The 576,716-nt window shown below is 42.0% G+C and overlaps 6 protein-coding genes across 21 annotated transcripts; 3 read left to right on the top strand and 3 right to left on the bottom strand.

Annotated features, from left to right (window-relative positions):
• Nucleotides 1-35,486: 35,486 nt before the first annotated feature.
• YPEL5 (yippee like 5) lies at nucleotides 35,487-48,420 on the bottom strand. 5 transcript variants are annotated; one of them, XM_042789599.1, is made up of 7 exons: nucleotides 48,327-48,412; nucleotides 44,687-44,723; nucleotides 44,512-44,576; nucleotides 44,181-44,334; nucleotides 40,566-40,652; nucleotides 39,275-39,447; nucleotides 35,487-37,637 (listed from the first exon to the last, which is right to left on the bottom strand). In XM_042789599.1, exons 6-7 carry the CDS (start codon nucleotides 39,413-39,415, stop codon nucleotides 37,413-37,415), a joined length of 366 nt encoding a protein of 121 aa, XP_042645533.1. In that variant the 5' UTR covers nucleotides 39,416-39,447; nucleotides 40,566-40,652; nucleotides 44,181-44,334; nucleotides 44,512-44,576; nucleotides 44,687-44,723; nucleotides 48,327-48,412; the 3' UTR covers nucleotides 35,487-37,412. The 5 variants fall into 5 exon arrangements, with proteins under 5 accessions (XP_042645533.1, XP_042645529.1, XP_042645534.1 ...); XM_042789595.1 differs by lacking the exon at nucleotides 40,566-40,652; XM_042789600.1 differs by lacking the exons at nucleotides 40,566-40,652; nucleotides 44,687-44,723.
• A 36,264-nt stretch (nucleotides 48,421-84,684) lies between these two features.
• Nucleotides 84,685-97,486, top strand: LOC104369560 (ankyrin repeat domain-containing protein 9). Of its 3 annotated transcripts, XM_032989550.2 has the most exons (3): nucleotides 84,685-85,862; nucleotides 90,794-90,913; nucleotides 97,282-97,486. In XM_032989550.2, exons 1-3 carry the CDS (start codon nucleotides 84,990-84,992, stop codon nucleotides 97,288-97,290), a joined length of 1,002 nt encoding a protein of 333 aa, XP_032845441.1. In that variant the 5' UTR covers nucleotides 84,685-84,989; the 3' UTR covers nucleotides 97,291-97,486. The 3 variants fall into 3 exon arrangements, with proteins under 3 accessions (XP_032845441.1, XP_032845444.1, XP_032845442.1); XM_032989553.2 differs by lacking the exon at nucleotides 90,794-90,913; XM_032989551.2 differs by lacking the exons at nucleotides 90,794-90,913; nucleotides 97,282-97,486 and adding an exon at nucleotides 90,014-90,608.
• Nucleotides 97,487-138,523: 41,037 nt separating this feature from the next.
• On the top strand, nucleotides 138,524-460,547 carry ALK (ALK receptor tyrosine kinase). Of its 2 annotated transcripts, XM_042789515.1 has the most exons (31): nucleotides 138,524-139,098; nucleotides 220,823-220,942; nucleotides 233,722-233,886; nucleotides 285,968-286,169; nucleotides 350,720-350,847; nucleotides 379,487-379,618; nucleotides 387,463-387,594; nucleotides 389,086-389,186; nucleotides 399,695-399,864; nucleotides 410,638-410,732; nucleotides 412,129-412,272; nucleotides 423,855-424,017; nucleotides 428,344-428,494; nucleotides 430,956-431,087; nucleotides 432,034-432,178; nucleotides 433,026-433,208; nucleotides 434,692-434,790; nucleotides 435,774-435,926; nucleotides 437,127-437,225; nucleotides 438,850-439,036; nucleotides 441,270-441,360; nucleotides 442,299-442,363; nucleotides 443,264-443,393; nucleotides 449,035-449,132; nucleotides 450,211-450,303; nucleotides 452,006-452,107; nucleotides 453,370-453,504; nucleotides 454,036-454,126; nucleotides 455,452-457,543; nucleotides 459,413-459,528; nucleotides 460,178-460,547. In XM_042789515.1, exons 1-29 carry the CDS (start codon nucleotides 138,525-138,527, stop codon nucleotides 456,154-456,156), a joined length of 4,785 nt encoding a protein of 1,594 aa, XP_042645449.1. In that variant the 5' UTR covers nucleotide 138,524; the 3' UTR covers nucleotides 456,157-457,543; nucleotides 459,413-459,528; nucleotides 460,178-460,547. The 2 variants fall into 2 exon arrangements, with proteins under 2 accessions (XP_042645449.1, XP_032845275.2); XM_032989384.2 differs by lacking the exon at nucleotides 459,413-459,528.
• A 2,967-nt stretch (nucleotides 460,548-463,514) lies between these two features.
• On the bottom strand, nucleotides 463,515-496,018 carry CLIP4 (CAP-Gly domain containing linker protein family member 4). 8 transcript variants are annotated; one of them, XM_042789517.1, is made up of 20 exons: nucleotides 495,932-496,018; nucleotides 494,866-494,898; nucleotides 494,661-494,723; nucleotides 494,397-494,522; nucleotides 492,608-492,669; nucleotides 491,880-492,026; nucleotides 488,861-489,000; nucleotides 487,898-487,991; nucleotides 486,853-487,014; nucleotides 483,436-483,554; nucleotides 480,943-481,179; nucleotides 477,485-477,620; nucleotides 476,617-476,757; nucleotides 473,915-473,998; nucleotides 470,583-470,723; nucleotides 470,031-470,165; nucleotides 467,746-467,869; nucleotides 466,892-466,956; nucleotides 466,133-466,205; nucleotides 463,515-465,476 (listed from the first exon to the last, which is right to left on the bottom strand). In XM_042789517.1, exons 6-20 carry the CDS (start codon nucleotides 492,010-492,012, stop codon nucleotides 465,155-465,157), a joined length of 2,106 nt encoding a protein of 701 aa, XP_042645451.1. In that variant the 5' UTR covers nucleotides 492,013-492,026; nucleotides 492,608-492,669; nucleotides 494,397-494,522; nucleotides 494,661-494,723; nucleotides 494,866-494,898; nucleotides 495,932-496,018; the 3' UTR covers nucleotides 463,515-465,154. The 8 variants fall into 8 exon arrangements, with proteins under 8 accessions (XP_042645451.1, XP_042645453.1, XP_042645454.1 ...); XM_042789519.1 differs by lacking the exon at nucleotides 494,661-494,723 and adding an exon at nucleotides 493,957-494,039 and having other exon boundaries at nucleotides 494,463-494,522; nucleotides 495,932-496,011; XM_042789520.1 differs by lacking the exon at nucleotides 494,397-494,522.
• A 7,943-nt stretch (nucleotides 496,019-503,961) lies between these two features.
• Nucleotides 503,962-515,044, top strand: PCARE (photoreceptor cilium actin regulator). The gene is made up of 2 exons (XM_032989537.2): nucleotides 503,962-508,049; nucleotides 512,331-515,044. Exons 1-2 carry the CDS (start codon nucleotides 504,250-504,252, stop codon nucleotides 512,458-512,460), a joined length of 3,930 nt encoding a protein of 1,309 aa, XP_032845428.2. The 5' UTR covers nucleotides 503,962-504,249; the 3' UTR covers nucleotides 512,461-515,044.
• A 6,927-nt stretch (nucleotides 515,045-521,971) lies between these two features.
• TOGARAM2 (TOG array regulator of axonemal microtubules 2) lies at nucleotides 521,972-575,953 on the bottom strand. 2 transcript variants are annotated; one of them, XM_032989311.2, is made up of 21 exons: nucleotides 575,806-575,953; nucleotides 563,763-563,893; nucleotides 558,431-558,566; nucleotides 555,913-556,047; nucleotides 554,873-555,172; nucleotides 554,181-554,416; nucleotides 552,506-552,678; nucleotides 551,226-551,272; nucleotides 549,201-549,391; nucleotides 548,094-548,247; nucleotides 546,759-546,923; nucleotides 544,519-544,660; nucleotides 542,787-542,892; nucleotides 540,744-540,979; nucleotides 539,382-539,540; nucleotides 538,234-538,351; nucleotides 537,182-537,285; nucleotides 533,937-534,141; nucleotides 532,546-532,762; nucleotides 526,890-526,976; nucleotides 521,972-524,617 (listed from the first exon to the last, which is right to left on the bottom strand). In XM_032989311.2, the coding sequence occupies exons 3-21, from the start codon at nucleotides 558,456-558,458 to the stop codon at nucleotides 524,373-524,375; spliced, it is 3,048 nt and encodes a 1,015-aa protein (XP_032845202.2). In that variant the 5' UTR covers nucleotides 558,459-558,566; nucleotides 563,763-563,893; nucleotides 575,806-575,953; the 3' UTR covers nucleotides 521,972-524,372. The 2 variants fall into 2 exon arrangements, with proteins under 2 accessions (XP_032845202.2, XP_032845203.2); XM_032989312.2 differs by lacking the exon at nucleotides 563,763-563,893.
• Nucleotides 575,954-576,716: the final 763 nt, after the last annotated feature.

Below are 576,716 nucleotides of genomic sequence, written 5' to 3'. Positions count from 1 at the left end.
GGGAAGGCGCAGGAGGAGGAGGAGGAGGAGGCGGCGAAGCCATTTGCTGCCGCAGGCACTGCGGGCAGCGATGGGGGAAACACGTTTCCTGCCTGGAAAACTGCTGGAAGGCAAAACGCATCTTTGGGCGAAAGGCCTGAGCACCCCCAAACGCGGCCGAGGTCCTGACGGGGCGTGCATCGGCCCGGTGATGCCTGTGAGCCCCCTGAGGAATGGGCTGTGCCCTGGACAGTTGCCCACCGGGCACTGCTGGTGGCCACTGGACAGGCCAGGCCCACCAAGACTGCTGAGAGATGCTCGGTGGTTTGGGGGACTGCTCTCCCCACATTTTTCTCACCCAGCGAGCAGTATCTTGCCATACCCTGGCAGGTAAATTTTAGTACAGGGACTGGGTTTGTTCCACCTCTTGCTCCGTGTTGCTGCTCAGACTTTGCCAACAAAGTGGATAAGCAAGCACATGGCTACAAATTTTTCTTGCAGTTACCGTGCTGCACTCTCAAATTCAGAGCGTGCAGCTGCTGCAGCACTTGGTAAACATGTCTGTGCATGGGCATGGACGCGTTATTTGCCCCAGTGTTTTAAGTGCTAACAAGTGCAAGTTCAGTGTTTCTGAAGGGAAGCTCTGCCCTCAGCCCTACTCAGCCAACCCCCAGACTGTATATAAATGTGTACATACACACATGCATGTGTTTCCTCACACCAGGCAATCTTCTTAGATTCATATTATATAATGGAAGCGTATGCGAGTGTTTTACATCAGGCTTCAGCTAGCTGCTGCTTTGTGCCGGATTAAAATGAATCACAAGGAGCTGATCTAGCCCTTGCAGACACGTGGAAATTCAGGTGGGTGCAGGGGAGCTCGCTGCAAAGGGCTACAGGTAGCCTTACCAGTAACCTTCCACAGCCTTAACTGGAGGGCGGCAGCGGGGCAGACACGGTGCACAAAGCCCCTTTGCTCTGGCCTCCCGACAAAAAACTTTGGAGCTGGAGGGAGGAGAAAGAAGACAACCAAATTTCCAAAGCATTGGGGAAACAGTTTCTGTGCGTTTTGCTGGCTTGGCCACCAGGATGCCCTCTCCCTGCTGTGTACCCTAGGACACACCTGCCTGTCCTTACTGGCTTTGCTAATTTCTGCCCTAAAAGAAAACAAAGGCTTCACTCTTAAAAGACTTTTTTGAAGCTGAACAGCCAAAGTCGGCGCGTGATGGTATGTGCAGAAGCGGGGAGACCACTCTGGGAGAAGGAGAGAGGCAGGGTGCTACTTCAGGTGGTGTCGATCTATATGGTGAAGTGTCTTAAAATTAACTTTACAGCCTGCCCTGAGTGCCCTTGTCTCCCACTGTGTCCAGCTGAAACGTGGGACACAAGATGGATCCATAGCTCAATTCCCTGGGATGTTTCATCAGCAACAAGCCCGTCTGTCTCCATCAAACATACACACATTCGCTGTGGATTTCCTGGTCTTGTTTGTACAAAATAAAAGCCAACAAAAACCCCACATGCCCCTCCCGAGTCCCTCTTGCACCATGCACACCAAGTTGTCTCTCTAAGTGCCCTCCTACGCTCGGCAGGGCTTGAGGTCCAGGGTTTTCCCCTCCTTGGAAAGCATGTTCCTTTAGCTACCTAATTCCTGATATACCCGAGCCCCTGAAAGAGACCTAGGGACGGGACTGGGGCTCGCCCTCCCCTCCATCCACCCTCCACAGCTCCTGCAGCCAACGCTGAGAAAAAGCACCTCAGACTAACTCTTCACCCATGTTCTCTGGACGCCTGCCTTGACATCCCGGCTGGCACGGGCAGATAATTTCAAGGTTGTACCTAGATAACAGCCTTTTGGGGGGAAAACTGAATAAAAATCCCCGAGTGCGTATGTGCCCAGGGCGCGGATTACTTCCCAGCAACTTGGTGAGAACATCGGCCCCAGCCCTGGCCAATTCCCACCGGGAGGCCTGCGGATAGGCGCTTCTATTGCTCGGGTTTGGCTCTAAGCCACCGTGAGATTTATTCCTGTGATTAACCATAAGCGCGTTAATGAGCCTTTTGAAAGAAAAGGCACACCTCCCTCGATTTCTATCAACTGTGCTTGGGTGCTTTGCTGGATCAGGCGCAACTTAACCCCCCCCTTCCCAGAAACGTAATGTTTCTTGGGTGAAGTGTGTACTGGGAATGAGGCACCTTTGGCCCTTCTCTTGAGGGAAGTCTTTGAGAAGATATTCAAGTATCCCCGGGACGGAGGATGTTTGATAAGCCTGGGGAGGGGTTTTTCATGCAGGGGAGTTGTCCTATAATCGCTGTGCCTCCTTCTTTGCTTGCCCCAGCCAGGTATGAAAAGCTGGGGCTACAGAGGCAGAGCAGAAGGAGCTGTTGTAGCCTCATCTGCAGCTCCTACCTTAATAAGAACAAGCTTTCCCTTGTAGATAAGCCTTTATATCAGTGTCTGGGCTGAAAGTGAGGGAGCCCTATTAACCTTTGAGCTGCTGACCTACTGCCTTAGAAATCTACGTGTCCAAGCAATCAGTTTTCATTATGTCCCAGATCCTAGAAGGCCAAATTCTCACTCCTCTTAGGGTGCAAAGCAAGAGGAGTTTTCCTGCCATCTGTGGCTCCACAGCCATGAAGCAGTACAGGGGAGGAGAGAAGAAAATGGGATCAGATCAAAGTATTTAATTGCAAATGAGAATGAACGACCGTGCTCTTCCTCTGCTCCAGTGACTGGAGCAAGATGGAAACACTTCAAAGTGCCATTTTCCTGCCTTTTGTTTCCAGCCAGTTCTACTAAATGAAGCCCAGCTTGCCCTGATTTCCACTTTTTTTCCTCATCTCAAATGCTCACCAGCCCCTTGTTTCACTGCTGCATGTTTTTGCATTAAACACTCGGGACTACCTGGTCACCTGGGGGCAGGAGCAGCAGCACTTGGACTCTCAGCTGGGGTACACTGATTTCCAGGGCACTGAGCTGATTGAAACCAGATGAGCCCCTCATGGCTTTTCTTTTTTTTCCTTTTTTTTTTTTTTTCCCTTCAGTTAATTTTGTAAATCTCTCTAACATTTTGTTTTTCAGGACAGTGCAAACCAAGAGAAGACAAAGAAGCGATAACAGCCGTTCACTCGTACGTTACGAATTGGCGGCAATCTAGCAGGAGCAGCATGCCAGCAAAGAACAGACCGTTGCTACCGCCACAGAAGGCACTTGTGCATAACCAGAGCCAAGGAGAAATAAAATTACTGGGGGGGGGGGGGGGGGGGTGTCACTTCCCCAGGTTCGCCCCTAACTTGTTAGCAGCGTAAGAGTTCTCGTTGCATTTACCTTCAACCGTGCAAAATACAACCATACTACTCGTCCAGATTCCGATCCAACAGCCGCAGGGGCTGGCTGCGTGATAGCCGTGGGGCTGCGCATCCCCGCAGCAGCGCTGGCATCCCAGACACTCCGCACGCCGCAGCCATGCACGTTGCCACCTGTCTTTTGCCAAGGGGGCAAGTAAGGCTGCACAAGGCGACGTGACCAACACAGTGTCACCCCCGGGGTCACCTCCATTCGGGAGCGGAGCTCGCTGGCTCTTGTCTCCCAGCCAACGTCGCGAATCCTACAGGGAAAGTTTCCTAGTGAAAAAATAAACTCTTCCCACTCGGAATTTAAAAACAAAACCATGGAAACATTTCTCTCCGTCCTAATGTTTTGCAAAAAGTTATTTTAACAAATTTAAATTTGGGGCTCGATTTGACCGGCCAGTGCCCTTTGAAATAGTTGAATCCAGTCCATCGCCACAACCCTGTCGGAGCCAGGCCTCGAGCTCTGTCTCTCCTGATACCCCTGCCAGCACCCAGGACATTAAAGTCCCCCCTCATAAGCTGAGAGGTGGTCAGCCTCTCCCCAGTTCCTGGTACCTGCACACATGGGAGCTGCCATGCAGCATGCAGTAACTTGCTTTGCTCCTTCATGTTTTATGGCCCCCTTATAAATAGTTTGCATGTCCGGGGCTGCTACGGACAGGTTGAAACCGCTGCCACCGACAGCCAGCCAGCATCACCGGAGACTGCCCCATATGCCTCTGCACAGCAAAAGCTTACTAAGAGGCAGTGACTACTGCTCAAACAAACTCTGGGCTGTCCCTGCATGGCCCTACCTGAGCCTGACACGGCATGAACGCTCTCCTCTGCACTTGTGGCGCATGATCTATTTATTTCCTTAGGAAAAAAAATAGGCTCTCACAGTGTCATTCTTTCCAGCCACTTTCCACATAGCATCGCATTTCGCGGTGACTTCCAGATGGTGCTTGAGAAGAAAAAGCCATTCAACATGCCGCCGTTCTGCCCTGTGCCTGGTTGTGAGGCGGGCTGGGGAGCAGAGAGGAAAAACAGGATCTGTGTCCCGTGTCAAGAAGGAAGAAGAATGGATACAGTTGGCAGAGTGGAGGGGTCTGACCTTACAGACTCAGATGGGCTGCTAAGGGGCTGGGAATTGGATCTGCATTTGCAATGTCACCTCTGGTTTTATTTTACACTGACCCCCAAGGAAAGAAGGGGCCGAGAGCCCACAGCCCTCAGATGAGGCTGGCCTGGGGTGGCTCAGCAGGTTTCCATCCAGCTTTGGCAGGCCCAATTCAGCAAAGCCCTTAAGCTTGTCCTGATAATTAAGTTTGTGCTTAAGGGCTTTGCTGAATTGGGGTCTTTGCTCACGTGGTGACAGCTGCTGTAGATGACCCAGAGGGGAGCAGGGGGGTGGCAGTGGAGGGGAGGAAAGGACGAAGGAAACAGTCGCAACTCTGCATCTCTGGCTCAAAAAATCTAAAATATGATGACCCTGTTTTCTACATGATTTTCCCTGTTTTTCTTCTCTGTTGCTAAAGATAGCACAGTTTGTTGGCCCCATGTCCATTCTGGCCAGTGTTTCACCCATCGTCCGGTCCTGGCCGTGCCCCCTCGTAGCCCACAGGCTTCCCGGGCACTTCTGTCACTTGGGACTGGTCCCATGACAGGGACAAGGGGAAGACGATGCCTGCAAAGCTCTTCCTTGGCTATCTGTGCAGGTGCAGCATAAAAATCATGGAAAATGGGAGAGGGGCAGAGGAACGGGGTGTAAATCAGTCCGTGCCCTTGCTTTCTGTGCTGATAAAAACTAGCAATTGCTTGGGGGGTTCTTCCTTGGATCCCACTGCTGAGAGGCTGAAAGAACATCATCTTTAATCTTCCCTGGCCCTCTCCCTTGCCCACTGATCCCACCAGAAGGGCAAAGCTTCAGAGCCATTTTACAATAAGGCAAAGTCCACTGAGCAGCAGAGAACCAGGCTCGAAACCCCCGGCATGGGGTTTGATGCAGACTTCACATGACTTAGATGTCCCACTAGCACCTCCTTCAGGTTCCTGCAAAAGCAGGTGTCATCTCCATCCTTCTGCTGAACCCTGACAGCACTCGCAAGAGATTTGCTCCAAAACAGCGTGGATGAGCAGCAGAGTCCCATGTTCAGGGGAGGAGAAGGTGTCCTTGCTATTCTGCTCTGGAGAAGCCCCAAGGACCCAGCGTCCACAAGGAAGCCAGCAAGAGATGCGAGCTCTCAGTGCAGCTCCAGATCATGCCAATACAAAAGGACACATTAAGAACAAAGAATGTCTGGGTTAATATTTATATTCTGTCAGGGCAAGCAAAATGCATTTTGGCCAGAATCAGTGTGTGGAAGATATTTTCACTTAAAAAATTGAATCCTTTACTGAATCACTGCATTTCACCTTTTTATTACATTAGGGGTTTATTTATTAACAGGTTTATTTTTTTTTCAACAGGGTGTCCCACTGGTATTTATTTCCCCTTTTTAATCTGTTGGTCAGAGGAGTAGTTCCCTGAGAAGAGTTGACTCTAGAGGCAACACCAGCCCTTCCCACTTTCTGGCAGGTCACTTGCTAGCGCTGGGGAGACAGTGAGGTCCTGAGAAAAGCAGAGGCGATGCCCCTGCCTAAGAGGGAGAGAGGCAACATGTAAATCCAAGCAGCAAGAAGGCACCAAAACAGAGGAGCTGACCGGGGGAATTTATTGTTTCTGTAGGATCTCATCTCTGCTGTTGTACTTGTTTGGCTCTGCTGCTGTAATTAAAGCAACGTGGCTCTCCGCCATGGCTGCTGCTATAATAGCACAAAGCAGCTTTTACACCAGTAATACTATTTTTGCACAAAAAGAGGCCTAACGTTATCAATGTCAGGCACATCTGTCCCAGTATAACTGAGCCAGTGATCGAGCTTTGGCTGCTGTAAGTGCAGGTAAACCACCACGTCCCCACCACAAAACGTGGGAGAAGCTGAACGGGTGGGTGCGAGGCAGCCCCCAGGAGTTTCCCCAGCAGGGTTAGCTTCATTAAGAAGAATTGAAAGGACTGAGGAGTACTGAAATTTTAATGAAGTTAGGAGGATAGTTGCTCACCCAGGACTGAGCCCCAAGCTCCACCGGTTGTTGGATAAGAGCCTTTTGCAGGCAGACCAGGAGTTGCTACGGCCACAGTGCGGTGAGGGGCAGGGGACGCCTGAACCAGGATGCGCTGGCAGGTCTGACTCCTCGCGGGCATCCAGCTCCTCCGGCTCAGCGTTACGTCGGGGCTCGGGGAGCGGATCCGGGCACCCGGGAGAGAGGGCTCCGACTGCACGGGTCTCGGCAGTGCTCGTCTCCCCGCTCTCTCCCACACGTGCACGCGTGTGCAAGAGCCACCGTGGTCCCGTACGGTTGTGAGCCTGTCCCATCCTGGTCTTGATGAAAGGTTCGTACTGGTGCCTATTAAATCAAATCATGATGCTCAGCACCAACCATACCTCTGGCCTAAAATGACCTACATCTGTCAAGGAGCAAGAAGTAATCCCATAAAATCCTGAACTTCCTACTTAAGAGCAGAGGCTAGTTATCCTGTTGCCTTCTGCCCTGAATGCTCGCTAAGACGGGGATCGATGCAGTAATTGCTGCTTTGGGGACTCGAGGTACGAACAGCTAAAGTAGCTCAGTGGGAGCTCTTCCCTCCCTTTCCAAAGGCTGCAACCTGGCCCCAATGGGGAAGAGGGTTCCTGCCCCCAGTGAGGCATCTCACTCCCTGCTTCATGACCCACCACCCAGAATAAGGATGTGGCGGGACAGTTCCTCCCTCCCCTCGCCCACCGCTACTCCTGCTGTTCCCAAAGCAGCAGGGAAAGGACCCTGGCCCCAGCTCCTCTCATCCCAGATGGCTACAAACGCAGGGGTGGGACACAGTCTTCACCACATAACCCCTTCTTCCAGCAAGGCCCCCGGCGAAGGTTGCTATGAGGGTTGGTTTGACAGGGCTCTGGGTACTTTGCATGGCAGGAAGCAACCCGACGGCTGCATCGTCTGGTCAGCCCGCAGGGGATGGGACAGGCTTTGCCTTAAATCCGTCACTACTGTTGAAAAATTGTAATCAGCCAGTTCAGTCATGCTTCTGAAGAAGAGAAAAATTCTCTGCTCACCTACACCTACCTCTACCGACCTCAGTGCAATTGCACCAGGGGTGAAAACCCAGCCTCTCTGCTCCCAGCTGCTGAGGGTACCCAGGACATGCAATCGCCCCCGTCCCACCCCATGCCCATAGGTGGGGGCAGCCCCCCTACCTGCCTCTGAAACCTGGATGCTGCAATTCCTGCAGAAAGCGTGTTAGGGGAAAATTACCTCCGGAGCTGCACCGGTGACACAAGCTGATGCTCTCCCAGGTCTTCGAATCATTCTGAACCGGTGTCAGACACACTACAGCTGCATCTGCAGCCCTGGTGAGCAGGGAAAGCAGCTGGCTGCTGAGGTCTGCATCCACAGCTCTCCTCCTCCTCCTTCTCTTCCTCCTCCTCGTGTGCTCACCAGGACACGCTCTCTGTCAGGAACGTGCAGCCCAGCAGCATCTCTGCACCATTGCTTCTGTGGGAGGGGGGCTGCAGCCTGGCCCTGGGTGGGTGTATGCGCCTATTTATCTTCGCACACAGGACAGGTGAGTCACGATGCTTGCAGAGCTGCTCGCAAGTTTCGCGGCTCTAGAGAAAGCCCGCGTGCCAGTTTTGTGGAGGGGACTCCCATTTAGTAGGCAGACGGTGCCAGAGGGTTTGTGGGTGGGAAGGTGTCTTTCCAAACACAGCCTCAGCCACCACCAGCTTTGTCTTGCAGTCAGGGTGTTTCTGCAATACGGAAAACTACCACCATGGCTCCCTCTCCACCCCCCCCCCCCCAAGAAAAAAAAAAAAAAAAAAAAAAAGAGCACTCAACAGCTGAGGAAGCAGGTTGCGAGAGCAGTCACAACCGATGCTACGAGAAGTGGCACTCATCCCACAGGCAGCCTCTCAAAATGCTCCGTGAACCCCATGTGTGAGCATCACCAACACCTCCGTGATGCACAGCCACTGCTGCGGGAGAGTTTGCTGCTCAGGGCATGCTAGCCAGGCTCTGTAGCAGTTTGACAGGCATGGGGAAGGACGAGGATGGCCTCCACTTGAAATTAAAGGCTACCTAAGTAGGCAGAACTAGCAGCCATCCTTGCTGGGGCTGAGTGAGGTGGCTGGGGCTGGCATCAGGTGGCAAATGTCCCTGGACCTTCAGAGCATTTAGTTTGTTTGGAGGAGGAATTATCCTACTCACATGGCTGTGGACCACAGGGTCTTACCACCATGGGGCACGTGGGGGCCAAGCCTGCTCACAGATGGAGCCAACACATTCCCTGGGGTATGTTGGAAGTGGCCAAAACCTGCAGAAGCAAGGGACGGGATGGGGCCTCAGCAGGGATGGTCTTTCTCATAGCAGTACCAGCTACTGCACCACCACCAAAATCAGTACCTCGTGTGAAACGTGGTGTTCCCTGACCTGGCCAAAACGACGCTGGGCTTGCAAGGTGGGACGAGCTGGATGAACATGGAGCTTCAGAGGAGTCTGGCGCCCATGCCGCATCTGCAAGGAAGCTCCTGTCCCTTATCAGTGCCTGGGTTGACCCAGCCTTGCTAGCGCCTGTGTTTTGAGAGCTATCAGCCTTACTGTCCTGAGGGTGTGCCTGGTGCAGGTCCTTGTGGAGATAACCCGGCTCTGCAGCAGCCAGCGTTTCTGGACCTGATGCTGTTGGGCAGCACGATACACCCCATTTCTTGCAGGGAGCCCTTGGACCAGGAGAGAGACCCGTTAGGGACATGGGAAGGAAGACGGTGCAGCGGTGGGGCCGGCCAAGACTTGCTTCGGGCTGCTTCGATAGAAAAGCAATTGCTCATGCTCCACCTAAAGGCCTGTGATTTAATCCCAGGGGACCAACAAGGGGAGATCCAAGATAAATAACATCTGTGCATTCACAAATAGGAAATGGAGTTGCTTTCATGTCCTGAGCCTGTTGATTAACTGGGGTTATTGTTTGGCTTGGCGCTCGCAGCTCAGTGAATTGGGAAGAAGGTAACTAAAAGGAATCGTTTGGTTACACTCCCTGAATTCAAGTATCTTTAAATAGTGCACGGGTTTGCGTTTTGCCTGCAGAAGACTGATGGGAAGAGGTAGCAGAAGAGTGCAGATGGCTATCAGAAAGGAACCTGTGTTTAGTCTGCTTGTGCCAGATGGGAATGGAAAGTTCACTCCCTTGCCAAGTGTTTAAAAGAGGAAATAGGATGTGATATTCTGCCTCCCACTCCTTTCTCTCCCCTGAAACCAGCCCGCTGTTCTACTTCCATTTGTTGTAAAAAGGAAAAAAAAAAAAATGCAGCTTGGCCCACATAAAGCCTTGGAGACAGTTAGAGACACACCTCGTTCCTTTTTAATGTGTTTATTATGTGGAGATGGATGGAACAGTGTATTTTTATACACAGCTGGGTCCAGCGCTGCGCAGCACCTGTCTTCCCATCTCAGTATTCATCTGTGTAACAAAAACAAAACTGGAAAGTCCCTGAACCACAGAGATTCTCTGCTGTCATGTCCCTATCTCTGGCAAGGAGGAGATGAACCTCTACCACAGCTCAAGGTTCATGTTGGACACCTTGGCTGAGAAACCTACCTGTGAGATGGACCAAAACTTCTTGCCTGAAATTCCTGTGATTTCCCCTAGTTAATACATCCAGGTCTGCCCTGAGCTGCGGCTGCCTGGGGGACGCGTGGAAGTGGTGGAGGCTGAGGTGCTGTGGGGCTGGGGCTGGTTTAGTATGTCATTGGGAGCCCTTGGAGGTTAACCCCAACGCTGCCCCATTGGCATGAGCGTTCTAGCAACCTCGGTGATGTGGTGCATCAGTAAACTCTCGGGTTAATCTCAGAAATAGCCCATGGACGTGGATGGCATGGATGACAGAATCACCAAGCCGCTTTGGGCAGAGGGGAACCTGGTCCAAGGTCTCCTGTCCAGCCCCTGCTCAGGGCCAGGCTGAGCTGCAAAGCTGGAGCAGGTTGCTGAGGGCTGGTCCAGCTGAGCTGTGAGCACTTCCCAGAGCAGAGAGCCCACTGCCGGTGCCCGTCCCAGGGCCTCACCACCCCCATGGTGAACATTTTTATTTCTCTCTAACCAGAACTTCCCTTGCTGCAGCTTGTGCCTGTTGCTTCTTTCTACGTGCCTCCAAGAAGAGTTTGGCTCCACTTTCCCACCAACCCCCCGCAGGTGGTGGATGACAGTAGTTAGATCCCTCCTTTGCTTTTTCCTCTCCAGATGGGACCAACCCACCTCCAAGTAACTTAAACCAATGTCTTAATTGCAATAATATCCACCCAGCTGGTCTTAAGCACGGGCATTTCAGCAGTGTCCTACAGATGTAACTTCTGTAGGCCAGCTTTAACCACTTTATTATCCCCAGATCATTAAAGAACATTTGTATGAAGCCTTTCTGCAGAGGCGAATAGCCTTTCATGCTCCAGCCCCTCTCGGTGTGCACCCAGAAACGAAACCGTGACCCGAGCAGAAGCAGCAACAGTGAAGCCATCAGGAGAAAAGCAAGCATGATTTGTACCACATCTTCCCACGTGGTCTCCAGGCCACCCTGCAGGCAACGCGTGCCTCGTTCACAAAGCCACGGGGCGCTGGGTCTGGGCACGGTCCCCACCTCCCGGGCACTCACCACGCGGGCATCTTCAGCCTGAAAAGGACACAGCTCCTGGGAGGGGACACGGGGCACCCCGCTGCGGGGCAGAGGGCTGAGCGTGGTGGCCAGGGTTTGGGCAGGAGGGTGGGCAGGGGGCTGGCCCCTGCCCTGCGTGGGAAGCCACCGGGCAGCTGCTTGGCTCCACGGAACTGGAGATTTAATGAGCAGTTTCGGGAATGCTCTCAGCTTTCCTGCAAAGCTCTTTGCTGTCACCGGCACTAATTACTAAATGTTTCCAAAGCTGCTGTCTGTATGAAACGAAGCCCTTTGTTACAGCGAGGTTGTGGGTAGCAGGGCGATACTCAGCGGGTGTCTGCTCTGCCCCGGGAGGGGGTGTGGATGTTATTCCTATCTTTTTCTCATTGGGAAAAACAGGAGAAGGCCTCCCTCTCGCCTTGGAGAGAGGTGCTGTTGCTTGACTTGCCAGGGGCTGGGGTGCCCTGCCTCTGCTCTTGGAGCTCACAAGGCTCCCCGGTGCAGGGTGCAAGGGAAGGAGACAGAAATAAGCCTGCCCAGCACAAGGGTGACGACCTGCCTCAGACAGGCAGGAAATCCAGATGGAGACTGGTGAGACCAGTTTAGTAGAGGCAGGATCCCAGGAGAGGGGGAGAGACAAACACGAGCCGGCCCGGTGGCTAGGTCCTGACTGGCAAGAAATGAGAGCCACAGAGTTAGGAGAGGGCTGGATTCACATGGGGACAGTTGGTCTGAAACACCAGCTAGACGTGGGGGGAGAGATGCCTGGGTAGTGCCAGCCGTTTTGCAAAGGAGGGTCTGTGGGGAACTGTCACCCAGATGCCAGCCAGACCCTCTGCGAGTGCCTTCAGCAAAGGCAGGGCACAGGCAGGCAGGGGGCAAGCTGAACCCCCCAGTCTGCCGAGGAGCCAGCAAGGTTCCCGTCCGTCCCCCCTTTGTGTGCCTGCAAGAGGCAGGGAGCAGTGCTGAACTGCATCCTCAGCGGTGTGAAGTCCCGCTGCTGCTGTGCAAAAGCCCGTTTTTCTAAGCAAGGCTCCCCAGATCACAGACACCGCGAAGCTGCTGGGTGGTCACATTCCCCTGACAGGCAGCCCGGCAGGGTCTCGCTCCCCAGCTGCACACCTTGCTCTCAGGTATGAAAAGGTAAAATCTTCCCAGTTGCTCTGGGCTCCCGAAAGGTAAAGCCCTGGTTAAGGAGAGCTCGTGACAAGCAATTTGATAAGCTGAGTTAGAAATGCAGAGAGCAGCAGCAGCCAAGCGGGGTGCAGCTGGGCATGCGTGGGGGGCCGTGCGCATCCCCGCGGCAGGGCTGCTGCTGGCTGCAGGGAGGGATTTAGCCCTAAGAGTCTTAGTGACGCATCTTGGGAGACTTAGGCTGAGCCTGGCTTGCGGAGACGTGACCCATGCTGCATTTCCCGTGGTCACCTGCCGGTCGGCATTATGTGAGCTGTCACTCGCTCCCGGGCACGACACGTGAGCACGGTGGCACAGGGGCTTGGAAGACAAGGAGGAGAGGGAAGCAGCCCAACCCCTTACTGGGTCCAACCTTGCACCTGCACCGATGCTGCTGAGACAGGACATGGGGCCGGTCCCAAAGGACAAAACCCACTGCTTACAGCTAGCAGGGAACCAGCGACCGGTTTGCTCTTGCTTGAACCTGAAAGAGGATTTGGCTCAGGGACCTCACATCTCTCAGTCATCAACAGGAACATCCTTCCCGCTGCCTGGGGGGGGTCAGCATTTAGGGTGGGGGAGAGCCAGGACTGCAGTCACTGAGCACTGACTCCTGTTTGACCCATACTTGCAAGGATGAGTCACTGCAAACAAAGCAGCAAAGACCAAGGCATGATTTAATGACATTGTTGTTAATGACAATCCCGTCCATCGGTGTGTTTTTATAGGTGGGGAAAATGAGAAAAGGAAAATAAATGTCTTTGACTTGCAGAAAGACAGCCCCAGGGCCGGCTCCAGCACTGGGAAGAAGGAGCACTGGCGAAGAGAAACAAAGTGGATTTCGCTATGAGGGCTGGCACGTACAGGGTCCATCCACCCCAAGAACTGACCCGACTTCGGTGACCACATTCGGCTGAGATGAAAGGTGAAATAAGGCCGACTGTAATCCCCAAGAAACCAGGCCACTCTCAGGACTCGGGACAATCAGGTCCCATTAAAAAGCATCTGCCAGTCTGATGTCCCAAGGGTTTCATTATCTTGCTTAGCTAGAAGTCATCGGTGCGGACTGATCTCCTGCAGACTTTGGAAGGAGACCGAAAGCTGCTGCGTGACAGCACTGGCACAGGGCAGCTTCAGGTGCAGCAATGTTCGTTTTCCAAATTTCTCGGCTCCCAAAAGCAACAGGATGGTGCCTTTGGCAGGTACTGTACTCGGCTTCCTCACTGAAAGACATGGAAACTTAGGAAAAGAGATCTGACAGTCTTGGAAGAGAGAAGTGAAGTGCTTGAAGTACTCGGTACAGGACAAAGCACGGCTGATAAGCAGCAAAGAGGACACCATGGAAATGCCCGTAGTTGTTTGCGTCTTTCTTTGGCATCCATTTATTCTTTTGACTACTGCAAAGTCTCCGAGCCATAATTAGGAAAGAACTCGTTGCAAGAGTTCCCAGATCTAATTGAGCTCTCTTGAAACGAAACCATTTATAACAACCTTTTGCAAGGACAAAACACGATGTACTCTCCTTTGGTACAGCCGAGAATATGCTGTCCTGTGGCCTGGCGAGTCCCGCGGCAGCACACAAGTGATAGGCAGCAACTCAGAGACCAGCTCCTTGCTCCAGTGGGCAAATGGTTAAACAGCTTGAACCCAATCCCATTGAAATCAATAGGAATTTTAAGATCCCTTAAGCAAGACTCCTGGGATGAAGGGTCTGGTTGCAGGGGATATTGTTAGTGGAGAGGAACCAGAGCACGCTGTTAGGAAGAAGATGTTTTCATTTCCAATGGATCTGACTTTGAAAAGGTAGTGAGATCCCTAGCCCAGTCCCTAACTGAAGTGCTTGGGGCCTTTTTCTTTTTTTTTTTAATTGACAAGGCACACTAACTGACCTGCCTCTTGGCAGGCCAGACAAAAAGGCTCACATTACAGCGGTGGAAGCATATAAGGCCACGTCCAGACCTCAACTCATGTTCTGGACCCCTTGCTCCCCCTCTCTCATGAACAGCTAGACCTGGGTGGCAGCTGAGGATTTCCTAGTGTATTTTTGGAAAAGAACTCTCCTAGCTGTCTAGAAATCATCCATTTGCTTTTCTGCCTGTCTGGGGCAAGAGCACATGACACCAAAGTCATGAGCTGACCCTGGGTGACACTTGGGCATCCCTGGCTAGTCAAGGAATAGAGCTTGGGGGCATGGTGGGACCAATCATTTACCCACTAAAAAAAAGGCTGGTTTGGACTAAAGAAGGATGTTTGCAAATGCCACCCTAAGTCAGCGGACAGCTACGGCAGCGCCGCAGACAGCAGGATTAAAACCACGTGCAATGAAGCCCTCCTGGCTGGCTTCAGGCAGTGTCTTTTGGGGAAGATTTTTCATTTCTCTGAGAAAGCTGAACCACCAGAAACGTTCGTTTCAGATTGATCTGAAACGAACCCGAGCTGACCTTCCTTCTGATTTGATTAATAGGAGGAAGGATTTATTATTTGTACAGTTTTAATAACAAGCCATCCAGGAAAAGCCCTGGACCGTGGGTGAGCCGTGTCGGGAGCCTCCCGGAGAAGGGAGAAGTGTCCCAGGCTGACCTGCAGTGTCCAGCAGCAGCACCACGAGCTCAGCAGAGCTCCCCAAGGCTCGCTGGGGTGCTTGCTCACCCCAAAACCCAAACCCTGTGTGCTGCAGTCAGAAGTCACTCCTCATGGCTTAGGGGTGCTGCCAAGAGCACCCGCATTACCAAAAAAGTCCTCGTTGCAGCAGGCTTTACAAGAAAGAGCACAGCCAGCCTGGGGCATTTGGAAGGGGGATGGAAAGAAGAAAGGCTTGCAGCATTTTTTTACTACTAAAGTTATTTTAAAATGTTGAAATGTTTCTAAAATACAGAAGGCCACTACGTAGAACTGGCCAAAACCAACATGATAATATAACAGGAACTTGTCTGCCCTTTTTTTATGCCCTCCTGCCCTCTATCCTCAGCAGACAAAGCCCAACACCAGACAACTAGCTTCATGCCCAAAGAGGTCACGATTTGCAAGAGCAAAGGGATTTGGCAGAAGCCGCTGTTGTAGAGCAACATCGTACAGCAGCAGCTTGTTTCTTTTTGGAATGGGGAAGAAGGGCCGTTAATAAGTAATAACCTTTATGTCTTTAATCCTCATTTTACCCTTCTCACCCTCGACCCCGACCCCACCAGCAAATTTACCTGCCATCACCCACCCAGGTGGCAGAGCAGTGAGCAAGGCACAGGAGCCCTCGAACTAAAAGAACAGCCTGGGCAGCACATGTGTCCAAACCCAAAACTGGCTTTACCCGAGGGCCGGAGACTTCAGGCGTTACTTGAAACAAGCAGACCTTGCTCGTCGTGGTTGTTCCTCCTCTCGCCTTTCTTTACGCTTTAGCTGGAAAAGGAGTCCAACCGGTTGCATTTTGCAGGCAGGGTGAGTGACCCGCCAGGGTTTGGGGTGGGTTTTTTGCTGTTTCCCCCCCCACCCGTGGAGGAAGGGGAAGAGCCGCGGGGGGTGCGGGGAGCCCCTGCCACGGTGTTTCCCGACAGCAGAGGGGGTTATTGGGCTGCTTTTCCTCCGGCTGCCGGGCGGGGCTCAGCCCGGCCCCGGCCCGCATCGGCCCCGCGGGGCTCCCCGACTCCTCTCACACCCACGGGAGGGAGCGGGGCCGCCCCACGGGTCCGGGGGGTGCGGGTTTGGCGCGGGTGGGTTTCGTGGGATCCCCGTCAGCCCGGTCTCCCTCCCGGCGGGCACTGGCTGGTTGGGTTTTTTCATACCGTCTGTCTCGGGAGGGACACGCGGGTGCGTGGGTGAAACGGAGGAATCTGCGCCTGGGAGGGAGGTCTGCAGGGGCTTTTTGCCCCCCTCCTCACCTCCAAGGTTTCGGGTGGGAGAGGGAGGGCTCACCCCACAGCCACCAGCTTCCCCGCAGCCCCTAAACTCCATCTCAGAGCAAAACCCCGCCGTGGGCAAAACTCGGGAGCACGCCTCTCACCTGGAAGGTGTTCCCTGTCTGGAGGTCTTGATGCGGGGTGGAAATTCGTTCCCACCAACAGCAGTGGAAGTCCTCGGCCCTGTGGGACCTCGGGCTGCAACCAAAGCCAGGCTCGGCGGGTCACCGGCCGGGGTGAGGGCAGGGGCTGGAGCAGGACAGAGGGACACAGCCCCTCCGTGCTGCCGGGCTATGCAACCCACCCGGCACCGGCCCCGTCATGCAACTGGTCCCCACGAAATGGTGGATTTACTGGCAAAAGAAGACCGTGCAGGGTAACAGTACACCTTTTATAAATTGCTTTAGTTCCTGGGGATGAAAGGTATTCTGTGAAGCTAAAATATTAAAACTACCCTGTATTATTCATTAGGCATCAATTATCATCATCCCATTTACTGTCAGATGTTTCAACGCTGCTGTTCTGCTGGAGGAGGGAACATATTTTTAGGCTGGTTTCCGAAGGAAGGAAGTTCTTGGGGTCAGCCACGCCGTCTGCTCGTCCGTCTGTCCCCACCAATTTGAGAACCTCCTGGTTCATTTCGCCCAAAGAGGGCTGGAAATCTCCTAAAAGGCTATGCTCCTGCAGGTTAATTAGCAAAGGAGGGTGGCGGGGAAGCCCCCAGGCCCGGCTAGTGGTGTGGGTGTGGGAAGAGCAGGTACCTCTGGGGCGGCCACGGCTGCTCCCAGCTGCCGGAGGAGCTTCGCGTGGGGCGGAGGAGCTTCGCGTGGGGCGGCATCGCCACCAGCACCGGGGTGCTCAGCTGTGGGGCGCAGCCCCGCGGGAGGCTGGGCTCCCCGAACCCGGCTGCCCACCGAAGTCGTTCGCCTAAATGCCTGGCAGGCACGAGTTAGCTATTTATTACACCTTTTTACTACTTCTGCCTCCCCTTGCTTGTACTTTTATAGCATTGTAAAGTCGGAACGAGTTTGGTTTAAGAATAAAGGCAGCCCCATCTGCAAAACAGGATGTTCCAAAATAAGATCTAATTTTCCTTTTGCGAGAACCTAAGGCAAAAGTAAACTGATACCCGCTCTAAAGGCAAACACAAACAAGGACTTATTAGTTATCATTAAAACATCTTAAAAAGGCTCTAGAGCCCTAAAAGCAAAAGTCTGATGCTGTATAAAAGAATTATGTTTCTGAGATGTATCAGTTCAATAATTAAAACAGCATCTATGAAATATAAATGTAAGATATTAATAAATTAAATTAAATTAAAGCCACTGAAAGCCAATTATCTTGTAAAAGATCTCTGATAGCAAAACTAATGAGATGTAGAAAGATTAATTTAGATCCCCATTTTAGGAGGTGATTATAAATTGCTATAATGCCACATCCAGTTACTAGGTTGTTATTGAAGCTTGTGAAATACATTTGGAAGGGCTTTTAAATATTCAGAATGAAGGAGAAATTAGAAAGGAGTTAGAAATAATTAAAAATCAGCTGTCTTGTCACATTGCAGCTTTAATCCTATTACATCTTTTAGTTTACAAAGCTTCAGAGTAGATCGGCGTGGATGGTGGAGTATGCAAGCAGGGATTTATATGTTTTAATAATTACAGAACTTCAAATATTTCTCATTCTTTCACTTATTTGGGAAACTGTATCCTTGTAGGATCATCGTGCTTGCTGCTGGTGGTGCCTGATGGATATCTGTGGCCGTGGGGCGGGATGGGCCATCACCCACAGTCCCATCGAGCCCCCAGAGCCCCCCCGCGCTCCTTGCAGCCCCTGGTGAAAGTGCCGAGGAGCATCAGTCATGGTCTTTTTGGCCAGGGCAAAGCACAAGGCCTTCACCTCTCTGTTCCTGTAGCTGTTGTAGCTCTAACCAAAGCACAGGGCTCTCTGAGAAAACAGAAGGATGATGGTGGCACAGTGCATGCCTGCAGCTCACGAAATACGGCCTTTCCACTGCCGGGAACGGGCCGTGGAGGTTCACCCGGGAAAAGCTGGGGAAATGGCAGATTATGCATGTATATCTAAAGGTTTGAGGGGAGGATAATTAGTGATAAGATATTCTAATTGATTTGGGACGGAGTTCACTTTGAAATCAAAAGTTAAGCCTGTAATACATGATTCTAATTGATGTGCTAACAGCAGCATTTTTTCTTAGAGTGAAGAAAAGGTAAAATGAAAAAGGTCTTTAAAAAGACCGGTCACAGTAAAGAGTATGCATTGATGTCATCGATTTTAAATTAAAATATAAAGTTATTCTGTTACAGAGAAGAGACGGAACCAATAGAAAACAAATATGATGGAGGATCAGTGAGCAGCTGTTTAAGAACATAAGCTAATATATTGTATAGAAAAAATGCAGAGATGCAGTTTATTACATACTTAATATAAACAAAAAGTCCTATGAGTGTAAATGATCTACGTTGGCTCACTAAGATAACTATTAATAACAATCTTTGCTGGTTTTGTTTTCTGCAGATAGCACAGAAGAATAAGTAGCAATTCCAAATGATGGATATTATTAATTGTATGTTGCTTAGCGTTTTCTTTCCTGCTTTTATTTTGCTTTATTATCATATATGCATAGATGAAGGGAAAAATATAGTCTTTTTTTTTAGATGACTTGCTGTTTCTGAAGTTCAAACGAGAAAAGTATAAACAAACTGTGGTGACAAGGAAAAAATTGATCCAATTTAAAGGAGTCACCATCTCCAAACAAGAGAAATCCTGTTGACCTTGATGAGGATGGACATACCTCCTATTATTGGTAGTGATCGCAATTAATAGATCACCAGCATATGATGCAATGCCTGCATATGCAACACAGAAAACATGGAGCTGTGGCTTTGTGTATCTGCAAACATAGTATTTTGAGTACTATGAGAAGCAAAGATGAACAAATTAAGTGTGGAAATTTTTAGTGGGGTAAGTTAGATTTTGAATATATGTACTGTTAGTGTCGCTTTGCAATACCAGGACAACTGCATAGTGAGGTTTCGAGTATAATTTAGAGCGCCTACGTATACATTGGTGGTGCTGGGATGGGTAGAAAACTAAAGGTCCCTAGTGATGGGGATATCAAAATACTACATACATATATGATATGTAATCAAGTGTTGGTCTGATGAAAAATTTTGTTTTGTTATGGGAGAGATGATGAGGTGATTTCAGAAACTTACAGCAGGAGAGCCTCTGAGATGAGAGCGGTGCACCAGCAATGACGGGCAGCCCAGCAAGGTGGGGAGCTCCCGGCCACCTCTCTGGAAGGACACCAGCAAGCGCTTCCACGTGCAAATTGCATACAGAAAGATACACGTTTTCAGTCAGTTTAGAACAGAGTTTAGCCAGATGTGAACATGAAAAGTATCCCTTAGTTTCTAGTGGGTCTGTAATCACTTACGTGGGACCCAGCCGTGTTTGTGTGTATACCCCGCACCCAGAAATCACCTTTGCCGCGTCTCAGTTGCCTGATAATGCATGTGCATGTAACGTAACTTTAATTTAAAGGTATGCTTTTAATTACACAATGCTTTTAGAAGGGACACTAAAATTACTAGAAACTTTTAAACTGTGTACTAAACACAGCCTAGTAACATTTTGTTTCAGTTTTGAGCAGTTATTGCAGATAAAAGAGCATCCACATGTAAACTTTGTAGTCCCACAGGCAGTAAAACAAGCCACCAGAGCAGGATTTGCTGTACGTGACAAGAGTGAGCAATTTGCTCTTAGTACAACCACAAAAAAAGATGCCGACCATCATTCTTGGTGTAAATCCCTCCTTGGCGGGACTCCCATCATCAGCTACTTAAATTTTTAACTAGGCTGTACAGTCTAGAAGTGTAATCTTGGGTATTGTAAGAATTTGGTTAGTTGTGAAACTTATCGTGGCTATAAAATCAAATAATAAGTAAACCAAGTAGCAGCTATGCCCCAAGACCTACAGGCCACCCTCAGACCCGCACGAGGCGAGACCAGATTGGAAAAAGCAAAAGCCTCCAAGAAGATTGATTGCTCAGTCCTGGCAAGGAGCCTTGATCCCCAGCAGGGTTTGCAACGTCCTTGCTGGACTCGTGCGTGGCAGCTCACGCCCGTGGGCTATCAGAAGGGGGTCTTGCACGCCTACAGCTCACGCGCCACGGTCTCGCCACCGCCGGGAACGGGCCGCGCGCTAACCCTGCAAAACCCGGCATCAAGGTCTGCGAACCTCGCTTTGGGCGGGACTCGCCGCGCGGGGAGCTTCCCGCCAGCTCCGTGGCTGTGGCGGCAGCCACCCAGCCACCCGGGGCCCTCGCCCCTCCGCGCTCTGGCTTCGCTTGGCCTGGCCCAAGGGGTGCCGAAAGGCCTCCGGCGGCGCGGCTCGGCCGCGTTTAAAATTGAAAACATGGGCAGCAGCTGCCTCAGCGGAGGGCTGGGACCTTGGGGCTGGGAAGCACCGCTGGCGGGCAGCAGGGAGGGCGAGGAGCAGGTCTGCAAGGGGCGCTCAGCTCTGCCTGGAGGCTCAGCACCCGCCTCTGGGGGGCCAAGGACCGAGGAGCACGGCAGGGAGAGCATTAGAAAAGGGGTGGAAACAGCCTCTGGTGGAATCTAGCAGAGGAGGAGGCAGAATCCCCACCACCACCACCCTGGAGAGGCCGAAGGACTTGGGGGGGGTCCATGACACCTGCAGCCCTCCCCCATCTCCTGAGGGACGGCCAGCACCTCTGAATCCAGTGCCCAAGCAGCAGAGAGGGGAGCAGAGCCTGGCGAAAGCTGCAGCAGCTAAAGCGCTCTGCGTGTATTAGTTTTGACACTGGTATATTAAGGAGTTTTTTCTTTTATCCCCTTTTGCTCTAGATAATACCTTTTATCATTGTTAGCTTTATTATAAGTAGATTAATGAGGACTCTTTGAGCACACCGGTAAAGCTTTTAAGTAGACTAACAATAAATTGTATGTCTTTTCATACTAGCAGTGTTTCTCTAGCTGATATAAATGGCACAAGTTGTGGTAAAGCAACTCGGATTTCTATGAGGGCGATATTTGCTAAACTGCAATAATGATGAGCATCCAATGGTAACCTCAGAAAACCAGGTCTGGTCGAGTCCCACCCTTGTCTTTCCAGGCTACAGCACCCAGCTCAGGCCTTCTCGGCCTTTCCCTGCAGTGCTGCCACTCCATCAATGTGCAATTAAATGAGTCTTTCTCCTCACAGTATGCGTAAATCAGTGAAATGCACAACTTCCAAAGCACAGCCTCACAGGTACTTGAAAACAGTGGGCACAAGCCCCATCTCTGACACCAACCGCCCTGCTAGAGCGTTGTGCCTTAGTGTTGCAACACGTAGACAACATTGTTCAAACACAGTGCAAGCTGCTGGCTCCTCTGTTCCGTTGTGGAATAACCGGAGTACAAATGTGGGTTGGGTCAGTAAAGCAGCCATTTATTTATGATAGCTACAGGCAGGGAGACTGAGCAGCAGAGAAACAGGCTCTGCTTGATGCGAATGCCATGCTTGCAGAGTAGATAGAGGGTTTGTATTCTCTCAGAGATGCTACACAAAAGACAGGTAACGGGGTGCGAGTTGTACACAACCGTTACACACGCAAAAAACTACAGGACCATTCATGGCCAGTCTGGACCCTGCTTTCTTCAGCATGGGAACAGGTTTAGCACAAAGGTTACACAGCGATTGCTGTTTCAGGAGGCAGGGTGAAAATTCAATCAAGAGGCCTACTCATACCCTAGCCTTTCTACTCCCACAGACCTCCAAAGGTTGTTCCTGACGCGGCGGGAGGCTGCCCGTGACACGGGAGCAGAGCTCTGCTATCAGCTGCGATGGGGGGGAGCGGTCCTGCCACCCCGGGCTCGTTTCATCAAGGCGACGGGTGATGCAGGCTCCACGCTGTGAGACTCAGCTGCTGCATCACACATCCGATACTCGCATGCATGAATACCTTATAACAAAATTCCCAACTTCTCACTGTGGGCAGACTCAGTCCCTGCTGCTGGAGCCACCAGCCCGTGGGAGAAGTCACCCCAGGGGCCGCAGCATCGCGGGGTGCAGCCAGCACCGTGAAGCACCCCCTACCAGCCACGCTCAGAGACTGTTCCTATTTTGCCTCCTGAGAAAGGGATTTGGAAAGATTTGCTTTACCTTGGTGACTGACTTCTACACACCTTCCCGTTCAGGGTCCCACACACAATTCTCATCAGTTTTTCATCAGTGGAGTTTCCTCACAGGTTAACGTCCCAAGGGTGAACAGAGAGGTGACTCACCAGCCAAGGCCGGGTACACTCCTTATGGAGACAAGAGGCTATGGTTTGGGGGAAGGGGAGGAGACAGAGGAGATTTTAATATAAAACGTTACAAAACCAAGAAGAAATTATCCTTTTCACAGTAACATCTCCAAACACTCCTGTACCAGGACAAGGCTCCAAAATCAGCAAGGTCAGTATTTACAAAACGGCTAGTCTGAGAACAGCAAAACCTGATTTTCAGAGCAGGCAGGTACCCACACTTCTCCCTTGCCTCTGTGAGAGCAGAAGGTGCTCGCTGCACCCCTGCAAACCCAGCCCTCGATTCCCCACGCCGAGCACCACAACGGCAGCAGCTCCCGCGTGCAGCTGCACGGGCCCCCGCCGGGACGAGCCCGGCCATCCCGGCACGGCCACAGCACCGGCACCTGCGTACGGGAGCCGCAGTGATTCCCCATCCTCCTTCAAGGCTGCACGTAAACCTGTCCCCCTCCTCCAGCTCGCCGGTCCATCACTCAGACAACAATCTCCTAACAACACTGCAGAGCCTTTATTTCTCTGTAAGGGGGCTTTAAACTCCCCTTAATGCACACCCTAAACTACAGCAGTCATCAATCTGTGTTGATACTTTCTTTTATCATCCAAATTCATCTGCTTGCTGGGTTGTCTTCCTGGCTCTAGGATTAGACTTTCTGGCATATTTTAAAAGCACAAAGTATATCACACGCCCTTGCACACCTGATCCATAAGACATTAATGCTGCTCTTTTCTTCTTGCTCATTATCTCAGATGGCCTTTAACTAAAAAATCTGGAGCCATATTTTCCAAACTTTCAAATCCTGGCTTTAGCTCAATGTAATAGCAGGTACAAATCATGAAACTGGCAATTACTTCTGAAATTTCCTGAAGTATGCATGCATTTGAAATAAAGGTTTTGATTCAAAGCTTTTGGGAGTCAAAGTATTAAAAGAATGGAACAATTACAATATTGTCTCTGTTAGATCTGACACATAAATCATTTCAGTACCTTCTGCCTAATTATGGTGAACTAATGAAAGCATGTCTAGAAGTAGACAAGGAAAAAAAAAGACTATTTACATGCAATGGTGTTTGCTTCCTTTCTTCTTTTCTTTGGCAAAACTGAAAGAGAAAAACATTGGGCACGAGCCTCAGCCTTTGCCTTCATTTTGTTGTTCTTTTCCTTTTGATGTCTGAATAAAAAGGGAGTAAGAAAAGATGACTTCCACAGAAATAAATGCTGCAAGATTTACAGCCCAGCTTCTGCCTTGATTGTTCCCCAGCATCTTCTGAGCCTACTAAAGCACTCTGAGATAATCAAGTGAAAAGCACAGTAGAAATGTGATTCTCTAATAAAAAACCTTTGTGCAGTTTACAGATACGAGCAAGCGTGATGTGTCCAAGAGCATGCTGCCTTCATACAGGCAGGTCCCAAACTGGCCTTTTTGTTGGTTACATCACAAAGTCATGTCCAAAATATTCCCCACTACAGCTTGGCTATTTCAGATATCTCAAATCTCTGTCATATAGAAGCAAATTTTTCCCCTTCCAGGACATATATTTGCACTTTTCCAGGTAAAACACCATCTGGTGATCTTATTCCCACGTTCCCAATTTCTAGATAGATGCATTCCTAGAACAGGGAGGAATGCAGGGAGTATAGAAGTTAGCATAACATAGGATAAAGACAAAATAGGAACTGGTACACGTCTGGATAAAGCCCTCAGAGGCAAGACTCCTACAACTTTCCAGTCCCTACAGAAGCAAGAAGTGGTATAAACACCCAGCTGCAGGTCATTCCTTGCAGGAATGTTGTTAGTATTAAGTAACTTAATGACAGGATTCTCAACAGTGGTTCTGTTCACTATACCACAGTTCAACAAATCCAGTAAACTCATCAGTCTGTCTGGAAAAAGAATAGCAACAACAAAACCAAGTAAACTGTTAAGGCATTTCATTACTGTTGTTGGACTCTTTTTCCCCCTTCCCCCCTTATCTGATAATCCCTCTTTCTTCCCTCTATTTTGGGACATTTTTTGTGACTCCTTCAATGTACTTCAATGCTGGTATAAAAGTCTACTTTTAGCCCACACCACAGATGTTTCAAAGGCAGTAACTGACTCAAGTTAGTCTTGTGATAGAAACTGTGTTGTAGCCTTATGTTGCTATGGCTTCTTTAGTTGACAAAATAATACTTTTGACAGACAACTTCTAGGTCTTTCATAGTCCTCTCATTTCACACAGGATGGAGGTAACTTGAAGGAAAAAAAGTGAAATGACCTTGTAGGAGAAGGCTGGTGGCAGAACTGGGCAGAGACCCGAGGCCTCTTGATTTCCAGGGCTGTACCAGCTGCCCTCCTTCTGACCACCTGATGCAAGTAGGATTTTCAGCAACAAAATTTAGCCTGGTGCTGGTAAAGGCTGATTCACTCAGCCTGTGAGGACATGCTAGGTTCAGTGAAGCTTGGCCGAGATGTGGTACCAAGATCCTCAGCAAAATTTCTGGTTGGGGCAATGCTTGTAGCTCAAGTTAGTCTTGTGATAGAAAGACTATCCCTCTCCCCACAGTACAGTGTTTGTGGTCTGCAAAGCAGACCTGGTTTTAGATCAGAACCTACCCGCATGCTTTGGGTCAAGGACTTCAATTCAGTGCTTATACAGCTACAGTGAATGCACTGGCCACCAGCTATTAGCTTCTGCTTGTTTCTCCTCTCCTCCTTTGAGGAGGAGGGGGAACTAATCAGGCACTGATGTTTAACACTGCAGTGCAGCCCTCTGCAGCGAGGGAGAAAATGTCTAAATTGGTTCCTGTCAGATGTAGGCGTTAAGTCACGTTCACCCTCTGTGCAGGCTGTGCTTCCCAACTTCTCCAGCCAGAAGATTGCCCCCCATTTTCCCCTATTCTCCCCCATAAAACATACTATTAAGAAAAAAAAAAAAAATCAGGAAAAAAAAAGAATCAGGCAAAACATACCAGCTACTGCTTCCCTCTGCATTTGCCTCTCAGCCTCATTATGTCACCTGAACAATAGGAAATCTTGGTCTATTTTAAGGTGGCAGCTGCCTTGGAAAGCTTCGAATCTGACACCCTCAGTATGGAACCCTGGGGAAATAAAGTTGCTTTGGATTTCTTGAAAATACTTCTTCAACCAACATGAGACTAACAATGTCTGTCCCAAAGCTTCATGTTGCAATTAACAGTGCTAAAGCATAGCTTTGGGAAGAACATGACCCAAGTTTTATTTTGGAAGGAAACAAATATGAACTTGGGATCTGGCCCAAGAACTTGGAGTCACACAGATGTATTTCACCCCAAAGACTATAGTCAGATATTATATAACCTTCAAGTTAGTCACAAACTCTCATCCCCCTGCAATCCTATGGACTCCTGGTTCAGCCAGGAATACTGGAATACTTCAATCACAAATTACAACTGCAGCCTCCTTGGGAAGGAGGTCTGAAGTTGTTCTGTGAGGACAAATCAAATCATCTTTGTTAGCAACTTTGACCAACCAGGAAAATAAAATTAGAATCTCCAGGGGAGAAGCTTTCAAGGACATATGTTTGTCTTGAGGCCCTGGCACACTTATCAGAGAAAGACTCTTCCTAGTAAGGGCAGGGTGCCCACCCCTCAGCTAAAAGTTATGCAGGGAGACCTGGCAAAGGGTAAGAAAGCAGGCAGGACCACATCTTTAGGCTGAAGTGATTCAGTGAAAGTCCCAGCTAATAAATAATTTGCAAGCTGCCAGATTTTGCTTCAGATTTCACTCCCCAATATTTCTACATCTTGAAACTTCCACAAAGTCCCTTGTGCTGTCAGGAAAGAGCTCTTCATTAAAATACAGGGTAGATAACAGAGGGCATGTGGTATATACTGGGCCATTCACATTTTTCAAACACAAACACTGACTATTACAATGGGCACATCTCACTGTAAAGCTAACAAAGGAGGAGTGAGATGCAGATGCCACCAGGAGGTGAGTTGGCACTGAGCTGGATTCAGACCACCCCATAAGGATCAGCTCACAGGTGATGTTGGAAGGGAGTGCAACAACATTTTCTTAGCAACAGGAATCTTTCCTTTAGAGCCGATATGTGGAACACTGGTGCTTTGCAGATAAACTGGAGTTATCCCACATGGACATGCAAATGAAGCAACCCATGTAGGATACACATTTGACAGTGGCTGGCATTCCTCTCTGGGATCTGGCCACATAAAATATCAGAGGACCACAAAATACCCCTTTATAAAAAAAAAAAAAAAAAAAAAGTATTGAAGGGAGTGCGCAAGGCAATCCACCATCTACAGATACATACTGCAGTGCCCAACTGCAGCATTCTCTTTTTCTATTGTTTCTTAGGCTGATGGAGGAAAATAATAATATCTCTATGCAGAAGTCCCTGTCACTGCTTGCTTCCCCTCTTGTAAATTAATTTTGTCACCTCTACCACACACCACCAGCTGCAGCGAGGGCACCTTGAGATTTTATTAAAGGTAAGGTGGGATGGCAATCAGATACACTCAAAGCATAGAGGTAGCAGCCTAGTCAGATGTACTGCATTTGCTGAGGGAGCGATGGAAATGATCCTACATTAATCTTAAAGACCTCCAGGCTCGATTTCAAAACAGAGGTAGAATGCCTGTTGAGGACCCTTGTCCGAGTCTCTGGCCAATCCTACCTGCAATCTAGAAAAAAAAGGAGTTAATAAGAGCTCTGAACACCACTCAATCTAGTAAGAAGCCACACAGATTTGGTGAAGTAGAAAGAGGATGCAGAGAGCTGCCAAGGCCAACAGAAGAAAGTATACGATGGGACTGGACAAGGGTGGAGCCTGGTGAAGGTCGGAGTAGGTGGGAAGAACAGGGACCAAAAGGTCCTCAAGAAAGAGGACGACAATTTGGCAAGATGTCACAATGAGAAGTGTTCAGCTTGTGATGAACAGATGGAGGCAAAAGAGGGAAGTGAAGGCAGGAAAGAAATGAAGATGGCGGATCATCAAATTTGTTTATCTAAGAAGACTTAAAAGAAATCCCTCTGAAAGGTGACTAAAAAATTACACCATTTCATTGCTTGCTGTCATTTTAATTCAGCACCAGTCTAAGCCTTGCCATAAGGCACAAGTGAGTTAATATTTGGGATAACATAACCTTACTGACTGTTACCCTCTCACCAAGCAGCACTTCCCTGCCACCACAGGCCAGCAATCCAACATTGATGGGTAAAGATTTTTACTCAGGGTCAATGCACTCCCAGAGTCACAAGCTGTAAGACCTCGGAACTGCAGTGTAGACTCTGGGTGAATCATCTGAAGTCTCTGAGCATCCATGCGCAAAAGGGAGTAGTCATGCCCAGCTTTTTTTGTATAAGGCTTTGAAGTCTTTTGGTTAAGACCTTATATAAAAATGCTGCGTAGTATCATTCTCACTTGTCAAATATAAACATGTGCAGCATGTGGCATACAGCATGGAAAACTGATGATTTGCTACAGTCATTCCAACTGATCACATCTGTTACTAAGCTTGATAGTAGGAAAGGACACCACTTCCATTTAATGCTACAGTGTAAAGCCTAAGTTGTGAGTAGCTAGAGCATGCAATTCGCCAGAGCTGCCAGTTCTTGGACCTCAAACCAGGATTGTATTTTGTACTATCTGCAAAAAGGCAAAGAAAAGAAATGGTTTAGTGTTCTTAGAACAAGTATTTCAGTCTGGTCCTCTAACTGATGCAGATGGGAAAACTTTCACCTAACAGCAAAGTCACACAGCACTCTAAAGAACACCTACAGAGGTACTCTTTAGGGAAAAGGTGCTTATAAGTATGCTTCAGGAGACTAACAATCTCAACACGTGTGCACAATGTCAAGTAAAACCCAAACCCACCAATTACTATGATTTCATTTCTAGTCTATATAATTCCTCTCTATATACGTATACATACTCTGTATAGGTACAGAATGTGTAGATACATTTCTACTCAGACCAGGCCTGTGGGGAATGAGTAGCTCCAATGAAGTCAGCTGATGACAGAATTAAAAACAGGGTAAAGGAGAGAAGAATCAGGTTCAGAGTCTTTCAAACACTAATTATTTGGCAGCTAGTCAGTGCTGGAAAAGGCCACTGAACTAAGCCATTTCTAAGGCAATGCTGTAAACACTTGATTTTACAGTGTTAAAATATGGACAAAAACATGTGCCTCTGCTAGATTTTATACAACTACCCATTTAAGACAAGAAAAACCAGATGTGTGTATACATCCTGAAAAGAGATATCAAAGCACAATAAATGAAAGGCAAAAATGCAGTTTTCCATTCCTCCGTCCAAACTGATGCACTTGTTGGCAGCTGGGCTCTCCTTTCTTTTCTGGCAAACTGAAGTGTCTGTGCAAAAAGTGACTCCTAAATTAAGGCTGCTTGGCACTTTTCAGTACACAGCTCTGTTTTCAGCTGGTTATAATTTTACTTAGCCAGTATTAAACAGTTGGGTTGAAGTTTTCCATGCTGGAGGTCTGCTTCAGGATAGGTTATTATATTCTAAAATAGCTCATCTAGAAATGGTTAGGCATTTCTGAAAACAAGGCTCAGGGGATATATATAATTTTGCCCATTTAAAACAAAGTGTCCAATTACTTTGTTAAAAAATTTTTGTGACACAATACTTTGGAACTGGGCCTTGATATCTGGTAGGGTTGTTACACCAGTGCATGCCATTTTCCCCTGTTGTGAGAGGCGACCGCTGCCTGCATGTTTGCAGAGGGACATGTTAGTGCTCCAGCTCAGTTCCTTAAGAGATGAGCAGAGCCTTCTCCATACCTGTCTCCTGAGCACCTGTGCTACCAGAGGAGGAGTTGAGAACAGCAAGATCGCTTCACTTGTGTCTGTGTTCTTCATGCCTCCCTGGCAGCACAGAAGGGACAGGGATAAAAACCTGATTTCAGAGGCAGTGCCATGCAAGCAAGCCTTGGCTGCTCTTTGCATCACCCCCAGCGGTCTGCCCACATGGCTGCGTGTGTTGTTTGCATGACAGCCCAGTGAATCAGACCAGCAACAGCCTTTCTGTCTCCCTACACCAGTTCACCATACGGCCACGCCACCAGCATTGCTGTCACAGTGCGGAGGTGAGGAGGAACCTGCAGCCAAGAGCTGAGCCTGGCACCAGAGAACCGCAGCCTCTGATGCCGTGCTGGGAGGAACAAGGTCACCTGCTGAAAAGTCAGCAGGGATGCAAGAAACAGAGCAGGAAGGAGAGAGGAATGAACAGCAGCATGGGGAGAGGACAAGAAGCAGAAGCCCTGACTGCAGAAGAGGAACAAAGCACAACAGGGCTGCAGAGAACAGGGGGGAAGGGGTGGAAAAGGAGGAGACAGGTAAAGGAACAAGTGATGAGTATCACCTTCCCCAAGGCACCTGGAGCCAAAATGTAAGCATCAACATTGCCAACAAGTAACTGCAAAACCTCTGGCAGAGTCTCCTGCTCTGCCTTTGCCTTCCCCTCCCCGTGGCAGACTTCCACCAGCTGCTCCTTTGGCCTGTTGACATAAAAATACCAACGCTGCTGAAGTGAGTTTTATGGGGGAAATAGCTTTTGTGTTTATTTTTTGTTTCATACAAACATTGGAATTTTTTCTCCTAAATCTGCACTGGACTTGAATGTTAATAGCTGTTGTTTTTCTGTGCCTCGGGTTTGTTCTGACAGGCAGCCAAAGTTTCTGGAAGCCTTGAGCTTACCTGCAGCTTGATAGAGCAAACGAAGCGGGGTGAGATAGACAGTAAGCTACCTCCAACTGCTCCTCCCTTTCCCAGAAATGTGGCACATGAATCATGGGGCATTTATCTCCTTGACAGGGAACATGCACGGAGCAGGAACCTTCCCAACTCAGGAGTCTGGAAGCAAGAGAGAGTCAGTTAAGCAGTCTAGGTAGGAAATACAGAGTAATTTTTGTCTTCCCACTTCTTCCTCCAAAGTCCTATATGGAGCAAGAAATTCACCAACTCCAGGCATCAGGAGGTGAGAAAAAAAAAACCAAAACAAAACACAAACCAAACCAAAACTCCAACCTAATCAGAACCAACACAGAAACTGGAAAAAATTTCCCTATCCCATGCTTAGGCCTTACATCAAATTAAAACCTCTGAAGCCTAGGTCTGACATCTGCTTAGCCTTCTTTGATGAAAAGCTTTCTCCAGCTGCTGGTTAAATAGAAACCAGCTCTGGAGCTTAAGTAGTGATGGTTACTGCGCCAAATGGGGTTCCCAGCTCAAGTCCCAGTCATGAAGAAGCCAGCAATTACAAATGCTTAATCTGACTTTCTTTTACTTTTGCCTCTCAAATGCACATTAGAAAGTTCATATCCAAATCATCTTTAGAAACAAAATTATTAAAGAGACAGACAGTCCCAATTTAGGAATGGTGGGATGGAGTGGAGGTTGTAACTCCAAGTTCAATGCATACCTTATAAAAGGGTGATGACGGTGCCATCCTTACCCTTGTGATCACATACCACTTTCACCCCACCCCCAGGCTGCATGTATGCAGGGACTGGATAACCATGTACTACCCAATCCTTTGGAAATCTGACATTTTTAAAGTGTTCTACTTTTGTGACCCAAATCGCATCTCTAATGTACTTTCAGCTACAATAAGAAATCACACTAAGAAATTTCATCCCAGAAATGGAGGCTTATTGAGTACAGCACTAAACTAATCCCTCCTCAGCAGGGAGACATGAAATAGACAATTCATCGATCCCTTCTGAGCTGAAATGACTACTCCACCATGCTGGTTTAGTGCTGCTAGGAGTGACCCTCTAATACTGCCAAAAGCAGGCTCTCCCCCAAATCCTTAAACTGTGCTGATTCCACAGAGAGGTTGCAGCAATCACTACAGATTCATGCAGTTATAGCCCTTTTTGTATGCATTTCACTGCATACATCTGTGGGTGCTGAATGAGCTGAGGTGGGTTTTGCTTTCCCCCTATTCCCTGAAGCAAAAAGTCTGCCCTAAGGAAGCCTAAGCAACTTGCTCTAGTTGAGGGCACGGGCAGCTGCACTCTGTGTGGGCTAAAGCATACCTGCATATGGATTTCCAGACCAGACCAAACCTAATAAAAATGGGTAGGACAAGGGAGAAAGATCTGCTGGCCAAATACCACCAGCAGCACAGCCACAGAGCCTGTTTCTGCACCCTGTCTGCAGGGTGCACCGGAGTTCTCACCACCTCCTCAGAGCATCCCACCTTCTTGACAGTGCATTGGAGCAAAGCTCCATCCCTGAAAAGTAATAAACATCCTATTCTTCCTTCTGTGCTCACCCTGTAGTTGAGCTTAGAATAATAAGTGTTCAAACACTTGCAAGGACAGGAGATTATGATACTCCGTCAGTTTATAGGGACAGAGGAAAGTCACCAAGCAGTTTTTTGGCTAAGCAGCCTTGCATGAGCTAGCCAGTCTGCTTTGTGTTCCCCTAGTAGGGCAGGGGTCTCCTTTTTCACCAACTGCTTCTATTGCAATGTCTGCCCTTAGTCTGCAAACAACTATGGCATGCAGTCTGTTGTAATTCAGTAAACTTACTCTTTCAAACACTTGTGTTTACAACAACCAAATCAAATGCTTCCAAAAGGACAAAGCAAAATCCTGTATCTAAACATCCCTGAGTCCTAGAGGGAAACAGCACTGGATCCTGATGTCAGGCAAGCACCCATCTCTCATGGGCAGAGCCACCATGTGAGGTTCTGAACACCCTTCTCTCTCCTACCTACCCATGTCAGACACTTAGGAAATGCAAATTAATGCCATAGCTTTTTGTTCCTTGTCATACTTTTACTTCTATAAGAAATGCAAGTTTCTGATAGTGTTAAATGCTTCAGATAATGAGAATAAAAACAGAGCCTACTTTGAAGGACAAATACTTCCCAGGTGCCCTCATCCAAACACAAAGAGGCAAGAAACTTAGCTCTGGTCCTGCACTTCCCGTTACCAGTGTCCTACAATGAGGACATGCAATGAGGTTTCTCAAAAGAACCAGAAGTGCTTACATTCAGTCTCTTCCTCTGTTTATCAAGGGACCTTAGATCTTCTACAATGCCCGAGTGATTTCCACTTTCCCTGAAACCACACAAGTCATAAAGAAAAGGTGCAAGCTTATCTCAAGAATTTCTCCCACCTCTGCTGCTTCTGAGTGAATCTGTCTGGTTTAATAAGACTTGGATCCCCCCTCACACACACACACACCCTGATGTTTTCCTTCCTTGTTTATCTGGGTTTCTCTTCCATACCCAGCCTCGCATCACAGAGAGATTTGGCCATTTCTTAGACAAGTGCCAGGGTTTAATTTTTGCAGTAAGAAGTCGAACAGGAATACAGCCACCCCTTCCACCTGAGCAGCAGACAGAGCAGCCTGTGCCAAACCATAGGTATTTCAGGTCCTTGAGAGAGAAATGCCACATTTAAGAGGCACAGACTGCTGTCTCGCAGTCACCTCCTTTTTAAAAGGAGGATCTGCAATGCAAACTTAAGCAGATCACACTTACAAAAAAGAATATCAGATGGAAAGAGATGTAAGCATAGTAATGGAAGTGTCCTGTGAACAGGGTGAATGAGGTCTTCCTTCGTATCACCTCTACCCAGAGCAAGATGTTCAGTCAAGCATCATTCCCAGATAACCTCTGCCTAGACTTGAGGATGAGAGAGATGATAATGTCACCAGTACCCTGCCAGAAGGGCCCTTTACCTAGTGAAAGGCTGGCATTAGACTGTTTTACTAGCATCACAGAAATCTATTCAAATAAGAACAAAACCTTATAAGTAAACAAATAAATGGCCGGAAGGCAAATGTGAGATTTCTCCCCTTATAATTTCCTACACATACCAGAAATCCTTACACCTGAGAGGTGGTGGGTGAAGTAACTATGAGACCAGGAACAGCTCCACACTGTCGCAGTGAGGCTCAGCAGCAGCTCTTGTATGTCTTTGCCACGTAATAGTTGATGGGACAGACAGGAGCTCACTTCCCTTGGCCATAGTGTTTCAGATTTCCTGAAAGAAGAAAAAGGCTTGCAGAGGGACATCATCAATCAGGTCACACTCCTCCTCACCTCTCAAAGTCATCTTTTTAAGTTATTGGGCACTTTTAACAGCAGGTTTTGTAGAAAAGGGTATCAAAATTGTTTAGTCTTTTAAAGTTCTGCAAAAACAGGGCCCAGATTGGAGAGCGATCCTAATCAGTGCCTCAGCCGAACAAAGTCTGAAGCATTTCACCCCTGTCAGGCACCAGGGAATCCGCAAAGCCCTCAAGAGCCACAGGAAACCAAGCTCCACTGGATTTTTTTCTTTTTTATAGTTTTGTTAAAGAAGTGAAGGCAGGCCCAAGAAGGAATCACAACACATTATTGCTGGCTTTTGCAGAATGGTATTGCAATATCACAGCTTAGATTTCTCTTCTAAAATAGGGTTGACCTTTTCCCACGTCAGCGCTTTAGCCTTCCCAGTCACCTCTTCCCTCTACCTGGCAATTGTATCCTGAACTGCAGCTTCACTAGTTCCTTACCTGTTAACCCACTGATGACCTGCTGACTTTATTTCCTACAGCTCTGGCAGAAATCTGGAGAGGCAAGTTTGCCCTGTAAGAATAAGTTTGTGCCAGCAGACAATGGCCATCCTCAGAGCCCAGAGCAATGCTACCTTTTCTAACAGAGCCATGAGATACGTATGCCATTTCAGAATTTCTTTTGAATATCCATAGAAAGCATAATGAGAATGCTTTTTCAATCCACAAACACACCATCCAGTCTTTTCACCTTCTCAAAACTGTGTTCTGCTGAAATGGTAGTCAGCAGCTTTAAGGAAGTACTTCAGTTTTGGGTACAGCTACTACAGGATGAGATCATAGCGCAGGTGATGTAAACTCTAACACAGCTAACGCTAGGCAAAAGTCATAGCACCACTGCTCGCCCAAGCTGCAGCCTAAGCTTCAGCCTAAACTGCAGCCAAAGAGCACAAATTCTGAGGTCTCCATAAAAGCACAGGGGAGCCTGCCATGTGCTGTAATTTCCTTGCCACCTTCACCTATAGACAGCGTAGGCACACCATCACATGCCAGACACGAGCTCCCTGCAGTGGCACATTTTGCTGTGCCAGCCATGCCTTGTTTGGGAATCCAAGGCTATTGCACCACTACAAAATAACATTTAATGCCAAACAGCAGCGTTTGTTGCTAGCTGTACTGTAACCAATTGTCTTGTTCCCTGCAGATAAGTTATCTGTATTCACACACAAAGCGTCTCAAGGAGGAGCAGTCCAAGTTTATGAGGCTAAACTCTCCCACAGAACCATCAAGGCAATACCGAACAACATGTAGACTGAAAGAGCAATCCAAAATCTACTGTTTTAAAGCTGCAAGACTTGCTTAAATCTCATAGGCTTTTAATGAATTCACCTCAATAGTTTTTCAAATCATAGGCTTTGGGGAAAGTAATCTTTAACATCTCTCAGTCTAACATTCTACCAAAATTAAGAGGTCTTAATATAAATTAGAATAAGCCCTTCAGGCTCCATTACACCAATATAAGGTTCCTCCCACCTCAGACCTTCAGCTACAGCTTATAAAGTTGACCAGCTGCTAGCAGAAGGCTTCTCCCTAACGTTTGCACACAAAGAAAAAAAGGCCACAGAATTCCAGATATACAAATTCACAATTCCTCAATTTCCAAGCCATTTCAGAAGCTGAAACTTCACATTTCCTTCGGAAGCTGGAGTTTTCCTTAGCATGCTGTCTTTTCAAAGACAGGGAAAGATGATTGGGCACACAGAATTCCATTAAATGAACAATTTCCCATTTTTATTTTCTCTTTAACGGGAGTAAATTAAAGGCTTTCAAGTGTCCGAGTGGTAGGCATGAAGCTGTACTTAGCACCTTCCAAAAATCAACAGTACACTCTTTTGCCACCTATTCAGAGGGAGATGATCAACAGCTTGTCACTATGCTGTAGAAATGCAATAATTTACTCAACACAGAGAATGGAAGACAAGCTATGTCATTCAGTTAACAGACTCCTTGAAAATTACTCAAAAATAACAGCAAATATCAATTCAGGACAAAACATACTTTATTGTACTGTAATGTCAGAAGTACAAGAAAAGTACTGCAGAGAACCATGCTAATGGGGCTTTTAGGGTCTGTGAAGGACAGAAGTACAAGATAATGGGGTACTACTGTACTCAGTGCAAAAACTGATTCATTTGAGGCACAAGTACACTACTGTTTAAGCAGCTTGATTCAAGCACAGCTCTGGTATGTGATCTACTCTCTTCTTTCTATGTGACAATTCTGTAAGAAAGCTACTTTTACATGAAATAGGCAGTAGATTCAAGTCAGGGGTGTCCAAATTGCCACTTGGCAACCAAAAAAAAATAAGCAAAATACTCTGCATAGTCACCCTCCACATTTTAGTTTCAGATATGGAGCTGCGGCTAGTGAAGAAAAGTTATTCTAAAGGTCAGAGCCCAGATCTGTTTGGCTGGGTGGGGTTTTTTCCCCCCTCTTGTACGTCTCTGTGTAACTTATTTCACATTGACCACAATTTATCCCATAAGAACAAAAAAATAGACCTGTATCTTTGATAAGAAATCATACACATCTAACATTCAAATAAACTTCAGCCCTTGAGACCTGAATTTATGGCTTAAGACACAATGAAAGTGTTTGGGCACCCTTGAGTTAAGTTAATGAAGAGCATTTTTGCTAAAAAGTCAAGCAAGATCACCATTTTTAACAGAGCTGACCTCTACAAGAAGAAAGCAAGAATCCAAGTCACTAGTTACTACTAGGCTGACATGTACTGCTGCCCAGAAAGATAAAAATGTAACATCACAATGAAAAAGTTCAACAAAGTTGAAAGATAAAGGTTTCAACACCAGAAGCAGCATTTGAAAACAAGCTGTTTAAGTTAATCTTTTCAAGAGATGCAGATTGCGTAACTCTAGGCATGAACAAACATGCTGGCAATCTTCTCCTTTTACACAGCAGCTGTGTTTAACATAGGAAGTTCTGGGTTTAAAGAAAGCTACTTGAAGAATTAAGATTTGCAATTCCCTGTCTACTTAATGAGATTAGTAGAGAAATGAAAAAAAAAAAAAAAATTACTACTGAAACAGTAGTTTCTCAGTGGTTCCCTATCATTACAAACACAGCTTGAATTGTAAGCAACGCAAGACTAAACAGACAACTATTATTTTATATTCTCACTATGCTTATAAGTTACATCAATTAAAGTTAAAAAAAGCCAAGCAGTTTTGCCCTATGTCAAGAATAGTTTCCAATCAACACCAGTTTACATGGTGAATGGGACTTCACAAATAAACAAGGAATGGTGACATCTTTGGGTCAAGAATGACAAGAAATAATGGGCTCTGTGCTACCAATCAACCTCAACAAGAATATGGCACAAGGGCCAGCCCAAGCTGTACCAACACTGAACCTTTAGCACTCGGCACAAATTCGGATCTCTTTTCTTTTAGCTAGCTAATCAGGTGAAAAGACTGGGTAAAAAAAAGCCAACCCAACCCTACCTAAAAACTTAAGCCAAAAATTGGAATATACTTTTTAAAAAACATCTGTAGTTTTAAAATAACTTTATGCTGACATCAGTTTGTGCAAACTAAAAAAAACTCACTGAATTTCTCTCTAACAAAACACAAATCCCCCAAATATTTTCCTTTAGCACACTGTATCTGTAGATACAATCTCAAATCTAACAGATGTAAATGCAAGAGAGAAAAAGTTACAGCATCTGCACAACATTCTTTCTACAAATAGCTGCTGGAGGGAAAGTAAAATATAAAAGGAATAAAGAAAGGAAGGTTTCATCTGAAATACTCGCACAATCTTTCCTACTCTGTAGTCCATGAATCCGACTCTGATGCTAAGGTGACAGTGTATGTAAGCAGAATTTTTTGTTGATTTTATTATTTTTGAGTTTCAACTGAAGAGAACCTGAGGAGACCCTCAAGTCTCTTCAGGAATTGTCGGATGGAACATGCTCCTCAAATCCTTCGCTCTCTCGGACCAATGCTCTTTCCAGGATAACACGGCCTTCCTTGTAGCGCTGGCTGTCTTCGGTGGCAAATTCATAGATCCAACCCAGTTTGCTGTTGCAGTTCTTGCAGCTCACGTCTCGAACCATGTGGCGGCCAGTGAGCATGACCCGGTCCTGAACTTCACTGTATTGCAGATTTACCACCTGATACAAATATACAGGGGATAGGGAATAGAAAGGATTAGTCTACCTAGAGCAAAGCTTGGTAACAATGTGCACGACTATCGACATTTTAGAAGTTGGCACTGCACATGAACTGAAAATTACAGTGTAGTAAGTCAACAGCCCTTGAAAATCTCCTGCTTGAGAAGGTAACACTTTAAAGGTGTGCTTCACAGGGATGTATAACCCTCACTGTTTGAGAGATGAAATACTATCACAAGGCATACAAGAGTGCAGAGTACTGTGTTCCACTTTGGGTGAGAAATTCCTGGTGAATAGCTTGTAAACTAACCAATATTAATCCACTTGCCTACTTCTAGCGACTGATGCGATCACTTACTCCCAGAAATAAGAACCAAAATATTAAAAGAGGTACTTTAAAAATCTTGGGGTGCTTTTGAAATAATCATCTAAGAAAAGGGAGGGCTCAGAGGCTGAAAATGCAGGCATTAAACATTCATCTTTTTTTGTGTGCTACCTCTGCAGTTTAAAATATACTTTTAACTTGTTTAGGCAGCAATACCACAGAACCAGGATGTACAATTCATTGAAAAGCTGATGTCAGAACTATATCCAAACTGCTAATATACAGCAGGATTCTAAAAGATGGGGCTGCACTGCTTTCTCAACTTTCCACCTGACTGTGCCTACTCTCTCTGCTTCAGCTTTAAGGCTTCTGACTGCAGAAATGTAAAAAATCAAACTTCTGTGATTAAACCCCACTTTATAACACAAAAAAAATTTGAACCCCAGCATCCAGCTTACTGGATGAGAAAGGAATGAGATGCACAGCTCTTTTATAGCTACACAGTCTAACACTTACACATAAATACTACCGACAGGATCCAACATACCAGAAATCCCAAGGCCAAGCACTGTTAAATGAAGACATTATTGACACCTCTGTCAACTCTGCCAATGGCCAAATGGCTTTCAAGAAGAAACCCAAACCCAAACACACCAAGGATTACATGACTAGGAACTTTGTGATAAAGCAAAGGAAGATCATTGTTTTTTCCATGAATCTAATGGACGAGTCTATCTGGAAGGGTTTATAGGTAATGCTACAATCCACCCAGAGTTATGACTTACATATTTCAGCCTGTTGATTAAATCAAATTTGATCAATAAAAAAAAATATGAAACTAAATCAGAGTATTATCGCCTGTAAAAGAGATTGTGGTTACCTACAGTTGCCAAACTACTGTCAGCTTAAATGTGTCTTAGAAATTAAATGGACTATTATCTAGAATTTTTTTTTTTTTTTAACTGAGTAGAAGTACAAATGCCTTTGGGACTCTTTGACAGACAAAAGATACTCTCAACAGTGTATCTGAGGTTCATATTACAGAGCCTCCAAAGTTGAAACTCCATGCATGATGCCTCCATATACACAGTCTTCTTTATAGTCTGTTAGCATTGCAGATAAACTAATTTAGATATTGCCATCAATAGTAAATGCCTAATTTGACTTCAAAGACAGTTGACTAGAATAAAAATTAAAATAGTAATTACACAACACTTCAGCCAAGAAGTTTTTTAGCTTTGATAACAGATTCATATCTCACAAACTCATTTTTCAAAAGCAAATAGTAGCTCCCCCTCAGGTTCTTACCAACCTTGTTAAAAAGAAAGGCTCTTCCTGTGGCCCCTGTAAAACGAGTGGAGATGAGCTCAGACCGGTTGGTCAGAATCGTGTCGCAATTTGCACAGGAGAACAGGCGAGTGCCACCAATATGATCCAGAAAAATTCTTCCCATTTTTAGAAATTACGTGAGTTTATCCTCAAGATCTGAAAGCAAAAAGAAAGATGATGTACATGTAAAAAGAAGCATTGCAGCAAACCAACCCAAACCAAAACACCCATATATATATAGTGGAATATTCCACAAACCGATTCAACTAATGACTGCAGAGTTTCTTTCTTTCATAGATTAATTACTGAACTTATAGGCTGTATTCCTCTTTTCCCATCAAGAGAAGCTCTTTCCCAAAGTGACCATCTTATCAATAAGATGACACAACTAGATACAAAGTAATTATATTAAATGAGCAAAACATGAACTGAAACCTTTGAAATATAGTTCAGACATTTGCAGGCCACTACTGGACCCTACAGTTCATAAACTCAAAAGCTTCTACTTCTTTCCTATTTTCTTTTCCTCTTTAACACAATACTGAAATTCCATTCCAGTATATTCCCAACGACTCACTCATCTTAGTCAGCACTGAGAAATTAAGCACGGAGAAGTACACCGAGTCACCAAGACAATTATAGTTTAATATTCCCAAGTCACCCCCTCCTTTTAAAATACGTATTTATTTTGTCACTTCCCCTCAGCTTTGCACAATTCATGACATGCAACCACACACCACCACCATACAGGATGCTTTAGTTTTCTAGTACAGCAGTGAGCTCCTGTATTTGACTTGAGACTTACTGGTTTCATACATATAACAACATAGGAAAAGTTTGGATGCTATTTCGTATAATAGACAATCCACTTAATCTTTACACCAGACAGTTTGATATATAAACATTTAAAGCTGTCTAACCTAAATATAAAGTAATGTTCAATTAGCCAAGCTACTTCCAAAGCATCATCACTAAAATACCTGAGCAACTCCAATGAGCAGAAAAAGAGAGCTTAGAAAGCCTATAGCAGCAGATTTGCAGTACCTGATAAATAAATCTCTTCACTGCTTGGGAAAATTAAAGTATTTCACCAACTCTATACCAACTAACATAAATTACTCAAAGTTAACTAGTGAGTAAGCACCAAACATATCAGACAGATGAAAACTTAAATCGTGAAGGATAACATGACAAAGGAACTAAATTATGATGTTATTTCCATTTCAACTGAAGTTTTATGACTAAACATCTATAGTTAAACAAGTTAAATATACCTGCATTTATGCTTCAGACGTGGAATCAGAAAAGGAGTATTGTCTCTGCTTTTGTCATGCACAGCAATGCAAAGTAAGTCTGACACACTGCAATATTAAAGTTGTGTGGGTTTTACTTTTCAGAGCAGGAGATAACATGCTGTTCAGAGAAATTAATCAAATTTTGTGCTCATCGAGTTGAATATTCTATGTCAAATGCCTTTAAGAAGCGCAAATACCTAAATTAAACCCATTTCAAGTTTTAGGGAATCAGTTTCTTAAAGCCTACTCTGACATGCACAAAGCAAATGGTCTAAAACATGCACTAGCACACAAAAAATTTAAAATACCGTTTTTACATGTAAAAATCGTAAGTCACTGACATCATGATATTTTTTTCAGTTGCTTTATTTCACCACTTTGTTTTCTTACAATGTGTGGCAGCAAAAGGGGTTCCTAGTATTGAACAGAGTGATTTTAGCACAAGTTCCTTACATTCAGATTTTTCAAATCATGATTAGTCTACTGTATCCCATCTGAAGGATACATAAAAATTCAAAACAATGGAAAGACTCCTTTAAAGGTAATATAATACCTGTTTCTCTTTTTAATAAATAAAACATGTCTTGAGTTTGACAAAAGTATTTCAAACACTTAGCTCAGTGTAGGGGCATGATTTCTTGTACCTGCACCCAGAATACAGGAAGTATTTTCCTTTATTTCCTCTAAGCATTACACCTTTCTAATATGCCTTTATCTCTCCTAGCAAGCGAGGGCAAAAGAAAAAATTAAAATGTGGATAGTGACAGCATGAAGAAAAATCAACAGACAATAAGCGTGAATAAACAAGTATCAGTCAAAGTCTCCAACCAGAAGAAACCACAAATACAAGCAATAAAAGCAATTGTGACAAATGCCCATAAGGCACTTGGCCTATCTCCATGTGCCATCCTTACTAATTTTGGATAATGTTATTTTTGTGTTGACTGTATTGTGGATTAAAAACAATTAACCAATCATAAGGTATTGTAAATGTGGAATCAACATCCAAAGGAGTATTTCTTTCAGGGTAAACACGATGCTCACCTTGTCAGTATTTTTAGGAGCTAACATAAAACAAACCCCCAAACATCCCTCTTTTTTACCGAGAGCAACACAAACACGAAGCTTGGTAGGTGACCGGAACAGATCCATTACAGACTATTCTTGCAAAGCATGCCATTTTGACAAATATGCATCCAAACACTTAAAATGCAAATATACCACATATCTAAAAATGTAATTCATGTTACTGCACCCAGAGAAGCAGTAACTCAGTCACTAGAAACAAAGTTTAAATATTTCTGAAGAGAGTGTGTGAATATAATTCTTACAAGCACATTAGAAATCAAAGCAACAGACAAATGTATTAATTCTGGACTTAAGTGTTGAGTCCTGAAGATACTGCAAATTAAAATAAGTATGTTCAAAGACTCAAGGCTGAAAAACTGGCCTAGTAACACAAGGCCTAAAATCTTCAATTATTTATATAACCCCAAAGAGCTGAAATTAACCTTATCAAGTATCTAAATAAGAAAGAAGCTTCCAATAAGACTTGGGTCCCAACAGAAAAACAAAGTGAGATTCATTTGATGGTAGCGTAAGGCTGTAAGAATTGAGACTAAAGTTAAAGCAGTATCTAATAAATCAGCTGGTACCAGAACAATTTTCTTCAGAATACAGTGCATAAGAAAACATGAGTTCTTGAAATAAATAAATACACACTTAAAAATTTAGAAAATTAAATTCCACAGTCTGCATTATAACAGTCAAAACAGTCTAGATTTTGAGCATGTTTTTTTAAAAACACTGCTAAAATAATGTAACCCTACTAGAATGTCTAACATTTAAAATAACCTCTACACCTAACTGCCCTCGGTAGATTTCAGTCAAAATAGATAGCAGCCTACAACTATCATTAGCTCTCAGTTTTGATTGCTACAAGATTTCAATGCATCCATAAGGGTCCAGCAGAAGTGTTATGAAACTAGTCATCTTACATTATTCTTTATATTACTGCTCACAGTGGTAAAAAGTAGGAAAAAATGTTACAAAATGACTGCTAGTAGGGCAGTATTCAAATGCCACATTTGATCACAAATTTTCTAAATAAGCTAGCAAGAAACTTTTGCTTTTTCCTCTCATATAAGGTAGAAAAGTTAATTTCAACTTGGAATCATTTCACACTCTCCCCTCCCCCCGCTTTTTCCCCCAAGCTAAAAACATAGTATTCACTTATAAGACCAATTCAGAAGGTACTTGCTGTGGATAAAGACTGTTCTCTCCCTAGGTAAGATCCTGAATCCTGCAGGGTATACTCAGGGTACACTGGAAAAAACAGAAGCACAACAGAACAAGGGAAAGCAATTTTCCTTTGCTCTCAGGCTCATATCCCTTACATACCGAAGTGGTGTGTACAAAGTCACCCCAGATAACTGTAATTTTTTTTCCTATAGTTTTTACTTCCCATGTAAAAGGTGTGGGCGTCTATTTATATTCACACATACATAAACGATCTGCAAAAAGCCACTTATAGGCAGCTTTTATAGGCAGTAGGAGGGCTCTCTTAAATGAAGGGAAGCCAAAGAATTGTGAAACATTAAAGCATTTCTGAAGCTTAAGATCCTCCAGTTAAGGGGAGGAAAACGCAAGTGCACTTACCCATTCATCCACTGCCTACACTTAAAAACAGTGGAAAGAGCTTCCACCAGTTCAGAGAGCCAGTCAAGTCCCCTATTGCTATTCACAACCCCAGAAAGTGACACTACCATATCACACCAATTCCATCATGCTAGAAGCAGATTTTTCAGAAGCAGTGGACAGGAATCTTGGTTATTCACAAAACCAAATGCTGAGGAAAGAAAATAGAATTTTTTGGCCCACGATTTCATCTTTAAAAATCAGTTAGGCTTTCTTTTTAGATATGTGTCAATGATGAAGATCCTGTCTTCACGCAAATCACCAAACACAAGTCATAACATTAAATTCATGGCTCCAGTGTAAAAAAAGGCTGACTTATTTACTTTCACTAGTGGAATACAAAGTATCTACCACTTGCCAAATCTACACAGTTCAAAGAGGCAGGTACTTTTATGAACTGAGACATGATGTCACTCTGTCATTAGTCAGCACCCTGACCACTGCTACCAACCTGCCTTCTTGAGAGGGCCCTTTAGCAGAACAACCAAGCATAGTTCATATTACCTAGCTAGTAAGGCTTGCTGACAGCACACTGTTTTGACAGTACAAACCTTGATACAACTTCTTAGTCACACTGTGAAACATTTCCTGCCTGCATGCTTTCTCCATGGACAGACAGGAAACACAAACACTGTGGCTGTGTGCTATAATACCAGAGCAGTATGCTCCCAAACTTCCACCTGCCTTTTGGTATTGATTTTTGGCAACACTGAGCAACAGCTGTCAAAGAGCTGACATTCAACAGCTTAAATTTGACCACTATCTGCACACAGAGCTGAAAACCACCTGAAGCACTACTTGGTTGGTATTTGTGCTACCTCATCTGCCTACCTTCACAACCAATAAAGAACAAAAAAACAACACAAAGAATTATTTATTAACATTTTTAAAACTAACAGTCAGTGTTTTCTTATCCCAGAGTGCATCTCTTGACGACACAGGACCATCAACGTTTGGGAGAGAGTCAGCAGGCACTTTCTATATACACACTGGACTGTTGATATTTCAGGAGCCTCAGTGTTGCTTCAGCACCATCTACTGCATCTCAGATCTATAACAGAAAACAGGATAAAAAAAAAAAAAAAAAAATTATGACAGCCTCTCTTTCACCGTTTCACCAACTAAAAATGTTTTCCTTTGTATGGTGAGCCAACAAGCACTCTCTCCCCCTTGCAAAAGGGCCATGCATTCCCCTTGGCACAGTAAAAGATTCTCACGATGCACTTACTGTGGAACTGGACTTAAACTTCGTCTTCATATCCCAGGAACCAGGCTTAAGCTTCCTCTTCTCATCTCAAAGATGGACAAAAGAGGAAAAAGAATACTTAGTACAGCTACACAAGACCATACGTTAAAGAATCACTGGGGAAGCAAGAAAAAACCCAAACAAACTTGCTCCTTACCTTCCCAGGTTTCTGCTGCTCACAAGCAGGGGTGCATCTGAAAATACACATGCGGTCAATCTCTTAGGAGGTCTGAGATTCAACCGTCTGTACTGACTTCTGCAACTGTTGAAGTAAGCAGGGCCCAGCCTCTGCCTACATGCAGATTTCACCATCAGAAAGCACCACGCGTAGCCAAATGTGAAGTAAGAAAGTGAACTGGAACAGTATACTATGCTCATTAGAACCATCCCGCTAGTGTAGCAAACTGTAGTAAAGGAAGTTAACGCAGTCAAGTGACTGAAGAAGCTTTGGCAAAGTAATAAAAGCTGTGCCCAGGTGCAGTGCGTGGCAGCCGCCTAGAGCAGGCCACCTTGCAGGACGAAACTGCATTTGTGCAAACTACAGCAGTGTCATTTTCTATTGCAAACTGGAATTTTTTTCCAGGTAAGGCGAAAGCTTTGCACTGGGATAGTGGCATTTAAATATATTAACATAGGATTATATTGGTGTATGCAAACACCAATATAGGGTTGATGGTTTCAAGTTTTCAGGGAGCAGAGCCATACAGATGGGTGCTTCTTTCTAACACAGCCCCCATATCTCAGCATCTCCCACACAGTAACTTATACCCTCACAATACTCGTGCTAGATAACATATAAAAAGTATTAGCTTACAAATTGTATCCGACTCAGATTAATTTTCCTTCCTGCTACTACACAAGAGTTCAAAAGCAGCAACTATTCCTGTCTCCTTGTTTCTTTTTTTCATTCCTTTTTCCTCTCTCCCCTTTCCTACAAGAGGAAAAGGTGATCCTCAACAATTCCTCAACTGATTTTAAGAAAGCTGTATTTCCTGGGTTTGTAATAAATCTGGTTTTATACTAATTAAGCAGATAAGACAACTTTTGCTTGTTAATCCATTCTGCAACTTTCAGAAAGATGAACTAATTTAGACTTTTTGTTTTCATTAATTTTAGTGCTGAAGTGATACAAATCTTCACCCAAAGACAACACTGCTTTCATAAGTCATAAAAAAAACCCAACCAACCAACAAACAAATAAACAAAATTTAAAGACCAAAAAGACAATGATCATCCAAACTTTCATACAAACAACATCCATCTGGCAGAAAGGGTGCTAATATGCTTAGTGCATCACACCAATAAATTTTTATATTAACTAGGAAACTCCTAAACATAGGTAAAGGCTCCAAAATTAAAGAAAGCCTTGATACCCAGCATCCACAGTGTACAGGCATTTCCTCTATCCATTTAGCAAGATATTTTTAAGTTAAATCTTGCTTAAGGGAATTACATATTTCAGAAAGAGCTGAGCAACTCAAGATTTCAACATAGGTCAAATGATAGTAAACAAACATGAACCAATGACCTAACTTGGACAACACTACTTCAAGCTTGTGATGATTAACAGCAGAGGGAATGCTAAATATATATATATATATATATATATATATATATATAGTGTGCATAACTCTCAGTCTGTCAGATGACAAGTAACAAATCTCATCTGTTCTTGTAATCTTCTCTACCAGGCTCCGAGGTGCAACTTCTTTTGTCCTTGCACACTTGGCAGCCACATCTGAAACTCAATCATTATGATTAAAATCTATCTATAAACTGCATTCTGTAAGCACTTCCACAACTACAGAAGCGAAAGTAGCAGATGACAGAAGCCTCCAAATAGTATGTCTAAAGACTAACATTAGAAAAAGAGGGTAACACTTAAAAATGGACAGTTTCGTTTGTCACAAACATTGCTTCAATTCAGCTATCCAGAATGAGTCTATACATAAAAGGATTATATACAGCTGTTATGTATGTAGAGAGCTATATAGGCATCTGTGTAGCTGAACCAGCTGCATGAGGGAATCTTTACAACAACAGAGCAAGTTCCTTCACTTTCTGCCATCAGTCACAAACATTAGTTATGCCGATGCTTAATCTACTGCCTTTAGCTGCTGACATCAAGAGTTGCTCTTTGACACCTCCCACTTTGAGAAGAGCCATCCCCCTGTGTTTCTCTCTTACAAGACTTGTGTACTTGCTTTGTTATTCCTTCAATCTAATCCTAACAAGGGGTTTAGAAAATACAGAAAAATAATTTGTTAAATTCTATCAGTACATTAGTCCAAACCACAGCCTTTATTCTTAAATAAACACGCTGGATTAACTTAATCTGTATCTGCTTGCACGGTACAGCTGAGGTCTGTACACAGAGTAACAAATGAACAGGCAGATGAGTCTTTGCATTCCTTTTTGCTTTGACTGGAGCTTTTTCGAGCGAAAAACTGCTTGCCAAATATTTCAGTTCCCTGGGAATCCACACTGTCACGGGCAAAATCCAACCCAAGAGCTAACAGGCGAAGCCGGCTCCTTGCTGGAAGAGCCGCAGGCACCCTCCGTAAGCAAACAGCAACCACCACTCGATTTCTGACAACCGCCCTCCCGTGAGGGTCACCTGCGGGGGGAGGGACACGGGGTTTACTCAGGGCCGCTTCGGCGATGAGTAAATCTTCGAGGCGCGGTGAACAAGCAGCACCTTCTAGTCGGGAAGGGAGGAGACAGACGCGTCAAGCGGCACCGCCGCGGCCCGAGCCGGGCAGCGCCGCCGGCCCCCCCGCGATAACGACAGGGCTACCGGAGGAGGAAGCGGGGATGACCCACGACAGTGACCCGCGAACCCGCGCAACCCCTCACAGCAACGCGGGCCCAGTGCCACGCTGAGGGGGGGGGGGAGCGGGGGGGAGCGGCGATCCCCACCAACAGCCCCACGCGTGCGCGGTGGGGCCGCCCGCGCGCGCCCGCGGCCGTTGCCCCCCGCGCCGCCGCCGCCGCCACCACACAAAGCCCCGCGCGGGGGCGGGCCCCAGCCGAGCGCCGTCACGGGGGCGCGCGCAGCCAACCGCCGCCGGCTCGGCCCCCGGCGCCGCCGCCGGGCGCTGCCGGCAGCGCAGGCAACTTGACAACAAACAGGAGGAAACAGCTGACGGGAGGACGGGAGGCCCCGCCGCCGCCGCCGCCGCCGTGAGGGGCGGCCGGGACGGCCACCACCCCCCCACCCCTCACTCGCTCTCTCCGCCCCCAGGCGGCCCCGCCGCCCCCCCCCCCCCTCCCCGGTCGTGCGGTGTGGGGGGGGAAGGCACGACGCGGCGGAGGGGCCCGGGCGCGGCTCCTCGTTGCGTTCCCCGCCCAGACCCCGCTAAGGAACCGGCCGGAAAAGTTGCCACCGCTCCGGCGGGGAAGGGAGCCGGCGGCGGCAGCTGAAGGGCCGGGGGGAGGAAGTTGCGGCCGCGGCGGGGACGGGGTGCTCGGTGCCGGCCCTGGGCGGAGGGCCGGGCAGGAAGGCTGGGGCGGCGCTGAAGAAGGAGGGGACGGGGTGGGGGAAGACCGGTGCTTTGTCGCGGCGGCGGGGCAGGCAGGGCAGGCGGGGCAGGCAGGGCCGGCGCTGCCCCCCACCCCCCCCCCACCCCCCCCCACCCCCCTCCGCCATCTCCGCGCCGCCGGGCCGGAGCGCCTCACCCGGGGCCCCGCCGCGGCCCGAGAGACAGAGTACCGTGGCCTGGCGCCGCGGCCGCCGCCTCCCGCCCCGGCCTCCCCGAGCCGCGGCGGAGCGCGGCGCGGCCCCCCCGCCCGGTTACCTGGCGCAGGGCAGCGGCGGCGGCTCCGTTCCCGGTGTCTCTCCCCCCGCCCTCCAGCAGCCCCGACGCTCCGGCTCGCCGCCGCGGCCCCGCCCCCTTCGAGGTCCCGCCCCCTCCGAGGCCCCGCCCCCCGGCGCGCGTCAATCAGCGCTGCCGAGGCCCCGCCCCGCCCCCGGCCGCGCCCAACGCGGCGGCGCCGCTTCCCTCAGCCCTTCCCCGCCCGCCGCTCCCCAGGCTCCCCCCCCCCCCCCCCCCCCGTCTCCTTCCCTCAGCGGCCCTCTCGGAGGCGCCCACCGCGGGGCCCAGTCGGCCTGGCTGGGAGGAAGGGGAGTCCCCATCTCCAGGCCTGCTCCCCGCTCCCCCCAGGCCCCTCCGTGCCCGGGGACTTGGCCTGCCCTGACCATAAGCTTCGCTGTGCTACAGGCACTGGGAGGGTTTGAGGCGGGGGAAGGTGCTGAGATGACTGTCGGGCACGTCCCCACCTCGATGAAGCTGTGGCTGATGCTCCTCGCAGCACTTCAGGCCGCTTAAGTTGCAATCCTTGTGTGACACCTTAAATATGGCCCATGATGGAGATGAAGGATCAGGGGAGAAAAAGGCAGAGTGTTTGTGGCCGTTCTTGGCCACTGGTTGCAAGTGTCATCAATTCCCTGCCAGTTTTAATGGCTCAGTGCTCGCACACAGATTGCATCCTTGGCAAATAAATAGTGGTCTTGGCCAAAATACAATGAAAAAAAAAAAATCCCTGTGAGTTGTTAGTTATGAAAAAGACATGAAAAGCGGTGTTTTTTTCCTTCTCCTTTGGGGCAAGCATGCCATTTTTAAGGATCTCTGTTCTAATAATGTCCATGTTAGAGAAAGTGTATTTTTCGTGTATTCCTGGGTCTGTCCGTCTGGTATCAGAAGAGGAGCTGCAGTAATTGCAGGAACGAATGACTCGGCAGGTCTCTTCTGTCATTTCACATCAAAGGCAAAGGGACATCTCTGTGAACGTATGGCAGGCAGCACATACTTACATGCCCAGCTGTTTTTCATCTTGTGTCTTCTTGCATGAATTCTTTCTTCTACCTTTAGAAATAGCCAGGCAGAGAGGTACACAACCGCCTGCATGAGGCTAGACACTCAGTGATGGGTCAACATCAATAGGTTAAGAACTGCTGTTTGCTTTGGGCAAACCTCCAAAAAATCAGACATCTTCAGTATGGTCAGCTCTGGCCTGATCCTGAACAGAGCCAAACACTGACATTTTTCATCGACCTGTCATCCAGCCACTCTTTACATCATGCAAAGGAAGTGAAAAGTGTCGGAGCAGTCTGTCAGACAGCAATCACCTCTTACTTAACAGCATGGGGGCAACAGAAGTACTACGAATATTAGAAGGAAACTGTGTGGACTCTGCCTGGGGTCCCATTTACTACCAGCAAATGGAGGAAATAACTGGTCTAACGTGCTCTGTTTGTTAACAGATTGACCTAATCTGCTGGCCTCACTGAGTAACTGTGAGCTTTGTCCCTGGTGGATCTGCTCAGTCTCGTCACGGGAGCTATGTGAAGGTCCACGTCTCAATCATCTTTGCAAAGCTCCCATAGACATCACTGTAAACAAAGCCAAAATGAGTCAAAAGAGAGTCAGAGCAATGGTGCTTTAGTCAGTGTCAGTGCCTGGGTCTTATCCGGGCACCTGTGAGCTCTCTGCTTAGCTCTGCTACTGAGGCATCCATGCATCCCTGGGCAAGTCAGGTCTTTTTTGCTTCATTTTCTCTCTGTGAAATGGGGAGAGCAATGCTACCTGCCTTACTGGGTGGGTGCACGTTTGTTTAAGTACTGTTCTCCCATCTGGGCATATGGAGGGGATGTACGTCTCTGAACATTGAAATCGTCATAATAACATTACTGCGAAAATAAGGCAAAGCCCAAACCTATGAATGGTATTAAATTCTCAGCAGTAGGAAGGGTAGCTGTACCAATCAGAAAGGAACCAAATTGACCATGAGACAAGCAGAGAACGGATTAGCCTGTGCTTGACAGATGGTGCCAGGGGCTGATGTTTTTATTTCCCTTGCAAAGGAGCTTAGAGGAATAGGGACAGGGGAGGGTGAGGTAGGGCACAATTATTAGAACAAATCAGCAGGCTGTAGCAGCTCTGCTGAAAAACACCAAAAATACCAGAAGCAATTTCCAATTAGTTTGTAAGGGACAGGCTACATAGCAGCTACAGGGGGAACAACAGGAACAACAATATTATACCACATAGCAGTTTTAATTTTCAAAGCAGCCTGAAAACATTAATTAATCCTCCTCTGACATAGGGAAATGCAGTGCAGTCAGCAGTTTGTTCCTTTATTTCTTATGCTAGGATTTGGGAAGACCCTGGGCCTTTTCCACAGCTGATTTGTGCCACGATAGCTCAAACGACTCTGGAGGAGTCAGTTCTCTGTGCAGCACCATTGAGCAGGAAAGGCTGTGTTAGATCTGGAACTTAATGAACCAGAGAGAGGGGAGATGCCTGCTCCCAAAAGGCTCAGTAAGGCCCACCTTTAATATTTGTCCCATCTAAGTCCATTTTCCAGTGCTATGAGCAACACTATGGGAAGCATTTCAGAGAAAATGAGGTGACTGAGGAATTAATCACAATCTCAGAAAGAATTGCGCAGTTAAACTCAGACACCAACATATTGATCTAATTAAAAACTCTGACAAAACTTATGTGGAATTCAGCAGGACCTGGGCACATCCCATTGAATTAGTGTCAGGGCTTGGGGGCTGCTTGTGCAGATCTTCTCTCTTTGAAGAGAAAATGTTATAGCTTAGTGGTTTCTACTCCTACTCAGTCTCCAGAACAGCTATTAATTTTTCAGTATGCTTGTGGATTCCTGTGTGGCAAAGCTGAGCCTACCAAACCAGGCGTGCCTGAGGTGGGACAATGATCTAGTGGGATTTTCCATTGCTGTTTCTCCCGTGCCCAGGATTTCTGGCAGCAGAAATGCAGAGCTAGACTTACAGGCTGTGATCTCTCCGAGAAGCAGTTTGACTCCTAAATGCCCCCAATATGCCTTCTCAGCTTTGCCTCGCATCAAAGGCTGGATTACTAGCTGCTCTTGTTATTTGACAGTGGCTGCTGATAGCCTGTGTTTTTCAGTGGAGATAGTACAGCCTGCAGCTTCATTCTCATAAAATAAGCCTACTGACACACACACAAAAATTAATTACCTTTCATTTTCCCTCATAAGCTGACACCTATTGGTTTTGGCTTACCTGAAAGCTGACATGGACACAAATGCCGTTGACAGATACTTTTTCAGATGGCTGTGTTTTGCCACAGGAAATTATTTATACAATTAATCCCAACATCAGAAGATGAAGATCAGTGATGAAGACGTCCCTCCATGCCCCCTCCGTAACAGCAGAGCTGGTCTCATTACCCTCCCACCACACGCAGTAGCTGTCGGCCAGATTTTAGAAGGTGTTTATGTGTAAAACCCCAAAGCACCCAGGAACCATATCAAAGAAAGAACTTAATGTCCAAAGAGGGACTCGGGATTTACATGCCGTTGTGGGGGTGTCAGGACCAGAGGCAGTAAGCAGGCCTGATGCCAGGGAACGCGCGACGCTCGCGCCGTGGCTGTGAACGCCGCCGTCCCGGGAGGCCGGCAGAGGGACACAAATCACCCCGGAGCCAGTCACTGTCGCAGAGAACGGGGCTTTCTGCCATTCCCTAGCAGAGCAAGCAAGGCTGCTGAAGTAGGATGAGTGGTGGTGCAAACGTATCAGAGATGGGACAGGGATCTTGCAGGTTTTTTACATTGCTAGGCCTTCTTTTTTTTGGTCTTCCAGGGTGGATGATGATTACTAAAATAAGGAGAGCTTTCAGGCTGTGGTCTCCTGCAGAGGGTCAGGCTGATTATTATTCTTTCTGTATACAGGCTCCCATAACCACCTTATCTTGCCAAGAGACAAGGTCACTTCATCCCTCCTTCCTGGAAAATGTTTAGAAACCTGACCCTGCTGAGAAGATCACGAGAGGCTTGGAGGACAGGCTGTGTGCTTGTGCTTTCCTCTGCTGCTGTCTCACAAATTGCTGTACAATGGCAATGTTCTGCAAGAACATATGAGTTATCAATCTTTTATTCAGAGGAGATTTTATCAGCTTTCCAACACATGGATGATAGCCATCTGATTATGTGACTTCCTCCACACAAAGTCATGGTTTGATGCGCATGTATGTGAGTGGAGAGAAGATGCAGTGGGGCAGTGCTCCCTTGACCCAGCTGAACAGGGCAGGTGATGATCCGGCTGCCAACTCCCCTGTATTTTACAGCAGGTGATTTCAAGTGACCTTTCATCCTCAGCTGAGGAGGTAAAACTAGAACCATTCCTTTGGCACAGAAAAACATCACAACAGCTGTCTACAGGGAGAGGAGATAAACATTTGGGGGAGAGTAGCTACTCCAATGCACGTGGACTTCATCAAACAGTCTGGGCTGTCCCTATTGTTTGTGAGCACTGGATGAGAACAAAGACAGATTGGGCTAGAAAGGGCCCCACACAGAGACATTCAGAGCACGTACAGAATAGTACACTTTAGTGGCTACACTGGATCACCATTTTTTGGATATAATCAGAGGAATCTACTAGCTTGGGAATATATATATAAAGGTACGCAGACACCCAAGGCCCAGATGTATTCCCATAACCGTTTCTGTTTGCTTGCACTTATCAAGAGATGGAACTGATCCCTTACAGTTGTCACTTCACAGACAGGAGAGTGAGGAAAAACCTTTGTAGCACTGTCAGTCCTTTTCATTTGCTGTTCCTAGAGCTCTGGGTGGGGTTTCCCATCTACAATCAACACTGCATTTCCTTGAAGGTCTTGGTGCTGATTCGATATTGCTATCAGTCTTTTAACAGTACCAGCCCCTGCCCAGGAGGCACACTTTGAGGTGTCAAAGGTGAGCCTATTTAAAGGAAAAAAGCCAGCTCCTGCTCTAGACTTACTACTCACTTTTGTTCATAGATATCCACCCAAAGACATTTATTGAAGATGCTAAATTCAGAGGGAGCAGAGAGCAAAATGCAAGCAAAGCCCAGGAGAAGAAACAAGTGGCCCACATAAAAAAGGGAGACAGGACATGCAGGGGAAGCAAACAGGACATGGAAGCCTGCCCAGTAAGTAGCTTCATCCTGAAACCACTGAAATGGTGGGGGAGGGGCTTGTTTTGTGATCTTCTTGACAACCTAATAATACTCAGCTGTAGTCAAACACTCCTGTGAAGTCAGAGCGCACAGAAGACTGGGAGGAAAGCTCAGCAGATGCGTGATCATGTTTAAAACCAGTCACCAGGATGGAGAAACCCTGAGAACGCAGACTTCAAATCTAGCTTCTGTCCAGCAGCAATGGCATGCAGGTGGCACCACCTCCTTTAAGGCACAGTGTGTTTCCACAAGTGAAGCTTGTGAGAGAAGCCCACACCTGATGAAACAGAAAATGCCTAGCTCCCCTTCTGTAAATACTTTAGAGGTCTGTGAGGGCGCTGTCAACTCAGAGACTGGCTGTACAGCTGGGTAAACAAGAATGTATTTGACTCTGGGAAAAATGAGGAAAGATGATGCATGGTTTACTCCAGGGCATTACTGAGACCACCACAGAAGTGAGGAAGGAGTTCTTTCCTCCCCAGACACAATAGTAACAAAAAGCTGGAAGTTATCTGCAGGTCTTACATCAGAACATATAACGATGAGACTGTACGTGCACAGTGTCATGCACACAAAGATTTTTAAAGTACTTTGCTAGGTTGAGTAAGCAATGCAATTCTTGCTGCAGAGATAAAAATTATGAGTACAAGAGAGGCAAAGCAAATAATCTGAAGCCCCTTGTCCTGCTGGAGGTTGGCAGGGTTAGGCCAGGAACACAAGGCAAAGAGTCTTCCATTTGTTGTGCTCTCCAGGCTCCAGTTTGGACAAGAGCTCAATGGAAGGGTGCTTGGGGGCTTCCATGTGGTCAGTTGCTCATATGGCAAATATGATTATTTAATGTGTGTGATTTGCCTTACACAGGACAAGCTCCAAGTTAGACTAGCAAGGGCCTTGCTAGTAAAGGTAGCCTGAGTCACTCATAGGCCAGTGAAATAGGTAAAAGCAAGAAGAGTAAGGAATACTACAGGTTTAAACTCAGATGGGCTCACAAAACTGTAGAACAGTATGCCTGTAAGCAACCCACAACATGCCTGCTTCCATTTTTATTTCACTGGGACTACATATACAGATTGCTCACATTTGGCAGAGGTGAGCAGGTTTTCTTCCTAGATTTGCAGGACATGACATGAGGGGTATGTTGGCCTTCACAGATGATTATGCAACAACAAGTATATCACAGGCAGGCAACAGGGAATCAATAGTACCTCAGCAGGGAGCTGAGCTGCAACAAAGACAATGTGATATGGGACCTGTACACCCAACAGAGCACAGGGTGGAGGGCACAGCAGGCTGGGTCCTGGAAGAGGAAGGTTTTAAGGGAAGACCTGGACACTCAACACATTTTGAGGGGGCACAAAGCAGAAACAAAGCAAACAAAAACAGTAATTTGCCAATAAAGCATGGAAGAGTATTCCATCATTACTGTTCTTTCCTCATTATTAGTGAGGATTGTAGGCATCTGCTAATGTGACAGCTAATTATTATTATTACAGTGTTTAGACAGATTTTTAAAAGGCATCATGTAGGTGCCTCACTCCCATTCATTTCAGACTTAGGCAACAGGGACTTAGCTCATAGTCCAGCCTCAGCCTGGAATGTGGGAGGCTAGACGAAGTGATCACCCTTTCATGAATCTCTAACCAGCAAAAAGCAAGTTTACTTTCACAGGTGCCCTGTTAAAATCTAGACTGGTTTGGAAAGACTCGTTAGACCAAACTAGCCAACCCACCTATGCTACAATCTTAGCCCTTGAAAACCACATTGTGAAAACCAGTCTCCACCTCATGCTAATTTCGGAACAGGAAAGACCACAGTATACCTGTAAAGTGTGTTGTGCCTCCTGCTGTTGTGGTCAGATACATTAATCATATAGCCATGAAGAAAAGATAACAGCAATGACAAGTTACTGGCATGGCAAGACAGGGTTTAGTTTAATGGAAAAATACTGCTGTAATGACTGCAGACCTGGGACACAATCTGTCACCATCAACAGGAGAGCTGGGTGTTGGGCTCCCTCAGATGTCACCTTCACAGGCACAATGCCACTGGAAAGCTGCTCTCTCATGGGCTGTGCTACTATGGTCTCTAGGGAGCTAGCAAGGTAACTTCTTCACAGGCCAGTTCGTAAGGCTAATGCTGCAGGTCTGAAAGGAGCCCTGACAACATGGGCTTATCTGTGTGTCCAAGCCTGCTCTGTGGTTTAGTAGAGCTTAGGACACCATCAGGCTCACAATTCACACCATGTGGAAAGATGACAGGAATGCCTAGCCCATGCATACTTACACCCCCAGCCACCTCCACTGACTAACTCGACAGCATTCTAAAAGCAAGCTCTGCAGGGATGAGTAGATAGATATGAAGAAACCTGCATCAGACAACAGAAGGGACCCATATAAACCCATTCCTAAGATAAAAAGGAGGAGCAGCAAACTATAAGTAGATATATTCCTCACGGGACTCATTTTTGCAAGCATGCACAGACAGCTCTGCCTGAGCTAAGTGTCACAGGTAACTAAACCTCCTTGCAAAGAGTGCTAGGCTGAACTGGCTTCTTCCAGTAACTTAAATGAGGCCAGGCTTAGCTCCAGGATATTTTCTAGGGGACAGCAACAGCCTGCTGTTCCCAAAGGGCAGGCTATCCAGGAGCCAAAGGCAATCCCAGCATAAGCAGCATCCTCATCCTCAGTGATGGAGCACAGTTCCACAAGACCTAAACACAGCAAGCAGGGGCAGATGCTGATAGCAGGGCCCATCAACAGCCCCAGACACACCAGGCAATGAACCAGGTCTGTGCAGGAACAAAAGGAAAGAGAACCAGGACTGGAGACAAGCTGTAACATGTACCTGAAGGACCCACCCAAGAGAAAAACTACCTACAGTGGAGGCCCACAGCCCATCCCAGAGGCAGAGCAGGAGGCAGGGCTGCAGGCAGACCAACACAGGTCAGGCAGGAGCTGAACAACTCCTCAGTCCAGAATTTAAGTGTGGCCCTGGAGCCTATGGGCAGGGGTCTGGGTGGAGGCCCCAGGTGAGGCTGGTCAGTGCAATTAAGGCCTTTTAGTGCCCCCAGGGCCCTGCCTATAGTTTTGAGTTAAAATGGCACAACCAACCAAGAAAGTGGATGATAGTGTGAGAAATGCTCAAATGCCAATTATCGACTGGTCAGAGAGAATGTGTTGTGAAGCACTTTTTATTACATTCTTGCAAGACCGGGCGTCCCACCAGGTGGACGCACCTAACAGCCATTGTGTGATGGTTTATATTCTTTTCCCCAACTGCAAGTTCCCTCCCCTGGTTCCTCACTGGCTGAGTATTACAGGGTGTACAGACTTCCCGAATCGCCTGCCAACACGCCCCTTCATGTATGTGTTCATACATCGCATGTTTATGGAAGTGAACCTTGGCTCTCTCCAGGGTGGAGAAGTTAATATGCATGAGCTTATCATGCAAGCGTACTAAGATGAAAAGTTCGAAAGTTCAGGTTCCCCAAACCTTTCCCACCTAAAACCAGTTCCAAGTACTGGGTCATCCCAGCTGACAAAAAGACCACTTGTCTTCTAGCCATAGGCTAGGGATTTAAATGGTTGTGAATTGCTCCCGTTATTCTTATCAGGCTGGTTATTCAAAAACAGCATTATTTCCCTTACAATAGGAACAGGTTAATTTTAATTTGAACTTCTCACAGTACAGCACATATGTAGGCATTTCCTAATTATTGTGTTTTTAAAAATTGAACTATTATAATTTAGTATGAGCTTTCTCCATGGAAATGTACTGACCTTGGTCTGGTGGAATCTCAGGTTCAAATCTGATCACTTAGCAAGAGAAACAGGTCTGATCTCATTCCAATTCCTTGCAGATTTTTGTCCCAGAAATCATTCACATACTTGGCAGTTTCTAATTCACTTTGGGGAGATCAAATTTTAGATACTTGAGAAGAAACTAAGTCAAGAAACAGCACATCACAAGGACTGGGATGCTTTTAAATTTGATAATCAATTGACCTGTGTTTTCTTCTTTTCCTGTCTACCCAGTGCCAATTCAGTACTGATCCCTCAGAGCCCTTCTGTACTTTTCCTCCCTTGCCAGATAAAATCTGTGTTTGGGGTTTGTCTGAGTTTTTTGGGTTTTGTTTTTGTTTTTTTTTTTTCTTCTTTTTTTCTTTTTTCCTAGCTCAAGCCAAGACACAAACTCTGAGACTCACAGCGTGCAGACAGTGTAACCACTTGTGAGCAAAGGGAGCTGTCTTCTCCCAGATTGTGTAGGTCCTGAGCAGATGTATTTATGTTTGGAAGATTTCTTGTGGGCAGCTCCCAAAGGAACAGAACAATGCACTACTCCTTCCCTTAAAATAGCAAGCAAACAAGATAAATGCAGTGACGCTTACACACAAAAAAATGGGAGCTGATATAACAAATGGAACAGCTCAGGACTAGGGGCGGAAAAGCAAAGTGACAGAGCCAAGAGATGGATTAAAAATAAATAGGTCAAAATCTGTCTGAAACACCAGGAAAAGCTTTCCCTGGCAAATTCACTAAAGCACCTGGTAAGTAACTGAAAGCAAAGTTGAAACTTGTGTCAGGCAGGTGAGTTCTCTGTGGTTGGTAATTACCCAGTTACCCCCCCTACACATACACACCCCCCTACCCCCCGTTTCTGAAGGCACCGTTAATGGCTATCGATAGCGTATGGAGCGTCCTGCTCCTGCCTACATCCCCAACTTCCAGGACAGTGATGCATACATAACTGTATGGCACACTAAATTGCCGTGCAGCCGTCCACGGGCAGCCCACATACTTGCATCTGTGCTAGCTCACGGTTATTAATAGTTGTCATTAGCCACTGAAAAGTTAACACGGTGGATCTCGGGGTGGGGGGGGGGCAGAGTTTTTGGGGTGTGTGTGGGGGGCTGTGTGCATGAGGGGATGGGGGTTGTGGGGGTGTGGAGGTTAGTGTGCAGTGAGTCACTGCATACACCCCTGAGCAAAATGTCAGCAAATACCATGGGGATTGAACAAGAGATGGTTGCTAAATGATAAATTTAAATTAATCAAGACTTAATTATTTGTGGGTTTTTATTCTTATTCTGGGTAACCTGGGAGGTTTCTTTTGTGTGGTGTAGCTCTGTCTACATTGACTCATCACACTTGAGGGCAAATGATCCTTAGCCCTTGTTTTAGCTGTTAAATTACTGCTATGCAGCTTGTTTGTTTTCTCTCTTCCTCAGTTCTTTGGCCCACACCCACAATCTGATCGTTTATTTGTATGTAAGCAGTGGCAAGCTCCAGCTCTGAGTTAGCTGTGGAACACAGAACTCTAGGTAATGCTGGAACAAAGCTGAGAAACATAAATTAAATTGAAACCTAGAGAAATTTGTCTTGACACCAGTGCTTAAAGATAGAAAACTGAGCACACAGTGAGCTGAAATAACCGTGCATTTGAAAATAGCCTGAAGCACTACGGTAAGGAAGGAGACCACCTTCTAAAAGAGGCCTTTTATGCATATCTTACTGTAACACCATAACCCAATGATTTTCTTGCCTCAAGCAAACGAGTATTTGGGAGTTTTTTACAGATTGTTGCTCCTCATTGTGCACAGTGTGCTTTATTCTCCACTGCTTTGTTTTTTTGTGAAGTCACTTAAGCCTGGGCTAAGATATGTGATCCCTCCTCTCTAGGAGAGTGTTGTGGAATTATAAATACTCAACGTGAGACAGAGAGCTTTAGAAATCAATATTTGGCTCATGACAGCAGCTCTCAATCTGAGACCCACGGCATCGAGGAATTCTTTCCTACCAGCTGAGCAGGACTCAGCTTTCCAACTGGTCTTTTTCCCCATTTCTGGAAACCAGCATATGTCAAGTGGAAAGGCAAATATAGGAAATAATTTCCTGATGTTACTCTCCTGTTAGTTTTGCATATAACTGTTTGAGCTGTAGCAAGACTGAGCTGTGGCTGGGGAGGGAGGAGGAGGCCATCTGTGCTATGATGAACAGGAAAGGAGGTCTCCACAAAGCACTCAAAGGAGTCTATGCCAAGAAAAAGCCTGGCAGAATGCAAGAGCTTTGCTGTTAGTCCTAAAAGCAAATCATCCTTAGTGCTCTACGTGATGGCAGAAACCCATCTCAACCTTTTTTTTTCTATAGAAACTCATATATTAAAGCAGAAGGGAGGTAAAGGAATGGGCTACATCCAGGCAAAGAAGTCAGGACTAAACCTCCCTTCAAAGTACAGAAGCAGCATACACAGAGATGTGGTGAGTAGGTGCAGTTTATTTCTCCTGTCTCCTGCGGTTGCTGTGACTGCAGGCTCCCAGGACCTGCGCTGCACACCACCTTGCACTTTGGCAGGCATTGAGAAAACCAATTTCAAGCTTTGTTCACAGACATTTTCCACATCTTTCCTATTTTCAGACTTGACCCTGCCTCCTGAGGCCCTCATCAGGACCTGGGAGCTGAAGGTGAAATATTACAGGTTGAAGTTGTGAATATACTTGAATATAGCCTTTAGACCTGTTCAGAAGCTAGTGAGAAAGGGGTTAATCTATTCCCAGGCGGGAGTAGTCGGCTGGCAGTGATTTGCAGGGCTGTAGGGACCCTACTAGATGTGAGGGAACAGATTAACTCACCACATGCCCTGTACCACGGAGGAGCTGTGCATAATTGGTACCTTATATTTTAGCAGGAAACCTTTTTTAGAATGGGGTGTATAATTAAGAGCTTAGATTAAATTCACCCTGATTTGGAAGAGAGGTGCAGAGAAAACAGCTGGGACTGTCTGGAACCATAGAGGTCTGGGCTTTATCCTTTCTTGAAGCCCAGGGAAGAATACCTTAAGGAAACCAGACATTTCTGTCAGTTACCCTGATTTTGTTAGAGGCAAACAGAAGCTTTTCCTACCCCAAAACAGTGTGAATTCTGATAAGTGCTTATTTTTAAAAGGAGTGATTCATTGATACTTATTTTTATTTAAAGATGAATTGTTTTCTGGGGGATTTAAATCTTCCTCGACAGTGTTTATAACTTGAAATGCCACAAAGCAGGGCTTTCACATAGCAATTGGAGGATAATACGGATGAGAAGAGAAGGAGAAACTGGCTATTCTCATCCAGCCGTCTGGATGGGAAGGAGCTGCAGACAGCCAGCAGAGCCACATGAAACACTGCTAGAAGCAACCTCGAGAGGTCACCTCTGTTGCTAGGCAGGATCTGCTAACACAAGCAAGGAAAGGAAAATTAGCCTCAGCAGATAATTTCAGCTTTAATAATTCAGCCTGGTGTTGACATTGAGGCACAGGTTTGATCTTCAGGTGCCAATTTTTACTGTGGATGTAACCTTCCCCCTTTCTTTTCCTCTCCTAACCTGATTCACTTTGAGTGGGGAATGATTCTCACCCCAAGCTCATGATTGACATTGTCTGGAGTCAGCAGCCGTGCCAGTGGCCCCCCTTGTGATCCCACCAGTGGAACTAAACTACCTGGAAAATTCAGGCCAAAAGGCCTTGTGTGGACAGCCCTCCAGGGAGACAGCACTTCTTAATTAACTGGGGTGGGGAATGATTGCCAGTTCCCTCTGAGGGGAGCAATCCCAGCTGCGTGCTGTAATTTCTGTTACCTGTACAGAGGAAAAATCTTGCAGTATTAGCCCTGGGTTTTTTTTCCTCTCAGAGGAGCTAAAAATACGCTCTTTGAAAAACACGGAGTGGTACTGGTTTGACTGGGAAAGGAAAGAAGCAAAGAAATCTGGGACCTAAGTGGAGGGCACACTGACAAATTTGCAAAATGTTTTCAGTGACAGCAGTTCTCAGGGAGTATTGGGTTCTGAAAATCGTCGTCATCTGTCCCATAAGTAATTATTTGAGTGGATTAGTCACTGCTGGCTTTGGCAGGCCTTTTCATTTGATTTCCAATAAGAGGCTGCAATCTCCAGTCCTGTCAAACCTGTTTGTGGCACACTGGACAAAAAAAAAGTCTGTGAGGACGACATGGTGCTTGTCTTCTAGGCAAGGGGTCAGAAGAATATGGAGTGGCATTTTGGGGTGACAAAAGGAGAGCTGTTTATTCACATTAACCTTGGACTGTTTATTTGGGGCTTTTTTTGTTGTTGTTTGGGGAGTGTGTGTTTAGTTTTGTTTGTTGTTTGGTTGTTTTTTTTTTTTTGTCTTGTTTTGTTTTGGTTTTTTTTGCTCCTGGGGTCAAGTTAAAATGTGAAAATATGAGTTTTCCTGTGAAAAAATCCAAAACATTTCCAGTTTCTTGGGTTATAAGTTCCTGATGTCAAACAAAGGTGGCTTGCACTGGGCTAGTGAGGTGGATCTTACATTGCCAGCTCAAACCTTGCTGCTGTAGAGCAGGACTGGTGCTTGCCCACCACGAACACGTGAGGCTGCCCACTTGAGCCAGCTCACGAGCTGTACCAGGGCCCGCTGAGCCATCTCACCAGCTGGGGGGCCTGGGGAGCGGGGCTTGGGAACCTCATCAGTTGTACCGCTGAAAATCATCCCAACTCAAGACTCACCATCCAGAGAGAAAATAAATGTCAGCTTGAAGAAACATGATCAGCAGCAACGTGTGGGAGAGAGGTCTTGGAGTCTGAGAGTGCTCGATCAGAAATCTTGAGATATCCTGAAGAAGTCTTGCACTCAGATATGAATTTGGTGCCTCTCAATCACACTTCCAGCAGATGTTTATCCAAACGCCATCAACTGCTGTTTGCAAAGGGGTTAAAGGGTACTAGAGGTATCTCTTACCTAGAGCTGGGTTTTAACCATTTCCAAGTGTAATTGCAGTTTGCACCATACAGTAAACTGCTCTTGGTTACTCACTTACTTTTTCATGCTTCCACTTTTTTGAAGGATGATCTGCAGATCCTCTAAATGCATTGAAATATACTGGCACATTTAATTAGTGTTGATTCCCTGAAGAAGTACTGGGAAACAGGATTTAGAGACAAGAGCTGAGCATGCTGCATTTACTAACCATATGCTGGGATATTTTCTTTCAGACTGGACTCCAACAGTAGCTTGCATTTGCAGGCATAGAAATGGAAACAACACAGATTGGGAGTAAACAGCATTCAAGAATCATCATGATATCTATTATTTCGGAGAGGGAAGCAAAATGAAGAAAAAAGAGAAAATGAGATAAGGGCAGCTCCCAGCAGAAGCTGTGAGGTGAGCCACAGTTCTCATTGGCATCCCAGCAAAGAGGAGTTTAAAGGCGAGATTTGAAGGAGGGTGATTTGCAGATGTTTATAGGGAAGATGAAACGATGGTGGCTGTAAGAATTAAACACTCCATGGCACTGGCTGGTTGCCAAATCCCACCATCAAGTGACTTCTGATGAATAACATAGTCCAGGGTTATGCCAGAGTCTGAATTTCTTCCACATGCATGCAGGAGAGAAATAATGAACCAAGTTGCCTTCTTCCTTCAGCTGGTGACAGGACTGCTCCTGTCTGTTCTGACGAGGATGAGCCACTCACTGCTGTGCACCGGTTCCTCACCTCCCCTTAGCCCACTGAAACTTGTCCTGCCTGAGACTGGGAGTAGCTGTGTTGGGGACAGGGAGAACTGCGGAGACTCCAGGCCAAGCACAGGGACCAGGCAGCCAGGATACTGCCTACAGGGATCCAGGAAAGCAGCTGTTTTGAAGGACCCTCTTAAAACCTGGGTTCCTTGGTGTAACACAAGTTGTGCAGAAATTCGTAACTCTTAAGCCTGAATGTAGTTTTTTTGAAAGGGAGGCTCCAAAATGTGCTCCCTGCCTACCCTGACTGCCTCTTTCTTCCAGCACTTACCACCCACAAATAGACTCCTCTCCCCTTTTCTCTCCTTCTGAGTCCACTTCACTTTACAAGCTGCTGTCAACCTGGGAACTTTCTCTACCTCCAGCCCTTGTCTTACTGACCAACCTGCTCTGCTCCAGAGGCCAGCTGCTGTTGGTGAATCTGCATGGTTATGGGGCTGGTAGGCGCTAATACCCAGAGGGAAGCCCAAGCTGCTTTGGGTCGATGAGATATTAATTTAGATTCCTCTTTATGACATTTTGCAGGGATACGGTGATCAATGTTTATTGCATAATTATCATATTACATAATTTATCAATATTTATTATCGAGAAAAATCTGTGGTGCTTGTTACATGTGTGCGGTGCTTGGCTACAACATAATACACAGTTGTATTCCAGCTGCAGCTGAGTTACATACTCTCAGAAGCGATCCCTCTGTGTGATGCAGAAGCAGAGCAGCTGCAATCTTCAGGGCTGGAGTCAGACCCAGTGAGGATGGTGGGGAAGGAGGAGAGGAGAAGGTCCGCCGCATGACAAGATATGCCCTGTAGCAGAGTTCTGGACAATGCAACCAGAATTCGTGGAGAAGAGCAGTTCAGTAGCCATAGCTAGGAGTGGCAGGTATGGCAATATTTCACAGAGCTTTCATGGCTTTGAAGCCAAGAGAGACATGAGGCTGTAGCAAGCAGTTGCTGTGCACATGCGGGTCTTTATTTGCTATTCTAAACCAAGAAGGACGGTTTAGCCTGGTTTTCTAAGGAAATGAAGCTTACGCTCTCACGCCGTTTGTCCATCTGTTTCCCCTTTGGTTGTTTCCCAGCAAATCTGGAACCCATTGGCCAAGGTCAGCCAAATTTGACAGTGGGACAGTGGGCATGTCCTTCTGCAGGCAGCCGGGTGGCCTGATTCAGGGGAAGGCAGGGATAACCCATCTCTTTAATTGAGAAAGGCAGCAGCCAACTGGACATAAGCGCCGGCTGGCCTGTCAGCCCACGCTTGGCTCTGGGTCCACCACAGCCTGTGCCCAGCCCCGGAGGCTGGGCGAGACCCCGGCTGCTGGTAGGTACTAACTGTGTCTGGTGGGGAGAGTTTCCTTCCTAATCAGCGCTGCAAGAGGACATCTGATAAGCTTGAGCTCTCTAAGAAAATACCTCACAGCTATTTTGTGTCCAGGTGATTAAAAGTATCCTGATAGGAGATGATACATTATTAAAACTCTAATTTTCTCAAGAATGGGTAGTTTGACCTGACACTATTTTGAAGAAACCCATTGAGGGATGTCTTTTTGCAGAGCAATCATGTTATTATAAACACATACCCCTATCAGTCTCTCCATCAGATAAGCAGGCTTAGCCTTCAGATGTCTGTAGGGATTACTTTGTATCTGTCCATAGGGGTGACTGGGATGAAGTGATCTTTCCTGCACATACAGTTTAGCCTTTAGGAAGTTACTGCTTACTCATGTGTTAACCTTAGATATGAGCAGGTGACCAAAGACAGGCAGACTGCAGCTTGCCTGTGCTAGTGAACTATAAATAAAGAGGAGCCTGCAGCTACAGTTGCCTGTGCTCTGCTGCAGGTAAATATTTGTCCATGTAGGTACAGTGAGGGCAGCTTGCATTCAAATGGCTCACCACAAATCCCCACAGCAGACTACAATAAAAATGCTTTGGTGGCATCAACTGCCACAGGGTATTAAGACACCCAGAAAAAAAAAAAAAAAAAAAAAAAGAAGTCCAGTTCATCTTCTCAATGACATGTTGTTGACACAGAAAGTTAGTATTTCATACCAGAGACTTGGATAATAAAGGGTCAGAAGCCAGCTCAGGACATCACCAACCTCCTCCTCCTCCTAGGCTGGGCCAAGAGTAAGTACTTCCAGATCATCACAAGCATACTTTAAATATCTCAAATGGCAAAGATTCCACAGTTTTCCTAGGCAAACCTAATATTTGTGATACATTTTCTTTTTAACAGGTGTTCCATTCTCATTCTCTGATCTGCATCCTCCCTGAAGTGCATCCAGCCTCTGACTTTGATTACAACTGGCCAGGTTCTCAGGAGCTGCTCTCCTATGCCCCAGTGACTTTCCTGGGTTATAAATCTGACAGTCTCAATGGTTCTGAATAGCCCACTTACCTAATACATTCAGGATGGGGAACACTCCCAATTCCAGCTTTTTACAGATTTCTGACATGCTAATAAAAAGCTAAGGAGCAGAGAGGCAATGGTGTGGGGCAGATTGAGAGAACTCCACTTCCAGACTCCTCGGAACACCCCTGGGTTTTTGCATAGCCACAGCAGGTTGACTGATCTACTCCCCTTATCCCTGCATAGCTCTGCTCCTTCCTGTCCCTGTAAGTAATAAGGAAAACAAGTGCAGAGAAGGTGCATATATAATAGCAGTTGGATGATCAATATCAGCTTATTTTCTTAAATCCTCCCCAAGCATTGGGGTGGGTTTTGCCACTGTTTGGGACAGGATAATAGGCTGTATGTTTTGACACAGCACCGCAGTTCTTATATCTGGTGAGTCTGTTTGTTTGACTTGGAATAAGACAAAAATCATCATATGGGTAGGAACATCAGAGCCCATCTAAGCTGCTACTCAAAAGAAGAGTCTGTTGAGGCATATTCAACAGAGAGAGTGTGGGTCACTTGGGTACGATGCCGTGCAAAGGCAGAGAGGGCAGAGAGCAGAGCACTGAGGAGGACAAAAGGGGTGACTGTGCTACTCCTGCTCCATCACCGTTCCCTGCCACTGCTTTGCAAACTCCTCTGTCAGCAGCACCAAATACAAATTCCTTACCTTTGCCTCTAAGGCCTTTTGTGGCTTCTTTTCATGCAACCCAGATGCCTCCATTCAGCAAAGGTCAACAGTCTCATTGACTAGATGTTCTTTCCACTCTGCACCATGCAGTAAAGGAGCCCCTCCATTTAAACGCCATGACATCACGTTCAAGGGCTTCTTATAAATTCTTTCCTAAAATTCTTCTGTCATAAGCTCTGTGGAAAACTCAGTGAGAATTTGACCGATGGCATTCACTAAACACACTGCCAAGCATGTAACTCAGCTCTGACCCACTACTAGGAGAATGGCTGACCTGTAAGGTAGCATCTCTGTTGTCTTATATCTCACACTGTGCTGGGTTGCTGACAGATGGGCCACCTTTCCATCTTTGTACAGTGAGTGAATCAGTACAAAACTGGGGCTCTGAGCTGAGATGCAGATAATAAACAAGCTGGTTAGAGCAAAATGGAGAATGAGTATCAGTCCTTCTCATGTCAAAAAGCTCTTGAAGCTTTGTTAATACAATTTTAGCCTTATTCTTTATGAAACAATCCTACTTAACCAAGATGACCCATCAGACTTTTCCCTTCTCTAATTTTAATGTGGTTTTATAAAGTGGATATGTTTGGCATGTCATCTGGAAACATTACCCAGGGAGGTTAAAGGGCTGAGGCTTTTGGGTTTAAAGCATCCATTTAGTGAATAGATAAATGAATTGACTAAGTGCTAGCACATTTGTCATATGGCTATTATACCTGATTTTTTTTTTCTGGGCTGGTCATAAGCTATTGGTTAATGGGGTGGAATTAGATTTTTACAGAACTCTGTGCAGATAATTTTCTTGGAAAACATTTTTAAGAGCCTGCCTGTCCAGAATATGAGATGTGATGTTCCATTGCTGTCTGATTGATTGCTCCTCAAACAGCAGGACTGTGGCTGCAAGTGGTAGCCTGTGGCTCCTCCATTAAAGTTTCTGTGCTAGCACAGGAGAGCTATAATAAAGAGAAATGACACATTAATGTAGAAGCAGGCTCAAAGCCCTCAGATCTGAGCATCATGGACATTAAGGAAATCAAACATTTGATCTAGAGAGGACTACTTGGCCTGGGGAACCTCAGTTCCAAAATCATCACGTCTTCATATTCTGGGTGCAGACTGTTTAACTTGAGCTCATCTGTTCTCATGAGATGAATCCAAATAAAGAATTATACTAAGGAAACTCCCTCACAACAGAATCTCAGAGAAATGTAGAGTCATCTCAATAAATATAAATTCTAGGTAATATAAAACCTGGCTGGATGAAACATTTGCTACCAAATATGCCAAAAGCTGTCCTGCACCAGTGGGGGGCAGAAGCAAGGAGACTTCCCCTTTTCCCTATATTTTCTCATAAATGTTTTCCTCTGAAAAGCTCCCTGCCTTTCTGATATTCTAACAGAAATAGTCTTCTCTTTCCACTGTGTATCCTTGACCTTACATATGTTCATTACTGAGCTCTTCATATCTTCTTGTTTTGCTCTTTTTCTCTCCCTTGTATATTTTCCTCAGCAAACAGAGTCTCACGATGCTCTCTGTGGCTGGGAGGAGCTCCCCTACCACACCTCCGGACCTCACTTGCTGTTGTTCTCTGTTGAAATCCCTCTCAGGAAGCCCAAATGCTTAAACAAAAGTTGGCAGTGTGTAGGCTGACATGTGCCGTTCTCATGTTCGCTTGTCTGGTAGCTCCTGCTTTTCGCCCCCAGCCAGTCTGCGCTCAGGTTTTTATTCTGTCTTGGAGACTCTTTGGGAGCATGTTGGCCATTTTTCTCTGTGTCTGCGTCTCAGGTAGCACGAGAGGGTTGGGTACTCTGATTGGTACTCCTGTATTTTACAAACATAATGTTAATATTGTGAATAGTGAGCTGCTTTAGCACCATGGCTTGACAAGTTCATTCACACTGAACTGGAAGTGGACTGGGGCCTAAAATAGCCTGTGAATGCCTGACCAGGAGAGGCTGAGGCGGCAGGCACTCAGCTTCCTAGCAGGTGCTCATTTATTTCACACGCAGCTGCTATTAGAGGTCAGGGCCTATTTATTGGAACACGATGTGACTGCATTGCTTCTGTTAAAATACAAAGAACAGTGTCATCCCAGTGACACTGAGAACGGTCCTTTTAATGAGGTGCATAAATAACAGACTGTCTCACTGGAAACCCATAACGATGTCAGTACAAAATGGGATAATAAGGAGGTGCCCCCAGCTACCACATCAGATATATTGGCTCTCTCTAGATTTTGTCTCAGAAAGCCCCCATGGCTATTGGGGGGTCCTGCAAAATTCGAGTGTTCAGTTTTGGAACTGATACTAATCATGGAAAACATTGTCTGGTAGTCCCCTCTGCAGGTCTCCTGCTGAAAACATCTTCCCTGAAGTCCTACCCGGGCCTCCCAAACAGCGAACTGTGGCCACCACCTCTTGTCCTGGCTGCTCCTGTGAGAGGCATCGGCCGCCTTTGTACCTCTGCAGTGGGTGGCTGCAGGCCACTCAGGCTCACCTCCCAGGCACCTCTTTCCCGCCTAAGCAAGCCCAGCTCCCTCCACCTCCCTGGGGGGGTGTGTGCTGTGGGCCCCTGAACACACGGCCAGCCCCCACTGGGCCCTGCCAGTTTCCCCACATCCCCCTTGACCTGGGAAGGGGAACCGAGGGCAGAGACAGCAACCCAGGTGTGGCCTCACCACCACCAAGCAGTCCAGAATAAATAATTTCTCTCAACGCTGGCTGCCTTCCTCCTACCCAGCAGCTTGCAGTCTTTCTGCATGAGGAGTTGCTGTCAAAAGCCCCTCACGGGTTCTTTTCCTCCGTGAAGTTGTCCAGTTGCTTTTTGAAACTCTGTAATGGTTTGCATCTACAATTTCCTCCATCAAGGAGTTTTACAGATTTCTTGCACAGTGTGTGAAGAACCACTTCCTTCTGCTTGTGGAGAGTTTGCTAATTTCTAGTTTAATTTCTTGTTCTCATACAAGAAAGCACAATGAACCATTTTATAGTATTTATCATTCCCCCTGCCCTCCATGATTTTATGAATCCCTATAGAAGTGGTAAGAGAAGTGAGGACAAAAATATACGAGTAAGACTAATGGTGTATTCTGCTTCTCTGTGCCTTTGTTCCTTGCAGCATGTGACTCCTTTTGCTTCATTTGAGTGTCAGTTTTAGACTCTTTCCTGTCTTCTGTTTCCTTTTCCTTCATCTTTATGGTACTCCACCAGTGAAGAGCAACTAGGAGTAACTGAGGCTATAAGTGACTGTTTCCCTGCTCATTTACCTGCATTGTTCTGGCAAGTGCTTAATGGTAAACATATGATTTACTGATGCACTTTAGACAGCAATGTTCACAACTTTAACTCCTTGCCTTTGAAAGACAGGCTAATAGTTTTCCTCTGCATTCCTCCAGGCCACAGTCAAGTACAGCCACAGGCAGAAGTACTCAAGACCCCCAGCTGGATTATCACCCGAATTTCATTAGAATTATGGATAGTGCCACTGATGAAGTCAATTTGGGAAAAAAAGCAACTTAATCTGCTAAAGAGCTGCAAAAAAGAGCTGTAATTCTTTCTAAAAGATTGCTTTGGCTTCTTGCTCTGCTAATCTGGTCTTTGTGTTTATGAGGACAGTCAGTATGCATCCTCAAGCAACAATTTTTAATGTCTGGTCAACATATGCTGTTTACATGATTTAGAAGTCACTGATCTTGCAGGCAGTTTGGCATTCAGCAAAGAACAGGGCCTGAATGGAAGGAGATAACCTGCAGGTTAGGAACAACCAGCTGAGCCCTACAAAAACTCACCACAATCTCAAGAGGAACTTTTCTAGAGCAAGGGATTCAGGCTGGTTCTGAGGGAGGGGTACACTTATAAACCACCTATCTGAATCTGACATGGGCAGCAAGCCCCCGAGTCCTCAAAATCTTCTGTTCATTCAAGACCTGCTAAGAAGTAAGCTGGTCATCTCCGTGTGAGTGGGAACACTGATGTGGAGTATAGCTGGTGATGTCCTGCTAATACTGAAATGAGGGGCTCTCACTCTTCACTCTCTTGACTCAGTTACCCTGAGTCTATCGCTAGTGGAGGGCTGTGTTTGTACTGTGAGCAAGAGCTGATGATGCAGAAGGGACAAGCAGCCTCTGCATGGGAAACTGAATTATCACAGGGCTGACAGTTACCCTTGCCAGGGACTTTTCCCATGCCTATTAGCCTATCCAAAGCAAACTAAGCTGCCTGTTTTGGGGCCCTGAGGTTAAAGGTGATCTCTATTTAACACAGAGGTGTGTCAGTAGGGAGGCGGTTTTGACTGTGAGATTTATTATGCTGCAGAGCCATCTCATATGGAGGAAAGTCCCTAGGGCTGCACGCAGAGGTGGACACAACCCTGCAACAGGGAAGAGACTGGCGGAGACATGAGGCAGCAGCCAGAAATCCTTGGTATGGTCCTTTGGACTGACTGAGTGCAAGTTGCCGTTGGGGTGATGCCTACAGTTTAGAAAAACTAGGTGCTTGTGCAGTAAGTGGTAATTCTCATCTACCTGGATCTCAACTTCTCTTCCCTAATGCCTTGGTGGAGTCTCTCCTCCTAAAATTATTGAATGGCACCACCTCGTGGGTGCTTGGAGGCGATGAGACTTTTCCATCTTTTTTCCATGTGTTGACTCTGCAGGGGTACATTTGAATAGTGAGGCATACAAAGGTTGATTCATTCTCATGCTGCTTGTCAAAGACTAGGCAGTCATCAAGAACTGGGTTTTCTGCTTGCTTTCTGCCAGCAGACAGAAACAGATTTTAGCACTTAGTGGTTGATTTTCATGGCTTAACTGATTTTGCCTTTGCTAGTGGTCTTATTGGAAAACTGTAAACAGATTAAATAATTTAAACTTTTCAGTTGTAGGCGAAATGTGGAGGAAAACCACTGAAGTACACATTAAAGGTCATCTGTCCTGTATGCAATGCCTTCCCTCTTTCTAGGATGTGAAATTCATGTGTCAGCCAGTCCATGCATCACAAATTTCATTAAACTCACGAAAGTAAGGTGTAACGGGAGAATTTACCATATATACTATTGTGTTTGCCTTTAGGGATCACCCTGGCAATGACAGCACATTTCCTTAACTGCAGAGCTTCTGGGAAGCGTCAAACATATGTTCATGAATAGAACATCAGCCCATGTACAACGAGTCCAAGACTTTTCAGAAAGCATTGGCTGCCTGGTGGGTATTTTATACAGCAATAGGATGCATGTTATCATGGGTATGCAGGAACCCAGGAAGCAAAATAGCCACTGATGAGAGAGTCTGTGTAACTGTACATGTATGGAATATAAATTTTTTTTTGGTCAAGTGGGATTCTCACACATCTATAAATCCCAGACAGCACAACAGCTCCTTGAAATTTACCCAGATAAGATTTTGCGGAGGAAAAGAGATGATGTCCTAAAAAAAAAAAAGGACATATCGTAGCTTAGACTATATCAAGAAAATGGAACAGAATCTTGAGCAGAACATGGGCAGGTGAGCAGACAAATTCATTTACTTCTATTGCCCATGGTGAGAAATGCAGTAAAAACATAAATAAATACAAATGGTTAAATTGCCAATTAAATTTTTCAGGCCTACTTCTCAAACTCAATTTCAGTTTTGGAGAGAGCATTTTGCTTTTACAGTGTTGCCCACCCAGGGGATTTCTAGGCATAGCTACAAGGGCAGGTCGTGCTGGGTGCGAGGTTGTGCCAGATCCACGGGCAGAATCAAGTAGTCAAAGCCATGTGGTCCACGAAGTGAGGAGGGTGTCAGGAAAAGGGACGAGGAAAGCTTGGCAGAGGATTAGAGAGGTTTCTGGGAGTGGCATCAGGATAGGAGTGAGAAGGCACAAGGCCAGTCAAAGCAAGGCTCTGGGCTCTGGTCCCTCTGGACACTCTGCCTGACCTCTGCGGGCTGGTTCTGCCCCTCGAGCCTGAGAGACCTGCAGGCAGGGAGCGGCTTACTGCACGTTACAAAAAACCTCAGTCATCAACAGGATCACACCATCTTAGGTGTTGTATGAGCACAGAATAAAAGACAGTGCTGTCCCCAGAGAGCCTACGATGTGACAATAGGCCAAGATGTACAGAGAGGAAAGCGTGTGCTCTGAAAACAGTTGGGTGTTGTAAGAGGCAATAATATCAGCACATCAGCAGTCTAACCTCTGTTGAGTGCTTTTTCCAGCCACGACAGCGAAAGAGAGTTTTAATGCAGGGATCTGGGAGGGAAAAATGAGCCAGTCTTAGAGACATTGATGGGGATTTCCTCTTCACTGTCCTGGACATGCCTGTGTGGGAGACAAGATGAAGATGCTCACTTGGAAATTCAGAAAACTGATGACAGCAGTGACCTCCCTGGATCAATAGGAGACAGGTACCAATATCCAGCTGCTGAATGGCAGTGGTGGGATGGGGATTTACAGGCTGAGAGGACAAGCAGTGTCTGTTTGCAACCCCGATGAAAGGGAGTGAGGGAGCCCCTCTAGCGGGAGAATCCAAGAAAGGCAGTCGCAGCTATCCACTGGGAAAATGATCCCTGAGGCAGCATTCAGGATGGTCACAAACATGAATCAAGATTGTCCCAATAAATGGACAGTATAGCATAATTTATATGATGTGAGGCAAAAAACAGAGAAAAATAAATCTAACGGCTTCTGCCAAACTGATTGCAAGAAAGGTCTTTTCTGACTTGATATCTGGAGATGGAGTCAAGCCTGAGCATGTGAGCAGAACACGCCAATCGTGAACACAAGAGACTTTAAATTGAGTAGAAACAGCAGTACAGTTCACACTCTTTTATCCCTGACTCTAAACTCAGTGTTCATTCACCAAGTGCTACAGAAGGTCATGGAAACACTGATATGCTTATAGTAAAATATTGGCCCCATCTTTTGTGTGAATCTGAGGTAGCCAGAAAGACTTGTAACATGTTAAAAAAAAATTATATTATGGAAAGGGAAGAAACATTAACTGCCCCTGGTATTTGGGGGGAATCACTAAATCTGTGTCTACCTGAGTTTCCAATGTGTAAAGTGTGGGGTGAATAGTAATAATTCACTCCTCTAAAGAGTTGCATGACAGAAATCATGAAAGCTCTAAAATGCCAGCATACTTAAGACAGGAAACCAGATTAGTTTCTGGCCCTGATATACAGTTACACCAATTTTTTACAGTTTGCAGAGTCTGTTTTAGCACAGAGCTGCCAAACAGGACAGTGGACCAGCAGGGTGGTGTGGGGAGAGGATGGCTGCAGCTGCAGAGCAGGCTTGCTCGTGACAGTCCCCTTCTGCAGAAGCTGTGGCTGTTGGGAGGACAGTGCCTCTGCCTGATGAAGAGAAGTCCTCACTTTCATGGATGAGGAAGATAATGCATATTAGCCATCTGTAATAGTTTAACACTTTCAATTTTATGATGCAGCAGCACATTCAATATTTCCACCTATTTATGTAGTGCTTTTAGGGCTGTATTTGACAGGCTTTAATGTAAACATGGCGTTGCTGGCGCACAGACAGCTCTTTTCTTTGGCATTGCTTTTAGTGTCTTTACATAGGATGAGTTGATGTGTGACTCATGTAAATTCAGATTTTTTACTGGGAGCAGATGCGGCCCCTCAGTGCGAGCCTGAGAACAGTTGGGTTGTTGCTGGGATTTTAGTTACAAACCTCCAAGCCAGGAATTTCAAATCTGGGTTGAAGTTAGATGCCTGTCTCCATGATAGATGGTCTCACTTTGAGGAGTGAGTCCTGACAGCTGGAGTTGCTTGGGAGAATTAATTTGTTTCACAAAGATGATTCTATTTTCAGGATATTTGCAGACCCCAGATCAAGATCTAAATCTCCAAATTCAAATATCATTTAGAGATGAACGACATTTCATCTTGCCAACATCAAGGCTCTTGGAGCTCCCTAGCTGCTGCCAGTGTTTAACCAGGCTGCTGGAGGAACAAGGAGTCCTAGCTCTGTTGTCACCTGCCTGATGGAGCTGTGGGGTGCCAGGAGTGAAGGCTGGCTGGGAGCCTCACTCAAGGGGCTGTGAGGTTCTCAAGTGCTCCAGTGCTCAGGGAACAAGCCAGCCTGCGAGCCCATGGACTGTCCCTGGGACTTGGCACGGCAGGGCTGTGCTAGGGGATCCCTGGGCTTCACAGCAGCCCTGAAGGTAAAAGGACCAGAGAAAGGCTGTAATAGAAACCCTGATTGTTCTTCAGCTCTGCAAGGGTCAGACCTCACCAGAGGCTTTTCCGGAGCTCTTCAGAGGAGCAACATTTCCACAAAAATGTTCCAGTCTTCTCACTGAAGACTCCAGTAGCTTTGAACAAACAGCCATGGTCTTCAGTGTGCCCAGCTGACCTTCAGAAGGTGAGGTGTGTGCACAGCACAGTGCCACCCACACCCCCTGAAGCAACAACTCCGAGATGAGGGAGGAGTCCCCACTCATGTCACACAGGGTGGCTACTGAAGTGTGTGAAGCCACGTGAGGTGTCTAACAGTGGTGCTAAGTCAGAAGCTCCAGGTTATTTTCCCTGGACTCCAGCTACTTTTGTGGAAAGGTGAGGAGCTTCAGCAGGTCCTTTTAGCAGCTCTGTGCAGGTGTCTCAGACCCTGATCCCATCTCAGATGGCACTAGATGTTGCATTTAGGGACGGAAGCCCCCTGAATAGTCTGTCATTGTCGTCATCACTGCCAGGCAAAGCAAAGGGAGGGCCACCTAAGGTATCTGCTGAGGTTTCACCACCATCCATGATGCCAGAGAGAGCAGCATCCCTCTAGTCCTGGCCCCCAGAGCCTGGATTTTTGATTCACTGACCACAGCTTGGTGCAGAGATGCAGAGCCTGAGACAGGAGGGAAAGGGGAGAAACCACGTTCCATGTGTGACGCACATGACAACTGCAGCATGTACTGCTGAGCAAAGGGAAGTCTGCAGTCCCAGAACATTAATATAGGTCATGGTCCTTCATTAGCCTGCATTATTATTAGGGTGGTACTCAGAGGAATTTTGTTGCCAGTGGTGTGTATCTCCTGCAAATTACTTCATATCCCACTAAGAGAGCCACACTGATGTTTTGGTTTAATTTCAGTACCTTGCTGTTGAGATCTTGAATAAGTGTTCACAAAGGCAGTCTGGTATGAGTGACCCAGAAAGGTGACTGTGTACATGAGTTTGTGCAGACTCCATATTATGAAAGGAAAGAGCTTCTACTTCCTACATTTTCACCTAAAATAAACAAAAAAGAAAACAAAAGAAAACCAGCATCTAACTAACATGTGTCTTGAAAATTTAAGCCATCCTTCTAAATTCCAGCAAAGATCTGAAAGTTGAGCTGATTTCTTTCTGCCTCTCGCCTTTGCTACTTTATAGTAAACATTTTTTCCTTATCACGAATTAGCAACTTTATCAAAAGGAGATAGTTCATGATGGGCAGAACACTTTTTAAACAGGCTATAGGAATGATTAACTTAAATCGTGCAGTATGCTGAAGCAATTCAGCATCCTTTGGGGCATTATTGATGAATATTTCAATACGCTTAGTGAGGCACAAATAGAATTTGTTTTTTCTGCCCTGAATCAACTAGATATATGAACCAGAGTCTTCAGTTAGCGAAAGGGTGGCTTTGACTGTGAAGATCTCTAAATTCTCCTTCAGTGTTCAATTCAACAGCTGTTAGCTGGGATCTCACTAAAGGCTATTACGCACTAACAGCTGTTTCAGGGTTTCTTATATTTATAGTACTTGTATTTTCAGACAGCTCAGAGGTGCCCAGGATTATATTTTCCTGGGTGCTGATGAATGAGCAGTGGGTCAGCCCTCCCACAGAAAGTTCATGGTCCAGGCAACGTCCACTCAGTGGACTTCACGGGAAACCACTGTGCCCAAAGTACTTCTGAAGCATCAAAATGTTTCTCCTTTAAGCAGCCTTACAGAATTTCTTGCTTTCGTTTTGCTAGTAATCCATCTGCTATTGAGCGAATTCTCACTGGCCAACTTCACATACACATTAAACCATAAAGAAGAGGGAAACAGATGACCAGCTGCAGATTAGCAGGCTCTGATCTCATTACACATGGTAGTAGAAGCAATTTGTCACTGGCTGAGTCACCACAAGTGTCCTGTTCAGGGAATCCACTATTCCAATATAATTCTTTGAACAAAGAATTAGAGACAATAAAGTCCAGAAAAATCCTACTTGGACAAATAACATTTTCAGCTATTTCTGAATTTCTTATTGTTGATTGGACTGCGCACTTATCCCAGATTAAAAACGCACTGCAGAAAAACCCACTGGAAACTGTGGAGAACGTAGTGGTGAGTTTTCATCTTTGGTTCTGGATGAAGTATATTGTCTATGAGACAACGAAAAGCAGGGCCTAGGAACGGGCACTTTTGATGACTGAATTAACTTTGAAGTGTCTCTCAGTCTCTGAGGCCTCAGAAGACACTACAAAGACTTTCCTAACAAATAATTTTGTAATGATACAAATAATTTTGTAATGATACTAATAATTTTGTAATGATACTGATAATTTTGTAATGATACTAAGTCTGAAGATTGTTTTTCGGTAATCTCCAGCAGTTAATTTCGGGATTATAACTTGGAGGCTGTGGGGTTTAACAGAGCTGTTCACAACCTTTTCTTTTGTAATGGATTCAATAAAAATAATTTTTAAAAATATGTTCATCCCTTTTTGGACCATGAGTTTTTGTCAAAAGATGCAATGAAACTGATACTTTCTGCAAAGCAGCTCAGTCTCATAGCAGTGGCATTTCCCACAGGAAAATACACAGACGTTAACTTTCTGAAAAGCTTATGTTCGCAATATCAGTACAGCACTAGGACTGCTAAGAAACTTCAGACAAATTTGCCATTATTGTGTTAGGAATGTCACAACTACAGTTTTTTATTTACTTGCCCACCTACATGGTGGTAGGATCTCAGAGTTGCAGTTTTGGTGTAGTGTCAGCTGCTGCATACACACCTTACATACAGACCTTAATATTTATAGAAAAAATAAAACCTGATTTTGGAGACTGTAGAGCATTTAGCCTCGCTGATATTGTGTAGCACTGAATTCCCCAGGTTAATTACAGGTTGTGTAAAAAAATATTGCTTTTCATCAGTTTTGGAAACTAAATGTATTCATGCCTTCCTGAATGCTTTCTCAGTGGTTGTCAGCCTTAACATTTACGTAGAGCTATGGTAAAACAGGGCACTGATAGCCGTAATCATCACGAGGAAGGAAAATGTCGAATGGTATAAGACTGTCTCACAGTCTCAGCCATTCACTGGAAAAACAGCATCTGGTTCAATGTATCTGTAGGCATAGACTGTCTGCAAAGGCTTTTTGTTCTTTAAACAAAGCTCAGCTGACAGGTTACTTTCTGGAAGAGGCAAGGTAGTCTGTCTATTTATGTACTGCCTTTGAGAGATGTAGTCTCCAATTAGGACAGCAGTTGGGAACTGAAACAAATGGGACACCAGGATTTTTGGCATGCCAGTTCTGTGCAGTCAGGTCTCAAATGCATTTTCAAAAGCTGGAATAAAATAAGCCTTGTTGTTTTCATAGCTGATTAAACTGAGCTGACATCTCATCCTCCAGACATGAGCATGCTACTTGATCTAACCTATATTTGAAGAGATGTGTGACATTCAGTGAGAGTTAGAAACATCTTTATCCTTCCTTTGGAGTTATTCCAGTGTTTACCGAGAGCCTGCCTTTAGAAATGGGCAATCCCTCCCTGGGAGCTGACAGAGGAAGGGCATTTGATTCATGGTGGTAGGGATTCTGTCCTGACCAGCCTGTAGCACCCGACAGCCCGCAGGCTCTGGCCATCCCACCAGCTGCTCTCAAGCAGTTTCCCTGGGAACGAAGTGTTCAATAAGCCAAATAGTTTATATGGGCCCTGGATCCCATGTCCATGAGAGCTCCACTCAGAACACAGGCAGAAGGATGGTACTAGTTGCACCTCATTGCTCCATGTCTTCTCCAGCACTCTGAGAAAGCTCACTCTTCAATTCTGCCACCTCACTTGGGTGCTGCTCCTGGCCCATCTCCCTCTTTGTCCTAAACCCAATCCAACTAGCACCCTCAGCACCCATCCCCCCCTGCTCGGGCTTGTTTAGATCCCAGTGCCCTCCTGCAGCATTCCTCCTGCTGAGACTTAGGAAGGAGATTGCTTTGGGAAAGACTTGGTATTCCCACATCCCTCATCTGAAGGTAAGGGACGTTGTCCCTCAAAGTCAGGGGCCACAGCTAGCATCATGCCATAGGTCTCTGCCACTCAGGTCACATAGTAACAACCAGACAGTTTTCAGCATGACTTTGTAGTTGGCCAGTGCCATGCAGTTACGCACACTGAGGTTATGTATGCTGGAAGAGATGAGAGTGGCTCTGAAAAAAATCATTCAGCTTTCACCTGGGGTAGAGATAGAGACCTGCCACGTATATTATAACTTCTGTTCCTTAAAGCAAGAAGATGGATTAAAGGAACAAATATTCATCATAACTCAAGAAATGCTGTTAAACTTTTCTGAAAACTGCTATGAGGGGCCAGAGTTCAGAACTTTGCTAACCCCAAGCACTTCATGCTTTGTTATCTGCATCTCTCTCAGCTACTCTTCTCCAGACATGGAGGATGTAATACAAAGTGTTAGCACAAGGTGACCACAACATTACAATGCCAGGGGGTTTGCTTAACTATCCTGTAGGAAGCAGAAGAAAACTTTGCAGATTCACCTAAGTAGTAGCTATAAATTATCCTGTGAAACTGGGGACACAGAAGATTCTGCATCAAGGTCCATCTTCAGTCCTACACCTTCCTCCCTTCACAGTTGCAGAGATGCTAGAGCTTTTGCAGTGGGCTCCACCTCGCCATAAGTGCATTGCAAGGAAGCTCATCATCTGGCATTGTTCTCATGATGCTCATGTCACACTGACCTATGTTCTTGGTGGCCACCATGCTGTGGTGTTGTTTCTAGAAGGCTTACCCCCTATCAACACCTGTATATACTAGAAGTGTTTCCTACACCAAGGGCTCTGTCTACATCCTGAACTTAAAAGTGGACAAAGGAACAAGCAGAGGCACGCTCAGCCCCCTCAATACGTGCATTTTCTGTGCATGCTGTTTGTGGCTTGCTGCAGTAGAGCTCAGACTCATTGCACTTGGGAAGTGAAGCACTAGGTGAAACTCGGACAGAACAGGCCAAGTCCTTCACAGGCTGGATAAACAAGAACCTGCAGGAAAACACCATGTTCCCCAGGCTCCCTTACATCTTGTGAGTGCTCCAGGTCTTGGTACAATGTGTGGGTGAGTGTCTGAATGCAGCAGTATGAACAGGACATACATCTGGATTACACCAGTGCTCACCCAGCAGCATGAACATAATCTGAGCATTCTCCACTGGTCTCTAGATGACTCCCTCTTACCTATATTGCATATGACTGATGCATTTTAGGTAGTTATCTTTCACTTCCAAACTTCTGCAGGTAAATAACCATCTGGGGATTCATTTGTTCTGCATACAGCACATCAGCTGGTCCCATTACATGTAATCCAGATGCTTTCCAAACTGGTAAATCTCTGCTTATTTTCATTTCCAGCCTCTAGCCATATAGTCAGAGATGGTTTCATTTGCTGTTTGAATCCTGAAAGTAGAAGTGAAATATTGTACAATTCAGGACAGGTCAGACTGTAGATTTTTCCACCATCTCAAAGCCTTGTGTAGTCAGCTGGATCAATTAGAGCTGGTAAGTGTGTAGCAGGGTATAAAAGAAACCCCTTATGATCTGCAAAAACACCGTTGCAGTGCAGTAGGGCTCTGCACAAGGGTGCTAACTTATCACACAGCGTGCCTGCAAGCTGCACTGTGCAGTCTGGGCTGGATGTGGAAAGCAGGACACAGTGAGCATTGCTAGAGGCTCACCATGGCTGAAAGGTTATCATCCATCACCGACAGATCAGTTTTTCCTTCCTGAGGAAAGGAAGACCAGCAGACAGCATACTGAAGAACAGCATGCTTCTGAATCAAGAGATCAGGTTTCAGTGACTCTCTTGCTTTGTGTTTGGGCACCTGATACTTGGCAATTGCTTTACTTCTTTGCATGTCCTGACTAAATCACCCTGTGCCTCTCCTGTGCAAAGGGCATAGAGGGATTGACATCAGTTGTGCCTGGAAATTGAAGCTGTCCTGGTTTCATCTGGGATAGAGTTAATTTCTGTTAAACATCAACAGATGCCAATAAAGATTACTGAAGAAAGGCAGAAAGGGAGCAAGAAACATCCCATTAGAGTTTTTGACAGATGTAAGGTGCTGCAGATGGTCCAAATCTTCCCCAAAGCTTTTTGGTTTTGTTTTTTTTTTTTTTTTCCCAAGCAACTTCTTCCTTGAAGTTTTTCACATGTGTGTCCAGGCAAAAACATGGCACAAAGGAGCTGAGCTCAGCTCAATCTAGCCCCTAGACTGCTGAGGCCTGTGGCGTGCCTGCTCTTCATTTAAAGTAAGGAAATGCGTTGTTCCCATCAGCCAGTGAAACGAGAAATGTGAAGCCCCACTCCCAGCCAAACAAGTGATTTACCCTCAGTCCCAGTGACCAAAATCTGCTGTTGTTTTTGTCTGTTTCCAGAAAGTGTCTTCTTCTGCTCTTTACCCCATGGTGCTCCTCATTGCTCCCTGTCTCTTTAGACAGAGTGGCAGGAGGAAGAAATGACAGAGAGAGAATGATAAACCTAATCCGCGTTCTCAGTAGTATGCAGTACGCAAAGCCTTTCTGCTTCGGTTTATTCCAGAAACAGGATCTATTGAAACCCTCTATCCCTGCAGTACAGTATGGCCATTGCTAGTAACAGGCCACAGGTTTTGTACTGAGTTTACAAAGGCTCAGGACTGAGGCTTGCCAGGCTTGCTTTGCCTGGACTTTTATTGACCTGCCCTACTGCTTTATTTAAATTTGGTTTAGCTGTAGGAACATTTTTTTCCCCTCTGACCAGGTGGCTATGGCTGATTTGTTTTACTTTGAATCGTACTGTATGGTACAACCGTAGTTTTATACAGATAGCAGTAACAAGTAGCTTTTCTGTGCACCATGAGGTGTTTATGACTCCAGCTTAATATGTTAGAGTTAACAGAGTTAATCATAGGCCTGGTAAGACAGCAGAGATCTTGAGAAGTGGAGGCACAGGACGCGGTGCAGAGGAGTACAGGCATGGGATGGTAAGAGATGGGGCACAGGATTGACTCTGGAGACCCCACTGATACAAACAACTCACCTATGTTCAGTTAAATAAATTCAGATACAGAGCTGGACAAGAATTACTTTAGGAGGTAGCAAAGAGGACAAAGGAATAGTATCTTACATGTATAAAATCAACATATATAGTAAATTTGGATGTTAAAGGATTTTCAGTTCAATGAAGAGAAAACAAGGTATAAAAACATGTTAACAATCATAAAACTGACTCTCAGAAGATTCTAGAGTGAGGAAGAAGGAACCAGCACCACCAACCTCATATTCCTCCCACGGAAGGACTCCAGATGCTGACAATTGCCTGTACCACCACCACCACCAGAATGAAACCACCAACCTTTGTACCCAGATGAGCAAGGGCAGGGGGAGCATAACACCAGGAATAGGGGTAGAAGCTAAGAAGTGTGTGCATAACAATCTAAAATTATTATTAGTAGTAGTAGCATTAGTATTAGTATTATAATTATTGAAGCTTTTTCTGCATAGGAGTATTATTTATTTTTCTGTAATAATTAGATCTGGACGAGGAATGATTTTTTTTTATTAGAGTGCTAAGACTTCAGTTATAGTAACAATAAATTCTTGTCTTTTTATATAAGGTACATTTCCCTTTTGCCCAGAAACAATATTTTCAGTATAACACTGTAAGAAGATTTCCGAATAACTCAGAAACACACTATATTTCTCACAGGCTCACAACAACCAAATCTCTTTATGAGCTGAAACCACCATCAAAATGTGAGAAATGCTTCTGCCCGGGAGAGGTCTAAAGAGCCTCTTGGTCTAAATTGAAACGGTAAATGCTGTTTTGGGTAAAATCAACTTTTTTTTTTTTTTCAGTTTCACCCTTCAAAACTGTTCCTGCTCCCTTGGATGCTCTCTCTATGAGTCAAAACTGATTCTACTCACCTTCTAGACTGCACTTTGGCCAAGAGGGAAGCCACAACAAATACCTTATGAGTTAGAATGCGTTATTTTTATCCACAGATCAAAATTCAAAGAAATAAACAGAAACTCCCAAACTAGTAATCTTCTTCCAGTTCCTCTGTAAAGATTTCCACATTAATGTCTTCCATTTCTGATGGATCTATAATGATTTACAGATGCATTATGCTTGCAATAAAATTCAGAAGAGATGCATTGCCACCAAACATGTGCCCTCAGCTCCAGCTTTTCTAAACTGCTGGAAAAAACCAAAACAGTCCAAGGACAGGAGCCACCACAGCAGGCAGACCTGTGCCATTTAACACCACACTGAGGTGAGCAAACCATGGGAAACACTCCCCTAGCTTTGTGCTGGGCTTCCTGGGCAGAATTACAGTGTAACCTGTAATTACAATGTAACCTGCAATTGCAGATGTTTTCATGTCCTGGACATCCTAGGCCTGTGGTGTAGAGGTGATTGTTATAAGCCCAGTGGCCATTCCTGATTCTGGAATTTTGGCTTCCTTCTTCCTCGGAGATGCTTGCAGAATATTTTTTTTCTTGACTTTTACGTGTCTCTGTGCCAAGCTCAACTCCCTGCTCCTCACAGGACTACCTAAAAATAAACTGTATGACTAAGAGCATTGTCCAAATGCTCTTTGAACTCTGACGGGCTTGGTGCTGTGACCACTTCCCTGGGTGGCCTTATTTTAACCCCTGTAGCAGGTGAGGGTTGCTTAATGGCTATAAACCCTGGACAAAGACACAGCAATTTCTGGTCCAGCGCCCAGCCCCAACTGTGAGCTGCTCTGTAAAGCTGGGACATGTAAGGTGTGTGTGTCTTTTTCTGTACCTGCAGCATGGAAATAATTAAATCCATGTAATTCCTAGGGTACAGTCATGATTTACTAGTAGGAAAAGCCCTGTGAGAGCTTTAGACAAAAAAAGCTAGCTGCTTGAATACTAGTTGACCTCTCTTCCAAGTACCTAAGTCCAAGTTTCAGATGCTTTGGGTTAGCAACTAGAGAAATAAAATGTGTCCCCAAGTGTTCAACTAATGTCTGACCCAGAGCAGGCTGGAGTCAGTGGGAGCCTCCCTGTGCACTCCAGCAGGCTTTGGATCTGGCCCTGAGCATGCACATGGTTTATTATGACCATGGGTGCAAGACAGGTAAGACCATGTGCAAATGACAATGTAGCAGCATTTCCATGCATAACCACAGTAATGGTGGGCGAAAACTGGACATATACTTATTTATTCCAACTATACAAAAACTGGCCCTAAAATGAAATGTTCCAGGCTATGGACTGGAACACCCAGAACTTTGGAAGATGTACTAGATCTAGACCCAGTTTTGAGAGTGGTTTTGTTTTTTTCCTTGAATGACCCCAGATATCATTTGGAGATGTTCAGATTTGATACTTGAATACTCTAAAGTTTGAATATACTGAATATATATTTGTCTCCTTGCTAAATGAAAAGAAGAATACTTGATTTGCTGTATTTTCCCTGTTTTCCTATCAATATGGTGAGGTACCATCTTACTGCAATCTGTTTACTTATAAGATGTGTGGAAGCTCTCCTTTCTTAAACACAAGTTGCCATAAAAGCTGCTTAGTTTGTTTCTTTCCTGTGAATTCAATTTTGGTCGGGTCCTTCTGCCTCACCCAACAGGCACTACCCCCTCAAGCCTGTAGGCCTTGGTCCTCTGTGTTTTACCAGGGTGTTGCACAAGTCTGATTGCTCAATCCCACTTTCCCCCACTGCAACTGGTTCTGACCCCAGTCCTGGAGCATGACATCTGAGAAGTGTTTAGATCAAAGCTCTCCATCCGCCAGTGGGGTTTGGCCATTAACCTTTTGCTTATGTACTTGCTGTGCAATAGAGGCACTTCAAGTATTTCCTTGCTAAACAAAGGCAGGTGTTTAAACTGAGCAATACAGTTTATGATTCTGGGCATAGTTAATCCATGTACCGTTCTACTCTTTTCTCTGCAGATTAATGCTGGGATCTTAAACATCACTGATGACTTATAGACAATCCATTAACATCAGTGGCTCCTAAGTGGCTAGCCATACCATTATTTATAAAATAGGGATCCCTTCCTAATGCTACAGTTCCCAATCTCTTGATTTCCTGAGCATATAATCATGCGTATTATCAACTGTGGAGCATTTTACACTGCTACATATTTTTTACTCTATAATGAGCTCTGTGTGTGAGTGACATACAAAAAATAGCCGAATATTGCTTTTGCACTTACTGCAATGTATGAACTGATCTGGTTAGACATGAAATGCAGACAGAAATCCGCCTCACCTCTCAAGCTAATTTTAGTCTCTCCCTCTCTTCTCTCTAGCTGTGTGTGTATAAAATCACTCACGGTCTGACAGCGTTCCAGTAACCTGTGCCACGCTCAGAGTGGGATGTACTTACTAACCATCTGCTTGCATGGCATGGGTTAACCGAGCCTGTGGGATTGTGCTTACCTAAACAAAACCACTGCAGTGAGAGGAAAAACAATGAATGGGTGGAGATGATCAGCCCATGCATTCCAGCTAGTGCAGTCCAGGCAGCAATGACAGCCTGAAGGTTGCAGCAGCATCGGGATCTGCATTCCAAGTGCACAGATCTTACAGTCTGGAGTGATTTTACGTGGAGCTGCTCTTTATTTGTTGAGCCATGGCCAGTAACCAGGCCAGTCTGCAGGATGATCAGAGCAGGCACTGCAAGTTCTTATCCTATATGTTCTACCAGGCAGTGAGAGACCACAAGCCTGTGTGGATGCTGGAAGACATGAGAACTATGGAGTATTTTTACTGGGAGGAAAATGCCAGCCTAAGAACCTACTCACCTTCAGAAGCCCTTCTCTATGCAGTGGTGCATAACCACCTGCCTTATGCTCAGTATCTGCTGTCTCATTTTCCAGAGGAGGCTCTCAAGGTGCCTGGGGAACACTTCTGCTATTGCCCATCCTCTGCTCCTCACTTGGCCATGGCGGTCACATATGACAGGAGAGATATTTTGGGGCTGATCATCAAAATTGCACACAAGCTCCCCAGCTTGAACTCCTACATCAATAGGACTGGCTGCTTTCATCTGGAAGATGGGAAAACCCCCCTGCACCTTGCCTGTGAACTGCTGAGATCAGAGACGGTCCTCATCCTTCTTGGGAATGGAGCTTCTCCTAGGATAGAGGACAGTAAAGGGCTTACCCCACTGGACGTCATCCTGGAGCAGATGTGGGACTCCAAAGTTAATGTGGCATCAAAGAAGCTCTGCCTCGACTACCTCTTGCTCTTCATGCCCAACCCACAGTTTAAGATGCGGAAAGTTCTGCAGGAGCACCCGGAACACTGGACAGCTTTGCTGGGGGAAGACAAATTCAACAGCCTGGTGGGGAACACACCTGCTTCTTTATATCTGCAAGCTATGCAAACTATTCTCCAGACTCTTCCCCCCTCCCACTTCCCTAAAAGCATCCAGGAACTACCTATACCTCAGGCACTAAAGCCCTTACCATCCTATGGCAAAAAGCTACCGACAAAAAATGTGGTAAATGTTTTTCCTTGACTTTATTCACTGGGTCTTGGATTTTCAAAGGCAACTTAGGGGAGCTGGTCATCTGCCAGCCTCTGCATTTTAGTGTGATTTTAGTACTTAACCTATTAGGCTATGCTGGAAAATCCAATATTTTGTGACAGGATTTTAAATGTCTTTTCTAATTGATTGCAGGCACGGCACTTTTAAAGGCAAAAGCCTTCCTTGTTTTCTGTTGTGTTGTGCATGTGAAGGGTTAACTGTAGTCGAGACTGTGTTATGTTTGGTTTCTTAGCTGTCAGCTGATATCAGTGTATCTGAATTCCCAATATGATAACTGTATCCTGTGTAACTTACCTGGGTAAAAAGGAACTACGTGCCCAGTGGGATTTTCAAATGGTGTAACTATGGGACTGTGTTCTGCTAGAGATGGGAGAAATACCATCCTGTACCAACAGGGTTCAAATGTCAGGTTTCCTTTCTAACAATGATCTAGCATCATCTAGTAATAACCAAAAAGTCCATGGCTGATGCTGCAGGAACGTAGAGGCAGTCCTGCAGAGCACCTGATTTTTTTCTGTTACTTTATAGCAGGTCATAGTTGGAGGGCATGAGTTCAGAGATGAGCAGTGAGTGTATATTCCTGGTGGGGGGGATAGAGACCAGCAGCAGAGTTAACAGAAAGCATCCTGTCTCACCTGGGAGTGAGGGGGTTAAAGGCAATCCCAGCCCTGATGCCTCTACAGTCTTGTGCAGTGGGGAAGGAACCATCTTCCCTGCTGTCCAGTAAACAAATGGAAATCAGAGCAGGGCCAGTGAAAGCCCTGTCATTCATAAGTGACATTATTTCTCCTTGACTGTTGTTTTAAGGGATGAGCATATTTCTACAAGAGATGTAGCTCACTAACTTGATTTCCCAGTGGGTCTCAGAGCCACCGGCATTTGCTACTTATCCTAAGCTGGGGTATGATGTTCTGCTGTCAGAAGTTGTCACTTGTTGTCAAATTAGAGTATTTTTGCCACTCGGGTCCAGACAGATGGCCTGATCCTGGAACACACAGAGTTCCCATTGACTCCCCTGAGCACTGCAGGCAGGGTGTGTGCAGCAAGCAGAGCTGGGGCTGCCCTGATTTCTGGGGAGCTCTGCACCTCGCTGCCCAGGCAGAGCCCTGTCTGCTCAAGGCACTGGTTCTGCTCTCCCGGCCATGCTCAGCACCAAGTCTCTTTGGGGGACATCCATTATTTTGGACCCCAATGTTCTCCTCTCTTTGTAAGTGCAACCACCTGCTCTGCTGAAGTAACGTAACCCACTTCCCCAGATCTGTACTGAACAGCAGTGAAGAAATCACTCATCTCTTTAAATAAATTTGGAGCCAAAGGCAGAGGGGCACAAACCCCTCTTAGCAAGGCTCTGGCTAAGAAAGGATGTGGATTCACATTTCAATTGCTCCGTGCAAAAATGGCTCATGTCTCATCTGGCTAATTCCCTGCCTGTGCCGAGGCGGCTGTGCGGGAGCTGCACCCTTTTTTCCCTCAGCACAGGGAGCACTTCCACCCAGTTTCCCCGTGCGCGGGTACCTCCCGTGTGCCCGGATGCCGGCGATGGCAGCCACAGCCAGGTGGAGATTTCCCGCAGGGCTGCGCAATGCACCGGGCACAGCCAACTGGAACATCCTTTCGGAGACACGGGACGCTCCTCCCGGACACCCCTTCCCACGTGCCGTGGAAGCACATCGGTGCCGGTGCTGCCCGCGCTGCACTGGGTGAAGACGCAGGCTTGCTTGTGAGATGGAGAAAATGTCAGCCCAGTCCTAAAAGTGGCAAGCAGGCCACGAAGGGGTTAACCATTTTCCTGAAATCCCACATCCCTGGTACTGCAGTGTCCTTCCACCCCAGCCCCTGGGGACTTGCATGTCTTTCCCCATCTGTGTCTATCCCTCCTTGTTCGAAGGGGGGAGGGTGTGAACGACAATGGAGAAATTCAGGGTCAATCTTGGGCAAGGGTTTTGCGGAGAGGCTGCTTGCTCAGCAGCCTCTGCTGCAGACGGAGGCTGTCACAGCTCTCACAGCTCGGGAAGCAAAGCGGAGCCCAAGGCAGATTTCCATTATAAGCCGAGCTGCTTCTGGCAAGCCCTGCAGGCTCCCCAGCCCTGGCAGCCCCCAAAAACCTGGGGCTGGAGGCAGAGGACAAAGCAGGTGCTCGCTACCTGAGGCTGCTGCCGAGAGCAGCTGTGCAGAGCACGGCCCCTGTGGCACCCCTGGGGGCCTGAGGAGCGGGACTGGGTCTGCCCCAGCGGCAATGCGGTATCTCATCCAGATGTCAGTGGGCGAGAGGCGGAGGAGGCTGGTGATGGATATTATTAGAATAGTAATTAGGCCCCGGGAACAGAGATCCCAGGGAAGGAGGGAAGGGAAATCATCAATTGTTATTGCACTGGCTCGAAACCATGAGTTTCGGTGCTATAAAGAGTTTCGGAAAAGACAGGAGGGAGGGGAAGGGTGTTTGACTTAAAAATCAAAAGAGGCAGGTGGGGATTCTTGGCACTAATGAGGTAGCAGTTTCTAATAAGGCAGGGGGCTGTCCCCAGAGAGCCAGAGCAACCCAGTGGGAGCAAGTGGGTCTAAAATGGTTCAGGGTTCTCCTACTGACAGTAATAGTTGGGGGCCGTTGCAAAGGCCAGGGTTCAGGCACTTCAGGCTTTATGGGTGGATTTGTAGCAGGCAGCAGGAAACTTGTGTGCGTGCTTTTGTCCATGTGGGAGGCTACCCTCTATCCACTGGCCCAGGCAGAGGATAAGAGATGGATTCTCAGCAACTGCTCAAGCAACTCAAATTCTGGGGGATATCTGCGCCTGGTACCACAGCCTGGAAAAATGTTGCAGACCCACTGTTGGCCAACATGAGAAATGTCTGGTTTGCTCAGCCCAGTGGGCAATAGGCAGCTACCCATGCTGGAAAGATCACTCCACAGCCCTCTCATTCCTCCTTTTCCTGATCATTTTAACAAGAGATCAAGCACCAGCTGGCCCTCAGCTGCTGAGCTACCATCTGACCTCCATGTGCGGTCCCACTGGGCCAGAGTTTAGGGCCTTTAGCCTTGTGGTGACAACTCTTTCCATCTCCTGTAGTGATCTGAGTGCAGGATGGGGTGTCTTTCTGCTGGAATGGAGGAATCTTCTCCCTAAACCTCGTTTGCTTATCTTGTGGTGACCTGCCTGTTAGTTTGAGATCCCATTTGTCTTCCTGCTCAGTACAGTGACATTATATCAGATATGGCCAAATCTACCTCAGCCCCATCTGTGTTGATTTTTTTCCTGCAACCTGACAGTCCATACTCTTGAAAAATCCCTATGCTTGCATGACAAATATGTTAGTGACTTTGTTAATCAAAAAGGGTGCTAGGTGCTGTGTAGTGATGTTTACATTTTGCATATATACATACTGAGTAAGTGTAGCTAAGATCTGTATTTCTGAACTTGGGAAAAAGAATAAAAGCAAAAGAGAAAAGGGAGAGAGTAAAGTCTCTGCTATTCTTTGGATTGCAGGTTGGCTCTGCAGGTTTTAATTTCAATTTCAAAGAGTAGCATTGTAAGGATCTGAGTTGTGTGTTTTTGTGTGTGACAAGTTTTGATGAGTATCACCTCAGTGAGCACCTTGGTGTGTGCATGTACGTGTGTGTATAAACGCAGGGGTGCATGTGGGGCACATGTATGTCTGTGTCTCTGTCTGCCCTCTCCTGGTAAAACTCATAACTGATTTACAATACTTGCCCACTCCAGTACTTGTACACATCAGTGATCAATGCCTTAAGCAAGCAGCCTTTTCATGAGATAAGTGTGTGTCCCAAGCTCTGTGCTGCTAACAGGTAAGGACATTTCTTCTTTTCTTGTAAAGAGGCAGCAGCTTGGCTCTTGTAATGGGTGTTTTACCCCTGAACACCAAGCACGAGGGCTTCTGCTTGCCAACAACCTCAATCATCCAGGGAAGGGTTTGTGATAGTGGCCACATTTTATTCTCAAATCCACGTTTTTTTGGTTTTTTGTTTTTTGTTTTTTTTTTTAATAAAACCTACTAAAGATGCATCTTTGCTTTTCTTTTCTCTGGGCTGCCAGCAAAATTCAGCCACCTATGACTTCCTAACCCTATGCTTCTGTCTATTTCCGCAGCACCATTAGCAGGAAGGACAGGCCAGATTCTGACCTCAGTTACACCTCTTTACACCTGAAGTAATGCTTTTTAAGTCAATTGCATCACTCCTGATATTTGTTGGTCTAAAGGAAAACAGAAACTGTTTGTGCACTTATATTCTTCAAGGCTCCGTAACTCTGACTTCAGCATATAAATAAATGTGACACTTAATCCCTGAAAACATTTTTTACAGTTTTTGTACTGTGAATGTATATAGATATATATTTTCCATCTCTCTAACACCAATTGGCATTTCCTTGTTCCCAGTTCCCTTGGCATTTTTGGAATCAGCATGACAGTGACAGACGCTGTTGTTCACCGATTAAGATCGAATGTTGCCATGCCCAAGTACAAATGAATGTTCATTGTATGATATGACTTTCTTATAAAGCCATACTTTTGTAATTTTGGTTTCTCTTTTTTAGGGAAAAAAAAAATCTTCCATATAATTGTGTTTGTACATTACTCGCTGCATGATTAAAGATAAAAAGATTGTAACGTGCTGGGAATAAAATATATATACATAGCCTGATATAGTTAGGTATATTAGCTGTGAAATTAACTTAATCTGATTGTATTACCATAATAAAGTTGCAGTAAAAACTTGATGTGTCTTTTATTAGCCAGTTGGTCAAAACCATCCACCAGTATCTATTAGTTTTGCTTTAGCTCATCCTGGTGTTTGATGATTTCATTCTGACTGCTGAGCCATTACCTCCAAAAATGTGATCTGAGGAAAACAGTATTTTCTTTCACAGGCTTGCAATAGCTGGCTGTGTTGTCAGAGGATGACCCCAAGTGATGAGGTGAACCCACATTTCACAGATCCGCTGCAAGGTGGTGATGAATCAGAAGAAGGGACTCAACAGGGGCGAATGGTAATTGGTTTTGGAGATGTTCATCTTTTAGGTTTGAGTTCAGCTCATGGCAGCTTATGACAAAGCTGTGAATATAATGCTGCTGGCAGCCTCATTTTCCTGTCTGGTTTGTATGCCATCAACAAGCTCCTTTCCTTCCTAAGGTTTTTCTCTATTTGGAAAGATGCCCTGGTAAGGCTTCCAGCACCAACCCCAACTTCTCCTATAAGGCTCAGCTGCTGCTCAAGCTCCTCAGGCAGACATGCACCTCTCACCCGCAGTGCTCCCCTTGGGGTAATGATCCACCAGCTTCTGTGCACAAACACAGACCACCCAGCTCCTCTGTTGCCCTGCCAAAATCAGCTACCCAAAGCATTTCCGATGATGGGTAGCTGGTTTTGATGATGATGATGATCACAGGGCTTGGACTGCACCACCAATGGTACCCACAGATCTCCTCAGTGTGTGCTAGCACATACAACCTATAACCAAAGGAGTTAGTACTTCAGCATGTGCTTGCATAAGTTACTGGTTTCACAGAAGAAAGCAGAAAGGGGAATTGTATCACTTAAAGAAGGCCAAGACTATCTCCTTGCCTTCATAGTGGGAGATTTAGCCCTGACTACTCCACCACAAGAATGTGGTCACCAAAGATATGTTTTCTGGTTTATTTGCTCCCACCTTTCCTGTATGTGAGAATGAGAAACTGATTCAATTTGTGTCGTGTGCTGGCAGCTCCTCTGAGGCTGACTGTCATGGCACTAGTGAGCAGCTCTGGCAGCTGAGGGAGTCCTGGGCTGCTGCATCCTTCAGAGCCAGTCTCATCTAAGTATCAGGTTTTTTACAACTGTAGTTAGTTGTAGCCCACGCATCAGCAGGCAGCAAGATAGGTATTTAAATAGAGAGAGAAATGTAAAGGGTATATTCCCTTGTGTGTGGGGAAGTAGTGTCAGAAGCAGATGATGCATTGCCTGAAATCCTGCCTACATCTCAGTTACATGAGTGAGTCACCCCAAGTGCAGCTGATGATAGGTTTGGTATGTCCCATACTAGCCCATGTCTGTCTGGCCAGCACAGCAGCAACACTGTCTGGGAGCACGCACTGTGCTCTGCTGCACCACCATGCTGGGCTGATGATATGGATGACTGTGCGCAGCTGTCGGGATCCAGCTCCCAAGATGCCCACAGTTGTCTCTAGCACTTCAGAAGCCATTCTGAAGCCAGGTTACTCTAGGGGTAACTCCCAAAGGCAGCTTGAATTGAAAAATCAATCATCATTTTCCTGACTCGGTCCCAGTTCCAGCTCTAGTAAAGTGTGCTTGTGTTTTGCTGTGGTTCTCCTGTGAAGCATTTATTGCTAGTGGGAAGGCTTTTGGTGAATTTCATGAATACATACGGAGAGAAGATAGCTGTGCTCTGTACACCAGCTATGCCCACTCACGCCACCAGATGGGCAGATTCCTGTGCAGAGCTGTGAGGAGGAGGAATGATTATCACAGAGTTGTCAGACTCATGAAAGAAAACCAGGGAGAAAAGAAGGGAAGAAGAGGATTGGGAGAGGCAGTATGCCAAGATCCCTTCTGGGAAGCAGATCTTACAGTTAAACAGAAATAGGGAAAATAGCTGGGAGAATCCCAAACCACAGTACAAGCTAGAAGAAGCACAAAAGCACAGAAACCACCCCCTGCCATATTCTCCTGGAGCTTGGCTTCAGGGTCAGAGAACGTCAGGTACCAGACTCAAAACTGAGGCAATAAAATGCTGTTGTTGTTTGAGTCTGGTCGGCAGCCAACCACCACGCAGCCACTCTCTCTCCCTTCTCTTCCGGCAATGGGAAGGGACAGAGAGCCAGGCTTGGGGTTTGAGATAGGACTGGGATGGGGAAAAAAATCACCCTTTATGGTCACAAGCAAAAGGCAGACTTGTTAGGGGAAGAAAAAAAAGAACATACATTTATTACAGACACTAACAACACGTAACAGAGTAGGACAGTGGGAAGCATTGCCACATCTTGAGAACACCTTCCCCCCCACCCCTCCCTTCTTCCCGGGCTCAGCTCTGCTCCCGATATCTCTACCTCCTCCCCCAGTGGCGCAGGGGCAGGGAATGGGGGGTGCAGTCAGTGCTGCCACTTTCTTCATCTTCGATGGGGGGAGCTTCTGGAACTTCTTCCCCCTGCTCCAGCGTGCTCCCCCTCTCACAGGAGACAGTCCTCCACAAACTTTCTCCAACATGAGTCCCTCCCATGGGCCGCAGCATTCCCCACACTGCTCCATCATGGGTCACCAACTTTCTCCGACTGGATTCTCTCCCACGGCTGCAGCCCTTCCCGAGCTGCTCTGGCATGGGACACCCCCTCATGCTGCAATCCTCCCAGCACTGAATTACAGCAGCGGGGCTGCCTTTTCCCACGAGACCCCAGCCTTCTTTGGGCACAGCACCTTGATCAATCAGGCGGAAGCCACAGGCCTTAAACAATGTCTGCTCCACCGTAGATCTTCATGGGTGGCAGGGGGGGTCACCCTGCCGTCTCACCACAGGATACAGGGGGGTCTCTGCTCCGGCACACCTCCCCCCTCCTTTCTTCCTCCGTTCCTCCACTGACCTTGGTGTTCATGCAGCTGCAGCAACTGTTCCTCACAAGTCCCACTGCCCGTCACCACGTCCCTTCTTAAATACGTTATCGCAGAGGCGCAGCTGATGGGCTCAGTTTCCAAACAGAAGTGGAGCTGACTTGGAGCTGGGGGAGCTTTGAGAAGCTTCTCACAGGGGGCCGCCCCTATAGCCCCCTCCCCTGCCACCAGAAGAACTCCAGCACTCACTCAACCCAGGACAAATGCCCTCACTGGCCACATTCTGGCTCACATCTAGATCAGGTGGTCTTTGTCTCATATGGAGAGATATTGTCATGAAGTCTTCAAGCTGGCGTAAGCAGGCATTGGCATAAGTGTCTCAGAGACACGGGTCCACCCTGCTTCTGCCTACCTGCTCCCTCCTCCTGCCCTCAACTGAGTAAGCTCCAGCAAAGCTGGGTCATGGTGCTGTCACACCAGTGCCAGTGCCACCCAAGGGGACAGGGGCAATAAGCAACCAGGTAGGGGGTATTAGTCTTTTCCAAGGTTGCTTTTAACTTCAGCAGTAGAAGATCTTGTTCTTTGATGCAAAATTAAACAGGGAAGATCTCTAGTAATGCTGAACCAAGCCCCACTCTATCATGCTGTACATTTTGTACACATAAGGAATATCTTAACTGTCTCCTTAGACAGAGTAGACTTGGTATGCTCATAACAGTGAAGGTTTCTGAATTGGGAGAAGAGGCTGACAAGCATTAGGAAAGGAAATAATCACTAGAGCTGACTGGAAATTGGTGTTTCTATTCCGCCAAAAATGACAATATTGAAAAACACGATCCAGTTCTGATTCAGAATTAAAATTAAAAATACCAAAATTGGTATGGACTCAGTTTTACAAAGAAAATCGATCCAGATCTATCAAAATATTAATTAAAGAATAGCAAAATTCTGATGTTATAATATTTGGGGTTTGGTTTTAATATTTTATCATATATCGTAGTGTTAAAGCACTATAAAATAATGAAAATAGCATGCATTTAAATTCCTCAGTAGTAGCACAATTTAAAAAAAAAAAAAAAAAGACAAAGTCAAAATTTGCTTTAGCAAAGCAAACTATCCTGGTAGCTGAAACTCTTTGTTCAGGTTTTCTTCTACCAGAATTTTTGTCAAAACAAGAACATAAAAACCACACTGCTGGGTCCACACAGCACCATGCTGTGTCTCCAGCACTGGCAAAAGGAGAGGCCAGGTAAGGAGAGCAACTTAGCCTGGCCAATTTCTGGAGCGTGTTCCCTGATTACTCCCTCCGTATCCACAAGCTGTTGGGCATGTTAGAGGGTACACCCTTGCCTAGTCCTTTAGTATTCATCTTTTGACCCGGTGTTCCAAATCTGTCCATTTCTTTTTTGAGTCTGTTGATACAGTCACATTCACAACACTCTATGGCAGCAAGTTACATTTATCTGCACCAAAGCTCATCTGCCACTTTTTTGACCACTCAATTTAGTGAGGTCCTTCAGGTTTTTTTTTGCTATCTGTGTAGTGTTTGCATACTTGAAAAAGTCCAGTACCACTGCAAACACAGAGACATCACCATTCACTCCCTTCTCCAGTCACTGGTTATATATTAAACAAAACTGATTCCAGCACTGATCCCTGGGGGACCCCATTGCTGGCTCTTCTCCATGCCAACCACTAAATCCCAAACTTCCCATGCTGTAACCAGCTCTCACTCCATGAAATAATTCCTGCAATCCCATGGCAGCTTAATTTAATAACCTTTAGTATGGAAACTTGACAACAGATTTTTGAAAAATAATCTGAACATTATGCTCACTGGATCTCTCCTTTTTTCTCTATCCTTTTAAGTTAGGTAAGTCAAACAATTCAATTTTGATGAACGTACATTTTGCAGTACAGAAAATCTGTTCTGACAAGAAACATCAGAATTAAAAAGCACTGTCCATCAGCAGGACCTAAAGATTTTTATGAATTGTGCAGTCTCCCCCAGCATGGAAATATTACCCCATGTGACATGGAAGTTGGCAGAGCAGCTCAATACCTCCCTGTGGAACCTGCCTGTCCAGTTATCCGCTCCACTAAAGACTTGAAAAGCTAGATTTTGGGCTTGTAAAATATAGCAGTGCATATACAGACCTGAGATCCTTATTCCATTCACATCTGTCTCTGGTACTGGGATAAATACAGGTTGGACTGCCTTTTCTACTTCAGTCTCTCTTTACTGACCTCATTCCAAAACTTTCTGAAGAACATTATTTAGGCCCAAGTAATGAAATAAGTACTTACAGGGTCTCTATCAATGAGGTAATGTCTGTCCCTCCAGAGCAACTCCCATCACAGTGTAAAGCACATTGTCTTGAAATTGCAGGGGAAATTTACACAAGATTTTTTAAATGTCTCTTCTGATTTTGAGGCTTTGACTGATGCTGAAAATGAGCAACTACAGGACAAAAATCTCTGTTCTTCTGCCTGGAAGGTGTTAGGCAGTGACACTGTAAGCAGTCTCTTTTTCTGAGCTTACTGATCTTAGAGAGGTGACATTTTCAGCTGTGATGCATATATTTTCAGACACTAAACTTCTCATCGATACAGCTGACTGCTTGATCAAATGTTCTTTATGGACTTCTTCTGTGGGTAGAGCTGAGCTTTAGTGATAGCTACAGGCTTTGGCTTACTTCTGTACCAGCCAGCAGAGCCCTGCATGGTGACAGACAGAGATAAAATTACATTCCATGCATAATTTGGGATTTAATGAAAGGAAAGCAGAAATGATAGGAAGAAAGATTTCTGTCTAAATTAAGTTTCTGCTTAAAGGTGTGTTCCCTAAGCACTCAGAAATCCACATGCTTGCTTAGACTACCTCACTCGGATCTGGTAAGCTTCAAGAAGGTGTAAGGTACAATTAGTAACCCAAATTTGGGATCAGGGAGGCTGAGAGTAGCTTTCCCACAAAACTACCCAGTTCTTCTTTTGAGGAATTAACAGATTCTAGAAGCAGATTTGTGCTTTGTGTTCTCTGCAAAACATGAAGCAGGTTTCAAAAGATCTCAGTGTTATCCCAACACACATCACCATTATCCCTTCAAGTATAAAACATCAATTAAATGACAAGGTCCAAACGTAGACCTGCTCACACCCATTCTTAGCTCTGTTTTGCAGATGTTTAGACCTGAGGAGTCCCTTACATCGTGGCCCGAGCCTTTGCCCCCACTGCCTTGGAGGGAATGATCACCCAAATTTAAAGCTCCAATATTTACTGCACATGACATACAACATGAAAGCACATGCAAGCATTATGGCTGATGTGAAGGAGAAGGACCCACATGAGTCTTACTTCTTTTTCTCACTCTCTCTTTTGCTCTCTGGGGAAAAAGACCCTGCCTCAGCCAGGCAGAACTCCATGAATAATGCTGGTGTCAAACAATGTCCCAGTTCAGTGCTGGTTCCAGCTTGCCAGGTTTTGGTGTGGTCGACAAGCTTCCAGGCTGGACCTGTTGGTGTAACTGCTCTAAGATTCGGGAAGGCATGTCCTTGTCTTTAGAAAGATCAGGTCAGACTTCAAATAGGCAACGGCAGCTTTAGTTTGTAGTATCTACTGCTTTTATTCTCTTTGTGGACCTTTATACCATCTTCAATAAAATCTAAAAACTGTTGAACCTGGGAGAGCTGCTAATGAATATGCTCTCACCAGCTAAAAGCAAGAAAAAAAGAGTGTATCTTAAAATGAAAGCCCTGTGTTTAAGTTTTACATTTCAAATGATTTAAGTGTTTTTTCTTCTTCTTTTGTTTCTGCAGGTTGCCTGAGAGGTCAGTTTTGCCTGGCTATTGTCTGATTCGCTACATGGCTCCCTGCATTTTCACCATCGGTCCTCAAATCACCACAGCTTTGAAGTGGATCCATCTGGACCTTTTCTTCTGCCTCTCTTCATGTCAGTACCGCAAGAGCCCTGTGGTGCTTTTGAACTCAAATGCCACCTTTTATTAGAAGAGAAAGCAAAGGTTCTAACGGATAAAATGGAGGAAATTCAGCTGGGCAAGGCAGGATAAAAATAAAAGGGTATTATGAACAACCCTTCCTTCCCCCGGGCTTGCCCTGGCTTGTTGGCTGCCAGAGATGTGGCACATGAAGAAAAAACAACTTACACCTGGGCAGCTGCTACCGATGATGATTGCCACACACTGCAATTGGTTTGCTGGGGGGGGTGCGTGTGTGTGCGGTGTGGTGGTGGTGGTTTTGGTGTGGTTTTTGTTTGTTTGTTTGTTTTTACGACTCTTCTAATATTTTCCTGAGCAGAACAGAGCAGCACGGCGGCTCCCCACGGGCTGTGAACTAGCGAGGCCCGGCCTCAGGCGGGCCCGCGGCCGCCGCGCCGCTCCAGGCCGCAAGATGGCGCCGCGACCCTTCCGGCCGATGGCGCGGCCGTTGCCCGCCCTGAGGGGACTGGGGGCCGTGAGGCGACCCCGCCGCCTGTGCCCGCCCCTCGCCGCGCCCGGATGGTGATGATGGCACAACAGTGTCCAAGCCATAATCCAAATAAGCAAAGCCTGTTAGAGGGAAGTGTTGCAGGTGCCTGTACTGTCAGCCACTAAAGATTGGGGAGTTATTCCAGCAACAGAAGGGCCTCAGGCAGCCCAGAAGTTGACCCCGGAGCTGAGCTCTAAACAAAGCTCTCTGAACAGAAGCAGATTGTTTTGCACAGGTCTTGTGGGGGTCGCTGGGCGCAGATGAGTTTCAACCCTGAAGAGCAGCTCACCATTTCCCCTCTTCCCATCTTTGTTGTCTCAGAGGGACAGGAGAAGCTGTGGTGGCTGTGATACCCGCAAACTAAGATTATTAGAAAATACATATTTGTGGAATAGAATTATTAAGAGCAATTGAAGATGTGTTAATCATTTAACAATTGTGCTGCAGAACAAATACCTTTTGAGGAATAGTCGGAGTAACTGTAGGATAAGGAACTCATTAATAACCTTATTGGAGACAGTTTGGCCTTGTAGTGGCAGGTGCAAAGAAACATAAAGAAGCTGCAAATTAGCAACAAACCAGACCAGGCCAGACTTGAAGGACAAGATGTACGTGACTACAGGACTGAGTTTGCGCAGAAGTAAGGGTCAACTGTTAAACACAATGAAGAAGACTACGAGCCTTTATCTGAAGACCCCCCGACGATCACCTGAAGACTCTTAACTGACATGCGCAAGAGACTAACGTATGCTAAATGAGTTCCCGGAAAAGTTATGCATATGATAAAAATGCAATGAATATGTATGATTAAGGTAGTATAAATGCCTGTTGATTTCATTCTCACACACACACATTAGGAAGAGCTATCCCCTGTGTGTCCAGTGCTGTAATAAAGAATGCCTGCTTTCTAAAACTCTAAAATTGAGTCTTAGAGAGTGAATTAATTACCACTTTCCAGTAACAGCTGAAGCTGGTGGTGGGTGGCTGAGAAGCTCCATATTTGTATTTAGCAAAGCACGTAAAATCCAGGCATCTGAGACAGCCCTGCTGGTGCACTACTCCTGCACAAAAAAACTCATTAGACAGAGAAATTGGCAGTGGTGGAGCTGCAAGAGCCACTACTTTCCTCTGTCTGAAGAGGAGGCTGGTGAGACTGACTGTGGCAGGACGTGGAGGAAGGCATTTCCACTGCGGCCAGGCAAAGAGCGTGTCTGTGAGTATGGCTGTCTCCTGCAGAAAGCAAAAGATTGCTGAGGGGGCTGATACCTATCAGGAGCGTGGAAACGTTCTACCAAAGATGTCTTTAGCTGTGTTTCTGGCACATTTGATTAAATCTCAAATAGCTCCCTAGACAGTGGTAGCAGGCCTGATAGCCTAAAGTCTCAGCTAACAAAAATCAGTATAGCTTTCCAGAGCTATCGCCCTCTGATCTGGGGGTCTGTCCCTTTGTTTTCACTCCTCACAGCCTCAAGGCTGATCAGCAGAGCTTTCAAACCAATAACAAATCAGTTAAAAATCATCTTTATATGCAAAGCCTAAAATAAAACATCTGTATATATCCCAGAAGCCTTCACAACCTCCTGTTTTATTAGTATCTCTAAAATAACTTTTCTTTCCTGACTCTAATTCCAGCCAGAAGCACTCAGATAATCCTCATAGGACTGTTATGTGTATTTCCAATTAAGCAATTTATAAGCACTGGCTGCAAGGAGCTTTTTGTTTTTAAGGAAATTATTTCTTCATTAAGTGTAAAACAAGTCTTTTTTTATCCCTGCTTTATCTGAAAGCCCTTGTGCCCCCTTCACATATGGTTTAAGTACTGAACTATGCAGAAGGATATTAATCATCTTGTATCCCAACAAGCAGGCGAGACACGGCAGCTGGGTCAGCAGCACAGGGAATAGGCTTTTCAGTGTTTGTTTTCAGAGAGAAGTAAAAGTCAGACAGACAGACAGTTACTTTCAAGCTACTTGCCTTTGCCAGAGGCAACCCACACAATCATGAGCCCTTCTGGAGTCTGAGTCACGAAGAACTGCTGCAGATAAAATGAAGACAGTCAAGAGGAAAAAAAAATCCCATTCATACCCAGCTAATGAGTAGAAGTTCCAAATTGCCTCTTGTTTTCCAGGCTGTGTACCTTAATTAGATGAATCACAGAATACTGAGGGTGGAAAACACAGGCCAGAGAGCTCATAAGAGTCCACTTCGTTCTTTTACACTAGCAGCATTATCTACCTCCCCTCCAGGGAAGAATGTCCCTCCATTTTCTCAGACAACAGTCTCCTGGCATGAGGCATGGACTAGCATGGAAAATGAAGAGCAGAAATGATGTATGATTGACTTGAGCTAGTAGCTCAGACACTCTATTCCTATTCTTCTCCCCAAATCCAACTATTTATACTTTCTGTATAGGCACTTACCAGCCCGCTTTCTGGTCGAGGTCAGACCCATGAGAAAATAGCATGAGTTGCACTGAGCAGCAACATAAGGAACCAACTTCAAAGTGATGGCCCACTTGCTAGTATCAGGAATTGACTCATCAGAAAGCCTTCTGTTGTGATAACAGGAAGACATTATGACCTTGGGCATTCCCGGGACTCTGGGAAGAAACCCCATGTTAGTGTAGTAAGTAAACTGCATTCCCTTCATCTTTCTCTCAGCCAGATCAGAAGGACACAGCCTAACAATGGGACAGTTCCTGAATGTTTAAAATTGGTATCTGGTGTCAGTTTACAGTAACAAGTGTAGAGATATGGAAGAACTGATAACAGAAAATGTAATTAGTACAGCTAGTGAACAGCTAACCTGTAGAAATGGATGAGAGACCAACACATTGCATCATGTAAGTCTGTGCTTAGCTTGCACAGGTTCAGTGGAAAATGCATCACATATTTCAGTGGAACCAGTAGCTCCACGTGTTTCTCCCAGGAATGGGTGTGTAAAATGGCTCATGGTAATGGAGACAGTAGTGATGTGTTCACTGTATAGTTCAACATAGACATTGTATAGTTCAGTGAAGAGACAGTGAGTTCAGAATTAACTTAAAACCTTGATGTTTCTTTCTCGGTCTCTGTATATCATGCCATGCTCAGTAACAGCATTTATTTTCTCCCTTTCTGTTATTGAATGGATTTTTTTTTAGCAGCACAAGGAAGAAATACATGGCTGTAGTTCCCTCAGCAACCCCAATGGCATTGTGTATTTTGGTTATTCTTCTTTTATGATGTCTGCCTCTGTCTTAAAAGGAAATAGGTTTTCAAGAGGAATTTGAAAGAAGATGGGGTAATATGTGTCATTATGCATGACTCCAGGGACAGAGACAGCTCTACTGGCAAATGGAGAGTCACTGATCTGCCAGGTCAAAAAAAAAATGTCACATCATGGTAGCATGAGCGAAAGGAAGAGGATAAAGTGACAAACAAGTCATACTTGGTGCTCAGAGTCAGCACTGTTGTCAGAATGGAGTGAAGAACAACAAAGTAAATGTCAGAGACAGATAAGCAGGTTGATAAAGGCATTGTAGAAAGCAGAGATGTGTAGAAAATAATACTGTAGTAGGAAATCAAGGCTGAAGGAGAAAAAATAAGTATTAATGACACTGTCATTATGCAGGGCATGAGGTTGATCTGGAAGCTGTGCTTTGGGTTGGCTGCAGTATCAGAGAGGCCAGAAAAAAGGGAGATAACGTCAGGCAGAAGATAAGGTAAAAATGGGCAAGAGCATGATCTAACCTGAGTCTTAGAAACATTGCAAAGAAGAATCATTGGTATTTAGGTATAGCCTAATATGCAAAAGATTATAGAGAGCAACCAGAGCTGTCTGGTTACTTAGAAGAAAAGGGACATGGCAGCATCTTAGTTATACAAAATAAAGAGAACAAGAGGAGACAGTCAAAGAAGAAGATCAGGATTTAATTTGCTTGGTGTTCAGTCAGCAAGAGACATGGGGGTGGCAATATTGCCAAAGCAAAGCTGAGCTGAGGAAAATAGATTAGAAGCGGTGAGTCAGATGTGTGAGTTCATGGTTGCACAGCTGATATTTGAAGCTGCAGAAAGAGTGAGGATCCTATGAAGCTCCAAGGGGGGTGTTTCTTCCTGGGTTTTACAGTTCAGATCCCATCAGAACACACACAGTTTGACAACCCTTAGTCATCACAAACCTGCATAAGCATGTCAGAGGCAGAGAAGAGAAAGGGAAAGCAGTGGCCACATATGGAGCTGCAGAAATATTCCCTGGATAGAGCTAGGAATTTGAGAGAAAATCACTCTCAAATTTAAATCCTCACTGAAGACCTCACGTCTCAGGGGAATCTTTTGTGAATAAAGGTTTAGTATACATGTATCAGCTGCTCTAAAGTCTCATTTGTAGCCAATACAGGCAGTACCTAACTGCATGATCCATAACAACTCTTGGACCATGGAGGCGCTAGTCATATTTCTGTCTATAATTGCACTCATTAAAATAATTTTGTTTAAACAGCTCATCTTTGTTTGCTTTTCAGCAATACCACTGAAATCTCTTGTGGTATCCAAATGCATTTTTCTCCCCTTACTCAGGCTTTTGTGAAAAGGGAACTGCTTTGTGACATCTCCTCGATTTTTACGTACCTGCCTTAGTGACTGTGATAGCAACATGCTCCTCTATTGCTCTGGAAACTAGCTTTACATGCACTGTTTCATCTACTCCTTAATTCTTCCACTGGGGCACTAAATCTGGACTAAGCTGAAATACTAGGACAATAATTCTTAATCCACTGTGGAACATTAACTGAGTGTTAAGACAGCTATTTGTTGTATATTATGAACGTGTCTCCATTTCGTTTCCTCTCTGGAGATGCTGATTCACTGATGGAGTGATGTTCTTCCAGGCAGGAAAAGATTAAATAGAGACAACAGACTCAGAAGTAATAAATAAAGCTGTAGAACAAAACTGCCTGATATTATATTATTTTAGAAGCCATATATAATCATGTCATCAGAGATATGTTGTGATGCACACACGCAAGGTAGTAGAGTTAAGGTGGTGCCTCTAATCTTGTACTGTGCTAGTTCGTGAGGTTACAGAGTTTACAACCATATATTTTACGTCGCATCAGTTCACCACTGGGAGGGAAATTTGCATCTATTTAGCTACAGCAGCAGTGTCTCCTTCTGATTCTCTCTTAACCCCACCACAGTAAAAGTGTTCTTCAGAGGAACACGAGCACCATTTCCCCTGCTTCCCAAATGCCAAACTGAGATGCTGGAGAAGAGGCAGGTCCTTTATGCCCTGAGATCAACAGAACATGCAGTAAAAAGCAACTGTGTTTCCTGGTCCCTGCTTCTGTACACAGTAGGTGGTCACACTCTCCTTACTAGTGCACTACTGCAGGGAGGCTGCATGGCTGAAACTCTGAAGACAAGTTTGGATAGTGCTTCTCTAACACACACGGAGCACAGGCTGTGATCACAGGCAGCCTGTCAGAGAATTGTCACATCACCCTGTCTGAAGGGACCATCTTCAAAACCAGACAGCAGCGATTGATCAAAGACAAAGCTGTTGCTCTTCTCTCTTGGTTTTGGGATTCTCCAACCCAGAAAGCAGCTGAGCTGATATTGTTGCCCTGGCTGCTGTTCATACTGGTGCTGGGAGCTCACCAGACCACCCTTCCTTAAGCCTGGTGCAGGCAGCACATAGGGAATATTAAGCATTGGAAGAAGGAAGGGGATCACTGGACACTGTTTCTGTCTCTTCAGGGGTAATGGGCAAATGGCATACATTTCAGCAGTCTTTTGAGTGCACTGATCTACTCCAGGGCCAGAAGTTGTTCCATGTAAATTGTGAAAATTAGGCAGTTGTGGAGGTTGTAATTCTCCTCTGAGTGGATCGAGGTGCGTAGAAGAGCCTGAGGTTACTTGTTCATGACAAGAAGCTACATTGCTGAAAATTAACATTAATGGAGAAACATGCTTCTTTTATCCTGAGCAAACAAATGTCAGAAAGCTGATCAGTGACTACTTGCAGGTTATGAGAGGGTTTTGGTCTCAGAGTTTTTTGTGTATGCAGAACTCCACAGAAGTCCTCTGCCTGTACCTGGGAATCCATTTCACCTAATCTAGACTTGCTAACGAGGTCTCATTCCTAAGTGAAATCAGGGATGCAGAATACCCCATTTGTTTTTCATAGTACATTGTGTAGCTGTGAGAGATTGAACCTGCAAGACATGCTCTGGAAGTGACCGTGCACTCTCCTGCAGGTGAGGGTGTTCTCCCAGGCCTGGAGCAAGTGCCTTTAATGCCCAGCTCTTCTCCTTGGCTCTAGGAAGGGCTGGATGCATATACGGGTGGCATACAGTGCTAGCTGCTCTCACTTCATGCTTTGGGGAACTTCAGAGTTTCACAGCAGGGTCATAGTTGACATTCTTAGCACATTCATTTCTTTCCCCTGGCATAGCAATTGATATTCTACACAGTGCTGCCTCATTTCTGGTCAGGCTGTTCTTTACAATTTATTTTTAAGGTTTCCCCCCCAAACTTGCCTAGTAAGAGCTTTTGCATAATTGCTCCTCAAGATTTGCATTTCAACACAGTATTAGTCCTTGGAGCTGGCTGCAGGCTTATGTCACCTCCCCACAAGGTTAATCCACACAGCTAACTTAATTGAATGATCTAAACACAGGAATATGCTTTTGCTTCTGTTCTCAGAACAGCACCTTTCTTTCTTGACCATTTTTTATTTTTTTTTCTTTTATTTTACTTTTACTAATTATGTTTATTCTGCAATAGGCCTTAAAACTCTCCCAATTTAAGGGGGCTGCAGTATCTGTCAGAATAATTTTTTGGTGTATTTTTCTAAGCGCTTGTCAGATTCCCCAAGTTTTGTAGCCTTGAGTTAGGCCTGGCTGATTTGTGACTGATGGTGCCAGAGAGGTGGTTCTCTTTTTCCTTCCTCCTTAGTCATCTGTTTTAAATTATCATCAGTGATAGGTTTGTTTATCTTCCTCCTTACAGGTTTACAAGGCTTCAGCACCACCTATGTCACAGGATTCAAAGAGAAAGGATGGCAGACTGAACTGTATTTGCTTTCCAAAATCTAGCTTTAAAGTTTCCCTCTGGACTGGAACTCACTGATTTTAATTCATTTGTGGATGGCACTGATTTAAGTATTTTCTTCACTCCTCTCCCCAGATAAATGATTCTCTATCTATTTGCAAAGGTTCCTTGATGTTCTGCCTACACTTTCCCTTTGCTTCAAGGATAATTTTAGAATTCTCCTGTTTCTAACTGTTGGTCCCATTATGATGCTTGGACTCTTGCACCCAATTTAAAAACATCTTCTGTCAGTCTTACCTTTGCAGTTGTTACTTTGTCATGTTAGTTCTTTTTGATCTTTCCTCACTAGTTCCAAAAGCTTTTTTTTTTTTTTATTTTTTAATTTGGCAGATAATGTTCCTCAAGTTCAAGCTCTTGTGATCCTATCTGCTTCTATCTGCTAGCATCCATAACCTTTTCCTTATAAATAGTTCTTAGCACTTTGCCAAGATGTCATAATAAGAATGAAGTGGGAAAAAGTACAGATGCTAATGACATTTATTGAGCCCTCCAAGTAATGATCCTTGGCTTCGTATCCTGCCAAAATGTGCTTGATATCTTTTTGGTCTCTTGCTATGGGTATAAAAATGACCTTCCTCCTTATTCTTTTGCTGTAATTTTGAAAACTTGCTCCAAATAGGTAGTTTAACAGCCTTACTTGGCAAGTTCAACATCCTGAGTACCACTGGCCTGTTTCTTTGATGATAAATGGAAGGGGAAGTAAGTGGGGAGTAAGATACAGTCACACTATCTCCCTGGGTGCTCCCAGTCATTTTTTGGAGTTACGAGCCTGTTTGAATCTCTCTCTACTAGTAAACAAACTACTAGTAAACAAACAAGGTAGTAAACTAGGAGACTCCTGGCAAGGCACAGATAAACTCACACAGCCTCCAAAACAAGGTAGCTGCATCCAGAGTGCCTGTTGGGAGCGATCTGTAGCCTTTGTCAGCCCCTAGACCATGCGCAGGCAGTGTCTGGAAGAGTGTTAGCTGACCCAGCCCAGACCTGTGCCAGGGCTGTGCTCGCAGTTTAGCAGCACAGAGACTCCTTGTTCCAAGTTTGTCCAGGCCTACACTTTACATCCTTTAGGTAAGGTGTGTATTGTGCATTGTTCCTTAACTTTTTTCTGGTGTGACTGTTGGAGTCAAGAAAGAGGTTCAAGATGCCTCTCCTGTGCTTCATGTTCTGGGACTGAGGGTAAGGGGAATGTTTCCATTACTGCAATGAGTTGTGATTAGGCTCTATGGTACTTTCATAGAAAGGCATATGTTGCAGAGGTATCTAAAATGTTTTATAACACTGTCTTTCTAGGCACCCCTCCTCTGCAGCTCATGTCAGCCAGACTTTGGAAAATTTTATCTAAAATTGTTCAACCCCACATAAAAATGAGAGTATGGCAGATATGCTGAGCTGCTTAAAAATCTTACAATATTTTGACTTGGAACTCTTACTTCTTCCAGGCTTTATGGAAAAAAGGCATTTTTGTTATCAAGTAAGCCCCTTTCGCCTTCTCCAGGAGAACATGAATCGGCCAAATCATAAACTCTGACTAATTTTAATTTGGACACCCTCAGCAGAAGCTTGTTAGAACTTGGCAGCTGAATTCCTGGCTGGTGACATCTGCAGTGAGCATCCTCCAGCCCACCAGCTTCTCTCTGCCAGCTCATCTGCCTGTGTGCTGCTCCATGCTGCAACCTACAGCTGGCAGTTTCTCCTGTGGAGTGTGGAGCACTGCAGGGTGGGGAGTGGGGAGCAGGGCCAGCAGGCAGGTAAAGCAGATAAAAAGGGCAAAAGTTGGAGACTGTACTAGGACTTGCTGTTATAGGAAGGAACTGTGAGGAATGAGAATAAGCAGGGAGAAGGCAAAACCAGCATTTATACAGCCCGGTGTCTGTTCTTTCTCATCCAGCATTGAAACAATCTAAGGCTTTCTTGAGTCTCCATGTTTCTTTGTTTGTTGGCAAATGTCTGTATTATCTGGTGATGAAGTATGTATCCTATATCCCTCAAGTTTGTAGATAGAGTTTCTCCCTCATTCAGCTGATCCCCACGGATGATAACAGACGTCTACTTCTACCAATTACTTATTAGCACATGTGGTAGAGATCTGTTCTGGGGACCTAAAAGGTTTCGGTTCCATTTGGAGGTCAATAGGGTTTTGTATAATATCATTTATTTTTGATTAACATGGGATGTGACTTGATAATTCCAATAAATTACTAGGTACTTAAAGTAAACCTGGCTGGAAATACAAATTTCTGCCCATCTGAAAATTTTAACAATGTCCATTTCACTTGAGACAAAAAAAAAAAAAAAAAAGTTACTGTATTTTTCTGGTGGAACATTAAAGCAAAATGCCATTCTAATTTTTCTCTGTAAGCTATGTCTCCAAAGGGTTAACAGACGTGGAGAAAATGAGGTGATCAAAGATTTTATGGAAGGATGACTTTGATCTCATAGATGGCGTAAGGCAGGACTTAATCGAAAATTAACATACTATATGGGTTAATTAAAGGAAACAAATGTGAGAAAGCTAGTTCAACTCTGGAACAGCTCATTTAGCTTATCTTTAATGCAAATTATCAATGCTATTCCTGTCATGAAAATAAATCTCATTAAAAATATATTGCTTCTTCACATACATGTAAACCAGGGAAAGAATGTGTTCCTACCAGGTGAATTTGATGTTACTCATCTGCAGAGCAAAGGTAATGAGGGTTTCAAAATGCAGTCACTGTTGCTTTTGTCTAGGTTTACATTTTCTGAAAATTCTTTCTGAATTGTAATATCACTCAGTGGACTATCAGAGTCCTTAATGAATGTGGAATAATGGGGGGCCGTAAACTGATGATTAAAGGGCAGACTTGGAGCAACAGGAACTTGAAATGCACATTCCCTCTTTACCTGTGAACTTGTATTGCCAAAGGTTATATGTCCTTAGGCTTACAATCTCCTTGAGATTTTCTATGACTTTCTATTGAGTAGAAGTTCAGATAAAAGGAAACTGTGAAAGCAAATACTATTTGAAACTGTATAAAAATGTAAAAAACTATATTGTGCTTATAAATCATGACATCATATTATTATTATTCTCTTGGAGCAGTTTATGGAGCAGTAAAGCCAGAATTCTATACAGAGATGAAAGTCAGTATCTATCTCCATCCCTGCACCGACATTAGTAGGAAATATTGCTAGACATTGCAAGCTAGAAAGGAAAGAAGAAGAATATTAACTAGAGGCTTTTTTCCATATTATAGTCCCATGTTACAAAACAAACAAGTATACAGTCCTTTTTTTGTATGCTTACAGAACTTCCTTTCCACAGAGCAATAAAGAAGCAGAGATTCCTAAACATTTGGGAGGACAAAGTCTCACAACCACAACATCAGGGATACCTCCAGAGGCAGTGATCTCCTTCCGCTTTAAGGTGAGAAGCTCTCATAAAACACATTTGTATGGGAAGCAGGCATAGAAAGAATTCTAGTGATGTTTTCATTGTATATGCGTAGAGTGCAGTGTAAGGTCAGCAAAGCTTTCCTTTCATATTTATGACCCCAAAGGCATAGTCTATGTCTCAATTCGTTCTGTATATACTTTCCAGTGCTGGGTTGAAGCTTGGTCATCTCAGTGAACTTTAGATCTGGCCCATGACCCAAAAGGATATAAGATAGCAAGTCGGCTGTTTTGCATATTAAATTCTGTTCGGTAACTGGTACAGCCAGGAGGTGGCAGCGCAAGTCTAGTTTACCACGTCTGAATCGCAGGCTGTAGGTATTTTCCAGTCTTGAGGCTGTGGAAAGATGGGGAGTTGCTGCGGTTCTCCCATTTGCACCGTTTAGTGGCAGCTGCCTGCACACCACTCACAACATTTGCAAGGCTATTAAGAGGGTTCCAGCAAGCTTCCAGAGCTCTCTAGGAAATTCTGCCTGGTCCTTTTTAAATTTTTCCTCTTTTTTTTTTTTTTTTTTTTTTTGAGTTATAACTTTGTACTGCTGACTCAACTCTGCTGTTCACTGGCAGTTTGACCAACCCATCCTTTCAGTGGCAAGCATGTGTACGCATATCCCTGCAAACGAATGACATTGGCTTTTGCCCACAACAGCAAGTGAATGAAAGCACATCATTAGAGCAAGTGTACATAAATATGTAGTACATAATTCTGCATAAGTGTTAAGACAGATGCCCTCTCCTTTCTCCCCTCGGTTACTCCTTAGCACTGTAAGTGACACACGTGAAAAGCAGAGAGAAACCGTGTGAGAAGGCAGAGCAGATGAATAAATACAGAGAAAAAGCAAATAGAGAATGACAACCTGGCCAATATCAGCTGGGATACTTTTTTGTATCAGTTTGAGATGCAGTCCCTGCCTTTTAAACTGAACAGCTCTGGGTTGGGTCAGCACATCATGAGGGTTACTGGAGGAAAAACTGACGTTGCACAGAAGTATTGCCAGTAATTTGGTAGTCTAAACTATATCTGCTTGTGAAATGTTTCTAATAAGTAAGCAATCGGCTTCAGCAAAACTTGCCTTTTTTTTTTAAGAGCTACTGTGGCTGGTTAGTAACAAAAAATCAAAGTTTATTAACAGAAAGAAGCCCCCAAGATCTCTGTGTGTTAGGTTTAATGGGCTGCAGCAACGCCAGGATAGATATTGCTGCCTCCACAAAAGAAGGTATTTACTGTCCTCTGCCTCTCAAGCAGCTGCAAAAGGGGAGGTAGAAGAGGGACAAGAGGAGAATGTAGTAAGCATTGTCTTAGGGTTTGATCACCTTTAAGAAAAAACAGGAACACTTTGGATCTTGCTGTTTTAAAGGACTCAAAAACCTGATAGATGACAATGGAAGTAGAAGAAGCTCATTTAGTGAAGACTGCAAGCAGAACAGATGATGCAGAGTTTTTTGAACACGGAGTCAGATAGAGAACCATGCATGAGGGGGACAGGCAGTGAGGAGAGGTGACCAGAGGATTCTTTGCACTGAAAGTACTGAAGTTATTATACCCTAAATTCGTCATTTATTGTCTGCCTCAAATGTCTGCTGGTTTCAAAGCAGCAATGTACGATAGAATCTGACCCTAAATGGATGTAGCTGTCAAAGTCAACAATAGGAGGCACGGATAGAGATTTGATATCTTCTCTGCAATCCTGCCTCTGGTGATAGTTACTGCTAGAACTAGTCAGAGGAGAGAGGGAAACTGTATTTCTTCCAATCCCTCTGCTAACAGTTCTGTTGGGTTTAAAATTGTAAGAAAGGACCAACCATATAGCTGGGGAGAAATTGCAAAAAATATCACTGATATTCTCCTGGGTTTTCTCCAACCTGCTAAAATTTTAGCCAACTACAGATAATATCTATGCCCTGAACAGTAATGCAAGTGCTGCCCTCCAGACAGAGACTCATATTCGGAAAGAATTACTTGGGTGAGAGAAGAGGTCACCTACTATGGGCCCCTGAGTGCTCTGCTAACACCAGATGTAGAGATGGCATCTGGAAGACCAATTTATGTCCACAGGCAACTGAAATGAGAGCAATTAGCACAAAGCAGCCAGCCAGACTGTGGAGAACCTTGTAACTTCCAGTTGCTTCTGGCCAGGCTGGAGTTAAACTGACATGGACCACGGAAAGGCTACATATCTTGTGGTCCCTACTCTGTGTTTTGCAAACAGTTCTGTCCTGTTACTGCAAGTCCTTTCACATCAAACTGAGGGCTGCAGTTGCCACAAGGTCATGCATTGCTCTAAGCATCCAGGTCCAAATCTCTTATCTAAAACAATGGTGTTTGGATTGGAAATGCTATTTTGATACTACTCTTTTTTTAGTTGCCCCAGCCTTGAGGATGATGGCTTAGAATAGCTGGAATATTTAAAAACTCCACCAAGCCCTGTGCTGACAAAACAGCAATTTGTATGTGCTCAGTACTTCTGGCTAATCTCAGCATAGAGTTCACATGCTGAATGAATCTTTTTTTCTTTCATCATTCAGTGTATTAACTCGAGGTCATGCTCCACTGACACTTGCAAACAGCACCCGTCTCTGTCAGTCACAGCCATGCACAGAAGGAGCTTGAAAGGAATTAACTCCATCTAATAGACATACCCAGCTTGCACGCAGCCCCTCAGGATGGGAGTGATAGCCTGAGGGCCTGATGTGAAATTGTGGGAGGAGGCAATAGGTGTTAGTCTATGGAGATGGAAACACTCGTGTTTGAAATGGTATCACAAATGTATAATGCCACAGATATTTAATTTATGGCTTGTTTGGGAGATCTACAAAACCCAGTAGTTGTGGCAAAGCCAGATTCTTTTGCAGCTAAAAAAGACCAAATGACACTTTGCAATCCTGTGAACTGAAGCACAGTGCTCTGCATCACTTCATGAGAAAGAAGTGGTGGCTGGATTTAGTTCGAAGCTGTAAGAAAATGGAAAGAACAGGCCAATAATACCAGCAGTAACAGAGCTTTATTTCTTAAAGGAAAATTAATTCAGCAGCAATAAATAAAGGTGCTATTCACAAGAAGCCACTCATATTGCTGAGGTGTAACGTCACATAAATGTGAGGTTAGGAAATGTGGGAATTAAGGTCATCTGTGCAACTGATATCTAAAGGCGGATCCATCCTTTCTTCTCCTTTCCTCTTTCTTTCTTTCCTTCCTCTTTCATTCCAGAAGCTTCAGGAGACTTCTTCCACCGGTGCCAGACTAATTATTTTGGGATTGGGGGATAATTCCACATCTGATTAGCAGGAACATGTATAAATTAGCAGCATCTGATTCTGCATTTATATTCTCATCCTAGAATCACCAAGCACTTTATTGAAAGTTTGATGAGGCCTTGCTGCATATGTGCTGTAGGGAAATGGTGATTTGTATTTCATGGTGCAACAAACTAAGGCTGTGGGAGGAGCTACTGAAGATCACCATGGGCAATATTCTGACCAAGGATAGGAACTCAGTACTTTTAACTTTTGTACACTACTCCATGAATAATGCTTTTTCTTACTAATGAGAAAAATCTGTGTCCAGGACAAAAAGGTTAGGAGTATTCCATTCCAAAGAAGAAAATTTGGATGCTCTGACCCTTGTTTTGCCTCCCTTTATACCCAGAAAAGGTTTACTAGGCTGGTTGGAAGGAACTGACTGACTCTTGTGTGTTATTAATGTTACTTATCTGTCCATAGAATTATCAAGAACTGTCTTAGAAAAATATTAAAGCTGAGTCATATACCAATAAAAGCAAACAAATTCACTCTAGCAGCTACAATAGTGAATTTAACTTACTCTTGCTGTGCCTAGGCAGAGTGTGGCATATGGTACTGTGGTGATTTCATTTCATTTCAGAGTTTCATTCTGACATATTGTGAAGTCTAATCACGTCTCAAATGGAGTTACTGGAAGAGCAAAGGCAACTCTTACAATATACTATAAACAGGGGACTCTGTGTGTCTTACTGCCACATGTAAAGCCATCTATGAGCATTGCTAGAGGAGTGAACAGGTGTTGTAAACGTCGAAATTCAATCTATGCAAAGACCTCTGTGTCTCTAGTGTGTAGAGGCAAGCAAGCAGTGTTCTCCAGAGGTTGAAGCAGAGGTTGTGTGTGGATCTCCTCCTGACTCTGTTTTGATGAAATGTTCAGAGTGTGAAAAGCACAGGTGCTGCCTCAGTTTTCTATACATTCAGCAAGATACGGCCTATTCACTGATGATAACTATGAGATTTCAGAGTGAAAAGTGATGTGTTAAGCAGGAGATAACATTGTTTTACTGGTTGAAATCACAAGTGAAAAGATTATCTTTTCTTTTGAGAAGTATGCCAATTTTAAGGCTATAGACAGCAAGAAGAAAGGTGATTTTTACAGGCCAGAATGCAAATTATTGAATGACACAGTATTACTGTGGATCCTGGAAAATGGAGGTGTTAGTTGTTTTAATATGAGAGCTGTACTGACTCTCTGACCATCATTAAGCGGATATTGCTCAGATGGTGTGTTGTGCTCAATAATCTGGGTCTTGCTCATGTCTGACTCACATCTCCTGCATTCTCATCAGGGATCTATATTTCTTACCATTCTGGCCTCCAAGGTACTGAGCCTCCTGCATTCTGCCATGTGTGGGAGGCCTGGGATCAAACATCAGGGAGCAGTAGCAGTCACTGTTAGTTTCCTGATGTGAAGATGTCAGACAGTGCCCAGCTCTTGGGATCCAGCATGGATTTTTCCTCTTCCAGGAGTTAAAGTGCACCTAACGGGGATGGGAGAGGGGAAGCCAGAATGTGAGTCAGAAAGGTGCAAATCTGTAGTTAGAGAAGAACGGGCTTTTTAGTTAATCTCATTCTTTTGTTTAACAGACCTGCTTCCTATTCTATATCATTATAGGGAAACATCCAGACCTTGTGCATTAAGGATGACAGAAAGTGGACACCTGTGGAAGTGGTTAGCTGAGATTTAGGGTGAAGAAGGAATTTTTTTTTATACGAGAACATGATAGTTTATATAAAAGTCTGTTTGGTTAGATTTGGATAGGAATCCAGTCAGAATCCTCAAGGTCCCCAGTGAAGGTGTCCCTCCAAGTGAGGAAGGTGTCCTTCAAAGAGCCATGATTTTCCACATAGACACAGAGTGCACGTTGGACAGTCAAGGCTGCCTTGTGGTGTTAGATGAGAATCTCAGAAACCTGCTGCCATCAATGAGCACATCTCCTTGCTCCCAGATTTTGCTGATATTAAGGGGAATCTTAACACTAAGATAATTCTGCTGACATTATGGACCCTTTTCTGGAGATGATATTGAAGTATGAAGAGTGGAGCCAGACAAAGTGAGGTCAGTTTTCAGGAGGTGAAAGAAAAAATGTGACAGCAGAGCACGGTGGATTAAACAAGCCATTTAGTATATAACAGTGACCACCGTGCACATGGTGATGGTTTTCTCTACTGCTCTGCATGCATGCTACTGCAACTGAACAAAACAGGCCCTGAGTTGCAAACGTTCATAGAAAGTGTAAATTTTGAATCCTGAGTCCTCCAGACTCCTTGTGGTCTTTGCTGTAAGGGGCCCATCTGCACCTTGTCAGAGTCCTCATAAATTTCTGGATAGGTTTGGAATGGATGACTAGATTATTGCTCTAATTTATCCACATATACTATCAGTAGTTACCTGCTTGCTCTTTTAATTAGGCTAAAATTTGTCAAAGCGTATGAAAAATTGCTTATCCCACTGGAAACAAAATTATATGCTGAGAGCTCACAGCTCATTTTTCAACTTTTGCATAAATATTTTTATCGTATATTTTTATGTTCTGCATTAAAAGTGTGTCTGTAAGAAAACGTGCTGGTTGCGAACACTGTACCTTCCAGCAGCACTTGCTTCTTGAGCAGGCTAAATGTGGAAGCATGTTCTAATGGTTGAGCTGTACAAACAGTTTATTCTCTGTTCTGCAACAGCATAGGTAAATAAGGAAAATTTGTATCTGGCTGGGTTGACGCAGAATGAAACCTGACCAAGAGGCTTTAGTTTTGATCTTCAGTTGTGTGTTGCAGGAAGACTCATTTGTTTTAACTTTTCAAAAGTGTGACTGAACTTGGCCTTGAAAGATGAGAATTAATAGGATTTCTATTAGAAAATACCAAAATCAAAAGTAGGAATTTTCCCCTCACTCTATTCCTTTTTTCTGTTTTGCTAGTCATAAATAATTGTCCCAAATGCATTAAGACTTCACTAATAGCCTAAGTTATGTCATGACAGTGCATTTTTCTGCAAATAAGATCTTCATCCCAGATTTGTGACTTGGCTGTTGAGCTAAAGTTTGCCACAACAATGAGGCTAGAGCAGCACACCACAGACTGGAGTGAGGGGAGCTGTGGAGATCCTGTACCAGCAGCAGTGTCACTACCTGTGTGGCACTACAGCCCTACAGGCAAAGAAAAAAGAAATGTCAAACCCTGGTAGCTGTGGGATAAAACTGCTACAGGTTGCCTTGCTGCCCAGGGTTTTGAAAAGCAAACAGGTTTGTGTAATTAATTAGGAAAAAGTAGGTGAATTGATTGGACTTAAATCCTTGGATGATGAATATTGACCTAAGCTTCCAAATGTCTGTGCAACAGCTCACCTTTCTGCACATGATGTACAAAGTAATGCCACATTCTTCCACTTTCAAAAGCCTTGCAGAGTTTCAGAGTCATGTTTATCCTGACAGAGCCTGTGTTGTGAGCATGCCTAGTTTTTGCTGTAGTTAATTCTCTCAAGGCCAACAGAAAGGCATTGCGTATTTGAAATTCCCTCTCTCTTGAAAGCCTTGCTATCAGGCAGTGGTAGCTCTGAGGAAGACCTGCTTTGATTGGGAGGCTGCATGTGTTTGCCAGCGGGGCCATAGTCTGATCAAAGATACCGAGGCAGTGATTGACCCAGCATCTCCCCTCCTCAGGAAGACCTCATTGAAGAAACTGTTTTCTATGAGGGACAAGGTTTGAATAAGCCTTGATGTCATGAGTGAAAAAGGAGGTTAAATTCCCTTTTTTTCAACACACACTTACTCATTGCATCACTTCACTTTGGATTTTACTGAAGTCATTACATCAAACACTGGCGTAACCTAGAATACACTGGAGGGAAGCAGCTTCATTGGTAACAAGCTGTTTTCCTTCTGGGACCTTTCAGAAGTGGTCTCTGTTCCTCACCTTTTTTGAACTGGTTAATTAAACAAGTATACTGGACTGACCACTCATGACACAGATTTTTGTTATACTTACTGATTTTAGAAGAAATTTTTTTGTGCACAAAGCTAAAGCAAGACTTCTGTAAACTGGAGGTCCCATTTGCAAAATCAATGTAGCAAAGAATATAAGAAGTATTGCATGCACTTGTCTAAAATAGTATCTGATGGTTACTTTGGTGAACTATGAAGACATGAATTGATATTGGAGCCTGTGGTGAATCTCTGCTCTAGGCCAAATGACACAGTTAGTATCCCATGCCCAGCAGGGCCCTTGAGAGACACTCTGGAGACTGATATCTCTTTCTACACAGAGGTGGTGGAGGATAGCCTCACACTGTTCCTTTTCTCCAATTCCATTCTCTCACAGCAGAATTCCTCCTAGAAGGGAGAAAGGTAGTTCAATCTCAGTGGTCTGGGGACTGTGAGCAAATTTTATTCATGATGATCTGGACAAACAATACCTTGAACTGGTTGAAAACCACCATTTCACATATTGCTCAATTTATCACAACTGTAAGACTATAAAGAAAACATGAGAACATGTCCCACGTAGCTGTATGCTCATTACCCACATAGCCATGGGGCAAATTCTTTCATACGTCAGATTTGACATCTTTCATTGTCAGGCTGTGCTTTTGTTGGGAGGGAGGCCAGAGTTGCTTCAGTTCTTATGTTGCTTGTTTACAGAAAAATGCATGTTCAATTCTGAAAGAAAAATGAAAAAAAAGGGCATAGGTACTTTAATGGCTGCATCATACTCCCAAAACAGTAACAGATATCACCAAACTGCAGCATATCAGGATGGTGGTTCATACTAAAGGCAAAATTGATCAAATAAGTCACCAAGAACACTTCTTTTGAAAGTGCCGTGTCCTCACACCAACCAAGAGCTACCCATCTGAGCTCACTGGATGTGACAGCTCCCTCGTGACAACTGGATGCGGGTTTGGCAATAACCTCTAGAAAAAAATATAATGCATGGGCACTTCAGAGAACAGCACCATACAGAGTGCACTCTGGTGGAACAGAAACATTTGGAAAATGCTCCCATCACTACCCACGGTTTCAAGTCTCTGCAGAATCCTTCTTCTCTAGTACGTGAGCCGAAAACATACTTCAAACATACATCAGCATCTTTCCATTCATTAAGGTATTTATGTAGAGGTAGGATCTGCACTTGAGTCTACCTTGAGGGTGTAATTGTGTGTTGCTAATGTAATGGCTAGAGCTGGTGATCCAAACGGCAGCATATGAAAGGTCAATATGCAGAATGCAAGGTTGTGCAGAGCAATCGGAGGAAAAATGGAGTCTGATTTAACAGAGTAAGAAGGAAAAGGGAGGGCAAGGGCAGTGGATGAGAGAGTAACAAAATGGGCCCTGCAGAGGTGAAAACAAAAACTGTAGCTCCATCAGTTATATGAAATGAACATCTTAAAAATAAAGATAATAGATAAAGGAAGAAAGAAACAAAATCCAGAATCAGAGCCAGACATTTCACTGATGTAAGAGAGTGAAGATTTCAGAGGAGCTGTTTCCACGTATGTCATCATGGAAATGTGTATATACCCACGGATGTCCTTAAAATATCACAGGCAATGGCATGCCTTAAAAGGCAGGTCACGGTATACAATTCCAATCTCATATGCCCTAGTGAACATCTAAAAGTGGTTTCTACCAAAAGTCTGCATGTACAAATGAAAGCAGGACTTATCTCCTAATTTCATGTCATGTTAGCCACCATACTTTGCATTTTCTCATGTGCCAGCTGACAAATCCGCGTGACTCTCAATTCTACTGATAACCAGAAAATGTCAGAACCCAGTGCAGCTTTATTACAGGGATTTATTTGATTTTGGATATAAATTTAAAATAGTATCATCTCTTAACAAAAAAAATCAGGCTAGTTTTCTTGCCTTGAAACTGTCCAGTGGTCACTTTTGTGCTTCTATCACTGCTTTGAGGTGCTCTCATTCACTTTAATGTAAAATGGCTGGGACACTCATATAAGGTTCATTTCAGTATCTGATTAAATATTTCAGTTACTACAGTGCTAACGAAATAACAAAGGAAATAGGCAGGAAAAGGAGAAATAGAACTTTGACACTTTCTCCTTGGGCATGGTATTCCTACTGATGTAGTTTTTAAACTACAAATGGCTTGAAGACCATGGTACCGCACTGATTTATGTCACCTGAAGATCTGGTCTAGTATATTACCACTCATTTCAATGTTGTTGTATTCTGCTGAGGCCACAGAAGGGCTGGCAGGAGACACTTTTCATGTATATAGAGTTTTGTGAAGTACTTGGAGTTTCTTCAGCTCACGATTCTAAGTACTGCTACCTGAACCTGTACCTCAAGAGGGAGGCAATTCACAGCAATGATATGGAAATCTAGATAGAGGTATCAAGCTGAATTCTTGGCATGCCTGTGTCACATGGAAGTAGTTCTCAGAAAGCCCTTATTCCCTGCACGGTTCCAGTCTGGTGGTTGCCTATTAGAGAATTTGGGCTTCGGAGAGATCATTGCCATGACTGTCTCCCAGGGGTATTCCAGGAAACATGGGCTGCAGATGTATTCAGAGGCATCCTGGCCCACCTTGGAGATCCATCATCCTGGGAGGAAGGACCAATCTGTCCATTCAGAGTCAGAGACCTGATGCTCAGGACAGTCTCTTGTATTTGCTGCATGTGCCTCATTGGATGATAATCCTTAGTGAAGTGTCTGTTACTGGCCATTCTAAACACCCAGCAAAAGTGCAGATCTGTCATTTCTATTATAAAGTTACATTTTTACTTGTAAGAACAATTTCTGACCAAGTGTGTCTCAGATCCACTAGGCGCTCTAGTTAACTCTCCTCACTTTTAAATATCTGACAGGTGACGCTGCCAGAGCAGTGTGTTCAGTCAGGCCTTACAGCTCCTCATTTTCCAGGGGGTTGATTTTTGCATGCACCAAGATTGTGTTTGTGGATCAGAGGAAGCATGAAGAGGATTTTTCTAAATCAAACAAACCAAACAAAATCCAACTGGTCTCTTTATCCTTTAGCTGGAAGCCATTTCTTCTAAAGGAACCTCATCCAACAAGAGAGTAATCATAGCTATGGCGCTGAGAGCAAAACAACAAGCAATTTCCTGTACTTTTGTCTTTCCCATTTTCCACAAGTGCAAATAGCTTCAATTACTTCCTCAAAGTTTGATGAGTTCCACAGCACGGCCAGTGATTAACTGCAAGGGAAATTTTTACTTCCCTCCTTGACTTCTGCTTTTTGGTAACAGTTAAGCCATTCCACAGAAGCAGTGAACGTCAGTCCTAACTAATCACCTGCACAGAAACACAAGGGGAAAGGAAGAGTCAGTGGCAGGAACAGGCCAGCTGAAATGCTGGATGAAAGACTTTCCATGTGGCTGGCCTCCAAGTGCTGTGTGGTGTGAACGAGTTGAGTCATGCTTGGGACACCAGAGCATGAGTAAGAAAGCTCAGTCTCCTCTGAAGCTTGGTTTTATCCATGAGCTGACAACATCAGCTCCTGTTGCCAGCTTAGCTCCCCTGAGCAGCTCTCTGTGTGACTGCCTCTGCACTAGTCCTTCTGCCCAAATAGGTAGTCTCCTCCGCCTGCAGCCGGGCCCAACCGGAGCAACGGGCCAACGTGACTCAGTGGCAACTGTCATGAATTTGGCATGACTAAGCATTGGCAGTAATCACACCAGAAAACAGAGCAAGGGAAGAGGCCTGCAGGAGTTCTGCCTCACCTTCTCATACAGCATTGCCATAATACGTGAATAAAGACTGACTTCATGAGCAATGGGGGAAGAGGAGGGCTAAGTCTTACGTGTGCTGGCCCCAGTTTACGTGCTGAACTCCTGCTGCTGATTGAGGTCCTGTATTTGAGAGGCCCAATGCTAACTGGGAAACAGGTTCAGGTAACTTGGGAATGATCATGATATAAAATACCTTTAGAGCACAAGTTTTCAAAGCAGGTAGATTCCTGAGGAAATACAAAGGGTATGGGACAGTGGGTGCCCTGATGTTCATAGCAGATTCCGGGTTGGCTGGAGGGAGGAGGCAGACCCTGGCCCCAAACTGTGGGCTTTTGTACCCAGCCCTATGTGATGCTGCTCTGAACCCAGTGGATCTGCCCTTCTGAAAAGCACTAAAAGCACTCTATTTACGGAAACCACATCATCTAAGCACACTGGAATAAGCAAGCTTTAGCTCACTTGCTAATGTTTCCATTAAGATGGTGACTTTTTTTAGTCAGAGAGTTAGCATTTCTTCAGTTGGTGTAGGAAGAAGATCACCTGTCTAGTCCATGCTGATTTACACTGCTTTAGTACTCACCATGACTTCTTTCTCAACAAACCACTGGGGGAATAATAAAAAATGGAGTGTGTTCAGCAAGTAGTTTGGAATAACAGCGAGAAGAGATTGCAAGATTCACAAACCAAAAAGAGAGCAGCATTTCTTGAATAGCTTATTCACTTGGGTTTATTTGCTCAGTGAGCTGAGAGCGAATGTAGTCAGGGAAAGGTGCTGAGGCCAAAGAGACAGAGTACCAGAGGGATGGCAACAGGGACTGCAGGCACTCTTCCAGCTCGCTTGACAGCTCTGGGACCTTAACAAGGGGACCCTGCAGTAAGAACAGCATTGTCTACAGACCATGAAAACTTCTTCATCCATACCACCAGCATATGGAAGAGTACTTCTTTGTTTTAGAGGTGAATTCTTTCTCAACAGCTCACCTAGTCACTGTCCTTTTTGCCAGCACTGTTGGGCAGCAGTTGCTAGACTGGATGATAGGCTGGTGAGACAGGAGTTTGGGCAAGGCTCTCTTTGCCACTCTGTCCCCTTTTGCCAACTCATTAAGTTAAAAAGTTATTCTAAATGGGAAACTGAGGAGCACATACTGACCATGCTACCTCTAAACTTCTCCATCCCATTTCCTTCTGTATGGGTTTACTGAATGGGTGAGGAGAATGATTTAGATGCATTGGCAATTTTCCTTGACCTAATGACCCTTTAGGAACTGTGGCAAGCCTTCAAGCTTCCCTAAGCTGTATGGAATATGAGGACAACAGAAAAAAGGTACATGATCTCACCTGCAGCTCTCCCTTCTCCAATACTTTCATTGCTTTCTTGAAACTCCTGTATGCCAAGACCTGGGCTGGGACTTTACACAGAATGTCCACCTTTCAGAAGTGCATCAGCACATGATGCACATTTCTTCAAAAGAGATTTTATTGCTCCATTATCAGTTGTCTGGCGTAGAAAGAAAATTAGGTGAATATTCACCTGCCTTGGATCATCACTTACTTAAATACAGTTTCAACTGAATACAAAGTTCTTCACTTCTTGGCCAAATTATTCTGCAGAGTCACTTGCTCTACAGCTGCTGCATCCTCCTGCTCCTACATGGCAGCATTTCAGAAGTATCTTGGAGGGGAAGTGCCTGCCTGTCATAGCATTACACCAAGCTTTGGGATTCTCCCAAGTGGCAGTCATTATATCACTGTACGGTGATATTATTAGCGTATTTTCATCCAGCAACAGTCAATGTCAGATTGTTTCACGATGTGTTCAACAGGCATCAACATTTCAAAAAACACCAGACAAATGTCTTTTTACTTGACCTCTTTAATGCAATGTCATAGATCATTTGTGTGTTTAACAGCTCTCAAAACATCGATGTGTGTGTGCTTACAAAATAGATATCTTCTCACTCCTTTTTTTCCTTCTTCAAGTGCCATGAGAAATTATTTAAGGAAGTTTTAATGAAATGCATCTGTCACTTATGAAGATAAATAGCCATAGTATGGCTTTCCATTACTGGAAATGGCAGAATTAAATTAGAAAATTACAATCCTCAGCATCTTCCCTGACTTGTTTTTGCATAATGTGTTAGAAAATATGCCCACATAGGCAGAATGCTGCAATACCAATGGAGCATGTCATAAAACAGGACCTCTTTTTATGGTTGTTTTGTTAGTTTGCATTGGGGAAATTTCTCCAATGGACGATTTTTGGTCCTGTTTCTGGGCAAGGAGGCCCAATTAGTAGAGGGAACCTAACTAGAGTGGCAAATACATAAAACCCTCCCTCTCTTCCAAAACCTAAGTTCTGGACTTTGGTCTATATTGTTACATGGCTCCCAAGCCAATTGGGAAGACCATGGTAGAGTATATGATCCAGACTGTGTAATTCCTCATATCCCATCTAGAGGACACCTCCTTTTCCACTACATGGAATAAAAATAGTGTTACCATTCAAATCTTTGGGACCACTCTTTGGACAATAGGAATAAATATTGCATTCTGGCTCCTAATTGACAAAAAGATGGCTATTCCATGAGACATTTAAATGAACAGTGGGATGGTGTGAATTGTCTTTTCTGACAGAATGGGCTTCTCTTAGTTCCTCATTAGCAAGCTGGTCCTTTTGTCCTCAGAAGCAGATTGTTGGTAATTGGTTTTGTCTTTTTAAGTGAAGAGTTAGACTCCTCAGAGTCTGGCCAAGTTAAAGTAAGCCAGAATGTGATTTGTAGCCTTTAGCACTGCTACTTCTGGAAGCAAGGAGGTAGCAATTGAAATGAGCATGCACTAGGAAGTCCCTTGTGTTTCTCACCTGTGCTTCCAGCTGGTAAGGGGGGATGCACGCAGAATACTTGCGTCCCTCAGCCCTTGCGCCCACTCCACACCATCAGCATATGCTCCTGCTCCCCTGCTCCGTCGACCTCCAACTCACCCAGCACTATTTCACTCAGTCACCTGGTGTTTCTCTCTCTTTCCTTTTTTATGGCATGTGAATTCTGCATTTTTTTGTTGCATAAGAGATGGCTTCAACAGAGACAGGAGTGCTTTATCCATGCATGCTACCCAAACATATGTTTCTTTCTAGGCACGTTCCTAATGAACCCTCATCCCTCACTTCCTGAATAAATGCTTTAACTGCTGTGCTTGTACTCAGAGCTGGTCACCAATGCTGTAATGCCCCTCACCAGCTGGCGTGTAGCTGTTACGCTACAGTTCACACTGAGCCCTGTGCTGTCTGTGCACGTCAGGAGTGTTCAGCCAGGAGTCCTGCAGAAATGAGGAAGGACTGCTTTGTATCAGATCTTGTGGGTAGTCAAATGAAGATGCAAAGGCTCATGTGAGCAGAGAATGTTCTTGTAACTAATGAAGGTAGCAGGTTAAAAAGGGAGAGAAGGAATTTCCCTGTCATCTCTTAAAAAATTATACTTATTTTTTACCAATTGAAATTGACCTATTTTTTGTTGTTCCTGTTCATTCCGACTTGCTAAACTCCTGAAACATCCCAAAGGCCCCTGTGAGGAAAGGGCAGGGAGAGGGGCAGTAACTGAAGGTTCCAATACATTGAATGCATTTTGGAAAATCCCAGGGGTCTCTGAGAACAGGAGACAAGCAGAGAAAACGTATGGGGCACGAAGATGGGTTTGTTGAGAGATGAAAGCTTTTAAGCCCCAACTGCTTTTCTTTCAGCCTCATCTTAATTGAACTGCTCAGATAACAGCAATCCTGCATGAAGTAAATGCTAGTTATCCTAGCTTTGACCTTCACTAATCCTCCAGGAGTGCGGATAGGGATGAACGTAACTTCACTTTTTCCTTGGCTATACAAAGGAATAAATACTCAGATTTGAATATCCAGATAAATAGGAACAGCATAATTAATGAGCATAATCAGCACCAAGGTCATAGAGAAATGGCATAGGTAGTGGTCAGTGTCACAAGTGCCTGATTGCCAGCAGGGATCAGTGGTTCTTGCAGATGGCAACACATCCCTGTACCACTCCCAGTTAATGGTGGGATTTTGTTTGAGCGTTTACATCCCAAGGTTAGCATGTCTTGCTGGTCCTGGTAGGGCATGGCTTATCCCAGGAAGTTTTGAAATTGGATTAACTGTAAGTAACGCGGCACTGCTCTGCATGTTATTAATAATCATGCAATGATCAAACTCTTATAAAAATCCAGCCTTTGTATTTAACCCTATGACTTTTCCCAGAGTATATTCTACAGGTTGACTGCATCCTATGCAGAGAAGCATTGCCATTTTTTTTTTTCTATGTATAATGCCCTTTAATTTCATAAAGTGACCGCTTGTTCTCTGTCCCTCCATGCAGTCTGGCCAGAGATGGAATGAGAAACTTCTCCTCTATGCCTCCTGCCATCTGGAACAGACTTGTCTGTATTTCTCTGCTTCATTGGCTTTCCATCTCATTTCAAATCTCAGCTGAAAACTCCTCACTTCCCCCTTACTTCACACTACTGGTTTCTGTAAAGCAGTTGAGAGATGGAGTTTGCGTGACAGACAAAATTCAAAGACTTAATCCTTTAACCTTCATTTACTAAGATACGTCTGTACTGGAGACAACAGGCTACCGGTGTAAGCAAAACCTGCAGGAAGAAGTGGATCTGCAGACCAAGTGGACTTCCTTTGGGATATATATAAGGAAAAAGAATAAAGAATTTATTTAGAGCATTCCTAATTGTAAATGTTAACATCAGCTTCAAAGCACATGGGCTTCATGGGCTACAGAAATATTATAACAGAGTATGCTGCCCCACCAAGGACCAGGGACCTGGGAGCCAGCTGGCCCTGTGGAATTAGCAGGTCAAGCAGATAAATGACCAGTGAGTGAGCTTTAGGAAGCCACAAACAGCTTGTAAGAGGGAAATGGTCTTTCATGTCAGATCCTGACACAGGTCAGGTTAGAGGGAAGGAGAGGCTGGAAATAGTGTCCAGAATGGGCAGAAAGGCTAGTATTTTTTTCAGAGGAAAAGGAAGAATTGAGCTCTGCCTAAATTCTCTTCTGCCTTGCAAGAAGCTTCAGCATGATGGTACAGGGCTGGAGAATGAATCCAACAGCCTTATAAAAATGCTGGCAGGTAATGAAAGGAAAATGCCATGGAAAACTGATCCTAAGGTGTGGGCGTGGGCTTCCTTTGCACTGTGTACGTACAGCTGATCTTGGAGGGGAAATGCACAGTTGACTAGTGATGATGCAGTATGATTACTGCCTTGACAAAATGCTGCCTCTTTTCACGTCTCACCATACTGAAAACTGTCAGGATTTTGATTGAGTTTTGGATGCAAGGAATAGGAAACAGCACCACACATCATGACATGTTGTTCTTTGGTGGTAAGACAAAAAGGATAAAATGAATGCTGGCTAAAAGGCATTCTTGTAGCAACAGCAAAACACTTTATCACCCTTTGTGTTTCAAAGTATTGAGACTCACAGTTAATCCAAGTCTGGAAGGCCTGCATCCTGGTGTATCATCCTGTGCACCATGTAACAGCTGCTTGGCCTTACTCCACCAGCCCTTGCCCAATACAGAACACTTTTCACACCCTGTCATGAATTTCAGACTATCATCAAAGCCTTTCAGCTGCAGCCATCATCTCTGACAGAAAGGAAGCAATACATTGACTTTGTCAATAATACTCTAGATATAATAATATTTAGGATATGTTAGATTAAATCCTTGGGTAGTCTGAAGTGGTGGACAAGTCTATGCCCTTCGGTAAAAAGCCAAACCAGGAGGAAATTAAGTACTGACATCAGATCTGGCAATTGGTGGAAACCTAGGTATGTGGGCAATAACATAATCAAAGCCACTTGGAAGATTTTAATACTTTCAAGAATGCCTGTGCATCTAGCTCTACTTCCTCTCTTCCTCTGTGGCTAATCCCTGATACTTCAGGGCAAACGAATGAAAGGGAAAAAACCCGAGAAGCAAAATTATGTATGAAGTGGAAGAAGATTCTTCCTATCCCTGGCAGGTAATCAGTAGAAGCTCCAGAGCACGGAATAAATTTTATGCAAATATATAGTGTAAGCAACACCTTCAACAAATAGTTGATGAAGTCTTTTTTTTTCAAACTCACTTGGTTATTCAAGGACTCATATCACAAGTTTAAATTGAAGTTCTTTGCCCATCACTACTCTATTTTAAAGGCTATTCCAGAATGTCATTCTTCCGATGGTTGGAAACTTTCCCCCAATTTCCAGTCTAAATTTATTCATGACCAATTTATGCCCATTTGATCTTGTTCCAGCATTATCCTTTAGGTTAAATAATTCTTCTCCCTCCCTGATATTTACTCCTCGATGTATCTATAAAGAGTCATTATCTCCCATCTCTAGTCTCGTTTTGCTAGGCCAAACAAGCCAAGCTCTTTTTATCTCTTTTTGTAAGATAGATGTTCTGTTCCTGAACTCATCTTAGAAACCTTTCGCTGCACCCCTTCTAATTTCAGTTTATCGTTTTTGAACAGAGGCAACAGGAACTGCGGTATCTGAAATGAGGCCTTAACAACACTGTATATGGTATTTCCCTGTCTCCACTGACAACACCTGGCCTGATGCACCCCAGAATCAGACTAGCTTTTCACTGCTGTATCACACCAACAACTCCTAGTCATCTGGCACTGGGACAGAAGCGCAGTGGGCAGCATGTTAGTTCTGTGTGGTTTGCTTGGATGTCAAAGGGCACATGTATTAGGAAGATAGAAGTGATACTTTCTTCTGTGACAAAGTTGTTCTTTTTATGCAGAGCAGTTCCCAACCGAAATACCCTAGGGAAAATATGCAGAGTGGAAATTTCCATTCTCCCCTCTATATGAATACAACATGCTTTTTAAATGGAGGCCTAACTCCTAAGAGGACCTAGTAAGTAAACACAAAGAGACAAGGCTATTTTGGACCTTGCTTTGATGAAATGGGTGATTTTCTGACTTGCTTTGTTTTAATTAAAATAACTTTAGAGAAAGATGAAAAACAAAGGCTTGCAAGTCTGAAGTCAATGGAAATAAAACAGTCTCAGAAGTCCTAATCTCCAGGGGCCTTGCCTCAACTTCAGGAGGGGCTGAGCTTGCTCTGTACTTCTCTGGATTAGGGCCTGAGGAAAGCAAACAAACTTTCCTGCCAAGGGCAGTGTCTTTATGGGCTCTTTTGTGCCAAGTTCAGAATGCAACAGAAGCTTATATTACTTTTAAACAAGTGAATATCTAAGAAAAGCATGTGATCATTTGTTGGGGATAGTAAGAGAAATAACTATGTAGGGAAGCAGGTTTCCATCTGTTGCGGGGTTTTTTGTTGTTGTCTTTAAGATTATAAAACAATTGAGAAAGCATACACTGAAACAGTGCAATTCAACACGTGATTAAAATATAGTTATTTCTTGTTTCAATGGTTTTTTCTTGTCTTCTTGCTTGGATGTGCATCCAAACATTTAGTAGAGTCAAGCCAAATACTGAATGTGGTGGTTAAGAAATGTTCAAGAACCTCCCAGCACTCTGTGAGCATTCTGCATGGCCAGAGCCTACACAGACTTGTGAAAATAAACTTCTTCACACTGGTTGTACTGAAGTTTGATGCAGGTAATGATGACATAGAATTAAATCCCTTCTTTATGCTAAACATTTGGAAAAGAGAGAACAGACCTTATTCTTCATGAGGCTGTACACAGGAGAGTAGCTGCTCTGTCATTCCAGTTCAGGGTTGGAGGACACTTTTCTGTTTGAATGTTGTACTTGTTGAAAAATGCAGACTTAGGTCAGTCCAAATTTGATTATGAACTGATGTTGATATTACATTTGTTAGCAACAGACATTTCTGAGTGAAGGCTCAAATTGTTTGCTTGCTGTTTCCCAAAGGGGAGTGTTTCATTAAAACATTTACACTTAAGTTTTCAAATAGAAGGACAAATAAAAACAACCTAAAAACAACCTGACATTTTCTTTGATTGAAAATGATTGATGAGAGGAAATGGAGGAGGGGAATAAGGGAGTATTTCATGCTGGAAAACTATTCTCCTTTGTTTGCCTGTTTGTTTCAGGTTTGAACAAATCAAACCACTTTTTGATGTTTTGGTTTGGCTAGTGCCCTTGATCCTCAGGGCTGCAAATAAGTCTCAGAAGACCTGCAGAACAATCTACTGTGATCATATTTACTTGCCCCCAAAGCTGATGTCTAAGGGTTTGGGGGAAAGCCACAACTTCCTTTTTAATAGACCTTGATGCATTTTTCTGACATAAATTTGTTTCCTCACCTTTTGAATCCAGCTAAGCCTTTTGGTATACAGGAAGCAATCTGGACAAAGTGTTACCTGCACTCATAAAGCCACTAGACAAATTCATGGAGGAAGAACCAATGCTCCATCCTTGCCAATACCCTTTCATGCTGCCTCAGTGGACTCAGTGTAACTGAGAGCCAGGCCCAGTGTCACTCCCAATGTTATCTCGCCTGACACCTCACACCTTTGCAAAGTATGATACAAATTAGTACTTGCAACAGTTTCTCAACTATATACTATTTATACAAGAGTCATCTTAGCTCATTTGCAATACAGACAATTAAGATTCAGTAAGATTAAATGATTGACCTACTGTTTACTTAACAATTCATTTGTGAAGTGTCAATGATTAATTGAAAGCTCTTGTCTTCCTTTCACCTGGCCAGAATGTTTCTACTGCAGTGTAGGGAATAGACTGTCAACAAACCTCTCCATTACAAATCTGTAGTCCATTGCTGATGGCTTGCTTGGCAGGATCTATGGATACTCTGGGATATCATCCAAGAAGGGTCTGAAGAAATGAATTGTCTCCTAGCCTGTTTTGAAATATAGGTCAGCCTTTCATGGCTGTGCTAAAGCAAAGACGACCTTAATCATCTGGGACAGCCAGTAAAACCTGGAAAAGGTCGAAGTTTTCAAACTCTCCCATTGAGGATCTTCCAGCACAAAATAACATTGTAACTGCCCTGGAGGTAGCCTTAACTTAAACAAAACAAAACAAAACACAAATGCACAAGGAAACCAACTATCCTAAAGTCTATTAACTCTTTTGTTAGCTTCTCCTACTCTTTCAACTTCTTTCTTCCTAGCTGCCTTTCAATTTCCAGAGTATGAAGCCAGTTTTTAAATCTGGAAATGGAAGTAAGAATGTTAAGTGACTCAGTCAGAGAAAACGTAACATAGAGTTCAGAAATTCTGGACTCCTCTTCCAACACTCGAATCACCAAATAGCCCCCTCTGGAATGGTTAAATCGTCATGTGGGGATGATGCAGATAACTGTTGATGTGCTTCTGATGAAACTTGCTCTTTAGCCCATTATGAGACTATCGGTTTTTCTGGCCCCAGCGTGCTGCCTTTGCAGGGGAAGCAAAGTCACCCTGTTGGGACACAGTATTCCTCCCCTACATTCTTACAGAGCTGGTTGGCAATAGCCCAGAGATATTATCTAGTAGTGGCTTTTCCACCCAGGCCAGTCACATGTGTGAACATGAATGTACATCTGCTTGGCTTATTTGCAGAGCATTTTGTAGTGAATTTGCTTCTTAGAACACATCCTTCATCATAGTGGGGAAACAGCGAGTTAATTTTTAACCTTCCCTCACTGAGAGATTTAGTAAGTCTTTATCTCCCTGATGCAAATTCACAGTACCAGTGTCAGAAAAGATGATCATCAGCACTTATTTCCTGGATGACTTTGGAAATATCAAGACAAACTGCACTTATTTAAGGGTACATTTCTCAATGCTCTCAGGCTTTTCTGCTGTCTTAACATCAGCAGCCATTTAACCACTCTATAAGCTTTCAGTATTTTTCCTAACTTGGTGTAAGCAAATATTGATCGTGACTAAGATAGTAATTGAGTTCATTCATGATAATAGATGGTCCATTGGCTGCACCCATTAAAGCTTCTTTAAAAGCAAGAAACAACTTTAATTGCCTGGAGAGACATGGGATGATATTGCAGCAGATTGGAACCTATTAATAACAGTAAATTCAAGGTTTACCCTAGTTTGTTTATGCTTGTTAGTATTAAAGCTTCACATGGAATAGAAAGATGACTAAAAGGGGCATTCCAGACAGAATACTAGCCTGATTATGCAGCTTTTATAAAACACCCTCTTTAATCACTAACAATATCTTCATACAGTGCTGCAGAGCTTTCTTGAAAAGAGCCTGTTCTCGATTAAATGGCTTTTTCTCCGTTACCTGTAAGATGTGGAAATCTGGCTTTTGTTTTATGCCCTGTCATTTTGTTTGCTACAGGAACAGAGGGCCAGAAGAGATCACAGTTTATAAACTTCTAGTGTCTGTGTCTACTTGAAAACCAGAAGCAATTACAAATATGTCTGCATGTCTCCATGAACAATTTGTGCGGCTTTTGTAAGCCAAGACCTTCAAGATATTAACATAAAGCTGCTTCTGGCTAATAATAGTGGTGGGCAGATGTATATCAGTACCTCTCAAATTTCAGTAAACCTTGATACACAGGCAATGAGTTTCATTTTTGTAAATATCAAAGCAGAAAAAGCTTGCCAAGAAAGAAAGGATTAGTAATCTAGGGATGAGCGTAGGGTACCTTTTTCATATATTATTCCTGAACCACACGGTCTTCCTTCAGTCCTCAGCACTGCCAGTGCTTCAAGGAAGAGAGCTGCTGAGCTTCCTTAGCTTTGTCTTGGAGTTCTGTGACCCTGATAGCATGGCTCCTCCTTTATATATCCCAAAGCACCTGTGAAAGAGTACCACATTAGGATGATGGGCTTTCATAACCATGCTGCACCAAAAGGAACAGTGAAACAGATCTCTGGTTTCTTCAACCTATTATCTACACTAGATATTATCTGAAACCAACAGCTTCATTAAAATTGGCAGGCATGTGAAGGGGACTCTTGAGGACAGTTTCCATTGCACTCTGCAATATACAGAACTTTGTTTTTTTCTGGATTTACAATGAAATGCAATATTATATTTATTATGAGGGCATTCATTTTTTTTTTTTCTTTTTAATAAAAAAAACCCGCCTGTGGTTGACAGCATGTCTAAAGCTGACATCAGCAACATCTGGGAGCACAGACTAACACCTCACAGATGCTGAGCAACAATCTCACTGAAGCTAATGGGAAAGGCGTTTGTTCATCATGTATGAAAATTAGGACCCCAGCCAACATTTTCCCATTTAAAGTTAGGCACTGCAATTGCCACTGAGTATCACAAACATGTTCCAAAAGTGCCTGCAACAGCATTACATTTTTCAGATATGAAAGAAAGTCTTCTGCAGTTAAGTATTACTGTCTTTTTTATTCAACCAGAAAAGTTTAGAGCAAAGGTAAATGGATATTTGACAGATTTGTCACACAGAAAGGAAATATCCCCACAAATCTCTCCAGGAATTCCTGACTCTACCCCTCCAGTCCCTCCCCGCCCCCCCCCCCAACAGTTGAGGGAGACCTTACAGCCAATGGCTTGTGGGCAGTCACTGAGTTTTGGGGAGGTATTACTTTAAGAAATTAATGATGGAAAGCAACCCCTAATTGCAGTGGGTTCATCTTCATTAAGCAGTTTGCTGATTCTGCTGCCAGCCCTAAATATCAGCTTATCCGTGGACTGAGGAGTCCACTCCCTAAAGTCTCTTGCATATGCACTTACTGTTCATTATTTCTCTCACAATGCTTGACTCAGCATTAAATTAGTCTCACAGACAGAAGGTGAATAGCTGTGACTATTTTTTGCTTTGAAATGGAAAAAATCATGCTTCTATGATAACACAACAAACATTAAACAAAATGATTGGATGTATACATCTGCCTGAATTTAAGGTCACAGTACACCTCTCTGAAAAGGTCATTTTCACTCCATGTATAAGATAAGATGTGACCTGTGATCCTAACGTGATAATCCAAAGAGCCTCAGTGAACTTGTTCCATTACCAGAGAATGAGATTTAAGAGCGTTTCTGCCTATAAGGAATTCAGAATTTGTTTCAAAAGCCACTGATGTGCCAAGCCACAAGCCTAGAAAGCAGACCTGAAATATTTTATTCACAGCAATTTTGGGGGGAGTATATCTGCGTGCTAAGGAGGTAGTCTGGCGGATCCTCCAAAACAGCAAAACCACAAATGCTTGGGTTTTATGTGAAATGCATTCCAGTCTAGCTTAGCTACAGACTCTGGTGTTCAAAGAGTAAAAAAGTCCCAGACAGGTGATTCAGAAAGACCATGTGTCAGCAGGAGCCTTGAAAATCATAGAACATGATGACCTGGACAAAATCAGAAGAATTTCAGGCACATGACATTTGGACAAGAAAGAGGAAGGCAGTATGCACTCCTTAAGAGGGGGACTAGCTGAGGGAGAAGGCACATAGCTATACAAGGGAAACAGGTTCTCTGTTTCAGAGGAAAAGCTGTGACCTCAAAAGGATTCCTGAGCAGCTCAGAAGCCTGAGAACCTATGACAGCAGTAAGGGAATGGAGGCAGAGAAAAGTACACAATATTTTATTATTTCCTTGCATATATCAGCACTCAGAGTAAAAAGTGCATCTAAATCCTTTCATAAGCATGTCTATGTTTTAGCCATATGCTTAACTAAAACCCTGAAGAAGTGAATTGTAAGTCCAGAGCACCTACAGGAAAAATCCTCTAAGCTATAAAGCCATTAGCACTAGACCTGGGGACTCAGATAGTCTGAGCTACAGGTTGCTCTTCCTCTACAAGGTGTCCAAAACCTTATTGATTTTGCCATCTATTCTGATAAATGTATTTGGGAGCAGGCAAGACCCTAATGAGTACTAGGGCAGGAAGAGCTCTTGCCAGTGTGAAAGCAAGCCACACCGACAGCTTTTCAGTAAGGCCTTGTTTCTGGGAACTGCGTTTTGTATCAGTCAGTATAGGACCAGGCTTCATACTGGGCACATTAGATTATGCTGAAACTTTTTTCATGTCCCAGTATAGCTCTTTTGAAGTAAAGTGGTCAACTGAGTCCTCCTGGAGAAACTGCTTCCCAGATAGAGTTCCTCTACAAGGTCCTTTCGCACGTGTGAAACAGGAATGTTGTAGCTAGCTTGACTGCTTTTGAAATTTCAACCATCACTTCAAATGCCATAAAATTGGCCTTTTCCCTCTTGTGAGCACAATTCACTCGAGGGCACTGAAGCAAGGCAAGTTCATATTTGTGCCAGTATATTGCTCATTCAGGTGATCAGGGAAGAAGTCACGCTTCATTGGTGATGTGTTTGATCCTACATAGTATGAAAATCACAAGACGAACCGCACAAACATGTTGCTTACCAGCTTCCACCCTGCTCTGTTCTGACCCGTATGCTTTATAACCTCTCATGTGCACACCAGCATCCAAAGGGATGTAAACTCTGTTGCAGATTTACAAGCAGACCCCTGCATTTATGCAAGGTGAGGCAAGCAGAATTACAGGAAAGGTAATGTTGTCAAATGTCCTCAAGCTATTTTACATAGCACTAAAGGTAAGAGGAAACCAGGTACCTTTTTTTTTGGAAATAAGAATGGCATTTCCCCCTATTACACACACAGTAATCCATCTGACTCCATTTTTGTCCCAAAACCTGCTTTACAGGGTGGTTTTCCTATTTTATAGCCTGACACATTTCCAGCATTGATTTGTTTGTTTTTCTTAATGGGCAAAACTGTTGTACTGATGCACCGTGGTGCTGGGTGATATTAACAATCAGTGGTTCATGGCTGACACTTGAAAGTGTGGGCATTAAGTGATGGATTAAACTTGTCATTCAAAAGCTCCATCCTGCTTTTATCTGTGGCATGCTGTGTCCTTGATAAAGATTCTCACCAAATAAGAAAAAATGCTTGGAGTATTCAATAAGAAAAGAGGGGAGATGAATCTGGATGAAAGTGAAAGAATATTTCATACAAGTGATGACTCATCTATTTTCATTTTCCATGTATAATTCCAGGGACGTATAGAAAGCTGTGACTTGGGGATACCCAATGAGAAAAAGAAGCAGCTTGGCTGGAATTGAGCACCAAATTTGCAATCAGGCTCTTAATTAGAACACAAACACTGTCAAATAGTAACATTATCACCTATAATTGGTCCAACAGAAAGAAACACTAATTGTGACATTAGCAGCCAGAAGCTTTCAGGCAGGATCTCTGTTAAAATGCAAACACACTAATTGACATGATGAGGAAGATGAAAAAAAGAAGGTAATAAAAGAGGCTATTATGCTTTATCTTGGCAAATGGAAGGCTACTTTAGAAACTCAATAGCCAAAGAAAGGGCAGGTATCTTAAGCAAAGCAGTAAATGAAATGATTAGCATTGTTGATTCACTGCCTTTGTCTCAGGGAGCCAGACTGATTACAAAGTGAGGAGCAAGAGCCAGAATCTACTTTCTGCCTCATTAGTGTAAATTCAAAGTAGCTTCACTGAAGTCAGTACAGTTGAGATTTACAGACTTCCAGATCTGGCCCCTCAGTTACAAGCCCTGGATCAAAGTCTCACTCTTCCGGGGACTCTGAGCAGCAAGGCAGAGTAAGGAAATCAACCCATGCCTTTCATAAATCGGATGGCAAATTGATCAGCAATTGTTCTGCCTAACCCTAGTGAGGGAAATCTACCCAAGTACAGGTGGGGCTGTCAACTGGATCCCACCGGTGTAACACACAGGTCAGGCAGTTTTGCTCAGCAGGCTTAAGCAGCAAGGCCACGCTGCATGGAGGGACTATGCCTGCTTCTCCATGAAATCTGCTCTCTTCCTACCCAGTCCCAAACAAAAGATACATCGCCATATCCCATTGCCAGTTCCCTCTGTATTCTTCTGGCCAAGCTGACATGTCTAGATCCGGAAAATTTTATCTGGGACTGGTCCCCATCCTCACATGTCTCTTTGAAATGTTTGTTGTTTACAGACACTTTGCTTTGAGGCCTTGCTGCTGCACCTTGGATCTAACATATCCCCAGAGTATAGATAACTGATGACTTGTATTGGGCACTCAAGTGGGAGGAGGAAAACATAAATGGCACCTCCCTCTCTTCTGTACGCCATCAGGAGTGCTTATACTCAGTAGTTGCTATTTCTTCCCAAAATCTAGCTGAAAAGCACTGTTCTTAAATACCATCTCCTCACTGATAGCTCGGCTTAGTTCCTCAACAATAATTCTCTCCTTTCGCTTGTCCAAATTACATGCCTGTCCAAATTACAATCTCCACATTTGGCTGTGGTGAAGCCTTCCCAAGGCAGTGTTGCCTAAGGAGCTGACACTGTTTACATTCTCAGCTAAGCACAAGCAGAAATGTTAAAACAAAGCAATTTCTGATGCTTGCTCAGTCTATTATATACCCATCTTCCACTCACAGTACTCCAGTTTCCAATAGTCTTCCGATTGATTTTGAGGCTGCATGACGTTGCTCAGCTCTATTACCCTAGTAATATTTCCCATGAAGTTTTGGCAGAGGTTTGCTAGGATGTGGAGATGTGAAATTTACTGGGTCTTTTCCAACAACTACACAGTTGCAGTTAGAGCCCCACCAGGTAATACAGTTGTCCTGGCACAAGCGTTTTAATGTTTGAAGTTCGTGCTTTTTAACGTCAGACTGTGCCTTCCAGGGGTGTCACACCCTCAGCTCTCGAGCACTGCAATGGTGCCAGAGAAGTCCCCTGTCTGGAGTGTTCTCTTACACTTTTTTTCTGGTGTTGAAATATAGACCTACCAATGCGACTTTTTTCCTCCATTGTAAAGGTTAGCACTCTATTTAATCCCACCCTCCCTCATCCTTTGAGACTTCCTTGGTTTTCCTCCGCTTTACAAATTAATTGCCAGTGACAGAGTCAATTCATTAGCTAAATTAAAAAACTGGGAAGCATATTGTCCAGATTTGCTGATCCCAACCTATCACAGAGTGGAACAACGTATCTCCTTACCTGGCCTTCAGCAGTGGCTGTATTGGCCAGGCTTCTGTTCCTTCCTAAATGTCCATACCACTCTTCCTGTTAAAGACCGATTTAAAAAGGAGGTAAGAATGCAGGCCAGCAACACAATGACTGGAGATCCCTCATTGATTTCTTTGCCTTTCTTCATTCATTAATGGGTCCATTTTCACTCCTTCTCTTGTGATGTATTAACAGCTGGTCCTATTTCATTTAAAGCCTATTAATAAAGGCACCTCATCATTTCAGTTTTCAGCTGTAACCTTCTTGTGTTTTGTGGGAATGAAACAAGGTAATACAGTGGGAAAAGTACACATCTGCATACTTTGATGCACTCCCTAATTTCCTTGGGACTGTGAAATAACAGTCCGCTAGCTGCCATGAGTCTCAGAACCCTTCTGTTTTTTCCCAAGCACATGCAGATTATTCCATTGAGTGCCGGGTGTGCTCAATACAGGCAAAGGCCACCCCCCCCTTTTTTCTTGTCCCCAGGCATCTCAGGGCTTTTTCCATATTGTCCCCAAGGGAACATTCCCCAAAAAGGTAGCAGAGCCACTTGGGTCTGTACAGCACCCACACTGGTGACACTGACCAGAAACAAATTCCCTTACTCCTAGGTCAGGCACATCGCAAAACCTTCTCCTGCTCAGCAGCTTTCCTGGCAAATGTAGTAGCGGAGGCAGAGGCTGAAAAGGTAGAGTGGCTGATTCAACTCCAGGTGATGGCAGCTACAAATACGAATGGGGAGTGTGGGAGAAGGCTGCAGTGTGCCACCACGCATTTTTGATACCATTCTGAGAGATCAGAGAGTAAAGTTTCTAGTCATGCCAGCCTGACTTATCGTTGGGGCCGACTCTGACTTCCCCCTTAAGATGAAGGTCAGTGAGATGCCTCTATAATTTCCAAGATAAAGAGTAAATTTGAGAAGACATGGTCTATTTTAGCAAGAGGTTGAGCACAGAGGAATCAATTAAATTGTTCAGTTCCCAGTACATAAGTTGAAAATCTGAATTGTGTCCAGGGTCTACCCAGCTACAGTCAACGGGAGACTTACCAACCACCAAAATGAGCCCAGAATTAGGCTCAAATTGATTGAATCCCAGAGGAAAATACTGAGAACTGAAAACTGTAGAAGCAGTGACTTCCTTTGATGGAAATCTGATGTGTGCAAGAAGGAAAACAGACTGTGATAAACTGTTTGTAGAGATTTTCAGAACATTTCCTGTGCCCAGCATACCATTTTCTGCAGTAATTGTTATTCTTTCCACCAGCATGTGATACTTGGGCAGAGTGGGATGACAGTCCAAAACCATGTGGTGAAGAGGGCAGGTCCGAGGATGTAGTTCTCAATCCACAGTTGCACACATTTATATGACTATCCACTAGAGTAAAAGAAGAGGCTGAACGAAAGGACCGGTGGCCCATGATTCAGTCCTTCTAACATTTTTTTCCAGTAAGAAATCTGAGCTCAAAGGAACAGGAGCATTCAGATCAATTTGAAATACTTCTGTGTTGCATTTTATGTTACGGAAAACTTGCATGTATTTCAGTATGTTTCCAGTCGTCTTCCTCTTCTAACAAAAGGAAGACTGTGCCCCAAAGTATTACTAAAACTTAGAAGTGAAGGATTAGGGGTCACCTATTGGGCGAGTGAATCTAATGGACTGTGAAATAAGAAGAATGGGGGGAAAATGAGGCTACGTCCAAAGCCCAGTTGGAGAAACGCCGCTGTCTTGGCTTTGCATTAGCACACCTGTATGATGCTGAACGCGGCACACAAGTGGCTTTTTTTGCATGAAGCATATTATCTAACTAATCCTTCGGCAACTGCCCTGAAGTTCCTTCCTCAACTCTTCTGTACGGAAAAGATCTTGGTTCCCTTTTCTAGCAGCGCGCCTGCAATTACACTCTTCAGCACTACAATTATGGAGGCATTACACTGTGGTTCTGCTCCACAATATCTGTGTATTAACATTAATTTGATATAAGCAGAAGAATAACTGCATGACAGAGTAATTGCACTCTAATGATTATATAGTTAAAGTACCTGGATTATAAAAATATACATGCATTAAGTATCAAACTAAAGAGATAATAATAAGTCATTAATTCATATAGGCAACTTCCAGAAATATGAATGAGTTATGATTAGCTATCCTAAGGCATAGCACTAATGTAATTACAGTAATTATATTGTATTTATTAAAGGTAAGAAAAGGGGAAATTGTTGCATGAACCTTTCTTAAGGCTGTTGTTTTCATTCTGAAATGGAAGAATTTTTTTCAGTTCTTTAGAGTGACTTATGCTCTAAGATTTCTCCCCCGCTACTTCTCACCTTTCTTCCTCCCCGCTCCCGGCCCAGAGGAAAGCCATCCAGGGTTGTTTTGGGGTTGTCAGCCTTGAAGGAAGTCAAGAAGGAAGCCAGGAAGAAAAGGAAGGGAAGAAGGGAAGAGAGGGAAGGATGGGAGGAAAAGGAAGGATGGGAAGGAAGGGAAGAGAGAGGGAAGGACAGGAAAACCGAGCAGCTCTGTCCATCACCGCCTGCTCAGAGAAGAGAAAGAGGCGGAGAGTGGGACCCCAGAGCCCCCCACCACACGCGGGGGGCGGCCGGGCGCGGGGGCCGCTGTCCGGCCAAGTGGAGGTGCGGCTCCCGCCGGGCCTCCCCCCGCCTGGGGCCGGCGGTGGCGGCCGGGGGCAGCCGGGCCACATTGGGCTTTTTTTAATTTATTTTTTTTCCTCAATGAACGCCCCCCCTTCCCCCCCCGCCCCGGTACCGGTCTCCGCCCCCCCCCCGCCCCGGCACATTTGCATAATGACGGCTGCCGGGGACGGCATTGGCTGCTGGCGGGCGGGCTCGGGCGTGATGTCAGCGCTCGCTGGGTAATGCCTGCGTTGTGGCGGGTAGTTGGAGCCGGCAAAGCCCGCGCAGCGGCGGCTCCGGGCGCACCGCCCCGGCCCCGGCCCCGGCCCCGCTCCGCTCCGGCCCGGCACAGCGCTGCGCTCCCCGGCGCCGCTCCGTGGCCGCCGGCGCAGGACGGGCCGCCGCGGGCGGGCGGGCGGGCGGGCGGGGGATGGCGGGGGGCAGGCTGCCCGCCCGCCTGCTGACCGCCGCCTGCCTCGCCCTGAGCTTGGCCCCGGGGGCGGCGGGGCCGCGGGAGAGCCCCGGCCTTTCGCGGTTGCAGAGGAGGAGCCTGGCGGTGGACTTCGTCGTGCCCTCGCTGTTTCGCACCTACGTGCGGGAGCTGGTGCTGGGGCCGCCCGGGCGCGCCGCGGCGCGGTGCCGCCTGCGGCTGGACTGCGCGCCTCTGCTTCGTGCCGCCCGCGGGGGGCTGCCGCCGCCCGCCCCCCCCGGCGGGCCCTCCGCGCCCGGGCGGCGGCTGCGGCGGGCCAAGCAGCTGGTGCTGGAGGTGGGCGAGGGCGCCCTGCGGGGCGGCTGCGCCGGCGACCCGCCGCCGGGCCCCGGCGGGGCGCAGCTGGAGTTCAACCTCACCGAGCTCTTCGCCTGGTGGCTCCGCGCCGGCGACGGGCGGTTGCGGGTGCGGCTGATGCCCGAACGCCGCGGCGCCCTGCCGGGCAGCGAGCGCGGGCTGGCAGCGGCCATCCGCGCCGCCCGCCCCCGCCTCCTCTTCCACGTCTCCGCGGCAGGTGAGCCGTGCGTTGCATGCCGCGCTCCGCGCCCCCCGTCCCCCCCCCCCGCCACGGGCACCGGGCCGTCTCCACCGGGACGCACATCCAGGCCCCCCCCCCCCCCCGCAGAGCCCCGCTCGCCGCCGGCCCGCCGAGCGCACCTCCCCCGAGCAGTCGCGGCTCCCCCCGCCCCTGCACCGGCTTGGCCGTAAGGGCTGCGCTCTGCCGCCGCGGAATCTGTCCCGGCGCTTTTGTGGAGAACTATTCTGAAAGCGCTGAGGGGTTTTCCAGCAGGTGCCGAGAGTTCGTTTGTGCCGGGCAGCCGTAAGCGACACCCCAAGGTTAAAGTGGCACTAGTCGAAGGACAGCGAGATCGGGCTCTTCGAAACTTAAAAAATAGCGTCTTAAAAAGGGAAGCCTCTTCAAAGCGCTGCAAGTGGTTCCAAGCTTATGTGCAGGCGGACTGTGGGGGAGCAGCACAAACACTTCCAAAGCTGGGGCTGACCAGCAAATTTGTCCATTAATGCTGTGGGGTAGCGGTATAATTACTCTTCTTTAAGCGTATAAGGTAATGGCTGATGGACAAACCTGCAAAAAGCAGGTTCTCCTCCGAGTTTCATGTTATCTGAAACTGAGTTAATTTTTGTCCCTTTTAAAACCGCAGAAGATCCTTAGAGAACTGCACTCCGTTGGCTACAGTAAGACAAGAAGTTGAGCATCTGGGGAGGCTCATGTAGTGCTGGTACTTCCATGAAGGGAGTACCTGGCTTAAAATTCTGGTTCTGGATGGCAGGGATTTGCAGTCAGGGGCACAGGGCAGCTCTGTTACCTCAAATCAAGTCTCTGCTTTGGGCCAGTGATCAAGAGAGATTTTCATTCTGTGTGTGCATTGTACCTTTAACACAAGCTCTGATTCAGGCTCTCCCACGAAAAGAATATAATACCTAGAGGACTGCAGGGCCAAATAATTTGTCACAGTGAGTTAAGTTAGGTAGCTTTTATGAAGCTGTGTAGAAGTCAATGGTGTGTCCCTGAGTAGCCACCTACTTAATGGACCACAGAATATACTTAAATAAATTCACAAAAGGTGAGACGAGTCAGTGCTGAGCTTTGAATGCAAAGTTGGAGCAACTGATTCTTGATGCTCATCTGAAAAGCTGGGCCAGCAATCCGAGTAACTACAGAATGAACTGATCTCATTCTTTTCTGCCTGAAATGAAAATCAAAGCAGACTGTCAGAGGTGGCTGGGTGTGAGTCAATCTTACACTTGCAGCTGAGGTGAGATACCTGGGCTAGCTCTTCCCCTGTCAGTTCTGGCAGGGGTAACACAGAGGTACCGTCTACCACAAGGTGGCTAGGTGAGGCCAACACACCCTACCTTCCAGCAGGTCTTGCTCTGCTACATTGCAGTAAAAAAAAAAAAGAGTAATAAAAATTAAAGACACCAAAACCCACCGTCTCTCTGTTTTTTTTTTTTTTTTTTTTCTTTTTGCAGAATTTATTGTGAGTAGCAGTTACTTTGCTTTACAGATCTCCCTCTTTGGCAGTGAAGATACAGCCTTAGCTTTTAATGCCATCTTGACTCGGGTGCTTATAGCAAATAACGGAGCTGGAGGGCATGCATTTGTCGTCTTTGAGGATGAAGGTGTGTTTTTAACCTGGGTGAAGGTTATAGATGTGAGCTAGCAGGTGCTTTGATCTTGTGAATACAACGCAGATGGAGCTTCAGCCAAAGTTAGTAAAACCCACAGGCTTTGGATGTTGTCTGTTGTCTCACTGTTGAGAAGACATTTTCCAGATAAGTAGTAGTTAGCTCTACCCCAGTAAAATCATGTTGGAGATGGGGCTCTGCTGTTCTTACTGCGACAGTCGTGCAAAGTCAATCATAGGGGGATGCAGGAAAAGGAAGAGCAGAGGGGAAGAATATGGACCTCCTTTACCTATATCACAGTAATAACTTATAGCAGCTGTTCATAATCTGGAAGAATCCCGGTCTCTTCTTGAATTGTATACCAAGGTTGACAACGTGCATAAGTTGTGTCACTATAAATTGCATCTCTGCTTTTTCAGCAGTGACACTTTCCTGTTACATGGCTTTGCGCTGGATTTCTAATGTAGGTTTGTTTAAAAACACTAAAAATCCATTCTTTCTGCTTTGCAAAGGTGCTGCCTATGTGAGCACCATGTGTCACTGCCATGCTTAGATTTGTGCCGTGTAACCCTGCCGACAGCAGGATGTGCTGACACAGTGATAACAGCGTGAACAGCATCCACCAGCCCATAAGCGTGCAGATTCCAGCAATTATTAACACCATTGCAGCTAATGTGTACAGGGCTTAACTAAAGCCCTTCCTAAGGCAACTGAGCCTTTCCTTCATTGGTTAAGCTAATTGGAAATGGATTTCAAACACCACAGTCCTCCCATCAACAATGTAAAGCTGCTTCACTTATGTTGACATACTTAGCTTTTTCTCTTTTCTCTTTTTTTTTTTTTCCTCTCCTCTCCTCTGCTGGAGATGCCCAGGATTGCAGTACTTCCCAGGAAAAGATATAATTACCTTGCTAAATGATTTTCACCAAATTATCCTCCATGTGAATGGAGAATGAATTATATTTTACGATGAAAAAATTACAAAGGGATGAATTCCCATTGACCTTAAAGATGACAGCAGAATCCTGTAAATAATGCTTTATTCTCTTCAACTGTTACACTCTCCGATACTGACTCAAAGATATTTAACTGGAATGAACCTTTTCCCTTTTTAACAGCATGTTTGCACAAAGCGTAAGCCAATTTGTCTCAGTGTGTTATGGAACAAGTAGTAAAGGATGTACTTGCTGGACTGCCGTTGTTTAACAGACAAACCATAAAGTTCACAGGAATTTCTACAGGGCTCTCCTGCAAATGTTCTCAATGCCAGATTTTTCTCACATACTCATCCTTGTGGGAATAGAGCGTCCTGCAAGAAAAAGCTTCCATTTAGAGAAGCTGTGGTCTTCCGCCTATCTACCACTTCTGTATCAGCTTGGCGTTTTCAAAATTGGTTAAGAAAGAGTTTTCCTTTCCTGGAACCGCTTTCAGAATTAATATTGGCTTCTCCTTCCCCCAGTGTTTCTCTGGGACAAAAAAGTCAAATTAATTTCAGTCATGTCTGTGGAAAAGCACACAATAAAAAATGCAGAGGAAGGGAGGGGTGAGCTTGGAGAGGATTGCAGTGCTGCAGATCTCCCGTATTTTAGGTGAACCTCCCAACTACCAAGTTGCTGTTGCCTTTTCTCTCATTGTCTTTGGTTTTGACTGGAAATGCCACCCTACCTCCAAGGAAACCCTTCCCAAAAGAGTAATCAAAGTGAGTACATTGCCATGGGGAACTGAAACAGCTAGTGAACCTTGTTGTGTGAGGAGTCCTGGCCAGTTTTAGTTCTGGTCTTACAGGATTTGCTGTATGGTGTCAAAATGCAGTGGGTCTCTGTAGCAGTGTACTCTCTGGACAGGTTATTGAGCTTTCTTGTGAAAAAAATCCTAGTCTCTATATAGAGCCTGACCATTAAAGAACTGTCTGAGGATCAGGACTGACTGTCCCTAGCACGACAGATCCTCTGCTGCTGGGCTAAAATTACGCCCAGGACTTTTAAGATCAGATAGAGTAGCATGTGTTGTCAGAAGTTTTGTGGGGACCTTCTTGGCAAATCCATCCCACAGAAAATACGGTGTGGATTTGGGTTAGGCCAGGGTGTGTGCTCCACATTCGCAGAGGCTCCATAGAGATCCAGAGCCCTCGCACCCCAACCCTGCACTGGCATTTTGAGTTTTTTCATGTTAACATCACAGGTAAGCAGTCCACTCACTGTAACGCACCTGAGCCACAAATGTTGCTAAATAGGTTTCTTCTGAGTTTACTCAGTAAGTTTAATAAGCTGAAATGGCCATAAAATAACTTCCCATGAAAACTAATTGCTACTTACATATGCAAAGGTGGGAAGCGTATGTTAAAAAGGGGCATACAGGGATGAAAATGAGTCATTTCTCCCACTAAAGGTCAACGTACTTTCATTCATGAAATAGATTTAACATTCCAATTATATTTTTTAAATAGCAATGCATAACTTTTCATCCTCTGGCTAGGCGAAATATTACTCCTGCACTGTGGCCTTCATCTAAAATTTTATTAACTTGCCACACGTATTCTCCCCAAAACCGTCTCCATTCACTACATACCGTATTATAATGCTGAGGCAATTAAGCTTTACATCTTTAGGATACTGCTACCATGCACCTGAACTCATTTGCAGGAGAAAGCTTTTACCTAAAGACTAGAAAGAACTTCAGACTAGATGAAAATGTGGTTTTGAAAGTGGACATTTTGTAAATGAAAATCAGATCTCTAAGGTGAAATTTGACTGTGGTAAAGTCTGCAGAATTCTTTCTGCATATTTTAGAGGTACCAGCATTTAATCAAGGTCTGTTAATTATATTTTTCTTTTGTTATTTTTTGGTTTTGTTTTTCTGGTCTCAAAGAACAAAGTTTGGAGTTGTGCCTTACAGAGCAGAAAACTAGTAAAAGACATCAGTCACTTTCTGGTTGCTCTGTTTTCCTCTCATCCTCGACTGCATGCGACATCTGAGATCTCATCTTGCTCTCCTGATAAATCAGTGGCAAAACTTGGTGAATTAGACTGAAGCATTGTAGTAGGGCTTCTGAAAGGTCTGCATTGTAGTGCAAGTGGTTTTGCTATTTTCTGCTGGGGTTTTGCACTTTGCCTTGGCTATCAGCCCAGCTTTGCCAGTCCTACACTTAAGGATGGGCCTGAGTTGCACTTGAGTTTACTCTCGACATGAACTACTGCAAACTGAGGTTTTCCTTTTCTACCTTTGGGTTGTCATGGGTACCAGTGTGCTGCATGCTGATTACCAGTTGCTACCTCACAGCAAAATGCTGTGTGCTTAGGAGCATCTTTCCCAGGCCTTCCTGCCCTAAGTATTAGGTCTGTAGCACCTCCCTGTAGACCTCTAGTCACTGGTGCTCTCCAGAAATGCACATTTAGTCAGTTCACAGTGCCTCTTCTTGAACCGTAAATGCCTCTTGAAGAGGAAACTGATTGCCCAGTGATGGGTTTGCCTGACTTAGTGGGCAGCACGATCCTTGGTCCTGCTGCTGACCTGCCTGTTCCTGTCCAGCTCACTTGCCCACTCCATCAGCACCAAGAAGACTCATAGCATATGACTCTTGACTGATGGTGCTGCTTTCACTATTTCTGTGCTAACCACAAAAATCTAGGGCTTTGCAAATTTGTTGCTAATTATTTGGCAGATAATGTTAGAAATGATGCACAGTCTTTGAGTGGTTCATGGAGAACACGCTGTGATCACTATTCCACATGGTTTTGATTGGACCAGTTGTGCAGTGTTGCTGATGTTCCATAGGAGTCAGGATTACACACAATGTGTTTCTGATTTCTAGGTCTGTTTTCTGCAAAGTTTGTTTACTTTTAGGCTCATTGTTCTTATCAATGTTGTTGTTCATAAGCATGATCAGTAAAATGTCCATAAACAAACACCAAAAGGGGCACAAGTATCACTTTATTGTTTATTTTTTTTATTTGAATGAACATTTATGGCACATTCAAAAAAGGTGTTTTCTCAAAACTTGCTGTGCTTTTATTTCCCTGTCCTTTAAAACAGGGAATAAATACCTACAGCAAAAAAGTGCACTGGGAGACTTAAGTGCTTTATTATACAAATGTAGAGACATTCTTCAGAATCGAAGGTGGTTTCACAGTGTCTGATTGAATTGTATCCTGAAGTAATCTGGTCATTTGGTTCACTGTGCATCTCACAGGAATGTTACATGATAGGAAATAAAATCTGTATTTGTGACAATGTTTTTGAATTAGCCAAAAAAAAAGTAGAAGCAAGGGGAGAATGGCAGTGTTTAGCACTTACTCAAAAGATTCACAAATAAATAAGCCTCATCATAGTAAAGAAGGTATCACCTTTTCAGTATATCAGTGTTAATTCATTTCAGGTGATGGTATTTTGGGAGTTCAAGTTGTGATTTTCTTCCTGAGCAACAGCAAATTCTGCACTGTGCCTCAATTCTCATACCAAAGCATATGCTTGGGCTACCCAGAGCTAGAGTACTGAGACTAGGAGGTAGTCTACTTTTTTTTGTCACAAGTGATTTGCCTAACAGCAAACAGCAATTCAGGTTGCCTGCTTTCCAAATCTTTTTCTACCCACTGAGCCACAGCTTCTGTTTCCTGAAAAGCCACTTCTGAGCTCAACAGGGCTGCTAAGACCACAGTACAGAGCTGAGAAAGGTCCTTTATGAAAGGTGCCACATTTGTCTTGCTTCTCTAATTCAAAAAAATTTGGTTGGATAAAAATGTCATGGAAGCATAAATGCAGATTTGATAAGTCTGACCTTTCTTTTCTTGCGAACAATAAATGTCAGAAAGCTTAAAATGACAAGCTGTAATGGCTGGAGGATATTTATGTGTTTAAATATTTAGGCAAGAAACACATTTTGAGACCAAAGTCTAATTTACATGAATTATTTTAATTTATGACTGAGGTGGCCAAGTGGCTTCATGGTGGTCACTACCCTGCTTAGCATGGCTACTCAGAAATTCCCTCTAACAGCATAGGTAGGACTTAGATATCTCTGTTTTCAGAAGCTATAAACTATGCCAGTTGTAGTGAAGGAGAATCATCTTCACTTGTTAGTCATGTAGAATCTGTGACGTGGTTGAAGTGTTCTAGCTGTATCCAGTAGAGAGAGCTGGTGGCCGGCTGAAAACAGTCTTCAGGCAAGTTTCTAACACTAGACGTTTTAAAGAAAATGGTAAACTATTGTACAGAGTTGGAATTGAGCATGGAAAAATAGGTACCAAATGCAAAGGGATCCTTGTGGTTTGAAAGCAGCATATCAATTAATATTTTGCATTTATTTTTCCTTTTGCCAAAGAGCTTCACTAAGTACCTTCAAGGGTAGCTGGAAGAATCGAGTTCTGCTTTGACTTCCAGCTTAATTATCTTGCAGTATTGGGTCTGTCATCAGTGGCTGTGGCACAGAGTGAGCAGGGAGGAGGAGGGAATCGCATGAGGAACAGGGCTCAGAAGAGGGGTTGTGTCTACACAGCTCTGCCATTGACATGTCATGCGACACAGAACACTTCCCTTCGTGGCAGATACTTCCTTTGCAAAGCAAGGGTAGTTTTGACTGCTTTTGAACTCTGTTGGTATAAGGTGCTATTTGTCATGGATTACTAGTGCTTTTACTTTCTAAGAACCTCAATAAACACAATAAGGCACAGTCTGAACTCTCAGATTTCTAAGGGAAAAGCTAAAACAGCCTCCCATATTGATTTATTCCCATCTCTGCAGTACTAATCATAGGACTGCTGTTTCCTTCACTTCAGTGACAGCAAACTTCTGCAACTTAAAATGGCATCGGTCTTGTTTGATGCTACAAGAGATTGCGTTTCTGTTTTTTTTTAAAAATTTATGAGTCCTGCCTTTGACTATTAAAACACCACCTGTCTTGAAGCCAAACGGTCAAATTTAGATTTGCTGTTTGAATACTTTGTGAGTCTTTGGCCAAGGTTCCTTGTAGCTCCACAAAACATGAGGGGGAGTGGGATAGGCTGCAGTTTCTCTGCCTGTGGCAAGGGTGCATTCAGCAGCTGCAGCTGGGCACCATCCCCATTTGCAGGGAGGGGCTGCAGGTGTTGCCTGCTGTTGGGTAGTGGGGGCTGCTGAGCAAACTGAGCACTGGCTGTCCTGGGAATGGAAAACGTTGTGGAGACAGTGGGAGAAGGTTTGTCCTTCATGGTTTCCTACTTAAGGTATCAGAAATTAACACAGAATGGGGGATTTGAGATGGTTTAAAATTTCAGTGGTCTGCCTGTTTCTTTGTGGATTACAGATGGCAAAGTAGAGATACTAGGCAGGAACTTTTCATCTAGATGGTTCTAGAAATGTGGGGCATCCTCTTTATGACTTATCCCTAGTAACTCTACAGTTCAGTTTGCAAATCTCAACTCTTCCAGTGGTAGTCCAATGTTTACATCAAGGCAGAAGAACTACCTTTTCTGCCCAAACAAGGACATACGCTGAATCCATTTTGGACTGGGATTCTCCCTGTAGCAGTGCACTGTGAAGAAAGAGGTGTAGGCTCTTTCTGTAACCTTCTCCCTATCTTCTTACTGACAAGCATCTCTCTCTGGCCTCATATCTTGTAAAACCATGTGATGAAAGAAAACCATGACTCTGTCTCTGAGTCACAAGCTGGGCAAAGGGAGAGAAGATGGTTCTGTGTCAGGTGAAGAGCAGAGGACACTTGGTGGTGAGTGTAGGGTGAAAAAGCAAGGATGCTGCAGTGGTGAGGGTGGGAGTACGATGCGGTATGGCCGTGTGTGGATTCTTGTGCTATGTATTTCTTGAGGTCTGTTATGAAGAGGTAATACTAGTCTAAGTATACGCTGAATGATATGCATCAGTAGGCATATTGGAAGTGGTGTTTCTCCATGTTATACTCTTTCTAGGACTTGTTACTGAAGATTTCTTTCCAGCTCAGTTTTCAAAACTCGCATAGTTCTTCTGAACACAGTCACTGTAGTGCTGGTGACATGCAACTGAATATCTGTGACTTCACCTATTAGAAATCTGTGGTGATCCTTCAGAGCTCTGCAAGTTGCAGCAGACCTCTAATTACAACTTGTATATTGGCATTCGCCTGCTGTTTCTATTGGCCCATTACTTAACGGGCTATCTCAGATGCATCACAATGTCTGGGCTTTTTATAGCATCTTTCATGTTAGATTCCCAAAGTACTTTAAGCCTTATCACCCTGGTGACAATGCTAAGCATTATTATATCTATTTTACAGAGAGATCATAGAAGCCAGGGATAGAAAAAGCATTATTTGATTATGTTAGACTGCAAGTGCTGAATACAATTTTCTCATATAGAATATACTAAATAGTGATGCCCCTCTCTGCTTCAGCCAAAAAGCCAAGAAAGAACAAGAAATTAGAGTTGAGAGGCTCAGTAACTCACTGGAAATACTGCAGCAGTTATTGCCAAAACCACCTTTGAGTCTTCTCTGCTCCACACTGTGTTTGCGACACTTGTCTTTCAAATAAATCTGGTTTTGTCACATTTCACGCTTTTTACAATATTGTTTGCTTTTTGGTTTTGGGAGCATCTGTGATCTGCCAAGTCTCTCCCTGTCTTCAGATATCACCCTGTGGCCTTTCTGTTTGTAGGGCAGTGTATGTCTGCGTTAGAGAGCATGATGCAATGGTTATTTCTGAGGGACATTTCATTATTGATGCTAATTAAACGTGAAACTAATGAGAAAGGATTACTTTTCACGGCTGGAGAGGAGGCCAGAATAGTTATTACAGGTTAATTATTCTTCTAAAAGACTCGGTTTAAGTAACAATTAATTTTGTCAACTTTTTTTCTTACATTGTACAACAGCCTTATTTGAAGAGGATTCGAAATATAATTGCTGCACTGACCTCATCTAGCTCTCAATCAGTAATCTCCTTCCATCAGCAAAAGGTTAATAAAATCTTTAAGGAAAGGAATTCTGTGCCTTATCTATGCATAGACAATTCAGAATAGGTCTCCCTGCAAGTATTTCCTATTACCCTTCTGCATGATTTCCTTCACGTACTTTCCAGATTTGAAAAATGTCGTATTCCATAAAGCTTCCAAATTTAATGGTTGCTTTGCAAACCAGATGCATTATAGAGGCGGAGAGTGAATCTAGTCAGGGCTGGCTTGAGAGTTGGCACATAAGTCGGAACCTGCTTCCCTTTGTTTTTAAAGGACTAGAGCCTGTGCTCAACCTTAAAAATCTCTCTTTATAGGGCACTGGGGTGTCCACATGATGATTAGTATTTGCTGAGTGACCAAGGAAAGGAGGAGATGAGGCTCATTTTACATAGGAGCCAAGGTCTCTTTCTCGCTGGGAAGCGCTATGGCTTTTGGCAAGGAGGACACACACTGGTCCCCTTTGCTTCTTCCCAGCTCTTGTGTTTCTTCCTTTTAGCTCTTTGTAGAGATGAGTAATGGCTTCGGACTGTTGCAATAATGTACTACAAAAAGGGAAAGGGAGAGCTGGATTAGTGATATTGTGAGTGTGGAAAGCTGAGTAAAATGTTTGTGGACAGGGAGGATATCAGTCTTTATTAGCTATAAATGTTAGGGCTGCTTACATGATCCATTAGCCAGTTGCCTGATGCCTTCTGTTAGGGCACCTGCTTTGCAGACATGGAGCTCTTGTATCAGTGTGAGGGCTGTGAAGGCAAATGTCCATTTTTGAAGGCGATGCTGTGAGCAACAAGGGCTTAAATGGATGGTGGGAGGTTGCAACTTAGGAAAGCCCCTTGGTGCTGGGCTGATTTACCTAATAAGTGCACATTACAATCTGAGGTGCAACACTGTCTTAACAGAGCAGTGTTCACCACTGCTGAGTTCAAGAAGAGAGTTACATGCTCCATCTGGGCCGTGGTATCAAGTTCAAAGATAAAACATCCTCTGAGTAATCACTCTTGCCACAGGACTCTGCTCAGGCCAGCTCATAGGGTTTTGGATAATATTTGATGCTCACTGTCCCTTTTGTGGTTAGGGTTTTAAATCGCACAAAGATTGATCAAAAGCCCAACGTTTCCTTCTCTGCCTTGCCATCCTACTGTCCTTTATCTCCTGAAACAAAGCAGCATTAACTTTTAAGATCTGATTCAATAACATTTTATGGATAATAATTATGACTGATATTAAGCCTTCAGCAACCAGTCTGTATGGAGACTTAATGTATTGAGGTTTATTACCAGTGTAACCTATCTTTTTACATTGGTTGTAAAGCAGATTCAACTATACCAATAAGAGGAAAAAGAAATATCAATGAACTATTTGCCTCTGCTTCTCTGCAGGGTGTTCATATGCTTGCCACTTAATATTGCTGGCACGGTGGGAGTTTGCTGGTGAAGAGTTTTTGTTTACAGAGTCTGTTTGCGCAACTGCAGAGTGATGAATGAATAAATGAGTGAATGAATGAGCTACAGCAATCCTGTGCTTGGAAAAGGAATCCTTTTATAGATAGACCCTGGGGACAAATTGATCATCCTTTCCCTTTTAAATTCAAAGTTTTCAGAGATGCTATCTAGAGACGAGCTCCACAACTTCCTCTGAGGTTTATCCCAATAATGGAAGTTCTTAAATGTAGGAAACTTCTTTAGAGACCCCATATTAGTGATACATATTTTTTTTTTTTTTCAGATATTCCCCAATTTCCCTGATCTCACTGGGACATAGTTGTATGTACACATCATAACTGTATGGAGATGGTCCCTGAACCAAACTGAAGAGCAGATTGAGCAGAAGAAAGCTTTGGTTGTTTCCAAGTTCTGAAGTGCTGTGCACAGTGGTCTAATATAAATTACAATATGAGAAAGGAAACTCACCTTAGTTTCTGTACAGGGTTGTCACAGAAAGCTCTCCTACTGTATTGGCACTGAAAAAGTCACCTGAAGGACCCAGGACTGGGTCCTTGCTTATCTGAACTTTGTGGTGTTCATGCATCATTAACTGTAACTGTGCTATATAGTTGCCTTCTTTGCCTTGCTTTTCCTCATAACTCTCTGTATAAGGAAATCTACCTCCCTGCTAAGTTCGAATAAGATGCTGTCTGCTTGTGTCCTTTTTGCCTTTTTGATGGGAAAGCAGAAGGGAATTCTAAAGTGCTCTGGGAGCTACATGGAGGCCTTGCTTTGACATCTCTAAATATGTGAGTAATGGGGTGCTTAGAACTGATTTTACGTGTGATGGATGCTCAACAATAAGGAGTCACAAATTGTGGGCAGCAGAGCTTAGAGAAGAGAGCTCCTCAACAAGATTAATGGGAAGGGAGACCTTTCGTGTAATGAAAGACACCATTCAGGCTTGAAAACAGACAATGACACACTAGATCGAGTCTTGAGGAGTTGGGCAGTCAGGTTCCCTCTGCAGGCGGTAGGTAATGCTATGCATTTGTAGAGCCTCTTCCTAGGTAGGAAACATGGAACAGCTGCGAGACAAATGCACTGTGATTCTCACTTCACCCACAAGTAAGTACACCAGTACAACAAGGGATTGAATTGTCTAAGGGCTATCTGTCAACATGGTGATAGGGATGTTGAAGGAAACCTAGAAATTTTTTTTCTTCTAAGAAGTGCAAGCCAATAAGAAAAAAACGATGAAACTGCAGTAGAATATAGCTGGGTCTGAGCACTGCAGGGTTTGTTTTGCAACCAAAATACAGTTCTTTTAAGTATCTCACTGAGCACTTGCTGTAAGGTTGAAGCTGAAGTCAGTGAGATCCTCCTTGGATCTTATCTAGCCAGATTTTCCTGTGGAGATGAAAACTCATGACCTTAGATAAATCATGCAAGTGAAATGTAATTTAAAAAAACCCCAAACTCTAGGTCCCCTTTCAATTAGATAGTTAATAAAAATTAAAAGGTATATTTTATTACTAGTAGAAATATCAAGTTTAAAAGACAACAAATATCTCAGTATTTTTATTGGAAATAATAAAAACCAACAGGTGAATGTGTAGCTCATATTTCTTTTCCACTGTAAGTTGCAAGCAGTTATTAACTCTGAATATCATGACCAAGGGGGTATGAGCAGGGAGCAGAATTAGCAAAATGTTAGTGGAGCTGGCTACAGGATCATTGTTACGACTGCAACTGTTATTCTCTGTCTCTGACAAGGATAATAGCATGTGGAAATGAAGCCAGCAAATATGTAAAATACGTCTAAATATAGAGGACAAACCAGCAAATAATAACTGGACCACTAATCAGATGCAGAAGGCCTTATCTGTAAGTACAGTGGCTTGAAAGATGGCAATGCTGGTAGATAAACATTAAGAGGACTATGAAGCTGAGAATAAATAGAGCAATATCTTCTAAACAGTAAAGAGCTGGAGCATAAGACCCTGGAAAGACATTGAGGACTTATTGCTTGAGAAAGATCCCTAAAGCTGTCAAGCAGATGTGCAGCTGGTAAGTAGATGACTCGCTGGGACGTTGACTGAAATGGTAGAAGAAATAAATCAAAGGGGATTGCATTAGTTTAACTGGAGGCAGTATATTACTTTGCTTTGAAGTATAGTGTCCTGTGGAGAAAGCAATGACTGTCATCCCATAAGAATGATCAAACTGAGTGGAGACAAGTCCCAAATTTAGGCTGTAGCATAGACAGGGGTTTGTCTTTCGTGCAGTCTAAATTTCCATGTTTTCTTGAAATTTGATGGGAGGCATAAGGAGCTGATCCTGAGCCTACTGAAACCAATGGCATCTCCCCGTTGTACATCTGCTCCGCTCTCCTGCTCTCAGTTACAGCCAGGCTAAGCAAGAACCACCTTTCCTGCTCTTTGCTATCAGGCTATTTGCTGCGAGTGCACAGGGAGACACAACACACCCCATTTTGTGTGAAGATAAGAAATAGAACTTCTCAATCTGGCAGCAATTTTGTCAGCACTTAGTCTAGATGGTAAGCAAAAGAACACATCGGTGCTAATTTTAGTGACCAAAACAGTATTGTCTGTGCTGTCCTTACACAGGCCAAATGAGCATGTGAGATGTTGAGAGCCCTTGTTCTTGAATTCTTACTGTTTTGTGGAAGGGGCTTTTGGGGGTAAACTGTTGCGATGTAGCAACTGTAGCTTTTAAACACCTCCCACTGTAGCCCACTCTTAGATAGACCTTTGGCATTCTACATCTGGGTGTGAGTTGAATGAAAACAAGGGAAGCATCAGCCCGGTTAGGGGAATGGAATAGTAAGAGCCATCCTAGTGAAAGCAAAGGTAAAAACATCAGCTCTCCAGAGTCCAGTGGCAGGAAGAAAGCACTTGTCAGGCTTGTTAGAATATACCTAAAGAAATGGAAGGTTCTGAGAGTCACCTCTGAAAAAATTTACATCCCCTGTTCATTAAGCGTTGCATTTCTGAAGACCTAGTTTTGAGATTTTAACCTTTACTTAAAATGAAAATATGTTTGATTTACCCCAAGATACAGTACGGCACCAAGGGACCAGATGGGTCTGCTGACAGGATAAGCACCCTTACCCTTTTCCACCCTGCGTGTGCTACTGTGGTCATGCCTGCATGGTAAGGCACTTTTACATGGTATCCTAGACTTGAAATTAAAAGGGTTAAATTTACTTTTTCTGCCCCATGAAGAAGTTCTTAGTATACGATACTAACATTATTTCAAATACACTTTTGTCACTTAGAAGTTTGAAATTAAGTTATTTTTAAAAATAGGGTTAAAGGATTGGAAGTAAGGGCATGAGGCAATATCCTTTCTGGAAAGAAAAAGTCGACTAACTTGAGATGTCCATCTGAATGGGAAACATCACTTTTTCCTCCAGGGATAGAAAATGCCTTGTTGCTGCCTCTGAAATCTGTTCCAAAGTGGCTGTGATAGTGCAAAGATGAAGAGCTGAAGTATGATCTTGTCTCTTACTGTGTTTTTTATCATCACTCTCATCCCTTTCCCCAGAAGCATTTGGGGATGTTAGAGTGGGGTCCAGATTAAAATGCTCAAGGAAAGGAAAAAAAATATGAAGATCAGACGAGTTTATATTAAAGTCACATCAACAGAAATATCGGAAGAGTAGGCAAAGTACCTAAAACATAATGAAAACTCTTATCCAAACTAGTTTACAACTAACGTGGAAGTGCCTTTTAATCTCCTGTGTTAGTTCAAGCTACAGTAATTCAGAAATACTTTTTTCCTAGTTTCTAAACTGGTCCATTGATTGTTCATTTGGGGTAACATCCTGGGAAACATCTGTTTTATTAATAGTTTTGATTTCATGGCAAGACCAAGGCTTCTCTCTCACGGGTGCACTGTGAGCCATTTTAGACAGTATAAACTTGCATTCTGCCTCAGGACTTTCATGCTGATGCTCTAAGAAGAAAAACTTTATATTGTGATTTTTGAGCTGCTCCAGGCACATCCCTAGCCTAGCAATGAAAGCCTGGCTTTCAAAGTATCTTTGAGAACATGGTTCTCTGTCTAGATTCTCATCAGTGACCTCTCAGCCCTGGTCATCGCTTCACTAAAGCCTGTCTCCAGATCCTCATGGACCCGTCCATTATCCTGGAGCACTCATTATGTCTCTTGAGAACAGAATCGTGCAAGGTCTGGAAGCAGTTCTGTTTCTCTGGGTAAAACACAGGTACCTCTTGTCTCTCCATAGCATCTACTGTTGGTGCAGATTGCTGGGGTCATACACAGGGAGTTTCAGCTGTGCTTTTCAGTGCGTGCCCAAGGACAGGGAGGGTGCTTGACTTTTGGAGCTAAAATTTCATGAAGGCTCAGTTTTGAAAAGAACCTCTGTAAAAAGTCGCAGGTAAAAGGCCTTCTGGATTGGAGCCAAAGCTGGAGCTGGAGCTGCAGAGGGGGAAGTTCAGCTCTAGTGATCTGAATCTCACTTGCCTAAAATGCAGAGACTAGCTGGATTTTATTTTCCAAGCAAACCCATTTGTTTGTCTGTCTGTTTTTACTAGAAGCTTCCCTGTTAAAGCCTTTTTTTTTTTTTTTTAACCGTATCTGAGCAAGCTAAATGTTGTGCTTTGATACTCTACTACAGCAGATGGGAATCCCTTCCCAAAATGTCGTCATCTTCCACTGGGGCTGGTTGTGGTGGAAGTTGTACCTTGCTGTGATTGACAATATCATGACTTGGTCCTATGCAGATTTGCCTTGATGCAACTTGCTCCGCAGGTTCCTTCCCAAGTCCTGTTTTTTATATTGTATTTCTGAACAAGTGACTCTTAAAGGCACTCCATGAAAAAAAAGCAGCATGCTGCAGTTCCTCTGAGTAGCACTAAATCTGTGACAAACCTAAGGGAGGTTCCACAGCAAGGTGATAAACTACTGGCTTGTCAGCTTTTTTGCTGGCTAAATGGAAGATGAGGTAGGCAGCTTTACCCTTTAAAGTGGAGAGAGGTAAGGGCAGTTTCAGTGTTTCACAGTCAGCCATGATCATTCATAAAATGAAGAGTTACTTGTTTTTTAAACCGATGTCTCGATAGCGAGTCCGTTTTTTTCACCAGTATTCATGCTTATTCCTGTGCTAGTCAATAACAGAAGATATTTACTAATATATTAAACAACTAAGATTTAATCTGTTAATTTTTTTCCCTGAAATGCAGTTTTTAAAAAGCGTTTCTAATTGGAGCTATCGAGGAGGTCAAAACAAGTAAGACTGATGGCCAAGAAAATGACAAATTGCTAGAGTTGAGAGTGGTAGAAAAATGAAGTTTTGCAGCAGTTCCGTAGTTTTTCATTATCTTAATTTTTCAGTAAAATAATGACTTCAATGAACCTTGAAATGTTGCTGAAGTTGCAGAGAATAGAAGAGAATTTGGCTTTCTCCTACGGTGTTATGCTGAGTAGGTCATGCTGTAATCTGTGTCATTGGGGAACACCTCTGACAGTGCAGGGAAGAAGCTCTGACCTCCTGTTTTCTTTCATCTTAGAACACTTCACACAGTTCACTTTGTTTTTTTTCCTCCCTCCTTTTGGGTCTGATGTAACTTGCCAGTTAATGCTGATAAATGCATGCCACTACCCCAGCTAAAACCAGCAGTGAGTCACAGCCTGGAGCATCTGCCAGGCTAGTGCTTGGCGATGGGGAGCATTGCCAGCGATGCTGCCGTAGCCCTGTGCTCTGGCAGGTGAGCTTCCCCAGGTCACTAAGGCTTCTGTGCCCCAGCTGGAACTGTATGTCTGCAATAAAACATCAGCTGGGCGGTACCTGAAGATCGTGGCTTTCCTCTCTGTCTGGATGAGATAGGTAAGTGCAAACATCTATACCATTACAGTCTGCCTTAGGAGCTGCAGCTCAGTTTCTTGGCACGCCAAAACTGGTAATGAGTTTTATCTTCGCAATTCCTAAACAGGCCCAGAAGTCCCTTCCAACCTCAGCCATTCTGTGATTCTGTGGTCTGTGGCTGCAGACATCACCAAATAGGATTTGGCCAGGCTTTTTTAGGGCAGCTTGAGCTGTGTTGTGTCACCCTGTGATACGTGTTAACTGTATTATTCTGTCTTTTTGTGAATGCCAGCGATCTGAGCATCTCTGCTTGCAATATCGTGCTCAGATTTATATTACTCTGCATACGTGATTGCTTACCATGCACATCAGCAGAATAAAGCAGTGTCTCTCATCAGGAGAGTGACAGATTTTTGACGAGATCATCGAATCTTGAGTCATGCACAAGTTCTCTAACTGTTTTAGGGCACAGCTTGTGTAGCTGGTTGTTATGCAGGGCTAGTATTTGGCTCACTCACAGACAGCAGGTCAGCCCATTGACACCTGCCCGCTCTGTTACCAGACCAGTGAACCTACCACTGTTTAATATTTGTATGATAATACAACACAGTTGAGAATTGAGTTATAAAATGCAGGTCACTTGGTAGATGCAGCAGTCAGTGAGGGAGCACAAGGTGACAGTGAAACAATTCAGATTAGAGAGTGGGGGCATTGCAGCTGTTTGTGCTCTAATTGCATCTCCCCAGATGTTCCTGTGATGTGCAGTAGAAGCCAAACAGTCTCTAGACATAACCGTATTTCAGCGCTCAGCTTTCCGAGCATTCTTCGGTTGTCTGTAGAGAAGAACGAATTTAGGGACCTGAGTCGTTTCATCTTCCATGCTGTCAAACAAACTGTGTCATTCTGAAATAATATTTCCTGGGTATATTTTTTTTGGAGACTTCTTTTTACATTAAGATCAGCAAAAGCTCTTTCTGGGAAGCCTGATTAAAAATGCAGTTCCTCCCAGGAAAGAAAAGAAAATAACATTTTCAGCATCAAAAGAGATCACAAAATTATCATGAAAAAATTAAATGAATTTTGAAGATTATGCATCGCAGGAAAATAGGTAAAAGTGACCTCAGGGCTTTCTGCTGTTTGTAAAGTAGTTTGCAGTTTTTTGAATAGACATCTGCTGAAAGCATAGGTGACAAAACCTCTTGGAGACAAGAACTGTCTATTGGGACTAGCTTCAAGAAATTGATGAAGATAGCTAATTTCTTTGTGAAATTTATCCCTGTCTGTATATTATAAAATAAAACCCAAAAAAGCAAAACCAAACCAAAAAAACCCAAACAAAAGCCATAAGAAACTGCTGTTTCTTTTCAGCTCCATGCTTTTAGTGTTACTGGGAATGCAAACGGAGATGGCTTCCAACTCTGCAGACCTTTGCCTCCTAGGATCAGACTGGGGCATTGGCAAGTCAGGCTGTGGAAGTACATGCACTGCTTTCCTATGTTGCTCTTTTAGCTGGTTTGTGTTCTTCTGTGATGGTATAACTAATCATATGCATTCTACTTGGGCCTTAACTCTGTTAAGAAAATAGAGAAATTCTCAGGAAAAGGAGTCAGTTCTCCTTTGGCCTTTTTGAGGTTGTACAAAGGGTATAGAAGAGAGGATTCCAGTGGCTTCAAATGTTACCTTCTATATTGCATACAGCCAAAATATTTTCAAACAGTGTCCTTCTTATAAATATGTTTCCAGTCCAGATCTTTCGAGAAAAATTAATCTGGCAAGATATTTACCATTTTGTTTTGACAGTCTGAATTGTTTGCAAGACCTTAGCATTGAATGCTTCTTCTCCAACTCTAGTCCAACCTTCATCTGTAACCAACCTCTCTTCTGTTTCCTCCTCAAACATCCGTTCAGATACACATACATTTCACAGGAAAAGAAAATATTTATTGTTATTAGCAAAAAATAATGATGCTTCTCCAAGGCCCATGTTCTATGAATAGCTTTTATAAAGTGTGTTTTGCATCCTGAGGTGTGTCTAGTATTTCAGCTTGGAGCAATGCATTGCATACCTGGAAGGCAATGGTGACTGCCTTTCCAGTGTCTTTCATCAATCATTTAAGATGAGTTGTGTAAAATCCAGCTGACCCTTCTATAATAACTAGGGGCAAATAGCTTTGAATTGTCATTTTGATAAATTTTGGAGCATTGGCAGTGTTATGGGCTAAGGAGCCAGGCATCTAAGCCTTTCATCTGTCAGTGTTATTATGCAATACCTTAAAAGAACAGGGGGAAGGTGTCCTAGCAATTCGATAAATCTTACCTCCATGAATGAGTGGATTTTGCATGGTTTCATAATCTACTGAACTCTCATAGCCTATATTCTTTGCTTCAAAAATAGCTGTTAGAACAAGGTGTTTGATGAGTCTGTATTGTTTTTCTGCAATCCCTTAGATTTTTTTTTATGTCAATGAATGACGTTCAATGTTGAATGCCATAGCAATTATTGACCTGTGTGGTACAGGCATGGTTTTAACAATTTATCATGCGATCAGAACTAATTTTTTTGCTGGATGGATGCATCATCAGTCTCTTCCCCATGTTGCTCTTAGGTTACAATACCAAAGGCAGGCAGAATGCTTTACACAGCAGCATGGCAAGGAAAAATTCAAAACAAAACTAGGTGAAATAATTTTTGTTATATGTGTTATGAAATAAAATGCTGGTTTTATCATCTTATATAATGCCTACCACATGGTTGGGGTTTATATTGATAATTTAGTGCAATCTAAGGACCTATTGTGTTTTATTGTTTTCAACATTGTGTCAGTTTTAGCAGAAATTAAAAGTTGAGTTCATAGCTTCACGCACAGTAGTTTAAATGAAACGCAAATGATGATATTTGAAATTAAAGTACATTTCAATGATAAGAAAGGACAGTTCTTGGAAGCCCAGTGGCCTTTTTCTACTCACTATAATGGGATTTCACAGTGCTTTGAAAACTAGCCCTGCCAAGTAAATGACCACTGATGGGGGCCATTTTTTGATCAGTACAAGATAGATACTTCTCTCTGGTGAGGTCTGACTCTTGTTTTGCCAGCTGTGTCACCATTTCTTTTCTTTTTTGGGGAGAAGGCAGACGAGGAGAGGAAGAGTGGAAAGAGGAGAGAAGGTAGTGATGCTGCCCTGCTGTTAATATCTGTTAGACTGTCATACAAGCTCATTTCCCAGACACAGGATATTTCTAGCAAGATGGGAATGGATGCCATCACCCAAGTCTATAAATAGGAGTTCCACGTGAAAAGACCCTGGCTTCTAGCTAAATGGTTTATAGGGTATCAGATTAGGAAACAGCCTGTTATTTGAATTATATTAGGTGTATTTAACTCTTACTAGACTATTAACCGTTCTCCACAGTTTCATGTTGGGTCATCATGGCTACTTTTCAGTATTGAAGCCAGGAGAGCAATGTCTTTATGAGATGTTTTGTCCCAAAGAAGTTGCAGGAGTGGGGCAGGAAGGCAGTGAACAATTCAGGCATTTGTGTAAAAAGGTTTGTGAGCAGATTTGATAGTGCAGGAGTGACCTGCTGGTCTGCCAGGTAGGAATGAGAGTTTCTACCTCAGTTTTTGTTTCTGTTCTGGGGAGATAGTAGAACCAGGGCGTGTTACTGTCAGACTTACCATGCTTGTATATTACACAGCTGTGGTATGTGTCCTTGTGCTGTGGATGGCAGAGGCTTCCAGGTGCTGCCTTGTATTTGAGGAAAGATCCTGATTCTCCTGAGCATCTCTGCATAGCATTGATTCAACAGGATGAGTATCTTCTACCAAAGATAAGGTTTCCCCCATGCTCTGAAAGTGTGGACAAACATAGCACTTCCTTGATATGTACTTGGACAAAACATCTGGGACAAAAAATAGAATCTCCACGAGGAAAAAGAAGTACAGCAGTGTCATTTGAGAGGACATTAAAGCTGAGTTTACCATACCTTCACCTTAAGCCAGTGTTAATTAATATAAACACAACTGTGTATATTTTTTGCATTAATTCAACTTGTAACTGACAGCTTAGATTTGTGTGACTGTGTTTTACAAAATGGGGCTGCCTAGTTTGATAGTGAATGAGAAGTTCATGGAGTAACTTAGTAGTAAAGAACAAATGGACCTGTTATTTTGAATACAATGTAAAAAAGGCTTGGCATGAGAGAAATATGAAGAGGCACCAGCAGTATTCTGACAATGCTGATGAATTACAGGTGGCCACAAGCCTGACTGCTTCTTTTTGGTTGCTGCTAGTTGTTTGCAGGCAGGTGGGTGAGAATGTTAAAGGGCTGACACATGGAGTGACAGATACTCTTACTGCTTGTGTGTGCAGTGCAATGGCATGTCTTAAAATAGAGCCAGCTGCATGCATAATTAAGGAGAAATAATTGCAATATACTTATGTAAATTATCTTGTGCTTCTTCTTCCCCCCTAGTGTTTCCATCAGAAAGGTTCCCTAGTCAAAGATGCACCTGATCAGTGAGAAACACTAAAATATTATGTTTGGATCAAGAAAATAATAGTTGTTGTCTTTAAGAGAATAAGAACAACATAATATGAGAGAAGTCTGTGGCTCCAAAGTATATAGAGTCAGTGCTGGCAATCTGGCAGTTTGTTATATGAACAAAAATTAATTTTAGAAACCTGCATGTGAATTTAGTGCTTCTGTCATTCTTGCCGTCTTGTAACTCAGATAAATATCTCGTATTTCTGCTAGCTGAAATTCTGCCTATGTAAGCTTTTTTCATTCAGCCTGTTAGAATCATTCTGGCAATATATGACTGTGAAGTTAACCTCGTTTCTGTTTGTACTAATTCTAAGTTATATTGTATTTTTACTTTCTTTGGGAGGAACACAAGGACTCTGTTCTGTATGTCATGGTTTTATATGTCTCCCGGATGACTGTTCTGGATACATCTGGAGTATTGTTTTCAGTAAAATATTCTTTCACTCCCCTTTGCTTATATCCCCCTTTCCTTACAAATTGAATCAAAGTCTGCATATAGCTCTAACAAATTACTGTATTTCCAGATCACTGGTGACTGCACACATTGGATTCAAAAACAGTGGTCCAGAAGCTGGTGGATATATTTTACTGCTTGGGATGTTTGTAAAATATTCACATTGGCCATTCACTCTTCTCAGTATATGATTGATCACATAGCACAGAATATAATTTTTGAAAGCTCTTATGCACCTTAAATTCCTAAATCCTGGACTCCTTTTGTGAAGCTATAACACAAACGGTGGTATGACCAGCTTCTGTCTCTGAGACTTCATTCTTACTTTTATAGGACTATTTTCAGGAGCAACAAGGAATTGAATCACCCTTACCTTACGCAGTCTTCGTACTCTGCTGAGACTGCTGCAGAGAGTGCGAGCTCTGGTGGTGATGGTCTTGCGGAGTGAACAATTGCTTGTAACGCTTTTCATTCACCCTAGTGTTAAATATCGAATATGCCACTTGACAGCTATCAAAAGTCAATTGTTTGTAAGCATCCCTGATCTAGTCTGTATTTAAGCTCATACCGTGCAACTTGTTTCTGTCTGTAAGTACTTACCTGGAATGCGAGAAGTGTGCATGCAGTGCTGCTGTCCAACAAAAGAGAAACATGGCGACTGCACCGTCTCCCTGCAGAAATTCTTCTGCTTTCCTCTAGGATGCAATGCAACAAGGCAAGGAACAGGGAAGGCGGCAAAGCAGAAAAAAATATTGTAAAGCAGGAGATGCACATCTGCTCATTCTGTGCTACATTTTATAATCAAAGCCCTGGAAAAAGTAAAACATCAAGTAATATATGAAGCATGACCATTGATTTCTATTTAATAGTCTCTACACTTTTCTCACTTAGGGACAGCTGAATTCAAAATATTTATGGTTGACTGTACAGCAAATGCTGGAATAAGCCTTTCCCTGCTCCTTTTGTGTTGCAGTGTCCTAAAATGCAGAGCTTGTGAAACTTCAGAATGTATTTGAGAAAGATATAAGATGTGGTGCAATCATGTGAAACACCGAGGTGGGAAGAGTTCTTCTCGTGCAGCAATTATCAAGTACTCTATTCAGTGGTTCATCGACCTCACTTTAAAGTTGATTATCTCTCCTTAGAGCCGTTATTGTTGGTCTATACATGCAGCTGGTTTTCAGTAGTGGGTCCAGGGAAGAATGTTTTCCCTTGAAAGCTGGCAATATATTGAAATAATTGAGCCACTGTATAAGTGCACTATATTGTGGATATGAAGTAGTAACTCCTGAATGAATACAGAGTATGGAACTGCTAATACCATGTCTTAGTACATGATACTGTGTAAAACATATAATGTATTAAAAGACATGGTGTAAAAGCTACTGAAAGGATTAATTTAAATGCAGTATTTTCAACAGGCATCTTATAGCACTCTGATATTATAGCAGCCCAGATCACAGTGCCTATAGAAAACATTTTCCCAAACTTTCCACTTATAACATTCTTTGATTGCTTATAATTTTCAGCCTTCAGAGCTTAAGCAAAGAGAATTCTCCATGCTGATCATCTGCCAAAGACTCTTTTTGAGTAATGTTTCAGCTAGGACATCTTATCCTCTCTCCAAAATAGGCACATTAAGGTATTTTATTGTGGGAAAACTTGAATTCTAAAGAAATTGATAGCCAACTCCCTGTATTCTCTTTGAGTTGGGGAAGATGGACCTAGTGTTGCGATGGAAGGACTGATGGGCAATGTCAGCAATAGCAAAGCCTCACTACTACAAGAGTATAAATAAAACACTAGGAAAAGTTTTGCCAAGCCATCCTTTGGACTTCCAAAAGGTTGGCAGCAATTTTAAATCAATGTATTGATTAAAAGGAATTGCTTGTTCAATATGTAAAATCTGTAAACCTTATATAAATGATATGTCAGATTTCCCCATCATATGTTGATTGTTAAATCTTCGAACATAGTTGGTCTGTATTTATTTTAGGAAAATATAATTGAGATGGAGCCAATGAATTTGACAGCATCAATTTAATCAGTTCCTAATGTTTGCTTGGGTTTGTGTGTGTGTGTGTGTGGTTTTTTTCTTAAGGTTGGAATGAAGTGAAAGTGCAAAAACATCTCTGTTAAAGACATATGTAAGTACTAATGAGATTAAAATCAATCAAACAGTCAGTTTAGAAGAAGAAGTTGGGCTTCCATCTGATACAATTTTCTGAAAAATGCACCCTCGAACTGCAGGGAGAGAAACAATTTCTTCAGAAGAAAGGTGATTTTTGTGGTGTATATTCCTGCCTGTCAGTGTGTCCTGCATGTAACTGACACAAAGTGCTTTTTTTCCCCTCTTCGTTTTTGTTGAGCTAGATCTGACAATGCATTTGCCACAGAGTACAAGAATATAGACAGCTTCTGCTGCATCTAAGAGCGAAGGATCTAAAAGATCATTTCAGCCATGAATGCTGCTTCTTCCTATTTCAGATATCTATTTTGGGTATTCAAAACTTTATTAAATGCTTCTCAGGAGTTTTCAGTACTTCGTTTTTAGGTTTTAGTTCATTTAGTTTACCATTTTGAAGTATGACTTATAGTTTCCACTTTATCTAGATAATCTGTTTTAAACAGCTCTATTCACTGAAACATCTGAAAGTTTGTGTCCTCATGTGTCCAACTGCCTGTTCGGGTACTGAATTTGTCTTTAGTAAAACTGGAGCCCTAAGCTAGATACTAGTAATTAACCCAGTTTCTAATCTTCCCACATGCTTTTAAATAATATATTAGTCCAGGAATTATTTGGGCCTAAGTATTAGGCGTTAATGTATAAATTCAATGTATAATTAATTAATCAGATGAATAATTTCTAAAGTATCAACAGAAGTAAAGAAGGTCTTAAGGGATGTGTGTTTATATGCATATGGACACTGTCGTGTATAACATTATCATCCTAATATCCTATTGTGATTTCTGTTTGATACAAATACTGCACAGAAGGCAACTGAACATTTGTCTCTGCTCTCTGATGCCTTTTTTTCTTTTTGTTTATATGTTGAACCACATATATCTGGCCTAACATAGGTTGAAGTCTCTAGACATTGAGATAATCAGCCATGTAAGTTAAACTTTTACAGAACTTCTTGAAGTTAAGGCTAAGTCTGTCTCCCAATAGGAGACACTTCCTTTAGGGTGTTCTTGTTTTCTTTATTTAATTTATTTATTTAGTGTGGCTTGCATAACTATGTCCATGTTTTGAATTTTTTTCTGAACTCCCTGAAATGTTCTTTACTCGTGAACAAGGGATACATCTTCCTCATTTGATATATATTTGGGCATACTGGAAGTTCTGTGACCTTCTATGTGAAGATGGATCATTCTGTGTGATCTTTTTTTCTTTTTCTCCTTCAGTGAAATAACCTCTCCCACATGCTACCTTTACCTCTGGAAAAAGATGAACAAGTGCAGCCCCTTGAACGTGTAGAATGCCTTCTTTATTAGTTAAACAGCTTCTGCAGAGGCCCCTCATTCTGCATGTGAGAGACCTAATCCTGCTGGTGGGTAGTTGCATTCTTGAGTAATATACTGAGGTCTCATTGATCTTGTGGTAACTTGATCATTTTTGAAGGTCAGTTTAAGAAAAAAATATCTGGTCAGGTCTTGTGTTACTGTTTTAGGACGAGGCCTGTGGGTCTGCAACTGCCCTGTGGTATGCTCTTAAGCAAGCCGCCAAAAGGCCCTGTGTCCCATTGTCCCTGGTAGCTATAACATTGTAATTTTTTGAAGTGTTGTGAGATTTTTGTCAAGTTAAACAGGATTATTGAAGAATTTTACTCTATACAGTACACGGTCAAATGTATTGAGGTTTATGTATGGCTAGCCAGAAGATGGTTAAGAAAATTCCCCCAGACGGGGGAAAAGTCCATAGAGATATTCTGTGTAACATTTCAACCTGAATAAAAAAATGGAATGCCTTAGAAGTTGGAATGAAAACTGGTTTCTCCCACTGTCCTCTACAGAACATGTATCCTTCTGCACAGTATCTGAAATGCCATAACCACATTTCTGTGTATGTCAGAAAACGGCAATGACTTCTGCCTTCTACGTCTACACTGTGGTCCCAGTTTAAACTGGGATTAAGGAGACATGAAGCACTTGGTTCTGTATGAATTTATTAGCAAAATGGGAAATGAAGTTGTGTCAACAAAAGATGTAAGTGCAGCCCAGGCTACCTGTGCATGCAAAGATAAGCAATATATGCAGGTGCTTGAATGTATGCTCTTGTGTGAGCATTTCAGATTTGCGTTTTGCAAGCTACTCAGAATGCATTATTTCCTTCCAGTCTCCTGTTTTAGGAAGCTTAACTGTCATGTGAGGAACTTAGGCTTTTTCTGAACAGCTAAGTTTCTTTTGATTTTCACTATTTGCATATGACTCAAAATTTAGATTAGGAGCTTACCAGAAAAAGGGATGTACTGAAGTTCTGTTTGATACATAGTAGGAATTGAACACATAATTTGCTTAAATGCTTTTATAATTTTACATCAAAATCTACGTCTGAAAAGCAATACATAAAACCTGGGATTTGAGTAAGATGGGACTGAATGTAGGAGGTCATTTTCCGTGCCCAGAATGGCAAAGATTATGGTAAAAGCAAATTAGGGCTTCTGGAAACCATAAAGGGAAAGAATTAACAGTCAGGTCTGTGTCACAAAAACATGATGCATAGTAAACTGCCAAAGTTGTCTTCAATCAATTTTTAGGTCAAACAGACTCGCTGTTATCTGTTGGAACTGATGTCAGACCATGGATAGCAAATGGGATTTGAATGTGTAGCCATGTGAATCTGGTAGCCCAGTGACATTATACATTTGAAATCAACAATGAGATCTTGGTTGTCGTCATCCTTCCCATTCTAAGCATGAAATAACCTTCTGAGGGGTGGTTTCCTTAAATGCATCCAAGTGGTAACCCTTGAGAATGGTGTGGTCTTGCAAAAAATAGTCTTAAATGGATTCTTCTGGTCCAAAGTATTTAACATCAACAGATGTTACGAAATTTCACTAGAAGTGTTCTAGAATGGGAATGGAACATGTCATTTTCCTCTCCCATTTCAGATGGTATAAAATATGGCTGAAATCTAGCTCTTCCCCCAGGTAAAACTGATGCAAGCTTCTCCTGAGATTTGATTACTTATTGGGCTTTTTGTTTTGTTTGTGTCCTATGTTTCCTCATTTTTGAGACAGTCTGGAATTAGCAGGGTTAAAGCGCTGCAAGGAAAAGTTCCTGCTTTCATTCAAGGATCTCAAAACACTTGAAAAATTAATGAATCCTCATTACAGTTCTATTAGCTAGGTAGATTATATAAATGTGTAGACTACGGCTAAGTGACTTACCTAGAATTAGTGAGTGTGGCTTTGTCAATCAGACTTGCCTGTTGGTACTCTTAATTGCACAACCATGTTGTCCTGATCTCTGGTTCTGCCAGAATTAGGGGGTGGGGGTGGTGGAAGGAGTTTCACCAGCGAGGTCCTACTGCACATTCTGCTGAGACATGACCGTGGGGAAGTCTGGATGAGAGTCTCTTGGAGATGGCCTGAACTGCCAAGCTGAGTGCAGTTCAGACAACACTAGCATTTTGATTATTTATCAAAAATTCAAAAGGCACAGCATACCCTGGATGTTAAGAAGGAAATGTTAATGAAATTAGAACCAGTACATCTGATTTTTTCTTTTTTTTTTTTTTTTTTTTTTTTTTTCCCCCATGGAATAGGGATTATATCTTGTTGTCTTTTCAGAAAAACGTTTTTTCTCCCTTCATGCACTCTTGTCTTGCCTGATTCTGAAATGCACTGACTAATTGCTCAGATCTCTTACGCTAATTCTCCTGAAAGTTCAAGGATGTTGTGCTTGGATGTCTGCTAATTAATTAAAGGTTATGAGTTGGCTCTTAATCAAAGACTTCTGCTGAAATCCAGAGCCCAAAATACTCTAAGTGTATAATGTTCATGGTTGAAATGGGTAGGTAATGAGACTATTAGCACATTAAAATGGATCTCCATCTGTGATCTAGTAGATGAAGTCTAGTACAACTGTATATACAATTGCTTATCAGTGTGTAAATCAAAGCGTTGTCACGTGGCCCAAACCTGGATACTGTATTGCTTTGTGTGAGTGTTCACACAGTCAAACCGTATGTTAAGGGGATGCCAAAATAACTGGAGATTACGGGGGGTGACACCAGATGCTGCTGTTCTGGCATACGGTTATGGCAGTGCAAACACCGGAGCAGACAGCGTTATGCATGTGTCAGATACACGATTCATGATGTGGAGTTTGCTTTCTTTCCTGAACTAGAGTAAACTACCTTTACATGAGTATGTTCATGCCAGCAAAATGGCCGGTACTGGGAAAGTAATGGTCCTTTAGTGCTGGTATGTTTAGAGAATGAAGGACTCTTTATTGCAAATAATGGCTCAGATGTCATAAATTAGACCCCAGACCCATATGCTGAAGACTGGCAGGTCTTTACATGGGCGTCACCAGGAACAGAGCAGGTGCCAAGTGAGGGATATCCTCCAAGAACATGGAGAGGATGGGGTTGTGAAACAACAACAAACATTTAGGCCTCTGACAGATCAAGGCCTGGACCCATGCACATGAGGTAGTGTGGACATCAGATCTGTATTTATTTTTATCACAATTTTCCCTCTCCCCCCATTATTTTGGGTGCCGAGTTTAAATCACACCTTAGCTGAACCTCCTGTTCCCTCAGTCACAATTGTTTTTTTAATTTAAAAAAAAACAGTTATTTTCAGGTATTAGTTATTGCTGCCTCTATGAAGGAAAATACAGACTATATTTTCCCAGCAGTCTAATGCTTTTTTTTTTTTCCCCTTTCTTTTCTCTGATTTTCTTTTTAACATGAAATGCATGGGTAGAAACTTGCAAAGGAGCACAGAAGGGGAGTGAGGGGGTAAATTATCCCCTCTTCTCTCCCATGAGCTGCCCTCTCACCTTGAACATAAGCTATTCTTCTGCACCATCTCCTCATTCCCCCAATTTCTCACTCTGGTTTAACTGTTTAGTCTGTTACCGGAGTCTAAGTGATTGGAAGCTGGCTCAGAGGATGCTTTTCTATTTATGTGTCTATTTTTGTCTAGGTGCAGATTATTATTGGCCTTTTCTCAGCTATACTCACTAGTATGTAAATCATTTAAATTAAAAAGAAATAGTAAGAGGGACCATCTAATACTATCTTTAAGCACAAGTTCAGCCCTGAGGACTGCCACTACTAAACCAATCCCATGTTTTCCTGACCAGAAATGCCCAGCAGGTATTTTCAAAACATAGAGCATAGGTTCCTACAATAACTTGGCAAATTTCCTCCAGGGAATCAAAACCAGCATCAGGCTGAAGATCCATTTCCATAGGATATTTCAAAATGGTATTTCTAATCCAAAGGTAACTGGAGCCAGGTTGTAGGAACTGTCCAGTGTATGGAAAGGCTTTATAGGAGTGGACTAAGCATTTGTTTATACAAGTGCTGGACAGCTACATAGATTTATCTGGCAATTAGGGATTAGTCAGTCATGATCACTATTTTCATCCCTACTTCATTACTCCTCCGAAATGTAAAGTACTTGTTCTCTCCCCCCTTGAGTAATGCGAAAAATGTTAGTCCAACCTTTAAAATTTCTTGGTCAGTGGTTCTCAATATCTCATATTTCATCCTGCTGCTGAGACTGTGTAGTTAGGCTATTAAGACATGTTCTCGATCAGGTAGATACATCTAATGGTAATTCAGATTCTACTTTATAGAAATTTGAATGTGCTGTAGTACCTGCTCTTCTTGTGTGCCCAAATAGAATCTAAGTTCTCCCTAACTAAGGCATAAGCCCCCAGGTGTCAACCAACTACATGACTAAATGTATGGCTAAAACATGGTACATTCTCTTAAAAGTTAATACTGGCTAGAAGCCATCTCAACTTTGAACTATAGACGTCTCATTTGTATCATATAGGGAAGTGGCTTAATAATGGCTTAACAGTTACTGCCTCTATTTCTTGAGAAAGCTTTGCAGTCTTGAAAATTTGGATAGATGACATGCAAAAAAAAAAAATTAATTCCGAAGATCCTTAAAGTGTTAAATCACAAATATCATTTATGTGAAGACTACATCTTTTCCACTCTTGTAATCCATATATCTGAAATTGTATTCTGGGCTATTGCAGCACCAGTGATCATGAGCAAAGCTATACTGATCCCTGTAAGTGCTGTAAATGGTGCCTTGATATCAGGCACCCGAATTGGCAGGCACCAGTGCTGCCAGCGAGGCTGGCGTGCTGTCTGCTCTGCCTGGCCCTGTTCCAGTGAGGGTCTGGGTGCTGGGGCAGCTGGTCTGTTGGCTTCTAGCTGATAGATGCCACCCATATGTAAATACTCTGCAACCTCACAGAGAATAATAGCCCTTTATAATTATAGCTGCAATTTTGCCAACTCCTGCAGTTTTACCGCAAGCCTTACAGTGTTTGATATATTTTCTTAAAGAAAAAAAATCCAGTCTTGGAATTGACAGAGAACCGTTGAGTTTTTGTGAAAAGACAGTCTCTTCTTTGTGTGGCAAAGGGGGGAAAGTAAAGTAGAGGAAAACCAGCCTCCACTATTTGGGTTTTAAATCATGAGCTTTCAAAAATGTACGGGCTTGAATGCTTGCCTGTGAGTGTTTGGAGAAGCGAGCTCCCCTGTGGGGTTGGCATCAACTCAGCTACACCCTCCGTGGTGCATCTCAGCCGGGGATATCAACGCTACGTGAGTTTGCCTGACCCAGGAGGTTTAGTGCCCTGCGGGGGCTGGACTGCAGCAACGAGCGGCAGATTGCCTCGCTCCGGCTGGGGCGGCCGTCAGCCGCTCTAGCGGCGTTTCCAATTCGGAATCACACCTGGTTTAGCCAGATCTTTTTAAAAGAGTTTTCATTTCCATTTTTATGTAAGGGAGTAAAAAATTTTCCCCATTTCTTCACTCTTCGTCGTTTTTTCAGGCAATTCCTGTCAAAGGGCAGGGAAGAAATGGGGAGAGGAGTTGGCCACAACTCAGAAAATTTTCTTAAGCATTTGAGGGAGTAAATACCATTTTGAAGAAGATGCTGCACTCGTGTACACATGTGGATACTTTGATCACATGCTGCCTGAAAATATTGCAGTATATCCTCTGTAAATTGCTCATATGTCATTAACAGGTTTCAGCATCTGCAATGAGCTGCGTCTAGTTTTATATTGCAGTTGTTCTATTTTTGTGTCAGTTGTGCTAGCAGCTTAGAGCTTAGCTAATGTACCATTGACAAATGGCCCTCTTTGAAAGGAGGCTGTATATATTACATAAATTCATTTACATTGTATATATTCATTTAGAAATGAAACACAGAAGAGAAAAATCAGTGCTTTTCAAATCAAATATGACAAATTCACCAGCGGAAGATATTTGATTTTCTAGTTTTTAAAAAGCAGACAAGATATTTACCATTCTGATGTACTTTGTTTTAAACTTAAAAAGACTAAAATATGTTCTAGAGCTGAATTTGTCATATTTGATTGGGCAAACTGTTCTTGTGAGCTTTTTTACTTTTTTCTTTCTCCCTGTTTTTCAAGATGAGTTTGAATTTACAAGGCCGTATTTTGAACACCTTAATTGAAATGCTGCAACTTTGATGTCCTTTGGGCAGTTCTAATGAGACAGGAAGGAAGGAAGTATCTGAACGGGCAATTACCTTCCACCCCAGAAATGTTACCGCCCATATATTATTATTCATTTGTATTTGATACATTTTAAAAATTTCTGGTCTCAGATCCACAAAGCATCTTTGGTGCCTACATTCCACATAAATCCCACTGAGGCAATTCAGTTGGAGACTGAGAACCCCAAAACTGCTGTCTGGCACGTTGGGGACCATCTGTGCAGCACCATGCCACATCATCTTGAGCTATCTGAGGCAGCTCCAAATGAGGTAGTTCAGCACGAGTGGGTGCAGTGCAGGAGAGATGCTTGCAGAGGTCCCAACCACTGAGGCTTGCACACCCATGAGCTGTGGTCACAGCACTTCACCAGGGGCAGTCAGGAGCTGAGAGTGTCAGAGTACCAGTCCCCATTAACTAGGCTTCCTACTGCCTTTTGCATTTATTGAGAGTTTTATCTGATAACACTCTTAATTGTTTGAGTGTAAACTGGTAAAATAAATACTGTTAATTTTTTCCTTGAGGGTGCTGCCTGAGGATGAAATAAGATCGTGACTCCATTAGTGCTCAGCATTGGGTAAAGGCAATTGTTCATTCATCCTTGCCATGGAGAAGTCACGGTCTAAATTACAGCTCACTGTTCTTCTTCTTCGTCTGCAACACCCCAGAATAATTTCTTTAATGAAGAAATTAATTCTTCAATTATTTATTGGAACTGTTTACAAGTTCTAGATATATTAACTTAATAGTTGCAGCTGGAAAAAGTATCAGGAGTTAGGTTTATAAAAATGACCAGTGGTTTTCTTTTGTGTATTTAACCAACTGGTTAAAGTGGTCACCCAGGCTTCAGAAATTCCAGGTTTAACTTCCTACTCTGGCTGAAGGAGTTTGGACATGTAATTCCCACATTGCAGGAGAGCACCTAAGCCACCGAGCAGTGCTGCATTCTGTGGGGGAGGCAGAGCTCTTTGCACCCCTGTCAGATGCTGCTCCATTTTATGCAGAGTTCTTGAATATTTGTTTCAGCAGGAGCTGGAACTCCAGTACTCCACCTGCCAGGAGAGACATGTCTCCAGAAGGTCACTGCATCATTATCTTCTCACCATTGGACTGGCTGCAAATATTCAAGCATTTTGTACAGAAAGGGACGACTCCAGCAGGAGAAACTGAAGGTGATCCACCTCATAAGGCCTGGTAATATACTGGTTATAGGGCACTTTTCCTGGGAAGCTGGTCTCAGATGAACTTTAGAACTGGACAAGAGCAAGGGGTATTGGATACAAAGAGATTGCACCCTCTCTCCCACAGTGACTTCCCCTCCCTGCCACACACACGCTCTCCCAGTTCTGCAGCAGAACTGAGAATTCAATTACTCACATAACATTAATCTGAACAGCGAAGAGATGTGCAAGTTAGGACATGGACAAGCAGAAAAAAGGAAGAGAAGGCAGCAAATCTTTCTGGAAGGAGCAGTTCAGGGGTTTTGTGTTGTGGGTTTTTTTTAAGAGCAAACAGCTGAGATGATAATAGAACAGGTGTATTTAGAGCGAATTTTAGCAGTCTGTGATATTAAATGAGGCAATACTATGCGTAGAAACAAGGGGGAAAGCACTGCTGGATATTTATAGGTGTTGGTTTTCTATAGCTCTTTTGTTAGACTGACTGAAGGATACATTGAGTATTGTCAAGCCTTTCATTCCTTCTCCCCTTTTGTGAAGCCTACTGCCTTCAAACTCTTTCAGAAAAGAATCACTTTTGAGAAGCTCCGAAAGTAAACAAGTTAAAAAAATCAATAATCTTGGCTGGTTGATACATGGGGTTCATCACTGGATCAAGCAACTACTGCTAATGCATGTTGGACTGTGTATTGCTGGGAAGTGCCTGGCTGGGTTAAAATGAGCAACTAGAGGCCATGCTTAGCTGTGAAGTGTGAAAACCTCAGACCGTTCTTGACGCTATGGCCTGGCTCAGAGCAGGCAGCACAGTGCTGGCTACACGGCTGCAGACATGCTACCGGGTGGGATTCGGAGAGGGTGTTTTAATGTGTATTTGTAACAAGCACCACATCGTTAGGAGGTTTTCAAACCTGTTACTGAAGGATGCAAACCCTGCTGTTCTAAAGAATAAAACGTTTTTAATGTCGTTAAAAAAAAAAAAATTCATCAAAGCCTCCTTGTGATCATCTCAGAAGGCTGCAGCGTGGGATTAAACAGTGTTCTAGTGCCATGTTAAAGTGCCATTTTGAGCATTGCGGCTCAGCCCAGGGCTGCCTGCAGGGCATTTGTTAGTGCATATGCAGCTCATCAGAGGGCCCCCAGTTAAACATGTCAACAGCTGTGTGAGGGATGGTCAAACCAAGTGCAGAGCATGAATTTTTCAGGTTGGCTTTATCTGAGTTCTAAATCTTTAATGGACAACACATAGTGGGATGTTTAACTTAAGAGTTAATGAGGAAATATCATAAAAAGAGCTGACAGAAATGAAAGTAAAGAAAGAATTTCTTGGCTATCATCCAGACTGGTACTAGGATCTAGCTTCACCATGTAAATAAAATGTGCTGCTAACTGGTATGCAGCGGTGAGAAGATGGGATCACGCAGTCCCTTGTGTATATAACCCCAACTTATGACTAAGCTTGACTTTTTCACTCTGGCAAAACTGCAGCAACTGCAAGAGCCAAACGTGAGCTAGGAACTGAGGCTTGAGCTTTGCGCTCAGTGTAAATGGAGCATTTCTGTAGTAGCGAGGACCAGAAAAGTGATATGCTGATGAAAACTGCATGGGATGAAGGTTTGCTGCTTCCATCTGAATTATGGTCCAAGACTTCAAGCGGGTATCTGAGGAGTACAGACATTGGCATGAAACCTCCAGTTTCCACTGGAGTGTACCAGAAAAGTGTACCACTTTTCTGTAGAGCTCTGTTAATCCCATATTCTCTTGTTTCAGCCCTCTGTGTCTCTGAAACAGTCCCATTCCAGCTGTGTATCTGAGCAAGCTGGTCGTCTTAACATCAGAGTCCCTTCACCTAATCAGAATCCTTTTCTGCCTTTTTTTCTTTCTTTTTTACTCTGTTCATGATAGTTTGCCATGGAGCTATTCATGCTGCTAAAACAAGGTACAATGAAATGGAGGTGTTCTCCAGATCCTTCTCTGAAACTTGCTGCTTATAGCACTTATATCTCATTAAACATCAAGTGGTTCTGTAAAACACTACTTTGATCTAAGTGGCATGTTTTTTTAGGTATCTTCATCTTTGTCTCAAGATACACAGCTTGAATGTTTTACTTGTAGGGACAAAATTATTTTGAAGAGACAATTTCTTGAAATAAAAGCATGTTCTTTAGTTTATTGATGCATCTGAGCCTAGAAGCAACTTTGAAACACTTGCCAAAAGGGGAAGAGTGATGGAATGCAAATGGCACTAATTGACACAAATTCAGCTGCTCTGATTAATCATAAGATGCTCAGAGACCATTGTTTGGCTGGAGTGGGGTTTTCTCCTAAGATGTGGAACCTATTTTTTCTTGTTCTCTGCACACTCAGAACTTGTTGCTGCTTAAAGCACATAAAGGGGTTGCATAAACATTTTAATATTGCATGAGGCTTCTATAAGCCTGAATGATCTTATGAATGCTAAAACCATGACATACAAGCACAAATGAAAGAAAGCAGCAAAGACTGTGTAGTCTTATCATCTGGATGAACTGATAGATAAGCCAGCATACTTTGGTGGCTTGTCATGTTTTGTTTTCCCTCCTGGGATAATTCAGCCACCAGTCTTAAAAACACTTTGCTTCCCATTATTATTATTTTCAGCATTCCCTTAATATTTAAACTCAGCTAGAAGACCGGTTACATATCTTTAGATACAGCTATGTACTATGACTTGCAAAAAAGATTGTGTGAATGGGATCTTTCATTTCGATGAATCTCATTGCGCTTTCTGATCTTATTAACTGTGTAAGTAACACTGAAGATTTCTTCAGTTGTTCTTGCTGATACAAGATATATGACTGTAGTAAAAGAACTGAATATCTGAGTAATACAAATTCAGAAATGAGATAAGGTAAAGACTTTGAATGGTAATCATCTAGGACATCCATCCGCAAAATAGTTGGTGACTCATATCATTTGCAGTCTTGTAACGACATCCTCCGTGTAGTAGCTGTACCACAAATCTAAGACTGAGGAAGAAGTTTGATGGTGCAACTCTATAGTATTCAATGGTCTGGTGCAGTAAGTGAGCATAATCATCCTAGCTGACTTCCAAAAATAGTTGACACCATTCAAACACTGAATGATTATACCAGATCAGACCAGGAACCTATGATGTCTGCCAGTGGTCATAGCTTTAAAAATAGTGTAAGAACAGAGCATACCTAAAGTGATGCATTACTTGGTAGTAGTATATCCCAATTTCCAGCAGTTTGTAACAGAGGAACTTCCTGAGATGGAAATTCCAGCAGCAGCATCTTGTTTAATAGCTGTTAATGGACCTTTCTTCCAAGAATTTTCCTCATTGCTTTTGGAACCCCGGGTACTTCCATAACATATTTTGGACCTGAGTGTCACAATTTAATAACTGTATCATTTGAGAAACAGTTGTGTTTTAAAAGTTGCCAGATGACTTTACTGTGAACTTCTATGTTTTGACTTATGAAAAATAATTACTTTCTTTTCCCTGCAAGTCATTATTTTATATTCCCTTACTTTAAACCACTTCAGTTACCTCTTTTGCAGGCTGAATAATTCTAGCCTATTTAAGTTCTCTGGGTCTGCCATTTGGCTGATCATTTTTGTTGCCTTTTGTTGCCTGAAACAGGCAACAAAACTTTTCTAGTTCTTTCATGGCTGTGTTGAAAATGAGGGGAAAAGGTAGGTATATGAGAGGTAAAAATGGGACCAGACTTGTAACATGATGACATTTCCTGCTTTTTCTTGCTTTCTTTTTGAATATTTTCTGAAGTTGCCTTTTTGACTTCTCTTGAGTGTTGAGGTGATATTTTCAGGGAACTATGAACAAGAAGTCCAAGAACTCTCTTCAGAGAAGCACTGGCTAATATAGTCATTGTTGGATAAATATACTAGGGCTGTTTATCAGAATCTAATTAAATTTTGCAGGAAGGAGTGCTAACTCTTAAGCTGTCCTATTCTCCCTAATCAAACCTAGTGTTCAATATTCTTTGTGGAAGAGCTTAATGGATGCCCTCTGTTTCTTGTCAGTATTTCTCCTTGTTCATCAGCCTGTTCTTCATTGCAGCTGTGACGAGGATACAAGTAGGAACTATATGGTTGAAATCATGTTTATTTCCTGCACTGATAACTGCCTGAGCAAGCAAGAGTTGGTGGTGGGAGGATGGAAGGTACTAAAGAGAAATACAGATAATTAGTGAAGATTAGTGTGCTTCAATTATCTCAAAGATTTACCTTTTTCATCTTGCTTTTCAACAGAAATGAAGTGGGCTTGTGTAGATCCTTCAGTTATTTTCCAATTATCAAGGCCATGTTAAACAGGATGACCAACTTCTGTCAGTCTAAGTTATTAATATCGTAACATCTGGGTACCTCACAATCTCTTCAGGTACGTTGGAGTAACCATGTAGGGGAGATAGGGAACTAATGGTTGGCATTCCCATCTTAAAAACCATAAATAGTGTTTAGAAAACTCCAGCCCATACCATGTGGGTGCCTAGACTCGCAGAGTCCAGAGGCTCATTAGATCAGCAGGTGATTCATAACAAGTCCTGTGGCAGAGAACTGAACCTTGGTTCCCAAGGATAGTACCATATTTTCCCTTTTCTCAGTGAACATCACATGCTTTCTCTGGTTGATTTTTAAACCACGGCACAAAAAAATGTTGGCACTCCAGGGCTCCTGCTATCCACAGATCTGTGCACCAGCTTTGTTGGAGAGCCTCACGCGGCCTTCTGGTGACAGCAGGAACTTAAGCAGTCCTAGACCTCTCTCTGTGGACTGTTTGTCCCTGTGCCACCCCATCCATTGGACTGTGACCCAGCTAGACATGAATATTGTCTTTTCCCACTACTTGTTGTTTTCTAATACATACACTGAAGTTGCCTCTTTGCAGCAACTTGTCTAGGACATCTCCTTCCTTCACTGAATGCCTTAACAGATCTTGGGTGACAACAGTTTTCGGCTGCTGCTGTGATCCTCAGTGCAGATGGGACTTACTTTTACATCAGAGGAAGCACTTTGTGGTTTGCAGTTCTCTTACCAAGGCACTACTGAGCTGCTTACCACAGCTAAGAGCCGTGGGCTCTCTGGCTGCACAGGCAATTCTCTGTAGCTTTTGCCTGCTGCGGAGGTAGTCTCTGTGCCATTTTAGAGATATTGTTCCCAATTTATGTCAGGGTAACTTAAAAAAAAAATCTGATTGCTGATGTTTTATGATGATTTCAATACATGCCCAGGATTAACCTCATGTAATGATGTTTGACTGCATTTTACCCAGCTCTTCCTCCTACTCTTTCACAACCTAGCAGAAAACTGAAAAGACACTGCCACCTTGTTCACATGAGGCAGAACTTGAACAGCAGTGCCTTCCTTCTGCTTGGTTTGATGTTTGGTTGCTTGTGCGGGTCCAAATACATGTACATCAAAATTAGATGCTTTATAAAAGGACAAAAATAAGGAAAAGTTGTGCAGTGACAACAGTGGCTGTTAGAGTTGAATAGTTTTCAGGTGTTTGTTATGTACATAGTGTTTCTCTGTAAGATGTACTCATGTTAAAGGAAGCCTCTCAGTAGAAGTCCCTTGCATCAATTACTCTAGATGCTATTGATTTTCATGTGAGTTGAAGGGCTTCAGAACCACCCAAGATCAGACCTCATGTGATAGGATTACAGTTAACCATTGCAGCATCCAGATGTAACATTACTAACACAGGACTCTAACGATCCTCTTGTCTCTCATGAGAAGGAAAAGATGCTCTGTACAAAGAAGAGGATGGATTCATTCGTTTGCAGAACTAAGACAAACCTAATGTAGGAGAAATGGTATATACTGCGTCATCATGTCTGCTTCCCCACAGTCTCAGTTGTAATCCCATTTAAGATTTAAATAATCCCTTTTAAAAGTAGCTGATTCCCTTCCTGCTTTCCATTACTACTGCAAAAATGTTATTGCTGAACCTTATTCCTCTGCTGTTCAGAAGCTTTGTTTTCACTTCCAGATGTACTTTCTTAACATCGATTTGTATTTGGTTGCTCACATGCCAATAACACTGTTTGGCTTTAATGACTCTGTTTTCCCCTGCTCTTTATCTCCAGTCATATTAAAGATGGAAGTCCTCTACCTTTTCACCCTGTATTTCCATTTGATATTTGGTCCCTGTTTGTTTTTCTGTTCACACAAATAGCCATGCATGTGATTGAATTAAAATTCATCTTGCTGGAACATTCCAGAGCAGTTCTGTTCTCTGACTGACAGCTCAGATGTGTCCTATGTCTCGTTTTGACTGGTAATTACTGTTAATAACTAAATGTATGACAATACTGTCATTTTCTCCATAGTCTGGTACTTCTATCCAGGCATCCACATTTTCATTTAAGGCTTTATGTTCCTCTTCCTCTTCCCAGAATAGTGAGCTACTGTCATTGTTAATAACACTGAAATAGTCCCTGTTTCTGTTTGCAGGTAACTTCCCCGACACTCCTTACAGCTCTGTAATATATAGTTGTTTTGGTTCAGTCTGGAAATCAGCTACAGAATTTGTATCCAGCAATACTTGCAGGAATGGTCTGAAGACCTCTCACTGTGAGTTCCCCTGCCAGAACAGCCAGTTATCACTATTTTACTTTTAGCTACTCCTTTGTTACTCTATCAGCTCCTCCACTAACCTTCAGCTTTCCCAGTCTCATAGATTCCTTCTATGGCACTGTCTCAAATACATTGTCTGCATAGGTGGAATATAGGGCACTGCCCATGTTCAGAAAATCAGTTACCTTAGCAAATAGCAAATATCTATACTAGATCCACCATTTTTTACTAAATCCAAGATACCTTTCAACCCTTTTTTCCATCCCTCCCCAATCTTTTACACTTCAGAACCTGTTCAGCCTTGAATTCTGCCAAGGTCAGGCTAACAGGTCTGTATGTCTGGATGACCCACCTCTTTCCTAAATATAGATGCTGTATATCTGGTCATATGGTGCCACCACTGAGTTGATGGATTTATTTTAAAAAAAATCTTTGCAACTGACTTGCAATTACAGGTGCCTTATGGCAGAGAACAAATAGGAACAGGCCGCAATGAATATAGAGGAGTCTCAGCAGAGAGACTGCTGCACAGAAACAACATTCTGTGTTTCTTTTCCAGCCCAAGACTGAAACAACCTCTGTAGTATCTAATGGCATAATTTACAGGTATCAGGAAATTGTTTTCTGTTTTTTCATAGGAAATCTCAGTGAAGAAAAGCAATTCACTTTCATTAGCAAAATAGTACTGAAAATTTTGCCTTCATGAAAACCTTGCTTTTTCAGAGGAAAAAATGGAATGCTTTCATTTTTCTGTTCAGAAGCTTGCAGTAAATGGTGGTGTAGACTTAGAAAGGCATGATGCAAAGACTGAACCACAACTCTAAAGCTTAGCACTTCTGATCTTAATTTTAAAAGTTTTTTTTTTTTCTTTGTTTGCTCTGTCTAATTTCTGCCATATTCATGAAGCAGGCAGTAGCAATAATCTTGGGTTTTGAGGGCAGCTGGATTACAGTAAAGAAAGAAGGCAAGGTAGGAGAGAGAAATGTCATGCATGATGATCCTAGATGGTATGAGGGTTCTGCACTCTGACACTAAGTCAGCAATTTGCAGGCTAACATACATGGACCAATTTGCCTAACCCCTTTGCTTCCTTTGTCTGTATACTGGGACTGCTGGTAAAACCTACCTTTTTAACTAAAGTACTTTGAAATCCTTTAATGAAAAGTAGTAAGTATTAAAAATACATTAGCATTCAATTCAAGTTTGATGGCTCTTCTCACTGTAGGGAATATACATTTCCTGTACATGGCTCTTGAAGATGCAATGAGAACTTTGGGAAGATGCATGGGCTTAGGGTTGGAGAGGGGCAGGAGTGCATCCCTGGCTGTTTCTGAGCTATTTTTTATCTTGTGGCCTTAATCCTGCAGCACTGGCTCTGTGCCCCTGTATGTAAGGTGTAATGGTGCCTTCAAATCCCAGACATGAGAGCTCTCTTGGACCTCAGATGATGTGTAAGAATAAAGTTTTCAGCATAGCATCCACAGGCTGCATATAATATGCTGTTTTGTATCCCATCTATTCCTGTTCAGTGTAAATTTGATGAGTTTTCACTCCCTAAGAAGGAAACCTTATCTTCTTTCTTTATGGCAGGAGTGAGAGAGATTCAGTATTTGGGCCACCAGCAACAATTCTGAGGTTGGAAGTGTCAGAAGCCATTTTCATTGTTTCCCTGGGTGTTACCCTCCTGTTAGTGACTGTTTAGCTCATCACCCCAGTTTTTTCCCTGTGGACAGAAAGCAGAAGGAATAAGGTGGAAAGTAGTTAATAATTTCTGTGACTTCTGATTGAAGCAGATTATCATTTGGGATAGCTTGACTGGTTAGACCGTATTCCCTTATTAATGTCCAGCTCTCCATGGATATAACTTCTATCTCTAAGGTCAAACAGCTCTTCTGTCATTGCTTTCCAAATTCTGCCTGGGGTGTTTTTGCATTTTGAGCAGGCGGGGGTAACCACTAACATGTTACTTTGCTTTCATGAGGAATATGTGGATTGGTAGGGCAAAAGGATAAGGAAAATATTTCAAACGAGACTCAGATGTTTTATTCATTTGCATGCATGTGCCTAAATACCAAGGCAGCTGGGCACACCAGAGTCTTGTTTCTTTAAGAACATTGCCAGAGAGCTACCTTCTAAATGATGACATTTATATATTTTAATATAATGCATTGTGTTCAGAGGAATGTCCAATACAGTAATTTGGTACTCTATATCAGTTCTCAGCGAGTGACTAATCCATCAAATTTGTTCAGCACTACAAGTCGGAACAAGATTTTTTCTAACTGCCAATGTGTCTAGCTCATGCTGCTCTTAGAAAAATCAAGTTGTGTTTTTTTTCCATCCCATATATCATCATCTCTGCTCATGGTAAAGAGTTTAGAATCTGGGTTTGACTGACTGGCTATTTTTCTTGGAGTTGCATGAGGCAAAGCAGTGCACAGCTTACTCGTCCAAACCTATTCAGAGTTTGAAGGTGCCGTGTGATACAAATTTACTGAGTAGATAAGAAAACTTGGAAGGCACAAATGGGGCAGATAAGGACGGCTGCAAAATCCCGTGGATTCTTTTAGAATTGGTTTGAGAGTTTTTGGTGTTTTGCTTTGTTGTCTTTTTCTGGCATTGGTGCAGTGCGTTTTTGACAAGCCTCAGCAGTTTTAGAAAAGCATTCAGAAGTTTTTGATGCTCATCTGAACCAATTCCATCTAATCAGAACAAGAGCTGAATGTTACTATTCACAGGAAGCAATTGTATTCATAGAATTTCATCTTTTCTGATGTCCTCAATTTGTCCTCTGACAGAAGCAACTTTTATTAATCTGTCCTTTCACTGTTATTGATTGACCGTTTATTATGCCAATGCATCCAGCTTATGTTTACACATAAGCTGTTCAGTGAATCTAGTTGACAGTCGTAATTTGAAACCCTCACAGATTGAATGAAAGCACTGTCATAGTCCTGTCACTTGCCGTATTCCAGCTTTCAGGGGTAATGGTACAGACTTCCACTGCAAATGCTTGTGATTTCAAATATTAGACTTCTTTCAGTTGTAAGAGTATTCCACTCACATTGCTGCTTTGGGAAGTCCCTATATTAGTAGACCCCGCAGCATATTCACAAGAAGAGACCACAGCAAGCACGTGGATCTGCTGTCAGTTTGAACTCATGTAAGAGTGGTGCATTTCAGGACTACGAAAGACAGCTTTCAGATAGTTTACCTGTGGCATCGTGGAGCTCAGAGCTGGGTTATGCATCTTGCCCTTCAGGTGGGCTTTGCAGCATGTTGTGGTCGGATACCAAGTTCTACTTTAAAGCCAGCACGGTATATATCTGCATCAGCCTGCAGCCACTGTGGTAACTGTGGATTCCACACAGTGTGAATGGGAGTTGACTGATGAACGCTAAAGTACTGAAATACTTACCCAAAGCTCATTAAGGTTGTTTGTTAATGTGAGGCTGGGCTAAAATTGTCAAGTAGTTGGCTTCTTCCTTTTTAATTGTAGCTGGGCCAGATGTATAAAAACCATCCTCATAGAGTTACTTTTATACCACATGTGTAAATGGCAAAAGGCAACGAATAACCAGATGTTTCTTCAGCTCATTATTTTTGTTTTGGGTCAGCAGCATGATGAAGCATGGAGTTCAGCAGTGCTTCACTCGGAAAAGGCACTGCACGTGGCCTTTCCCACAAGTCCTCCTTTTCTTTGTGTGAAATGTGACTGTGCTCCCAGCTCAGCAGAATAGTGCCTGCATACCTAATAGCTACAGTAGCTGTCCCACCTAGAATTGCCAGGCTTTAAGTAAATGCACTGCCAGCCTTATAGCTATTTATACAATTTAACGTGGCTTATCAAAAGTCACTCAGAGTGCAGCTCTGCTGTGTAAACAGTGCTGCAGTTTCCCCTGCACATCACACCTCACTGATTTTTGTCATAGCTTCTCCCCTCTTGACAAAGCTGTTGGCCAGCTCTACCTTTGCTCAAGTCAGTCGCAGTTGGTTTGCTGTTCTCCATGTGGCTTTGCACCAGTGCTGGAGGTGCCTGCCTGTCCTTCCAGAAGCTCATTTATACCTGCTCCCCTTATGTGAATGAGTATGGAAGGTAATGCCAGGCACTTGTGCATAGAAGCCATGAAGAAGTTGTAATTTGAAGGTGGTTGCATTGGTCCCGCTACCAGTGAGCTCTGGTTGTCACTCGAGGAGCTCTCTGATGACAGTGTATATAATACAAGCTATCAAGTCCTCCTGCTACTGATGACATGATTGGAAAGAGCCCAGGGTTTGTCTGTGTGCTTGGGAGGGGGAAACAGCAGTTTATCTGAGAAGCAAACAGATGTAGGTTTGAAATTGGTGAAGAGCAGTGACTGGGGAACCCAGTGGTGCCATTTCTACAAGCACAGTTTCGTTTGATTAGAAATCACAATTTATGTGGCTTTAGCAAGTGTGTCTGAGGTTTTCAAAAAACTAATATTCCTAGTTTTGAATGAACATTTTCCCTCTGGTTGTATATTTACTGCACTGTTTCAGTGCAAAGGTAAAGCTGTTTGATTTCACAGTGGGGTGTTTTTTTCTGTTGAAACTCTAGTTTCTTGAGCACCACATCTTAATATTAAATCCAGCTTTGTCTCTGGGTGGTTCCATAGCATTTCCTTTTAAATAATTTCTTAGCTATTTTTGGGTGTGCTGGCAGAAGGACACTGGTATGCAGATGATATGAGCCCTTGTTGTAAAACCTAATAGCTGAAAGAAGGTAAAGGTACAGCTCATGTCCAGATGTGCTACTTGTGTTTGGCTGACAGAGGATTTCCTCTTTGGGAGTTTGTGCTTACAGGGCTGCTTGCTGAAAGGTTACCTGCAGGGCCTGATGGCAGCTCTTGTGAGGGTGATAAATTAATGCATTGCATGCTAAGCTCAGAACAGCTACTTGCAAAGTAAAGCTCTAATCAGCAAGGGAGAATTTGGCTGAACTGTACTTCTTAGTTGAGGAAGAAAATACGACATGCAAGATATTCTTTCCTGTAGACCCAGGAATAACTCTCCATGTTTTTGTGGACCAGCTTTGTTAGCTGGGGCTGATTCTGCAAGGAATTGCTAAATGAGTCCTGAAGGTGACTTATTGAGGCCACTCTGGGGAGCCTGTGCATGTGTGGGAGGCAGGATGTAATGCTCCGCTTGATAAAGTCCTGAGATGAGGCAGAAGCTCTGGGAGATCTCAAAGCTGAAGAGACTGTTTGGACCACACCTTGATTTATTCTTATTTTAGTTTTGTGGGGTTTCTGTTTTTAATGAAACCAAATTTTAGGAAGGCTGAAGAGAGGACAGTGTGGAGGAAAAGAGGCAGGAGAAGGGGGTTAGAGTAATTATCTAGAACAGATTTGAAAATTTGGAAATTCATGAGACTACATCATATTTGGGCAATTCTGAGATGTGACAATGGTTGCAAATAGCCTTACTGTGGCATCATCTGTTGGGCTTTGTTATCCTTATTTGCTGATGACATTCCTGTTAGTCCTTGAAACATGCTGGGCATTTCTCCATTTCCTTCCTTTTGGTTAGCTCCCCAGCATGCTTTGTCTAAACCCTAGTATTATAGCCAGAGCCAGAAGATATGCAGTTACTATCCTGCTTGAAAATACATTTTGAATAATGCTGCATATATTTTACAGATTTTATATCCATTCTGTAATATTCTAACTGCCTCATTCACTGATATACAGCCTCTAGATTTGGTCCTATAGTAATGGGAAAAAATACTATATTACTTCCTGGCTCTTCTCTCCTCATTCTCCAATTCTCTCTTTCCTTGAAATATGATCTATTTTGTTCTTTCTATTTCTGTTCCAAACATATATTATGCATCCTGATCCCCATATGCACTTGCTATTACTGCTTACTACTTAATTTGGGATTATTTGACTTTACTGAAGCTAGCTAGCTAGCATAGCCCTCTTTCTGTTCTTCTTATTCTCCCCCTTCCTTCCCCTGATTTCCCCCCCTTCCTTCCCTTTCCTTCTCTCCCCCTCCTTTCTTGCTTTCTATTCATCTGCCTTTCTTTGCCTGCCTATTTTATTTGCATTGTTGATGGAATGCTCTCAAGATAAAAATAATGCATTTATGAAAAAAGTGGTCTTGCAGACTCACTAGAACAGCATTGCAAATTATCAGTTGTACAATTGTTTTGAAAATCTAGTTTCCATTTTTCAGAGGAAAAAAAAAAGGTGCCTTAAAGCATTGTGCTATGTAAGTATAATTACTTTTAACCATCTATTTTGTTTATTACTTCATCATTGATTTCCCCGGTGAAATAAGACAAGTGAGTTATGCTGGTTTTTTTTCGTTAGTCCTGGTTTGTGCACTGGTACCTTGGTTAGATGCTGAGTTTACCAGTACTGCAGAGAATATTTGATTGCTTTGTTTCTTTTCATTGGAAGAAGTAATAGGTAAAATGCTAAAAAGGTAAAATTTCAACATCTCTTTTTCCTTGTAACTCCTCATCTGTCACTGGAAAAGAAGGAATTTTTGTAACATACTTGATGGTTCATGTTTCCATTTGAAAGTGAGTTTTGAAAGAATCAATGTTAGAAACCATTTTTTGGGAGAGAGGGAGATCTGTAACATTCCTCCACCCTGAGGATGGGAATGGGCAGGACATTTCCTACACTTATTTATTTAAATTTGTTAGGAAGTCGGAGGCAACAAAGACAGCATCCAGACCCTTTGCCTGGTAAGAAACAAAGGCTGGCCTTGTTAGCGCAGTGCTGATCGTCTGAAAAGGACTGAGCTAGTCAACCTGTACCTGGAGGTTGGCCCTAAAGAGGGATCTACTCACAATGAAAGCACCTCTCTCTTTTTTTTCTTTTTTGTATCTGTATCACTGCCCTCTTCAGATACTGGTTCTGCAGACACTGACTTTTGTGTAGGTGTAAGTGGACACTTTCCCAAGCAGCTCTTTTAAACCAGTGGACATTTTGTAAATTCCCACCAGCTTTGTTTCTAACCACCCAGAAAATCAGGAGGGAGTCCTTGACATTTGGTTCTCCTGCAACACCTCAGCCGACGTACCCAATGTCCCTTTTCCAGAAAGTCACTTCTGCCCTTCTTAATACTTGAGTTCTTCCCCTCAGTGTGACTGCAAAACTTCCAAACATCTTGTAGGGATCTGTGTGCCTGCAGATAGATATCTTGCATCTCAAACAAATGCTGCCTGCCTGCAAGAGGTCTTTGATATGCTTTTTAAAAGCAATATCCATTTCCTTCAAAAAGGCTGATCTATCCCATTTGTGATGTATTTTCACTTCCGTAAAACTTGCTGAAGCAATAATCAGCCTTTTTAAAATTCTACTCTCTGCTCACTTCTAAACCACTTGAATATTTTTCTCTATCCAGGATCTGAGTATCTCACTCCTGTGCTTGCTTTCATTTTTTAAAGTAACAGAAGTTTGCATGAACAATGAGCTCATGGAAGTGATGAGCAAACAGAACTATTTGGCCAAAAATTCTGTCTTTCTATGAACTGTCAGTATTACAGATTATCTGCTGGGTTTTCTGACTGTAATTCAGAGAAATACATGACTTCTCTGGCCTTATTACTGCATCTTGTGTGGGTTAGCCAGTCCTACTCCCTTGCATTTTACAGGAGTTGCTGTTATCCTTGTGTTGACTAACATTTAGTTCTGCAGATACGGTTCTTTAGCTCCCACCTTGAGTGTATTTGATAGCCTCACTGTCTTAAGTAGTGGCTGGAATAAGAATTGTGACTTTCTGGTTGAGAACTTTCGGAATAACCCTGTTTGGACCATTTTGTTCCCATTTGAGAAGTACTCATATACATCTCTGACCTGCTGTTACAGGTAAGAGGAGAATATAGGCCCATTCTGGTGGTTGTTCTCCATGAGATTTTCTTTAATAGTCAACCTGAGATGGCCAAGACTAAGTCATGCTGACAGGTTGTCATCCCATGAATTCTAAGGAGAATGCATTACTCTGACAAGGGTTTTCCATTTAGTCTCATGTCTCTTACCCGTCTGAGCCTTCTGATCAACTGGGCCCCAGTTTTTCCTTCCATATGCAATGGTGACAAGGACTTGCTGCTTATCTCCTGTTGAGATTTACTAATTCATAGTGCTGTAGGAGCTAAATAGGACCATGGAGAGATTTTACAGAGGAGGAGAGGCTTATATTGCTATTTCTTGATGTTTCCTTTAGTTCCACATATGTTTATTTCCAAAGATCAGTCTTGCTTTATTAATCTGAAGCAGAAAATAAGATGTAATTTGTCAAGCCTATCAAGAAAGCTGCATAATGCAAGTGAGACATTAGATTTACTGAGTGGCACACAGTGGGCCTGATTCTGCAGTCAGTGTGCACCTGCACAGCACAGTGCACACCTAAGCATGGCAGAGGAGTGGTTTTAACCTTGAGTAGTGGCTGGTGCAGCTGCTCTCTGACTCTGAACAGCAGACACAGCCACTTGAAAAGGTTGTGAGCAATGTTGTGGGTTAGACGCCTCCAAATCCAACTACCTCCTCTAGGAAACATTTTATTAGTATTTGGATTCAGCCTCATCTTTCAAGCTGGTCCTACAGAACTTCCTCTGAATTGCAATGGCTGATGGATTATGAAGGCTGTGATTCAATATCCTGACTTTATTTGCAGTTTGATAGCAGCATGATAACCTCCTCCAAGTAACTGCATAGGGAGGATGGAAATAAAGCAATCCAAAATGCTGAATAAATATGAAGAGTAGAATCCAAAATAGGAAAGTGCATACAGGAAGATTAAGGAAGATGGATGGCTCAAGCTTTCACTCTGAGTGGCTGCTGTGGCAGGAGTCCACCACAGCTCGGTCATGCAGGGAGTCATCACCACTGCTTTCGGCAGCCTTTGTATAGCTGCTACTCCACAGGTATCAGATACTTCCTTCTTGATTGTAATAGAAAAATCCTATTATGACTAAATTGCCCAGGACTGTGAGTCCTGTAAAATGTAACTCAATCAAGTAGTTCCATGTGCCTGAATACACCTACCAGGTAGGGTGGGGCTATCATTTTATAAAAGTCACATCTCTCTAGAATCACAGCCAAAATCACAGCCTGTTCCTTCTTCGACAGTATGAGAATAATTTTTACTTCTACAATGCCTTGTAGTATTACTGTTAACAATAGAAGGTCTTACTCCTTTCTTTTGGTACATCCTGACTAAAATGTGGAAAAACTGAACTGAACTAGGCTACAAAGACAGAAAATAAAGATTTATTACATGGTCCTTTACATCGTGTTGTATCAATGCACAAGCAAAATATAACTCCTAATACTTCATTCTTATGGTAAAGAAAAAATGACTCTGTATAGTTAAAATGAAAACGGCATTGAATGAAGACGTTATGTTGTTGAAGGCCATCATAAAATCCAGGGCTTGCAAAGGGGAGACGAAATCAATTCATCCTTATTATAATTGCAGGGCTATAATCTTGTTTGCTTAGATGCTATGGTGATAGACTCAAAATTGGCTCTTGGTATATACAACATACTTTTTGCATAATATTGGTTTAGCTGTTCCAGGAATTTTTCATCTCTGGGTGAAATTGCCTGCTAAAGCAATGTTGAAATTGGCCTTGGTTGTGTGGCTTTTTTGAAGCTTTGCCTGATCATTTTGTAATAGATCATGGTAAATTTGTTTCGTGATCCTATTAAGAAAGAACTGAGGAAAGTGAGCATTCATCATTACAAAAATTGCCAGTTTGTCTGAAGGTTCATTCTCAAGTGCAAATCTGCCTTGTTAATTTTCTGTTTCCTCTACCCCCGCTGGTACCATTGCTCAAATTTTGCGCTAAGTGCAGATATGCAATTTAGCGGGTGTAGAAAACGAAAGCCCTGAATCTATCAGGTGTCATTAAAATGTCACTTCTGATCTTCTGAAAACCCTGCTAGGGGTGAAGGCTTTGCTCTGTGGTGTCTCTAGTGGCAAAGACAGTTTGACTTTTCACCACATCCCCTCATTCCTGCCTATGTCCTTCTGGCCCTCACCACAGCTATATCAGAGCACTTATTTGAGGGACTCAACTAGAAGACAAATCAATGGAGTAGGGCTTAAAAAAAAAAAAAAAATCCTCAAACTACTTAACACACTGTGCTGTTGTTTGGGTATGATCCAGTTCAGGCTGCAGCCCTGTGCACATTTACATCAGTACAAGGTGAGGAAGGTAAACAGAGAGGAGGAGAAAACACAAAGGGAAGGAATGAAGTGTCCTTGAGGCAAAGAGGCCAAAATTGTGGCTGGACCAAATGAAGCATGGGATTGCATGCTGGCTTGCTGCTGGGAAGATCCTGTGGACAAATCAGTAATCTGGCCTAAATTAGGCTATTGCTGCAGAGGCGTGTGTGCTCTGCTTCATTTTGATTGAAGAGAATGGCTTCTTAGCCAAGAAACATGATCTCAGCTACTGAAATTGTTGGCAGGAAGGTGGAGGTGTGTGGGGGGAGATGTTGATAAAGAGTTTACTTGAAATGGAAAATGAAAGAAAAATTAAAAATTAAAAATGATGAACCACTGCATCTTGCTATTTAGAATCACAAGACGTAGAACTCAAGGAGGATAGCTTCTCCCTAGTATCAGCTGAGACATTCATCTAGTAGACCCATTTTCAGGTCTCTGGTTGGTTCAGGACATTTGCCTCTGAGACACCCTTACTGTCAGGCTGCAGGCTATGCTTCAGGATTCTCTCCTTCGCTCCCTCCTAAAGCAGTTGAATTTAACCTAAAATAATTGTGTATTGGTTGAGATGGAGAGCAGATGTAAAGCTGCCCCAGCAGCTGGGTTGTGACATGCCCCTGGGCCTTCCCAGCCCTGCTTTGAGCCAGGCAGAGCAGGGACTGCAGTCCATCTTCCTACCATATCTGAGAGCCCTTACCAGCAGGCTATAAATTACACAGAGAGATCATACTTACTGGGGCACTCTTTCTTATTTCTAATGGTATACCCATTATTTGACCCCAAACAGATTTCCCTCTGCCCTTTTCCCATTCTTTTTTTTTCTTTCCTTGAAAAACTATGAAAATACAGATTGAACAGATTCAAATGACATTGCTCTTAAATCGACTCAGTATACATTTTAGTTATAGATACTATAATGTCAGAAAGTTACTGTATTGACCCAGCACAATTTAATATGTGTTTGAGGCATTTTATTTTACTCAATATGATATGTATGATAAAACACTACATAAAGCAACATAGGCCATATTAAGTAAATTAACTACTTTGTGATAACAAGTTATTGTTGTCACCTAACATTATTGTATCAGAGATCTAGAGAAATTGTAAAACAACTGTAAAATTTGCAAATGAGATGAACAGCAAGGTAAGATGAGCATCAAGCTTAATGCTCCTGGTGCATGAAGTAGATTCAAGCAGTAGCAAGGTGAGCTCTGTTAACCAATGTCCTTTGTAACATGGCCAGGCATAAAGCTTGCTAAAGAAATGGCAGCCACATCTCATCAACCCATGTAGGATGAGGATGCAGTATTTTGCAAAGCCATGGCATTGAAAAGGAGATTTCACCTCTGCGGTCCTATACTTTGGAGCCTTTTTGCTTTTTACTGTTGGTGGGTGCTTAGCACAGCTAAGCCTCAAAGGATTTGTAAAGACCTCAATCAGGATGGATTGAGTCGTCTGACACTTCAGTACTTGACTTTGAATGCTGTGTTTGACTTTTCACTCTAGCGAGGTCGCTGTGATGAGCCAAATGTGAGCAGGGTGTATTGCTGACACTGCTTCTGTGAACAGTAGGAGTTGAGCAAAACATAACATGCATATTTATTTTGCTCATTTAACATGCAACAAATAATTTAAATAAATTAAAATGCTAACACCTTAATGGCAAATCAATGAATCACTTAATGACAATAGATTCTCCTGTACCTTTTATGTCTGCATTAATGCTGCACTAGATCAAATTACTTTTATTATGATGGATATAATCTGAACTCATTTAGCAACAGGACAACTGGCAATTTCTTATTGTGAGAGTCTCAGTGTTTCTGTCAGGGAACTTGATTCAGGGAAACATGGCGGTTCAAGGTAGCATTTGAGTTTCTATACTTCAGGCTTCTGTGGAAGCACCTTTTAGAAGGAAAGCTGAGGTTGAGTATGTGCCCAGTGTGTAGAGGGCTACACAAAACCAGTGAAAACAAATTGCTGAAATCCCACACAAATTCTTGTTGTTTTCTGAGTATTTTTACTATCTGGGAAAAAGGCATGGATGATTTTGGGGTTGTTTTTTCCCCCTCCATTATCACAAAATTAGCTATGCAATAATTACAAAATTACCAACCTCAGAGTAAAAAAAAAATCTTGGACAGCTGATTTTACTTATCAATTGGTCTTCTTCACAGGAAAATTAAATGATTTATGTGCAAGACTGGCCACCTGATCCTCAAGTTAACTGGAGATATTTAATCCCTATTTAAGACTCTGGGTCAGCCCTATGGGATTGATACCTCACCCTAAGGAAACCGAGCCCTCCACAGCTTTTGTTGTTTCCCATAATCCTGAACAAAATTCCTGGGAAATTCCCCCATCAGAAAAGACAGTTTAGCTGAGCTAGTTGTTTCCCAGCCCATCTGATTTTTCTGTTACAAAGATTAGGCTATAGTCACATATTTTATTAAGAGTCATCTTTTGTTTATAATGTACCGTGTCGCTATTTGCATGAGGTACAGTGTTCATCCAAGAGGCTTGAACCAGGGACAACAGTGCTGAAGAGCCAGGCTTTTATGTTAGGTACAGATCTCATTCTGGCACGGAGAAGTAGCAGGGTCTTCAAATTCCTCTAACCAGCTTCTGGAGAGGCATTATCATGTGCACTAGACTCTGTATACTGCATCTGAACCTAATGCTTAGGGCAGATCTATGTGGATGTGTTTAGACATCCTGGAGCTTGCTCCGTCAGTATTTGGCGTGGTCTTAGTGCAGCAGTGTGACAAATCTGAATGTGTCCTGTGGGCAAGGCATCCTCAGGCTATTGCCTCCTGGACCGCTGGGTAGGAGCGCGCACATGCGCAGTTATCGTGGAGTGGCTAACGCGTTCAAAACCAGCATGCTAGTTTATCTTGCCATAATACATCTATCTAGCCAGACATTTATTAAGTGAATTTTGGGAAGGAGCTATTGTAGTATGTATAGGGACATTTGACTGTGTTTAAAAATCCTGCATGAAATTCAGAACATAGTACCTAACCTAAATTTACAGCACTAGGACTTTGATGTAACTTTTTACTTGCAGCTGCATCCTCACGGAGAGGTGAATGTCTTGCTGTGAGATAGGCTGATGTTTACTGAACTTGCTTTTCATTTGTCTCTGGCACATTGCAAGCCATTTAAAAGACATCATTTTTTGCATTTCTAAGCCCAGGAGCGAGTACTGCAGCTTCATGCATTATTGAAGAGTGTGGCCTCAGCTCGTACAATGTATCAGGGACCCAAATGATCAGCAGACACAAGCTTTTTATACACACATAGGCGGGTCAAAAATGAGGTTCCAGAGAGGTAGAAGAGTGGAAAGACTGAAAGCAAATGCTTTCATAAATACATAAATAAAAACTTGTGCTTCTGCAAAAATTAACAAATCATTTTTACTGGGAAGACAGCAAATGAAAATACTAGCCTTTAGAAGTCCAGGTGACCTCTAAGACCTTTTTTTTTTTTTTTTTTTTGTGATAATCTCAGTTGGCCAAGCACTCTGTCTCTCTCAATTTCTTCTCTAGAAGCTATTTTGCTCTGTGTATAGCTATTGAATATTCTTTGAAGCAGAACCTCAGTTACCCATTTCCTGGTTGAATGCTCTCACCTGAAGGTCATATCTAGTCATCCATTCCCTTCACATGACCTGTATCGTAATGAAGAAAAACCTGCAAGGTTATTTAATAACCAAAAGAAATGCTTTAGCAGGAGAGAATTGAAGTGCTTGGTCCCTTTAGGTGATCAGGGAAAGATCAAGGGGTCACTTTGGGAGACTTCATGTCCTGTTTTTCTCCTTCTGGCAGTAGCTATGGATGTTAATCCAACAGAGCAAGGCAGGAAAAGGACCTGTACGTGCAAAGTGACAGATCCCAAGTTGGAGCATAGATTTCTGTCGAGGGGAGGAGGGGGTAATGAAGTGTTGAAACAAAGCATAACATCAAGCCCTCCGTCTGCCTGCACCTTCAGGTCAAGTCTGGATGCCTTTTCTGGAAGATCTGTTTTAAACAGAAGGGATGGGGCTTAATAAAGGGGCAGCTGGGTGAAATGTAAAGACCATTGCCATGAAAGGACTCAGATTAAGTCTAAAGCTATTTCAGTGAATTTATGACAAGGTTTGCTTCCAGTTGATGGCAGGAATTATTTCATGTTGGGCAAGTGTGTGCATTTGAGATTTTCAGTCTTCTGTTTTCCTGAGCAGGACAGCCTGAAGATTTTCATAATTTTATTTTTATTTTTCTCTTCTCATTAAAAAGAAAGAAACAAACAAAAGCACTGAAAACTAGGAAAACTAACTCTGGTCTACCTCAGCAGCTAGGCCGAATTTTTTCCCTCTCAAAGATCCTCCAGATGCAAGTTCCCTCATGAGCTTCCCCTTTCCTGCGCCTCAGCTTTAGCACCTGTACAGCCTTTACCGTCCACTCATTTGCTGGCATATAATGTTCCCTGGGTTTGTGGTAACACAGGGGTCATTGCAAATTCTCTTCATATCTCCATCTGTTTGTCTTTGAATGTGTTAATGCTAATTGGGCCTGGAAAAATAACGTCTGCATGCACGCTGTTGTATACCTATAAAATATTCATACTAAGATTGACAAGTCAGTGTAGTCGGGACCTAAGTTAAGCCAGTAATATAAATTTAAGACTCTGGTAAATATACCAGTGGCTTTTGTTATCTGCTTTATTTTTTCAAGTGTTAGCTCTACATACATAGGAGATGAGTAAGTCAGACTTTTTGTTTAAGAAATGCTAAATTATTTCCATAAATCTTATATTGTTGGCTGTTTAAATTATTATGAGCCAAGGTCCCTGGCACTAAAGGCTGCACACTACAATGAAACGTGTTCATATTTTCTGCGTTTATGAATTTAAATTATGGCAGGGTAGTTTCTTTCTTTTCTGTCTCATGCTTTTTCTCCTCAGAGCATTCCACTGTGGATATTCACAGATGGGCTAATAATAATAATCGCAAGGGTTGCCTATTTGTCACCCTGTCATGGATTGCCAGAGATTCTTTATTTGTGCTATTAAAAACACACAAATAAAAAAACCACCTTTTAGCTGTTCAGTGGTCCTCCTTGAAGGCCTATTTAGTTTCCAGAGAGGAACTGAAAAATCAAGTTTTTAATTCTTAAAAAAAATAAAGAATGAGAAGGAAACTTTTCTACTTAATTGTAACTGATCTAAGTCTACTTTCTCCAGTCCTGCCAACACATAGCACTTATGCAACGTGTTTCCTTTATGCAAAGGTAGGGTAAGAGGGGAGTTCAGGTCATAACCAAGCAATGAAGAATGACTAACACAATGTGGTACCAGTTTGACAGCAGCTTTATCTACATCACTTATGTGTTAGAGAATCGTCTCATTCCGAGTTTTTCTAAAGCAAAAATTTTTCCTCCTTTTGTCAACCAAGTGGCTTTGCTTTTCTTTTTCACACATTTCTAGCAATTCATAATTCATCTCACACCTTCACTATTGAAACAACCACTTGCAGGTCATAATGTAGCAGCTATTTCCCAGTATAAGGGAACAGTGTACCCAGCTATTGCAAGATAAGGTGTAATGCTGCATATGAAATCACAGGTAAAACTTGAGCATGTAGCCCCAGGCAATTCTCCCAAGCAGGACTTACCTGGTAGCCTGTGCCTCACATCCTAGTTTTGTCAAAAATACCCTGGGAGTTTTTCACTGATTAGAAGTTATGAAAACTTTGCTCTTATACCTCTGGTGCTGATATGTGTAGCACCACACTCGTACCCATGTTAAGCCAGGATATTAGCTTAGCAAATGTCTTCAAAAGTACCCAGTCCCCTCCCTGCCAACACACATCTTCTGTGGCTTTGTTCAGAGCACAAAGAAAGCTTTTGGGGCAGGGAATGTATTTCTTTTTGTGTGCAGACAGTGCATAGAAAAATGGAGCTGATCTTGGCTGGAGATGATAGGTCAGGTCACAACAGAAATAGGGAATGCTTATGGTGGGAACCAGTGTAATTTTCCTCCCATGGCTGGACTTACATATATAGCTTCAAAGTTTTTCCACATCACCATCTTCTAGGATCCTGATAAATTATGTACACTTGTTGGAGTTGCCTATTTGATACTCTCCCTTCTGGTGCTCTCTCTTACAAAATTACTTCCCCTGGGAGCTTTTAGTAATGAAAGAAATGGCCAAGATGAAGTGGGAGCTAGCTAATTGGTAGACTTAGGCTACCTAAGCATTAAGTAAAGTAATCCTACTTTATACTGTTTTTCTCAGATCTTGTTTCTGTTATCTAAACTTGCTGCTATGTCTCCAGCTGGAAAACAGGGCTTAGCTTAATGAAGATGCACTTTTCCCACATTTTACAATTGATCACTCATTATAATAAATATATACAGCACATTTTCACAGTTCTGTCCCTATTACAATCTGCTGTTCACACTCACATTAATGTGGCCATTTTGCTTTGGGTTTGCTGTGTGCAAGTGATAAAAGCCATTAATATTTCCCTGGAGTAGCTGATGGCTCTTTTGTGATTTGCATGTCCCTTTTTGGCATTGGCTGACTTAAGGTCCAGGACAGGTACTTCTTCAGCTTCTGCAAGAAGCATAATATTATTTACTCTGAACACCAGAAGATTTTGCTAAATATAATGCCACCAAGGGGGCTGAGTTCTTTGGAGTTGAGAATCCGCAGAATTATAAAATCTGATCACCAGTTAGGGATATCAGCCCTGACAAGTAAAAGAAATCAAGAACCAGGTCAGTGCTCTCCATCTTACACATGAAAGAACAAGCAGGTAAATGTGAAGCATAGTCTGGTAGACTCAAACTGTTTCACACTGCTGAAAAGCACCACAGCTAACAAGCAGCTGTATCAGGTGTGCTGAGTTCCACCCCCATACCAGGGGACACCCAGGAGGCTGTGCCTTATACTGAAATACTAGACCTTTATGTAGACTAGACGCACCTAAAAAATGATGTGGCTGGTCCTTTGAGGATCAGAAAACTATGGTTTCTTTTATAGCCATTAGTCACAGTTGTTCTGTTGCACATGGTTAAAAAGTTCAGTAATAACAGACAAACTGCTGAGTCCTGTGGTTGTTGTCCATGGTATATATTTGCTTTTGACATTCAGGATAATCTTAAGCATGTTTTAAATATCAGAAGAGGAGGTACCATGAAATGCCAAGACAGTTCATAACTGTTTTATTAATTTAAAATGCTTTCAGCCAACTATAATAATCCTTTTCTTCACCTCATAGTGCTTTTCTGTCCATCGGGAACCACCTTTCCTTAGTAATGATTGCTTATATATACTTGAAAATTCAGGTCTTGGATCATTTGTGAGCTGCCCTGTGTGGGCACAGTAGTGAGTGTTTGTGCACGTGTATGTGTGCACGTGTGAGCTGCTCTAACTCATGGAGACACTCAAATGTGAATAACTCAAAGTTAGTCTTGCAACGAAGGTTGCAGCAGTTTGTACTGGCTGATATAGGGCTACTTGTAAGGCCTTCCTAAACCTCAGTTAGGCTAAGGAACCACTGAAGAGTTACTAATTGCAGTGCAGGATTTACCACCCAGCTATTGGGGTAATGTACTTTGCTGCTTCTTAGCCTGCTGCTCTTCAGCTTCCTTCTCCATGCTTTCTTGTCTGCCTTTTCAAGAAACCTGGGGTTTTATTCTTCCTTGCTGCTCTCCAGCTCCCAAGATATCGTCTGTATTTTCCCCCGCAAGAGGCCTGAACAAAGGCTACAGCAGGTTTTGTTTGTTTCTATGAAGCCTTGTTTATGAAAGCCTATGCTGTGAAGATGCATAGTTTCTACTTAAAAAAATGTGAGTTCTAGGGATACGATTGGTTTCTGTTGTGTTGAGCACAGCTGAGATTTACTTTATTAGCAATAACCCAATATTTCTGTAGGTTTAATATTGTATAATCTGTGATATTAGAAGTTATATCACACTTTCTATCACCCTTTAAGTTTTAAGTTCAAAGGTTCGAGTGCAGAAGATTTTTTGTTTGCAAAAAGAAACTCCTCACTGTTCTATTTAATGGTAAATAGCACTTTTAGCTTTGAATCAGCACTAGGGAAGGGTGATGTATTAAGGCCATCACTGTGTTGCAATTGTAAACGACCAGGGCAGCAAACAATTGGTGGAATCTCAGGCACCAGCAATATTCCAGTATCCACAATATTCATCCGGCCACGCACATGTTTCCCTAGGGTGAAAGTGGTGGTGCTGTGCTGGAGGGGTCTCCTTGCTCACGCAGTCAGAGTAATGGAAGAGATCTCTTGTCCATGTGGGCTGAATGGGAAATGTGGGGGTTGCAGCAATGTGTGGGGAGGGGGGATTGTGCTTTGGAAGCCAGAGAGAGGGAAGGGTAGTCTCAACTGTTTTGCAGACCCCTACCAGCAGCAGGTCCCAGGTCCCTAGTGGGATTGGATTGACTGGAAGCAAAAGAGTGAAAGAGAATTGCATCTTCATGCAGCACCCCAAGAATTCATGTCCTACAGACTTAATGGAGTTGTGATATTTGGTGGAGGCACAGTCCAGTATTGTGTGTGAGTTTGATGCTATTTGCCAAGAAGTAGATGATGGTGTATTTGGCCTGTTAGGTATTTTTCATCATGGTTCTCTTTGCATGTTCAGAAATATCTGCAAGGAAGAATAGTTTCTTGGTGTATTGTTGCTTTTTAGGTACACTTCAGTAGGATTGAGACAGAATTTCTCAACTTATTCTACCTCAGTGTGTTTATGGCATAAGCAGTGAAGAAATGCCTGTGAGACACTATTATACTTACCTTCCAGATGATGGATTGGTTATTCCAGCCACAAGGCCCATTGAAAGGAGATCAGAAGATAATTGACTGTCAAGCTTTTGAGCAATGTTAAGGTCAATTGCTGCAGAGGTCAGTTTATTTGAACAATGGGCCCGTTTACAAAGGGTTACAGAATGCTAATAATAATTTTTGCTTTAATGGAAGTTCTCAACACTGTCAAGGGAGAATTAGCTTTTAAATGTTAAGCTTAAATATCTTTTTGAAATCTGAAAGCTTCTGGACAAAGAACTCAACTTCATTTTTTTTTTTTATTGCAATGAATGTGAAAGATTTGAAAAAAAATATTCTCTGGAAAATGCCAAAAGTCAATGTTTTGATTGCATGCCAAGAATAATTGATTTTTACCTTCAATCAGTCAGCTGAATTGCTAGTGTGTGCATGTATATTACATGCATATATGTATGCTTATGTTTTTTTAAAATTTCTCAAGGCTTGAAAAAATAACTTGGTGGGAGTGCATAGGAACATGACTGAGGGAAGTAGCATGACTGTATTAATACTGGGGGGAAAATAATATTCTTACACTGTTAGTAAAGAGAAGAGAAGTTAAACTACCCAAATTCCTGAGACTTCTGTCCTGAATAGCCATCAAATCTGAGGCTCAGGAAACTGCTGGTTAGGCTCTGGAACAGACTGGACCAACTGTGGTCAAAATAAAACCTCCCTTTTTTTTCCATGGGGCTCACTGTAGCTTTAAAAATAAAGACAAAAAACAAGCAAACAAATAGAAAACAAAACAAAACAACAAGAAGAGATAATTCCTTAACTGATTTGTGCCCACTTCATGTACATGTAATTAATGGGAAAGTTGTAAGACCATGGAGAAACAAACTGGTGGCTATTGCATATATTAGATTGTGTACATACTACCTTTCTGTTTTCAAATCAATCTTAGTTTTAATGAGATCTTTGGTAAAAATCAGCAAAATTTCTAGGTCTATCCATTTGCTGTGCTCACTGAAGACGTTCCTTCTACCACTTGAAGTCACCAGAAAAAGCTCACAGACCTGTTTCCAGCAAAATGTTGGAAAGCAGCAATTTTGGCATTTACACTTGCTGAGCCTCCCTACTTCTCTTGCTAGTGGGAGCCTTTGAAAGGGGGAGGAAACCACTCTGCCATACCACACACACAGAAATAAGTCTTTGTTTTTAATATCTCTTTATTTTTTTTTTTCTGTGGATGTAGAACGACACAGTGAAGCAGCATTGGTGGGAGTTCCGATGTCTCTCAGCCCTCCTGTTCTGCAAGAGCTCTTTCTTCTTCAGCAGTTATTAGTACATTTTGTCAGAGGGCTCAGCCGATCTAACATGGTTTTCAGGGAGAGCTGCCACCAGGGTGCTTGTTGGCTGCATGTAAGCACCATTAGCTCAGTTCTGAACTTACCAGTTTCTTTTGTTACTGTGGCAATAGCCTTGAGTAGTCTTTTAGGGCATTGGGGAGCATAACTGTGTGTTACCATATCTGCTGTAGCCAGAACTGGACCTGTATGAAAGGAAGATAGATGCTGAAGAAGTCTGAGGGAAACTGGCAGCCTTATTAGAAAAAAAACCCAAACCAGGTCTTGTTGCTATGGCGGACAGTGCTGGAGGTCCAACAGAGGTTTGAGTAGCTTTCAGAGGAGTGACTGTTGAACTGTGTCTGGTGTTAGGAAGTACAAAGCTCCTTTGAGCAGGTCTGTGTGATATTTTGCAGGCAGATGAGTGTGCATGTGTTGGTGTTCTTAACCTGCAGGTGGTTACCTGACCACAGGGAAGCTGTCCTCACGCAGAGGCAGTGTGCCCTGCTGAAAGGGGCAACATATTCACCTGGTCTGTCACCGGTAGCTAAGACTGTTGTTAGAGTCTCACTTGACTTAGGTTGTGCGAGGCAATGTGGGCTTGCAGAGCAAGTTCACACCTGCCTGCAAAACACAAGAAGACTAGATCCTTGAATGGATCTTGACAGTTTAAGAGAGATATGAAGGCCTCCCAGGCTTCTAACCATTTTCCACTGCCTAAATGGTTCAAAGAGGTGGTAAAACACATGAAAATCCCTTTCTTCTAATTAATCACTGCACTGTGGGGAATTAGGAGACTGAATTAGTTCCTTAATATCCCCGAGCAAAGGGAATAAATCCATATACCTTTGATTTTTACATTAGTCTTCATTCTTTTCCTAAACCAAGTTTAGGAAGGGAAACAGTGCTTCCGTGTAATTGTTTTGCTTTCTGATTCTCGTGTGCTAACATATCCCTGAAATGTTTGTGTTGTGTGTTCCTTGAAGGAGAGCTTACTGCTTGGCTCCCAGTACAAACAAGTGAGATCCTAAGAAACCTGGGGATTTCCAGAAGAGCTTAGCTGCATAAATGCAATTGCAAGACTAGAGCAAACGCTCAAGTGCTACCCTTATGCCATCTTTGTATGAGGAATCATGTATATTGGTTGTGGAAATCTGGAGAGGAGCTGGCTGTGACTTTTTCTATGAGTGCCACCCAAATAATGGCAATGAGGAGGGGAATGTGCCAATGAATGTAAAGCATACAAGGACTAACTCTGTGTTAGTCATGTGCTGAAACAAAAATATTGTACTATGCAAGCTACTGGGTGGCTGCAAGTGAATTTCTGTGGGATGTACAAAGCTAACTCTGTTTAGATTCCTCTGAAAATCCAAACCTCAGCTGGAAGAAAAAACACGACTCATGTATGAGTCCAGATGTGTGCAAGATTCCTGGCTAATCTGGAACCAGGGTGCATTGGAGTCCATGCAATGTCTGTGTTTTCATGTGCAAGGAGATGTGGTCTAGAGAAGGGGGAGGAAGAAACGGCAAGAAAATGATGCAATGCAAATGTTGTGAGTTTAGTTAGAAGCAGTATCAGCAACCTCTATATTGCTGTATCTGCTCCAATTCCTCCATCTCTACTTAATAGCCTTTTGGCTTGTGTCTGTTAATAGAGTTATACAATACCTCTTATCTGATGATAGTAAATACCTGATTATTCTCTATATGCTCAGATGTTTTCAAATTTTGGGCTATATTCTAAGTTTCTAAATTAAGATATTTTGGACATATGCATATTAAGTAGTGTAAGAAAAACTTAAAGTTTTAGCATATCCTCTTTAGTTTTTGCAAGCTTAAGTGGTAGCACAAAATACATGCCAAAAGATAAACGTGGCTTAGATGGTTACATGATCAGTAGAAGGTCACCACAGGCAGAAGCAGAAGTGAAAGACAGAACTTGGAATACAGGAAGCCCAGGAGTCGTGTTCCTAAGTCCTTAACAGTATTTGACTAGCAAGGGTTGAATTTATCTTGCCTATGTTCTAGGTTCACATCGGAATATACGGTACATTCTATCACTTTGTTGTTTTGTTTTGTTTCGTTTTTGTTTTAAATGCGGTTGTTAACAGTTGTTTTCCTATGTGTCTCAGTTTGGTAAACTTTATTCACGCTTTTAGGAGTAATGGCTATCTTGTGTACAGAGATGAGCAAACGACTGTAGCAGTGGCTTCTTAGTTGCAAGGCAGTAAAACGTTATGATACTCATTTGCAGTGTTCTACAAATATGTAAGTCTGTTCATCACATTGCCCAACACTAATGCATTTATATGACTACAAATTCCATTACTTTATGCAGCTGAAAGGACAGAGGACTTTGCCAGATAAGAGAGAAATCCCAGAGCACTCTTATTAAGAACCTGTTGTCAGTCCAGAAAGGGATGGTATATCTTGTTTTAAAAATTCAACAAACCAAAGCTGAACAAAGGGAAAAATAACAAACTCAAGATGACTTAAGTTCTGCTTCAGGGCATAGGCAGATTGCCATGGGAAGGTAGAGGAATAATTGTCTGCTAAGCAGACCTCATCTGTGAAACAGGCATAGCTTTGAAAAACAATGATATGAAACTCAGACTACTCTTCTACTCACTGAAAAATAAGAAGGTTTATAAGCTGCAGGAGGTTGTTCTAGAGATAGTTTTATTGAAGATTAGCTTCTAAATGATTACCATAAATTGTTTTTGAAGACAGTCAAGTGGGGCCTGGGAGTTTCTACAGTAGTGTTCATGTTAAAACATTGCTAAAATCAGAGGTCATAGATTTGCCAGTCTCACAGTGTTCTAGTGCCAGATACCTATCTGTGTTCAGCATTTAGAGAAAAGGCTTTCTTTCCTAGAAGCCACCTGCTCCAGAGGCCGATCTCAGATCCTGGCCACAAATGAGGGTGACTTCTACCAATAGTGAATGTGGAGAAGGCAGCTCTTTCACCTACCTGGAAGATCCCAGGTAGGGTAGTACTGAGTCTAAAGGCAGCTGGATCTGACTAGGCTCTGTGAGTGAGCGACACAGAGTCAGGAGGGCTGGAGTAAAGGTAAGGAGCTCTGGAAAGGCAGATTTATGGATTTTTGAGCAGACAGTTTTCTGTAAGCAAAAGCTGATGCCTCCCTACATGATCGCAAGTGTGTGGCTCTCACTATGCCAGCTAAAGGTCTGAGTTCCCTAACTTGACTTTTTCCAAGCTCTACTGGGCACAAGGTGAGACTGGAGAATAATGCATGCAGGTATAGTATTTTGCAAGTCCTTCAAATGACTCGTGAGCCAGGGATGGGGCAGCATGGGGGGAAAAAGAGGGAAACAAGTTGTAAAGGTAGTTTAGAGTTGAGAGGGATTCATATAAGCAAAAATGGGAATCATGTATTTTTTTTCCTATTTCTCAACTAGAACACAGCTGCAACCTGGGGGAGCTGGAGTTGTCAAAGCTCCTTTGAAAATGCCTCTGGGGTGCCCACTGCATCATTAGGTAGTTAGTGATACCCAGTGACACTTTAGCACCTCTGCCTTGCTGCAGGTGACATACAGACACTTTTGAAAAATCCCTTATTTGTGAATGAAGATAAAGACTGGGAGAGTGTTTTAAATTTGTAATTTTATTTTCCTGGTCGGTAGAAAAGCCTTGAAAGAGACTCGAGAGTGAAGTAGAATAATCAAGCAACTCATTGATCTAAAGTTAATCTGCTGCAACTGCCTCAGCAAATGCTAAAAATGGGTCTCCTTTCCTCTTTTCTATAACTGAGGAAACGGCTTCTGCCAATATCCCTCTAACACCAGCAGCCCTTGGCGCTTTTGTCAAACATGTTCTGTGTTTGAACAGATCAAATGAAACTCATTTGTTGTTATTGTTTAAGATTAAGCTGTACTTATAGAATTACTGTGGCATTATTAGGCCAGTTTCCTATAACACAAATAGAATGAAAAACAAAAATAAAAAAGAGGAAATTCTGTTTATTTTTTGTTTTAAAGCTCAGTGATGAGATTTGAGTCTCTGCTGTTCTCACTACTGAATTATACAGTATTGTATTCTGCAAAGAAGCACCAAGAAGTTGTCTTAAAAACTTTATAATCATTATACAAAGGTTCTGTGTCATATACAAAGCATTCAAAATGTCCCCCCAAAAGCTTGGAAGGTATGCTTCTGGTGCAAAATAAGAGCAACTCACACCTTTTAGCTCTGGGCTCTGATACGGAATCTGCACAAACATGAGGAGGTCACTTAAACTGGTTATCTGCTGCTCCATCTGGAAAATGAAGTTATTGAATGCCTCAGACTACCCAGAGAAGCCAAAAGAGATATCGTAGACAAAGTATTTTGGAGCTGACCTGCTGGGATTCATGCAAGCTGAATTTTGCTTTTGTGCTTTCACTGATGGAAAATCATTCAGAATAGGTTTTCTACCAAGCCATCAGAAGTCATAATTTTCTTAAATGAAAACTCATCAGTCCTCTAAGTCATCTTGAAAATGTGCTGGGGCTCACAACAGTTGTTTTCATAGACTCTTAGAGCAATTCAGGTTGGAAGGGAACGTGGGAAGTCTCTAGTCCAGCCTCCTGCTCAAAGCAGGGCCAATAATGAATTCGGACCAGGTTGTTCAGGCCTTTGTCCAGTCAGGGCTTGAAAACCTGCACATCCTCTTTTGGCCCCTGTCCCACTGCTGGGTCATTCTTACAGGGATTTCTTTTTCCCCCTTTACGTCCAGTCAGAACCTTGCCAGCTGCAATTCATGCCCACGTCTGTTGTTCTCCCACCACACATCTCTGCAGCAAGCTCGGTGCCACCTCGCAGTGACTTTCCCTTAGGTACTGGGGGCTGAAGAAGCCCCAATCCCACAGCCTTTCCTTACAGGGCACGTGCTCCTGCCCCAACACGCTTCGTGGACTACCCTGAACTTGCTCCAGTTAACTAATGTTTTTCTTGATTGGGTGTCCCAAACTGGATCCAGTGGTCTAACAGTTGCTGAGTAAAGGGGACTAATCACTTCCCTCAATCAAGTCTATGATCTTGATACACCCCAGGATGCTGTTTGCCATCTTTGCAGCCCTTCTGGCCCATGCCCAGCCTGCTGTGGCCTTGGGCCCCCTCGGCAGAGCTGTTCCCTGGCCAGGCAGTGCCCAGCCTGTGTCGCCGGAGGGGCTTGCTCCTCCCCAGGTGCAGGGCTTTGCATTTGTCCCTGTTGGATGTCACGAGGTTCATGTTGGCCCATTTCCCTGGCCTGTCTGTATCCCTCTGGACGGCAGCCCTGCCCTCTGGCATACCAGCTGCACCCCTTAGTTCATCCACATACTTGATTTTAAAACAAAACTTAGTCTAAATTGAAAAATAAATCGAAGTACCAGTGGTCTCTATTCATCCTCCATGTAATTCCACTAATTTTGCTGAATTTAGCAAGAAGTTTCTTTAGAAACATTTTTCAAGGAGAGTTCTCATTGAGTTTAAGGAAATTTACTGCTCTGCAAACCTTTCCTATGTTTGTTTTCAAGTGACTAAACTTACCCCTCTAGCTCCTTTAGATAGTGTACACTTGCTGGATCACAGATTTCTTCAGTTAAAAACAGAAAAGCAAACAGGTATTTTGTACCTCACTACTACCAACATTTCAGGATGAAGTTAAGTTCCAATGAATATTTGTTCTAAAAAGAGGGGCCAAATCTGGAAAAATCAATACATTGACAGAGGAAACTTTGTTTCTCTGATTCTGCCAGAGGATTCAGGCATTAGGTTGTATCCCACTTGGTTTTAGGTTTTTTACTAGTTCTATATTGCCTGGAGGTCAGTCACTAGAAAGATACTGGTAGAGATAATGCTTAAACCACTCAGAGGATTTTCTTTATTTCTTCAGTAATGTATATCCCTGATGTTTAGCCAGCACATGGAAACTCTGTATATTAGCAAAATCTTTGGCTTTTGACCCCACAATAGCTATTGATTATACTGAATTTTGCTTCCACTTCAAACGAACCTTGCAGGCAGGTACTGTAGGATGTTTTCCTCTTAGTGCGAGACTGGAGCATGCTAAAATCATCAATGCCACAGCATCCTGATGAACTCCCCAAATGAATGTAATTCACTACCAATCTTAAAATGCTATTCTACTCTAGAGAATGACTATTCAAAAAAGGTCCTTATTTAATCAATAGAGTAACTCCCCATGTATATTCAGACACATATAAAATCTGTTAGTGACAACATGATGGGTTTTATTGCTTTGTACTTCTATTAGCATTGCAGAACCAATTCAGCTTTGAGCAAGCTGGAATCTCCACTTTCCTATAGTATATGAACCAAAAATAAAAACTGGCGCAGCACAGAGGCTCTCAGGCACCTGACCGCTATCAGCAATGGTGCTGTTAACCCAGGTTCTGGTGGGTAATCTGCCCTGACCACTGAAAGCACTGGGACTGCACAAGTTTTACTGAAACCATTATTTCAATTTACAGGGTTTTTTGCTACTATGTACACTGTAGGACAGAAGAAACCCAGCTTAACTCTGACCCTAGGTTGTGTTAGAGGTTAGGGAATTACTTCATTTTTCATTGTCCAACTAAGTACTGTTACTGCATTAATATAAAGTTCCATTGTAATATTTTTACACAGCTTATTTCTGTGCAGTAAAGTTGTATTAAAAACTGGGAGATACCATTCAATTTCGTTAAGAAAGTGATCATTTGGATCCTGACCTCCAACACCTGCAAAACTGGCTGGAAAAAGAGAAAAGAACCCGTGTGCCTGCAGCATTCTGATCTGTTTCTGTGGCTGGTAAAGATACATCTTGAATCTGTATTACTGTAAAAGCAGCATTACCTAGAAGAGAGAGGAACTCAGTTAAGGGGAAAAAAAAAAACAAAAAAACCAAGAGAGGGAAAAAAAAAAAGCCAAACAAATTATCTTAAAAAAAGTTTAGATGAAATTCTGAGCAATCTTGCTTATTTCATCCTATATCAGTTCTGATTATCCAGTGCCAAGGTTTCACAAAAATAGACTTAAAAGTAACAGTTTGGATTTTGATTACAGCACTGTGATTGACCTGTCAATGGTGATGGGTCTGTGATAAATCCTTTTAAAACTACAATAGAAGTGACATCATACTCTGCAGTTACTGGATGTGAGATGATACAGATGCCTCCAAGCCAGGGTTCTAGACTGGGTTTTGATTTTTCACAGCTCAAAATTCAGGAGAGTTTGACTGAAGGGGTTTGACTTAGTTTAATTTTTAGTGGATGCACTGTAGGAAGCTTCCAGCTTGTGCTGGTCATCGTGGAAATGGCAGGTTAGGTGCTGCTGGAGACACAGAGGCCAGAGCCCTGAGAAGCAGGAAACGGAGACTTTCAGAATAGGAAACAGAGAGGAAGGAGGGAAAGTTCTTGACATTCCCACATGCAGCCCAGGACACAATGGTCAGAAAGCAGAAGAACTACCAGCAGATTAAAGTTGAGAGCCGGGGAAGTGAATTTGCAGCTCAGGCAGTCTGTACAAGGAGATAATGATGTTAATTCCTGTGAGTAGTGAGCTGGATTCTGATCAACCTTATGTAAGCAGGTGTACTCCAGAGATAGCAATGAGCAGAGAAACAGGTTAATTACTATTTTTAGCAATGCAATAAGGGCAGAGTGGACAAGTTAGTGCTATTTCCCTGATAAATGTTAGACTGTGGGTGCTCAGGGAGCACAAGCCTCTGAGATGGCAACTACTAATCGAAAACTCTCCATGAGCTGGACAGAGGCAGGTTTCACCCACAGAAGAACATACTCAGTCCCTTGCTGTGGGAATCATTCTGCTCCTGTACCCTGCCACCCCTTCAGTGTCCTTCAGGTGCTCCAGACCAAGGTTTGCCCTGGTCAAGCACCTGGCTGCTAAATGCCAGGGGAGACCTCCCCTCAGAGCCAGTGATGCCTCTGGTACCAGCTCCCACAGACAAGAAAGTAGTTCCCACTTGAGGGCATGAGAAATCCTGGGCCTCCGGCGCTCAGTCACGGGGCAGGAGCAGGGACATAAAAAAAGAGGGCAGAGAGAGAACCTGTCTCTAGTACTTCTCTTGAGTAGAGGAAGGGAGGGGAAGAAATAAAGCAAAACTGAAGCAGATACACCCAGTTCCTGAAGACTGCTTCTATCAGCTTACAAGAATGACTGTAGGACATCCATGAGCAGGAGGCCATAGCGGCTTAGGGACACCTGAGGTGGAGGCAGATAACCACTGAGGAGAACCTGAGAAGAAAGAGAAGATGCTCTTGGTATTAAAATATCTTACTGGGGCCTTCATTATCATCAAGATGTGGGATGAGTGTCCTAGAAAACACAGGACCCTGACCACCAAGCTATATTAGAGTTGTCTTGATGGCCAGGTAGTGAAGTTAGTGATCTGGTGGTAAAAATCTTCTTACCATGCTCTGTTCTTTTGCATCATCTGATCACCTTTGTATAATTCAGAAACTTTATAAAATTATTCATACCCTCTCTGTGCAAGTTGCAGTGCGTCTGTAGGATGGTGGTCTCTTCCTCTATTACCTGCTCCAATTGTCTTTACAGACTTAAGGCACTCTGCTGAACCACTCTTCTGAGATAGTTTTCATGGGAGAAAAGCTCCCTGTTTTTCTTCTTGCCTGGATTTCTTTTAGTAAATAGGATGGAAAGAAGACTGCTGACCTTCACAAAGTACTTTTTTCTTAGGTAGGGGTACAGATATGTAACATGTGTGACGCATCATCTGAGCGGTTTGAATCTGGGGTCACTTTTGTCATGGGCAAAGCGGGACACTTCTAGTTTGTGTCTGGAGCCCATGCAGTCATCCCCACAGCATGCAGATTAGTGGTGGGAAGATGCTCTAAGACAGCATTGTGGCATGCAGCAAATATTTTAATGCAAGACAACTCTCTACAACAGTTCTGAATAACAAGTTACTTAATGCAAATTCTTATTCTTCATGTAATTTTATAGTTTTCCAGAATGTCTCAAACTGCAGTCCTGGGTAATGTACAGTCAGTTCATTAATGAATTCTGAAGGGCTGACTTCTATGGTGATTCTTGCTGCCATTTATTTCTACTTGCCATATGCTGTATGAAAAGAACCTTCAAAAGACCCCAATTCCTCACTTGATAGTTTCTGTGATTGCCAATACTGTCATTGACAGAGGGATGTCAGGCAGGCCTTGGAAGAAGTTTGTGAAGATGATTGTTTCAAAAGACTTCTCCCAATTCAAAACCAGAAATCATGAAAAGGTTGAATGCTCTTGGCTCCCCAATGGGGCACAAACTTACAGAGCGGCGCTCTGCAGCTCCGCACGTGCCTGTTCCACTCCCCATGCTCAGTGGTGGATCAGCTGCTTGAACTGTAAAGTAGTTAAAGGTGCAGCTAGGGCTACAGGTGCAGGCAGCTTGTAAACAGAAGGGCCATTTTTTTTTTGCAAAGGAAAGGAAAATCTGTGGTTTTCATTCTGAAACTGCCTGTCAGTGTTATCAAGGAAGAGTATGGATATAAGGAGCGGTGGCATCATTTTGGTGGGGGTTCAGTCTGTTGTAATTCCCACAGTGTGTTGTGCTGTCTCTGACATGCAGCACTCTCTCTGGCAGTGAAAAGAGATATCCATCTAAAGTTCGTAGCCAATAGAGAATTTCTTAAATTTGAATTTTTTATGAGTTGCCATAGCTTGCTCATTCTGTTTTGCTCTTTACTAAATTTTCTAAATGAACTCATTGGCTCTCCATGAGTGTTTTTCAGACTGGCCAAGCTGAGTGGCTTCTCCAGTTCAAGGTCCTTGTTAGGGGATTCTCAGAGAGGTGCTCTGGCAGCTGCATAGCAAACTTGTGTCTTGTCAGACACATAAGAGTTAGAATTACTTAAGTTGTTTTCTAATGGCAGATTTTCCATCAGGAAATATAATTTTTAAAACTAGACTTCCTATGGGAATATATCAATTTACACAAAATGCCAGGGTCTTTTTCAGTCTGTGAGAAAATCAAAATGAACTGTTTTGACCTTACCGCAGTGAATCATTTGGATAAGTTACTTCATTTGCAGCTATACTATAGTATGGTTTACTGTAAAATTGACATGAAACACTTAAATTTTAATTCCTTTGCAGAAACACATTTGTTCCCAAGCTGTTTTCCTTTATAAGATTTTATTTCCAGCAAACTTCAGATTTATTCTTGTTCATTCCAACATGTGGAATGGAAAGAAAGAGAAATCATGGAGTTTCCTGCAAAGCAGAAATTCATATTGCTGCTCAGATCCAGCACCTATTCAGTACCACGGGCATTTGAAAGACCAACTGGTGCATAGCTGGAGTACCACACAAAGCAAACAAACAAAAAACCCCAAGGGCTGAAATCTGTTCCCAGTAAATATTTGAGTAATTTCAAAGTATTCATCAACTGCGGTCTGTCCATGAACAATTTGCAAACAGCCAACAAGTGCCAGATTTCACAAACAAACTGTTCATTGCAAATAGTTTGCCTCTTCACTGTGACTGAGATGTGTGTCATTAAGAAGCCAACTGCTCTTAAACAAGCTTTTTACCCTCGCCATAGTGAAAGCTGTATGTGAGGAGCAGGGCAATAGAGTTTAAGGGAAATGATATTTTGAAAACCTTGCTTAGAGATTTCTTCATACAAATGTTTACTGCTTTTTATGCAAGGATTCCCAAGCCCAGTGAGCATCATTACTTCCATTTTAGTAGCAGAAAAAAACAAGGCAAAGGAGAAACTACACAATTTATTCTAGATTCCATTTCAGATAAGAAGACTTGGGAATAGAATTAGCTCTCTCGAGTGTCCAGTTCATAAAACGGTATCTATGGGATGATCAGTTGGCTTTTATTTATAATGGGTATTAGTGTGGCACTCATCACAGAAGGTTCTGTATAAGTCAAAAAAATTCAACTTACAAATTTCCATAGCAGGCTTACAATAGAAGTCAGGATACTCTGCCTTTTCTAGATGTGGAAAATGAGGCATAGATTGCAAATTGGTTTATAGCATTCAGGCCTGGCACTGGAAAAGTAAAAAGTGCTGTCTCAGCCTTTTCTGGCCTCCCCTCTCTTAATTTGTTGCTCTTATCATCATCTCTAAACTCATCTTTTGAGCAACTGCCCAAAGTACTTTGATTTCAAGATGTGCACACAGATAAAACATTCCACACTCAGAGACTGAAGGTAAAACTAAAAAAAAAAAACCCACCCCCAACACTGAAGTAGATCACTGAAGGCAGGTGGTGATGATTCCTCCTTGATTATTGCTTAATGACCGCTATTTGCAAGCACCTTATCCCAGGAGGAATTACTTGGGGAGAAGCTATGAGAGGAAGCCTTCTTGAAGAGGTGTCATCTGTCATGACAAGTTGCCTGTCCTGATGAGTCTAGTGCTGAGACCACATTATGATGACTGATGAGGCCGTCCGGAGCAGTTAACTCAGCCATTTGTAATCATTTCTCTTACAGGCCTTTTGGTAATCACTTTGGGAAATTCTTTTTGAACAGTGCTGGATCTGGGGGGAAGAGAAGCAAAGTTATTTCTCTTTTGCAGGAAAGGATTTAGAGGGACATAAACTTGGAGAAAAATGAAAAACAAAAATCGGTATAAAATATCTTCCTGTCCTAATAGATATTCCTGCAAGGCTATTTTGTTTTATTTTTGTGTGGATTAAAGCCCCATCCACACACTGGCTCTGTTCCAGATGTGCAGAGTTTCACTTTTACAAGATAGAGTGAAGCCATTTGACAGAGGCAGGGCTGGACTACCCTGGGGAGAAGAAAACAGCAAAGGTTTGTTTTCTTTTCTAAACTTTGCTACCATTTTGCAATGTGAATTCGAGCAGGTCATTTAATCCCTGGTTTCTTAGTACACATAAGAAGTACATAATTCTGCATCAAATCAATTATGTCCATTTTTTTTCCATGTGGTTCATGTCTTCTCCTAGTTGTTTTACAGCTCCTTATGTTTCAGCTCCTTGTGGGCCAGATTTTCAGCCCAGCCCTTCTCACCAGTCTTGCCACATCTGAGGAAGGCTGTAGCAGAATGTAGGAATGTGTAACAGAAAAAACAGAAAACTCCTATTTCTGTAATAGACAGATTATAGCAATCTACCTCTTCCTACTCGTCTTAGAATGCATCTCATTGAGTATTTGGATGGTTGCCTTTCTACCAGAAGCCAAATATAAGGCTGAGTAGGACTTCATGGCAGCATGGTTTGCATCAGCAGGGATAACCTGGGCCATCCTGTCCCCCACACACACAGCCCTGCCTTGAGCTGGAGCATCAACTTTTGTATCACATAACTGAACTGATCTGGTGCCATCCAGCAGAGGATGGTGGTGGCTGGTGGTATCATCTGCTTTACAACATCACTCACCTCTCTTATGTGAATACTGAGGATTAGTTAACATTTAAGATCTTTGGAAAGTAGCTATACAAAGCAAAATTGTGCCACAGTGGTTAAAAAAAAGAAAAGAAAAAAAACACCCTAAAAAAATCTGGTTATCTACAGAGATACTGCTTCTCATTTTTCTTTTGCACCTGAAAAACAGAATGATGAGTAACTTCCCTTTTACAATCTCTACTCATAGTCAACTCAGAGGTGTCTATCTGGGTGAAGACAGGAGTTTTTTGTGTCTCACTCAGATGCTTTATGGCCTTCATTTTGGCAGCACTTGCAGAATTTCCTTGAGAAGTACTTTCACATCTAAATACCCCACAGTTGTAGTCAGAGATGCTGTCCTTTACCTTAAGCAAAATTAAATGTTGCAGTGAAAATAGACAATATAAGCACATTGGCATCTTTCCCAGTAAAGGGAATATGAAGTAGTTTTTATTGTTACTGCCAAGACAGCTGTGTTTTAGATTGAAATAGTCATCGCACTCTCTTGCTATTTCTAGAAATAATGCAGCTTGCCTACCAATAACAAATGTCTAGTATTTTCTCTGGTACCAAAACACCCTGCACATTTGTTGCTATTCTGCAACACTATATCTTAACAGAAATGCCTAATGCAGCAAATAATGGTTTTAGTCATACAAATGGCAGGAAATTCATAACTGTCACTGCTTCACAGTTTGTGTCTGTGGTACATATGTAGGGCTTCATATAATTCCTCAGAGTGTTCATTTTATGTTTTGATATGGCAAACATATTTTGAAAGTTTCTTCTTCTAAAATGCCATCATTGGATTGCAAGGTTTCAGAATTATTCCATGTATTAAATCTGGACAAAGCCTCTGGAACTGCAGTGACCTTTCTAAAGGAGTTCCCTCTCTGTCTGCGTGGTACAGTTGAGGCTCAGTTTCTATGGGAGATGTCTCTTCAGGATTTCTCTCTCTTTTGTATGGGAAATCTGCAGTTTTTACCTGAAGTTCCTGTATTTTATTTCCTTTACCTGTGGCCTCTTTTAAATGTGAAGGCGTGGGGATGTCTGATTTAAAAAAAGCCCCTGGATTTGTATTTCTATATGTGGGACCATTATTGAGCTTTATGCCAACTTTATCTTTCACATGCACTTGTGCAATAAGCATAGATTTTCCCTCCTTTCACAGAAGCAATAATAGTAATAATGATAGTAATGAGGAAAAATAAGGCTGACTTATGCCACTGCTGCTGCTTTCTTCCAAACAACCAGTATTTACTGGCCATCATTTGCAGCTGGCATTGTTGAATGGTTCCAGGCAGTGAAACAAGGCCGGCTTGCACCTGAGGTGGGCTTATGCCAGGTGGTGGATGAGTGACTGTTCTGGTCATTGCCCCATGCTCTTTGAGGAAGAAGGATGGTACATGTGCCCAAAAAGCTTTTTTCATAAAGAAAGGGGTACATGTAGCAGTAGTATGGGACACAGGGAATGTGAGTTCCCGTGGAAACATGGATAAATCAGCTGGAGTGAAGTAAAGACACTTCCCAAATTAACTCAGGCTGAACTGGGAATGGTGTCTTGTGTCTGTATTAGGAACCATAGGAAAAAGGTTTGTCCTTCCTTCTGATATGCGATAGGTGTGTGAAAATGAACTTTGTCTCCTCTCCACCCCTCATTCAAGCTCAATGCTGCAGGGCAGTGGAAGAGATGGTTTTAAATGCTCAGGTCATGTGTGACTGTAGATGGGTTTGAGTTGGAAAGGGGGCATTTAGTTGTGATATATGAAAGAAGAAAATGTTCCCTATACTTTGTTACAAGTGTCTCCAGCGCCAGAGGTACTGACATGGCATGAAAGTGAGGGAGGAGAAGTAACTTACCACCTTTTTCATCCTGATCAAAGAAGTCTTTAAAATGTGATGCAGGCTGCCTGCTCTGAGGGTGAAAAGCCTCCGGCAGACCATAAAGATTCAGATCTGCACGGAAACCTTCAACGCTCATTCACAAGATATTTAAATGTTCAAGGAATTTTTGCCTGTGTCTTTGTCCACTGACACTTAAGAAATATGGAGACAAAAATAAGTGGCAATTGAATGCCATGCCTTGAAAACAAGAGACACAGGTCAAAAGGCAGATGTTGAGAAAAAATGTGAGCTTGTATTAAGATTTGCAGGTTCTGTGAGTCACTGAGTGTCTAAATATCTGCAGCTATGTTAAAGTGATAATTGCTTAGTGGCATAAGTTTGTATATGCATTCTGGTTTAGTACAGTCAATGTAGTACAAAAGAGGGTTTTAAGTTTATAAAGAGCAAGAGGTAGTTTCTGGGTTTGTTTCTTTCTTTTTTCTTAATCCTATTACTTAAAATGATGTAGGAAGCCTGCAAATCTGATGAGACGCCAACTGTGTGTGTGTGCGTGTTAAATATGGAAGTAGCTATGCAGAAATTCAAGGTAAAGGCACTATATGGTTTGAAGTCAGTATGTGTAATGAATTATTAAAATCCTGTCAAAACAGCTATTTTTTTTTACCTTGGAAGCCAGGCCACTGTGCTTCTAGAGGTTATGTTAACTGGGTACAGACTAAGGGAAAGGACATGTAGAGGAGTAATTGGAGATATGCAAATAGGTGGACACTGAGAATATGTGGGATCAGGTCCCCAGTTGTGACAGATGAGAATCATACTGGTATAGCATAGCTACTGGCGTATCAATTATACTGGTATATATAGTATGGTGTGTATATATAGTATATATACTGGTATAGCAATCAAACTGGTAAGCAACTGCTCTGATTAACGAGGAGTCCTTCTGGGGGCCAGTCCGGCAGGCAGTGCAAGGGCCCCTGATGACTGTGAATGGAGGAACTCTCTAATGTTGGCACATATGTACCAGGTATCATTACCGCCTTTCAGTTGTTTGGTTGAAGGTTTTTCTAAGCTAGACAAATATGCGAGACAACAGTGGAAGGATCACTTTATTTTTACACATATGGAAAAAATTCAGAACGTGTGCAACCTGAAGTACTTTAATGTGCCTTAGTAGAAAGATTAGCAATTCCACAAACTTTATCTTGCGCTTTCCTGCTGTCTGCAGTGTCTGGGGGTCTGTCCGTGCTGTAGGAAACAGCTGGACATAATGGCTCCTGGTTTTCACTGCATAGCTGGTCAGTAATTCAGACACATTGGTTATCAGTCCAAAGACAAGGACAAGGACAATCATTGCCCTGCGTTGAAGTACCACAGCCGCACAAAGCCACCACCCCAACATTGCTTTTCCAGTTGTGATCCTGGAATATCTAAAAGCTGATACAGTGCATCAGGATCCAAAATTCAGAATATGTGTTTGTACATGGAGCTTTGCTACTAAAGGGTTTCTCCCCTTTGTTTAGGGAAGCTGCAGGCTAGACAAGCAGAAGTGCATCCCTTGACACAGTCCTGCCAGCAGCCTCAGCTTCTGAGGGGACAAACTAGAGTTGAGAGCAGTTCAATTACTAACACTCAGTCCTTTGTTTTCTCTGTGTTGCCTGCAGAGATGCTTAATTGTGCTGTAAAAGATTATTACGGCAACGATCAGTCTACTGTTGGATTTTTTTAAAGGTTTCTTGTATGTACACAGATGAATAACAACTTTAAGCCATTCCTAGTCTGGTCTGTAATTGAGACCCTGAGCTCTTTATCAGTGATTCATTGACGTTTTGTTGTGTCTTACCAGGCAGGTCTTCAGCAGCTGCAGAGCATCTGAGATGCAATAGTATGCTCTAGATGGCAGTATATTTTTAAACTATATTAGCTGAGCTGGGTAGAATATAAACTTGGTCATTTTAATTGTTTTTTTTGTTTTGTTTTTTTTTTTTTTTTTAATGTCCTTTGCATGCTACTTGCTTTCAAAGTAGAAATTAAAAAACTTCTTAGATTTTGCAATATACATACAAATACTAAGAAGAATTCACAGAAGGTGGCAAAGAAAATGATACTGTGATCTCCTGCATTTTTAACAGGAAAATGTGGATTACTTTTTTGCCTGTAATGAGCAGCAACACATGACAGTTTTTTAATATTTCCCTGTCACAAGGCTTTAGTGTAATTGTCATTTGCATGTTTCGTGCTTCTCTTTCTCCAGAGCCAAGACTCTGATCAAGATGTTGATCAAACCGCATCTCCCAGAGTTAGCACAGATTGTCCTTGGAATGTCCATGGGATGTGGTAGGTAGAGGGACTGCCTAATCAGTAGAGAGTGGGGAGTGTGACTATTTGCTGATCGAATTAGTCAGTTTTGAGGCATTTGTTTTTTTTTCAATCAGAAGTTAATATTCCCTGTGAAAAGGAGATGAAAAAAAAAAAAAAACAAAAACAAAACACCTTTGCTGACAGAAAGGTGTTAGAAGAAAATTTTAAACAAGCCTTACAAAGAAAAAAAAAATAGTGAGGGCCAGAAGGATAACACGGTTGTTGAGTTAAATACAGTTTTATTAGTGACACATGCTTCATGTACAGGAAGTGTATGCTATTCCCAAATTTACTCATCAAGCATCTGCCATTCAGTGTTGTTGATCACTTCTATGCCTCATGCAGTACGTCTGACTGAATCCACTATCCACAGGTCTGCTACAGCCCACTAAATGCAAATTTCTTCTCTGCAGCAGTCCAGCACAGGTTCGGTGACACACATACTATCGTTTATTTGTACTCATCAGGCTTTCAATATGACATAAAATCATTGTAACATAATGCATTATTAAATATATTTTCCACCTGAAAAAGATAAACTTGACAGACTGTCAGCGAACATTTTTGTACTTTAGAAAAGGTTGTAAAAAGAAACCCTGGAGTACATCCACCCATTATTGCAAGTAAAGCTCACCAACTATTCAGAGCAAGAAACTGCATGGAATGAGCTTGCCCTTTGCCTTGTTCTTCAGCTTGACTATAAATAGAATATGAATTTTCCTTCTGAGTGTCACTTAGACAATGATTTGTACAAGCATAGTTGAGTCAATGGATTATTCACAAAGCGTTTACTTGGGCTGTTTGTTGGTTTTGGTGATGCTTGATCACCTCGATATAATGTGGTTTTTGCACTTTCATGGATGAGTGAGTATGTTTGTAGATGGGAAGAGAGGAAAAGTGAAAGTTTCTAAGAGGCTCTATGAGTACTGTTAGTGGGATTGTGAGGATCAGTTGTGAATTTGAGAGCTTACAGGGAATTCTCAGGCAATCTTTTTCTCCCTGGTTGCATCGCTTTACACACCAAAAACTGAAACTGAGAACTTTTGTGGAGCCAGGAGCTCAGGAATCCTTTATCAAGGACCTCTGGGGTGTACGCTCTCAGCTAGACAGGGGCAAGCCTGAACATCCTGGTGGTCATAACCAGCCAGGACTTCATAAATGCCAGGGTCCTGCGAGCTCTTTTGCAAGGTGGAGATGTTGGACTTCAGGGCACCGCAGTCTTGGATCTGCCTCTTCCCAGGATGTCCTTGGCCTGCGCCTGGTTCATAGGAGACGTCTGCAGGGGCTTCCATACCTGGGGCAGTCAGCTGTCTGTAAGATTTTTTGTTTGTTTTAATTAAATTAAGTTGCCTTAGTCGTAAGTAGATTTGGCCTCTTTTTATTTTTTTTTTTTTTTTTTGAAAAGATAATTGTGTAATATCCTTTCTGTGGAAAATTGATACCTTTTACTTAGTACCAGAATAATGTCAGGCTTTGGCAGAGATTGGAAAATCCAGATCTTAATGGAGGCAGTTTCTAAACACATCATTTTAATATTTGATAATAGCTACTCCATTGATCACTGTTATAAATTGAAGCCACAAATACTATTCATGTTGATTTCTGATTTCGATGCAAATATGGATGATTTTGAGATATTTTTCCAGGTGTAGATGTAGCTGAAAGTACACATTGATCTTGATTATTAACTTACACATCCGTTGCAACTCTGAAATCTAGAGGATGAGTAGCTGCAGGTTTGTCACCTCAGATTTACCACTGAGAAACTGGGAATAATACAGCTCAGCAAAGTGAAAAAGCATATCCACTGAGTAATGAAGCAATATCCAAAGGTAATAATAATCAATATTTGGCTACAAGTAGGTACACTTTTTGGTTAAAAAAGGCATGTGTGTTCTGATAAAAATTCAATGATGTTTCTGCACTGCATGGAACTTTATAAAACTACGTATGTTAATTGCTGGGGATATTTCTTCCTTCTTTCAGAAAGGGTGAAAAAGGGAGGAAATCCTCTTTGTTTAAAAGTGACCCAAGCAGAAAGCTTTTCTTATTGTTCCATTTTTATGTGAACATGCAGGGTTATTCTATTAAAGAGGTATTTTTCATTAAAATAATATATAAATATTTTATTTAATGATTTTGTGGCCTTGAGGCTTGACTTCAGTACACATGAACTATTTTCTGTTTTTTTGCCAAAACTCTTGGTGAGCTGAACGAATATCACATCCCCTAAGGAGATTCCTCTGCACAAGTTTAAAAACAGAAATGTCAAATGTTCTCTTCAGGTGCATGTTTCTAGCTGTGATGGAGTACCTTGGGTCAGAATTTGGCCCTGGATATTCCTTTAGGCAAGAATATCAAAGAAACCTCTGTTGTACCTTGCCATACTTCTGGCTACTAAAAATGGAGCTGTCAGCCTCCAGTTGCTAATCCATTAATTTTTTTTAAAGGTTAGGGTTACTGTTGACAAGTGACAGAGCACCCTGGTACAAACAACCAGAATGGGAGGTTACCATAATTAAAAAGGAGACAAAATTTTCCTAGTGCTTTTTGGCTTCAATATGAATTGTTTTGGAGAGGAGAAAACCCCTTTATTTTGTAAAATGGCTGCAGCGTGGTCTGCATTTGCATTACTGTTGCTGCACAAGAAGCATTTATTTAGCTGATAGTCTTCTGTAACATCTCTGGACGTAAAATGCCCTGGAGATGGAAGAGGAAAGGTCTCTCCTTTTCCTAACCTATAGCTCACTCTGAAATCAAATAATTCCTCACTGTGAAGAGTAGCCTCTTGGCTATACGAAAACCTTTTACGCAGCATCTTTCTTTGAAGATAACTTAATTGGGAAAGATTCATAACTTCTGATACAATCTTCTTGTCTTCAAGTTCAGACCAATAGCCCAAGAAAACCATTTGAGATGAAGTTCCAAAATTAATCGTAAAGAATATGGGGAAACGAATTCTTAGGTTAAAATGAATTGAACTGAAGCCATTCTGTTCTTTAAAAAAAGAGAAGAACATTCAATTTTTTATCTTCTATGCACCTCTTGCTGCTGATAGAGGGGGGCGTTCAGGTGCCTGGATTTCCTTGTCTTCTCTGCTCAGATGTTCAACTTTATTTTTTATCTCAATTTACTTCATATACTGGTGACAGAGGGAACATTTCCACTTAGCTGAGGCTGAAGGTAGGCATAATTTCTGAAGAATGCAACACATAGAAGCATTTTTCTGAAGGTGAGGAGTGCCAGGAAATTTGGGGATACCACAGCTGATCATTGTGTTACTGATTCCCAGGTAAGGTTGGTCAGGGTAGTAGCAGTGATTTAATTTTAAGTTCTGGGGCTGCAGAGTTAGGGAGAGAAATACACGTCAGTGACTTTCTCTCAGATTATTTTGCCATGGGAACAGATGGGGAGCAGGTCAGTTTTTCAGGTTTGAGTGAAGTTTTCACAGGATTGTGACCCCAAGGTTTGGCTTACTACTGATACTAATGAATGATATTTGCATTAGTTTGGGTCTTTTAGGGGTAAAGAGGTCCCAGTGTCTTGTCTGTGGGAGACCCATGATCTGTATTTAGGATATTTAATCATTCCCCATTTTAGAGAGTCATTAGGTACAGATATTATATAACAGGGATATTGATACTGGTCAGACATCTCACATCAGGCAAAACACACATTGCTTTTAAAACCAGTTTAATTCAGGATGTAATTTTTTATTAATATTCTTCTTTTATTTATTATTTTATATTAGCATCAAAGCAAAGTACATTTGTAGGAAAATAATCTGCTTTTAGCAACTATTATAAATATTGTAATGAAACATGACATTATTTGCCACAACCAGCTGTATCAGGGCCTACTGAAAGCTGTGTCAGCTATGTCTTGATGTTAGGAAGGAATAGCCAATATAAAGATTATTCCATCGTTACCTATCACTTCATCATTCACAGCTGAAGGCAGGACACTAGGTTTGATACCTACCCTCATAAATCACTGGCCTGATCTTCTGTGTTGCTACGTTCCAGACAACATAGGGGATATTTAATTATTGTACCATAACTTAGCAGAGAGACCAGTTCTAATTGAGCCATTAGGGATATTAAATTTTTACTACTCAAAAATGGCTTACAATACAGCATGAAGTCCGTGCTTATCTTGAGGATTATTGCTTTAAGCAATGAACAAGAGTTACAGCTCTTACATAAGAATGGTTATTTTTCTGTTGGTTTTGCTATCGTTACTCAGTTACAGGAGTGTGCTAAAAATGAGATTGCACTGAGAACGAGATAGAGTGCAACTAACACTTGGTATGGAAGCTTTTGACAAGTCCCTCTGAAATTTTAAGTCTTTCTTCAGTGGAAGTGGGAAGCAGCGCTAAGCAGATCTTTAACAGAATCAAAGCAGTGTTTTCCCCAAGGCTTCAGCCATTTACCTTGTTTACTATTATCCGCTTAAATGTGTCTTTTATTATCTGTTGCTATTTATCCATTCAAGAGAACGGTTCTTCAGCACTCTGAATTAATTATTACCCTAAGTTAGTTAATTCCTATTGTTACAGAAGGTTTTACCAAACTTTTTATTGAGAGGTGTTACCAAATTGTTTTGCTGTTACTATAGGAAAGCTTAGCGTTGCACCTAAATGAAAAGAATTCAAGTAAGCAACTGTAGTATTCTTACTCAACAACAATATTATTTAATAGATCAAAAATGTACTTTTTATTTTCTTTCTGAACAACAAATTCTTTATGCCTTCTGTGAAAAATCAGAACATATCAGAAATCCAGAATTTTGCCTGCCTGTATTTCTACAAAGTTAAATCCCATCTTTTCCCTGAGGACCTCAAAAAATGAGATGAGAATACTCAAGATCTTGCTATCGTCAGAAAATCCAACTTAAACATTCACAGGGAAGATATGTGCTTTCAAACCTTATAGAATTCTGCTTTGCTCACTGACCTTGCATGTTATTTCAGATACTGTTTCTCTTTGCACCTCTAATATCATCACAGTCTTGCAGAGTTAGTCCAGGTTTGTATAGATCCTTGTGTGTTCTGGGTCACTGTAGTATTCTAATCCCCAGAAGCATCTTTGAGATGCATTGGGTTGTTGAACAGAAGCTCAGTATATGTTTGCCTGTTGCATGTACAGGATCTCCTCATGCTGACAAAACTTAAAAAAAGGGCAAACAAGTTGTGGGGCTGAAAGGTGAAAGAGAATTTAGAATCAGTATGAGATCACGCTTGACAGTTTTTCTAGGTGACAATAATTTTGCAATGTAAAGCAATTAATCTCCTGTCTCCCTGTGCACACACATATTGGGAAGGAAGAACTGACCAAGAAGTAGTTGAATATTAGTGCTTTTTGCATATGGTCTGCAAAGCTGTTTAAGATCTTTGCACTTGATGTGTAGTGTACAAACAGATACATCATACATAATGTTTGTATTTTTATTTTTATTTTTTTAATGAAAGGTTTGAGCACTTCGGATCTCCCAGCAAGCAGCCCTCCTCTTCCTCCTGGTTACTTTTCATGGAACTTGACCTGGGTCATGAGAGATACATCCCCCTTCTTCCCTCATAGAGGACGACACAGTGAGTATCATCTATGTTATCCTCAAGAGGCTGTAACTAACTGCCTAAGGATATTGGTATAATACTGGAGCAAAACATCAGAAATAAAATGTTTCATGATAAAATATCCATGCTGTCACTAGTAAGCCTTACTGCCCCTTACCAGCCTCACCTGGGGCCTTTGCCCACCCTGCCCATGGGCCCAGGAGTCCCCTTTCAGCCCTGCCCAGCCCAGCATGGCCTTGGCCATCACCATCTCTACAGAGGTATCTGATAACCTGGGCTGCCCCAGCCTGCCCTGCTCCCTCAAAAAACATGTCCCAAACTGTAATATCTGGGTGGTATGTTGGAAAACAGAGATACTATAAAGAGAGGAGCTGTGTACTGAACTTATTTTTTCTTGCCATCTCCTTTCATAACTCTCATCCCTTCCAAAATCTGGGAATCTGTTTTCATCTGTTCTCTGGTATGACCTATTTACTGACTATCCATAGCCATTCCACTGTGAAATACGATGGTCGTAGTTAGGACTGGACTGCATAAGGCAATATCTAACATGCAATCCAGAAAGTGACTGAAGTAGAATATATCTACTATATATCTACTACCAGTCTCTATGAGGGGAGATAAGGTGCTGAGAGGCTAATAAGATTTACTCACCCCAAGCCTGTAATTATCTGCTTGAGGGAAAAGTTTGACCTACCTATATGAAGAAGTCCCATATTTCTTCAAATTTATGTTGCAGCCTTTTATGTGTGCAATATATATTCTTTCCACTGGCATACAATATCTGCTTCTAGCTGTTGTATCTGCTTGAATGATGAGGACACACCAATTTCATTTTAGAAGGGACAGTAGTACAATCTTTTTTCCCTCACTTGGTTTTCTCAGAAGTTGCAAGAATGATTTTTAATTTATCCTTTATTACTTCTTCCTAAACTCTTCCAGTTTCTCGGTAAGACTATTATAAGGGAAGGCTTTGTTCTTAGAACCTAAAAGCATTGATTCCATCTGACAGCATCACATGGAGATAAATGTACTGCATCTAAGCAGAAATGATTTATTATGATTTTAGTTGGTTGCACAAGACCAAATTCTACCATATTCCAACCATCTGTTTTGCAAGGAAAGGCAGGAATTTGTTGAGGTGTTACACAAAACAATCTTCACTCAGGACAAGTCTAAACTTTTCTCCCGCAGTAGGTGTAATTCAGGACATGTACCTTGAACCTACTGAAGAATCTTAAAGAGGGGCAGGAGTAATTTTTTTTTTTTTCCTAGCTTTGCACTTTAACATTTCCAAAAGTTGGCAGACCCTCCTTTAAATCGAAGGGGTAGCAATAGCCCTCGAAGTGACGGATTTCAGACCAGAACACCCCACGGCATCGCTGTGCGGGCACACTTCCTGCTGCTTCGCATATGCGGTGGGCGAGGACTGGTTTGGATACATGGAGTAGAGCCTGTAAGCACAACCCAAGCCTAAGAGGGCAATTCTTAAAACATCTCTCTATTCCTCTGCATACCCGCAGCTTATATGCACCTGAATGTTTATTGGTAAACTTCCCAGGGATCTAGGTTTCTGTCCAGAACTGCTGTGAACATGGCAGGAGTGGACGGTGCCTTTCAGCAGCTGACCATTGGCTCTGGATCTAAGCAGCTCTGTGAAGGTCACACAGGGACTCAGCAGAACAAGGCAGAAGAGAGAGTTGGACCGTCCAAGCTCTAGGCGAGTAACCTTGTCCCAGGACCACCCCTGCCTTCTGATTAAGTGGTTAATCCAAAATCACACAGTAAATCATTAGTAGAAATAAAACCCATCAGTCCTTTACTACTAGAGTGTTTTCCTCTTCTGTCAGAAGCCTTCCTTGCTGCTCCCAGTGTGACTGTGATTACTGAGTGCTCTATAAAACTTCTATCAAAACTTTGTTTGCCTAATCATCTGATGGGACCCACCTAATTAACTGGCTGACATTGCTGGAGTGGAGCAATATTAGTTGTCTTAATTACTTTTTTCCTGCGTTCCGCTAGTAGAGAAATCTCTTTGATTGAAAGGTTGAATAAATTGAAATGTAGGGTCCCTGTCCCTCTGCCAAACTTAAGTTCTCTGCTCCTTCGCTCAGAATTAAAAGTTCTGACAGACTGCCTCTAGTAGTCCTGGCAGGAACAGTGCTTGATGATATTTTTGAAACTATATGCAGCAATCCCAAAAGATAATCACTGGCACAACAGGATACTTGAGAGTGGTGATGCATTCACAAAACTTTTTTCTATTTTGTCTAGAGGTTTCTAGATTTGTCTCTATCCAAGCATTGATTAATCATCCACCATCTCAGAGATTCAAAAATCCACATGCCTTTCAGAAAATAAAGACTTAAATAAGCCACATGAAATCAAAATTATATGCGAATTGAGCCTGCAGGGCAGAAGTTGTCTTTAAATCTCCATATTTTGTGTTTTCTTTTGTTCTGTTTGAGGTACACTCGGACTATTTCCTGTGGCTAGAACAAACTTTAATGCATTCTGCATATGTAGACTTATGGTAGCGTATTAATCTCCCATTTGCAGCACTGATGGAACTCTGTCCTGAGGCTTACATGATTAACTGCACCCAGCCACATATTTCATTTCTTGTCCTGGTTGGTTGAATATTAATTTTCTCTTGTGTATAGGTATTGTATGAGAAATCAATTGTCCACTGCATAAAATCCATTAAGATTCTGTAACAGGGGTTCCAGATGACGGGCGCCCCTTAAGGTCTGGGAGCCTTCATGCAGTTAATACACCCCTCTCTGCCCCATCCTCTACTTCCCCCTGGGCCAGCCAGCAACACTGAACCTCCAACATGATCCTGGCGGGGTGTGGTGGCAACTGCAGAAAGTGCTACTGATTGGAAAAAAAGCCAAATGCAATTCAGCCCATCTAAATTCTGTTTTGAAAGAATGGCACGTTTCATGAGAATAACAGGCATAAATGTTGCCATGTTGGACCTTTTGGGAATAGGAGATGGCTTTTGCTTTTTAACTCTTCCTATGGCACCATGCTGTCTGTGCAGCACTTTGCCAGATCCCCCCAGTAGCAGCTGAACTCCTTGGCTGTTCTGAACCAGCTTTGTGCAAAATACAGAAGTATCTCTCTCAGGTTGTGTCAGACTTCTGCAATATCATTTACAGCTTTTTGTGCCCCCCTGAGGCTTAGGAAATAGTGGTGTTTTGGATTGCAAAGTTTACTGGGACTAAAACTCGGCGTGCAGTAGCAGATTTGGCCACCAAATGACTAGTGTGTTTAAAAACATCTACAAAAGGTGAGTTCAGCAGAGGAGGAGCACATACCTTCAAGATTGCATAATTAGTCACAGCTTTGATTTAGGTACTAAAAGTGTAATCCAAAGGGTGGCCTCTAATAACAACTTATTAATAATTTCACTCAGCTCTATGGCTTCAGAAAACTAATTTGACAGTGTTGCTGGGTTTGGGGTTTTTTTTACACTTTCTAATGCAGTGTTGTCTGTGACGAGCTCATGATTTCTTGAGCTGGGTTTGCTAAAAAAAAATAAAAATGTGTTGGACTAATTTTACTGTGGAATAATTTGGGGTCATTCTCACTGCGTATTTGATGCTCAGTAGCATGGTAGTTGCTCAGTGAGGTGTCAGATTATTAATTTTTTTCTCTGGTGGGTTGTGTGGAACTCACTGAATTCAAGTACTCATGTCTATGCATTCAGAATATCATTTCATTCATGTGAGTTGGATACCAGACAGATACTGCTGACATGAAACTCAGTGAGTCTGAACATCAAACAAAAGGGAAGATGGAGAGAAAGAGGGCAACAGCCAAGTGAATTTGTGCTACAGTTAGGTTCCCATGACTACTTGTTTTATAAATCTACAACCAGTCAGACTAAGACTGACATCTTCAGAATGATAAAGCTATCATGGTACTTGGCTCAGCATGGCATAGTGAGATGCATGGATATGAACTAATTGTTACAACCAGCTCCTGTTTGGAAGGTGAGATAAAGCCAGGAGAGGAATGAGGAGAATAATACTTTGTCCCAGAGGAAAAAATGAATCAATGCCGCCTTAGTAAAGATATTGCAAAAGTAATGTACTACCTTAATTCAAACACATCCTTTTTGCAATTCTAGTAGTACTCTAACATAGTTTTGAAAATAGTGTTATGAACATAATAGGGCAAGACTTCAATTAACAGCAGTTATTCACACCAGATGAATAGAATTGTTCTATATAAAAGAGCAGAAGCTGTGACCCCATATACGTATGCAAGAATTCTTGTTTAACAGTTAGATGGTATTTTTGCCATGTGCAATGGTGCTGAAATCCAGGGGGAAGAAAATCACAGGAAAAGCAGCATCTGCCTAGCTAAACTGAAGGCTGTGCTAAGCAAGAAAGAAGAAACAATCTTATTAGGGAGAAATTTTTACTTTATTTCAAGTTATTATTTTCCTTATACCCTCTTTCATCTGCAGATAATACACCGATGACAGCTTAACATTTTTTCAATAATAAAATAACATACAGTAAGACAACAAATGTCTTTTCTCCTTGTCTCTCAAGTATTCATTTTCTCTAGAGATCTCTCAAACTTCATGCAAGAGGTCCCTTGTATGAGTTGTCAAAATATGACAGTTCATCCAACCACTGTTTTGAGCCAACTGGGGCATGTTTTCTAACAATTGCTGTTAGTCAGTACTTCAGTCTTTTGGCCAGAACTAGCATTAGAAATGCACTTTCATTTACTGTTTTTGCAGCGTGCATAGGAGACGTGGTGGACAAATATTTCTTGTGTGGAGGATGAGCTCTGTCACTTCTTAGAGCAGGAGGAATTAAAATGAGAGCTATTGCTGGTTGTTCTCCCCACACCCCCTCCTTGCACCTCTGTAGCTCTCTTGAAAGACTGTGCTTGTAATTGATTGATAAAGCAGTCCTGGCCCTCTTCTTTGTAGCTTGATTTTCACCGAACAAAGCAGCTGTCAAAGATTTTGGTGATTCAGTCCCTGGTGTGCACTGAGGAGCTGGGTGGATATAAAGTATATGCTGTCATTTTAAAGATTCTCTTAACAAATAAGTGAATGGTTGCATTATTGCCTTTTTCTCTAAGCAGTGGCCAATCCAGCTGTGTCTCACTCCCCAGAGGATTAATTTAAATGCTTCTGGCATGAGGAGAGCCCTGGGCTCCCCAGGGAGGCAAGCAGCTCACCCTGCGCTTGGCACCGAGGCCTGAGCACTCTTCCCAGGGGTGATTCCCTCTTCTACTGAGCAGCGAAATTATGCCTCCTGTGGGGTACCGCTCCTCTAAAACCTCTTTTCCTTCAGAATGCAATCTAATAGCCCCTCCCGAGGGAAACCCGCACGTTCCTCTTTCAAGGCTGGTGTTGAAGGGATGAGCAGCGCTGGCGCAGCCAGCTCCGACCCTGCCCGGCAGGTAGCGTGTGCCTGCGATAGCCCCCCCACCAGATGCCGGGAAGAAACCAGCCGCCTTGAAATCTTCCTTGCACGCAGAGAGCTTTGACGAGCCCTCGGAGTCTCCCAGCACCTTGCCAGGGGTGGTGGGTGCCATCCTGCCGTGCGAGGACAGGGTGTGACCCCAGTCCTGCTGGTGAGCTGGAGGTGAAGGGGCTGGGAAGCTTCTGTGGAACAAGGAGGTAGGAAGAGGCACTGGGCAGCAGCAGAGAAAGGACAGGGTGCTGCCTCAAAAGACATGGGGGGCTCATAGGCAAGTGGGGCAAGACCCAGGGCGTCTACCTTCACAGAGCCCCAGGGGGACACCTCCTGTCCTCCTCCATACCCCAGTTGGCTGAAAGGACATGTCCCCATCCCCCAGGTGAGGGCCCAACTGCCTCACCCTGCTCTGGGGTTTGGCCAGGGCTCTGTGCCTGGCCTAGCCTAGCCTACGGGGTCACAAAATGGCTGCTGGGGTGGTGTGTGTGTGGGGGGGGAGAGTGGGGAGAGGTTCATCGTGACCAAACACCAGAGCTGTGAGGGAACGGCGGCATTCCTGTCAGTAAACTCAAGGTCGGGGGAGCATACATGAAGACCTTCTGGTGTGGAGGAAGGACGCAGAGCGATAAGCTAATTTGCGCTAAGCAGCTTTAAATTAAGAGGAGGTCCCTGATGGACACGGGCTGTATCTCAGGGCAGGGAGAGGGGTTGGTGGGATGCCCAGCTTCTCTCCTCTCCATTTCGCTTGCAGGTGACTGAGGCACATCAGGCAGGATGGACCCCAAAACCGCACTGTACAGAGTGATGCTGTAGGGCTCCTCAAATACGCTCCTAGTTCCTCACCTCTCCTGTCTCACCATGCTGCTGCCCTCAAGTTTGTCAGCTCCTGGAGCAGCAGCCCAAAGACGAGGCAGCTACTGTCGATGCAGGCATTTGCTAGGGATATGTTGTGGCTTGAGCCTGGTCGGCAGCCAACCACCATGCAGCCACTCTGTCTCCCTTCTCTTCCAGCAATAAGAAGGGACAGAGATCCAGGCTTGGGGTTCAAGACAGGACTGGGATGGGGGAAAAAAATCACCCTTTATGGGCACAAGCAAAAGGCAGACTCGTTAGGGGAAGTAAAAAAGAGCATACATTTATTACAGACACTAACAACATGTAACAGAGTAGGACAGTGAGAAACATTGCCACATCTTGAGAACACCTTCCCCCCACCCCTCCCTTCTTCCCGGGCTCAGCTCTGCTCCCAATATCTCTACCTCCTCCCCTCAGTGGCGCAGGGGCAGGGAATGGGGGGTGCAGTCAGTGCTGCCACTTTCTTCATCTTCGATGGGGGGAGCTTCTGGAACTTCTTCCCCCTGCTCCAGCGTGGTCCCCCTCTCACAGGAGACAGTCCTCCACAAACTTTCTCCAACATGAGTCCCTCCCATGGGCCGCAGCATTCCCCACACTGCTCCATCATGGGTCACTAACTTCCTCCGACTGGATTCCCTCCCACGGCTGCAGCCCTTCCCAAGCTGCTCCGGCGTGGGACACCCCCGCATGCTGCAATCCTCCCAGTGCTGAATTACAGCAGCGGGGCTGCCTTTTCCCACGAGACCCCAGCCTTCTTTGGGCACAGCACCTTGATTAATCAGGCGGAAGCCACAGGCCATAAACAATGTCTGCTCCACCGTAGATCTTCATGGGTGGCAGGGGGGGCCGCCCTGCCATGTCACCACAGGATACAGGGGGGTCTCTGCTCCGGCACACCTCCCCCCTCCTTTCTTCCTCCGTTCCTCCACTGACCTTGGTGTTCACGCAGCTGCAGCAACTGTTCCTCACCACGTCCCTTCTTAAATACATTATCACAGAGGCGCAGCTGATTGGCTCAGTTTTGGTGCAGAGGTGGAGCTGACTTGGAGCTGGGGGAGCTTCCAGAAGCTTCTCACATGGGGCTGACCCTATAGGCCCCTCCCCTGCCACCAAAAGAACTCCAGCACTCACTCAACCCAGGACAGGATACTAAGGCCTTGGGTGCCCAGCATGGCTACACATGTCATACTATCCCTTAAAATGTGCCAGTTTGCCCTTTCTCAGTGCTAAGCAGTGAAAGGAGGTAAGTGAAAATGTCTCTTCGGGTTTGCTTTCTAGGAACAAGGTAGTTAAACCCTACAGTTGTTTTTCTTCTATAATTTGCATGATTGCTGACACCTTTTCTCTTTCCCCTTCTGTTTTTTTCCATGCCCTTCCATCCTCTGGTGGATTTGCTCATTTTAAATTGGTGCTGTACCTCCAGTTGCACAGTGGAAAGGTAGCACTAGTGATCCATTTGCAAAGAGTTTTACCCCTTTTTTGTGCCAGTGGGGCAGTGCTCGCTTCCAAGGGCCTGGCCTGTATTTGGTGCCCTCCTGGGTGTTCAGCAGGCTGGTGAGCTGACAGCCAAAGAGCACAGTCTGCTATTTGTGCTTCATTTTTGGGGACAAATACTTACTGATGCAGGCTTCCTTGTGTCAGCCCACATGTGTACCTCTGTATTGGTGGATAGAAATTCTGAAGGGCCTGATGAGGCAATCAAAACCCTTAGATTGAATGCCCTGTGCTCTTTTCTGCCCAGAGGGAATGGGAAAGACTTTAGGAACTGGCTCTGTCCCTAGGATTAATAACTGCAAAATCAATTTGTCATTTCCCTGTCATAAATTAAAAGCTTATAGGCCTTATAACACGAGTAAAATAGGGGTTAGTGGGTATTGATGGAGGTCTCAAAGCTCACTCAGCAGAGCACATCTCTACTGTACAATTTAAATCACGTCTCCTCCACAAGGAATATCTGTCAATATTTATATAAAAAAAGACATCCTGCACAAGAATACTTTACCTCTTTCTCCACTGCTGCTGTGACAGTTGCCACTGGAGGAGGTGTGTTCTTGAGGGAGGTTGTGGTCCTGTTTTGATCAGTGTAAGTGACCTCTACATTATGCATTTGTGTCTCTAGACGTAGAACAAATTAATCATGTTTAAACTGATGAGGTGCCCCTTAGGATGTGTATCTTTAAACTGGTCTTTTTTAGAACCTCTACCTGCTCCCTTGTCTATTGTAATTAGGTGTGAAAGCAACCACACCTTTTCAAAGGGGTGACCAGCTGAGAGTAATGGAGGAGTGATTTGTAAGTGTCTGCAGACTAGGAGTGAAAAAGACCCTTTTAAGTCAGACACATGTAGAATTAAACAGGAACAGTCTAGGAGGAAATTAACTGCTGGTAAGGTTTTTGTGGTTGAAAGGCAATGTGGTTTAAAACAAATTAGTCTGTTGTTGGGGAGCTGAAGAAACGATAATCAGAATAGTTTCTTAACAAGAATAGGCTTTTTATGTCTCTCTTTAAATTAGATTATTTTTGTTCTAAATAAGGCATTTTTCCATGATGTGTGGTTACACAAATGGTCTAAGATGATCCAAAGAGCGAATGATTCATAATCAGACCTGCTGCAATGTAAAAGGGTATTTCCTGCAAATTACTCTGTTCTGGTGTATTATTTATACTATTTTAAGTAATTTGTTTATCAGAAAACTCCAATCAGTTTAATTGAAACAGATGTACTTGCCAGATATTTTAGTTATTTGTGCACAAATTATTGCTGTTAAGTACACTGATTAAAAATAAATAAATTGAAGCACTCACAAGACTAATGTCATCAGACACACACACACAGATTCCACTGCTTTTTCAATTGTATAGTAGCTTCGTTTACTTTTCAGTCTATGGTTGGTATCCTGTATCTTCTTACATACTAGAAACAGAAAGGATTGACATCTACAGCCTTTTTTAAACAGGTGTTTAACTTAATTTGATTAAAGAGGAAACAAAAGTGATGCTTGTAAAGGTGTAATGATGATGAAGTAGACTTCTAATAAATTAGCTCTTCTGTCTCTCTAGTGTCCAGTGGTTGCAGATGCAAAAGACTGTTGGACAAGGTGTTGCTTTTTTTGCAGTATATTTAAAAAGAGACTTTGTAATTTGCTGGAACTTAAATTGCTATAGAGCCTTTAGGCTCTATAATGTCAGTAGAGCTGTGGCATAAATGCATATACTGGATATAAAGCTTTGTAACACATCTTTAAAAAACAAAGAAACAACAACAACAAAAAAAAACCAACCAACCAACCAAACAAAAAAAAGCACAAAACCTCCCACTTTACTGACTAGACACACTATTCGAGTCCTAAAGCTCTGTATCTAGTGAATTTATATTAATAGTAGGCTTAAAAACTAATTGCTAAAAGTTGTGTTAGATTTAATTACCTTTCCTGCAGTGTTGGCAGTTCTTCAGAAAAGGGCAGAATGGCCTTTATTCAGTTTCCAAAGGTACATGGCTACTTCTTTATGTGCTTAGCTGGGCAAGAAAAGAAATAAACTGTGTGTCACATTTAAACATGTTAAGACAAAAGTAAAAAAGGAAGGAGAAAGACCTTTTTTTATGCAGAGGCATTAAAAAATGGCAGGTGCTTTGTGTCAGCAATTCAAATATCGTGAAGGTTCTGTATTTGCAAATGTGGTTTATATGGCTGTGTAGCAGCTACCCCACCAAGAGCAGCTTATCAGTGAAAGAAATGTATGTGTTGTATACAATGCCTTTTTTATAAAGTATATTACATTGTCAATAGTGAAGGACATTGTGAAAGAAGGGAAGCCTCAGGGTAGGAAGTTAACATTAGGCTTGGAAGACTGGATGCTGTTTGCATAGACTTTGCTGTGTTGCATCAGATAGCATTTCTTTGTCATCATTTCTTTGTACTGACTAGAATAATAGCACTGAAATTTGTGTCTGATACGAGATTAGTTTAAATAAGAGCCTATGAAGAGCGCAGATATTCTGGTCATGTGGGGGAACTATCGAGTTCTGTAAAAGATGCAAGTATGTTTTCATTAAGTCGCAGATGCCCTTGGATGTATGAGCCAAATAATCTCCTCCTCTGTCAAGGAATAACCTGTTGTAAAGGCCATTCTGCTTGACCACACCAGGCATGTTAGATCATGTCCACTTCTATGTAGGCTATTCCTTGCAAGGAAAGGGAATGGTATTGCTACTTGACTTTTCCCGCTTCAGGCAGAGGCTTTAGTTGTCTGCAGGGGTCATAATGCTAAATGTGACGACTTATTTAATCACATACCCCAATTAAGTTGTCCCAGTTGTGGGTCAGAGGCCTGCCATCTTAAGGGCTCCACAGCTGATTGATAGCTATCTTCTAAGGAGAAGGTTCAGGACAGTGCGACTGAACAGGGGAGCTGAGCTGGCTATCGAGTGCTTGCAGGTGCTGTAATCAGACTGTCAGGTGGCGAGGACTGGAGGAGCAAAATGAGAGTGCCTTGTGGATGTCTATGAAGGGCTTCTCTGCTTGGCAGCAAGAGGGTAAGAGAGCACAAAGGCTCCTGTTGGCAGCAGTTGGATGGAACAGGAGTAGAAGCAAGCAGTGAATGCTGGAAAGCCCCTGAAAATGTTAGAGACTGATGTGGGAGAGAAGCCCGTGAAGAATGAAGTAGTTGATTTGAAATGATCACTCTTGCCACGTGTTGTCTTTGTCCTTCCCTTCTGTTGTCCTGTGGGTTCTGTCAAAAAAGTCCTTGCATGAGCTGTGTTTCTCCCCCCTGCTTTTTTTGACAGTGCCTTGAAGCACATACTAGTTGAGGTGTTCTCTGTAACTATACAATAATGATGATGTATCTTCTGTAACATGTAGTTGAGTATTTGGGCTTTGATACAAAGTTTAATAGACTCTTAACACTTTATAGGGTTAAAAAGATGTTGGGTTTGTTTTTATTTTCTTGAAGAACATCTAAGGGACTAGAGATAAGTGGTCTGAGGTTTGGGTATGATATTGCAGTAGTAAACTGTATAGCATGAATATATCCACTGTTCCCTGCTGCCTAAATTGAAGTGTGCTTCATGTGTAATGAAATTTATATTGATAACATACAGGCCTGAAGAGGGTAGCAACATGTGCATTCAAATCTTAGGAAATATGTATAACCCTTGTTACTGCTGCTTGTGGTGTGTATGGTTTCCTTACATTATATGATTTCCATGGTGTTCATAATGCTGAGTGAATGATAAAGCACCTGATTAAGAAAATCAAATATAAACTGGGAAAATAGACTGTTCCTTCCAGCTTTCTGCTAAAAAGGCAAATTAGCTAGGAAAAGTATAGTGAGAGGGCAACAGTATTAACCTTCAGATTAGAAAATGTTATATCATCAGGAGAATAGGCTGAGCTACATAAATCTGTGCACACTAAGAAGAAATTAGATGTTTAATAGAGAATGTAATTGAAATTTAAAAAAAAATAGTTAATTTGAGTAATGTCAATTCAGATTATTTGTTCTACTTGCGTAGCTATGGCAGGACAGTAGACAGTGTAGAAAACTCTAAAGAATAGCTGGATTTTTCTGTTGGGCTTTTTTGAACGGATCTAGCCTTTTCACAAACATTGAGTTAGTTCAGAAATAGTTTCTTTCTGTTACTAAATATTGTGTTGAGTGCTGACTATAGTGATTTAGGAATTTTGACAATTAAAAGTAAAATCCGTGCAGGTTATCACTGCATGGTAAGCAGCTTGAATTATGGTGTGATAGTATATTGGACACTGGGAAGTGAATCATAGTTGCACCAGCAAAGTAATTGGTTTCTGAAAGAGACACATCTCAAAAAGAAACGTCTGTGTTGGAGGCAGATGCTGGCTGTACTGCCTGGAGGCTAAAGTTCTGCAGCAGCAGATTAAGCTTCTGCTGCCTCAGTAAAGTGTTTCAAACTCAGGGGGGTCAGAAGGTTTCTTCGCAGGGTACAGTCCCGATGGCTCCCAGCATGTCCCATATGTCCAGGATATACGACTCACTTTGCAGAGTCCTGTGCTCACTGAGATGGAACATGAATATGAAGCGTGTTAGTAGTCTTTGCACTATAATGGTCCTGGTTAAATTTGAACCAGCATTCCAGAAAAGATTGGCTTTCTGTCCCGTTTTATCAACTAAGCTATTTCCCTCTCAGTCTAGATGTTGCCTTTACCTGCTTTAGCCTGTGCTGCCCTATTATTTGTCCTGAAGGGGAATTACTGGCTCTTGGGTTTTCCTCCTGATTTGCTGCTACCTCCACAATGAACCTCTGTGCCGTCCATTTCGGACACATTTTTGCCTGCCTGCTTATGGGCTTCCTCTGTTTCTTTCTACCTCATTATGGAAAAAAGCAAGCTCTAACTTACTGAAGTATAAAATGAGTGTGCATACACACACGTGTATATACACACCTTCCAGTACAGAGGAAGCTGAATTTAAATTACCTGGTATGTTCTATGTCTGTTTTCTTTTTCAGTATTTGACTGCAATTTTGAATCTCCTTGTGAGCTGGAATATTCCTTTACCTCAGAAGATCAGGAAACCCACAATGATGCCTGGCTCAGACTGAATGCAGAGGACATCTCACAGCTAAACATCCCGGATGGGCCAGAGAGAGATCACTCTGAGAATACACCTAAAGGTAAGATGAATATAATTATGTAATGCCTTCAGTGTAGTGGTTAGTTTTAAAAACAAAACTGCCTCACTCCCACCCCCATAAAAATCCCTACCAAAAAAACCCAAAACCCCACCCAAACAAAAATGTCCTCCTAAATTTACTTAAGACAGCTATAATCCTTTTACAGACAATGCAAACAGTGTGACAGACAAAAAGAGTCATTCTGCACATGAAAGATCTGTTTTTGTCTAAAGGCAATCTGCTATAGATATATGGGGAGCAAAATATCAAATATAGTATTGTGATAAATCTGAATCAGGCTGGCCCATGCCATGGATGGTATTTGGATGAGAACAGTACTGTGGTGCCTATGTTTAAGGTCATTCAGTGTTTGAAAGAGATGAATAAAATAGTCTGGCTTTACTTCTGCTCTGGGTCGTGTTTATTGCTTGCTTACTTGCAGACCATTTTAGGTAATATCCTTGTGTCCAGGGCTTAGGTTTTCTGTTTGTTAAGAAAACAAAAGATGGGGTTTGCCCTTAATATAAGAAAAAAATTCTTGACTCTAAAGAGAGCTAGGAAGCGTGATAAGAGGGGATTGCAATAGTCTTTTTTTCCTTCCTTGCAAGAAAATTTGGTTTGTTGGAATTATTTTTCCTGCTTATGAGCATATCTGTGAACAGCAGCATATTTCATTAAAATTATAAATTCTAAAAAGATTTTGAGATGTATTTGTACTCTTCTAATCCTAGGAAAGCAGAAAAATTCTTAACATCCTTCCTGTTAGTGACACCCACTTAAAACCTCTCCCGGTAAAGGTCGGGTGGTGTGATGAGGATGCAGCTACAAGTTTTAACCAGTCAAACAAAGAGGTATATGGAAGGACAACAAAGATTATTGGGGATATGGATTGGTTTCTGTACTAGGAAAAACTAAACAGGCAGAGATTCTTTATTCTGTCTGTGATGGTACGACTTAGAGTTCTATAAAAATGCACACTGAAGAGCAGTGGGAAGCAGCTGTGAAGTTAGTGGGTGCTGGGTATAGAACAAGCAAGAGAGGAGATATTTTTCATGTAGTACCTGAATAAACTGTGGTAATAAGATGCATGAATTAATGTTACAGAGGCCAGAAGTATGCATAAGTTTAAAGAAAGATCAGATGAATTCTTGCAGAATACATTCACCCCTGGTTCTTTAATTCAATAGTCTTTTTACAGTCCCTGACTCAAGAAGCGTCTTGCACGGAAAGCTGCAAGTAGAAGGATCTTTTTCTTAGTAGCCAGTGTCAGAGATGGTATTTGACTTGTCAGACCTGCAGTCTGACTGCTTGTAATAGTTCTGATGTTCAGGCAAATGTGGAGGAAAAGTTTCAGTGCTGATTTCATTCATATTCTTTAATTCTGTTTTCTCATCCATATCAATAGTATAGTACTTTTCCTCAGATAGACACTATAAATTAACTTTTAAGGCCCATTGCTTGAGCACTGATTCATCAGCAAACCAAGTCATTTTGGTGGGATCTGTGTTGTGTGTAAAGCAGATGGTCCACATTTGTGATGCATGCAAATATCTTCTAATTTTCACATCAAAGAACATACATGCGCATACTAAATTTCTTGCTACAAAGATACAGTTAAGTGAAAGTTTGAGGTAAATCAGAATGTCTGCTTTTGTTCTTCTTTTTCTTAAATTCTAGTGCAAGTTGGCTGCTGCTGAAATTTAGGAATTAAAACCTGCTTGTTTTGAATTGAGAAGAGTAGCTTTCACTTTTCTAGAATGGGGCAGGGGGAAGAAAAGGGGGAAAACCCATGAGGAAATAAATGTATTGTTCCAGCTGGAGGAGCTGACCGGATTGCTGCAGTGTTGCATATTGTTGATGTTTGTTTCTTTTGAATTCTTTTGGTAAAGTTAGGTAGAGAGTAGTATTGGTTGATGATTTCCAGTTGCCTATTGGGATAAAATTCCATTTCTAAACCCAAAGGTTTGGGTTTTTTTCTTCATCTGGAATATAGGCAATTTAGGCTGAAGCTTGTGTTCTGCTGTTTTCTCCTATTCCAAGGGGCAAGTACACAGTGTCACATTGATTGAGTGGGTTTAGATTTGTGGGATGCCAGGGTGAGTTGTTTGGGGTGTTTTATTTGCTTGTTTGTTGTTTTTTTCTTTTGTTTTGTTTTTAAATTATCAGTCATGTTGGACATAGTGGTAATTTTCCCTTAAGCCCCTCAGTAGAACTGTAGGTCTGCAACTCATAGATGACTGTAACTCTTCTGCATATAAAGACTCATTTGAAAATCAACACTTGGAGCTAGCATCTCTCTATTTTAAATCACTTTAATTACAGCTGCTTGGCACAGATAGTTGTGTGGTCTGTTTCAATCTGAAATAATTAAGCGCAGTAATTCCAACCCCCACTGTTTCCTGCAAATTGTACTTCCAATTATCTCAATCTCATTTCATCTCCTTTGCAGACAGTAATGCACAGAGATAAACAGATAGCATAACTAGATTTTGGGGTGGTTTAGCTCATCCTTGTCACTTGGCTATCAAGTCATGTCAAGACATTGATAGAGACAAATGCCTTGGGTATGATTCATTGGGCTTTATATAAGTGTCTGTAAAAGGTTTGGTAAGAAATCATTGGTAGATCTCCCAAAGAGAACTTCTGTATTTTTGCCCATCCCTGCAGCATGATGCAGCTCAGTCTTGAGAAATCAGAATAAATCGGCATGGATCAAGCTACCTAGAGGAAGAAATTTCAGGTGTCTCAGCATTTTGTTACAGTCACGTCTGAGTGCTCCACTCGCTTGTCGTGTTCAGCATGTGGTGTCACACAAATCATTGATCTTCTGAAAAGGGATAGATGGTGAGGTGGCAAAGTTTGATATTAAATTATTCAGGGCAAAAGATTGGAGGTCTGGTTTGCAAGGAATTGAAAAGTGATGCTTAACGGGATATTAGTGGCAGGTGAAATTTAGTGTAGATTATTTGAACTGAGGTGGTAGGAGAAATTATCAGAGTTTGGCATATATAAGAATAGATTCTGAGCTGGTTGTAATCACTTAAGCTGATTTTGAGGTAACAATAGGCCTGTGAAAACATTAACTCAGTAGCAATGACAAAGAAAATGTGATGTTGGGACTTACTGGGAAGGGAGTAGAAAATAGGAACAATATTCTATAGTATAAATGTGTGGGTCAGCTGTATCTAGAATACAGCGTTCTGTTCTGGTTCCTATGAATCAAAAATCACTTAGTACAGCTGGGAAAGTTATTCAAAGAATGGAAACAAGGATGATTTAAAGTATGTAACAGCTGTCTTTAAAGGAACATTTAAATTAATTAGAGATACCCTGCCTGCAAGAGAAATCTAATGGAATACATGACAGAGTTTTATACAAATCACAGAATGTTATAAAACCTTTATAAAAGATGTCTAAAAGTTTATAAACTCCCAAGACTTTATAAAGCACCAGAAGGATGAGTACAGAAGGAATATTCATTATTTCTTCTAATATAAAATTTGATGTCATCAGATGAAATTAGATGTCAGGTTCAAAACAAAAGGAAATCCTTCAGTATGTAACAAACAGTAAAACTGTGGAACCTTTTTCCACAGAGTATTGTTGGTGTTAAAACCTTTTATGGGTGTTCGAATTGACAGGATGTGTGCAGGAAAGAAAAATAGTTCTAGCTACTAAATTCTCAAGACTACATTTTCTGGCTCAGAAAGTCCTTGCACAATAGATGCCTGAAAGCCGGGGGTGGGGAAGTACAACTGTTCGCTCTCCCTGTTTCTATATTCTTTCCTATATATCTACACCTCTCTGTTTTCAGAGCCAGATGTCTGAAGCTAATGGATCTTTGGTCTGTGCTGGTAGGGTTGATGTGGTGGTGTGTCCCTCCCTTACCTCCCAGCCCAGTTATTTCTTCCCTATGTAAAAGGAGAGAAATTCATTAAGGGTTTCAGACCGATTTGGAGAGTCTGAGGAAAGATACTATTTAAACATTTACTATTATTTGCTAGTCTGTTAAAGATTTGTGAATGGTATCAAACCATGCAAAAAAATATTGGGTATTTGGTAGGAAGAACTGCAGGACTGTCTATAGAAAACTATAGAAGGGAGGCTTTGCGGGTTTTTTTTGCAAGTTTTGTGGTAAAACGCTTCACTTTCCTCCTTTTTCTCCTCCATCTTGTAAATGGACCAGTGTGTTATAGAATCACTAGTGTGTCTGCCAGCTAGGCCCTGCACGGTACGTGAAGATCTGCTGGAGCTACCAGTATTTGCAAGTCAAACTTCTGTAACTTTCTGTAGGATCAGAGATTTAAGGTAAAAATTCCACTGATGTGCTAAAGATCGACAGGAAAACATCCACTGTTGGGATCTAAATCAGGCCTGTATGTGCTGTAATGAGGAGGCAATCCATTGTGGATTACTAGACTTATTTTAATTCATGAATAAGCAAAAAGATGCTATAAAAAATTCAAGAATTCTGCATCACTGACGACATTTATTTATTTTGACAAGTGTGATTAATTCTTAATTATTTATGATCCTTCATAATATATTATACCAGCAAATGTACTGCAGTCTATTGTAATGAAATATGAGAAACTGGAGATCTTGCAACTGTGGCAGTATTTCCTAAGGAGGCAGGTTAGACAACCCAGTTTGTGGTTAGAATGACAGAGTCTGTAGACCAAGGAGGTTGCACTTTGCAGCTCTGTGGACGTATGTGTTTGTCACACTCAAGCGAAGGAGTCCTTTGCCTCTCTGATAAACTTGAGATGGGTCAAACCAGCCATAAATTCTGTGCCTCTCAACTCTTGATTCAAACCCAGGGTTTTCTGTACTATGGGGGCCTCTAGGAGACTGCTCTGAGTAGCAGGTAACATCCATCAAAAAGTGCGCCTTTACAGAATTCACCTCTCCTGCTGCTACCTCACTGAAGTGCTCATATTTTCCTTCCTTCAGAGAGGCACTGGCTCAGCTTCCTGTCAGCAACATTGTGCCCATGGACTTGTGGAGGGCAATAATTTTGGTCCCTGATCTGGGAGCAGTGTCATGGCTTCCTTCCAAGTAAAATTTAACAAGGAAGAGGAAGAGAGAGAAACCACTAGTACAAAATTAATCTTGTATATTTAAGGAGAAAGGACCAGAAGCAGCTGGACCCAAAACAAGTACACACAACCTGGATCCAGATCTGTGCTTGATCAAATGTTGTCAGGGTGATCTGTTTCCAACCATAAATACAGTTTTAAACTTGAAGGATTAGAGGCTTGACCACTCCTGACTATGGTGATGCAAGCAGGTCGCCTGCTCCACTTTTAAATCTTGTGAGTGTAAAGTAAGTGAATTTCTGCTTCTGTTATCTGAAGACTTCAGAACTATGAAAATATGCAGCTGCTTGATAAAAATTTCAGATGAAGAGATAAGTTGGGGAGGTATGACCACCATTTCAAATAAGAATCAAGAAAGTAATAAGCCACCCTGCAAATGTGAACACCAATTGAGACAACTCCTTAATGGAAAATGTAGATTAAACTTTCATGAAGGATGGCAGGGGAAGTGGGAGATGAATGAGGACAGTGTCCTAACCAGCCACTGATTAGTTGAAAAGCTCTTATGTTAAGTTCTAAAGCAAGAAGTATCTGCACGTTGTGTTAATGTGGTTTTGATTTTTGTAATTATTACTAAAGAAATGGAGCAAGGCTCAGGCACTGAGCATATTAGCAAATGGGAGATAATGAACTGCAGGATTATAAAATGGCTGTTGACTTTAATTTATGATTCCTCAGACAAAGAAGAATGAGGCAGATAATAAAATATAATAAATAATATTTTGTTTCAGATTATCACTTTATTAACAAAACAGAAGAGTATAAATCAATGTGAGCTTGTAAGAAGTAAGTAGTTGAGAAGTTATTTTTCATGTAGGACCCTTAAGCGAAAAAATAAAAAACCAAAAAACTTGCAACACTAACAATTACACTAAAAATTAGGTGTGGGGAGGAGGGGAGGAAATCTCTCTGAAAAAGATAGCTATTTACCAGGGGAAAGAATAAAGGGTAAAGAGAGTAGTTGGGCTCATGCTAGACAGGCAGATGTCTTCCCTTTACATTAATCCTTAAGACTGGTTTGAGGATATGCCTTGATTTTATAGAATTGATCTATCTTATGTCTTTTAAAGAAGATACCAGAGTATTTCTTCTTTTCTTCAGTAAATCAATACATGGAGTTGAGGTTTTGACAGGGTCAGTCTGAAAAAAAACTCCAGAATTGCCTCCTCAGGAGAATTTCTATTTTGGAAGAAAAATGTTTTTGAACTTATTGTAAATTTTGACAAAAAACTTGCAGACCTGAATGTTTATTGCATTCCTCTTTTTAATACTGGAGAAGAATGTGGATCATCCTGGTTTGTAAAGATTCAATCTAGATAGTTGAATAGTCCTTAAAAAGATACTGCTGTGGTACGATGCCACCCTAGTTTTAGTATTTATAAGCATTCAGATAAACAGCAGGTATCCTGTGAAGGTTTGTAAACTTTCACACTTTTGTTTAGTCAAAGTGGGATTCAGTTTTCTGTTAGTTATTTTCCTCTTTAAGATTCAGCCATTGAATGAGTGGAAATAATTGTGTATGCGTTGAAGGATCAGCTACATACCACAAGTGAAATAGCAGAAGATTTAAGTGAGATATGGAAGGAACACATGGACTGAAAATTATTTATTGATCTTATTGTGAATGGGTGATTTATGGATTTGTAGGGATGGCTATCAGGTTCTTTGTAAACAGAGTTTTAAAATAAAAAATATAATTTACAGTGAATAGTCTTGGCTGGTTTAGTTGAGATTTAAATTTTTATACTCAGCTTGTAACTCTTGATATGTATATGTTCCCAACACAGCCCCATAGGAATTTACGCAATGTTCATACACAAAATGCAAAGCCAACTTGCTTCCAGAGTCTGTTGGGCTGTGAAGAGGAAAAAAAAAAAAGCAGCCTTTTTATGATGTCAGATTTCAGCTCATATTCTGTTAGTACAAGAAATGGACCAGGTGTTCTTAGCATTTTGCAGCTTGGCTCTTCTCATTAGTATTACACTTGTGCTTTGTTATTGGAAAATTATTTCCCTTTAATGAGCCTTCTCTAAAGAGGCAAATTATTGTCTCACTGTAGGACAGTGTGTTTGTTTATAGAGTAGGTATGTATTTATGTGGACTATGGATAAGCATGTGGATTTGTTGATTCTAGAAATCTTGTTTGTTCATTCCTTAATTCAGTGAAGACTTGCGTGCAATTCAACATGAAGCACTCTGTTCCCCAAGCTGAAAAAGAAAAATTAATTTCAGTGTGCATCAGATGTTAGTATGCTCTAATGGCTCGCTGCATACCTGTGACTAATGTACTTCAACAACTATATCCAGAAAAGGCATAGAGAATGAAGAATAAATGGGTTGTAAAACGGTCTCTTTCTCACTCTTAGAGATGCTTTCTCCTTGGCAAGATGAGAGGCATAATAAAAGGACAGCTGGAGGGAAGCATATCCTGCTCTTGGCTGTGTTTGACCTTTTTATAGGAAAAGACTACTGGATTAACACACGTTTGTAATTTTTTTTTTTTTTCCCTGTGATGTAGGGGCAGTGTTCTTTATCCCTGAATGCTTGTGTACATCCATGCATATCATATGTTTGGGTTTTTTAATTGAACTTTTCGAGTATAGAAAACTCATATTTGTGCAAAGACTATTCAGTGATTTAATAAATTGTTATTTGGTAGTTTTAATTTCTTTCTAGCTTGCCTGCTACCTCTATTTTCTGTATAGTTTTTTTTTTATCATGCCAATGACAGCTTATGCACACGGCTCTGGACATAAAATCATAATGTATGACAAAGGAGTATCAGCAAGATGCTGTAAGCCTTGCAGCCACTTGGCTGCATATTGCCACTCCTTACAAACCATAGTCTAATTATATCTATCGCCAGTTACTACAACAACCTGTGCTTTTTTTAGCACTTTACCTAGGAGGCCCTGAGAATGCTTTACTAAATAAGGCACTTCATATGGTTTTAAAGATTTGGAAGGTGTTTCTCTGTGTCATCAAAGAGAAACTAAAGCACAGTGTGGTTAAATCAATAGACCAAAGTGAATTGTGTTCCTAGCTGTGCCAAACTTCTTTTATCTCTTGCACCTTAACTAGTACTAAAAGTCAGTTGCCTGTTGCAGTATTTTTGTCATGAAGTTGGCTTGTTCCACTTATAATAAGTAGACATCATCGTGGGATTTTCTACAGTCCTCTTCTGTGAGATTATGTTAAAAGCATCAATAAAGTGACAAGAACTGGAATATTTTCACTATTGTTCTTCACTTCAATGATAATGTGTCTGTTGTTGTGTTGTTGTTGTCTTACCTATGCCTGAATGAATACATTGAAAGAGTCACAGAACTCTGAAAGCTAAGAGGTTTTATTGCTGTGACTCTTGCCAAAAACAAAGCCCGACTAATTAAACAGAAGTAAAAAATTGTTTATTTGGAACTGTGATAGAGAAAATATCATGATTCAGTAAGGATTTTAGGGCAGGCTAAGCTAAACCCAAGTGGGGTTTGACCATTTTGCCTAATCTGTACAGGTAAATTTGGGTAAAGAAAGAGAAGGTCAATTTTTCATATTTTTGTCCTTGTTTTTCTGATGAAATTTGAGTTCCTTAGATGCAAATCTATAAAAGACATGTTGGTACTAATACTTGTGTAATATCTCATTTTTGGAAAGACATAATTGCATGTACTACTTCAGAGGTGTAGCAAGTATTCCCATAGACATGCCTTTGGAGGTTAAATCGTACTCACGGGAATTGTTAATGTTAGAGCTGACCAAAATAGTTTCATTTACCTTTACTTTGAGAGGGAGTGAATTTAGCTGTATAATCCTCAAGTTTTCTCTCGTAGCAGATTAAACTGAGCACACTTATTCTATCCTACTCAAAGCAGCCAACGGTTGCAATGCTTAAGATAAGATACTGAGAATTCTGTTTTGTCTCTTTAAAGAAATTTTTTCTTAATACCGTGCAATGCCTGTTTAGGCGGCCCCAAGCAACTTGCCTAGATTCTAATGAATAATCTTCCATTCAATTATGAGTTAGAAGCTATCCCTGAAGTTTCATCTGTTTTCTTTGTTTGCTTATTTTGAGAGCGTGGTGATTAAACAGATGGTATAATGTACGAACACAAGAACGGCCATACTGGGAGAGCAGGAGAGGGAAGCAAACTTATGGCCAGACTTTCCAGAATATTCTCTCACTCTCCAGACATGCTGTGTTAAAGACTGTGTGCTAAGAGGAGCACTAAAACATGGCCCTCCATGTTATGTTGTAAGTCTGCTGGGATACCCACTACAATATCTTGTTGTTGATTTGGGATTTCCAATCCTAGACCCCATTCCTATGCTGAGCAACACTGCCTTTGTGTGCAGCAAATTACGTTGTGCATCACTCTCTTCGTAAAGAAATCGCTTTCTCCAAGTCCCCTTAAGTCCCTTCTGTCTCAGTGACATAGTCTTTCTTGTCTACAAGATACAGTCCTTATTGTCTACAAATACGAGCAGTCTAGAAATGCTTGACCTTTGTCTTCTACTTTCCCTAAATAAACAGAATTTAAAAGACGGTAAATATGAGTGACTGTCTTTTGCTAAAATGAAAAAAGACTATTTTAAAAATATAATTTTTACTTATTTTAGTCGTTCATATCACTTGCAAACCCTGATGAAAGTTGGCTTTGTTAGCTGAATGCTCCAGTGTCACAACAAAGATGAGAAGCAAGCACCACTTAATTCTAGATGGCATTTCCTTAAGAATTCAAGAAATGTAATAGTGGGCTTTTAGCCATTGTCCTGCATTTTTTTATTCCTAGTCTATGGATGTGAGCAAATCTTTCCACTCTTCTGTGAGAGGCGGTCTTTCTAAATTACCTGGTGTAAATATGAGTAAACAAGATGCTGGGCAGACTTCTCCAGATTTGGAGAGGTGTTCAAACAGCAGAACCAGAGGGTTTGTGGCTTGCCATTGCCTGTGTTAAAAGAATAAACCTGATGTAGGACAGAACTATAGTAACTAGCTCTGTATGTTGCTTTTAGTGTGGGTCATCTTGCTGCTTTCGTGTGCTTCCAGCGGGGAAGTGGAAAGGTCAAGCAATGAGGGGAAGCATTTTGCTGCGTAGCACAGATAGTCATCTCTGGCAGTCATTTGGAGCTTTGCAAGGCACATAAGCAGCATAATAAAGGTTAGATCACAGTTTCTTTTCACGTGTCACAGTAAGTTTGTTTATCAGAGAAAAGCCCGAGCTGCAGAGCTCTGGTATTAATTTTGAGCAGCTGAAGGTTCAAGGACATTCTGGTTTCAAGGTGTATATTCAGAGCATAGAAGAAATAAAAAGGTCATGTTAAAACAACATTATGATGCAGGTTTAATTCCACTCTCAGTGTTTTTCCTGAAGGTGTGGAAGTATTTGGGGCGGGGCAGAGGATGGTTTATGTTTGGCTGCCCTAAAAAATTACGGCTTTTCAGGCTGCCAACTATGAAGAGGGCAGGTTCTGCTTGCTTGCCTGAGTTGATCCTGCATGTCAACAAGGTCACTTCATTACAGGGAAAAGTTTATTGTGACATAGAGAGCTTGGAATTTTACATACTGAACTTTCTTAGATCAGTATGAAAAGAAAAGATCGTTCTCGTATCCTCACTACCTAATTATACAGTAATGCAAAGCCGTTTAATTCTGTAGTTGTTGGTTTATCTTTCCAGCTGGCTAAGGGCAATATATTTCATGTTATCATATCATTGTCAAGTCAAGATTCCTGAGGAATTAACAGTTTAGACAATTAATCTTTGTTTATCAAGGGTGAAAAGCAAGAGTCCTAGAATAAGATACTATAAAATATTATATATCATAATTCAGAATCTGTGGCTTCCACCTAAAGTAATGACCTTTCCTATGATTAACCAAGCCAAAGGAGTATCTGTTAAGAATGAGTAGATTCTAAAAATGACTACTTAGTAAAGATGCCAAGCCATTTGAAACTAGTGGGAACAGCTGAGTGAACAGCAACCGTTAACATTTTTAATAGCAAGTTTCTTCAAGGACATTTATTTAGGTATGAATGGTAGCGTAGGATAGGTAGCTGGCTGTCTTATCCGTCCACAGAGAAAGGTGAATAGAGGTCTAGAAAGTGTTTTAGCTTTCTGAAGGAATTGGTCACCTCATTAGAGAACAGAAAATCTGGATTCCAGTTACCTGTAAACCTCCTGAAAAAAGTAGTGATAATTGTAATGACTTTGAAGCAAGGGATGACTAAAATGTATTCCAGGCCTTTTCAAGGTTGGTGTTTGACCTGCTGCAGGCAGTTCTCTCTGTGGTCAGCATGCAGAATGATTAATGGTAGATGTTTGCTGTCCAAGGGACTTGAGATTTTTGTCATACATGAAGCTGAATTGAATATGGACTAGTAGAATATTTGAAGTGTTTGGATTCAGCAGTATTACTCCTGGTTGCCTTAAAATCAAGGAAAACTCAAGAAAAACTGTTCTGTTGTACAGTGGACATTTGCCAGGACTCAGTGACAGGACTAAGGGGTATTTCAGTACAGATGAAACTTCAGGGACTGGCATTCAGGTTTTCCTTGTAGTGATGAGAAATCCCATTGTAAAGTCATAGGAGAGCTAATATGTTTTTAATAGTATTGGTATTGTGCATTTGCATATGCACTTAGCTGAGATGTTTGGGAAGTTTGTCATGGATGAGTGTTGTGTGAAGCTGAGAACTTCCATTTCTTTCCACTGATTTACAGTGAGAAGGTGTCTGGAGAGGTAAGGGGAACTGTAAAAATGTGCCACTTGAGTGATCATCTTGTATTTTCATTATAGAGTGAGTGACAAAGTGTAATTGAAATAACTGAGCTCCAACCTAATGAGGTACCTCACCTGTGTGCAAAGCACCACTTAACTAGGGGGAAGAGGTTTTTTTGCATAGAGGAGTTTGGCTGGGATATCCCTGAATTAAGAGATATGAATTAACTCAATGGAAAAGATGCCCATTACAGACAATGCCTTTAACTGCTCTCTACTGTGTTGGGTTTTTTCATCTGTATGAAATGATACATTTCAGAGTACTTTGGGTGGATAGGTGAAGTGTACTGCATTAGAGCTACAAATTGATTGTTATGTGTGTTATTTAATGTTACATCCATTAATTCTTGGGGAGGGTGGGGCACCAAAGACTGACCTTACCCTGAGTGTGAAGCTGTTAATGGGCGTTGCAGCAAGAATGACCTGAAGGACCTGCAAAAATTAACTAACTTGTTGGTTACTTTATCTGTTACTTGGTATGCTACTTTTATTGGCAAGCCAAACATTTTTTTTTTTTTTTAAGGAAACTGAGTTACTAACAATTCTTTCTTGCTAAAACAACTATTCATAATACAGACTGCAGAAATTTCAGTGAACTACAGATTACACTCACTCCTGCAATGTTATCAAAGTCTTGTTTGGTGTTGTTTTTTTTTTGTTATATTTACTGAAAAGCACCTTCTTATTCCCTCCTCCTCCTCTGATCTTTAACAGGTGTCCTCTTGTTGTCCTTTGAAAGCATCTTGGGCTTGTTGGATGAAGAGGTAGAGACTTCAGAAAGTGAGGAAGTGGCATTTTGCTAGCCCAGGTGTATTTGAAATGGGCCTATTTGTGAAATTGCTGAAGTAGTTCCTAGTTTCTTATCATCTGGTTATAAAAGCACGTTAAGCTGAAGTCTGGAATGTTCCTTAAAGCTTGACACTGTCCCAGGGTGATATAGATGTGCATTGTCTCACTGGAAGTCTTGCTGCAGGTATGGGAGCAAGCATAGTGACAGCTTTTTGTTGTTTGTTGTTGTTGTTAACATGAGTGCAATGCTTTTCTTACCTTAGAGGTGCTAGCTGGTGTGGTAGTGTAAGGAAGCAATGTGGTGCCACTTCTTCCCACTCCTGTATACTTAGAGGAAAATAAAATTGGTGCTCATTATGTATGTGGAAGTTCTGCACTTCCTGCATGAGGTAAGGGACAGCAGAGAGACCAGAGTGAGGTTTGCCCCTGCACAGGGCATTTCTGAGTGATCCAATTTAACATCTTTGGTCCTTTACCAAGTTGGTATTAGACCAGAAACTTAGATGAACAGCAGCTTGACAACCTGTACTGCAATCTGGTGAAACAAGTTCAAGAGGGAAGAAACCTTATATTTTGTGAACTCTTTGGCAATTTGGCAAATGTCATTAAGGGGGGGGGGTGGGACTCAACATTTTATTCCTCTTCAGAATTAAAACTGAACCTGGTGGCATGTAGCTCAGGCAGCGGAAAACTAGGGGAGCAGTAAAGGGAGTAAGTACATCATGTAGAAATAGTAGCATATCGGGTTACTAGAATAACTCTGCTGTAGGGTTCAGTCTTTCTAAGGACCAATATCTGCTGTGTGACAATAGACAAACTTCTCAGTATTTCTTAGGACTACTCAAATACTTACAGCGTGTGCTTAAGGACCTTGTTAGACTGAAATACAAGGTTTGCCTCTGCAGTATTGGGTTCACAGAACGTGTTATGCGTTTGATAGCATGTCATCTCTGCTACTGAGACCTGCGCTTTGGTCACCACAGAACACATTTATAGAAAGAGAATGACTTGTCTCTGACCCCAACACAATGATGTTTCTACTTCTTTTCAGTTGGAGGTAACAGCCATAAGGATTTCTCCCTTGCATCACCTTTGGTCTATAAAGCACTAACACTGAGAACAGGAGATAATTTATCACCTTTTCCATATTACCAGATGTCTCTCTAATTGATGGGAATATTTTTACAATCGCTTAAAAAAAAAAAAAAATGCTTTTGAGGAATTTTCCCCTAGTTGACAGCAACTTAATGAGGGGTTGTGACTTTGTAATCAATTTTAATTGGTATGTAGTTAATAGTGCTAAAAATAACAACTTCAACTTTGATATTGGATGATTGATTTGTGAAGCCACTTGTAAATGATTGATCTTTTGTTCCCTAAAGGTTTTTCTGTTAATGCTTTTTAAAGTAAAAAAAAAAAAATCAGGCAAACAGAAGCTAAAGCACAGATAATGTATGTCATATTAACCACTGCTACCGTAACTGGATTTCTATAAACTAAGAGCTATGTGTTTTAGTAGTTAAACCAGGAAACTGGAAAACAGTATTTCTAAGTGTTTTTCCCATTCCATCACTGACTCAGTAGGAATATGATAACATACAACAGCCATTTTGTCCCTCAGTTTGCCAGTGAGCCAAGACTCTTTTTAAAATAGTCAGCAGACTCTGTCAAATGTTATAATGCTAATACGGATCAGTTCTGGTAAGACTATTTTATAAAGAGAGTAGAACACTGCATCATCCTGTTATTTTAAGAATACATGTGCTCAGTTTACAGATGACAAGATGGCTTTTTTCCTGCACTGGTAACTGTCAACCCGAAAGACCAGTTTCTTCTGGATTTCTTCCCTGTTGTCAACAATACTAGAGGGTCTCTGATTAGACCTTTGTGCAGCCTGCTCTTCTGTTGTTGAATCATAACTGAGAATTTTACTTTTAATATTTGAAGTGGAGGAGCACCCTTCTTCATTCCCAGAAGTTGTCAGCCTTGTGGCATCAGAGATTTAAATGACATGTTAGAGCAAGCCTGTTTGCTTGCATGTATATTAAATGAGGTGAGAAAGAACAAACCCTTTTCGGATCATCGTTATTTAGGGTAGGACCACATTCTGTATGTTTGCAAAGTACTTTGAGTTCCTTCAGAGGGAAGGTGCTCTAAGTTAATACTACTGTTCTGTGTGTAAGTGATAGTGGGTCATTGGCAGTAATGGGACAGTGAAAATGGATTATCATTAATGTCAGCAAATACAGTTTTAACAATGTTAAACCCATATCTTTGTGAAACTAAATGAGATTTCTCCTAACACAGCTACTTATTTGTATTCACTATGCATTGCACAGACTACCTCACTATTCTTAAAGCAACTACCAATCACCACGAGGAGTCAAGCAGACGCTGCATTCTCCATAATTACAAGCAATTTTCCAATTGAATTATCCCATGATTTAATTCCTTAGCTTGCATCTGGAGAGCATCAGCAATGTGCAGCTGTTTTGGCTTTGAGAATTAATTGTTGCTAAATGCATTAAGAGTGGTCTTGCTGCAATGATTTCAGAAAAGAGTTAAATCACAGCTCACTTCTGGATTAAACTTTTACTACTTATTTCCTGTTCTCTTGACTCAACATCATGATACAGGCCATGGGTTTAGTAGCATTTGTCTTGAGTAGTTGTGAATCTTAATTCAAAGTAAGTGTGTTTGGTCACTGAATTGAAGTCATGTTACAATGAAACACAAAGTTTAATAGAACCATGCCAGAGTTGATAAAGGGTGTAGGGCTGGAGATTAATGATAAAAGATGTTAGTTTATACTGCTGGTATGACAGCATAGCTATGGTTTTCAAAAAAAAGAGACAGTAATTTTGCAAAGTAAATGGTGAAATAGGTACGACATCTCACATCACAGGGTTCTTTAGGCAGGCCAAGTGCTTCATATATAGGATGACTGTCTTAATCATTTGTCCTTGACGGAAGAGTGGACAAGTATTTAGACTGGGAGTAGTATGTGTTTTATTTCCGAAAATAGAAAAAGAGATAGAAGGAATATTGAGAGCTTTGTGAGGCTGAGATTACCAGCAGGGCTTTCCAGAGTCTATTAGATTCCAGTGAGAGCAGATTTATTTTTATCGAAAGTCCCAAATTCTCTTATTATTTTTTACCATTAAGTATGAAGACCATAGCTAGGGGTCTTAAGAATCCTAAAATACAGTCATGTGTTTTCATAACTCCTGTGGATTAATGAGAACATTCTTGAACCATACTTAGTTAAATAATGATATGAGGAAGATATGGAACTTGTAAAGCATGCATTAAGTTTCTAGCTTTGACTTGTGTGACCTTTAGATTGGTTATTTAATGTCTAGGCCCCCTTTGTAAACAAATACCTTTTGTGAAGTGTTGTTGATCTAAAGTAAGGTTAATATCAAGTATTCACTTTGTTAACTGGTTTTGTTGCATTAATTCAGATAGCAAAAAATTTTATAGATTTTTAGCAAGAAAATGTTACTGTTAAATGAATACTATTTAAGAGCTATCCATCTCTATATAAGTCAAAGTTATCCAAAGCTCTGGAACTTGATTATGTAGCTAAATGTAAAAAATGGGCTGGTTTAAGAGTTCTGAGATCCTGCAAGTCCTGTTTATGTGAAATGTGTGAAGTGTATGGTTAACTCCTCTGAGAGCTTGGCTGTTTTCATCCAAGTATTTGGACAAGTCTGGGCCACCTTTTATACTAAGTCAAATTAGCTTCTGGGTAGCATCCTAAGCTATCTTAAGATAAAGTAACATAGCCCTATTGAAATTTAGTGTTTTTTCTATTTATCAAGAGACAGATCCTGTATTAGTATAGGTACTTATGAAGAAAATTAATTTAAGAAAATTATTTACTTTAAAACCTGCAGGATATTTGATCTTACACTGTGGTATAAAGTTTCTAATTATATCAGTGATGGTGAATTTATATGAATCTGGAATAGAAAATAAATTCTGTTTATGTATTGCTTGTATTTTCAATAAATTTTAAAGACATTGGTTTGTAGAAAGTGTTACTATTTCAAAGTGTATACACAGATTATCACAGTTCTGGATCTGGATCTGACTCACTTTCTCAAAGGCAATTTGTCTTTGCCTTTTTTTTTTTTTTTTTTTTGACTGTAGCAAAGTAGTTTCTGTTAAGCTGAACCAAATCTACAAAGATTTGGAGAGTCTAGAAGTTTATCTTTTGTAGCCTAACAATAGAAGGGGGGTGGCAAGCCCCCCCCCATAAACATGGTGCTTTTCAAACACCTTACAATGATAAGGACAAGTAGGTTCTGATTATATCTGAATAATATAAGCATGATTGAGTTTGCCTAATGATTATGTCTGGCTCATGATTTCTCCTTCCAGTGAGAATCATATTGTGCAGGTTTAATGTAACCAGGACACTAAGGCAACAAGCAATTGAATTAGCTGCTTATTGCAAAAGTTTCCTTTGTTCTCTCCCAGAAAGCAGCTTTCTGTAGGTCTTGTCTGCTAAAGAATTTCATGCTGTTATTTTTGTTCCTTAAAGGTAGGATTAATTTGGGAACATGGACAAGTAGCAAATGCCCTGAATTAACAACTTTATTCTCTTAAAGATGAAATAAATTTTGTCAGTTCTGTTCTGTGGCTGGAGATGTCTTATCCTGTTCCTAGACAGGGAGGCACTGAAGTTACGTTTGGAAAGCCTGTGTGGGCAATTGCAAATTCTTCACAAGCTGAAGAGAGAACTCCTGAAGGAGGAGCAGTGAGAAAGGCATAGGACTGTTGGACCAACCAATAGAAGAATTTATGAGTCATTGCCTCTAGACAGCATAGAGAACAGAGAAGCAGTGGGATAAATGTGGCCATGTAGGACTGAGAGGTATTGCTAATACAATAATGGAATAAAGTAAGGAAGAATGTGGTGCTTTTAGGATTGGAGTCCCAGAGGCAAAAACTGTAGCAGAAAATGAAAAATCTTGTACATGGAGCATAGTAAGAATTTCTGTTCCACACAGGGGTTTTATTGGCTGGAAGTGGTAAGAGAGACTTGACAGTTTCTGTTAATTGCCACACCAGTCAGCTGCAAGTCTGGTGAAGATTTTCTGGAAGAGAGAAGAATATGCTATTGCCATTGCATGAAACGGTAACAGTGCCTAATTCAGAGTGTTGCATACCAGTCTTGTCAGCTGTGTTTGAGAAGGGAAATTTAAAATGAGAACAGGTGTAGAAAAGGGTTCCTAGAATGGTGCTTAGGGAGCAGAGGTCTTTCCACACAAGGTGAGAGAACAAAATGGCCCTTTTCAGTCTACTGACATGAGGAGAAGATATTGGTGTTTATATTTGTAGAAAGACAACTGTTGAATTACAGGAGAGCTAGCTGAAGGAGAAAACAGTGTTGACCAAGGAACATGTGAACAAATACAGGCCACAAATTCATTTAGCGTGGAAATGAGAAAAGGTTGCAAAGTATCAGAGCTGTGACTTAGCCTTCCAGTGAAGGGAGCTGGGAATCTGGCCAGTTTTAACCTAGCACTTCATATTGTCCCTCAACAGATGAAAGAACTGCCTTTCCTGATGTTATTGTTTTGTGTACTTCTTAATGTAAAGAACCTGGTGTGGTAACTTCTGAATTGTCCATAAGCCAGTTACTAGAGCACGGCTGCTCTTCCCAGCTGTGTACTGCACCCGTCCACTTATACAGAACTATGGTGTGCTGAAAACATCTGTAGCTCAAACCATGCAGATCCTGTAATAAGTTTTCAGCCTCCAACTGCACCCTCTCCCACGCAGTAGCACTGTCAATTTTAGCAGTGATACTGTTTCATAAAAGTATATTGTCTCTGACTTGACATTGTTGTCAGGAGGGTGGGTTTTCTCTGCTTTTCAAAAATCCTGGCTTTTTGGTCATCTTTTCATGTGGATTTGGATGTCCTGAAAGAACAATCAATTCGCTGCATTTCTTTTTACATCACCACCCCACAGGAGAACAGGGTAGCAGTGAGCTGCCAGGGCTGTTTGCTTAGCTATGCTGTGAAGAAGTAAAAATGGGCACTTGACAGCTGTGTTGGTTCCCCTAAGTCCTCCACGAGTCAAGCATTGTGTGCTGCATGGTTTACGTTTGGTAACTGAGCAGTTAAAGATGTTGTATTCTAATTACCTGGCCAATTATGCGCAGTGCAAAATTCCCTTCGAGTACTGCTGTGATAGCCTGAACTTCAGACAGTCTTGTGATTAAACTGTCCCTCGATGATGAAGTCGATAATTAACAAGAAGGCATTTTGCTGAGTAGTGAACAAAGTCAAAGAAAGAACAGAATTGAGTTTTCAGCGCTATAATACGGTTTTAATGGTGTTCTTCTCAGGGACGAGAATTGTCTCTGACCTCCCCTGAAATTAAAAATGCATACCCCTGTGCAAAAATGTGGACCTGATTTCTTTATACAGAACATAATGTTGATAATCAAAGGGATATAGAACCTACCCTGTGAGGAAAGACTGAAGGAGTGTTAGGTCTTTTCTCTCTGGAGAAGAGAAGGCGCAGGGGAGACCTCATTGCAGTATTCTGGTACTTAAAAGGGCAGCTACAAAGAGGACAGAGGCTCTCTCTTCACAAGGAGCCACATAGAGAAGACAAGGGGCAACAGGTACAAGTTGTACTGGGAGACATTTCATCTCAACATAAGAAGGAAATTTTTTTGTGGTAAAAACAATCGTTTAGTAGAAGAACTTCCCCTCTGCTGGAGGTTTTCAAGATGTGATTGGACAAGGTGCTATATAATCTCATCTAGGCTCCCTTTCCCACAAAAGGTTCGACCAGATGATCTGCTGAGGTCCCTTCCAACCTGGGCTGTTCTATGATTCAAATTTTAACTAGGTTAAAGCACCTCAACAACATGTTTTTTTTCTGTGATAGCTTCATCCCAATAAAAACCCTGACAGCCCATGCCCGCCCTCTTGAAGTGCATTCATAGCTGAGCATCTTTGTCCTTTGTGCCAATATGTGGAGTTCTATACTTTCAGCCCTGAAAATCTGAGTGCCAGTATCCAGTGATGACTAAAGATGAAATTTTTATTGTTCATTTGTCCTACAGTCCCAATGTAAGAATTAGACATTTACTTCTAACAGTGTTAAGTGTTGTATGGACATGCAGTAAACTGGACAGAAGGCCACACAGCTCATCTATGTCAGCCTGGCATGAGCTAGGAGCCAGCCAGCCAGCAAAAACTATGCTACATTACAGCATTTTACTTGAACTGATTTTTCTGAATGTCTGCTTGAGCTATTCTCTTTGGAATGTATTAGGTTTTATTGAGGGCTATCCTCTTACAAAATTTAATCCTCGTGAAGATGTCAGCTGAGAAAAACTTAAATACTCTAGAGACTGCATTTTTCTCCCTTTAGAAAATTCAAAATATTAACAGAATTATCCTGAATGAGCAAATGTTACAAATTATCCTTGACATTGGGAACATAATTAAATTATGGTAACTGGTTAAAATGAACTAAACCTGGATTTTTTTATTCTTGCTAAAAGTTGTAGCAAGACAACTTAAAAATATACGTGAGCTTGTATAAACATCCTTCAACCTGCTAAAAAATTGTTTTGTACATGGAACAAGCCATTTTCTTTAAAATAAAAAAAATTAAGATTAATTTCAGTCTAAAAATGAAACTTCTGGCAAAGATCTTTCAAAGACAATAACAAGTTAAATCAAGGGCTCTATGTTCCAGCTAATATAGTACGTGAAAACAGCAATCATCATTTGGTAAATTGGTGACTGAAAATCAGTTGACAAACATAGAAAGTATAATGCAGTAATTGCATGAGGTCTGTGGGTACCAGGTGGTTATGGCATTGAGATTGTCAGCAAAATGAAATCTGATTATTTTTATATGGTTTTTAAGTTTTGTGCTTAGATTCTGAAAATGCTACTCATGGTTGAACATGGAACTGTCTTTTGTAAGAGAGGAATGTGTCTTCCTCTGTTTTTTGAGCAATATTTTTCCTTAGAACAAGTACTTTATGAGTTCTTGTGTGTAGCAGCTTCTACTTTAATGGTTTTTAATGGCCTTCAAGGCATAGAAACTTGCATCTGATCTAATGTTAAGTTTTACTATGTCATTCATTGCCTTAATAAAATTAGTGGAAATAGCAAAAGCTAGAGAGAACTTTGACTGTTACAGCAGATGTAGTGGCAAGCTCAACTTTCCTTTAACCAAAAGGAAATAGAAGTAACTTCTCTTATAATCTTGATGATTATGCATACCAACAATCTATATCATATATGATGTCAAAACTAGGCTGGACTTTTAAAAAGAAGAATACTTACCATGAAATTGCCGCTGATGAAACTAGCTACAAGTCCTGAAATGTGATTAATATGTCCTTGTTCAATTTCGTTCTCCTTCCCTAACTTTAATTTGGGACAGAAACATGCAAATATGAAATATATTAGTTCAATTTAATAGGAATTAAAGCTTTTCTCTAGAGGTGTGTGAAAATGTGGGGGAGGAATTAGCATTTCTTAAGTTGTAGAAAATTTCTCTCATTGTCCTACAGAATTTCATCACAGCACAAAAACCCTATAGGCCCTTAGACTTGTTTTTATGTTTTGGTTGTTGTAAACATATATGTTTAGGTATCTGTGGATTGTACTTTTAGAGAAGCTTCATAAAATGATCGTCTGCCCCTGTAAATTGTTAGGAATGAAACCAGAATCTCCTAGAGAGGCTAACTTTGAAGACGCTGAGATTTAACGATGACCTCCAGTGGACTAACCCATGGTGAGGCCCTGATCTGGGAACAACAATGATAACATTTCTAATTTTGTTTGAGACTGAAAGGGAGAACTCTTGTGCCATGAAACTAGCATTTTATAACGTCTGAGATGTTGTTGCAGGCACTAGTACTATATCATACTCTTTGATGGACTGGTGCAAGAGGCATTCTGATGTGTAGGCATGGAATGAGCACCTAAACCCAACTTCCAGCCATGTCCAGCAGGGTTGGCTTACATTGTCATAACCAAGCATTCATATCTCCCTAGAGCTGTGGATATTTTTATCTCTATAAAAAGCTAGTTCTTTCTTATATTTTTTAAAATGCTCTTGGCTTCAACACTTTATTATAGTGAGTACCAGAAGCTAATAGTGTGTTCTATACAAGGTTTTTCTTTTATCGGTTTTCAAACCGGTACATTTCAATAGCTAGACTTTTCCTCATTCTAATGTTAGTAGAGATCTATTTACCATACGGGAAATTATGTTGTTCTTCATTAAAAAAATAAAAAAATGACTAGATTTATTGAATGATTTTAAAAAAAGCTTTCAGAATCTGACGGTCCTTAATCTCCATGGGATTGAGATACCTGAACACTGTTAGATACTTAACAGCCTGTAAAAAAATCTGTCTATAGCAGATGTGTGCTATTTATTTGTGCTTTTCCTTTAAGCCTTGCCAGACTATAATTAGAATGTTTTATACAAATGTTTCTTTATTTGCACAAAGCATTTCACTGATTTGGTGGACTTCTTCCATAGTTTGCAAAGTGATTTGTGCTTCCCTTTTGAGTGAGGTTTAGCAACTCTGCTAAAATGCATTATTGTAATAGTTTAATGTGTGTGAGCACTTCAGACCTGTGGTACTTCAGAAGCTTGCTGTTGAAGTAGTGTGGCTTAATTAATTTCTCAGGTAAAAGAACATGTTACTCTTAGATCGCTCTTTATTAACCAGATTCCCAAGAACAGAGGTAAAGACCATTAATTGATGTTTATTAACAATGTGGTTTTAGCTGGTCACACTGATTATGTAACTGGTACGTCATTTTATAATTGACAGTATATTTCTAACTGCTACACAAAACTCAGTTGTAATTGATAAAAATCAGAGGCCAATGTAAGGAGTTTTTAAGTTACAAAAGTGCCCTGGAGAGCTGGAGCTCCTAGAAAGTTAAACAAGTGTCTTGCCATTATTCTAAATAAAATGCACTTGGGAGGCACAGATGAGAGGGACAAGGAACTATATTACAAGTGCTGCTGTTAAATAGCTGTAGGTAGACTCCCACTTGTACAGTAATTCTGGCTTCACAACTGAAGGGTTTCTCCCTGGTTTTACAAAACAGGGAGATGGGAGGATGACTGAGAAGATAAGTAATGATTCCAGTCTGCGTATCTTATTTTGAGCTTAAGTACATGCAAAAATGTTGGGGGGTACTCCTAAAGCAGAAACCTAGAGCTCTGGTGACATCAAGATACAACCCAGCTCTGTGCCCAGCACTTGGGTATACTCTAACTTTTCAGAATATCAGAATTTACAAAACTTGGCATTCAGTTGCTATAATTTTATCTGGTGGTTAAGAGTAGACTCATTACACTGGGACCACAGAGAGGAACAAATCAACATATGAGCCTTGTAAGAGACAAGTAACTAAGTTGCTGGGGAAACTGGGAATTGTTCCTGGTAATCTTGTTTGCTAGTAAATGCTGTAGTCTGTAAAAGCAGAAACATTTTCCTCTGCCAATACAAATTCATTAGTTTGCAATTTACAGTGTAAGTTGATACAAAGCCAAATTCTACAAGAGCAAAGTTTATTTTCAAAGAGATTGTGCCATCGGTATGGTAGCTAACTGACTGGAAAGCATATTCTCTCTTGAAATTGTATTTAAAAGCACAAATAAATGCATATGGATTTGTACCTAAATAATAAGCTTCAGAAACCATACAGAGGAGAGAAGGTGGCAGCAGATTTCTACACTCTAATGTGAGACCAAACTGTATTTCTTAAGAGCTGTTCCAGGAAAGGGGGAAACCTAGAGAGGCAGAGGAGGGAGGTTGGTTGGAGTCGCAAACTGTGGACTGTTGTATCTGCTGCCACAGTGTGGAGCAGCATTGTCAAGGGCTGAGCAGATGTTGTGACAGTGAGATTTACTGCAGAGGGAATGTTCTTTAGCATAAGAGCTGTGAATTTACAAAGGTTAGGGCATTGCAAACAGAAAAGGGGGCAAGCCCTCTCCCTTCAGTATAAAATGAGGGTAGTAACTACAAATGAACTCTTGTAACAACTCCTTCCTGGGAAACTTCACTGGTATATTTTAGGACCTATCCAAAGGTGCACACACTTAAGGCACACAGCTTTGGAGAAAAGTCCTTTATATATCTAAAATGTATTTGGAAATAAAGGTGGGGTTTTTTTGTTGTTTTGTTTTTTGTTTTGGTAGGGTTTGGGGTTGTTTTTTGATGATACAACATGCCATGGTTTGGAGTTAGGGTGGAGAGACTCAGAAAACCTTAGGTTCTAAAATCTAAAGTAAAATTGGCTTTTCTGAAATCACTGTCATTTCAGGGAATCGGTGTAAAAAACAATTGGCATGAATGACTGAAAGTGCTTAGAGTCTGTACTTAGAACAGACGTGTTTAAAATCGCTGCCTGTGACTGTTCATAGCTTTCATGTCCTTGGTGTCTCTTTAAAACAAAAACCCTGCATAACTTCTGTGTGCAATGTATCATCTTATATGCTACAGAAAGAGCAGGTTTCTAAATGACTTTATATGAAATCAATACAAAATGGCAGAAACTTAATAAATTCTTTGTTGGAGATGCAAGAAGAGTAGAATCAGTCACAGTGATTTATTTTTGATGGAGGCAAAACACGTTTAGGTAGCACAATCTACATCCTGCAGAGTAGCCTTTTTTTTTTTTTTTTTTTTTTTTTTTTTGGTATTCCTGAAAACTTTGCATTTTCCTTGCAGAAATATCACTTAGGTTTCACAGAAAGCAGCCCTTTCCACTGTATTGGGTTTCACAGCAATCACTGATAGAAATACCATTCTCTGTTACCTTTTACAGGGCTTGGATCAACTTGTAATCTTTCTTGACTAAAAAGATGTGTGTGATTAAACTATCCCAAAGAAGGGAAAAAACCCTTTTCTCCCCTTCTGTTTTTGACTAGCAATCCCATCCCTGATAGAAAAGCATTCCCAGTGAAACATTTGTCAAATAAGCCAGGGTTTCAAAAAGATTGCACGTTTTAGCTGGCTTGAATTGTTTCATTGAAGGTGTGTGGATCAGTTCTACTTTGGACTGTCGTGGGGCCTCCTGGGCACTCCCAAGCAGTCTCCTGCTCTGTTCCTGCAGCCAGTTCTCTTCTGCCTGTAATGCATTCATCATCATTGGAATTTTTATGTTTCTAATAGCAATTACCTTCTCTTGAGTTGAACTGTATTTGCAGCTTAATAAAAATTTATAATGGCCTTTGATAGTTTAGATCACTTGATAGTTTTCTGAGAGAAAGGACATTAAAATACATTAAAATTGTATTCTTTTTAAAAAGGAGAGAAATGGTCTTTTCTTAAAGGATTCTGTATACTTTACAGAGAAAGTGCTATTAAAGGGACATGGGTTTTGGACACATTTTATTAATAACTCAGAAGGATACAATCCCACTTCCAGTTGTAGTCCTGCCTAGCAAATCACAGCACTGACATTTGCAATTCTATATTTCAGCTCACTGGCCTCAAAATAAGAATGTATGTATTGGCATGGCAAGGACTAAACTTGGAAAAACTGCAAAAAGTCTTTTCATGGATATTGCTTTAAGTAGCAGAGAGCTCATGTAGGATTATTTTTTTTTTCCTGAATATAATTGCATCATTCCTTAATTTTCTCCGTCTTTTCTAATGTTTTCTTTTCAGTCTGGAAATGGCACACCCGCACTGTCTTTGCATTCTTATAAATCTGGGCAGTACTGCTTCAAAATGTTCTTTTCCTGGAAGTGAGGATTTACTCCCAAGCTGTTGCTGCTCAGTTTGCAGCACACTTCACAGGGTTGGTGGTACTGTGTAGCATTTTAAATAAAATGGAGTATTGACTGAGATCCTGGACTTTGCCCCCGCACCACGCTGCTGCAGATGTGGTCATATAAAGAAATCAAACCAACTCAGCAGTTTGAAAACCTTTGGGTTGATTGTTAGGGTTGTCTTAATAAGTAGGACATTCTTGAAAGTTCCTTTTAGGGGAGATAGCTTTTTGTGGTGTGGTTTGTTGTGGGTTTTTTTGTATTTTTTTTTTTTGTTTGTTTTTCTTTCCCCAGAATGTAGGTTTAGCAGTCACTTGACTTTGCAGTCTAACAATTTCCAGTCTTCAGATGCCAGGAGGTTCGTGTAGCCTGGGAGTTGTTGTAGTAGTCTTCCTCATCGTTCAGAAGAGTACTTGCAATATGTCCAAGTCAGCCTCCAGACAGACTGCATTTTCAAGACAGTTGTTTTAAGCTCGGGAAAAGCTTTTGAGTGACGCGATTGTCTTGACATTTGATTTAATGTATGATGTTCTTAAAACTGTTGTAAGTAGTTAAAGATGATAGATACAATAAAACTAAATGAATGTCACCATGTACAGCAGCAGCGGGGTAGTTTATATAGTAACAAAGCATAAAAATGGGTGAATAAGTTCAGATGAAAGGCTAGACCTTGCATATCTTAATTGAAGTTCACATACTCTTCTCTAAACCTTATGTTGAATAAGGTTACTATTAGTAACAGTGTAACACAGCAGTCTTCTAGGAAAAGCTGGTAAGTCACATTGTTAAGAGATTATTTCTTATGGCCATTAAGATACTATTGAACTGCATGCAGGACAAGCACTCTGCTTTTATTTTGATCTGCCACAGATGATACTCCAAGGGAGCAAGACCAGTGATCGCATTATGCATTGTAAATCCAAGTTCCCATAATAATCACATTTACTTTGGAATTCTCCACTTTCTTTAGTGTATCGTTAATCTTTTTCCTTTGGACACTGTCTGCTATGGATATCCTGAGAGGCTTTGCATTTTTCCAATTTTTTTTTGCCATAGCTTTTCATGTTGGAAAAGAAAAAACATTTAAGCTAAGTATCAGTACCGATAGTATGCTTCTCTGGGAGTTCCTTGCAGACATCTAGAGCTTCATTCACCATTTTAGAAGGTCAGAACTCTCAAATGCCACATTTATATTCCAATTTATACCTAAACTGAATGGTATCAGTTGAAAATTAACACATTTTAGTAAAAAGCATTTCCCTACTGTGCTGGGTTTCTGTGGCAGAGTTTTTAGTAGCGGGGGAGTGGGCTACAACGGTGGCCCCTGTGAGAAGCTTCTCAAAAGCTCCCCCGGCTCCAAGTCGGACCCACCTCTGGCCAGGGCCGAGCCAGTCAGCGACGGTGGCTGCACCTCTGAGATAACATGTTTAAGAAGAGGAGCCTGGGAGGGGATTGGGACTTGTGAGAAGGAGTTATGAGAAGAACAAACACCCAGGTCAGCGGAAGGAAGGAGGAGGAAGTGGGGAGGTGAACCAGAGCCGAGAGCACTGTATCCCGTGGTGAGATGGCAGGGCTGCCCCCCTGCCCCCCGTGGAGATCTGCGGTGGAGCAGAGGCTGGCCTGAAGCCTGTGGAGGAGCCCACACCAGGACAGGCAGCTGCACTTAAAGGAGGCCGGGACTCTGAGGGGAGAAGCAGCTCCCACAGTTGTAGTTCAGCACTGGGAGGACTGCAGCACGCAGGGGTGACCCACGCCAGAGCAGCATGGGAACAGCTGCGGCCCGTGGGGAGGACTCACTGCAGAGAAGGTTCATGGAGGACTGTCTCCTGTGAGAGGGGAGCCATGTAGAGCAGGGGAGGAATGTGCGGCGTTCACCCCACCTCCCAAGAAGGAAGGAGTGGTGAGCTGACTGTAACCCCCATCCCCTGCCTGCTGGGGAGAAGGAGGTAGAGAGATGGGGAGCAGAGCTGAGGGAGGGGTGAGGGGAGGCGATTTTGGATGTGGTGGCCCTTCTCACAGTCCCACCTTGTCTGCGAAGTGTTGTCTTTGTTAACATTTAAATTAGTGATGTTCTTTTTTTTTTTTTTTTCCTTCCCCTAATGAGTGTGTCTTTTGTCCATGAATGTCATGTGTGAGCAGCCCTCCCTGTCCTTATCTGGATTCCTGAGCCATTTCTGCTTCATTTTCTCCTTCCCATTCCTGATAGGGGGAAGGGGTGAGTGAATGGCTGCATGGTGTTCATGTGCCCTCTGGGCTCAAACCACGACACATACCAAGGTGGCTTCACCTGCTCTTTCCTTGTCCAGGGCGGTAGACTATGAAGACAGTTCTTCTTGGAGTCATGTTTAGTCATCTGTGGAAAACAAATTAGTTAATAGATTTTAAGGTCAAAGGACAGCATTAAATCATCAGACCTCCTGTGTACATAGTGTATAGAAATTGATCTAGTAATCTCTCTATTGATTCCAGTAAGTTATTTATTAAAAATACACCTTGGTGAGAGCTGGCTAGTATTTGCTTTGCTTGCTGTGTTGAGTGGCAGTGTGAAAAGCACACAAAACATTGTCAAAGTCTTGCATTATTTCACTTGTTTGAAGAGAGGGTGAAAACATCAAATTTCTGATAATGGCAGTATATTGCACTTGTAATTTATCTGGGGGTCTCAACAGACAGAAAGATATGAAAAGGGTTTTGGGGGTGGAAGGGTCATGATCAGATTATCCTTTATAGAGGAGTTATCCTGAAAAGTAATTAATTACTTGGCTAAAAGTGTTTATTTTTGCCTTGTAAAAGAACAGTTTTAAAAGATGTCAAGTTCAGGATGTCTCTGTATAAAAGGGTTTAGCTGGCTGTAGACAAGCTTTTTTCCAGACTGCTTCCTCTTGCTGCATGTCCCAAAACCACGTTGCTGATATGGAGAGCTGTGGTCAGATACCAACTCCCTGAAACTCTTGCCTGACTGTGCTCAAAGCCCAGTCCGGTCATCATGTCAAAGCAACAAAAGTTGAGCCTCTCACCACAGCTGGTGGCAGTGCCTGACCACAACCGCAAGCTTAGTTGACCGTCCAGTGTTGTGGCCATATTCTTTTTGGTGTTGCTGACAGAACAGGTATCTTTATACAGTCACTATTGCCATGTTTTTCTTAGTGTCATTTGGCACTGAACTTTATTAATGTATAGGTTGCTTGTACTGTCTTTTTTTTTAATCAATGTTTTGACCTTTATTTATGATTGCTGTACCTTTATGCCAGATGCAGACTTTATTGCCTATTGTATTCTTCTCAATGTATATTATATAGCAAGACCTGCTTAATTCCCCTTGTGAAAATATATTTACTTAGTAATCATCTCCTGTCTGTCATGTTGTAAGACTCACCAGTCAGTTCTGAAGCCATTTAACCTGTCCCATGTTGATTCTCTGGTGTTCAGAATGTCAGGATCACCTCTTCAAACCTTTTAAAAATACTGATGTAATGTTGAATTTCTCTTGGAAATTCGCTGTTATTCTACGAGTTATTAAACCTAAACCCTAACATTTTAGAGAACCCATTTAGCCATGTCTTTCACAGTATACCAGTGTTATCCCAGAGTAGATTGTGTTCAAAAAGTAAAAGGCAAAAGAACCCCATGAGTTGAATGAACAGTGTTTTGTTCAAAACTGTACAAAGTCACAGTTGTTGTCTGAATTTACTGATAAAATACCTATGAATAATAAGAAGCCACTGCTGAAACGTTAGAGTTGCAAACAATTAGAAAGCAATCTTTTTGTATACTTCATACCTAATGTGGCACCTTTTTTTAAAAAAAAAAAAAAGCCAGTTGTGATTGCTGTCGCTAAAGTCTACTTCTGAATCGGTACTGAATATGTTGGTTTAACAGTAGCAAAGGTCTCTGAAGGATGGACTGTGTCTGAACAGAGCTTTTGGCTCACCACCATTCGAGTCTGTCATCTGAACGCTGTCTTGGCAAGAGGCTTCCATTTTGCCTGTGGTCAGGACTATGATCAAGTAGTCCAGCTGCGACAAAGTGAAATGGGATCTGTATCCCTGTCCATTATTTTGAACCAGAAATAGCTCAACTGCTCACTTGAGTTGGATTTATTTTAATAATGTATTCCACTTTTAAAATGTGTTACAGCAGTTAGTCAGTCTGAACAGGAAGGGTATTTATACAGTGCTCAGCAGAACCTTAGTTACATGCATGCTGATGCGTCTTTTCTGATAGCAGAAATTCACAGTTTTAATGACTGCGTAATGCTTGGATAGACATCAAAGAGGCGGGTCTACAATTTCAGTTTCAGGGCATTAGAGTTTTATATACAGTTGTAGAGTAAATCATAAGTATGGAGGTGTGAAGTTTGGAGTTTTTGGGGGGTTTCTTGGGGGATTTTGGTTTTGTTTTTTAAATGTTGAGATTATGTTTGTATGAAGTTCATGTATGTCCCTAAAAGTAAATTACATTCATTTATACATCACTGAAGCATAAGAGAAGAATAATAATATTTTTATGATGTTTCTAGCTTTAATAAAACATTTGTTTTATAAAATATTAAATTGTTGTAGTATTTGTCTAGGGGCTTCACACACCATACTTAACAGGTACATTGCTAAGCCAGCGGGTGTTCTTGTATTTATTATGATACAGTTCTTCCCTTCCTTCTCACTTTTTCCTACTGCTTCCAGATTCATGGTGAGGGGTTGGATACATCACTATTTCATCTGATGGAGTGAAATTAACACTTTCTGGAGGCTTTCAGCATTTTAATTAAACATGCAGATAGTAGAGGAGCAGTATATATTAAATTTTTTATTAAAAACATGGATAAGGTACAACGTTAATCAGTGAAAAAGATCTTGCCCTTGCTTTTCTTAATGGATTATATTAGTCATTAGATCATTAGAATGAGTTCAAAGCGCTCCCTCTTCATCTCATACTGTCATTTTGTTAATACCACTCTCTTATGAGTCACCTTCCCTTTTAGGCAGTAATAAATTTTACCTCTCCTCCCCTCTTCTTTTCTTCCCAGCACCCACTTACTTGATTTGTTGTTTAACTTTCAAGGAAAGGCCGTGTTACCTGGCTGAGGAGATTGAGAAAGATGCAACTGAAATGAAACAGCTAGGCAGTGAATTAGCTTTGCTGGTTCATACTCTGCTTTGATTTATATTCTTTCAAATGCTTTTGAAGCACAAAAGATGTGCTGGTCTCTGGAAATGAACACTTAATCTCCTTCCCCCCCTCCCCGCAAGGTTGACATTAGCTACTTAAGCGAAATCTGATTTATGCAATTGGCCAAGGCTTCTATTTGACACCTCTATCAGTTCGCAAGTGAGGAACTCAAAACAAAACAAAGTGCTTGGAGAAGTGCTCTTTGCTTCCTTGCTGATACAGGTCTGTGCTTGAGTGCAGAATGGCAAACTGGTAGGACTAGCTTTCTGTCTTCACAACAATAAAAATACCGGTAAAACAGGAGATTGGTAATGGGTCTGGGACCTTTTCAAACCTGGGTCAGCGGTTCAAATTCACCCAGTCACCAGATGCTGGAAGTTATCACCGTCTGCAGGGCATTTGATAGTCAGTGGGAAATGTGTGGAAGAACTTTTGTCTTTTCCATCAAATAACTGTCCACGGGAGCTGGCACTAATTGGCCACCCCTACCGAGAGCTTCAGCAGGGAAGCCAAAGGTTCTGAGCTACCCTGTCAGCCAGTCTATAGAGTGGATTCATATCATGGTAGCAAGGTAGTACATGGGGACACTTTCTTAAATTTTGACCTATATATTGTTCTAAGAAAAACAGTGATTTTCATACTTTGAGCTGGGAGATTGGCCATGAGCACTGCATTTATTCCAATCTCTTTCTAAAAATACAGGACAGCAGTTTTCAAAAACTTTTGTGTTTTCCTTTGACACAACTGAAAAATAAACGTCCCTCCATGCCCAAGCAACTGTGAGAGTAACAAAAACTTGTAGGTGCATAGCTCACTAGTGGGACTAAATCAGTAGTAGATCATGGAGTGCCTCATAGGATAGGATCCTGCTACAGAGGATTTTTAACGAAAGCCTGGTGTCCAGGTTCAGATGAATATTCTGCACCCTGAATCTAGTAAAGGAGAGGTCTCCAGTAATAAGATGACCATCATGTCATGAGCAGTCTCTTATCTGGAGAAAGTAGAATGGAATACTTTTATGAACACTATCTTAAGCCTGCCTCTTCCTCATGCAAAGATTTCTATTGGAAATGGCTTTATTCATATTGTGGCTTAATCTTTCTGTCTAACTCTTTTTAGGAGCGAGCTGCATCTTTTATATTTTCTTGCTTTGCACAGAAGTGTTGCATTGAGTCAGTGAGTCTAAGAAAGGAACATTGCCTCCTAAGAGTTAACACTCATCCAGTCAGAGGGTGCATTTGCATTACAGTGCAAACATAGAAGTTCAAACAGTGAATTAAGAATATTGAATTCTCCAAGACACATACTTCCCAAGCAGTTGAAGAGGAATTTATATTGCACACAAAACACTCATCAAATAATTTCCAGTACAGAACATGTTTGTAAAAACTTTCCATCTGTTTACAGATAATTCATGGCTAAATTAATAGAATATTCCTACATTATTCAGTTATGGCAATGTGTACCTTAGAAATGCCTTGATAAGATGTTCTACAAAGACCAGCTGTATTTAAAAGAAAACAAGACCCACCAGATCTGGTGATACACCAGAGGTATATTTCATGATTCATATTATTTGTAGTACAGTGGTTTCCAGAGTCTGTATTCCTGGGGAAGGGAAGTACTATATTGATTTAAAACACACTCCTGTTTTAGAAGAAGATTACATGAAAAAGATTATTTCAGAGCTTCCTGAAACTGATGAGAAGACTACAAAATGGAGACATTTCAATGGAAAATTTTCCAATAATTTGAATACTCTTTAGATGAGGACAAGTATTTTTTTTTTTTTTAATTATAGGATTGGATTTATTTATTAGGATATATTTCTGAATTTCTTTCAGTGTTTTCTTGTCATAGGAAGTTCTTAAAAGAAAGTCTTGTTCTGATTTTTGCAAATTAAGTATGGGGGAAAAAGCACTTTTTGAACAGTCATGCTTTTGCAGATGTTGCTGTGATACCACCACCTTCCTGAACAGGTTCAGTAATAAAGGCACCTTGTTTAGCATGCCAGCAGATTTGCTTATGATGATTATCTGTTCAGCAAGTTGCACAGAGCAAATGTAGCTGGGGGTAAGTGCTCCTTTCTGTCAGGGGAAGAAGGAAGACAGGCAGTGTTGTGGGATTCAAAGTATATAGAAAAACTTGTAAAAGAAACTGGTCTTCTGAAGGGCTTGGGTGAGTGGTCAGCTGGCATTAGCAGCCTGTCGAAGCGTTGCACAGACCCAGTGTCGTCCTTCACTTGCTCGTTCTATTACTGTCAAGTTTCTCTTCACCTCCTTTAGGGCTCCTGCCTCAGTTGCCTTTAAAAACAAGCAGACAAAGAAGTTTCACCAAAGACTGTGAAGTATGCTTCAGAACTGAGACTTGAAACATGTGGTAGTTCTGCTTCCTCAAAGGCAGTCTTTGCCGCTGGGTCTGATGGGCTGGAATCCAGATCACATTTCAGTTATGGCCTGGGCTTCTACTTGCTTTATTATGCATTTATTAGGCAGTGTACCCCTTCTAGCATAACTTGGTCACAGAGATAAATTTGGGTGGTTGTCAGATGTTTCATGATGTTTTCTCTTCTTTTCCTTCAGTTTCACTCATTACAGGCAATGGAACATGCAGCTGTGATAAATTTAATCGGATGATAATGTGTATGTCTGGTATCTGATTAATCTTTGATTTCATGGCTGAATCCCAAAGAAGGGAGAGAGAAGGAAATTAGTAGATCATGATGGCAAGCAGGATTTAGGAGCTGGTAGAGATGATGAAGTATCAGTAAGACTACTTGCAGCAGACAAGGTAATAGCTAAAGAGAAACCAGTGTGCACAGGATGGAAAAATACCAAAACTGGAGATAAGAAAAATGCAGAATGAGTATCAGTGATTTAAGACTGAGAGTGTAAGAACAGCCAGAAAGCTGCTGTGTGTGAGTAGCTAGAGCAGAGGGAGGGATACATGCAAGAAGTGATACTGATTGCAGGGATTTGCACTGTGCAACCAATCCAGTTTCATCAACAGAGTTCATTCAGTCTCCCCCTTTACCTCTCCTAGACCACTTCACAGAGTAATACCTTTGCTGCTGCCATTGCTGAATGCTAAATAAATAAGTTAATTCTTTAATAAATTTTAGACGTGAAATATATAGGTCAATCCATTTATTCTCTAACTAGAGTTCAGAAGGATAATGAGGTTTGGCTGGAGGCAGCATGGTGCCCTGGAACCATATTGCTGTTGAGCCTGTTAATGATCTCAGTATGCTTAATGCTAATTCATTTTAAGTCATTCTTTTGTTTAGGCTTTTAAAAATTAGGCTTAAGAAAATACTAAAAAATTATATTTTGAGAGACAAGCCCACCAACAGACAAATCTTCAACATCTTGTACTTCTGCTTAGAATAAATTTAAATTTCTGTAATCTTGGTTCTGTCCTGTTCTGTAGGTACTCACCTTGCATCCTACTGCCATTGCTTTGCTACCTTTGTAATTTAGCTGTGGAGAGTCCTTGGACAGATTACGTGTTCATGTTTGTGTGCCATGATTGTCACATGTGTGTTTAGCCCCTCTGTTAATTTTATAGGTGGGCACGTTTCTGAAGAACATCTCTATGAGGCATGTTAGCAGTCAGGGTGATGCTTTCTGAATGACCAGTCTCAGTAACATCAGTAACATTTTGTTTTGTTTCCATCTTTCTCCCCAGGGCAAAATCAGTTTGTAAGCTAGTGTATTATGTATTTGCCACAGTGAGGACATGAGTCAAGGAGGTGGACTGCCTTTAGCAGCAAAATGGCAAAGTGTAAAGGTATTCCTCCTTTTTGAGGAGTTGTAATCTAACATTTGTGAGACTGCAAGCAAGTTTTATTTCTTTTACCTAAGCAAATACAGAGAACTGCATTTTGGTAAAGGATGTTTGTGGATAATAGATGAGATCTTGATGTGGGAGTACATTCCTCTCCAGATCTTACTTGGTTGGAGAAGAGCTTCATCATTTCTTACCCTATTTCATAGTGTTACTTGACACCATTAAAGGCTTGCTGGCCTTTTCTCAAAAGGTGATGCTTTTCTGGGCAAGCAAATTAACTTGCTATATGACATTTGCTTACATGACATAGGTACTGGGAATTAATATATTATGAATCCCGTTTTAAGACTCAGATGAAAAGTGCTACAGAAATTAAAAATATTTTTTAAGTTTTTATGTACATTTTCCTTGTAATGTATGTGTATTTGCTACAAAATAATATTGACATTTATTATCCCAAAATTTTTAGATTTCTTTTGCTGTTAGTGTTATAGGATTGATTTCAGTACAGTCTAGTTTTTGAAAGGCTTTCTTTTTTGAACTGTAATATGCAAATCACAGCAGTAGCAGAACCTCCAACTTCTTTTTCCTTTAATTGAATTTGGCAATTACAAAGCCATGGCACCTATGTGAACTACCATGTTATTCATCTTTCTCATTGTTCTCAATTAGGGTGTTGTCTGGTATGGGATTTTTTGTCTGCTGCTTCTGCAGTGATTAATATAATAGAGTTATAATCTCACTTATAATCAAACTTTCAGGAAAGCTTATTGGATTTGAGGTGACTTGTATGCAAGCAATTTCCCGACAGCCAAACTGGATGCTTGCAATTTATGGGATGTCAAACCTTTATCATTTCATGGCCAGATTACTAGTACATCTAATAGTCAGGTTTCTGGACTGTTGGGTTTTGTTTTTTGGTTTTCTTTTCCATTTTGGGGGCAGTATCTGTGCTTCATTAACTACAGTGTAATTTTATAGGGACCATTTTTTTCAGATACTTTGTAATTGGCTTGTTATCAATGTAGCACAAAGCAATCACCTGTCAACATGAGTGTTCCAGGCAGTGAGGTAAGGAGAGCTGACTAGAAAAATGATTTACTTTAATGAAAAAACACTGATAGATTTATTTATTAAACTGTATATCCTCTCAATGTACTAGGAATATTAAATTTATATATAATATGTATATTTAGAAGTTACCTTTGCATTGAACAGGAAAAACAGTACTAAGTTAACATCCCTGATAAACAGCCCTGTGTTATCAAGACTGTTTTCAGCCCCCTACAAGGTATGATGAAGAAATTAAACTCTATCCCAGTCAAAACCAGTGCGCACACATCCTCTGTATGCAATACTCCTCCTTGTTCTCTCCTTGCAGCAAGTGCTATGTGCATGTGAGGTGTGGTGTAGTTAGGCTTGGTGCTTTGTACATGGAAGTACATGCTCGAAGAGGGAGAAGAAAAGCACGGAATAGTTCCTTTGCTCATAGAAGATAAAGACTGATTTTATTCAGGAAAGAAGTAGAGTAATTTTCTAGCTGTAGAAGAATAAAAGGTTGGGCTAAATGTGTCCTAGTTTTCTCACTATATAAAGGTTTTAGTTTCAGGTGGACCCTGATACTAAGGAACTACGAACTACGATAGGACATTAGTTCTTTTCCCCCTAAAACTGACAATTCTCTTTTAAATGAGGCCCTCTTAAGTCTGAAGTGATACACTGATACACTGAGTGCTAAGGCGGGGATGGGGGGAGATCTTCCTCATCTATCTGAAATAATAACTACAAAGTTGAATAAAGTGTCGGTGCCTGTGAGAGGGTGTATCATTGACAAAACGGAAAGGCAGTTATGATTTGATGGTGGTTTTTTTTTTTTGTTTTTGAAGCAGCTGGCTGGGGAGGAAAGATACTACGTTAAAAGTATCCAAATTATAAAGGCCAAAATTTACCAGCTGTGAAGGTTTTAGGATGATATACATGAAATAAATAGCAGCTGCAACTTGGTTTCCGACTGGGTAAGTATCCACATGACAGAAACCCTCCATCATAAATTGATAGCCCTGCTGGAAGTCTAGGGGCCAAGGAACAAATTGTCACTGTTATTTCTATAAAGCCAAGATTATTCTGTATGCTATAATGTAGGTGGTGCTAGCTTTATTCAGTACTTAAGCTCCCTAGAAAATATGAAATATTTTGATTCTTTTGAGTGCTGTTATATTTCAAAATGGTTTATGTTCCAAGTGTTTATGAACCATGATCCTTGATCAGCCTTCATCTCCCCTGCAAAAGGTATTACAGCCTGCAAATAGCAGGCTGATGTCAAACCCTTGAACACCCTTTAGTATTTCCAGCGATAGCATCAAATCGAGTTTGCTGTATATTGTCCTCTTAACTTTGAGGACTGCAGACCAAACTGTATAGGACCATGAAGGTTATCTTTTATGGCTTTGTATATTATTCCTCACCACCCTATTTGGTGTGGTTTGGGTCTTGTATCCTTCATTTACTACAAAATTGATGCTTTTACTGTAATACCAGGTGTCATCTGATTTCCATCTATCTGTACCAGGTTAGTATTTTCTCAAGAGAATATTTTCTTGGCTTTGTGGGCTGTGTGGTGATGTAAAATGACTACCAAATTCAAGTTGTCTGCTTACAAACAAAGGAAATAATCTGTTTCCAAGTAAAAGAAGACATTCCTCCATTTTAAGGCATTCTGCAACTTGTAATTGAAACCTTCAGAGGTGGCAAACACTATACAATATTTTAAAGAAGAAGAGAACATGTACAACATAATTCAAAACTAGGCTCCAGGGAGACCTTATAGCAGCCTTCCATTGCTTCAAGGGAGCTACAGGAAAGATGGGGTGGGACTTTTTATTGGGGAGGGTAGGGATAGAATGAGAGATAATGGATTTAAACTGAAAGAGGGCAGATTTAGATTAGACATAAGGAAGAAATTCTTTCCCATGAGGGTGGTGAGGCTCTGGCCCAGGTTGCCCAGAGCAGCTGTGGCTGCCCCCTCCCTGGAAGGGTTCAAGGCCAGGTTGGACGGGGCTGGGAGCACCCTGGGCTGGGGGAAGGTGTCCCTGCCCAAGGCAGGGGGACTGGAACTAATTGGTCTTCTAACCATTCTGTGATTCTATGATGATTTGTTTCAGGGTCACCCTGAAAAAGTTTGTGGATTTTCATTAGTTTCTTTGAAAAATTGGTCAAATGTAACATGTTGATATTTTTGCAAATAATGCCTCTCACATTCACTAGACAAGTGTCGTACATGAAGCTGTAATGAAAACGTAATTTACCATTGTGCTTCAAACTTGAATTCAGAAACTGTCCTTAGAGTATATACAGTGTGTGAAGGCCTTTATCTTGAGACAGTGCTATAAAGGGATCCCAGGTAAAGGCCACTGAAAAATGAACTGTTGGAATCAGCTCCTTTTATTTACACTTCCTAAATATGAGGTCCAGTGCTCATTTTGGCCTTAATACCATTTTCTATGCAAATTTAAAAAATGAGTGGGGATTCACTGACGGATTTATTAGTGTTCAATTTAGTTGCGGTCTGGAAGGTGCTGGTATCTGCAGGATAGCAAGAAATGGTCACTGTGAGCCAGGTCTGACATTTTTGGCTGTCATGTAGGGGTGCTTAGCTTCTGGTAGAGGCTATGAGTATTAGTTATCTCAGACCACAAAGATTCCCCATCTTGTCTGTCTGTGCTTGAACACTGACGTACAGCCCTGAAGGAGAGGATGATGGTGTCATGTGTCTGACCAACGTTCTTGTCATCTCCTGTGTTCAGAGTTCCCATTCAGTTGTTTTTCCTACAAGAATGCCAAGAGCTGAAAGTGACTACTATACATTTTCTCTTAATGCAAGAGTCATGTTGGGTGGTAGCTATTCAGTGGTGAAGGCCATCAAAAGAAGGCAGCATTTTTCTATTTCGGTAGTTCTGTTTGTTTCCTTTTACACATTTGTCCTATAGGAAAAAAACCTGACAACTGTATCTAGAACAAGGGTTACAGCCATACTGAGACTTAACTAAATTAAGTACCTTGATAGCTCATCTTCAAAGATGGAAATGGTTTGAAGGCCTCCTTGGCCTGAAAGTCTCTGCAATTTTCCTTTTAGGATCAGTTCTGCATTTGTAATGAACAGAAACAACATGTTATGCCCTTTTTTTAAAAAACAGTTTAATAAAAAAAACATTAAAACCTTGCCAGTTAGGATGAAAAATACTGCCTGCAGGAACTGTAAAAGTGCATGCTGTCAAATATGACATACATACCCAAATACCTATGGGCTTATTAGTGCCTCCATAGTGATGTGCTGTCAGCAGTGTATTTCTACTGCACATGACCTTGCAATATTTACCTTTATCTAAAAGGAAAAGAGGGAGGAAAAGTTATTCAGTGAAGCCTGGGTATCTCCTGTAACCTTTATGGAGTCTCTGCCAACCACTTCATAACGGTCCATAACACGTTTGCTCTGTGTAGGACTCAGGTTATTGAAAAGCCATAGCGGTAAATCCTATGTGGCTGGATGTCACAAGAAATAGGAGAACTCCCTGTTTGCTCTTCATTGTTGTATTACAGCTTACATGCCTGCTGCCTCCACTAGCTTATTCCTAGGGGAGTTTATTTTCCATCCTTAAAAGAAAGCTGTCAGACTGATTTAAGGCCAGAAGTGATGCCTTCAAAAAACCATGGGTTTATTGAACCTTGTATCATTTGACAGGTGGTCACAAGGTTTTGTTTGAAGTCAAAGAAAGCAAAATCTTGTCTGGGTTTCAATAACTTATCCAATGCCACAAATTTTGGCAGCCTTGTGCTAGTGCCTCCAATTAGGAAAGGAAGGCAGCATAGTCATGCAAAGAAAACTGACCTGCAGGTGAAATGCAAACTGCAGGCAAATTATGTGAATGGCGTGAAAGTGAATTAACAGGTAAGATCTTTCCTCACTTAATAATATGGTGATTTACAGTACAGGTTTTTAGAAGCAGCCGTATTAAAATTAAGTCCTAAGCATCTTTCCTTGTTGCTCTGTAGAACACCTGTGACCTTTGTGAATTTAAAGACAACATGGGTGGTTTCCCAGAAGTACCGTAAATTCATTCCTTTTACTTTTGACTTCCATCTATCCCATGTTGCATAAAACACTGCACCAGTTTACCATATTGCATCAGTTTGTGAAATGAGGTGGTTCTACTAGTGCTTCACTATCAGGTAAGTCATCTGTCCTCAGAGTAAAAAGCTGAGGGTGAGGATAGCTGTGTTAAGGTAAGCTGTTGCATTCATAGGCCAGATCTCCTCGGGCTCCTAAATCAGTTCTGTACCTCTTGCACATGCTATCTGATGTACCTGTTCATTTCAAAAGTAACATTCACTATGGTTTTGCTCCATAGGGATAAGCACTGTGAGACATTTAGAGGTTAGTGCAGATAGAATGAGGCAGCACTGAGGTCAAAATCCACTGTGTATGTGCAGTACAGGAGCCACACAATTTTCATTTACACAACTTCACCAAAATATCTCATTTCAGTACTGATAATGGTAAAGGCTTTGTGATGAGGACTCACTGAAACCATCAGCTGGAATCACTGTCAGGCAGAGCCAGCTTCTAAATGCTTGAGTGCCATCCTGGGCTGTGTAAAATCCATGTTATGAGCCACAATCCATTTCCAACTCACCCTGCCATACAGTCCTTGTTCTGTTATCTTCAGGCTAAAACTAGAGTAGGGAGATATTCTTTTAATAAGACAGTAGTTCTCTCCATCTATAGCCAACAGAAAAGAAATAGAATGGAATTTCTCGTTTATGCTATGTCTTAGGTAAGTGAAAGGAGGATAGAATAATTGTAGCCAAGATAGATACAAGTCATAACCTTCTTAGCATAACTATGCCTGTTTCTAGAAAATTAGAATGTCAAATTAGAATGTCAGTGAGCTAAAGGTAATTTGTTCAGGATGCCAACAGAATGATAAGTTTGACTTTTTGATTTTTTTTTTCTCTAATTAGGTAGTTCCAGTAAGGCTGAAAAGTGAATGTAGTTGGTCAGAAGAGCCTTGTACCACTTTGCACACTTCCATCCACCTCTCCCCCAACAATAATGTATGTGACTTCCTTGGTTTGATTTTGAGGCAGAAATGCTTGGTAGGGCTGTGATGACATTTCAGAGACAAGTATTCTTTTCACATTGTTCCATGAAGAAGAAAACTCCTATGATGTATATCAGTTAGTGCTGTTTAATTGAATTTTGTGTAAATTTTTTCCATTATAGCTAGGCTTTGTGCTGTCCAAATTTGTTATTTTTTTTAAGATAAACATTTGTCTCTTGAGAAGTAGAATTGATTTAAAAGGCACACTGAAGGTAGGATTACATGTGAGATGATTGGCATGCCTTGTTCAGTGGGCAGATCCCTTGTGGCCATGTGTTTTGTTTTTATATCAAAAGAGCTGTGCAGTCTTTCATCCATAATGTTCATCGAGATCTTGAACTTCTACAATTTGTACTCATGTGAAACCCACGTTGAAACCCCATGGGTATTTGCCTTCAAGAAGAGTGGAGGGCTTGGTTGTCTGTGCTGGAAAAAGCAGTGCCCTTATTATTTCAGTCTGTTCATTATATTTAGAGCCCGAAAGTGTGATAGGCAGTTTGCAGAATAAGTAAAGAAGAAATGGCTCTTCCTCAGCAGAAATGTAATTTCTAAGTAAATCACAGTGCAATCACAGTAAGAATAGTAAACTGAAGATACAAGGCACGGGAATTATGGTTTGGTATTGTAGCAAAAATATTTTGCAATACATGTACTTTAATGATGACTGTTGCCATGACTGAAGCTCCTCTTTGTTTCCTCATGTGCCATTGTCAATGTCCATTCATAACTGCCAGCTGTCTTTTCCCTCATTCTCTTGGACTTTTTGGTGCAGCGACTTTCTGAAGTATTCTCTGTCAAGAGGTCTGGTCTTCAGTGAGACTCCTAGGCCCTGTAAAAAAAAAAGTATTAAAAATGATCCGTTGGTCTTCCTTGGTACACATTAAAGCATTTTTAGAAGGAGATGACAACACAACCTAGTGACAGATGATACTGGGAAGGTGGAAGTACTCAGTGACTTTCCTTTGCATTTACAGGCCAAAACATCCCCCAGACCTTGGCATGTAACAGCATGGCTTCAGGAAAGGGGCAGCCAGGACTGGGAGGGCACAAAGTTAGGGACTACTTAGAGAAGCTGGATGCATTCAAATCCCTGGGACTGTGTACACCCAAAGGCACTAAAATGTAAAATCTATGTATCTAAAATCTATGAGAAATCATTGCAACTGAAGGATGTCATTGACAACTGGAAAATAGTAGTAGTATGTTGATTTCTGAGAAGGACAGGATGGAGGACTTGGACAACTGTATGCCGGTCTGGCACATATCAGTCCTTAGAAAGAACATGTCCTCTTGGACTTGTTCCCAAACAGGTGGAGGACAAGAAAACTGGAAACACTTAGCGTGGATTTACCAAGGACAAATTGTAGTTCACCAGCCTGATGTCCTTCTCGGTCAAATGACTGGCTGTGTGAGCAAAGGAGAAACCATGCATGTACTTCACCTTGACTTTAGTGAGGCTTTAGGCACCATCATCCCCAGCATTCTCATGTGGGAACTAAGGCGGTCTGGGTGGGTGAGCAGCTTGTTGGGCAGCCTTGAAAACTGTCCAGACTTTTGGGCTCGCATGCCCTTGGTAAGCTTGAGGTGGGTGGAAGGTGAGAGAAGTTACTATGCCATCTTGCTCAGTGGTGGTAAGGCCACACCTGGGTTGCTGTGTCTGGCCTCAGCTCTCCTTCCCAGGTGAAGGTGGATGTAGAGAACCCAGCAGGGCCCACTGCGGGCTGCTTGTGTGTTCAGGGGCCCACAGCACACACCCCCCCAGGGAGGTGGAGGGAGCTGGGCTTGCTTAGGCGGGAAAGAGGTGCCTGGGAGGTGAGCCTGAGTGGCCTGCAGCCACCCACTGCAGAGGTACAAAGGCGGCAGAGCCAAATAGTTCTCAGCCGTAGCAGACGATACGAGAGGCGATGGTGACGGTTTGCTGTTTGGGAGGTTGGAGTTGAGAGAAGACTTGCATGAGGAGAGGGGCGCGGTGCTGGAACAGGTTAACCGGAGAGGCTGTCAGATCTCCATGCCTGAAGGCTTTTTGCGACTTGGCCAGACAAAGCTGCAGCTGCCCTCATCTAGTGTTGGTGACAGTTCTGCTCGGAGCAGGATGTTGGATGGAGACCTGTGGAGAGGTCTTCCAGTTCATGTGGTTCAGTGATCCCATTTTAAAACTTTGAGAGCAGTGGGCAGGCCGTTTTCTTCCTTGTGCTGGAAGGCCCTCCAGAGGCCAGGACCGAGACCAGACAGCTGGAGTCCAGTCTATGGAGATCTGATCTCACCAGGACATGTAGTCTTCGTCTGAACCATCATCCTTCCTTCACCTGTGTCACTGCCTTTGGAATAGTAAAGAGAACCTGCTTTATTTCACAAACAAGGCAGATTAGGTAGAGTTTTAGTTAGAGCTAACTCTAAGAAGCAGATGAAGCCAGCTCTTCCAAATGAATGTTGCCATCATAGATAATATTGTTGGCACTTCAGCAGTTCAAACTACTAATTCTGTGTGATGCCTGATTTTACTGCATTAAGGAGACAACCCCCTCATTTTTGTCCTGTCTTTTCCAATTTGAAAAACAAATTTTTAGAGTCCTGAGGTTTAATCAGTTAATGCTTGCGCAACATTTTGAATTTATAAAATGCTATCTAGATGTGAAGTTTAACCGTGTTGTTGCAGAACACTTTTTATAAATGATCTGAAGGCCCAGGGAACAGTCATATGTAAGCTTCTGGACCCCTGTTCTCTTTCATTGATTGCCAGATCATTTTTTAGCATGCCTGTCAATGTTCAGAGAAAATCTAACCCATTGTCAGGCCGGGGGGAAAGGGTCACTGTCCCCTCACTTGCCTGCTCCTTGACAAATGATGTATGGGTGAAGCTTGCTTTTTTCCTATACGTGAATGTTAAGTGGGTTTTTTGAATCAGGAGAAGGAAAACCATCAGACAGTGCAGTTTTCACAGGAGAGCAGAGTGCCCCTCAAAAGGTTTCTGCCATCTGCATTTCTTTCCATCCTATAATTGGTGTGCCAAGGCACTCTTCTCCCTTTTCATCCCTGCAATGATGACTTAGGAATGCACAGAAAATATGAGGAAGCTCTGGAGCTAACAGATGAGTGGGAAGGGGTCTGCCAGACAAAACTGGCATGCAGAACTGGTAACCGAGTTACTGAAAGGCAGATTTGGGATGAAAGTGGAGTGGAGACTAGAGATGGAGGAAGGATGGCTGAGCCTCGAGGTGGGCAGGAATTTGTCAACAGATGCTTTATGCTGTCAGCCATTTAACAAGCTCTGAGTAGGATCATCACCTTTTCCAATATTTCTGGGGAGAGTTGGCCAACTAGTTGTGTCCTGGTGCTGTGTGCATGGATGTACACACATGTATGCAGAAGAGAGGCTGACAAGGACAGATTAAAATGTATGGGACATTAAAATACACCATCTTCTCAAGATCTATCTTATTTATGTTATCTGTGGACCAATTTTGTGATTCTCCAGTGGTCTGAGTTATGACTTGTGCACTTAAAGCTGACATAATGGCAGCCTCTATATGATGAGCTTAATCGTGGCACAGAATGAAAAAGGAGGAGGACTACACCAAGTAGATTTAATTATGCACTTTCTCTTGTGGCTTTTCAAGTTCTCCAGGGGAATAACTCTCAGTACTTGCTATTTGTTTAATATGGTCTCTGATGTTACTGAACTGTGAGTTGTTGCAATACCCATTCTGTTCCAGGCACATTTCTATTTGGGTGTTTGTGCGTCACAGTATTGTCAAACTTCTTAATTTTTAAGCTTCTAGCCTCCTGAGTGTATTTGAATAAGCACACTCGAGAGCAAAGTGGCAACTAAAGGCACAGCATTAGGCTTCCTTTCACACCCTCCCCATAACTACTGTGCACACTGTGAAGTATTGAACAGGCGTTCTGCCTCCCTGTTTTTATTGACAGAACCAGCTTCCTCTTTGGTTTCCCTTTAGGTCTGTCTCTCTGTCTTGCTCATGATGACAGAAGATTCTCCCATCCTCTAGTCTCGGAACAGAGAGCTCAAAAGTAACTTGCCATTTGCCTCTGTCAGAAGCAAAAGAGAAGATGCATATTGGTTAATCAGCTGTGCAAGACTGAATTATTTAAACACTCTTTTGTCATTCTCTAGGAAAGATTTTAATTTCAGCATTGAATTTTAAGTTTCTAATTAACTAACTACTTTTTTCAGTTCAGTGCTTTTCAGCTGGGAGCAAACATTGCTGAGTCATTTAGGAATTGGGCTGTAACAGCATCTGGCTCTAGCTCCCATTACGGAAGGCAATACCTGGAGCTTTTAATTGTTTTCTTCTTCATTCTGACTGTTCTTTTGAAAAACTGGATGTAAAATGCTTTGCGAGAAAAACATCTTTTACTTGTTGTCTATCTAAAGTAAGTAGTGTGATGGGATTCAACTTTCCATCTGGATATGCTAGACATTATTGGAATTTAAACTGATAAATAGTAATAAAGTTTTATAATAGTGCTCCTTTGGTCTTCAGCTCACACAGTACACCTGAGTTTAGGGAAGCAACAGGGGAAACCTGTAAAAGAGCTGTGTGAAGGTCACTGCTAGGAGACTGTTCCCTCTGCATGTAAGGGTTGCCTGTAAGAGAGTAAGTAAATTAATAAGGAAAATTTCCAGGACTGGAGTGTGAGAAAAGGGAGGACTCCTGTCCTTCCTAACTTCGCGTTATGTTTCTATAGCACCGCTGCAGTTCCCAGGGATCACAGTGAATACTGGTTGTTTGAGGGAGAAGGTTTTATATGAGTCAAGTATTTGAGTTTAAGAGAAATCATATGAGGCAAATCAAATTTGCTTGATGCCTTAGTAAGAGGACAAAATTTGACTTAATTTTGCTTTAATGGATTAGTTGCCTTCCTCTTTATATTTAGGAAATGAAAAATACTTGAATAGAAGGTAATTTTATAGACCTTTGACTTGCAGATCTCTGCTCTGATACCAATCTTGGCCAGTGCTGTTTGCAGTTGTTCAATGTGTGCCGTAACTTGTCCATTTGTGAAATATATTACATGCCCACAAGAGTTAGTATGAATTCATTAGGGTTTCTGAATTGCTCTTGCATCATCTAGAGAAACGTGCTCATATACCTGCTAGGTATTAGAAGTGAAATCCTGGTTCTATTTAAGCTAATAGCAAGAACTCTGATCGACTTCAAAAGAGGTAAGATATCATCCAATTACCATAATTAGATTGTTAAGAATTGTTCAGCTCCAAATTTCGTAATAATTCAAAGGCTGTTACCTTCATGAATTTTAAGTCAGATGCAAGTGTAGCATGTTGCAAATCTTCTGGTGCTTATACAGTCACATTGCACTCAGCACTGGAGACTATTCACATTCTTAATGTTCAGCACATTTCAGAGCCTTGATGAGGCAATTAGAAAATCCATATAAATAAGCCTAGAAAAGGCATAACAGTATCTTTTCTTAATGTTGTCACTCAGGTAGTGCCCAGTTCTTCCATGGCTTTTACCAACTACTCAGCTCCTGCTATGACAGTTTTACTTGAACACTTAATTTGGAAGTTAAGTGTAAAATGAAGAATCCAAAGACCAGCTGTATGGGATGTTTTGTGATACTAGTGAAAATGTTCTCTCCAGTCAGCATCTCTAAAGACCATAAAACTTGTTTTAAATTATTTTTTTTTCTACTGTACAGTCCCCAACAGACGTTGACTGTTAATAGTTTTTACAGCTCTAATTTAATCTGGTAGAGTATTGAACTTGTACGTGAAAGGTAATAAAATCCTTTTAGTAGGAAGATGGAGTTTATGTTCAGAATAACAATCTATCAGTTTTGCAAAGGATTGTTAAATTGCTGGTTTATAACTGTGATCAGATTAAGTCAGCCTAGCTGTGTTTTGAGCCTTGCTTTTCAAGAAAATAAGTTAAAATAACAAAACTATGGTCTTTAGTTATCAGGGAAGAAATCTGCTTGAATTCGCATGGGGACACTTTAATTTGTATCAGGTGTCTGGATGTCTGCTTTGTGTGTGTTTTTGGCTTGGGTGTGTTGCTAAATATTATTTTCAAATAATGTGAACTTCCCTCTTCATGAATTCTAACGCACGCCACTTTGTAAGTGATTACATCCCATTGCCCTGTTTGATGTCATGTCTTTGGGATCGTATTTGATTGTGTGATATGATGTATACAAGAACATCTCATGCTGGCAATCCTAGACCTCAGGTGCGAGTTGAGGAATTGCCTCCATGAGTTTGTCCCAGAAGAGCTGGTTGCTATTTCTGCAGCGAATACTTTCCTGGAGACCCTTATTTTCCATTGTAACTTCTCAGGCTGCTGTCTTTTTGGGCTGCAGCCATCTTTCCTAGACTGCTGCCTCAGAAAGGTCAAAGGATGCGATAGGGTGCACTGACCTCACTGAGCACCATGACGTTATTTAGCAGAAGAGCCTGACCTGGCTCTGTACTGTGTTTACCCGGAGACTGACTAGGAAGGATTTAGGATAAGAGCAGTTAGAAGGGTGCATTGAAAGTTATTGGGTAGCTATCAGATGACCAGCTTTTACTGGGCTAGCAATAGGATACTAAGTTTGACCAGCTCCTAGGGCAAAGTGATGGCTCTGTCTTTTGAACATCTCAGGGTTGTCTCAGCATTCATTGACATGAGTGTCTGACATTTTGTACATCCGTATCAGACAAGGATGTGGGGCCACAGATTGTAGGAATGAGCTTTATTGCTGGCGTGGTTTTGAGTTGTAGTCTTACCAGTCTATACCCCTTCATCTTCATCTGAAAACTTTTTTGGACAGATGCTTTATTCATAGTGGATCTGTACATGCATAGCACATTAGCATCAGTTTTCTTGTTTACAAATACCTCTGTTATCTCATTAGTCCTGAACAGCACAACTTGAAGCTGTCTTCATCATCTCAAAAGCATCTTGCTACTGAGCTGATGATAAGCCATCCTTCCCTTTTTGTGACAGGAATGTTAAAATGTTGTGAACAAGCTTCCAAAGGATCAACAGCAATTTTTCATGCAAGATATATTAATTTATCTTGTAATACTCCTTTTATGTCAACTGCAATAATTCCCTGTGCTTAAGCATAAATATCTCTTCATGTGTGTTTGTCTGAAGTACCAGCAAGTTGCCAGAGATGTTATCAGACACAACACATGAGAATGAGTAAAACCATTGTATTATGGCTTCATGTATTAAAAAAAGCAGTAGGGAAAAAATATTATTGGAATCTGAGTACTATTGGTAGGTTTCTCCCACCGTTTGTGAGTGTTTAGGGGGAATGTGTAAAATGAAATATTTGCATTTAGACCAGCAATTTCTGAAACAGCACAGAGCAATATCAGCTAGTAGGGTTTCTGTCGTATAATGCATACACAGGTGTATCTGGTGCAAAATACTGAATGCTGTTCCCTGAGCAACCACATGGTTCTGCAGGATGATGATGATGAATGAGCTCAGGACCCAGGAAGCGCTAAGTGCCTGGGTCTGTGGCTGTATATCTAGTTACAATGTGATTATTTTAACTGCATCTCTTTAATATCACCATTGCGCTGTGCAGCCAGAGTCCAATTTAAAACCTGTAGCAGAAGACTCCTGAAATGACTCATTGGTGAATATCTTTCTGGAAAGCAAATAGACCCTTCAGAGTCTGGAGCAATAGAACATAACACTGGCAGCATGTACTGTGAAGGGGCCTTTCATCTCAGCTTATATCCCTTGATATCTAAATATCAGCAGAAGTTTGTTTGAAGCTACAGTGGTTTTTCTAGCTATTGACCCAGGAGAATCCCAAGAGCCTTATTAGAGCTGTGAGCTAATAGAAGAAAATAAGTGCACGGAAATCATAGCTGAAACCTTAGAGTCTTACAGGTCTACACAATGATCTTAGATAGAGTGTGCCACATGAATTCCCTCCCACCGGAGGAAAATACAAGCAAATGTGTAGCTTCTAATTTTGCCCAGAAAGTCCACTGGTGTGAAACAGAATATTCTGTCCCTTGGCATGGATGGGGAATTGATCTCCATGTGATCTTTTAACTCTTTCAAAGTAGCGGTCTCTAATCTGATCCTGAAAATATGGTGCTCATATTGATCCCGTGGGAGGCTGTTGCATGAAACAATGGCAAGCAGTGACTGAGAGATTGTGCCTTTGAGGAAAGGGAGAAGTGTTAGGATTTCTGTTCAAAATGTATCATTTCTCACTTTAGACACATTAATTATTCCTTTGTGGGATTTGATGCCATTGATTTCAGTACCGTAAGTCTTGTCAACTTTAATGAAAGAGGATTTGAGCCTGTATCAGTGGGTTATTGGCTTTGTATATGTGTCTGTATGTATGCAGTTGACTGACAGGTATGTCCTGTATGCTTTGGAGACAGCAAATTCATGAAACTGGGTTTGTCTGAATTGGTCTTTTGAGGCTATTGCTGTGTAACAAAGCCTCTGCATTTTCTATGCGGTTTCATAGCAAGTATCCCTCATTTCAACTTTAGAAATGGTCCTAATAACACTAAAACCAAACATGGCTCTGATCGTTCTTTCCTTAGCACTTATGGACTAGACAAGCAGTAAAAGCAAAAAGAGAACACCACAGCAGATGGGGAAGTCACCCACAAGATGGTTGAGCATTTGAAAGAAAGAGCAAAGTTATGTTTATTCTCTCCCTTTTTTAAAAAAACAAACACACAAACAAACAAAAGTTTTTAAAAAAGATAATGTGATAGCTCTAGTATTTGCCCAGATAGGTGATCTCCCCAAAAGTATGCACTAGGAGGACATTTCAGAGAAGGCTGTGTACCAGTGGTGAGCCTAACACAGTGTAATAGCCGCGTCCTTCAGAGTGATTTTCGAGGCGCAGGTTCAGAGCGGCGTAGTGTGAGGCTGTTCTTCCTAGCGTCCTGGGAGAGGGTGCCGGTAGCCCACACCATGGCAAAATTGTATTCCTGTTAGCAATATAATTTAGTAGGTGAAACTGGGCATGTGATGAGTAATAAGCCACCATTGGAAAGAGTGAGCCCTGTAACTAGAGAGTAGAAATATAAAAGCCAAAGTAAATTAGTGACTATCTCACAAATTTGCTGTAGCAGCTAGCCTGGTCTACTACTAGACTTCACTGATGTTTCAAACCTGGCTCCAAGTCAGGGCATAAGAGGGACTATCCTTGGAAGCTCTCTTTTATTTAGAACCACTGCAAGAAAAGAAGGCATGAGAGCTGCCTTTGTTTGTTGTTTTAAAAATCTGACTCCCTGTTGCAAGGCAGTAAGATGAGCAAATGGCTCTTGCACCTGGCAAGTTACCATCAGCAATTATTGCAATGCTTAGTGTCTTTTTGCCACCAGCAGAAGTCTCTTTGCTCCCTTTCATGTCACAGATTTCAGTGTTCTTATGGGGATGGTACAATTAAAGCCACAAGATTTAGTGCTCTAATTCTCTTTTGCTTGCAACAAAAAGGAGAGACAGGGAAGGATGATACATGTAGCTAGGTTTATGTTTTGATTTTACTGACCAGCAAAAATACTGTGTATATGTAACTGTGACAATAACAGAGTTTGTTTAAACTCATCAAACCATTCCATTAGTAACTGAATTAAAGACTATTATTTCACATAAAGGAATATTGTTATTAAAAAAACCCAAATGCTGTAACTACATTTTACTGCTCCTTGTTTACAGACCTCAACATCTGAGCAGGCTGTACCTTATGTATTTCTGTGTGTTTTCTAGATTTAGATATGTCAATAATGTAGTGCCAATGTCAAGAACACTGGTTTTGACAAGTATGTCAGAAATGCTGCTTATGATAAATGTGTGTATGGGAGGGAAACAAGATGGTTGACAGGAGTCCAGGTTTCATTTTTAGCCCTTCCATTATTACCCTTTATGTGACCCAAGATGAATTGCCAAATCAGACTTTTTCAAAGGGAACATCTGTGAGCACGAGTGCAGTTCCTCCATTCTAAACTGGCACCTGACAGTGAGATATTAAAATCTGAGCTCTTGACCCCCAGTTCAGTGGAGAGAAATGTGAACCATCAAAGGACAATTCGCCAGATCCATTTTAGGATGAGGTGAACTACCAGAGATGCTCTGAGTGGCTGGTTTGCACTTTGCAGTCCACAGCTTAGACACCGAGGTGCAGGTGAGCAGGATCCATTTGTGGTCGCTCTACAGGATTTCTCAGACACCCTGGATCTCAGCTGAGCCATGCTCAGTGACACGGAAGATCATTCCTCTGAAGATTCAGCCTTGGTATTTTCAAAAACAAGCTGCTGCTCCTGCTAAAATTTGTGCACACTTAAATTGAGGTTTAAATTACAGCCCAGTTGAGCCTTAGTTTCTCTCTCTCTGAAATTAAACTGTTGATCAGATCTGCATGTTTTAAGTATTAATGGGCAGGCTTTATTAACAGATGCTTCAGGAAAGGAAATCTCATTGTCTTGATTATCTGACCAGTCTTGCTAGAATCTATAGAGTATCACAATTTTTCTTGCTTCAAGGATTGGTCCCGTTCATTTACCTATCTGCACCTTTCATTTACTAGCTACACACCCCAGTGTGCCTGCTCTGTGGACAAATTGGTAAATTGGTCGGCTGCCAAAAGGGAGTAATTTGACTTACCTTAAATGAGCAACAGTATGATGAAAATACATTACCTCTCTCCCACTGGGTAAGCCTCAGATTGTATTGGAAAAGAATTAGGCCAAGGGAGTCAATGTACTGGATAATAATGAAATGTTTAATGTGGATTAGCTGCATATAAAATTAATACATTAGAATGAATTGCTGAAGAAATAAAATTGTCAGGCCTTTATCCTGACTCTAATGACTTAAAATTGCAGCATTCTTCTGTTTATAGAAGAGCAAAAGTAAAGCCATTGAATTGGTATTCTTTATTTGGGTGAGAGAAATAGATATAAAGTATTATTAAAAAATAATTTTATATATATATATCTCAGAGCTGTCAAATCGGGATCCCACTGAACCAAGGCCATAATGTTTAGGCCTGGACCACACCTGAGAGGTTACAGAGGTGGGGATGAAGCCCAGGAAGAATAGGTACATGGAAGAAAGAATCTAAAGATAAAACTCTTTAACCACCTGCCTGGGCTTACCTTTGTAAGTCTCTTGGTTGATTGAGATGTATTGTTCCTGTTTGTTACTTTTCCCTGCCCTTAATATTTATGGCTTTTTCCACTTTATACCTTTTATTCTGGGAGTTAAATATAAATGTAATCTTTCTTGGACCGTCCAAAGGTGAGTTGAAATGTTGCCTGCCCATGAAGATCTTAATGGGTTTAATACAAAATGGGCAAACTTACCAAACTAGTTGGCAGAGATAATCTTTGACTGGGAGGTATGGAAAGGCTTCAAAGTGAGCTGTGGCATAAAAATTGCAAGTATTCATCTGTACTCTGTGAGGCCTTTGGTTTGGTTTGGTTTGGTTTTTTTTTTGTTGCTGTTGTTCTTAAATCTTTCTTGTTGTCTCATCTGTTCTAGGTTTGTTTCTGTTTCTCAATGCATCAGAGAGGCCAAGCCCGGTGATCCTGAGCCCTTGGCTGAGAAGCAGCAGTGACCAGTGCATAGTTCAAGTGGCTGTTTATAAGTTTTACCAGCAAAGCGGAGAGTATATTGCTCGTGTCCTTCCCATTGACGAAAGCAGCAGTGAAATCTTGTCAGTGGAGAGTCCAGAGAAGCATGGGTAAGTCTCATCCTCTTGTTTGGCTCACAGCTTGAGTTGAGAAGAATCACATGACTGTGTAGCAATACAGCCACAAAATGCATGCTGCACATCTACTAAGGGGAGCAGGACACCGCACCAAGTAGAAGTTTGTCTTGCATGCATCTAAATTGTTGTAGAAGCTGGAGGTTTGTGTTTATTTTATTAATCAAAGCATCAGAAAAATACTGGATCCACGTAACAGTGAGCCTCTAAGTTGACATCATCTTTATTCTCAATGATTGCAAGTACAGACATAGTGTGTATACTTACTCTAAGTTTAAAGCTTTTCTGACTAATCTGCTCTATCTGATTTCTTTTTACTACTTTTTTTACTCAAGTGTACTATCAGAATATCTACTGAGTCTTTGCAGTTACCTGTGTTTGCACACATTTTAGGTTTTGTCTTGCGTTTCTGTTTTTTTAAATGTCATCTCTTGTCAATAAAGCAGTTCAGAGCTACTGCCAGAGGAGGAAAGCTTTTGATCTTTCAAGGGTGCGACTGTTTGAAATGTTTTATCTTCTTTGTGCAACTAATCTTAATTGTTGATGATGTCTTAATTTGTCATTCTTCCTGTGCATTCTGTTAAATTTTGGTTAGCAGCAAAACAGCAGGAGCTGAACTCAGTAAATATTTCAAAATGCTATAGTAATGGATTAACTTAGAATTGAATTTGCATGTATGTGAGCCTAATGTTCTACCTGTTCTATGTACTGATCTTTTTTATTTTTATTTTTTACTTCTGCTGTGAAATGTGTGTTAAGAATCGTAATTTTTACTAAGCTTCTCGGATGTTCTTTGTTTTGGTGTGATAGATTAGAGAGTTTCTGATAGCAAGACCTGCTGGCTTGTGCTTGTAACAAGATGTGATTATCTGATTACTGTCTACAGCAAATTCTGTATTTTCCAGTAGCAAAAGGAGAATGTGCAATAAAAAACCTTACAGGAGATAACCTAACTCATAGAAGCAGTTTGAATAGTTGTAATTCTCGTATAACACATGGCCTATAAAAGTGAGGAGGAGAGCTTGTGTGTGGATCTAGATCATACTTAGTTCCAGCAACATCATCCAAATTGTAAATTACTGTTGATGTCTGGGGAAAGGTAATTAGGGGAGCTGCAGCAGCTGTCTTCTTCCTTAGCTCTTTGCAAATGCTGTGCTCTATGTCACAGCCAATAAAAGTGCTTTGTGGAAAGTGCCTCCTGCACTGGTGATGCCACTGTCCCTTGGCACTTCCAGGGAATACCGCTGTGTGTAAAACGCTTTGCTGTGCTGCATGGAGGAGCTCTAGCTTGGATCTGTGGGCAGGCAAAACTCACCAGGAGCACAGGCAAGTGCCAAATGTAGAGGAGCCTTGAAGGGAAGGAAAAGATCGCTTTAACTACGATAACAAATGCCTACCTTTGGCATCTGCTGCAGACAGTATGGACTACTCAGCTGTGCGTTGCAGATGGAGGTTGTCACCACAGCAAAGAGGGTCTGTGCTTTTAAAGAAGGTGGTTTTGGTTATAGCTTGGCTGTCCTGTATGCTTGAAAGAAATGCAGCTTGCTCCCCAACAGCATTTCTGTGGCACAGAGAGTAGTAGGGATGTGCCTGTGGCTTTCACGGTTCTGTATGGCTGACTCTGCGTGCTATAAAACTTTCCAGTTGGAGCAACTGGCTGGTTCATTTTTCCCCCTCTGGTCTTGTCTCTTTGCTTTGAGAGTCAGTAGCTCTTCCCCCAGCTCAGCAGTGCAGAAAGGCTCCAATATTGTGCCCACATAAATGTCACATAGGGGTAGTTAAGTGTCTACCTTCAGACTGCAGCCACAGATGATAGGGTGGAAGTCTTCTGTCATTTGCCCTAAACTTTCATTCCAGCATTTGCAAGTGCTCCTCTGCCCTTTATTTGAAGCGATGATATCTATTTATCCCAGCTTTGATAACAAAACATGCAAATCTCACTTTTGTAAAAATCTTCTCTTTTAATAAGAATCAAGAATAGTTGATTGGAAATAGAGAACAACTGAATAAAGTTTTTAAATGAACTAGCAATTCTACAGTGGAAATCTGTCCTGTTTAACATTTTATTTTGTCTTGGAAATTGCAAAGAATTGTATTGTTTTGTAATGAATTCTTTGACCATACTATAACCAAATGATTTCTAAAATTTTATAAGGATTTTAGCTCCAGGTGCAAGGTAATTGAATTCCTTAATATGAGACTGTCTTAGAAATAAAAATACTTTAAAGTTTCACAGGTGACACTTCTCTGATTCTCTGTGCTTTATATATTGTTTTGCAAACAAGAGATTCAAAGTGTGCATAGTTCCTGTGACTGGTATGTGCAGTAGTGAGTCCATGCCATTGCTTAAAATCAAGCTCATAGCAGGAAGAGTATATTTTATTGAAAGAAATGCACCTGAAGGGTGATAAAGTAATAAATTAATTCCAGGGTGGATTTTCTTATATCTTGAACTATGCACAGTGTCAGTATCTTCTCACCTTTTTTTTGTTTGTTTGTTTTTCCTTTTAAAACTTCATAACCTGAATTACATCTATTAATATCTTACAAAGTCTTCACAGTTTACCTACTTCCTAAGAGAAAAGAAGCAGATGCTGTCAGGTGTTACTATTTCATTCAGGGTGAAACCAGGCAAGCAAAGGTTTTGGTTGACAGCACTTAGAGCTGATTTTAAGTAGAATATATGTAAAGCTGTGAAGTTTTATTAGTCAGTTGGAGGCACCATAGCACCCAATATTTATTTGTTACCAAGGTTCAACTGTGTTGTCTCTGTGGCAAAATACTAGGTGTGATTTTGATGGATACTCAGCACACGTAGAAACTCAAAGGCAGAACTAGTGATGTTCTGTTTGCTCCTCTGGTCTCATTCTCTCTAGAAAAAAATAGCCCAAGCCTGTGGACTGAAGTTGTACCAATTCCATAATAAGGCATAGTGATTACAGAAGTTGTGTGGAAGATGCATATTTGTTTTATTTTCTTACTTGATATATTTTACTGCAGATGATCTATTGCGCGTAGGAAGAAAGCTAGCTAATTTAAGATGCATTACATAGCAGTACTATAGGGCAGATGGAACAGACACCAGAAAGAATATGCCAGAAGTGATAGCTGTGAATGGTTCCTGAGTGATGAAACACCAGAGGCTGGCAAAGGGATGGTGATTTTATATTATGCAGAAACTTTGCCAAATACAGTAATAATTTTTCTACATAATATTTGCAACAATGCTTACCACTCAAAAGATAATTAAGTCCTTGTTTATCAGTTCAACAGAATTGTATACCTTTTTATTTTTTTTAAAGAGCAGAAAAGTCTTACTCTGTATTTAATCTGTGGGTTTGGGAACACCTTTGGTTAGACCTTCTCTAATTTAGTTCCTAAGCAATCAGTAGGATTCCTCTATGGGGAGCAGCACTTTACTATATTCTGTTAGAATCCAGTTTGTTGTATGATAGAGTTTCTAGATGATCTGATTTTGTGGATGTGTTTTTGATATGGTTAGTCTCTTCTGGCATCTCTTGCAATTCTGTTGTGTTTTACAAGCACCTGCAAATGACACAGGGAGAGAATCAATGCAGTGCTGTTGATCCTTGGTAATGGCAAGAGTTGTTATACCTCCTGCCATGGAGCACAGCACTTTCTGATTTACCCCAAATGCCCCTAGATGTGGTTACCATCTTTTGCTGGTTTTCTGCTCCCAATGTGCTGTATACAATCCTTTCTTGTTGCTATTTAATGGACGTCCTTTTTTGTGTTACTGGAGGTGAGGAAGTGGCAAGTACATTTACACAGCATATTGGATATTTGGCAAAGCTGAGTTACTTTCACAATTTGAATGTTGACTTCTGGGTGCTTGTCAGACGGCCACTGATTTTAATCCACCTCTTTTTTGTTCTCCCATCTGTAAATGTCCTTAGTAAAGTGGGGAAAACACAAAGGAAAACTTGTCAACAAGGTTAGAGTTTGCAATAGAGGATTGAATTTTATTTGTTTTCATCTGTTCATTTCGGAGAAGTGAGAGTTGGGAAAGGATAAAAATAGCATTGTTCATTTTAATTACCATTATTATTTTACATCTCTACCTGCACTATTAATGGTAAGTTGCACTATTATACACTATATATATCAAACCAAACGTTTTAATAATCCCATAGCAAATGACAGCATAACTGCAATTTCGTCTTTCATTGCAGACCTCCCTCATCACTAATTTCATAATCATGTTCTTGCCCCCCCCAAATAATGTAACAAGCAGATCTTAATACTGTTGCCATAACTGAAGGTAATTGAGGCCTCCCTGAAGAGGAGAGGTGGGGAAGATCCTCAGATCAGCTACTTCAGCAGTAATACCGGGATGCCAGCCTTGTTCAGATATAGATTGAGAATATAAGATTTGAACTATTGGATTGAGTTCACTTCTGCATGATCTGTGCACACCGCCTGTTCTGTCGTGTTGCTGTTTTTTCTCTGTAGAAAAGAGCAGGGTGATTTCTCTTAGATATTTTTCCATGACTTTTTAGACTGTAATTGCTTTATATTAATGGGACTTTGTCTCTTCCTACAAATCCTTTCAACACTTTAGAGGCAAAGGACAGTTGAGGTTGTGACACTGACAGATCAACATGATCTGTTCTGTCACCCCACGCTTAGGGCATGTGGACTGTCGAATCCCTGCATCGAATTGTTGATATTGAACTATACATCTTTTGACTTAAGCACACCTATACAAACCACATAAAATGTCCTTTCCAGCCGTATGTGATTTTTGAGCTGTGAGTAGGACCTCTAGACTAGTCTGGAGCCTTAACCAAACATGAGATTCATCTGAAGACTTTTGTGTAAATATATGCAGTAAAAAGTATCTCCTAAATAAAACCAAAGATCTGGACGTGCATGCATAAGGAGAAGGAAGCCATAAAATACTACTATTCCATATAGCCAGTGCTTTCATAGGTACATGTATATTTCTGAACAGAGCACTTCCAAAAGAGAAAAAGCACCTGGTTTTGAAGGTTACTACAAATCATGTTAGGCTATTCCCTTTCTGGCATCTACAACTTCACTCGAGATTGATTGCAGTGATAGATGTCAAGAAAAATAAATGAAGGAATCACTAGCATCTGTCACATTTGACCTTGGGGCTTGGAATCTGAAGGTTATTTCTTGTACTAGTGTTGTTCCTTTTCTTGTTCCTTTTTTTTTTTTTTTTTAATTTCCTTCTTCCCTTCTTCCCTTCTTCCCTTCTTCCCTTCTTCCCTTCTTTCCAATAACCTTACTAGTCTGTCTTACAGACCATGGACTTAGTAGAAGGAATTTACATTCTTGGAACCCTTTAACCTTAGAAGGTTAACGGTAATATGAATAGCTTGGCTTTTTTTGTGGATGGAGTTTTTTTTTCTTCCTTCTTCTTGAAAAAACACTTTACTAAATTCAAGTCTTTGTTTTGCAAATCCCTGGATTTACAACATAAGAACGAAGACCAAAGCTTGTGTATTTGGGCTAATTCATATGGGCGCTTAAACTCATATTTAGACATCAAAATATGTCTCAAAAAATTTACAGCACATTTTGGTCACAGAGAATTCTAAATCAGGAGTTTAAGTTATTCAGTCTAAACTAGACATTTGAGAAATGTAGGTAATCCAGGAAAATAATCTGGATTTATGGATTCATTAGAAACTGAATTCTTCCGCTTTGATGGCCAGGCATCAGTAAAATCCTTACTGTTACAGAGGAAACTTCAATTGTTCTAGACAGAAAATTAGTAATTAAAGTCTTCTTGTGCTGTTATCTACCAGCCAAATTGTAGTCCCTTTCAATCTGTCATATTAAATGTAAAGAAAGAAAAAGAGGGGGGGAAAGAAGTAAGATATTGGTGTGTCTCTTCCCCTTTCCATTTTCCAAAGATACTGTCCTTGCTACCTGTGAAGAATCAGTCCATTTCATAACAGATGCTTGTATTTGGAAAGAGATTTTTCATCTTCATCTAACAACTTTGGGTTTTTTCAGTATCTCAGGTCTAGATCTGCAGAAAGCTTTAACTCTGTTGGTTGTGGCACCTTGAGGAGTTTGTTTTCAGTGGATGAGGAGATTTAAATCAAAACACTTCAGAATGTGTAAGGTGCACTGGAGCCCTTCAGAGCTCTGTGAAACAGTATGAACCTGATAGACAAATGTCTGGAAATGTGGAAAGATTGTTTGCCCATTCCACGAGCACTAGATTAGATTAAGTTGTCACTTTAGCACTAGAGGTAGGTACAGGTCCGTACACTTCTGCTTTAGACTTCTTAGTGGATTTCTTGCTGATGAAGTGTTATATTATTTCTTGAGATAAACTTGGATCCTTTTTGTAGATTTTTATGCAGCATTGGTTTGCTTTAGAGTGTGCTTTATTTTTCTTTATTTTTGCATGTAACCTCAAGTACAACAAAGCAGTAGCGTCAAACTGTTCCAGAAATATTTACTGTATTGTCAATTGAGATTGAACTGTAGCAGTTCATTTCCTCTTACAGACAAGTATATGGAAGTGAACTATTTATTACAAAGAATGATGTACTAATATTACCGGAAACTGAATTCTGAGTTTCATTCACTATTGTGGTACATCATATTGTGAAGCAACAATATTGTATGACCTCTTGAACCAACTAAAGCCAACCAATGTAAGTTCAGTAATGAGTAATTGCAGTTACTTTTTTTTTTTGTTTAGCAGTTCATTACAGTACAAATCAAACTGATTGGAAATCAAGGAAAAAAAAAAAAACAAACTGTTTTAAAGTTGAAATAAAAGTAGCAGTAGCAAATGAGGAAAAGTTTTGTCAAACATACCAAAATTTGGTTTATTACAGAAGCAAATTACTTAACGCGTAGAGAATGGAACAGCAGGAGAAAAATAAACCTAATTTTCAGAGTAAGAGTTCAGTTTTGTGAATACCCAGTGGAGTTACCTTTGCTGCTGCTTTTAACATGGTGCTGAACACACGGTAGCAGAGGAGGACTAAGGTGGTGAGCTGGGTGTCTGGTGTGCATCGGCGGCACAAGTATTCTTGTTTCCCAAATATTCACAGCACCAGCTGGTGGCTTCCCTGGGCTCTGGGAGCTGCTTGTGTGCATGAAACCCAAGAGGCTAGCGCATCAGACTGTAGAAATGATGCCAGACTGACCACAGTAACAAAGATGGGGCACCCTTAAAAGTGGCTGGTTTGGGTATTTGTTCTTTTGAAACCAAAGATTCCTTAATAGAAATTATTTATTACATGGCTCAAACAATTTCTTCATACCATTCTGAGCAATGTAATCCAACTTTTATACTCTCCAAATAGTGGGCACTGAAATCTGTTGTCTGAAACTTCTAGTTATGTCCTTCGGAATTATTTCCAGGATCTTCTTTTCTGGTTGTTATGCTATTCTCACTTTCCAAAGTCTGGGTTGTTCTTTGCACTCCCTTCTCTCATACCTCTGTTTCCCTTGTTTTATAGATGTCTTGTTTTCCTCTCTATCTGAAACTTTTACTTCATTTTTTAAAAGTCATTCCAAAATAACCTTTACAGCCCCATGTTGATGCTAGCCCATGTTGCACCTCCTATCAGTGTAGACATGCTAGGATGAATTTCAGTTTCCTAAAACCTAAACAAGCAAACAACCCACCACACATACACACAGCACCCAGCCTTCTCTTCCCAAGCATGCACACACATTTAATTTTGTCATCTTTCTTGTCTTTGTTTAGGTGTCCCTTCTGCTATACAGAATTGCCAGCAGTCTCTAGGATCCTTTGCTATATAGCATCCAAGTATGCTTTCCCACAGCCAAAACGCTTCCAACATTTGTTTCCAGAGGCTAGGCAACACGCCTCATTAATATTGCCAGCCTTGTTTCTAGTTGTTTTTCTGCTCCCCTCAAACTAAGCTCTCTGTCATTCTGCTGTTGGCAAAGTTTTATAACTAGCCTGCGGTATAATTGTTTTCCATATCTTCTACTTATTTTTGACCTTAAAAACCTTCCAAGTTCTGTGCAACCTCCTCTGTGGCTGTCCCACCTTGGAGTGTGGTTTTGTCATTGCATGCAATTTCCTTGGGGCTTTCCTTGCTAATGCGTAAGTATCTCCTTCTTGTCCAAGGCAAATCTACCCTGCCATTGTAAGTACTATAGAAGATTTACAAGGTAGTATTCCTCCCTTCAAATTCAGAGAGAAATTATTAACTAGGTGCTGATAACCTTGCAAAACCTAAAAATCATGTCCTTGACATGTCCGGCTGCTAAGAGTGTTAGTGTAGTGGTAATGCAGTTGATTCTGCTTTCTAAGCCTGGTTCTCAGGTATCGCTCTCAGATTATCTCAGTTCTGTTTCATGACTCACGCCGCAGGGTTCAAGTCATGTAGAGCAGCTTTGCATCCTCACTTTAAGGAACACTGTCTATATTGCCACTTCACCAAAAATGGTGCCTGTTATTCTCAAGTGCTGCTAAATCAGGTGTTTTCCACTCAAGAAAGGAGAGAACTCTGATAAACTTGACCACTAACTTAAAATTTACTTCTGCATATTAAAAAGAAATCAAGGATTTATTCAACAATAATTTACAAGTTAATTCTCAGTAAATTCCCATCTGGAAAATCGAAGGAAATGGAGGCTAAGAAACTATTTAGATTCTAATGCTTGCTGCACTGCCAGAGGATGTGGCTTGGGTTTCTTTTTGATGATCAAGGAAAGTACTGAATTAGCCTTTCTTTCCACAGGAATACAGTGAGGACTGCAGTGTTTGACATCAGTGTGAATCATTTTATGAGCATTTAATTTAAGCCTTGTGTACTGTATTTGTTAAATAATACTACTAATGCCTGAAAGCATTTTTCTGTAATTTTTCTGTCAAATAGCTACCTTTGTTTGCTTTTTTAAATTGTTTTCTGTGGCACAGATGTGCTACAGTAGAAATTATATTCCTGTAACAAAATACTGTCTCAGGGACTCTTCTGTCCTGGCAGTGGCTAGTCTGGCAAGAATGTGATTTTGGGTTGATACCAGCACCAAAGGCACAGGTTCAGACAGGGTTGTCAGATCTGCTTTATACAGCTTATTTCTTGACTTGTGCACTGTGGCAGAAGTGGATAGTGCTTGTTCTTAAAAGGAATCAATATAGAGAAGCCACAAACAGTCATGGCTTGCACAGTAGCATTTTGGTACCTTGTATACAGAAATGAACAGTCTTCCTCATCACATTTTGAAGTACTTGTCTTTTTTCCTACATTTTTTGCAAGGGGCTGCGTTCATCTGTGTTTCTTTATGGACACTGAGTTCTTTGAGTACATTTGCCAGCTCTTTGTAAACGTCGGTCCGTAACCTTATGATATTTGTTGCCTCCTATATCAGGTTGACTAAATATGATTTTTTTATTGGAAATAGCAGTAGTGAAGTTTGTTTACTGAATGTAATTGGAGCTTTTCCTGATCATCTGTGGCTTGGCATGCCATTCATGCTGATGGATTGAGGCAACAAACACACATAATAAAGTTCCTTTTGACAAGGCAAAGCTATTCTAAACTGGGAATTGAACCAGCAGCACCGTCTGCCATCCTTGATGAACTTCACATGAGGACAAGACTGCAGAAGATCAGTGCGAGACTAAATCTTTCACAAGGCAATGAAGTTTTTATGGCTCCTCTTCATCTAGCAAAGAATACAAACAGTAGAGTAAATGAGACGAACTCAGCTGTCTCTCATATTCAGATCAGTGGCCAGTTATTATGATGCCTTTATAATAGAATGGTATTACACTAAGGGGGAGATTTTATCAAAATATTTACATTGAAATACTCTTTAATAAAGAAGCCAAATAATCTGATTTTCTTCAGCAGAAGAAAAATACAAAGTCTAAAAAAACTTGCCCTGTGCAGTGTGCTTGCTCAGAGATGTTAAGATAACTTTAGTTAGAAGATCACTATCAGTATATTAAGTGCAATGGATGGCCTGATTATTTTTAGGATGTTAAACATCCAAAGAGTATCTAGATAAACCACATCAGAAAATAAAAACATGAGATGATCCATCCAATCTCCATTGTCTTAGTTTGAATGGAGACAGGATTCTTAAACCTAGGAACTGTTTTTTGCATCTCTGCTCCTTTCCTTTCTAAATGCCTGGCTTTCAGGAGGCTGTGGTATGGGAAGCGTGGGCTAATGCTTTTGACAAATCAGATCCATATCAAAACCATGATGATTGCAATTTGTTATTATTTCATGCCAGATGAGCTATTCAGAGGCTCATTTCTTGGAGGTCTCTAGATAGCATCTGACACAAGTTGATTTCCTTTTTTTTAAAGCCAGTTGTCTGAGAACTTCTTTCATTCCTTTAGGCAATTTCTCCAGGTCAAGGCTGGGGCATGTATCTGGACTGTTTGAAAGGGAATTGACTCTGCTCTTACCATTTCTGTTTTAGATAGGGGATTTTGATTGCTGGTATCAAGGCAGTTGCAGTAGACAGTGCCTAGTAAAACAACCCCTCTCAAACAATGAGAGATACCATCAACTTCAACGTTTATCAACAATCAGACCACTATCAATTTTTAAATGTTTTTTTCAATAACATCTTTCTTTTCACTGATTGCTTGCTGACAGTATCCTATCACAAAAGGAAAAAGAACAATCCTATATAATTTTACTGACTTCTTTCCTTAATAATTTGAAAACAGGGAGAGTGTTGTTCTCTTGGACAACAAAATTTTTGTCTTTCCATCAGTTCTTTTATCTCTTTTCACTTATTCCCAGGACCCACTTGTTCCCTGCTCCCTCTATCTCAACATAGTCTTCCCTTCTAGGTTTGTTTTCCAGGCTTTTTCATCTAAACAGGCTTTTCAGCTCCTCAGCAGGTCTCATTTTCATCTTCACTCCCTGTCTCTTGTTCCTGTCCTGCCTGCCTTTGACTGAGATATATTTATTCTTCATATGTTCTGGGTCCAAACACTGAGGGAGCCACAGAGCAGCTTATTTTGTGTGCCCAGGTCTGGTACTGCCTACTACAGCCCCGGGTGAGTGCTGGACACCTTTCCTTGTGCAATTCAGCTGCCACTTCAGGAGGAAAATCTCTGCCAAGAGGACACAAACATCAGCTTGTTAGAGGCTTGCAAACTGGCCTCACTGAGGTGACTTTTCACAGAAAGGGCCACACAAATGAAGCAAGTGATGCTATAGCTCTCCAGCAGTTCTTTCATCAAGTGATCTGAAGGACTCTTAAAAACATTAAGACCCCACTGAAGTAGGTGGTACTATACAAATGGACACAATCAAGCATTAAAGAGATACTCTAGCAGATCATTAGTGAGATGGGTATTCAGTAGAAGTGCAGCTGAGTGGCACTGCATTTATGTAATTATCTTTACTAGAAGAGTGCAAGTTTTAACAGGGAGAAGTAAAGTTGATGTCTGGGTTTTCAGAGTCAAAGGAATTGATTCCAGCGGAGATATTAATGTGTATCTCCTTCACCTCAGGTGAGTGGCCTAGCACTGTTTGGGGAGCCGGCATTAATCCGCTGAATCTCAGCATATCCACAAAGTCTAGATTCTGCACTTGTTGCAATGCAGAAACACTTGTAGGGGCAAAGTTAAGAGGAAAAAAAAAATAAAATTGTTCATAGGCTAGGAAAATTCTAGCTCTGCATCTGCTCCCGAGTCCTCATCATGAGCAGCACATGGCAGATACATTTCTACCCTGCAGGGGACAGGCATTGCACGTACTCTTTCCATGTTCTCTTCCCTGTGCCCCTACCAGCTCTCCCTATTGCATTAATACTCCCCACTCCTAGGATATGGATGTCTGAATTGTGTCTGTCTAACTGAATTGTGAACATTTCTTTCTCAAATTAATCACTACCCAATCCCAATTTCACGTGCCTTTGATGCCTGGTTTTAATTGCCTTAAAGCAGAAAGCTTCAATGAACAGAGAAATTAAAATTGCAAAATCCTGATGGCTTTTTAAAAGTTGTGTTATTTGCCTCTGCAGTCAAATTGAATAGCATGTTTTTTTGGTTGGTTTTGTGAGGTTTTTTTGGTTTGGCTTTTTGTTTTTTGTTTGTTTGTTTTATTTTTTTTTTAACAAAACAAGTGAATGTCTTCGTTTTCCATTTCTGATAGAGCTGCTGGCTTAACTGCAATGGATAGGCTACATTTTAGCTCCAGAACAGGGAACATGTTCTGCATTGCCTACCTTCTGGGAGAGATGTTGCAAGTCAGTGAAATGAGCTCTTCCTTTCCTCTGAAGCTGGACTTTATTTAGGAAGGAAACTGCCATTTGGAAAGATTGAAACCCCTGAAATATAATGGAGTCTCAGTGATATCACAGAGAGGGCAAAAGCAGGAATGAAGCATGTTGTATCCAACTGAAAAGCCAGAAGTAATTTAGGACAATCACACAGTTTCTTTTATCCAGATACTGTATCTTCCATGAAATCAGAACTTTTAATGGGAAAAGTTCAATTTTGATTGTTTTCCCTTATGGAGAGCTAGCTGAAATACTGCTCTCTTAGACCGACCCCAAAATCCTTCTTAACTATCTGTTCAGGATTACAGTGGATATCGTTTTGCTGCCTTAGTTCATGCACAACAAAGTTTGCATGTAATTTTTCACAGGGATTGTTCTTTATCCCTCTGATGAGGCAGCATGTCATGATGTGGCATGCCATGGAAATTGCATGACTCGAGGAGCATCATCATGAGTGCTGATGAGAAAATTCTTTATACAAGGAATAACACCACCCCTTGAGTGTCTGTGTAGGACTGTGTCATACAGCAGTAAGGCATGATAAGGGAGTGCAATTGAATGAGGAACTGACCAAGAGAAATACTGCAGGTCAGCTGTATAAAGCAAAGTAAAACATGCTGATAAATTAATATATATACGTATTGCTTTAAAAATACAACTGTGATGCTACTTTACAAATTGGTTGGGTTTTTTGAAGTGTAATAGCAAAGCCAAAGGGTCCCACATTTTATCAGACTTAAAAGTGAAGTTACTTTGTGGAGAAAAATCACCCTGGTGTAGGATAAGTTTATTAATTATTGAGTGAAAAATAAGTTGTCTGTCAAATTGCTAGTTTTCAAATCTGAAATGTGTTGCCTTTTACCAACTTGTTTTGTTTCTAGGACTCGTATGACTGCTTTTTCCCAGTATTGACTTTTTCTTAATGACTTCTGCCTTGTAGCCTTCTGTAATAATTTATGCCATAATTGTGCTCAGTTATTATCTACTGACTGATAATAGAGTTTGTTTTACAAACAACATTCATTGTAATGTAACTGTTTGGTAGTGGCACAGCAAGCCATAGTAATAACTTTTGCAGGTTAATGTCATTCTTTGCTCAGCTATGGCTCAATTATCCATCAAAGTATCTTGTTTTCTGTTCCTTGCCTGTGACAGCCCTAGTGAGAGTGGTTTAGGTTTGCGGGTTTTTTTCAGCATTTAGGGGTAAAGTGGACTTTGATGCCTTTTTACCTCAGAAAAGTATTTTAAGCATTCTCTTGGAAAGTTCAGGATGTTCTTCAAGGTCAAAGACTTTATTGACCGTCTTTTTACAGTTACCCTTTTTGACAAGAATAGCTTTTCAGTGAAGATCCACAGGTTTGTAAGCAAGAAAAGTTGTCAATGAGGCAAATGGTTTTGGTCATCCTGTTGATTTGAAAGCCTTGTGTTCCTGAAAACTGGAGACATGAAACACCATAAAAATTTGTTGTTCACAGCTCATGTATCCCAGAAGTCTCTCTACTCTTGTTTCTGAGCCACTCTCAATACTTACTGAGCTATGTTTGATGGTTGCTCTTTTCTGTATATGATATGCCTGGGGTTTTTTCCTCATTGTGTCTCTCCCTAGCCATGTGCATTATACTATGTACAGGATCTGGCCCTTTCTCTCCCACTCCCTAAAAAAATTACCATTTTCTCTCTCTTCCTCTTTTTGCTTGACTTTATATGGAGTGAGGGATTTTTTATTTATGGGCTGGTCATTGCTTGCGCACATAATTTGTGTGCATATGAGGGAGAGAAACACACACACATTCATACACACATACTTCTTGCTTTCTGACTCTGTTTCAACAGCCTGGTGCTGTATCTTCTTACATCCTTCATCCTGGGATGATTGTTGAAGGGTGGTTTTGATGGTCCTTATTTCCTTTTGGAAAAGCCATCAGTGTTATGCAAGTCCCATTCCTCTGCTAGGGAATGCAATTCTAAAATTATTTTTTAATGGTGTAGAAGAGGCATAAGCTCAATATGTTTTCAACCATAGAAGGAGGAGGAAAGGAGGGAGTGTTCCTTCAGCTCATTAATCAGAATGAGAATGAGAAATGGAAACAGCTTCCTAGTCATTTACTATTTGCTCCAAAGTAAATCTATCTAAATATTAGTGCACTGATGATAGTAAAAAAAAAAAAAGGGGTGGCGGGGGAGGCAGGAAAAAAGCCTTGTCATTAGCTTGTCATGCTCTGTAGCAAGGTACATGGGAGACCAAAGATATATGTACTATGGCATTTCTGTAATGAAAACTTGAGCAATAAAAGTAGTTTCTGCTATGTTCTGGAAAAAGAACTCTCAGAGGAAACACATTAACAGTATTTCACATTACAAATTATTATTGCATATTCAGCTATTGTTTCAAATGAGAATTGTGTGTATTATAGGGTGAAGGAAGAAAGATACAGTCAGTATTTCTTCTGTAAACAGAATTAATATTTTATGCCTCTGGCTATATCAGTTCTACCCTATAAATTTAAGTTAATACTTTCACAGAATGATGAGTCTGTTGACCCTAGGGTACTTGATGGACTTGCACATGTAACATGGGTTATACTAGTAGTGGCTGAATATGTAAATCTCTTCACTTTCACTGTGGTTAAATGGAAGAAGGCATTCCAGTGTGAAAATGAGACTTGGTGGATATATCTAGAAAAGGGTGGTCTCCCACATGACCTCATGTCATAGAAGTTGGATATTACCAAATAATAGTGTTTGTGCTCTGAATGCAAATTGCATTTTTCCAGCCATGCCTAAAATTTTGAATTAATTAAATGCTTTGTTTCAACCACTCCCTTTTTTCCACACAGGAGGGGTGTGTGTTTGGAAAGCTGGTTATTTTCATTACCTTACACTGTAGTTAATTTTATGACCTTGCATAGGAGGTCACAGTTGTCTTCACAACAATTTGGAAGTAAGTTTAAAATATCATTGAGAGTTTCTGTATTAATGTGCTCCTAGCAGAAAGCTATTTTAGTGTTGTTAGAATGCTGATTTTTCTCCTTCCTCCTCTAATCTCCTTCCTAGAGGAAGAAATGTCCCTTCTTCGTCTTCACCTACTGTCCTCCCTTGTCTGGAGATCCAAGCTGTCTACCACTTGGTTCCCTTTATGCTCCCAAGAAACTGCCTCTAGCTCTTCTCTGAGCTGTGTTTAGTTGGCTCTGACTGCATATTTTGTTTCCCATTTTTGGATTTCTGAATGAAATTATTGATATGTACGTGCACTTTGGAATTTGGCTTCAAATATGTGTGTGAGAGAGAGAGAGAGAGAGAAATTATTTTTCTTAGTATGTTAGTTTCTGGATGTATAAATTGAAAAGTCTTAGACACAACAGTTGTTCCAAAAGTGGTGTGCCACTGAAGTTCCTAGTTCCTTGTTTGCTCCATTAAGCTGCAGGAAACTGTGTCTAGGGGGAACTGGGTCCTATTTCCAATTTCTGCATTAGCTTATATAAAAGGCAGGAGGAAGAAATATTTGTGTTTTTTTTTTTTTTTTTTTAAGGTTCTTCTGTTTGGCAGGCTGTTGGGCTGGCCTAAGATTAGATGGGGTCAAAGTGATATCCTAATGCTTTGACTGACAAATTACTCTGAACTTACAGAAGACCTAGGCTGATGTTAGCAGAAATCAAGAGATGCAGTTAATGTTGGTTTCATTTTACTGTTATAATTACTGCTTTCTGGAAACACTGCAGTGTCTTACCCCACTCACCTTTGTTGTGGCCTGTTGGAATAGGATGCTGGACATAGTTGACTTAGAGAAGGCTCCAAAGAAACATTGCATAAAGCTTGCCTGTTAAATCTTACATACTGCTTGCATTTGTGCCTTAATGATGTTTCATCAAGACGGTAGGATGTCTAATCCATATCAGCAACACTATTCCTTCATTTATATTTATATTAAACTTATGTTAACAGTATCATTAACATCTTAGTACTATTATAGCATAGCCTTATCAGTGTATTCTCAAAATGCTTCTTGCTGAAAGAGATTTGCTAAGTGCTTTATCACTAGCCAGAAATGGTTCTAGCAAACCAGTGAAACAGTCTCTAAATGAAAGTAGTTAATTTTCATTTCTCTTCCACTGAGATTGCAAGCCACAGTGGTACCCCCAGATATCCTGCCTCTGTAGTCAAAATGACAGTGAATTTTTTTCCTCTTCACAATCACCTGGCAGAGGATCTGAGCCACTCACCTTACTTGCAGTCCAACATGCTGTCAAGATGCAAGCCCCAAAAGTTCTGGAGAAACGAGAGTGGGAGTGAAGCACTATTGCAGAATGAGTAACTCAAGTGTTGATTTGCCATGAGGTTGCCCATCCAAGGTAGTTTAATCTTGGAGCTCAGGTGTGAATGGGGACATCTTAATTAGCACTGCACTGAACACATACTCTGATGAAACTACGTAATTTAATTTTGTAGAGTAAACGTGGCTGCCCAATCTATGATGCAAGCACAGCATATTCCACAGGTGCTTATGAGTGTCTAGCTGACTAGAAATAAAGCAGTTTGACTCAGAAAATAATCTAAGGGAGTTTGTATTTCACCCTTTATTTCCTTGAATATTTCTAATGTTTTGAAATTAGGTTTTTCATATGGTGGTCATCATTCTCAAAAAACAGAGAGACCAAAATGCGCGTGTTATTAATACTCTGCTGTTGCTTTTTAAGTTGCTCCTCCATGACCATTTGTAGTAGTAAACATATTTATAATGATATTTGCAGGAAACACACATGGAGCAGGTACAATCCGAATCAAAACAAACTGATTTTAAAAGATCAAATAGCTACAGAAAACGTGCTTGCTTTTTCTTCTGTAGATGATAACCTGTCAAATATGGGTGCTGGAAGGCTGAATTCAGCCGTGTGTATAAAACAGTTAAAGAGGCTGGCAACTGGTAGAGTGTCATCAGGTGTGCATAGCATCAGTTAAGTGGAGCATTAGGTTTTTAATGTTTAAGAAAATGGGTATCTTATGGTGTATGTCTTCAACAAGGTAGCATCAAGTCTTTTCAGTGCCCATTTCAAGCCCTCTTGATTATGAATCTGTCTATAGAGTTTAGTAGTCTTTCAGTCAAGTCTTAAATCATCAGCCAGGAGCGCAGCCATGTTTTAGATGGATTTTACTTTCCTAATATGCTTTGAAATGTGCAGAATTGGGGGCTGTGACTATAGAGTATTTTTACATCTTTCTGGTTTAGTGGTAGATAAGTTTGGTGAAAGAAATATGTGGAAATCTCTCACCTACCTAAATGTCACCCCGGCCATTTTTTTTTTATTATTTTTTATTTTATTTTATTTTTTTTTTTAAGCAAAATGGGAAGTGTGCCCAGATCTTCCTTGCAATTTTTATCTTCTAAGTGAAATTTCAGAAAGTAAACTTCAATACGTCAATTTCAAGCAGCAAGTCAGACAAGTAAATTGTGGATATAGATGTTGATTTTAGGTACTCTGAATGCTGGCTGCTAGCAGACTTTATCCTGGGGGTGGGGGGAGATAGCGTGAGAAGTTCACTAAGGCAGAAAGACAAACCGCTAGAGGAACAAAGAAGTTATGTTAATATATGACATGATTTAGCCATATATAATTTAATGCTTTGCACTTCAGCAGCACCTTGCAGGTAAAAATCTGCAGGACTTTATCAAATAATAAGGTTTTTTAACGACATCATTTCTACTGTCCTACAGATAGCTGATTAGAAGACCAGCAGTCTTAAGGGACTGTACACAATTCTGTATCCAGAGTCCGACAGTCCTGTGTCACAGTCGTGTGTGGTGTTCTTAGACTTCTTCATTTTTGATCCGTTGTCCTGCTCAACATGTTCTCTGAACCTTGAAGAATTTTTGTGATCACATTGTTTATACTGCTCTTTTGTTGTTGTTGTTCTCTGTGAGTGCTGTTCCTTCATCACACAGCCTTAATTGGGATCCCAACCTTCAGCTCTCCAAGTGCTAAAAGCAAATTTTGTAACGAGAGATTTTATGGCTTTAATCTGATAAAATAGAGCAACAGATGGAATCACTTCACTGTTCAGGATAAAGTATTGCCCAGAGCAGGTATGATATCTTAAAATATCTGCCAAAGTTCATTGGGAAACAGGAACAGAGAGATTTGTCTGCATGAAGTGAAAACCTGCCCTAATTCTTAATATTGTGCAAACCATAAAATTTATAGAGATTCTGAAATGTTTGAGTCTTAGCGAGAGAGCACAGTACTCTGCACCACCACCAGCACTGAGGCTGGAGGTGTTTTTTTTTCCTTCAGACAGACTAGAAGAGGCTGGAAGACAAGCCTGTGACAATTTCATATCTCCTTATTATTATCCATCTATCTTGCCATACCGAGTGTAATCCCTTCAACAAGCTATCGGTGGTGGTGGTGGACTCTTGCCAAGTCTCAATACAGGTTGCTGGCACTAGTCAGTATGGTGACATGGATAGAATATTTTTCCTATTAGTTGAAAGTGCTCACTTGACCTGATGGCATGTGCTCTTCCTAGCATTGCTCATAACTTTTGCTGTTGCCTTGCATGAGAAGATGGTAGTCTTCAGATGTAACTATCAGATAGTTTTACAGCATAGAGAGGGTTAGTTCAGATTTGGGATTACTAGCTAGTCTTGTGTCCCTGTTCCCTTTTGTACTCCTCTTTCTCCTAGCACAGTGAATCTTCCCCCCCAACCCTCTCCCCCATCAGAATAACAAATAAAACTCAGTAATTAAAATTGAGACCAATCTGAAACATTCTGTGCGTAGTCTTTGCTGCTATAAAGATTGTAGGATTAACCCAAATCTCTACTCATTATAACAGCTGTTGACATTCATCTCTCTCAGAAGTTGTTGATATAAATGCCAGATCAATCCAGGTTTCCTTCAGTAGAACAAGTGTCAGGAAAGCCCTTGTCTGGAAAGATAGCCAATACCAGTGGTGCAGAAGTACAGTTAAAAAGAATGAAATTTTGAAGTCCACTGAGCTCTCTTTTTTTATTCTTTAGCTCTTTTTCACTCACCATTTCTAGTTCAGCATGATACTTAAGCACAAGTTGAAGATTCACAGCACAGAGTGCTGGTGTTGAAAACTTTGATGTCCTTAAGTTACATAGTTTTTTCAAATCTCAAGTGGTCTTTGGAAATTCATTAATTCATTGCTCCTGACTGGATCAGTGGAGAGATGCCCACTTGTAATCTGCTAAATTAGGTATCCTTCCTTTCTACCATTTCCTTTCTTGTTTCTAGTGTATAGTATACAGATATCCCACATGGTATTCGATCAGAAACGCATATAGCAATTTTAGAGGGCATTTAGCCTTCTGTACTACATTCTGCAGGCTGCCAGCATCTTGTGACAGGTCCAAGCACACAGGTGGTAGGATTGTGTTGATGTGCAATATGGCTTGCCTTGTTTTCCCGTGTGGACTTGGAGAGCTGGCCAAACATGGGAATTGACCCAAATGTGAAAGCTGAGATTTGGCTTTGAGAATTATTGGGAACACAGGTCTTTCTCTGTCTAATATTTTGTTTCCAGGAGTAGAATAGGCTTTTAAAAAAACTTTGCATGGAGTTGATGCTGAATTATCTGCTATTTTTACATCTTAGATTTTATCCTATTTTCTTACCCTAGCATTTTCTATAGCTAGAAAATGCTTTAGGCTTTGAAAGAATTAGGCTAATAAAAGAACATTTTAGGAAAGTTTGTGTTTGTCATTAATTTTTCTACCTTTAATTATTTTATGTTATAACAAAGCCAACACCTTTTCAAGTGTGAGGTGTGTGTTTCCTTGTCAGGACCTTCTCTTCTGTCCTGCAGAACAGCTTGGGATATGTCCTGGCACACACAGTAGACCCACAGCTTCGACCAGTCACTTCCCCATGAGTATCAGCCTTGAGATGCTGTTCTGTCTGGCTCTTAGCTGGGATTGGTCTATTCTAGTGGTGTTTGGGGTGAGGTGAGTATTAATCTCTCTGTCTGCTGACAGAAATTCTACCATGAAATTATAAACTTTTTTGAGAAAGAAGTATAATTGAGACTGGTATATTTCTATCAGAAATGTTGTTTCATTACATTTCTGTTTTTAGATGAAAACCTCTTTAGCCAGAAAATTCCCAACAGTTGTCCTAATAAATTCTTTTTAATAATTTTAACGTTAGATACTGTTACAAAGATCTAGTCCTTTTCTGACCAAGCAGTTTTAATGCCATGTATTACAACTGACAGCTTGTTCTTTAGCATTACTTGTCTCTCAGCGTGTATTGTTTGGACGTATGAATAATCATTGTTACTGTAGAAGGAGGCTTTGAGTTGTGACAACTGTTATAGCTATGTGTTGGTTTTATGAAGAGTGAGTAAATGTCTGTGCAAGTGAGTTAACAGCTTAATCTGTTCCCTTTCTCCCAACATGACTCACTAGAGCATTTCTGTATGCACTGCTGCCTCCTCTCTCTCCAGTTGCTGCTTGATTGATACCAGTCTGTTTGAGCTTTCCATACATGTGTTACCTTCTCTGTACCATACAATGTTTGTCACAGTGCTGATGCTGCTGGCTTTCAGATTCTCATGTGAGATTCCCCTGCAAGAGGATCTGACTCACAGACCCCTCCTGAGATCCATTTAACACACTGAATTAAATTCAAGTAGCTCTTGATACTTGTTAGCATCTTCTGTCTGACTGACTGGGATCTTACTCCTTAGTCTTGAGATTGTTTGTAATATTACATGTGTATGTGGAATATCACAGATTTATGCCACTCCAGGGTTCCAGTTGCTTTTAATTTTGTTTGTTGTTTTTTATTTTTTTTGGCTGCATCTCCATGAAGAGCTACAGAATTAGTGTTCTCACTTTACAGTGTGTCCTCAGCGTTCAAATGTTTCTCTGCTTGCTTTCTAACCAATTCATCCTTTTCTAATACTATATTGTGCTCTCAGTTTTGTGTACCAGCAACGCGTTCCAGTGTCTTTGAGCTGGAAAGAGAATGAAGGTCTGCTTCCAGTTTGGCTGTTGACCTGCTGGATGATCCTGAGCGAGGGTTTTTGTCTTGATTTCCTCAGCCTTGAGGAACATTAGGACCATGTTGAAGAACATGTAGGGTTGAACCACCCAAAGTATAAACATTTGGCTGCAGTCTTTTGGAAATGTTCGAGTGCTCACATGTAGTTTTGAAATTAGGCTCTAGTTAGGAATTACTTTCATTGTTTCACAGAAGTCATAGTCATGAGGTATTTTAAGCCACACCTTTGTGTCTCCTAATTCTGCCTGAATTTTTGGTTGACCAGCTAGCAATACCATTGGGGATTTTCACACCACTTCCACAACCTCCAACCTCACAACCTGTTGACTGTTTCAAGGGTTTAATTTCCTTACATAGAGCCCCCAAGTTAAGTTACATCTTAAGTTTGTGTCAGTTCTTGCCCTCAAGTCAAATTACAAACCCAAAATAGTGGGCATTTGTGAAATGTTGACTTACATAATTCATCCAAAATAGTATCAAAGCCCAGATGGAGATGAATGAGTAGCAAACATGAAAGCTAACATGAAGGTACTCTTGTAGTACAAGGAAATTCAGCAAAAGTGTGTGTCCATTGTTAAAAGGTAAAGGTAATGGATATTTTTTTAACTTGAGTCTTCACAAGCAGAGCCTGATCCAAGACCTATGTGTGTATTAGTACAGCTTGGAAAGGAGAAATGCAGTCAACATCAGAGGAGCAACAAGTCAGGGGCTGCTTCAGAAGGTGGCTGCATTCAAATCCATGGAGCTGGATGTGCCCAAGGGTCCTGAAAAAGTAGGCTGATGTATTTGTGGGTCTGGTGTATAATGTCTATGATGAATTATGGTAACTGTGAAGGAGGCTGGCAAATTCTTGATGACTGAAAATAACCAGTGTTATACTAGTTTTTGGAAAGGCAAGAAAGTGGAGGACCGGGGGAACTCATCAACCCCATTCCCATCCTGGAAAGGGCATGGTGCACATCATCTTAGAGTCTATTGGACCAGACGATTTCCAACCAACATTTTTATTATTCTGTTGTCTGAAAATGGAACCCTAATCTCTGATTTTCATCTCTTCATTTCAGCAAAAGCTCTGTTTTGTATCCCAAACCATGTTCTCCTAAATGTTGTATGCTCACAATGGGCCTCAAACTGATGTCATTCAGCGTCAAAATTCCTGTGAACTTTCAGAAAAGTTAAGTCAGGTCTGAAGCCACACGTTGAAGCTTAGGTAGGTTGTATATGGTCTTTATTAGCCTTAGCAAATCAACATTCAGAAGTGAATTTCTTTCTTTCTGTGGATTAGTGAGTTTGCGTTTACCTAGTACCTGGGAAGAGAATAAATGTAGGGAATTTAATATCTTGCTGAGGTCATAAAAGATTGATCTCTTTTCAGTTTATCATGCTGTAACAATTATTTAATGTGTTACAGCATTGCTGGTTTTTATCTCTTTCCCAAGTATTGTGTAGTGACAGTACGCTAGAGGCAGACTGCAGAACTAGTGAGATCAACAGTCTGGCATACCTAATGTTCAGGTGATATGCAAGTAGAAAAACGCATACTGCACTTCCAGAGCACAATGTAAGCTTACTTACTACTACTTTAGGTATAGATATATTAAATTGAATTTTGCCAATTACATGTTAAAGTTTCATATTGTTAAATGTTTCGATGTATACTTAAATGGTAGCAGCTCTGAAATGAGCAGCCCCTTCTTAATTTAATGAGAAGGACATATTTGTTGCTGTTTGTGCACTTTGATTAAATAGAAGATACAGAAATGTAAGTCTGATGATTATATTTTCAGGATAACATAATTAACAATAATTTGCCCTTTTCCTAATCCAGTGAATATGTTTGAGAGAGAATATTTGTGAAATGCCAATGTTCTCAATAAAATGAAGACAGTGTAATCATGGCAAAAATTGCATTTCACATTCCAGGGCAGTTTCTGTTAACACTACTGCCCTGGCAATCTCGCTCTGTAGTTCCCGAGCTCCTGTCTCTTACACACATCTTTTGCTGTGGGATGGAACGTCAGGGCATAAGGCAAGGTCGGGTCTCCTGCCATCTATGTCAGAGCTAACCAGTCCTGGATAAATCATCCTGCACGTGGAATGAAAGTAATTAGTACTGTAATGTAGAGATTCACTGGAAAAGTTGGTGCCAAGGCTGATTCTCATTCTTACACTTCACTCCTCCTGTGCCCTTTGGAGCGCCTTCCTGGTCTTCTGCTTTACTACAGACATCGGTAGGAGCTGAGCAGGCGGGCGGCCCAGGCTCCCACACGGGTGGTGTCTGCCGCTGCGTGCCAGGGCTGCCGCTGCTGCGGGCCCTGAATGCCAGGGCCGTGTGGCCAGGGACTGAGTCCGGCCAGCCAGCCCTGCCCAGGGGACAGGACTTTGCAGCAAGGGCCCGCAAAGGTCTGCAGATGGCACCAGGCAGGAGTTTGCACATGCTGCGACCTGGAGTGGATGAAGCTGCCGTGCTACAGTTCGCATCTGAATGCGTAGGTGTGCTTGCTCTCGGGGAACATGACTCAGTCAGGGTTCTCACAGGAATTATTGTAACAGGTCTGTGCCTCCTCTTGGCTGGGAATCGCCCAGACTGTCTGATTCCGGAAACAGACCTGCTGCAGGAGAGGAAAGTTATTGTTTCCCTGTCTTGTGCGCAACTTAAGTGAGAGAGTGGCTTTATTTTTTGAAAATAAAAAATCCCAACAAAACAAAGCAAAAACCCCAGAAGCTCTGTGCTGTTATTGATCAGCTTCAGTGTGATACCTCTGCTGCTGGCTCTGTATTTATGTTCCCTTTTACCCCATATATTACAATTCTATCAACAAGAGTGATCTGTGAGGATGGAGACGTGGGAGAAAATACCCATAGGGTCAGCATGTCATTGTGGAGGAGAAGGAATCATTGTTGTGTTTTATCAAATCTTCAACAGCTTGGTCTTCTGGGGATAAATGTTTTTCCCTTACTGCTCTCTGGAATCCTGGTATTCTTCATCCAGCATGATTCCGTGGTGTGCAATTGAATTGAGATTCATACGATGTGGATTGCCATCACAAAAGCATATTTGAGGAGAATTGCCTGAAAAACTTGCCATCTGAGGGGAGACATTCACAGGATAAATGCTTTATCCAGCCTCAATTACCTTCAAAACTAAGTCAAAGGTTGCCATATTGAATATACCAAACTCAGTTGGGTCACTACCAGCGCACCGGTGATCCTCTTGCCTCTGCAGGCAGGACTCTGGCCTCACCAGCCAGGACTCAGGGAGAGTCTGGCTTGATTTAGTGACTGTTTTTCTGAAAAAGCCTTGGGGAAATGTCTTAAGCTACAGATGCGCTATGGCTGCAAATTAGTGCCATTGGCACTGAGTTCTGCTGAAAAGATTTTTCCAGGGATGGTGGCAGAGTTTTGGTTTTCTTTCTTCCATCATTACAGAAGTGATCAGCAGTGGGACATTAGATGAAAGCAAATTCAGTTCTCACACTGTGAATATTGTAGTAGTATATTATTTTTGACTTGTTTCACCAGCACATTTCAATTTGCAGCTCTGAAAGGAGGGGCAGGAGCTACCCAAGTATCTGTAACTAATGTCTGCTTGTGTCGGAGGTTAATTGTCAGATTACCTTAAAATATCTGTAATTTATAATGATTATTAATGGAGAGTGAGGCTTTGGTTTGGGTTCTTATATATTATTATCTGCTCAAAATCTTAATTTTGCATACCTGGTACTCTTAATTAGACAATGGGATTTATACAGCATACGCTTTTGTACTAAATTTCTCTTGTTTCTTTATATTAGTCGGATTTCCACTCCCTAGTATTCATAAATCATGTATCTGGCTTGAAAATAATACTGTTGGCAAGTTCTGTTAATTTGCCTCAAGCTTTTAAAACCTTACCTCACATTTTTTAAACCTTTTTTCCACAAAGCAATGATGACTAGAAACTTTTAGAGATAAATAGTTATTTGACATTGAGAAAGACATCAAATATTGCAAGACTTGTAATGAATTCACAAGAGATGGCAAGGCAGAACATTTTGAAGACGTAGATGACTGGGTACCTATTACATCCACTTTTCTAAATTATTAGTAAGTAGCTGTGTACAGAAAGTGTCACTCAGCAGTTGCTCATTTTCACATTCAAGCATCTGTCTTGCTTATAGCCCAAGGGGTCTGTTTTGGGTACAAATTAGGTTGCCACATTTGAAAGCCTGGCTGAAATCTATCATGCAATCAAGAGCAATATTTTCTCCTTATCATAACAGAAACCACTTGTATTTAGTGCTGACACTGTTGCTTGTACTTTTCTGGAAGACCAAACTCATTAAATGATCAGCAAAGCGATGTTCTTGTTCTCTAACTGTGAAGTTGACTGCTCCTTGTGGACTGGAGCCCAACCTGGTGTTTGAGCATTGTATCAGATGTCATTGCCACCGTGCAGCCCAGCATTCCATCTCTGCCACTGCCGACACACGACTGCATCTGGAAAGACCTAACGTGCAGCTTTAACCAAGTGTGCTTCATTTCTGTGTTAGCGCACAAATGGGAGTACGTGCATATGAACTTAATGAAGGTGTTGAACCTTCTGAATCTCAATCCCACAGATCTGGGATAGTGTGGGAGGAGGCAGAGTGTTGTAATACCGTGCTGTGTCTTGTAAGTGCTATGGCAATACAAATTAAGTAATAATTCAAAGGTTTCAGGGATTAAACTGAGGTTTACAGTCGTTTTATGTGCTGTGTAAGAACTCATGAATTTAAGGACAACTTGCATTTTGTTTTGCAGCTGTCTATTTATATGGTTCAAAGTTCAAGGAAAAGTTGGAAAGCGATTAGCCTCTAACTATGAGATGCAGCCATTTGTGATGATGTGCTTTTTGGTTGTTTTTTTTTTTTTTTTTTCCTTTCTTTAACAAAGACATGATAAAAGCCATTATTCTTTGATCAAAACTGAGTTAAATTTGTTTTCTACTAACAGCAAAGGAAAGCAAAGTTAGGCTCATTCTCTTATTCTTTGCAGATTGCAGCACTTACCGTATTTATAGTTTCCAACTGTACAGTGTTTTATACTTGCTATATTTAAATTTAAAAAAAACCCCTAACTTCCAGGAAAAAGAAAATTCAGCATAAGTATCTGCAATCAGGGAGATGGGGTATTAAATGTGGTACATGGAATAGCTCATTCTGCTATACTTGGAGGTCTTTGCTGACTGGTTTTAGCATGGTATTAGGCTACACCATTAGAAAAATGTTTGCTTTTTCATTCTATGCGGTATCTCCTGTCTCACAGTGCAGCCTGGTTCAAACTGTAATGACTTAGCATGCTGTCTGAAAATGTGCTGACTCTGGCTACAAACACAAAAGGCGTATGATTTAAAACTACCAGTAAGTGACTTTCTATCCCTCCAAATAACCATTGAAGTGGTAGTCTTTTTGCCAAGGTACCAAAACAGTATAATGCTTATAAGCGTTTTAGCCACCTTCTGTAGATACCTGAAACTAAGGGTTGAAAAGCGGAGGGCATTTCCTAAGGCCCCACGTGCCTGAATCACGAGATCAGAACTGACAGTATTCATTTTTTTTTTTTTAGCTGGTTCTCCTTTCATAGGTGTCTGCTTATATTTATCTTTATCTTACTTAGTTTATTCTTCGATATAATTTTTTTTTCTCCTTCAAAAATTGCTGAAGGTAGTGATAGGGTCTCCAAATCTTGGATCCAACCACTTGAACACATCGGTATCAGGATATTGAATCCCTCTGAATTCCCCTTTAATGGGTCAAATCTGCATGTTCAATGTGAACAACTCAAATTCTTTGATTGCATTTTAATTTGCATTCAGATCAGATTGCTGGCCATTTGAATCCATCTACAGTTAAAGCTGATTTGAAAGAAACATCAAGTACACATGTCCAATTAAACTGAAGGTATCGTGCAGCATATAAATTGCAATCCATCATTCTTTTCAACCCTCCTAAAATTCACTGACTGTGTTTAATTCAAAGCAGCTATCTTTGTGGTTTAGGAGTGTACTGCAGTGGGGCAAAGAAGAAATGAGCACCACTCTCTGTGCTGCTTAGCTTTACTGGTCTCAAAATGACAGGTCTCAACATATTTGTGGTCATCTTAACAGTAGAATAGGCAGCACATCCTTTCTTTCCTCTGCTTTCCTGCTGCAGCCACGTCCTGGCAGGCTGGGGCTGCCTCCCAAGGCGCTGATGGACAGGTCTGTCTCCTACCTGCGTTATGTTCTGCTACCTCCATAGATTGCGTTTGTACAATCCCAGGAACTAAGGCGAAATTGGTACCTAATTTGAAATGTCATTTCAACAGCTTCTTTGTGCGGCTTGATCCCAAGCAGTCCCAAAATAGACTTTCATACTTCTTTTTATAAATGTTTAGTGTAAAAAGAGGATGAGGAGGAGATGATGTGAGTCAAGTCATGCTAATGTGAGCAGAGTACCTAACCTGGAGGGGCGGGCTGTGAACTGCTGTGATCCGTGCTCACTTGCAAGGGTGATGGAGAAAGCTAATTGCACCACACTTTCCTATTACTTGTTTGTATGCATACCCCAGATATCTTTTTCATTTAATGTGTCTGTATCATATAAATAATGCAAAAACATACAGATTTCAAAAAAGATCCATCTAATCCAAATTGTTGGAGTCAGAGTCTGGGCTGTGTAGTCACAATTGAGTTCACTCTGTCACCTGTTAAGGTGGGAACTCAATCAGAACAAAAAGCTAAAAATATTTCTCCCAGCCTGTTGCTAGCATTTCCCTGGCATGCAGTGACTGAGTATTTAGGGTGTAGCAAGTTTTCTAAACCACAAGAATTATGGGACTCACCTTGAAGAGAACTGCAAGTAGAAACTACTCCCCAGTCTGTAAGTGAAAGGTTCTGGCTCTAGTGGCCTGATCCATTGTAATATTTATAAACAGTAATTAAAGCAAAGTAAAAAATGGAAGGAGGAATTTTAGACATCTTTAAAGTTTTCACCAGCATGTTTAAGACAACAAACTGGGGCTGAGAAATATGTAAACTGCCTTCTAATTTAAGTAGCTCAATATACAAAGGCTTTCTGGTGCTGTAACTTTAAGGCACAATATGCATTTAACTATCCCCAAGGCAAAAATTACTTTGAGTGGTGTAATTCTCCCCGTACACAGAATAGTATGGTTTACTGAACTGGACCAGGCTTTAACAAGACCTGCAACAGCAGTAATTTTAGTGGCTCCTTGGAGATTACAGAGTAAACATTTTAAAATCTCATTTATAGGAAATGTATTATTATGGTTTTGGTCAAGCCTAATTTATTGTTAACAGGATTATTAAAGTGATATAAACTGAGGATCGTTGCTGGGTATTACGTACCCTCTGCTCCCAGTAAGGTTGACCAAAATTCACCACTGTCATTTCACTACCTTATGCAGATGTATAGTAGTCTCACGAGAATAACATTTAATTCTTTAACTCTTCAATAAATAAAATACTTTATCCCGAAGTAGCCCACTTCTTTTTTGTTGTAATTTCTTTTGCCTTCAAATTAGAACTAAACAAGATGTAGAACATGTAAAACTGTCTATTTGGTTTACTGTTATGGCTGGCCTTTTAAAATAAATTGGTTTGTTTTCTGTATTTAGCACTTAATAATCATACATCTTAAGATTTTTCAGGAACAGAGTCTAAGTTGCTTCAGAAACTTCAGAGCATGCTTCAGGTTTATTTTTTTTAGTTTAACTGTCAAAATTCAGGCATCATATTTGTTCTTTCAAACTTTGTTTGTACTACTGAAGCATGGGGGTTTTTAGGCAAAAAATCTGAATCTGGTTAAAAGTTGGATTCCTTCTGTGTTTTTCTGGGTTTTGTCTTTCTATAAAATGACCATTTTTCTATAAAAAGCCATACTGACTGAAGATGTGCAGAGCCCAGAGCAAATACCTCTTAAAGTATCTTAGTACTGTCTTAAAATCACCAGTAGATTTATTGAGGGGCATCAACGTTTTCCATATGCCGTATTTCTTATTTACTCTTTTCAGTTTAATTATGGAAGGGGGAAGAAGCAGAGGGAGAGATTTCTGAAGCTATGGTTCCCCAGAGCTTTGGGAAGTGGGGGTGTATAGCAGCTGCTGAAGTCACTAATGGATTGAATCCTGTCTCTTCATGGGTCTTTTATGCCTGATTGTTCTTGGGGTCTGTTAGTATTGTATTTGTTCTTGCCAGCCGATCACAGGAGAAGTAACTTACCCAGTTTCTTCTAGTAACATACTAGTTATGCCTAGTAACGTACCTTCCAGTACATTAATAGTAACCATGACCTGTCACAGTTACTGTCTGTGACACTGAAGAGGGCCAGACATGGTCAGGTCAAAAGTGACTAAGAAACTTGAGTGCAAACTCAAGCGTGTATTTTGCAGAAGTTCAGGGTTTGCAACTGACCTTTTTTTAAAAGTGAAGTTTTATTTTGGTGTTTCTGGTTCCTTCTGTGACAGGAATTGAAGAACTCTGAGGTAGGATTTGGAAAAGCTTCTCAAGAAATTTCCATCTCCATTTTACAAACCAGAGTACTTGAAAAGGTTTACACACTTCTCAGAAGTCTTTGTTTTAAACCTGAAGCTGTGATGTATTTTAAGCTACTGATGTTGTGGTAAACGTTTCGGAGGTCAAGCCAACTACAGGAAGTTCTGAGCTATGTGAAATTTGTTTTCAAAGGTGTTTTCTGAAAATGTTGTGCAGCTTGACCACAAGTTCATTTCTGACTGTCCTTTGGAAATTATTAGTAAAAAACAGGTAACACTGGTTAGTGGTGGTTTCTTCCCTGTCTTGGCTTCCTTCTGAAAATTTGTGTAGCTATTAGGGCACTATCTATTGCTTAAAAGGAAAAATAGTAGAAGCGTAGATTAATCCAGCATTTTTCTATTTCTGCTTTCATTTGCACAAATAATTATTTTACTACTTTTCCACAGCAATAGAGTTATCTCAGTTGAAGGAATTAGGGGTCCTAAGTGTGAAAACTTACTGTTCTTGTTTGTGGTGCACTGGTGAAGCTTTGGGATAGGGATGGCAGAAGTGCTCGGAAATGAGAATTTTTTTCTTCAGGATTTGGCATTTGAATTCATAACAGACATTCAAGGAAACAATCCCAGAGCTCACACCCGAGGGCTAGGCCCCCCTCCATTTCTTCACTCTTACTGACAGGGAACACACTCAGGAGTTAAACTTCAGTGTCTTGAATTCTAGTCAACTATGATATGTACAAAGCCATCTTTTTTTCCCTGGTAGAAGGGAAGGGAAACAGCAACAAAACCCAGTTGTGCTCATCCTGGCATTAAATAGATGATAAAATCCCGATACTAAACTGATGATTATTTGCAAAACTGTAGAACAACCCAGTAAAGTACTTGCCCATGTTTATGTTCATATTTTAAATTTGACAAGGATTAATTTTCCAACCCGCTGTCTCTTAAATCAGCTAATCATCAACTATGGAAAATTGTCCATAGCTTTTTGACTGTGCCATTGACGTTTTTATATTCTGGGTGGAAAGTTCATCACTCCTCTTGCTTCAGGAAGAACGTGTATGCACACAAATACATACAAGCAAAAGTAAGAAGTAACTGTGATTTTTTTTATTTTTGTTTTGTTTCCATGAAATGTTCAGGATTATGTGGGGCATTAATGTATCAAGGGAGAAAAAAAATCATATGACACTTTTTGTTCCCATGTATTCTGGATACAAATATATAAATAACATATTCAATTAACTAAAGTCTCCCTGGCTTTGCATTGATGTACCTAGGTTCTGCATGTCTCAATGTATTTTGAGATTAATTCCCTTGTTTTATACAGTGGTTATTAGAACCTCAATGCAGTTGGTAATGTTACCGGTCTAGTGAAAATGAATACACGTTAACCTTGAGAATGAAGCAAATGAACTGGTCAGACAAAAAATTAGACTCCAGTTTTTCATTTCATTTCTGCAGTGACATTTAATTTAATTTGAAGCATATCTTACACATTTCATTCTCTGATTATCTCTACCAGGTATTTACCCCTCTCTGAATTTGCATCTTCTTTAATTAACTGCAGACATATCTGAAGTTCTCTTTTTGAATGCTCCTTAGTCTTCTCTGAAGAAATGCAAAAGAATCCAGTATGCTGATTTTTGGCTGTTGATGCCAGCGGGCCTCTAGATACAACTCTGTGTTCCTGTCTTTGCATCTGGTGTCCTCCTAAATCAAGGGGATTCTCTAGCCAAATGCCCAACCTTTGAGCCGATCGCTGTCGCTTCAAACCTCTCAAAGAATGGGTGTAATCCACAGCAACCATCGATGGTTTGGGCGCTTCTGGTTCAGCCACTTCTTCAAAATAAAGCAATAGTAAGTATCTAATGCACCCAGAAATAGCCTGCAGGCAGGGTTTATGAACGTGGCTGTTCTTTAAGAAGTAAAATAGGGTTCTGCCAGGGAATGAAACAAGACGCTGAACCTGACAGCCATTTGTCCAGCGCCTGGGAGTCGGTGCATCGCTCGGCTCTGCTGCCTCCTCTGCCAGGCAGGGTCCTGCCCTTACCGCTGCAAACTTTGGCAGGGTTTCCCACAGCTGTAGCTCATGGAAATGAGGGCAGATGTATGAATGTTTTGCCTTCTAATGGCTCGTGGTCCTCCTTATCTGAGACACACCTGCCTCTCTGAGTTGTCATGGTTAAGCTGTGTCTTACTGATGGGTCGGTTCTGTTTGGCAGAAGTCAGACTTTGGTTCACAAGATCTGAAGGCCACCTCTGCCTCATACCACTAAATACCTTGATGAACAGAAGAGCATAAAATCCTCTTAAACTTTGTCCACTGAAAGAAAGGGATCACTGTGAAAGTTTCATCCTAGTGCATGGTTTTTGGACACAGACCCAAACATAATCTACAGAGCTAAAACTTCTAGTTTTTATTAGAGCTGCTCAGAAATTTTTGTACTTCAGGTGTCTGTGAAATACTAGATTTTGACAGAAAAATAAAAGAGTTTGTGGAAGCTTTCAAAAATCCTGCAGACTCTGTTTTGACTAGATGTAGTGTGTATTTGGACTAATACAGTGCATCTTTCTTTACTTTTGGGCCACTTTTTATACCCCAAATAATTTTGGGACATTAAGTGGCAAAATTTTGAAAAGCATACCTACAAGAGAAAAGACTATTTCAAATCTTGAGTAGATGTAAGAAAGTAATGAGGTATGTCTGCATGAGACCGGTTCCAAGTGGCAAGATCTGCAGCAAAGGATGGCTTTTGTATCGATAGCGATGGGGCTACAAGATGCAGTGAATAAATATTTAGTTTGAGTTTATGTTTTTTGAGTGGAGCAAGAGGTATAAGATAGAGAACTGCAAGAAAACAAATCTGGCAAGGTAGGCTAGGAGCATATAGAAATGGGTTTTAAAGAATGAGAAGTGCCATCATTCTCAAGGTTAGATGTGCTTCTTGACCTTCCCCACAATCTGTAGCAGTATTATTAAACTACAAGCTCCAGAATTACATTCCGATTAATGAAATTTCCCTCTGTGATTTCAGTTCAATGGGTACTCTGATTCAGCCCACTTACCCAAGAGCAGGTGAAGCGATCCACATAGAGTTGGTCCTTAAGGGATTTCTTGGGAGAAATGTGCAATACAAATTCTCAACCTCCTTCTTTATCCCTGTAGTTTAGTGCCTTATTTAGAATAGGGTGGAACTTCTGGAGTGAATTCTGGCTGATTAGCTTTCAGGAGGAGGGAACCATAGTTACATTTTGGTTTATGTGACCATGTGCAAGACAAGAAATTTTGGTTATTTCAATAACATCTTTCTGGTAAATTTATCTCACCCATTGTTTTCTGATGTTCTGTAGTCAAGGAACAGAATTGTTACCTTTTGCAAATGTGCATCCTAAAAGGATATTGAGTATGGTGATCCTTTCATACCATGAGGTGGATTTTTCTGGTGGAAGACTTGCTTCACTATGGTGAACTTAGTTTGGGAAGCTGTCAAAGTTTAAACCCAGCTGGCAGCTCAGCACCACACAACTGCTCACTTACTCCCGCTAGGTGGGATGGGAGAAAGAATCAGAGGAGTAAAAGGGAGAAAACTTGTGGATTGAGATAGAGGCAGTTTAACAGGTAAAGCAAAAGCTGCACACAGAGCAAACCCAGGGATTCGTTCACCACCTCCCCTGGGCAGGCAGGGGCTCAGCCGTCCCCAGGAGAGCCGGGCTCCCTCACACATAACGGTGACTTGGGCAGACAAACGCCGTCACTCCGAACATCCCCCCCTTCCTCCTTCTTCCCCGGCTTTGCATGCTGAGCATGACCCCACAGGGCCTGGAGTGTCCCTGGGGTCAGTTGGGGTCAGCTGTCCCGGCTGTGTGCCCCCCCAGATCCTTGTGCCCCCCAGCCTGGTGGCTGGTGGGGTGGGGTGAGGGGCAGAAGAGGCCTTGGCTCTGTGCAAGCACTGCTCAGCAGTAACGAAAACACCTCTGGGTCATCAACACTGTTTCCAGCACACATCCAGAACACAACCCCATAGTAACTAATACAACGAAAATTAACTCTACCCCAGCCAAAACCAGCACAGCAGCCTGGCAGAACATTTAGGCAATAGCCTTGAGAATTGGGCATTTCTGTGTCTTTAAAAGAGGAGAAAAGCCTACTTTCAAAAGTTTGGTGCAGAAGAGATCTTTTTTCCTCCTGTATATTGTCTGGTTGCAGCTGTCGAGAGATAAATTTAAAACTTAAACTGGAAAGCACACAAATATTTTTTTTTTCACCTGACTCTAAAAAGATGTTTCCAAAACAGGTGACAAGTTTCCTGCATTGATTCCATTCTTTGCCTTTGTACTGGTTTTTTATTTGATTGTGCCATCTGAAACGGCCTTTTTCAGGGGACGGATATTTTGATTTGCTTTCGGGTTTACATGTATTTAATTAGATAGCAACACTAGAGCCCCTAATCTTAGCGTAGTAAAACGTATTCAGGCCTTTTTGTATTCAAATCCTTAAATCTAAGTCAGCTTTTTACTCCTGGGTCTTCCTCAGCACAGCAAAAACAGAACAGGGGCATTTCTCTGGTTTTCAGACATCCAAAAGCTGAAAACTGCTTTCATTCAGTTTGTGTCTGAGTTGGCAACGTGCATGAGTCATCCTGCATTTTGACCAAAACCTCTGTGAGATCTCATGACCTCTCTCCCCTTCAATGTGGTCTTACTCTCCAAAGCTTGTAGTTAAAAATGAGATTAAAATCTGTATTGTTCTTGGAACATTAGTCTCTGACATTATTGTTTATGCTCTTTCCTGCTTACTATACCCTTACGTATATGTGCCCATTTGAAGAATATTACTGAAGGATAAAATCAAGCATTTAAAATTTATGGAATGCCAGAATGTTTTCCTGTCCAATCTTAATTCTACCTCTTGTAATTATATTCATTATGGTACAGTCTTTAATTATATGAATCATAGTATTTTTAGTACAAGATACATACTTGATTCAGCACAGAGGATAGATGATGCTCACATAATGAGTAGCTATGCAATATTTTTTTGCTCTCATTGTTCAGTTAATGCCTCTGTGCTTTATTTACTGAAATGATTCAAGCCTTGCTCAGAAGATAAAGTTGTTCATTTCCTTAGAGGCTTTATTCTTACCACACTCATGACTAGAATTTTGAATACTTCAAATACTGATTTGTTTCTACACCGGCCCACTCAGGTGGGGAGATTATCTTTATTATGGGGTCATAAATCTGGTCATAAAACCTGTGTGTGTGTGTTGCCATTTCCCACTGCGGAGCTAAGGAAAAGGGGGCTTCAAAAGTATTCACTGATTTTTAAGAACCCAATTTGAGACGTGTATGAGCTGATTTTTATTATGTGACACTGAATATTCAAAAAGTATCTCCCATGTATTTCACTAGGACAGTGAAAACCTGACAAAAACGCAATCATTCTGCACAGGTTCAAGCTTCCTGCCTTTCCAAGAAATCTGCCTCCAAAAATCCCAAACAACAAACCAGAGAAGATAATTACCCTGGCTTTTTTTTTTTTTGTGCTTGGCCTGAGGCAACAACTTATCATCGAAAAACTCAGACTGGATGGGGATCTACCCTCAAGATTACCAAAAATTGAAATTCACTTTTATGAGAGATGTTGGAAAATATTAATAAGTCATTATAGTATCTCTAATCATATTTTTTTATTAATAGTTTCTGGTGAATACAGGCATTACAAAAGTACAGTGTATCATTCTTTTCCTCAGCTCTACTCCAATGGCTTTGTCATTCCACAGTTTCATTTTACTGTCTTTTTTGTGTTGGGAGGAAGGGGATTTCTCCTTCAGAAAAGATTCTGCTGGAATCTAAATTGACTGGCTGAACAGTATGTTCATAGGAAAAGCTCCTGCTTAAACAGAACAACATTTCTTGAAAGGGAATTAATCCTTAAAAAGATCTTGTCTGGCTGTATTGTAGAGTTCATTTGAATAACAGCTCAGTAGACAGGGCTTGAGGAAGCACCAGTAACACCTCTTATGCTTCTATCCTTTTCCTTTTATTTTTTAATTGACTGATTGAGGTTGCATCCATGAGCTGTTCCACTATAATTTTGGCATTGTAACTCATGTATTGATTTCTTGAAAATGGTTACTTACCTCTTCCTTTACATAAAATTGACTGCTGGCATGGTGAGTAGTTAATTCTTTGTCGTTATCAGCAGGAAAAATGCAGTGTCCTGATTATGATTATTCTACTTTAAACAAAAGTATGAAAGTCAATAAATATCTTTAAAGAAAGGATATTCAGAACTACATGAGATTTTTCTCTGAGGTGGTATCAGTTTTCCCTAGAGCTGCATGGAAGGAGTTTCTATTTCTGGTACAGGCTAAATGCTACAGTTTCTACATAGGCAAAACACCCACCTAAGCTGCTTGGAATCCTGGTGTAAAACAGAGTTTTGCCTAAAAAACAGAATGAGTTTTGTCTTCTGCGATCTTTTCTTAGCTTTCTCACGTAAGTGAGGAAAAAAAAAATCTCTTAAATGACAGCAAATCACGTTAGTCATTTTAATTCTATTTACATAGTGTGATTTTTCAACTTAGGCGTACTACATTTTTATGTACAGCCATTCTGTCATTGCTCAGTATGTTGTTAAACAGGTCCAAACCCAGACTGAATCAGTTAATTTCATTGGTCCTTTTTTTTTATGACAGCATGATTGAAAGCAGAATCTGCCATGTTTAATGCATGGTAAGGCCAAACTAGGAGCTTTATTTCAGTGTCTAAGATTTCAACAATGGAAACAGAAGACACGTTAAACATCAGTTTAGATTTAGATTAGATTTGATCTCTCCCTGTACATTTAGGACTGCAAAATTGAGTAATTTTGGAGGTGTCTGTAATTCTTTTCCAATCAGGATACTTTTTTTCATTCTATACTGCTACTATCCACTTATACCCTTCCAAAACAGAACTTGTCAACATTTTAGCACTAAGATCCCAAGCCACTGTTTGTCTAAAGACTGCCAGTGAAATTTGCACATCCTTTTTACCACAGTTGCATACTTGCTGACCCTACATTACTATGAGCTAATTTGTACTATTTTAAGTTCTGTCTTATCCACCTTCCCTCATCTAGAAGTTTTCAAGACTGACTAACAAAGAAACAGGTAGTTTTAAAAGAAGTTTGAAACACATCTGCATTAACAAATCCTACCTCAGTTTTCAAAACTGGGTGATAATTCTGACCACCCAGATGTTGATCTAACTGTTACTCTGTGGCCTGTATATCCTGATCTTTTCATAACTCTTGGTGGGGGCAGACAACTCTCATCAGCTTTTCAGAATTCTGTCTCTCTCTGCAAGGTCTAACGATTTCTATGAGTAGGAAAAGGCCAGTGTCAGAGACAGTGCAGTCCAACTCAGTGGAGTCCCTCAGTGTATGTAACTGGGTATAAATTTGTCATGTACATGCAAAGGAGTGGAAATTTATGAAGGTGTAACCTGTGGCAGAGGACAGACTACTTTGACGTATAACTATAGAAATTCCCTGTACTATATTCCTTGTATTTTTCTGCTTTTTGTTATACTTCTATTGCTCGTTGGTAATATTTGCTTAGTTGGCAACTTAATAATGATACAAAAGAATCCCAGGGTGTTAAGGTAGAACGCTCCACATTGGAGAATCTACCAATTTAGATTTTGCTAATATGTTCAAGGAGAAGGTCAAGCGGTGGTATAACTTGCACTGGTTTACACATTATCTGGACTTTCTTTGTGTTTGGATCAGTTTCTGAATTTCCCTGTGCTGCCCATGGAAACTATTCTTCCTTAGTACTCAACTTCATCATGCAAAAGGAGCTTAACTTTAATTATATCCTAAGAGGGACCCATTCATACCTTCTATCAGCCAGTGTCTCCTAGACAATATGGCATTGTGGTCAAAGCAGCTAAAACACTTCACTTCTGTTTAGGCTAAGTGCAGAATCATTTTCTCAGGAGATGAAAAGTTCAGGAGGAGAATGAAGTAAGATCGTTTTTCCTCTGTACTTTACAAAACTCTGCAAAGTAGGATAGACCTTTTTGCTCTTCCATCATGTACAGAGAAAGGTTAGACTTTTGTTGCAGACTTGCTCAAGGCACATTATATGAATTCCAGAAGAATGTATGCTTGAAATTGTCCAGCACGATTTTCAGGAGAGAACAGCAAGAGCAACAAGAAAGTGATATAGACTTGAGCAAATGCTGAAACTGTGAGTGTCATTGTCTGTTTAAAAGCCCTGAAGCAGATTGAAGTCATCAGTGTCTGCTTCACAGCCCCCATCCATAGTGTCTCCTCGTTTTACCTGCATCTGCACAGTGATCTGTGGTACTTGAGGAAAGGACATTAGAAGAGAACAGAGAACCCTGACAAAATATGTGGGGTATGCTCTTGGGCTGATCCTCTTCAGAGCTACAGAACTGTAAGTGGGTCCAAAAAAAGAGGAGAGCGACTGTTTGGTATCATCTCTTTACAGTGCAGATTTGGAGACACTACAGGGACAAGCAGTGTGAAGAGAAGCTGAGGCTCTCCTGAGAGCTGATCTTCCTTCCCAGGGCCTCCTTGCTCTTGCCTACAGCTCGTGTTGCTGATGGAGCCTCCCCTCCACCCACCAGTTTGGCAGCAGGCCCCCTGTCCCCGCTGTGCTAGCGGCAACTCCCACCCCATCTCTCCAGCCTCCTCTGCCTTTGTTGCATGTCATCTCAGCAGCACCCAGGGGTCGTGGTGGGCATTGAATTAGCTCAGCATTTTAAAGGTGGCGAGTGCAGAAAATGTGTTGCTTAGGTTCACTACTTTTAAAAGGAATTTCAGTTGCCCACCCTTTTCCCCTGACACTTTCTAAAGGGAGGGATTGGATTGTATTTCTGAAGCAAGAGAAAAGCAAACCCAAATTTTTATTTTTTTATCTTTTGGTCTGGAGGAGCCTCCTTATCATAGTTGACACAGCTGCAGCTTCTTCAGCCTTCAGATGAATGGCAAGACAGCTTTCACAAAGTGCTTTTTCTAAACCTTGTTTCTCAGGAGTTGAAAATAAACCTTGTGTCTTTCTGACTTAATATTCCCTCAGGGCTGCTTGTACAGCAAGGTTATAGCTTTTGTGAAGTGATAACCTACCATCTAACGAGCCTTCCAGCACAAGGGAAGGCCTGATCTTGTAATGAAGATAGTCAGGAGAGAAGAAAGAATCAAAACAAAACCCCTGAGTAAAAACCTTCTGTAGTTTCTGTGTTACAGTGAGATGAGTCAGTGACCAAACTTTTCTTTTACTTTCAAACTTTTGGCTGTTGTAAAAAGAGTGTGACAAAAGCAATGTCATAATTATCTTTTAATAAAAAATAAAAAGGTTGAAAGACAATTTTATTGCCTGATCCTACGGAAGTGCTGATCCATTTCTCTTACTTGCACCATCAACACTGTGGAAAGAGAAGAGGAGGAAGAGAAGGAAAATGCTGAAGAGGAGAAAGATAGAAATAAAAGAAAGGACTGCTTCTGACAACTAGTAGCATTTTCACAAGTCATGATCTGTGCAGTTTGATGGGGCAAAATTTAACTTGTATTTTAGAGAAGGTCTCACAACCAATACCAGTGTGTGTTGGAACTGCAGCTCTGATTTCTCCTGGCAGCGGTATCAGTCTGAATAACCAATATTGAATATTCACTGAACCAGGGATTGGTGACTTCCCGGTGAACATCCCAATCACCAGAGCTTTTCTCACTCTCTTGCTTTCTTTCTCCTTGCACTTATTTAGTACGTTATATAAAATAAAGTGGGGACCACAGAGGGGGTGCACTTTCTAATGCCCTCATGATGATAACTGACACTGGGATTTTGATTTGACTTTCTAAACTGAAAAGAGGTTTTCAGTTAAAGTCATCCTCTTTTTAGCCAGACTGTCCTTAGCATTAGCCAGCAGAGTGTTTCAGAGTTTTGGGCAAGCAGATCTTTTGAGAAACACTTACTGTCCGCACCTTTGAGACCTCAAGCAGCCTCAGTGTAGTTGCATTGAACAGACTCATTTTGGACCATAAAATAGAGTAGCTTAATTCTATGTCTGTGTTGAAAGGACCACGGACAAAATAGTTCCCACGTTCCCCTGCCTCAGAAAGAGCACTGATTCATGTTCAAAGACACTCAAAAAGTGGAAGGATTAATTAGAGCTATCTATAATTATTGTTAATTTTGCTTTTCTTCTTACTTACTGTTTTCTCTAAAACTGAGCTACTAAATTCCCAAACAATAAGTAGAAATACATCTGCTAACATTATTAATTTAAGGATTTACTTGCAAACTAAGATCTTGTCTTCTAGGGTAACCTCTGTTGGGTATTTAATTTAAATAGGATGTTTTTTCCAGCCTTTCCTTGGTAAAACTGAAAATACCAAGTGGGCGCTTGACTTTAGGGCTTCTGGCAGACTTGGGAAAAGATGGTAAACATTCAGTCCCATCCTCTTACTCCCAAAATCTAAAAATCCAATAACAACCAGTTTTATTTTGCCATGTTATGTTCTTGCTGTACTGTGGGAGATTTTGCCATTGAAACCACAGCACACCTTTTACATTGAATTTCTCAGTATTTTCTTTTTTTGTTCATTTTAAAATTAAACTAAAGGTAACATCACATGTTTACTAAAGGGAAAAATGATTTCTTAAAAAGAATTATTCAACATATGCTGTTTATTCTGAGGAAAGAAAAGATGTAAAAACTTCATGAAGTAATCAAAACTTTAAAAGAACAGAGAAGCATTGTCTGATCAATGGCTTTGAGAGCTGTGTTTGCCAGCACATTCACTCACTAACTGAGTTTGACACTGACAACATCAAATTTCTGTTTTTAGGACACGGCCCTGAGGATTTAAGCAAGTCGTGTTACAGAAAGACATGTTCTAATGCTTTGTAAAGTGACAAAATTTGCTTTCATTCTGTCAGATTATAGTACTGTGAGCATTAATTAACTGTTGTGGTGCTGGAGTGGATCCACATGGATCAGAAACCGGGATTATGGTCATGCCCTTTAGTAAAACTTTGTATGTCTCCCAGAGCTGTGATTTGCAGCATGATACACCAATTACCACAAAGACATTGGTAATCAGTGCTGTTTAACAACAGAAGGCTTTTTGTACACAGAATTGTACAGAGGAAAACATGCCCACCAGGTGCCCTCTCTGATATTTAATTATAAGAGAATCTGATTGAGAGAGGTGTTTACAGGACTGGCTCTGGATTACCTATGAGGGGGTTTCTCACAGGAAAGGTTTAAAAGAAAGCGCGCACTCGTGTCAGACAAAGGTTAGGACACTACTTCAGTTAGAGCTAATTAACTTCCTGCAAGTGCTTTGCTTTTTCAGCCACGCTGCATAACATCACGTGTGGTACTTCCCTGCACAAGAACTTCTTGCTGTGGGATGGAAGAGTCTGATTCTTAAGTGCCTTAAATCAAAGAGCTCCAAGGTACTGCTACTGTAAGTCATAGTTTGCAAATGATCTTTGAGGGATTTAGAAGGTGTTGAAGCTATGACTAATGTTGGTTTTCTGGTGTGTGGGTGGACACTTAAGTGCCATATAGATGTATGAGGTACTGCAGTTAATGGATTGATTTGGTTGATCATGGGTGTCTTGGTGAAGTTCAAGATCAGGTGGTGTGCTGTTCCCCGATGAACTAGGTTAGAGTAACTGGAAGCTAAATAGAAAATAGAAATACTGTATTCTTTATGTGAAGAAAATTGAAAGATTTTGAACACTGGATCATTTGTTGCATGAATTGAAAATTATTTTTGTCCGAAGGCTCTTCAGTTTGTTTTGAAATGAGTCAGTGAACTTGGCGTAGCTCTTAATGAACCCAGGTGGGATTTTCAAAAGTACGAACATTTGTCTGACTCTTGTCCCTGTGAAGTAGGTGTGTTCATCCCTGACTTCATCTGGGATAAAGTTCAACCACGTTTCAGTGCCTGTGTTTAAGAAGCCTACGCTTAGTGCCTAGATCACAGCGATCTCCCTTACACCTGACATTACTTGGCACTCCTGTTTGCAGTGAGAGTGGGTAGGTCAAGGAATAAAGAGATGCTGGATACCAACCTTGCTTTCTGCTTCTTAAAAGCTTCTGTTAAGGTCATAGCTGGGTCAGGCTGGTGGGCAATGAGCAAATACTTGTAGTGTTGCCGCTAGTCCGTAATTGCTCTGAAGATAACAGCCAGGCTTGTCAGTGTAACACAACCAGGATGAAGAGTCACAGGGGTAGACTGAGAATATTGTACCAGAGCTTACACAAAAAGCTGTCTCAAAGTGAAACTTCGAAAATTATTTTATCCTTTCAAATTAAACTGGGGAAATAGGAGCATCAGTTTGAATAGATTTTCAAATTGAAACAGGATGGCTGATAAAAGCATGAGAAGTAACAATGCCAGTACCTGCTTTCTAACAGTACTGGATTGTGACAGAAAGGAGACCTGCAGCTCCTCCAAATAGTTCAAGTACTTTGGGGCAGGTGCATCCTCACAGTCTCTCTACCATGTTTTCCACACAGAGGTGCCTCAGACTTGGTTAGAGCATCAAGGTATTACCACACTCTTAATGGAAATTAATTCTTCCTACCCTCTTTTTCTGTCTCCTTATTGTGAAGACTATTTAAGATGTCTTTTGAAGTAGTTGCAAAATCATTATCTTTTGCTTGTTGCATGTTTGACTGGAGACAAACAATGCACTTTCTTCATCTTCCAAATGATATTTTGATAAATGCACATTTAATATTTTTCTTTTTTTTTTCTGTCAATTTTTGCAAGCTTTAACAATCTAAACCTCATTGCTATTATTCCCTGAGTTAGTCACTCAGAAGGGTAGGACATAGACACTTAGACATAAATCACTGAAATATTTGTGTGTCTATGCAGTGATCTCAAGACTTGCACATTTTTATGTATAAGGCAAAAAATAGAGCACCTTAAAACAAAGTTTAAGTTGTAAGCATTTCAAAATTTTGGTCAATTAAATCATCACTTAAACATGTAATGAGTATTTCATTTTCACTAGAGAAATGTAAGAGGATCTCTGATCCAAAGTTAATTGCTTTGAACTCAAACTGCAATTTGCAGTTTGTTCCACTTGTCACCAGATTTGCTTGTAGTTTACTGTCTACCTTCACTGAACCTATTCCGTTAAAGGTAGAAGCGCACTTGTGTTGAGATAGATATCATTTGTTTTTTCTAATACTCTTTTAAGCAAATGGAACGAGAATTACCATTGAGCAATCTAAATAACAGTGGGGAAAACTCTGAAGAATCTTCAACAGCGAGGGGCATGTGAGGAGTTACCATGCATCTTGCCTGAGAGGCAGGATGGACCAGGGGCAACCTAGAGAGTGGTGCTTTTAGCAGCTGCATCTGCCACGGAGCCCTTGGGGTAGCTTGTGGTGCCAACAGGCTAGTGCCTCCTGCTGAGCCCGTGCCAAGCACAGGGCAGTTCACCCCTCCAGATGCCTGCTCATGTATGAAGTCCAACAGCCTCTTGTTCTGACTGCGTGCGGTCAGGTATGTGATGAGAGGTTGCCCACCTGAGAGTGTGAAAGGTGGAATTTTTTCCTAACCCAGCAGTACGCTCATACCCAGTGCCCGTTTGGAATGAGCCCTTGTAACTCTGGATTAAAAGCACCAAACAAATGTCGTAAAAGGGTATCTTGGCAAGCTAGCAAATGATGCTGAAGCTTTCCACTTTAGTTTCTTGTTAAAGGAGAAGTCAGTGATGTGAAGCCTGAATTTATGCTCAGGAAATTGCTTTTCATCCTACAGCATGGTGTCTTTAGCAGGGGTGGGCTCAAACAGTATGTTGAAAATTATCTTTTCACAGAATTTTCATCAAAGTACAAATGTCCTTGCCTCAGGAAGCAGTTTGTTTTCCCCTGAGAAGTGATGTTGGAAAAATCAAAAAGAGCAAAGTCTGCTTGCAGGCCAAAATTCACCTATGAATAAATTGCATCACAAAGCTACCAACAACATAACATTTTCAAAGAATGTATCGTGCTGTTGCTGTAAGAAAAATGATTTGTGAAATTCAGCATTGTATAGGGACTCTTGCCATAGCAATATTATTAGAAACTATTATTGTTTATAATGCAATATAGACATCTAATAGTATTTGTTCTGATTTAGTGGAATCCAGACCTGAACCAAGTTTTGCCAGTTTCATGGTTTGCCTGTTTTGGAAGTTCCGTGTAATTTTTTTCTGTTAAATTATGTTAAGGCCCTTTTTAGGAGCATACCTGTATTTTGTCATCTGTTGTTTAGAATAGCAAAAAAAAAAAAAAAAAAAATTAATTACTAGTATGCATTTGAATCCTGAAGGATCCAGAAGAATTATACAAAGAATGCTAAATGCCTACTGATGTATCATCTTATTTATTTGAATTTTGCTTCTTTGTTATAAAGCTGAGCTTGAAGGCTTCTTTTTTTTTGCTCTTTAGTACAAGCTTTTGGAACCCAGGAATCCTCAAGCGTCAGGAGCCTCTGGCATATATAATTGTTCATGACATGTAATTTTTCTTTTCTCTTAGAATTTCCTTTTTACTGAAAATGCCTGTTTCTCATTCTGGTATTGAGTGACACAGTACTAAATAGAGAAGCTCTAGTGAAAAACCAATCTGACTGTTTACTAGTTCTTTTTTTGTATCCCAGCATTATTTTAATGTGTTTTCACATGCTTTGGAAGATGAGATTTCCTTCTCCCATCCAGACTCTCTCTGTAAAGGGACATCTGCACTGCCAGAAAAGTTTCAGCTCAACTTTGCTTTGTCATCCCCTGAAAAATGGATGCCTCTGCAGCTGAGACTTGCAATGTGTTTGGTTGAAAAACTAAGTTCTGTTGGTAATGGTGACTTCATCTCTAATTCCACACCAGCCTGTAAGGTTAAGTAATACTGTTGAAGTCCTTTCCCCAGTAACTGGCCAATGGAATCCCTAGTGGGTTACTGGTGGGCTTGTTAAAGATGCGTGTGAAGTTTGGCTGCTGGCAGTTTTTGCTAAATGTTTGAATTTGTAGTGTCTAGCACAGGCTGGACACAGCTGCTGTACATTGTCGGCTTGCACGCACGGTCTTAGGAGTCTTAGCTGAAAGAACATCTAAAAGTGCTGCTCTGGCCACCTGTTGCTTTCGTTACATGATTCCCACAGAAAACCACTTCTGTGGAATTACAAATGATTCAGCTGTAGTTCTCTGCTCTGTGCACGTGAAGAGAGATGAAGAAAATATGCATAAGAAAAACAATTTAGGAGGAAACTCTGTTACAGCACTCCAAAGGCCCTGTCAAGAAACTTTATTTGATTCAGGGCTAAGGGTAGGTAAATCTGTTCAGATAAGAAAGAATAATTTATATAGGAATCCATACCTTCATGGGAAACATAAAAATGCTTGCCGAATTTGCCATTACCCCACTTGTGGTGGCTGGTGCAGTAGAGCATAGCTAGTGGTAATCCTAGATCTGGTGAAAAGCAGAGTCATGCCTATTTTCATTATTCTTCAGGCATGAATCTGAAGATTGCAGACATTTAGTATGCTTCTGGCATGTTTTAGCTGCTCTTAATGCATTAAGTGGAACTAGTCTCTTTGGAAACTAAGTGTTCCATTTATTCAGAGGTGTCTTCCTGCAGTGCCAGTATATTTCAACCATAAACTACAGGAATAATTTTTAGTGGCAAGAAAAGGATTTAGTCTGCACAGACTCCCAGCATGATTTTCAAGAGAACCTCACCCTGAAATGAGGAAGGAATAGCTAGGGTGAGAATATGGATGTTTAACTTCTGTAATTCATGAGACATCACAAAAATATTAATTCAGCATCCTTGTCTACTGTGATTAGGTCTGTGTGTGTCGCTTGTTACTATCTCTAGAAGTTTTCCTTCCTTGTATGCCTTACCTGACTTCCTTTGACTGTTATGTCAGCTGCCCTGTCCCTGTTCGTACCTTTCTGTTGACACCTTGATTTTGTTGCTGATGCATAATCCACATTACCTTTTCTTCAGGGTAAGTTTAGAAGAGTGTTGTGGTTTGAGCTCAGAGAGCAACTGAGCACTACAGAGCTGCTCACTCCCCTCTTCCCCCCAGCACTGGGAAGGAGAAAATAAGCAAAGGCTCAGGATTTGAGGCAAGGACAGAGAGGGATGACTCACCCATTATGGTCTCAAGCAAAAGACAGACTCGTTAGGGGAAGAAAAAAAGAACATGAATTTAATACAGACACTAACAACAACACTTAACAGACAGAGTTGGACAATGAGAAGCATTATCACATCTTGAAAACACTTCCCCCTTATCCCTCCCTTGTTCTTGGTCTCAGCTTTGCTCCCAATATCTCTACCTCATCCCTGCAGCAGTGCAGGGGCAGGGAATGGGGGGTGCAGTCAGTACTGCTGCTTTTTCTGTGTTGGAGGAGGGCGGTAACTCCTGGAACTTCTTCCCCCTGATCCAGCATGGTCCCGCTCTCACAAGAGAGAATGAGAATCCTCCACAACTTTTCTCTGACTTGAAACCCTCCCACAGGCCACAGCCTTACCCGAGCTGCTCCGGCGTGGGACACCCCTGCATGTTGCAATCTTCCCAGCACCGAACTACAACAGCAGGAGCTGCTTCTTCTCACAGGATCCCAGCCTCCTTCAGGTGCAGTCACCTTAAATGTTCATGTGTGGCCTCCACAGACCGTATGTTGGCCTTTGCTCCACTGTAGACCTCCATGGCTGGCAGGGAGGCCACCCTGCTGCCTCACCACAGGATACAGGGGGGTCTCTGCTCTGGTGCATCTCCCCCCCCCTTTCTTCCTTCATTCTTCCACTGACTCTGGTGTTCACACAGATGTCACAACTCCTCCTCACAAGTCCAACTTGCCCTCCCAGGTCCCTTCTTAAATACATTATCGCAGAGGCGCAGCCTGTTGGCTCAGTTTTGGTGCAGGGGTGGAGCTGACTTGGAGCTGGGGGAGCTTCAAGAACCTTCTCACAGGGGGCCACCACTCTGGCCCCCTCCCCTGCTACCAAAAGCCCCACCATTCACTCAAACCCAGGAGAATGAGGGATTACTGAGCTGAAGTGAATTTTGTAGCACTTTTGCATAACAATAGGGTTTTTTTTTTTATATATTTAGCGGGTGTTTTTCAGTAGAATTCAGAGACACAGTTGAAAAGATATTCCAGCATCCAAGTCCAGTTTGTCCTCAGAGGGTGAAAACCTTTATTAGGGTTGGTAATCTAGAGACTTGACAGTTAAAAAAAAGAAAAACAACAAAAAAAAAAGAGATAGAAAAAGAAACAAAAAAGGAGTGGGGGAGAAGGCTTTGACCCTGCTGAACTCTTTGAATCTAAAAAGCTATTTGAAGCAAACAACTTTTGATCACCATCAGCTTTTGGCTGAGTTAAAACATATGACTTAAGTTAGGAACATGAGACTGGGAACAATCACTAGGATTGCAAGAGCTGGGGCATTAGTTAGTCTGTGCCTTTCTGATCTCTCCACTGTAATGGAATTTTTTTTTTCCTTTCTTCAAATGAACTGAAGTTCAGTAATCTCATCCATTTCTAGACAGATTGCTTATTTCGGGAAGCTATGTCCAGTCTTTAATCTGCTGTCTTCACCTTGTCCCCATTCTTCTTTCTTTTACTTTCTCGTGGGTCCCTGTCTCCGTCCCCCCATTTCCAAGAAGAAGATGATGTTGAAATTCATTATTAAAACTCCTTTTGGTATAGTATTTTTTCCCTCAGGCATTTTTAGATAGGATTTCTGATTCACGCCTTTAAGTTTCAGTTATATGCTCTTTCTGATACTAACAGGTATTTATGTGAAGGTTGTAAGTACAGGATTATTCATAAAGATTATTTCAGGAAAAGAACAACAACTGAGGTCTCCTCTGGACTGTAATTTGTGCAGCTTGGTTTTCCAGCATAGAAAGATCACTCTACTTTTTTTCAGTGGCTTTCTTCCTGAAATGTTTCAGGGATTGCCTGGTGCCCTTTAGAGAATGCTAAATAGTGCCCAGAGTGCTTCTTTGCCCGTGACTCGTGGCTGTACCCTGAGATCCGAAGGGCTGAATGGAAGGGAAAACAATACAAGGCTGAGGCAGTAGTTTACAGCAGAAGTTTACATACAGAAAGAGTCAGTCCATGGTGGCCTTCAGGTATTTAAATGCACTTGTGCTAGGCTGTTGTTTTCTTCCAGAAGTGTTCAGAGAGCACCTGTTTTCCCATCTCGTGTGAACCACAAACTGCAACTACAGTGAGAATATGGTCACAGTCGTAGCTGCCTCCGGGGCATCGTGTCTGAGGCAGCTAGTACTGTTGCATGTATTTTGGCCATCTTGCTCTTACCCACGTGCTGGTCTGTACTCTGCCTGACTCACTTCTTGCCAGTGCTGTGGTTCTCCCACTCTCGCTCTGTCCTTCTCTCGGGCTTCTGCTCTTTCACTCACTTGCCAACAGATGAACCTTCTGGCCTGGATATGATCTGCCCATATTCTCCAGCACTGTATTTACAAGGACATGTATACATTTCAGAGTTTTGAATGTTGCCCTTTGCTAACACAAAACAAAACCAAGAAATAACCTTTTCTCCCTTTCTTCCTCTCCACTCTGTTCATAGAGAATAGTGACTGGAAAAAACAAAGTACAGGTAAACCAAGCACAGAGCAGAATGTCTAATAGGGTCTGAAGGGTTTCCCTACAGGGAGCAGCTGCTTAAGACTTACTGACTTTTGCACATTTAGCAGGAAAATGGTTCTTTCACTCTGAAATGAATTTCAGAGGGGAGTGAGGTTTGAAATGTTTGACAAAAGCTTCATTAATAACTCTTGATGCTCTTCTAGCTCTTTGCATTTTCAAGGCCTACATCAACAGGAGCAAAGCACAGATTACTTCAATAAACTGATAAAGTGCATTTTCTTATTCATGTATCCTGTTTCAGTGCAAGTTAGGTTCATTCAGCTGAAGCTCTGAGTCTGTAGCTGAAAAAGAAAACTTGAAGATGTGGCTACTATTGAGCCTCCAGTACCACTAATCTGGAAGCACTAGTAATTCAGCATGCTTTGTTAAAGAAAATATCAGTGAAGACAGCTCTTTAACCAGTGGAGCATCTTCTACCTACGCAGGGTCACAGAGTGGTTGAGGTTGAAGGTAACCTGTGGAAATCATCTAGTCCAGCCCCTCTGCTCAAAGCAGGGTATTTGTATATATTGATAAGATACCACATGAGCCTCTTCTTCTCCAAGCTAAAAAATCCCAACTCTTTCAGCCTCTCCTTGTATGTCAGATGCTTCAGTCCATATTGTCATTATCTAAGGTATTCATCTAACATCTACTTACCAAAGTATCTGGAAACTGTTCCTTCTCTTGTGGCTGTAGTGTTGAGAAATCTTCCTTCTGCTGGCAGAATTCATGTGTGAGTTAACTGAAGTGGGATCATTATGGAGACAGAGTTCTGGGCTTCTAGCAGAAGAGGGCCTGCCCCATCCATCCATCCTAGAAAGAGTGTTGCTGCTCAGATGGGTTGCCACATCCACTTCTTTGACCTCAGGCTGCAACTTCTGTGAGCCTTTAGCAGAGCCTTGTGAGGGACTCCTGTCTGTCGCATCTCTGCTTCCCCACTTTTCTAGTAAGTGGACATCATGAAGCTGTATTTAGTGGTATGCTGAGGACTTCAATGTGTCTTTTCCTGGCACCTCATGTTCAAGCTCGTGGGTTTACATTATTCTATAGTGCTCTCTTAAAATGCTGAAGTAACTACTTTATGCTGGTGTATCAGTATGGTCAGAGGAATAAAACTGACTTCTTGTTTAGTTAGAGTTTAGTAAAATGGAATTTGTTTTGTTTGTCCACTCGATTATGTGTGGCTGAACAGAAATTCACTCAAGGGAGGAATCTCTGTGTATGCAATTCCATAATTTTTTGAGCCAATTCCATCATTTTCTGTATAATCATTGCTGTCTGAGAACTTAGATGTCTGACTAACAAAAGTTTACAAGGCGAGTTCTTGAATTTCTATGGTTTGCATGAGCAGGCATGATACGTAATACATAAATTCACTGTTTCTCTTGTTGCAATGGAGCGATAATTTGCATGGGACATTACTTGCTTGGAAATTAAATTTTTGCATCCACTAAGTGCCTCAGGATACAAACTTGTCCCTGTGAAAGTAGAAGAAGAGAGGAGAAGGTGCCGAAATCTTTTTCTTCGTGAAGTAAAAATTGCAAAACATCTAAACAGCAGGATGAGAATGCTGGAGTTGCTTGCACTTGGCATACTCTGAAAGGGGTTTGTTCACATTTGCAAAGCAAAACCAAAAATCTGGAAGGCTGAAACAGAAAATGACCGACTGCAACCAAAGCATTTGCTGCCTGTTTGCTCTGAATGTGCAATTGGCCTTGGTCTTTTAATTATAATCCATAGAGATGGCTCTGTTCCCTACCCACCCTTGGGCTTCCAGGAGCACTGAGTGCTTAGGGCTTGGGCTGCTAATGCTGTGATTGAAACAGCTGCTATGGTCTCCAAGTACTGTATTCATTCACCTTCGAAAATGTTGATGGATCTGTGGTGTGTTCTGGACCGTTTCTGTAGATGTGAATCTCAAACACAGCCACTTCCTACACAGAACTAATGAAGAGAATTTGCTATGGCTTTTAGTGTGTTGTCTCAGTTTTTAAAAGGAGAAGAAAAAGGGAGGGGGTGAGGGGAAGGCTGCTCTTTGGACTAAATTCACTTTACTTACAAGACCAGACTTCCTAGTTCTCTGTTATTCTCAATGACTTAAACTACAAGTGAATGTAAAATATTACTAGGCCAAAAGGTCATCATTTTTACATTCTGCACTGATTCTTAAATTAGCACGTACAACTTCTCTTGGAATGGTGTGGTAGATGAGCAGAATGTTTGGAGGGGCCCACACTAATTCATGAAGGCCCCAGGCCAGTGGTTGCTCTGCAGCACCCCATTTCTCCTTTGCCTTGGGACTGCAGTGAGAGGACTAAATTCCTGTTGCAGTCCTTGTTAAAGCCTAAAAAATTCAGGCAGTCACCAGAAGCTGAAGTATACCCATAGTCTTTCTCAATATACTCCCCTTTACCCAATGTTTTTCTTTATCCTTGTATTCAGCCCATTTCTGAATTACTGTCCAGAAAAGTTTGTCATCATATCAGATGAATGCATTTAATCAGTGGAAAGTCATCCTAATGTGGGCTAATGGCAAAGCTGGGATACAGCTATCAGTGGCTAACATGGACCTATTCAGTAGGTCTGTGGCAGAGATGGAGTTACTGACTAAAACACAATCACTTGACTGCTCTGACAGAGCTTTAGTATAACGGTGTCTTCCTTCCTTCTGGCCCACTGCTCAGCAAAACATATCCTACTAACTCAGGCAGGTTTAACCTCCTTCTGACTAGAGTTCGGTATATCCTGAGGCAGTTTGCCCATGCAAAAAGAGTTGTGCAGGAGTATCAGAACTCTTAATTACACAGGAGCTGGTTCACCCAAGAACAAGCTGAAACTGCATAAAACCTCTGAGCTAGGCAGAGATAAGGGCTGCTGTTGTCCATAGGCTGGTTTTTATTCAACAGTATTGATTGTTCTTGGCAGATATGGAGCCGGAGAGCTTTGTGGTTATGTTTGTTAAGGAAAATTAGAGGTCATTGTGAGACTTTTAGAGTCAATAAATCTAAATTTTGATGAAAAAGGCAAAAATCCTACTCTGAAGCAAGTACTCAGACAGCCCATGGGGGAAAGCAATGAGGGAGGAAAGAAAGGGCTGGAAATTTTACTGTCTTTCCTGTCTGCCTGCATCACTCTGATTATGGTTGTATTCTGTTCGGGAGAGGAGGAACAGTGAGGAAATGGTCCTAGAAAATAGTACATTGAAAAATCCGCTTGATGTGACATGAAACAGATGATTAACATCAGGAAATGCAGTCTTGGTGTTGCTATCCAGTTTATGCTGTCTATAGGTGAGCTGACAATATGTACCCCTGCACGGATACTTTGCATACCTGCAGCCTTTCCTGTCTGAAGTGCTCAAAGGTTGCTATAGGATCCTATAGCAAAACTCATCCTTGTTCAGAGATTGATGTATATATTCAAAATAGAGTTTCTAGGAATGGTGCCTGGATTAATTTGGCCTTTTTCACAGAGCTGCGTATTGTTAACTTAATTGAGCCTTACAATACCCTCAGGCACCAAGCATACCTTTTTATACCTAAGTTCACAGACATGTCACAATGTTTCTAAACTCACACTGGAATATCATAGCCGGGACCTTTTATCCCATTTCTGCCTTGTGAGGGAGTTGTGGAATGGTTTTCTTTCCAGTCTTTGCCTGGTAGGGGTGAGCTTGCAAGAGAGATGCTCTTGGAGGCCAAGCTCAGACTGACGAGCTTTCCAGGATGCTGCAGTGTGTGGTCTCCTTCCCAGAATGCTGTCTAAAGGCAAGAGCTATCCCAGCAAATGTTATTGAATTGCAATTAGTGATGCCATTTACAAAAAAAAACAAAAAAAAAAACAAAAACAAACAAACAAAAAAAAAACAACCAAAACCCACAAAAAACTATTTGAATTTGAGAAACAATTTAATGTGATACTGAGACAAACAGCATTGGCAGGACTGTTGTGTTTTGGGAATGCATGAAAAGGCCTAGGTATTTCCTTTATCAGTAAGCACTAAACAGTCATCATGTTTTCATGCTGTTTTAAAATCACTGTTCAAAAACACCTTCAATTTTATTGGAAATATTAACCCAAGGAAACGAGTTTCTTGGTTTAGGTGCCTTTTTATTTGACTGTGAGGAGCCAGTAAATTATGCTAGAACATCTTGTGGAGTCTGTTTTCTATGCATGTTCCTTGTCAAGGCTTTTCTTATTTATGCTTAAAGAAAGTGTGTATGCCAACTGTTGAGACTAACAGGCAGATGTATGCCGAGCTAAATAAACCATCTCTGTGCTCCAAGTTCTGGGGAATTGAGATCCCAGACACTGGCTTAAACTTGTATTTCCAGGCAGTGGCAGAGGTGGTCATCTACTTTTGGCTTCCCTGCTGGATGTTCAGCATGGCCTGCTACGATTCTCCTTCTCAGAAATATCCAGTACTAAATGAGGGAGATTGTATCATCAGGACAGAAACAGGCTCAACATGTGTGGGAAAAGTTAGACTTGACTGTAGGCAAAGTTTTTTCTATTTAGACCTACACAGCAGATGTTATTCTCATATATATTCCAAATGTGGTAAGATAGCGAGGACATTGTTATCAACTATGATAGCATTGCTGTGACTGCTGCTATGTTGAAAGGTGTGCAAACCTCACTTTCATGGCATTTCTCTCTCTTTGAAGTTGATATTTCAGTTGTTAAATGGTACAGTCTGTCTGACTTCTGATGTGCCATTTGCTCTGATGAGTAGACGCTGGCCTCTCAAGTTCCATTTCTTTGAGTACATTGCCCAGGTGATTGTTTTAATCACTTTCTTTTTCTTTTAACATCTTTCTCCATTCAAAGTTGAGTCATTGTCCTGGTTTTGGCTGGGATACAGTTAATTTTTGTTCTTAGCAGCTAGAAGAGTGCTGTTTTGGATTCAGTGTGGGATTTGGTATGAGAAGAATGCTGATAGTACACTGACATTTTCAGTTGTTGCTGAGATTTCAAGGACTCTCCAACTCCCCATGTCCTGCCCGTGCACAGGTGTACAAGAAGCTGGGAGGGAGCACAGCCAGAGCACCAGACCCAAACTGGCCACTGAAATATTCCATATCATGTAACATCATGCTCAGTATATAAAGGAGGGGTGGCTGGGAAGAAGGGAGCTCTCTCTCACTTCTGGGATTGCGGTTGCAGCATCTTGGTATTTCAGGATTGCTAGCCAGGAGCAGGCTGGATATCAGTCAGCAGGTAGTGGGCAATCGCCTTGTTCATTGCCCGTTTGTACTTTCTAGTATTGTTATTGCAAATATTGTCTATTTTATTACAAGTATTAAACTGTGTTTATCTCAATTTACGAGCCTCCCTTTACCCCTCCCATTCCCTCCCCATACCCTGGGCAGGGGGAGGGTGAGTGAGTGGCTGCATGGTGTTTGGCTGCCGGCCGCGTTTAAACCACAAGAGTCACACAATTCAAAGGCCCCCTTCCCCAACAGGGTAACTACTGTTATGATACTTGCTACATAGGCAATAATGGACACAACCTTTCTGCACTTCAAGCCTCATTTTTTCCTATTCAGATCATTCCTAATGTATTGTTTCTTTCAAAAGTCTGTCTGAAGGAAGCAAATTAAATTGGAAGAGGAAGTTGTTAATCGGGAAATATATCTTTCATCTTCACCCCTGCAATTTCTTTTCATGCTACCCCTCACATTGCTTATGTATAGACATCTTCTGTACTGTAGACTTCTATGGAAGACATTTCACTTCCATTTATTTTGCACCAGATATGGCACACCCTATACCCAATGCAATTGTATGCCTACTTCTGTGTTTCAGCCAAACACTGAATAGCTGAAGTTATGGGAAAGGCAGCGTTTGCTGAGGATTATCTGCCAGCCTTTCTGGTTTCTGAGAATCTCTGAAATCCAGTCGGGCTATTTTTTTCTAACCAGACAGCTTTTGATGGGGTTGGATCTGATGAATGGGTTTTAGAAGCCTCTTACAGGAGGTTAGGGACTGTCTTATAGTGGGTGGGAATGACTGGAGTAGATGTTCTGTAAATCCTTCTGAACCTTATGATCTAATCAGTGCTTCATCTAGTCCTTAATCTTTCTTTGGATATATTGATACCTTATTTTGAAGTCTAGGTTATTAAAGCTACTAGATAATTGCAACATATCCCTAAAGGATACAGAGGTAAGCACAGCTGTTCTCGTAAGTAAAGCCTTCCCTCTCATCCACTCTTTCAGCCTTTGAACTTAAATTCTTTCATGGTTTTTATTCTACCATATAGATGGTGAGCAGGCACAATATTCGTACTTCCCTTTAGCTGTGTCATGAAAAGCCATTGCTGAGTGCTGAGGTAAAATTCCCAGTTTAATTGGTCTCCCAGACATGGCTATTGAGAACTCAGTTACTTCAGAATATGTTGCCACTACTTTTCTCTTTGAAAAGTCACCCTGTCTTTCTGAAGCCTTGACTGTACTTGACTATAATTAACATTAGATTATTTTTTACTTTCAATATTTAAATACAAAATGAAAACTACTCTTTGGCACACCTAAGCAGAGCTGTACATTGGGTTGAAAGGATGGAATTTCCTTCTGATCCTCAAAGACAATTAAGTTACTCCCCGAAGCATGAAATTTAATTACCCTCATCAGAAGCAGCATGATGCAGTAGATTAGGACACAGGAGTAAGAATCAGAAATTTTTATCTCTGATCCTAGTTCTGCCATCTAGTTATTGACTAAATGAGTCATGTAACCTTCCTGTGCCTCCTTTTCACCCACCTGAAAAATGAGGTGTTTGATATCTTTGCTAAGGGGCTGAGGTCTGTATAAGCATCTAAAGATGTAATGGTTTGTATGAATACTAAGTGTTCCTGGGATTGCCTTGGCTTAGATGCTGCCAGCACTTATTGCAATTTGGTTTCATACAGTGAAATCTCATTTTTTGGCAGTGTTGGTTTCATTAAAGGAAGTGTAATCAAGCTTATATGCAAATAGGGAGAGGACTGCAAGAGGAGGTGACACTAAAGAGCCATTGTGCATCAGAAGAGTATGCTGAGCTGTTGTTCTTTTCACAGCAGTTTTGATGCTACATCTCAGTTATGATTATTAATTGTAACATCCCAGGAGTGGCTACAACTGTGTACTTCCCAAGAAGTGGAACAAAGTTCCACCTTACATGGTTTAACTGGGGAACAGAAAGGAAAGTTCAGTGCCAGATGAACATATTCCTTTGGGCAAGTTGTTTAGCTATACTGTATTTGCAATTGCAGTAGTCTCTTACTGGAGTGATTAGTCATGTCATGTCAGTGGGGAGCTCCCATGAAAAACTCAGAACTGTCTATTGGATATGATGAAGTGGCTAATTAAAACAATTTGTTCTGTTGTTTAAAAAAACAACAATGCTTTCTCACATCTCAGCCCCACTTGGCCAACAGAGCTTTTGAGTAGATGAATGTCTCAGCATGCCTGTAGCATGTAGCTAAGTTTACATTTCAGAATGGTCGGTAACAAAAATAATCCTGTAAGTATCTGGATTACTCTTTCCACAGATATTTTAAAAAGGAAAACTGAACTACTAATAACCCTGCCATTTAGCAAGTTACGTTCCAGTGTAAAAGTACCAGATTACTGTGTTGGAAAGACGTTTGCCCTCCACCATACAGCATAATTTCATTGTCTGTCTTTGAATTTCTCTGCAGTTCCTGTGCTCTTTCTTCCAGGGCCTCTGTCTGTATTAAATTCCATTAAAAGATTCTCATTTGTAAGCACAAGAATTAGATTTAATTGTGAGGCTGCAATTCTTCAGTTGCTTACCTGATTCAATTCTTTACAGTACTCAAATGTAAGTCTTCAAATTTTCAGAGCAGGGAATTTACTTTAGCCAGGTTAGTGAAGCAAAATGTTTGTAACAGTGATTTTTCTAAGAGACTCTCAGGAAATACATACAAAAATATTAATATTTTTAACTCGATGGAAGTTAACAGGAAAATATTTTTCTGTAGGATTTATCTCCTGCCATTTTAGTAAATTTTCCCATGTAGAGTAGTTGTTTTGTGGTCTTGTATCACGCTCTAAATATAGGAGGAGATTTTATTACCAATGAAATTCTAGTGGCTTAATTGCAAACTTTGATTGTTATTCAAGAATAAATATAACATAAAAATATCCTTTATGGGCTACTTGTGTAGCCTGAAACCTAGAGCAATTTTTGCCCTATTGTAATATCTCCCTGATGGTACAATTCTCTTCAGAGTAGCTGTGCGAAGGATCCCAGCATTGTGATCCTAAAAGGAGGGTAGAGTTAGCTTCCTTCCCAGCACATGTGGGATGGTATCATTGTAGTCTGGAGCCAAAATCTTGTTGGTCTCCTGTTCTAGGCACAGTAATTGCACACTGTGTCTGACTCATTCATCAAACCTAGCAGAATCACAGAGCATTTTGTTGGGGTGGGGGTGTGTGTGTGTGTATTGCTAGTTTTATCTAAAAATCATTAAAAGAGTAAAAGGAAATAAAATAATTACAATTATTTAATCTCTTATATGGCAAAATTTTTGTGAAGCCATTTTTTAAAGGCATTTTGAGGGAAGGACAGGGAAGCATTCTTGGAACCAGTCACAGTGATGTTAAAGGTCTGATCTAATGACACTAATAAAGGTCTTAACTGTATTTAACCTATTGCTAACAGTTACATCTTGCTTATGCAAAAGGCCATAGAAAAGGGTAGAAAGACAGCTGGCATTAAATCAATAGAATAAAATGTATGCCATTTTTCTTTCTCTTATTCAGTAGAATGATCGGTGAGCACAAGAGTTTGTGTTGTAAACTTTCTGCCTTGCACATCAAGAATTATCTCCTTTAATGCTAAATAATCTCTTGCATTAATATACAGTAACTTTATTCATTGCTATTTTAGAAGATAGGTCCTTTTCAAAACTATATCGTCATGCATCAAATTCAGGCCCTGATGTCTTTTAAGTAATTTTAAGATCAGCAAGCTGAAATTAATTTAAAGTTGATAATTAAAAGTAATTTCAAGACAGTGTATTGTATTGTTTGAACTCATGAGAAAAGAGTTTACAAAGCCTCCTATGGGTCATTTTATTTTTTACTCCTACCATCTCTTAGAATTGTATTGGCATCTTCTTCAAAATATTTTTTTAATTTTCTGTTTGCTGCAGCCTGAAAAGGTCTAGTCTGGTTCTTCCTTTGTGCAGTGCCCATTAACTGCTGAAGCAAAAGAAAGTCTGGAGCAGTATGGAGGCAAGATTAAAAGCTGTTATAAACTCTTGTATAATTATGCAATGGTATGCAGGATGGAGAAAGTTACGTTCTTTCACCAATTCATATAGTAAAGGGGAAAAATTCTCTTTTGGAGTCCTACTGATAATTTTTAATTTTGCCTTTAACACGGTTTCATTCTCAAAAATCAGCTTCTAAATTTTTCACTACCTTTACTGTGCCACAGGTGGCTTTTGATGTGAAATACTCTGATGCAGATGCTGTTATTGCTATTTAATTTTGTAATTCCCAAAAGTTCGCTGAACCTTTAACCAAAAAGATAAAACTAAGTTCTTGCCAAGATACACTGCATTTTCCTCCCAGGCATACCATGGTAAGTGTTGGCAACAATAGGAGTATTTTAGATGAGACAGAACCTGGACCTGGAGAAATAAAATCACACTGTAACTCAACTTAGGTATGAAGAGTCTGTTAAATTCCCCAATATTTTTCTGTGGTGAGTGGAGATGAGAGAGCAAAACACAGCCTGAATTTAGAGAGCTTTTTTCTTAAGGAAAGCAGATAGTTCACAGTTCTTGTCTTCCCTCAACCTCCCATTAATAGCTGCTGGGAGCACATGAGCTGAATCATGCCCAGGAGGGGCCATGCAGCTCTTCACTATCCACAGCACAGTTAAGTGCATTTAGCCCTTGTTTACTATATATAAGGCAATAGGATTTAAGGGCCAGTTCTTTGGGGTTTTGCTAATTGTTTCTATATTCTTTTCATATGTTGAAGACTCACTTTCAAATTGCCCCCTAAATGTGAGAAAGCAGTGGCTTTATCAGAGCCAGGCTGGGACAGTGTTCTGGGGGAAACTTAATGTATGCCTAGGGGCCAGTGCAAACCAACAGTGCACAGTACTGAAGACACAGGTATCAGTCTGGCTGATGGCACAGAAATTAATTCTACTTTCCAGATGTAGATGGATGTCTGGGGAATGGTCACAAAGGTGATTGCTGTACATGGGATGTCAAGACTGAAGTCAAAAGCTTGCTGGAACCAAGCATTTTGAAACCACTCTTTAGCAGAATAAAAGAGCACTCATTGAGCATGTGTGTGTTAATTGGATTCAAAATTATTTATCCATAAAGATGGACAAATGCAGGATGCAAGTGTTCTGGCTTCAAATTTTACTTGAGAGTTCTAGCACGTTTTTTGAATTCACTTCCTGTAAGAGAGCATCCTGACTTGTACTTGGAATTAATCAGTGCTGGCATTACCCAGAGGAGCATGCAAAATGGCATCTAAAGCATTAGTGTATTGATTAGAATTAATCAGGAATGTGTTCTTCCTGAAGCCATATGAACAACCAAAGAGTGTCTAAACTTGAAATATCTCTCAGAAATAAGTTTCCATGAAAACTGGTTTATAGCTTCTGGAACTGAGTAACTACATGTGAAATAGAAGCAGGGGAGCAAAACCTGGTACCTGGCAAACTGAGTCATGGATGAGAGGTTTAAGAAAGGTTAGGTGACAGAGAAGTACTTTGGCTTATTCAGGATCTGAAACCTAACCCTTGCAAGGCTGTGCGAGGCCCGAGGGAATTTGTAGCATACCTTCGTGTTTAAGGAGAGTGAATGAGTATACAGAAAGTTGGTTGAAAATTCAGCCCTTGTACTGTGTTACGGTTCTGTCAGCAGCATTTTCTGTTTTAGAGAAGATCAATACAGCCTTGTAAGAGAAGTTCTGGGTGTCGCCCAGGCTTTCTTTAAGCAACACATTCTCGCTAGACAATATATCCAGGTCTGAACTCATCTAGAGTCTGAAAATATTTGGATCTAGGATTTTGAGCTGCTCTGTCACTGAAGACCACGTGTTATTAGTTTCTGTCTAAATCTGTATATATTGCAGATTCTAAAAATCTGAGCCAACTTCTTTCATGATGTAACTTCAGTGAAGGTTCTGTTGGGTGGATCTAGCCTGCTGTATCAAGACACTGAACAGTGCCTAAACAATACAATATAGTGTGTTCCTTTACAGCATAAAAGATTAAATTAAGGTGTTAAACTGTGGTCTTTTTTTTTTATTGCTTGAGGCAATATCTAGAGAGATGATCATGGTTATTATGGCCAATGTTGTGGTAGAAATAGGTTTTTATGTTGAAGGCTATGCAGAGATGATAGCTATGTGCACGGTAACTGATGCCTTTGTCCTTGCAGTTGTCAGCTTACCAGTCTGATTCATCTCTCTGTAGAGTGCTTGGAGGTTATACAGAGGATAACAGGAGCAGTCTGTTATCTGCTGCATTTTGCTTTTGGAACCTAATTTTCACAGAATTGCAGAATGGTAGAGGTTGGAAGGAACGTCTGAGAATGACTACTCAAACTTCCCTGCTTGATGCTAGAGCAGGTTTCCCAGAGCCATATCCAGTCAGGTTTTGAATGTATCCAATGATGGAGACTCTAAGATTTCTGGACAACTTGTTCCAGTGTTCAATCACCCTTAGAATAAGCAAGTTTTCTCTTTTGTTTAAATGGAATTTCTTGTCTTTCAATCCAAGCAAATGTGCCTTGTGTTTGCCTGTTGTCCTTTCATTGGATACCACTGTCCGATTCTGTCTTCTTTCCATCCTCCCATAACATATAAACATTGATAAGATCCTTCCTGCACCTTCTCTTCTCCAGGCTAAACAATCCACATTTTCTCAGCCTCTTCTTGTATGTTGGATGCTCTAGTTCGTTAATCATCTCTGTGGCTTTTTCTGGACTCACTTCAGTAAGTCCATGTCTTTCTTGTGCTGGAAAGTCCAGCACTGGACCCAGTACTCCAGATGTGTCTTCCCAGCACTGAGTAGAGGGCAACAATCACCCTTTGGATCTGCTGTTCTCGGTGCAGCCCAGGAAACTATTGGCATCCCTTGTCGTTGAGGACACATTGCTAGCTTATGTTCAGCATGTTGTCCATGAGGACCTGCAAGTCGTCTCCTGCAGAGCTGCTTTCCGGCCTGTGCTGCTGCGTGAGGTTGTTCCTCCCCAGCAGCAAGCACTTTGCATTTCCCTTCATTGAACTTCATGAGGTTCCCATCGGCCCAAATTTCCAGCCTGCCAAGGCAGCCCAACAATCCTGTGTATGAGTCGCTCCTCCCAGACTGGCTGGAAACTTACTGATAGTGCAGCCTATTACATTATCCAGGTCATCAATGAAGAGAGAAATCATTATTGGCCCCACTGTTGGCCCAGAGGTATGCCACTAGTGACTGGCCTCCAGCTGGACTTTGTACCACTGATCATAACCCTCTAAGCCTGGCAGTTCAGCCAGTTTTCAGTCCACCTCACTGTCCAGTTAAATAGTCTGTACTTCCATCAGTTTGTCAGTGAGAATGGGATGGGAGACAGCATTGAAAACCTTACTAAAGTCAAGATAAGCACTATTCACTGCTCCGCTCATCCACCAAGCCGGTTATCTCAGCATGACAAGCTATCAGGTTGGTTAAGCATGATTTCAGTATGAGGTGGTTTCACCTGTGGTTTTTTACCCCATCTATCTCAAAAGATGACTGAAGTAGCTTTTCTGTTACCTTGCTAAAATGCTTTCTGAAATTAGATTTGTAACATATAGGCCGCTAATAGAAATTTAATAAAGCTACTACTAATTAACATATAATGCATATCAGTTATGCTGAAGTAGATCTTGCTCCTGTCAGGCAGCCTGTAGTACAGGATCTGCAAATGAGCATGTGTCTGTTAAATACAAGGTGTTGTATGGACAGGTCTGGAGATCAGAGTCCCTATTCTGCCACGGAATGATGGCAGAATCAACACCCATCTGAATTTGCCCACAGGTCTCTCTGCTGACCCAGTAGCTATTTTTAGTGTCCCTGATAAATCCACCAGTTAGTGTCATCTTTAGCTCATTTATTTTCATGTCTCTGAAGAAAGAAGCTGATACTTGGAATTTCTATTCACATGAATCTCTGAATCTCAGACAACATATTGTAGGCATTTGTACCACAAAATATGAATATATTTTGTAATGAATCTGGACTTGAGTGAGTCTGCCTTTTCCAGTCTTGCATTGCGGTGATATAAAATACCTGCTTGGCAACAGCTCTGGGAGTTAATAAAGTTTCTGTGGTAAACTATGAGAGGCCTGAGAATTTCAAACTAAAGTTATTGCACCAGTAACTCAGAAAAGCAATTCCTAAAACTCCTGGCACATTTATCCAGAGGGTGAGCAGTAGCACAGAAATGGAAATCACTGTTGAGAGCCACTGCGTACTTGGAATTAAAATCTATCAGTCTTCTGAAGCTGAGGAGAACGATTTTCATGACATACAGATGCTTCTGTATTTCATAACCAAAATTAAATCTAGGGTTGTTTTTTTACTCTATTTGTAGGGAAATTCATATCTTCTAATTCCTATAATATACCTAACTTGAGATAACATCAAAAGAATAACGCACACAGAAGCTAGGTGTTTAAAATGCTCTCAATGCTTTATTTTATTTAATTCCAGTAAAAGCAGATTTATCTATTTGGGGGAAGGGGATAGAAAAGGATCAAGGATGACAACATCCCCTTCTCAGGTAGGAGCCTCTAGCACAGAAGTTGGAAGAGATGTGGAAATGAAAATTACCAAAGTAACCAAAAAATGAAACTTAGCAGTCTAGTTTCACTCTTCTTGCTGGAAAAGGAAGGAGGAAGAAACCTAGTAAATCATTAAAAAGCAGCATTTGCTTTTCTGAGTTGCAAGTTGAACTGCATTAGCTGTCAGCAGGGTCTTTATGCAGCCCTTGCTTAGGACTTTTCTTTAAGTCCTTAACATACCTGTTGGCAGCTTCCTTGCCTGCTGGGAATTTTGTCCAGTTCAGCAAAGTGTAATGACAGTGTTGTATCCCTGATGAGATAAACAGTGTGTCTGCCTCTCCAGGGGAAAAAGAGGCAAAAAAAAGTCTCCTAGCTGGTAGCAGTATAGGGTCTGTGATTTGGGATTGATCCATGCTTGTGGCAGGCACAAGTGATGCTTGGTTGGTGCAAATGTCATACACATATGTTGTTATATTTCTTTTCGCAAGCGTGTCTTAACTTGGTAACTTTTGTGCCAAATTTTGGCATACCTCTGGAGAAGGAGCTTCTTGTTATGGATGCCAGATAAGCTTTGTAGTTTCTTTTGTTCAGAACATCTGTTCCAGTGGATTTCCTTCCCCAAGAAAAATGTTTTCTTGTGCAAGGCCCATGTACACGCACAAACCCATCCAGCAGGGTGTGATGAGGGTACTTGATGAGGAAACATTTTTGTAAGAGCAATGAAAAATGTGTTGCCATCCTCAAAAAATGCTTAATATTGGTGTTTGAAACCAACTTAAGGAAACACAGTAAATTTTTGTTCTCATCTTCAAAAATTGCAGCTGGAACCGCAAGGAACATTTCCTCATAGGCTTTATTAGACCTCTGTTGTCTTGTTTGGCTCTAGCTGACCAGTTAAAGTATGTTACAAAGAGATCTTTTTTCCTTGGTGCTGCATTCTTCCTGTAACAGAAGAGAAATGTGAAAAAGTGGATTAGTAATGACTGAGTGGCTTTACAGAATCTCTTGTCTCTGATCATGTTTATGGTTAGTGAGCAGGCACTGAATAAACTGGGGTGAAATGGGTGATGGGCTCTGTATCACTGCTGAAGTTACATACGCCTCTTGGGAAGCAGCCCTTCACTAACGGTGTCAACGAGTGGTTTTACTGGCAGCCTGTGCTAAAGGATGAAAGGTTAAATGATTCAGAGTATGTTATAATACAAATATTTTATTCCTTAGTGTTTTCCTTGCAGATCAGAATTACAGTCTGTTGGGGAAAAGACAGATGCCTATATTTTTACTGTCTACATTTAGACATGTCTTGCAGGACACAGAACATTTGAAAGTTAAATCAGAGGGTGAGGTGTAAGATCTGAGGGTCTAGGAGTAGTTCTTGTGCTGCCTGGCAAGGTGTTTCAGGTGGAGCAACAGACGCAGATGATCAGGGGGGAGAAGGTGGACCTTAAAGACAGCCAGGTCTTGAAGTCTTCTAGCATCTCAGAGTGTAAATTAAGCTCATACAGACTTTTTGTTCTCATTTACTCTTGGCAACAAGCAGACTAAGTTGAAACACTCTTGGAGTGTGGATGTTAGTCTCCAAGGTTGCTAATCCAGTTCCTTAGTTTCTTGATTTACTTGATGGGTCTCTTTGTTTGTTTGGGGGGTGGAAGGAAGGGAAGTGCAAGGAGGAGAAATGGCATGTTTTAATTGTAGTGCTTCATGCACATGTAGGCGTTCCAGCCAGTTCCATTAGGAGCAAAGCGTGTCACCCCTACCAGCAACGCAGTGCTGGGAATCACAGCTACTGTGCAAGCCCTGGAGACTGGCTTATTGTCTGAGTGACTAAGAGACGTTGCTGGTGAGAAGCAGGAGTGATATTTAGAAGGGGTGTGCATGTACACTACAGATTTCTCAACTTGCTTTGCAAAGAAAGTTAGGCTTCTTTTAAACATCAGGCAGACATCTGTGAGAAATATGTAAGCACAGAAGTATGACAGATGAGAGCAATAAGCTACTATTTAGCTGGGTTTTCCACATCTTAGCTGAGTGGAAATCGTGGTGCTTAGAAGCTTGCTTTTGCAAAATCCATGTGGGGAAAGGCCCTGATCTTGGGGCACCATGAGCGGAGTGAGGGCTGGGATATGAGGCACAGTATGACTAGCCACATGTGGAACTGCTGCTTTAGGAGATTTAAGCCTTGTAAAGTAGCCTTTCTTACCACTCTTCTCCTTTCTTCTTTCCTCTCGCTGTATAATGAGACCAGATGGGTGTTGCTTCAAAGGAGAGTTGGACATCTAGAGAAACCATTTCGGATCTCACTGGAGTATGTTGCTACTGGGAACAAGAGCATAGCAGCTGTGGATTCCTTTGCAATGAAGAACTGCAGTACAGGTAATGTAGAGTATTTTATTGCTTCTAGCTCATAGTCTTTTGATGCTTTTTTGGAGAGGAACATGATTTCTGTCTGTTACAGAACCTTCACAGAGTGAGAGCTTCTCATCAAATCAATCATTTAAATAAAAAAACAAAGGTCCCTTCCAGGGGAGAATTTTTTAATGTTGTCTTAGAACTTCTTAACTTCTTCAAGGAAACAAGTTTGGGTTTTTTGTTTTCTCTTTGGAAATAATTTCTAGGAAAATTTCATTTTGGGAGAACCAAAGTAGAATTTATCCTGGCTTGCCAGATGCCTGTCCTGACAACTTCACTTTCTGCAGCAGCAAATAGGACAGATGAATGGTTCCCAGACATATAGCTTGCAACTCGTCTTTTTGATGTTCCTGATAACAAATTTCAGGGTTGTTTTTTTAAACAACTGTGGAAAACTCAATTCCAATAAAGTATGCCTTTCTTTGGCAATGTTCCAAAGCAGTTATTGCTGAGTAACCCGTAACAGCTCAATGTAGTGTATGGAATTTTAACAGTGGTCAACCTTGATGAGGGTTATTTTTTTAAATACAAGCTCCATTATCAATTCAAGTACGTCAGTTTAGTGCTTCATGCCAGAAGCAGCTGCATTTTAGTTCTACTAGCTTTATGGAGCTTGTGAATCATACTGAAATCTTTAGGTGTCACGTCAGTGAATATTATTACTTTATAGCACTTAACACATTACCTTTTGTCCATTTTATTTATTTGGAATACTGCTGAGTTGAGCTGCGTGTCCTTCTTTTCAACCTGCCTAAAACAAGGGAATCTGCTGGAGAATAAATTATTTTGGTTATTTACATTGCTCTCCACAAAGGCCAGTTGTGTTAAGGGGTTTATTGCACTGTCCGTACATAAAGGTGATCTCCAAGCTCCACCAAGGAACAGCCTGACATTGTGTTGAAAGCGCAAGGCATGTTTAAACAGAATGCACCTGATCTGCTGCTGATGTACAGAGTGCATCTTGGTATCTCTCTAAGGCTGAAAATAAAGTATTTCAACTCTCCAGAACAAAAATGGGAATGAGATAGAAGGCATTTAAATCCACAGTGCTTTGTGAATTCATTGCAGCAAATTTTATGACAGACTACGGGAGATATTCCACTCCCATGAAGGTACATGAATTCTTCTCTTGGGAATGCTTGAAGGAGAGTGGTAGGTGACGGACGGTCAGCTGAGTGCGAGGATAACGTTGGCTGAGTGAGCTCATGCCAACACTGGGCACTGTTCTGCAGATGACAGATGTCAGTTGCTGAGGCTATTAAGATATACTGTGAGCAAAAGAAGGAACAAATCTCCCATTTCGTCTATAGATTTGTAGCAACTGGGTACTGCCCTGCTCTGCTTACAGGACATGGTGTGTGAATACCACCAGGGAATAAAACCACTTTGTCTTTTTTCAGTTGGTTAAAACCGCTAAGCCTTTTGCACACAGCGGAAAATGTGGCACTGTGTCCTTTTACAAGAAAGAAGGTGGTGATGAGCAGCCGAGGGTGGCACCTTAGGCTTGGAGAAAATAGGGAAAGCAATAAGGAAAGATTAATCTGAATCTAATTTTTCTATAGCTGTTAGAAGCCTTTGGGCAGCTTAGCTACTTGGATATTTGATGTCACTGAAGCACCTAAAACATTGGTGAATTGGGGAAAGAAACATCTCAGAAACAGTAACAAGCCTCCAGCCTAATTTTTCTAAGCCTTTTGAAGACCATATACACAGTTTAAAAACAGAGACACCTAGACAATCTTAGGAAATTAGGCTACCATTTCCATAGGTAGATACAGTTTTGGATCTGAATTAGATGCCAACAGGGCCTTGAAGAAGGTAGAAGTTTGAGGTTGGGATTTGTTTTTGAGCATTGGGAATTCAATTTTTTGAGTTCTTTAATCATGGAAAAGATGGGGGTTTTATTGCATGTGAACTGAAAAAAAATAACAGCCTCTTTGGGATTGAATGGAGAATTAAAATAAAAAAAAATCAGATGCTGGTAAAATTCTTAATTTTTTTTTTAATTCTGAATTTAAGAATTCTAGATTCATATCCCATCTAACTAAAAATTGTTGAGTGGAAACATAACTGTCATTGCAATGTCTTAATTGTGCTTCATATTTCCCTTTCTTCATTCAACAGTGCCGCAGATTAGAAAATCAAAGTGATTTGTCATTTGAATATCTTCACATTTCCCAATTCCCGTCATATAATCAGTCTTGATTGGGTTAGTTTGATAGGAAAAATGCAAAGCCCTTATAGATTGAGGGGTTTCATTCATTTTTGTATTGTTGTGTTGGTTTTTTTAGTTGTATTTTGGGTTTTGGGTTTTTTTTTTTTTTTTGGAAGGGGGTGGGTGTTGTTTTTTTAGAATGTTCAGGATTGGCCAAAACTGTATTTGGTGCAAATAGATTGCTGTAGTTAATCACCACTGTCCTTCTCATGCACTCCATCCTTTAGCTTTAATTCTTGAAGGGCTTTTTAATACTTGACATGTGCTAAGTGCTTTTTTTTTTACAGAAAGTTTTCCTGAACCATAGGATTAGATTCCGATCAGAAAGCCCCTACAGTCAATAGAAAGGCTGCTTGGACTTCTATAGGTTTTGGATCAGGACAGTTAACAGGTAGCATTGCCCATTATCCTACAGCCAATTGACTTTCAATTACTGTCTTAAATGTGAAGCAGATTGTGTTTGTCAGTGTGTAGAGCCTAAACTATTGATTTTCTGATTTTCTTTCTTACAACTTACTATTTAAATAAGTGCAGTATCTAAAGGAGGAAAAAAAAATTACAAATTGCAGAAAAGCAATATATTAATTTGATAATGTCAGTTAAGAGTTTCTTCCTTCTACAAGTAAAGTAATTGGTACAGTGGCATTTTATAGTTGATGGTAATTTCTAGTAATAAAAATAGAGTTCATTTCCTAAGTAATGTATTGACTTATTAATGATATTTAATGGGTTTCTTACTGATTTTTTTATTGCAGTTGTAAATTAATTAATTTGCTAACTTATTTCCAGAAGTCTTAATTAAAGTGCATAATAGTAAACACAAGTAAATGACAAGACATTGTTTTGCTTAGGAGTGTTCGATTTACCAATTCTAAGTAACTTTCTAAGTAAGGGGCATGGAGATCAAATGCTTCTAAAACCTGGTAAAGGTTTAATGATGCTCCAAGGCTGTTAAAAGCAGTTATTTCAGACACTCAGCCTGTCCAAGAGGAAGCACTTAGCTTTCAAGTTTTCAAGCTCAGTAAGCAACATAAAAAACATATTTATTTTGTAGAGGGTAGAGACTGTGTGTTGTTGATTAAGTTAATGCTTCTGTCCACTCAGCAATAGCTTTTTTCACAAATACTGAAAGTACACAGAAATACACTCATTGCCTTCAGAGCTGGTAAGAAGTTAGTCCTGTAATGATCTCATGGTTATAATACATATGCAGATTTCTGAAATTTGAAGTTAAGGTTGTACTAAAAGCAAAATCCTTGATCCAAAGCAGAGGACCTCTTGAGAAGGGAAGGATTTTCAAGACCTGAAGGTGATTTTACGGGAAAACGAGATAGTGAGGGAAGAGTAAGGATATGAACTTGCAACATGTATGAAGAAATATGAGCAACTGCCAGATAGAATTTTTCATTATTCTGTTTGATAAATAGTCTAGCAACAGATTTATGAATACACTGCAGGAAATCAATAAGGGCTTTCTCCAAACAGGATTACTTACGTATCTGAATCATTACTAAAATGATGATTTTGTGTATTCAGACAAAACTTGAATATGTATCATTTCAGTTTTCCCACGTATGCTCACTTTCTGCAGTTTGTCTTATGAATTAATTTGCTGACAGGATGTTGTGGTTAACTGAACTTAATGAAATATCAGTGAGCCCCTTTTCAAAATGAGTTCTTGATGCTTCCTACTGGAAAATTGCCTAGAAATGTTAACCTCTTCCAAACCAAGAACTGAAATAATATTAGTGTAGCCGATAGAGTCGTAGAACAGCCCAGGTTGGAAGGGACCTCAGAAGATCATCTGGTCCAACTTTTCATGGGAAAGGGAACGTAGGTGAGATTATTCAGCACTCTGAACAGCTGCATCTTGAAAACCTCCAGTGATGGGGACTTCACCACGTCCCCAGGGAGGTTGTTCCAGTGATTGTTTCTTTCACTGTAAAAAATTTAAACATGGGTTTCTAATTGAAGTTTTGCATGACAGACAGCTAATTTAGATGTTAATAATTAATTCATCAAAAATTTTGTATAACTTCTAAGTAAGTTTCACTTGAGTAAAATTGCAAGATGTTTACAGAAGATCTATGAAGCAACTAACTTAATTGTGTCAATATGTTTCTATTAATAATTTGATTAGTTGTAATTATGGGATAGTGGACAGAAGACATGTACCTTCAGTGGAATCAGCCCTGTCATCTTATATTGTCTGGAGATCTACCACTGCCTAGAAATTCAGGGGAACAGGTGAACAGAACAATAAGCAGTCAGTATTGTGCCAGTATTATAAAACTGAAAAAAAAGAGACATGATTTATTAAAAAAAAAAAAAAGTAGTAGTCTTACATTTCAGAAGTAGTTGTCTCTATTTGTGGTTTAGGACCAACATTTACCATAACACTTACTTGGCCTAATCAGGTCATCTTTGTGTTAAGGAATCTGAAGAGTTCTCTTTGGCATTAATGCCACAGTTAAACATCTTACCAAGCCAGATGATAGATCAAGAGTTAATTGAAGTAAATGGGAATTATTCATTATGTTTGGATTAAGTTCTGAATATCCTTCATTTTAAAAAAACAAAACAAAACAAAACAACATCTTAGGCAGATTGGCTGCATTTTCCTTGGAGTAGCCTGTGCCATTCATACAGTTCCATTGAGCTGGTTTTCCTGCGGATCTCATTTTGCTAAGTAGGCATTTGAAAAAGCTTTACTATTTTAAGAACATTTCCCTCCAAATGCTTTGGCAACCACCTTTCTCCCCATTTACCTCTGCTCCTCCATGAGGTACAATTGATTATTCTGACTTCAGATCGTGTGCCAAAAACTATCTCTAACCTACTAGTGGTTTAATCCTGTAGGGATCTTGTGTTGGGAAAAAACTACTTTACAGATGAGTGTGGTGGCTGTAGTGAAGTTAAATCATTTTTAGCTAATTCCAAAGTGAAAATTATTTCACTTGTGCTTTGTGCCCATTTAAGTAAACTACATTTAATGCACTTGTTCTGGGGCTTATCTTTGTTTTCATTTTTCATTTTCATCTTTTTTAAATTAAGTTGTAATAATGCTAGGAATAGAAAATTAAGCAAATTTGGTCTTAATATTGTTTCTAGGAAAAGCATAGTAACTCAATTAGTGGTAGAGTAGCTTCTCACAGTAATGAATTAGTGATTATGCATTTCTCTTGCTGACTGTGAACACCTACTTCTTGTGAAGCCAAATTTAGACAGTGATGGTTATGTTAAATAATTTAATCTATTTAGAACATTAGTGTACTCACCAAAGGGTGGGGGGAAGGGAAGGGCAGATAGTGAAATGAACCTGAATATCTAGAGCATTTGATTTTCATAGGTCAGTCATGACAGTATGTTGTTGAATGGGACCTAGTGTTCTGTTGTTTTATTATTAATCAACTGATGATATATATATATATTTTTTTTTAATGTGAGGGGAGAGGTAAAAAGAAATGTTTTAGATGGTGTAATAATGCTCATAAAACTGGTCTTTTAAATTGATGCATTCATCCAGAAGATGGAGAGGCTAGAATCTACCACAGCAGGATCGAATGTGGGTGTTTCTTAGACATAGTTACTGTCTTACCAAAGTGGGCAGGTTCGTCTGCTTAATTCAAAAAAGGTTAGGTGATTTGGGTTAAGAAGCAGAATTGAGAAATCTCAGCCTTTAAAGTCCAAAGCTTTACTAATCAAAAAAGAAGGGCCTTGCTCATAAGAGGTACTGAAAACTGCTTGAGAGACACTGTTCCCCCTCAGATGTTGGCAGTTGTGGGTCTTAAGTACTTTTTAACACCTTGAAGAATTGGCCAATACATTATCTTTTTAATGCTGTATATGATTTTTATCCTGACCTTCTCCCTTAATTAAGGCTTATTTCAACAGGGGAGCCGTTGATTCAGTGAAAGAAAATGAACTCTGTAATCTGCTTTCCCCAAATTGAACTTATTTTTATTACTATTAATTGCTGCCACTTAGTTCTTGTGATGTTTTAACTGCTTGGATTTATTGAAACAATCATAGGATTCACTATTATCACTTGAGAAATAGGGAGGACAATGATAATTTATGGATGACCCAATGATTTTAAACCAGTATTACTCCAGATTCAAAGATTTATGCAAGCAGATTCCATTGTGTAAGTGGATGACAGTCTATCCCTTTTTCTCTTCATAATAAACCCCTACATTTTCAAAAGACTGCTAGCCTGTAATAGAGGGCAGGCAGAACCTTGATTTTGCTAAAACAAAGTCAGGGGTAGTTTTGCTCTGAGTTTTGTTTTGTGTAGATCCATGAAGTTCCCTGTTAGCTGTAGGAAAGGTTTTTGATTTAAACAGGACTGATGTTTGAAGATGTTAAGACCTGGCTATACAACTTGATTCAAGTTTGTGAAGAATTACAGTGGTCTTTGAGAAGAGGTGAGAGACAGCAGGGAAGCTTAGAAAGTTAGAACAGAAGAGGGAGATGATCAAGCAAAAAGGATAGGAGTCAGACTGTATGAGCAAAAGAATAAACGAAAGAGGGAGAGATGAGGAAAGGAGACATGGCGATGAACCAATAACACTGAAAACAAATGACAGGTTATCACAGAGGAATAATTGGTCTAGATAGTGGAAATGATTAAAGAGATTGACCAGTTAGAAGGTGATTGGAATAAACATTTACAATCCAATTAATTAACTAAAACAATCAAACTTAATCAGATAGCCACTCAATCAGCCAGACTGAACTAACTACATAGATAATCTATTGAACAGACAAAGAAACCAAGTGAGACTGAGGGAAATTCAGTGAATTGTGAAAATTAAATGAAATGCAAAAGGAATAATCAATTAACATTTAAAGTTATCGAATGCAAAGATAAATATGGGGGATGTTCAGGTGGAAGCTAATCCCTTTTTCTGGCATGACTAACCAGAGCCTGAGGGGCATTGATGAGCAAAATAATTTTTGGGAGATGAAGAACAGGAATGCGGAGAAGATAGGACAAGAAGGAAGGAATATTTTCTGTGTGCTTCCATGTTGTAGAACACAAAATAATGCCAGTAGCAATAACCTTATTTTTTTAAAAGCCTGAGTAAGTGCAATGAATAACAATGATGGATTCTGAGGTACCACTGCTCTGTAGTGGTGCAACACATGCAAGATTGAGAAAAAGTATAATTCTTCCTCTTTCTTTACCACAATGAGGAGTTCTTTAGATTTTGGCTCAGGGCACTTCTATACTTCAGGGCTTATATTCTGAAGTATTCAAGTACAGATTGCTTTCTGTGTCTGAGAGTTCTCATTGCAAATCTGCCCCAGTCTTGCTGTAAGACCCTGTCCAGCTCTTTCCTTTTCTTGTCCAAAACTTTCTTCTTTCTGCTTCAGGGACCACTGCTTGCTTTGTCCTGCTGTTCTGTTTCTGCATGGTCTACTGCAGCCAGCTTTCTCAGCAAACCAATTGCTGCACCAATCCACAGACATTGTTTAATAATTCTACACTGTATCTATGGGAGAGGTGTGGCTCACTGGTGCCAGCAGTGATGGATACAGAGTAGACTCTGCAATAGAACTGAAACCAAAAAGCCTTGACCTTGTAATTCCAAATCAAATCCATAATACATAAATAGAAATGCCAACTCACTAAACCCAACGCATTGATTTTTCCCTGAAAAATTTAAGAATCTGTAACGAGGGACCAAAGTTTTCTGAAAAGGAGCTCATACCCTTTCAACAAATGAGACTCCTTTGTGCTGTATTTGGAAGCTCACAACCAGTAGCTGCACATCAGAATCTCAGTCAGGATCATTAAACCTGTATGTTGCGATTCTTTTACTTTGAACTAATGAAAATGTGGGGAAAGAGATGAACTTTCAAAAGCTGCCAAGTGACTTAGGAGCACAAATTAATGGGAACCATGCTCCTTTAGTCCCTCAGGAGTTTTCAGAAATGCCATCATTACTGAACTGCACTGAGGCATGCCTTCCACCTGTGAGGATGAGAAAGGACAGAGTGTGCACAGTGCTTCCATGGAGGCAGTTTTATGGAGTATCTCCATAAATGAGGCGTAGAGGGCTTTTATGAATCGAGCCTTTGAAAGCCCTGCTAGTAAGGGATATTGATCCAGAAGTTACACACGGGTGGCAAGATCTTAAATGACCAGTTAGGTTTTATTACATGAAAGAAATCCTAATACTTTTTTTTCCCCCTTCTTTAAATGATTGCCAGCTGAAATGCTGAAGTTTTGAACAACTGGGAGGTTGTAAGCACTTAAATGAGTCAGCTGGATTCTGGGTCCAATTCCAGATTGAAGTGTATTGTTCATGGGGCATGATTGATGGAGTATCAGCAAATCTGTAAGCAAAATATGAGGTTTGGAAATGTTTTTTAGATCTACAATGAAATATAATTTAGTTAACTCTTACAGAAAGATTTATCATGTTCCAAAAATAATATCAGTGGTGGATTTTTATTTGATGTGAATAGAGAGGAATAAAGCAACTATTTTGATACTTACAACTTTGAAGAGTAATCTTCGAAGGGCAATCTGTCTGGTACTGTGAGATGATATGTTGTGGCATACTGGGATCTAAGCTGTTTTGGTTGATTTGCATGAGCCACAATCTAGAGTAAATGATTTTGCAGCAGTGAATATTCCATGCACTTAAGCTTAAATTATGTACTGGATTTTTAAGACGCCATTTAGAGCTATAAGCAACAGCTGCATAAATCCAGCATTATGTTATACAGCACAAAAAACCCAAATAATATGAAAAGGATAAAATTTCAATATTTCTGTAATATTATCAGTGTTGCTATTGATTTATAGAAAGTCACTGTTGACTCTAAGCACCTCATGGAATAGCAGTGCATGTACATGTGTTTATGAACATACGTTAATGAAACCATAACAAAAAGAAAGCAATCACTCTAAGGTCAGAAACACTAAGTGTAAAGTTTTGGCAGCAGTATTAACTCATCAGGCACTTTTATTGTACACATCAGTAACAGAACAGTAGTAAAGTGACTCACCTGCCTACAAAAATTGAGGAGTGGCTTAGACAGCAAAGTAACAGAAGTATTTACTACATGTGAGCTATTTCCTCAAGTAAAGAAAGTGTGTAACTTTGAGGTTACTTGGGTGGAGCTTCTGCTAGTGAAAGTTGTAAAGCACATTGCATGTCATTCCGTTAATTGTTGGAGCTTCCACTATGTTCATCAGCTGAAGATATGTCCCCATATATTTATCAAAGCTTTTGAAGAAGGAGGAGGCTAACAAGAGGTTTGATAGGAACATCACTGATTTGGACTAAAGTTTCGTAGTTGTTGCTGGGCTCTTCACAGCCAACAGAAGAGTTTGGTTTGGAAAACAGAAGAGTGAGGTTTAAGTTACAGGTTCTTTCATTGTAGGTAAACGAGCCTGGAGCTGAGGCTTAGTGTTTGCAATGATACATGTTGCTATAAAGTTACATGTTTTAAAAAAAATTGATTGCAAAATACATTTTCTACAAAGTATATTTTCTAAAACTATAACATACAACTGATTAAGACAAATGCAAAATGCAAAATAACCTTTTCTATCATGTGTTGGAAGAAAGTTCTACTCCAAGAGATGTTTGACCTGGTCATCTTTGCGCAGTGGTCTTCCATGCTTACAGTGTTTGTCTTCTGTTTTCTTCTAATTTCATCTTTGGAGCACCTCCAACTTCCTCTGCTCCCAAGTGAAAACAGGCAATTTCTTTCGTTTGGACAAGCCTCTTACTCCTCTTTCCCTTTAGTCGTAAAACATTCCTGCCTATCTAATCTCATCATGAAACCTTTAGGGCAATTATTACTCCATTATAAGTTTGTATTGTAGCAAGTAGTCTTCATCTTAATTGTTGATTTGTAAAACGTGGGCTAATTTGCAACTTCATGTAGCTCCCTTTAAATTATAATAAATGTGCTTTTACTAGCTTCCTCTTTTACTAGCAGTACCAGACATCAGCAGTGTCTCTAATGCATTACAATTGTCTTTTTCAAGGATAATAGCAGTCAGAGCATTCTCTGGTTCATGTTATTTTTTGATTTTTTTCAAGTAAACAGTGCATTCTTTTCCTGGACAATTAGGGTTATTGCTGAAATGAAACCGAAGTGTCATGACCAGGCAGGATGCCACCAAATGGAAGTCAGTTGTGCAAAATTACTCTTTCTACACTGCAAGCCCACAGTGATACTGTTCTGTAAATACTACAGAGTAGTTTATTGCTGTTTCCATTTATTCATATTGCTACACCATCTCAGAGCAGTATTTACTGATGAGTCTGGTCTGTGCCTGTGCACTGAGTATAAGCAAAGGAAAAAGGAGTTTGGTTGTGAATTCCTTAGCACAAGTACGAAGACAAGTGGCAACAGATGAATAAAAATGACCAGAGCCCTTTGGCTGGGCCACAGTAAGTGAGCATTAGATTAACTGACACCTGGGATGGAATTAGTTGGGAGGAAGTAGAAACAATTTTAAATATCCCTTTCATCAATCTTAGAAATGAGAGAGAAGTAGTGAGTGAATGGAATCTGGCCATCTGTGGCAGCAGCAATAGCCAGCAGTTTGCCAGTGCATCTCTAACAAGTTTAAGTAAAGGGATTTGACTGATGAAACAGGAAAGAGTAGACTTGCTGTCAGCTTTGAGTTTTTAGTTAATGCTAGGCATTGCCTAAGCTGCAACTGTGTTGGTATAATTGAGCACTATCTCTGGGGACTCCTCTTTAGAAAACTGCACTTGTTCCAGAAGTTACTCAGGCAGAGATCTTGGTCGTGGCAGAGCTTCCCTGTTTGCTTAAGGAATCTTGCTGTACTTATGTGGGTTTTACCAAGTGCCAAGTGCTCGTAAAGAGTGCATAGGAAAGGCATTAGATGAAATGAAGACAGTTTCTTTTCCAGTTTACAAAGCCAAGGCAATGGACTTGTCCCTTTCTCCTTATTTCTTTGTCTTAATAGTGTACAGGAGACCTCTTTTTTTAACACATCTACATTCTGCTGACGCTGGCTGCTTTTTTTAGAATTTGAACAAAGGCCAGAAAATATTTCAGTGGATAGGAGACACAAAAATTCTTCTCCTAAACTCCAACTTGCAAAGCTAATTCCTAAGCAGTTCAGCACAATTTTCAGTCTAGACATCAACTGAACTGTCAGGGAATAAAATCTGTATAATAAACCAGTCATCTAATTCACAACATCATGAGATTCAATCTCCCTAGGCAAGATTTAGTTCAGACATTCAGATGCTTTGTTGTGTGAAGTTAGACAAGATGGTATTCATCTTTTGTGACTTCAGCTATCTGAAAGTTAGGCATCATGTCAAAGCTAGTCTCTGGGGTCCCTCTGTAGTCAACAGAGAGAAAAAGAGGCACTTCAGAGAGCAATTCATTCCACCTTTAACATCATAGCATCATCAGAGTGTCAGAAAGGGGACAATGCTTTGCTTGAAGAATTGTAGCCTGGAATTTTGAACAGAACTATCCTTTTAAAGCCAGCGGGTACTTTAATACCTGTAATCTATAAAGTCTGCCCACCCATTCCTTACTTTCGAATGAATAGTGTCAGGCAAGGAGTCTTTAACAAACGGATTCTCTATTGAACATTCTCAACGCTCACTGGTTAGCATGCTAGATAAATCATTTTATAGTAATTATTTTGCAGGAGTTTATTCAGACTCTGTTAGGATAAACCCTCAAAAAAATTAAACGGCTGTTGAGTGTAAGATTAATAGTGCTACCCAGGAATATTTTACAATGCCAGCATTACCAAAGCAAGCTTCATTCTTGCAGCTTTGACAGGATGCTTCCAGTCAGACCTAGAAGCCTCTCTGCACTAAAAACAAAAACACCAGCTGTTCTGGGAAACCTATATAAGTTATAAACTAGAAATCAGCCCTGGGTTTTTACCCTCTGTAAATACCAAAAAAAAAAAAAAAAAAAACAACCAACAAACCCACTCTTTCACACAGAAGAACATTCAGATATAGAAGTGGTTTGTCAAAAATAAAGTGGTTGTTGTTAGAAACAGAGCTACAGCCAAGAGCCTTCTAATGGAGCCCTGTAGATCATATTGCTTTTCTGCATCCTCACAAAATCACTTATATGTAAAAATTGTGATTTTTTTTTTTTTTTTTATTGACCACATTCCTTTATGTGAGACTTCAATGAAGGCTTTTTGAAAATTCTACTTAAATTGAGTTGCATTTGGACGTTGGATCCCATGCTGCTTTCCCAAGAGTGGTAATAGAAGATCCGTATTATTTTTTCAGTCACTTCCTTACCAGTAGGTGCAATTCTCTGTCTTGCATTATCTTGTTTATTTTTATTACCCTTCTGAATGACTCTCTCACTTCTGTTTAAGCAGAAGTGGTAACTCAATCCCTTAATAAAGCCTTAAATAACATTGCTTCTAAATGAGATTAAGATCTATATTATATGCAGCATTTGCCTTGAACCTTAATTCATCCTACTTCTGCAAGGATATCTGGTTACATTCAAGAGTTAGCAATTTCAGATCCAGTTCCTGGAGATCATTGAGTTCTAACCTAAGTTTCAACTGACAGGACTTCTTAGGCATGATATACCATTAAGAGTCATGTCAGGGATTTTCTATTCCATTAGTTTAGATTAATCAATTTTTTTTTGATCAGGAAAAATTAAAACAAAATGTTTTTTTCTGAACACAAAATTGTACCAAGCTATTTTTTTTTGTTATATGTGCATACTGTTTTAATAATTTTAAGTACTATTCTGCAAAAGCCTCCTATGATTTCCTATGCATAAACACACCCTTTTATCTCCATCTTTGATTTAAAGAAATGTCCCTCTTGTGCAGTTCTAAATTGAGATAGAATTTCCTCTGAACTTGAGCATGCTTGCAGTTGCTTTTTTCCATTTTCCTTGTTTTAGAAGCAGACTTGAGCTGAATATCTGAGATAAAGACCAAGCTGTGTTTACAAGTTTTCCTAAAGCTGCAAAAGTAATGGGAGTTAGTCTGATGTTTCACAGTATGCCCTCTTTAAAAAAGGGAAAGGGAAGACCATAATTTGCTTTGCATGGAATAGTAATAATATTATAATGTATCAGAATTATCTCACATGTTACAATGACATTTTTTAAAAGTGACTACAGCTCAGCCCCTGAGTTGCTCCTCTACCTTGCAGCACCACTGTATTGTGGCTTTGCTCCTCTAGTCTTTAAGCAGGTCACAAGAGTCTGTAAGATGTTTTAATGTAGCCCAGAGAGCACCTGCCATTTGAAAATGAAACAGGTTACATAAAATCCTTGAGTAGGTAAGAACTGTTGTTCTGGTCTCACCTGTCCGACTGTGCCTGAAATAAATTAGGGAGTACTTGCACACGCTGCTTCATCAGTGGATCAGGAGGGAAAGCGGTCCTGAACAGATGGAGGCAATAATGTCTCCTGCCAGTGCAGCTGGGGGAGGATGTCTGCCTGCAACCAAAGGGACTTACCTGTACCACAGCTATAAGTAACTCCAGGATCTCGTTAGTCCAGTTTAACTCATTAGTGTTCAGCTGTGAGCTGAAGTGTTGTTCTAAGGCTAGAGCCTTGCACTGCATGGAGTTGGTGGAGGGAAGTAACTCCACCTTGTGAATTTGTGACGTTATAGTTGAAAGCACCTGGGGTCTGTTGACTCATGGAGAGTAACATTGGTAGAAAAGTGTAAGAGGGACTCTGCCTTGTTTGCAGTAGTTGAACCAAATACTTAGAACAGAGCTTAGGGCCCTTCTGTGTCATTTTTTGCTGCAGTCTCTTCAAGCAGATCTGTATTGTATTGAGTATCAGCAGAGCTCTGAGATGTGCATTTCTTGAAAGCACCTTTCTGGAGAAATAAATCATGTTTCTAAAGCATCTCTCCACCTTCGAATACATGTCCACTAAAAAGAAGCTCGGGTCCAGACGTGGCGCTGGCAGGTTGCTATTGCTATTTTCCACTAAAATGAAAAGCAATTTCCACTTGAATTTTGGAAATCTGAGCAGTTATAATAGTATCAAGTACTCCGGTGACAAAGTCTGGAAGTAATTTGGGTCAGAAATTGAAAGTCTCTGTTCATAATCTCATCCTAAAGCCCTAATAGATACTCAGTGCTTCACCTATGGAAAAATTAGTAACTTACACAGTATCAAAAATTGTTTGACACCACATATACATTGCTGAGTGAAGTTAGTGATTTATAACATTGCATGTGAGATGTTAGTATCTAATTTACTGCATTAATCAGTGAATGCCAAATCAGTTTGCAGATTGCATGTAGATCAGTTTAATCTGTCACCTTAATTGTCAGCGAAATTTTTAATGTTGAGTTTACATTAACTGTTTTCCATACTGCTTCTTATGACAAACCAATAGCAGTCTTATACCTTCATAGTGCTCATGTGAAACTGTGTAGGCTTCACGGTTGTTTTTCACTGCTCTCGAAATCTGAGGTTACCTCAGTTAAATCCATGTTTTACTAATATTTGCACATTTTAGTACATGCCAAATAGAGAGAATGTTGTCGGTCCTGTCAGTGCTAACATGGTAAAAAGTTGTCTCTTAGGTGCATTGTCTGAGTGAGGAGATTTCAGGGGACAGGACCAAGCTGAACTGATGCAGGGCTTCCTCAGACAGATACTGCATTAGCATGTGGTAATGACTCAAGTGATTCTGTCATCCTCTGTGCTTGTGATTAGCATTTAGTGATACACTCAGTATAGCCATTCACTTGAGAGCCTCCATGTATTACACAAGGGTAAGCAGCATCTCCATTTTTATTCTAAGTTTGTTAAAAATGCCACTTAGTGGGGCAAAGCTATTAAAAATTCTGGTCAAACTTAACAAGTAAATGTTTTGACCAAAAAAAAAAAAAAAAGTAAGGGAAGAAACTAAATTTTAACACCTTTTCCCTGGACTTTAATTTTTTTATTTGAAAAAGTGTTCAAAGGCATAAAGGAAGGATGAGATAGCTGAACTGAAACAAATTTTGAACAATAACAAGTTTCCTGGAGCTAGCCAATATTTTATTTTTGGTCAAATAAAATCTTTTGGAGTAATGCTGAGCAAACATTTTTCTTCTGCAGGGGACATTTTCATTTTAGATAGGTCTTAAAAATGAGATTATATTTTTTCTGTGCAAACAAAAATATGCTATTCACATCATGCTAGTTCTAAACAATAGTGAGGCCACATATCCCCCACAAAGTGTTATTTCTTTCTGTCATGGGCAGAGAGGTGGAAGTTTGAAGAAGTGAAGAGACTTATCCAAGGTCACAGCATAAGAGCCAATTTGGAAATCCTGACTGTCAGATTCCTTATTTGATAGGCAGCATTTATGAAGGTGATTTGCTAGCAATTCAAGGCCCCTGTACGTAAAATGGAGTGCTGGTTTGAAGTACCTCAAAAAATGATGCTGAGCTGCTGTGTTTTGGCTGTTTTGTGCTCAGTCGTCATAGAATCATAGAATGGTTTGGGTTGGAAGGGACCTTAAAGACCATCTAGTTCCAGCCCCCCTGCCACGGGCAGGGACACCTTCCCCCAGCCCAGGGTGCTCCCAGCCCCGTCCAACCTGGCCTTGAACCCTTCCAGGGAGGGGGCAGCCACGGCTGCTCTGGGCAACCTGGGCCAGTGCCTCACCACCCTCACAGTAAAGAATTTCTTCTTAATATCTAACCTAAATCTGCCCTCTCTCAGTTTAAGACCATTATCTCTCATTCTATCACTACACTCCCTGATAAAGAGTCCCTTCCCATTTTTCCTGTAGCCCCCTTTAAGTACTGGAAGGCCACTCTAATGTCTCCCTGGAAACTTCTCCAGGCTGAACAACCCCAACTCTCTCAGCCTGGCCTCACAAGGGAAGTGCTCCAGCCCCCTGATCATCTTCGTGGCCTCCTCTGGACCCACTGGAGCACGTCCATGTCCTTCTTACGTTGGGGGCCCCAGAGCTGGGCACAGCACTGCAGGTGGGGTCTCATGAGAGCAGAGCAGAGGGGGAGAATCCCCTCCCTTGACCTGCTGGCCACGCTTCTCTTGATGCAGCCCAGGACACGGTTGGCTTTCTGGGCTGCGAGTGCACATTGCTGGCTCATAGTCAGTTTTGCATCCACTGATGCCCCCAAGTCCTTCTTGGCAGGGCTGTTTTCAATCCACTCATCACCCAGCCTGGATTTGTACTTGGGACTGCCCTGACCCATGGGCAGGACCTTGCACTTGGCCTTGTTGAACTTCATGAGGTTTGCATGGGTCCACCTCTCCACCTGTCCAGGTCCTTCTGGGTGGCATCCCTTCCCTCCAGTGTGTCACTGCACCACACAGCTGGGTGTTGTCAGCAAACCTGCTGAGGGTGCACTCGATCCCACTGTCCATGTCACCAACAAAGATGTTAAACAGCACTGGTCCCAACACCAACCCCTAAGGAGTGCCACTCGTCACTGCTCTCCACTTGGACATGGAGCCGTTGACCACAATTCTTCGAGTGCAACCATCCAGCCAATTCTTCATCCACCAAGTGGACCGTCCATCAAATCCTTTTCTCTCCAATTTAGAGAGAAGGATGTCATGCAGGACAGTGTCAAAAGCTTTGCACATGACATCAGTTGCTCTTCCCTTATCCACCAGCTCTGTAACCCCATCATAGAAGGCCACCAAATTCATCAGGCACAATTTGCTCTTAGTGAAGCCATGTTGGCTGTCACCAGTCACCTCCTTATTTCCCATGTGCCCCAACATACTTTCCAGGAGCATCCACTCCATGATCTTTCTAAGCACAGAGGTAAGATTGACTGACCTATAGTTCCCTGGATCCTCTTTATTTCCCTTTTTAAAAATGGGGGTTATGTTTCCCCTTTTCCAGTCAGTGGGAACTTTACCGGACTGCCACGACTTCTCAAATATGATGGATAGTGGCTTAGCCACTTCATCTGTCAGTTCCCTCAGGATCCGCAGATGCATTTAATCAGGTCCCATGGGCTTGTGGACCTTCAGGTTCCTTATATGGTCTTGAACCTGATCTTCTACTACAGTGGGTAGTTCTTCATTCTCCCAGTCACCACCTTTGTCTTCTGCATCTTGGAGCACTTGCTGATGAAGACTGAAGCAAAAAAGTCATCAAGCATCTCAGCCTTCTCCATATCCCAGGTAACCAGGTCTCCCATTTCCTTCTGGAGAGGGCTCACATTGTACTTAGTCTTCCCTTTATAACAGACATACCTGTAGAAGCTTTTCTTGTCGCCCTTGTCATCCCTGGCCAGATTTAGTTCTGTCGGGGCTTTGGCCTTCCTAACATGATCCCTGGCTGCTTGGACAGTTTCTCTGTATTTCTCTCAGGCTACCTGTCCTATCTTCTACCTTCTGTAGGCTTCCTTTTTGTGTTTGAGCTTGTCCAGGAGATCTTTGTTCATCCCTGCAGGCCTCCTGGCATTCTTACCTGACTTCCCCTCTGTTGGGATGCATCGTTCCTGAGATTGGAGGAGGTGATCCTTAAATATTAACCAGTTCTGCACTGCAGAGAAAACTTGAACTGCTATTGTCTGTGCTGAAACTGCTTCACACACAGGCGGCTGATAATTTGCATTTGCCACCCTGTCTTTGCCAGGTTTTAGTTTGCTTACTTGTCCTCCTGTTTTGCTGAAATCTTTTCAGAGAATGCAGTGGCTGTTGCCCATAAAGACCTGGCTGCTGTGGACACAGAGGCCTCTGAGCTTTCTGACTATGTTACCACCTGTGAGGCAGTGGATCATTGATTTTTTCCATATTAGATGCTAGGGCAAGGCACTTTTATCTTCTTTGTGATACTTCGTTGACAGCCTGTTTAAAATTATATTGCTCACTAAAATGCAGCTGTAATTACCTGTGGGATGGGAAGGAAGGGCATAGTCAAAGTAGGGTTGAGAACCTTTACTGTTACTACTGCCGCATAAGAGTCCTACTGCAGTTTATAAAGAAATCCTGGAAAAGGAGGCAAGGCATTTTTTCTGGTTTAAGTACAAATTCCAGGGCAGTTGGTTTTGTTGATAATATTTCACTAAACTTTCTGAATGTAGATTCCCCATGCACTATGAGTTACATTCCGAGCTTTGAGGTACTGCAGTGATGTGAGTAGTCAGCCAGTGACATTCATTATAGCTGGTGAACTGCGTCCACATCCCATTAAGTTAAAGCCCTGGGAGGGCTGGAAGTCAGGTATTTTAACTGTTCTCTTTGTAAAAAATATATAGCAAGTATCTAACACCTTTGCATTCGGTATACCTTAACTATACCGTGGAGAGGACCGTGGGCAGCTTAAGATGAATGGAAGTACAAGCACAGAGCAACCAGCGGATCTCAGTAAAAACCAGGAAGCATTTGTGTCCATAAGGTGGCTGACCTCCCCAAGATGGCCACTGCTCAGACTGAAGACTTGATGAAATGAATACAAAAAGTAATGTTAATTGTTATTTGGTCTTTTAAATTTATACTTCAAGACCAAGTGTAGACACATGTAAATGTAAAGTACCTTTTAGGTCTCCCCTAGTCTATTTTATGGCTAGAAGAAAGTTTGGTGGTTCCTTTTTGTTATTCAGCGTGTTTGTGCAGTTTGTTCTGTCAAGTGAGCCCTATCCAGTACAGCTTGTTAGCTGTAACCCTCTCCTAAACCAGTAGGGTTTTTTCCAGCATCCTCTTTGAAACTGCACCACAATCCAGTAGATCTTTGATGGAGAGTATACAGAATTTAATGATTTCATGATATTGGTTTATATTTCTCTTTCCTTAGTTCCTTACATGCCTAACTATTTTTTGATTCCAAGTCAGTCAAAATGCTTTGCATGTATGGTTGGGTTCTGTATGTCATTTCCGTGTGCTCTGCTCCTCCTTCTGGACCTTCCCATAATTATTCATGGGTTGCATACTGCCCCTGTTTGCCACAAAACCATACTAACCCCATTTTCTTTGCAGTGGGTCTAGCAACCCCTGTTTTATATTCTCTTTTTATTACTTGTTTTGTACCCAAATGTTTATGTTTGCTAGGTCTTGATACAGACTGAGAGGTAAGCTATAGTTTCTCCTACTTCTCTATTTCGTATAATGAATTGTTTTGAGGTTGTAAAGGATTTAGTTATAAAGGATTTGTCTGCCAGGAAGAGGTACATTTGCACTGTATAAATAGATTTATCTAGAGTCAACAAGGTGTTACACTATGCTGAAACCTACCCAGCTGGGAGGAGCATTTTACATAATAACAGCAGTAGCAAATTTGTGAGAATTTAATACTATTGCTGGTGATAGTTAAGAGATTAATTAATGGCCAACTGAATCAGTTAGTAAAATGGGAGGAAAAGGGGTTGGAAGAACCTTGACGGGGAGCTTGCACTCAACAGAAAGCCTATTGACAAAGTGGCTATAAGGGAATATTTTGGGTTGGCATACATTTTATGCCAAATTTGAAGATGAGAACTGTAAAAGAAATTACTGTCATTTCTGAGTAATTGTGTAAAGTCTTTTGAGAGTTTGATTGCACAGTCTACTCACTGAATGGTAAAGATCTTAAAGAAAACCTGGAGTCATAGAGAGAGACATTAAGACATGTTTTGTCTTGATCTGTCTTTACACATAGCAACTGTTTTGTTAATATTCCTATCACAGTAATAAAAATAGTTAGAAAGCCATTTTAATATTATTTAATATTTGTCTGACTATTCTACTGTGGATAGCAACCCACAAGCATCTCATTCTCAGGACATGGTAATTCTGAGTAATGACATTGGTCAACTCTTACAATCCTCTCTGCATCTGAGGATGTTTGGGAAAGAGATCTTTCACAGAGAGCATTAACCAAAGTGTCTTTTAGCATGCCAGAACATGGTAGAGAGCCTGCTCGGAACCTGGGTGGTCATCTTGGAATGGTAATGTCATCCCCTCTTGTGTTTTTCTCCCTAATATCTTCAGTACATACCTTGGCTGACACAGAGCTAATCACTGTGTTCTTTGCTGACATCTGATTTTTTTCGGTAAGCACTCCCAATTTGTAAGCCTGCCGCATGATCAAGGGCTAGCAGAGATCCTCCAGCAGAGACACAGACTCCAGGAAGAAGTCCTTCTCCAGGTTTTTTTTGATGTTGAGGGCTGTTGACCTTCAGCAGCTTTGCTCCTGGGATTATTTAATTCAAGCATAGCAAGGCCTTGAAGCACAGTCTGATACACGAGACCAAAGAACTGCTACTTCTCCATCCTTTCAACTAGCTTCAGAGCACTATGTTGGCAGTTTTCAGTGCATTCAGCTGGAAGAGTCAACAGTAAGTCATAGCATTCACCAACATACTGATGTTCAAGGATGTGTGGAGGTAGGGTAATACTGAAGTGTTTGCTGCCCTAGAACTGAAAGCTGGATAGCCTCCATCCACATTAAGTCCCTTCCAGTGGCAAAACATGTTATGTGTCACTAATACTATTGCTCTCCCTTGCAGCAAGTGCTCATGTCCAATTTCATTTGAGATATTGTTGCTCAGTTTTTGAACAAAGTGGAAATTAGCTCCTTGATGACAATTTGTTGCACTTACAAAACTGCAGAGTTTCACAGAGGTTGGCGTAGTGGAGGGGGGCACGACATGAAACTTTCTTCCCCAGCAAGCTTCTGCTTCTACCTGGAACAACTATTGCTCTTCCGCTGTGGGGCCACTGCTTTGCACAATAAAGTGTTTGGCTGTGGTGTGATGATGCGTCACTGCACCCTGCCGAAAGGGACCACGTACACATGCTCAGGATTGTGCAGATTTGTGATATTCCACCCATCTTCTCCAGCAACTGATCTGCAGTAAGGCCATAAACCTTAATTTAATACTGCTGACAGCTAAAGCAGGGATACTGCTTTAAACAGTTATAGAAGCAGAATTGCGTTTTAGAAATGAAGAATATGATTCTTATCTAAAATGCTGTTTGAATACAATTAAATGTCATACTTCTATTTGTGTTTGTCATGACAAGGTGTACAAATATACCTCTTTTGACTGGTTTGGCAGTGCTAGAAGTACATGACTGAGAGATTACTGAGATGCTTCTATTTCAGGGTTCAGAGAGAGGTTATATCTGACCTGCATGGAGTCAGCTCTTGATGACCCAAGCAATCTTCTTCAATCTTTTCTTTCTGTGGCTTTTTTCTTGGATCTGGGCAACTTCAGTCCAACAGGTAGAGGTTGGAACAGGAATCAAAGGGTTAGTCTGGTTTGAGCAATTTACAGTCTCATTTAAGTAATTGAAATTGATTGATGTGTAACTCAGTTTTCTCATCTTTCAAATGTTCTTGATGGTGGTTTGTTTGGTTGGGTTTTTTTGTTGTTTTGATGTTTTTAAGAACCATCAAGAATTGAAAAAATCCACTATGTATAGTGGCAGTGTTGGTTGTGCTTGGAACTGGAGTACCTGAACAGGCAAAGATAAAACTTACTCTAATAATTGAAAGTGGATTTGAACCAAGCCTTCTAAGAAGCAAAATGTGGAAAATTACATGTATTTCCTATCAAATCAGCCCTTATAGTTTACCCGAGGCACACATGAAGTTTGGAAGCACTATTTTCATGTCCTTTCTCCAGTAGCCTTGTTTTATTTCATATTCAGTTTCATGTCTGAGCATGTTAAATCTGCTCCTGTTGTCTATAAATAAGCTTAGAGATCTTAACCACCTCATGATTTTGTCAGCATCTGCCACATGTGGCGAGCAGCATTCATCTTCAAGTGAGCTAGCAATCAGTCTGGCCGGCGTTTCCCATGGGCAAGGTTGCTGGCTGATAAGAGCTGGTCTCCAAACCTATTCAGATCCAGAGAGGTCTGATGGGAATGGCAGAGCTAATAATAGAAGTTGGACCTTTTTATTTTCCCTCTCCATGGTCTGTATTTTGAAAAATTCACAGAAAAAAATACAGAAAAGGTTTTTTGTTTTTTTTTTTTTTTTTTTTTAACCAGTTGCTTACTGTTACAAATATAGTAATCACTGCTTTTAGGAGAGGTAGGAAGGCTGGGGATGGGGGTGAGGTGGTATTTTGTATTGTTGGGGTTTTTAATCTCGTAAAGATGCATTGGTACCTGAGAGAAAAGGGAATCAAATAGCAAATGCAATCTGATATTCAAACAAGGGCAACAAATAGCAACCAAAATAAATGAGATCTGGGATTTTAAAAAAATTACCTATTGTATTGTTCTAACTCAGGATGTTCATATTGAGGGGAAAAAAACCTTAAAAATCTGCTGTGTGAGATGAAATTTAAAAAATCCAATGACTATGCATACACAGTGTTTCATAGGTATTTGGAAATAGGTATTTTTCCATCTATCTGGGCCCTTTTCAATTTTGTAGATACCGCAGAATATGTAGGTACCACTGCATGCTCAAAAATCACACTTCCTTTGTAAAATTTGCTGCTGCTGTTTACTTGCTTACTGTTAATTTTAGTGCTGTTGGAGGTGCTTATTCATTGGTAAGCAGATTACAGGAAAAAATACATATGTTACCATGAGAACTAACAAAAACAAAAAAGCAGCTAGATTTTGTGCAAGATTAATAGGGAAAAACATTATCATGTCATTTATTGCGCTCAGCAATTATTGGCTGTCTCGGGAGCTATGAAGATAAATATTAGATCTTCAGTCAGCTTCCGTAATTGAAAAATGAGAAAATGTGAAAAATAGCTAACTTTCTTATTCCACATTCTTATTTCATTAGTTTTAAGGAAGCTAGTTGTTGCTGTAAATTCAAGAAAGCTACATCACACTGTCATTAACGTTAGGAAGTCATTCAGTCAAAAGGTAGGAAGAAAAGTAACTAGACCTGGTCAAAAGCATTTCCAGGAGAACACAGGGGCCTGTCTAGCCTGAATGCTGTACGGCTCTGTAGAAAGCTCGTGCTGCCGAAACATGGCAGTGAACAAGTTCTCGCTCCTCAGGTGTGCTATGAAACTTTCTTCGGTGTAAGCAATCATATTGGCATTAGGCAAGGCTGAAGGAGTAAATGTTTCAAAATTTGTGTACTAAGTATAACACCCCTACTTTTAAACAGCAGCAGCAGCAGAGAGGGAGAGCACGTTAGAACTGAGTGGGCTGAATTATTGACATGAGCGAGTTCCAAACCAGCAAGTTTCCACTTGAGTTTCCTGCCCAACATTTTGTCTTTGGATTCACATGTTTTCAAATTTCTTGGGTTTATGACAATATTTGGTTATGTGTTGAAACCTCTGAAGTCAGTACTTCCAATCTAGAATTGTTTTGAAACTTCTGTTCTGTGAGAAATTTGGGCATTTTTATGATACATTTTGAAATGTTGAAATTTTCTGTGAAATGAAAATTCTGTTTTTACATGGCTCTAATGAGCAAGATTTCTCACCTTGGATTAGCTCACTCTGGGAATGCTACGCCCTTAGCGTGCAGGGCAGGGGGTGCTGCCTCAATGGTAAGTTATTTACTATCCTCACTCCTGCCTTCATCAGATGTATGGCCCTGTTCATTTTACACCATAAATTATTCAAACTACACTGTGAAAACAGAGTAAATAATTTCCTTACAGTTTTTTTTCGTGGCTATGTTATCATAGCATCTTAGTTCCTTACAAATGTTAATGAAATGAACATCACAGAGTTCTTGTGATGAGTTTATTCCCATTTTATGTACAGGAAGTGAAATAAGAAGATGAAAGCCAATTTATGTAACTGGAAAAATGGGCGAGCTTTCAGGCATGTACAAATACTGGTTGCTTTTTCTGCCTGTGTCAGGCAGTCTAATAAAAAGAGATCACCATCTCCTAGAAATGTGGCTTCACCTGCATCCTTAGGCAATGACAGCAACAGTAACAATGCTGTTACAAAGATTAAAGTCAGAAATTATGAAGTGTTGACTGATTTTGACTGCCTGGTGTGAGAAACCTGGAGTCCATCTTTTTTCAAAGCAATTTTTGAAGTCATTGTGTTTTCCAAGTATCTCTCTCGCTGGTCTCATTTGCAGCTGCGACTGCTTGGCTTCTCTGCAGATCTGAATACAGGTGTCCTGGGGTGGGTGCCTGGAAAATGAGGGCAGTGTAGCTCCTGTGAAAGTTTTGATTTATGTGATCTGCCCTATACCGTGTTGGAGTTGAGTGGCCATTTGCCAAGGATGGCTTCAGTTCAGTTGCAGCATTTAGAGGAAGAATGTTAGAGTGCAGCACTAGCCCATTAGAAAATATTTTTTAAGAGGTGTAATTAAATAGTGTGAATGTTTCTGGTTTTTGAGAGGTAGCAGATACGGTGAGATAAGCATGGTGGATTTCCATGGGTAGGTATTTCTTATTACATACATGTAATTAAAAATGGAAGTTTTTCACTTTGTGTGCATACATGGTTTTGCCCTGAGAACCACTGGGGTCAATTCAGCTGTGTCCAGCGGTGCTCCTCAGGGATAACTCAAAGGGCAGCTGCTTATAGGTCAAATGTGCACACGGGTGCATATTCATCCCAGGTCTTCGCAATTTTTTGTTCACCTTTTTTGCAGAATACAAATGACAGGGGTTTTAAACAACAATCAAGTACTATCCTATTAAGGCCTCTTGTTTTAATGTGTGCTGAGCGGGAGGGCTTTACCTGACTGTGTTGGTCCCAAAAGCTTTCAGTAGCATTAAAATTTATGGTCTGAGAAGTTGAATGTAACACATGAAGGTATAATTATGTTCAGCTTGATTAATCCTGCATGATAATTAGCAACGTAGCCAGTTTGCAAGATAAGGGATATCTTTGTGAATGCCTTTAAGAATTCCAGTCTTCCATCCCACCTGGCCAAGTGCAATGGCAGTAAGTTGAAAGTTCCCATTTTGCAGTGATCAAACATCACAATCTTTCTGGCCACGTTCCTCAGAGACAGATTCGTCAGAGCTTGCCAGTGCACTTTGATTTCTCTGCTGGTCAAGGGAACGGGGAGGAGAGAAAAGGCAACCCAAGTCAGAGAAAATCTGCAGAGGAATGAACACATCCCATTTGGACCCAGTCTGAGCAGTAAGTTGCTTATCCTGTGTTAGGCTAAGCAACATGATTTCCCCCTTTCCATTCTGTTATACAGAAATTAAGTCCAAAGCGTGGGCGCTCAAGAGCTCAGGCTGTCATTCGCATCCAGGGTTTGGTGCTGGATTTAAACACTGCCAAGGCTGGACTGTGCTCAGAAGCAGGACCTGTGAGGTACAAAGTCAGCACTTGTTCCCCCAAGGAGTTGTTTGTTTCTCCTTTCAATTTAGAGCCTGAAATGCCATTTGTTTAATGTTGCTGTTTAAATAATGATTTATAAGGCACCAAGCCAGCCATGGTACAGCTTAATGACTGCTATAATTTATGGATGCCACTGGCTACATAAACACTGCTGTAAATATAAAGGATGTCTCTCACAAATTTTACTTTGATACTTACTTGATACTATTCATTTTCCTTTCCTTACACATCTTATGTGTGTGAGTTGAGGCCACTTAGTGATCCAGGTCATTCTGGCTTTCATTGCCAGGAGTGATCAGGGCTGGGAAATTAAAAGATCAAATGTCTATTTTTGTTACAATTTTTTTTAATTAAAAATTAAATTTCCTTGAGCTTGGATGCAAACATCTGCATCAAATGGCCCATTAAAAGGATCATTTGTATTTGGGCTGGTTTTGGTTATCTATTTGTTTTACTAGTTAATCATCTCCTTTATCCAATTCATTTTGCCTTTGTGCACACAGTAAGCAAGCAAACAGGAGACAGGAATAAATCATGCACTGTCACAGAGCCCAGCCATTCCCTGGGCTGTAGCTTTACTATTTGTGTTCTCCAACCTATATAAGGAGCATGTATATACATGTCTAATGCAAATCTGAGCTAATTCAAGCCCCGTCTCTGCAGAGATGAATGAGCATATGAATCTGCTGCTTTGTTTTGGAGGAAAAGCTCCTGGAGTTTCTTGATGTCATATTGCAGCTGACATCTTTTAAATACTACAGTCAGTTGACTTCAGGAGATTTGTGCTCCTGGGCTGCAACAAAGACACCTGGGAAGACAGTAGGTGCTTTTGAATGTCTTGGTTCCATTATAATTAGTTTTAATACAGTGGTGTGCTTGGTAAAGGTAAACTGAGTGCCTTTACGAAGTTATAATGAACTGAGCAAACAGAACAACTCCACTGCCTACATAACCCCTCCTCTGAGTCTCTGCATATTGTATCCCAGCAGCTGCTGAGAGAAAACATGGACATTGCTGAAAAAATTGCAGATAAACTGAGTGGGACATGAGATCTGGTAATAAACACAGGGTTCAAAACCATCTGTGGGGTAATTCAGAGGGACAAAAGTATTTCTGAATTTGAGTAGGACTTAAAGATTTTTAAGAGTGTCATGATGTTACTGCCCTCATGGAAGCGCTGTGGGCCATGTCTCTCACCTTTTCTTTAGGTGGTACTTCCAGCAACACGGTGCCATACAGGTTCATTCCGTACCGCTGCGATGAAGAAGGGATCACCTACTGAATTACCAGAGTTGCTTCTTACAACTTTCTAGCATCCATTTGCACACTGACCTGAGCCTGCTGCGTCTGGCATGTGACATACAAAGACCATCTGACATAGGGAAGGCTCTTAGAAGTGTCTCTAAGAGTGCGTTTTTGCAAGGAGCACAACAAAGCCAAGGAAGATATCGTCTCATTGCCTTAAAGCCTTACCAAGGGGCTCTCAGAAATTGTTAGCAACCAGCTCCGAGTTACTTGGTCTATTTTTTCTGCAAAGCTCTCTTCTGTAGTCATGCCTTGACCCTGACTGAAATACAAGGGCACTGTGCAGCCTGTATGCGGCAAGCCAGAATTGCTCTAAGGCAGTCAAAAAATCGAGCTGACAATAACACAGAGCACCCTTTTCAGGAGTCGGGGCCCTTTATTAAAAGGTTTGGCGTGTATTCCCCCCACTCCTGAATTGATTTGTGCCATAAAATAAGCTTGAAGAGAAATAGTGGTTGTTTTCCTACATGCTTCATTAATTTTTAGTTTTGGCAGGTAATATAAATAAAAGTATCAAGTGCGTATCTAATTGAATCACCAGTGATTCCCAACTCCCTGTAGTACCAGAGAACATGATGTAGTTGCACTGTTTAGCAAACATAGATGAGTTAGGCAAAGAATGGCTCACTCAGCCCAGAGGCTTTGGTTTAATCTTGAGCATTTATCCATTTAATATGAGTCAGGGCAGGAGTTTTTGCAGTGGGGAACTCGCAGCACAGACCTCTTCGTACTTCTAGGCTTGCCTTCTAGGAGTAGTGACTGGAAACACATCTCTGCTGGGAGTCTGGAAGGTTTCGGTGAATTGCATCTACACCCAGATTTTTGTGGAAGGAGCTCTGGCACTTCTCAAGCTTAGTCTCCTCCATACATACTGACTGTGGGGTGTTGCTGAACTGATAATTCCTGCCTCTTTCAGGTGGCTGATCTGGAGCATGAGCCTCTTAAAAAAAAAAAAAAAAAAAAAAAAGGCTTGTTCTTAGTATCTCACTTGGTCACAGTCAAAGGACTTGGGATGAGAGAATTTCTACGATGAGGGAAACGATAGCTGTCAGGCTGGACAATCTGACTTCTCAGCTGTCAAGGGAATCAAGTGCCTCCAGAAAAGGATGGTGATAAGCGACAAGTACTCAGAATGATTTCTGAATGCATGACACTGGCCTCTAATTGTAATGTTCAGAGACCTCATTTCATAATAGTTGGCTCCTTTCCACATTGCTAGCTGCTGCTTAGCATAGGTAAAATGAATTGGTGATTTTTGTATCTTGGTAGATACTGTCTGCTGTGGGCTCTGTCTCAAGGGAGGGGGCGTGTAGGATTCAGGAGCAGTAGTGAGTATAGAAGTGAAAGAAAACTACAAGTAGAGATCAGACTGTTTTCTCTCTTGCAGAGAGAACATGACAACGTGATACACCCAAGTCATAGGTAATACATGTTGACAGGAGGGCATGATGAAATCTTGTGTTCTTTCCAAATCATGTAGCCATGTTATTCCTGAGCTAGACAGAGAGGATATCAGTCTCAGGACTGTCAGTCTAGCAGTAAATTCACACACAATTAAAAATCTGTCATGCATATGGTGGTGTTCTTGAGAAGTACCACTGAGCAGACTGCAGGATTTCAACCCTCTCTTCAGGGGTCAAAGAGGCCTTCCAAGTTAAAACACCAGAAATGCCTGGAGAACTGAAATTCTCTGTTAGGTGGACCATTAGATATTTGACAAGATTAAGTAGGTCAAACAAAATAAAATAATTACTTTATCAATTAATTATTGGATTGAGGGGATTTCACAAGTTGTTCTCCTCTTTAGTGTTATCCAGGATCATATGACCTGCTGGTTGAGAGGAAGATAATTCAGTAATCTGAAGTGGTTTTTGTTTTCTTTTCCTGTAGGATATGCTTCTGTCTCAAAAATGGCTCTGGAGGGTTCCTTCAGCTGCTGGAATGGAACGGCAATCAGACTGGGGAAGGCGTGTGACTTCATCAGGGACTGCACTGAGGGAGAAGATGAGGGAGATATGTGCAGTGAGTAAATCCAACCCCCCCCAGGCTGCATCCTCCTTTTCCAAAAGCATTGCTCATTTTGAATTTTAATGTCTGAGACTTTAGCACTAATAGACTAATTCAGTACTATCAAAAGACCAGTATCCTCCATAACACATGCAGTTTCTCTGGGTGTCTGCCTCGAGCAGACCATTTGATATGTTCCTGTACTCGTTCTGCAGCAGGTCCTTAAGATGCTCTTAGTGCTTTGTCTCTTCCCAAGTCCTGATCAAAAATGCAAAGAAAGTATAGCCTGAATAGCTAGATGCCTTGCAGAATTATGAAATGTGTAGTTTGTTAGAGCCTTTAATCAAAATGTAGCACAGCATGTGGCAGAAGGGAGAGGAAGGAGAAAACTTCTAAGATGAAAAATGAGTAGAGCCAGTAGCTTGTCTTTGACCAATTCCTGTGTCTTTGTAATTTCTCTTGTTTTCTATCCTCTCTTCAGCAGTCAGGAGTCTAATAAAATACAGCAGAAGACAGATAGCAACCTGAGTTTTCTAAAAACTTGCTGTGCTTGAATACTTTGTAATTGTGCTGTGTAACCTAGATACTTTAGGACCTTCTTGAAGATGACTTATCTCTTTTTCTATATCTCTGCATGTACTACCTCCAGTCTCTTCCCCTTTGCCAGTCTACAGATAGTTAGCAGTGGTGGATTTTCAGCTGTATGGCTATCCACAGGGCAAATATATCAAGAAAAATAATCATTGAGAGTTCATCATTTACCAATTTAAAGTGTATGTGTCACAGCTGATCTAGCCTATGGACTTTTGTTGACAGAGCTACTTTGATTTGGTATGCAAAAAATGTGTTGCCTGACCCAAATACCAGTACCAGCAAAAGCCTCTGGAATAGAAGAGACAATTATTCTCAGTTTAGCGTTCACCTGTGACAGCTAGAGCATGGAAGAACCTGAGTGAGGTAAATCAGACAAGCTGTGTTGATGTAGGTGATGTCAAGACTAACAGATCTTTGCTGTTTCTAGCATAAAATTAACATGCAGCTTCTAGCAAATTCCAGTTCTTTGCTGCTAACAAAGAAATAAAGTAACAGATTTTATTGGTGTGGAGAACAGTGGTTTGACCTGGGATCATCTAGTAAACTCCTTAAAAGCTTGAAATGATATGCTTCTCCATCATGTTAGATATTGTTACAGTTTGAAATTATATTCATTGACAACACACACTCAGTGAACATCAAATTCACTTTCATAGGAACAGTGTCATCACTGCAGAGTTCCAGCTCCTTAGAACCAATAATGCTTCATATTAGTAGTATTGAAACCTTTTTGCCTAAGAGCTTTAAAACAGAGCTCTAAAACCTCACAATGATATTTCTATTGTGTTCTATACTTTAATTAAAAAAAAAAAAAACCTAGTAAATTATGATAATCAGTAGATTGAATGCATTTTCATTTCATTGGAAGTAGAGAAACCTATTATTTACCATCAGCTACATGTCCAGATACAGTGTTGTGTCTGTCTGCTATAAATGGCACTGCCTTGTGAGGGTAATCCTGCCTATACCAGTGGGAACAGTGGAGCTCACAAGGTGGAGTTGTGCCTATCATGGATGCAAACTAAATGCCACATATATATCTAAATACCACTGAATATCATGTATCAGGAGGCTGGCTCTGCTTTTCCCCCTAGCTGCCACCCTGTATCCCATGGTGGGCCAGTTGGTAAAGTGACAATCCCGCTCTCACATACGTTATCCACAGGGGTTGATTTGCTTGCCTTTTCCCCCTCCATGCAGCATTCATCTGTAGCTATTTGCATAAAGCAGTATAGCACTTACAGTTGTGTCAGCAAAGAATGTACTGAGAATGTGAGAAAATGTAAAAAGCAGAAGATACTTACCCACCTATTTAGCTGAGCATCACTCCCTAGCTTGAGGAGAAGACCACATGGCTTGTATTCAGCCACAGGTACTGGGAATGAGAGTTCTTCCTCCCAGCCAGAAGGCCTGAAAAGCACCATCTTCCAACCAAGTGAGAAAAAAGCCCAGCTTGCCTTAGCAGGAGCTCGAGTTGTGGGTGTCTGCTTATCCACATACAAGCCTGCTCAGTTCTATGGCCAATTCCTCTGCTTTTGCCTCTTTACTATGTTGAATATTGTTGGCATAAGACTTCTTACACAAAACAGAGAGATAGCTCATGTTTTAGATGCCAGTTACATCTGCATGGCAGCATAACACAAAACATATGTCATCTTTCAGCATTTTAGTTGTCATTTTACTCCTGAGCAACACGGATGTTTTCATCAGCTTTTTGCAAGTATGGCAAAAAGTGATTCAGATATATAAAGCAGAGAAAGGGGTTTCCCAAATGCTTCTGCTTACACAAAAGAGCTGTCAGAAAAAGGTATAGCCATATTCAAAACGGAGGGGAGAGCTTTTAAAATTATCATTAACCAAAGGCTTCTATCTTTGAGCTTCAAGGAGATGTTAGGGCTTTTTTCCTTTCACAGTCTTTCAGCTGTGCAGGTACTGGTGTTTTTTTTCTTATTTTTTTTTTTCTTCCTATTCATTTGATTTTTGTTCCTTTCTTAGCTGAAAAAAAAAATCTCCCTAAAGCCTGCCATTTGTTAACATGTCTTTACTTATTAATGACCAATGAAATGTCATGGTGCTTGTTCTGCATGCAGCCAATTAGCCTGTGTAGAGAGTGTAAAATCAGAGTGGGCTGACCCCTAGAGAAAAGTATGTTGTTGCTTGAGTCATAATCAAATATTCTTGCAGGAGCGAAAGACAGCTTCAAAGAGGCAGATGTAGAATTAGATGCCGAACTGTGTTGATTTGGGGTCAGACATACAGATTTAACAAACTGATGGAAGTGTCACACTGGAAATTACTTTGCAGAAGCATACTTTGCAGACACATATTAAGACTTCAGATGGTAGTGGTCTTATGTCTTTGATAGCAAATTCATGCTTTTGGATTATAACTTAATGCAAAAAAATAACATACTTCCTCTTATTGTAGCAATCATGTATATAATATACCTGGTACGGTACACGACAAAGGTGAAAACTCAAATTATTTACTAATACAGATTGGCAGATCTCAGCTTTACAGAAAGGGAGAATTTGTTTCCATAGTTTTGTACTTCTCTTTTTAGTTAACAATATCTTGGATTTTTGTTCAGTAATCCTTTGTTGCAGGACAACAAGTCTGGGCAAAAATAAAAATTTTGCTGAAAAAAAGTGCATATACTTTTGGCTAGTCTAAAATTATTTAACTTTCTGTCTTAAAATCACTAAAAAATTTCAGCCTGGGAAATATTGGTTAATCAGTCAAAGCATGTTAGGGAAGTAATGGATATATTTTTAAAAAATAATGTTAAAAAGAATGGGGATGTTGATAGTATATTTATTAAATAGAAACCTAAAATTTAGAGCATTCATTCAGGATATGACAAACCCAGGACTGATTCTTTCTTCCATCTAAGTGAATTTGAACCCATATTTCCTATTTCCATGCAGTTTCCAAGACTGTGGTCTGAAGTTCTAGTCTAATTCAGAAGAAAATGATTATTCAAGTCTCTCCTGGGGTTTCTCTTCAACATTTTATAAATTTTACCTGGAATAGGGATTGAAAGTAATGTCCTCCATCTTTCAAATAAATCTCATAACCACTGGGTTATAGGGTAATTTTCACTCTTTGCCTCATTGAATATTTAAGGATGTTAAACACGTTGCCAGGTGAGATAAGGAAGACTAGTATCTGGTTCATGAAAGGAGTGACTCAGGCTGTGCTATGTGTGTGGAGGAGTGCATGCACACATCTGTCAAAAGACCAGATGGCAGCTAGAATAGGAACCTATAAAGTTTGAATTTGTGATAACATGAGCAAGTGACCAAAAAAGCATAGATAATTAATTCTACAGGGGCCAGTTTACTTTCCAGGCAAAAATGCGTGAAGAAACCACTGGATTAATTTATATCCTAGTGATAGATACAGCCCAGCAGAGTCTCCCTGCGAGCAAAATGATGAAGTAGCAACCTGTTGCCACGCTGTGCTCTCCTAAGGTTCCTGTCTTGCATACACTAATCCTTTTCCTTCTTTCTTGATCAAAAGCTGTATTTCTAGCAACAAATTCTAACCTCTGGCAGTTCTGAACTCAGAAAAGCCTTCTGGCATTAAAGGATAACTTTCTGTTGACTGTTTAAAAGTATTTTCCCTTTTTATGCTTCATTTCTGGTAGAATTTGGCTGACTAACTTTGATAGCATAGGCACAGCCATTGAAACAAACTCATGTTAAAGATTCATGTGCTTCTTTAAATTGTTTGAGTAGCTGGTCTGTTTTGTTTCTGAGATTTCCTCCTAAATTTGGTAAAGGTCCATACATAACAGACTAGTCTTTTTTGCTTGTCCCCTTTATGATATAGGTCTGGAATTTATTCCAAAGGTTCAAAATGTAGTATTTGGTTGATTTACACCTAGTTTTGAATCAAGAGCCTGATCCATCTGCTTCATAAATTATTTCAGTTGCTAATTTTTCTTGCTATTAAAGGATGAAGAATCTGAATGAAACAAAAAAAATCTTACTTAGATTTGCTTGAAAGGTAATTCATTTTGAAGACTTGAAAATATTTGCGTAGGAACAAGTTTTGCACTCTACAGCTTTTCTCTTCTTCATCGCTCAAATAAAAGCAGAGACTCATGTTCTCACAGTGCTCTAATCTCACTGAATTACTCTGTTCTCCATTCCATATCCACAAGCTGTATCTTCATTTTACTAAGGTCTAAATCTTTTGAGGTTTCTGTCACTAATGATAATATCCAACATGACAGGTTTCAATAGGCGTAACTCCTGCCTCCTCATTTACTTGATTTTCCAATAAAGTCAGATTAGCTTTCCCTCATCGGTGCGGTGTCTGTGCTAATGTGAGTTTGAATGGTAAACATTCAGAAAATTGAAAAATACACGTTGACAAGAGAAATGCTAGCCAAAGAGGTCTTTGTGGAGTAGCAATACATGGAATTGTAGGTGCTGTATGTATTCAAAGTAAGAAAGAGCAGCAAAGAAAATGCATCCAGTGCATGGGACATCTGAAAATTCATAAAAAATTAATTTGTGGAGGAGGAATGAAATTTTCTGAGACAGTAATAGCTTCTTATTTATGCCCTTACTTGTTCATCAACAGTGAGCTTTTTCTGGCCTCCAGGCAGGGATTTCTACTTAGACAACTCCTCCTGCTGCTCTGATTTGTTTACATCATCCTAGATAGCGTATGGCCATAAAATGAATTCAGTTGGACACTGAGCCAAGCTGTTTCAGTGGGAATCCGGGACACATTATAATTTGTCATTTTCTTTGGATCCCAGCCTTGGGCTGCTCAATGAAATATAATCAAGTTCTGTAGAGGGGTAAAACACAAGGAAGCAATTCTCTGCTTAACAGCTTCACAATTAAAGACCAGGCTGAATGAACTTGGAGATTTTTAAAAGGAAAAGCTTGAAAAAGCCTTAACTCCAGTACAGGTTTTGATCTTTTCATAACACATTTGGGTGTCTCTGAAAAATAACAGTAAAACATGGCGCTCACCTCTGTGTCAGGTTGCAGGTTCAAATATGGCCCTACCAAAAAGTCACAGATGGGAGATCGCTTTCCTCTATGAAGTGAATTGTGATCCAGGCTCTTAGAAAATCAAATATATCTGGTCTAGATGCTGCAGTTGTGGTGTTCCCCAGCTGTTTTCTCGGGGTAGACCAAGGAGCAGGTACGTGTGCCACTGACAGTGAATTGCCTTTTGAGGTGTGCGAGTCAAAGCTGAGGCCCTGGGTGCGGGTGTTTCACTGACCTGCAATCTCAGCCGGGGGTTTCTGCTGGTATTTAAACATTTTGAATGATTTGGAGTTTGAATACCTCAGCATCTGACAGCCACTTTACAGATAAACAATTTCAGAGGGAAACATTTTTAATAATCACAACAAAATCTGCGTTCAGGAGCTTCCTCTTCTCATAGAGAAGCTAATAAAATTGCTAGTATCACCTGACTGGCAGATTCTCTTGCTTTAGGAGCTTGTAGTCTATCCTACGTTTTGTAAGTGAAGTAATTTTTACTCTGATTTTAACAAACAGTTGAAAGAAAAAACTGAATTCCTCGATATGGGGTTTTATAACATGTTTGCACATGAAATTTAATTTTTATCTTAAAAGTTTAAACAGATTTCTTCTATCATTTTCCTTCCTTTCAAAAAACTCCCCCAAAAAACACACACACAAAAAAAAAAAAAAAGAAAAGTAACAGATAGTTTTAGGGAAAGTTTAGGGGAAGAGGGAAGGAGAAAACAAATATGGTCTAAACTGGTTTTTTTTTAGTATAGATCTGATTACACAGTGTTGTAAGAACTGGGAGAAGTCAGGAATATCATCATTCCTTTTACAGCTACATCTGTTCATCAGAGCGGTTTTTCTAGTTTGTTGGAGGAAGGACCACCCCCACTGAGCAAGCATTTTCAGGGGTTTTGTACTGCCAGACCCAAGGACTGGTTAGTCTATATAGCAGTGTAAAATGACAGGTTGCTCTTCTTTACTTCTCTTTGGCATCTTTAATGCCTAATGTAACTCTGCATTAAAAAGGCATCTTCTTCACCCAGGCTAGCTTTGTACTCCACCTTTTTCCCTGTAAAACCCAGTTTGTACTCTTTTGTTACTGGGAAGCCTTCTGGTACCTGGCAGCTACACCTTGGGTGCAGAATCTGTATTAAGGGATTATCAGTGTTTCACTAGAAGTGAAAATCATGTTATATTGGTAGTGATTTTACATGGCATTTTACATTTTCTGCTGAGGTTACTTAATAAGTACAGAATCTGGACTCATGCTGAAGAGGTGAAATGCAAAAGTAACATTAGACAACAGTAGAAATTAGGGAGGAGGCAGTGAGGATACATTGAGGATGATGGGAAAAAGTATTTCATAAGTTTTGAAGGAAATGGGTGATTCATGGCCAAGTAGACAGTGTTCATGTATGGCAATATAAGTGTATACCTCAGCGCAAAAGGAGCAATACTTTGCACCCTTTGTAAGAAGAACTTGCAACGTAGGTAGAGAAGGAGATGGAAGGGGTGCAGTTACCTTCTGCTTTTAATGAGATGACTATTGCTTTAAAACTGGTTTATTTAAAGGCAAAAAGCTAGTGTACCTATTGTTTGGAGCTGGAAACTTGTCTGAAATCCTAAGGCAGTGACAGAATGAGTGGGCTACAAAGCCTGGAAGTATGGCTTAAAATAAACCATCCTCTTTTCATCCATTCTTCTCACCAAACAGATTCACAGGTGCAAAAACTGAGGCACAAAAGGATTCAGTGCTTTACCTGAGACTGCATCAGTGCTCACAGAGAGAAGAGGTCATGTTGCTGAGCTGGGCTGACTAGAGACCTAGATTGTAAGAGAGGGGAATCATGTTAGGAACTTATCCCTCTCCAAGATTTCCTTCTGTGGGGCTGCAGCAGCAGTGGTTAGGAAAGCCATCTCCAACATGCAACTTTGAGTGGGTTTATACCACTGGAGCTGTAGAGGCCAGGTGTTTAGGAGACCCCATAGCGTACACTGAGATGTGTCCTCTCACTCAGGTTTGTCAAAGTGTGGGGGTGCCACTTAGTCACAGTCTGAGGGTTGTTTCACTTGCCACCACCTTCCCCACGGTCAGGCACACGCATGACTCCACGTGAAAGGACTGAGTAGCTGCAGGGGTGCCCACATGCCCTGGGCAAACCAGGTCAGAACAGTCCCTGCAGCTTCTCTGTGTGCCCAGGGGTCTCCTCTTCAGCTCACCTGAGTTATTCTGTATGTGTGTGTCTTTCCTTCTTGCAGAAAAGCTTCCCTCTGGCTTTTACTGTTCATTTGAAGAAGGGGACTGTGGCTGGATGCAGGGCTCTTCTGCATCCCATCCTTCTGCGTGGCGGATTGGAAGCCCGGAGCACAACCGTTTTCCTTCAATAGAAGGTGTGTGAGAGTAAATAGTAAGTGCAGAAAATAAACAGCAAAGAGAAAAAAAAGATATGCAAATGGTGGGGAAAGGGAATAAAACACAAGACACTTTTCCCTGTATACTTACATATTCAGTCTCCAGTGAAACAAAAGCTGTCTTTCTACTCCAGGTGCTTTGAGCAAAAGACTACCCTGCTCACTTTCTGTCTTGAGGGTACAGGGTGGTGCCTCAGGTCTCCACAACTGACACCAGATACAAATCTTGACCCTTTCTAAACAACTTCACACAAGTGTTCATCTGCATGACCCTTCTCCATACTGATCTGTTTTTCTCTTTCCGATTTTCCTATTTACTTCCTCTATTTCTCTGTGCTGCTTCTGTTTTCTCCTGGTCACATCCTTCTCTGCTCCATTATCCCTTGAGTTCCACTTCTATGCATAATTACTGTATACTTGGTTCCCCTACCCAAATCCCAGTAGTTCATTTCTAATCCTTCTTGTACAAGCCATTGAAGGTTTATTCTCTGGGCACTGCACTACTGCTGCTTGAGTTTTGGCGAACAGACTACCTGCCAGGATGAGCTTCTTCCTAATGCAATAATGTAAATCATTGAATGCATTTATTGCTGAGGCACAGAGCATCTAAAGGGATCCAATAATAACACAGAGTTAATGATGTGTAATCCCAACATTGCTTTAGAAAGTTAGATCCAGAGTTAAGCATGAAGAGTAGGATTCTCTACTTCTGTGTGAACTGATACAGGCTACAGTGCAGCTATTCTGATTTATGCCCTCTGATGGTTTAGCCCACAGTATTACAGACCACAAAGTGATGGAAGCGTAGGTAAACACAAAGGCAAAGAGCCAGAAAGAGGGTACTGTGGGGAGCTGGCAAGGGCTGCTGATTCATGATTTGTCTATGCTGGAGAGGCAATTTCAGTGAAAGCCCAAATACCTGGGTATTTGGTAGTGGTAGTGGTAATAAGTAGTGGTACCCTCCTGAGCTGGAGGCCAGTGCTGAAACAGTGCAAATACACACCTTTTCATGCAGAGCTGCCAAGGAAAAACCCTAGTGTTACTACTGTCCTTGTTCTTCTTGTTACAACAAATGATTAAAGGAGCAGAGACGCCTCCAGCTGCATTATTATTCTGGTCATATTTTGCCATAGATGTATTTTGTTTTGATTTTGGTCAAGATAAATATTCTCTTCCAAGTTACTTTTCATTCATAAAAGATACATGTTGTTATTCACCCTTGCAAGGAGGATGAATCTGAAGTCATGGAGCAACAGAAGATAGCTGTAGTGGGGAGGTAGGCAGATGTGTTTGCTGAGTGTGTTTGTTGGGTAAGTGAAGCTGCATCCCTAATAAATTGAAAAAGCCTTCTGCTCTCCAGCATTCTGCTGTAGTAGGAGCCATCTAACATTGGTTCTGAAGAGGTTTCACAAACTCTGAAACCAGAAGGTGAGTGCTGCAGTTTGACCTTCTTCCTGCTCTTTTATCCAGGTTGTGCACTCCTCCTTAACACCAGCAAAGCACCAGCAGTAGCAAACACTGTCATGACCAGCACTGTATTTCCAGCTCCTTTGAGGAACTCCCCCTGCGAGGCAAGTTGTAATGTTTTCTTTTCTTTTGCAATTTACAGAGCTTTTCTGTGTATCTGTCCGGTTTTCAAATACAGGCACTAGGTCAGTAACACAGCAACCACTTTCTCTGATGGTTTATCTATAAACAATACTTACTTAGTGCCCCTGTGTGCAGGGGAAAGATATGGTTATCTGCTTGAAATGCCACAAAATGTCCTCTGAAAAGCTTGACATATCCTGTCCTCATTGTATGGCCTCACGTGATGTATTACAATCTTCATAGTTAGGTATATGTGCTGTAAGTGTAGGGCAGCCAACATTACATAAGCAGAAAGAGAAAGAAGCTTACCGCGTGAACAAACATAGTATTGCAAGATCTAAGAAAGAATAGGCTTCAGGACTGCCCCTGAGCTGCTCAGAAAATATGGTGCATGCTTTCTCTAGCACAGCTGGGATTTCAGCTGGCAGATCTTCATCATGCTGCACTTCAAACCTACCAATCCTCATGTAGGCCTTGATCATAGGAACAATTAAGTTAGCAGCAGCAGACATAAATTCAGGTAGAATGGAACCAGGTTCATATTCAAGCAGAAAAGCTATTGACGGTCATAAGACATCAACTTAAGCAAGTATATCAAAGTTTGTCACACAGCCCTGCACATAGTTGTCATTTCTGAGCCAGATGTACTTAACCCTTAAACTGCAACTTACAGAAAGATGACTTGTCTGCATCTTTTTACACTAGTCTATAGCTTCACAGATAATAGCATCACTGATAGGATTTATTTATGACTTGTGACTTTGAACCATGGCTAGTGACTTAGAGCATTTCACATCTTGAATGGTCACCCTGAAATGTCACATAAGCTCCTGGATCGTGGAGCACAGGGATTTGGGAAAATTGATCCAAACAAAGCAGTTTGGTTTTTGTTGGTTGAACACTGAACAGACAAGAGAATCAGACTCTCCATTATCCAGTGATCTTAAAATGCAGAAAGGACAAGAAGGGATGCATTAGAAGGTCCTCTGAAATGAAAGTGCATAGAAGATGGTGTTTCTTTGGCTTAAAGTTTGGTTTGGTTCACTTCTTTTGGATATCTCAGTTCATACAGCAAAGTGCATCTGTTTTTGCTCTCTTGACATATTCATGTCCTCCTTTAGGAAATACATTCTACCTTGGTTTTCCTCCCTTCTGTGATAAAGGCATATGCAGGTTTTGAATATTTTAAGACCTTGTTCTGCCATGGACCAGCAAGAACAAGTGTTTTTCATAATCCACCTGACACAGGAATCGGAGTGAATGATTTCCCAATATGTGTATATTTTTTCTTGTGTATACAACAGTGCAAATAATTAAACTTGCCGTCGGGGGAGAAGCTGCCATGTATTTCATCTGCTCACATGCCATCCCACCTCCGTCACTCCCCTTGGCACTTAAAAGGCATCCGGACGCATCCAGCATTGCAGCTGTCGGTAATAAAGAGTGAAGGAGTTTGGCAAGGGTTTTGTCTCTTGCCTTTTCATATAGTGTAAAAGCTTCTCTTCTCAATGAGCCCCTGGTGGCTTCAAATTCTATTTTACTGGAACAATCTGTCTGTGAGCAGAATAATTTAATTCCACTTTTCAGCACAACACAAGAGGAGAAAGGAGATATTCCCCCCCTACGCACTTATTCCTCCAATAGGTGCCAACAAACTTCCTAATAGTGAAATTATAGTCAGAAAACAGGTTGTGAAAATACCCTAATGCTGTCCTGTATTTATTCACCCTCAATCACTTCTCAATTGAACTGGCTCAAGTTCAAGCACTAAAAGATGACTTTTCTTCTACCTGTCACTGCTGACAGCTCCACCTGGCATGTCACAACCAGGACAGATTCTCTGGCAACTGAAATCACACTGACAAAACTCACTCATGATTCATGTGGCAAAGGGATCGTGGAAAGTGTGTGTGAATTAGACCCATTTATTCTTCCACAGTCAGAGCAAGCCATAAACCTGTCCTCCCTCTTGCATTTGATTCAGCTCATGTGATCCTTTAGATATCTGCTTGCTCTCCTTGCATGTTCACTTACATAGTGGCTTGTTCTGGCAGCTGGTTCCAGCACCCCAGAGAGATTCGGCTCAGATTCACATCCTGCACCAATGTATATTAATGATGGAGGCTGTCCTTAAGCCTGTCATTTAACATCCTTCCTCCTCCTCGTATGCCACGTCTACCCCAATAGCAACATGCCCAGCCCAGCTGAACTCCTGGGGGTGAGACTGAGAGTGTTACCCCACCTACTTAGGTCACTCACCTCTCCTGGGTGAGTGACACTCACCCCTGCTCTGTGCATGGGACTTCATCAAAGGCCATGTGCTGCAAGCCCTGAGAGCAACAAGGAGACTAGTAGACATCCCCAGTTTGCTGATCTTGATTCCCCTCTCTTCTCTCCCTGCTCTGTGGAAGTTCTGGGGCACTACTAGACCCGCTGTTTGCTGAAGCTACTATTTTTTCCCCTTATCCCTTATTTTGCTTTTATTTTATCCAGTCATGTTAGACAATTACACCCACCATAGCAGATGCTGACACCTTGCTTTTTAGCCTGAGGTGTTCATAGAAATTAATTACTTCAGCCTCAGCATGAGGAGTGTTACCTGCCGCAGTGCTGTTTACCAGGCTGGAGGATTCTGGGTTTTGGCCAGAATGTCTGTGGAACCAGGACTCAATGCTGATAAGGAAACAGTCAAGCAGCCCACAGTGGGTGCCAGCCACAAAGAGTTTGCTAACGCTTCAGGCTTGTTTTTTTCTCCTTCACCCTGGCTGTTTAATCTTGCACTGTGCTTGACTGTCAATGGCGACAGCTGAACAGGCTGAGAAAATGACTGCTAATGCCTTGGAGACTTGTGGGGTGGCCTGGTCCAAAGACCTTCCCTGCTGAGGTTCTGGGCAGCTGTTTGCAGCAGTGCTGACGCTAGCGCTTGGAGACTCCAGAGCCTGGATGATCTTTGGCATACGTATTGCCACTAAGTGCAGGACAAGAGTGACCCTCCGTCTTTGTGCTCTCTCCAGGTTGAGGTCAGTCACCAGGAGCATGCTGGGCTGCTTGCAGGCTGTGCTCTCCTAAGGCTTCCCAAGCCCTGCTGGAGGGTCGTCATTAACTCAGAAAGGGGAAAATCAGCCTGACCTACTCTGTTCTGCCCCACACATGCATCAAAAGATGAGAAGAGAGTAAAAGCACGTGCAGGAGATACCATAATAAACAGAGCCTGTACTTTCCCACACATGTTTGGGATTGGCCCTAATGTGTCTTGCACTTTGTGTATAGCTTTATATTTCACTCTGCTCCTGTTTGTTTTGAGCAGCTTTATATTTTCATTTTCTTTGTTCTTCAGTGCTTTTGGCAGGTCAGAGCAGTTAGTTTGTGATGCTGCCCTTTGTTCTGGGTTCAGTTAGTTTTTCTCTTTCTTTTTGTTGTTTTATTAAATCTTGGCTAGAGTATCCTGGCTTCAAAGAATCTCTCTTGTTTGCAGTCCAGACAGTCTTTGTTACATTTTTCATGTTGCACATTCGGTAGAGTCCTTTGCCTGTTGACCCCGTTAAGTATGTGTTTAAAACCCAATTTATATGGAAGAGGGAAACTGCAGCACTTCTACTAAATCTTGGGGGAATGCAGGAATTGGTACATGTAGTCCATGAGGAGATGCTCCATTACCCTGAAGTAGACAGAAAGGGGAGATGCAACAAAAAGCTCAGGGAATGCTTCAGGAACCAAACTGAGTCACAGTAATCAAGAGTGAAAACCTTTTAACCCACATGTAAAAGTTCATTGGAAACAAAGCACGTGTAATTGAGCATAGGACCACACAGAAAGTGAGAAGAATGAATCCAAACAGTGGCCTGATTTAAAGGCAGAATTTATAGAGCTTGAGCAATAAAGCATAGCATTATTCACCTCTTCTCTTCACACTGTGATTCCCCTCTGAGTGGGAATCAGCTGGCCTGCACAATGCTGACAGGGCAAAGAGAGTCACGAGGTGGTTAGACATTTCCTCATTTTGAAGAAGAAATCCATATGCATGTCATTAGTAGCTGTACTGCTGTCTGGGAATCTGGGAAACCACATTGCAATTAAAGTCCAAGGGAAGTGCTGTCATCTCAGACACCACCCATGGCAAAAGTAAATTGCTTTGCCGCAGTTGATAGCCCCTAGGTGTGCAGTTTCCAGACTATGATGGCCACCTACTTCTCAGTACTTTGCAAAGATGTCAGAGAGCTGACACAAGGATGTTGCAGTTGTCCAGGGAGCATTTGCCTTTATGTGGAAGCTGGAGACTCAGTTCTGGCCCCCCATGCCCGGACAACGAGGCAATCCCATCTCCCTCAGTTCCAGCATTGTTGCTGTACAAGTGCAGTCACGTACGTTGACTTGCTTTTCGTTCCATTTTTCAGAGGTGATTCCTGCCGTCTGCATCCTCAGGCTTTGAAGGATACTGTGGTGCCTGTAGATCATAAGAGTTATACCTGTGTCTTCCCAAAGTGTTTGGGCTTCTGTCATAAAAAGATGTAAGACCAGGTCCAGGACTACTGCATTCTGTGAGGGTTTGGTACAGCATGTACCTGTCTGGGCAGCAGCAGTTACATCTCTCCTGTGACATTTTGGTTTGTGTTAGATTATGACTATTACTTCTGTTTCAAAGTCACTGCAGAAACATGAACAGTCTGGACACTGATTTTTAGAAAGGCTGTGCTTTGCTCAGCACAAGGGAATCTGTGATAGACCTTCATGCCATATCTGAGAGGTAAAAGCCATGCAAGCAGTTCTGGTTTAGGCTATAAGAGAGAAGGAGAATAACGGAGATGGTGTTGCCTGGATGCTGATGAACTTGAAATTAGCCTTAAGTGTTATTACATGCATCTCTACTACCTTGTGATTGGGAACCAGATTATTTCACTTTTCTGTTAGATTCTGGGTCAAACATTTTAAAAGGATAGTTGTGCTGAAAAACAATGAAAACATATTCCTATGATAGTAAAAGAGCTTTGTGCCTTTGGCTGTGTTTAAAATAATTAAAATCTTTTTCTGATGCTATTTTGACATTTCAACTAGCTATTTCTTGAAAGGCACCGTTATGTTATGTAAGTACTAAACTGAGACAGGCTTCTTTTAAGCCTGAAATTACTTTTTTGAATGTAAACATACTCTCTCTAGAAAGTAAATGTAGTATGTTGATGTAAAACAGTATAGTTGAAGTTTGTTCTCTCATTCAGGTTTATAGATATAAAGATATTTTCATCCTCTGTGGTTATTACTTCAGTTATCCTCTCTATGCAAAAGTGGTGTTGTTTTTTTTTTTTAAAGCATATAAATCAATAATATAAATCATTCCTTGAGTTCATTCTGAGCCCTGTGCTGATACCTGCAGACCATGTCTCTTTTTCTCCTCTATTCCTTGAGCTTTAAATAACTTAGAAGGCTACATGGTAATAACATTGACTCAGACCATTTATGAGCGTGAAAAATGTAATATAGACATGCCTCTAGCACAGCCTTTCATGTGCTTTATTTTGCAGAATGTTGTTAGCATCCTTTTTTTTTTATTTTAAAGTGTTGTTTTTAAAATCTGTACAGCTTATTCACTGTTATCTGTCTTCGTGTTTTCTTGCTTCCTTTGCCACCTGGCTTCTGTGTCATTGGATTAGAGAATATATAATATCTGAAATTTCTTGAAGGCCTGGTAACTCCATAGTACTGTGGCAGCAAAATTATGAACTCTTTCTTTCTCTTTTGCTGTTGTCTTTATTTTTATGTCTGTTTGCTTCCTGAAATTAAGGTGCTTTTATTAGGTTATTGATTTTATAAAAGTAAACATAAGTAAGAAATAATATGAGAATAAATAGCATGAGAATCTGCTCATATAAAATACAAGGTTCCCTCGCCTGCATAGGTATTTTAAAACTATATGATCAGATCAGTAATTTATCATTTTATCATTTACGTAAGATTTTGCTTGCACATCTGAGTCCTAAGCAAAAGCAGAAGTGTCAGCGGACTACAATAGAGCCTGATCTTACACAGTCATTGATCTGGCCCAAAAAAATGGGAACAAGACCTCTTGGTCATCTTTTGTATTCATAAGAGTCCAAGTCTAAATTGCTGAGCAGTCCAAATAGATGTCATTGCTTGTACTGTTGTGTGCAACCATTTCTCATTTCTAGTAATAAAAACGGTATTGCCAATATGATAAACCTCATGCCTCAAACACAGTTCATATTCATGTACAAAACTCACTGAGACTTGTCAAAGGCATCTTCAGCTATTTTCTAATTCTGTGTAAACCATATTCCAGCTTGCAGTTTCAGTTTCTATTCAATGATGACGTGTTTTCCAAGCTTCTTTAATACCTACCTTACATTTACTGGGTCAGTTCATTCACACCTGAAAGCAACTTCTACTGTTTCCTGTCCAGTGAAGAAGACCCAAGATGAGAGTTATGTTTATTCAGAAAATAAATCTCTGTATTTCAAGAATCTGCAGTTCCTGGTCAGGAAAATTTTGAGCAGTTCCTCTGAGCAAGTATTATAGATGGGGGGCATGGGAGCCAAGCAATGTGCTGTCTCACAAGGTGTAAGCCTGTGGTGCAGAGTTGGGGTGTAGGCAGCAAGACAGCCACCATTGGGATTCAACTACGGCGTTTTTGTGGGAGCAGGATGCCTGTAGGCTCTTCTCCATCTTCTTAAAAATACCTTACTCCAAGCCATGTTTGAAGCAGGCTCATCTTTTCCCCCTTTCTGTGATTGCTGGTACTGAAGATGGACAACTTAGCTTTTCCTGCCAGGTAGGACTGTAGTGCTAATAGTCAGGGGCATTGCCACTCAGAAAGGGAGGAAGAAGAAACAGCAGGTCTCCAGAGTGCCACTGAAGAATGTTTTATTTATGCTGCTGTGAGTGTGTATCGTTGGTCCTTAGTCAGACATCTAAGCATCAGATAGATCATACTGGAATATTTCTGTCTGTAAAAGTAGACTCACAGGTATAAGCAGGCCCAAACTTCACTCAGAAGGTTCCCAGTATTTTATTTCTTTTGTGCATAAGAAAGTAAAATGCAAGTCTCGTTTCTCAGGTGGTCTTGAAATTATGCAGCTTGTGCTAGAAAATCTTCCCTCCTTGTTTTTCTTCACCTCTCTGTTCAATCTGTCAAGCCCTGTTGATATTGCTAAGGATTAGTTTTGTTTTCTTTCTTGGATTAATTGAGTCTCCTGTTTGTTGGTTCAGAAATTCCACAAACTCAGGGGCTAAGGGGATTCTCAGAAGACATTGTTCCAGATGGTGTTTGCAGTACAGTGCATGTGACCATCTGACCCAAGTTTTGCCTCAATATGTTGTGTGTTTACCATGGGATCTCTCTCCCTTTAATTTTCCCCAAATCAGTTTAGAGCGTTTCATTTTCTGAGTCAGTGGGTTTGCATATGAACAGCTAATCACCAGCTATGGTGGGTTCTAAAGCCGGAAAGCAAGGTGCCATTGAGCCAGTGTCTACCTGCAATGCTTAATTAATTTCTCAGTGATGTTTCTAGCTTCTGAATATTTTGCTGCTGGTCTAACACAGAGGGAGATGTTTGATGTAAAATGTTAGAGGTATGCCACCAACTGCCCAGATACAGATTTTTCCAAATGTGCCACTGCACTGCTTACAGGACGCATCGTGTATGTAGTACCATCTGCCATCGTTGATGCTGTATTCTGTAGAATAAATGCCAGCCCCATTCGGAAGTCTTTGCTATGGTATCCAGCTCATCATCTGCTCTGGTTCACATCAGCAGGTGTGAAAAGACCTGGACTGTCCCACTGTGAAGCTTAGAAACCATGGAAATCACAGCCAAAAATGCCCATTTGGACACAGTGCCAGTCGATTCACTCAGAGCCAGTTCATTAGAGCCTGCATATTGCACTTTGCCAACGAGCTGATCTCCCACATCTAATGCCAACTACGTTTTTCCTTCAAACAGCTGACATGTGTGCAAAGGCATCCATTCCAATTTATCAATCGCTTCAGCTTTTGCTCTAGTGTTGCATTAATAGCTATCAAAGGCTTGCTCTTTTCTCACTTCTGACCATATAGATGTTGCCTCTTACTGTCTGGCAGATCATCATAAGAGACAGAGGTTTGAGGCTCCTGGTAAAACTTCAGGGCTTTACCTCTCAAATCTTGAACTGTCAAAATGGTACAGTGAAATCACTCCAATTTACCTGTATTAGAAATTTCACATAGTGTTTTACAGCGGAGTTGGCATTAGGGTTCTAAAATTGCTTCACATGTGGACTCTCAGTAAGAGGCGTTGCTTTCCCTGCTATAGGTTGAGTGCTTTAAATGTCCACTGGCATTCCAATGTTATTTTAAAAAAGAAAAAAAAAATGTAGTCCTGATCAGTTTTCTCAAAGGAAATTACTTAACTGGGTTTAAAAGGTATTCCAATGATATTTAAGGGAGAGCAATTTTCACTGTAATTTCAATAGCCTTACTTCATAGGCACTTGAAAATACAAAATGCCCAACAAGTTCTTTCATCTTGGTTGTCACCTGATATTAAGACTATGTATGCACTAACAGTTAGGAGTAGACATGCAGAGAGCAAGTATGAAGGCATCAACCTCCTACACCATAAACATTTGGCAGCAGCCTCTTCCACCAGTGTTGGTTCTGGTGAGCTTGTGGGTATGAATTCCAGTTCCTGGCAGTCCTGCTCAGCTCTGCTTTTTCTCTCTGGTGTCTGCAAGGTGAAAATCCTCAGAATTCATCCTATGGTTTCCACTGTGACATTATGGAAATGAACATGGGAGTCCACAAGTCCTTTCCCAACTTTGGGTGAGAGTGAGCTGGTAGTCAGACTTGAGCAGTGGCTGTGGTCTGGAAGGCCCCTGTGATGGTTTGCTGAACAACTGAAAACCTTACACATCAATCTTGAACTTGTGGTCAAAATAAAGTAGCGAAATGGATTCACGGAGCCATACTTGCATATTGGTTTGTACATCTTAGCAGTGCTCGTGTCATACGTGCTAGCAGTACAACAGACTCTGGCATGATTCCAGGCAAGTGCAGTGATTTTTGTACTGGAGAGAGGGAAGAACCACATCTAGATTCTTCGGTCTCTGTTGTAGTGTTGCAGTACAGTCAAAGTCACTGCTGTCTTTGTAACTTTGGAGACAGGCAGGTGAACTGCACTGTTTACCTAAGTTCATACTGGTAATTAATATAATGGCAATCCAGAATTTTGTTCCACCCACCCTGAAGTTGTGAGCATAAGCTAGGAATAACAGCAACACTGCTGTCCTTTTGATCCCTAAATCTGACGTGGCTGCCAGGACAGAGTTACACCATGAGATAGCAACAGCAAGCGAAATCTAGCAGTTGCATTTTACGCTGAGAAATGGATAAGAATATTCTGTGCTATCAAAGCAAGAAAGTAAGTAATGTTATCAGGTATTCCTGTGTAAAATATAAATTTAGTTCCTAGCCTTCTGACTTAGGTGTTGGCTTTGAAGTGTTAAAAAGCAGAGGGCTATTTCTTAACATGCATGGATGCTAGATACTGTACTAAACACTTTCTTGTGTCCAAAAAATCCATTGTTAGTGAAGCTTTAATAAACTCTTTTCTTCGGCATTCTCACCTCTAAGGGTTATTGAGATGAGACCCAGATCCTGCCTGAAATATATATGTGTATTATATTTATGCTTTTTATCAACAAACAGCTAGCTCTTCTTCTTCCCAATAAAATTAGAAGACTATATTTATATAATAGGGATTCTGACACTAGCCTGATGTGGAAGGGATTGTTTTTCTTTTCATACAGTGAGGGAGAGAAATTCATAAAACGGGAAAACTACATGAAATAAGTTTATATACAGGGATAAATGCACAGAAATGTACTCAATTACATTGAACTTAATGAAAATGTTAGAAAACTGGTTCCCTATGGTATTTTAATTAATTAAAAAACTAAATATTACTGAACTTTAATTGGAAAGTCTGCAGAAGCTTGGAAAGAGGTAAGGAAAAACTGATTTTTGAAAAGAGTATCTGGGGGATGAGGATGTGATTTCTTGTGATGCCTGCTTATTGCAGCTATTCTCCCCGTGTTTTTGCTGCTGCCAGAATCTAAAAGTTTATTGATGAAAAAGTTGTTGGTCTTAACTTGAATCTCTTAGGTGGCATCTTAGGCAAGTGTGATCTTTGTACTGCAGATAGTAGAGGTATTAACATATCCCTTTAAAATTACAGACACATGTGTGAAAGCTAAAATGGAAGTGTTTTGGACTCAATTCCACCAAAAAAGAAGGCCAGTCGTTCCAGTATTAAATAGCATATGCTAAGTATTACAGGCTTCCACATCTGTGGAGTTTTCTAAAGGGATTACATGAGCATAAGGGAGAGAGAATCAACTTTTTGATGAGTAGAAAATAAATAAATGAAAGAAGAGTTGGGTATTTTGTATAACTTTTGGGTAATGTTTGTGATGTTTAATCTCATATGTTCTCTATCTTCTAGCTACGAATGTCATGGCTCATCCATGGTGTCTTACTGGGAAACATATCCCTGGTGCTGATCGAGAACAAGACAGGAAAGGAACAGAGCCAGATGTTCTGGTATTCAGATAACAGCGAAGGTCTGGGAATATGGCAGTGGATGATCTCACCTCTCCCAGATATACTGGATAGGTATGAGTCTCCTCATCATTCTCCTTTGTGGTGACCAGTCATTTCATCATTAGCTCCCTGGCAATGAAAATGGCCAGCGTTGCTCCTGGAAGTTGTTCCCTCAGGGAGAGGAAGCACTTTGTCCCCAGGAGGTATCTTCTGTTAGAGGTGGAGAATGAGAATAACTGAGTATTTAGAGCAAAACACGCAATTTTAGAACTCCTGAGTGGTGGTGGTCTTGGTTCACAAACTGGGTCAATGGGTAGTCTACAGTCTTTATCTCCATTTCATCAACTGGAAATAATCATTCTCCTCACATACTGTTTTATCTAGCATGTTTGATCCTCTTATGTGGTTTTCTAGAATTGGATGTGAGCTCCATAGCTGATTTTTTTCCTGGGTATCAAAGTTCCCAGTGTTCAATGTGTCTAGATCTGAGGATGAAAAAGATGGGAGAAGAACCTGTGCAAAATCAGGCAACGATGCATCTGAACACCTTTGTGTTAGCTGTAGCAGGAGGCGCAGCTTAATAAAGAACTGTCTCAGTTTTGTCTGTATTCTGGCTTTAAGCATAGAAGGTTTATCTGGTAGCATATGCTTAATCTGGTAGCATATGCTTATTTAAAGAGTGTTGTTTTAGCTGTTTCTTACAATTCAACTTCAAGGGAATACTCTTGTTCATTGTTTACTTGTTGTGTGTGCTCTGGCTTATCATGTTTATAGAGAAGACACAGACATACTTCACCTCCTGCTGCCCTGGCCCTTAGGCTGTAAAATGCAACTACAGTCTGTGTCATGAGCACTGGTGTCCTTTGTCTTTTTGGAAAACTGTGCCCTAGAAATAATGGATTTCATTAAGGGATAGTTTGCCTCATAAGAAGTTTGAATAAACATTGTATGAATATGTCTTTTGTCTTGCTGCCTCTTGGGGATGCACGTAGGCTGCAAATACAAGGACACTGCCAACGCTTTGGTCCTGAATGTATAATTAATATGTGTGCGTCAAAGATTTAAAAAATATCAGCATTAGGCTTATTGTGCAGTCACTGCTGAGGTACCATTTGTAAAAATACCTGGTTGCTTCGTTCCCTTCAGCTGTGTTTCCTTTGAAGAATGGTATATTTTGCCATTATTATTTATGTGATTTATTTTCTAATGTTGCCAGGGGAATGTTTTGTACCTGAATTATTCTGTACTCTTATACTATTGCTTTCCTTTAAATTCTCTCTGTTTGCAGAGTCAGGCAGAGAACACTTTGATCTTAGGAGCCAGGCTAGCAGTGGTTCATGTGGAATCACGGATTCAACTGATAACACACTGCTGACTATTATATATAAGGTGATGACACCCTTATTTCACCATTACATACAGAAAAGAACAGCTCAGTTCAGTGTAGGAAGGGAGTTTGTTGGAGATTAAGACATAAGCAAAGAAAACTCTGAAGTTTTGGTGTCTCTTGAAAAGTTTTTGTCCCTATTTATTCACAGAAAGTGCACTATTTTAATTATTTTTTTTCTAAGATTGATTTAGTTTAAACCAGTCCTTCCTGGGAAGGAAGAAGTCTTCTATGAGACTTGGAAATACTGCAGGTGTCTTTCTCACCATCTCAAAACCTGTTTCTTAGGAAATCTGGACTGATGTACAAATTAGGAAGGAACTCTAAGTGTACACCGAAATGGTACTGAGGAGACTGCAGTATATGTACTTCAGAGATAAATGACAGTTTTATTGAACTGTAAGAAGTATTTAATTGATGTGAACGCAATGCTGATGCTGCTGCAAGCTTGCTGTTTCTGTCTTTTTCTAATTGGTTCCTGTGTCAGTAGCTGTGAAGGTCTGTGTTGGAAGAAGCATGATATTGCAGATATTCCTACAGAAGGAGCTGAAACTTTAAATCACCTCACAGAAATAAAGCTCTTGAATAAAGAACACCAGTGTACCAGTTCCACACAAAATATAAAGCACATTCTTTGGTGGTTGGGAAGCTGAATGGAAAGTGTTATTAATAACAAGATAATATGCTCTAAAACTGCTCAAAACCATGCTTGTTCAAAAGCTGCTTAGCCATAATTTCCATGTTTGGCTCATAGCACTTCAAAGAATCATTAGGAAGACTTCCAAGAAATTAGATCAGCTCTATCTTTAGAAACAGACATTTCTTAAATGTTTGATAACCCTCAGGCTGTTGGGTGAAATTATATTTTGGCAGAACATCACAGCTAGAATATTTCAGGTGATTTGGCAGGAACAGAAAGTAGGGAGGAGTACGACAAAGAAGCTAAATTGGGACTGAAGGATGTTAGGGTTCTAGCAATGCATTTGCCTTGGCAGCCCTGGACACATGCTTAATTTCCAGAAGTACAATGAGGAGGGGATTGTGTTCTTTCTTCCCATTTGATCCTTAGGAAAACATCCAATTGCAATTTTACCCAGTGTCAGGTCTTACTTTCTCTGTGTGGACTTAAAAGAGGCTGAACTCCTGGGTTTTTACATCTTACCAAAGTTAGATATCCTTCCTTGTTCTGGAAGGTGTTGGCAAAACATTCTTGAGAGTCAAGCTCATGTGGTGTGAGGGTTAACAGAGCTGTAACCCAATTCCAAATGCTCAGTATCTTCTGGCAGGGGGGAGGAAGGGCAAAGGGCCTGGTGAAGGATATGCCATCAAAGCAGCTACAATTAAAGAAGCTAATTGTGGGCAAAAGCTCCTTGAACTGTTGGTTGAACAGATTGTGCCTACCAGTGGCAAAAGGCAAAGTCTCCAGAGGTGCTGTATTTTAACTTGCCACTTAAATACACTCAACATGAGCTAACAATCCTTGCTGTGCTTCATCTGGCCCCCACAGAGCCATCTACCTCTCCCTGAAGAACATGTTATCTGCAAATCAGATAGTCTGAACAGATGAGTGAAAGCTAGAGAATTGGTCATTTTTACTTACTGGAATTTGCACATTAATGCAGTGCTAAAATATTTGGGTTGAGAGTAGTGTAGAGAACTGTGTTACTGTAAAATTGTTTCATTTGATGGAAAATTACTATTTGTTTTCCAATGATAAATGAGAAGCCCCTGTTGAGGATTGTTCTTTTTTAACGGCACAGAAATGCAAGTAGGAAACAGAGTCTTGAAAGCTCTGTTGTAGTTGGTAGTTCAGGCTTGCTTTTTTTATACGTTTGGTTTTAGTTAGTAAGTAAATGTGAGTTTAAATTATAATAGTGATATAGTCATGGGAATGTGACAGCAAGAGCAAACAGAAGCTTGATGTAATTGAAGATGAGTGATTTGTGTAGCTAATAATTAGACATTCTGTTAGTTTAATAGTATGGTTAAGGTATATCACATAGATAAAATACAAGCACATGTAACAAAGTGATTCGCTGGAGTTTACTGTAAGCTGATGCTTATGGTCACCAATCCACCTAGCAACTTTTGCTAGGTTTGCTATGCAGTGTAAAAGGTGGAAAAGGATTAGCCCTATTAGGCTGAAGCCTGGCTGGAAAATAATGCTTTAAGAAATAAATTTGAATTCTCTTGATTTCTGCTCCCTTGGTGAAGCTGAGGCCAGCCGTGTGGAGCGGCCTGTAGACTAAATTTTCTGTGGGTCCAACTACCACCTGTCTGGAGTTGCCTAGAAGCGGACTGCACATAAGCCAGACCAGACCAGACCAGCTCTGGTCTTTTAAGGCCCATATTCTCTACTAAAAATGTCCTTTTATTTAAAGATTTCACTGATTTGTAGTCAGTCTTAAGTAGCAGTGGCCAGATGGGGCAAGGAGGAGTGAGAGGAGTTTACTTGAGGTCCCTAGAAACTAAATTTTCTGTCATAAGTAGCAGCACTATTTGCCTTGTCACTGATAGCAAGACTAGGCCCTGTGTTCTTTTAACAGGGCAGCATGATCAGAAAGTGAAAAACAATTTTCTTTTGGCCCCATTGTGCTCAAAGAGCTTCAAAATTATTTTCTTGCTCGTGACCTTCTCCTGAACAAAGACTGAGGAATTTTGTTATGTTGGAAGAGAAAACTGTGATTTACCTGGAAGATTGAGTATGGATGTGACCTTCCTGAGGAAGAAAGCAAAAAAGTCTACAGACTTAAGTTACCCCAGAAGGTGATACTCAGTTGCAACAAGTCAAAATTCATGTCCAGAGGATTTTACTTTCTTTATTAAAACTGACTTCTTTAGGTATTCCACACTTGCCGGCTTGCCGGATTTTTATGATCTACACTGGTGCTCATCAGTTTTTCATCTATGTATCAAAGTGGGATTCCCTTTCAGTCCTCAGGAGTGACATCCTTTTTTCTGTCTGGCTCCTTCAGCAGCTCTGATCTCAGTGGCAGACAAAGCATCTGCAGACCCTCTCACTCATTTCTGCAGTAAAAAGAGCAGTAAAAAGAAGTTGTCTTATAGTCATACCATTCTGATATATTTCTACAAGCTGTGGCTAAGCACTATTCTTGTCTAGTAATTTATTCTTGTATTGCTCTGTCTTCCCCTCACACTCCTTTCAGATTTTCTTTCTAAAAAGTCTCTGGGCATCAGGTTTCCCATCAAGGAAGAAAAAGAAAAGGAAAATTCTTGGCAATATTTTGTACCCAGAGGCCTGTTTGTCTTCTGTTACGCTATGAAGAAACAGGGACATACAAGCTAGACATATGTCTCCCTACACATTACCATATATGTATTAATTGGTCGCATCTACACCCAGATCTCTATTCTTTCTTCTTATATCCATCTAACAAGCCTAGCTTCTGTTGCTCTGACGTGGTCCCACATTACTTTGTTAAAAACAGAGTGAGACTTCATTGCCCATATAGCTGCTTTTCTGCTCTGTAGCATTACCTATGACTGCTACTGCCCTCCTTCTGAAATAGCGTTATTCTGCTGATGGCTGTTCTGTTCATCTGAAAAAGGGGGTTTTGGTGATAGTGTGTGCCGAGTACCTGTGACAGATTTTGTACTTGTATGTATTCTGCATGGTTGCCTTTAATAACACCTTTGAATCTCAACCTTTATTACTAGCTATTAAGTAACTTCCTGCGTGGCAATTCTGTCACTGTAACTGGGTTTGGTTAACATGCTTATATTTCTCCAAATAATCTCATTCTACCCAAGTATGTCTTTTATCCCAAATAGTAAGTATTCCTTTGTGAAGTGAGCTAACAATGCATCATTTGTAACAGAGAAGTTAATGGGAACCTGAATGTAATAAGGGTTAGTGACCTGAAACTTCCCCATTCCGTAAGTACCTCGGTTTCAAGCAGGTTCAGCTGTAATTATTTTAGCTAGGTAGAAAGAGAAATCAGCTCCATCAGAGGCAAAACATTACAAGTTATGAAATGGGATCTGTACATACAGGCACGCTGTGATCGTGTCACTGCATGGGGGATTGAGTACAGAGGAGATTAACGTTCAATCTTGGTTAATAATCCCTATCTTTATGATAAAAAGAAAAAAAATAATGATTATGAGCCTTTCTAAAATAATGGCATGGAGACAGCTGCCTGAGCCTGGCTAATGGAAACCTGAATTGTCTGTAGGAGCCAGGGGCAATATTTAGGTGGAATTTGGAGTTTTTACTGAAGGGAGGGAGCTGCAGAATTTGCACAAAATCAGCTTTCTGAAGTCTTCAATTCAAGGAGAATGGTTTTCCTTTCCCTCTGAACAGAAGAGGATATAATACACCCAAAAGCTAACATATCTGTGCAATGAAGACCAAAGGATAGGTGATGTAAGCAGAACAGTTTGTCCTCATGGAGGCTATACCAACATAACTGTAGATGTGTTTTCATATTTTTAGCTCTGTATGTCCCTCTGTAAATAAGCCCCAGATATTTTGGGGGCAACCAGTCTTCTGTTAGGATCAAGAAAAAGATAAGTAAGCCAAAAGAACCAACTGAACAGAAAACCCAGGATGATGTGATGAAGCTCAAATATCGACCACACTGAAATAAAACCAAGATTCAAAGATCCTGAGGAATGGGAAAGATTACAGCCTAGAAGCTTTGTTGTCATCCTGTTTCTGTCAGATTTAACTGAGTTGGAATATGCTTAGTCCTACCTTTTGAGGAACTGTTCATCTGGATTCAAATTTCACAGGTTGGGCCAAAGAATCCAAACCAAAAAAAGCTTATTTGTTATGCCTTTGGTGCCTTTTCTTATCTGTGACTCTGAAGTACTTGATCAGTAGTCACCCTTGAGTGGTTTTTGAATTTATGTAAAACTTGTATCCTTCAGAGAGCCAAGCTGATGTTCCCCAAAGGGGAGATTTGAAATAGGCTTTTTTGTCCACCTGGTACAGCATTTCCCATCTGCCTCAAACAGATTGGAAAATAAAAAAAAAAAAAAAAAAAAAAGGCCTTGTATGAGTTGCATTCACAGCCCAGCTAACACTCAACTCTGCGGGATGTGTAACTTGTACTTCCCAATTGTCATACATTTAAGGAACTTTTTTCTAGCTGTGCTCCTGGGGTCAAGTATGGCAAAAGAAGAGACAGATAAGAAGTAATTCCCACCAGCCCTCAAGTAATGATTTTTCTAATATCCAAGCCATTAAAGCCTTTAGTAGCAGCCATATTTTCATTCTGATGAAGAAATCTAGCTTACAAACACAGATTTATCTGATGAGGATTTGGATTCTCTGTGAGGAAGTTGCTGGAATTTATTAAGCAACAAAGTCATGGCAAACTTGCCAGCAGTTATTTTGCTGCTCCTGTGTAACTGCCTTCAGGAATACTCTTTCACAGCCATCCACCACAGCGTCTGTGTTTGCAGTGAGTATGTCTACACAGTGCTGTGGACCAGTATCTCCGCTGTCTAGGTGCCAGCTGAAGTACTGGATGCGCAGCCAGTATACCCCACTGTGATCTGTGCAAAAATATCAGTGAGATGTTGTCACCTCCGGCATTATACCAAGTCACTGCAATAACATATGCTTCTGGTGTTTCAGTATCAGCTTCCACCAAAGTCAAAGGGAGTTTCATTGATTTCAGGGATCAAACAGAAAGAAAAAAAAAAATGAGGGGGCAAGGGAATGAGATTGTCTGTGGGGTTTTTTCTGTCTCACTGATGTGTGACATTTCCATCTTCAGTTTTGATTAAATTTCCCTTAATTAGCCCATTAAGCTAAAACCACCAAAGCTAATGATTGAAATGCTGGTTAACTGGTGATCTTGTTTCAATGAATTTGAAAGCCATCATATTTCTAAATTAATAGTGGCATTAAATTGGAGAAGAGAAAAAGATGAACTATTTGTTGCAGAAATGCTGGTCTCAAGAGAAGGTTTGTACTGAAACTGCCTTCATATTAGAAAAAAAAATCAGATTAATAGGCAACCAGAGCAGCACTGATGGTCCTAACAGTGTTTAACATTCACATGATTTTTGTATTTTGGAGGCATTCCTGTAATTTTTGTCATCCCTGGTGAACTTCAGGAAACTTCTCAAGTGTTCTGATCCCAGTGCTCCTGCAGGTGAAATCAGCAGGGCTGTCTCTTAACTTGAATTAACTGTAAATAAAAGTAAAAAGCAACCTTTTGTGTTCTTATATGGGCACGTTCAATGGCCCTCCCTTCAATGACAGAAATATTGGTTTCTATCACACCTTCCTATTCTTAGGGGCTGAACATTTGTTAATTCTCATAAGAGCAACCCTTTATTGTCTGAAGAGGCGTGACATGAACAGTGCATCAGACAATAACACCTTGGGGCCTGAAGCTGAGGTTCTGCTACAAAAGTTGCCTGAAGCTATTTTCAGAAGTATTCAGTTGTCTGGAGGTACAAAGAATGTGCATAGTGGACTTTGCAGAAGTATCTATCTCTTCTTTTATGCAACCTGAGGTAAATTCTGCTGAAGTGACAGGGAAAGCTGACATGAAGGAACTGCTTATTTGTCTTTCTAATTCATTTCCCACCCTCAGTTTAGCACCTTACAAACATAAATACACATCAAAATGTCCACATATTCAAGTCTCATATAGTGTGCACTCCCAGGAAACAGGCTGAAGGTGGAATGCATCAGAGACTCAGTTCCAGTGGTCCCTCTGATGTAACAGCAAGGTTCACTGTGTGCAGGGCATTGGTTTTCAGATACAGGCAACTGAAAGACATGTAGCTGAATCCGTTTCCACCCTACCTTTTCCTGGAGGCTTCAGCAGCACACATCAGGGAGGAAGAAGCTTCCACTGAGCTATGGCCTGTAGTTTACAGCCCAAGGTAAGGTTCTGGTTCTCCATAACATACCAGACTGTAACCTGTGGAGGTTCAGGACCTATTTCACATATGGTTCAGTCATCTCTGCTGCTGGCACAATAACTTACAGGAAAAAGTAGATCAGAGCCCACTTTGTCCAACAGCTTTTGTTTAAGGCTTACATGACATGTCTTGAACTGAACAGCTTATTTTTATGCTAGAGCTTTGAAGTGTTGTGGGATGTCAGCTGTGGAGCAAATGAGGGGAGGAGGCAGGGGGAGGACAGCAGATGTAGTTGGAAGCCAGTTTAATATCCAAGGATTTGATGTTCCTTCCAGTTCTCCTCCTAGGCATAGCTGTAATGGGTTTCAGGTATACCAACTAAGAACTGGGAGGCTTCTAGGAACATCCGACTGCAGTTGTACTTCGTATGGGTTGGAAAGGCAAAAAATATGCTTTTGTGATCTTCAGATTTGTTTGGATGAGTTTCCACCTTTTGAGCTGGTAAAGATGAATCATTTAAGAAGGAAATTGATGTCTTTCTGTTTGGAGTTCCCTTTGGTGCTAGGGATAGTCTTCCTTCACCGTATCCACTGTTCTTTATGTCAATCACCTGCTCTTTCATAGCAGCTGCTCATGTGTTTCAAACATAAAAAGACCATTTTAGAAAAGTCTCTCCCTATGTCCAATACATTATCTCCAAGGACCAAGAAATTTCAGTATTGAACCAGCATTGTTTTGCTCTACCAGAAATAAAGAAGGAGGAACATAGTAGCTATATCAACTCTTTTCTGTTGTAAATGGGCTGTATTCTGTTCTAAACACTTTGCACCTTTCACAGGCTGCCAGGAGTTTTTTCTGTTGGAAGATTTTGCTTTGGTTGGGTCATCTTTTCTGACCCCATCTGTAGCTTAGCAAGAACACCAGTTGCAGAAGACAACACTTAAATCTAGATATCCTCAAAAGGCACAGATAACCCCAGGGTCTGTTTTAGCTTACGCCAAACCTCACCATCATCTCTGGTGGTGGATGCTGCGCTGTATTTGAGAACAACATGGAAGTTGGTTACATTTGTTGACAGAGTCAGGAGGCTGAAACGCTCAAAACTCTTATTCAAAACACACAAACATGCTGTCCCAAAGTAAATATACATATAAGCAGAGAAACTTCACATGAATTTTGTTTTGTGAGGTTGGTTTCTTGGTAAAGGAGAGGTAGATTTTAAAAACAGTAGGAGGCAATGGGACTAATATAAGATTACTGACAGTAAACAAAAAGCATAAAGAAAATATTTTAGACCCAGAAGTATGCATAAAGTATTAGAGTCTCTGAGAAGAAAAAAATTCTGCTGGTGTTTAGATTCTTGCTGCAGTGAAGCAACGGGATTTCTGCAGCCTTTCTGAATAAATAGGGTTGCTTCTCAAAAATACCTTGTTCTATCATCAGTTTTTCATCTGAATTGGCACACCTGCAAGAATTCACGTTTTGGCTAAACACTTATGTCTAAAAGGCAGAGCAGGAACCATCAGCCATAAATCTACATTAAAGAGACCCATGAACAGCTTAACTTCTGCTGGTATAAAACATCAAGATACAACAGAGAATGAGATTTAAATAATATTTCATATTCTCTTGCAGCTTATTCTACAGTATATGGTAGTTTCATGTTTTTATAGTCTTAATGCAACCTCTCACCATTGTACCTGACTTTTGGGCCGTGGTCAGCTGCTTTCAGAAATTGTTCTCCCTCCTAAGCAGAGTGTTATGATTTTATGTGGCAGATATGCATTGGGAGAACATGAACTTGCTAAGCTAAGAGAAAATCTAAATCCATGAGTGCACTAAATTAATGAGTGGTCAATATACTATCAGATTTTAAGTATTTGGTTGTGGGTTATTTTTGCTCTTCCTGTTGACTTGTAATATCACTGAGGGTGAATTTATAGTGATCTTTCTTCTGGTAATGTAGGAGTGGCAGAACTTCCGGGCAAAAGCCAGCTGAGAGTGTGGAAGTGATTTAAAGCAAACCTGCTCAGCTCCTACAAGGAGATAATGAGTTCTGCTCTTCCTATGGAATACCGAGTGTCAGTTCCTCTCTTTTGTGACTGCCAGGACTGTTAGATGTCCTTTGCTTCCTACAGGGTGGATCAACACCAAATACTTTCTAAATTGGTTTCAACCTGTGATTGCCAGTTCCTTTTAGAAACTCCAGATGACTTCAGGAGCCCCAGCCTGCTTGTTTTCCTTAACACTTTAGGGTGTAAATCACTTGTAAGAATAAAATCACTTAGGTGTCTGATTTTTTTTTTGTGCCAGAAGCCAGGGGACTTTATTTTCTGTCCTCATACACACACACACACATGCACCTGCTTCAGGTTGTATAGCTCTGGAGGGAAGAGAGGATGTATTCTTTTTTCTGTGTACCTATATTCATATAGAACTCCCCTCCTCAGGTCACCTTTGCTTGTTAGGGGTGAGGATACATTCTCTGTCAATTTAATATTTTGACATTATGAGTTTTTTTCCTCCATTCTAAAACTGTTCTAATTGTGAAGAGCTCCAAGTTTTGTTTCTTTAACAGAGTTTAATCCCTGTTCTTCCAATCTGTGCAGGTTTTGGTTTCAGATCATCGTTTCCTGGGAAGAAGGATCTGATGCCATTATTGCTTTTGACAATGTCTCCCTTAGTCTGGACTGTTATTTAACAAGTAAGTTTTCCTTCTATCTGCAAGTGACTTGTCTTTTATTTGCCATGTAATTGAAATTTGGAAAGGGGTTGAAACTGTGGGGAAGGGATTGGGTGTTGTTATCTTCAAAAGTCTCTGGAAATGTAAAGGTATATTTCAGAAATAACTGTGCGTAGCTGGCGGAGACCGCTCAGATACATACCTTATTAGTGGAGCCAACCAGTGAATCGGTTCCGAGTTTGGCAGTAAATGGGTAGTAAGACATATGGTGTGGGAGAGTCAACTTCCAGCTGAGACAGTAGCATCACCTATCCACCCAGGCTGATGCAGAAGCCAATCTGCGATTATAGAGTTCCACATGACCTGGTTTGCTGTGTGACAGTTATCAAAATGAATGGCAGTTGGGCTCTGGCTAGGAAAAGACAGTCATCCTGTGATTGACACTAACTTTGCAATAACATTGGGCACAATACTCCACTTAAATTAGAACAAGGTTATTTTATTTGGACTGACATGCATTTAAGTCTGAATCAGAAACTAGGATCTTCACTCTCTCCTACTCTTGGGAAAAATTTGGATTCTGGTCCAGACTTTGTGATTGACTGGCCTTTAGAATATGCCCAGTCTATACCTCTACTGCCAGATTTCACCCCGTTTAGATTTTTATTGAACATTTGTGTCTGGTTCATCTTTCATAATCTCATGCATGGTGAATTGCTTAATTTGTAAATGTGTTCAATGATCTGTCACTCTATACCTCAGACCAACAACTTACATGAGGATTGGACAATTGCTGCTTTGAACACATGAAATTTCTACGTTGGGTTGAGCAGTAGAATTTAAGTGTGCTCTTCCATCTCCTGGGCTTAAAGCTACAACCTCTGTAGACCTGTTCAGACTGAAAACCTCTAAGCCTCTTCCTCATCCAACATCAGTCAGAATGTTTCATCTACTATGGATTATATTAATTTACATTGGCTGGGGTATGGGTCTTTCCATTTATGCAGTAATACCCCCCTGGCTTCTGTGCATAAGTACAATGTATCTCAGGTTCCAGTATTCTAAAGAGATCTAAGAATTACTATGTAATTAAAAAAGATTGCACATAGTGTTACTGGGTAAAAGAGAAACTTTCTAACAGTTGCTAAAGATTGTGTTCTGTATTTCTGCTTTGTGTCTTCATTCACTTGCTGTTTTGCCAACGACATATTCCTGATTATTTTAATTTTGCCACAGTTCCCATAACAGCAATGGAAAGTCAATCTGCCCTTTCCTTTTAATAGTGTTATCTCCTGTGGCTGCAGGCTCTTATTCTCAGCAGAGAATCCTGCAGCCCTTAATTTAGCTTCAGTTTTGGATCACATACTGATTCAGCCACCCTTAATGATAAACCAATCTGTGACTTCTTGTTTTCTAGTCAGTGGAGAGAAGACACCTCGAGGTACCACTCCAGACTCAAGCAATTTGCTCACCAGTAGAGGTGGCCAGAAGAAGTTTGGATGGGAACAAAAGCTTCTGGGAAATCTCCAACTCAACACTGCCCCTATTTCTGGTCCAGCAGGTAACTGTCTGATCTGAGAAGCATTTTCAGACAGCAGAGATTTCCAACTAGTACAGACTTCAGTTAGATGTGACTAAATGCAATATGATTCCTTTTTTTTTTTTTTTTTCACCAAAGCCTTTGTTCAGAGCTTTTCCCAAGTCCCTTACAAACAAAACAAAACAAGCTTTAGAAAGCAATTACTCTAGCTATTAAATGTAACTTGGACTTTGGTTGCAAGCAGGTAAAAGAAAGAACCGGAGGGAGCCTCTTCTTGAAGTAAAAAGTGCTTTTAAACTGTAAGACAGGTTTATTTGGTGTTGTGGTCATATAAAAATAGACAGGAATCAAAGCAAAGTGACGGAATTGACTGAGTAATCTGAACACCCATCTCTAGCTAATACAGGCTTGGTATGAAATAACATAGCTTCGCTTTTTCAGTAATATTTTCATTGCCCATTTGAAAGAGTACCACATTGGACTTTGTTTTAAAAATATGAGTTAGAAATGTCAGTCTTGTATGGTTAATGTTGTTTCATTCTCCCCTTTCCCCCACCTCCTCTTTCCAGCTTAACTCTAGCGTTGTGGGGCAAATAGATGCAAGATTTCCCTTCCCTCCTCCTCACATGACCAGCTCCTAAATGTTTGTCTCTTCCCTCTCCCAGGCTTGCCCACACATTCACAATATCTGTTTTGGCCTCTACATGTGCATTTCTATTTCAACCTGCTTCCCTCCCTCGTCCTTGCCAGCTTGGATTCTTGATCTGATTTAGGTGGCCACAACCTCCAGCCTACCTGGGGGAGCAGGACTGACCATGGAAGTGAGGGGTGACTACAGGAGAGACAAGCACTTTCCATAACTGCCACCCTCAGCATTGTGTGCAGTTGTTTCTCCCCACTTAGGGCTAGCCAATTTGAAATATTGGCTAGCCTGCCAATTTGAAATACCAGCCCTTTTAAGGTAGAGAACAGGAGCTTGATTGGTATATGCCTCCTTTACTTTGTCAGTAAGCCCAGGGAGTTGTTTCTGCTGCCTCCATTTCCACTCCTATATCTTAGAATGACTTCTTTGAGTCTGTTCTATTCTAGGTTATGTTTCACTTTGCTACCTGCAGCGTATTGTTGAAATACATGAACTAGTGTTGTTAGCTCTGATACCAGCAGCAGTCTGGTCAGTGTGGTCAAAAGCTCCAGACAGCCTTCAAAGCCTGCCTGAAAAGCTGGATGTATTAGCCCACTCCATGCTGCCACAGCAGAGCAGCTGCTGATACCTGAACTCTCTTGTGAAGTGAGCTCTGGCAGTGGAGGCTGACGATACAGTCTGTGGTACAGGCCAAGAGTTGCCATCAAGTGGAGTGTATTGATATTTTATGTACTGATCATCATACAGCAAGAAAAATGCAGGAGTACTGACAGAGGTCTCAGGAGAATGAGACAGGGAATAAGCCCATCTGAGGAGATGCTGGGCTGGGCGGACCTGTGCTTTAGCTATAAAGGTTGTGTCTAGCTCTGTTACAGATGTCATGTGTGAGCTTGGGCTGGTCTGTCGTCGTTTGAGCCTACTCAGCAGCTAAACACCACGTAGTCGCTCATCCACCCTCCCCCCACTCGGGAACGGGGAGGGAATCGGAGGGGCAAAGGGAGACTCGCGGGTGGAGATAAAAACAGTTTAATAACAGTGACAGAACAATACGGTGACAGCAGGATCAGCGGGTAACGTACAACACAGCTGCTCACCTCCCGCCGACCGACACCCACCTGCTCCCGGCCGCGATCCCCAACACAAAGGCCCCGCGGCCACGCCCCCGGAAGTGAGAGCCCCGCCCCGCCCACTCCCGTCTTTATATAGTGAGCGTAATGTCACGTGATATTGGATATCGGCCAATCCGGGCCCAGCCCTCCAGCTGTGCTCCCCCGCACGCAGGTGAGGGCTCTGGGGAGCCCCTGGGGTCTCAGGGGGCTGCAGCTCCTCCCGCCGCCAGACCAACGGGAGCTCTAGGCCAGCCCCAACCAGGACGTGGTCACAAAGGTATAATTTCCAAAAAGACCTTTACGTCCTCTTCAAAGATCTTTTGAAATGTATCCTTCAATATCCGTATCTCTGTTTCCTGCCTGTAAGTGGAGCCACCTTTTACTTTTAAGTGTTTTCAGTATTGCTCTTAGGTCAGTGATCTTGTGGTAGGATCCATACGCAGGTATAGTTTGTGGACTTCTGGCTGACTTTCCATAAGAATGTCAATGCTTAGGTGGTGATGTAGTTCTTTCAGGTAGCTGTACATTTCCTTCCAGGGTACCTACTGTTTTAGTCACACAAAAAACATTGGATGATATGTTCGGATTGGAGTATGGCCTGAAGTTTGAATGCAAAGTTAACGTCAAGTGTGGGGGGGTGTAAAGTATATGGGTGTTAGGCTAGAAATCTTGTGGCTATAGGTTTCTTTGAGAATTTTGTTACTTCCTGCTTCTTACTAGACCTGAAATGATGGAACATCTAGCTCTTCTGCTCCCTGTCCTATCTGATGAATGCAATTTAAAGAAATGCTTGGATAGTAGAAATAATGGGAGTCAGATTGCATTGAGGTAGAAGAGAAGATCACAGACATACTTTGAGCAACTAAAATAATCTGTTATCACCTTGGAGTGAAAATTCAAGGCAATTCCTGTGGTATCTAAGTCAGCTTGCCTAATTTCTGGGCCTGATCCTCAGTCCTGTTCATGTTCTGTCAAAAATTGTCTCGAATCCTTGAGGTTTGAAATCACTCCTACAGCAGTTTTCTTCCCTTTGTGCCCTCAGTGTAGACAGGAGAGAAATAAGAGAAGTTAAGCTACAGCTTCTTGCAGTGGGAATTCATTGCATTTCTGAGGGTCTCCACAGCACTGAATCACCTTTTTCCTTTGTGTTGCTGAGTCTCTGCTCTCAGTAAACACTACAGTTGCTTGTTCGGTCCCTGGGCTATGCATTTTACCCAGCTTTAATCTTGTTTCTTTCTGCATCCTGTAATGCATTTAAGAAACCTCAGGCTGAGTCTGTCAAGGCCTTTACTTTGATGGCACTGTTGTATGCGTGAACCAACAGCATCAGTGCCACCCTGAAGTCCCAAAGACTGCACTGACCAATATGAGCTCAGCCAAAAGTAATTACAGCTAATGTGATCTTTGGCTTTTGTGATGGATCACATGCTATAATATTTCCTTCTTAAGAAAACATATTAAAACAAAGAACTGTGTTTCTGTAGCTGAGGAGACAACAGGATAATAAAATGCCCTTCTCAAGTCCCCAGGCCAGCTCAGCCTACGCGGCAGGAAGTACAAGCTCAAAGACAGGTACCAGTTTGTTTACGTGTAGGTAAATCCAAAGAAGCTCTATTGCTTTCAAGGGTATGGGCCTCAGTTTTCTCCTTTGTAACGGAGAGAGACCTCTTACATGCACTTGCTGGTTTTGCCTGTGCTTGGAAATTCGTTTTCAGCAGAAGCTATAGTCATCACCACCAGCCTCCCTGTCCTCTCTGTTCTCAGGCCCTGTACCCAGAGAATTACTTCTTCAGCCTTGCCATTGCTTGTCTTGGCTTTGCATGCCTCCAGGATATGTACCCCAAAGGTTCAAAACACAAAATGCAGCCACACTGTGAAAGACCTAAAGCTTCCAGAAATCTGTTAACCTCTGTCATGTGTCACACAGGGGATGATGAATGCTCTGTGTAGAATAAGGCCCCAAATTGCTACAACTAATGTGGTGGTAGTGCTCTTTCAAGTTTCTTGATGATGACCAGGAGCAACACAGAAAAATTCCTGTATGTTTCAAGTTACACAGTTGCTTGCAGTTGCAAGGTGGCCATTACATGGGTGATTACAGAGCAATGCAAATGCTTTCCTTTTCAATTAATGACATGTTATTTGGTCAAATGTCAGATTCGTTCTGAAAGATTGCAGGTACAACTTAATTCTAGAAGAAGCCTGCAAAAAAGTTGTAAGAAAACCTGTATATACCAGAAGATTGAAGCAGCTTTAGTGGAACTAGGATTTTTGATTTAAATGGTGAAGTCTGTACAAAAGGCTGTGTGCTGTTTATTTTGATGTGAACCAAGCTTACGTTGCCTTTGTTTTTAAATTTATTAGGTATTAGTTTAAGTGAAACTGAAAGCCACTGAAACTGTAGCATCCCTCTACAGAGAGTTTAACTACCAATTAAAAAGCCAATTTATATCAAACCAATGCAATTTCCTTTTATAGACAAGGCTAGAATATGGGAAATTCAGGCCTATAAAGATACAGTGAACAATAATGAGGAACTCTAGGTAAACAAATTACTATTATGGAAACTGGAGGAGACAAAATAGGATTCTCAGTAGGCAAAAGGAGATAACAAGACACAGAGCAATCAAGCTTTAATTAAAGATTTCTGGTGCTTCTGTATAGGCTGTAAATACTATGAGGATAGCCTCTCTTTTGATGTTTCAGCTTCTTATCTGTCCCACTGACAACTTACCTGTGTCAGGGCACATAGTACAAAACTGGTGTGTTGTGAAGTGTACAAAAAGATTAACCATTTTTCCCCTCAAGTCTTGCATTGTTTTATTCCATCTGATCTGCATAACCACCAGCTATTGTGTGACCATGGTTTCTTGTATGGAAACTGTCATCACATCATTTTCTCATCCAGACTGGATTACTGTTTTCCTTCAGCTCTGTTTGCTTCCCCACAACACTTAGTGCTTACACAGATTTTGTCTTTTCCATCTGGGAGAGTTCTCTTATGAGTACTTACACGGCTGTTTCTCGGAAGAACTCTGAGTCACATTAGTTAATCAGATGAAGGAGCTGAAAGGAACAGCGGACCGAGCATTAAGTAAAAGAAAATTACATTTGGTTGCTCTTTGTGTGCAATTATACTAACTGAACTGTTGGCATAATGCAATAAAGGTATCTGCAGAATTGTATTTTTGTATTAAGCATCAGTTAACACAGTGAATAACAGCTCAGTGCCCTCCCCCCAACAAAAGTAGCATCCTGAACAGTAATGGAAAATGTTCAGAGATGGATAGTGGGATCTCAGATTACGTAGGCATGAATTTCTTTATTGCAGTGTTTACACTTGCTTTCTCTGTAGGATTGAAAATAGCAGAGGTACAATACTGAACATCAACATACAACCAGATCCCAACATAGCGAAGTTGAATTGGCATAACTGCTCTCCAGAGTTAATCATACAATTGAAATAAACAGGGCAATTCATACATTTTAGACCTAAATTTTAAAGCTGCCCAATCTTAAGAATAGAAGTTTAAATTGTGCAGAAACTGCTGTAAATCTCAGGAAAGGTTTTGAAGTAATTTTGTCACCTCCACCGAACCTGGTCTTTCTTATCTAACATGCATTTCTACTACCTTTTGTAACTGTGAACAAACAAATTCCCGAAAGTTAGTAGCATGTCTCACTTAACACCCGTATGGAAGACTCCTACTGTCTCTTCAAGTGAAACATAAAAGAGAAGATAAATTAATTTTCTTCATGCTGCTTTGTTAGTTTCTGGTTCAGGAGGTAGCAAGAAACAAGCCATTCTCATTGCTGTTCAAAGCCAGCAATGCCCTTGCCCTGCTGTACTGACCATAGATAATTTCCTGCAAGGATGCCCTGATAGTGTTCCTTTTATATGAACACTTAAGAAAAAACTAAAGCATGAATCAAGCTTTGAGTATTTCTTTGAAATGATACTCAGGATCAATCTGGTATGCATTTGTCATCACTGCAGATGCTGCTCTTGTTGAACTGAAAAACACGTCCAACTCTTCCATTGCCACCCTCAATTCAGAAATGCAAAGACAGAGGTAGAAATAGTAACTCCATAAATAGATGAAAAGCTGGCCTCCTCTGAGTCTAGCTGTACCTGTGTAACTCATTCTGGTATTGCTTGTAAGACTCAATAATTTCTATGATCATTTTATATCCCATTAATATAACTGTGTAGACACATTTAACAGTTCAGGGACTGTGATTGTGAGCACAGCCTAGTTCTGCCATTTACCATCATCTTTCAAACCCCTACCCCACCCTATTAATCTCAGGCAAAATTAATCCTGGAAAAAGTAATAATCTCAAATTAATGCTCACATGACACTGTTAAACAACAGAACCCAGAGCAAAATTCAAAGTTTTTTCCTTCCTTACAACATTGAACATATTTCTCATATATGCTTGTAGTATAATTTTCCTGCAGACTTTGAGCACAGACCAACCCTGGAATTACTGATAATGAATAACTGAGGTTGTTCATGCACAGAGTGAAAGGTATATCCCTCCACACAGACCATGGTGCCAGTGGCAGCTAAATGTTATTGAAGATTAAGATGGGAAGTTTCCTGTAAGCCTCTGATTTCCCATATTGGCCAAAGATTGTAAGGGAGGTTGTGAATGTTTTTGCAAATAAATGAAGTAAGTGTTCTGCTTGTTACTGGCATCAAGTTTGATGACATCTGCCTTAGAGGAAGAAGTAAAATGATCTCCCTGAGGGACGACGAACAGAAATGAGCCTTTGAGCCTCCGGCCTCCAGAAGTTTATACACTGGGGTTCTTATGTCCCTGAATCACAAGATGTTATAGCCTTTAATAATGTGGGTTTTTTGTTTTTTTTTTTTTTACTCTATTGGAAGTAGGAATAACCTCTTGGCCTGAATAGACGTTGTGGCAGTAAGTTCCATGAAGTGCCTACGTGTTGTTTTAAATCACTGATGCATTTCACGAGTGCATTGCTCTAGGTTCCAAAATAAGCCAAGTAGCGTGGTGCTTAGTTGGTAATTTTTCTCAAATCACAGTAAAGTTTTGGTTAGGAATGAATTGAACCTCAGTTCAAACCAGCTGAATTTAACAAATGCCAGTTAATATATTTAGGCCCTTGAGGTATAGCTAAAATGCCTATGTCTGTTTTGTGATATGGAGTTTATGTGCTATATGTGCCAGTGAAATTCCTTTCTATGTTAGAAGTACAAATGTGCTTTAGGCTTTGCTCCACTGTTTTTTCTTCGTTGTTGCTGGTTGTTATTTGCAGCAGTGCTTGCAGCAGTGCTGCCTTGGGCTGCAAGTAGTAACAGAGCTTCAAATGAATTAGTCATTTTAAGTCTTGTGGGGGTTTGTTCTTTTTGTTTTCCAAGAGCAGGACATCACTCCCCTTAACCGTGGCTGAAATCCAGTGCCTTGATTGCTGTGCAGTTTATGTATCTAGCCAAGCTGTGTGAAAACTAGAATTTCTGCTGTGCAAAGAAAATAAGCATGAGTGACTGTGTGTGTAAATATATCAGTAAATCTAGTTTGGAAAGAAAAGTTGGGAAGAAGGAAATTTTAAAAATCTGGTTTAGTAGAGCCAAAATGGCATTTCTTGCAAAATGCTGTTGCTGGGACCTTAGCAGTGCATTGGGGAGATTGCCAGGGAGCCTGAGGAGGGCAGGTGTGTGGGTGAACAGGCAGAAGACCATATGTTTTCTCTGCCACATTTCTTGTGAAAGAGGGGATTCCATCAAATGAACTGAGGTATATATGCATTATTCACTGAAATGTAGTACCCCAATTCTGAATCTGTGTAATTTTCACTTCCTTTCTTTCTCCCCTGCCTTAAACAGGAATTTCCAGTTTTTAAATGCAGTTAACATCTTGCAGCTGTCAATGACAGAATGTATAGGGGCCCTACATTTAACTACCCATTAGTTTTCATCATGGGAGTGCTCAGCTGTTTCTGAAAACAGGGCCTCTGTAACTTGTGTGAAGTTGGGCAGACTTTGGAAATCTGCTAGTTGTTTGGGAAGATTCAGAATGGAGAGTCCTGCTTTTTTTCCCATTGTGTGAATGTGAGGTGCTGATAATGTTAACCCATTGCAGACTGCAGAAGGAAGGAGAGGTGTGCCATGCAGTATGCGACAGACCACAGTTGTGCACCGATGGAAAAAATCTATGCTTCTCACCTAGCTGTTTACGGATTTTCAATTTGGTGCTGCTGCTTTAGTCTTTGGAGACCAAAATAATGCTTCAAATTAAATTACTGTAAACTGCTGTGGCATGCAGCAGCCTGTAGAAATGCTCTTTCTGAGCCCATGAGACATGCTGCAGTCATTTCTAGAATCAGGAGAAAGTCAATACTTTACAGGGAGTGAATGGTTATTCTTACTTAAAAAAAGAATCGTGGGTTATCTAAGATGGGCAGTACTCTGTTTTATTACTGGGTTAGCGGTTTAAGATCTTGGACTACTTTCACATCTGCAGACTGGCTTTGTGAAATGTTTAAGAGAGCAGAGGGAGGGAATTGCAAGGTTTTTAGACTGTATCCAGAATTGTAACTAAGACCCATCTGTCCTAATTATGTTGAAATGAGGAGCGACATCTTCCCATGCCATATTCTGTCCCATTTAGTTCAGTGACAAAGCTGTTACATGTTGGACCATCTTTCAGTATTACATATGAAATTGCATATAAACAGGAAGACTGTTTGCAAGTCACTGCAGCAGTGACAAATGAGGAGGTCGCACAACACCTGGCTGTGTTTTACTGAAACCCTTGCTGATGCAAATCAGGTGAAGTCTCCCCATGGACTTACTTGCGCCAGACTTCCTCCTGCAATGTTTTGGACAAAGGCCACTACTACCCAGTTCTGCTACTTCTGAAACATAGCTTCTCCCAGTCCTGTCTACCATCTACCTGAACAGAGCAAATAAATACGTCTGCTCGCACTGACTGCAGCAGCTCTAGAACCTGGGAGGCTTTACACATAGTCTTGTATATACCACCGTATCAATTACAACAGGACCGCTTTTAGAATCTAAGATGGTACCTCCTGTGCTCAGACATCTGCAGGTTCCTTACATCATACCCCTGGCATAACATATCTGTGGTTTTTCATTCGGCATGCTCTCATGCTCTTAAAAGCCAGAGCTTAGGTGCACATTCACTAATCTTAAATTACCAGAACTGTTTGCTCGCACCCTGATGCTGCCTCTGTGCTGGAAGTGAGCCCCGCTCTAGTCTGTCCAAGAGGTAGAAAATACAGAAGCTCTTCTGGTTGCTTCAGTTCAAAGTCTGAAGGCATAATGTTTGCAGCAGGAGGACATTCTTCTTCTGTTCCACCAGGGCACTGGGCTTTTAAGGAAACAGTGGGCCATTAAAAAGCATTTTGGAGTAAGACAAAGTTCTTTGATCCCCTGTCGATGGAACCTGGTGGGAGTCGAGAGCTGCCAGTTACAGGTCCAGCTGAGCTGTGTGTTACATGGGTGATAGTTTAGAGTTACTTTTGCCAAGGCCAGGTAAGCAGATGCCTAAGGAATCAGATTTATTTAAAGGGAATAAATCAGAAATGTAAAGCTAAACCATTGCAGCAGTATGCACACACATGCTGTGGTCTGTCCTAGGTTTTATCACTTCCAGTTTTCATTTTGATTCTCTCATGTTTTAGGCTTATTGGCCCTCTTGAAGGTCACCTGCTTCTACCTTTGGGAACGTGTTTGATGTTTCACCAGAGACATCCAAATGCCTTCTTATTGTTCCAAACAAAGACAGTTGCCTGCCTGCTTTACTAAACATATGTTTCACTGCAGGTGGCTTAGCCCACTGGGATACTGCAATGTTAAATCAGTGTGATAGCTGACACAATGAGTCTCTCATCTTCCATTTTGTGTGAAATTTTGTTTTGGTTTTGGGTGTGATTTTTTTTCTGCAAGAATAAACATAAGTAACTTCTGGTGCAAGACTGTCAATGTCAGAGCTACTGAAGCATTTTCCTTTAGGAACTTTTAGACTTTGCTTTCTTAAGTGCTTTTCCCCTCTTACCTGTTGTTCTTGGGGTTTTCGGGGGTGCATTAGAGACAGAGGAGGAGAAGGGAATTCTTCCACTTGCTATCTACTAATTTTAAGATTTTATACTGCCACCCATTGCAGAAGGACTGGAGGAGTAAGTAAAATAAATATGTGATTATTCATATAAAACAAGTAACAGTAGTAAAATCTCTAGAGGACCCTTACAGGAGAGTTCTGGGGAGGGGTGGTGTAGATTTTGCAGTAAGAAGATTATTCTCTCAGCAGTACTTAGATTGGGAAGCTTTCCTAAAGTAGTAGTTTTGCACTGCTTCTTGGAATAGCCAAAACTGTATTACAAGGGTTTTCCAGAAATACCAGCCACTTATTTCTTCAAGTCCTGCCAAATTATTTGATCCGTTTCATGCATTGAGCTTTTTTGTAAGAAGGAGTTTAGCTCAAGTTCAGGATTAGTTTGTGAAAAGGTAATTCAGACCCTGTGCTTAGTTAAACTAATATGTTTTCTTGTATTTCTGGTGGGTGAACCCCTCCAGTAACAGTAATGGTAGAACTGCTGGCCTCTCTCATCCAGACACATGCAGACCATCATTTCTAGACCAGATCTGCTTAGACAATAGCTTCAAATTCTAAGAAGCAGATCAAGCTAATGCTCTCTCTGAGCTAATTAGTACCACTGCTGAAAGAGTCTGCATGCGTTGTATTGCATTAGTGGAAGCTGGGAGGGAAAATGTTGCCCTCTGAGAAAGCCATAAGGAGGGCTGGCTGGCCCAACATCATTTGTAGAAATAATGTTCTTTAGATGTATTTCAAGTCTTTTGTCTTTAATGGCAGTAAAATTAACTAAAGGATTTTAATAGATTGTGTGTATTAGCTTGATAATAAGTATGAATGATAAATCATGTAATGTGCACCAAAAAAGCTGAGTCCACTTACTTACTATCTAGATCTTAGTTTTGATGACACATGAAATATTTCCTGATATATTAGCAAATACGTTAGGGTGGGGTTTACAAGAGCATTGTGGTCTTGCAACTGTGCTGACCCTAATAATGATTCTTTAAGGAAAATTATGGCATTTTCAGCACCATGTATTCAAATTAAAAAAATTTATTTTTGAGGCACAAATTAGCAAAGCCTTATTCTAAAAATTTTGTACACTGCTAGTACTTCCAGCTGATGAAAATGACTGTAATAGGGATGCATTGATTTACTCCTGCAGATCTGGCCTAGAACATGCAGAGCTGAATGCTTGTTTTATAGATCTCAGTTAGACGTTTTGCCTTCTGAAGCTTAAATTGAATTTCTTGTGAGCAAATAATTCTTAAAAATACAATTAATTTATTGTTATGTTTTAATCATGGAGATGATGTTGTATTTACAGGTTTTTCTCTAATTAACAGCTACTTTCTCATATAAAAGAAATTCAATAATCAGATGTCTGTAGAAATTGAAAGGGCTAAAATGCACCAGTCTTGAGTTTATGAGGATGCACTTTTACAGCCCAGAGAGCAGAGCTCAAAAACTGGGTGGTCTGTGTTGCATTTTACTCTACTCCGTGATCTTTGCCTTTTTGAGCCTTAGGAAAAGCGGTGTTCATAGTTGTGATAGCTTTCAGGAGATGTAGATGAAAAGCTGTCAAATACTGAGATAGACAGCGCTATGAATCTTTTAAAAGAATTCTGTGAGTATTTGTTCTGGGTAAAACCTCAGGGGTCAGATTCTTCTCTTGGTCCAAGAGGAGAGCGAATAAAGAGCAGAAATGCTATGCGATCTTTGAATGTTCAGATCATGCTTTGTATATGTCCTCATTTCAGATCACTGGTTGTTCACAACGTGTGGTGCTAGTGGACCCTATGGCCCCACACAGAGCCAGTGCAATGATGCCTACAGGAACTCCAACCTCAGTGTGATTGTAGGAGCTGAAGGGATTCTCCAAGGCATTCAGATCTGGAGAGTACCAGCAACCAACACATACAGGTAAGGGAACCATCTCTGATTGTCATGATATGTCTTTGCGTTTGAAATCCCTCCAAGCTGCACATACATGCTTAGCATATATAAAGTATTATATTCAGAAGTTTGCCCAGATCTATATGGGTTTTACTTCTCCCTGATCCTGTGATTTCCAGTCCTTTGAGTTTCACATTTCTTGTCAGGAAGATACAACATCTGAAAATCAAGTGTTTTGACCTCTGCAGGCCAAGGGAGGTCAAAACAGAGGTTTTTTCACTGTCCACTTGGTATAGGAGGCATAATCCTATATCAGCATTTCTTACTGGACAGCTTGCGTCAAGCTATGCTCAGCATCTTGACTGTTTAGAATCTAGGCATGTTAAGTTGAGCCTGTAAACCTGGCTCACCACTGTAGAATTGATTTTGGACACCAGCCATTTAAATGTTAGACTCTATGATACTGAGGGTTCTAACACTTAAATCCCTCTGTGTAGTTGTTTTCAAAGGGAGATGATCAGATACAGTTCAATGCCACTTCCATCAGATTTTTACCAATAATTTTTTCTTTTTCCTCTTGGTAGGGGAAAAAAGTACAATCAAAGTTTGGTTCACTGTATCTGAATGGTAGCATCAAGCCATTACATGCATCAGTTTGCAAGCAGAACTGTCTGTTTGAATCAGTGACTGTCTAGTGGTGGCTTTTTGTGCAACATTCTGTATTGAAACCACTGATGGTGTCATAGATTTCAAAGCAGAATATTCCACTGAAAGCTTTGAACAAATTTCAGTTAAAACTTACTGTTACCTTCTCTTTTTTTATTTTTATTGAAAAAGAATATTAATATTGAGGATAGATGTCAGTCTCTAACAGAAGTCTACTGCAAAGCCGTTTTGAGAAACTGGCTAGGCTAGGCTAGGCGCAGGTTCTGCCTGAGAGCCTATTACCACAAGGATTGATGGTAATGAAAAAAACATTAATGATATTTTACTCAGCTATCAAAAATGAGTTGCCTGAGGTGAATAGAATTTTTCAGGACTGGCATTCAGTAAATATGGTTATAAAGTATAGCCCAAAAGAGAAGAGGTAATAAACTTACAACATTGTCATTTCTTTAATATCACAGCCCAAGAAGAGCCAGAATTCCAGTGCAACTGTAGGCTTATTTTGCTACACGATACAAACAAACTACAGGTCCTGCAGGGAGGACCTGTCTATTTAAGTCCTATAAATGACCTAACAGACTTTTAGGTTCTATATAGATAATAGATGGCTAATGTCATTGGTAACCTATATATAAATGGATGACATTCTCTTCTGCACCTCTTAAGGCTATAGCAGAGAATTCACAGCCTTGGGAAAGGAGGCGGCAATTGTGGGCTTAAATTAACTTGACATCTTCCTGACTCTGGGCTGCTGAAGGGGCTGCGGAGTTCCCCAGTATAGCATAGCCCTAGGAAAATGTCAAGTTACAATATCAAATCCAGGGCTTCCCAGAGTCTGGACAGACTGCCTGTGTTTAGCTCTCCCCTGCAGGCCTGCTGCACTGTGGGTCCTGTAAGTTAGCCTGATAGCCATCTCCAGTATACCTGACACAGAGATAAAATCCTCCAGCTGGCTGTTGGGCTCTTAAGAAAGCTGTTGTAATGCCATATCAGTGCATTTTACACTGTGTAATGTAAAGCAGTGAGTTGCATTCCTGATAATTGCATAAGGATATAGATTGCATGAACATGAGGCAGAATACATGTTATTAAAATGCAAAGACAAAGCTCAACTTTGCACAAAATTCTACTAGCACAAGATAACTGCACCCAGAAAACCCCATCATGTGTGAAGGTCTGGGTGGGTTGCCACACTCCATAGGCAGCTTTGTTTGAAGACTGGAGTCCTACATGCTCCAGTGCTGATACAGGCAAAATCATCTGGTTTGTTCCCACAGGACTGCACATGGTACAACAATAAAGTTAAGCAATATAAAAGAAGATACTTCTTTTCAGATTTCCTTCTAAGTATTCAGAAGGTCCTTGCATCCCATGTCTAAGCCTATGATCAAGTATGAGAGACATGAATTGTAATAAATTACATGTTTCCATCCATTATCCAAATTCTGTTCATTTTTAAAGCAAGAGTCTTCGGTCCATTTTGCTGAGTGTCCCATTTGTTGTCACTTCCATTGTTCTCTCTTCTCTCTGGTCCCTTCTTGTAAGGTAGCACAAGAACATCGCACAGTGGAATGCAAAAAGGTGTCTTTCTAAGCTGGCCAGCCTAGGAACTGCATTTCCTCATAGTCTCAAAACTAGCTCCAGTGTTTCCCATGATCTGTCTACCTAGAGGTGGAGGTTTTTTTCATCCTGATCCTTCCTAAAGATGCAGATTTCTTTTTCAGTTCCTACAAATGCATTAAAAGAAAGAGAAAGACAGTGGAAGGTCTTGTGTGTTCTGGTTATATCTACTCAGGATGGTCTGAATCTTTCTTGGGCCCCAATATGGTTAAATAGATTCCTCCTGTGAAAGAAAGTTGTGCCTAACGAAAGAGATCCTCCTAAAATATGAAGTCAAGATAACCCATCTGTTCAAATAGTAAAACCCATTTTGAATAGAGAATGTCTGTCACCTGAATCTAGTGGGTTTTACTTGGCTGCAGCCTTTGAATGAGGCCAAAATAGGTTCTCCTGAACTTCCTGACATCGTTCCTTGTATGCAAAATCTGTTCATACACAGAAAAATATGGCCCCTAATTGCAGCCGATTAGCCCTGCCAGCTTGCTGTGCCTCATAGTGCACCTCATTAGCCATTACAAAATTCTACAGCAAATCAACGCAGTCTTCAGATTCATGCAGCATCTGTTCAGGGTAGCCCAGTGCTGTGTCCATCACTTTTTCTGCTGGCTCGAGTGCAGCCTTACTGAGGAATGATTGCTTTGGTTATCAGCAGTGGCATGAACATAATCATGTCACGTTGTGGGGATCTGATGTGCTTTATGAGGCACTCGGTGCTCCATAGTTGCTTCGTTATCAGAAGTGCTCCATGCTGGCTGCCTCAGAGCAGTAGCACAAGGCGAGTTCCTCATGCTAGTTTTTAAGGGAAATTACTGGCTGAAAGTGAGCTTTCAGGCCCAGCCTGTTCAGGGTGCTCATGCATGATGGGCACTGCTGGTTTGTTCTGCTTGTAGCCTGTTTGCATGCAGGACTGTGCTGGGCAAGGACCAGCAGGTGCTAGAGGACAGGAGGAGTTAAAGCTCACCACCTATACTGTAACTGGTAGGAAGCCGAGAGGAAGCTTTGTGTTCTCAGCCCTGCAGTCATTCTTCACATGCTCCAGGTTGAATTTTGCTCTCATGGAAATAGCTGCAAAGCTACTAATGTCAGTAGAGAATCACCTACTTATTCCAGATCTAAATTCAGCTTGCTGTACCACCGCTCACTTGCTCAAAAAGTTGAATAGCTCTGTCTTTTGTTGCAGCAGAGATGTGTGTTTTATCATGATTTTTATAAAGTGCCTTGAAACCCTTTGATAAAAGGTGCAAAAGCTGCTTCAAGTATGTAAATTGTTTATGTACTTAGAAAGAGGGAGGGAGGAGCTGAACAGGACAGTGGTACAGCCCAGTCTTTGGGTACATCAACAACAGTAAGGACCTCTGAATCTTGACTGCTTGAAATCAAATACCCAGAGCCTTAATTGAGATCGCAGCAGCCTGCGTATGCAACCTAGCCACTCCTGGCTGGAGACAGTGAGATGTTCATGATGGCTGTGACTTTAGCCAGGGGTCTCTGCCTTCCTTGTTTATCACAGGTAGTGTCATGCCCATCTACCATTCTCTATTCCTCTGGTCCTTGGAATAGGAGACCTGTTTCCCATCTGATCCATGCTGCCAGGACCAGTTATGATGTCTGCTTTCTCAAATCTCCCTGTGTCAATCTTGTGCTTAATCTTCTCTTTAACCGTATGTGCTGTACTTACTGGTTCTCCTGCTTCTGTTCTTTCTCTTCCCTGCTGCAAACCTCTTAAGGGTATGCCTTCCGGGAAACAAGATGTGTTTCATATATTAAAGTTTGAAACTACGGGGACTTGCTCACTCTGTCCTCAGTGAGTGTTTGACCAAGAATCAATGTGAAAGAACCTGTTTGGTAGCTACCCAAGTTCATAGGTCCGTGTAGACCATGAGAGAGCCTCCGTCTTCAAGCTTTGGGTTTAGATTTACTTAGAGTGTCAGGTCTTCAGGGCACAGCCCTGTGACACTGCATACAGTTCAGGTGTGCAGACAACTCAATGCCCAGAAGTGGTTTGCACTCCCTTTCACCTATCTGGGACAACTCAGGTGTCAGCCTCTTGTTTTCTTTTTCCTGCAGCATCTCAGGCTATGGAGCTGCTGGTGGGAAAGGAGGGAAGAACACCATGGTGCGGTCCCACGGTGTGTCTGTGCTGGGAATTTTTGATCTCCAGAAGGATGATACGTTGTATATCTTGGTGGGACAACAAGGAGAAGATGCTTGTCCTAGTGTAAGTGATTGCCCTTTCTGTTTTGCATTAATCTGTTCTACAAATATATGGAGTGTATTCTGTTCAGAGAGAAAACCATTGTCCTTGAGAGGATTTGGGTTATATGGATCAAGGGATAGCTACAGTTTTACTGGGAGGGCATGAGTGTGAAAAGATTAAGTACCATGTCAACGTGCTCACTTCCTCTTCCATATTCAGGCCCCGTTGATAATTAATACACTACAGGTTCCTGATTGATCAGCATATCTTAGAGGATCTGTGTGGGTTTTCAGAGAGAAAAGACAACACTGCCTTCCTTTCCTCTGGAGATCAGTCTTCCAAGTTGACTTCCAAGGACTTTGTCTTTGCTCAACTGTTGAGCCCAGCCCTGCCATTATCATAGTACTCTGCAACTCTGGAGCCACTCCCCTTACAGATCCTGTTTGGTTATTGTCTGTAGGGGAATGGGAGAAGCAAATTAATCACTGCTGGGTGATCATTCCTGATGTTTGTGTTACTAACCAATCATTGCTGCAAATGCATTGACGGAAAGGTGCAACTTCCTCCATTTTCAGGCACAATAATCTATTAATAGTTTAGTATTCTTTGGAGAATGAGGAAATAGGAGATTCCTATGGAGGAAACTAAGCATTATCTGATAAAATTTCACCTACAGGTTTGATCTGGACATTTAAATGCTGTGCATTTCTCAGCTGTTAATGACTGGCATCCAAGAGGTGAAAGCTTAGAGGTCTATTACAGCAGAGAAAGGTTGAAGGATGAAGGCAAGAAAGAGGGGTTCTCAAGGCCAGGTGCTGAAGTAAATAATGTTAAAACTGGAATTATACATATCTGCAAACAAGCCATTAATATGAAACCTCTTTGAAATGAGAAATGCCCTAACTCAAACTTTCATCTAGCGTCTATAACTAGGACATTCCAGCTGAGTATAATATATAGACTCATTAAATTGCAGGCCACTGTAATCTTAGTGAGAATTTATTGAGTGCTAATGTAATTCTTTCATTGAGGCAAAGAGATTGCATTGACTTGTAGAAGGGACTTTTACTAGATTGGATTGTAATCAGTTATGTCTTTGCCATGAAGGATTTTTTTTTTTTTTAATTCAATTGTAATCTAGTGGTTCCTTTGGGTCATTGACTTTGTCATTTTATTAATCATCCCCACCCAACTCCAAATCAATTAAGGAGAGGGAAAACTAGGGAAAAGAGGATTTCTTAGTTCTATAGGCAAGTCTACACACACAAAATGGATGCCATGCATTCTCTGACACAACCTAGGACACATTTTGTGGTCAACAGAATAATTTGTAACCTGAGGATGCTATTATCAGGTTCCTCTTCCAAAAGAAAATGCATACATGAAAGCAGAAGGAAGCAGAAGGTCAATCCTACTATAACAACTTGTGCATTTTTCCCTTAAAGCATTGTTGACTTAGTGAGTTCAGCATGCATAACACGATAGCATTACTGAGATTAAACATATAAAGTAAAATAAGCTAGAAGCAAAGCAAGCAGTTTACAGATACTTGCAGCAGAGTCCTGTTTGTCATGCACTTGACATGCACTCCAATTTAAAATTGAAGCGACAGTTACCTCTCTTAGGTCATAGTCCAGAAGTATTTATAAATGTTCATTTAATGTTGTGTTTGAAATCAGTTAGTGTATTCAGTGATTTGCCTAACACAGGAGGTTCATTATTTATGATGCTAATTGGTGGAGGGGAAAAAAATGCTAAGTAGGAAATATTGGAGGCTTTTTAGTGAGATATTTTCTTTGACATTAGGTCAACATTGCAATCAAAAGTGGGATTGCAGCAGTTTCAGTAGGCTTTGAACTAGCTACAGTGAAATTGCAGCTATAGCGTAAGTGGCAGATCAACGCAAAACTTGCTTGGAAGTCCAGATAAATACTAGGTGGCTAGTCTATGCTGAGCTCATTGCTGCTGTCCATACCAGCTCTGGTATATCTCTGTGAGCCACCAATACACCTTAGATCTGGGTAGATGCATATTGGCTGCCTGGCCCCAACCAGTAGGGCACTGGAAGAGGAGTAAAGAAATTCAGTTCTCTCTATGTCTCTGCCATTTGATTGTTGGTAACGCAGGGCAAGTCACATCCTTGCTGAGTTACTCCCTTTTCCCATTTGTGAAATACAGATAGTTAATGCTGGGAAGTATTTGCAGTAAATTCTGCTACATCTTGTATGTTAACAGTTTATGGAGTTGTTTTACATGGTAATAGATATCAACACTGAGTTTTTTTCAAAATAATTCAGTAAAATGGCAACAAATTCTTTTGACAAAGGTTGAAGCAAAAAGCAAGATTCTACTAGAAGAGCATTCGCTTGCTTCTGCGTAGGACAATTTATTGGTTTGGGAGGTGAAGAGTCCACAAGGCTGGTGTGTGTACAAGGACATGGAGATTTCTTATCAGAATTCAGACCTGATCTTCTGTTTGCAGACTAATGATGTTATACAGAAAGTCTGCATTGGAGAGAACAATGTGATTGAAGAAGAGATACGTGTGAACAGAAGTGTCAATGAATGGGCAGGAGGAGGTGGAGGCGGGGGAGGTGCAACTTACATATTTAAGGTATGGAAACATAGTCCCTGTGCACCTTCAGCATGAACATATCCTGCCACTTGCCTCTACTATCACAGCTTGAAATATCTGAGAACTTTTTATACACCCCTGGGGAAAGGTCCGCAAAGTGAGCTCTGGGTATGCTTCATTTCCAGTTGACAGCTGTAGTGAGCTGAGCTGGCCCTTCACACTTCTCAGAACTGCTACACAGCATGGCCACACTTGCTTCAGTGGCTTGGAGCTTTCTTTGCAAACGTAATAGTTTGAATGGGATTTTTTTCAATGCAAGCTGAAATGCTGCAGCATAATTCTACAGCAAAGGGCAAATTCCACAGTATTTTATTCAAATCTGTCATTGTGGAACGTTAGACTTCAGCTACACATTTGGCCTATATGGTGCAATGACAAGAAGAGTTGAGGATAGCCTGTATGTTTTCTGTTGGCAACCCTATAGCTAGGGACAGCTGATCTTTACTGTCATGTACTAGCTGAGAGAGTACTCATTCCAAACACTGGTCTCAAGCATTAACAAATATGTTTAGATCACCAAGCTTCTGCATAATTCTGCATAACTCTGCATGCTCAGTTTCCAATGTAGCAGTCCTTTACCAGTGGAGACAGTATATCGCACTAATATAGAGCAGGGCTCCTTACCTGCTTCATTTGATGAAAGTCATCACACGGTCACATTACAAGCTTTCTTAGAGCCATCAGCACTGTAGGTACAATTCATAGAGCTGCTGATGCCACTGTTCTCTGTTGCAGAACTTGGTAGGACTAGTGCTATTCATTAATCTTTTGGAGGTGAGTGCATAAATAATGCAATGGTAATTCGTAGTGCTGAGCACTCCTAGATGCATGCTTAGTGCAACATGCAATAACTAGCATGTGGTTGAACTTCCATCTGTGTTTCTGACTCAGTTTGAACACTGCCTTTATTTCTGAATTTATTAAGATGGAGAATGGAGAACCAATCCCCTTGATAATTGCAGCAGGAGGTGGTGGCAGGGCCTACAGAGCCAAAACAGACACATTTCATCCAGAAAGGCTGGAGAATGATTCCTCCATTCCAGGGTTGAATGGAAATTCAGGAGCTGCAGGTAAGGAAAGTTTATTCTTTTTAAGAAAACCTTTGTGAATACGTGGTACTCCCAGATTCCTCCTCACAAGGAGGTGAGGTAAAACTCATGAAAGCACAATTGTGGGGGAATCTGGAAGTATAACAGATGCATATAGGATGTACCTACAGTGCAGGATACTTGGCCTAAATAAGGGTATTGGAGATGGTACAGCCATAGAAATGGCAGCATTCTCCAAAAATAACGTACTACCTCTCATAAACAAAGTTGTTTGGTTTTTGATGTGGGAGTTTGCAGTGCTGATGTGGCCATCCTGCTCCCTGCACTGGTTTGTGCTGTGTAGACATACTCACAGTTTCCCTGCATTATGCAGAAAGAACCTAATTACACCCTGGCTAGAAGTCTCTGTGAAGAGACCAGCAGAGCTGAAAGTGAGTCACTGGTGAGTATGTTGTATTTAGAGCAAGCTAGGACATGCTTTCACATCCCTTTCACTAAATTCCTTCTGTTCCACTTCAGAACCAACAGAGTTTTTCCAAAAGTGTTTTTTGCAAAGAGAAGGGGAATGCTCTGTAAGCCAGAAACAGGTTGTTGGAGTGTAGGCAGGGATATCTTTTTACATTTTCCATAGAAAATACTTGTCCTTGTATGGTAGGTGAACAGAGGTGCAGGTGATTAACATGGTCAAAAGCCCTACAGAAAGGTCACTGTAGCACTGTGTAGCAAGCACATCCCCCCCTCTAACCAAGTTGTGAGATTCTTACTTTCAGCTGAGGTGCTTCGAAGGAGTGCTTGTTCTGCAGATCCCTGCAGTGTTTTTACACAAAAATAACCCCTTCTTGTGCCTTTTCTCTTCTCTTAACTGCAGGTGGTGGAGGTGGCTGGAATGATAACACTTCCTTCCTGTGGTCAGGAAAATCCTTGCTGGAAGGTGCTACTGGAGGAAGATCCTGCCCCCAGGCCATGAAGAAGTGGGGGTGGGAGACAAGAGGGGGTTTCGGAGGGGGTGGAGGGGGGTGCTCCTCAGGTGGAGGAGGCGGAGGATATATAGGTAAAGTGGCTTCGTGTTCAAGGTGTCCCTTCCCCTCCTTTAGTACTAATGCTCAGCAAAATGCTGATAGATAATTCTCCTGTAGCTAGCATATTTGACTGTTATGTACTAGTATGTCTGTGTGTTGCCTTTTTAGCACTGGATGAACGTATGGCGTTTAGTCTTTGAGCAAATAGCCAGATGTCAGTCCTTCAGCTGTAATCCTGGCTTTGCACTCTGCAAAACGTGCCATCAAGATCCTGCTGTGATTCTTGAGCCTTCTATTTCGGGTTTATAGTGCTGAAGAAGGAGGAGCCAGAGGCTATGTGCTCCCCTTGCCGGCACCTGTGTGTTGAGCGTTTTGGTCCTGGAGACTGGCAGCCAGGCTTTATGCCGGGGGAAGGATGCAAATTCTTCTTCCCTGCCCTGCTGTGGGTGGGCCTTGGTCCTGTGCAGGTGGTCTCTGGGGGCAGAGGCTCAGGCTGCCAGCCAGGACCCCTCTTAATAATGATGGTGGTGTTGACTTCAGTCAACAAGGAGCTAATTTCATGTGCTGCAGGTCTCAGGACAGCTGTCAGATGGCATTATCTTGATTATAACTGGTGTGGGCCAGATACAGGATTTCTACTAACCCGTAATCTCCTGGGCCACGTAGTTTCTTCAGCCATCTGCACTGTGGTGGGCTTTTTAACCCCTGGTTCTCCACAGCTTAAATCAAGTGTATGATAGACTAGAAATCCTGAGAGGAAGTAACGAGTTTAAATTATTAAGTGCATGTTTTGTACCAATGTTTTTGTGTAATGCTTATTTTTCCAACAGAATGCCTCACATGACATAATTTTAATTTCACTGAGGATAGTTAATGAGGAAAAGCCATTTGTGGGTGGGATGGGGGAATCTTTGCATGCTAGTAGTACAAAATATATGGCCCATACTGTGCTTCTATTATGTTCTCTGTATCGCCCATACTTTGCTCCTGATATGTTCTATATGCCCAAGCACAAATGAGCAACTCATAAATTCCTTCAGTCCCCACTGCTGGTGGACCACCTTTCTTTCAGGGTCCAAAGGAGAGGAAGGATATCAGATTATTCATTCCTTCTGCTGACACAGTACATACCCTGATCAGAAAGGGTACTGAACTTAGCCTTTGAGTACTGGTGTTTTCCAGTCTCTTGACTACATTAATTTTAAGGAGGGCTTCTATGTTTCACAGCATCCAAATGGTTAAAGATGAAGTTTGTGCCTTAGTTTGCAACAGTCTGCCTAAAACAGAGCTAAGAAATTGATTGTCACGAGCTGCTATTAAATTGAAGTTCTAGAGATAAAAGAACAGTGGTTCATGCCACAACTTGTTAAGTGTTCCCTATATGTTAAATGCCTTGTTTTATTATCTTTTCTCATTTGGATGTCTTCCTAAATACGCTGAAGTCATGCATGTTGCAATGCTTATCTGTATTTTAGTGCCAATGAGTCTGTTAAGGTAACTTCTGGTTTGATGTAGGTGGCAATGCTGCAGTGGACAATGACCCAGAGATGGATGGGGAGGATGGTGTGTCCTTTATTAATCCAATCGGTACTTTATACACTCCAGCACTTAAAGGTATTCATATTGGTCAGAAGTTTTCTAGTGTGTTTATTTCATGTTAAGAATAGTTTGCATTTGTAGGACACTTTACAAGCCTTTGGGTACAGCTTAGTGTCATCATGAGTATGAGGAGGCAGAAAGACAGCATAACAAAGTCCAGTGGAGAATAAACAGAAGTAGCAGGAAGAAAGCAGGTAGAGAGAACATCAAGGCTTTTAGAAAACACTTCCCAACAATATAGTCTACCAACCTATAGAATAACTTTGGCCAAGGCAAGTGGTAACAGAACCTAATAGTTCCAATAATTTCAGAAAGGAACAGACAAAGCATCTGATTACTCACTAACAAACATGTTCCTTTGAGCATCCCTCAACAAAGTGTCCAGGCTGGACCAGGGAGTTTCTAGAGAAAACAGTGCAGTGCTACCCAGCAGTGCATGGGAGTGACAAATACTGCCACTCCAGGCCTGTGTTTGCCCGGAAGTCAGTGTCTTGAATATGTTTGTGATGTGTTCAGAAAGTACAAAAATATGTATTTGCTCAGAAAAAAATGTTTGCTTCAGAACAGCCGGAAGTATTTTCAAATACAGACGCACTCTGGCCTGATAGATTCAGACAGAAAGTTCTGAAAACATTGCAGTGTTTGATCTCAGAGGGAGTAAAGTCCAGGAAGGAAAAGGGTGATTCCCATGGACCACAGAAAGGGCAGGTTTCCCTTAGTCTAGGCAGCAGCCTCCTTGCTAACCCAGTAGGACTGTCTGCTCAAAGAGAGCCAGTACACCTCAACTGCAGTGATGCTAATTCAGCTGAATGTTATTTTCCACTTGAGAAAAGGACAGGAGCTCTGGAAGGTGGGGAGAAATCAGTTTCTTAGATGGGGCCCACCCTGCCACGTCTGGGAACCATGACCAGCATGTCCCATGTTTCTGTTAGTGTCCAAGGGACAGATATGAATGATCTTTACAGTAATTAACTCAGCTTCTTTCATCCATTCCCTAGTGACAGAGGGGCACGGAGAGGTGGATATTAGACTGCATCTTAACTGCAGTCACTGTGAGATGGACGAGTGCCGTGTTGATCTTGAGACTCAAAAAGTCATTTGCTTTTGTGAGCCAGGCACAGAGTTGGCTGAGGATGGTGTGTCTTGCATAGGTAAGTAGGCATGTGGGATAGGCTGCTAGTGCGTGAAACAGAAAAGGCATGGCAAAAATCTGTAGTTTGGACTTCCTGCGGGTTTTATCTAGTCTTCCTTAAAAGTTGTTCCTGTTGAATGTTACTTTCTTTCCTGCTGGTGTATGCTGCAGAGTTAGGAACACATCAGTGCTGAGGAATGGAGCACAGAGCCTCATTGCTAGCTTGCTTTGCAGTGTATGTTTGGCATACAGGGCAGCACTGAGGAGAGTCAGATTTTGTGCCTGGTTGTGCTGATGCTCTCATTCAGCTCTGAAATCATGGAAGTTTGCTCACTGAAGGAATTTTCCAGCTAAACTTAAATTCCTGGTCAGTCATTTTAAGAACCAAAAAAATGTGCAAGGTGAAGGAGAGAATATAATTCCTGTGGATTTGGATTTATAGGGCACAGGTGCAAAATCTATAAGAAAGCTTGAGAGATTTCTGAGGAAAACTAAAGGCAGTGGTTGGACTTGCCTTACTTGAAAGAACAAGTGCTCAGAGCTCTATTAGTAGGTTTCTTTCATATTCTTGCCCAGCAGTTCAAGCAAGTGACTCCAGGATTTCTGGATCCTGCTCTCAACTTTGTCACCAGCATGGGAAAATTGTTCTGTATTTTTACCATCCACATCTGTAAGATCGGTAAAAAGCTTGGTCATTTTGCCAGGGTGAAATAAACCTTAACAGGTGGTCACTGAAGGCCTTATGGTCCCAAGTGAGGATGCAGCTATGGAATACTTTGTACTGCCCTTGATGTTACCAGGTTTTTCTGCCTGGATTAGATGCATTTAGGAGATGATATATTGCAGTCCTCCTTCTGCTTTTGCTGTGATTTGGCTTTGATAGCAGCACTTTAACCCTGGGAATGTAATGTTCTTTCCACCTCCTGAACCTCCTGCCCCTGGTTTTTATGGTCTTGTTTTCATACCCAGGGAGTGCACATGTTAATTCGTTGATAGCAAACCATCTGTTTTAACGGCTTGATATTAATTGAGGAAAGTGAAACAATGAGGTATTAGAGGTCATAGATCCTGGGAACTGATCGTGCCAGAGGTTGCTCCTACACGATAGGAGCAGCAGATGAGTAAATGGAAGGAAGAGCAGAAAAATCTGTTTGAAAAAAGTGGCTGCTGAAAGATCATTTCAAACACGTAATTCCTTCTTCTCCTGCCTCTGTTACAGCTGAGCCAGTGGCTCATCTTCCTCTCTCCTTGGTCTTGTCTGTAGTGACTTCAGCATTGGTGGCTGCTCTAATTTTGGCTTTTTCAGGAATCATGATAGGTGAGTGTTTCTCTGTAGAAGATAATTCATATGAGGGCTGGATCTGAGCCAGGGATAATTGGGCCCTAGAAGGCAAGAGGATTCAGGTTTTTAGCTACTGCTCTATTTAATGACACCTTCCCACATACACGCCTTAACTTCAGATTTCAGTAGTTGTTTCTAACCACAATGACCAATTTGAGGAGGTTTCAGTTACTGACTGCATCTCAAAAGAGACATTATTGCTTGTGTTGTAGTGTAAAGCTGCCAGAACGCAGCTGCCACTGGTTTTGTGAGAGCTGTTGCTGCTTAATGCCTAAAAGCAAGCTGCTTTATTTGTGTGTCTATATACAGATTTAGCCTCTTAATGTATGACATTTAAGTTTGAAATTTTCACGTAGGTTCCCCTTTTACAGACTGCTACTTAGTAGGATGTGGGCATTCTTGGCCGCTTTATTTGAAATTCTAAAAGGTATTTTTCACCCTTTCACTTTATTATTTTAAACAATTGCTCACCTGCATTCAATTGCAAGCAGAATAGATTTGAATCAATGAAAACCAGCCAGGGTTTCAAATCACAGCTCTGCCACCTTTCTCTGTCCACACTATATATAGTCTGAGGGAGGGGAGGGATGTACCCAGAGCAGCAAATGGCAGCTATTAAATTAGATTTGCACTGCTGTTTCAGTTTTAAGAATTTCAGGAGTTATCAGTTGCACACACATGGTCCTACATGCATGATTTCTGGCCTGACAGTACTCCTTTAAAATTACTAATTACTTCTCAGGGAGTGGAAGACTAATCCTCTTTCCATCCAACTAGCCTATCATTGCCATCTCAGGAAAGAGCAGCGGTTTAAAAAATCAAAGCAAAAGCAATGAGGAGGAAAATGGAGGACAGGAAGGGTTTGTGGATAGGTCATTACATCCGTCTGCCTTTGTGAGTGCATGTTTACCCCTTAAATTCTTCCCCTGAGCAACATCTGCTGGAGAAGATGCAATAGCTATTACCGTCACAGTCTTTGGGCTCAATCCAGCTCCCACAGAAATCAATAGTAAAGGTAATAGTGATTTAACCTGCTCACGACTGGCATCTTGCTTTGAAAAAAAAGACTACAATATCAATTACTATTTCAAGGAATATCCACAGGACGTCTTCTTTCAAGGTGTGATTTCTAATGTTGTTTCAGAAGTATCAGCGAAGTGATTCAAGGAATATAACAGTACCATAAACTGATTTCAAATTTAGTCCAACTCTGTTGTTTAGAAACAGTTTTGCAAAATGAGCTAGTTTTATATACAATGTGTTATTCCGAGGTAACAGTTTAATCTATCCAGTTTGAACAACGTAATGCAATAATTCATTTCAGATTTTAGTCACTTCTATGTGATTTAGCAAAGTTTCTCATACCCTGACTCCCTCAAGTTTGGAACTGGACTCGTACTTGGAAGGTCCAGTTAAAGTAAATAGAACAAAACAGAAACCTCAGAACTGTGAAATCAGAGATCTCTGCAAGTGAAATTCATTCTACTTCTTCCAAACGGTTCATGAGCAAGCCTGTTTCTTCATAAAATGTGTAAGGCAGGCTGTTGTCCTGTTCCAAGGTCAATCTGTGCCTCTGGTTTACTGTGCTCTCCGTATTTAGTATATCGTCGGAAGCACCAGGAGCTACAAGCCATGCAGATGGAGCTACAGAGCCCAGAATACAAACTGAGCAAGCTGCGTACCTCCACTATCATGACAGACTACAATCCCAACTACTGCTTTGCAGGAAAGACCACATCCATTAGTGACCTCAAAGAGGTGCCTCGAAAAAACATCTCTCTCATCCGGTAAATTCATCTTTGCCTTCCCTGTGCTTCACACTGTACACTCACGTATGCTGGCTCTCTTACTCTCATGTTGTTGTGCAGGCATGTACAAATTCTCATGCACTTTTAGGCTCATGCCCCTTTTCATAAGAAAGATGCAAAGCTGCAGTAGTTAGGCTTATGTGGAGGGGACTAGATTTTGGAAGTCTCATCGACCTTTTACAGGTGCAGTGTTAATCTTGTGGGACTATGAGAGGAACTGAGGAGTCATCATCAGTAATTCCGACACATCTTTGTGCAGACTGTGTGATGAATGGCCCATTTCCAGTATTAACTGCTGAAATGCTGGGAAGGCTGGGGCTTGTAGGAGGCTCTTTTAAAGTCTTTGATGGGATCTTTGGTAAACACAATGACATTCTTAAATACAATTGCAGGAAAAGCAATGGGGTTTAGACTGTCAGACTGTATTAAAAAGACAGGAGTACAAAGCCAGCAGGATAGTCATGTCTAGATCAGTATTTCTGGAAAGTCTGAAATAGTCTCTTAAGAAAAACTTGAAAATTCAGAATGGGAATTCTTTCCCACCTTGCTCTACTGCAGGATGCAGTACATGCCACTTGTGAATGTGACATTACCCTGGTACTACGCAGTTTTACACAAACAGCCAAGAAATGGAAGCAGGAGAGCTTGGAAGACTAGGGAGTTTAGGGTTTTAAAAAAAGATGATGCTCAGAACAGTCTATACAGTTTGCAGTGTTTTTCTGTCTCTTATCTCATTCCCCCGTACCTGCACATCTTGCTGGACTGCATCTGGAAGTTTCCAGTGTACCCTGTGCTGCTGCTGCCTTTGTCACTTGGACTCTGAAAGGATTTTTGAAGTGTGGCAAGCTGCAGAGAGCAGAGGGTACAGCTGGGACTTGATAAGGACAGGAAAGGTGGACTTCTTGATAAGAGGGTGTTATGGGCTGTGGAGAACTGTTTTATACCTTCAGTTTGTAATGAGTTGGTCAGGCATAGCCAAGAATAGTGTCTCAAGCTGATACCTATAAAATGTTATTAGAAGAGGTGGTTGAGTCACAGGCAACTCAAGTCCTCACTGTGGTTTCACTGCCTAGACTAGTTTTTATCCTGGCAAAACTACAGACAGAGCTTATGCAACAGGAGAGCAGATTGTCCTTAGCAGCACCTCTTTGAAGAGACAGGAGGGCAGCAGCCCATGCAAAACCAGTCTGCGATAGACCAGAGAACAGTGCAGCACTCAGGCCAGACCTGGCTCCATAAGGAAAGCACGAGGTATAGGAGAGAGCCTTATTGAGAGCCTTTCACACAGACCAAGATGCAGGAATGTCTTTTGGAGGCACAGTCTACTACCGCCCAATGTGCAGCCCATGCAGGGTTAAAAGGGGCTCAGGATCTGGCATGCAGCCTCATTCTCTGCCACTTTGCTATGTTGTTCTGACATGCTACATCTGTGGTATAGCTATTGTTGTACCCGCTGACTTAACGTTAAGCAACTGAAGATTGAATACAGATACGCAAAATCTGTATCACAAGGATATAGGACAGAATCTGTTGTGTGATTACTTTAATTCCTTTCTCTTTTTCTTGTGCCCTTATTCAAAATAAAACTGTAAATTTTGTAATATGATCTGTGCCAGAAACGATTCTCGGCGTGAATTCCTAGAGCCAGGTGCTTTACAAAGCACCATCATCACCATTTACTGGCTAAGGGACTTACCCAGAATCACAAAATAAATCAGGGGAAGATTTAGGGTTTAGAATTCAGGTCCTCTGAGAACCATTGTGCTTCCTAGTTTCTTGTTCAGTGCTTTCTTTAATGGTGATGCATAAACATCATGGGAACTGTTAAAGTGTTTAGGGTATGCGAACACCAAGACTTAAGACCTATCTTTATTGACCTGCCTTGAAGTGCCCATCACTAGAGCACTGACACCAAAGCCATAGAAGAGTGCTATCCATTACACACTGCAGTGCCAGCAGCTTGATTTCACTGGGGATTGTTCACTTCTGAGGATCACTTTCCCTACCATTCAAATACGTTGTAGGTCCAGGAAGGATCACATCAGGGTCTGGTCCCCTGCCTAGTGTGAGGAGAGGTATTGTCAGTGTCAATATCCACTTCTCCCTGTTTCACTACCATGAAAATTGTGAGCCCGTTCTGTGAGCTTTGACCACAGTGTTATAATGTGTGTTCTCTGTAGTAAAACCTTCTTGTCTTCTCTGGTCTGTCCAGGGGTTTGGGCCACGGAGCCTTTGGTGAGGTATATGAAGGTCAGGTGGCAGGGATCCCCAGCGACCCCACTCCCTTGCAGGTGGCCGTGAAAGTAAGTGACAGTGTATGAGTTATCATGATGGTTTCATGCACCTTTCACCCAAGAGTCCCAATGCATTATAAACATGAAGATGAGTTAAGCGTTACTATAGCACTGAAGGATGTGGCTAGAAAGGTTGCTGCTCTGTTGCAACACTTTAATCTGTCATAGTGGTGGTACAGCTTGTAGCATATGGGCTTGTGAGGCTATTAAAAGAGGTCTGTAAGTAGTAAATAGGCAAAGATTTCCCTTACAGCTGCAGAAGACTGCAGGTATGAGAAATAAATCCATCCTCTGTCCATCTTCCACTTGCTACACCTGATGTGGTAATCTGTGCAAAACCTTTGAGTCAGAGGCCAAAAGTATTCACAGGGCCAAGAGCAGCTGGCACATATATCAAAGAGCCTGCAGGTAGGAGATGGCTGGTTTTTCAGGGATCTCACCACTTCCTTACAGGATGGATATGCACTGGATGTGAAGCTAAATCCTAAGAGACCCTGGCAGGATTCTCCAGGCCTTCAGCAGCCTAGCTAGCTTGTTTTCTCCTAGAGGTTACATAGCAGCACAGTCCTACTGCTCACTATAGCTCATAGCCCTGCTGGGAGGTAAGAATATTGAACTGTCAGAGTGCTCAGGAACTGTGGTCTCATTCCTCATCCTCTATACATCAGACTCCCATATATTGAGCACTGTTCCTTGTGCACTCTGGGCTGTTTCCTTTGCTGGGAGGAGAATGACAGTGGCGTTGATGGCCCATGTGTTTTGATCTTTACCTTTCAACAGGCTTCACAGTCTAGTTTAGTAATGGTCTAGCTATTATTTTAGAGCGAGAATTCTTTTAGAGAAACACGGATTGCTGCAGACAATGTTAGTGCTTTTGACTGTGCCAGGTGTTCTATATCTGTAAGTTTAAATACCTTCTCCTTGTCAACTTGTTCTTTCTTTTCCAGACATTGCCAGAAGTGTGTTCAGAGCAAGATGAGCTGGACTTCCTCATGGAAGCTCTCATTATTAGGTGCGTATGAATAAGATGAGCAACACTTCTGAGGCTTGCAAAGCCCAGCACTGTAAAGAAAAAAGGTGCTTTGAGAGGTGATGTCCATGCAACACATCTATACAGTAGTTTTAGTGCATGGCTGTCCATATTTTACAAAGAGGATAGTCATTAACATCCTTTTCTATTCTTACAAATGAAGGGGCACCAGATAATTAAGGGCTACATTTTCAAGAGGGTCCACGCTGGTTTTCATTATCCAAAGTGAAAATCTTTAGGCCCAGTTTTCAGAATTGATAATAGGGTCCTTTGATTTCTCTTAGAGATCAGAACATGAGGTAAAAACAAACCTTAAGAGTTTGAGTTTGACTAGTAAAAACTAACAGTTGATGTTGAATTAATGCTGCTGTCATGTCACATGTCAGTGACTGAGTCCTAGAATCCATGGAGATAGTTTCCCATCATGTTGAGGTCTCAAGAAATAAGGAAGTATTAGGGACTAGATCTTGAGGTCTACATAAGCAGATCGCTGTGTCTGTATATTCTTTGGAACAACTCTGCCCTAGCTGAGGTTCTGCCCCTTGGATAGGGAAACTGGGAGCAGACTTTTCTGTTATCAGACATCCTCTGCTTCCTGCGGCCCACAAGTCTTGCTGTAACCCAAAAAGGATGCAGAATACAGAAAGAGGGAAAACAGCCAAAAGCCACTTCCTCCCCACCTCTGTTTCTGCACTAGGCAGACAGACACAGAGTGTAGTGATAGCATTTTATCTTTATTCAGTTACCTTTACCTCTGAAATTTGTTACTTTCTGAAAAAAAAAAAAAAAAAAATTCCCCACAGCAAAACATTTTGATTCTTTTCTGCAATTGTGCTTTTTGGATCAAAGCTGCTCCGTAATTGAGTCTCCGTGTCTCCACAGCAAGTTCAACCACCAGAATATTGTGCGCTGTATCGGGGTGAGCTTGCAGGCACTGCCCCGTTTCATCCTGCTAGAGCTCATGGCTGGAGGTGACCTGAAGTCATTCCTGAGAGAGACACGGCCTAGACCGGTAAGAAAAGAGAAAATTGAATTTTATTTAGTAGGCTGCTGCCACAAGGCAAATACATTACTATAAAAGAGCTGATCCATGAAGCTACTATTTCCCAGCATTTTGGAAGGTCAGAAAGTTTTATGTTGCTAGAAGACCACTGTGGGGACAGGACACAGATGTATAGGGAACAGATGCTGTGGGGGGTTATGCAGAGGTGTCTCATCCCTAGACTTTGCTAGATAACGCTGCAGATACTATCTAAAGAAAGAACAAAATCAAAGTTAAAAAAAAATGTTAAAAAGTTAAACTCTACCCTTACCTTCCTCACACCAGCTGGGGGCAGGTTGGGGGAAAGTGTTGAGCTAGTAAAGATAAATCTGTTATTTAAACTGCTGATCATGTGCATTTCTGTGGATGTCTGTCTGTGCAAGTTTGATGCAGGCAAGGAGAGAAAGCCTAAAGCTGTTGGCTTAACAGCAAATATCTTTCGTCCAAGTTTTAAATACTTTCCCACTGAAATCAGCATCAATAGGAAATGAGGGTCAGTTAGAAATGTGTGAGAAATAAATTGCGACTTCTGGAGAGGAATCAGTATTTCAGAGTAAAGTTTGCTCTGAGTCCGTGGATCAGAAAGGCACCCAGATGTTGAGGTTTAGCACCGGGACCCAGCTTCATACTTTCTCTCTACATTTCTTTGACACGGGGCAAAATGCCGGATTTTATCGGTACAAAAGAGACATAAATTGGCCTTAACCAGATATAAATAAGATTCTTCCTCAAGGCGTCTGGAAACAGATCAACTTTGTATTTTTCCCTTGCAGTCTGGTTTCCAGACATATAAAATGGTCTGTGTCTCTCAGGAGCACCACAGTCTTGGATAGGTTGCAATAAAGTGGCTCCTGCCTGGATAAGAAGGCGAAGCACCCAGAAAGTCAAGATGTTTGAAATCTGAGGAAGCAGTCTTTATAAATGGAGGATGGTTTTCTGTAGCACCTAGAGATGCTCTTGGTAGCTGATGGGCTGAACTTGGTGGTAGATGAATGGGGAAATTCATGTTTTGCAATGTGGGCTCCGCTCTAACACAGTACAGAGCACAATGGCATGGGCAAGGTGTGCTGCCTGCTAGGTGCTTTGTTCAAAACTGCCAGGACAGGCTGTGCCAGGTGTGTGAAGCGGCAGGTGAAACAGGATGGTGTAGGGCAAGGGCATCCATCACTTTGCAATGGAAGCATCTTTTTAGCTCATTAAGTTCAAGAGAGAAGCCAGCTCAATAACGATGAGAATCTTGTGAGGAGGCACTGAGAACATGAGTCCTGAACAGCAGGAATTTTTACCTACTTGCAGTAAAGTGAACCAGTTGCTTTTGTAGACGAAAAGCCCTTAATCTTTATAGGATGCAGTCATGGGAGCGTTCTGATCTGATGGCTTGCCTTCTGTTGCCACTACCCGCCCCAGTCATGGGTTCCTCCTTGCATGCCAGGGCTTCCATTTGTTAGCTGTAGCTCTGTGCAACCCCTGTGAAAGCTAACTCAGAAGAGGTGATGGTTCACTCCAGGCACAGCATGCATTACTTCCTTGATATTTCTCTTTCTGCCTTCACTGTCTCTCTTTCCTTTCCTATTTTTTCCTTGTCTTTCTTGCCCTGTTTGAGATTATCTGAGACTGACCACACGCAAGGACTGTTCCCAGCACCTTGAAGATCCTCCCCTATCCCTGCAGTTAACTTGATCCCAGGACTGATGCTGCTGTTTTCTGCTCTGTCCCATGCCTGTCACACTTCAGGAAAGCTGAGGTTCAAATGCACAAGGGCAGTTGCAAACTGGAACTGATTCAGAAAAACAGTTTCCCTTCTCCCTTTAACAGTTGGGTGAATGTGGAGAGCTTGAGTGTGTACAGACACAGATCCACACATTTCTGCTCCAGTTCTAACACCTTCCTTCCCCTTGCCTTTCCCTGCTTCTGCTACAACACCATGTGGTCACTGCCTGGCAAGAATGACAGGGTAATTCATTGTCTGGTTGCCGGGGCAGCTTCTGAGGGGCTAATGGCATCTGTGAGTGCTGAGAAATAAGCCTCTGGTGCACATGTTTGACTGCTGGCTCAGAAACTATGAGGCTGGGAGACTGACTGATGAGAGATGAGATGTGTGCGGGACATTGTGCTCTGTGAAGTATGGGATCCAGCTGTGGAAGTGGATTTACCCTCTGTGTATGCTTGAGGTGTGAGAGAGTCTCTGTACATAAAACCCATGGCTCAGTACTGCTGGATGTATCTTTGCACTGCTCTTAATGAACCCTGAGCTGCTTTGTTCCTCCTATTGCTCATTCAAGGAAGACAGGCAGAAGGTAGGCATAGCAGACTGGGTGTCTAGCTTTCCAGGCCCATTAAAGGAAAGGAAAGACAAGGAACAATGCAGACTAAACAGACTTCGATGAGCTTTGCTCCCAACAGGAATTAATTGAACACACAAGACCTAGCTGACTGACTCAGTAACAGAGACACGCTGCTTACTGTGCAGTAAGTATTACTGTTGTCATTTCCCCCTGTTTTTTTCTAGTTTTGTATTTACCATCTGATTTCCTTACTACCTTGTCTTTCCCACCTACTTCTGCTTTTAGCCTGATCGCAAGAGAGATTTACATGTTCATTCTCTACCTTCATCCCTCAGTTGCTCTCCCCACTCCCCTGCCAGTAACTTCAAATTTATTTGCCAGTTTCAGTCCAATTTAATAGAGGTGTGAAAGGCATTAATTTGGCATTAATTCCAAGGCTTCAGGAAAATGAAAGCACCATGCTGGAGCGACCACTGAGCAAAGCAGTAGACTTGTTTGGCTTGCCACCAGCCAGTGAGAACTTGTGTGACTTGGAGCAAGACACACACAGCATGCTGCCGTGCACTCAGCCACTGAAAAGTGTGGAAGGTAGCGGAGGGAATGGTGGAGGAGTGGGGGAAGCCAGGGAAGGGGAAATGTCGTTTTGAGGGATATGAAATGGGAAGCTAGAGCTACCACAGGAGGTATCTCAGGGCATGGGATCCAACTTCATGGGAGATCAAGATGCTGCCAGCACAGGTTATTGCATGTTGTTCGTCTGTGTTCGTGTAAATAATGGAAGCAATGTTCCTCCATCAAATAATGATTTTTTTCTGGACTCTATGCAAGAATGATCATATGCATAAACCAAATGTTCATTCAGTATCACTGATACAATATCAGTGACTCTTGTAGAACATCGTTAGTTTATGCCAGCCAGGTCTCCTCCATAAGCTGCAGATTCATACTTCTCCATGCGTCCAGGGTTTACATCCCCAAAAGTTTTCTGTGTTCCTTTTCTAATAAAGTTTCACATCTATTACAGGATTACCCCTTCCCCCTCATCTGGAGAGAGGCAGTCTTGGTAGATTCAGAGATGCCTGGCATTGGAGCCTTCGCTCATTATGAGTGTTGTAGAATTGTCTGTTCTGGGAAGTTCAGTGCTGATCTTTCTCACACAGAGCACAGCAATCAAAGAACAGCTCTGGAAGATAAATCGTATACGGATAAATGATTCCCCTCCTTTGTGTTGTGCAGCCTGTTGCACCGAGCAGTGATTACACTGAACAATACACAGAATTTCATTCACCTTTAGCAAGATTCAGCCTCACCCGGGGAGGTGTCACAGTAGTGCTTCCCGCGTGCCCACTGCTCCGAGCAGCGGTGCATTGCAGCGGCATTGTCCATTCGTCTGGGGAGCAAAAGCTGTAAAGTGAATCTTTTGGTGTCTCAAGGCTGCTCCCCTTGCAAAATGAATCCCAAACCTCCATTTTTCAAACAAATTACATGGCTAAATTGTCCTTGGCTGGGCAGTCACATCTGTTTTAGGACTGTGTTTAGCTAAATAAAAGGTGGAAAGAATTCATCCAAGAAGGGGAAGGAAGGGGAAAAAAGGGAAAATGAGAAAAAAGCCATGCTGTTCAAATCAGCTTGTGGCTTCAGCCTACTGACTGCCTTGCAGTCTAGCTCAGGTCTGGAATCGATTGCGCAGTAAAGAATTGGGCTTTTTACTCTGTTTTCACTTTAGGTTTCTGACCCTTGCTCAGAAGAGGAGGGAATGGGTAGATCGAGATATTAATTTCCCTTTGGTTATGCTCTGAAAGGGAAAAAGAGGGCATCTGCTTCCTTTCTTACTGTAGCCATCTTGTGTAGCTGATGAGTCACTTTAACTCACAGAGGTAAAAAAGGTTATTCCCCCCTCCCCACAAAACGGTTCAGGTGGAGAGGCTTTACCTTTTCAGGAAACAGCTACTCAACAAAAAGAAAGGTTTAGGGGGAGAAGCAGTCTGGTGTTTTAAAGAATCAGTTAAGTATATATATGAAATGAGCTATACTGTATAAAAAATAAAATATAGGCAGGTGATACATAGTCACAAATTTTGTGATATTTTGTTTTATGGCACCGCACTGAAAAAAACAGGCTTTGTTCACACAGAAATGCAGCATTTTTCAATTATTTCATTAGTCAAATATTGAGGTTTTCCCTAAGCTCTTCAGAAGACATCAAGACTTTTTTAGGTTTTACCAGCCATTGCCCGCTGTTTGCAGCAGGCAGCAGCCAGTAGTTAGAACCTGGACTTATTTCCAGTCCCAGTTAGCAGTGGTTTAGGTAAGGTGGGATGGCCAGCACAGCATTACATCAGTCTGGAGATATGTTTCATCACAACAGATGGGCTGGCAGAGCCAGCAGTCCCTGTCACTGGAGAACCCGTGCTGGTTTGTACATCGGTGGGGGAGACCCCTGGGCAGGTGTGCCTTTTGGGCACTGGGCAGAATGGTAGGTGTCATAAGAGAGACCCAGAGAGTGGCGTGGGCTTGTTTGGTCCCACAGCTAAGGCCACAGATAAGCGCTTAGTTAGCAGATGGCTGCTGTGGAATAAGCAGTCACTGCCACCCAGTTGCTTGTCATCGCCCCGCTGGCTGCAGCGGTTTCCTCCTCTCCCACAGCACTGGCCGCAGGGATCACTGATTCACACCTCAGTGCAGGAGCTGCTGGTTTGGCTTCAGAGGCCAGCAAACGCGAGCCAGTGCTAAGCCTGCCCTTTTCACTAAAGCATCTGGCTCCTGCTGGCGAGGGCTGTGGACTTCATCAGAGGGGCAGGAGCAAGGAGTTGGCAGCCTTAGTCTTCCATAGCCGTTGGCTACGCAAACCTGTGTCAGTGCTCTGAGGGGCAAGATAAAACCTACACAGATGTGGAGGAGGGAAAGAGCAAATGTGACTCATGCCATTATACAAAATGTCATTCTCATTGTTCAAGGTGACTTTAGAGAGGAGCTAGCAATAATAGAAAGAAACTGAGTGAGAACCAGTTCAGGCTACAGATCTCAAAAATCATTCCGAAGCGTCTCCCATGAGAACTGGGGGAAATCTGTACAGGGGCATCCCAATGGAGCTAGAAAGTCAGACCCAGCTGTTCTGATTCTGTCCCTGGGATTTGTATGACATTGTGCCTGCACAGCCTTTGCATAGTTCACAGTTATGAACTCTCTCTTGCGCATTTTCGTAATCCCTTCGTGTATTAACATCTGAGCTACATCACTTGTTGGAGAGTTCCCAGCGCTGTATCAGTGATAAATTGTGCCATGTTCTCACTTTTAACCCACGTTTGTCCCTTGTCTTTTGGTAGAATCAGCCCTCCTCCCTTTCCATGCTGGACTTGCTCCACGTGGCTCGTGACATTGCTTGTGGGTGTCAGTACCTGGAGGAGAACCACTTCATTCACAGGTGGGTGAACACATCTGTGTCAGCATGGGGCATGACTCGCATACATGGACGCATAATGCCCTGCTTGATGTTTATGTCCTGCTGCACTCTAGTGGCTGGATACCTTTAAACAAGGTGAATAAAATCAGAATAGTAGAAGCAATTAACAGAAAAGGTGCTATAAATCAGGTTGCAGAAGTCTGTAGTTTTACCAAAGATCCTGAGCTCTGCCTCAGTGCCTGCACTTGTGCACCCTGTTTGGCTACTCTGCAAATGGAAACACAATCTTGTGACAGAAATCTTCAAAGCTCTCCCCATCATGAACTTTGCTTTGTGCCTCTCTGCTCATTCTGGAACCCTTTTCTTCTCCCTCTTAAAGAATGGCTGTACAAGGGCAACACCTCATAACTATTGTTACCTGCTCCTGCAGAACAGGGTGTTTGGCAAGTGTCTAAAATTCTGCCCATTGAGTAGAGATGAGTAGAGAGAGATTGTAGTTCACTCTTCTGAAAGAGTTATCCACCAGGTATGCCACCATGTTATTCAGATCTCAAGGTTTACTTCAGCCCAGCAGAACGGGAGCTGGAGCTTTACCTGCATGCACAGATTCAGGCCCATACCTTCAGTCTTCAGAGCAACACCTGCACATTGTTGTTCTTTCTGTCTCAGACCATAGGACACACGTTTGACAATATTTGAACAAGCACACTAAGAACAGGTCAGTGGATCATTCCCCAGACAGCTCAGTGTTGGGACTAGTACATTGCTGTAATCAGCCCCACTGCTTACAACTCCGTAGAGACTTAAAAATAGCTCCTGGGGTGAAGGGAGGCTCACAGAAGGCCCATCCTTTCAGCTGGAAGATGTTACATGAAGTTTAAAGAGAAAATGTTAAAGAGCAGAAATGTTCCTGCTGTTGGGGTAGATTGGATTTTGGGACATCACTAGTTATCCATGAATGCTGACTTCTCTGGCTGTTGTGGGCTCTCTGCAGCTCAGGAAAGAAGGTACTATTCTTTGTTTTCTTTCTAGCTTGCAAAATTGTCGAATGATTAAGTGGTTCTTCTCTTTCTGTTGCTTTTCTTCCCTTTCCTTGTAGGGATATTGCTGCCAGGAACTGCCTCCTTACCTGTCGAGGGCCTGGGAGAGTGGCTAAAATTGGAGACTTTGGAATGGCCCGGGATATATACAGGTAGCAGAGCTAAGCCCAGGGTATCTGCAAGTGGAAGCTTGCTAAAATGAGGGAGGAGCAGTGTTTGTGCAGGAGAGCAGGCTCGTGTGCTGCTCCATGTAACCCTAGCAAAATGAGAGTGGAACCCACCCTGGTGAATCCCAGTTAATGCTTTTTTGGTGTTTGCCTTCACCTGTAGTTTAACAGTGCTCTGGACACTTTTCTCACACACAACAGCTTTCTTCTGAGTAACAAACTGTGATGGTCATGGAAGGCATTTTTCCTCCCTCTTGTACTCTGTCCTCAGTTTCTCGTCTTTACTTCCTCCACACTGAGTGGCACTGATGTGCCCTTTTGTTTTGTGATCCCAAATCATTCTGAGTTTAATCTCTCTCCTTGATACTACCCCTACCCCTTTGGTTTGGTGTCATCAGTAAATCTCCTCAATTTACTGCAGATAAAGGAGGAAGGTGCAGAGGAAGGTCAGGAAAATATAATCGCCCAAACTGGAATTCAGCCAGGACACTGGGTTAACTACTCTCTGCTCTTGCAAGAAGTGCCAGGAAATCTTTAATGACCACGAGCAGTCGGGGCTGCAGTTTGATATCTCATCTTCCAGATAGCACCTCCAGAACTGCAGTGCCATGTCCTGCTGTGCTGAGGAATTGATTTGCCTCTGACTCAGAGGGAGGAATACCTTGTACTCAGTCACGCTCACTGTTTATTCCAGTGCCTTGCCTTCTGTTTCTTCCTGCTCGGGGATTCTCCTGTGCAATTCCTGAGCCAGGCCTGGCTCTGCTTAGCTTGAGATCTGACAGTATCACAGCCTGAGGTGATGCAAACAGAGTGCTACCTCCAAAAACGCAAGTGTATCAGAGCTGCTGCTTTTTTTTCCCCTCATCTATCTCCCTTCACAAAGAGCCCCCACTCTGTCAGATGGGTCTCTGCTGAGACAAAGTAGCATCTGTCACACTCACACAATCAGCAGAACCGGCTGCCAAGAGGAACGCTTTGGTGCTGAGCTTTCAAAGGTGCCTTTGAAGTTTGCACGTGTTTCTGTGTCCAGGAATATCCTTTGGATGCTCAGGCTGTGTAGTTACGAACAGTGAGACCAGCTTGCATGAGCGGCCTCCTGGGGCTACCAGCACAGGATTTGGGTCTTGCAGGTTTTATTTTAAATTACAACACTAAAGGACTGACATAATTCCTGTCTCGGGAGCACCGGAGGTAGTTTTTGTACTACTGCTCCAGCTCTAATGGCCAAGCATCCCGCTTACCAAGATCCTCACTCTTCCAAAGGGTTTTGGATTTCACTTGCAGTGCTTTAGACAGGGTACCTATGGGACAGGCTATGTTTATTTTTGGTGGGGATGCTCAAGGTGACCACATGTGACATGAGGTAGAGATCTTGCTGTGGCTGAAAAGTGATGCTAGCTGCAGTGTACTGTGTGAGTAATTCCCTAGGAGCATGCACGCAGATGAGGATAGCTTCGGTTCACCAGATCAGGCTTAAAGCGAGGAAGATTAGAGCAGTCCTTCCATGGTCTGCCCATTTCCACTATTTCTGGGCGAAGGAACGGGTCTCTTCAGCATTTTCTCTGCGGTGCTGTTTCACCTAAATGAGTCTCTCCTCTGGCTCATAATATTTGTAGTTGTAAAAATCCCAAATTAATGGCATTTTCTGAATTTCTGGCTGAATCTTTGTTTTGTTTTTTCTTTGCAGAGCCAGCTACTACCGGAAGGGTGGGTGCGCAATGTTGCCCGTCAAATGGATGCCTCCTGAGGCTTTCATGGAAGGGATATTTACATCAAAAACAGACACATGGTGAGCTTCCTTTCCTCTCCTCTCCCTCTGGTCCGTCTGTCTGTGTTGTAGCCCCTTTTGTAAGGTGTGAACATTTTGTAAAAAACACATGGTTTTGTTCATTTCTCCTTCACTGAAAAGACAAGCCGGATCTTTCAGGGCCGGTAATCTTGGAGGAGACAAGGGAACAGAAAGATCAGACCTATGCAAAGGCGGGTGCTGCTGGGGCGGTGAGCAGGCGGGGAAGGGAGGTTGAGGCCGGAGCCGCTTCGCTGCTACGGGGAGGAAAGGGTTAGTTCCATGCTGAAGAAAGCAGCACCCGAGACTGCAGGCGGGACCCCTCCGGCCAGTGAGGGACCAGGGCATTGTCTATGTGGCTTTCATCTTTCTCCTGGCCTGCAGCAGCACTGTAAGCTCTTGAGTTGCTGATGGCCAGAGGAGGGGGAGGGAAACTGGGTGAGCGGGAGGCAAGAGCTGGGGACGTGGGAGGAGGGGAAGGGGCTGGTGGTGAGGGCACAGCTCCTGAGCGAGCCCCAGCAGAGGGGTGGGGGTACACTCTCTCACAGAGCTGAGCTGCGGCCTCTCTCAGCACCAAGTGGGATAGTTTCCCATTGCTGCACATGGCTCTTCGCAATCTTAATAAGATCATGCTTGCCAAGCGGCTGACCAGGTGAATGCTTTGGAGGGGGTCCTCTCCCAGCCATTGTCCCCGGGGCTTTGCAGGCCACAGCACACAGGCCCAGGGCTGTGGTGTTATCTAGGGAATGTTTTTATTGTACTCTGAGCTACAGATGGGGGCTGTGGGGCTCAGAGCGTCAGTGGGGATTTCCTGGTATGTTATTTCATGCAGGGTAGCTTATTCAAGAGGAAAAGTTTGTCATCAAACAAACTTGTTCCTCCTACTCAAGAGGAAAAGTTTGATCAGGCCAGAGCTCCACTCAGTCCTCTCTCCAGCAGTGGCTGATGTCTCAGCAAAGCGCAACCTGACATTCACATTCGTTACGTTTAGTGGAACAGTGCTGAGTACAAGGGCAAAGCAACCATATTTACCTACCTACATCACAGACCTTGCTCTCTTCACAGTCAACTACTAGTATTCATTAGAGTCCTCCATTACAACTGTGCAGCTTATTTATGTCTGAATCCTGCAGCAGTGATTCACATGAGCTGCCTGAGCACAGACAGCAAAGAGCAATGCTGGCAGTACTGCACCCACGGGCGTTTCCCCTCAGTGATGGCCATTCCCCTATCCTTCATTGTGTTTTCTTCGCTTCTGTATTCAGGTCCTTTGGTGTGTTGCTGTGGGAGATATTCTCTTTGGGATACATGCCCTACCCTAGCAAAAGTAACCAGGAGGTGCTGGAGTTTGTCACCAATGGAGGAAGGATGGATCCACCTAAAAACTGCCCTGGCCCTGTGTATGAGCTTTTAACTTTGATATATTCTTGCAAATAAGTTTCTGTTTCAAATGCTGTTCTCTAGTCAAAAATTAATTACTTTTTAAGATTGAATTTATTGTAGCTAATCTGCCTTACTGGACTTGAGTGTCAGTGACTTCTCTACTATTTATTTCTGTCTTTTTTGGAGAATAATTCAGAGCCCCTTTGAGAAATATTGGCCACTGCTTGTTTGATCAAAGATGGTGCAATATTTCTGTGGGAGTATTTCTACGGAAAGCTGGGATCCATTATCTGCAGCCCTACCTACCTTTAGTGAATTTTCCAAGGGGTTTTGGGTGGGCGAGTTGTTTCTCTGATGTGCTGTGGGTTTCACCCACATTTCAGTGGTTACCAGTACATCAGTTGTCTGACTCTGGGGAAGGCAGAGCCCTCTTACTTATTAGAAGTGAGAGTGGTGACGCGTGCTGAAGGTTTCTGAGCTGCAGTGATGAGCTGTTGCGTACCGACAGGATCTGCCATTTATGAGCATCTCCCGTTCTGCTCTTTCAGTTACCGCATTATGACCCAGTGTTGGCAGCACCAGCCTGAAGACCGGCCAAATTTTGCCATAATCCTGGAGAGGATTGAGTACTGCACTCAGGTATCGATGTTCATTCGTCTCGAATGAGATGGGTGGAGAGGGCTCTTCCTGAGGAGCGGTGTAGGCGAGCCAGGACACGGGATGAGAAGGCAGCACTGCATTCCTGCAGCCCGCAGGCCAGGGAGGCTGATGGCAGCCTGGCACCAGCAGCTGGGATACTGACCTCATCGGGTGGTTGATCCTTCTCGCCTTTCACTGCTGAAAGGCACGGGCTTGCCCAAGCTTACACAGCTTTCCAAATCGCAGAGCTGTAGCTCTGCTGCTGATGATAAAGGCACAGATTCCACCAAGCGAAAGAGCTGAGACAGGCCAGCGCCGTAGGCGCTTCGCGTGCTTCGCGTCAGCCACTCCGCACCAGTGTTTGCCCTTAAGACGTGGTCAGCACGGAGCAGACGGGGTCCTGGCCCAGAGCACCCTTTGCAGGTGCCTTCTGCAGCTGCCAGCAATTTTCTGAATCTGATCGTGCTGGGGAAGGCGGGTGGAGACGGCCGTGCTGAGGGAGTGGGGATTCTAAGGCTGGGCAACGGGGAAAAGGTGTGGCTGGTTTTCCAGGCCAGAATCCAATTTATTTAGTTTTTTACCACCATTTGTAGCTTATGAGGAGTGGAGCAGTTTGGAAAATGTTTTGCTGCCTGCGTCAGTGCAGGCTTCTTGTGTGGCCTCACGCAGTTATTTGCCTCAGTCAGTTTGCTTTCCCTCACTGGGTGGGAGGCTTAGTTTGTTTTTCGCGTGTGTTTGGACCCTGGGATTGTGAGGCTATAGCTTGCCGTGGCGTCTAGCAATAATTACAGGTTGCCCAGATCACCACATTTTCTCTCAGTTTAATTTTCAAAACTGCTTAAATAGCTCAGAGCCACAGTCCCTATAGATTCGGGTTTCAAGGGGTCTGCTAGTATTGCCTTCTCTCTGCATTCCCATTCCTCCCTCGTTGCGTGGAGGCAATACTTTCATGGCTGAAACTTTCCCCATATTATCTGAGAATGTTATGAACTTCAAGATGATATAGATTTCAAAACAACATTCCCGCAGGAAATTTGGCTGGACATAAAAAAATGTTTTTCATTGTTTTCGTGCCTCTGCTGTTCTGTGGTGAGTTTTAGGATTGCTTTTTTGTAAAGAGTTCAGTTTTGGGGGTGTTCCATTGCACCTCACAGCTAGCTGCATTTTGTCAGCATCCTCTTCACGTGGAATGTGGACTTTGGGTTGTGGGAACGATGCTCTGCTATCATGGCATGACAGCTGTCAGACGTGCCAGATTTTTAATCAATTCTGAGTATGCCTGATGGTAGCAGACTTTGAGAAATTCTCTTTGTTCTCTCTGGTAGGATCCAGATGTCATCAACTCCGCTTTGCCAGTAGAATATGGCCCATCAGCTGAGGAGGAGGAGAAGGTAGCGATGCGCCCGGACAATCCAGAAGGAATTCCTCCTCTCTTGGTCTCCACACACCAAGACAGAAAGGATGACAAGCAGACTCTGCCATCTCCCCCACCCCTGCCATCAGCCATCACTGCTGGAAAACCTCTAGGGAAGGTGGGAGCCTTGGAACCGCCAGTGCCGGGGAAGGTGCAGCCAGCCTCAGCGGGGGGACACATCAACATGGCTTATGCCCAGTCCAATCCCCCTTCCGAGCTGCACAAAAGCCGGGGCTCCAGAAACAAGCCCACCAACCTCTGGAATCCAACCTACGGTTCCTGGTTTGCGGAGAAGCAGGCCAGCAAAAGCAGTTCTCTGCTGGAGAAGGAGGTGCCCGAGAGGGAGAATTTGGGACAGGAAGGGAACTGTACTGTGGGGCCCAACATTGTGACTGGCAGGCTGCCAGGCTCCTCCCTGCTATTAGAGCCATCTTCCCTAACAGCAAGTGTTAAAGAAGTGCCTCTCTTTAGGCTCCGCCACTTCCCCTGTGGGAATGTCAACTACGGATACCAACAGCAGGGCTTACCCTTGGAAGCCTCCACGCCACCTTGCGCTAGCAGTTACGAGGACCCCGTCCTTAGAAGCAAGAGCCACATAACCCAGCAGGGGCCGTGAGAGCCCTCCACCCTCTTGACTTTTCCCCCTGTGGCCCCTGAGCCTTGAAGAAATGTCCTGTTACCCAATACACCACGAGCAAAGGATCTGACAGCATTACCTTCCATTTTGTGCCAACTTGCTCCAAAAGTGCCACCCTCGAAGCTGCAACTCCAACTAACCCGAGAGGCTTCACATCACCGGAGCCCCCAAAACAGTAAAAGAAACAAAGGGGAGGGAGGATACAGGAAACAGATGTTAACTGCAAGGCCCAGCTGCTGTTGCATCCACTCATACGCATGGTTGTTGTCATGCCCTTCCTGTGAGCTTTTCAGTTGTGCGTTCTCTGCTTAAGTGTCAAGCCGCGGCTCACTGCCTTGAGTGTTTCATGTCTGGGGTTTTCCGTGCCAAACTTGTGGTTGCTGTGGAACACCTGGGGATTTCCTGCAGCTCGCAGAGGTTGTAGTGGGTTTGGGGAGAGCATTCTCTATCCGAACCAAAAAAAAAAAAAAAAAAAAAGGATACAACAGCGCTGAATGGTGACATGATGGCATCATTCCCAAGTTGTGTTCCAGCTACAGTCCCGTCTTCAAAAGTCCTTGAATGCACAGAGGTTACGGGGGTGTTGGCAGGGCAATAGCAAGACACTGGTCATACTGCATTGCTTGAAAGCAAGAGGAGAGGAAGCACAGAGGATGGGTGTAGATGCTATGAGGCGTTCTGGGTTGGGGGGTGGGGGGACCGTTTGGCTGGGTGTTTTGTTTCCCTTATCCTGTGCTGAAGCACTGAAACTGAGTAAAGCCCTTTGAAATTCCTTCAGTCCTACAAAAGTAAGAATGTCCTTCATCAGGAACTTGTGTGTGTGAAGTGGAACCAAGGTGAAGTTTTAACAGACCATGGTCATGCGAGAACCTTTCCCCACGCCCTGAAAATGGACAGCCACCTGCATACCTCAGAGGTTTGCAATAGCCTTTGACATACCCTGTACAAACAACAACATAAAGGCGGAAGACGACATCGTGCCACGGTCCGGATGCCAGATACTGTCTGTGTTTGAAGGGTTTAGAGCCCTTGTTCCTTTAACAAAATACGTGTACGATAGTGGTTTAAAGACAAACAACCCATTGACTCACTTTGTACACCTTGTGCATGAGAAATATTCCAGTTAAGTGTATTGTCAAAACATAGATGTAGGAAATAATTCATGTGTAAAGATGTGCATTAGTAACTTCAACTTAGGGTTGCAAGGATCTGTTTTAGCATGAACGCTGTCTAAGAAAGGGGTGCCTGTTTCCATAGAAATGGGCGTACTGGAGCATCAGCAAAGGAATGTGGAGGTGTCCTTCAGTCCGAGACTCTTCATTTCAGTGAAGTGGCTCTGAATGTGGCCCTGGATCCAAACACTGAGGTAAGCTTCCTGTTGTCATAAGGGAACAAACCAGAAGCTGCAGATACATACTGCTAACCTTTGAGATGTGCAGATTGAAATTGGAGGGCCTGGTTTGGGCCACGGTCCTTGTGGAAAAAAGAACACGAGGGGAGAGGCGGTGTGCTCTCCTAACCTGCCTTTCCAACATCTCTGAGACACAGAACCAAAGCCCTTTTTCAGACGAATGCCGGGTTGTGTGTGGTGGTTGGTTATCGGGGCTGCGCTCTCCTGTCGGGAGGCTCGAGTCAGGGGCTGCTCTGAATTTGGTGTTTGTCTGCTCGGGATCCATCGCACCGCTGCGGCGCACGGGCTTCTTTGGCTTGAACTCAGAAAATATTTGTGATCTCCAAGGCCATTGGGCTCGAAGCTCTTGTCCTGGAATAGCCACAGGGAAGGGATCCTGCCGAGCTTGGGACCGTGTTATGTCACACTGGTCTCGCTCTTTCTAGCTCAGTAAACTCAATGTGGCAGTTTTCTAGAGTCTCGGGGAAAGCTGGTTAATTCAGGAGGTAAGCACTATCAGAACAATTTCTTACACTAGCATATTATTCACATGCAATAGCAATTTTTTGTTTAAATATTCCAGCTTTCTCATTTTTTGGAAGGGGTGAAGCTCCTCGTTGTTTTCTTTAGCTCTTCTTTGCGTAGGAGCACGCTCTTGAGGTTTTGCTGCCTTGCCTCTCGTGTTACTGAGGTCAGAATCTGACCTGTGTACTGATGAGTGTTCTTAAAGAATATGCAAGAACAGAAAGTTGCGAAGTTCATGATCTCTGACTAACTGAAATTACGAATTCTTGGATCTGGGGCAGCAGCTCTGATGCTGCACAAACACAGATAAACTGCCAGGTTATGATGTTAAGGGTAGTGTTTCTAAAGAAGCTTTGAAAGCACGAGCAGCAAGAGAGAATTAAAAGTTTGTGGGGGTGAAGGGGGAGAGGCAGGCTTTCCCCATCCATGGTGACAGCATGATTGCTGCTCTGCAGCTTGTGCTGCGCAGTTATTTTATCATAGAATTTCAACTGAAATGCTCTTACAGAATGGGAGTTGTAAAAAATGAAGGAGCTAACCACATTACTGCGTCTTACCTATGGAGTACGTGAGGAGATAATTCTGGTCAGGGGAAATGGTGAATTACTACTGAAATTCTCCAGCCTGCTGGGTATGGTGCATTGAGATAAATACTGTTCAGCGCTAGCAGTTGGTTTTAAAGTAAGCTTCCTTCCAGCCTCTCCAGCGTAAAATGCTTTATTGTGGGGGATTTTTGTGTTGGGTTTTGCTGTTAGGTTTGTTGTTTCTTTTTTTTTTTTTTAAATCCACCCTGTTAACTCCTGGGATTCAGAGGAATTCAGAAATCTAGTTTGGGCTTGTTTTTAATGTGAAAAACCGTAACATCTCTGAGCTCTTCCACAGCAAGCATTTAGTTTGGTACCCCTGTGTGCTGTTCAAGCACAGGACCCCAGTCTGCAAAAACTGTTTTGTAAACAGTGATGCTAGTCAAATCTTGCCACTCAGAAAGAAGGGTTGGCACATTTGCTTGTCCTCTTCCTTAGAAGACAAACAATGCCATCAATAACAAATTGTTTGCATGAATGAATTACCTGGACCAAAGGCTGCTCTGCTACTTGTGTGCAGCCTGCATCGCAGACAGCTTCCCGCTCCTTCTGCAGTTGCACTGCTTAACTTCACCCATCTGTCCTGTCGCCAACGCGCTGCCAGGATTTCAGTGACAAGGCAAGCTTTTATTTGCGTCACTGGGATGATGCGAAGAAAGCTTTGCTGAACGATACCTGTTTGCCCCTGAAGTAACAACTCGCACCCGGGCACTACCCGTTACTTAAACCATCTCAGACGAGCTGGCGGGCTGACAGGAGACCCGGCAGCAACGAGTAAGCAAGTGAGAGCTGCGGCTGCCCTGCAGATTTGCCCTGGGAGGATGAATTACGAGCAGCAGCTTGTTCAGTGAGGTAGGGAAGCAGCTTCTGTGAAGGGCTTTCCCAGGGGCAGTCCCAGTAGGGCAGAGGGAACCAACAGAAACTCGGTGCTCTGCGCTGGGGTAAAGCTAACAGAGCACGGCGGGGTGTGAGAGTGGGTGTGCGCGGCTTAAATTCGGTACAGAAAAAGTACTGCATGGAATTTATCATTTCTCTTACAACCTCTGGAAGCGTTCGGTGTTCATGCTGCTTCTGTTCCCATTTCTAGCAGTTTCATTCTAGCACGTCCTATAGCTGTGCGCCATTGGCAAGAGCATTTTGTCCAATCATGAAGTAGGAATTTTTAATTTCTGTGTTTAGAAAGCTTCACCTGTTCAGTTCTCAGAGCTGCAGGGAACAGAAGGGTTTTAAATCATCCTGAGCTCACCAGACCAAAGCACCCTGGCACGTGTGAATCCCAAATTCCCTTATTAAACCCCTCCACGCTAGGCTTACAGTGTTGTTAGGAGAAAAAAATTCAAGCTATTTTAAGCCTCTTAGCCATTTTTGTGTATGACTTATTTTTTTAAAAGAGTTTATTGAGACAATGTACATTTTTTTTAAGGAACTTGTTTCTAAGGCTGTAAATGTTTTCACTGCCAATACTTACATTCTGGTCTTATGTGTCTCTCTCACTCTGCAGTGGAAAAGCAGGAAGCAGTAGGATCTACAGGATGTCAAGCGTGACCAGGAAAATCCTGTGCTACCACTCTCGTACGCCGCAAAGGGCCTGATCCCTGTGGATGGTACCCGGTTCCCGTCGGCGTTAGGTAGGTTTCTGACTCCACAAGCTGCTGAAGGGAGCCTAGGGCGGGATGCCCGTCGAGCCACCTTTCCAGTCGTCCCTTCACCTTCCTTCTCGCTACCGACCCTTGTTTCTCCATCACCTGCCTGGAAGTGAAGCGAGGCAAGAAGTTTGGGTGGTTCTGCCTTGGAGAGGGGCTCTGCTGCAGCGAGGGGGGGGGGGGCTGCCGTAGCTCGGCAGAGGCAGCCTGGCACAGCGGGGGGTCCCACTGGCTGCAGGCGCAGCCGGTGACACGCTGCGTGATGCAAGAGGGGTGAGCCAGGCTGCGAAGGATTTAAGTGCGCGCGTCCGCTCCCGTTACCGAGCCTGCCTTCTGGGCGGTAAGAACCTCGGCGTAGGAATCGCATAAAGCAGCCTTTCACAGCAGCAAAGACATCAGCGTTTGTCCGTCCCAAAGTTAAACCCATCACAGGAAAATGTCTGAATTGTCTGCATCTGGCTTCTTTTAGTAACAAGCTTCATTATAAGAGTGTCTGTCTCATGTACAGCAGTTTATGCAACATTGTTTATAAAGGAAGGGCCTGTGCACTTCAGGGATACTATGAAGAAAAATACTAATATATGGTCATTGAGTATTTTGTATTGAATAGTGTTATTTGTATTGTAACCAAGTGTAGTGATCCACAAGGCATGAAGACAAATAAAATGACTAGCTGGCCTTCACTGTGTTGGGCTGTGTAATGATTGGGTCAGCACCCGAGAGAGGTCTCTGGCCATCCGTCTTTCACTTGGTAAAGTTACAGAAGTAGGAAGGTGCAGGGACGCAGCGAGGAGCAGGGGGGTGGTAAGCTGAGACAGCCACCCTTGCGGCTAGCAGCACCGCCTTTAAGGCTCGCTTGCACTGCAAGTGTCACTCCTCCAAGTTTCTTAGAGAGAAAGGCGCCGCTCCTTCTGTTACAAACCACCAAGGTTGGCTTTTACCTACAGGAAACTGGCCGATAGAGAATAAAGCAGACAGCTGAAGAGAGCATTTGGGTGTTTTCATTCCTAAATGTTTATAGCCTAAGACAGCCTTTTTCTCTGAGTCTGGACATGGACTTCGAGTAGGTCTAATTATAAGCTGTATTTTAATACAGTGGAGTGCCAGTATTGAGCCCTGTGACAGAGGAAGAGGTAGCTCCTGCCCTGAAATAGTCACTTTCTCCCCTCCCTGTACCGCTCCTATGCTAGAGGTAGCTGTTTTCTCAAGGAATGGTCCTTGAAATTTTAGGACTGACTTGTCTATAAACCTTACTCTCCTTCACTTGCTATCCACACACTCATTCTCCTGCAGGAGTGCTGTGGTTTAGTTAACAAGACTTTCCTCCTGAGCAGGTATCTGGCAGGCACCTCTCCTCTCACTCCATGTCCCACCTGCTTCTGTTCCTCCCTCTCTCAACTGCTGAAAAGGGAGCTCCCCTCTGCCCCCCGAGGGGTAGAGCTAGTCACCGCACACCCACCACGTACTGGCCCTGCTTGCTCCCATTTCCACTTTGTCCAGAGTTCTCTCTCTGCAGTGAGGCACGAAGAAGGATGCAGGTGGGTACTCTGCCTCGTGGCTTTCATGGGCACAGTTTCAGCTTCCACCTGGTGTTTGAGAAAGCTTCTGCAAAATTTAAACTGCAAAAGCCATGACGTAAATGCTGGGCTTGCCACTTGGGCAACACTCTCGCAGGTAACAGAGCTAACTTGTCAGAGAAACTCGGTTATATTGTGCAAATCTGCAGTGCCAGTTTGGGATCCTTGTGCCTCAGATCTTGCTGGATACCAACACTTCAAAAGCACAGGCTCCCTGCCCAGAAAACCCTTACTGTCAACATCTGCAAAACAATCACTGAATCCAACTGCACTGAACTCTCTAGAAATTAATTCCCCATCCTGGGATACCTCAAGAAAGTTCCTGTCACACCTGTGACCTCTCCTTTCCAGCCAGCGTCCAACAACACTTGAAAGACTTCATGACCAAGAACGCAGAAGTACATTTTCTGAAACTGGACCCCAGAGACATGCTGTGGAACAAGGACAAGTCTCAAAGTCTGCAGAGGCAGCACAAATTTGCTGGGGACCATCTCTTTTTTTATTTATAAAACAGATAATATTTTATTTATATGGTTTACAGGGACTTTGAGGATCGTTTGTCTTGTTTTCTAACGGGTTTGGGGCTGTGATCACACAGACCTCAGCACAGCACCTCATTTCAAACTTCACTGCCAGTTATTTTCAGAAATTTTTTTGTGACATGAATTGCCCTCCTGCAAGAGTTGGAGAAAAGGATTATGGCAACTTACCTCGGATTTAGGGAAGCACAAATCCCTCCACATCACCAACCTGAACACAGCCATCAGTAATCCTTTCTGGAATGGAGGGATTGATTGATTTCTATTTCAGGCCGCAAAAGTTGACAGTGCTTCTTGCTTCCTCGCGGAAGATTCTCAGTGCTACCAAAACAGGTCCGGACTGGTAACGGTCCTGACTTGCTCCTCTAACCTACAGAGCTCTCGCTGCTCCGAGCAGCAGCCAGAGCTTCCAGGAGGACGGTGCAGCTGCTGAAGGGAGTGCCCCTGCCCTCTTCCCTACCCGCCAGCCAGGACTCGGCCAAGCCCTGCCGCCTCTTCCAGCCCAGGCCACCCAGTCCCCCCTTCCAGCTGAACTGGGTGCAGCTACGGAGCTGTGGAAGCTGCAGCCTGACCCCGCTGGTGAAAGAGTTGCCGGTGAATCAGAAAACTCTTGGAAAGAGGTCAGTCTCATCTATTCCTTCGTCTCTGCAAGATACGCCACACAGAAATGGTGTGACTGTAACAAACTGCCTGAGCTTGCTGCCTTCCCACACGCTCATTCCCCTACGTACCTCCTGCAGAACTCCAGCTACCCGTCAGATGAAGCAGTTACAGCCACTCCATCCTGTCAGGCGGGAAAAAACATCATTTCTGATAATGAGTGTTTCCTCACAGAAACTAAAACTGCCCGCCCAGGAGCACAAGGCTGGGACAAACCAGTGACACGTGCTGAACAAACACGTCGTTTGGGAACCGGCGGTTCTGCCCCGAATAGCGAGACGACACAAACACTTCTGGGTTAGGATGTTCTACAGGGGCTGTTCCGTGCTGCGTCCTGTTCACCTAATTCACACGGAAGAACAGAAGCGAGAGGATGCACATCCTGTCATGACCTAATGAAAACTCTTTTTGCCATACTATTCACCAGGGTTTCATTTTACTGATACCAGCAAGAAACATATGTTGGACAAAGTAAAGTTCAGTACATCACTGAATATCTGCATCTTCAAATATAAAGCATTGATTTTTTTTTTTTTTACATTCAAAATTTACAGCTTTTATAGTCAATTAAAAATTCCCATAAGTAAGTTAGAATACAATATGCATTATTTTAAATACAGCTCAAGAAAAATAGCTACAGCGGTATTTAGAAGAAGGTAACAGCAGCAGACTTTTGTCTAAAAATAAGGTATTATGATATAATTTGAAGTATCACTTCCTCAAGTAGGTAAGAGCAAGCAGATCACTTAAGAATAAAATTACTGCTCTGGAACACAAGATCATCCTGATAAGATTATGTTTACATATGCTGAGCAATTAAAATACATTATATGTTTAAAACATGGACAAAATATTACCGGTATTAAAAGGCTGATACATGCAAGTAATGTCACATCAAGGTGTGTTGCAATGTTGCACCTAAAACTATCCTTAATTTATCATCAGACTCATAAGAAATTTAGACTGGAAACTGTTCCGAAGGAAACAACAAGAAACATGTATCACAAACAAATCAAATCATGTTAACAGCTTGCTTGAAAACCCTGCACATAATCCATACCAGTGGCAGGAATTACCACGCTGTATTTATACAGACTTAATATTTATGATGAGGCTATTGTGTATCGTTCCACTCTGGGTTTATTTGCATTTAAAAACTGTGATACTCATAGCCCACAGCACACCAAAAAAAAAAAAAAAAAAAAAGTCTTCAAAAGTGAGGGAAAGCTCTCCAGGAGAGTGCAAAGTGCATTATTTTAGAGTGCTTCTTATACGTAGCTTTTTCTACAAACGTATACAACAAAAAGTGCTTTTTATTATACAGACTGACATGCAGCATATTTGTGCTTTTTAAAGGCTTTTTATTTAATTGCTGCTGTTCACGAGGATAGCTGCAAATACTTATATTTATCAGCCCTTTTGTGTTTTGGAGGGGAGAATAGGAGGGGGAAAGAGGAGGAGGGATTTGAATGATAAAATTAAGTATTTTGTTGGTTTTGGTTTTGTTTTTTTTTGGGGTTTTTTTTTTTTTTTGCTTTCTTATTGCTAGCAGCTAGTATTGGAATTGACAAAGTGCCTGGTAACCAGACTAATGTCACTCATTAACCACCTCCTCTGTCAAAAGCAGGCACTCACAAAGCATTATCAGTACATTACTGCACGGAAGAAAATCATTTAAATACTGCATGAATCACAAAGCAACTTTAGAGAATGTTGGAGATACTCGCATTCTCTAACTGGAACATTATTCAAATAATACAGCATCTCAAAGCCAAGATGCTTTTGCAATAACCTTCCCAGGCAAGGGCTGTTTCAGTAAGAGAAACAGAATAGTGGTTTTACTTCTTAAGGTGACCGAACTTCTTTTATCTCTGTATTTATATATATATATATATATATATAAAAATATCTATAACATATATACTCACATACATATATATACTTATATATACGTAAAATGCAAATGCAGATTTAATAATTTAAAAATAAGTTTGCATTCTAGATGGGGATCTTGTGTGCTTTAAAATACTTACTCCCTATTGTGTGAGCACCTTTTGGCTCAGCAAATATCATCTACAAGTTTTGCCCCGTTAATCCCACGGTAGGTTACTCGGCTGGGTCGAACTAAGACGCCGTGGTTCAGCTTACAGGTGAAATAGCGCTTTTCCCCCACAGAGCCATCGTTCTTCCCCTTGGCACTTCTGAGCTCAAGCCCGAGCCATATCCCCGGCGCAAAGTCTGTAGGACCAATGTACCTGATTGTCCCCATTTCGTTGCAGCTGGCCAGAAGAACCTGAGAGCCTTCGTGCAGCTTCACCGGCCCCTCACTGTGGGCTGCCGTGGTGTTACTCCAGCTGCGCCGTAACACCGAGCTCTTGGATCTAGTTAGAAAAAAAAGGGGACACACACACACACACACACACACACACACAAAAAAAAAAGTCTTGTTTCTACAAAACACCCAGGGCAAATTTATAATTTAGAGAAGTGCATGGAAAAAACCTTAACTCCCTTTGAAAAAAGAAAAATTTGGTTTTGATCTCATGCGACTATAGCAAAACATGTAGTAACATTAACAGGCAGTCTGAAATACTTGGAAAATCAATTTCCTTTCACCTGAAGCTAGGATCTACATTTGCCATAGGCGATGGGACTGGTAATTTAGTAGTAGAAAGCATTTTATTTGGGACTTGAAAGAGTTTAGCCAAAACAACATTCAACATGCAAGCATCAGTCAGGATCACCAGGACAAAGAGAAGGCTTTTAACAAGACCCGTGGAATACACCCAGCGGTGAGAAAACACAATAATTTGAGGAATATGCAGTGATGAATGATCGGAAAACAGCTTTAATGCCAATCTGAATCCAAGGACTGTACTCCTGGATACCCACGGAAAAATATTTTTCTACTGGTCCATTTTGGAAGGAAAAAACTGAACATATGAAGATCTAGACACTAAACACGCATGAAGATTTTATTTGAACGAGAAACAGTAAAGCTAACAGCCAGATCACTGAAACATTTTAAAACACTCACCTAACAAAGGAGTTCCTTCTGTTTATCTCCTTTTGTGAAGATGCAGAAGTGGTGCTTAGACTGCGTCTAAAACCTAAGTGGAAAGGTTAATAAGCTGTGAAGAACTTCTTAAAAAAAAAAAAAAAAAAATACAACAACAAACCTTTATGAACTCATATTGTGTTTTCTTTTATACCCCTTCCACTACATTTGCTACACATTCTCCCCTCCAATTTGGAAATTAAATGATGAAACTCCTCATGAAAGTGAGTGTCCATAACACTTTCAAATTTTCAGAGAGGACAGAAATGAAATTAAACAAACTAAACATGGGTAATTCGAAGCAGCCTTTTCACAAAAAGCTTAGGTAAGGAAAAAGAAAATTAACTACTTCAGGTATCTCACAAAAGTTCTAGTAATTTCATACAGACCCCTCCCTTCACACATCAGTCTCAATTTAGATTAAGGAGCAGGTTCAATTTATGGTTAATTCTGATTAGCATGCAATAGAGTAATAGGGGAAAAGTGTCAACCACCTTAACTCTGACATAATTATTTTTCTGCCGGTACAGGGTTGGTAATAGCACAGTGCTCCACAGTTCCTTCTGCAAGCTACATCTTTAGGAAGGGACCCGCCAGACTCTTGGCTGCCATTTGGCTTCCTTGAAAATCTGTTGGGCTCTGGCAGAAGTGGGCTTTGTGGGGCAGAGCCTGGCTGCAGCACGGCAGGTAGCCTGCAGTGGGCTACCTAAGCCAAACCACAGCGCCTGACGCTCCTACCTGGAAAAGTGTGATTTATCTTACTTGACGAAGTCTCTGCGAGAGAATCCAGAGAACCCGTTAGTCTGAAAAGCAGTAACACAACAAAGAAGGCATTTCAACTCAACTCTGAACAAACCTGCTGCTGGAGTCCTCCTTGTCAAATGTTGATTAAGTTCTGATTCTTTCCCTTCTCCATCCACCCCCAAGAGACACTAACATTTCAGCAGTAATTGGGCTGGTATGTCAGGGGTGCCCAGAGCAAACAAGTTTATTCGAGTTACTTGCCTTTTACTCAGCAAGAGAGCATGTATAATTTGGAGGTAAGTTCTTTAACAGTTTGCCTGAGCTAGGATATTCAGGGAAAGAAAGGCAAAAACGTGTCTGGCAGAGTGACTAGATACAACTACAGGAGGAAAGAGCACAGTACTACTCGGATGTTCTTCCTGAGACCTAGCAAAGAGACTACAAAGTGGTGGATGCTTTGGCTCCTTTGGGCAGTTAGCTGGAACGAGAACTGTATTTTCAGTCATGTCCAAGGGCAACTTCCTTTTATAACTGAATTTAGCTCAGCACATCAGGATTGGGTCATGAAAGTAAGGGTTAATGAACACAGACTGTATCAGAAACAGAGGCCCTGGAATGAAAATACTTGAAGTGGCTGCAAGAGAAACAGGGGGAGCTGTATTTCCAATTTATACTCTGCTTTCAAAAAGCTGATCTAAACCCCACCAGGTTTAATAGAGGTTATAAACTTCCATTAGCAGAACAAAACATTTATTTCTCCCATATCTGCCACCGAACTTTGTTTCCCACTGGAAACATATTAAGAAAGCATTCGGCAACACAAACGTCCCAACAGCTTCAGTGCTTACCTCTGCACACGAGATGGGGGAGCGAATATACCGTATCTGGGAGGACAACTGAAGTACTGAACGCCTCCCACGGAGCCATCATTCTTCCCATGAGGCTTGTCCAATTCAATTCCACACCAGAATCCTACATTTCAAAACAGCACACTCATGGTATTTTGAACAAAAGACCACAGGCTTTTCTTCATCTAGACAGCTGGTACAGTTGGCACTCGCCCACAGCAACAGAAACAGTTTCTAGTTAGAAACTGTCTAGATAACAATAGCAAGTATATATCTAAAAAATAAAATAACTATCTATGTAACAATGCAAACACGTATATCAGAATAAATCTAAAGATAGTTATCTCAGCATTTTTATGTGCTTTCTTGAAAGTTACTGACATCTTACAGAAAAGGTAAAGCCTCTGATCTATACGCTAAAGCCAAACAGACCGTAACTGAATATAACAATGGCTGTTTGGCAAAACGGAGCCAGGAAAGAGCAGCAGTGGTGGTTCAAGTTTCCCTCTTCAGTCCTCTGACCACACGGTTATGCCTCATCTGAGATCATCAACAGTAAAATTAAAGTTTTTATATTAATTCATGCCTTCTCTCCATCTAGCAAGTTATAATTAATAAAAATTGCAAGGCTGGTTGTAGGATATTGAGAGAGGGTGTAAGAATCGGAACTGGCCAGCAATTCATCTCCTACAGAACACTGAATAGGCATCAAGATGTTAATAAGCTTGATCATTCATAACCTGTGATAAATGTGAGCTAATTATGTAAAGGTGCTAAATTTCATACTCCATTAGCAGTCCTTATGCTATCTATCCCCAAAAGATTCAAAATTTAATTCAAGCCACTTGGTACTAAGGCACTGGATAAAATGGTAATTCTAATTATCAGCTCAAGAAACTCAGGAATGACAGCTTATGAATTAGAAGGGCTCAGTATGTCCAGAGCTCTCCCCTTCCTGTTTTTAGAATTAAATAAAGATCTGCATTGCAGCAAAAGAAGTAAGTTTGGGTAACTTCCAGAGCTTTGATACATATTAAAATTGAAATACTTAAAAATGCATCTGTTACATTTTCTATAAATTACTGGGTTTGCAAATGGTGAAGATTTCTCATCTTTCTATTCCCACTTCTTACAATACCATGTTTTTCTACAAAAAATTTTGTTCCCTAATTTGAAGAGGAGAGGGAAGAGCCTTACACCTTTGAACAGCTTTCTGATTTTGCACTTGTTACAGCGTATTTGGAAAACCAGTCCTTTTCTCATTTCCTCTGTAAGCACCACATGAAGGTAAGAGTGATCACATTAAAGTGCAGAATCAGTTAATCGCAGTACCTTAAGGACTGCCTACAATGAAGCTGGGGAAAGGGGCAGGAATGAAAAAAGTACATAGCTTGTACCACAAATTTGCATTCCATCATACTAACTTTTTTTTTTAAATATTGATGCCACCAAGTGTCAAGACAGAGTATTGCTATTTATGTATCAGTCAAATGGACCTCATTTAAACTAGGTGCTTGCACCAATGCTCTACCAACTGGTTTTGCATTACTCTTGCAGTAAGAAGATTATAGATAAAGACAAAGAACATAGAAGTTGGTGACAAGAAATAGTATTCAGAAATTAGTTTCCAGAACTTAGAACAACTCACTTCCATTGGAAAAGGTCTGGCTTCGCTGCAGTGTGTTTTTTCAGCAAGGGGAAGGATGAGAAAATGGTGGTAGGGTTTGGGGCTGTCTGAGATGCTTGTAACTTTTCATGTGTCCTGTGACAGTTAAGTTTGTTAGTTAAGATTTAAATGTAGAGAATTACCCTCTTAAAGATGCCAAGAAGATAAGAATGAGACAAATATATGGCATGATAAGAGTACCGGGATTGTAAGAGATGAGCTGTGTCAAAAAGGCTTACTACAAAAAGTAAGGAGCAAAGCAATGTGATCTCAGTAAACTATGTACCACTTTGGAGACTAAACTGAGGATTTTCAGAAAGCTTTGTAACAATACCTACAATTTCAATCCTACATTTCAAAATATTTCTCTGAATTAAGCTGTGTTAGTGGACAAGTAAAAATCACATTTTAAATTATTATTTTTTACTGGCAGTTGCATTAAAGTAAAAAACATTCAATGAAACATCAGAGGGAGAAAGAACTTTGAAATACACCAGTAAATTCTGAATTGTTTTGGAGGGAGTGAGGAAAAAAGATGGAGTTCTCTTAATGTTCATGTGCTCACATGTAAGCCATTCCATATTGATTTTACAACATACCAAAAAAGTATTGCAAATACCTGGTGCAAATTTTGTCGTCCCACAAAATCTAACAGTGCCTGTTCTCTGTCCTACCACCAGTACTCTGTCTCCAACCTGAATTTCTCCTTCATCAAAAGGATTTTTCCTCATAGCTGGAGAAGAACTGTACAACCCTGGTCAACAGAGGAAACAAGATCTGAAATTAGTGAGATTATTTCTTTAAAATTTAAGAAATGCTTCAATGGTGAGCCAACTGACTGACAAAAGAGTATCTACCTTTAATATAGTGTACCTTTAACACATGGCAACACGCTGCAAATTTTGCTTAGACAAAGACTTGGTTTGCTTCAGTATGAAAACTGTGGACTACAGCCTTTCCTCTGCAGTTGAAAGGTACAGTTTTCCTCTTGAAGATGTTCTAAAAAACTTTTTTTAAAATTGCCAAACTTAAGTTTATAGTTAAACTACTTCCCAAGTGTCTGTCTTGAACTATCTCAGATTCTGAAACAGCACAAGTAGTTCTGCATAACTGTTCAATACAGCAGTAAACTCCCACCTATGAAAATACACCTCAGTGAAACAGACCATACCAGCACTAATTCTAGACGAGGCAGAAGACACCCTGGTCAGTGCCCTTTTATTGCCGCTAGTTGAGTTCTGCTTCTTGGTGTAATTCTGTTTGCCTTCCAAGGAGGTAGTAGAAGAGGAAGAACTGCTGTACCCAGGAAAACCTAAAAGACATAAATGGAAATAATCCTCAGAGATCGTATTCGGAAAAGGACAGATTAAGCAGAAGGGAAAGCTCCTGTAAGAAGGAGGTTATCTGTTCCCCACAGTGGGCAGAATACAAAGTAGAGAGCCAAAATTAGTTGTTAAGCAGCATTTATACAAACACCTGTCAGGAACGACAAAGGTACATCCGACCCTGCTTTGGGAATAAGGTGATAGCTGAGAGTTGGAAGAGGTCTCCAAAAGCCCCTTCTTTATGACTCTATGAAAGTTCTTCTAAACAGTCCCAAGCATATTTATTAAAACATGGGAGCCTTAGTAATAAGAGAACATACCACTATACTTCCAGCATCCAACCTATTAAAGATTTGATGAAAAGTAGAAGGAAGGTGGTATTATTTGAGTGAATTATTGTCTGGATTAAAGCCTACTATATTCCATTACATACTGTATTAATATTAAAATCTGTACTATAAAATAAGAATGGGAAATAAATCACTTTTATCTCCATTTGCAAACCCTGATGTCTAAACTGTCCGATAAGACTTATGTTCAGCTTTCTTCCTTTTCAAGGCTCTCCCAGTTCTCCCCTTTTCTACCCACTTCTGCCCCAAATGAGGCAGGGTACAGCAAGACATGTCCATGTATCAGTTTCTCAATATGAAAGGTTAAGATAATATTGCTTATAGAAATTTCCAGAATGCTGAGAGTCTTAATTCATTAGTTATCACAAAGCACCTCGATATCAACACAGGGGTAGCATGTCCAATGTAATTTAATCCTCCAACCCGGCAAAACAGTAAAGAAATGCCAAAAGGCAAATGCAGTGGGTCAAAGCAAAAGCTCAGGTATCTGGGGACAGAAATCTGAAGACTCTCAGATACTGGCTGGAGCTACGCTACAGTGAAGAAAAATGCAAATTACTAAATAAATGGTGACTAAACAGGCAAACTTCAACTCCAAGTCCGAGGTATAACTACACATGTGTGTCTGAACACATGCTACAGGTTCATATTTAGAAGTCAGTTCAGTGATGGATTCACTGGAGGTCAGACCACTCCTACATGAACGCAACAAAAACTGCTGAAACTAAACCAGCCACTGAGATGCTTCATTTTGTGGGAAATCGTGGGGCAGGAGAAGGAAGAGCAGATGGGACTTTAGCAGGTCCTCTAATCCATTCCCTCTTCCATCAGGCAAAACAGCTGTTTGTTAGTTCACCCCTGACCGGTGAGTATTTGACCTGTTCTGAAAAACCTCCCATCAGGGAGATCCAGGGGCTTCCTCGGCAATATATGTCACCACATAACTATCTGTACTGTTACAGTGTATTTTCCCCCTAATATAAAACCTAAATTAACACAGTTTTAGCTCAAGATTTCTCACTCTTGTTACACATGCAGAATAGGTTACACTGTTCTTTATATTTGAAAGTTTCCTGGTTTATCCCTTTAATCTTCTGTCTTTTTATTTACACAGTCACAGACTCCAACAGTCTTTTCTCCTAAGTCATGTTTTATACCTCCAGCTATTGTGGTGTCTGCTCTGACTTCCCTCGAGTTGATTCACATCTTTTTGAAATGCAGTGTCTAAGATTAGATGCAGTGTTTCAGCTGAGGCATTACCTGTGCCAAGTAAAGCATCCAGGTCCCTTCATGTATCTCACAGCTGACGCTCCTTTTTATACATTCCTGTATGTTTCTCCTTTTGCAATGGCATGACATAGATTTATCACATCTACCTTGTAATAACATCCCCGTGTCCTTTTTCTACAAACAATTACCAGGCATATCATTCCCAGGGTGCATTTATACAATTGGCTGTTTCAGCCTTGCTACAGAACTTTGTAGTTGTCCTTTCTCCTCTCCACCTTCCCCCCTGCCCCAAGACCTTTCTTATTTGTCAAGGGCTTTGGGCGGGTTTGGTGTTGAAAAAAAACAAAAACCAGATTCAGCACAAACTCCAGGAAAACCCTACGCTGAAATAGCCTTCTTATTTGACAAAGAACCACTGACAGCTGCTTTCTAAGTCGGATGTTGGATTTTCCTAAAGATTTTCCTAAACTACTAAATCCCAAAATGAGGCTTCACTCCCCATCACTTACAGCCTGCAAAGCCTTTGGTGTTCTATTAATTGCAGATATCATATCGTACCCATCAAACTGAGACACTGTACTCCAAATTAATTTCACTGGGTGACCAGAACCTGAAGACCAAGCCATTACGTGCCCTCCGTGAACAAGATGTTGGAAACCTCTGTCTACACAAGTTTTTTAGCTTGCCTCCGAAAAGGTATCATACAGGACAGTGCTTAAATACCTTACACCAGCCTCTTCCCAAATCTCTTCCTCACAAGTGTTCACTGAGAGAGGATATATAAAGACGCTTTTCTTCAAAGAAGGTATATCCAAATTCACAATTCAAATTATTCCAAAGAAATAATGCTTTTACCAACACTTATAGTATGAATTTATAGACAAAAGCTCAAAGGAGATGTGGTTTTTACAGTTTGTTAAACACATTCCTGAAAGTGAGGTCCCTTTATGTTTAAAGTTCAGCAAACAAAATAGTGATGCAGTAGAAGTCACTATCCAATTCTGAAACTAGGTAATTGCAGAGAATGATTCATATGTAAAAGGAACTTTTTAAAAAGCTAGAGTTTCATTTTTCGTATTTGAAGCTTGTTATTATGAGTATTCCATGATACAATGCCAGGACTGGTAAGTGCTGTTAGATGGTAACAGTTTGTTATATGACCTTGAAGATAAAGATGTAGGAGAGAATAAAAATTCCAACAGAATACGTACACAGTTCTTCCTTAAAAACTAAGCAGTAATGACACAGGGCAAAAGGTCTCCCTCAGAAAACTTAGAAGGTAATTCTGCAGATCCTCTGTAAGATCATTTACTAAGAGACAGCTTCCAGCTTTAAGGGCTTGTCTGTATTCTTGTCCATGTATTTGGACGGAAGCTGTTACCAAACCAACACAGAATGCCAGCCAAACATCCACACAAATTACTCTTGCTCCTAGTAAACTAAACGTGTACAGCCTGCTTGGGACTTGAGTATAGACAGGCAAGGCAACTTTCTTCTATAGTGTAGATACAGGACTTTTACAGAGGTAAGGCAGTAATAATACTTTCTGTGCCCTACCCAAAATTTTTCTCATGATGTTAAAAAAAAAAAATAGTTACCATCTTTTGCAGGTACAGTTTTTCCCCTGTTAGCAGTCAAAGAGTTGGTTTCAGAAGCACTGTCTTTTTTTGCCATACTTAGGCCTATAAAAAGAAGATATACAATTAAATATATACATCCTAACAATGAACAATAATTTTGCAGGAAATTCATGTACGGAAAAAAACCTGACAGATTTGCAGATTAGTGGATGCATGGATAAAATGGATAAAACTGTACAATTCCTTAGACTTGATAAATGGGTAAAACAAGACTGCAGAATTGTTTTGATGGGTAAGAACAGATGTTAAACCTCTTAACATATTAAAACAGTCCAAACTATCTTGCCAAACAATAAATTATCTGTGAAATATTAATGTTTACATTGAAAGAGTTTTACTTAAATCTTTCAAACATTTACATCGATTACGTACACAACATTCACTTTTATAGTAGTTAAGGTATGCTATTCACTAGTATGAATCGCACAATTTCTGCATCAAAGATTACACACAAAAGTTTTGGGGGAGTGTTGAGCCCAAATCTTCATTCAGTCTATAAATAATGAAGTAAATATGCCAATACAATTTTTAGGAGCCTAACTCAGAGCCGCAGTGTTGTGATAGGCAATGAACTAGTACTGCCACATAAGTTATAATTTGTGAACAGTCATTTTGCATTTCTGACAGTTTCCCACCCTAACTCAATGAAGAACAAGCTTATCTGTGATTTATCCCCTCCCTGTCATGAAAGAAAAATCACATCTTTTTTATTTAACTACATCTCTCATCTTAATTCAGCTACAGGGACTGAACTAGTTTGCAAACGTACTGCATTTTCCAAAATTTTTATCGTTTAGCCATTAAGACATCAGATCAAAAAAACAGTGTTTGTGACTGATAACACATTTCTCTAATTTGATCATAGCAATCCTTTTCCTAAAAATCTGAAAAAGACCTATTATCATCAAACTGATGGATTACTCAAATCCAGTAGAAACAAATCAGATTTGAAAGTCTCTATACAGTATTATATTTCACATTGCAGCTTGTATCTACAAAAAGCATATTAATTTTCCTTGGATCACTACAAAGCAGTGTATTGCAGGAGTGAAGTTTAAGGGAAAGAAATGTAAACTGGTGATGCACATAAATACTGCAACACAAAGTTCTGCCTCTGCAGCTTTATCCTCCCACTCCAGCCAGAGAGCACATTAATTCTAATGGACCTTTCAACACAAGCACATCTTACAAACGGCAGCTTCCAGACTGCTGTTAGTGGATGTAAGCCCTGCTGGGCAGATGATGCTCACTCTGGTTTTTACCTAAAGCAAAGTATCAACTGCTTAAAATTTGCAGGGAGACAAATGCACCTTTGTGACAGAGAAAATGGTTTATGAACACACCTTCTGTGGCAAAGGAAACAGTCCTTTCCATTACAGTTTAATGAGTTACGGACAGTTCACAACAAACTGAATCAAGCATTGAAATATATTTAACAGAAAAAGTCAACTTCGATCTGCTCCTGAGCCATACTCCTAACAAACGCATTATTCTGAGAAGCTTTTTATGCAGGATGTCCATTTATAAATAGCTTAGATCTTCTGCTAATTGTAAATACACTTAATTAAAACTTACTTCCCTCCTCAATCTATGTAGAAGAGAGTTACATAAGTCATCCAAAATGCTGCCAAAAATGCATCTCTTCCACCAGCCTGGCCCTTTGTTTCCATACCCTGAGTATTACTGGTAAAGTGTGTAGCATTTTAGGGTGCTTGAGAAAATTCCATGAGAATGTACAAATATCTTCCATCCCTAAGATGTGATGCCTTATAATGAGTCACCTAAATAGTGTTCAAAAGGCAAAAGAAATGCTAATGTAATATATTTAATGACATAATTATGTACCCAGCCAGACACGGGGCCAGATTATGCATGGTGGGCACTGTACATGGCAGGGAAGAGTCTGTACTGCAAATACCCTGGAAACTAAACAATCAGAAAAGATGCATCGTTCTGACTTCACAAGGAGGGAACTTGCACAGAAGGATTAAGTAATTTGAGTAAATTGCTAAGAAATTAAACCAGAGCCAGGGACTGAGCCTGTAACTCCAATCAGTAGACTGAGGCCTTATTACAAGGACATCCTTTCTCTTCTAATTTGCCTCTGGTTTTACTCAGATAACTTAATTAGCAGAAAAAACACAATCAGTTAAATAGTTCCTTGATTATTTTGCCAGAAAATAAATTAAATTTCTTCAATTTCTATACATAAAGTTATGTAGATTAGTTTCTAGATTTTCAGTGATTTCAGTAAGATGCTTTGGGTTACCCAGGAAGATCTTAGTAAACAGAATCACATTAAGTTTAGACATTTAACTGATATCACAGCCAATCAGAAATCACTTTCATGGCTTGAGAATAACGTTGTGGTGAACTTTTTTTTTTTTTTTTAAGAGAGTATGTAAAGACTATAACCTGTCCTGGTACATCAGATCACTGTAATCACTGAAAAGCTACATGTAATGTCCTTCCAGTACCAGTTTACAGGCTAGTGAACTTCTAATAAGAACACATAGTTAATAAATATCTCATCACCTTCTCCTCTGAAGTGATGAACTAATTCCAAACAAGTATTTTAATAACAAGTTTTACAGGATTGGTGCTAATTCTTGAAGATGAGTATCTCTCTATCCTGTCTCAACATACAAGAAAATACTTACCAGAATTCACTTTGGAAGTTACATGAGTCACATCTATTTTCTTAGATTTGACCAAAGGGGAAGACCGCATGGAAGAACTTCTTACAAAGCTTTTTTTGAAATCAGAAGCCTTGCTTATTTTAGAAAGAGGTGCAAATATACCTGTAGAGAAAACTGTATGTGTCAAAAAAGAACTAGGGGTAATATCACTGTAACAAAACTTTCTGTCTACTATCTCTTATTTAGGGCTTTTTTCAGCCACGATCATAGCTTGCTATGCTGTCAGAGCACTTGTAGGATAGGAGGGACTGGCCCAAACAAACAGTGAAACCAAATGTCTTCTCAAGCAACTAGAACAGAGTAATTCAGGAAGTCAGTAAAACTATCCATTAGAACCTCCTTTTTGTCCTAACAGTAACATTTAGTCTCTGCTGTTACAAAACACAGGACTTTGTACATCATGAGTGTCCATGAAATATCAATGGGAATACCTCAAGCTGAAAGTTAGAAAACAACTGCAAGCATGAATCTCTTTAACAGGAAGACAAAGCAAATAAAGAAACATTGCAATTATTGTTACAACACAAACAAGTAGTTTCAACAATATAGATGGAAAACCAGGAAATATTATTCTCTTACAGCTTCAAGGAAATAACCAGAAATAACTAGAAATTTTGACTGGTTGGTTGTTTCAGTGATTTTGCAAATAGCTGTAGCCAAAGCAGTAGGAACAGTTGAAAGAATCAATAAAACAAACCAAAAAAGCACTACAAGGAAAAGCTACAGAATTTGTTATCTGTTTTTATTCTCCCAAAAGGTTCAATATATTCCAACACTTTTTTTAAAATTCAGGTTTTTAAATAATTTAAGAAAAAATTAAAGGTTTTACCGCGTTTCGGTGCACACTTGAAGTACTGGACTTTGCCAACACTTCCATTGTTCTTTCCTTCTGGTTCATCCAGCTCTATGCCAGCCCACTGGCCACTGGCAAATTCCGTTGTGCCACAAAATCTTAATGTACCAACCTAACACAAAAAGCATCAACACAGAATGACTTTGTTAAACACGTATTGTTCATGAGAATGTAGTACAGATTATGAAGGACACATCAAGTCATCTCCAAGCTTTAGATCAGAACAGAGAAATACAAACGTAACCATCTCCCTCGATTACTGACAATCATTATCTTTCAATGCCAGCCAATGCATTTTCCAAAACATCTTAGTCTTTCTGCATATATTTTATATTAAACAAAAGCAGCAGTTATTGACAGATCTCGTAAAAACAAGAATTAGACAGTGCACAGTACAACTCCAAGTCAGCAAGGTACAGGAACATATGCCTAACAAGAAGTTTTACTTTCTGTGTCTTCCACAACAATAGTTCCAGAATCATTCCTAGATATCTTGCTGAACTGGAGATTCCAGGGAAATACTAGATAAAAAATTCTATAAATATATCTGTGTATAAATATATATACACAAGTGTGTGCATATATATATATATATATTTATATATATTGCAAAGGTGAAAGAGTAAACTTCAGACCATACTTAATTTTTAATTTGGAAAAGATACATAAGTCTTTTATTCTCTCCTTAAGTTTAAACAAAATTTTAAAAGCCAGCAAATGTTTTAAATATTTTGTTATTGTTTCAATATATACTATACCAAATACTCTGAACAGATAAATATATCAAGAATATCAAGACAGACCAGTCTTGCTGGTGGACCTCAGTCTCCACAAATATACATTATAAGCTCACACACTTCAACCAAATAGGGGAAAAATAACTAATACAGATGCATTTGACATTGATTTAAGTTCATTTTTATATTTGATTTTTAAATAGTTTTAGTAATAAAAGCCTTTGATCTTTCAGTTGCTTGGTTTTCATTATCTCTTGTGACCTTAATATTATTAGTTCATTTTTTACTACAACTTCACTGTCTAATCCAGCCCTCAGAGAGTAAACAGACAGAAACTATTTTTTTTTCTTTATTATAAAACCTTCCAGCTACTCTTTCTTAATGTTCTGTAAAGAAATGAACATGACCCTGAGCCTGTTGATCTTTTACTCTGAAGATCTCCTTTAAATGTGATTGCTATGGGCAGGTACATCACACTAATCTAGACTTAGACTTTTTAGCTACCACCCCAGAGACCAAATTCAGCCAGAAACCGCTTGGCCAAGCAGCCTAAGAGATCCCTGCAGTCCCCAGGCACCAGGCAGAGGGCACTACTGAGCAGAGGAGAGGCCAGCAGGCACCTCAAACTGGAAGTGGAGATGGTAAAACTGAGGCTCCAATTCTCCATAAGCCTCAGATTTGTGCTAGATGTCCTCTGCCCCGTGCTTGCACACGAGAATCACAGCAGGAACAGGAGAAAAGAGTTTTCTCCCAGCTGCTGGTTTCCCTGCACACACATTTCACTGAGTGTCCATTCAGATAACATATAATCTAGCACAGCAGGAGCCAGTGAAGCTGGGGGACCCCAAATCATGTACACAAACACCTGCTTACGCATCTTCCTGCCCTGTAAGAGAACTAGAGTGACAGGTGCGGTAGGAATCAAGAGTGGAATCCATTTTCCCTCTGGCATCTACTGTGCTTGGCTTTCAAGCTTCAATAAAGCTGATATGCCAGGAGGCTGCAGAAGCAGGAAGGAGAACAGGAATCCAGAAACATTGCTTGTAAAAATGCTGCTGTTCCAGTGCCCTTGTCCCAGCTCCCATATTCCGGAAATGAGAACTGATGCAAGAGGAGGTTAAGAATTGGGCACCATTTTCATCATCCTGTTCTCACTTTTGCTCTACCCTGCACACATTTATGAGCATCAAGGGAGACGGGAAGACAAGGCTGAGATCAACTTCTTCATTGAGACAAATGGAGAAAATGGGTAGGAAACGTGGGAGTAATGCAGAACAGCTCCTCGCACACAAAGGAAGGAAGGGAGGAAAGCAGACATGTTAAAGGAAGACCAAAAAGCACAATCACATTCCTCCTTCCCACCTGCCATGTGACAGCTTTTGCTCCCTTAAAAAAAAAAGCTACCTGGAAAGCCCTGCTGGCCTCTGGCAGCAGGAAAAACTGCTTCCAACAACTTATTAAAAGCCACTGTAATAGCATATTCCTCCCCCCTCCCCCCCCCCCAAAAAAAAAAAAAAATCATCAAATCCAGGAAGCTTTATCCATACACAGTAAGTACATTACAGTACAAACAGTTCTACGGGCCTTACTTGGAGGAAAGATACCCAAGAGGACTAATTTCTTCCCTTTCTTGCTATAAAGCCTCTATTAACTTAGTTACATTATCTCTCCTTGCTTTCACTGTGCCTTCTGTAAAAGAAACTTCCATGAACTTTTTACTGTCTTTAAAGAATAAGTGGCTTCCTGTACATACTTGTTAAAATGTCTTCTGCATAGCTAGTGATTCCTTCACTTTTCCTGACCCAATTTCAAGAATACACCAAATAAAAATACAGAATGGAACCCACTCGGCGCTTTCAGTTCACTTTAGAACACTTCAGTTGTGACAATTACAAATCTGAAGTTATACTAAAAAAAATATTAAAGGTAAAGCTACTCAAACATAAAATTTTGCTCACAAATGCCTTCAATATTTACCAGAAAAACATTTGAAATCTTTAAAAGAGTTCTAGCACTTTTAAATCATCTCAGAGCCCTTCCTATCAGAGCAAATAAAAGGTATGACTACTAACTGCAATATCAATGTTACATTTTTCAAATACATTTTTTAAGATGTGTTGAGCAAGGTAGCTTCTTAAAAGCCATTCACATTTGAGCTGGACCAGTATTAGCTACATTCTCATACTTCCACAGAACCCTGTAACAAGCCCACTGGCACAGCACTGCTTCAAGTATTTTAGCTGCATTGCACCAGTGAAATTGGGTTACTCTAGGCTAAGCAGAACTGAAGTTTTCGTTTACCACCTTCTGGAAACCATCAGGGGAAACTGATAAATGCATACTCACAACTGGAAGCTAGGTAACTCACAAAGTAATTGGTAAATTTTACCATCATTTTGACACCAAAAATGCTAGTAAAAGCTTAGTCATGCTGCTGTACTACAGGAGACCGTTACAAAATTGGTTACGGATATAAAATGCAGTCCGTGCCTGTCAAAACAGCTTTTCACAGTAGCGACTTTCTTTAACACATAACTGTTCAGCTTATTACTTTCTGAAACCAGATGCTTACTGCCATCCAGAGTTCCTATCTTCCAGAAAGTGTTTTAGACCGTCAGATTTGATATATGTCTCCAAAGGGATTAAAAAATTGACTGCCCAAAAATTATGAGGGTGGTATCCAGTTGCTCATCATACCTTCTGTCCTGCAATAACAACACGATCTCCCAGTTTCAGGCCAAGCGATAAAAGCATGGCCTTGCCTGTGACGTGATCATAGTTTGGAATCATGGCTTTTGAGAGGTCACATGAGAGAGGCACCGCATCCAGCAATATCTGCTTTATTTCTTTCGCGCTGGCTGCTGCATCTGCCATTTCCAGTGGCATATCTACCGGATCAGGAACCACATCTGCTGGAATCTGCCCTTTGTCATTCTGTAGAAACATAGCACAGGATTTAACGTTGTGATGAGATAAACCTGATTAAGCAACACCATAGCAGTTTCTGAAGTTTTTAACCCTTTTCATTAGATATTTTTCCTAGAATATAAACAACTATAAAAATATCCACCTTTTCAAAGGATGCCAAAACATCCTTAGATACATAAACTAGCATTTACAGTGACATTTTCAAAAGTGATGTTACAAAAATTTTTAATCTCAAGAACATTATTAGTACTCAGAACACATGAAAAGCACGTGTGTGTATATAACTATCTATATATCTATATCTGTGTACTTGAACACAGATTTAGAAAAGTAAGCAAGAATCCTGGTCTGTAATACCAATACTGTAAAGCTAATACTTCCCAAAGATTTTATCTTTACCCAGCGTATAGTCTACTCCTTGGTGAGGCTTACTCCAAATGTAAGATAGAATTTAATTAATATATGTTGCACAGATAGAATACACAAAGTTGATGCCTCATATAGGTACTTGAATAAAGCTGTTCAGGTTTATTCAGATACAGACTATTCCATGAGAGATCAATTAAGGACAGAGTCCTTTCCAAACACTTCCCATTCCCAGAGAGCAGTGACTGTGATTCCCTGTATATCCTGGGTGACACTCACCCTAGGTCACCGTTGTTGGAGCACCAGCTCACCTGGGGTTAACCTTAACTCAAGGCCAGCTGCCCAGAGAGCCTGTACACTGTTGGGCTGTCAGGCTGCTACAGTGGCACTTTCTACCCACACTCTCTTCTGCAAAGGCATGAGTATGGGTCTTCGTCTATCTGCCAATTTACATGAAGTCTTCACAAAGTTTGTGGAACTCAATCTTCCAAACTTGTCTCAACTGAGCCCCTGGACTCAGAAATTACCAGAAGCTCAAAGAGGGAATGACGCAGAGCAAGACTGTCGTTGCTAAAAGCTAAAACTTCTCTGAGCCCCCTACCTCCCTGTCTCATCCCTAGAAAACTATCACCTTTACTCAGCATTTACACCCTGCTGTCCTCATACAAGCAACCTCTACACACTGTCTCTGGTCAGAACTTTATTGTGAGATTGAAGAATTAAACACCTACCATTCCTTAAAAATCTACAGTCTTTCTGTAAGTAAAAGCCCCATTCCAGTCACAGCTCCTTAAAACCATGATATAGCTGGGTTAAAGCTGAGCCGGGAGTTCGTTTTGAGTTTTTAGTCACCACATTAGTGATTGTTTCCATCCCCCAACTGAGCCCACCAGGTGCCCTGCAATTCTTTGTGTCAACACAAGGTAAGGGGCAGAGCAGAGGCAAGGCGGCAAGAGCGGGCACAGGATTGCTTTCCTCAAGGGCAGAGCCACCTTTTGCCAGCTCAGAATGCCCGTGCAACTACAAAGCAGTACTCCCTGTGACAAAAGGCTCTTAAACATACAGGTGCCACAGAATGTGAAGCATGTACATACACACTAGATACTGAGATAAAGAAGAAAAATAGCATTTTTAAAGAGATCTAGGTTGAATATCGTGAAAAACTGTATGAACAAAGATGTTCCAGAAGATTTTATACCTTCAGTGATACATAAAACAATGACGTTTTAGTACCCTTAAAACAATTATCATTTCCCAATTAAGAATAAAGAAATTGAAAACGGAAAACAGAGATCCTGCCTATGCTAAAAACAAAAAAACACGCGCAACCACAAAATACCAAAAAGCCAAACAAAAAAAAAAACCACCAACCTAAAAAACAAACAAAAAACAAACACAGAAAACAATGAAAACCCAAAGATTTATGGCAAGACACGTATAGCAGCACATTCCACTAGCTCAGACCTAGAAAGCAGAGCAGTTAACATTTCTTCATTATCAGTTATTTATGCTAACACTAAGCTTACTGCTAAGCAATACACTGCATTTCTGGAGGTCACAGATTGCACTCCTGTATTTCTAAGAAGATCCACCATTGCCATGACAACTGTTGCAAGACACAAAGGAGTATTAACTAATAACAGTTCAAACAACAAATAGAAGAACATCTTGAAAGATACTTGAACTAATAAACTAGACTGCAACACGAGAACACAAACTTCAATACACAAGTATGAAAAAGCATAAAAAATCATCCGCTACAAGTTATAAATTATTTTTCTGAGGCACCATCACTCCATGTAACACCTTTTTAGCTAACCAAAATCCTGGAGAGACTGTTCAATTTTTCCAGGTATTTTTTTCACCTTTTGGTAAATCTACAACCTAACTACTTACCCTAAAGGCAGGATTTGCTCCATGTTCCAGTAAACACTTGACAGCTCCTGTACATAGGTTAAATGCAGCAATATGCAAAGCTGTTCCAAAATCAAAATCACTACAGGTGGCATCCACATCTGCAATGAAACATCACATGTGAGGTATGCAGTCTGTTACAGGAACATTTCACCCTACAGATTCCTTGAGAGGGCATTAGTTTTTACAGTTTATGTTAACATTTATACAGACACACCATTATTTATGTACTAAATGCATATGAGAAGTAATTATACGTAAAATACCAACCTTATCTGCATCTGTTTATTCACATCATGAACCAATTTGGAAGATGAGCTTTTACTTTCATTCATTTTATAATACTTATGACTTAACTGCAAAATTGTTGCTATTCAGGATGCCCAGTCTACTGTGCTAAGATTAACAAGTTAGTAACTTAAGGTTTGCATGTAAATTAATGTTTCAGAAATATTTCTATTTTATTGCTTCTAGGTGTCAAATGTGAAAATGAGATGCATCTTCAACCAGTTTCCCTTTGTGAGCAGGTAGTGGGGTAAGAGAAAACTGATTATACCTCTGCTTTATATTGAATTAATTCCTAATGGGCAAGAACAAAGTAAGAGCTAGTGATTTTTATGTTTTCTTTGTTTTCAAAGAATTGCACTCTGAAGGGTCTTGCACTGATAGTTCGGAAAATGGAGCACTGCATTTGCCTAGAGGAGCTTTAGCATAATATATATTGGGAACAACTGACAGAAATACATCTTTCAATCTGCTATGAAGTTATTACTGTTCTAGAAGATTGGAGTTTTAATGTCTATTTAGTATAGTTTAGAAGAGGAGCCAAAGACAAGAGAGATGTCAGTTTGAGTCAGTTATGCATATGACTTAATTAAAAATGCCAGCTGATTGAATACACAAACCAAAAGTAACAAGTATTAGAAATAATGTTCCAATCTGAAATACTGGTGAGGAACATAAAACTTTCCACCTTAGGGTTGTACAGCCTCCTAGTATTTTCTGGTATCACTTTCTGTCCCAAAAAACACTAGCCCTTCTCACAGTGTGACTAACAAAGTATATCCCAACTGTATCAACATCCTTATATAGTTATACTAAATTAATATTTTACAGGCAATTAAAACATAAACATATATATAAATATAGATGTCTCTGCATAAATATGTCAACTTTATACATACTAATAAAGATTGACTCTGAATTTTATAAAGAGCAAAGATAACAAATTTGGGATCAAATTTTAACAGTTTTATAACTGCACTAATAAGAATACAAACTTAGCTATTTTAATTGTCACACTTGAAGACTCCATTCAGATGATGCAATCATAACAACAGCTATGTATGCAGATGTACCTTTTATATATAAAATGTCAAAACACCACTACCAGTTTAAAACTGAGTAGAAGCTGTGTAGTTGCATACAACCATGGAAATTTCCATGTTTAGTAAGGCTATCAAGTAAGTATTTTCTGCACACATAGGAACCAATGTGCAGAAATACTCATCAGTAATGTCAGCTACTGAGTCAGCAGCAATTGCATGTACTCCTATTTTAAAAAGTAACTGATACGTCTTTTTTTTTTTTATTATACTAGTGTGACTTCCTCAGATTTGCAAGCTTCACACTTGGAGTTTTTAAACACTGTTTTCTTACAGCTTTGTTCTAGGCCTAAGTTGGCATAGTACAGGTGACCGAAAAACACACATACACATCAAACATTACCCACTAGCAACCCCCAAACTATTTACGGGAAATTATTATGCAGCAATGGTCTGTTATTAGCAACCCATGCACCTTAGAGTCATTGTCTAGTGGCACCATACAACATTTCTAATTCTTAAGCCTCTAAAAATTTTTATATTTAAAACCTCTAAAATTTAATCTAAGAACAAACCAGGTCTCTATTCTATAGAGCATTTAACTGCAGGGTGTCATAAAGGAAATAGTTTAGCAGTAAATCAAAAGGAAACACCTGGGGTACTGGCTGTTTCACAATGGGTGTCTCAGAGTCAGTGTACCACTGTCTTGAAAAGTTATTTATACATTAACAACCATTTTTTCCTCCAGTCCAGTATGGATGCATCCAAGGCGTATTTGCCTTCTACGTACATCCCCTCTTCTCTGTAAACTGCCTGATGAAGTATGGAGCCAAGATTATTCTTCCTATTAATTCAGGCTACCCATTGTTTTCATGTCACATGGCAAATTTTATACATTTTTCTGAGATAAAAAAAAATAATTTGCTTATCGGAGAGTTGCCAACTGCCAAGGCATTTAACCAGAGTGGTTTCCTTGGAAATCTGAGCAAATTCCCACCCCTTCTGTAGGCAATGCACAGGGGGAGATGAGAACACCAAATGCAAATGAGATCTGAAAGAAGACCTAATTTGCTGATGCAAATTACAGAGACCAGACTACTGAAATGTGACTTGGACTTAGCTACTTTGCAGTCTTATTTTGTCTTTTGTTACCAACCTACACTTGTCACCTCTAAAGCATGTCATACCATTAACAGCTCTAACAATTACCTCTGTGATGATTCAAGATGTGGTAAGCGAGCCTCGTGTACTCCAAAAACCTATCAGCTTTACACAATTTTGAGAGAGTCTTTAGCTACAACTAGCTAAAAAATGGCATTAATCATTTTGCAAAATGGCACAATCAGAAGGATATTCAGTAGAACAAATTAACACTTGTATAATTTTAGTATTAAAATTGCTTACTGGTTTTGATATCGTGACCAAATTAGGAACAAATGGTTCTGGTTCAGAACCATTTCTGTATTCCATTTGCATTAGTATAAATAGGGTTCCAAATACCAATCCATCATATTATCATTCCAAAAGGTATTATCTATTTATACCAAACACTAAAGTCAAACTGTTCCTTCACATGACCTTCTAGATAGCTGAGAAGTGGGAAAAATGAGCATATCAAAGTTGCTTCAGTCACTAGTTTGCCACATGCTGTTGCCAAATCCCCACTTCTCCTCTACCCTTCTCCCAGCATTTCAAACATACTTCTCCATGTTTAAGGATTCTTAAAAACCCTAAGAATTTACCAGAATAGTCACATCTTTGGTTTTCTGCATACACTTAGTCCTCAAAAACTTAGAATTAACCTGTTTGCTTTCTGTTCTATTAGATACTTCTCCACCATCTTGCACAAAGCTCAAGTGTAAAAACCAGCAATGGAATCAGTGCAATAAGCCAAAAAGAAATAGGTTCAGAGAAGAATGAAACAATAAGGCTGACTAAAAGGATAAGAATTTAGAAATTTTTTATGTATAATGGATAAACAAACCCCACACTTAAAAGACCAGTACACACCAGCTTACGGTCAACAGTAACAAAATACAGACAACTACAAAGTAGCAATAGTAACAATGCCTACCTTTTGGCTTTGCATTTTTCAAAATAACAGTAATAAGTTCTGGAACATCGAAGTAGGCAGCATAATGCAAGGCATTCATGTTTGTCCAGCGGCTGCGTAAACTGCTATCAGCACCCAAATCAATAAGCTGCGTTGCGAATTTTACAGCGGTTTCAACATCACCTGCAAGGTAAATTTTTTAAAATACACATTAGAGATTTCTCTGACTTCAAAAACACATGCACATGCTTACGTGTAACACATAAGGTACATTAAACCCTTAAAGCTCACAGCAGAACAACTACTGTGCCTTTCTTTTTTGGATTAGGATACAGAAAACCGCCTTTTACCACACAGGGCTGAAATCTCTACTACTGTATATAATAACACTACCTGTTTATCTCTAATGTAAATAATGTGCCACCCATCAAAACCAGGGATTTTAGTATCTGATAGAAGAAAAAAAAATTACATACCACAACACTGAAGTTTATGTCAAAAGATCTGCCAACACCAGAAAAAAGCTAACCTATGCCAAACCTCACTCAGCAGCTCAGTTCAGTTCAAACTCAAAGGAGAACTGGGTTTGGGTCAACATAAAAGTAGCACAACATATGAAAAACAGAGTTAAATATGCTCTTATTTCCAGTATTTATGATCATAACAACGTAAACAAAGATAATTGTTTTCACCCTGATCATGTCAGAAGAAAAAAAAAGAACAGCCAGACAACCTAGATGTTCTAGTTTCACTGATGCAATGAAGCTGTCAATAGATTAGTTTGCAGTTTGCACCTCAATCTGAAACAGCCTTTGCTACATTAAATATATGTTTAAACTGGTACTATTGTTTGCAACACCTATACCAATAACTCAACTTACTACCAACTGACAGAGCCATAACTGTGCTATAGTTTTGTATCTTCCTTTCCGATGGCCACAAGAAGAGCCAAAACCAAGCACTTAAAAAAAAATCTACTGCAAGGAAAAATTCTGAAATAGTTGGTGGGATTAGCATTTGTGAATTAATTAAGTATTTACATCTATAATGACATTTCTTTACTCACCAATACCATGAGCCCCTGATTTGCAAGTGTAATGCAAGAGAGTCATATCAGTCAGTCCATCTCTGTCATTCACATTGCAACCCCTTTTAATAATCTGAGAGACAAGTGAAAAACAAACGCACTTTAGCTCTGGCATATCTCTGACATCAGTATCATTTAGCAAGTTATTCCAGATATATTACCTCCTGGATTCATTTCAATGGCTAATAACAAAGAAGCCTGCCAGAATAGATTCTAACTGCAGAACTGAGCAACATGCACAAATGTAATAAATAGTATTATATGAATATCATTAACCTTCATTGTTTACAGATTTTCAAGCTTCTTTATATTATTACTCCTAACATACTTTTCACATGCAGAAAAGTTAACTGCTTAACTGAACAGTAGGAAAATTACATCATTTATGAAGTCTCTCCCCTTGTTCTCTGACATCCCAACAATCCCCCCCCCCCGGCCCCAGAAAAGCCATTATACTACGGTAGGAAGAATCTTTGCTATACTTCCCCACCTGTCTACAAAAGCCAGTAATCCAGAAGAAGAAAAACAAGAAAGTAGGATGGAATAACTAGAAAAACAAGGTGTCTTCTGAAAGCAGCCTTTTGCAGGTTGCAAAAAGATTTCAGTTCCTAAATCATTTTGTGCCTCGGAATTATTTCCCTTAAGGTCAGGCTTTACTGCTAAGTGGGAAACTGAAACACCAAAGTGAAGGGTCTCTAAACAACTGCTTTGAGAAGAAACATCTACCCAAATTTCCTGAATTTTTATCCATCATCTCTCTTTCCAAATGAAAGCTGACAACACATGGAACACAAGGCACTGATCAGTAACTGCTTGTTAAAAGGCAGAAACTGTATCTGTGTGCTTGATTAGTTCTCCTTCTGAATGAACTGTTTTTATTCGTTGTCAACATAGTACGTCTTTAATACTGAAAGCATTCAAGGATCTTCATTTATACCTCACCTCATTCCCAATAATATCAATATTCTGCTGGACCTGTGGAACCCACTGCCTTAAGATAGCAAACAATTCAGAAACTGATGTTTTGGGGTTGAAAAGTATTTCTTGGCACGCAGCATCATTGGGATCAAAGAAGGAAAACTCTGTTAAAAAGAAGGAATCATTAGGTACAATTGTAAGTTTTAACTTGCATCTAGTTTTTCAAATCCAGAGGCAAAGAATAGCAGAGAAAGTCACTTCACTACTAATCACACTGGAAAATCAAAACATTGAATTAATTTAGAAAATCTTCTGTTAACATCTGGTCTATTTTTCTGTTAATACTAAGGTCTCGCTTATACTTCTGAAAAAGCTTTGAATCAGCAACCAATGGTTACCAAAAGACTGATTTTAAGTTTAGGCACAGACTAACAGAGATGTGCAGCCAAAGACTGCTGATTCTAAGCTGTTCCCAAGCACAGACAATCCTCTTCAGCTCTCAGTGATTAAATGTGTACATGATTTCTCCATATGCTACAAAACATGTCTTTTCCTTCTTCCACCACAATTTACATAAAACATACCAAAATATAAACACATGCACAAATCAGGAAGGCATTCCATAGCCTCCATTATTTTCAGCTATTTCATGAATGTATCAATCCCAGCTGGTAGCAGCTGCAGGTAACAAACACCTTTAAAACTTCAGCCATCAAACTGAGATCAGAAAAAAAGATACATTTTTAAAATTTTAAGCCTCATGTTGCTTCAGGCAACCCAAAATATAGGTGTAAAAATCACCTTATCATTAAAGTGTGGTATTTCATGTTACTTACAGGTATATGTGTGTGCATGTTTATACACACACTATTTTTTAAATTTGTGAAATTTCTTCCAACTCTGGAAAGTTATGAAAGAATCTGGAGAGCTATGGCTATTAGGAGAGGCAATGGAAGCAGAACCTACTGGCATCAGCAAATGACTGAATCACGGAAATCACTGAATTTTTACCCCCACTGCAGCTATCAGGGAGTTACCTTTTAAAAAGGTTTCAAATAAGTGTACATTGTCAGCTTGCATCAATCACAGATACAAGGTCTCAGAAAGGATATACAGGTTAAGTAAAATAGAGCATCAGCCACCTGGGCGTATGACGTGGTATAAACTACCTCTGGATGAATCATCATAACCTTTCCTCAGAAAGCACATACCATAGTTCTAGATTGGATTAACAGAGAAAAGAACCTATGGAGCTCGCTTCCTGGCTATCTAGAGTTCCTCTAACTGCATTTTCTTGATTCAACAGGAATGAAAAAGGAAGACAACTTCACTGATATTTAGCATGAATTTGTGTTTGAACCTATAATACAAAAAAAAAAAAAGCCACTTATCTTCCAGCACTACACAAAGGTGCTTCTTACCTACATCCCATGAACTGACACAGACCTACTGATTTTTATTACTATTACTACTACTGTTTAACTTCCTCACAAACCATAGTTGATTTCATCCTGAAAGCCATGAAGAAAATAGAGAGCTACCCAACAAAATTAATGATCTTACACAACACGCATGATTCTTACTCTACCAGGAAGCTTTCTAGCTACTAACCAGAATCAAATTATATATCAGAAATGAACAGACTGTTACAATCATCATGCTAGGGCGAAAACCTGAGAACATATGAAGTAATAACCACCATACGTGCGCAACAGGTGATCAGCTGTAGGGTTTGCAAACCAAAGAAACGTTACACAAAAATCTGTTAAAACAAAAAGTTTCATGAAAGGATGACAAGGGCATTTAGATACTTTACATTACTTTGTCCACCTTTATCTTTCCCATGCATTGATTACACAGCTCAACTGTATTAAGGAAAAATAAATGCACTTAACGTAAAGACCAAGAATCCTTGTCTGTTGGGGTTTAATCTTCTTTACCCAGATTCAGTAATATTACTGTTACACAGGTGACAGCAACCTCCTATACAAGGAATTTCTTTTATTAAATGAGTAGGCACAGACCAAGTAGGACTGATAGTAGTGATATTGTAGTGTTATTAGAAGATATCACAACACAACAATGTTTAAAGAAGGACAAATAGAAAACTTTTCTAAGGGATAAGACAGCAGAACAGAATAAATCATGGCAGTACTTTGAGTAGAATAGGACGGACATGTTATGAGAACAGGGCTAAACCATGTGGACACACGTTCATGTACTAAAATATATCATATGGAACTGTTTAATTTCCAACCTGTGCTAACTCATCAAATGGGTCTCAAGAATGCTGAGTCTGTCAAAGACAGAACATTACGTGTGTTTATTTTTCCTGAATACAGTTGATTGCTGTAATCAATGCATGGGAAAAACAGAGGTGGAGACAGTAATTTTTAAGGTATGTAGATGCTATTAACATCTTCTGCAATGTTCAAAGGCATTATAATTGTAGCTATCTATGAAGCTCCTTACCTACAGTGACATTTTAATATAATAATATTTTAAACAAGATATATAATTTATACATGTAAAAATAATTAAACATTACTTCAACAGCTGATCACCGATACTTGCTATAATTTTCGAACACTCATTCCACAGTGCTTACCACCACAACCATCTATACTTCCAACAGAAATATCCCACTAGTCTATTGCTTATGTACTGAAAGCACAAGCAAGAAGTCTAGCTCTAGATGTTTTAAATGTGACGTAGATTCTTAACTACATTTAATTACTGCAATTTTACATCTTAACACAGTACCCAGTTCTACAGTGAGATGTAAAAAACCTACAAACACCCAACCACACACACAGAAGAAACAGTAAGAAGGAAACAACATTATAATTTAAAATGTATGCAATAAGAAAAACAGAAAAAGCATAGGTCTTCATTTCCTTTAAAAAATAATAGAGAATTTATTTAAGGAGCAGTAAACTTTCTGAGAAGAATGAATAAATCAAGAGTTGATAGCTTTTCTTAAAATTTCTTATTCAAATTTATTCTCTGATGATCAAATTAATTTTCTGTTGAAAGTACATACCACAGTCTGAAGGCATTGGTGCTGCAGCAACAGAAAAAGTAACAGATGTTTCAGAGTCTGGGAATAAGAACCGTTCTCTTTCAACAAGGGAATCTCCTTCTAAGGAAGGTTCTGGAAGATCCTCTATGGTCATCTTCTAGAAAGCGACTTTAGGAGGAAAAAAATTAACAGCCTCATTAGAAATACTTTAGACTAGTTCTACCATAGGAAGATATAATGTGCAATGAGACTAAAATCTTTCCTTTTTGTAAACATTAACTATTACTACCATTACATTCTTACAAAATAATAAAGTTCATTAGTAAAAGCTAGAGGAGTATGATGTCAAGGATAGCCGACTTCTAATTTTGACTTCATCACCAAATTTGCATGTTATTAATGGGAAATATATCTCTCCAATTCTCCACTTGAACAGTAATGAAAATAATAACGCTATAATTAGCAACCACATGGTGATGATGAATGGATTAGTGTGTTTTATAGGTTTATGAAAACGTGAAGCATCAAGTACCTGTACTCATACTCTGCATGCATACTCCATTCCTTCACCATGAACAAGAATGTGCTCCCAGCTACCACTTTCTCCTCTTTTAAAATTCTCGGCACTTCAATCTTCCCACACAAAGCTACAGACAATTCATCACCAAGTGATTCAGTCCTGGACTCATGATTTCATATCAGCTCCTTTCCCAGCTTCTCCCCTCTATGTTTTAAAATAGTGTACTTACCACAGTGTTGTAACCTCCACCCTGTTGGTGTTCCCAGTCAATTTTTTGGGCCTTAGAGCAACCTAGGAGAGAGAAGAAAGATGAAATGGCTATACAGTTATAGTGACATTTTCTAACAAGCACACCAAGTTACTTTCTAGTTACGGTTCACATGCTAAGACCAGAGGAGAGCTGACTACCACTTGTAAGACACCTTCTTGGGCAAGTTCAGTAACAAATAACATTATTCTTAATAGAAACAGGCATTACTGCACTACTAGAGACTACATCTCACAGTTGAAAAAGCAAAATTCTTCATCTTGAATTTTCATGGTTAAATAATAAGGGTAAAAGCAGCGCTTTTACTAAACAACCTAAATTCTTATTCTGGAGATTGCTATACAATGCTCTTTACTCAGAAATTTGTTTAGACAGTTTGCTTGACAGAAAGAATTTGTGGAGCTTCAACTGGTGTTTGTTTTTATTACATTTAATCTATAAACATGAGTAAACAGGAAAAATAAAAGAAGTAGTCTGGTTTTGAGACTTACTTTGTTTTTTATATCTTACACACAACAAGCTATGTGACTACATTTATTCTAATATTTGCCCAAATAAATTTGCCCCACTATCTCGGAACCTCACATAATCTACATTCTAATATAAAAGGCATTTTAAAAGTAGATTACAGATGCTAATCTTGAAGTAAATAAACAAAAACCTCCTCTTCTTGCACACCATGCATAGTTCACCCTGTCCTTAACTTGGAAAAGATGTCCACATGAAAAATGCTCATTTTTCTCCAACTAGTTTATTTGCTCAGTCTTATGCAGCTGTACAAATGCATGTGCTGGCACAAAGGGAAGAGCAAGAAGGAGGCCACCGGGAAGGGCTGGACTCTTTCTTCCCACAGCATTATCAAATTGCATTGGCTTAAGCATTCTTAGATTCAACAAGAACAAAAATATCACTAATTATTATTTTCATCCAGTAAGGAAAAGCTAGAGTTTACATTCTGAATGGCTTTTATAGACATCATAAACATGACAGCAACTGCTTTCTTGTATGAGGGACTAGAAAGTCTCTTAAGCTGCAAGTCACTAATTAAACCTCTTGTGTAGGGCAACTGCAAAATAAGTTTGCTACCATCTGATATTTGTTCAGAGACTATGTCAAAACAAAACAAAGCTTTGTAAAACACATGAATCCACAACAGTTTTTCACAGGTGTTTTCACATCAGACACTGACAAAATGCACAAAGGAACAATATGCATGAGTGTAGAAGAGATGAGAGATGAACCTGTTAAGTTAGAAAAAGACAGGAGTTATACTGAGGAAACAAAAGCAACACAATGAAAAGTGGCCAGACCTGACTGAGCAGATGGTAACAGGAAGAGGTGAGATTTGTCAAGTACAACGACAAAAGTTGTTGAAAATAGAGATCAGAGACATCTGAAAATTAACACAAAAAAGACTGCTTATTGCACACAGAAAGGCAGACTAAACAAAACAGAATCTGTGCGTTCGCAAGTATCCAGAGCATCTTTTACTCTCAGAGGCCAGAGGGCAGAATACAATATGTCACACGAGTGAAAAGAATTCAGCACACGAACTACCAAAGCAAAGCAGGCAGGGAAACAACCCGTGTTGCTGGGTAGGTGACGTGAAGGCCCAAGTGCTACAGTGCATGCACCGACCCAAGTCCTTAAAGAATGGTTTCAGGTGTTTACACCAGTGCCAGCACCCCCTCACCCAAACATGCACATCTTTACACCGTGGGATTTTAATTTGGATCTAGAAATATATTACCATGTCATGACAAAGTACTGAACCATGCAATGCCAAGGCAACAACACGTTCTGCACTCATGACTACCTCCAGAGACTGCTAGCTCATGTATAAGAACATCACAACCAGTTAATGTCATACGCATACCTGGAAAGGCAAAAGGAAAGCAAAAGGTTGAAAACTGTTTAAAAGAAAGGGAAAAGAGACAAACAGACACTGTCCTCGTAATGACCTCTCTTCTGAGTAAAAGCACAACTGCCTGAGGTATTAAGATCCAAGACATACAGACTCAGGTGGGAAGTCCTGGTGAGATGGAATGGAAGGTCTTCCAGAAGAGCAATGATTTCCCTGCATTAGTAAGATGAGTTTATACAGACAGAAAGAAACTGTTAGAGAAATTTAATTAAATAAACGACAGAATTTTACTGTTACTAACACTGCTAAACTACCACTAAGCGTAGTTTAGCACAGCAGAGCGTATCATACTTACTATTTGCCAGCCATTCTTCTAACTGAATTTAATCTGAAAATGAAAAACAGAAATATAACTGGAAAAAAAAATAAGGAAACTTGAAGGAGTCATCAGATCCACACACACATATGTTGACAAGATTGATGACCAACTACAAGTTCCCTCATACCCACACATTACAGAGAAATACACTGCTACCTCTACATAACAAAAAAACCAAAAGTTGTGTAATACAGGATCCAACTTTTTCCTGTACTCCAGATTTTGTAATTTACAATCTGTGTTAAAGCACAAAGTTTTCCTGCAAGTGCTATAAAAAAAAACTTGCAAATGCTAAAGCACCTCCAGCGATGACATACAGTCCTGCTTGCGCTTTGATAGCAGACCTTGTCGCAAATGCGATAGTTTTTGACAGTAACCACGTGTAATGGGTTACTTATTGTGTACTTCTATGTGCTCCAGAAATAATTTTAGTTTAGAGAACACGACACTTGCACCTACACCATCCCCTTGCTCCGCAAAATGCACAGCACGAGCGGCAGGCGTGCTGCGTGCGTGTGTCGGTACACTCAAGACTGGTTTTTCCACTGGTGTGCAGGGGCCCTTTTGCAACACCGCACTTTGTCTGGAGAAGCTGGAAGTTTAAGGGAGCTCAGGTTTCGGAGCCGTCCCGGCTGGCTCTGCCCGGCCACAGCTTCCCCCATCACCTCCCCCCTCGGCACCGCTCCGGGGCGGCCACGGCCCGGTCGCCACAGCGGGGAGCCGGGGGGGCCCCGCCGCGGACACGCGGTAACACCTCCCCCCACCTCCCCGCGCCATGCCTCGCAGGGTGCTCCCGCCTTGCCGCCCTGCCCCACGCAACGCCGGCCCTTCGGGCGGATGCACGCCACGCGTGTACCCGCGGCTGAGGGCGAGGAGATCGCTGCGCGGGAGGGGGGGGGGGGGCGGGGGTGTCAGGGCCGGGCGCGGCCCGCCCGCTGCGGCGGCCCCCGCGCCGCCACCCCGCGCGGAGGAAGGGCCCCGAGGCCCGTCCCGCTGCCCTGCGAGAAGCGCGGGGAGGCAGCCCCCCCTCCCAAAACCCTACCTGCTCTCCACGGGGAGGGGCGCGGCGGGCGCTGCCGGGGCCTCCCGCGCCCGCCCGCAGCTGAGGGAACAGAGCGAGGCCCCGCCCCGCCCACAAGCCCCGCCCCTCCCCTCCCACAAGCCCCGCCCCTCCCCTCCCACCGCCCTATCGGCGGCCAGCACCGCCGTCCTCGCCCCGCCCCTCCCCCCCCGCTGCGGCCCCCCCTCGGTGGGCGGGGCCTGCCGCCGTGCCGGCGGCGGGGGCCCCACCCGCGGCGTGGGGAGCCCGGTGATTCCGGGGCAGGGGTCGCGACGGCGGCGCTGAGGTGGAAGGAGGCGCTCCCCTCCCCAAACCTCGGTGCTGCGTTGCCTAAAAGCAGGTGGGCGGGCACCGTCCCGCGGTCACGGGAGACGTTTCTAAGCACACACACGCACCCCCCACGCACACACTCCCCAAACACCGGCTGGGGACGCTGCGTCGCCCAAGGTGGCTACAGGCCTGCAGCCTGGAAACCTCGTAAGGATCTAAATCCAAAACCCGGTAATCTCTAAGAAACCGGGGCAGTGATAAACCCATTTTCCTACAGCTTGAGCCCAGGCAACCTGAGCAGAAGCTGAACTGGATAAAAACTCTGACAAGTCCTCCTGTATTTTTATGCTCAATGTGTGTCACTATTAAGTAAATAAAACTGATGTTTATAATCAGGTTTTGTTGTTGTTTTTCCAGTGATAATATTAATGGGGGAGGGTGGGGAAGGCAGCAGGACAAATAATGGGAATGACAATTGGAAATCACCTCAGGTGAAGTACTGGAAAAGCCAAGAGCTGCCAGTGCTCTTGGATCCCAGAGACTTGAAAGCTGAAAGTGCAACATGGAGTTGAAGTTGTGATAGTAAACGTGATACCAGATGGCTAGAGAAAAGTTAAGACTCTTTAATTTCTTAGAAATATTCCATACTTCAGAAAAGGCAAAGAAAAATATAATCCAGGAGAATGCGGACCTGCTATTTTCACCTCAAGGCACTTCAGAAAAAGAGTTTGAAGTATAACCAGAACCATGGATGTAAACAAGATCAAATGTGAGCATTGCATTGGCAGCTGATGTCTGCCTTTTTTTGAGATGCTTGCTGTTCTGGGCAAAGGAAATGTTTTATGGCTCATATTGAATAATGGACTTGAGTGAAGTCCATTACTGAAGATGGAAATTGTTAGCAATTCTGGAGAAGACTAGAATTTAGGAGAACTTCAGCGGAGGTAAAGTGCAAGCACAGGGGGAAACAATGTTGAGTCAAATGGAAAGTGCTGAGCTGAGGGAGGGTAACATTGACATCCTGGGGTATTATTCTTGGAATTAATCTCTGTTTCATATTTTCCTTTAATAATTTTGACAGAGAAACCAGCAAACTGATGAGGGGAAAAAAAAAAAAAAAAGATGAAAAGAATTGCTGTTAAAAAGGAATGAACTAATAACGTTGATGTACAAGATCATCATATGGAAGTGACTGAGGAAGAGAAAGATGCAATTGTAGTAAACAGCTACACAATGAGCATCGTTACTACTACGATGCAATGGCATGAAAAGCAAACACTTGTCTTGGGCTTCGTAACAGGAGAGTTGTGGCAGGACAGTGTTCATGCGAGCAGGTTCTGCCAACTCACTGGGAAATTGCACGCAGTTCTGAGCACCTTAGTCAGTGAGAGGCAGCTAATCTAGCATGTCCAGAGATGATTTGCTAAGCACAGCCAAGGAAAAGAACAGTCTATTTTAGGAGGTTACCAGAGCATGGCTTGTTTAATGCGGCAGAATGAAAGCTGAGACGGAAGGTATAGTTGCCATCTGCTGTAAACCATGGAAAATGGTGTGTGAATTCAAAGGTAATGTTGAATATGAGGATAAAAATGTGTGAACACTTTTGTGCTAGGAAATTAAAGAAGGCACCTAACAAAGCATCTCAGGTTCTAGAACACCCTTCTGGTAGAAGCAGTAAAGGCAAAAAAACAAACATTTTAGCTCAGAGTGAATCCTGTGACTTAGTCCTCTGCTCACAAAGGAGTCTGGGCACCACAGCCTGACAAAACCCCTGCCTGTCCTGACTTCCACCCCTGGGATCTGCAATGGAAATTTTTGGAAAAATCTTTAAACCTCATTCTGTACCTTTTCACAGTATCTTTTTCAGCCACTCCTACGTGCCAGGATATAAGAAGTCTAAATAAAAGTCTGTGCAGCCTATCCTGTCTGACTCATTTGGCACTGCCATGGACAGCAAAGTTGCTGAGCACCTGGAAAACTCAAAACAATGGGCTGCAGCAGCTCTGACCACCTCAGGAGGAAGACGAGGAAACAATGCTTGTGAGCAACAAGCCTGTTTTAAGCAAAACATTATTTCATTTCTTGTTTCTCCTTTGGGCAGAAACAGGGCACTACTAACCAGTTCCTTCATCTTCACAAATTTACGTGTCAGAGGAAAGGGATCATTTAAATGGCTTTGGAACACACCGCAGCTTCAAGTAGAGCCACTCTAGAGTGAGCATTAGGGCAGCAGAGAGGTTCCAAAAGCGATCACGCTTACGTACATTATGTACATTACATATATTATGTGTGGCTTTGGCACAGCTAGAATGTTCAAAAGATGATGGGTAGATACTCCAGGAGCTACCCTCAGAGCTGTGTGTGAAACAAGGAAGCTGTGTATCCACCCACAGTCAGGATGTTTCTCTCCTACAAAAAAGGCTACCGGTCATCATCTGTCTTTCCAGCCTTGCCCATTATTTCCCAAGGGACACGCCACCCTTCCTCCCTCCAAGCATCAACCAGCGCCCCGCCGTGTAAATTGCCCTTTCCAGTTCCTGCTAGGTGTGCCAACTCCCGGCTCCTCCGATCACATCCACCGCTGCTGGATCCACGGCCTCAAGCCTAGCACTTCATCGAGAGCCCCTTGGCCCCCCTCATATTAGTGCCCAGGCAGCGAAAGGAGATCTTCCTCTCTGCAGAGCAGGACGGCTGCTGCACCCAGGCAGGCACCAGGGCTCGCACCCGGACGTCTGCCCTGGCACGCCGTACTGCTGGGCAGCAGCTACCCCCCTCCGGGCTACCCGTGGGTTTGGCGTGGTTTCACACAGCTGCCAGTGCGCACGCCGCGGTTCGAGGCGCTCTGCGAGAGGAAGCCAGGACGAACGCTGCATTTATCTCAGTTTGGGGGGGAAACCCTGAGATGCTTTAGGTGGGGGAACCCACGGGGCACTGGAAAAGGCGTGAGGCTAAATTGCTGTGCTCTTTTCTATAGCCTCTTGGGATATTTTCGTGGAATAAAAATCACCCAGACCTCACTTCTAGATCCCATATCAACACTACCACCTTCCACTAGAAATGACAGAAGCTGCTGTCTGCCTGTTAAATTGCCAGTCCCTCACCTGATAAATACTTGCTTTCCTTGAAATTGCTCTACAACCACAAACCTGCTTCCACTTGTGAGAACTGATGCAACCACTGCCTGCGCTAATGGGACTGTCCCTTTTAATTTTCTAGATTTACATAACTCTGGAAATCTATACTTGAAGCTTTCTGCTGTTGCACACAGTTCTTGGCCCTAACTCTTACCTTTTGTCAGTCACTGTCTTAACCAATGAAACAAGCAGTGAATGTATTACAACAGATAGCAAGCTTTTAAATACCTATGAATTGCTTAGCAAAGAGAAGCTATGACCAAAGGTGACCAGAATACATATTCCAAAAATAATAGACAAATGTAAATATATCTCACAAAACTACTGCTTACCCAACGTGGTTATACAATTTTTCTTAACTCCTTCGGGTCATCTGAGCATACCAACAGCCCTGTGCAGGCAAATCCCCCAAACTGACTCTGTTTAATTTTCTACTTATATTTCCACCTCCATTAATTCCTTTACAAAGTACTTTTTCTGGAGAAGGAAAACAATTTTCTACCTGTTTTCAACAACTGTTTTTTCTTGGCCTGCTGCCGTTTTTTTAAAAAAGGCTCTGCTTTTGCAGAACAGGTTTTTGAAAGCATTGAATTCATATTTACTGTTTCATGCAATCAGTCTGAAGAAATTTACTTAGGACAAAAAAAAAAAAAAGAGAAGGCATGAGTTGAGCTTCAGTCAGACAGTTCTGAAAAGTTTATCCTTGACCCAGAATTAAGACAAATTTTGTGTTTCACTTGCATCATCATCACTAATAAAGGCTTTGTAAAGACTCACTGGTTTCATTTAATTCTTTGCAATTAGATTTCCCTCAAACCATGATATTCCTGTTCCTTACCATTGTCAACAGATTTCCACAGGTGAAAAGAGGATGAAGCTTGGCAACTATTTCTATTAGTGATTACAGAAAGGAGAGAATCTACTCCCATCTCCAAGAACAGTGTCAGCTCTGCAGGAAAAGCTGAGATAAAAAGCAGCAATTTCTTATTTATTTAGTGATATCTAGGCCACCAATATGAACAGCTCCCTGGTTATATTCAATTTGCTGATACAAAAGAAGAAAAAGCAGGTTTCTTTCAGAGTAAAATAGTTCTTTAAAGTTGTTTTTATCACTCCAGCTCTCCATAATTCCTCAGTAAGCAGAAATTCAGTTTCTCCAGAAGCCATCCATAAATACAAGCCTTAAATTTTTAAGACCTGGTATGAGCATTTACAGACATTCCCCTTTTAAAGTCCACAACCTCTCAAAAGCAGTCCCTCGTTATCATTTTTTCTTGTTTCCGTAATTTTTATGCTTATGTTTCTAGCTCCACACTGAAATTTCTTACAGTTTTTAATCAACTGACTCTTCCTTCATAAGGCCCTAAAATCCCTCCCGTGGTTACAGCTTTGGTAGCACCTCTGGGGTTTGAGTACCGCACACCTCCGCCCAGGTTCAGGCCTCACTCTTACCTTTTCTAGGGCACTTACAGTGCCACTTTCACACTAGTCTTTGGTTGTCACCATGGGTTACACCAACTATATCTGACAGGGTTTGAACATTTAAGTTCTTCCCTCAAGGAGTGCTGCGTGACCAGGCAGCTCCCTCAAAATGAGAATACTACCAATTTTAACAATCGGCAGAAAGTATATGAAAGGAAGAGCAAAGGCAATTTACACAAAATACACATGCAAGGGAAAGCCTCCTTTAACCCTTAATGATCTTATTTTTTGGTGCTTTCCTAATGTCTGTTCCTAAAAAACAGTTTTGTGTTCATCTGGGGTACTTGTAAAATCGCTTCAGTCACCAAGTACACAGGTAACAACACATGGGCATTTACTTGAACATGACCAACTGTTTCCTTTTCAACTTGTGTTCTGCAAACAGTAGCACTGTAAACCAAAACACATTACTATAGTAACTGCGCTAGGGATGACATCAACATATAGCAATCATAAATTACACTTTGCAAATTCATCTAACCCCTTACACTCAGAAATATTTCCTTGTCAGTCTCCTCATCAATATTCTCTTCTACCACTGTTTATTATCTAACATATTCGTTTTGTCTTCACTTTTGTTGCATGACCTTGAGACAAAGCATTTTCCTTAGCATATTTCATGAGGTAAAGCATTTGGGTTTTTCTGAACTGCCTCAGACATGCAAAACAATATATAACTACTTAGTAACAAGAATACTGATGAGGAAAATGCAGTTTCATGCACAGTTGGAAACAGGAGCATCAAAGTTCCTGCTCTTTCACAGAAGCCAAAAAATTTGGCACAACATTAAATAGTCATATTGCATATATATGCAAACTGCAATTAAAGTTAGGATAAAACAGATGCCTTGTTAAAACACATTTTCTATGACCCTGGATCTGTATTTAATAATAAATAATAAATAAATATTAGTCTAAAATCATAAATTACTACATAATAAATAATTATAAAACAGGATTTTGCATTTTTTTTAACCATGCATGTATTTCCTGTAAAATGTTAATGCATGGTCTGAAAATAACTAGAAAAAACAAACAAAAGTGACATGACTGTCAAATCAAAGGAAAAGTGAAGATCTTCCCAAATACAACAAACAACTCACACAAAGTTAATTGTCAAAATTCCTAGTGCAAACAGTGGAACTGTTGGAGCTGGTTTTTGAAGAAGTCACAAGAAATTTTCTAGCACAAATATTAAGCAGCAAGTAAAGACATCTCTCAACTCTCACTGTAAACAGAAGAGTGCACTAAGGCTAGTTGCTTGATCTCCTGTGTTTTCCTCGAACTATTGCAGAGGACTATAGCATCCTGACTGTTAGGATCACTAGGATGAAGCAGCTGCCTACATCTGCTCCATTTCCCCACTTCGAACACATTAGACACGGGCCTAAAAGGAAATGCAGAATTAGCTGGGACAGTTGTCTAGAAACTACATTGTGGCAAGACACAGAAGCAGCCAGAGTGTGAGCTACATGACTTGCAAGAAGCAGAGCCAAGAAGTAGTTACCTGATGCTTTCCAGAAAAGTATTGACAGAAATTATTATGCTATCATGTATATTAAGTACAGTTTATGTGTTCCAGAAAAATTACTTTAGAGAAAGCACACAGTTTTAAAAATTTTCATGGGAATCACTGTCTTGCCTTGTCCTCTGTGAAACAAGGTAATTTTGCTGTCCCGGTTGGACAGAAGAAGAAATTTAAACAACGTTGCTTCAGAGAATAATGACTTTCCATGCTGATATTCAGCTATTGCAGTCCAGTACCAAGGAATGAATCATATTACCAGTTCTTTAAAGTCTGAGAATATTTTATAGGTTTGGCAGCATGTAAAGATTTTGGGGAATTGGACAGGATATCCCTGACCACACAGTTAGAAATCACATTGCTAGAGAGAAGCAGTTGGCTTCTAGCCAGCGTTCAAGTTGGTCACCGCTGCCTGTAACTTTTGTGACACTGAGAAATGGCCACCTTCAGTAGAAAAGCTGCATCTAGAAATTAAAAGATGAATCCATTTAGGCCAGTCTGAGTAATAAAGAGGGAAATTGGATGTGATTTCTATTATCAACCTCATTGGTATACCACTCTTCATAAATAAATACTTGGAAAAGATAAATATCTTCTGATTTGTCCAATTCCTACTTTGGCTTCTGTAATTTCTCTTTCAGAGTGTTAGTATTCTGTGCTGACCTCAGAAGTGATTCAAACGATATGTTTTTTGTTTGGTTTTTTTTGGTTTGTTTGTTTGGTTTTTTTTTCAGAAATGGGCCTATATTTTTAATTTGTTAGCTTTTTTTCTTAGACTTTTAACCCATAAACTCTTGCAGTTAAGAGAACTAAGCCCTGGCCAATGAAAATAAAGGTAAGAAATTATAATATAGGTAAGCAAGTCACTTTTGTGACTTCAAATTTTATCCCAGAACACTCAGAAGAAGGAAAAAATTAATTTTTTTTTTTTTTTTTAATTCTGAAATTCTACAGTTTAGATCTACTAGATGTAGACACCATCTTAACATACAGAAAACTTATTCTGCAAATACTGTTATTGTGCAGTTTGGATTTTCAGGTTGGGAAGCTATCTAGAAGAGAAAAAAATACTTTCCAAGAATGATCACCTGAAAGGAAGAAAAAAAAAATCAAAATCTTGTTTGGAAGTCTTAGAATGAAAAAATAAACAGCTTGTCACTTGAAAGTAGGGGAAGATTTTGAAGACCATCAGAGCAGAAGTCTAACAGACATCTCTAAACCCATTTGATTTTGTCTTGTACTCTCCAGTGGGTATGCACTCAGTCAAGGTCACCTTTCTCTTGGTTAAGGAGATTTAGTGGCATTTACACACCTGTTCAAATAGTTTCCCTTCAAAAAGGCTTCAAAATACAGTCTATTCCTTTGGATCTCTGCATTTAATTGTATGTTATGTTTTCGCAACAAGGGGAAGAGGGAGAGACAGGTACCAAGTCCTTTTGCCTCCCAATATAGTGCCAAAAAAAATCTGCCTTTATAAATACAACATGGGTGCTGACTGGCTGGTGCCTGCTTAACCTAATGAGCTTAAAATCTTATTTGTACTGGACATCTGTCAAGACAGAAGTGAGACACGCAAGTCCTCTTAATCCATTAGCTCTAAATCCAGCAAAGCTTTCACACACTTATTTTCTGAATCGAAGAAGAAAACCTGAGTTGGAATGTACAATGCAACAGTGCACACCTTCAAGAGCAGATCCTAGGCAGTAAGCACGTGAGATTTCAAGGCAAACAACAATGAAAACTGACAGCAAAACTGGGATAGTGATGGAAAAATCATGAGAAACAAGCCAGTCTGCAGTTCGGGATGAAACAGTGAGTTTGATTCTTTGTTGTGTTTTCCTTAGTTTTTCTGGATATTAATCAAAAATAAAGCCAAAGACAGAGGAAAGATGGGCTGCACACCTTCTCGCAGTGAGATTGCTAATACTATTGCAAGAAGTGGTCTTAAGGCTTTGAATAAACCCAAAAGTATTTTGCGTATTGATCCAGGAGATAAAGGAATCCCTCTGCTGGTTAAAGGTACGTCTTGCTACAGTATTGATGAATTCCACCAGTATGGGATCCAGAGGAAAGACTACCTGAGAGGAAAGGAGAATAAACTATCAGAGCAGGACAAAAATGATAATTTGCCGTTATCTTCCAAGGCTTATTCAGATCCCCAGATTTCCAGGGAAGACAAGAAAATTGAGAGGACAGCCACAGATGCTGAAGTTGTTATGTCCAAACTGATTGAGTCTCAAAAACACATTACTGAGGCCATACAGATCAGAAAGCAAAGCTCCTGTGAATCAGAAGCATCAGCTTTCATTTGGGATGACAAGAATGAAAGCAACATGAAGCAAATCCCAAAGAAAGGAAAGAAGCAAAAAAATCATAAGCTGGCAAAGCAAGGTCGACCTAGCAAAATTAGAGAAAAGTCCATTTTTTCCCCATGCGAGACAGAGGAAAAGGTAGATTTCCCAGAACTGCTTGTTAAGGCTCATCAGAGTGCATATGCCTACTTAAATCCCAACCTCTCCAAGTATGAAATGATACTTCACATGGCCAACCAGGCTACCCAAACTCAGCTCTTCCTACAGCAGATGGTAAGCTTTCTCATGCTTCGCTTTGATGAAATCAACCAGCTCTTGGAAGAAGTTGCCAGTAATGGGGAAAATCTTCTCAAAGATGTGGGTGGGAATCTGGCATGGCCAGCAGGAAAATGTGATTTGAAAGAGCACCCTGATCTTCTGCAACAACTACTGCAGTACACGGTCAATAAAATGCAGTTACTGAGTGGGACGCTGGCCTCCCTCACGTCTGATGCCCTGCAGGAAACATGCAGCTACCTGAAGTCTGCTGCAAGCAACTTGGAAGGAAAACTGAAAGCAAAGCAAAGCTTTGATGAGCGCCTGCTGCGGACAGTAAGTCTGCTTGAAGCCTCAACAGTGGGCACCTCTCAGTCCCACGGTGATGACAGGACTCTCTATTCTGAGGACAGTGGCATTGGCGTGGACAGTGAATCCCTCAAAGAGTTCAGTGCTCTCAGCCAGCATGGAGGACAAGCAAGCTGTGACTCCTGTGCATATGGACATCTGTACCAAAAACACACCAGAACAGTGGAGCATGTGCGTGATGGGACAGTGTCACCAGGATCAGCCGCATCCCATGACTGTGCACTTGAAAGGAATTCTAAAGATATATTTTATTCATCTGTGCGGAGTAGGGAAGCAACTTCTTGTCAGGGTGGAGTACCAGAAGGCGTTTCTGCCATGCCCCAACATGCCAGCTTGAGCAAAAGCCGTTCCTGTAATTCCTTCCAGTCTGATTCTACTCAGGAAGGTGAACATTTCAAAATCTGTGAATCAACAGATTTTCATGATGATGATGATGATGATGATGATGATGATGATGAAGATGATGATGAGAGCACCCTGGGGGAGGATGATGACAACACAAGTTTATCAGAAATGGGGAAGGATACTCTGCCGAGGAGGCCCCTGTCTTCACCTGCAGTCACTGATAACACACAAAGGCAGTCCATCAAGAGGACAGAGAATGCAGAGACAGAGGAAATTATTCTGAAGATGAAAGATGCCATCAGTGAAAAAATTAAGTTTGTCCCAGCTAAATCTGGACGTAAAGAATGGATCGAGGATGAGAGTGGAAGAGCAGTCCTAACAACAAGGCCCAGTACAGCAATGGGCAACCAGAAAACCTGTGGGAAACAACGACGGTCCAGGTCAGAGGAGTCCCTCAGAAGCCAGGCAGAGGACCCGACCCTCCTAGAGCTTCAGAGAACTCAAAAAGAGCTCAGCAAAAGGCTGGAAATGTTTTATGGAAAGAAGAATACAGATAACAACCCAGTGCCTTGGAAATCAAGAACAGCACCTTACTTGCAGGATGAACAAATTACATCTAGGTCCTCTAGCAAACTGAAGGCATGCCTCTCAAAAAATTTCAGCATCCTGCCTAACCAGGATAAAGTCCCTTTGTTTATGGTTGATCAAAATCCTGCCCACCAGCTGGATGAAAAAAGAGTCAGGAAGCCTTTAAAAGCTACTGTGCCCCCCCAGGAGACATCAGAAGGTAAAGAAAAGGATCCCTCTGGAGCACAAACACTCAGTAGCAACAGCTGTGCTCCCCGTCAGTCTGTCAAAAAGCTTATTGAAACGTTCAGTCCTACTGATGGTCTTGTAAAAACCGCACCTTTAAGATCTTTAGGACCAATAAAGTGCATCAGAAAATTCGGACTTCCAGTCATCCCACCCACCATTCCCTTTCAGAGAGGCCTGGCACCTTTAAATCTTAAGCATCGTATTTCACCAGTAGAAGGCACAAACTCTTCAAACACCAGTGGAATTTCTTCTAGCTTTCCAAATGCCTTTCCTCCTGCACCAGCTGCAGAACTAAGCAAGAACGACACAAAGGAAGAGACTGATGAAGACATTGAGAGCCTGCCACCGCCACCACCTGAAATGTTAATGGACACTTCCTTTGAATTAACTGAGCCTGAAGAAGGTGCAAGAACAGAAAGAAACTCTCCAGAAGATGCCAAAAAGCCTGCCAAAACAGAATTTCATGCTACTAAGAAATCACAGGTTTCCCCAAAAATGAAAGCGTCCCTTCAGTCCATTGACTTATTGCCAAGTAGAAATACCAGTGGCCCCAGTGCAACCACTAGTAAAGGTCTAAGGAATACCGGAGCAGAAGGGGACGAGAAACTGCAGAGGTACTCTCTGGAGCTGAACCCTACCAACGTGCACATCCCTACCCAGGAGGAGATACTGGCAACCCAGAGAAAAGAAGCTGCAGATTTGTACAAACAAACCCATAAAATTATTCCCCTTCAAAATCCCAGTGGTATTTCAAAACCACACAGCAACAGCTCAGAGAGCAAAGAGCCCAATCCACAAGCAACTTCAGTGCAATACCAGAGCCATGGTTCTCCCGATTCACTCAGGAGAAACGAGAAGGGCTCAGCATTTGCCAGAAGGGTCTCCCCAACAAGAACTCCTCCTTCTTCTCCACCAATGGAGAAACAGCTTTTCAGCCCCCCAACACGCCACAGACGCTCTCTGAAGGCTTTCAGCAACCCACAAGCAAGCTCACCCACCATGCAGAGGAAACCCAGTCCCCCCTCTAGCCCCAGGGTGCCCAGCCCACCCTTGCAGAAGAAGCTGTCCTCTCCACCACCACAGCGAAAACCACCCAGCCCTCCCGCGGGGCACAAGCAAAGCTCGCCAACGCCACGCTGGCTGCTGGGCTCCCAAGCCTACCGCCGAGATGCAAGCCCCCCTCCACTCCCCACCGCCCCCTCCCCACCAACCTCCCCATCCCTGTCCTACAAGGGGCCGAGAGCTGGACTGGATGCTGGGGACGAGCACCAGCTCTCCTCCTCCTCCAAGAGGGGCAGCAACGCCCGTTCAATATTTTGCCCAGCCACCTCTTCCTTATTTGAAGCCAGACCTCTTCTGGTACCTACCAAACCCGCTGTGGAGGTGCCCAGCCAGCCTGAAGCTTCATCACTTTCCCAAAAGAGCAGTCTGCTTTTCCGGCAGCCCGGAGACCGGACCAGAAAGCTGTCCCTGAGTGCCACCAGTCCTCAGCCATTCGTGAAGAGAAGTTTCTCTGACCGCCGACCAGGGGTTCAGTTTCGTCTTCCAGTTCCCGTAACAGCTGGCAGTGAACCCGTGCTTAACCAAGCAAGGTAAGAAACTTTCCACTTTAGGTCCAGAAAGAGGTATAGTACTGCGTTGGCTTTCTAAACTCCTGATGGGAATCTAAAGTCTTTAAGAGACTTCCCAGAAAAGTGCCCAGTTCATGTGCAGAACAGATGCCTGGGCAAAAATAACATTGTACTTGGACTAGATGATTGTCGTAGGTCCCTTCCAACTGAAATATTCTATTCTATTCTATTCTATTCTATTCTATTCTATTCTATTCTATTCTATTCTATTCTATTCTATTCTATTCTATTCTATTCTATTCTTCTGTCCTATTCTATTCTGTCCTATTCTATTCTGTCCTATTCTATTCTATTCTCTCAGATTTCAGTAGACCACCACTCTGAAAAAAGGGAAGAGTTACCTTTCCATGGCTTGCTCAAGCCTTACACTTGCACATCTGCTGTGAGAGGCACCCCAGGGAAAATTCAGTGTTGGTTTCATGGCACAGAACTCGCCGTATTTGTGTGGGGGCTAAGGACATCCACATTCAGTTTTTTAAAGCTCTGAAGTAACCCTTAGGTTATTAACATCTTTAAATAACCATTAGAAGGTAGGCTTGGATCAAGAGGCAGGATATCATTCCTAACATCAGCCTCTAAGCCAGTAAACTGTTCTGAAATCTGTATTAGAATGCTTAAAATCAGCTAACAAAAACGATGGACAGATAATGTATAGTCAAGGATCTGTATGGATGTAAATATAGCTTGAAATTTTGAGCTTCTCCTGTAGGCTTTCAGATTTAGGTGCTGATTTCAAGTCTGATGGGTCTACAGCCCAAGCCCAGTTTTCAAAGTGGAAAAATCCTCCCATGGGTATTGGAGATTCACTGCTCTGAAAAAGTCAGTTTTAAAGGAATTGAAGCATCAGCACATGCCAATTCCATGTTTGCAACCACTGGTGCCCTTTTTTTAAATATCTGGGCTTAGCTTTACATTTTCTCTACCACTTAAAAAAAAAAAAAATCACAAAACCAGCCAGGAAACAGAAATGGCTACTCAGTGAATACTCAAAGATCAGTGTAACAGCATGGAAGTACAAAGTGTTGTTATTCTAGTTTCTTAGCATCTTAGGATACTTAAGTCCATTAAGCTCGAAAGTACACAAAAGGATTAAGACCCTTCTCAGGTAACATTTCCTCGTGTGAGAAGTATTTTTACTCTTGTCACAGAACAGCTAAAATCACATTAATTGTGCCCAGGAGCAGGGACTGCAAGACCAACCCTAACAGGAGCTAAAATTGCACTTGTAAGTACACAAGCACTCAGTGCACTGTGAGTACAGGGGCAGTCGTGGATACTGAACTCAGGTGTCCAGGCATTCCCTCTCCAAAGACAGAATAAGAACCAAGTTTCCCACACTGACAGTAGAGGAACATGCTGAGCAAAACATGCAAAAAACACTGGGAAATGCAAACCATTTTGCATTTCCAGTTCTAATATTACATTATATTCTGGCATTTGAAGATTTCCTAAAAGTCCTGTACGTTGTTGCTGGGTTTTCTGTTGTTGTTATGTACTGTGTGAAGTCAACTTTGTCTATTCCAGTGCCTGCTAGCAGAAATAAATGTTTTCAGAAAAGGCTTTATGTCAAACCTTGCAAAACAAAAGCCCTGGTGGTTTTATGGATCAATTTTAAAAACAGTCTATTATAAATTTCTAGGTAATTTATGCTTCAATGGGACGTATTATCTTTCTATTGTAGTCTGTCAGAGCATAGAGAGCAATATAAAAAACCACTGTAAATAAGATCATCCCTTTCATGAAAAAAAATTATATATCCTACTGTTATGATACACAGAATTTTGGAAGAAAAAAATATACCCTGAACCAAATTCAACTTACTATTTATAGAAATGGACATCAAAAGTAGTCTTACTTAGTTAGTCCAAATTTATATCAATATAAGCAAAAGGGAAATTTAGCCCATTAATTACCACATACACTGATTTAAGATGCAATATGTGCTACTGTGTGTTTTTTTACACTTAAAATTAGCTGCCTGGAGTAAACTTTTACAGACCTTTCATTGAATGGCCTAATACAAATATCGCGGCAAATGTGCTGATGAGCAGAGAAGGACCATTTGGGGAATCAGCATGTCCCAAAAGCTCTGAGAGCCCCTCACATCACTGCTGGTCATCTCCTCCTGCTGAGGACCAGCGCGGTTGCCACAGCTGTGAGCACCACAACCCCATGCACAGGTGCCAACCCCTGATCTTATAGCTCTTATAGCAGATGGCATAACAGACAGACCACCACATTCTGATCTGTCTTTCTCCTTCAAGTTCATTTAGCATCCAGGGCTTCCTCTGCTTTGCAATTCATTCAGCTGACTAAGGGAAATTTCAAAATGTCTCCCTAAATCAGACGTTGTATACCTAAACCTCCTCATTCTGGCTATGTTTGCATCTGGTCTCAAATTCACAAGCTATTCTTGTCCAGCTGTCAGTCTCCTTTCCTTCATTCCTTCTCTACCTCTCCTCTTCAAATATAACAATGTCTCTTTTATTTTTTTTGTCTTTGTGGGGGGTTTGTGTGTTATTAGCAGCTTCAAGCACTAGTTACAGAGGGGAGGGGAGACGGAGTCAAATCTGCAAGAGCATTAAACTTTTACAGATAAAACATTTTGAAAATCAGGGAGCTAGCCAGTTTCTCCCATGCTCCCAAACTCCAGGATATATCCCTCAATTTTTTCCATGCCTGACTAAAACATCCATTTGCTGAGAAGCAGATTGCTAAAGATAATCTGGCAGGAGCTTGTACAAGCAACGTGTTCCTCACGCAGCTGAGTCCCCTCTGCCACCCACCCCATTTTAGCAGAAACACCAAAAAAAAAAGAGGTGACTTCCGTCTCATTTTGCTAGCTAGCATTGCCAGGCATTAAATGTCAGTGCTGTGTGCAGATTTGCGTGTCTCCTGCGCACTCATGGCTCTTCTAGAAGGCCAAAAGTGCTCCTTTCCCAAGCACATCTCCTGCCCATCCCATGCTCTAAGGAATATAAAGACTTAAAACATCATTAGCCCTAACTAGGGCTGGAGCTAGAGCTTTTTTGTTTAGTCTTTGGGTATCTGGAGAAGAATTTCAGGTTCAGGTTTCAGTGCTCAAGTCTGTAGAACTGTTTTCCATTTGGACGGCCTGAGTTAAATTTGCTGGTTTCTAAGCTTGGTCATTTGACAGCCATCAGCAGTTACTGGCATCTTATCAAGGCATAACATGTACAATTGCTCTGCTCATAGAAATCCTGTTAATCTGTAATAGGATTTCTGTGTATGCAGTTAAATGAAATAATATTTCATTCAGACTGCTAATCTCCCAAGAGGTAGAGCAGAGATAGAAGATTAAATGCTATTACCTTTAAGATATTGTTCAAGGAGGGCTTGAGAATTGGATTGGGTTGACTGAATCAGGCCCAAAGCAAGGAGCCCAAGTGAGACCTTCTGCAATTAGGGGATATTTGAATCTGGATTAGTTTCATGACTGGTCATGTATCACAAACACCTCTTCTTTCAGCAGCTCAAAGCATTAAAGTCCTAGCAGTCAGAATAGGAACATAACAACTTGTCTATAGTTGAAAGCTAATTCAGTTTAGCAGTTTATGTGCTTAAAATACAGTAGCGATTCCCAGATAACTCTGAAATATTTCCCCATGTTGAGTTTAAACCACTTTAATTAAAGTAACACAGAGCACATTTCAGCATGAAGTCCCATGACGTGAGATATTCGTGACTGGCTCCAGTGCTATAATCAATTCATAAAGTCCCTGTGCCCCTAGAGATTGCCAGTGCAACCTCAGGAACATCATTTACACTTTCTGTGGTCTGTTATCCTGTCTCCAGAGTGGCAGATTTACACCGCCAGAATACCCATCCCACAGTCATGTTGGGGCACTCAGAAATCACTGTAACCACGCTGAGCAGATGCAGAACAGAGGTAAGACCTTTCCTCCAGCTGAGTCTGGAACAAGGCTTTTCACTCAAATCTGTCTCTGTTCGCAAGTGAACCCAGATTCACACTGATCCCTTGTTGAACATACAAAATGTTGGCTTCCCAAGAGAGTTTTGGGAGGAGACAGTACAGTGCATTTTGCATCACAAGAATAAAATCTGGATGGTGCATGTAAAGAGCATGTATACATGAGGAGACAGGGAATGACATAGTATCGTGCAGCATTTGTGCTTTGTGGGCTAACATGGTCTAATCAGCGCTGTTTTAAAAAGTCATGATTCATTAGCTTCTTAACTTAAGCATCTTTCCTTCTGCAGCTTGGAGGAGAGCCCTAGAAAAGCAGGAGATTCTTGGAACAGCCCTTGCATTCTTGAAATCAAGGAGTCCAACAGATCCGCTTCCCAGCCCGAGCTCTACGTCGTGGGCCAGGGGCTGCAGAGGGACTGACAGCAGAAGCACCAGTGAAGGCAGAGGCACAAGCAAAGCCAGAGGCCCCAAGGGAGGAAGGAGCCTTACCCAAGCCTCCAAAACGCGGCTTCATTTTTTCCCACAGGGAAGCAATATGATAGCATTGCATCTAAAAACCCAAACTGGCCCCAACAATCTAATGAAGTATCAGCAGAGTGGTAGCCAGCTTCTCTGGATTGCATTTCATGGTTTAACTCAAAGATCTACACTGAGCGAAAGAAACGCTTTGCAGCTGGGCGAGTCTGAGACAAATTGGTTTGGTAAAGAGAGGACCTGTAGCCAAGTCCTTTGTTTCAATGTTTAGATAAAGGAGTTCAAAAACTGTCAGAAATCATCATTATTTAACATGTTATTTATCCAGGAGGTATCACAGTTTCAGTTATGTAAAAAGCGGCTGTTGTGCCATTTCCAGGGGGGAGGTAAAATCCTCAATCAATTGAGTTTTATTGCAAAAACATCAATGGCTTCAGCAAAGCCACACCTTTACACTAGGTATTTATCAACGTGCAGGGAGAGAATAAGGTCAAATGCAAGTTAAAACAAAACAACCCCTTTTAAAGGAATAAAATTAGGGATCTTATTCCCTCAAAAAGACTTTGATCTTCTAAATCACCTTTGATTATCACATAATCTCATCACCTCTAGTTTCCAGGGTACAAGGCTTAATCCTGATTAGAGTAGTTTTGTAATAGCCCAATTAAACAACATTATAAATCCTGAGGCACCTAAGGACACATATCTTTTTTTGTAAAAGAAGAGAATGCTACCATAGAGAATCCTATTCTCCCTGAAACAGGTTTATATTCTGATTTATGCAGTTTGAGGGGACTTATTGTAGTTTCACTGAAGAGTCTAGACAGATTCTTGTTAATAAAAACACAAGTTATTTACAGTTGATTAATCCTAGACTTTTACAGCACCCATTGGAATACAGTTTCAGAATTTACTGGATCTTGCTCACCTAACTAATTTATCATCACAATTAAGATGCAACTTTTAATTAATGTCATTTTAATTAATCTAATTTGATGTGTTTACATATGCAACTTTAGTATAGAAGAAGATCCAGATAAAAAGCCATTTGCAGTCCGATTTTGATAGGAATAGTTTTAAATTTTCCTACAGTTTTAATGATGGTGGTATCTAGGCACTTCACATTCACACAGGACTTTTAACCCTTCCTGCCCACTTTCATGGTGGGGAAACTGAGTCTCGTCTTATGCTGCACAGGGGACCCCTGTGGATACTGAACTCCTTAGTTTTAAGTCTAGTGCCTTAATCACAGCCATCCTTCTGTAATTTCAGTGCCATTTTATGCCACAGACACAAGGAAACCTTAATTGTTATGTCTAAGGTGGGGGTTTAAATGTAAAGAAGTAACTCACAGTGAATAGATGCTTTGGGTTGCCAGGGGTTTGTGAGCTTGAGGTGGCAAAGCAGCCATAGCTATAGCGAACAGCTGGGAGATGTCAACAGATTCACCTTGTAATAACACAGGCTGATGCACCATCCCCTACCAATCAAGTTGGAAAATCACCAGGGAGATATTGCAAAGATCATCAGCAGGGCAAACTTCAGGCCAGTCTTTCCCCTTGCCAGAAGTGTAGTTCTCTCCCAACTGCAGTAAAATACAAATACATTTCTGCATGCATTTTGTGTTTGTCTATTCTGCTGGCAGTAATCCCCCAGAATAGAAACAAACCAGAAACATGACAGCAGAAAACCAGCATTTTGCGTGCCTAAATGTAGTTTTAATGATGAGAGCATAACAGAGTGGGAGGACAGCTCTGCTCAGCTACTACAATAATTTTATCTCTTTATGGTTTCATGCTGAAATTTCCCAGCATCCATGATGGGTGATATGAGAAAGTATTTATTTATATCTCCTAAGCACCAAATTCCGTGGTGAAATAGCTACAGCAGCACATGGAGCAACCCTTCACTTCAGCAGTCAAGCTGGAAACCTCCTCACAGATGTGCTAGCTGGACATGGAGTCAGCCAAAGCATCTTTCCACAAAGAACAGGTGCCCCTGGAGATGTGGTACATGAGCTGGCATCCTACCACAGCATCTCTCCCAGCTTTGATTAAGGCCATGGTCATCGGGAGGCTCACAGCAAACACAACCCCACCTAAACACCGCCACTGCTGAAGGATTCTGATGCTGTCTTAAGGATGCTGCAGCAAACTGACCATCATATTCAGGAAACAGAGCTTCTCCAGGAGTCATCTACAAGTTTGTAACATGAACTCGTGACTGCATATAGCTAACTGACTCTCTTCAGTACAGTTAATGTACAGGACTCCTGCAAATAAGGTGTTTACCTTCAATTTGTATTGCAAGCATGAGATTAACAGTGACTATAGTATGTAAGAAATGATAGTCTGGCTCACCACTTTTTTAAAAGAATACATTTTTTTTTTTTTACATTACAGGTTTTTGGACAACACTTCCGTTTTTGATGAATACAATATTTATGGAATACAACTGTTTTATAAGACCATACTGAACTTTAAGATTTATTTTTTACTGTTATAAATAAACCAGAGTTTTTGTACGCAAAGTATGAGTTTGATCGCTCTTACATTCTGTATGCAACCAGCTTAAATCTTAGCCCATATTATACTATAGATTCGTTCTTTAGTGCACTAACTAGTGCTCTGTGCTATAAAAAGTCCATTTGCTTCCTTCTTCCCCACCCCAGCACAAGCTTGTCTTGTTTTGTGTTTTACTGATACATCAATTAATTTAGATTGCATTTCCATTGAGCAAATATGTCTTTTTTAGGCTACACGATCCAGCCTGGACACTGACAGAGCAGAGCATAGGTCAGCTGTGCTTCCACCCCTCCCCTGCCCTGATTTAAGCTTGAACTACCTGGCAATTTTGTACTCAGTTCAGTAGGTCTTCTAGGTACAACCACAGCTAACTTGAGCATGGGGTAGTGGGTTTGTCCTAAGGGTTAAGATCAGAGTGCACCCACTGCAGCAGAGTCTCACTGCAGAGGGGTTTCACAGAGTGAAGCAGTTATCTGTTTTCCAGCCAGGGCTTCATAGCTGCAAAAATGGCAGCTAACAGCTCCCTGCTGCACTTCATCTGCAGACCTTCAACGAGCTGGCAGCTGCCCCTGCTTCCAGTGACACTGCTCAAGACCTTTAAGGGACTTGTCATTTCATACCCTTGGCATCTGAAGATAACTAGAACACCAAAGTACGATACACACTCCAGTTGCTTTATTTGACTTCAAGAACTATCTCAGATATTAGCAATATGTTTGAGAATGTTATGCAGGTTATCAATAAAAACAGTGTATTACTGCCCACACCTCTTAACATCTGAGGCATTTCATAATCATTTATGAAGCTTTATCTTTAAGAGAAATATTCTGAGAAGTTATCCCCTTTGCTATAGGAAGCAAAGAAATCACAGAACAGAGATAAAATAACCCGTTCTTACTGTCACGTCTCATCAGTAAGGAACTGCCAACATCTCCTGAAGAGAAATTCTTCTAGATGAGCAAATCATTATTCCTTCCACATTAGATATACTCAGTGCCATCAGGACTACAGTATGTAGAGATGCATGTTGCAGGTATGAACTTCAAACTGAGAGTTTGATCTTCCTGGGCAAGATCCTGGAGGTTTCATAATGCTTACAGAGTATGGATTAGGGTCTCACTTCCTTGCTGTCCTCAGGTAAAGGCAAAGGTTAATAGAAACTCACAACTGTATCACCTGAAGATTGGGAGCAAAGATCCCAAGTTTGCATTTCTTGCCCACTGCCCTTTTTGGATGAATAATGAAAATATCAACGTCAAAAAAACAGACGTGCAGATGCAGACAGTAAATACTCAGCAGGACAAGGTGGTCAAGACCCAGAACCACATTATCCCTCTGATCCCATTTCCACTCACTTCACATATGACCGCCCTGCATTTACCCTGTGTCATCACTGCTAGCACAGAATTATCTACAGCCCTCACTGCCCCTAATTGCTCTCTATTTTTCTGGCATTCTGAATTTTAAAATCTGGCCTCTCACCTCTCCTCATCATACTCTTTTCTCTTTCTTTACTAATATACAACCCTGTGACTGCGTTAAGTAACCTTGTGAGGATTTCTGGAAGTAGACTGTACAAGGTACACCCTTTATCAAGGTTATTTTAAAGGAGAAAGGGGCGATAAGCCTATCTTACTCAATATGAATCCCTTCTGCTTTAATAAAGTTTTCCTTGAGGCATAGATGAGTTGATTATATAGCAATTAAAGAGAAACTGAAAGCTTTCAATGTTATAGGCTGCCCTTCATTTATTATTATTACTACTACTGAACCATTGGGTCTTTAATATACAAATGAACTAAAGCTGAAGCCTAAGGATGCTAACAAAGACCTGTCCTTTCCTAGAGAAGTAACTGTAAAGCTGTGAACAAAACTTTCTAGGCATTCCAACAGACACACAAAGATACATAGCAAGGCCAAGATGACTCTACAGATAAAACTTAAATCAACAAATTCACTAGCTGCTTGGCTTTTAAATGTGACTCTAAGTAGCCAATCTAACAGGGCAATTATTTTTATCTTGCAGCTTTATCTCCTCTTATAACTAATATTACTTTAATATCTCTTACATCCAAACTGGAAATTAAACCTGCCAGTACAATACAATGGCTTTCTTTTTTTTTTATTATTTTTTTATATGTTTTCCTCCACTTTGAAGCTTTGTGTCTCTTCGCTTGTAAATATAGTTAACATGGTCAGTCAGGGCACAAGGCAGTGCATTTTTATGGACATTTTTGAATACTGAGGTTTTTATCAACAACCTGATATGCATGCAGACCTTTTCAACTTTATATTTCAGAGAAAACACATGCATATACATACATGCATTAATTATCATAAGAGACCTGACATACAAATTTACAACAACAGCTGGTAACAGGGTATCTCTAAGGTGCAAAATAAAGAAATAATATAGAAAACACGATGGACAATTTTTTAAAAAGTTACAATTCTACATTCTTTGTGTTGAAAAACTCAGTACTTCAGAACTACTTATCCTACCAATAGCCAAGAGAGGGAAAAAGCATGTACTGCATCTCTGAGCTGTGCTAGTCCAGGCAAATCAACTATTTCCCATTTCCAGCCCCACAGAGTTCCCTTGACAGCCAAAGAGCTAGATTAAGTTTTTCTGCAGAAAAAAAAGCCCCTGGAAACACCACAGCATGAGGAATGCAGTAGGCATTTAGATACTTGGTGTATTCCCAGTTTCCCTTGCCTGACCAATGGCTCTGCAGCCTGTCTACTCCCAACACACAACGAAGCTTGTTGTAACCTCCTCAGAGGTTGTTTACAGACCAGCAAAAATAGAAAGCTACTTCTTTAAATAGTATACTAATAACTTTAAGAGTCCTTTGACAAGTTTAAATCAGACTCCTTGCAGCGAAAAGGAGAGGAGGACTTGTGTGAGCTTTCTCTATTCTTTGGATGATGCTTCCCAGGAGGCTGATGTGCTCCAGAAGCACAAAGCGGCAGCGCTGGGGCTGACCACCTCACACCCACCCCTTTGGGGATGTCAGGCCAGTTCTGCAGAAAGGTAAACAGAAAGCTAGCACAGGGCCCAATGGATCCAATTATCTCAAGTTTTCTATCTCAAATTTTCTTTTCCTTCTAAATTTGCATAAAACTGAGCCAAGACCTGAGATACATCTAAATTCAGTTTTGTAAGCCAAGCACTTACCAGTATTCCAAAGCATCATCAGGAGAACCACGCATCAGCCACGTTTGTTTATTACCACGTTTGAAGACTAAGAAATGTTTCTGGTATGATGGAGCAATGACTTTAAGGAGAGAAAAAAATGTCACCCCTCAAACAGTGGCTGTGCAGGTAGGTGTAATATTTCACTGCCTTTACTAAGATGTATTAAAAAGATTTGAGAGGATATTGGGGCTGGGAAGGGGGGCAAACAGGCAGTTTGTTTCCCTAATTTTTTCCCCAAGGAAAACCCGAAAGGACACATTCACTGTGCTGGTAATGGCAACCCTATAAGTTCATGGACTGTTTTTCCCTGCAGTGTGCTACCCTGCCTGGGCTTTACTAGGCCAGGATTAGATTCATAGCTAAGCAAACACATGCAGGCACATAAAATAGATTTTTTTCCTTCAGAAAGACTAATTAACACATCACACATGCTTTTTCTTTTGTAATGTCAGAAACTGGCAACCATGCAGGATTTGCTGTCAAAATGTTACAGTTTGCACTGGGCTGTGAAGGGTTTTTCCCTAAGGCAGAGGAATAATGGCAGCAACAAATTAAAATGTAAGCTTAAAAGATTCAAATGATTATGAAATGAAACTGGTAAATAATTTCTTAAAAGGCAGCACTGTCAATGATCATGCAGTCCACCAAGAGTCAAAGCCGAACCCAGAAGTGCTTGTTCCAGCTATGCAGGAATTCATTATGCTGGCAAGTGCTGACCCACAGCAATAAATTATCACATAGCTCTGGGCTGAATGGCACCCAGGCTGGAGTATAAATAGATTTGAGAAACCCTTCTCACCTGTTATTGGCCTCACGGTCAACACGTCCTTCTGCAAATGAGTTACAAACAACACTACTTGACTGCTGTCCTGGGTAAATATATATATATATGCCTTTTCAAAAGCAGTGCATCTTTTCCCAGTGAAATACATTTCAACTTCTTACATAAAAAATTGTGATTGAAGACAGCTATGAGACAGAAATGACTGAGATTGCAAATGTGCAAAGCTTTGGGATTTGGGCCAACTTTTCTTTGTTCAGGTCTATTGTGAGCACAGAATACACCTAGTTAGAAAACTTTATTCTATACGGGACCTTTTGGGTATGTCGTTCCCCAACCGTGTAAATAAAAGGCACCATTGTAATGCCAAATAATCAATAGTAGCAGCAGATGACACAAGCCATAGCAAAGGAGGAAGAGTAAGAGAGGGCCAGTGAGAAAAGGATACAGCGGTACAGATTTACTGCGTATTGGAATTGCACTGAGGAAGATTTTCAGCTAACTCTTACTGGGACAAGAGCAATCTGTAAGTTTGGGGAAAAAAAAAAAAAGTAGCTTCCTAGAGGTCTAAAATGTGAACTACTACAAGCCCTGGGCAGGGCCGGGAGAGGCCGCACGGTGCTACCAGTGCCTTCAAGTGGCGCATTAATTGCAGGATCCCTGCAGAGTGGAGCAGCAGTTCCTGCAGCGGCTGCGCGGCGGGGCCCGCTGCGGCAGAGCTCCAGCCTGCAAGGGACCCACCAGAGCGTCCGGCTGACTTAGCTGGAGGGCAGCTGCTCCCTGGGGAAACAGGAGCGTGTTTGGTTTGCACTGGGTGATACTGAAGCTAAAAAACTGCCAGTCAAAGCAATAGGGATCCTAGCACTGGCACAATTACATCCATATGCGAGTCATCTTAGTGGTATACCCAATTTCCCTTCTTGAAATAACACGTACTGCTATTCGAATATTGGCACCGACAGAAACGTGTCAACACTGAACAGTTTTACAGCCTAATATATTATATACACTGACAGTATACACAGAGGAGGACCACTGTGTAGAGGAAGTGTCTCCACGCACAGACGTGTGCGTATAGATGCGCGCGTGTGTCTGCGGAGCAATCTGGAGCAGCAGCAGGTGACTCACAAGGGACGTGACATTGCAGGCTGTGCCTGCAAGCTTGGGCTGGCCGCAGCGCCGGCCGCTGGGCACGTCTGTCCGTCCCAGCGACTGCCCTGCGCGTCCTGCAGCCTTCACCACAGCCTCCAAAGGGGAAGGGGCTTTTGCTTTCTGCTCTCAGATGCAGCAGAGGTGAAACACGCTAAGGGGCTGTGAAAGTAGCACAGCCTTCATCTATCCAGGGCGCAGCTATCAGCACAGAGAGAGGCTTTACAAGCTCCTTTACCACGGCCAATTACATTCAGAAACATTGTGGGGGGTGGCGGGGAGGGCTTTTCAGGGTACAAAGGAGCAGTTTGTTCGTCAAAGATACCGGGTTTTTTTGGCTAAAGATACCAAGGCAGAGTGGAGGCTGAAAGGTTCAGGTCAATTCTAATTTTAACTAGAGTGGTTTTCTCACCTCTGCCTGTATCAAAGGCAGTATCACAGTATCAGGACTCAGCGTCAGCTGTCAGAGATTTGGTAGCAATGCAACCACTTTTATTCCCATCATCACTATTTAACAAAGATGAAAATAGCCACCCCAGTGGAGCCCCCCTCCCTCCGCCTGAGAGAGAGACTTCAACAGCTGCTTCCCAAGCCCACCTTTAACCTTGGCAAGAGCAAACTCCACCAGAATCACCTTAATATACTCCATGACCCAGCTGCACCTCTGCAAAAGCAGCTCCCTTCAGGTGCATTCTTTAATTCTCTGCCCCACCTTTCACAGCAACACCACGAGGCAGCATCAACATTATTTACAACAGGAGACTTCAGCCTTTGCATCAGACTTCAGGTTCACCCTTCCTTCCTTATCCTCCCTCCCTATCTGCCATTCATTTTTCCATACCATACCCATCCCAATGTCTTCTTGGTGCTGCCAGGTTCATGCATTTACATTCCTGCAGAAGTTTGTGGCTGCATTTCCACAGGGAGATTGCAGCTCCAGCTAACACATACGCGTGGCACAAGCACTCTGAAGAGCAGACAAGCCATGCCACCAGGCATGTGGTTTGATTCTTGGTGAGAAGAAAATGCCCATTTGAGGAAATGATGGATTTTGTAGACTAGGTTCAGAGTACATACACCAGTCCCTTCTGCTCATGCAACTTCAGAGCTCTAATGCCCCCTTGCACAGGCAGGTGGCACAGGACCGCTCGCTTCCTACTGTGTGGGGGAACGTAAGCTTTCTTCACTCCTTCATGGTAGAAGCCACGTTACCATTTATTCCCTGCCTTCCCGTGATGACAACTCCTCTTACCTTCAGCAAGCAAGAGGAACCATTTGTGAGATCCAGGGTCTGTCTCTGGGCTCTGACAGAATGTAGGGTGAGAGTAAGGCAAGGTACACAATTGGCACACATTCCTTGTGCTATACTAACTTCTGTGGGTTAGCAGCTGCACTGCACATTAAATGAAACTATTAAATGACTTAAACAGGCTCTGCAAGTGCAGCTTGCAGTCTCCTCCCTGATGAGACTTCTGCAATAAAATTATAATAAAAATAAGTTAGAAAAAATAAATATTTAAATTCTTACCAGTGCTGGAAGAAGGTCCAACAGTGATTTGCCTTTTGTTTCTATCATCCAGAAACCTTAGCAGCTTCTTAACAACTTCTGAGAGGTATTCCTGTGCAAACATGGCAGGAGAGCTCACCTGAGCTGAATTAACTCCTCCCCATTAGCCCCCCTGCTTGTCAGTGCAGACAGCCACACTGTCAGCTAAATTTGATCTCACAGTGGTAGGAGTGTCCCCCTCACAAGGAAACTGCCTCAGCTGGAGAGTTAATAAAAGAAAACACCTAGACAGAAAATAGGTACCAGCAGGCAATGCTTTATTCTCATTGACTGTGGGGAACAGTATGCATGAAAGCAACGCTTGAAGCCAAAAGAGAGTTAAGGAACCAGTTACATGGGTTACTTTTCAAACCTACTTTGCAGGTACTACAACTAAACGCATAAAAACAGGCTCTGGGAGACCTCATATGATGTGCACAAAAGCTCTTTTTTAGTCCCAAATGCAGATACTTCCCCCCACATTCCCAAGGGCCCAAACATAGCCAAGGAGAAAGTAAAACCAAAGAGGTTTTATTCAGCCCAGCAAAAGTAGCATGTGCATAGCAGCATTTATGGGGCTCCAGAGGGAATGATCTGCAGAGGAGGGAAAGAACAGGACGACTTTTGAGGTAGAATAAGCAAAACCGGGAGGCCCTCTACAGATGCCAACTGCTAAAAGAAGAAAAACATTTGCCTGTTAAAATAGATCTCGAGCAGTAGCAAACTGCAGGTGCTTAATGAAATGACATAGTTAATTTAAACTCAGCCACCCTCTAACATTCTCCAGTATTTCACCCATAGCATTTGGATGCACACGTACACTCTGTGGAGCCCTGTCATACCTGCAAAACAACTGCACGCTGCCAGGCTATTCCCATTTCTGGTAAGCTGTTAGAAAAACTTCTCAAGATGCTAAATTCCAAAATGCTCTAGCAGAGCTCCAAGGACTATGGCTTCCATCAGGGTCTGCAGGATCCCCAGCAATACCAGTGTTTCAGAGCCCAGATCACATGCCAAGACTTCACAGAGACGAGTTCCTGAGTACTCCCCGCTACCAAAAGTTGGGAGTTAAAAACACAAATCAGCAGCAAAAAACCTTTTAGAGTAGTCTACTAAATCATTTCGCCACTTTAGTACTATAACAAGAAGAAAAAAAGAGATTCCTTAAGAGGTGACCCAATGCAATAATAGTATCTGGCAAGCTGGAGTCCTGTATAGCTTTAGACATACCAAACAATGCAGCAAATAAATATAAGACCCCTGAGATGGGCAGATCTCCCTGGAGTATTCTTTGGCCTCCCAGCTTCATACAAGGTCCTTGTACCTGTCAAGAAGCTGTCAAAGCTCTTTTAACCTTCCATGGGCCCAATGTGTTTCATGCTGTTATTTTCCTATTTTTTCTTCTCCCCAAAACTTCCATTTTTCTTTCTTTCAAAACTGTGCCAGTATACTGAGTATTGTATGAATGCAGACCAGGTTACTCTGTTTTCATATCTGCCTATTCAGATGCACCAAAACCTGCTGCTTTCAGCCCTTCCTCTCTTCTCTCACCATTTCTCCCCTTGTGCTTCCAAACCTTTGTATGGTGAAGGACCGGCCCATCCCTTCCTCAGTTTCCTGAATCTCAGGTTCAGAAATGCTTAATTGGTCCGCATATAAGACAAACCCTTCTCAAAAGGCAGAAAAAGACATTTAGAAAATGTATATATTTTTAAAAACTATATCTTGTCCCACTACGCCTGACTACATCTTACCTCTCCCCAGCTTCTGTAGGGCACCCTCAGCCCACCCACTGCCCAGCACCCCGTGTGTCACCCAGCACCCCTGCAAGGTGGCACAGCCCCCTGCCCCGAGCCCCTCTCCTGCACCTCCCCAGGGTGCTGGGAGGCAGTCGGATGGTACTGGTCACCTCACCGCATCATCAGTCCATTGCACGGGGGAGCACAGGGGACTACAGACAAAAATGCATCCCCTGAAAGGGGAAGAAAATCTCAGTGCAGCCGGGGAGATTTCTGCTGTTGTGAGCTTGACCTGGACATGTTGGGTATCTGCTATTTCATCAGCAGCTACCAGAGACTTGCAAAGGGGCCACCTGATAGCTTGGCACCTAAGGCATACGCTGGCACATACAGTGAGCTGCACATCCTCCGACAACCCCACCACATAATCCTCTGGGCTAGCAGGTCCTGGTCTGTCATTCTCTACTTCCCAAATCAAGCCATCTAATCCTATAGCCCCTAGGCTTCCAGAGCCCATCTCTTACTTTGTAAGTAAAAAAAAAAAAAAAAACAAAAAAAACCATATATATGCTCATCTCTTATTTTTTAAGTATGTATATAAATATATTATTTTCCTTTTTACAGTTACAAATTGCATTTACACACAGGGTTTTATTTTTTTTGGTATCTATGCAAACTTCTTAGGGAACATGAGCTCAAGATATAAAAGTCTCAAAAAATACTTCCTTTTATTTTTTATTATTTTTTAAAAGCCTACATCAAAATATACTATGTACGTCTGTAACATAAACTCTGTAGGGTTAATCCCGTTCTTCAAAAACACAGAATAAAACCAATGCCACCACCCCCGTTGTCCACTTTTGCCTCCCCCTGTCCCTCTCAGCACCTCTCCACCAGCTTCCTGGAGCGCACCAAGCCTTCAGCTGACATTCAGGTCCACAATGTCCAAGAGGTTCTTTGCCACGTGCTTAGGCTGGCTGGCGGCATGCTCCTTCAGGCTCAAGCCCATCACCTGGTAGAGGCTCTGTGCAAGCTTGGTGACCACAGCCCTGACGTTGCTGCTTCGGACAGGCAGGATCTTGTTTCCCAGGAAGAACCAGAGCACAGGCAGGGCGTAGCGCTTGACAGCTTGGGGTTTCCGGGGATAAACAGATGCCACAAGCACTGCCAGGCAAGAGAGACAAGCTTCTTAACAACCTTACTGCAAACAAGAACCTACCTTTGGTTTTGGTTCTTGGAAGCCTTTCCTGGCTGATACCAGCAAGCACAAAGAGCCTGATGATCCAGAAACAGGCAGCAGTAGCTGATCATCCGCCAAACAGCACAACCAACCTCTGAGGACCTTAATTTTTCCAAATCAGAGGCTTTGTATACATGATAAACTTAGCAAAGTGAATCATACACATTTTGTAAATAATTTCATTATCCAGTTCTGCATTACAAATGACAAAAATGTCAATTCGCTGTTTATTTCCATTAAGAAGTTGTCTAAACCAGCTGCTGAAGATTTTGAAATGCAGCTTAGAGAAGTAATTGAAAGATTTCTAATAAAAAGGATGATTACGTTTTTTGTGACCTTTGATGAAAAATGCCAAAAGTCTAATCTGGCAGCTCCCTTTGCTTAGTGTCACACAGTAAACGGCAGTATTATACCACACTTCAAAACTCCAGCCCCCAAAAGATGTGTGCTGCTTGACAATTTTATTAGAAACATCAGTGACTAACTGATGTCTTTGGCAGAATGGTCTAATTTGAGCTTTTTTTCCCTCATACTTGGTGTCTTCTAATGAACAGCCGTTTCAAACTTCAGGATGCCTTAGATAATTACCCAGACCCCATTGCCATGACATTTGAACATCTCACAATTTTAATGGCATTTACCCTCATAATGTTCCCTGAAATAGGGGAATAGAGATAGAAAAAATCTTATACAAGGAGCTGAAATTTAACTGAAAAACAAGCATTCCCTTTCATTCTCTCTGAAGTCTGCTCTCAGCTCATTTTCTGAACTGAATTATATTAAATATAAACAAAAATTTACTACCAATAGGCTCCTTGCATGGCAGATTTTGCTGAGAGATCAAGATATAAAATGGTCTGGAGACAAAGTTCTTGTTTTCTTTTCAGTGGAAATGTTATGCAGTAACCACTTATTATTCTGTAGTGGAAGGACCATAATTTTCTCTAGGCTGTTAATCTAGCATAAGTCATCAACATTTAAACAGCTCCTGAAAGTACCTAAAACCAATTCTGGTAAGCAGAAAAATGGTTATGGTACCTATTTTAAAATGGGAGTTAATTTGAATTTAAATGCTATTAAACACAGCGGTCACTATGGAGCTTCAGAAGAGAAAAAGCTGTCTGTTTTCACTAAATCCCGGAGAGAACATCTGCTATCTCTAAAGTAGTCCCAATTTATGTTCAAATGCTTTATTTGAAAAAGAAATTAAAATAACTGTAAAATTAAATTCTATGTTTATGGAGATTTACTTTATTCAAATTATCTTTAAAGGCCCTTTTACATTTGCTATGGCTAAACATGCCCTTTTGAGATTCATAATGAAGAAGCAAAGTGTGTTAAACCTTGGATTAAAAGACGCTGGCATAATTAGCAGTGGATTTAGCCCTAACTGAAGCAAGGCTATAAATAGTCTTCTCCAGTATATATTGAGATTATAAATTTTTCCATTCCTTGGTTTATGCTGACATAGCAAGCTGCTATTATAAATCAATTATCAGCTGCATTTGTATTGTGTCAGACACCGCTGATATAGAAATAGACTGAAATGCTCAGAGTCCAATGTCATATCTGCAACACAGGCAGAGAGCCTCAGTGGGATGAGCTGGGAAGTTGGGATGAATGGCCCACTTCTGCCCCCCCGCCCCCAAATCCTGCCTTGCACAAATTCCTTGCCTGTAATGTGTGTTCAGTTTTTCACCTATGCTATGACCCCCTGGCTCTGCAGAATTCAGCCTCAAAAGTTTCCAACAGGAAAATGAGAATCCCATGATGACAGACTGAACTGATCCTCCAGAAATACCACTTACCACAGTTTTTCCTACAGGATGATCGTTTGCTTTAGAAAAGGGACCTCTTACAGGTCCATGACCTTTACTGTACTGTCATTCAAAGAGAGGAGCCAGCCAGGGTATTTTTAGCCCCTCTTTTTCCTGGAGGCAGGTCCTGAGATGCCCCAGTGAGAGCTCAGCACCAGAGCCCGAGTGCCGTCCTCATCTCACATGCTGCACGCCTCTGCAGCAGCTGGGCAAACTCCTGCCAAATACATCTATTACGTGTGCTTTGCAGGAGGGACAAGCTCAGAACCTTCTGATGTTTGATGAGCTACTGCATGGTCTATTCGGAGACATTCCCTCTAAGTGTTCTCTCTGAAAAATTCTTGACTTAGAAGTGGAGATTAGCTAAAGCGGGCGATACCTGAGATATATTCTGTGACATCCAGCAGAGCTTGGCCGCTGAGGAGACACACTCGGTGGGCAAGTGCTTGCAGCAGCAATCTGTTATCTGAAAGAGAAACATTTATTTCTGCTCACTCTTCTGAGGTTATCAGGAAAAAGAAAGGGGGTGAGGGGGGAAGGAGGGAGTTAACTGCAATTTGTAAAATAAAGAAAATTTCTGCAATTTTCTGAGTCCTTTTCTTCTTCTCTGCTTGCTTGCTTGGGGGCATTTTAAATTCAAAAAGAAAAGCTTTCATTTCACATTTGTAAATACAAAGTTGACTGCTGTACAAGGAGCTGTGTTAAATATGTCACATTATATCACAGGTAAGCAGTGAAAAGGTTTTGCATCCCAGAGCTTTGCAGAAGTGACCTCCTCCCTCCTCTAAGGCAGAGTGAGAAGGCTCAAAAGTACACACATCCGTTCACACTTTAAGGATAAGCTGGTGCTAAATCTTTAAGTTACCTGTTGGGATCTACAAACAAGACTCCAAGTTACTCATACAAGAGAGAACTACTGCTCACTGCCAATACCATCTGCTCTCAGGGGCTCTTGTAACATCTCTCAAATCAGATCTTGGCAGAGAGACTGGAAAACAAACTGATTTCCCAATATTCGGCTGTCTTACGTATTTTAGTTTTTCCTGTGCTGTCTGTTGTTGATTTGGGGTCTTGTTTTAATTTACAAAGTGTTGCCTGGGTTGGTTTGCAAGCCTCCAGTCTTACTGCTTTGGAAAGTCAAGCAAAGCTTTTCTTGGAGGCAGAATGCGCGTGGGATGCACTACGATACTTCGCAGTGTCACCAGGAGTGGCACCGATAAGCAACCTACTTCTTTGTGAACCACTACAGAGACAAATCCCGAAGTGGTTTTAAGTAGCACTGTGCTATTAAGTGCTCTCCTTTTTGCTTGAGATATAAAAAGGAATTCCCTAATGATCTTCTTGCAAGTGTGTAGTAAAGAACTGATCCTGCCATCCTAATTAAGCTTCTGCTTTGGTAATTACACTCTTCTCATTCACCTTTTTAAACAGACACTTCACTTTTTGCCTCACACTCTTGCAGCGTTGGCAGATGCTGTTTCATACTTGCTATTCCTCCCCAGAGAGCTACCTGACAGCTGCTCGTTTGAAAAAACCACCCTGTGATCTGGAGAACTTGAAGGAGCATGAAATGTTAATTAATCGTTAATATCAGTATCTACACAGATTTTCAGGGGAACACTTGGGGTTTGGGTAGGTGATGGGGAACTGTTTGCTTGTTTTTTTAGGAATCTAAGTGTATAGGCAATATTTACCTTTCGATTTAAGGGTTTCAAATGCCCTGTGTATTTTGAAACAGTAAAGCGCGAGTCAATAACAAATTTACCCAGCCATTACTTTAGCTTCCTTGAGAGACCAAAGACAGAGGAGCTTTTAATTGGCTGTTAGAGAAAACAAGGCGGCAGGCAGTTGAACTCTTATTAACTTAGATTTAATTCTCTGCACTACGTATTAGCTAAACCTGTTGGCCACAGGACAGGCAGCCCAGCATGTGCAATATGAGCAACAGGAGCATCTGCATCTCCGCACTCTCCCTTTCACTGCGTTCCCCTCTTTGCTACGTTAACACCTTCGGGGGACATTTCCCTTCCCCTCTGGCAGAGGGCTGGTTCCTCCGGGAGCTACCGGGGCTGCTGGCCCGACTCCTCACCCTGGTGTCAGGCAGGGGCCATCTGAAGGGCATTTCTTTCATGACAGACGACAAGGTAAGACAGATGTCAGAGGGGAGCAAGATCTATGTCGTGGTCCCATTGCACTGAGCCTTGATTTGCTGATTCGCTCCCATCTACAAGGTGGCTCCCTCGAGTGGGATTAGGGTCACAGCTAAGGAACGTGTGTGGCCTTCAGCTGGGGACATACAAGCCAATGTCAAGGTTAAGCTAAATAAGCAATTCTGGAGCTATCTCAAAACAAATGAGTTTGTAGGTAGAATTTTGGTCTCGGGAATGGGGGTATGTGTGTGGGGGTGTGGGTGTGGGTGTTTGGTTTTAGTTTTGATTTTCATTTTTGTTTTTACATTGAGCAATCAAGCAATTTTCTAACCAGCTTGCATTTTTGCATGGTTCATTAAAGGTAACAAATGAGGAAGTGTCACTTAAAACTCAGAATCTAAGGCATGACAACACAGTCTCAGGAATAGTGGGGCTCTTAGATATGAAACCAAGTGCAGCAATGGGGCAAAACATTGCACTCACTTACTCTAAGCTAGGAGCATTGCACAATCCTTTAGAGTTCTTGGGGGGGTTTTGTCATTTGCCACTTGATTTTAAATTGTAAAGGCAGGCAATTTTAAAGCATATAGGAAGGTTTTGCTTATGCAGCTTTCCAGTAGAGCCGTCTTTTCCCCAATAAAGCCCTAGGTGTTGAATTCTGAAATATTTGCAATTCAGTTGCCTGTTTGAATTTTTACAAACATCCATAAAAATGAGCAGAACCAAAAAAATATATCTCACCTTGTTTGTTTGAACCTGTCTCTGGGTAAAGACAGTGTGATGCAAGACAGATGTGCCTTTCTTCTGTTCTGGCATCTGCCAGCATGGAAAATTTACAGTGATTTCTCAGAATTGGTAAGTTGGGAATGATAGAAAGCTCCATACAAAATCCTGAAGGGATCTGTTTGCCACATCCTCTATTAGCAGAATTCTGCAACTTTTCCCTAACCTTCTCCAAGGCACCACAAAAAATGGGTAAGGGCCAAGAGCTGTACAGGTCTCACACCCTTCTCCCCACTTCACGATCAGGGACAAACCTACTTGGGACACAGAAAGGCAGCCGGTCAGCAAATTCACTGAGTTCCCAAAGCAGCTGATGTGGAGGAAGTTGTTAATTCCCCTTTAAGACCTGCCTCTTCAACACTAAATTTTTCAGGCATATTCACCCAGTGCTGCATTTTCACGGCTGACATAAATCTGCACGGCAAGAGAATTTACAGCAGACCTTGGCTATGTAGTTATTGGCTATAGCAATCTTGCCCCATGCAGAACAACATGTGGAACAAGCCATCATTTACAGCTGGATTTATACCTGTTTGTTCTAAAGAAATGAACTTGGCAAATCATAAATTCCCTTTTGTAAAAAGAAGACAAAGAAGAAAGGTGGAAAATAGACAGGACCAGCTAATGCTTATAATGTAAAGCCTTCCAGAAAGCAGTTCTGCAGAAGCTCTGATGGGCCAGTGTCCCTTCATGCCAACAGCAAAGCAATCCATTTGGGAAGTCAAATTGGGCCCAAACAACCTCCAAAAATCCCTTTGTCCCTGAATTCTAGCAAAGTTATACTCCAGGATTTATTGTTCAGCTCCTTCTGTACCAAAACAGACAAGTAGCACAGAGCCAAAGGCTCCTGGGATTTTGAGGAAATGCCTGTACACAGTCAAGCCTGTCTGGGAACTGGTGCATAAGGACTGCATCACCAGTTTCTGGTTACCCAGCTCACCAGTTACAGTCGGCAGGAATTTAGGTCCTTTGATATATATCGTAAATCATGTGAGTGATTTGCAAACCTGTCATCAACCATAGAACCCAAATACTTTATGTGGAACCTGCTTTTCTGTAGTAGATTTTAATCAGCATAAAAAACTCTCAGTGAACGCTTTTACTGATGGCATTCAGCTTTTCAAAACCAAACTCCTTGCATGCATAAGTATGCACACACCAGCTCTCATCTCACATTTCAACAGAAGTCAGAGCTGGAGTAAACAACAGATGAAGACCCCCAGGGATCAAAAACTTCTGGTCACAGCTGCAGCGATGACAGTGGTAACACAAGTATTGTCAGTGTGCTGCTGAATCAACACCAGAAGATCAAAAGGGGAATTCAGGCCTGGATTCATCTCACCAAACTTTAAACGCTTCACTGAAGTTTCAGTGAGCAGACCTAAACACCTCCAGCAAGCTCCACAGAGCAGTATGAGTCTTCCTCCCCGATGGAAATGTGAACAAAAAGAAAACCAGGCAACATCAACCATGCTTCACTAGATCCTTGCAGCTGGATCCCCTGGAGGATCCAGCTGCCTAAAATAAAGTGCATAAGGATAAACCTAAGAGTGAGAGAACAACACTTGCTACAGACTTGGGTCTGGTTTTCAGCTGTGTCCCCTGGCTGCAACCAGCCCTACTAGCCCCACCTTTACTTAGAGAGTCACCCAGTTGTCTATCCTTGTACTCATTGTTGTGAATCATTAATATCAACCATAAAATTGAGGTGAGAGAAAAAATGTCTTAGTATAATCCCATTCTACTTTACTCCTGTCCTTTCATTTCTGCTTTTCTGACTCCCTTATTTTTAGGTTACTGCCTCCAAATTAAGGCAAATTGAAACCTATGGTATGTGAGGGGAAGCAGGGAGCCAACTTCAGGAGAGCTTTTAAGAAATACATACTACCCACATGCATACAGTTTTTAGAACAGATCACAAGGGAATACTTCCAAATACACTAACCAAAAAGTAGCTGTTAAAAGCTATTTTGATGAACTGTAAAGACATAGACCAACATAGACTTCTGTAGTATTACCCATGAAAGAACATGCCACTATTTATCAGCCCACAGCATGCAAACACAGAGCTTTTGGACAGTGATAAGGGATGGGCTGGAGATGCACTCTGCAGGGCAGGTGCTCCCAGCCGAAACAAGCCTGAGGATCCCTGAGAGCTTCAGCATAACCTTCATAGGCAGCAGAAGACATGGTTTGGGACACAGGGCAGATCGGGATCTCAGCCTCTCCCTTCTGCAGGTACATATTTTACAACAACAGGCATGCAGGTGGCCCCATGCTCAAGCATCCTGAAAAGGGGATGATAAAGGGGTCCTTTTCCTTCTGGAAGAAGGGAGCCAGGACATTTCTAACCCCACACACATGGAGACCTCCAGGCTGACTATGGAACAAGCACTTCATCCTGCATCTGATCTCCAGTATGATCTTTCATAACAGTATCTTATTAAATTCAAGGTCTCAATCTTTGAATTCAAAAGCACATTTTCATCTGAGCCTTACATGGCTAAACTACTACTTGAAACTACAAAATGAGTAACTAAGTTCAAAGCTTTTCATACTGGGGTCTGCAAGGGTCAGATGCATCTGCTCAGGAGAGCCGCCACTGCCAGCATGTGGAACAAAGCCCATCAAGAGCAAAGAGCCTCCACTACCCTTCCTACCATGTGTTTCAAGGAAAAAGCACATTCCTTTCATCTTGTTTTAGTGGATAAAAACTTAATAGAAAGCACGTCTTAGAAATCCAATTCAATAAAAACAAAATGCGTGCAGTTTTGCATGAAGAAGGGAGAAAAACAGTCATGACAGATGTTAGTCACTGCCCTCATGCTCTTCGGGCAGGAACTTAGAATTCCTATAATGTCCTCTGTGCTGAATTAATAATCAGACATATGACCCAGGTGATAAGCAGCATCCATTCAGCTGCGCATCACAACACGATACAACAGATTGGGATAGAAAAAACGCAGGCAGGACTTCATAAACACCTTGCAGCGGCTGGGTATTTCCACAGATGACAACAGCTGTCAACAGACTCGGTGTTCACTTAACTCCAAGATGGAGAAGCCATAGCTGAGGAGAGTCAGTGTCAGAGGTCAGCCTTACCTAGGTGAGCAATGGATGCTTCCAGCACTTTCACAGCGGCAGCATAAATCCCAAAGTGCTTTGAGTTCAGGTTGTTGGTGACTGCTCTTACCAGAGAGACTAGCACTGGGTGTAAGGCATCTCTGAGAATGGGTATTATCAAAGCCAGTGTCTCCAGTGCCTGCTGGTTCACTTTCTTGTTGCAATCCTGAAGTCTCAGCACAAAAATGTCAAAAATCTGTTAAGAAAACAAATGACATGTAAGCTGAATTTGTTTCAAGAAGGGATGTAGAAACAAGTACACAGAATTGTAAAAGATGAATGTATTCTTTTCTGCCAGGTCAGTGCTTCCTAACACAATTTCACTGTTTTCCTGTGGGCTACTCACTGTAGTGGTTGCACCACCTCATTCTGGTTTAAAAGATTTTCATATTTTATCAAGAGGTTTGGGTAAGGACAGGCTAGTTCATATTGTGTTTCTCTCTACCTATAAAACATTAACTTAATCCCATTTTAATAATGCAAAATATTATTTTTGGTATAGACGTATGAAGACAGGTATTTATGATGCACATTTTTCCACAGAGTCATCTCAAATACTGAGCTTAGTTTGGATTTTGGAAAACTGTGGCTGGATGACATCCAAGTTTTCTTTTATCTGTCTCAGAAACTGCACCTAGAGGAGTGCAGGGCTCTGAAGAACATTTCAGGATCCAGTCCATTTGTCTAGCTAACAGGTAGCCTTCTGAAGTTTAATGTGCTATGCAGTTCTCATTAGAGCAGGTTCAGTCCCTCGGCAGCCACATTATCAGGCACCGTTTTCTGGAACAGGGGAAAAAAGCAGCTGCTGGGAGGAGAAGGAAGAGAAGATATGTCTCTAGCCATCTTCCTCCTCTTTCCAAAGAGGAAAAAAGACCCCCAGGAAGGGTGAGAACAGGCCCAAACAGGAAAGGGATGAGGATGGAAGTGAATAGGCAGAGTTGTGTCTGCACAAGACAAGATAAAGTTTACAGGAGCATCTTTAAAAAAATTTTTTTTTTTTTAATCAACACAGCCTGATACTTCTGTCCTCCATCCCAACCCATTTTAGTTCTATAGAATAATTGCCAAGTTTTCAGCGGCTGGATTTCCTTTATTTCATCCTAACTGGTGGTAAGAGACAGCAAAAGCTACAGCAACAGTAAATTCTGTCATCTCATGAACAAAACCAGTAGGCATCTGCCAGAGAAATACATCTGGACTGAAATTATTTGCCCTGAAGCCTGGAGTTGAATTAAATTATTCTGGGTAAGAAGGGACTAGTCTGTCCCAAACAAGGAGTATGTAGTGCCAAGACACACTGAGTTAACTTTACTGGTGCAGCCTTGGGAAGGGAGTTAACAAGAAAGGAGCAATAGAGAGGCCCTACATACCCGCACAATATTAGTGGAAACCAGCTGGGGGCTGCTTTTGCAGTAATCTATGAGGAGCACCGCTCCCTCCATCCGTCTCTGAAACTCCTTGGCTCTCAGGAGCTTGTAAAGCTCATTGAGCTGTTCAGTTTGTTCCCCAGTCTGAAGCGATGTGCGACGGACTGTCTGACGGGGTAAGCTGAGTGCATCACAGCCAGACCTCAAACTGTAAAACAAAAACAAGATAAGTCCTTTTGGTGGTAATATCTTCAGTTAATGGTGAGGAAAACATCTCAAGGAGACTTCTTAATGATGTGATTTCAGCTAGATCCTGATCTGAAAAGCAACTTGGATCTCATGACAATCATTCGAGGAGGCAATCTGCAAGTAACATTATCACTAGTGCTGACTCAGAAAAAACAAGGCACAGAGGATGGGATTCATCTCATTTATCTTCAGGTGCCTTCCCAGGTACTCATCTAGCATCCCTTTGTGGGGAAAAATAGGCATTACTTCAAAGTTTAAATGCCTCATCTTATGGGAGGTGTCTATTATAAGAGGTATTATAAGGAAATTAATTACTCTGGAGAAGTCTCTCTACAACAGGTATGGGAATCTAGATAAACAGCTCAGATGCATCTGAACAGATTAATCTTACCCAGAGTCTGAAGGGCATATCTGAAAGGATTCAGAGGATCAGTAAGAGAGTGTGCTGGTTTTGGCTGGGGTAGAGTTAATTTTCATCACAGTAGCTAGTGTGGGGCTGTGTTCTGGATGTGTGCTGAAAACAGTGTTGATGACCCAGAGGTGTTTTCGTTACTGCTGAGCAGTGCTTGCACAGAGCCAAGGCCTCTTCTGCCCCTCACCCCACCCCACCAGCCACCAGGCTGGGGGGCACAAGGATCTGGGGGGGCACACAGCCGGGACAGCTGACCCCAACTGACCCCAGGGACACTCCAGGCCCTGTGGGGTCATGCTCAGCATGCAAAGCCGGGGAAGAAGGAGGAAGGGGGGGATGTTCGGAGTGACGGCGTTTGTCTGCCCAAGTCACCGTTATGTGTGAGGGAGCCCGGCTCTCCTGGGGACGGCTGAGCCCCTGCCTGCCCAGGGGAGGTGGTGAACGAATCCCTGGGTTTGCTTTGCTTGTGCACACAGCTTTTGCTTTACCTGTTAAACTGTCTCTATCTCAATCCACGAGTTTTCTCACTTTTACTCTTCTGATTCTCTCCCCGTGCAGGGGGAGTAGGCAAGCGGCTGTGTGGGACTCGGTTGCTGGCTGGGGTTAAACCATGACACAGAGATAAAAATAGAAGCCAGACATCCCACCACTTTGCTCACATTATTGCTTCCCTAGGGACTGGATCCACAGCTTAACAAACCCAATGGGAACAATTCTCTTGGGTCAACATTTCTCTCCCAGGAGCATGGAAAGATCACAACTATGCTAGTGAGGCGTGCGGTCACCTTCCTGCCACCACTGAGCACAACAGATCTAAATAAATCCACTCTGTTACCAGATGAGAACAGGTACAAGTAGATCTCCTGTTGGCATGTGGAGACAGCAAGGACCAAATTCCTATCTTGAATGCTGACTGCAGCACAGGGGAGAAAAACATACTGTCCACCAACCAACCAGTAATAGGTCTGAATGACACGAATAGCTACAGAAAAAGTCCACATTGAGCTGTCTGTTGACCAGAACTGCTCAGGAATTGTCTGGTATTGTTTGAGGGTCAGAAAGCCATGATTCAGCCAGGCCAAGTCACATGCATGGGGAGTGCTATTTTTGGGAATGGCATCTTGGTTCTAGACTGGGACTTCTCATCAAACCACCTGTCTAAAAAAGACTCCAGTCAGATAAGAATACCCTGATTAAAATTACTTGTTCCAAGTCAAACAGTAGAGACATGACCCTCTCACAGCCTCCACAACACTGTCCTCATCACTGCACTGGACCTTCTGAGCTGCAACTGGTGGCTGTCTCTTCCTCTCTCTCAATTTTTTGTGGAAAACCAGATAATTTGTGTTCAGCCTAATGCAGAAGGTTTTTTATCATGGAAGATTAGTAGGGCAATGTCGTGGTTTAGCCCTGGTTGGTAGCCAACCACAATGCAGCAGCTCTCTCTCCCTTCCCCTCTGGCAATGAGAAGGGACAGAGAGCCAGGCTTGGGGTTCGAGATAGGACTGGGATGAGGAAAAATTTCCCCTTTATGATCACGAGCAAGAGGCAGACTTGTTAGGGAAAGGAAAAAAAGAACATACATTTACTACAGACACTAACAACACATAACAGAGTAGGACAGTGAGAAGCATTGCCACATCTTGAGAACACCTTCCCCCACCCCTCCCTTCTTCCCAGGCTCAGTTCTGCTCCCAATTGCTCCCGATATCTCTACCTCCTCCCCCCAGTGGTGCAGGGGCAGGGAATGGGGGGTGCAGTCAGCGCTGCCACTTTCTTCATCTTTGGTGAGGGGAGTGTCCGGAACTTGTTCCTCCTGCTCCATCGTGGTCCCCCTCTCACAGGAGACAGTCCTCCACAAACTTTCTCCAACATGAGTCCCTCCCATGGGCCGCAGCATTCCCCACACTGCTCCATCATGGGTCACTAACTTCCTCCAACTGGATTCCCTCCCATGGCTGCAGCCCTTCCCGAGCTGCTCCAGCGTGGGACTCCCCTGCATGCTGCAATCCTCCCAGCACTGAATTACAGCAGCGGGACTACCTTTCCCACGAGACCCCAGCCTTCTTTGGGCACAGCACCTTGATCATGCAAGCAGGAGCCACAGGCCATAAATCAATGTCTGCTCCACCGTAGATCTTCATGGGTGGCAGGGGGGGTCGCCCTGCCATCTCACCACAGGATACAGGGGGGTCTCTGCTCTGGCACACCTCCCCCCTCCTTTCTTCCTCCGTTCCTCCACTGACCTTGGTGTTCACGCAGCTGCAGCAACTCCTCCTCACAAGTCCCACTGTATGTCACCACATCCCTTCTTAAATACGTTATCACAGAGGCGCAGCTGATGGGCTCAGTTTTCAAACAGAAGTGGAGCTGACTTGGAGCTGGGGGAGCTTCGAGAAGCTTCTCACAGGGGGCTGCCCCGATAGCTCCCTCCCCTGCCACCAAAAAACTCCACCACTCACTCAACCCAGGACAGGCAAGGAGGCAATCTCTGGTACAGCTCATCTCCACCAGAAAGATTTTAACGAGGAAGAGATATGTAAATCTTGTCATGTGCTTTGTCAGATATAACATAAGTGCTCAGTACCGTCCATCAGAAGACAAACTGTCCTGGGGCATCCTCAAACCACTCTTCTTAGACTTCCTGGAGTCCTTATCAGACGAAGGTTCACATTTATGGTCTTCTATCCCCTACATATATATAAAAAAACATGAATCTATAGAAGATAAAATAGGAAATGACTTATTTAAAACACAAGTTATAACCAGGATCACTGTTATCAAGAAAGGCTTAGGAAAACATTTCATAACTTAGAGAGGGAGACAGGCCAGAAATTCAGTGATGTCTACTATTTGTTTTCAATAACCCAAGGCTTTGGTGCTACCATAATGGGCAGCAGTATAAAACCCTGAATTCATTAGTCTTGAGCACAAATGGGAATAATCCAAACTGGTAGGGAACAGGCCTTTCTAAAGAGAACAACGAGAAACTATTGGACTCTCTGGGGGTTGGCACATTGTGCTGAGAGTTGATTTGGTTCACACTCACTCTTCTTATTCCTGCATAAAGGCACGTTCCTTTCTAGAATGTAAATGGAGAGGAATGGAGAAAAAAAAAAAAAAAAAAGGATGATTTTCCACTGGATGCTGAATTCACAAAGCTTCTTCCAGCTCCACAGTGCATGACAGCAGGGCAGTATTCCCAGAATACAGACAATATATGTACTGATTATGATTGCCTTGTGCATCTTTTGTATATTTGGAAATTTTCTTGGCACTACTGCTTCTTTGTCCATTGCAAAGACTCTATTATCTTTAGAAGCACTATTCTCATTTCATTGCTTTATTGGGGTGGGAGGGAGTGTAGTGTTGTGGTTTTTATGCTTGAAAGTAAAACCATTTTCTCCTACTTCTCTCTCCTGTTTGTGGCTGATATTCAAAATACACCCACTTTATTTCTTACAATAGTAGTTCCTTCACTGCCTGCAGATAAAGAGGCTGAGGATCAACAGTTCATTCCCAGGAGCAAAATGATTCAGTGGAAGAAGAGTGAGATAAAGAAAGATTAGGTATGTTTCATCTCATATTAGCAATGTCAATACTTGCATATAGGAGACATTTGTCTTGCCAAGCACTTACTTTCTGCTTAAGTGTTGCCATAATATCTTCCAAGTCACGTGAGGGTGCAGACTGTTTCAAATACCTTTCAAATTTTTGATGATTCATCAATATATTCAGCATCTTCCGTCCATAACACCTAACACAGGAAAGAGAGAAATTAATACAGACTACTACTGTCTTTTCTCCCTTGTGAATAAATAAAAGTGTTAATAGAATAAGCAGATATTTTAAACTCATCACCTGCAATAACTTCATGAGAAGGTATTACCTATTCAGCCAAGAGAGAGATTTGTCTCCCCTTGTAGTCACTGCACAATGCTTCCAGCTGAATATAAGAGGCAAGAGGAGAACACAAGGTAACAGGAAAATGCAATTTCACATTGAAATTGTGGGTAGACTTCTGTGGGATCAAAGGTTCCCATGGGACAAGCAAAGTGCATCTCCTGCTTTGCTGCCATGGCTTATTTGCAGTGTCTTGCTGCCATTACACAGTAATTTAGCTTCCTTTAACTGGCAGAAAAGCTAGGACAAATCACCTCATGCTTACTATTCATTACTCTATGCTATATGTATGCACACATGAGCTAGCTCATGTGTTCTTGCCATCTATTAATGGGAATTTAAATTAATCAAAGTAAGGGGTTTTTGGTGGTTTGGTTTGGTTTTGCTACTATGAAACTACGGCTATTTTAAAGAGGATATTTGGAGGTTGTTCAGCCACAGACAACATTATACAACAATTGTGAAGAAAAATTTATGACTATCATAGGCAACTAAAGCCACAGAGGAGGTCTAGAAAGACTGAATACATTGGCTAAAGACAGCTGGAATTTTTTAGGACAGTCTTAACCTTATCAGAAATAAATGCTTGGGATCCTTCAGCGGTGAACAGTGGGCAGTGTTTCAGCTTTGCACTGTACACATAAGACTAAGCAAAATTGTTTGACTGACTAACCTGAGCTTAACTGATCTGAATAAAGAATCATTTAAGTCACAGGAATTCTTGCTGTACAGCCTCATGTTACCTAGTAGAGTCACTTCCCTAGACAATGTTATCCACACTGTGAAGTCACTTTCTTAATATTTACATTACCTTCTGGTTTTATCATTTATAGCCAGATATCAAACAGTTTTCGTATCTTAGGTGGTGAAATGAAGGTCATCACCTTGTGTCCTGATGACAGTCCTGAGCAAGCTTCACCACTATGCGCACCAGCAGCTCGGTACTGTCACGAGTGCCCGACAGGAGCTTCTCGGCTCCGATTTGCTCAATCGTGGTCAGTAGGTGTTTGGCCGCACACTTCCTCACCAGGACGTTGCGGTGCCTGAAAACAGGAGAACAGACACTGGGGCAGAGGAAAAAGGAGGGCCAGAAACACAGGCCTCGGTCATAGCGTGTTGCCTGTCATTGCTGGGGGAAGGAGGCTTGTGTTCTCCCTGCAATTTTAGCCACCTGCAGAAGATTCCGTCCTCAGATAAATACAAAGTTGGCACTGTTCAGAGGGACAACCTGCAAGGAAGTGGGAGGAATTCAGTGTCCCTGGACTATCAGAAACTCAAATTTCTTTCCCAAAATCAGCTCCGAGGAAGAGGTAAATGAAAGACAATTCATGCTGACTCATCAGAGGGCTCCCACTACACAGAGCTGTGGCAGGATTGAAGCTTATTCCACTTGTTTATCTCCAAATCTGTATATGCTTGGGAAAAAAAAAAAATAGGAGGAGAAAACCCTGTGGGGCATGAAGCTGCAGAATATTCAGTAATGCAGCCAGTTTGTTCTTTGAGGTTTGGCAAGAGGTACATTTGAATGTTTTACCCTTTCCAAAAGCTGAGAAAATAATAGCAGTCATTTTAGCCAGGTTGTCCTTTCTAGAGGGTGCCTATTGGAAACTACCAGTCATAGCTCTAATATTTTAAGGCAGCATTTGCTTCAGCTATCCCATGGGAGTCAGCCTGTGAAGGCGCCTGTAAAGTGACTCACCATCTCAAGACTAACATGCAGCGTCAATTTGAATAGAAAGTGGAGCTCTGAGGAGACGACAGTCAGACAGACTTCTCAGCAGGAGCTGAGCAGGCTGTGCCGCACCCAGCAGGTTCTCCCTGACATGCTCCATGTCTCAGCAATTAGCCTCCTTATTTCTCAAGTTAATAGCATAATGATGATGCATGAGTTTTCCCAGCCCCTCTGTGGTTAGCGTTGTGAAATATCAAAGGGCGCTCACTGCTGGAATTGCCATTGTCCCTCTTCCCACAAAGCCACAAGGCTATGTCACCACCCTTTGCCGGGACTTTCACTTCCCCATCATTCACCACGTCTAGACAGTGTTGACTGTGAGAATAAACAGGCTGTAGTAGGACGGAAGGAGATGACAAGAGGAAGCAACAAGGTTGATCAGAGGATCTAATCACCGAGTTCACAGAAGATGCAGGAGAAAGAACCCTTCGCTCCTATCGTTTCCCTTCTGCCTCCCATGCCTTCCCCCTACCCACACAATTTAAGGTGAAGGATATCACTAAGAACAACTTACTGGACTCCACTAGCTATGAGAGCAGTCATTGCTCGGGCAGGAGTCACATTCTCCACCATGATCTCCAGGGATCGATTGGATGCTTTCTGAATGAACTTGCTGGAGTCCCCCATCCTCTGGAGCAAGACCCGAACAATCTCATCCACTTCATGGTCCATGTGCTTCTTCATGGTCCTGAAGAGCTCTCCAAGAGTGACGATTGCCAAGTAAGATACCTTCGAGCGGAGGTTATTCACCTGGGGGTAGTCATGAAGGGAAAGGTAAGAATCACCTTGTAAAGAAAATAAGTTCCACTAGACAAAAGTCCCAGGAAGCAGCAAGAATTCTCTCTGTGTCCAGGTGGAACATATGAGGAGAAGACCACAAGCACAGAAGCACACTCTGATACCAACTTTTTCTCTGGCCTTGGGCCTGCTTATAAAATACAATTTTAATGAGACTGCAGGCCTAAAAAATATTGTTTCACCTAGAACAAAGTGTGCTACTTAGCCCATAAGGTATACTGCTTTGATTTTAGGCCCTTTTGTTGAAAACTAACATACAAAAAAAAAAAAAAATAAAGCAAAGGCTGCTTTTAAACTAAAAAGGCACAATTCATAAAGACAAGATAGAAGAAAAGTAGTACTTTTCTCCTGTCCAAAAATGCAGCACTGGCAGTTTGAGCACTCAACGAGGAAATAGAAAATATGGGCTCAAGTCTACAGACTGATTCACAGCAGGGACTTGAGTCCATCTGTGGCTCCATCTGCTCAGGAGAACCCCAGCTGTTGGGCTCAAGGCACTCAAGGATCGTGGAAATCACACACAATTACAGCTACAATCAGTGGGGTTTTACAGCATTCAGTGCAGCTCTGGAGTGATCCCTGCTTCCAAAAGGCTCTTCCCACAAGGGTAAGGAAGAAGCATCTAAGTGTCATGTGTTTCATTTGAAAAATATTTTGAAGGACAGACCAGGGGTTGTTGCTGCCAGACTTAGTTGGGCCTGTTAATAAAAATGAACAACACAAGTGCTAGAAAGTGCATGTGAAAGCAGAATCTGGGACTGGAGTGAAATGAAAGCTGAAAGACGTCTCTGCACATCAATGTAGAACAGAGAGGAGGAAATTTCCTCAGAAATATAAAAGGGATATAAAAATCAGATGAGCTAAGATGAAGGGGCTTCTTCTCTTAACCCTTATGTCAGAGTGGGAGAATCTGAGTCCTGCATATCCAAACAGAAATGTTTGAAGAGTCCAACAACACAAGGGGCATTCAAGCCTCCAACATCATTAAAAAATGGATAGAAGGACTGATTTTCATAGAAATAAGCTAAGTCTTACTGTCTTCTGCAAGCAAAGGAAAACTTAATATATTTGACAATTATGTAGTAAGAGTACAAGGCAGCTGGCCCAGGACACAGACAAGTGCCAAGTTGGAAATATAGCCACAGATGCTAGTAATGAGCTTAGGCTGAGACCTCTCTAATAACTGAGAGCTGAGATAGCAAAGCTGTGCGTGCCTGCCCTGCAAACCCACAGACAGGCCACTCCAAGCACCCACTGGCTGCAGTCCAAAATTCCACTGGTGCAGGGAGGCAACAGGTCAATGGAAAGGGCAAATTACCAAAAAGCACACAGAAAGGAACAAGGAGAAGATATCAGGAAACACTAGAAAATAAGTACCTGCAGTCAATCCCCCAGGGTGCTGAGGAGGAGGAGGAAGTGGGAGGAAGCTGGGAGGCAAAAGCTGCAGCATTTAATTACCACTTGGGCAGAGATCTGGGTGTTGCAAAACACCTGGTTAGTGTCTCAGTTTCTGCATTTGTATATTGCATTATAATGACACTTAGCTCAAAGAGGAGACAGATAGATGCCCTACATACCAATAAATACAGCTGTATGTACAGACAGGTCCTAGAGATAGGTGACATAGCTATTAGAAAAATGAGATCTAAAAATAGTAATGAAGGCAGACACTGAGCACACATGAACATGAACAAGCACGTATCTACTCTGCACCCCATGGACAAGGTACACGAGACACAATTAAACACAATGTTCTTACCTCTTTGATAATTGCCAAGGAAAAATCATGAAGTGTATGAAGAAGGACTTCTGAGTGGCAGATAGCCAGGCATCTGACGCTGAAGAGTCCCCTTGCCTTCTGCTGCCTGAAAGGTAATTACCAAAAAGATTGATTTTTCTCACCACCTAAGAACGAGGCAGCACCCTCTGAAATTACCAGCATGTCAGCTCAAACAAAAAAAGGGAGGTGCTTCTCATACAGCACTTAATTAAATTATGGAGCTCATTGCCACAGGATGCTATGGCAGTCAAGAGCATACATAAATCCAAAACGCAAATAGATGGTTTGCGAGAGGATGGGTTAATTTGTGGCCACTAAACAAGACAGCCTTTCTGAAATCCCTGGCACATGAAGTCCCTATGTCACTGCTTCCTAGAAGCTGGGAGGCTGTGGCATGTTTCTGCTTCTTGCACTCTCCCTGTACCCGAGATAGACCCATCTGGCTGTTTCTGGGGCACTTTCCCTCTCTGCCATCCCTAGAGGGCAGTTCATGAGAGAGAGTCTGCACCGCTGTTCCATAGCTGAGTTTGCATTCTGCAATGTAGTCCACAGCCCCCACCCACCCCCCCCCAAAAAAGGCACTATGTCCTAAAAGATGCCACACCTGGGCAAGAACAGCTGAAATGCTTGATTTTCCCTGCTTAAAATAACACCGACGACAGAAACATGTTAGTTAAATGTACAAAAAATCTACCTCATTTGGCACGTTCTTTGTGAAGGACCTGAGCTACATGAAGGCACATGATGGTTCACCAAGGCTGCAAGGCCCAACTGGGGACCTGTCCCCACTGGGGTCCCTGAGTGTAACCCTGACCCCCCGCACCTGCAGCAGCTCTCTGCACCTCACGGGGCAACAAACAGGAATGGGAAGAGAAAGGGGAGAGGGACGAAACAAGGTGATTGTACAAGGAAAGGCATCATGGAAGATTGTTCATGGTTATCCCTGTGTGAACGGAGACACAGTGAGTGGATGCGGACCCAGAAACCAAAAAGGCAACCAATAACACCTGAAATTTGTAGAGTCTCTCTGTGCCTAATTTCAGGAGGCACTGTGATCATGCACAAAACATCTTTGGCCCACATTAAGCAGTGAGAAGGAAAAAGTTGGCTTCTAAAAGTGCAAGATTCTGAAAGGTTTTTGGTTTTGTTTTTTTTTTTCCTTTTCCTTGTCTTCTGCCATGAGGCCTCCAGGAGAAATTACAGCTGAGAAACTCTGCACCATGTCTCACTCCATTCCTCAGAAATAGGAACTCCCTGTAGGCACTCCTGGGACTCACAAGCAGGAGGTCACAGGAGGCCCCGTCTCCTTCTACTGCTGCCAGCAGTGGGACCAGAGATAAATCCTTACTCAGTCCCACCTGGGCCAGTGGCCTGAGGCCCCCAAAACTCTAAACTCAAGACCACTTCTGTCCTGATCCTGGATTTAGCCAGCAAATCATCTTGTTCCACAACTTTCTCTCCTCCCTGAATATTTCATGGACCAGAAGGCAAAACTAGGAAACAGCATGGACCTGTCGTGGCTGTAGTACTGTTACGGACCGAGGCAAATAAAAGGCAGCTCTCACATCTTTATCCTGTGATTGCTTTGGAGTAGTTTCACTAGTTCCCTTTGCACATCTGGGCTGTCTGGGCTCTGAAGCACTAGGGAAAAAACCTTTCTAACTTACCTTTACACTGAGAGGGAGAAAGAGTGAACAGGGGTCTGTCTTACCAGTCGTCACTGCTGAGCCATGTGAGTGCATTGAGCAGCCCCTGCTGTGGGTTAGGGAAGGGTCTGGCTTCCCAGGCGCCCCCATTCTCCAGCTCCTCTCCCCAGTCCAGGAAGTCCAGAGAAATGGCCGGCAGCGAGTTCACTGTAAGGAGAGGGTCAGACACCAGCATCACATACCCTGAAGGCAGGGCACCCTGCCACTGAGCAGACTGCAACCCAGTCTCCCAGCCAAGAGTACGTATGGGTGCAGACTGGCATTGGTTTAGAGACCTCTCTGCTGTCTGGCTCATTGCTTTCCCCAGCACCCAACCATCTCCCAGTCACCCCCAGCTGGGCACCAGCTCCTTGTGTAAACCTGAAAATCGCACGCAGAGAGCCAGCTCCCAAGTCCATATAGGTACCACAGCCAGCTTGCAGATTCATAGTGCCACAGAACTCACACCCACTGGGAGCCAGTGCTGCCCAGTGAGACTTGCTACCCCAGGAGTAAGCTCCTGAGGTGTGCACACCCCTCCCCGCATCACCTCCCTGTTACCTGGAGCACTGGGGACAGAGGCACCCTGTAACTTTCTGAGGAAACACCCTCAGCTGCCCCCAGCGAGCACTAAGCCTGAACTGCCAAGTCCTGATGGGCTCAGACAAATCCCCAAGGGGCAACCACCAGGGAACAGTGATACCTGACCTTCTAAATCTGACAGTGCCTCTGCTTCCATTTACTTCAAATATTCTAGACAGCAGGCAGCTGAGTGTGCCTACATTTTAGCATACTATTGGGATAGTAGTAGTTTATGGATTTTGCTATTTTCCAAGCGCTATGAATATTTACTATTTCAGAGGTACCCAATGGCTGTATTTCGAAGATGCTGAGGTGAAATTTATTTGTTATCAAATGTACTTGTTTGCAAACTGTGCAATGCCTAAGCTTTCTCTTGTGGAAAAATGCAATTTCTAGCCTAGATAGTTGTGACAAAAAGCCTTCCAAATGTGAACTGAGAATAAAAATATGTAAATATAAATGCAAATCGTTGACAAACATACTCTCTTGATGATAAATATACAAGGTATAGGAAAATTCAGATGACAAATGCATTTGTTATGAAACCTATTTGTCATCAGAAGCACCATAGGTCAAAAATTTCATGTCTTGCACTCAAAAGCACATTTTCTAAAGTGTAAATGAAAACACCTGAGCTGTGTAAAAGTATTGAGTATAAATATTGCACAGAATCTAGATGAACTGCTATGGACTCTGTAGGGTTTTTATGCTACCTTGCATGTTCTACAAAGTATGGAGGATGGAGAAACTGTAAAATCAAAAATATTCAGATGGGAACTAATTTCGATGTCACCGATATTGCTGTCAATTACATCAGTGATGTCACTGCACAGGTATGTAGATATACACAACTACATTCAATATGAATGGAGAGCCATGTCAGGCTAGTTCTGGTCAATTTTGAAAATCAGAGTAGCATCACTAGAAAAGAACATTCAAAGTATTATTTCTAGCTCCCTTTTTCTTAACTCACTCTACTCGGGATCATAACATGAGGTAGGCTACCCACAAAGGAGAGACAAGAATCACTATTGTCTCACTCTCTGCTGCATATTTGTTGCAGGTAGCAAGCAGGCTGGGAGCACCAGGCTACCTCTCCTGTACGTCGCCTGCTACACAGCCACCATATTTGGGTGGGGGGACAGAAGAGACACTGCTTCTTCCCAGCTTGCGTTGCAGGCAGTGGGATGAGAGGCTAGAAGCCATTTAAGCACTTGTAGGTGCAACGGCAGGATTGTACCAAGTCACTAATTCCTGTGCAGAGACAACCCTTGATGCTATAGCAGAAACACTGGCTGGAGACCCAGACATCAGCATAAGCAGAGGGCCAAGACAGTGAGTGGCTAATTGATCAGTGGTACACATATGGGCAGAGTGATCTGCACAGCCAGGCTGCACCAGAGATCAGCCCTGCAGTGACAGATATTTTGGACTATCGGTATGGGCGAAAGCTAGAGCTTAAGGCTATCCCACTACTTTATTCAGCTAAAATTCCCAACGGATCTTTAAGCACCAACCGCTCCAGTACCACCAAGCTGGAGTGGATCCAAAGCAGGTTTGCTGTCAATCCTCAGAACAGGCTTTGGACCCAAGGTCCTACCTGTGGTTGAGGAATGAGGCAGTTTGTGCACCTTGTCCAAGGAAAGAGGGGTGGGGTGTGGGGGCTGCAGCGGAGCGGGCTCACCTGAGGATTTGCGTGGGAAGCTGCCACCCTGGCTGACGACGGGGATGCTGGGCAGTGAGGGCCTGTTGTCCCGCTTCCTCAAGGCAGTACCAGTGCTCTCTCTGTGTGCACTGCTCATGCTGGGGGAAACGGACTCTGTCCCATTGACAGGTGGTAGGCCAAAGCCTGCAGAGACCAAAAAGGACCTTGTAAATTGGAGAGTGGTCTTGGAAAGGGCTATAAATCTTGCTGGAGCTGGGAAACATCCCTTTGTTGTCCCAAACAACTCCAAGCATAACAGTTGCACACTAATGTGGAACAGTGATCAGAGTCATAGAATGGTTTGGGTTGGAAGGGACCTTTAAAGGTCATCTAGTCCAACCCCCCTGCAATGAGCAGGGACTTCTACAACTAGACCAGGTTGCTCACAGCCCCATCCAACCTGGCCTTGAACGCTTCCAGGGAGGGAGCATCGGCAACTTCTCTGGGCAACCTGTGCCAGTGTTTCACCTCCCTTACTGCAAAAAACTTCTTCCTTATATCTAGTCTAAGTCTGTCCTCATTTAGTTTAAAATTGAATGCAGTGATGCTTTCCCGAAGAAATGAGGAAAACAGTACTGCTTTTCTTTTGCTTTCCTGTTTCAGCAACCAACCAGATAGGGAAGTTACATTCCTGGGGCTCCCACCTCAGCACTCCTCACCAGTACTTCACAAAATAATAGCAAGAGCAGATAACCTTGTCCAATGCCTTTGGGCTGTTTGCTGATTCATAAGGTCCCTGCTGCTGCTCTCGTGGTGGGGTGTGCAGCAGTACAATCAGAGCCCGTCAGCTGCAACAAAGTCAGTAACGCTGCTTGCTTGTGTGGGTAAAACATAAGCACTGGCTAAGGGCTGCAGCACGGCTCAGCAATGGGAGCTCCTCAGCAAGAAGTGGTATGAGCAGTTTAATTTGTCCTATCACGTGAGCAAGATCTTCTGTGATTTAATTAAAATCATTTAATTTTGGTTTTTGCACCTTGGTGTGCACCTTGGTTGAAGAGCATTCCTCTGAACCCACCCAACCACCTTTCCTGGAGGTTGCTCTCATTTAGAGAGTCTGAAGCCTCAAAGCAGTTTGCAAGACAGAATTACCAAGTCTGAAACACTTTATAGGAGACAGGGGGAAGGTGGTATTCTGTGATTCCCTCAGCGTGGGCCATGGACTAGACATTTCATAGCTCTCTATTTTAATTTGGAAAATGGTAATAAATGCTATTCTAACTTCCACTCAGATGCAACAATTTCATAGACATTTGCAACACTATGCAAATAGCAAGCAAGTGAACAACAAGGCCTATGACTATAGTAATCACTTACTTTCTTCAGCTGCATCCCCAGGGTCAACACTCCGTGTAGGGAGCTGCAAAGACTTTTCAATCTCTTTCTCCCTCTCTCTATGCAAAAGCTGCATTTCTCTCAGTCGCTTCTCGTCTATTTTATTTTGAGCTGACTTGGACAAGACAACATGGATCTAGTTGCAATGGAAATAAATGATGGAGCATAAAGAGAGATACACGAACCATATACAAAACCTTATCAGGAACACAGTGGTAAAGTGTCATAGTCCTTAATGCGGCTCCATATACATCCCACTAGTTCCAGAAGAATTCCTCCTTTCCTAACCTTGGCATACAGTTACATCCAGTGATGTATAACACTTCATTGCCATACCCTTCCACTGGTCCAAGATGCTGTTTCTCAATCTATGTCAGGAAGCCCTGCTTGAACCAAGAGAGTCACAGGAGTGCTCTAAGACATATGAAGGGCTCACATTACCAGTGAACAGGCAGTTCAGTTCCTACAGGCCAGGGCGAGGGAATAAAAACCATCTGCAATAACCAGCAATGAGAGGTAATTTGCTGTTTCTTAACGCTCATAGCCAGTAATTGCAGCTGCTTCTCACTTCCTTGCTTCTGAAGTACTCAGCTGCTCTCCGAGAACATGAGTTCAAAAAAAGGAGTCATGTGAAAACAAGCTGGAGAAACATTGGTCTTAACGAATAGAAAAATTGACAATGAGAGGGCTGTGATATACATTAAGAAGGGTAACCAAGGAAAAGCAAGGTCTTTCATTTTAGTTTGCAGCCTTGCTAACACTCAACATTGTACTCAACTTTGCTTCTTTGCTTCTGAGCATGCACTTTGTACATGTTCACTGATGCGTAACTTGTTCTGCCATACAGATCTGCTCTAAGCTTGCCTTCATACATAAAGAATACTTCTTGTGTAACCTTAGCACCATCTCCCAACCAGTGACTTCTGCACCAGTGAAAATACTCAAGCAATTTCTCTGTATGTGTACAATGTATTCCCAAGAGAATCTGCTCCCCAAGAGAAGAAGATAATGATTTTCAGTGACATTTTATGCTAAGCACTGAACAGTCGCTGAAAAGGAAGCCTGCTCACCCCTGTCCTTAGCCCTTACCTTTCCACTGTTGTACTTCAAGTCGTTGTCACTCAGAAAGGGAGGGCTCGTCAGACCATCCATCCCCTTGGCCTGGTTGAGTGGGAGGCCTTTTAATGGGGGCACAGGTTCACATAAATGTCCAGCAGACTTCACATTACCATCAACATGATGCTGGAGAACAGGCAAGATGGGTTCCAGAGTCTGGAGCTCTGGTAAGACAAGGGTGTAGATTGTGTATGAGAACAGGAAGGTACATATAACCTCTCCAAACAGATGGGGTACTACCATATTGTGCTGGCAGCAGAAATAACATTACTGTGTTGGCCATTGGATTCAAACCTACTTCATGATAGAGGCCTTGGTCCTTGGCTTCTGATGAGCAGCTGTGCTTTATAGAGAAGAGCAGAGAGATGGAGATTGCCCTTGCCAAAAAGGTTCTTATCTGTTCCTATCCACTTTGATTTTAGTAAACATCCTCCTTTTTTCCAGTTACTAAAAGAACTCCTGTTTTTTAATAGCTATATGTCTTTGTAGAGGTAAGAATCGACATTTCCTCCTCTTTGCTGGAATATTTTAGAGGGCATTTAAAAAAGCTTAGGATTCCTAGAGCGCTACCAAAACCAGAATTGTATTCTTAAAGCTAGAGAATTCATCTTCCCCAAGGAGTTTCATTCTCAATTGTAGCAGATCAGCCCATTTTCTGGGCAGCCTGACTAAAGGCTGATTTTCTTAATGGGAATAGCATGGTGCTGGTCATTCTGAAATACTTTCCAACACTGCTGTTAAAACTCAGAGAAACTAATCACTCCTTACGTGGCTACACAGTTGATAAAATCATGCGATAGTCAAGCAATAAAAAAGGAATAACTTTCTTAAATCAGGATTTTTTTCCCTGCAGAATGGTCAGGCCAATAATAGAGAGAGAGATGGTTTAACAATATAGCTCATTTCTGGTCCAGAATGCAACCAGCAAAAATGTCACCTTACTTACTCAGCAATATTTCTCCCTAGTTGCACTCAGCATCCTAGCTGCATACCAGCAATAAAGGAATCATTCCTATGGGGCATGCACATTATTTGGCAGAACGAACGCTGAGCTGAGAAACCAGTGGATCTTATCCCTTTTTCTGCATCAGCAAAATTATTCGTTAAATTCTCATCTCTCCTATCGTCACAAACCCACAGGTGGCAAAGGGACAGCAACAGTGTCACTGAGGTTGTCAGCTTAGAAGTATTGGCTGACACAGATGCACTAGACACTGCATTTTGTCTTGTAGAACTCTTATTGCTAGCGATAATGCAAGGCGAAGAGTGCAGAGAAGCCAGTGAGCACCTATTACCCCAGCCTCAGTTTGCAATACTGACATATGCAGATAGAGTAGGGGAAGCGATCTGTAATCATAAACCCAGCATATGTGGTTTAAGGCAAATGAGTTGCACAAAGGAAACCTCAATCCATTACTCAGTATTTAATATAGGCTGTGCTTTAAGAGGGTGGAAAGCTCAGATCCTGCATAGGCTGGATCTTTTTTAAGTCTCTTTCTCTGTAAATGGAAAATTCACAAGGACTTCCTATCAGACAAGGTTTTACTATTTCTCTCGGTGCAAAAATGAGCAATGTTGATGAATCTATTTCAGATTTCAAAGGGTTTGGTTCAGAAACTGCTCCAAGGGAAGGTTCAAGTGTAGGAGGAAGCAGTGGGAACATTTCTCATTTCATGTGAAATGCCTTATTTTTCTCTAATCTTTGTGACATTAGAGACCGTGCAGGGAGATAAAAGGTATAAGCATGAAGTCGTAGAACATTTCCTTTTCCTGCTGTGCATTTTCAGGGCCCCGAGGTACCCCTCCAGCTCCTGTCATTCATAACTCCATGCTGGATTGCCAGAGCACATTTTCCAGTGACTGGGCTCTGGGGGAGCCATCTGAGCACAACAAGGAATTGAAAAAAGTTACAGGATTGTTTTCAACTGAACTTTCACACTGCCACCCATGGGTCAGGATTCCTATGGTCATTTTAGGACAGCCATGCCCTGTACCTACCTAGAGATTTAAGGGTCTTCTCTTCAATTCTGCTGCCTGATCTTGGCCTTAAGAAAATTGAGGATAAAAGAATATATGAGGAGATTGAAAGAGAAGGGGGTGTAGCAGTAAAGGAGGCAAACTTTCTTAGCATGGTCATTCTGATGAAGAAGGAAATGCAACCCATAAAATCAACAATATGCAAAGCTGATTAATTGCCATTAATTTTTCAGTTGCTGGAGTCACACAGACCACATCAAGCTCTAGCTGAAACACAGGAGTCATTCTTCAGTTTGGGCCAATTCTGTCCAATTCTGCTATCTCTCCTTTTGGAGCTAAGTTGCTCTCACTGTTATATACAGCCTTTCTGAATCAGCAAGAGACATTAGGCCAGTCATAAGTCAGTATTGAGGGCAGCTGCCTTTACACCGCTGCAGAAGCCTAACTTTGCTTGGTCATGGCTCCAACTGATGACGGTATCTTGTTACACATGGTAATACCACTGCTGTCTCCTGAGAATAATATACCTCCCTGCTCTTCCAAGAAGAAAAAGGGTTTTTCCAACTCAGCTGGTAGGTAAGTATATTCAGATTGCACTTTAAAAGCCATGTTGAAGCTTTTAAATTGGAAATATATTTCGATGACTCCTTAATTATTGTTATAACTAGGATAAGGTTGACAGCTAGATTTCCCCACTCATATCCAAGCAAATCCTTCCATCAGTTGCAGCCCTATAACTGTTCTCTAGTACCTTGCCCCCTTTGATCTTAAAACCATATGTAAATATTAAACACCTATGGAATTATATATCTATAAACCAAGATTTATCTGGGCACTCATTTCACAGTGAAGGCCCAGATACAGAGAAGTTACAATTGACATTTACAGAAGCAGTGTCTGAATTTTCAGAGAGCTATACAATAGCCAATACTTGCCCTAACATATTCTTGCAGGTACAGGAATCAAAGATCATGTGCAAAACCAGATGCTGTATTCCGACCTGTGCAATCCAGTTCCAAAATGGCACCACAAAGTTTACAGAATAAATCAATATCAGAGTCCAGCAGAGGAGTTCTTAAGAGCTTTTAAGGTTCCTGCCTCCTCCTTCCACCACCCCATCCCTGCTCTTAGAGTGTATGGTGTTGGTTTTGATCATTGTGCTGGATCATTACAGACACACAAAATGGTGAATTCACAGAAGTTTGCATACATATATTGGAGAGCTGTCTGTGAAAAATAACCTCATGAGACAAGAAGTGTGAGCTGAACAGCACATTGGAGAAGCAGACATCTTGGCTTACCTCATCTCCAGGGCCTCTTGGAAAGCCTGGTGCAGAGATCTTGGGAGAGGCACTGCAGTGCTGCCAGGAGCCGCATCAGATGGTCTCGCTGACTTGGGGATAGGGGGAATCAAAGCCACTCCCAGTGACTTCTTCCCATCCCCACCACTGCAATGCAAGGGCGGCAGGGAAGCCTGGAAATAGCAGAACACAGCACTCAGACTGAGTATCCATCCTTCCACCTTTGATTCCACAAGAAGTTTAGCTATGTTCTTAGCTATGAGTTGGAAGGAAAAGTCAAGCTGATGGAGCAGCTTGGCCTAGGATGGGCAACGGAAGGGGAAATGGTGAGGGAGAGACTGTGTCCCATGCTGTTGCCAGCTCTCTCCCCTTGCTCACAGCTCTGGTAGTGGCTGCATTCCCACCTGGCATCCATCTGCTTGGAATAAGGATGTTCTGGGGTACCATTGCCTCTGTTAGCCTTTCTGATGGCATGGTAATACTACCCTCTCACTGTCCCCAAAGCACCTTCCAGACATTGCTGAACTCTGTCCAAGCCCCCACAAAGTCATTTTGCACGCTGTCAAAACCCGGGTTTCTCAAGCTCATAATTTTTTCCTGCTTCTGACCTTCCTACATGTGCTCTCTGGATGTTCAGTGCTCTCCAGCTCTCATACAATTCATCATCTTGGGCTTACTGTCATTTATGAAGTTCAGCGGAGCTCCCTACCCTGCTGTTCTGTGTAAGGTCTCTCCACCTGCTGAAATTATTTCAGGCTCCCCATACCATGGCTAGGAAGGGGGATGGAGGGAGTGGGGGCAGACACACACCCATCCTTAGTAACCCATCATTCTGTCACAGCTAAAGAGCCAAATCAGGAACTGCTCAGACTCCAGTGAAACCAAGAGAGTTCATGTCAGGGATACATTTGGCCCTGTATCTGCAAGTATACTAGCCTTTTATTGGTTATCCTTCTTACAAAAGCTGTTATTCACCTGCCTTCTGCCCACCACGGCAAAACCAAAACAACTGCAGCTTCTGCCCCTCCTGCAAAAGCAACTGAGTGGATGGGGTCTGGACTCCATTCCCCATGGCCAGAACTGCCAGTTCCCATCACTTATCCCTGGTCAAACCCATGGGAGAGGATGAAGCTGCACAGAAAGCACCAAACTCCAGAAATATTGTCAGAGATAACTGTGCAGAAGGACATGGCTGTACAACTCAAAAGCTGAGACAACCTAAAGCTGAGTTCGCAGGGCTGCCTGCTCCAGCAAACATCTCTTTTCATCTAAACCAGACAGAGCTGATATAAAAAGCCACCAAGAAACTGGTGTGTCTGCAACAGATGATCACAGATACGTGTGTTTTACTAACTGCAGAAGGATATGCTTGACCAGATTAGACACATTTAGTTGCTCCGACTGATTGCTGGTGTTTTCTCAGACATAAAACATAGCAGGAGTCACTAGAGAGCACAGAACTTATTTAAAGACCTCTTCTCTTATTGATATACGCTGAGGACATGAAGTCTGCGGTATACACGTTGCAAAGACAGCTTGAAGCACAATGTCCAGCTGAGCTCTTCCTTCGTTCAGCTGCTTCCCTGGGCTTTCACCACAGGAAAAGATCTCAGAGCTCTGCCTACAGGAAATAAACTGAAGATGCACCACATGTGATTTGGCTTGGTTTCCTTACTTTATATCCTTCTGTCTCTGACATCAACTTCTTGTTATTCCCTTCACTGTCAACACAGCCTGTGCCGTTTTCCCCATGCTCCTGCTCTCCGTTGCTCATACTGCTGGGCTCTGAGGAAGGAAGGCTGTTCTGGATGGGAGGCATGGGCTTGGAGGCTACCAGGGTCCTCTGGGAAGCTGACACAGAAACTACTGGCTTCAGGGTAACCTCATTAGGGTGATCGCAGTCGGGCAGGCCTGCAAAGTGGAGACACAGGGCATAATAGAGGCAGCATGCAAACCTAAAGCACCTGAAGCTGGATATTGCAGTGGACAGATTTTTTTGAAACTTCTAAATAACTCCACAGGGAAACACGCTCATGCTGGCAGTCACCTGAAGCAGGCCAGTGGACGACACTTACCCACTTCCACAGAGACACCAGAGGAACACCCTGATGATCTCGGCTCCTGTCAAACAACAGGGAGACCATGGGCCTGTGCTTAACCATAATGTCACCTGCAAATACACCCTCCTGCTCCTCTCCCTGACCCACAGATGTACACCCCTACAGCAACAGGAGAGCTGTGCAGGGGACTGAGAGCCGGGCAGGTTATTGCAGGGGGGCACATGTAGGGGAGAACCCTTCCCTGGGAATGTGAGCTAGCTCTCTAGGCTGGGAAAAATCAAGAAGAGTGGGCAGGCTCCCACCTTACCTCTCTGTGAGGCTAACAGATCCTCAGACATCCTCCTCATGTTGAGCTTGTCCTTGATCTGAATGGTTCCCAAGTCAGTGCTGCTCACCTCCCTCTCTTTGGGTTCTTGGCTCAAGGCTTGGTGGGAATGGTGAGAAACATCAACTCTATCCCCACTGCTGAGGTCGTGCACACTAGCTTTGCTGACCCAGCCATCCAGGGGAGAGGTGGCCCTTGGGTATGGATGTTTCCCAGTTCCATTCTCATCCCATAAACTCGGCTGCTGCTTCATCTGGGTTGTTAATATGGACTGAAAAGAAGCTGTAGATAGGTAAAAGAGAAGAAGTCAGTTAGTTGACCTCACACCTTTACAATCAACTCATCGAGTGAGTGAGGCATTCAAGGTTTTTTAATCATTCAGAAGATCGGTTTATTTTTATTTTTCATAAACCTAGCATCAGTTTAATTCTTCTGAACAACATTGAGTTAGCAAGCCAGGAAAGAGAGGCTGAAGGCCCCACTGTTAAGAGGGAAAAAAAAAATCCCATTTCAGGACTTGGCTTCTGTGAACACTACCAGTAAAGACCCACACAGTGCTACTGGCATTTCTGGAAAGCATAAATACATCTCAGCAAGCAGGCAGACCTTGCCAGCATTTCTACAGCACCATCCCATCCTCAAGGTCAGATCTGATGGGCAAGCAGAGGAAGAACTGGGAATTTACCTATGATGAAACCACACATTGATAGTAAGGATAGAAACAGAACTCACATCTCATTACCATGCCCAATTTATAGCCAGTTGGGGCACAGCCCCTGTCCTGGCTGGCAGTAGCAGTGATTTGGCTACTGTTGATAAAGGAGAAAACATAATGAACTAATGATAGTTCCATGCGCACCATTGGAGGAGGGCAGGATGATCTGCAGCTCTCTGTCAGACACCTACTCTGACACAGAGTCAGCACATGAGGACTGACCTCCACGGACAATTTCTCCCTTAATTCAGTGTTTTTTCATCTGGCTGAGGCCATCATTACATATTCAACCCCTTTCTGTCCTCACCTTCTTCTTCACTGGTCCATCTGCTGCCACAAAACTGCAAGTTTGAATCAATGCTTCCGCCTCGCAGAGCTATGTATCTGGGTTTGAATTTGGGAATGCTCCCACAGTAGACAGCAACTGGAGAATGGTACTTAGCTTTAAAATAAGGAGAGTACAAATTACTCAAATTTGCAACATAGAATCATAGAATCATAGAATGGTTTGGGTTGGAAGGGACATTAAAGACCATCTAGTTCCAGCCCCCCTGCCATGGGCAGGGACACCTTCCCCCAGCCCAGGGTGCTCCCAGCCCCGTCCAGCCTGGCCTTGAACCCTCCCAGGGAGGGGGCAGCCACAGCTTCTCTGGTCAGTCTGTGCTAGTGCCTCACCACCCTCACAGGAAAGAATTTCTTCCTAATATCTAATCTAAATCTACCCTCCTCCAGTTTAAAACTATTACCCCTTTTCCTTTCACCACACTCCCTCATAAATAGTCCCTCCCCATCTTTCCTGTAGGCCCCCTTAAATGGTTTAGCCAGTTCATCTGCTAGTTCAGGACCCATGGATGCATCTCATCAGGTCCCATGGACTTGTGCACATTCAGGTTCCTTAGATGGTCTTGAACCTGATTTTCTCCTACAGCGGCCAATTATTCATTCTCAAAGTCCCCTCCTTTGCTTTCTGTGTGTTGGGCAGTGTGGCTGGAACCGTTGCCAGTGAAGGCTGAGGCAAAAAATTCATTGAGTATCTCAGCCTTCTCCGTATCCCAAGTAACCAGGTCTCCCATTCCCTTGAGGAGAGGCCCACATTTCCCCTAGTCTTTCTTTTATCACTGGCATACCTATAGAAGATTTTCTTCTTGCCCTTGATGTCCCTGGCCAGATTTAGTTCTATCAGGGCTTTGGCTCTCCTATTCTGATCCTTGGCTACCTGGACAGTTTCTCTGTATTCCTCCCAGGCTATCTGTCCTTGCTTCTACCCTCTGCAGGCTTCCTTTTTGTGTTTGATTTTGCATTTGATATGGAGAAGAAAAAACAGACACCCTTTCTCCATGGAAGACTAACACACTATGCTGGTTTTGGCTGGGATAGGGTTAATTTTCGTCACAGTAGTTACTATGGGGTTATGTTCTGGATGTGTGCTGAAAACAGTGTTGATGACCCAGAGGTGTTTTCGTTACTGCTGAGCAGTGCTTGCACAGAGCCAAGGCCTCTTCTGCCCCTCACCCCACCCCACCAGCCACCAGGCTGGGGGGCACAAGGATCTGGGGGGGCACACAGCCGGGACAGCTGACCCCAACTGACCCCAGGGACACTCCAGGCCCTGTGGGGTCATGCTCAGCATGCAAAGCCGGGGAAGAAGGAGGAAGGGGGGGATGTTCGGAGTGACGGCGTTTGTCTGCCCAAGTCACCGTTATGTGTGAGGGAGCCCGGCTCTCCTGGGGACGGCTGAGCCCCTGCCTGCCCAGGGGAGGTGGTGAACGAATCCCTGGGTTTGCTTTGCTTGTGCACACAGCTTTTGCTTTACCTGTTAAACTGCCTCTATCTCAATCCACGAGTTTTCTCACTTTTACTCTTCCGATTCTCTCCCCGTGCAGGCGAAGTGGGCGAGCGGCTGTGTGGGACTCGGTTGCTGGCTGGGGTTAAACCATGACACATACCAGTAGTGGTCTGCAGTCCTGGCCTCTGCCATGGTGCGTTTGCCCTCACACTATTCCGCTTGGTGAGGCACTTGTATTCCAGCACTTTGACAGCTGAACATTCTATAAATTTGCATGTGTTTTACTGGTTGCCCAGACACGGCTACAGGACTTCTTTCCCCTCCTTTCAAAGGCTAGGCAACACACAGTCGTCTCTAGAATATGACAATGTCTAATAAGTAGATGGTTTCCAAAGCTAGTTTGAAAGTCCTTTGTTTCTGTAATTCTCACTCAATTTTGGGTTGTTTTTTGTTGTTTTGTTTTTTTTTTTTTTCACTTCACAACAAAGGAAGTACAAAGACACAATCACCAGGTGTTATAACTAAAAGAAGGTTTGCACTCTCCATTAGATGTGCCCAATGTTCAGTGGGATTATTTGATTACTGTATCTATAGGATGCAAATTGTCCATCCAAACATTCTCCTTTGTTCTGTTTCACTGTTACAGGTGTTTATTCCCTGCTTTCTTTAAAGCACACACACCCCAAACCAACATAAACATGGCCTGCCTCAAAAAATTTCTGCTCTTGACGGTTCCTGAAAATTCAAAATTATACACAGCATGCTTCCCTGCCCCTTGCCTTGGCCGACGTCTTCCCCATTACCCAGACTCTAAGGCTGGGCCCTCACTTGTACAGCATGAAGAATAGTTGCTGCACTTGCCAGCATCTCCGGGGCCTCGTGACCAGCGCTCCGAATGCAGCTTTTGTACGCGCTCTGCCTCCCTGAGCCGAGCAGCATTCCTGGGCACTGTCACTGCCGGTGCAGGCAAAGGCTGCAGGAGCAGGATTTTGCAACAAGCCCTGCCTGAAGAAGCCTCCAGCCTGCTGCAGCCCTTTACCTGCCGCGAAACCATCCTGCGTTGCCATGGCGGCGGGGGGGGCGATGGGCTCTCCGCAGATGAGCGGCTACTCCATGTGCTGCTGGTCGCTGGGCCTGGTGCCGCTGCCGGCGGGTTCCCCTGCAGCATCAGGAGCCTACATGGGGAAAAATGACACTGCTAGTGCAAGGGACAGCCACCGATCCCTGGCATTGCCGTGCCTACCCGGGTTCCTGAATATGAAACTTGCCCAGATCAGGTGGTGGTAAAACAACATAAAAATACGTCCAAGCTACGCATTTTCGGCATTCTGTCGAAATCACAGCCATAAACTTCAAATGCTGGAGGAAGGCTGCTGTTGGCATAACGGGGGAAACATAACTCCAGCCCAGCAGCTGCTCTCCCCATGGCTGTATGAGCACGGCAGCAGAGAGAAGTCTCTCACTGCGCGTTGGAGTGCTTCCCACTCGACTCAGCGCTGCCGCTGCAGCGGGAGCATCATTTCATACATTCGACAACAAAGATCTGTAATGTCACACTGGACTTGCCCCAGGGACAACCGAAATAATGGGGAGTAGAATAGTTTGCTCCTTTCTAATACAAACATACCTGGATTTACCGGACACTGGTGTGTAACCCCTATCTCTAACATTTTCCACCAGTCTGCAAGATTTTTTTCCCGTAGAAAGTGGTAGATAACATTTTATGACACATCCATGAGTAATTCTGAGCCACAACTCAAACGGCAAGCCAAATACTTCCAAATCTGCCACCCGTTGGGAAAGGAAGGAGAAAAGCAGTTGAAACAACTGCTGTTGTAGCTAAATTGCCTGCGTTTATAGCATTGTTGAGGTACCTATAGCACTTGCAACACCTCAGAAAGCCTGAGGCTACAGCATAACCCTTATTCAGGGATTCCAGATATCCAGAAACTATCTGCTGTGCTCACATCAGCAAATGCACATCCCACAGGACTAATGGAGTTGTAGACAGTGTTTATAGTTCTCAGGGTATGTGAGGGTAAAAGAAGTTTATGCTTAGCCCTTTAGGTTAGTGCTATAGCAAAACATGACACTTTCCAGCTTCAGTACCTGCAATCCGTTTCCTTACCGGTTTGGTTGCTTCCACTTCGAAACGCTATAGAGATTTCTTTTCACCTTCTGACACAGACTTCAGTCACCATACAGGGCTTGGACTTCCTTAAACATATTAGCCCATTTCTTATGGCCTAAGTGAGAGGTAAGAGGCGATATTGCAGAGCATACCTTAGGCTAAGAGGTAAGATTCCTATAAACTTTAGTGAGTACAGAAGGATGCCAATGGGAACTGCTTTTGAAAATCCACTCATAGGTGCCTCTAAAGCTCTGCAAATGGAACGACTATCACATGGTCGCTAAGTGCAGCCAGAAGGATCAATCACAGACACAGTACAGTTAAATTATTACAGAAAAAGAAATTCCTCTGTACTCGATGGAAAAAGCAAAGTCAGATCCCTATTAATGTGTTCTGTAAGCCTCAAACAAATAACAAAGAATGCCTGTATAAGGACTTTAGGTACCCTACTATTTATCAAATTTACAATCAGATAAAATGGTATCCTCAAGTAAATTTCAATATAAATTGTTCATATTGCATTGTTCATAAGGTCCTGTACTGCTCCACCCCCTGCCCAAGAGCTTTAATTCTGATCAAAAGCTGTCAAAGCATTCATCTGGAGTAAAGCAAGTGATTTCAGAAAGGCTGGAGCTGGCTGAGACAGTTAACCCACTTCTGGCTTTCACCCTTTGTGTTAATCTAGATAAATTCACAGAGACAGTTTAAGGTCAAGGAATTAAGGTACTTAGAGGGTTTTTTAAGCCTAATTCCCATTACTTTCAATGAAAGGCAGGCACTAAATATCCTTAAAAAGACAAATGTAGGTCTATTTGGACTGTGTACTTTAAAACAACAAATGGATATATCATTTTGAGTGGGACTAGGGCATAAAGCAGGGATTAAGGTATGTTTTCTTTGGTTTTATTTCACAGGATGAATATTTAAGAAATATGCCAGTGGCAATTTTGGCTGGTTAAGATCACCTCCTAAATGAAGCTGAGCATGCCCCATTGCTTAAGGTATTAAAAATACCCAAGAGAAAGTAGTAAGTACCAGAAATGAATGTATCCTGTAGCTAGGACAGAAGGCTGCCTCTGCTGCCGACTTACCCTGGAACTCAAAGCCAGGCTCTCTTTGACTCAATTTTGTTACTCTGCCAGGCTGTCCTACCTAAATGCTAGCACGCTATACAGCGTAATTAAGAAGGGCATTACTTATGGCACCTCCATGGCCCCCAAAGGCTTAATTGCCAAAATTCAGGGCATAGTTCCTAATTCAGGCCAGCTACATGATGTGAAAACCCCCAAAGGTACAACTATGTAGAGCCAGCCCTTCCTCCCTTGCACCGAGACCACTGTAACCAGAATGATAATGGCAATTTGCCTGCAGCCTGGGGGAAGTGCTGGGTGAGCAGGATTCATTGTTTGCCACTGCTGACAGGAGCACGGAAAACAAACTGGTGCCATTCTCTGTACAGAGAACAGTGGCAGTGGTTCACTGCTGGGTGAAAAAAAAAAAAGTGTTAGAAAATGGCTTTCTGAAGAGGAAAGAATGGAACACAGCTGCATTTCAACAGCTCCAGGCCCTGGTGATGTTTCAGTAGACAGTAACTGAACTCCTTGTCATCCTTCCGCTGGGTTAATCAAGAGGAAATGCATCCTCTGGGATTTTCAGCTTCTTTGGATCATTAGCACCCAGTAAATGAAAACAGAGATTATTTAATGCTATCATTACTTTCTTTCCCAACTAACAGGCTATTTCTCTGGTGGCATCCCAGCACAGCAAACATACAGTATCGCTATGTGAAGCGTGCTGATGCCAACAACCCTACAGAGCCTGTCAGGACTGGAGCCGCCGTGGAGGTTGAACCCAATATCTCACCAGCCAGAGGGTTGTTGTGAGGATAAAATGAAATTGGAGCACTCACAGTTGTTTGGGGGGTTTTGGCCAGTGGATTTCAGCTTACAGTGTCATAATGCATCCATAGCATGAAGTTTTTATGTAGAGTAAAAAGCCATCGCCTAGTGAAACTGGGCAGTTTCCCCAAGCCAGCGGGAGAATCACGTGGCAGATCCCTGTGCTCCTAATTGCATCTCTCCCCATTTGTCTAAGTTCTTGGTGTCAAAGCTACTTAAGCTAGACACACAGTTCACAAGAAGTGCTCCCTGTGCCTTTCTGCACAATGATCCAAGTGAGGTTAAACATCCAAAATCTGTTTTCTCTTACCGTTGAACTTACTGTTTTGAGGAATTTCTGAACCAGTAAACTTGCTTCCTCAAATATATACTGTGCATGGCAAGGAGCACAGAAAAGATATAATGTGAAAGCACCACCCACGTGATGCTCTTTTTACAAATTCTGCCCTCAGCTTTCATTTGGAAGATCTTAAAAGTTCAATGCCCCTATCAAAAGCTCCTGCGATGGCTGCTTCACAGCAGAGCAGGGCTGCTCAAGCATGAAACAAGAGTTACCACAAGCAGCAGCTTACCCAGGGCAGCAAATCAAGAGTTCAGAATAAACTGATCTGAATGCCAAACCTCATTAGCTCCTTCAAAAAGCACTTGAACAGTCCCTCATTCCAGCTCTAATGAGGTGGTGTACTGGACACCACGGTTATGTGAGTACTGTACACAAGTTTGCTCCCACTGACAGTCTCTGTTGGAGAGGCAGCCAAGGGTGTTTGTTCCCCAAAGGCGGGTGACTGATTGCTCTGTGGGCTCCTGTGACTGCGGGACACAATGAGATGAGAAGGAACCAAGCACACTGACACACCTTTGCCTTGAGCATAACCCAGCCTCGCACTAAAAGGTTTCCCCTCCTTATTGAGGGACTTTGAAGAAGACCCTGAACTTGCAAGATCCTGAGCCCATGCAGGGGTTTGCAGAGCGCCTCATGCAGAGATATCCTCACCCTGAGGGCCCTCCAGGTGCTAATGATGTATGAGCATAAATCAGCGGACAGCAGTAAAGCTGTGGGGGCTAGCACTAGAAAAAGCACACAGCAATCAGCTGCTGCTTCTCTTCTGAGAGCAGGTCCTCATGGCACGTAGGATTTCTGCCATGAAGGACTCTGGGAAAGGCTCTAAGTGCCCAGCATTCAAAGCCTGGATACAGAAGCTGTCACAACCAGCACCTGAACTAGTGTATCCTCAAATTGAGTCTAACCAGTGGCCCATGTCTTGAAATGTTAGGCCAGCTGCTTGTTGGTCACACCAGTCTCTTGTAAAAGCATTTTCCTTAGAAATATCGGGCTTATCTCCCTCTGTGCCTTCCTCTCAGCTGCCTCAGGGAAAGGGGTCTCCCACCCCATAGTTCTGTGTGAAGCCATCCCAGAGGGATACTAAAATATGTTCCCCAGACAGTAGTTTTCTCCTGGTAGGGTCCTGCATACTGTTCCACACACCTTTCATAAAGGCACAAACCAACTCTAAGCACTCTGACTACAGCAGGTTTCCACAAACAGCTGCATAAATACAAGGTAAATCCAAGTGAGCATCCTAGGGGCTCTGTCCTGTTCCTGTGTAATTATCAGGCAGGGAAATTCTCAGTGATCTGAAGCAATTTTGTTCAGCTGCAACATAGGATCCAAGTTTTGTATTGAAATTTTTCATTATGAGTAACAAGCATTGGAAGCACAAGGTGCTGGGCTGACATGCAAAAGCAGGAGCATATCCTCTAATGCGATGAGTTTAATTGTCCATTTTATTAATCTTATAGCTATTCCACTAAAGTCCCACTACTGTTCTTAGTGCTGTATTAACCTTGAAATACAACAGTTTCCACTGCTCAGAATTTATTCCCTGGTCTTTACACTATTTAACATATCTGTCTTGTTCAGGGCCTAAGGCCACCAATCAGGCATCACTGAAATATTTAAAACCTCAATACACCTAACCTACAAGGTATCACTTAGCTCCACAGGCATTTAAATCCCTAGGGTGCCCAAGTGTCCACATGCTGATGCCTGCTAAACACAGGGGTTGTCTTGCATCCGACCTGCTGCTCAGAGCCCCACACCGTGGTGCCCAGAGGGCCCAATGCAGGATCAAGGTGGACAAACGCATATTTTCCAACACCTACCAGCTGGCAGAATCTGCCTTGGGTGAGCTGGATACCACTAAGAGGTAAAGGAGTGACAGGCTGTCCCTGCAATAAACTGCAATGCCTACAGGGAGAGAGACAAAAAGGAGCTGCCAGGTCTGAACACACAACACAGTAGAGCTGGCTGACAAAACCTTTTAAGGGTTTGGCCTACTGACCTGACAGAAAATACCATGTTTCCCCATCGCCATCACTTCTAATGTCTGAAAGCGAACATAGCCAAAGAACATCATGGAAGGTGGAAGACTGCAGAAGCAGAGCTAGCTCTGCTGCCGACTCATTGCCTTGCCTGCAGAGAAATAGAAGTATAAATCTTTAGAGCAGAAAAAACTTAGAAGCATATAAATGTGACCTCTGCAGGCCACAGATTTTGAATAAGTCGGCTTTACAGGTCGATATCTCCAACTGAACAATGCAAATGATGCTTGGAAGCTTTCCAGTGCTCTCAAAGGCCCTGGAGTGGCAGATATTACACAAATACGCATGGTTACCAATTGTCATTACAGCAGCGGTTTCTGCAGCAGAGCCCCAGCTTGCTAAATTGTTAGGGGTGACGGAGCATGGATATTACTAGGAAGAAAGGGAATGAAAAAAATTGAAGCAAAGACATTCTCTCCAGAGAGAGAAGGAGAGAAACAAAGGGAGAAAGTAACCAGCAGACACCTCTGATAATGAGCAGAGTCCCTGTATTACAATCCTTCAGAGAGTTCAGTTTGTCCTCCCTCTGCTGCCGTGGCAGGCCAGCATCTCAGTACCGCAAAAGGAATTCAAGATGCATTAGATTGTGGATCTTCCCTCCTCATAATTCCCAGATCCAATTTTCGGAGTTTCACACTTTTAGTAATAAACTCCTCTGAAAACAGAGGTTAACCTGGAGGCAAGTTTGTTCGTCAGCGTGATATTGCTTTGGGACTAGGCATTTACGTATCAGAGAGCCTGTGAGCTCAATAAAGTTCGCTTCTCCTCTCTTTGCTTGAAGTAAAATTATTCCACCTGTCCCCCGCATCCTTTGGAGTGAAGTGCTAATGTTAAACTTAGTGAAACACAGCGATTTAAACCATAGGCAAGAGCAGACTTGCAGGGGTGAACCATCACCCCCAGGAGCCATGTAACACTGACCTAAACCTCAGCAGGGGCCGATTCAGAAAGTTGATTTGAGATTGACCTTCCTAGATTGTACCTGGAAAATAACAGTGTGAGCCCAGGAAGGACCAAAGGTACAGTTTTTGCTTTTTGGCCCCAGTCAGAGCAAGGGGAGTTTGAGCAGGAGCTGAGCGGGGATTTGCCTGTTTGCTCGAGGGCAGCCTGAGCCAGGGTGGGAGCTCTCATTCTGCCTCCCACGGCATGGCAGAGGCCAGGATGTAAATTTTCTTATGAAGAGGAGATTCTCTGCCAAACAACCACCCTGTCTGCTCTGCAGCTCCTGCCTGCCCTCCTCTACCCTCCTTCCATCCACCACCCCAAGCATTGTTCGTCTTCCACACCTCCCAGGACTGTGTTTCTTAAAAGACACCCAAACTCTCTGGCACACAGCGGGAGTCATCCAGCAGAAGCTTCCCTTGCGTGGCTTTAAGACTTTGCGAAACAACTTTTTGAACAGAGAAAAAAATACGAGGAAAAAAATCCTCACATCTTTCTCCCAGATTTTATTGCCTTCTGGGAGAGACGCTTGCACTGAGCAACCTCCACCAGAGCACAGAGTAAAAGCAACCCCTCTGCCCGGCTCCTGCCAGCCCCCGCCAGAGCACCACCTTGCTGAGAAAGCAACAGCACACGAGACAGGGCTAGCCACCAACCTCCTTCACAAACACGCGTGTCCTTCATTTTGGAAATCTAGCTCCACGTTGTTAAGCTTGTAATCCCCCCCAGAGTTGTAAAGCCCCGCTGTGGGTTGCCTCTCACAAGGGAACAAGGATTTCTTCTGCTCCAGACCCTGCGCTTCCAAAACTGGAAGCAGGGACAGCCATTTGTCAAGCCGAGCCCCTTCTCCAGGAGGGCAGCAGGCTCCCCCTTCCAGGTGTACGAGCTCAGCAAGCACACAGTGCCACATACCAGGAATAAACAAGGCTGCATAGCAACCACTTCTCTAAAGAAATCTTGAGCATGAGATGCAAAGAATATCTTTTCCCTGCAGGGCCGGCTGGCAGATCCCCGGGCGCTGCAGCCACAAGCACCCGAGGAACCTCAGCAGCCCCCAGACCTTCAGGCAGGGACACACCGAACTGGAACGTGGTCCCAGTCCCTCCCTGCCTGCTCACGACAGCTGCGTCAGAATCACCCCTAAAGCTGCATGCAACACGCAAGCAAACAGAAAAGTATGCATCTGCTGCAAACTGATAAAAGGGAGGGGGCAATTTCCACCCCCTTCGCTGCAGGATTTGATGACATCTCTGCACAATAAATTGCTTAGCTAGGCAGTGTGAGCTTGCACCCCTCTCAGTTAGATCAGTGTAAATCCAGACCAGCCCTACAGGAAGCACTACATTCAGGCAAGATTAGGAAAAGAGGAGAACTAAATTTCTGGCCCTCTCCAACATGGCATGGCCACAGTCACTGCACTCGCCACTAAATGCTGTCAAGGTGGAACTCTCCACCACCTCCATTACAAATATTTTATACCTCGCCCCTGTGCTGTGGATAATTATGCAATATGCAATGCACAGCAGCAATTTAGTTTTGCTACTGTGCTTGGTTGTAGTTATGCTCACTCAAAAACTACTTTCAAATGTAAAAATATTATTTTCATAATTTCCATGTCTAGTTTGCAAATTTTCCATAACAAGGTTGCTGCTGGCTGTTTTTACAAACACCTGTGTACACAAAAAGAGAGAGAAATTTTGTACAGAGGTGCAAGAGCTAACATGAGGTTCTCTGTTAACCATAAGGAACAGCAGCTCAACCCGTCTTTACAATGATTTGGATGGAGAGTGTCCACGTGAGTACTATGAGAAAAGGAATTCAGATACTAAGCAGTGAGTCCTGAGCAACTGTATCTAACCTGCAAGCCAACAGGTAAGTGGGGAAGGGGCTCTTTAGCTGTAAAAATTTACAATAATTCAGCTCCTACAGGGGAAAAAAAGCCACAGAAAACCATTTGCAGGAGTCAGCAATCCTTCTCCAACTAGCAAAGGCAGCACACACACCCTGTTGCCATTTGGGGAGATGCCCGTCACCTCACTTGGTAAAAGCATCAGCAAAGCCAAAGGGAAGCATCTTCCTGTCACTGCCGAGCCACCCCATAGGTACTGTCGCTGTAGGAGTAAAGGATTCAGCCTTATAATGAGTCACCTTAAACCACGCAATTCTCTCAGCTTCTCCAAGGCTGAGTAATCAGATACGTGAGAAAATAACAACCCTATATATCGCAGAATGGCAGAAAATGAGCTGACTGCAGCAAATGAGTCTCCAAATGTGACATCTCCTGCACGAAACAGAAGAATTCTCTCAAAAGGCTTCTCCCTTTTGCTACAAACAAGAGGCAGAGGACTGCCCTCAGACTCCAGCACTGCTTTAGACCTTAGGAGATACAAGGAAAATTCTGCCTCAGCTGTGTTGCAAGCTTCAGGCAAGACTTAATCCGCACCAGTTCCTGCCTGCAAAGCAAGCATAGCAGAAATGCTGCTTTTCACCTTTCTCCATACTTTCTTTTAAGGCAATAAACCCTTTAAGGTAGGGAATTGTCTCCCTACTTGTGTGTGCATCATCTAAGAGAGCTGGTCCAGCCATCAGCTAGCAACGTTACCACAAAATAGTGGTGGCAGTAGCTCTTCAAAGGACTTTCCCCAATACAGTGTTCATTTTTTCCCTTTAATTAAGGGTCCAGCAGTGAGCTACCAGCTCAGCTCTAGTGAAAAAATTAAGCTCCTGGATATGTCAGAATGAGCAGTTCTACAGGGAAACAGCATTAGCAGCACTGAAAAGTGTGACCCTCGTTAAATCACCAGAAGTGACAAAAGTAGAGCAAAGCTGGTCAGCTGGTCAGACTAAGACCACCTAGGAGGATCTAATGTCCAGTCTCCCTCCCTGAGCACCTGCTTACACTCTCTTTTCTTTTACCTCAGTGATACTGAAACTGATGGGACAGACTGAACCCAAGAGAAACTTGAAAGACTACATGCTTAGCCTTAAAAACAGTAAGCCAAGGTTTTATTTCTTCCTTTCTAAAAGGAAGAAAAAATGTTGCAGCCATAATCGAGGAACAGAGTACCTTCCCTCCTGAGTCTAACTGGGGTCAGACCCACTCCACCTCCAGCAGTGTCACCCATGTGGCTGTGACCTCATGTCACCTGCACCGCCTGTAGTGACACGTTATGTTACGTGGGGAAGGGGCAGTGTCCACGCATTCACACGCATCCTGGAAATGAACCTCTTGACAGCTACCACGCCGTTCCTTGAGACAGCCGTGGGATAAAACATTGCTACAAGGTCAAACCCTCTCTTTTATCCATCTCCAGCACCTCCATCAGTCCCCCTCTGACAGAACAGGCCAATCATCCCTCACAAGTTAAAAATGCAAATTGCCTTGAAATCCCCTTTCTCTAGGCATGAAGCACGGCCCCTCTATTTCAAACAAACACCTCTTGGACTTATTTTGCTAAACCTCCACACGCTGCTTTGAAGCCTCGGGGCACTGCAGGCAGGCACACAGAGCTGAGCAGGGCTTTTCCCCCCATGCTCAGCAGGGATGGAAATCATGCCACCTTACACTCTTGTATCCAGAAACCCACTCAGCTGTTCCTCTCAGCACGTTTTCTCTCACACAGCACACTTGCTGAGCAGCGCGGCCCTTTGCGGCAGCCTCCTGGCAGATTCTTTTTTGTCCACAGGCACCTCTGCCGGATCGGGACCCCTTGGGTTTTCCCCACGGCAACCTCTTTTGTGCATTGGGCAAGGGCGATCGATACCGCCTGGCATCTGAGCCCATGAGGGAAGCGGCCCAAGCGCACAGAGTAGATGTTAATTAGAGCCCAGCAGACAGATCTGGAGCCAGCGAGGTTATACAGACCTTCTGGTTACGTGACCTACAGCAGCAGCAGAAGCAGGTTATTAATTTAGTACTGGAGGTGCCAACGAAGCTTTGCAGACTGGTCGGAAAGAGCTGGGTTTCAGTAACAAGTACAGGCTGTGCTCCCAAGCCTCTTCCACTGATAAAAATTAATGTGAGCTGAAATACTAACACACAGAAGAAGTGTGTATGAAGGCCTTTTATTTTTAAAATGTTAATTTTTATCAATCCTGAATTCACAGTGATAGAAAATGAGAGAAAAAAGCTGGAGAGACCACAGGAAGAGTACAGATACTGCTGTAACTGCCTCTCTCCATCTGCCTCTGGTTTGCCCCAGCCATGGGGAGCATCAAGACCTCCCTGGCTTTTCCTTATTCATTAGACACTCTCCCCTAATCAGCAGAGGCCCGAAGTCTTTGAGAGGGATACCACCTTCTACAACCCTTCCTCCATCCAGGGCTGTCATGAAGAAGAAATCAAATTTTCCAAAGAGTGACGAGAGAAGTGTGCAGGGCATGCAACTCAATGCCATGAAAGGCAAACAGAGAGGAGCTGTTAAGATACAAAAACATGCAAGGTAGAAAAACCTGTGGCTTCAGCATCTACATTTTCAGAAATCTCTATTGCAGTGGAAGACTTCTGCATTGCTGCATGCTGAGGCCAATGCCTGAAACAAAAATCTCAGGAAAAACGTGCTTCGGTTTCCTTAAAGGAGATGTGTTTTCTGAACAAAGCTCATGAAAGAAAACAGGAAAGGAAATTACAACTTTACACTTTAAAGCACAAACACACAGACTCAGAAACACTAAGGTCAGGGAAAGTTATGACAGTAATACTTTGGACTCATAATCATATTGCAACATACCTCTGAGGAGCCCATCATGCAGTTTACATCGCCACAAGTGGCACTTAACACCTCCTCGTGAGGTGACTCAAGCAGGGTTAAAATACACTGGGAAACTGAGGCAAGCAAAAGCGCTCCAAACCTGACTTAGGGCCTTACAGTAAATAAACTGCAGTGAAACCAGCAAAACACAGCTTCTCTTGATCTAGCAACAACAGTCTACAGCAGGGTAACAATTGGGATTGATTCAGCTGGAGGAGAAAATGCTAAGGTGTTTCAAAAAGGAGTCTAAAACAACGTAGGGTTTAAGGGCACTATTCTGATTTACAGAGGTATTGTGTTATAAGCTGCCAGCTAAGCACTATCTGAGCTTTATATCTGGGGTCCAGGGGCTTTCAGACCAATAGATAGAGTATCTTGACTACAGCTTGCCAAATTTTTTTGATGGAGAATGCAGTGATTCCATAAAGTTGATGTGATGTGTGAAAAGGCACTAGTTCAAATTATTTCTGTGAAAAAGTAAGTTTTAGACCTGAGCATTTGATATTTTTTCCTCAAATTCTTCCATGAAATTACAAAACTATTTCCATTCTGAGAATCCTAATTCTATGCAGTGAAAACCTACCTACCACCTACCTCAGACACATTTCCAGACCGGATCTTGATGAGACAGAAGCCTACTTCCAGTGCTTCTTCAACATAGTAGTGGAGTAGAAAATGCCATGGATAATATTTTAACTTCTGTAAGCACTGAAAAAAGGACTTCAGGGTGTTTCTTGGACACACTGATACAAAAGGATGCAGACAAGTAAGCTCTGAGCTGCAAGTGTGCCCTAGAGGACAAGAACGAGCTGTCTCAGGTACTCAAGGACATCACAGTGCCAGTCCCCAAAGAAGACTTAAAAACTGGAACAGAGAGCTGCACGAGGCAGCAGTAAAACAGTGCAGTTTAGGATTGCCCACAGCCCCTCTAACACCCTCTGGTGATCCAAGGCACTGTACACGCACCGTGCTCTGCTACCTAGTTCATTCAGAATCATGTGGTCCTAAACTAAGGCTGCTTGGTTCCCCATGTTGCTAATCTAGTTAACTGCATCTTGGCTAATTGCAGGCTTTAACTCTCTGCAAGCACGGCATCTTGCCGTCTGTTTGCTTTGGCTACCTGAAGAGTCAGCAGCCACCCGAAGCTGCACCTCATCTGGGGCCGCAGAGAAACCAGCTGCTAGCACCTGCTGTTGAGTGAGAGTCCACGTTTCGTTTGCTTTACCATAATAGAACCATTATTATATAACAAGGAAAAAAAAAAAAAAAACAAACCAAAAAAACAATCACCACCTCATGACTCATTTGCAAACACAAAAAGTCTGGGGGCTGATGGACACAGGAAAAAAAAAAAAAAGGCGGGGGGGGAAGAAAGAAAAATAACAAGACAAAGACCCTGGTGCACCGGCATGTCAAAAAGCTGGGCCAGTGAGCCACTTTGCTAACCCGGTGTGTGCAAATACACCTCTCCTATTTCTGAGGGTCAGATATGACTCACAAGGCCAAAGCCTTCTCCCCAGGTTTACCAGGATTTAGCCGTTTTGAAAACTGCACCCTGCTGCTGTGTTTTTTACCGAATGCCCAATCTCCTGGACATCAGCATGGTTACCCATATGTTGGAGACAGGCCTGGGCCGGTGCATCTCTGGAGGGGGTGGGCAAAATCCATCAGCTCCACCGAGGCTGCGCCACAGACCGCTGTTAGGGAGCAACACGCGGTGCCAACTGCAGCCCTGCTATGCCCACGCTGCTGCCCTGAAGTGCAACTGCAGGGGTTACAGGCCTTGATGACTTGCTTTCAGGTGCTTCCACGAGCTACTGTATGCAGTCAGGCAGCTGCGAAACATCAAAGCTTAACAAAAAATAAAACCTTTTCCCACAACACCACATTAAATCCAAGGCAAGAACCTTGAATTGAGCCCCAGTGATGCAGAGTTCAGTCCTCAGACTTCAAAATCCTTCTGTTCCTACAGAAAGATTAGTTGCACTTGTCCCAAGAACCCCATTTTTTCCCCTCAATACCATTCATCTGACAAGCAGAAAATCTGTCAGCACAGTTTGGGGTGCAGGGCTGAGGCTTCAGGACTGCCTTTCTGATTTGAAGGGCTCACAAAAATTACAAGCAGAGAATGCACAACCTCAAAACCTGTAAAACAATAGGTATGATTATAGGAATATAAACAGCACCATGAAGATGAGGGATGAAGGTGCAGGGGAGGCATGTTTAGAAATCCATGTTTTCCCACGTGTTTTACCAGGTGGCAGCCACTAAGCAATGTTTGGGGTGCTGGATCCACTAAGCCCTCTCAGCACCCCCTACAGCACAGCGTGGGTCAGACAGCAGCTGGCCCCGAATGCACTGGCAGAAAAGTGACACAGAGAAGCAGAGCTGTTTCTTTAAGTCTTACAAACAGCTGGAAAAGATCTTGTTTCATTCATTTCTGAAAGAGAAAAAAGTGCGATCATTTAGATGGAAAAATAAAAGCACTAGCAGATGAAAAAGATTTGTTCAGGCTATTGAACATCCATGTAATGAAGGTGATGGAGACTTGAATTGGAGATAGAGATGAGAAATTAGGCCTGCAACTCATTTTACCTGCCACCAACTTTGAAGAGGTCCTGAAAAACACTTTTGGCTTCCATCAGTCCCTTATCAGAGCTTGGCAAGGTGCATAATGTGAGCTGGAGGATGCCCAGGCTCACAGGCAGATATCGGCCTGTCTCAAACAGACAGTGATGTAGCAACTTCTTCCTCCTTCTCCTCTACTGGAGGATGTCATGAAAAATAAACAAGGAGAAGAGACATGATGAAGAATGACCCCATTTCCTTTTAGCAGCTTTCCATTCAAATCCTCTATGGCTCCAGAAATTAGCTGCCTGAGCACTACAGAAAGGAAAAATAGGCACAGTCTGGTGGATTTTTTCTTAAAAAGAAATACAAAATCTGAGTATTTACAGGCCACAATAAATTAATGGAGAAGACTGCAGTGGTAGATGGATATATTCTCCTTTTCACCTTCACTGTTTTAAACAAAACTCTGTGCCTACAGTGAAGAAGAAGTTTTGCATGGCTACCTTGAATTTAACTTTTGTGAAAGAGGCGGTGGATTTGGGATTTGCTTGTTTGTTTCTCTTATATAGCATCTCTTGAAATAAAATCGTATAGGATGCAATTCTGCCTTTTTGCTTTCATTGAACTTGCTGGGGGGGGGTGTGAAAAATCATAGGAATTAGAGGAACGAGTCTGACCCTGCTGAAATCAAACACCCGCCATGCCCAGCCTGTGGACGTTTTGAGAAACGGCTCCTCTTCTGAATCGCATTATCCCTGTCAGTCTTGGGTAGAAAATGATTTCCAGTCACTAGCCCACAGCAGACGATAATAACAAATGAAAAATAGCCAAGCTATTGTTTACACTAGATGCCAGAAATGAAGTATGAGGGAATTCTGCGGGCACAGCGCATCGGTGGGAGAAGCGAGGAGGAACGGCATCGCCCCTGCCCGCTCCGAGGCGGTGGCAGCACGCTGGGAACAGCTCATTTAGCAGACAGCTCTTTTTTACCAAGCTGGTAGCTGTGTGCCGAGCCTTTTGTACGAAGCAGGGTTTGCTCATGAAGAGAGGCAAACGACGAGTGTATTGAAATGACATAAATCCCATGTTGGCAGAGCTCGAAGCAATTTGAGCCTCCATGCAAAATTAGGCCTCATGACTGCACCTAGAGGCAAGCAGGTAATTGAAACATCAGTACATCTAGAAGAGACCATGTGAGTGCCAAAAAAAGGAGAATTTGGAGACAGGGAGAAAAATTTCCCATGGAACTAGTGCCTGGGCAGAAGTGACTGTTAACCAGATTGTGGATCCCAAGCCAGCTGCTCCTCAACGCCTTGCAAAGTAGATTGCACACAGTCTCACCACAGACAAGGGTCAGCAGCTCAACGGGGTGCTGTGTTTTGCAGTGTATATAAACACCTTCTCATATCCTCTCTGCACTCCAGCTGCAACAATATGTTCTTCCCTGCACCTTGTTGATAGCCTTGCCCAGCTACACGGCAAGCTTGCTCAGGCTGGAGATCCTTTCTGAGGTGTTTTCCTCAGGAAGAAGGGAAGTTCAGCAGCATGCATTTTGCCTCCACCACACATTTTTCCACAAGAAACTCCAGGCATTCAGCCACAAATAAGAAAGCATTTTGGTAAACTAGCTAAGTAGGGTTATCCCTTCTTTGTAGATAGGGAAACTGAGGCATGGAACTTGGAATCACAAGTTTTCAGCCTTAACAGTCACTGGTTTCCCATCGCTCGGTCCTGAGGTACTTTGGATACCACTGTGATCACTTCAACTGCTAAGGAAACAAATCTCTTTTCATACACCTTACTCACGCTGTGTCATTCAATTCCTCATCTGAGTGAGAGCGATTAGGTCGGCAGTTTCATCATTATCTTAAAGCAAAGCCAGGACTTCACCATCTTTCTTGAACATAAAACTCCATCATCTAGTTAGAAACATTTTCTGAGACTTCAGCGAGGCTTTTTACAAGACATGCTGTCTCTCAAGAAATGAGAGGACTGAAAGGTGAGCTTCCTACAGGGAACAGCTTTGTGCTCAGCTGTGGGGCATCAAGCGCTGCTCTGTATCAATGTGGGCATTTCTTAACACCAAATTTGATGATTTTTGAGCAGTTACTGAAGGACAATGAAGGTCTGCAGTTTGTACCTAGGAAAATGATAAGTGCCCAAAGAAGTGTTATTGAAATCTGGGTCTAATGGCAAGATTAATACTGTGAAAGGCTCTGCTGGAAGCTCAGGCAAGGTCATATTCCTCTCTACAGCTGCCAAAGATCTCCGGGTCTGTGGGACAAACATTGACCGTGAAATTATAAAACCCCTAAGACTGATTGATTCTGGCTGCTCAAGTTGTTTGTTTCTGGGTTTGTTTTGGTTAGGGTTTAACTATAGAATCACAGGAAACCATGAGAAGAGATGACAGTTTAGGCCTTATCTCTTTTCCATCACTGCTAATAGCAAACCTGTAATTGATTCTAAATGTCAGGGAAAAATCTTCAGCACACAGAGTAACAGATAGAATAAAGCCTCTTTATGTAGCTTATTGTCTGTGCATTGTTTTAAAAGATGCAATAAAAAGCTTCACTGGAAATATGTTCTTCAATAAAAATACAAATTTTCTCCAAACATATAGTTTGGTTGTGATCTTTTATTTTCCACAGGATGGGTAAAAAATATCAAAACAATTTTCAGCTAAACAGTAGTTGAGATGTTCAGAAACATCTGACAAAGCCATGCAAACATCTGAAACAAAAAAAGCTCTCATTTTTATGTCAAATGCTTGCCTTGTTAAGTTTTCACTTAAAAAAAAAAAAAAAAAAAAAGTCTAACATGCCTAGTGCTTTTGTAGGAAGTTTAAAGTTTTAGAAATTTCCCAGAGAAGCTACAGCTTCCGAGAGGAAGTTCTTGGCCAATTTTTTTCATGAAGTGAAGGAATGGCCCACTGGGATCTCACTGGTCCCACTGGTCCCCAGAGAAGCCCAAAGGGGATCCCCAGAGGAGCTGTGGGAGGGACGCGGTGCATATAAGACTTGCGCACACTCCTGAAACGCAGATTGGTACATCATTCAGCGATGGAGCCTTGCCTGAGGTACACCAAAAGGTGCCACCAGCTCAGCCAGCAAAGGAGTGAGCACAGAGGCTGGGTGCAGAGCCCTGAAGCTTGCTACGCTGGACATTTAAGGCAAGTCTAACTGTTTGTGATGAAGGAAAATCACAGACCTGTTCCTCTGAGCTCTAATGCAATCTGGACTGAACACCTGCTAAGGCTCACCCCAAAAGCGCTGGTGGACCCTTGTATGGATGGATCCAGGCACCCTCCTCACATCGACCAAAAGGCCAACTGCTCTCATTTTAGCATTTGAGTGGCCTCCCTGGTGAGTAGAGACATGAACCACACAGTTTCTTTGGGGATCAGTGACACTAGCTACAGGCTGCTTTTTCAGAGGTGTCAGAATTTTGTGTACCAGTCATTATACAAAAAACATATCTGCTACAGAGCCGTTGGTGCATCACCACAGGAGACAGGGAAGGAGCTGGCATGCATTTTGCTGGGAATAACAAAGGCTATTATAATCCTGCATTTCAAAATGACCCTTTAAAAAAATTTTTTTTGAAACTATGACTCAAACTCTAATAAATAAGATCTACTCCCATGCAGCTAGCCAAAGAGTTCAAGTTCCTTTGGCAAAGGGCATTAACCACAAAGCAAATAATGTTTGCTGCAAGAATGACAAGAAGGGAGACCTACCTTCATCTTTGTTTTTTGTTTACATGCTTCCATTAGTACCCAGGGAAGTTTAACTCTGGGCTGGGGGACATGGCATGGTCAAGTCCTCAGGTTCCAGCACTCCTCTGGCCATCCATCACCCTGCAACTTCTCCTCAGAAATTCAGTCCCGAGGCATTAAGCTGTCACAGCTCGCTAAGAAATTAGACTTGATGACACCTAAGCAGATTCATTAATGCATTAAACAAATGCAATCTGATTGGTTCCTTTTTTTAGTCGTTTGGCAAGCAGTGTGCAAACAAACCTGGAGGATGAGGCTCTCAGGGGAGGGCAGGCAGCTTGCCAGTGTTCTTGCTTAAACAGAGGGAAAGAAAGTACGTACCAGCTCCACAAAGACACACTAGAAGAATTTAAAACCTACTGCTGCTTCAAGACAGTAAAAGACAGAAGGTGACATCAGTTTCTTCTGCCTTTTGGAGAGATGATGCAGCTTCCATACATGTCATAGCATACAGGGCATTTCAGTTGTAAAGGCAATGTGGCACTAATCATGACCAAAACAAATCCCAAGGGACTAACTGTGCCTTGCATGTGGCCTGAATGACACAAACCACCTCTAGATTAATCTTCAGAATCATACAGGGAATATTCTCATCATCCATAACCACGTGGCTGCTGCCCATGCAAGCTGCACTGACTTACAACCTTTATTGATCACTGCTCTTCCATCCTAATAACACAGCCTAGCCAACAAGGCCACCAAACCAAACCAGTGTGAAGGGAGGCAGTTGCTGGCATCAGGCACGTATCTTCACTGTTAATCCTGTCACATCCCATAACATGCACCAGTTGTCACAGGTGGTGAGACTCAAACATCTGTCCTTCCCAGGATCTCACATTTCATTACTGATAAATACAGCTCTTAGCCCTGTA

Source organism: Tyto alba, unplaced genomic scaffold, assembly GCF_018691265.1.
Source record: "Tyto alba isolate M040663 unplaced genomic scaffold, T.alba_DEE_v4.0 Super-Scaffold_16, whole genome shotgun sequence".
NCBI lineage: Eukaryota > Metazoa > Chordata > Aves > Strigiformes > Tytonidae > Tyto > Tyto alba.
This window is presented reverse-complemented; position numbering and strand designations above follow the sequence as displayed.

Excerpts from the sequence above, each read along its gene's own strand:
- CLIP4 (XM_042789517.1), bottom strand. The coding sequence starts at position 492,012 with ATGACCATAGAGGATCTTCCAGAACCTTCCTTAGAAGGAGATTCCCTT. Across the intron at positions 476,758-477,484 it reads CAAGTGTGCACCGAAACGCG|GTATATTTGCACCTCTTTCT; the intron begins GTAAAACCTTTA and ends TTTTCTCTACAG. Across the intron at positions 466,206-466,891 it reads GATAAATCACACTTTTCCAG|GTTTTAGACGCAGTCTAAGC; the intron begins GTAGGAGCGTCA and ends CTTTCCACTTAG.
- YPEL5 (XM_042789598.1), bottom strand. The coding sequence starts at position 39,415 with ATGGGAAGAATTTTTCTGGATCATATTGGTGGCACTCGCCTGTTCTCC. Across the intron at positions 37,638-39,274 it reads GAGCCTTTCTTTTTAACAAG|GTGGTAAATCTGCAATACAG; the intron begins GTTGGTAAGAAC and ends TATTTGTATCAG.
- LOC104369560 (XM_032989550.2), top strand. The coding sequence starts at position 84,990 with ATGGCCAGTAACCAGGCCAGTCTGCAGGATGATCAGAGCAGGCACTGC. Across the intron at positions 85,863-90,793 it reads AGCTACCGACAAAAAATGTG|GCTTGCAATAGCTGGCTGTG; the intron begins GTAAATGTTTTT and ends TTTCTTTCACAG.
- TOGARAM2 (XM_032989311.2), bottom strand. The coding sequence starts at position 558,458 with ATGGCAACGCAGGATGGTTTCGCGGCAG. Across the intron at positions 544,661-546,758 it reads CTTCCCACGCAAATCCTCAG|TGAACTCGCTGCCGGCCATT; the intron begins GTGAGCCCGCTC and ends CTCTCCTTACAG. Across the intron at positions 537,286-538,233 it reads TGGCAACACTTAAGCAGAAA|GGGATAGAAGACCATAAATG; the intron begins GTAAGTGCTTGG and ends ATATATATGTAG.
- PCARE (XM_032989537.2), top strand. The coding sequence starts at position 504,250 with ATGGGCTGCACACCTTCTCGCAGTGAGATTGCTAATACTATTGCAAGA. Across the intron at positions 508,050-512,330 it reads CCCGTGCTTAACCAAGCAAG|CTTGGAGGAGAGCCCTAGAA; the intron begins GTAAGAAACTTT and ends TTCCTTCTGCAG.
- ALK (XM_032989384.2), top strand. The coding sequence starts at position 138,525 with ATGGCGGGGGGCAGGCTGCCCGCCCGCCTGCTGACCGCCGCCTGCCTC. Across the intron at positions 379,619-387,462 it reads AGATGAGGGAGATATGTGCA|AAAAGCTTCCCTCTGGCTTT; the intron begins GTGAGTAAATCC and ends TCCTTCTTGCAG. Across the intron at positions 439,037-441,269 it reads AAAAACATCTCTCTCATCCG|GGGTTTGGGCCACGGAGCCT; the intron begins GTAAATTCATCT and ends TGGTCTGTCCAG.